This window comes from Ictidomys tridecemlineatus, chromosome 12 (genome assembly GCF_052094955.1).
Source record: "Ictidomys tridecemlineatus isolate mIctTri1 chromosome 12, mIctTri1.hap1, whole genome shotgun sequence".
In the NCBI taxonomy this organism is placed as follows: domain Eukaryota; kingdom Metazoa; phylum Chordata; class Mammalia; order Rodentia; family Sciuridae; genus Ictidomys; species Ictidomys tridecemlineatus.
This window is the reverse complement of record NC_135488.1, coordinates 24,721,226-25,297,941: the sequence shown is the minus strand read 5'-3', so window position 1 is coordinate 25,297,941 and position 576,716 is coordinate 24,721,226. Positions and strand designations below refer to the sequence as shown.

The 576,716-nt window shown below is 49.1% G+C and overlaps 4 protein-coding genes, 6 long non-coding RNA genes and 1 pseudogene across 49 annotated transcripts; 3 read left to right on the top strand and 8 right to left on the bottom strand.

The window, feature by feature from the left end:
- Nucleotides 1–23,922: 23,922 nt before the first annotated feature.
- LOC144369129 (uncharacterized) lies at nucleotides 23,923–38,958 on the bottom strand. 3 transcript variants are annotated; one of them, XM_078028217.1, is made up of 12 exons: nucleotides 36,711–38,958; nucleotides 36,297–36,481; nucleotides 34,606–34,814; nucleotides 34,164–34,369; nucleotides 32,976–33,090; nucleotides 31,549–31,664; nucleotides 31,153–31,383; nucleotides 29,956–30,070; nucleotides 27,559–27,656; nucleotides 27,276–27,392; nucleotides 26,189–26,303; nucleotides 23,923–24,294 (listed from the first exon to the last, which is right to left on the bottom strand). In XM_078028217.1, exons 1-12 carry the CDS (start codon nucleotides 36,939–36,941, stop codon nucleotides 24,089–24,091), a joined length of 1,944 nt encoding a protein of 647 aa, XP_077884343.1. In that variant the 5' UTR covers nucleotides 36,942–38,958; the 3' UTR covers nucleotides 23,923–24,088. The 3 variants fall into 3 exon arrangements, with proteins under 3 accessions (XP_077884343.1, XP_077884344.1, XP_077884345.1); XM_078028218.1 differs by lacking the exon at nucleotides 31,153–31,383 and having other exon boundaries at nucleotides 36,711–38,955; XM_078028219.1 differs by lacking the exons at nucleotides 26,189–26,303; nucleotides 27,276–27,392 and having other exon boundaries at nucleotides 24,151–24,294.
- Nucleotides 38,959–40,628: 1,670 nt separating this feature from the next.
- LOC144369128 (mitotic checkpoint serine/threonine-protein kinase BUB1-like) lies at nucleotides 40,629–107,410 on the bottom strand (annotated as a pseudogene). Its single transcript, XR_013428585.1, has 27 exons — nucleotides 107,283–107,410; nucleotides 103,141–104,012; nucleotides 102,022–102,150; nucleotides 90,612–90,844; nucleotides 89,141–89,214; nucleotides 87,764–87,892; nucleotides 87,560–87,670; nucleotides 86,708–86,804; nucleotides 85,724–85,805; nucleotides 81,496–81,670; nucleotides 80,327–80,414; nucleotides 77,447–77,685; nucleotides 76,360–76,503; nucleotides 67,357–67,472; nucleotides 66,954–67,115; nucleotides 66,621–66,778; nucleotides 66,351–66,525; nucleotides 64,941–65,090; nucleotides 59,686–59,759; nucleotides 57,913–58,018; nucleotides 56,605–56,687; nucleotides 54,438–54,514; nucleotides 53,136–53,235; nucleotides 47,442–47,607; nucleotides 44,441–44,654; nucleotides 42,348–42,516; nucleotides 40,629–41,703 (listed from the first exon to the last, which is right to left on the bottom strand). The product of XR_013428585.1 is annotated as a mitotic checkpoint serine/threonine-protein kinase BUB1-like (transcript).
- Nucleotides 107,411–111,832: 4,422 nt separating this feature from the next.
- On the bottom strand, nucleotides 111,833–123,650 carry LOC144369130 (mitoregulin-like). Of its 2 annotated transcripts, XM_078028220.1 has the most exons (5): nucleotides 123,411–123,645; nucleotides 120,205–120,278; nucleotides 115,044–115,104; nucleotides 113,908–114,032; nucleotides 111,833–111,950 (listed from the first exon to the last, which is right to left on the bottom strand). In XM_078028220.1, the coding sequence occupies exon 1, from the start codon at nucleotides 123,587–123,589 to the stop codon at nucleotides 123,419–123,421; it is 171 nt and encodes a 56-aa protein (XP_077884346.1). In that variant the 5' UTR covers nucleotides 123,590–123,645; the 3' UTR covers nucleotides 111,833–111,950; nucleotides 113,908–114,032; nucleotides 115,044–115,104; nucleotides 120,205–120,278; nucleotides 123,411–123,418. The 2 variants fall into 2 exon arrangements, with proteins under 2 accessions (XP_077884346.1, XP_077884347.1); XM_078028221.1 differs by lacking the exon at nucleotides 115,044–115,104 and having other exon boundaries at nucleotides 123,411–123,650.
- Nucleotides 123,651–156,735: 33,085 nt separating this feature from the next.
- Nucleotides 156,736–157,475, bottom strand: LOC144369563 (uncharacterized). The gene is made up of 3 exons (XR_013429349.1): nucleotides 157,367–157,475; nucleotides 157,075–157,172; nucleotides 156,736–156,908 (listed from the first exon to the last, which is right to left on the bottom strand). It is a non-coding gene; the product is annotated as an uncharacterized LOC144369563 (long non-coding RNA).
- A 975-nt stretch (nucleotides 157,476–158,450) lies between these two features.
- LOC144369562 (uncharacterized) lies at nucleotides 158,451–160,853 on the bottom strand. The gene is made up of 3 exons (XR_013429348.1): nucleotides 160,116–160,853; nucleotides 158,687–158,802; nucleotides 158,451–158,520 (listed from the first exon to the last, which is right to left on the bottom strand). It is a non-coding gene; the product is annotated as an uncharacterized LOC144369562 (long non-coding RNA).
- A 343-nt stretch (nucleotides 160,854–161,196) lies between these two features.
- On the bottom strand, nucleotides 161,197–175,358 carry LOC144369561 (uncharacterized). The gene is made up of 6 exons (XM_078029798.1): nucleotides 175,125–175,358; nucleotides 170,935–171,079; nucleotides 165,841–165,972; nucleotides 163,437–163,624; nucleotides 161,745–161,953; nucleotides 161,197–161,508 (listed from the first exon to the last, which is right to left on the bottom strand). Exons 3-6 carry the CDS (start codon nucleotides 165,886–165,888, stop codon nucleotides 161,207–161,209), a joined length of 747 nt encoding a protein of 248 aa, XP_077885924.1. The 5' UTR covers nucleotides 165,889–165,972; nucleotides 170,935–171,079; nucleotides 175,125–175,358; the 3' UTR covers nucleotides 161,197–161,206.
- A 10,306-nt stretch (nucleotides 175,359–185,664) lies between these two features.
- LOC144369127 (uncharacterized) lies at nucleotides 185,665–188,199 on the bottom strand. The gene is made up of 2 exons (XR_013428584.1): nucleotides 187,135–188,199; nucleotides 185,665–186,672 (listed from the first exon to the last, which is right to left on the bottom strand). It is a non-coding gene; the product is annotated as an uncharacterized LOC144369127 (long non-coding RNA).
- A 34,085-nt stretch (nucleotides 188,200–222,284) lies between these two features.
- LOC144369126 (uncharacterized) lies at nucleotides 222,285–224,084 on the top strand. Its single transcript, XR_013428583.1, has 3 exons — nucleotides 222,285–222,340; nucleotides 222,848–223,046; nucleotides 223,238–224,084. It is a non-coding gene; the product is annotated as an uncharacterized LOC144369126 (long non-coding RNA).
- Nucleotides 224,085–225,124: 1,040 nt separating this feature from the next.
- LOC144369124 (mitotic spindle assembly checkpoint protein MAD1-like) lies at nucleotides 225,125–503,535 on the bottom strand. Of its 32 annotated transcripts, XM_078028198.1 has the most exons (25): nucleotides 502,285–502,517; nucleotides 498,843–498,983; nucleotides 496,233–496,412; nucleotides 493,315–493,439; nucleotides 492,526–492,607; nucleotides 490,413–490,543; nucleotides 490,189–490,303; nucleotides 488,186–488,247; nucleotides 437,917–438,003; nucleotides 387,464–387,608; nucleotides 338,309–338,449; nucleotides 326,934–326,990; nucleotides 303,289–303,377; nucleotides 259,293–259,479; nucleotides 256,461–256,590; nucleotides 254,524–254,677; nucleotides 253,009–253,172; nucleotides 252,365–252,470; nucleotides 230,067–230,231; nucleotides 229,323–229,473; nucleotides 229,160–229,243; nucleotides 228,571–228,821; nucleotides 228,176–228,317; nucleotides 227,514–227,819; nucleotides 225,125–226,336 (listed from the first exon to the last, which is right to left on the bottom strand). In XM_078028198.1, the coding sequence occupies exons 1-15, from the start codon at nucleotides 502,489–502,491 to the stop codon at nucleotides 256,546–256,548; spliced, it is 1,794 nt and encodes a 597-aa protein (XP_077884324.1). In that variant the 5' UTR covers nucleotides 502,492–502,517; the 3' UTR covers nucleotides 225,125–226,336; nucleotides 227,514–227,819; nucleotides 228,176–228,317; nucleotides 228,571–228,821; nucleotides 229,160–229,243; nucleotides 229,323–229,473; nucleotides 230,067–230,231; nucleotides 252,365–252,470; nucleotides 253,009–253,172; nucleotides 254,524–254,677; nucleotides 256,461–256,545. The 32 variants fall into 32 exon arrangements, with proteins under 32 accessions (XP_077884324.1, XP_077884314.1, XP_077884315.1 ...); XM_078028188.1 differs by lacking the exons at nucleotides 225,125–226,336; nucleotides 227,514–227,819; nucleotides 228,176–228,317; ... (2 more) ...; nucleotides 229,323–229,473; nucleotides 230,067–230,231 and adding exons at nucleotides 241,944–247,835; nucleotides 248,016–248,543; nucleotides 249,778–250,055; nucleotides 251,128–251,901; nucleotides 252,031–252,153; XM_078028189.1 differs by lacking the exons at nucleotides 225,125–226,336; nucleotides 227,514–227,819; nucleotides 228,176–228,317; ... (2 more) ...; nucleotides 229,323–229,473; nucleotides 230,067–230,231 and adding exons at nucleotides 241,944–245,692; nucleotides 245,777–247,835; nucleotides 248,016–248,543; nucleotides 249,778–250,055; nucleotides 251,128–251,901.
- On the top strand, nucleotides 233,461–240,083 carry LOC144369125 (uncharacterized). 5 transcript variants are annotated; one of them, XR_013428582.1, is made up of 3 exons: nucleotides 233,461–233,575; nucleotides 234,603–234,731; nucleotides 237,436–240,083. It is a non-coding gene; the product is annotated as an uncharacterized LOC144369125 (long non-coding RNA). The 5 variants fall into 5 exon arrangements; XR_013428581.1 differs by having other exon boundaries at nucleotides 233,464–234,097; XR_013428580.1 differs by having other exon boundaries at nucleotides 233,464–234,251.
- Nucleotides 503,536–534,461: 30,926 nt separating the features above from the next.
- On the top strand, nucleotides 534,462–539,081 carry LOC144369123 (uncharacterized). The gene is made up of 2 exons (XR_013428577.1): nucleotides 534,462–535,087; nucleotides 537,795–539,081. It is a non-coding gene; the product is annotated as an uncharacterized LOC144369123 (long non-coding RNA).
- The last annotated feature ends 37,635 nt before the right edge of the window (nucleotides 539,082–576,716 follow it).

The window sequence follows — 576,716 nt, the reverse complement described above, 5'->3', positions numbered from 1 at the left end:
TGCCTGCTGAGACCAGTGCAGGGCGTCCTCAGGAGCTCTCTGCAGGCCAGCATAGAGCCCGGGCACACAGCCTGGTGTGGGGGTCTGCCCTGAGAGCCCCCCGCCATGTCTGCACTAGCCTGTGCTCACCCAGCCTGTCCTGCCCACCACACACCCAGAGCTCCACTGCCCACGGACACTCAGTGAGAGCCACCCTGGGCCAGCCTTCAGGATGGGAACAGAGAGGCCACCCTGGCCTGGTTCATGCCACCCTGGCCTTGTCCACGCCACCCTGGCCTGGTCCATGCCACCCTGCAAAAGGAAACCTGGCTTTGCCTAATTCTTGAGAAGCTCACAAAGCTATGGCCACAGCATTGATCCCCTCTGTGATGGCCCCTGGTCTGGTGGTGATCCTCCCCCCCACCACTCAGCACCCAGTGGCCACAGTCTCCCTGGGGAGAGAGTATGTCACAACAGCACAGCAGAGATCTGAGAGATCCTTCTGGGCAGAGCAGCAGGGCGGGGGGAGGGTGCTGGGTGTGAACAGGCACAAGTGCAAGGGAGGGCGACAGGAGGCAGGTGCCAGGGAGCCAGGGAGGCCTTGCGCACCAGGTGGGGAGTCAAGGGGCTCTACTAGCCCAAGCACCACCCAGGTTGGAGGAGGAACCCTGTCTGTTGCAACAATCAAGTGCAGGTGGAGGTATGGACCAGGGAGTGACAGTGGCCGTGGAGAGAAACCCTCAGAAATTACTGTAGAGATAGGAGGGGAAGGGGGGAAGGGGGGAAGGAGGGGAAGGGGGAGCAGGAGGAGCAAATGGGGATGGCATTTTAAATGACAAACCAAAAATATGGCAGTCACCTGCCACCTGCCACACAGAGCCAAGGTGTGCAAAGTCACGCAGCTCTAACAAAAAACAGCGAGCACGGACATCTTAAGTCCAGCTGCTGAGGCCGTGGTCCTGGAGAGCCACAGGCATTGCTCGACACCAGGCAAGAGAGGTGCCCACCGCCAGCCAGGTACAGCTCCAGGCTGGGCCAACATCAAGGTGCCTGAAGGAGAGAGAGGCGGAGTGTGCACCTAGGGAGGGCGACAGACAGCAATCAGCAAGAGGCCAAGCACTGGTGGTTGCAGGCTGAGGGAAGGGCTAGGCAGGGGAGGCTGGGGGAGGCCGGCAGCCAGGGAGGCTCACCGGAGGGTGTTTGGACTGAGGCCCCTGCAGGAGGCAGGAGGCGCCAGGGGAGCAAGCCCTGGAGGAGCCACAGGCCTGCTGCTCTGGTCTTTGGTCCCCTGACCTGGTACCCGGAGAAGCTGCACTTGGAGTGAGTGGGGAAGCACTTTCCCCTCCTCTCCTGCCCGGGAGAATTTTGAAGATCTGACATTAGTTCCTTTAGTCCACAGTGAAGGACAAAGGCTGGGAGGGGCACGGGGGACACGTCCAGGAAGAACCATCAGGAGGTCATAACTGGGGCAGAGGTGGGCTGAGGTCCCAGGCAGCGGCCTCATCAGGGCCCTTAGCTGAGATAGGAGCTGGAGGACATGATGAGGAGACAGGTGCCAGGACCCCCCTGTGCTGTGAAGGGGCCTGGGGCACAGAGGCCCCAGGACAGGTGCTATTGTGAGGCCACTCTTAACACATTACCTGTCAGGGTGCGCTCGGAAACGGGTCCCCTGGTGGAGTCCAGGATGGTCCAGGGTCAGGCCTGGAACCAGTCCAAGGTCAACCTGGAGAAAGGCTCCAAGCAGGGGACTCCTCCCGCCCACCTGGCTTCCTCTGCCCAGCAGCTGGCCCAGGAAGTGGCCGGCCCTCCAGGACTCCAGAGCCGCTGTGTGTCTTGTGCCATATGGAAAAGGAGCCATGCTCACTGAGAACCGACAGCCTCTTCAAGCCGTCAGAGCCGCTGCACGTGGAGTGAAAGGAGGGGAAAGACAATTTACAATTGCAAATTGGAGCTCCTCTCCAGAGCCAGTGATGATCTCGCTCCAGAGACAGATGGCGAGGAGTGTTCCAGGAACGCATTTCAACACATGACGGAACAGCAGAGAGGTGGGGCCAGTGAGGCCCGCTGCCTGTCACTCCAACTTGAGGGGACGTGGGGCTCCCTGCCCACCTGCCTCAGAAGCCCACCATCCCCCTCCACTCTCACTGCAGAGGGGGCCAGAACCGCAGAGCCCCAGGGCCCAAAGCCCACAGGCGCAGACCCCAAACTCATGTGCCACAGCTGTTGGCAGAACAGGTGGGGACAAACCAGACCGACTCTCTCTGTGGCTTTTAAGTGAAGGACAAGGAGGACAGACGGTCCAGGCTGTGTGCCAGAGCTCAGGCCCATGTGTGTCACACAGGAGCCCCACTTGGAGGGGGGACATGGAAGGGAAGGGGAGGAGCCCACAGCCCCTGGGCCTCAGGCAAAGAGAAGGGGTGCCCGTCCTGGGCGCAGGGCCACCCTTGCTCCCAGTGCTGCCTCTCTGCAGCCGGCATCGCTGCGAATGGGTGGTTAGCAGGACTGGGCTGTCCCTCCCAGAGCCCCCTCACTATGCAGCTGCCCGAGGCCCGCCACATGCAGCGAGAGTGGCTCCTGCAGAGAGAGTCCTGGACAGGTGGAGGGAGGCCACCCGTCAGGGTCCAGGCTCCGAGGAGAGGAAACTTTGGGAGCCTGATGCCAGCCCAATGCCACAATGCAGGTCCAGCTTAGGGGCCTGGGGTGGCCAGGTGAGTGAGGACAAGGACACAGCCCCACAGGATCCCAAAGCCTGGGTCAGGCTGGTCAGGGGAGAGGGAGTGGGAGGAGGATGTTCCCTGCGATCAGAACTCCCTGCTCGGAGGCTGGGAGGGGAAGCTGCAGTGCGGCCAGGCTGAAGGGTCAGCCAGCTAGAGTCTTCCATGAGACGATAACAGAAAACGTCAGGGAGATGCAACAGACACACAGTGGTGCAAAGGGCCTGGTGCCCACTGGACAGAAGAAAAGGGAGAGAGGGAGGGGACGGGCCTCCTGACCCAGCCCCTCAGCCACTGCGAGGTGGAGAGAAGGGAAGCCCTGAGGACCTGGAAGGACCCCAGGATGCAGCAGCCTCTGTGGAGGGTGGACACGGTCAGCACCAATCCAGCAGATTGCACGGGTTTGGGGTGTTCGTTTTTAATGCACCCCCTGCTTCTCCCTAAGGGGTAAAAGGTAATGAATAACGTCTTAGCATCACTTTTGAAGAGAGACATTGTAAAATCCCAAAAAGACCTTCTAAAGGGCACAAGAAGAGCCAGGGTGTGCCAGGGTGTGCCAGGGTGCGCCAGGCTACGCTTCCGCACGGATCTGGCTGGCGCTGCCCTTCTCAGGGAAGACCCTGGGCAGGGAAGGTGAGGCCCGGCTGCCTGGCCACCACGGCTCTGGGTGGTGTGTGCCCGACTCTGCACCAGGCTCTGCCCTCATGCCCCAGGCCGTCTGGGCCCGCAGGCCCCATCGTTCCCGGAGGCTGGGCCAGGAGGCTCTGGCAGAATGGTCCCATGGTGCTGCCCTGGGAACCTGTGCCATGTCAGGGCCCTTGAGGAGGTCACAAGGCCCAGGGACTTGGGCCATTGTGGTCACCAAACACGCAGGCTGCCGCTGGGATAGCGTCTTGTTTGAGACACTGTCCCGAGCAAGTAAGACCGGCCGATGTGCTCAGTCCTTCGTTTATTCTTTCGTGAATTGGGAAATTAATCCTGCAAATATTTACAGAGAGCTTTGCAGAGTTCTTTGAAGGGGAAATGAAGTTGCTGGCGGAGCTCCCTCCCTCGCCCGCCTCCCGCCACACGCTGGCTCCATGGGAGGTTTCAGGCCACTTACAAAACCTGCTCCTTGCTCCTCCAGCCGGACACTGAGGCTGGACGCTGAGGCCAGGAGGTCAGAGCCCCCCCGCTGTGGTTGAACCTGGAGAAGAGCCTTGGTCGGCTCCTTGGGGCTGACGGAGCAGCCCTGTGGCTGGCGGCTTCCACAACAGGGTGCGCGTCCCCATGGTTCCGAAGGCTGAAGCCCAGGATCAGGGGTCCCCGGTCAGTGCCTCCTGGGGCCCCTCTGCTTGGCTGGTAGCTGCCGTCTTCTCCTGGGACCTCACATCATGTGCCCAATCTGTGTGTCTGTGTCTCAATGTCCCCTCCCTATAAGGACATCCGTCAGGTTGGATTAGGGCCATTGTAATGACCTCATTTTACTTTAATCATCTTTGGAAGATCCCGTCTCCACATGAGGTCACAGGTCAGGTACCACAGGTGAGAACCTCAGACCTGGGGCTGAGTCACCAGGGTCACAATTCAGCCCAGAACCATCCCTGAGCCTCACCCGGAAAGTCGGCATGATGGCTTCGGTCACACGGTCCCCAGGCAGACCTCCTAGGTGGGGCACGGGCAGCACTGTGAGCTTTAAAGGGCCGTGCCTAGGGTCACCCTTTCCTCTCCAGGGACAGGGAGCAAGACAGACAGGGCTCCGATCTCCCTGCAACCCTCTGGACACTAGGTCTCGAGGATGGGAGGGGACACTAGCATGTCCACCAGCAGAGAAAACCCTTTAAGAAAGGCCAAGTTTCCTTGAGAAGACGTGACCATAAGGTCAGCGCCGTCTCCCCAGACAACCGCTTCCCCGGCTAATTATGCGGCCTGCCTGGCTGATGGCACTGGATGCTAACAAGATGAGCTCTTCAGAGGTAATAAAAAAAAACGGAAGTAAAAAAGGCGTCCCTGGGTGGGAGGGCTTTGGCGTTCCATCTGAATTCCATAATGAATAATTTATATAAAAGCTTTATTGGAGCCCCGCGCGCACCACAGTAAATGTTCCACGAGAACATACGCAAATATTTCAAAACCGATGTGTCTCTGGTGGCTTCAGCTGACGGCCCGAACCAGATTTGAGCTGCTGCATTGCTTATTTACGAAAAATATCATAATCTTGCTTTTATTTGCATTTTCCCGGCTTGCAAGGGGTGACGGATTCTCCAGGCAGGGCAGCCGATGCAGCTGCTGGGTGGGCTCAGGAGGGAAGGCGGGCGGGATGGGGGCAGGAGGTGAGGAGAGGGCCTCAGCACCCTTCACCCGCACAGCAGCACCTAGCAGAGGGACAGAGGGAAGGAGCCCGTGCTTTCCAGAACGTGGAAAGTGCTGGGCCACACATCCTGAGGGGTTTGGGGGTTTGAGGAGACCCAGTCGCTCAGCTTTGAAAGAGGAGCCCAGAGAGGAGGGTAGAGAGCAGGAGGCCTGGCAAACCCTTCTCCCAGGTGGTCACGTTCCCAGGTTCAGCACAGGGATGGAGAACCAGAGCCCAGTAGACCCCAGAGTGGATGGGTCGGAGCTGAGAGTCCAGGGAGACCAGGCCAGCTAGAGTCTGGAGGACAGGTCAGATAGGAGGCAACTGACTTCTGGAGGTGTGCAGAGGGTCCCCTTCAAGGGTCAAGCAGAGCCACAGATAGTGCGTGAAGGTGAGGAAACCACCCAGGGCTGGGAAAGGAGCAGCCAAAGGATTAGAGGAAATGTTGCCCCTTGATCATGGGGGGGGACGGACTGTCACTGTTCCTACCAGTCAGACTGAAAAAGCTCAGCTCCAGGGAAGCTCTGGGTAGAGATCAGAAGGAAGTGCCTCAGTCCCAGGAATAATTAACCGTGGATCATACACTGATCTATCTCATCTATCAAGTCTTAAACATAAGATCTGCAAGGATCAACGTGTTCCCACATAAGTCAACTGCATCTCGGGTAAGCTCAAAAAGAGTTTGGAAAGACAAAAGCAAATTCAGCACCAAAAATGTAAAACTTCAGTGTCTGACACCTGATCAAAAACTTTAGTCAGGCAAAGAAGCATCACTATTATCACCATTATAACTCATCGTAAGCTCATAAGTGGCATGAACATTAGAATTAGCAGGCAAAAACATTCAAGAAACTATTATAAGTATATTCCACATGCTTAGTTAGAAGCATGAAAAATATAAAAAGGCCCAAATCAAATTTCTAGGCATGAAAAATACACTGAATATCATTTAATAGCAGATTAGACACTGAAGAAGGAAAGATCAACAAACTTAAAGAATAGTAATGAAAGTCTCCAAAACAAAACTCAAAGAGAAAAATAATTTTTTAAAATTGATGTAGCCAATGATGAATCAACTGGAAGAGAAATTAGGAAAACTCTCTCACTCACAATAGCTTCAATAAAATAAAATAAAATGCTTGGTAATCAATCTAACAAAAGAGATTAAAGACCTCTATAAAGATAACTATAGAACACTAAGGAAAGAAATTGAAGAAAACCTTAGAAAATGAAAAGATCTCCCATGTTCTAAGATGGGCAGAATTAATATTGACAATATGGCCAGACTACCAAAGGCACATACAGATTTAGTGCAATTCCTATTAAAATCTCAAAAACATTCTTCATAAATAGAAAAGGCAGTAAAAAAAATATTTGAAAAATAAGAGACCCAGAATAGCCAAAGCAATCCTTGGCAAGAAGAGTGAAGGAAGAGGCATCACAATACCAGGCCTTAATTATACTACAGAGCTATAGTAACAAAAGTGGAATGGCATTGGCGCCAAAACAGACATGAAGACCCATGGAAGAGAACAGAAGACACAGAGACACATCCACATAAATCCAGTTTTCTTATTCTAGTCAAAGGCGCCATAAACATACATTGGAGAAAAGATAGCCTCTTCAATAAATGATGCTGAGAAAACTGGAAATCCATTTGTAGCAAAATGAAATTTAACCCCTATCTCTCACTTTGCACAAAACTCAACTCAAAATGGATCAAGGACCTAGGCTCTAGACCACAGACCCTGCACCTACTAGAAGAAAAGGTAGGCCCAAATTTACATCATGTTGGCTTAGGAACCAAATTCCTCAACCAGACTCCTAAAGCAAAGAAGTAAACTCAAGAATCAATAAATGAGATAGTATCAAACTAACAAGAGAAGATAGAACCATCAAGAATGTGAAAAGAGAGCCTATGGAATGGGAGAAAATCTTTGCCACCTTCACCTCAGAGAGAGCATTAATTTCCAGGATATATAAAGAATTCAAAAAACTTAACACCAAATAAGCAAATAACTCAATAAATAAATGGGCAAAGGAACTGAACAGACCCTTCACAGAAGAAGAAATTCAAACTGTCAACAAATATATGAAAAAAATGTTCAACATCTCTAGCAATTAGAGAAATTCAAATTTAAACTACACTGACGGCTGTGGTTGTGTCTCAGTGGTAGCGCACTTGCTTAGCACGTGTGAGGCACTGGGTTTGATCCTCAGCACCATATGAAAATAAGTAAATGATATAAAGCTAAAAAAAATTACATTGTGATTTCATCTCTCCAGTCAGAATGGCAATTATCAAGAATACAAGTAACAATAAATCATACATGGCAAATAGGACTGGGAATTGGTGCAACCACTCTGGAAAGCAGTATGGAAATTCATCTGAAAACTTAGAATGGAACCAAAATTTGACCCAGTTATCCCACTCCTTAGTATATACCCAAAGGACTTAAAATCAGCATACTACAGTGATGCAACCATATCAGTGCTTACAGAAGCTCAATTTATAATAGCTAAGCTATCGAAACAACTTAGGTGCCTTTCACCAAATGAATGGATAGAGAAAACATGGTATACATACACAATGGAATATTACTCAGCCATAAAGAACAATGAGATTATGGCATTTGCCAGTAAATGGATGGACCTAGAGACAATCGTGCCAAGTGAAATAAGCCATTTCCTAAAAACGAAAGCCCAAACATTCTCTCTGATATGTGAATGTTAACACACAATAAGGTGGGAGGGGAGAATAGAAGTTCATTGGATGAGACAAAGGGAAATGAAGGGAAGGGAGGGAGAATGAGAAAAGAGAGGAGAATGAACCAGACATCACTTTCCTGTGTTCATATATGAAGACATGACCAATGAAACTGCACATCACGTAAAACCACAAGAACGGGATCCTAATTACACTCCATGTATGTATAATATGTCAAAATACACTCCACTGTCATGTATGTCTAAAAAGAACAAATCAAAAAAATGAGTATAGAAAATTTATGTAGGATTAGTGAGCTTGGGAATAACTCCAAGCTGTCTGATGTCAATGTAATTAGAATCTCAGAAAGAGAAAAGGAGGATAGAAAATCTATTTGAAGAAATAATGGCTAAAAACACCCCAGGCTTGATGAAAACCACATATTTACTATTCCAGAGGCTCAATGTACCACAAGCACAAAAAAACATAAAGGCACATCATAATCAAATCTCAAAAGAGAGTTACCTTCAAAGTAGCCGGAGGAACACTATCACCTACAGAGAAACCTAGTTTAAAACGACAGCAGATTTCTTACTGAAACAATGTGAGCGAGAAGACACTGGGTCAACAATTCCACAGTAATTAGTTGAAAACTACCAACTAGAATTTCATATGTTGAAATGTCCTTAAAAATAAAGGCAATGATTCAATCTTCAGATAAGATGGCGTAATGATGCCCCATCTGGTTTCCTCCTTGGGATACAACTACAAGACCTGGGCAGATGTGTGGACTGGGTACTGGGGGACTCTGGAAATGAATTGCAGCAGACAGAGTAGGAAAGAAAATCAGACTTCGGGGTCTCACCAACCAGCAGTGAGAGTGCAAGTTTCCGCCTGTGTGGCTTGGCCTGAGCGCAGGGCAGCTTCAAACCCAAAATGGGCCTCAGCTCACACAGAGAGGGCCCTCAAATTCCAGCTCAAGGGCTGGGAAGGTGTCTCCTGACGCTGCAGACCCCCACATCCTTGCTCTTCTGTTATCTCCGACCCCAGCCCCCAGGCAATCCTGTGGCATTTGGGGCAGAAACCACAACAGGAACCACAAGAACTGAAGCCCTGAGGGATGAAACTTCTCCAGTTAGTGGATATGAGACTCCAGGAGGGTAGCAACCCCACTGCACCTCATCCTCTTCTGTTCCCCACCATTTGGCACCAGTGAAGGCACAGTCCCAGAAGTGCAGACAGGAGAGGGCAACGGACAGCCCTGGGCTTGGGGACAAAGGACCAAAATGGCTAAAAGGATTGCAGAGGTGGGAAAGTTCTGGAAAGTGGAGGAGCCTGGAAGTAGCGCCCACTGCAGGGCTGTGGTTCCAGGGTGGTGGGTCCCGGATGGAGGGTCCGAATCCGGGGGTCCATGACAGGAGAAGGTGAGCTGCCGGGAGTGGCCCGGGTCTAGGCGCCCACACGAGGGGGGACCTGGGAGGACTCTGCCGCCGCCCTGGAGCCTCGGTCCCCGGCTGCCTGTCCCCTGGAGCCGCCGGGGCGGTCCCCACAGCGCCCACCGCAGACCACGCGCTCCCGGTTCTCACCTGAGGGCCCTCCTCGGCAGAGCTGCTGGTCACAGCGGGTGGAGTTTGATCTGCAGGGTCCTGTTCAGGACGCGGTGGCCTCAGCTGTGTGGCCTGCGCTGCGGACCTCAGAGGAGAAGAGGTAGCCTGACCCACAGGCTCCTGGAGAGGCAAGGGGAGCCCAGGTGACCTGGGGGCAGGAGGCGGTTTAGAAGGGAGACCCGCCCAAGTGTCAGGTGTCACTGACTCTGTGTCCTTTTGTTTTCCTGTGGCACCTGTGGATTCTGGGGTTTAAGTCCTCGCTTTAAAAACCCTCTCCTGTTTCCTTCTGTGTACCTGACCCATCATTTTAAACCATGTTCCAAGGTCACTTTTTGGTGTATGTGGTTCTGGGGATTGAACCCAGGGCCCTGAGCCTGTGAGGCAAGCGACCTGCCTGAGCTCCACCCTCAGAGACCCCTGTAAACTTCTTCCTTTCTGCCACGGGGTCAAGTTGCCAGGGCTGACCTCGAAGGTTCCTCTTGCCTCAGCCTCCCTGGTGGCTGGCATGACAGGCGTGCACCTGGGACTGTCACGAGCCTCTGATGGGAACTCATGTGCCTCTGTCCAGAGCTGAGCATGGTTCTGCAGAGCTGTGCTCCAGGCTCCCTGCAGGGCTGTGGAGGCTTCTGCTGCCCAGCAGCCCTGGTGCCATGTCCAGGGCTCCTCCCAGCCGAGGGCAGGCAGCTGCCCATTGCTGTAGGCTGACCTTATTTTCTTCTTATGGCACTCATACGTTCTCTGGAGTATGTTGGATTGTTTGTCCATTAGGAGTCTATCAGGTCCTCTAGAACCTTCAAACAATTAGTAAAATTCCTAAACAGTAAGTGAGCATGCACAGAATTTGGGCTAATGTTTTGGGAAGAACAATGTTGGATGATATTTTCATGGCTTAAATATATCATCCAACATGAAGTTACATTTTATTACTTACAAAATAATAAAATAATGAAGCAATACCATGGGCTGAGGCAAAATAAATCCTCAGGATCTTAGGCATTCTATAATAAATCTGCATCACTTGAAATATAGAGTTGATCGTCTCTGGGTAATGAAATGGAAGTAAAGGTATCAAAGCAAATGATCATCTGTTTCCAGTTTTCTGTGATTTGGTTCAAGTGGTAAAGTGGTGATATTTATTAATAATAGATCAAATAGATTCATAATTCTTTTAGACTACAATTAGATGCCTTCAAACTTTAGGCTACATGGGCACATTTGAGAATGGTTATAGCCATTCTCTCATCCTTTGAGTCATTCCCCTCCTATGTCCTGTGAGACATTTTCTATGTGAGGCTTTAAGAAGAGAATATTCTGTAAAGAAAACCTTATGATCTGTACATTATAAAATTGAATGGGTTCATTCAGAAATCAAAAGTTCTATTGAAAGATATTTGCATTAGCCAAATAAAACCAATTTCTGGGCATCCTGGTGAAGACAAGATTTTATCTTTATATGTCTCATTGTCTCTGCCTCACGACCAGTGCGAACTTCATGAAAGAAGGTTAGGTTCATAAGAAATTGCGAGTGAGTTTTAAATTAAAGAGAAAAGATTCTCATTACCTTTCACACAGCTCTGAAACGGCTTCTCCTAGCTCCCGCTTCTGGCCACCTAATGTGGTGGTGAGGTTTACACAAGAAACTAGGGAGAGAAGAAACGGCAACATGGCGGCGGGCACGAAGAGATCAAGTCTCTGACCTCTTCAGCTGTGTGGGCATAGGGAGTCGTAATCTGTCTAAATGGTGTTTGCTCAGGATCACTAGGCAATGCTGAGCTGACGTGGAACTGGGGCGAGCAGTGTGGGCCTCTCAGAACACACACCGAGCCCAGATCGGCTGAATTCAAGCTCCCTCCCGTTCGCCTGCTTCTCTCAGACAAACTGCTGTGACTCAGCACTAACGATCCCACGGAAACAACTGGTGGGCCCTCATGAACTTACGGAGGTAAATGCCAACTGAGCCTTCATAGGCAGTTGCCACAGGATTGAATTGGGGCTTGGGAGAGACAGTCAGGACCTACCCGTTGCAGTGGTCACCAGGCAGAGGGAACGAAATGTCACCATTTGCATGGGATACCACCATGGCAGAGAACTGACTTCAACAGAACGTGGTGGAGGAGATAACTTCATTGAAACCTGTGGCTACAGGTGTGTAATCCCCTAGCCATCTCCACGCAGCAGGGAAACCTTAAGGGCCCCTCCCAAGTCTCCCATGAACGCAATAGCCAGACTCGAGGCATGGAACTCCCGGCTACTGCTCCCACCAGTGCTGACAACTGAGGTCTCCTGCACCAGCTACCGGGGGTGTGGCTACCGGAGGGCAAGCAAATTCGCTGGGGATTCTCCACCCCAAACTCCACAAACTTAGGGTCTGAGGGAATGGCAAACAGGGAGAGTGTGCCCAGGCATTCATGAAAACAGGCTCCAAGGAGCAGCAGACCTGGCGTGTAGCCAGTATTGTGGTGAACGTCACCTGTGAGCGGGTCCTGGCTTGAGAAAAAGTGGGGAAGTGACTACACACAAGAGAAGGCCCTAGACACTCAGGGTTGGAGACCCGCCCAGTCTGGGAGGAAGAGCTGCTGCACAGTGATTGGTTCCCACCTATTAAGAGGAGAAGCTTGACCCAGTGGGCACAGCTCCACCTACTGGAAGAGAAGTTAATCAAACTCTAAGACTGCATTTATTAATTTTTTTAAATTTTTTTAAAATTTTTTAAAAAATTTTTTAAAAATTTTTTAATTTAATTTAATTTTTTTTAATTTTCATTTTCATTTTTTATTACTATTATTATTTAAAATTTTTTTTCTTCTTTATTTTCTATTTTTTCTTTTGTCTTTTCATTTCTTTTCAATTTTCTTATTTCCCCTTCCTTGAATTCTACCTGCTTACTCTCATTCTCTTTAGTGACTTCTTCCCTTCCCTTCTAATACCTTTTCTCCCAAGCATCAAATAAATTTATAGGAGTAAACAGTAACTCAGCAGTCAAACAGAACAAGAAGTAACATGTGCAGCATGAAAAAGCAAGGAAGAAAAGGAGTACAAACAATGCAGGACAGCCTAAATATTCAGGAGGACCTAGAGTCATCTGAAAAATGGTCATATAAAGAACTCAAGGAATACCTTAGACAGATGGAATGGAACCTTAAAGAGGATACGAGACAGCAAATTCAAACAGTGAAAGAACACATTGAAAATGAATTACATAAACAGATAAAAGAAGAAGTTAAGCATCTTTATCAGGCTATAGAGATTATAAAAAAATCAAACATTAATTCTAGAAATGAAGGAAATTATAAACCAAATTAAAAACTCAAATGAGAGTATCAACAACAGATTGGAGCAAGTAGAAGCCAGAACGTCAGATAACGAAGACAAAATATATCATCTTGAAAAGAGTCTAGCCAACTCAGAAAGGCTGGTAAAAAAATCACGAGTAAAACATCCAAGAGATATGGGATAACATAAAAAAAAAACAAATTTAAGAGTCATCGGGATAGAGGAAGGTATAGAGATTCAAACCAAGGGAATGAGTAACCTACTGAATGAAATAATTACAGAAAACTTTCCAGAAATAAAAAAGAAAATGGATATACAAATTGTAGATGCATACAGGACACCGAGCATACAAAATTACAGTAGACCAACGCCAAGACACATTGTTATGAAGATATCCAATATACAGAACAAAGAGAAAATATTAAAAGCTACAAGAGAAAGGAGGCATATTACATTCAGGGGTAAACCAATAGGGTTAACAACGGATTTTTCATCATAGACACTGAAAGCGAGAAGATCCTGGAACAACGTATTTCAAACACGGAAAGAGAATGGATGCCAATGAAGAATTCTATATCCAGCAAAATTAAGCTTCAGGTATGACAACGAAATAAAAATCTTTCATGATAAACAAAAGCTAAAAGAATTTGCAGCCAGAAAACCAGCATTGCAAAGTGTCTTGAGCAAAACACTACACGAGGAAGAAATGAAAAACAATAACCAAAACCATCAGTGGGAAGTCCCTCTGTAAAGACAGAGGGTGGGGGGAAAAGCTAATCATGGAGAAACAAACTAAAATTAAAAAAAAAGATAAATAATCAAACATGGCTGCAAGTACAAACCATATATCAATAGTAACTATAAACGTTAATGGCTTAAACTCTCTAATAAAGCGACATAGGCTGGTAACATGGATTAAAAAAACAAATCCAACAATATGCTGCCTCCAGGAGAGACATCTGATTGGAAAAGACACACACAGGGTGAAGGTGAAAGGTTGGGAAAAAATATATCAAGCACACGGTCCTTGTAAGCAAACAGGGGTGGCCATCTTCATATCGAATAAAATCGACTTCAAGACTAAGTTAATCAAAAGGGATGAGGAAGGACATTATATACTGTTAAAAGGAACCATTCACCAACAAGACATAACAATTATCAATATTTATGCAACAAATAATGGTGCTTCGACAGTCATAAAACAAATTCTCCTCAAGTTCAAGAATTAAATAGACCACAACACAATAATTATGGGTGACTTCACACACCTCTCTCACCATTGGACAGATCCTCCAAACAAAAGTTGAATAAAGAAAGTATAGAACTCAATATCACAATCAATAACCTAGACTTAATTGACATATATAGAATATATCAACCATCATCAAATGGATATACTTTTTTCTCAGCAGCACATGGATCCTTCTCAAAAATAGACCATATATTATGTCATAAGGCAACCCTCAGTAAATATAAAGGGGTGGAGATAATATTGTGGTGAGCCGTTCCTGCGGACTGTGGTCGACATTACATGATGGCGCTGGCTCCGCTGTGGTCTGTGAAGGACAACTCCGTATCAGAGAGAGTTGGCGTGTTGTCAACTCCTTATCAGAGAGAGTTGGCGTGTTGTTTTCTAGCACCCTGTGAGAAGGGTCCACGTGGCAGCTTCGCATAGGGGTTCGCGGTGCTTTCTTAAGGCTGGGAGGGGCATCCGAGAATTATTAGGAGAATTATTAGAAAAATATCAAGGGCCTGAATAAACTGCTGAAAGAAGATTCCTGAGTCACGTCTTTCTGGCTGGCAAGGGGGTCGTGACATAATATCATACATTTTATCTGATCATAATGGAATGAAACTGGAAATCAATGATAAAAGAAGGAAGGAAAAATCCTACATCACATGGAAAATGAACAATATGTTACTGAATGATCAATGGGATACAGAAGACATAAAGGAGGAAATCAAAAAATTCTTAGAGTTAAATGAAAATACAGACACAACATATCGGAATCTATGGGACACAATGAAAGCAGTTTTAAGAGGGAAATTCATTGCCTGGAGGTCATTTCTCAAAAAAAGGAAAAACCAACAAATAAATGAGCTCACACTTCATCTCAAAGCCCTAGAAATGGAAGAGCAAAACAACAGCAAATGTAGCAGAAGGCAAGAAATAATTAAAATCAGAGTGGAAATCAACGAAATTGAAAAATGAAACTATTGAAAAAATTAACAAAACTAAAAGTTGGTTCTTTGAAAAAATGAATAAGATCGACAGACCCTTAGCCATGCTAACAAAGACAAGAAGAGAGAGAACTCAAATTACTAACATACAGGATGAAAAAGGCAATATCACAACAGATGCTTCAGAAATACAGAAGACTATTAGAAATTATTTTGAAAACCTATATTCCAATAAAATAGAAGATAGTGAAGACGTCGATAAATTTCTTAAGTCATATGATTTGCCCAGACTGAGTCAGGAGGATACACACAATTTGAACAGACCAATATCAATCGATGAAATAGAAGAAGCAATCAAAAGACTACCAACCAAGAAAATCTCAGGACCGGATGGGTATACAGTGGAGTTTTACAAAACCTTTAAAGAAGAATTAATACCAACACTTTTCAAGTTATTTCAGGAAATAGAAAAAGAGGGAGCTCTTCCAAATTCATTCTATGAGGCCAACATCACCCTGATTCTGAAACCAGACAAAGACACCTCAAAGAAAGAAAACTACAGACCAATATCTCTGATGAACCTAGATACAAAAATCCTCAATAAAATTCTGGCGAATCAGAAACAAAGGCACATCAAAAAAATTGTGCACCATGATCAAGTAGGATTCATCCCTGGGATGCAAGGATGGTTCAATATACAGAAATCAATAAATGCTATTCACCACAGCAATAGACTTAAAGATAAGAACCATATGATTATCTCGATAGACGCAGAAAAAGCATTCAACAAAGTACAGCATCCATTTATGTTCAAAACATTACAAAAACTAGGGATAACAGAAACTTACCTCGACATTGTAAAAGCTATCTATGCTAAACCTCAGGCTAGCATCATTCTGAATGGAGAAAAATTGAAGGCATTCCCTCTAAAATCTGGAACAAGACAGAGATGCCCTCTATCACCACTTCTATTCAATATAGTTCTCGAAACACTGGCCAGAGCAATTAGACAGACAGAAGAAATTAAAGGCATAAAAATAGGATAAGAAGAACTTAAATTATCACTATTTGCAGATGACATGATTCTATACCTAGAAGACCCAAAAGGGTCTACAAAAAAACTACTAGAACTAATAAATGAATTCAGCAAAGTGGCAGGATATAAAATCAACACGCATAAATCAAAGGCATTTCTGTATATCAGCGAAAAAACTTCTGAAACAGAAATGAGGAAAAACACTCCATTCACAATATCCTCAAAGAAAATAAAATACTTGGGAATCAACCTAACAAAAGAGGTGAAAGATTTATACAATGAAAACTACAGAACCCTAAAGAGAGAAGTAGAAGAAGATCTTAGAAGATGGAAAAATATACCCTGTTCATGGATAGGAGAACTAACATCAACAAAATGGCGATATTACCAAAAGTTCTCTATAGGTTTAATGCAATGCCAATCAAAATCCCAATGGCATTTCTTGTAGAAATAGATAAAGCAATCAAGAAATTCATATAGAAAAATAAAAGACCCAGAATAGCAAAAGCAATTCTAAGCAGGAAGTGTGAATCAGGTGGTATAGCGATACCAGATTTCAAACTGTACTACAGAGCAATAGTAACAAAAACAGCATGGTACTGGTACCAAAACAGGCAGGTGGACCAATGGTACAGAGTAGAGGACACAGAGACTAATCCACAAAGTTACAGCTATCTTATATTTGATAAAAGGGCTAAAAGCATGCAATGGAGGAAGGATAGCATCTTCAATAACTGATATTGGGAAAACTGGAAATCCATATGCAACAAAATGAAACTGAATCCCCTCCTCTCGCCATGCACAAAAGTTAACTCAAAATGGATCAAGGAGCTTGATATCAAATCAGAGACTCTGTGTCTGATAGAAGAAAAAGTTGGCTCCAATCTACATATTGTGGGGTCGGGCTCCAAATTCCTTAATAGGACACCCGTAGCACAAGAGTTAATAACAAGAATCAACAAATGGGACTTACTCAAACTAAAAAGTTTTTTCTCAGCAAGAGAAACAATAAGAGAGGTAAATAGGGAGCCTACATCCTGGGAACAAATCTTTCTTCCTCACACTTCAGATAGAGCCCTAATATCCAGAGTATACAAAGAACTCAAAAAGTTAAGCGATAAGAAAACAAATAACCCAATCAACAAATGGGCCAAGGACCTGAATAGACACTTCTCAGAGGAGGACATACAATCAATCAACAAGTACATGAAAAAATGCTCACCATCGCTACCAGTCAGAGAAATGCAAATCAAAACCACTCTAAGATACCATCTCACTCCAGTAAGATTGGCAGCCATTATGAAGTCAAACAACAACAAGTGCTGGCGAGGATGTGGGGAAAAATGTACTCTTGTACATTGCTGGTGGGACTGCAAATTGGTGCGGCCAATTTGGAAAGCAGTACAGAGATTCCTGGGAAAGCTAGGAATAAAACCACCATTTGACCCAGCTAATGCCCTTCTCAGACTATGCCCCGAAGACCTTAAAAGAGTGTACTACAGGGATACTGCCACATAGATGTTCATAGCAGCACAATTCACAATAGCTAGACTGTGGAACCAACTTAGATGCCCTTCAATAGATGAATGGATTTAAAAAATGTGGCATTTATACACCATGGAGTATTACTCAGCACTAAAAAATGACAAAATCATGGAATTTGCAGGGAAACGGATGGCACTAGAGCAGATTATGCTTAGTGAAGCTAGCCAATCCCTAAGAAACAAATACCAAATGTCTTCTTTGATATAATGAGAGCAACTAAGAACAGAGCAGGGAGGAAGAGAAGGAAGAAAAGATTAACATTAAACAGAGACATGAGGTGGGAGGGAAAGGGAGAGAAAAGGGAAATTGCATGGAAATGGAGGGAGACCCTCATTGTTATACAAAATTACATGTAAGAGGTTGTGAGGGGAATGGGAAAATAAACAAGGAGAGAAATGAATTACAGTAAATGGGGTAGAGAGAGAAGATGGGAGAGGAGGGGAGGGGGATAGTGGAGGATAGGAAAGGTAACAGAATACAACAGTTACTAATAGGGCATTATGTAAAAATGTGGATGTGTAACCGATGTGATTCTGCAATCTGTATATGGGGTAAAAATGGGAGTTCATAACCCACTTGAATCTAATGTATGAAATATGATATGTCAAGAGCTTTGTAAGGTTTTGAACAACCAATAAAAAAAAAACTAGGGAGAGAGGGAGAGCACGCCAGGGAGTGAGCTTTTATTGGTGAATAAACAATTCAAGGGAAAATCCCATCCAGTGAAGGTTAAGGGGGAGCAGAATCCCAAGGTCAAGGACAATGATTGGGTCTTCAGGTCAGTGGCCAGGAGGCATCTGCAGGGACAAGCCCTGGGACCTTGGAAAGGGTGGGGAATGGCTCTGACACATCTGTGTTTGAGCGTCTCTCACCCTGCCAGGGAGGTAAGTCAAATCACGTAGGAGGATGGCCTCTCACAATTGTCAGTGTTTTTTCTTTTTGTTGTTGTTGTTGTTAGAATGAAATTCATAAGTTGGCATTCCATTTTTTTCAGATGTGTAACTAGATGCCATTTAAATTACCCACTCTTAAATGGTAGACATTTTGTACATGAACACTGACTGTCTGCACCTTTTTGAACAGCCAGTCTGGGCTCAGGAGCCCAAATACCAATGGTTAGCTGGAACATGTTCTTTATTTGGCCTATCCGTCAGTATCCCCTGAGGTCATCTGTTCAATGAGCTTCGTTACTCCTGCTCCCTCACTGGCTTTCATAGAAACCACATACTGTCTATGAATCAGGGACACCAATCCCACAACATTGTGTTCTTTGAGTATCCAAAGTCCCACTTTTCACTTCACCATGCCTGACATAGGCAGTAATATTTATCAGCAAATGTGAGGTTTTCAAAGATCCAATTCTGTGTGCTCCTTTCTCAAGGAGCATTAGGCAAGGATATAGCATACATAAATATTAAAAGGCTGTAGTTTTTAAAATGTCATCCATTGAATAGTTGATACATGTCTGAGATACTTTTTATTTTGGAGGAGGTATTATTTAATTATCCAACAGTTACATAATAGTGAAATGAGACACAAAGAATAAAATGCATCCATTTTATTCTTTGTGCCTGATGAATTTTATGAGTAAGGATAAGATACTTCCTTGTTCCAATGAAGATGTTGCCCACTTCTGTGAATGGATGTGGGGTGTCACCTGCTACTTGCATGTCTGCATGTTGTGCTTGACACTAATATCATACTTGGCAGGTGGCAGAAAGTCAATACTGAAGTTAAGCTCTTGTGTTCTACCAGTTGTGCTGCAGATCCTTGGTGTGCCACCTTCTGCAATCCATGCTGCTCTGTTCATGTTCCTATTGACTTCCTGGTGGTGAGTATCATGGTCTCCTGGTCTTGAGAATGGCCAAGCATTGCTCTGTGAATGTGGAAGATGGGCATGTGGAAGGCTCCAGGGAGGAGGGATGATCATGTACTCTAATCCATGTGCCTGTTTAATGACCTGTTTTTCTTCTTTGGTTTTAAGGGAGACAAGGCCCTCAGGCACTTCTGTGCAGCTGGGAATGCAGGCTTCTGCTTCACCCTGAAGGAAGCGAAAATGCTCTCTAAGTGTACATCATGCTTAATTTTATGGAAGAATTCTACATCTAGCCAAACCACATGAGATTTCAAAAGCCAGCCCAATAACATTTAGAAGATTCATTCTCCAAAGCAGAGTCCTCCCTGTTGAGAGACTTCAATGTGGAGAAAGGAGAGCCCCTCTCTCCTCAGACTCCCTGCTTTGACAACAAGTGCACTGGAGAAGTTTGAATCAAGTGGGAGGCACATGGGCAGGCTTCCTGGATGAGGCCCTATTTAAGGGAGGATGGGATCTGAGGAGTAGACCAGAGAGAGGAAAGATGGGAAAGGGAGGGAAGCTGGTGAGGGCAGGATGGCAGCATCACTGGAAAAGAGGCCCCAGGAGGAAATGCTACAGACTCTCAGCTGAAGACACCCGTGAGGGCTTGAGATGTTTTCAAGCACAGCCTTCCTTGCCAATATGTGAGCTTCGTGTTCTGCTGGACTTGGATGAGTTTAGTGATAAATGACATGCAGGGACCCACATGCAACAAACACATTTACTGATGGCACAAGGGCTTCAAAGTGAAACTGTGTCTGCCAGTTATTACACATCATTCTGTGGCACTCTAGTTCAAACAGGGACAGCCACAAATTGCTCACTGGGAACCCTCTTTGCTGCCGCAAGTGGACGCTGCTTGCATGAACCGCTTCACTTCTGAACTTCTAAAGTTCTCCTGAGCAAGCACATTCAGAACCCACTTCAGGCCCAATAGGAAAAGTGTACCTAGAAGAGAGCCCTTGTAGCTCTCATCACCAACTTTAAAGAGGAAAGCTGCCCTCTGAAGAAAATCCATTTGCCAATGTTTCACTGAAATCAATGGTTCCTCCTTACTCAGAAAACAAAATAGAAACGCAGGAGCCTTCATGAGGGGAACCTGCATTTCTAATGGAACAGATACTTCAGAGAGAAAGTGAGAGTGCCGGCTCTGAGAAGCAGTTCTGCTTCATGCAGCTTCAACCAGAAACAAAACCCAATGTGCTTACAGAGAACAAGACCGTTCCTTCAATTGGAAGCTGCCTGCACAAAATGCTTCCATTCTGCACTTCCAAGCTTTTCTCAGCCAGCACGTTCAGTCAACACTTTACACCCAAAGTGCAAATTGTGCTACCCAGAGAGCCCTTGGACCTAACATCATCACCAGTATTCACATGGAAAGTTGGACGGTTGACAAGATCAATGGCCCAGAGTTTCATTGAAATCTTTTTCTCAATTTTTTTTGAAAACTCACTGGAAATGAAAGGCCCACAAGCAACAAACTCTGCTTTATACAAGACACAGAAACTTCTAAGTAAAGCCCGGGACTGCTGGCTCTAAGAAGGGGTTCCAAATCCTACTAGTTCAACCAAGCCCAAATCCCAATGTGCTCTCTAGGAACACTTTTACATCTTGCAATTGAAGCTGTTTGCATACCCTGCTTCTCTTCTGCACTTCACACTCTAGAGCTGTTTGCACACCCTGGTTCTCTTCTGCACTTCACACTCTTCTCACTGAGCACATTCAGAGAACAGTGCAGGCTCAATATCCAAAGTGCACTAGCTGGAGAGCCCTTGTACCTTGGAGCAGTTGCTCAGATAGGTCTGATGGGTGGTTCAATTCCTCCATGATTCTTTGGAATCCATTCCTCAAACGGATTCTAAAAACTATCTTGAAATTGCATGAGCCTGACTACAATGACCTCTGCTTTATTGAGTGCATAGATGGTTCCAAGTGAAATGGTACCATCATCTCTGACAAGAGGTTCTGCTTCCTGCATGTTCAACCAGGGAAAAATCGCCACGTGTTCACTGAGAACAAAGCTACTTGTGCACAAAATTTTTCTGTTTGCCCCCTACATATGCATCTCAGGATGCACATTCAGAACACATTTCCTGCAAAAAACATGAGAAAGTATCCTTGCAAAAGTCCACTCTGGTCTAGCATCACCAACATTGATTAGGAAATGAATTGCACATGTTTCATTGTATTCCCTTGGTCTCCTTTTTCTAAAAACTCATTGAAACTGCAGGTGCCTGACAGCAACCAACTTACCATTGACCAAGAGCACAGTTGTTTCCAATGAAAACTGTGCCTGTTAGCTCTCAGAAGCCATTGGATTTAAGGCTACTTCAGCCAGGATCAAAGCTCAATGGGCACGATGAGAAAAATGTCATTTCCTAATGTGGAAGCTGCTTGCCAAAATTCTTCTGTGCTGCACTTCCAAAATATTTTCAGGAAGCACACTCAGAGCACAGTTTCAGCCCATATGCAAAGAGTGCTAGCAAGAGTGCCCTTGGACCTAGGTCAGCAACTTGGAGAACTGTGGGCCCACTGGGAAGAGCAATTCCCCAAGGTGGATTGAAATCCATTGCTCAATTGTTTGTCACAGAATTCACTTGAAATCCAAGTGCCTGCCTGCATTGAACTCGCACTGACCAATTGTACAAACACTTCAAAGGGAAACTGCCACCTCTGAGAAGCGGTGGTTCTTCATGCTAGTTTAAGTAGTGACAAACCCCAATGTGCTCACTGAGAATAAAATGAGCTCCTGAATGTTGAAGCTGCTGAGAGACTGCTTTACTTTTGCACTCCCAAACTACTCTCAGCAAGCACATTCAGAACCGAGGTCAGGCCCAAAATACAATGTTGGCTGACAAGAGAGGCCTTGCACCCAGGATCACCAATTTTGAGAAGGCAACGAGGACTGCTGAAAAGATGAACTCCACAAAATTCCATGGAAACCCACTCATCGGACCTTTCTGAGAACACTTGAAATGCAGGTTTCTGCATGCAAGGAACTGTGTGTGACAGATGGCAAAGTTTGCCAAATGCAAACATGCCTACCAGCTCTGAGAAGCCATTCTCATTCACACTTCTTCAACCTGGGAAAAATCCCCATGTGCTCACTGAGAACAAGTTAGCTTGTGCTACTTGAAGCTGCTTCCACAAACAGTTTTACTTCTGCACTTCTAAGCTGTTCTCATCAAGCACATTCAGAGCACAGTTCAGGCATGAAACACAAATTGCACCAGAAAGAGATCACCAACTTGCAGGAGGAAAGAGGACCAGCTGAGAAGATCAGTTCTCCAAAGTCTCACTGACATCCACTTATCACATTTGTTTACAATATACACTTGAAGTGCAGGTACCCAAATGAGTGAACTGTTTTTGATCAATGGCACAGAGGCTTCAATGTGAAAGCATGCCTGTCACCTGTAAGAAGCAGTTTTGCTTTCTTCTAGCTCACACAGAAGAAAACACCATGTGCCTACTTACAACAAAGTTAGTCTTGCAAGTTGAAACTGCTTGCAGCAAATGGCTTCCATTCCCCACTTGCAGCCATCAGTGGTTGACAGATGGCACAGAGGCTTCAATGTGAAACCGTGAATGCCAATCATTACAAGTGCTTCTGACACACTCTAGTTGAACCAGGGAAAGCCCAAAGTGGTCAATGAGAACACACTTTGTTCCTGCAAGTGGAAGCAGCTTGCATAAACTGCTTCAGATAGAAAATTCCAAGCTCTTCTCAGCAAGCACATTCAGAAAACAGTTCTGGCCCAATGGAAAAAGGGACCTAGCAAGAGGATCCCATACATATGATTACCTTCATAAGGTAGCTTCCCAACTTCTGTGTGGAACTGTGTTTCTCCTTGGCCCTTATGCTGTTTTGGAGACCACTAGCTCAGCTTTGTGCAGGATCATCAGACCTGGACTTTTGGCAAGACCTGTACAGCCCTCACACATGCTCAGATGCTACAGGACTTTGCAGACCAGTCCAGACAACAGTAGGCATCCATTCATTGTCTGCAGTCTACAGATTCCTAGATGCATGGCATTCATTATCATCAAATGCAGAATTTTCATCAAAAACCATATATATATATATATGTATGTATATATATATATTTCCAATCTGAATCAAGAAAATCAGAAATATCCCCAAATCCAAAGAGTGGATCTCCTTTGTGATGCTACCAGTGGAAAATTCCACAGCTGACCTCATGGGATGGTACACAGTGAAAACACAGCTGCATGAAAAATATTACATGACATGACCTTCTGGTTATGTAGAAAGTGGCATGTGAAGTACACATGCATGTCTTCTTCAGACATGGGATTCATTTGCAAGACACCTTATCAATGGAAAATACTCCAAAATGGGAGAAATCAGAACCACATCTCCAAAGTATTTCAGAAGAGACCAACTCCATCTGTGTATCTATCGCTCAGTCAGTGTGTGTGCTCTAGTGTGTGTGTGTGTGTGTGTGTGTGTGTGTGTGTGTGTGTGCTCTAGTGTGTCTTTGTTTGTATTTGTACCAAGATAGCCGATACTTCATTGCCCCCATTGGAAAACTGACTCAGATAATGCCATCTGCCAAACTCCTAAAAACCAAACTTCTTGCTAATACAAGGAAACATTCCTTCCTGTTGGTTTGGATGTGTCCTTTAGGAATCACTGCTACATTTAGTATACTCAAATCATCACAGTAGATCAGGAAACAAAAACATATATATTTTAAAATAATAATATATTAATGGAAACAACAAATACAGGATAGAGTAACAACTATGTTACTAAACAAGGTCAAGGACAATGGCAAACTATAGATACAAACTTTGAAGAAAATAATTATCAATGTAAATATTTCTGGGCTGCCTCAGCCCTGCCCAGGCACACAGCTGCAGAATGGTTTTGCAAGCATCCTCAGGAGGGCTGGAGCCTTCTTTGTAGGACGAGAGGGAGGTTGAGGCTGGATCCACTCATCATTATTTTGGGGGTGGCTCCTTTTCCTCAGCACGAAGATGGGTTTTCTGTGAGGGTTCTTTGCGTAAAATACGTTGGCCTGCGCTGGAATCCTCAGCTCTGGAAAGAGAGGGGTATACAAAATAAGGTGGCTCAGGAGGTGCTCTCTGGGACACCCCAACATCTGAGAGCCTGTGCCAGAAAAGGCCAGAGCCACACACCTGAGAGCTCTCCAATTCAGCACCAATACCAACAAGACAGCCTCCACAGTCCTCCCTGAGGAAGAACTAGGCAGAGCACTTCCACAGACCTAATGTCGGTTCCTACCAAAAGCTTTGGACTCCAGAACATCCCAGGTCCTCTTACATCTGCCAAAGTACACCACTAGGGTTTGCATCTGAAATCTCCCACAAAAGGCTCCTGTGCCGAAGATTCAGTCCCCACATGAGCCATCTTCATGAGTGGGTTTGGAGGGAAGCATTGGATGGTGAGTGCTCTGGTGTCAACATAAAATTCTCATTCAAGATGAATACACTACTGGGAGGTGGGAGGGACTGGAAGAAAGGTTGAGCATGGTTGGAGGAAGACCTAAACAGGAGTGCGCCCTGGGCAATAATACCTTGTTCCTGTAGGCTCCACTGAATCCTCATTCTCCAAGTAGAGGTCCTCCTTCTCCATCTTTCTCTCTCTCCCTCTCTCCCAGCCTTGTTCTCTCTCTCCCAGTCTATGCCTGTTTGGCAAGGGCTGAGAAGCTCTCCACTGCCACACACTAGAGCTTTATAGACAGCCTCAGTACACAACCAAAGAGAAAGTTGTGAAAGCCAGAGAAAAGGCCTAGGATTCCTCAAGTATGGCCACAGTGAGGACAGGCTGACCAGCACAAATACCACATTGGAGCCATGCTTCTGCATTGGTGGAGCCCACCTCCATGTGAACCAGGCTTCTGAGAATGGAGGCCACATTCCAAATGCTGCCCTATTGAGAACAATGGTTCCAAAGGCCAGCAAAGGGAATGCTTAGCTCCAACATGGTGTATGGTCCAGTGGTGCCATGACCCCAAGTGGGAGAATACAACAGCCCGCTTCTCCTTCCTCTGAACACGTGTTTCCTGTCACCCTCCTCTAACCTAGAGCCTGTTCTCCATCCCTTCTGGGTTGGATGTCAAGATCTCTGCTATGAATTTCTAAGGCTACCAAGGCCCCAGACAGACTTCCTCTTCCATTGATTCTACTAACCTAACAGTAGGTTAAGATAGGAGACAAGTGATTCTAGAACTCATAGGGATGGTGGTCTTCAGCATACATAGGCTGGGATAATGGCTGCTGTGGTGTTTGGCTCACAAAAACCAACCAACCAACCAACGAAAAAGTGCTGGCATTATTATCAGATGAGCTTTGTGGCTACGTGCTCAGGAAGCCCTCATCTGACTCTAGTTAGGGATCATAACCTGGCTATTGGGATCACTCCTTGGCAAGTGAACTCAGGTACAGAAGACCATGGAATTTATGCAAAGACAGATGATTCAAGCTGTCTCCCAGGCTGTGTTTTCTTCCCAATTTCATCCTGTTACTGCTTGCTAGAATCCTGGCAATGCTCTGCCAAGGCAGAGGTTTTCTGGTCACACAGAAGGCTTTCAATCCTACTGCTTCAGTCCACAAAATGCCAGTTCCCTCTTTAGCCCATGCATTCCATGTTCCTCTGAAACCACTCCTATCCCAGACCATGAAAGCATACTGCTCCTGGAAAGAGGCTTTCCTCCTCACTCCTCAAAGATGTCAGCTTTGGATACCTGTTCATGTACAGGGGAGGCACCTGGTGGGGAGCCACAATATCCACTGGGGTATACCATTGGACCTCGAGACCTTCCACCAGCAGAAGTGCAGTTGGCTTTGTGCACGAACCCAACACACCTATTGGAGTGTTCTTGGGGGTCAGAGACTACACTTTGGTGCTAAGAGTTGACCTGAGTCCACATCCTGACCCTTGCTCTCTGTCATCTGATTGTCCCACTTACTCTGACGGTGAGAGATGATTTGGCCCAGCTCATAATCCTCCGGCTTCTCCTGAGTAAGCAAGTGTCGGTCGAGGGCCCTGCGGATGAAGACAGGAGCCCGATCTTGGCAGGTCACCTGGAGCAGCATGGGAGACAGGCCTTCAGGAAATGGGCCTTGAAGTGACTACTCAAGGACAGTGGGCAGGGGCATTCTGGAGGCACCTCCACTCTAAATACAAGGGCAACATCCATGACCCTACTACCTGAGGCTGACCTCCTGCTCATCGCGTGGGCTCTTCCCATAGGCTACTAGCCCAATCCTTGTACATAACTTCCTGGACCTGCCATTGCTCTTTGTGCAGCTGCACTTCTCTCCAAGTGAAAGGACCCCACTACCTGCATACAGATGCAATCTCATCCCACAAGTTGAGAGGAATTGGACAATAGCCTCCAAGATCCCAGGTCAGCCCGAGGATGCAGGCGGCATTGGGAATGGCCTAGGCACAAAACCTACAGGCTTTGGTCTGGATTGCCAGGGCCCAAATCAGACCCAGGAACATGACCACACACAGGAGTGCTGAAACATAGCCACGAGAGCTCCTGGCCTCCAGAGGCTCAGTGCTGGCTGGGGTGTAGGAGGGCACCTCATCCAGCAAGGGTGGTCATTGGGTTACCTGGACATTTAGTGTGCTTGTTCCACATCCATACTGACTCTGCAGAGAGACCCTCTCAGCTCCTTGTTCAAGGAACATGCAGAACCTCACACTGCTGTCCTCCTCCATAGACGTCAGCATCCCATAGAGTGGAACCTGCAATCTAGGTCCTGGCCTGTTCTCATCTGTCACCTAGACCTGCCTCTGCCCTTCTGGACTGCATGCTGCCACCTGACACACAGACTCCCTCAGATATGGTGGTGGACAAGCTTCTGCTCTCCCTCATCTCAGCTCCAGCCCTTCACACTGACCTCTCCCTTCTTGATTCCCATCTATCCTCCTGATCATCCAGAAGCTCCAAATTCAAGAGGGCATGAGTAGTCCATGGTATTGGACCAGTGTCTGCTCCCCACCCAGGTGTAAGCACCCGGGGACACCCCTGCTCCCAGGCTTACCAGGACCTTCTTGGCCGACTTTGGACTTTGTATTTCTAAGTGGACACGAATTAAGCAGGTGTCTCCCACCTGCTTGTGGGAATGCGGCCTGGAGGACTTGCAGGTTGATTCTGAGAACTGTGGGGGATGGAACATCAGCAAACCCAGAAACAGAAAGCCACCCCAGCCTGTCAGTTGGCTCTATGAGCTTCTAGCACATATGTCCAGGTGCTGAGGCTTCTTATTTCCCCAGGTGGGAGTGGAATGGCAACACAAGTACAGCTTGAATAAGGTAGGTGTTTACCTCCTTTCTCTTGACCTCGCGGCGTTTCCTCACGATGAAATATTTTATCCGCGGGGTCCTAGACTGATACATGGGTGAGTGGTCAGGGGCCTTGATTTCTGCAGAGCAAAGTGGAGAGAATTGTTAGATGGCACTCAAGGATTTTACCACAAAACACACACAACCCCTGAGAGTCTCCGCCAGGGTGAGCCTGCACCAGAATTGAGAGCCCTCCTATCCAGCTACAGTGCCACCAAAGACTCCCTCAGTGATTCTTCCCTGGAGAAGATGATGTACAGGATTCTAAACCAAAAGAGCACCAGGCAATGGAAACAGCACCTTGGGCCCAGAACTTCTCAGTGCAGGTTGGATCTGCCAAAGGGACACAGCTAGGCTCTGCATCAGGATTGGCAAAGGCTCCTGTGCTTAGGCCTTTCTCCCCAGGGCAGCCATGCTCACATGAGCATTCAGGGAAGCGTTGGATGGTGGGCGAATTCATCCCCTTGCCCTGGATGAATCCACTCATGGATGACTACGTGGAGGGGAGGTGGTATCCATCAGAGGTGTGTTGGGCATGGACATGGGAGGACTTCAGCAGGGTGGTGCCCTGGAGAACTCTATTGTTTTCTAGGTTCGCTCTCCTTCCCCTTGTTTCTCATCATGAGCTGTCTGCTTGGTACTTTTATTCTGGTTTTTGTTCTACTTCTGGCTCTTCTTTCTGTCCTGCATCTTCTTGTAGTTCTTTCTGGGTCTTTTTCTTGTTCTTACATGGTTCCTTCTTGTTCTTCTTCTTGTGTATCTCCCTCCACCCTTCCTTCTGTTCACTTCCTTCTTTTTCTTCTTCTTCCTCCTGCTCTTCATCGTGTGATCCTCTCCCCACTCAGTTGTGTCCTCTTTCTCCTCCTCCTTCTCCTTATATCTCTGGCAATGGTGGGGCATCCTGAGGAGTTCAAATCTATCACACTCTTCTGCCCAGATGCAGCCTCTGTTCAGTAGTCCAAGATGAAATCAGTTCTCAATCAATGGCCAGGAGTGAAACCAAGACCAAAGACAAGTGACTTCCTTTCTTTGTCATTGTCACAGTCAGGAAAGACTTCCTAACAGACATCGTATTCTGGATAGGCTTCTACCTGTGGAAGTTCGCACCTCATCTGGACCAGGATTGCTAAAATAGATTCCACCTCCATAAAGTTTCCCCAATGAAAACAAGGTTTCCAAAATCTAGGAGAGGGCCAGCATCACTGCCACCCTCCTGCCATAAGGCATAGATGCCATCACACCTAGTGGGTTCCAGGCCCCCCGTAGTCCTCCCTTTTGACGTCTGTTACACACAAACCTCCCCTGGTCTGGAGCCTGCTCTCAACTGATGCTTGGGTTGAAAGTCTGTTTCTGAAATCATCTTCGTAGATTCTCAGTTTGGTAATTCCTTATTGACTGGCTTATTTTTGTACTAGGGATAAAACCAGAGGCAATTAAGCACTGAGACCATTCCCAGGCCTTTTTACTTGGGTACAGGGTCTCCCTAAGTTTCTGAGGTTGTTTGGAAATCCCCATCCCCCTGCACTGCCTCCCAAGTCCCTGAGATTCGCAGACACTGCCCCTTGCCCAGCTCCTTGCACCTCAGTCTTCCTCATGTGTGAGACAGAGCCAACCCAAATGAGGTGGTGTGGGAAAATTGGAAAACTCACTTACGTGCCCTACAGATGGTGGGTTCTATTGTGGACAGGCTGGGATGGTGAAGGCTAGGAGTGTTTGGCTCACAAGAAAGGAAAGAGCACTGGCATTGTGGACAGCTCAGCATTGTGGCCTCTGTTCTTCAGAGCCCTTCTTTGTTGCTGGAAGGAATAATAACCTGGCCATTCTGATATCTTCAGGAGATGGGCACCCAAGCACAGAGAACGTGGAATTGTTCCCAAAAGAACCCAAACAGGCTGTCCCCTAGCCTTGACTTCCTCTTCACTGAGTCCTGTTCCCAGTTGCTGCAATCCTGACATTCCTGTGAGTAGGCAGGACTTCTCATATACTGGCCATGGATTGGGACCTGTGCTGCTTCCGTCCATAGCAATGCTGATCCAATCAGGACCCATGTTCTCCTCCTCTTCATTTGAAGGCATCCTTATCAGTGAGCCATAAACCAAACTGATGATGGATTGAGCCTCTCTCTGCCTTGCCCTCATGGATATTAGCTTCACATTGCCAGACCAGGTCCAGGGGAGAACACATTTAGGGAGGTTCAGCAGCCCCCTTGGGCCTCATTGAGCACCTCCACATTGGACACGCCCATCACTGCACTTGGTCTCCTGCACCAGGCCCACCACACTTTGGTATTTTGTGGCCAAGGCCCACTTTCTCTTGGCTGTGAGTTATCCTGAGCCCACTGTGGATCATGTCTCCCCACTGTCTGATTGTCCTACTTACTCTCATGCAGAGGAATCATTCTCAGCAGCTCAAAGTTGTCCACATCCTCATGCTGCAACAAATTTTGGTCCAAGGCCCTGCGGATGAGGCTCTTCACTGTATCCACACTGGTCACCTGGATCAGGGTGGAATAAATGTCATCAGAGAATGGCTTTTAGAGGAGCTACCCAGAAGACTGTGGTCAAACATTCAGGAGAAATCTCAGCTACATATACAAGGGCACAATCTTGTTATCCTGCTACCTGAGTGTAGCCTCCATATAACCCCTGGGTTCTTGCAACGTGCTACTAGAACAATCTTGGTACAAATATCTGCCTGTACCTGCCATCTCCCCTCCCCCTGGGGAGCCACATTCCACTCAGGTCAAAGGACCAAGCTGCCTATGCACAGACTTACTCTCATCTCACTGAGACGAGAGCAATGGGCCAGGGATCTGTGCACCAAGTGTGCTCTGGGGTGCAGGCTGCCTTTGTGCGTGGAAGAGGCAGACGCACTGAAAATTTTGGTCCTGACTGCCACTACACAAAACAGACTCAGATACAAGAGTGTGTACTTGAGTGCTTCATGATAGCCTTGAGAGGCTCTGGCCTCTGGAAGCTCGGTGGGGGTCTGGTTGTAATGATGTACTTGACTCAGCACTGGCAGTCACTGAATGTGTCTTCTCTGAAGCTGGACACCTGCAGCATTAGTGTGTCTACTGCACATCCATAGAAATTCTGCCAAGAACCCCTTTAGCTCCGCATTTACATACATGCAAAGGCTAACATTCCGAAGCTTTGGCATGACCCCCCAGGTGATCCCGACCCCAAATTCCCACACCTAGTCATGCTAAGGAGGTTCTCTTCCCTGCTACAAGGAACACATCCCCTCCTACACATGTGACAAGTCACTGCCACCTCCTCTGCTCCAACCTCACTCATTGAGAATACCAAGTTCTAGGCACTGCAGCCTGCACCCTGGACATATCTCTGACTTCATCTGTCCACAGAACTTCCGTCTGCAATTCTGGCCTGCAAAACCCACACTACAACACCCACTCACCACTGGAGCTGGACATGCTGATGCTCTCCCTCCTCAGGTCAAGCCCTTAAGATGGACCTCTCTCTTCTTTATTTCCCACCACAGCCCCGGGGTTGGCTGTGTCTCCTGCCTTCCACTGTGTGGACACCCAGGAGGCAGCCCTACTGTCGGGCTTACCAGGATGCGCTTTGACTCTCTCTCGCTCTGTCCCTCTAGGAGGACATAAATAAAGCGGTTGTCTTCCACCTGCTCGCTGGAGTGAAGCAGTGAGGAGCTGCTACTGGTGACTTTTCTCATGCAGCACTCATTGCTTTGGGTGGCCTGGGGCAATGATCCTGCAGCCACTGCAGAGCTGCTGCTCACAGCTGCTGGGGTCCTGGATGCCACTGCCACAGAAGGCTCCAAGAACTGTGGGGGATGACAACATCAGCAAAGCCCAGCACCTGCACCCCACCCAGCCTGGCATTGGCTCTGTGGGCATTCTACAACATCCATCCAGAACCTGAGGTTCTTGTCCCCTTGGAGGATGTGGAGTGGCACCAGGAGTAAAGAGTGAAGAAGGTGACTGTTTACCTCCTTTGGCTTGACCTTCAACGACTTGCTGGCATCTGTTTCCCGAAGAAGAAAGTTATAATGCACTCCTCCAATCAGGCTGTAATATACTTTCGCATCAGCAGGGACCCTCAGCTCTGGAGAGGCAGGGGCAGAGGCGTGGTAGGTGACACTCAAAAAATACACTACCCAACATCCCCCACAACTGAGAGCCTCTGCCAGCTCAGGTCTCACACACAGACCTGAGAGCCCCCGAATCCAGCTACTGTTCCACCAAAGACTCCCCACTGATTCCTCCCTGAGGACCCTCTATGCACAGGAGGTCCAGTACAGGAACACCTTTCAAGGAAATAGCCCCTTGTACCCCAGACTCTCTTAGTTCACGTTGGACCCAACAAAGAGAAACAGCTAGACTTTGTATCTGGATTGGTCACCAAAGACTCATGTGTTGAAGGTTTTCTCCCCACTGCAGCAATGATCACAGGTGGGTTTGGGGAAAAGCATTTGATGGTGGGTGCCTCCACCTTGCCAGTGGATTCATACACTCATACAGGGCTACACTAATTGGAGGGGTATGGTTTGGAGGTGTGTTGAGCATGGGTGGAGGATGTCCACAGCAGGGCTGTGCCATCCAGAGCAATATATTTCTCTTGAATTCCCCACTACTGCATTTCCTGCTCATGAGTATAATTCTCATTCACATTTTTAATCAATGTATTGTTATACTTCTTGTTCACCTTGTGTTTCTCCTTCTTGTTCTTGTTCTTCTTCATCTTCTCCTCATGCTTCTTCTTATAGTCATCTTGAACTTCTTATTCATGGTCTTCTCCTTCAACTTATTTTCATTTTTCTACTCCTCCTTCTCCTTCTCCTCCTCCTCCTCCTCCTCCTCCTTCTCCTTCTTCTTTCTTTCTCTCTCTCTCTCTCTCTCTCTCCCTCCCTCCCTCCCTCCCTCCCTCTCTCTCTCCAAGAACAGTCTACAAGCTGTGAAGGGTTCTATTCTACTACACACTTCTCTCTAGAAATGGCCTCTGGTCCTAAGTGGACTCAGTTTGCAATGAATAAAAAGATTGGAAGCCAGAAATGATTCTTCATTGAACTGCTTTTCTCATGTACTCATCTAGGTCAGGAAAGGCTGCCAAAGTAGGCACCCTGTGGTTGTCTGTCTTCTTTGACACAAGACAAAGAAGCCTCTCTTCTTGGCCCTTTGTGGATAATAGCTTTGCAATGCCTCCTCAGGCCAAGGAAAGAACACGATAGGCAGGTCCACAGCCCCTGGGGAACATGAAGAACCTGCAGATTTATGCCCCATCATTACACTTTGTTTTGTGCACAAGTCCCACCATACTCTTCCTGGGCATTGGGCCAACGCACACTGTGTTTTGTCTCCCAGTTATCGTGAGCCCACTGTGACTCACTGCTCCCTACCCTCTGATGGTTCCACTTACTCTGATGGTTCTCGACAATATGCAGAAGCTCATAGTTTTTTGGATCCTTCTGCTGGAGCAAGTGTACATCTAAGGCCTTGCGGATTACGACTGGAGTCCTGTCCTGGGAGGTCACCTGAGCAGGGTTGAAGAAAGCTCATCAGAGAGGGAATTTGGGAGTAGCTACCCAGAGGACAGTGCTCGAGGACAATCAGAGACAAGAGAGCTCTCAACACAAGGGCACCATCTTGATACCCTGCTACCTGAGGCCTTCATGTGAACATGTGGGGTCTTCCTATGAGCCTCTAGTCCAATCTTGGTACAAGAGTTTGCTTCAACCTGCTATGCCCTACAGGGACAAGGGAATAAGGACCAAAAGGCACACTCTAGTCCCCACAGATGGGAGGAATGGTCCAGTGGACTTCCATATCCCTGCTCTGGTCTGGGATGCAGCTGCATTTTTGTGTGGACAAGGCACAAAACCTAGGTGCTTTGGTCTTGACAACCAGGCACAACACACACACGGACTCTTTAATGATAGGCATGGAAGCTGCTGGGCTCGAGAGTTTCAGTGCTTGCTGGGGTGTCAGGAGTTTTGGACCCAGCAGGTGCAGTGGTTCAACATGGCTCCCCTGGAAGTGGTCACCAGAGTCTCATGATGGATACTCCACACCCAGGAAGATCCTGCAGAGAGACCCGCTAAATCTCTATTCACATACATGCAAACTAGGACACTAATGGGCCCCTCCAAGGCCCCCAGTTGTCTGTGACCCACACCTACCCACCCCAATCATTCTACAATGGCTCCCTTCCCTTCAACCAGCAACATATCCCCTCCCACACACAAGAAAATGACTGCCAACTCCTCTGCTTCAATATACTCCTCCTCAATACCACGGTTCAATATACTCCTCCTCAATACCAAGGTCAGTAGAGGATGGCCTGTACCCTTGATATTTCTCTGACCTCCTCTGAACCCAGCACTCACTCCTGCACTTCTGACCTGCACACCCCCAAACACGCAGGCCCACTCGCACCCAGACCTGGCATGTTGCTGCTCTCCCGCCTCTCTCTTCCTCACTTTCTGCTCTCCTTCCTGACCTTCCAAAAGCTCCAGTTCAAGAAGACAGGCCTAGTCCAAAGTGTTTGCTATGGACTCGGTCTTCCCCACTGTGGGCTCCCAGGAGACTCCCCTGCTCGAAGACTCACCAGGATGCTCCTATACTGTGTTGTCCTTTCATTTTCCAGGTAGATGCGAATGACGCACCTGCCTCTCATCGGATTGGTATATTTGGGCCGTGGGGAGTACTGAGTGGAGACCCCTGATGTCCTGGACTCCGGCTCTGCCCCTTCCCTGGGAGAAGGCTCTGGCTCTGGGGTTGGCTTAGGAGCCGTGACAGGAACTGAGCTTGTAGCTAGAGGAGAAAAGATGCCAACATGACTGCCTTGCCCTGACCTTCACACAGACAGACAATACCCCTGCTGCCAGGAAGAACTCAGACCCTTAGCCCACACAGGACCTCTTTGCAGACTAGGGTCACTTCCTGAATGGACAAAGGCTTATCCTAATTTCCAACCCAACACCAGGCATACAGACTTCCTGCAGTGGAACAACAGTCAGACCTTTCCTCATATACCCTTAGGTACTCACCACAGTCTGCCTGGCTCTCAGGCTCTGCCTGGCTTGATATGCCATCTTCAGTAGGGGCCAGCAGGTGGTGTGCTTGGTGCTCCAAGTTAAAGCCACTCAGGAGGAGCCACACATATGGCAGCAGCTGCTGCAGACTCAGAGAGCCTGGAGGCTGATGGGAAGCCTCGGTGTGGAAGTTCACCCAGGTCCCCAGGAAGGAAGGTGAGGCACTGTGGGGAGGCAGGTGTGGAGTCAGCAAAACCCTGGCCTTGCCTTCGCCATGGCCTCCAGAGCAAACCTCTGACCCTACCCTCCTGAACCGTCCCTGGTTCTGAACACACCAGTCCACCTCAGGAAAGACACAGTGGCTGTACAGGCAGGGACAGGACAGGTCACTAGGCAAAGAACCTTCAACGAAGGAGCGTTAGATTCATGGTATGACCAGCTCTCCCCTCCTCTGGGCAGGCCCGACACTCTTCTTCCTCTTGGCTACCTGCTCTCCAACCTGGAATGCATCTTCCAGGAGTGTCTGTCCTCCTGCCCACTCTTCTCAGGGCTCAAGAGACACCTCCTCCCCTGGCGAGGGCTGCAATGCTACCTCATTCTCTGTGAGCTCTCACTGAGTCCCCCTGAGTAGCGGTGGACCTCTCTTTTCCCATGAATGCAGACCACATCTCTGTGGCCCTGAGGGAGGACAGGGAGGTGTAGACTAGGGGATCCATTATCCCAGGGCCTTCCCCAGAGGACCATGACTACCTACAACTCCCCGCCTTACACCTCCTACTGTTGAAGCCCCACACCTTACACTGCAGGCAGAAAACTGAATTGGGGAGAGCAGTCTTTCCTCAGCCTTCCCAAGTCAAATCACCTTGCAGGTCCCTACTCTAGAAACAGGAGCCCACCCTCTTGACCCCAAGCCCATTCCATGTTGAAGTTGGTCCAAGGGTCCACCATAGTCACTGAAGAGGACAACGTGCAGTTATGCCCCATGGAGTCAGGGATGCAGTCACACGTAGGATATGTACTCATGGCACCTGCGGTTTGAGGCTGACCCCCATGAAAAAGGACACAATGGCAGTCATTTGCACCCCATTTTTCACTGAATTATGAAACACGTGACTGGAAACGTGTCTTCACACAGTGGGTGCTTTCTCCATGTTCATCAGTGAATGAGCCCAAACTGCTGATTCCCACATATCTCTGGGTGTGGGAGCTGCCATGTCCAAAGCCCCTGTCCAGCTATGTCCCAGCTAGGATGCTCTGTCCCACTATGGAAACTAACATGTCTTTATTAACCCAAAAGTGCTTTTCCAAGGCCCGAGTTTTGAGACGCCTCTGGCACAGATCTACGTTCTTCACAAAGCCAACATCACACCAGAAAGACCACCTGGCCTTGCTGAGTCCACCTGGGAATGAGCTCAGTGCACACCATTGAGCTGTGGTGCCCAGTGTGTGGGGACTGCTCCACGGACCTCTGTGGATCAGCTGGAGTCAGAATGGTTTCTCTGCCTGAGAGGGGAAGTTCACTCCCCTTGCAAGGCTGTGGCAGGCACCTCCAGGACTCGTCCCATTCGGGGCTGACATTCCACTATGAGTGTGGTCCTCTATCTCATTAGGTATCACAAACCTTTGGGTCCCTGAGAGGTACATGGCAGCCCCAGAACCCAGGCATGAGGGGGCTACACACTTGGGCTTGGTGGTCTGGTGCTTACCTTGGGAACAAGAGATCCAGCACCTGCTGGGTGGGGATGAAATCCCAGGAGATTAACCCCATGTTGCTGCTGAAATGGTTTCTCCCACAAATGACAGGCAGGAGCTCATTCCTAAGCTGGTCCTGCCTATAAGGTTCAAGGCTCTGTACCCTGAAGGGCTCCTCCGTGTTCTCATCATTTTCACCCTGGGTTGGGACCAAGAATGGTGGGTTCAAAATGGAAATGGTGACAAACAGAAAAATGACTTGTGCCAATACACTAGAGTCAAAGCACAATGGGACAGTTCCCATCAGTACAAACACACACACACACACACACACACACACACATACAGAGTCAGAATAGGAGTCCTGGGCCATTCATCAGGGATTAGACTAGAGGGCCTGCTGGGCTCACCTGCCCTGTGCTACTTACTGTTATTCTTGAGCTCCTCTGCGACAATCTCCAGAGGCTCTGGCGTCTAAGATGAAGCCTCACCCAGTGCATCCACAAAAGGGCTAGTTGGCCCCCCTGAGATTCCTGGGAGCCTGAGGCTCGGCATTGTTTGCAACCACAGGAGAACATCCTTCTCACTCCAGTTTCTCCAACCAAATGAGCTCGGATGGCTTGGTCAGTTAAGTGGGTGCCTGGATACCAGGGTTCCATGTTCTGTTTGATCCATTGTCAAGGCAATGATGTCATTTCCTGTGTCCATACCTGAGCCTCTTTTCACATAAGACCACTTTCAAAAGCCCTATGGGCTGCTGATTTCTCCTCCATGCCTACCCATCTCAGGTGCGCAGGTGTTCGCCAACAACTACCCAAACATCCCCACCAAAATCTGCCCTGCTTGGTGCCACTAGAGTTCCAGCTTGGAGCCTTCAAAAATGCATTCACAACTAGTCCTTCCCTCTCAGCAGCTTTTGGACCCTGGTCCCATTAATGTGCAACTCATGCTGTGCCCAGTCTTTTCTGGAAAGTAGGGTAGCATCTAATCTCTAGGGTTTATTGTGTCTATTGGCCCATAACACCCTCTATTCTCTCTGAAACCAGAGATGGGACTCACAGGTGGCTAAAGCACAAATGTAGAGATGGGACAATCACAAGAAGGGCAGAGACAAAGAATGCACCCCAACTCAATCAGGCCTGTGTCCCACACAGGAATGTGGCCAATGTCCGTCCCATCGTGGCTGCAGTTCCCTCTCTACACCATGGCAAGCTGGAGGGGACTGAGATGCAGAGGCTGCTCCCCTCTGCCATACAACTTCCCAAGGCTTCTCCTAAGATTTCAAAAGGGCCAAGTGTGTCTAGTGTTGGGGTCTCACAGAGACTCCGAGGTACCACAGCATCCTGCTGCCCAGAACCGGTTCACCCCTCACCTCAAGGGGGCTCAGCCTCTGGATTCATGGGAATTGAAGTGGGTACAGGTGATGGGATATCACCTCCAAGACTGAGTTATGCCAAGTCCATGACCCCTGTCTGCATCCCTGTCTCCAGCACCACTCCCCTCTCTCTCTTTCCTCCTCAGAGCAAACAAATCTATTTAGCAAGTGTGTCCTGTGATAAAGACATGACAGTCACCCATCCTCTCATTGCAAAAACACTGAGGCTCAGCCAACATGGATCCTACCAGGAACACAGGCATAAACTCAGAGTCCGATCCTCCCAGCTGAGCCTCAGTGGAGCCTGGACTCCCAGCCTCCTGAGTCAAGGAAACAGAGGTGCCTAGCCAAGCCACCTTGGATGCAGCCGCACAAAAACTGAACTCATCAATGCCCCTTGCTCTCAGTTGTGAGTAAGAGGGGAGGTGGTGTTTCACAACCCTGGACATCAAGTGCAGTCTCCAGGCTTTGGGGTGTGCCCTGGCCTCTCTCTATCTGCCCAAGCCCTCCAACTCACACTGGCCTTTTACCCAACCTCCTCCTAGGGCCAAACTCAATCCTGCCTCTCAATTTCTGCTGCCTTCGCCAACACACTGCTCCCCAAAATGAGCAGGGCTGGCTCTCTGTTATCATGCTGGTGCCAGCAGCAATGCCACCCCACTGACATAATTCTGAGTCCCAACCTAGGCACTCCAGCTGTCTTTGCCACACCTGGCCTGTTTGGGCTCTGGCTCTTGCTCTTTTCTTTCATGTGCATGTGTTTTGAGGTTTTGAGTTTCTCCCACTGCAGAACTGCAGCTGTAGCAGGGTAGAGCTCATGAGGGTGACATTCTGAGACACATCCAATCCCATCAGGACTGTGAACTGGGGTGATGCTGGAACACAGTGATGAGTGAACACATGGGAGGTGGTTGGACCCACCTTGCCTCTGAGTGGCTTCCTTTCAGGACAGGAATGTAGGGATGGGAGCCCCTGGCGTGGGATGCTTTGCACAAGGCGTGACCATGGGCTCTCTTTCCTGGCAAAAATGGCTCCACTCAGCATGGAGAGCACTGTCATTCCTGGTGGCTAACAACAGCCCTGGACCCCAGAAAGGAACCCACACTCAAGATTAACGTCCGAGTGTGCGTGTCCTCGAGGAAATGAGGTCTCCTGATCCCAGGTGCAAAGGGGTAAGTCCTCTAACTCCAGGGGCCATGAAGGGACATCTGAGTTTCCCTTGTCCTTCTTTCCCTCTCTGAACCCATGGTGTCCTCACACTAACCACAGTTAGGACCCTGGCCTCATTCCCCAGTTGGGATCATTAGGCTCCATAAAGGACAGTCTCTAAGATGCTCAGTAAACCACCACCCTCTGCACAACCCATAACCCTATTCACCCAAGAGGCAAGAGGATTTCTATTCAGGAAAACCAGGAAAGGGAGAGCCTTTCTCAAGGACACAAGGACATTAGTGAGTGAGGGAGTGATTAATGGATGGAGAACTATTTCCACCACCAACTTCCAGGAGCATATATGGCCCTTTGGGCACAGGTACGGACCCTTTTTTTCCAATCAAGTTTTTCAGAGAAGTGAGGCTGCCTTCTAGATGGCACCTCCACACTAAGGGGGTCTCCTACTACTTCCACATGTATATATTGCAATGGGCCTCCCACTGTGCATCTGAGAACACTCTGTGGGCATCTGTAGCCTTTCAAGACCCCAGAAACCATGCGGGCACCCCAGCACCAGCAGAGCATTTGTGCACATCACAACAATCACCCCGGGTGAGAACTCTCCATTCCACTCTGTACTATGCCCTGCCATCTGTACTGATCAGTCCAACCCCTCTCCTTCCTGTTTCTTGATTATACTACCATGGTTCCCACACATGGATGCCAGGGTGCTTGTGGACCCCCAACCATTTGGGTTCCAGGAACAAATGCCACAGTGGAATGTGTTTGCGAACTTCTGGATGACGGGAAGTCCCACCCTCCAGGTTTTCATCTTCAATGTAATGAGTGCAGAGGGAGCCAGGAGGGCTCTGTCAGGTAGAGAGGTGGGAGCTGATGGAGCCTCAACTAAGTGCCCAGGACTCTGGGTTCAGAGCTGGTGTTATGTGGAATTGTTGAGAGATGTGACGAAAACCCAGCTCACTATATGCAGAGACAGCAGATGCCCTCACGTGGTCAGGCTGCTGTGCTAATCAGAGCCCCAAGATGTTCCACAGGTGTGGAGGTGGGGAACCCACGTGCCAGCCCAGGCTGCTCCTGAGCACCTCTACCTGGATTCGAAGCACGTGACTCTGCATCAGAGTCATCACATCAATGTATCCAGGCCCCCCACCCCAAAAGTTCTCTCAGAGACACTGAAGTTCAACTGGCTCTGGATTTGACATTTTCTCTGGGATTCTGGGGGCCCATTAATTAGGAGGTCACAACAATTCTCAGCACACAGGCTGAGCCTACTGAGATCCCAGGAGTATCCAGGCATTGCTTCTATTTATAGTCCATCATGACCCACGACACTGTGGACACGTATTGCACTCACTAAAGAAACCACCAGGCCCAGGGCCTTCGTGCCACTGGCCTGCAGAGATCTGGAGGAGCAGGCAACCTATAGGCTGCGTGGAACCAAAGACCCTAGATCCTGAGATCTGAGCTGGACACACAGGTCATGTGCGCAGTCACCACTGTCACTGAGAGTGCAATTGAAACACCCGCAGAGTTAGCAGTGGACCTGGTATGCCCACGAGTGAGGGTGATCTGCATTTCTTGAAAATGATCGTGTCCAGAGAAAGGCAAATTTTGTAGGATTTCACTTATCTCAGATTCTCAATTATCAGGTTCATAAAAAGTAAATACCATGTTCTTTTCCTAGGCCTCAAGGGCACTAGAATTCAGCATTGATGGCAAGAGTATGTCCACGTGAGTTCTGGAGATGCATGGTGGTGACGCCTATACACCAACATGAACATGCTTAATGCCACTCAACTGTGTACTCCAAAATGGTTTAATTACAAAACGGATGTTTGGTGTCAATTACCACAATGTAAACACTTGGGAGACTGCTGATTGACTTATCTTAGTATAGTTTGTGTTGTATTGGCACTGGGTAATTCATAGCACAGATTTTATTTCTCAAATTTGGGAGGCTGGAAGACCAAGACCGGGGGCCAACTTGTAAGAACGTTCTTGTTGTGTCCTCCTGGGCAAGCAGGTGAAAGAGGGACAAGGGCTGATTTGAGAAGCCCTTTCCCAGGGAAGGAGAATCCATGGCCTAAGCACGTCTTCAAGTTCCCACCCACTAACACATCATAATGCAGAGAGAGCATAGAATGACAGCCCATGCTCCCCAGAACATCCCAACTTTTGGCATGAGTCCATTTCTGCAACATTTCACAAGTCATGATTTTGGATAAGACAAGAGTTAAGCTGAACACAAGGGGAGCGGGCTCCCTTCTCGTCTGCTGCTTGCAGTGTTGCAGGTGGCCTTACAAGCCATCACTGAGGTTCTGCACAACAGCTCCAACTGCCCCCCATCACATCTCCATGAGGCTGACTCACACACAAGTCCTGAACACTCCCAAGCCCAGAAACCAGAAATGTTACAAGAAATCCAAGGGAGATTTGTTCAAAGTCAGCCCAAAACACCAGTCCACACAGGCTCAAGTCTCTTACAAAAGTGCCCGAGTATTTGCATTTAAACCCTGCATATCTTCTTCCTGTAGCACTTCCATTATCTCCAGATGACTTCTGACACCTAATACAATGAAAGGGCAGTGTGATTCTCTGTAACACTGTAAGATCCAGGAAACAATGAGGAGAGAAGTATCTGTCCAGAGAGACACAACTCCTTTCCTAATAGTTTGGATTTCCAGCTGGTGGGGATCATGGATGCAGAAGAATGGGTGCAGGGCCAACGGCACTTTCTTGCTTTGCATTGAGGGGAGGAAACACTGCAGCCAGGATGAGGGCTTCTAGGAGCTGATATCCTTCAATTCAACATCTGGACACATCTGACCTTCAGGCTGGAAGACTTTCTAGCAGGGGATCCAAGGACTTGCCTACTGTGGAAGGAATCCAAAAGAATAACTTACTTTAAAGGACATCAAAGAGGTTCAGGAGGGAGGGAGCCAACCCAATTGTCTAGACCACTTTTAGAGGTCAGGGGGTGGGTTCCAATGCAAAACACCGCAGTCCCATGGAGAATTCTGCAGTGTGTTGGTGATTAAGGAGAATGTGTGAATCCAGGGGTCACTAGGTCCTCTCAGCCATAAGGAGGGAACCTGCCATAAAGGAACTAGCACAAGGGTGCGAGGAATGCTCACTGGGGGGAGATCTGAAGGAAGGAAAGTGTACTCATCAGAAAAGTGTGCCCTGAAAATTCTTAGCCAGCCAAAAGTCGTGCGAACTTGTGTGGAAAAAGAGTCTTTGCACAGTGATGAAGCTAAGAGCTCACATGATGGAACACGGCATCAACTGGGACCAAATCCAATTTCTGATATTCTTGTAGGAAGAGGAGAGTCTGGACCCAGAGACCAGGTAGACTTGGGGATACAGCCTAAGTGAGGATGGAGTCAGGAGGGGATGCCCATATGGGAACCACAGATCGTGGGCAGCAGTAGGAGAGTGGGAAGGGCTGGGAGAGTTGGGGGGACAGTCCCCTTGAAACTTGGGAGGGGTTATGGAACTGGGACAGCCCAACACCTACTGTGATGAGCCTCTGGAGCTCAACGGAAGACACATCCTCTGTTGTCGGCCACCCAGTTGACAGAGTTTGGTTGCAGCAGCCTAGGACCCAGCTGAAGGTCTGAGTTGTTGGCCATGCAGGTTGGATCTGGACCACAGACACCCTCATCAGAGACTGTAGGGTCTCAGCCCTGAGGCAAGACAAGCACCAAGTCAGGCCAGGTGGGGAAACGGCGAGGCACACACTCTGGGGGCTGGTGCCTGTGTTACTGGGAGCACTTCTGATCCCAATTCCCTGATCTGCTGCCAACACAGGCTACAGAGGAGGGTACAGGGACACAGACCACGGATCTGCCCCACTCAGTGGGCCCAGGCCAACACCACACCCAGCAGCCTCGTGCCATACCCAGTGAGTCTCGAAGCGGCCCCCTCTTCCCATCCTGAGAGCTCTTCCCTTCCTCATGTGCCACTAGCTCCCTACTGTCTCTGGCAATATCTACTCTGTGAGATGACAACATCCATGGGTACTGCTCTCTCATCCCAGGACAGTGTGGTCCCACACACCCTGGTGAAATGGGCCGCCTGGAAGCTGGACCTGGAGGTTGTTGAGGCTGAATGGCAGGTATGGTCCTCTGGCACTTTATTATTTAAGTTAAAAACACAAAAACAAAAACAAAAAACGGGTCTTGGTGCTCAAAAATGTTTGATTTGCATATTCTCATCCCCTAACCCCAATATTTTCATTATTTCCTCACATATGAAATCTTACTAGGAGAAAGTTAATTTCGTATTATACAAAGTTGATTGAAATAACATTGGTATAAATAATCAATCACCATACTTTCAATTTTTGTTCCGCTTTCCTCTTAGAAACCACATGGATACAAGAGAACAGAGGACAGACTCATGGAAATGCTTGAAATGACAAGAAGCTCCCACTCAAGCTCAGCATTTAGTCCTGGACAGGGTAAGACCAGGCCACTTTGACATCTGTCCCAAAGAGTCTACCAGACAGAATCCTCTGACTGATCCCTGACTGAGCCATAGGAACTGGCTAGAAAAGCCTTGATATCCTCAATACATTCTTCACTTCAGAATACTTGACAACCATTGATATCCATCTCTCGTTACCTTGTTCCCCAGCCAACCATTCTTCAACAAATTCAAAGGAGCAACTCATGCAAGCACACAGAGAGAGGTGTTCACTACACACATCCATGTGTGAAAAAGACAACTGGTATTTCTTGTTGGGGCTATTTCAAATGAAATCCCTTCTGCATGACCTCCACAAACAAAAGGAAAATGTTTGTGAAATTCCCACATAGAAGAGAAGATACACTTGCCAAGGAGGCAGTGCCAAGAATTTTGACACTGCAAATGTAGAGTGTGTGTTTAGGAAGCAGTCACAGTTTCCATGAGAGAGTCCCATGAAATCAATTGGGAAGATCCATGCTCTAGCCCTACCATGCACGTGATGTGACTTGAAAGAGTCATTTAGTCTTAGTAACCATCATCACTAACCACTAAGTCAATGAATAAAGGTCCTCAGGTGTCAAGCGACAAAATGTGGGATGAGCATGGATGAGGATGGGTGGGAGAATCCTCCCCCTCTAACACAATTAGGGAAGGATGTGCTGCCCTCAAGTGGCTGGGGGACCTGGGATCCTGCCACAGAGGGGGATTCCAAACCTCACATCCCCTGACCCAGGCCAGAAGACCAGGTAGAGTCCAAGGACCCTGGGGTGGCCCAATGGCAATAAAGGTCAAAAGGAACTAGGGATCTGCCTGGACCCTCAATCCCCTACTCTGAGCAGGGCTGCATGACGAGGCCAGAGGCCATCCACAGCAATCTGCCTTTATAGGAAAACAGGGACTGCAGGCTGCCTCTGGCTCACTGAATCAGGGTGGTATTTTCATAAAGCAAGACCACTTCCTCACATTTGACCAGCAGCTCATGCGCTGACAGCACAATGGCTGGCTTGACTCAGGCCCTGAGAAATAAAATAGAAAATTCATAGCAAACACATCTTTAGCTCTTCCACATCATCAGGGGGTGCGATTCATTTCCGTCAACAAAGGGGTCTGAAATGGTGTCTAAACATGCTGGGGACTCACCTCTGTGTGAAACTCTTCAGGAAAAAGGGGATCAAATCTCATGAAGCAACTCTTCTCCCTTCTAGCCCATGGGCAATGCAAGGAACCTGCATGATACCAGAGGCTCACTTCTCTCTTCTGATGTCTTCTGGAAATGAATCATTAATGCTTCCTTCAAGGTGAAGCAGAAGCCTGCATTCCCAGCTGCACAGAAGTGTCTGAGGGCACTGTCTCCCTTAAAACCCAAGAAGAAAAACAGGTCATTAAAGAGGCATATGGATTAGAGTACATGTTCAATGATCCATCCTCCCTGGAGCCTTCCACACGCCCATCTTCCACATTCACAGAGCAATGCTTGGCCATTCTCAAAGACCAGGAGACCATGATGCTCATCACCAGGAAGTCATTAAAGGACTCGAACAGAGCAGCATGGGTTGCAGAAGGTGGCACACCAAGGATCTTCAGCTCTGCTGCTACAACACAAGACCTTAACTTCAGTATTGACTTTCTGCCACCTACCAAGTACGATATTAGTGTCAAGCACAACATGCAGACATGCAAGTAGCAGGTGACACCCCACATCCATTTACAGAAGTGGGCAACATCTGCATTGGAACAAGAAAGTATCTTATCCTTACTGATAAAAATCATAAGAAACAAAGAATAAAATGGATGCAAGATTTCTCATTTCACTATTACGTAGCTGTTGGAATTCCCTATTAAAAAATACTTCCTCCAAAATAAAAAGTATCTCAGACATGTGTCAACTATTCAATGGATGACATTTTAAAACTATGGCCTTTACTTAATATTTATGTATGCTATAGCCCTGCCTAATGCTCTTTGAGAAAGGAGCACATAGAATTGGATCTTTGAAAACCTCACATTTGCTGATAAATATTACTGCTTATGTCAGGCATGGTGAAGTGAAAAGTGGGACTTTGGATGCTCAAAGAACACAATGTTGTGGGATTGGTGTCCCTGATTCATAGACAGTATGTGGTTTCTATGAAAGCCAGTGAGGGAGCAGGAGTAAGGAAGCTCATTGAACAGATGACCTCAGGGGATACTGGCAAGTAGGCCAAATTGAAGAACATGTTCCAGCTAACAATGGTATTTGGGCTCCTGAGCCCAGACTGGTTGTTAAAAAAGGTGCAGACAGGCAGTGTTCATGTACAAAATGTCTACCATTTAAAGGTGGGTAATTTAAATGGCATCTAGTTACACATCTGAAAAAATGGTCTGCCAACTTATGAATTTCATTTTAACAACAACAAGAAAAAAAAAACCAGACAATTGTGGGAGGCCATCCTCGCACGTGATTTGACTTACTTCCCTGGCTGGGTGAGAGGCGCTCAAACATAGTTGTGTCAGAGCCATTCCCCACCCTTTCCCAGGTCCGAGGGCTTGTCCATGCAGAGGCGTGCCTGGCCACTGACCTGAAGACCCAATCGTTGCCCTTGACCTTGGGATGCTGCCCGCCTTAACGTTCACTGGATGGGATTTTCCCTTGAATGTTTTATTCCCCAATAAAAGCTTACTCCCTGCATGCTCTCCCTCTCTCCCTAGTCTCTTGTGTAAACCTCGCCACCACATTAGGTGGCTAGAAGTGGGAGCTAGAAGAAGCCGTCTCAGAGCTGTGTGAAAGGTAATGAGAGTCTTGTGTCTTTAATTTAAAACTCACTAGCAATTTCTTATGAACTGAACCTTCTTTCATGAAGCTCGAGCTGGTCGCAAGGCAGAAACAATGAGACATATAAAGATAAAACCTTGTCTTCACCAGGACGCCTAGAAATAGGTTTTATTTGGCTCATGCAAATAGCTTTCAATAGAAATTCTGATTTCTGAATGAACCCATTTAATTTTATAATGCACAGATCACAAGGCTTTCTTTACAGAATATTCTCTTCTTCCTCTTAAAGCCTCACATAGAAAATGTCTCACAGGACATCTGAGGGGAATGACCCAAAGGATGAGAGAATGGCTGGAACCGTTCTCAAATGTGCCCATATAGCCTAAAGTGTAAAGGCATCTAATTGTTATCTAAAACAATTATGAACCTATTTGATCCATTATTAATAAATATCACCACTTTATCACTTGAAGCAAATCACAGAAAATTGGAAACAGATGATCATTGGCTTTGATACCTTTACTTCCATTTCATTACCCAGAGATGATCAACTCTATACTTCAAATGATGCAAATTTATTACAGAATGCCTAAGATCCTGAGGATTTATTTTGGCTCAGCCCATGGTATTGCTTCATTATTTTATTATTTTGTAAGTAATAAAATGTAACTTCATGTTGGATAATATATTCAAGTCATGAAAATATCATCCAACATCATTCTTCCCATTAGCCCAATTTCTCTGCATGCTCACTTACTCTTTAGGAATTTTACTAATTATTTGAAGGTTCTAGAGGACCTGTTAGACTCGTAATGGACAAACAATCCAACATACTCCAGGGTATGTAAGGGTGCCATAAGAAAATAAGGTCAGCCTACAGCAATGGGCAGCTGCCTGCCCCAGGGTGGGAGGAGCCCTGGCCATGGCACCAGGGCTGCTGGGCAGCAGAAGCCTCCACAGCCCTGCAGGGAGCCTGGAGCACAGCTCTGCAGAACCATGCCTAGCCCTGGACAGATGCACATGAGTTCCCATCACAGGCTAGAGTGACAGTCCCAGGTGCATGCCTGTCATGCCAGCCACCAGGGAGGCTGAGGAAGAGGAACCTTCGAGGTCAGCCTTGGCAACTTGACCCCGTGGCAGAGGGGAAAAAGTTTACAGGGGTCTCTGAGGGTGTAGCTCAGGTAGGTCACTTGCCTAACAGGCTCAAGGACCTGGGTTCAATCCCCAGAACCACACATACACCAAAAAGTGACCTTGGAACATGGTTTAAAATGATGGGTCAGGTACACAGAAGGAACAGGAGAGGGTTTTTAAAGCGAGGACTTAAAACAAAATCCACAGGTGCGACAGGAAAACAAAAGGACACAGAGTCAGTGAGACCTGAAATACCTGGGCAGGTCTGTCTTTTAACCTGCCTCCTGCCCCCAGGTCACACTGGGCTCCTCCATTGGCCCTCCCCTCTCCAGGGGCCTGCGGATGGATCAGGCCACCTCTTCTCCTCTGAGGTCCAAGGCGCAGGCCACACTGCTGAGGCCACCGCATCCTGAACAGGACCCTGCAAATCAAAACCCACCAGCTGTGACCAGCAGCTCCGCTGAGGAAAGCCCTTAGGTGAGAACCAGGACAGCGGGGTCGGGCGGTGGGCGCTGTGGGGACCGCCCTGGGCTCCAGGGGACAGGCAACCCGGGGCCGAGGTTCCAGGGCGGCGTCAGAGTCCTCCTGGGGTCCCAACCTCCTGTGGGCTTCTAGACCTGGGCCGCTCCAGGCCAGCTCACCTTCTCTGCTCCTGGATCCCGGGAGCTGGACCCACCACACCTGGAGCTGCAGCCCCGCCTCCAGGGCACTACTTCCGGGCTCCTCCCACACTGAGCTGTGGGGGACCAGGCTCCAAGTTCCCGCCCTGGCATAAGCCCCGCCCCCGTCTCCCTGGGGAAGGTGGGGCCCTTGGAGCCCTGCCAGAGGAGCTGTCACCTCAGGTGGTGAGCTAAGGCGGGACAGCAACTAACTAGAGTCCTCACCTGTCCCCAGCTTCCTAGGAGTTAGGCCTGTGGCTGCAAAAACGAGATCCAACTATATGCTTTCCTATAAGAGACTCACTTTTACACTCAGAAGTTATAAAAGAAATCTTAATTTTATAAATTAATCCTCTATCTTAATTAACTCCAGAATTTTAGAACAATTATCCTAGGGGCCACATTCAGGCTTCCAGCTGGCTGGAAGGAAACGGTGATCGTGACCCTGGGCTGGCCTGAGCAAGGGGATCCCCGTTCCTGAGCTTCCTGGGAACTGGAGCAGCACCTTGCCCACTGTCCAGAAGCATCAAGGCATGGTGCAGGCCAGTTTCCCCCACTTCCAGGCGGGAGCAGCCTCAGCCCTCTTTGAAGCCACTCAGGTTCCCATGTCTACTCCTGACCTAGGAGCCGAAGACTGGCAGCCTCAGTGCCCCATGTGCACCCAGCAGTCATGCTGCGACTCCAGAGGCTGTTCTGCCCCAGGCCCCCATGGCCTGTGTTCCAGCTGCTGCTGAGTAACAGTGGTCGCTGTGCTGCGCAGGGGAAGGCTGAGCCCTCCTTCCTTCCTTCCTTCTCATCCCCTCCTTTGCTGTTTGCTGCCCACCTCCCTGTTCATCTGTCTGGCAGGCTGGGCACTCCCACAGTGGGCACGCCTTTCCTTCTGGCACCTTCCCACTCCATGAGGCAATGCTGCTTACCTGTTTTTTTTTTTTTTTTTTAAATTCCTTTAGAGAAACCTCCTGACTTTTCCAAACCTAAGATGGCCAGAAAGTTCTGTGTCACCAAAGGTTAGCTGAGTTGAAGTAGTAAGAACATATCCTCTTGACCTCACACGGGGACCAGCAGTCTCTGGTGGCAGAGGTGCTGTGATTGGGGTGAATGGGCCTCAGGTAGGCCATATCCTATTTATTTTTAGCAATAATATAACAGCATTAAAAGAGAGGAAAAGAATGCATCAAGGAGAGTAACTAAGAACAGAGTAGGGACAAAGAGCATGAGAAGAAGATTAACATTAAACAGGGATGAGAGGTGGGAGGGAAAGGGAGAGAGAAGGGAAATTGCATGGAAATGGAAGGAGACCCTCAGGGTTATACAAAATTACATACAAGAGGAAGTGAGGGGAAAGGGAATAATAATACAAGGGGGAGAAATGAATTACAGTAGAGGGGGTAGAGAGAGAAGAGGGGAGGGGAGGGGGGATAGTAGAGGATAGGAAAGGCAGCAGAATACAACAGACACGAGTATGGCAATATGTAAATCAATGGAAGTGTAACTGATGTGATTCTGCAATCTGTATACGGGGTAAAAATGGGAGTTCATAACCCACTTGAATCAAAGTGTGAAATATGATATATCAAGAACTATGTAATGTTTTGAACAACCAACAATAAAAATAAAAAAAAGAAAAAAGAATGCATCAAAAAGGCAAAGGGAAGTCCATTTCTAGCACCGCCACACACACGTGCACGTAGCTTCCTTCTACAGGCCAGCGCTTCTTGGTGCTCAGAACTCAGAGTTAAAATTCGGAGCTTCCCCTCCCCTAAGGGGCTGAGAACCTGATCACTGCAAATTGAACCCTTTGTACAAGAGCTCCAGAACGAGAGAGGTAATTCCTATTTAACCCTGAGAGAAGGCTAAACAATATAGAGCACTAAGTTAGATCTGAAACAGCTCCAGAGTCAGAAAGCCAAGCCTTGGGGAGCCCGAGACACCTGTGTGCTCCCTGCCACGATGACAGCGCCCCCTAGCCTGTCCCAGCCCAGCCAGCTCGCTGAACAGTCTGCTGGGCCCCTGTGCAGGACCCTGGAGCTCTCTCCAGGGAGCAGGGGTCTGCCCAGCTTCATCCGCATTTTCAAGGTCTCTTGACACCCACAGGCTACACTCATGTAAGGCTGTGGGCTGGGGCAGCTAGGGCCCTAGGGGACAAAGGGCTCTGAGACAAATACTGGGCTTCCTGCTCTTGGCGCTGCTGCTCCACTGTTCTGTGCTCGCTGTCGTCCTGGAAAGACCCCTCGTGTCTCCTGGGAGCAGAGACATGGCTGAGCCAAGGTGGAGCTGGTAGGCAGGGCAGGTGGGGCTGGAGGTGGATGCTCCTTGGAAAGAGAGGAGAGGGCTGCAGGTGCCACACTCGCTCCCTTCTCTCTGTAGGTAGCAGGATGGGTGGCGAGGATGCCCAGTTGGGTCAGTCCTGCCTTTGCCCCTCCAGGTGCTCAGGCAGGGCAGCAACATCCTAAAGTTCACATCTGGCCCCTGACCTTGACCTATGTACACCGCAGCCCATGGTCCACGGCTTTGGAAAGGCCTAGGGCCTCTGGTTTCACTGCCATGGCCTGCTGTCGGTGAGCCAGCCTGTCCCTGGGTCACAACAGCAGGGTGCCCAAACCCACCCTTAGCATCACCAGGGACGCACACGGCAGGATCCCGCCATGTGCAGAGGCAATGCCAGGACAGCCCAAGTCTGGGTAAGGGGCAGGGGCGGCAGCAGCAGGGCGCCTGAGAGGCATGCTCTGATATCAAAGGTCTGGGTGCCCCTGTGCACTACACTCAAGCGAGAGCCTCAGTCCCTGAGGTTGGGGACAAGGACCCAGGGCCCTTCTTAGTAAGCCAACACACAGAAGAGTGCTCCTAGTTTCATCCACCCCCTGCACCACAGTCAAACCTGACCTTGAGATGGTGAAGGGACCTAAAAGCTAGTATCTGGAGCCACAGAAACTGCCGGAAGCGCTGTGCTGACAGGGCAGCAGGGGTGCCCTGGGCTCCCGGAGGAGCGGCTGGCAGCAGCAGCAAGAGGGAGAACTAGGCCCCATGGGTCCGGCTGGCCCCTGACAAAGACCGCTACTGTGCTGCTTCTCCTCACACTGGGAAAAAAACACAATTTTCTGAGAAAAGATTTGCCAAAAAAAGGGCCACGAATATCCAGGAAAAGAAAAAAGAGGCGGGGCAGGTAAGGAGAGATTAATCCCCAGGAGCACGTTATTAACAGTTACTGAAAGACTCAACACCCGTGTGTGATGACAAGCACCTGTCAGCTCTGGAGAAGGAACAGGGGATATTTAAAGCAAGGCCCTGACCCAGGGGCGGAAGCCACCACTCAGTCTGCTTCCCCTGCTGCTCCCCAACCTGCATCAGGCTCACCGTCTCCTGTCCCCTGTGTGACCTGGAGGAAGGCCCTCTCATCCCTCCAATCGGTTAACATCTGTTTTAAATTCCTCAGTCCTCTTCATTTGAACAAATTTCAGGAAATGGCAGCATGTATCTACCTGGTGTGCACTGACATTTATTTGGATATAAAATAATTAGGATATAGATAATTATAGCCAACACCACTGTGTTTCTGTATAGCCAGGGACTATAAATATGGACTAAGTGTTTTATATACTTGCTTTCAATTAAACCTCATTACAGCTGGAGGGAATTGACATTGCTATTATCCCCATTTTAAAGAGGCAGCTACTGAAACCCCGAGAGAAGGTTACATGACTACAGGGGATCCAGTGAGAACTGGAAGCTCTGGGATCTCCCCAGGAAAAGGCAAATGAAACCATGGTGAGAAACTGCTGTTCACTTTTTAAACTGGTCTAAACAGAAAAATCATACCACATGCTGCCAAGAACACGGAATCACTGAAACCCGTGCACAGAGAGGGGGAGAGGGTCAATGGCACAGGCATTCAGGGAAGCAGCCAGACCAACACCAGATGTAACAACAAACCCTCTGCTAGGCAGTCCTACTTGAGATGTAGGTAGCCTCACATCCACACACGCAGAAACGTGTATGCAAATATTTAGAGCAGGTTTATTTATAGTTACCCAAACCTAGAAAAACCCAAATGACCACCAACTAGAGGATGATAAACACATGGTGGCATGTCCATCAAATGCAGCAGTAACCATTTAGAATGAACAGGAACAAATCACTAACAAAGGCAACAGCGTGGACGAGCCTCAGATGTATGATGGTCCAAGACGCCAGACTCAGAGGCTGCAGGCCGCAGGCCACATGAGTCCACCTATGGCATCTGGGAAAGGCCAAAGTGCTGGGGAAAAAAACTGAGGAGTGCTTCCCCAAGTCCAGAGCTGGGAGCTGACAACAGAGGGACACAAAAGAACCTTTGAGAGCAAAGGGAATATTCTTTGGATTGTGGTGATTGTCACGTGATCGGTACATTTGTCAAAACTCCAGGAACTGCAACCCCCAAATCATAAATTTTACTGCATGCAAGTAAAACCTAAATAAACCTAAGATTAAAAAAAAAAAAAAAGTTCATACTGTAGTAACTTGGCCACATCAGTGTTTATAGCAGCTCAATTCACAGTAGCCAAGCTACGGAACCAACCTAGGTGCCCTTCAACAGATGAATGGATGAAGAAAATGTGGTATCTATACACACAAGAGAGCATTACTTAGCCTAAAGAAGAAGGAAACTATAGCATTTGCCAATAAATGGATGGAACTGGAGATTATCATGCTAAGTGAAATATGCTAGTCAGTCCCCAAAAACCAAAGGCCAAATGTTCTCTCTGATATGCAGATGCTAAAGCACAATAAGGGGAGGGGAGGGAAGAAGAAAAGTTCATTGGATTAGACAAAGAGTGTGAGGGGGAGGGAGAGGGGCTGGAAATAGGAAAGACAGCAGAATGAGTGGGACGTCACTTTCCTGTGTTCACATATGAACCCACGACCAGTGGAACTCCACACTATGTACAACCACAAGAATGGGAAGTCGCACACCATGTATGTAGGATATGTCAAAATACATTCTCCTGTCCTATAAAACCAAAAAGAACAAGTAAAAAAAGATTTCCCTGAAGATAGGCCCAGGCATTGGTAAGTCTCATTTGTTCAAAAGTAGCTGAAGGATTTATTACCAAGTCTGTCACTTGAGCTTAGTGTTAAAGAAGAGTAAATGATGCTAAGCTTTATTATTTTTCTATTTCTCTTCTGCTCTTTGGCAAAAATAATTAATTAGGTAAAAAGTAAATGACAAGAGACAGCCAAGCAGGGGGGACCCAAGGCAGATGCAACCTGGGGCCGAGTGCCCCGCGGTCACTGCCCGGGAAGCGGGACGCACCTGAGCATGCTCCATGACCTTTGGGTGAGAGACCTCAGTTTCACCAGGAGTTGAGGCTGCCTCCGCATGGTCATCATCTGCTGGAAAACACTGCCTTGCGCTGTCAAACAGAAACAGACCCACAGCTGTCAGCGCTCGGAACGGGTAAGACTATTTGTTAAGACTATTAAGTGACAGGTCAGCACAACTGGTGGTTATAGCAGGCAGGAGGCGCCCACATCCCTCCGGCTGTCAGAAGAGACCTGGCGGTGACAGACACCTGCGGCCTCCCTACAGCACCCCTGGCCACTAGGGCAGATGGCCGCAGCAGCACGCAGGGAAAGGGGGAAGGGCACATGCGGCCCCAGGAAGAAGCACCTACACCCCAAACCCCAACTCCTTCCTGTTCCAAGGAGGAGAGAGCCTGCCACTGGGGCAGCAGCCAGGGTTGGTGTCCTGGACCACACAAGGACGGGAGGGCTGAGGCATGCGAGGGGGCTCCAGCCGTCAGCCCACAGCTTCCCGAGGGAGGGCCCATCTGTGCTGCCCTCCACTCCCTTCCCTGGTGTCCCCTGGCCAACAGACATACTGACGGGTGCTCCATCTTCCTGGAGGGTGAGGTGGCATGCATGTCACGATTTCAATGCCTACACGCCCTGACCCTGAAATGGGCCATCTCTGAGGAAGCCGGCTTCACTCACTCTGTACCTGCCACAGCATCAGCTCAGCGTTCAGCGACAGAACTAACGCAGGGCCCCATTTCTCACGATTTTCAACATTATAGTCTTACATGTGCTACCAAAATAACAATCACTGAGATAAAAATGACTAAGATCACATCACCAAATGGCACATCTTAAAACATGGGAATCCAAGTAGAAACTGTCATGCTTACTGGAATACGGCTGCCTTCTCTGAAGCCTCTGCCATTTGTTTCATCTTTAAGGAAAAGGAGGTGCCACGGTTTGGATCTGAGGTGTTCCCCAAAGGCCCACAAATTAAAGGCCTGGTCACCAGCCTGTGGCACTGAGGGAGAAGGTGTGGGACCTTTAAGAGATGGGGCCTTATGGGAGGAGGCTAGGACACTGGTCAGTTGAAGATACTGGACCCCAACCCTTCCTCTGAGTCCTGGCAACCATGAGATGAACAGGCCTCCTCTGCCATGTGCTCCCACCTTGATGTCACAGGCTCAAAGAAACGGCCAAGCAATCATGGACGGAAACCCGTGAAGCAAAATAAACCTCTTTCTTCTGAAGTTGATTATCTCAGGTACGTTGTCACAGTGACGGAAAGCTGACAGAAGGCAGCGCACCACTGCAGTACCTCTTCTGGACACTGAAGGGTCCACTTCAACACCTTTTTCATAAGGAGTGCCACCATTCAAGAAGAGCTCGTAAGTCCTGTGAAGGAATAACATACTATGATGGCTGCGCATGGCGGGCATTCCGTAGACACCTGAACCAGAAGTGAAACATTTTTAGCACAAATGTATTCATTCTAATTATGTCTCATTGATGGATGAGAATGACAGTGTTGACCCTTCCATGGGGTGTCATCTCAGCAAAGAGACTCTGTCCCAAGCATCAACACAGGAAATGTACTTATATGAAAATGAGAAAGATTTCTGTTATTAAGATGGGCCTGAGGCTGTAGCTCAGTGGTAGAGCACTTGCCTTGCACACGTGAGGCACTGGGTTCGGTCCTCAGCACCACATAAAAATAAACAAATAAAAATAAAGATGTTTTGACTTGAATGACTTGTTAATAGCAAGTAATTACTGTTTTTAAATGTGTTGAATCAATATTTGAAATTAACCCATTATGAATTTATATGATTTTTAAAATAAAACAGTAACATAGATCGTTGTAAAATGTTGGAATGGGGGCTGGGGTTGTGGCTTGGAGGTAGAACACTTTGCGTAGCATGCGTGAGGCACTGGGTTCGATCCTCAGCACCACATAAAATAAAAAATAAAAATATTGTGTCTACCGATAACTAGAAAATAAATATTTAAGAAAAATGTTGGAATGGCATAGACAGGACACGTAAAAAGTGAAAAATTCCTCTGTCCTTCCCCCTACTTCAGTAAGTCTCCTGCCCTGACTGTCACCCACCCTGTGACTCCCTGTGCCTCACAATACACATCAGAATGCTTCCCTATCGACCGAGCTCCACCTTCTAGGAAATAACTGGGACCTCACTTTGCCAAGGTGGAATTTTGGATGTTTCCTTATTTTTTTCTTCTAAGTATAAGTGAAAACCCTGAACATATTTTTTAAAGAATCATAAGAAACTTGAGTTTCTGTATTCACTCCTGATAATGGGGCGCCCCTCCTGCTCCGGCTAGGATGAAATTAGAAACTAGGGTTCAGTGGTAAGGAGGCTGTGCAGGGCATGTTATCCAAGTTAATCCTCACCAGGAGCTTGTGGGGTAGGAATTATTTCCCCAGATTAAAGGTGGGGGGAATTTGGACACTATGGCGCATACCTCCTGTTATACAGGCAGTGTGGGACCCAGCACCCTGAGTTTCCGTAATGACAAATTTAGAATCTTGATCACCATCCTCCCTACTGCTTGTCCATCTGTAGCCCTCTGTGAATGTCCTGTTTATATCCTAGACTTAGATCTTTATTTTCCCCATTTAAAAATTCAGATGAGCTGGGTGAGGAGGCACATGCCTATGATCCCAGTGACTTGGGAGGCTGAGGCAGATGGATCACAAGTCAAAGACAGCCTCAGTAACTTAGTGAGGTCCTAACTAACTCAGCGAGACTCTGTCTCAAAATAAAAAATAAAAAGGACTGGAGATGTGGCTCAGTGGTTAAGCACCCCTGGGTTCAATCACTGGAACCAATAAATAAATAAATACAAATTCAGATGATCTTTTACTTATTAGTTTTCAAGGGCTCTTTTTACGTTAGGGCTAACAACATTCCAACTTTGTGGTATGCATGAGGATATTTGCTTCTAGCTTGCACTGTGCTTTTAAAGTTTAAATTTGCTTACAGGAGGGCCGGGGCTGAGGTAGAGCACTTGCCTAGCAAGTGCGGGGCCCTGGGTTCAGTCCTCAATACCACATAAAAATAAATAAATAAAGGTACTGTGTCCAACTACAACTAAAAAATAAATATTAAAAAAACTGCTATAATTTCAATGTCCTACACAGATTCACAGAGGACCTGGGGACCCTGGACTTAGCTTTTGCACTGTTTTCAGCATGGTGGAATGTGCCAGTACTTCAGGGAACAGTCCCAGCAGGCAGACAGTGCAAGCATATTCTAGAACATGTCCTATGTGTCCTTCTCCCTCTCTGGGGGAGGGTGTGTGTGTTGCTTTCATACACTACTTTATACAACACTAAAATCAACATTAAAAGCCCTCGCCCCAAAAGCTGTTGACATGCCAACAGAACAAACCTGAGTTCCTTGATCCTAAAAAAAGAACTTCTACAAAATCACACAACTGCTAGGAATTCGCAGAGCACTTACTTTGCTGGTATTGGAACGCCACTGGCATCGAAGAGCCTGAGAAACACCCAGCCGCAACTCAACTCTCCTCTCTCACCCGTTGACTGGGAAATAAAACAAGTCTGAGAAACAACATCTGAACGAGTCAAAATTATAAGCACATGCAAGCCCCTGAAAGGAACAAGGCCAGTATCCCCGCTTAGGGCTAAGCAGTTCTGCCCCAGAAAATCAAATGAAACGTGGTGGGTCCCACGGTACAGCAGAGGTGGCACTTTAAGTGATGCTCACCTTTTGTCAAAATTGCCCTTGAAAATCCCTGAAACTGTTGATGTGCCAACAGGTGCCTCAGGAGCTGAGCACTTCCTGTGGCATCACCCAGAGGCACATGGGTGCTCCTGAATCAGCAAGCTCTGTCTCCCTGCAGTGGACTGTGGGGATTCAGCATGCAAAGGCCTTGACACCTGGAAGTCTGCCCCACTGTCCACTGCCAGAGGCCACTGGGCCTGGCTCCGGGCTGCTCCTCTCCTCGCTCTGACTCATCTGCGACTCCCCTGGGTTTACTTGTCCTAAAGAAACCCGGGATGATGCAGTACACAGGGTACCTGTGGTGGCTCTGGGCTACGAGGGGCCGGGTTCCTATACTGCATTCAGATGCTGCTAGGGGGTGGGAGATGGAGGGCTGCTAGCATGGCCACGCCTCGGCTCCAGCAGTTCACATGACACCATGCTTCTGGTGTTCCCTTCACAGAACCGCCACTTGGCCAGGTCTCTCAATAAGAATTGCTGACTGCAGGGCCAGGTGCACTGGGTCCTGGGGTTGAAGTGCCATGGTGCTTCTGATCACTTTCTGAAAACCCCTTCTGTTCTGAATTTCCATTCTTTAGGAGCTCTGGCGTTCACTGGTGCTACACATGTAAGCAGGTCCTGTTCATCTTAAATGCCACTGAGAAAGCAGCACTGCATAAGAATCATGAGCACTGCCAGCTCGTTCCACCAGAGATGAAAATCCCACCTAGGGAAACCCTCCAGGACTTCACTCACAGACACACACACTCCAGCACTCCTTTTTTTTTGGGGGGGGGGAACTGATCCCAGGGGTGCTTCACCACTGAGCCACATCCCCATCCCTTTGAATTTTTTATTTAGAGACAGGGTCTCACTAAGTTGCTTAGGTCCTCTCAAAGTTGCTGAGGCTGGCTTTGAACTTGCCATCTTCCTGCTCAGCCTCCTGAGTCGCTGAAATCACAGGCCTGAAGCATGGCACCCAGCCTGCCAATTCCCTTTTAACTGGTATATTATAAAGTGACATTTATCTTGCGTCTGACATACATTGCGAAGAAATTCCAAGTTCAAATAATATTCCCAGGTCTGGAGATGAAGAATTGGACCTGATAAAACAGTCGCCATGGAGCAAGCATGGCAAGAAGCCAGTGACCTGGAACGATAAAGAAACATGGGTTACTGACCACAGTGCACAGTGGGAAGGGGCGTTCTGCCCCGTCCAAGGCACAAGGCTTGTGCCTCTGCATTACCACAAAGGTCTCTTAAGGAAAGTTAAGAGCAGACGGACTGACCCATCCACACCACTGACTTGGTAAACACACTCAGCTCCCTTGTTGAGGGAAACACCTTTCTCTTCACTTACTTTTCTCCGAGCAGGGCTAACATACAACCTGTGCAGCAAACCACCCCAAGGTGCTCAAGGCCCACTTGGCATATGCTGTAAGGTTTTTATGCCAATCGCTGTTCATTTTAAACAGAATTGAGTGGCTGGGCACACATGTCTGCTGGGCTTTCCTGATGCCTGCCTGGAACAGGCCCCCTCCCCTTGGGCTCCTCCCACCCCTCTCCCTACACAGCATCCATCCCCCCCTTCTTGCCTATAAAACCCTACCCCGTCTTTGAGGTCTAGTTTTCTTTTACAAAACCTCCTGAGGCTCAAGGGCTAGAATTAACTTCCCTCTCCTCTGTGTTTCCCAAAGCGCTTGGAGACCCATATCCTCACAGCCTGCCTGATCAGAGTAATCCATAGCGCCCGCCCCACAGGGCCACTCTAAGGATTGAATAAACCAGGGACCCAAGGGCCTGTGCGTGGCTAGAGCATCCTAAGTAGAGAGCATTCTTATTATTTGCACCTGTGTTTCTTCCCCACTGACATACAAGTAAACCCTCATGCACTAGGAAGAAGTGGGCACGTAATGGATACCTCAGTTCATTCAGGAAGGTGACAAGCACTTTGTTATTCCTCCCAAAGCTCACCTTTATATCCTGAGAAAGCATGACACACAGCTGTGCATCACAGAACTGTGAAATGACAGACCCAAAGATATGTGGTGTGTCTCCCTGGAGGCAGGGAGGTCAGGAGGTCAGGAGGCCATGCTCACTTTCAGGCATTGTGCTGTAGTCAAGCAAGGATGCCTGCGGCACCCAGCAAGCTGCGGGCCTCACTCACAGCCAGTGCCCTCTCAAGGAACCCCCATTTGTGTTAAGATCTTTATTAGGAGAAGGGTAATTAGGGTGCAGTAACAAAGGGAGTTAGTTGAGGGAGGGAAGTAAACACTCAAGTAATGAAACCTGGGGGTGGAAGTAGGTGAACTACAGACAATTTGTATTATTAAAAGAACAGAGAGACATCTTGGATTCACTAGCATCCATCCCTGCGAGACTGACTCAGTGGTAGAAACCTTAACCTCATCCCAGTTCTGACAGTCCGGAGTGTACTGGTTCCCTAGGCGGCACCTTTCATTTCATCAGAGGAAAACACAACTGTCATTAGTGCAGTTGTAAGACTCCATTTCTGAAAAACACTTCACTTCCTAAATTTTATCTTCTTGTCTGCATTTTTCATCAAATGGGCATTTCCTAAAATTGAAATCCAATGAATAGGATGATTCATTGGAATTATAACCTTGGTGAGTCAGAAACACAAATAACTTTAATCAAAGTCCTCCTAGAACAGTAAAGAATCTAAGGGTTCACATGTGGCTCCATGTGCTCTGTGCTGAATGTGATGCTTCCACAGCCTCGTCTTAGGTCTTAACTGCTGGTCGCCTAGGAGGAAAGCAGGGTGTTTCCTGTTCTGCTACTCAGCACATTTCTTACCTGGGGAGAAAGGTCCAGGTTTTGGGCTTTTTGGGTTGCCACGTGGCCCTCACAGTGTGAATGTTGCTCAGGACCTGAAAGATTTTCCGATTTCAGATCAGGCTGTAGGAAGTTCTTTGAAACATCACCCTCTTAGTCCCAGATAATTACCAGTGGCTATATTGGTCAGGGCAGAGGGAGAGGAGGGGCTTCCATTTTTTATTTCATGCAGTTCTGTAAGATCTGGGTTTCTTTCTTCATCCAATATAGTATGCATCTAACTTTTCAAACAGTGAAAACAATGGTCCCAATACTTATTAATAAAACAATGAAGGAGCTGATAAAATAGATTCACATTTGTGCCCTTGTGACAGTAATAAACCACATCAAGTGAATACTCAATATCTGAGATATGCTTACTAGAAGAGGAAGTGACACTTTAGGTAGAAACCTCAGAAGCCTAGAGGACTAAAACAGAAGATCTAACACTTGTGTCATCAGAGTCCCAGAGGAGAGGAGTTTAAAAGGTACTGTAGGAAATAATGGCTGAAAAATCCCCAATTTCAGCCAAAGACAGAAACCGACAGATTTAAGAAGCTGAGCAAATTCCAAACAGGGGAGATCCAAAAGGATTTGTGCCAGGTACACCACACTTCTAAAGTAAACAGGAAAAAAAAAATACACTGAAGGTAGCAAGAGAGAAAAACAGCCAGGTTAAGCCAGGGGAATGACTCAGATGGCAGTGGGTGTCTCGGCAGAAACCAGAGGCCAGGAAGAGGTGGCACCACGGTGTTTAAGTGGTAGATGAAAAGAACTGTCAATCCAGAGTCCCACATCTAGTGGAAAGGTCCTTTAGGAAGGAAGGGAGACAGATACTCAGATAAAGCTAGTTTAAGAGAATCTGTCACCCTGAAGGGATGGTTAAAGGACACTCTCTGTACAGAAGAGACAAGCTAAAGAAGCAATCTTGGAACATCAGGAAGGAGATCAATGGGAACAGTAAAGATCTGATTAAATACTACTAATTTCTCAGTTGATGGTTAAAGCAAAAATTTTAAGACTGGATGATGTGGTTTCAGTGTATGTAGAGGAAATGTGCAAGTCAGTTGTGAGTGAATGAGGACAAAGAGAATTAGAGAGAGGGACAGTCTCTGCCTCTCTCCAACCAGAACGCTGCCTGTGGTCACTGTGATTAGCTGGGTGTATAAAATGACACCTACAGCAAGCACCCAGGAAGCCACCCAGAGAGACCACTCAACACCACGGATAATTCAGAATGGAGTTCTAAGAAACGAATAAACCACACGCAAGAAGGAGGAAAGAGAACAGAGGACAACAGGGAGAGAGAACAAAGCCGGGCTCCTTCCCAGCCCTAGAAAATAAAACAAAAAAGAAAAGCAGGCAGCAGACCCAGAGGCTTGAGGCTCCCCCCGACGCTGAAGGTGTGGGTGCACCTGCCCTGCGAGGACGGTGGGTGCTGGGAGGGCGTCCTGGATTGGCACTGCCCAGGCTCGACAACAGAGCTTTCCTTTGTAATAGGCTAGATTTGTTAAAGAAGCCTTCAAAGAGCAAATAATGCAATTTTCTAACTATTAAATGTGATGCAAAACTTCTCGATTTCGAACTCTGATAAAAATTAATTTCATAAATGAACTTCTAGGATCTGGATATAAAATGAATCCCATATTTTCTGTTATTAAAGTGAAATTCTAGTTTTTGTTTTCGGTTCTCACGTGAGAACAGGAGAGTACAGCAGGTCCTCTCTTCTTGGTCACTGCTGACACCTCCTGGCGCGTTTGCGGTGGTGCTTTTGTGCACAGTAGCCCTGTGGTCACCCTTACTCCAAGTTCAGGTGGAAGAAAACCACCAGGGCAGCGCCACACGCAGTCCTCCCCGAGGCCTCCCTACCTGTGTGCGTGTGACCATGGTCTATCCAGGGGTGGATGTCTGAGACCTACTGCCCGCTCCACACCTGCTCTCCCTCCACCCTCCACACTCAGCCCACCACCAATCCCGTTGATTCCCGCCTCCTGCATCTCCCCCGACCTGATCTCCACCCAAGCTGTAATCGTCATCACTCTTTTGGTTGCACTTATTATGCTCCATGTGTTGTTCTCCATGCTTTACTTATAATAACCCAGTTTGCTCACATTGATCCCAGGAGGTACAAGAGGAGGAGCCTGAGAGCAAGGTCAAGGTCCCATGTTGTGCAAATGCCAGCGCCAGGGGCAATCCTAAGCAAGCTGGATCCAGATTTTTGCTTCTTCAAGATGATGCCTATTGTCCTCTGCCTGCCATGCCAGGGCCCTGCCCCCAGTGGTCCACTTGAGTCCCCTCTGGCTGCCCTCTCCTCCCTTTAACTTACCTTTTCTATTTATTCTTCGGAGAGGAGCCAGAGATCTTTCTAGAACATGAATCTCATCATGTCACCTCCTTCAGTGCCCTCTGCTGTTTTTAGGACAGACTCGCACTGCTTCTCACACTGCCTGCCTTCCAGACACTCCCTGTCAGGATTCCACACTGGCGGCCACCCTGCTCCCCCCTGGAGTCCCCTCCCCAGAGGGCCTCTGCCTGCACATCCCATGGAGGCCTGGGGCTCCTCAGCTCAGGGGGTGAGGCTGTGAGGAGCTCTTCTGCGGCTCCCACCCACTCTGGGAACCCCTCTAACTAGGCTTTAGCTGACATCTACCAGACTGTCTGTTTCACTTCCACTTTGTGATTAGTACAAAATATTTTCTAATTTCCCTTTGACTCATTGATTATTTAGAAACCTGTTAATTTCCAAGCATTTGAAGACTTTGCCCACGGATCTTTCTGTTACTGATATCTAGCTTAATCTCATGTGCTCAAAGGCCATACGATACCTGGCTCTCAACTCTATTTTAGACTTGTTGGGGTTTATTTTCTGACCCAGGTCCACCTGTGTAGACTGGTGGATATTCCACATGCCCTTACAACATGCTTCTTACTGTTTAGAGGTGAAGTGCTGCTCAATACTGATCCTACCTAGTTTGTCAATAGGTTAATCAATTCCTAATATCCTTTCTCATCTTCTGTCTGCTTGTTCTATATTCCTAAGACAACAGTAGTGAAGTTTCCAATTATAATGGTGGCTTTTCCCATTTCTTTTTTCAGTTCCATCAATTTTTAGGTCATGTGTTTTGAAGCTCTAACATGGGGTGACTGGGTATGTATCTACTTTGTTTGACATTTTTTTTTTTAATGCACTGGGAGTTGAACCCAGGGCCTTGCAGATGCCAGGCAAGCACTCAACAACAGAGCCACATTCCCAGCCGGACATTAATATCTTGAATAGTGAACCCTCCTCCCTTTAACTTACCTTTTCTATTTAAGGTGGGCTTCTTGTATGGAGCATCTAAGTGGGTCTCTCACTGTAACTCTTACATTCCCCTAATAATGTATTACATGTTAGGTATATTTTTATATGCCTATTGGTTTCTCATGTTTTCTTTTTTGAAGGGCCTGTTCAAGTTTTTGCTCATTTAAAAAACTGAGTTATCTTTTTATTTCTTAGCATCCTTGACTTGTTCTTAATCTTAGACTAAAAAAAAAAAATTCTACATTTCACTGTCAATGAGAGAAATTCAGGTTTTTCTTGTTCTTTATAAATTTGAGGAAGTTCCCACCTGTTCCTAGTTTGTAGGGGATTTCTTAAAACTCGTGAATGGGCACTGGAATTTGTCAATGTTTTTTCTTTGTTTATTGAGATGTTCACATGATTTTTTCTTGTCTACTAATATGATGAAATAACATTACAATTTCGCATGTCCAATGCTGGATGCACAAGTGTGTACATCTGAACATGGGGAGAAATTCCAGCTGGTCGTGACCTACTGTCCTTTCTATAAATTGCTAGATCCAACTTGAGAATGTTGTTTAGGATTTTAGTTTCTATATCCATGAAGGATACTGGTCTTGTAATGTCATCATTTGGTGTCATGTTTTTCCTAGATTTAGGAAATACGTTAGGGAATGTTTTCTCCTATTCTTTGGAAGAGTTTGCATAAGATGGGTATTATTTCTTCCTTAAATGTTTGCGGGAAGTCACTAGAGTGAAGCCATAAGGACTTGGAGTTTTCATTGTAGGAAGTTTTTTAATTGAAGTTATAATTTCTTTAAAAGAGAAATTCAAATTTTCTATTTCTTCTTATGTCAGTTAAAGTAAATTATGGTTTTTTATAAAATTATCTATTTCATCAATGTTGTCAGATTTACTGGCATACAATTCCTTATAATATCCCTTATTGTCCTCAGTGTCTGCAGGATCAGTAATGATGTTTCTATTTCAATGGGAGATATTGATAATTTGTTTTTTGTTTTGTTTTTTTTATTTTGTACCAGGGATTGAACTCAACCACTGAGCTACATCCCCAGCCCTATTTTTTTTTTTTTTTTTTTTTTTTAGAGACAGGGTCTCACTGTATGGTTTAGCACCTCACTGTTGCTGAGGCTGGCTTTGAACTTGCGATTCTCCTATCTCAGCCTCCAGAGCTGCTGGGATTACAGGTGTGCATGTGCCACCTCGCCCGGCTTTCTTTCACTCTTTTTAGTCAGTCTTTCTGGGCATCTTTCAATTTTATTAACCTCTTCAAAGAATCAACCTTCATCTCCATTGATTTTCTCTTCTGTCCATCTGTTTTCTATTTCATTAATTTCTACTCTTTGTTATTTCCTTTTTTCTACATTCTTAGGTTTAACTCACTCTTCAATTTCTAGTCTCTTAAGTTCCCAGCTTAGATCACTGATTTTAAACCTTCCCTCTTTCTAGTATATGCAATTAAAGCTACGAATTTCTACCTAAGCACCACTTAAGCTACATCTCATGAAAGATACATTATTTTTTTAGAAGTCATTCAGACTATCATTTGGTATTAGGTAAAAAATGGTCTTTTAGGAATCAGGGAAGAGTTGAGCAGAAAAGGATTCCAGGAGACCTCACGGGAAATGGCGATGCTCCATATCTTGCCTGGGGAGCTGGATATACATTGCATTTTCAAAAATGCAATGCTCTATACTTAGACCTGAACTGTACACAACACTAGAAGACAGGTACCAGTCCCTCTCATAAGTGAAGAAATCTAAGGCCCAGATGGGTTAACTGTGTGTGTGTACCAACATCACACACTGAAGAGCCAGGGTTAACCTACTGCGGTACCACACACTCACACACACAGCGCACTCCACATTTAATGTGTGGTACCACACAAGGGCTTCTCCATCATCCTGTGTGAGATGGTTCAACTCAGTGAGCTTACCTTACTGCCATCAAACAGACAGAGGCAAACATGTCTGCTGAGCACCTGGATGCTCGTTCCTGGGAGAGGAATCATCTTACAGCTCCACAGGGTGAGGATCAAGGAAACACGACTTGGCCTTGACTTAATCTGAAAGAAAAACATAAAAACCTATTAATAGTGGTACAAATCCATTTCCAAAGCATCATTTGTAAAATACAGCTTAAGAAGATATACATAGAATACAAAAAGGAAAACTTTTACATGGATATACATACACAGAGTTTCAATAGTCTGTTCAAAATCAAACCCAGTTATTTCAGGTAAATATATTTGAAATATTTACATTTTTTTCTTAACTACTTAAAAACTTCAATGAAAGACTACTAGTACTAGCAGGTAAAATATATGACCTGACCCTCGAATCACTGTATTCTAGTCTCCAGGTCCATTCCCATACGATGTGTGGAATTGAAGACAGTTACCCTAGCATGACAACCAAGATACCTGGCATTAATGTCACCCAGCTACCTCCTCTTTGGCTTTGACATAGAATGTCATGTTTGGTCTGACTGTTCAAATCTATTTCACAGATAAAGGTCAGATTGTGAATACATAAACTGGCATTCTGTATTTTTATTTTTAAAGAACAGCTTCAATCAGCTAAACTTTACATTCTGCTTTATGATCACAAGCCTTTTCATTTAAATAATTTATATTGTTGCAAAAGATAAGATAATATCAATAATCTGTCACCTTTTTATTTAAGTAATGAGAGCTGGGTTTTTAGTTCCCGGGCACAAGTTCACGGCATTAACTGTGATCTGCTCAAGCACTGGTGCACCAAGCAGCCCCTCTGCCCAATCGCAATACAGCACCTCCTACTAAGGTGCCAGTTGATGCTCAGGGTGAGAGGATTAGGGGCACCAAGTTCTGCACCCCCCTTCCTACCACCCCGGCCAACACTGAGGGGTAAAGTCAAGGTAAATGGGAAGAGAGTGACATACTCCAATGCAGTTTATATCTGTTACAGGCACATATAAAGTAGAATTGGCAGACTTTCGTTCTGAAGGGTTCACAGATCATTAAATACCTTTCCTAGGGTCAAACTCAGAACATATCTGCTTTCCTTCTTGTGAATAATAAGAAAAGTGTACTCTTCAGGAACAGAATTTCATCCCTCCCTTCCCCTGAGCCTTAAGTCCCATCTCTCCTTTACTACCTTCTCTCCCTTTGAATGCTACAGAGTCAACCCAGGACCTCATGCTTACTGGGCAAGTGCCCTACTTCTAAGCCACGTTCCTGGCCCCCATCTCTTCTTCAACTGTGTCCAAGAGACCAGTTCAAACTAACAAGATTCCAAATTCATTTGGAAAATCTGGTAGGTACAACAGAGGAAAATTTTCCAAACCTCTTACTTTAGGTCCGTACCTGGTAGTTCCATGGTTTGTTACTGAGCATCTCAGTACACTGGAAGCCAGATGTTTGACATTTTGCTGTAAGGGCAGTTCCTTTTGGAAAAAGTTCCATATCTATACTCTGACCCAGGTCAATAAGTGCCAAACCAGTAGACAAATCGCCATCTTCATCGTTCTGTTCCAAAAACCTAGATTAAATACAATTCAGGACAGGAAATGAGCACAAATGACAAAGGGCTGCTAGATGTTCAGGAAAGAACCCTGTTCAGAGGTCCACACTTGCCTGTTTCCCAGTATGAAATTGTCTGGCTTAATGTCTCCGTGAATGATCTCACAGCTGTGGACGTGTTCAATCATGTAGAGCATCCTGATAGCAAAAGAGATGACGAGAGCCTGGGGCATCACTTTTTTGGGGGTATTTTTGTAGAGGTTAATGGCATTCTAGAAACAATGCAAATGGTATCCTGAGTTGGATGAGGATTAATGAAATTTCAAGTCAAGGACTTTGCCCCTGTTTAGCACTCCAACTAAAGCTCTAACCAGAAAATATATGGGTAAGGCACAAACCAGAAATGCACTTAAATTCATATCCATATTATAAAAACAGAACACTTACTAATAGTGTCCCATAGCTGTAGAGATCTCCTACCAAGATGCTCCCATTCTGGAATAAGTGGGCAAAATAGAATTTGATAAACATGTGGTGCACAGCTGGCTTTAGTCTCTCCATCAGCTGGGTACCAATGTAGAATTTCCAGAGGTTGGCAGACTTCTAGACCTACAAGCAAAACCAGGTATGTGTTATTTATATCCAGAGTCACATTCTGGAAAATAGTATCCTAATAAGGGACATGAGAAAGCAATGACATTATGATTTGTTCTGCAGAAAGCAATTCCAGATCCTCATAGTATTGTTTTATTTCTTAATTGCTCAATAAAAACATCACTGTCTTAAAGGAAAAAAAAAAGAGGCTGAAAATCATTTCTCTACAGTTCAAAAATGTATTTGCACCATTTACCTTTAGGACACATTTCTGTTTATTTTTGGTCTCATTCACATCTCCCTGGGTAGCTTCATAGACTTAGGCGAAGGCCCCTTCTCCAACAAGGTGATTGACGTAGACCAGTGAAGAACCTGGGAAGAGATAAATGTGTCAAAATGACAAATGGGCTCAAAATATTAAGGACTTTATCCAAATGAAGAATTTGTAAAATTTTCTTTGTACTTGAATTGCTTTCATAAATAAAAATGGCCACAGTTGCTTGGGAAATGTTTTACAGGCTTAGATGAAAGGAAGTAAATACCTGCAACAAGAGCCCCCTTACCAAGTTCAGGGCAGCCTGCGGGGGTCACTAAGGTGCGTGGGTTTGGGCACTCAGTGCCTCCCCATCAAGGTTCTCGCATTTTAAATTGAGCAGCACCTGTGCTGCCCATCTTGCAGGCAGATGACAGGAGAAATCCTCCCTGAAGTGATACATAAAGCTTTTTGAAATAAACACATTTTACAATAGGATAAAAATAAAAAAGACATCTTGACCAGGCTCCAATAGCTGGTGCTGCTCTCCAGGCTTTGCAACGCTGCTCAAGGGTGACAAGAAGAAGAGAGATGCCGGAAGGTCGGCCAAGAAAGGCAAGGGCCCAGTGAATAAATCTGGAGCAACGCTGAAAAGAAGAAGTGGTCCGAAGGCAAAGATTAGGGCAAGCTCAACATCTAGTCTTGTCTGACAAAGCTACTTATGACAAACTCTGTAAGGACGTTCCCAACTCCGAGCTTCTAAGCACAGCTGGGGTCTTCGAGGGATAAGGACTTGTGGTTCCTTGGCCAGGGCAGCCCTTCAGGAGCTCCTCAGTAAAGGACTTTTCAAACTGGTGTCAAAGCACAGAGCTCAAGTAATTTACACCAGAAATACTGAGATGGAGATGCCCCTGTTGCTGTGCAGATGCACTAGCAGGTCCAAGCAACTGTGCATTTGGAAAAATAAAACTTTATTAAAACAAAACAAAAAAATTAAAATAAAAAGGGCAAAATAAAATGATAGCAAACATTTGCAATAGACAATTTAAAATACTTAATTCAACTTTTAATTTTACATAGTTTTTGATTGATAGAAAAGTGGCCAAGAAAGCGGAGTTTCTGCATCCCACATGGCTCTTATGTCATAGACAAGGAACCAACCGAGGAGTGCTGCTGCTGCTGACTGAAATCCACACTTGCAGACTCACTAGTTTTTCTGTGTTTCAGGATACATTATATTTAGTCATTCTATCTCCATGGCTACTCCTAGCCTGTGACATGTCTCAGACTTTTCTTGTCTTTTTTTTTTTTAATTGACCTTGATAGTTCCAAAGAGTACTAGTCAGATGTCCTTCAAATTGGGTTTGTTTATATTTTCCTTGTGGTTACACTGGGGTTATTGATTTTGGAGAAAAAGACCATGGTGATGTTGCATTTGATTCTTAAAAATTCTAAAAATAATCCTCCCATTCAAAATCAAATATATATTTAAAAAAAAAAATCTGTGACTTCCAGTCTAGCACATAAGCAGCTTGAAAGCTGTCACTCCACTTTTATGGCAAGAAAGTAACTGGACAACTGAAATTCAACAGCTCTTCTTGAACTATTAAAAAACTGAGATCAGAGGGAAAACTGCTGCACCCAAAGTGGGGAGACGGAGAGGAAGACACAGAGATTCACAGCAGACACCACGCTGGAATTAGCAATGGGAAGGACAGTACTCCTCAGATTATCTAAGAAGATGACTCTCGGTTGTTTGGTGCACGTCTGCAATCTCAGCGACTAAGGAGGCAACTTAGTGAGACCCTGTCTCAAAATAAAAAATTAAAAGGACTGGGATGTGCTCAGTGATAAAATGCCCCTGAGTTTAATCCCTAGTATAAAAAGAAAGTCTCTAGGGAACCTTAAAGGCAACAGGGAAGACAACACAGCTTAACTTCTAGCCAGATAAAGGTTACACCAAAGCCTAACTATCTCAGTTCCATTTACACAGTCCATCAGGTCTGGCCAGCAACAAAATTGACAAGGCATATTAAAAGACAAAACACAGCTTGAGGAGGCAGAGCAAGCACTGGAAATGGGCAGAGATTTCAGCATTATCAGACCAGGATAGTTTTTAAAATTGTTATGAATGTGCTAAGGATTCTAACAGAAAAAGGAGACAATTTTCAAGAACAAATAGGTCAAATAAGCAGAAAGAAGCAAAAAGAAATGCTAGAAATAAAAAACCCACTCTGTGCCAGAAACCAAGAATGTCTTTTAGTAGACTGTACACGGCCAGGGAAAGAATCAGTGAGCTCCAGGACACCCTAAGAGAAAAACTGAAATGTAAATTGAAAAGAAAAAAGTGTGAGTTTTCAAAAATTCAAGACCAACACCAAACCACAGATCCTGGAATCTCAGAGAATACCAGGCAGGACAGATAGAAAAACCTACACCTAGGCACATCACAAAGAAAATGCAGAAAATCAAAGACAAAGAAAATTTTGAAAAATGCTACAAAATAGAAATAGCTATAAAAAGAGCTTACTTCCGGAAGAACAAGGATAAGTACATCAGATTTCTCCTTAGAAACCACACAAGCAAGAGTGTGCAGTACAACATTTAAAGGGCTGAAAGAGAAAAACCACCAGCTAGAATGCTCTACTTCATGAAACTATCCTTCAAAAGTGAAGGATAAAGACTTTCTTACACAAAAATGGAGGGAATCTGTCACTGGTAAACGTGCACTGTTCTTCAGAGAGAAGGAAGATAATATAGGCCAGAAACTTAGACTCAAAGAGTGTTAAGTAAAATACTTGATGTTTCTTATTCTAAATTATCTAACAAAAACCCATTTGTTCAAAACAACAGTGTCCACCTAGTGGTGGCATACCAGTGGATAAGTGAAACCAACAGCAGCAATGACAGAAGAGGTGGGCAGGAGGGAGGGAATGACACCCCTGCCGCATGGTGTGGGCCCTGCTGTGAGGGGGTGACGTGCTATCGGAAAGTGGACTTGGACTGGCTCTGAGTGTATATATACTGCACACTCTGCAGAATCCACTTGCAAATGTGACAAAGATAATATTATTGATATGCTGAGAGAGGAGACGCAACAGAATATGAAATAATTCAAAGCCAAAGAAGGCAGAGAGTGGGGGGAAAAAACCCACAAAGAACAAGTGTAATGACTAGAAAACTAACAAATGAAATATGAGTCCAGCTATATCAATAATCACTCAGAACACCAATGATCTTCACCCACCAATGAAAACACACACATTGAAAGTATAACGACAAATGCAGATTAACAGTTAATAAGATATAGGATGCTAACAGTTATCTCAAGAAAACAGAAATAGCTGTATTAATTCCATACAGCAGATTTCAGATCAAGGAAAATTAACAGGCATAAAAGGGGCATTACAGAATGAAAAAGGGGTTAATTCTCCAACAGGACATGTTGTGTATACATCTCATGAAAAGAATGTGAAAATATATGAGGCATGCATTGATAGAAATGCAAGCAAATCACTATTACACTTGGAGATTCCTATATCCTTCCATCAGAAATGGACCATTAAGGGGCTCAGGATGTGGCTCAACTGGTAGAGGGCTCGCCTGGCATGTGTGAGGCACTGGGTTCAATCCTCAGCACCATATAAAAATAAAAAAATAAATATATTGTGTAAAATATAAATATATTGTCCACCTAAAACTAAAAAATAAACATTAAAAAAAAAGAAATGGACCATTAAACAGAAAATTGGATCTGAATGACATTTACAGAATATATGACATTCTCACACTGACTTGGAACATTCACCAAGACGGACCACATTCTGTGCTGTAATATACACCCTCACAAATTTAAAAGAATAGAAATCATATAATGTCTGCTCTCAGACCACAGTGGAATTAAACTGGGGATCCATTAACGCAGACAGCTGGAAAGCCCCTACATCTTGGGAGATTAAACACACTTCTGAATAACACATGGATTGAAGAAGTCTCATGAAGGACTTAGAAAAGAAGAAAGAGTATATAACTAAAAATAACACATTTTAAAAAAGAATTGTTTACAAAAAAGTAAGAATAAAAATAACAAAAAAAAAGATACAAAATTAATGATTTAAGGTTCCACCTTAGGAACTTAAGAAAAAAGAACTAATTAAATGTAAACAAAAGAAAATATTATGAAAGAAATCAATAGAGAAAAATAAGAAAACTCCAAAAATTGTGTTTTTGAGAAGATTAATAAAATTGATAAACATCAAGTCAGGTAAGCTAAAAAAAAAAAAGACACAAATAATGAGAAATGAAAGGCTCATGGACGCTAAAGACATAATAAGAGAGTATTCAGAACATAATGTTCACAAGTGAGAAAAACTTAGATGAAATGAACCAATTCCTTGAAAGACAAAATCTATCAAAGCTCATAAAGAGAATTAGATAACTGGAATAGTTCTGCATCTATTAAGGAAATTGCATTAATAACTAATAACCTTCTAAAGCCGAAAGCACCAGGTTCAGATGCACTCACTGACAGATTCTATCAAATCTGTAAGGAAGAAATTATAGAGATTCTCTATAATCTCTACCAGAAAATAGTGGTAGAGTATACTTCCTAATTCATTCTATGAGGTCAGCATTTCCAGGTTACCAAAACCAGATGGAGATATTATAGGAAACACTACAGACAAATACTTCTCATGAATGTAAAAATCTTAACAAAACATTAGCAAGTAAAATCCAACAATGTATACAGTAAGTTATATACCACGACTGTCTTAGTCTGATTTCTGCTGCTATAACAGAATATTATGAACTGGATAAATTATAAAGAAAAGAGATTTATTTGGCTCATAGTTCCAAAAGCTGACAAGTCCAAGATTGAGGGGCTAGAACTGGTGAGGATCTTCATCGTCCATCCTAAGATGGTAGGAGCATCACATGGTGAGGGTGAGGCGGGAGATGGCCTGCCAGAACCCCCATTACAACTAACCCACCCAGCAACAATGGCCTCAGTTCAATCGTAAGGGTATGCCTTCATGGCTTAATCAACTCTTAAAGATCCCACCTCTTAAACTGTGACAATAGCAATTAAATTTAAACATGACATCTGAAGGGGACATTCAAACCATAGCAATGATCCAAGAAACACAAGGATAGCTCAACATCTGAAAATCAGTTAACCTGACCCATCATACCAACAGGCTAAGAATAATCACATAATATAATCACATGATCATATTAACATATGCAGGAAAAACATTTGATAAAATCCAACATCCGTTCATAACAATTCTGAGCAAACTAGCAACAGAGAAACTTCAACTTGATAAAGAACATGTACAAAACCTATAGCCAGCATTAGACCTGATGGTGATACACTACATAGATGCAGCCCCAAGGTCAGGAATGAGGTGAGGATGTCTCTTATCATTTCTATTCAGCATTGTACTAGAATTCCCACCTAGTGCAATAAGACATTTATTTATTTAATTTTTTTTAAAAGAAAGAGTGTGAGAGAGAGAGACAGAGAGAGAATTTTTAATATTTATTTATTTATTTTTTTTAGTTTTTCGGTGGTCACAACATCTTTGTATGTGGTGCTGAGGATTGAACCCGGGTCACACGCATGCCAGGTGAGCACGCTACCGCTTGAGCCACATCCCCAGCCCAGCAATAAGACATTTTAAAAAAATAAGTATACAGATTGGAAAAGGAAGAAATAAAACTATCTTTCTTTATAGATGACAGGACTATCTAAAGAATCAACACTAACAAAATCTCCTGGAACTATTAGTGGATACAGAAAGCTTATAGGACACAAAGCAGATATATAAAATACAATTACTTCCCTATGTTCCTGAAATACACAATTAGAATGAGAAATTAAAAAACAAAGAATACTTAGGTAATAATATATATTATGTACCAGATCTATATGAGAAAACCTAAACTCTGATGAAAGATCAAGGAGATTTAATTGGAGAGATTTCCATGTACAGGGATAAGATTCAATTTTGTCAAGATGTCATCTCTTCCCAATTTGACTAAATGCAATCTCAATAAAAATCTAGAAGTTATTTTGTGAACACCAACAAACTGATTCTAAAGTTTATATGGAAAGGCAAAAGACCCAGAAAGTCAACACAATATTGAGATGGAAGAAGGAAGTAAAGGGCTGACTTCATCCCACTCTGAGACTGACCATAACCCTGTGGTGCTGGCAAGAGACAAGCAAACCCATGGAAAAGAGCTGAGTCCAGAACAGAACCACACAGACTTAGAACTGCTCTTGGGCAAAGGATCAAACATGAGAAACAGTGTCTTCAGTAAGTGGTGCCAAGCATTCAGACATGCACAAGTGACAATGAAACTAGACACACACCTTATACCTTGCACAAAGGTTAACTCAAAATGGAGCATAGACCGAAACGGAAAAAATAAAACTATAAAACTTCTAGAAAAGATTACAGAAGACTATTTAAGTTTCCACTGGTGCAATGAGTTTTTCGATGTAACACCAAAAGCATGACCTGTAGGGGAAAAAAAAACCTGATAAACTGGACTTCATTAATATTAAAACTTCTGTGCTTTAAAAGACACAATTTAAAAAAAAATAGAAAGACAAACCAGACTGGGAGAAAATCTTTGCAAAACAAGTATCTAATAAAGAACTGCTATCTAAACTATTTGAGAAATTCTTGATATTTAACAATATGACAATTAAAGAATGGGCAAAAGATCTGAACACATAGCTCATTAAAAGTATGCAGACAGCAAGTAAACACATGAAAAAATGTTCACTCTCACTGGTGAACATCACTGTTGTCACCCTGAAATAGTGAGACACTATTGCACACCTACCAGAAGGGTAAAAACAACAGCAAAAGCTGCGAGGGTGTAGCAGGGAGTTCTTGCTCACTGCTGATAAAGACACAGATGGTATGGCCACACTAGCAGAGCTTGGCACTTTCTCATATAAGCAAACACTCAGCCCTCTGTATATGAGGATCTAAACTTTTTTTTTTTTTTAAAGAGAGAGAGAGAGAGAATTTTTTTAATATTTATTTTTTTAGTTTTTGGCGGACACAACATCTTTGTTTATATGTGGTGCTGAGGATTGAACCCGGGCCGCATGCGTGCCAGGTGAGCGCACTACCGCTTGAGCCACATCCCCAGTCCCCAAATCTATAAACTTAACCAACTATAGATTGAATATGTACAAATATTTTTAAATCATTATTCCTTAAATAATAGAGCATATCAACTACTTACTCTGTACAAAGTATTGTAAGTAACCTCAAAATTATTTAAAGTATATGTTAAGTTATATGCACGGCTACCCATTTTATATGAGAAACTTGAGCATCATGGACTTTGGCACCCACTGGGTTCCTAGAGCTAGCCTGTGCAGACCTGAGGGATGAGTGTATATTCATGCCTCGAAATCCAACAATCACACTCCTTGGTATTTACTTCAATGGGTTAAAAATACGTCCATAGAAAAACCTACATACAATGTTTAAAGCAACTTTATTCATAATTGCCAAAAGTTGGAAGCAATGAGGTGGCCTTTAGTAGGTAAATGGGTAAATGAGCTGTGGGGTACAGGGCCATCCAGACGGTGGGGACTATTCAGTGATTCAAAAAAAGCTAGCAAGCCATGAAAAGGCAAAGAGGAGCCTTAAATTCTGTTGCTAAGTGTCAGGAAATGGCCTGATGGGCTACAAACTGTAATTTCAAACACATGACATTCTAGAAAAGGCCAACTGTGGAATAAAGGGCCCATTCAGTGTCTGCCAGGGCTTCTGGGGTGCAGAGGAAGGGGAGAAGGGGAAAGCACAGGAGACTCAAGGCAGGCCAATTATTCTGAAGTGCCCTGCAGCGAGGAGATCTGCCAAGCGTTCCAAACCCCAGAACGCACAGTACAGGGAACCTCGAAGGAAATCGTGGACTTTGGCCACATACCGGTACTGGCTTATCACTGTCACAATCAGCAGGCACACTTATTCAAGACGCTAACAGAGGATCTGGGAGGGGCAGGGAGGTAGGCATGGGGAACTCTGATGGCCCCTCAATTGTTCTGAAGGCCTACTGCGGCTCTATGTGTGAAAAGCCTTGCTCTCGCCTTATCCACAACCACCCACTTTCCCACTCCCACTAAGCCAACTATTTTAGTTTTGAGTATTCTTCAAGAGTTTTCCAGAAATATTATCAAATGAGTATATAATACTATCCCTCTTCTTAAGAAACATGTAACACACACTGTCCATACAGAATTAGTTTCCATTCTGCCAAGTGTGGTGGTGCATATTGTAATCCCAGCTACTTAGGAGGCTGAGGCAGGGGGATCACAAGTTTGACACTGGATTGAGCAATGTAGGGATACGTTGTCTCAAGATAAAATAAAAAAGGCCAAAGATGTAGCTCAGTAGTAGTCCTTGCATAGCACGTGTGAGGTCCTGGGTTCAAGCACCAGTACTAAAAAAAAAAAAAAAAAAAAAAAAACCAAGTTTCCATTTGGATGATAAAAACTTATAATAAGATGGTGGTGACAGTTGCACATGTGCTTATTATCAACGTCCTTAGTGCCTCAGTATATTGAAAAGTGGTCAGAATGGAAAAAAAAATCCTCATTTTGTTATCAATGCCTGTTTTTGACTATAAAATCTGTAAGAAATTCTTAAATAGTCTAACTGCATTTTTAAAATTTTGCAGTTCTGGAGATCAAACCCGCAGCCTCACACATGCCAGGTTAGTGCTCTGCTGCTGAGCTTCCCCAGCCTAAGCACGTGCATTTTTACTTTGATAGAGATCTCCGACTTAAATGGGTTCCAGTCCAACAGCACTCATGGTTCTATAGCCATGGATTAACAAGATTTCTCAATACTGTAGCTGTAACTCTTTACTGGGGCTGGGGGACAGGAGGAGAATCTCACATACACATGAATCACCATCAACGTTCCATGGATGAACAAGAATTCAAAGCTATATCACCCATAAAGTTCTTACCCAATTGAAATTCAGTCTTGGGCTTGATGGACGGAAGTTTACACTGCCACTCAAAAGTATTTGGATAGGAACTCACTGGTTTAGGAAGCCCAGACAGAAGTTTGAGAATCAACTTATCATCCCACGGATTCTCAATAGTGAAGTCTTAAAGGAACAGGAATAAGAAAAGAAACATGAGTTCAGTATTCAAAGATTTTACTTAATAAATTTTAGATAAAGCAAGTGGAGACATTCATTCATTAATTAAGCTTTCAAAAGTCTCATCCTTTAGAGAGCATTGATTCAAGTAATAGAGAATTGTTTCCAAAAGTCAGAACTGGGAGTTGTGCAGTTGACCATCTGCCATTTTGGATTTGAAAGTTTAAATCAACATTCAGGGTGACAAAGGGATATCATCTGCATCTCACTCCGCTCACCTAAAATGCTAGGTCCTGCCTTTAGCAGTGATGGCTGCACATTTAAGGCACAGATGGGGTTGGTTAGTGACCTCAAATGTGCTCAGACAGATACACGGTCTTTAACTGCTTGCCCACTCATACCCACAAAACACAATTTGCACATGAGTTGTACTTTGGTCTAAGATAGAAAACAATTTCTAAAGGGAAGATGAAGGTTTCTCTCCAACTTAGAATAATAACGTATTCTTATTAGTGGCAATTATGAAAGGACTGCTAGGGTAGAACCTAGCCTTGTCCCCTAGCCACTCTATCTCTGGTCCATATTCTCTACCAGTAGGTTAGACTGTCTGGGTGACAAGGGGTAGTAGGAGGGATCTCTTTAATCTTGACCCTCTGTTGACTTTTCTGTAAAGTGGGGAAAACAGCATTAGATTAAATGCCTGACACACAGTAGGCCCTTGAATTCCAATTCCCTCTTCCAACAGTACTTAACTTGAAATCTAAAATTAAAATGGATCGATTTGCCCTTCAAGTACATTCCTGCTGGACTGCACTTCAGTACAGTGAGAAGTGTCTGACTGTAGGTTCTACTCAATGGCACACGGGTCCCCCTCTGAGTTCTTCCACAGAACAGCTCTTCCTATGCTGTGGTCCTAATGGCATGACTAAGCCTGAGCCTCTGTGCACACCTGGAGCACTGACATCCCCATGGGGACCCATCTGCATCCGGTCTTCTTGGGGCCTGGCACTGGCATCGGACAGGTCCTCCACAACGGCACGGTCAGTGTCTGTGAGTTTACAAGCTTCAAGGCCCCGTACAGCTTCCTGGGTAAGTGCAGCACCCGGGGCAGGCTGGCTGAAATGGTGCAAGGATGCCAAAGAGAGGTCTCTGGGGCATGTGCCTTCTGGGCTCTTCTCTTGAATTGAACTGGATGTGAAGAAAATTATAGAGAAAATCAAAACACCCTATTATTAGAAGCCTAATGGACTTGATCACACAAAAGTTCTACAACAGAGTTTCCTTTTCATTCTAGGAATGTCACTTCAAATATGCTGCACAGCTTGAGTTGATTAAATCATTTTCTTACACAACTATAGGCAAATACAAAGCTAGTCCAATATTAATAGAAATAAAAATCAAAGACATGATGATATACTAGATAAATGGGGGTGGTGATATGCTTGGTATTATTTAGCAGGGAATGTCGAGAGAAAGGGTATCTCAGCAGCACTGCTATGATCAAGACTGGATATCTAACTTCTTTCTAAAAATGACTTCTTTTATAACATTCAGACAACAAAAAAATGTCAACCACAATCTAACAAAATCCTACACATTTCCATACATATGGGTGTGTGTATATACATGCATACACAGCTGATTCCCATTCATAGGTTTCAGATTTGTGAATGCACCTATGTGTTAAAATTTACGTAAACATCCAGATCAACATTCTATAATTTTCAGTCATTTGCAGACTTTAGAGAAATGAAAAATCTGGGTGCGTGTTCCCAGGCCAGGTGGAGCAAGGTGAAGCCTACAGCTTATGCTCCTCACTGCCCTGCTTGGAGTCTAATGCCATGGTTTTTGCATTTCTGTGCTTTTTGTTGGGATTTCAGGTGTTTTGCTGAAGTGTGTCTATTGTTCCTAAACATAGAAGGCTCTGAGATGCCTTACAGAGAAAACAGGTAAGCCTCATCCAGGCACAAGTGCAATGTAAGTCATGAGTAATATGTGTTAAATAAGGTGACTTTAAACAAACATGGCAACAGGATAAGCATGTATTTCCCCTGGACAAGTGTCCAGTATACACTACAAGGAACAATGAGAATCAATCATGTATATCTCTACACCCACATTTAACCCTTACATCTATACATATACATCACAAATAAATATGTCCCTTTCTCAACTGCAACAATTTCTTAGTATTCCCTAGTTTCCCAAGACCATGATAGTTCAAATAGTACTGGCCACTATTTGGCTTCTCAAATAGACACTAGGGGTACCTTACCTGTACATTGAAAAATTGTTTCCATACCTTATACTACCGATACTGGTAACATGGGTATCCAAATTACTGTCAATGCATAAATGATTAACAAAATCTTTCTCTCTTGTCCATAAGAATCTGAGTCTGTTAACTGTTAGCTCTTTTCCCCTAAAAACTTACTCTGTCACCATTGGTTATGGTTAAAAATAACCCTCACTGGTTAACTGTATCTGGAGTAGAATTACAAATATCTGCTAGGAACCCATAGTTTCAGTTATTCATTTTTCAGAAAAAAAAAAATGAATTAGCATAAGCATGTAGAAAATGGTTAACTCACCAATAATAAAATAATGCAAATTCAATAAATTTTGGTTTTTAATTGAAATTGTGCCCAGTGGGTTTTCTCATGGGCACCCTGGGACCTGATGGAGGTGTTGCATAAGGCTCTTAAGCGAGGATCCTGCACTTGGTTCATGTGAGCCTTGCTTCCTTGCAACTGAACTGTCACATGGGGCCAAAGACAACAGTTCCTTGGGTAGGATGCACCCAGCCAGCAACTGGGATTTCTGCCCTATGTACTTCTAAGTTAATCTTACATCAAGGATGGCTTATGGCATTCTTGTGAGTCAAAGGTCTGGCTGGGCTTAGCCACTCCTGATGGCTCTTGTTATCAAAAACCTCATTCAACTGTGACCCAAATAAACAAATGATTGGATAAAAGATGTGAACAGAAATTACTTAAGAAAAAAAAATAAATGAACCTAAACATATAGAAAGTGATTAACATCAATAATAAAATTAATGCAAATTCAATATATTTTTGCTTTTTAATTGAACTTGTGCCTTGTGGGTTTCTAATAGGAGGCAGTGAGAAGAAGGGGTCAGCACTCAGACAAATACAGGTTCACACTCCAATTCTGTAAATTTGCAGCCTTATGACTTTAAGTCAATAATTTATCTGAGACTCAATTTCCTTATCTATAATGGAAAAAGAAAGAATAGTCCCCACAACTCAGTTATTATAAGGGCTAACTGAAAGACAGAGTCCAGGAAAAGCGTAAGTACTGTGTCTAGAATAAAATAGTTACCCAGAAGATGGCAGCCTTGGTTAGGATCTCTGAGGTTTACAGCCTGCGCAGACATGGTGGGGTTTACGGTGCCGAGTCTACCTTTACTGCTTATTCCTTAGGAGGCTTAAGTACCTTCTCTTCTCTTTAAAGGAAGTCATCAATTTTCTCAATTTTACTGGGTATGAAAAGCAATTCTGTGTTTGCCCAGTTCTGCAACAGTCTTCACATGGCAGGGTCTCTTTTTGGTAAAAGGCTTTCCAGTTCTAATCCCCAAATGAGTACAAGTCAGTTGCAGACTCTGTCACCCTAGCTGCTTCTCTCACTGTCCTGATACTAAGAGGGGGGCTCATTACTGGGCTTAGAGGACCTTCTGACTACAAGCTGCCAATTGTTAAGCACTTTATGAGTTGTTTAGGATGGGATTAGGCATTCTCTTACATCTGGAAAAGGAAAGCTCATGGAAAGCTCAAGTGGAAATGCAGAGAAGGGCACAACTGCAAGTTACCTGAACTTTCTGTCTCTCAAGGGCTCCACCACATTCTCAACACAAGAACTCAACGGCACATGGGTGCACTGCGTTGCTATCATGCTTTCTGAAATACACAAAAACGAGAGACACAAACATTTCATGCATGTATATGCACGCGCATACCATTTGACATGGTTACAATTCTAGAATTCCTTTATATGATGACTTTCATTATAATTTCAAAATAGTGTTCCATGGCAAAGTGCGATAAGATACGGAAAATCAAGATCACTCAACCCTCTCGTACAGGGGAGCACTTCAGTTTTGACATCTGATCTATAATGATCCTTCAAGAACAAAGAGTCCAGAGAGCAGCAGGTCCACTCCAGACAGGATGACCACACAGGTGGTCACTGGCATGGGTGACAGGTCACAGCCAGGTTCAGGAGATTAGTGAAGTGAAATTCCTTGGCAGTTATTTCATTATTGCTTTTAAGAAGTACCAGCAGTGACAGAGTTTGGCTGGTAAATTGGTAGTCACTGAAATGGTACCAAAGTCCCAGATCTCATAATATTTATACTGTAGGTTGGTAATAAAAAACTAATAATTATCTGTGCTCAATGTAATGCCACATATCAGGGTTCAATTCAGAGATATATATTTCTTTTATATAGGGTGCTATATTTGGGATGCAGTAGAAATAAAAGACTATTTGTGAGTTTTGTCATTATTCCCTTGAAGCAAAACACTAAAAAACAAAATTATTTTATGTGTAATGTATCCTTGGCTGCATGTCTGAAATAATAAAAATTTATAGAAATGTATCAAGGACCAAAATTGGCTATTTTTTTTATTCATTAAAAACCATGTTTAGTATTTTTAGCATTCAAATAATTATCTGTAGTGCTCCTCTCTTGACTTTTGAAAAACATAATCATACTCCTGTACAAATGGTTTGGACTTTGTATATTTGCCTTTATATGCTTCTATAAGTTTCCCCCATTTCTACCTATGATCTGTTATTAAATTTTCAAAATATGTGGACTTTATGAAGTTAGTATGCCAAAGAAAAAAACAATGGATTCCAAGCCCCTTTATGGTTTTCGAACGTCCCCCTTAGAATTTTCAAGAACACTATAATAGTAATGAACCAACTAATACTAATGTTTGTAGAAGACAGACACTGAAAAAGTATGTCGCATACCTTTATCTTCCAGATTGTTCACTGCGTCTGCTGGAAGCTTGTGGAAGGGGGTAGATGCAAGCTGGGCAGCAGAGGTGAAGTCCCCTGTGCTCTTAGGACTGGGTGCCAGGGTTCTGTTGCAGCGAATACCCCAGACGGTTGAATCATCCAAAAACTCTTCAGAATGAGGCACTTCCTACAACAAAGGAGGAGCTGAAAAATAATCGCCATCTTCTTGTTTTGTCTGTGAAATTTAGACATTAAGACTTCAAGCTGGGTGCAGTGGTACAGAATGTATCCCTGCCATTCAGGAGCCTGAAGTGAGAGGATCACGTGAAGTTTGAGACCAGTCTGAGCACCACAGCGAGATTTTGTCCCCAAAAAACATTTTACCCCTCATCTTTAATACATCTCAGTGGAACTACAACACAAGGGTCACATTTTTTATTTTAATTCTACATTTTTCTTTAAATTTGAAAAAAAAATTCCAGGTTTATAGAAAGATTACAAAGGTGGCACAGTCTCATATAACCTTCATTAAGCTCCCACTAGTGTCAATTTCTTCTAGATCCTGGCACATTTCAAAAAGTTAAACACCACTTGTAGCTATCAGTCCTTATCTGGATTTCACAAGTCCCCTCCAATATCCCTTGGCTGTCCCGGATCCAGTCCAGGATGGCATGTGGACTGTCCTGTTGACTTTGTCTCCTCTAGTTTATGACCATCTATCAGTCCTTCCTACTCTTTCCTTGCACTGAAATTTGTGAACACTAGTCAGGAACTGTGCAGAATGTCCCCCTAATTTGGGCTCATTTTCTCACATGTAGATTAGAATTATAGGTTTTGGGGAAAACTTGGGGTAAAGGACCTTCTCATTATACAGTGGGGATGCATGCTAGCTAGCCACAAGGCTTGTTCCTGGTGAGGTTAAACCCAATCACTGAGAAGGCATTTGTGAGGTTTCCTCACGGGAAACCATTTTTCCCATTCTCTATTTGTTAGAGAATGGGAAAAATGTCTTACCCAAACTCAAGGGAGGTAAATTAAACTCCACCTTCTAGGATGTCATTAAAGCATTTGTGGACAAATGTTAAACCACCGCAGAATCAACAGTGGTGAGATATTTGGGAGCTCCAGAAGTGCCTGTTTCTTCCTGAAGTTTTACTCACCAATGTCTGTTCCTTAGTGGATCTTGCCTATAGCATTTATTTTATTGGGACTCTAATGATGCCTTCCACATCACTTGGAATTCTTCTCTAAGGAAGAATCATCCTTTGCTCCCTTTTATTTATATCAATATCTGTTTTATTTCTTGGGTGATAATTCAATATTACTTTATTCTACTTATTGTTCAAATTTTTCTAGGTTTAGCCATTGGCTCATTCAGGTTGGCATCTATATTCTTTTGATATGCCACATCTTTCTTGGTTTTCTTATAGGAAAAAACAAAACCCAAAATCCTTCCTTAATTTTCTAGCACAATATGCTCCAGACTTATCTTGTATTTTTCTTGCCCCAGCCCCTAGAATCAGGCACTTCTCCAAGAATAGAATTACGGGTCAAGTTTTTTAGAGTCTGTAGGGAAAGACAAATTGCTGAGTCAGGTCCATAGCTCATGACCCCCTTTGGTTGCCCTTACAATGCCACCCATGGTTTTTATTTTTTTAATTTGTTTAGATACGCATGACAGTAGACCGTATTTTGACATATTATACATACATGGTGTATAACGTAGGATTCTATTCCTGTGGTTGTTCATGATGTGGAGTTATACTGGTTGTGTATTCATATATGAACACAGAAAAGTTATATCGGATTCATTCTGTTGTCTTCTCTACTTCCATCCCTTCCCTTCATTACATCCCTTTCCTTCAATCCAATGAACTTCTGTTTGCCTCCCACCTTTATTGTGTATTAGCATCCACATATTGTAAGGGTCCGGCGAAACGTCGGAGTAAGAGACCGCAAGAGACTGTCTTATGCAAAAGCAGAAGGGTGGGTTTATTTGGAGACCAGCATGCTAGGGCTCTCTCTATAGCAAAAAGAGATAGAGCCCTGAGAACAGCTTGAGCAGAGCTTATATACTTTCCTTGGAGAGGGCAGCGAGAGAAGTTACATTTTGTAGTTTGGCAGTTGGGGACAGCTCATTCTGGGAACAAGATTAGCAGACAGTCCACAGTTAGGGACAGCACATTCTGAGAACAAGATTAGCAAACAGTCCTTAAAATTTCAACAGTGTTTTGTTAAGCATATAGAGAAACGGAATGACAAGTACCTTTTTTATTAACCTTTCAATATCAGAGAGAATATTTGGCCTTGTTTTTTTGGGATCGGCTTATTTCACTTAACATGATAGCTTCTAGTTCCATCCATTTACCAGCAAATGCCATAATTTCATTCTTCTTTATACCTGAGTAATGTTCCATTGTGTAAATATACCACATTTTCTTTATCCATTCACCCGTTGAAGGGCACTTAGGTTGGTTCCATAGCCTAGCTATTGTGAACTGATGTGGCTGTGTCACTGTAGTACTGTTTTTAAGTCCTTTGGGTATAAACTAAGGAATGGGATAACTGGGCCAAATGGTAGTTTAATTCAAAGTTTTCTAAGGGATCTCCACATTGCTTTCCAGAGTGGTTGCACCAATTTGCAGTCCCATAAGGAATGGATGTAGACCTTTTCCCTCACATCCTTGTCAACATTTATTGTTACTTGTATTCTTGATAATTGCTATTCTGACTAAAGTGAGATGGAATCTCAGTGTAGTTTTAATTTGCATTTCTCTAATTGCTGCAGATGTTGAGTGTTTTTCCATATATGATTTGACCTTTCGTATTTCTTCTTCAGTGAAGTGCCTGTTGTGTTCCTTTAACTATTTACTGTTGGGTTATTTCATTTTTTGGTGTTATGTTTTTTGGGTTTTCTTTGCATATGCTGGAGAAATGCTCTACCTGAGTGGCAGATGAAGAAGATTTTCTCTTATTCTGTAGGGGAGAGAATTCTCCCTCTCTCCATGTTTTCAATTGTTTACTTTGCTAAACTTCTTAGTTTGGCACCATCTCATTTATTGATTCTTGATTTTGCTTCATGCATTTTAGTTGGTTCCTAAGTGAACATGATGAAGAGTTGGGCCTACATTTTCTTCTAGTAGATATGAGTTCAATTTCATTCTGCTCTAGATGGATTTCCAGTTTTCTTCTAGTAGATATGAGTTCAATTTCATTCTGCTCTAGATGGATTTCCAGTTTTCCCAGCACCATTTGTTAAGACGCTATCTTTTCTTCAATGTATGCTTATGGTGCCTTTATCTAGTATGAGATAACTGTACTTATGTGGGTTTGGTTCTCACACATAATTTTTATATCTTCTGCATTGTCTTCATAAAATCCACCATCTCTTCCAATGGAGGCGAAACTGGCAGATTGCTTCTTCAGATGATATAAGATAAAGTACTGGCTTATGTTTAGCATCAGGATATATGGAAAATGCATTGTGGGTTTGGTAAAAGTAATAGTTCAACAAAATGTACCTTTAAAGTGATGGCACTATGTCTGCAATTCACTTCATTATTTGTGAAAATTTTAAGCTCAATAGATCATCAGAGGGATTAGGGAGCCAGGCAATAGTTCATCCAAACAACCCCCCAAGGGACTACAAATAGGAGCCAGGACTTGGTGTCCTAGTGAGGTGCTTGGTGAGCCAGTGGCTCTCAATGGTGCCTCACTGCCATGGGGTCAGGCAGGGGCTGGGGATCGAGCACACTGTGGGTATACTTAGGACCAGGGTGGAAGTCAATGAGGACGGACACAAAGGCCACCGTAGTGGAATGCAGTGGGCTACTGGGCAGTGAAGGGTGCCTGCTGAGCTGTGCTGAGGATGGTTCATCTCAGTTGGATTCAGATTTGTTGGGTTTCTCACTGATATTCCACTTAGGCCTCACTTCCTCCGTCTAGGAAAAACAAATATCCCCAGGTGGCTTGTTCTTACTAGAGGGAAGGCTCTTTGAGGGCAAGGATCATATCAAATACATTTTTATTTCCTATACATATTAGATATCTGGCACATCACAGGTATTCAAATAATTGTCAAACAATATTCTAGCAATATTAGAACAATAACAAGTATTCTAATAAGTAGAATAACGATTTTCTACTTCGCACAATATATTGTGGTTTTATAGACATCACACCATTTGAGTGGCATAATCACTTGGCAGATCTGTGTCAGATGAAGTAGAGATTGGCTTACGTTTGGTTTTGAAGGAAGTCTGTTGCTAGAGCGTTCTCCAAAGGTCCTGGCTCCTGTGGGCTTGTTTTTAGGCTGTGGTAACCTAAAGAAAAGATTTATAAAATCAAAAACAGCAAAATATGGTGATGAAATAAATGCTACCACTTGATCTAATGTTAGAAAGATTCTCCCCTCATTTATTAAGGGGTTTCTTACTATTGCACTTCCAGAAAAAGTGAACTGACTATGTAAATATAAGTTGACTAACAGTTACCAAAGAGGGTAGAAAATGCAATTTTTGTTAGTTTTTAAATTGTTACAATTTTTTTTATAGGAACAAAATAACAATTAGAAGCATGGCCAATAAAATACCTTGGATGCCTTGAAACACCTTAGCTCTTTTCCCAGTGCCTGGCTGAGATAGGGAACTTCTCTCTGCATGCTGGTCATGCTTTCTCCATTCTGCCTCGGTGTGAATTTCCTCCATACCAAGACACTTGTAATTCACCCAGATACCTCTTTTTCCATAGTTTAAACTATTAACCACTCTCTAGTATCATGTGCCTCTGCCTTAAAACATTCTCTCTGCAGCGTTACCCAGTGTAAGCTGCCTCCTTTCCCACTTATCAATCCTGCAAATGTAAACAGCACAGTACGGACAGCTGCACTGATTCCTCTACATTCTGAAACAATTTCAAACCAGAGAATCCTGTTCTTTGACAAATTCTAATGCTTTCCTTTTTCTACTGTGCTTTCACTTGGAGCTCTGCCCTCCTGGAACCCATGCACAGCACTGTGGCTCTGCAGAACACTGGCAACAAGCTCCCAGCTGTTGGTAGAAAGGCTTATCAGTGCAGAGCTGGGCCAGAACCAGACCACCCTGGCAGACAGTCCAAATTCCCTCCCTGCTGCCTCACCATCTTGAGTCCTGCAGGCACCTCCAGGCATCCTGTGGCAGTATGACATGTGTCCCCCCAGTGATATATTAACTTGATGTTTCTTTACCCATAATTTTCTTTGTTTCCATCTTCAAAAATAGGAAAAGCAGATGTCAAAGTGACAACTTTATTGACTCCCCAAGCCCCAGAAGAATTTGCATTTTCTGCAAGAGAATAAAAAATGTATTTCATGACTGTTCTAGGAAAAACATGACCCTTTACACTAAAACTTCAACTACAAATGAAGTGGGAGGTAGAGGGGAAAAGCTTATAGAAAAGAACTGGCATCAGTTTTTAAATACTAGGTGGTAAGGCAAATCACTTTGAAGTGGGATGAAGTGATTTAACTATAATCACTGGGCAGCCTCAGGTCCCAAATGACTGCCACACATCAAGAACACAGTTCATCATTCTCCTATGCCACTTCTATTATCACCTGACTCATTCAATAAAAGCTCTCAGTGGTTTTAGTTTTCATTTGCTTTAAGAAAAATCTCTTCTCCCAACTCCAAATGGATCCTACTGATCTTTATTACAATCTCTGGCTCCCAGCATGAATCCCCTGGCCCTAGGTAAGAGGGCTAGTTGCTGGCCTCCAACCACCATCTGGCCACTTTTCTACCAAGAAGGCCTCAAATCACTCCTGGACTACTCAGCTCTTCCTGATGTACCTCCCCATGGGGATTTTATCCTCCTTTAGATATCACTGTTATAGCAACCCAACCCACCTAACCCAACCCAACATAATGCAAACCCCAACTCTACCACACGCATGAAAACCTTGTCCAACTCTGCCACACTTCTATTTCATGCACTTTCTGTGATGACCAAGGCAAGGCCACATCTTAGGTAATCCCTGACAATGCCTGGGCTCCACCCACAGTACAATGCATCAATTAGCTTTCAAATAAATTATTACTTTGAAACTGGGCTTCAAATGCGTCTTCATTTTGGTCTAGAGATGGCCATTCATCTTTGTCATCAGAAACATCAGGAAGTGTAGGAGCCTGGAACATATTCATGATGAAACCTAAAAACCAGAAAGAATATCCATCAACAGATTGCAAAAAAGTTTAAATTTTTTATAGTTTAAGGTGCTACACATTCAAACAAAATGGTTTACCCAGTGCTTCCTTGGTGTGCACCGTGGGCGAGGGCTGGGCTCTGGAGGGTGTTGCCTGAACCATTCCCAGTGACGTGTTTGGAGTCGCATGGAAAGAACTTGCGCTGGCCACCTTGTGCGTTTCATACACTGGCAAAGGAACAGGACCAAGAGCAGGATCATCAGGTCATTTAAAACGTGTTAGAAGGCACACAACTGCTTCAATAACTTACTACAATTAGACCAGGTTACCGTGGTAACCGTAATTGTCAATAATCATCACTCCAGACCCACATACTTATCTTTGTAAGAATACATAAAGTAGGTGAGGCAAGAATCATAGTTTCACACAAAATAAAGCGAAGGCTCAAAGACACCGGGTGTTTGGCCTGAGATCAAACCAATTAGAGTTTTGTCACAGGTAGCATCCTGAGCTCCACCATGTCTCAAGTACTGTCTGCTTGTGGTCAGAGTGTAACCCCCACCCCCCCACTGTCAGTCCTAGACCACTTTCCATCCCACTCAGCTTGAGCCAGTGGTGTACAAGGCCCACACAGCCTGGGCCCTGCTTGCCCAGGTTTCAGTGTATTCCTCTTTGCCCTGCTCGCCCTGAAGCTCTGGCCTCTTTACTGTGCTTAGAACACCAGGGATAGTCCTGCCTGGGGGCTCTGCATCTGCAGTTCCTCTGCTTGAAAACTGGTTCTCCGAGGTGGCTGCATGAGTAGCTCCCTCCCTATTCCTCTATGCAGGCATTACCCTCACCAGCATCTTCCCTGTTCACCTTCTCTGAAATCTAACCCCTTACTTCAATATTAGCCTTTCATTCCTCGGGGGATTTTCATTGTTTTGTCAAGATTCCATCTCTAACGATGTAGAATGGTTGGTGCCCAGCATCCAGCAAGCAGGCACCAAGTCTCAGTTGAATAGAATGATTCTCCAGCTGTTTCAGAGGGCCCACCCTCATTAATAGTCAATGGAAAGAATGCCACAGCCACCTGCAGGGGGAAGGGAACACCCACACTGTCCCAAGTAATTTAATAAACTATGCACACACTTCCAGTGTGGTGCCAGACAGGAGAACAGTATTCGTAGTTAAACTTTGAATCACCTTTCTTACTCGACCCAACTAACATGACTCATTTTAGATTAATGTACTGAGAAAGTTAATAGAAAAACTTGCATAAATTAATCTTTCAAAGAACTCTGAACTGATAAGATATTTACAATTAATACCATTGTTTTCAATAGTCTGGGGCTGAAATAACCCCTGGATTCTAAGAAGAGGATTCCTAACGCTTAGGTTTAGTAAGGTCAGAAGGCTTCCTGTCCCATAGCCCCAGTACAGCCCAAGGAGTGTGCCCCAGCAGGCCAGGATGAAGAGACCCCCATGAAGCTCACCTTCTTTGGTCTCTGCTCCACTCTGTGGCTGGAATCCATGAGCACTCTGACTCATACATCTGGAAGAGAAAACCCTGAGACACACAAGAATCAACATGTCTTACAAGAGAGTTTCTCATTAACTCTCAAGAAATAATAGTAAAAGAAGCTGGTCAACAATCACAGCCTGTTGCTGAAACACAGATGAAGCTGCTTAGATCCATGGTGTAAATAAATGAAATGTTTTTTCTCTTCAGTTCTTTTTGAGGAAAACACTCTTACAGATAAAGGCCAGGCATGGAACACTAGTATGTCGTGTCACTTCTGTGTCTCGGCACCACAACAACCAGCCCTCCTTGTGGCAGGACAGGACAATGGCTTCCTAGTTCCAATGGGCTCATTTGCTGTACAGCATAAGGGGCTGACTGGGCACTGATGCCCAACAAGGTGGAGGCACCAATGTGCCTCAGCTGAGCGAATACCTTTCTGATGAGCCCACAGCCTCAGGCTAACATCCAGATTTTAAAACAATAGCTACCAACAAAGATAAGAAAGCTATGCAAACCACTTGCATTAAAGCTGTGGTTAGTACACTAGGGGCAGGGGCCTCACCTCATACTGCCCAGGATTCCCTTAAGGAATGTCATTAAAATGTGAAGTAAAAAGCACAAAGCACTTTTAATTAAACAATATCATATCAAATCACAAGTTGCAAGACAGTCACAGTGACTGAAGATAAAAACAAACAACAAGTGATGTGACATTAATTCTAATATCTGAAACCCAGAAAACTCTCAAAATTGGGGAAAAAAACTTTCACAATAGTGTGGACGTGGCTTGTGACATGGAGTCACAAACATGGATCCCATACTGCTCCGTGGGAGGACAAAAGGAGTACGAGGGCATGCCAGCCACTGCCTGGAGTAATGTCCCCTGCAGGCCTTGGCCACTGCCAGGAGGCAAAAGGCAATTCCAACTATAGGTGTTTATTCTTCAAATACAGAGCGACTTGCGTTTCAGGAAATTTTAATTTATAATTCAGAAGAAAAGTATGAAGACAAACAAATCTAAAATCTAGAAGAGGGATAGATCCCTCTAAAGAGGTATAAAATACACATGTTTGAAAGTTTTGGGCTCAATTTTTTTGATAATTTTTTTCAACAACATATTCATGTAAATCATTTTAGCTGGGTATGGTGGCACACACCTGTAAACCCAGCTACTCAAGAGGCTGAGCCAAGAGAAGCCCAAGTTTGAGGCCAGCCTCAGCAGCTTAGTACATACTCTCAGGAACAACAAAACCAAAAAAGAGATGAGGATGTTGCTCAGCGATAAAGCACCCTCAGGTTCAATTTCCAGTACTGCAAGAAAAACATTTTTTAATAGACATACCCCATCTCTTACATAATGCTCTTGATACTGCAGGTCATAAAAAAGAACCTGACAGATGCCATTTACACCACTCTCATCTCCAGGACTGGCTTTGACTTACCTGGACTCTGTCACTGGCTGGGCTGTCAAAGGAGTAGGAGGAGCTATGCTCTGGCACACTGCTGGGGACACCAAAGCAGGAGGAACAGCATCTGCCGCAGGAGGAACAACAGGAGGCACCTCTCTGGGCTTCTCGCTCAAGTTCTTTGGGGTTTGCTGATTGAGTGACGGAAGACATCGAGCACCAAGTTCCCACTGAGCACCTGTGCCTAGCCCCACACATGCTGAATCCACCTTTCATGCCAGACAAACAAAGGAACAAAAATAAACCACAAAGACCAGAATGTTATTATCAGGTATTAGAGCTTTCAAAGCATGTGACCCTTATCCTTCCAGGTGCTTTAAAACACCTGGAAATTTTCAACAGTGACCAAAAAAGACCACTCCAAAACATAACGAATGCTTTGTTGCTTCCAACCCCGGCTGTGAATGCCACTCACACTTCTAACCATTGGAAAATAACCAGCCTCTGCAGTCATATCAGTATTTAAGAAGTGTCTTGTTTCTCTTTATTAAACTGAGGGAAAAAAAAACAATAAATCAATGTTACCAAACGCTCACAATGGTGTTCTCTTAAACTACCCTTGATAGGCAGCGTCGTCTTCCTAAATAGGACATGTGTATATGAACTGCCTCAGAAATAGGGTTCATGTTGGGAAGAATTAGACTAAAGGTCTTTGTTTTTCTACTCACAAGTACATAGATTAGAACTAATGTTACCAACTTAAAAGACAGAAGGGTTAATTCCTTGCCCAAAAAGTATCCTTACAAATTGTTAGGAAAAACATCAAATGTCTAGAATATTGTTTTAAACAATAACACTACTTATCAAAGAATATAACTTAAAACGACCTACATCTTTTCCTTACCTACTAAATTAGTACAGATCAAAAATAATTGTACACCCCAACTGGAGGAGGAGCCCAGCCTCCCGCCTGCACGGTCGGCAGACCATGCGACCCGGAGAGGGGGCACAGCTGCCTGCCAGAGAGGTAGACAGACCACCCCAACTGGAGGAGCCGCCTGCCCATACGGTCACCTGACTGAGCTCTGGACAAACATAGGTCTCCCCAACACCCCCCACCTCATCAAACACCTTATGAGAAAAAATGATGAAACTCATCTTGGAAACTCCCACCAACCCTTAAAACTCAACAACCGGTGGGCGTGGCTACCAGTTTGGTTCTTCAGCGGATCAGGCACCTGGTTTACATCTCAGAGAATAAGAGTGGAGAGGCCACAGGTGGAAGTTCAAGTCCTCTCATACTGACTACCACCACCACCCTGAACCCAGAGACTCCAGCTAGGAATTGACAATGCCACCAACTGGAAGATATGAAAACAGAGTTCTGAGAGGCATTTTTTTTCTTTCTTTTTTTATCTTCTCTCTTTCTTTTCATCCATTCATCCAGTCTCCTCTACCCTTCCCCCTCTGGTCCTCGAAACCTCAACATATGTGAAACCAAGAATTGTGCATGAAAAAGGTCTTTAACAACTGAGTCACCAGAATAATGTAATATAGAGGAATTCCATATGCCCCACCTCTCTCCCCCCTTTTATTTCTTTTTTCTCTTATTTTCTTTTTCCCACCCTCTTTTTTCTCTTTCTATCCTTGTTATTTGTTTTTCTCCTTCTTACTCCCTCTATCCCAAAAGACACAACATAATCTATGGGACACAATGAAAGCAGTTCTAAGAGGAAAATTCATTGCTAGGAGTTCATTCCTTAAAAAAAGAAAAAAAAAACATATAAATGATCTCGCACTTCATCTCAAAACCCTAGAAAAAGAAGAGCAAAACAACAGCAAAAGTAGTAGAAGGCAAGAAATAATTAAAATCAGAGCTGAAATCAATGAAACTGAAACAAAAGAAACAATTGAAAAAATTGACAAAACTAAAAGTTGGTTCTTTGAAAAAATAAATCAGATCGACAGACCCTTAGCCATGCTAATGAAGAGAAGAAGAGAGAGAACTCAGATTACTAGCATACGGGATGAAAAAGGCAATATCACAACAGACACTACAGAAATACAGAAGATAATTAGAAATTACTTTTAATCCTTATACTCCAATAAAATAGAAGATAGTGAAGGCATCGATAAATTTCTTAAGTTATCTGATCTGCCCAGATTGAGTTCGGGGGATATACACAACTTAAACAGACCAATATCAATTGAGGAAGACAGGGATGCCCTCTCTCTCCACTTCTGTTCAAGAAGCCATCAAAAGACTACCAACTAAGAAAAGCCCAGAACCAGATGGATATACAGCAGAGTTTTACAAAACCTTTAAAGAAGAACTAATACCAATACTTTTCAAGCTATTTCAGGAAATAGAAAAAGAGGGAGAACTTCCAAATTCATTCTACGAGGCCAACATCGCCCTGATTCCTAAACCAGATAAAGACACTTCAAAGAAAGAAAACTACAGACCAATATCTCTAATGAACCTAGATGCAAAAATCCTCAATAAAATTATGGCAAATCGGATACAAAAACATATCAAAAAGATTGTGCATCATGATCAAGTAAGATTCATCCCTGGGATGCAAGGATGGTTCAATATATGGAAATCAATAAACGTTTTTCACCACATCAACAGACTTAAAGATAAAAACCATATGATCATCTTGATAGATGCAGAAAAAGCATTCAATAAAGTACAGCATCCCTTTATGTTCAAAACATTAGAAAAACTAGGGATAACAGGAACATACTTCAATATTATAAAAGCTATCTATGCTAAGCCTCAGGCTAGCATCATTCTGATGGAAGAAAAATTGAAGGCATTCTCTCTAAAATCTGGAACAAGACAGGGATGCCCTCTCTCACCACTTCTGTTCAACATAGTTCTCAAAATACTGGCCAGAGCAATTAGACAAAAGAAATTAAAGGCATAAAAATAGGAAAAGAAGAACTTAAATTATCACTATTTGCGGTTGACATGATTCTATACCTAGCAGACCCAAAAGGGTCTACAAAGAAACTACTAGAGTTAATAAATGAATTCAGCAAAGTGGCAGGATATAAAATAAACACACATAAATCAAAAGTATTCCTGTATATCAGCGACAAATCTTCTGAAATGGAAATGAGGACAACCACCCCATTCACAATATCCTCAAAAAAAATAAAATACTTGGGAATCAACCTAACAAAAGAGGTGAAAGATTTATACAATGAAAACTACAGAACCCTAAAGAGAGAAATAGAAGAAGATCTTAGAAGATGGAAAAATATACCCTGTTCATGAATAAGCAGAACTAACATCATCAAATTGGCAATATCACCAAAAGTTCTCTATAGGTTTAATGCAATGCCAATCAAAATCCCAACAGCATTTCTTGTAGAAATAGATAAAGCAATCATGAAATTCATATGGAAAAATAAAAGACCCAGAACAGCAAAAGCAATTCTAAGCAGGAAGAGTGAATCAGGCGGTATAGCAACACCAGACTTCAAACTATACTACAGAGCAATAGTAACAAAAACAGCATGGTACTGGTACCAAAACAGGCGGGTGGACCAATGGTACAGAATAGAGGACACAGAGACCAATCCACAAAATTACAACTATCTTATATTTGACAAAGGGGCTAAAAGCATGCAATGGAGGAAGAATAGCATCTTCAACAAATGCTGGGAAAACTGGAAATCCATATGCAACAAAATGAAACTGAATCCCTTTCTCTCGCCATGCACAAAAGTTAACTCAAAAGGGATCAAGGAGCTTGATATCAAATCAGAGACTCTGTATCTGATAGAAGAAAAAGTAAGCTCCAATCTACATATTCCCTAAAGACCTTAAAAGATCGCATTATAGGGATACTGCTACATCAATGTTCATAGCAGCACAATTCACAATAGCTAGGCTGTGGAACCAACCTAGATGTCCTTCAATAGATGAATGGATAAAAAAAAATGTGGCATTTATACACAATGGAGTATTACTCTGCACTAAAAAATGATAAAAGCATGGCATTTGCAGGGAAATGGATGGCATTAGAGCAGATTATGCTAAGTGAAGCTAGCCAATCCCTAAAAAACAAATGCCAAATGTCTTCTTTGATATAAGGAGAGCAACTAAGAACAGAGCAGGGAGGAAGAGCATGAGAAGATGATTAACATTAAACAGGGATGAGAGGTAGGAGGGAAAGGGACAGAGAAGGGAAATTGCATGGAAATGGAAGGAGACCCTCATTGTTATACAAAATTACATATAACAGGAAGTGAGGGGAAAGGGTAAAAAAAACAAGAGAGAGAAATGAATTACAGTAGATGGGGTAGAGAGAGAAGACGGGAGGGGAGGGGGGATAGTAGAGGATAGGAAAGGCAACAGAATACAACAGACACTAGTATGGCAATATGTAAAAAAGTAGATGTGTAACCAATGAGATTCTGCAATCTGTATACGGGGTAAAAATGGGAGTTCATAACCCACTTGAATCAAATGTATGAAATATGATATATCAAGAACTATGTAATGTTTTGAACAACTAATAAAAAAATAAAAATAAAAAATAAATAGAAGAACAGAAAAAAAAATAATTGTAATACAGGTTTACTTACATATTGTTTATATAAAATGCTTGGAATTAGAAATGTGTCAGGTTTCAAAATTTTTTCAGATTTTGGGAATATTTTCATTGACTAGTTAAGCATGCATCCCTTATTCAAAAATTTGCAATCTGAAATGCTCTCAGATCCACAACTTTCTGAGAATGGGACATGACACTAAAAAAGTTTCAGATTTGGGAGCTTTCCAGATTTCAGAGATGCTTGACCAATATTCAGTTCTGAAGAAAATATTTTAAAAAGAATAATCAGAGATTTTCTCTACCAGATAGCAAAATAGGAAAGCTATAGCATATATACAATATGGAAAGATCAAGAAGAGATATACTCTCACTCCTCTTCTCTATCCAGAATTCACCTAATCCTCCCATGCTCCCCCTCCCTACCCCACTATAAGTCAGCCTCCTCATTTGATTTTTTGGCAATTGGAGAAAGGGAGGGGGCAGGGGATTAGCAAGGGAGGTGGAATATAATGGACATCATTATCCAAAGTACATGTATGAAGACACGAATTGGGTGTCAACATACTTTATATATAAACAGATATGAAAAATTGTGGTATATATGTGTAATAAGAACTGTAATGCAAAAAAAGGTAAATAAAGGCATGAATTGGCGTGAACATACTCTATATACAAAGATAAGAAAAATTGTATCCTATATGTGTAATAAGAATTGTAATGCATTCCGCAGTCATGTATTTAAAAAAAAATCAATAAAAGAGTAAATAAATAAATAATATATATATAATGTATATATATATAATGTATAAAGAAGAGAGATAGTGACTAAAACAAATATTAGAAATGAATTTTATAATATAAAAACTTAGTATGTGATAAACATATTTTGAATAAAGGGGCCGAGCTGGTCAATAAATGATTTATGGACAACTGGCAATTCATTTTGGAAAGTACATCTTCATGCCACCTCTACATAGGAAAATCCTATAAAGGGACCTGGAGGACCAGACCCTTAGGGTACTGAGTATGATGGAGGGACAGAGCTGTGCATCACATTTCTTTTGTTACAACACGCTTCCCAAGAACAAAAGGGATTACATGTAAAACCGAGAGTCAGAATGATCCAGGACTTTCCAATACCAATGGTAGAAGCCAAAAGGCAACGGGCAATGCCTTTGAAAACTCTAAGGGAGGCTGAGGCAAGAGGATTGCCAGGTCAAAGCCAGCCTGGACAACTTAACAGACTCTGTTCCAAGATCAAAAGCAAACCAACAGAAAATGCACTGAGAGTATAGCTCAGTGGTAAAGTAACCCTGGGTTCAATCTCTAGTACTGCATAAAATCCAAAATGACTTGAGGGAAAATGATTTCCTTCCTAGAACAGTTCTAGTCAAATCATCAACCAGTGTGAGGGTAGAACAAAGACACCATTAGACAAGCAAGAGATCTCAAAAACTTAACCCCTCATACATGCTTTTTAAAAAAGTTATGAGAGATTGTGTACCTTTAAAATGGGGACCTTAAGGAAAAGCAATGGCATGTGAATCAGGGATATACCACCAGAGAGAAGCAGGAAGAACCACTCCTCAGAGGCTCTGGAAGACATCTGGTCAAGAAAAGGGAATGGGAGTGCATCTGATGTATTGGATGTGATTGATGAATATTTTAAGTTTCTTCAGAATTTGGGGATAGATGACTGATAAGAAGCAAGAAAATACATAAAAACAAGACAATGAGACAATTATTTTAACAATTGCTTATATCTATCAAGGGAAAACACAAGTTATATAAAAATTGAAATAAACATTAAAAATGAAAAAAACCCAATAGAAAAATAGACAAATCCATCAAAGTCAATTTATTTGATTGGTACCAGGGATTGAACCCATGGGTGCTTAACCACTGAGTCATACCCCCGGCCCCTTTTATTTTGAGACAGAGTCTCCCTAAGTTGCTGAGGTCAGCCTTGAACTTGTGAGCCTCCTGTCTCTGTCTCTGGAATCACTGGGATTTTAGATGTGTACCACCACACCTGGTTTTATGGTCAATTTAAAGAAAAAAGAAGACAAAAAGCCACTAAATCAATTAAAAATGTCCAGTACCACTTGTAATTAAAGAAACAGGTGGTTGAAAATACTTAGGATAACTAACATTATCAAAGTATATGTGAGAAACAAGTAATTTTATATACTATTGATATGAGGTAAAATGAAATTTTTTAGAGGACAGTATTTTAGGTGCACAAACTTCAAAGGCAACAGTTGTACTTCCATCATTTCTAGAGAAACAATCTTGTATCATGTTTGTAACAGTCTCTGTATGATGTTGGTACCTGCCCTGCTGTAAGTATGACAGAAGACCATGCTGCAGCGGGTAAACTGGGTCTCTGTGCAGTGATATTGAAAGATATGTTTGTAGAAAAAGCAGAAAATAAGTCTTATTTATATGGAAAATTCAACTGTGTTCATTTTTATGTGTGTTCATGCACAGCATATATCTGGAAAAAAGATAAATTTCAGCAATTAGCACTGAATAAGAACATTCGTGGATATTCATGTATGTTTGAGTCTTCCCCCGACCCGTGTGGGCAGCTGAAATTAAGGTCACTTGTGTGAATTTCCAGGGACATCAAATAAAACACAGACACACGCTTTACCTTTAAGCAAGCTTCAGGACACGGCTTTTCTGCTCTCGGCCTCAGGCTCCCCAAATGGGGGAGCAAGAGAAAGTCACGAGAGGCTGGCGAGAGAGAGCAAGCACATTCGGAAGCGGGCTTTTATTGGGGGACCTTATTCTTAGAAAGTTCCATCCAAAAAAGGCCAGAAGGGGCAGGGTTACAAGGGATAGATGAGTGTAATTCAACCCAAGGGGCCATGGAGCAACACACCTACATCTGAAGGCATGCCCTCAACTTCCTGGACCGGGGCAATGTCCAGGTCACTATAAGATGTAGTGACTGGTCAAAGCCTCTCGGCTCCAGGATGGAAGGTGCAAATCATTCAGAGTGGCTCCCCATAATTGGGTATACATACTTATATCTAGTGAATGTTCTGGCATAGATTTTGCATAATATATATATATATGTATATATATATATATATATATATATATATATATATATATTACACACACACACCTTTCATTCAATATTAAAAAAAAAATCATTGCAGTCATGAATTTTCTATCATTTTAAAAACATGCATTTAAATAAGCTTTACCTTTAAAGTATCCTATGTCATAGACATATACAATGTGGAAGATAAGCAAATGTAATATAGCTTAAATTATTCCCAATCTCTCCCATTCATAAATAATTTCAAGAAAATATGTGGCTGTAATATTCATCCCTATTTCTTCTTCCCACACAAGACAATGGCAAACAGAAATATGTCTAGATGACACATTATTGGAAGTCTATAGTCATTGTATGAAAGCCAGAAAAAGGACGCTAAGTGCTAATGTGTGAATATATAAGCATGGTCACACACATACATGAAACCTCAGCCCTCTATTCTCTACATTCCTTTGTTCATTCTTCATTTGAATGTCTTTCTGAATCACACAATTTTAAATTTTGGAAAGTTACTAGCTAGAATTAACTCTAAAACAGGGCCTAGAGAGCCAACAATCCCCACCGCTGGGCACAGGACGCCCAGGTCAGAGCATGTCTGTACCTAAGGCTTTTCCTGGACACTCGGCAGGTCCTCCTGGGACAGCTCCACCACTTGATGCAAATTCTTATGAAGCTCATCCATTTTCTGCTTTAATAGCTGCTCTTCAAAAGCATTTGCTTCTTTCTTTTTCATATAATGTCTGTCTTCATTTACTTAAGGAAAAAAAAAAGGTTTATATGCAAAGCTTAAATTCAGTTCATCAGAGGAATACATAACAAATGGATAAAGTCCAATTTTAAGATGGCAAGTCCTATTTTAAGATGGCAACATTTTTTAGTTTTTTCCATATTTACAATCTTTATATGCCCTTAGCACAGTAACTATTAAATTCAGAGTATAAGTTACAAAAATTTATGAAGATCAAGTCTACCTGGTAATAGCACACAGTATCATATTAAATGCTTCTCATAAAACAATTGGGGTTGTGCTAATCATTTGAAAATAATTGATCATTTCAGTTTTTAAAAAAGATACGATTCTCTAGGAAGTAAAAGTAAAAGAGTTGGGGCATCAAGCATACTGTCAGTCACACAGCTCAAAACTGGCTCATGAGACAAAGTAGACTCTGGCTGGACACTTTCAGGCTGTGGTATGTGAATGAAAAAATTATCCAGGCATAATTCAAAATGGATCTCCAAGAATACTGACTTTTTGTTGTTGACCAAATATGAAAACGGGCTGGCCTGGCGTCAGTTTTGTTCTCCTCCTTCTCCTTTGCCTCCTGCCAGGAACTCGGTTTGCTCCTAGGTTCCGGGTGACGGTGACAACTCTGATCAGCACTGGCCCACGATGATCACATTTGGTGGACTTGCCTTCATGCCCTCCTTTGCTATTCGATGTGAAATCACTCTAAGCCTCAAGGCATGGGAGTATTAGACTCCAGTAGGGAGAATACGTCAATGAGTGGTATGGGTCTCCAGCGGCCAGTCTTAAGGAATACCAAGTTTCTAGAAGCACTGGGCGCACTTCCTGGCTGCCATGTGGAATGCCAGCCATCCATCGGGCTGACCCAGGCAGTGTCTTCCTCATCCCTGGCCCAGGGGATATTTTTAGGCCCAGGGGGATATTCTTGGCCAGCAGAGGGCTCACAGGGACATGGGGTCCTTCCAGCTCATGGCTCTGCCCCCGCCCCAAGCCTGAGACAACAGAGCCACATTCCCAGCCTGACATTAATATCTTGAATAGGGAACCCTCCTCCCTTTAACTTACGTTTTTCTATTTAAGGTGGGCTTCTTGTATGGAGCATCTAAGTGGGTCTCTCACTGTAAACTCTTACATTCCCCTAATAATGTATTACATGTTAGGTATATTTTTATATGCCTATTGGTTTCTCATGTTTTCTTTTTGAAGGGCTTGTTCAAGTTTTTGCTCATTTAAAAAACTGAGTTATCTTTTTCTACATTTCACTGTCAATGATAGAAATTTAGGTTTTTCTTGTTCTTTATAAATTTGAGGAAGTTCCCACCTGTTCCTAGTTTGTAGGGAATTTCTTAAAACTCGTGAATGGGCACTGGAATTTGTCAATGTTTTTTCTTTGTTTATTGAGATGTTCACATGATTTTTTCTTGTCTACTAATATGATGAAATAACATTACAATTTCGCATATCCAATGCTGGATGCATTTCTTTTCTTTTTTTTTTTTTTTTTTTTTTGTACCAGGGATTGAACTCAACCACTGAGCTACATCCCCAGCCCTATTTTTTTTTTTTAATTTAGAGACAGGGTGTGTACATCTGAACATGGGGAGAAATTCCAGCTGGTCGTGACCTACTGTCCTTTCTATAAATTGCTAGATCCAACTTGAGAATGTTGTTTAGGATTTTAGTTTCTATATTCATGAATGATACTGGTCTTGTAATGTCATCATTTGGTGTCATGTTTTTCCTAGATTTAGGAAATATGTTAGGGAATGTTTTCTCCTTTTCTATTCTTTGGAAGAGAGTGCATAAAATGGGTATTATTTCTTCCTTAAATGTTTGCGGGAAGTCACTAGAGTGAAGCCATAAGGACTTGGAGTTTTCATTGTAGGAAGTTTTTTAATTGAAGTTATAATTTCTTTAAAAGAGAAATTCAAATTTTCTATTTCTTCTTATGTCAGTTTCAGTAAATTATGGTTTTTTATAAAATTATCTATTTCATCAATGTTGTCAGATTTACTGGCATACAATTCCTTATAATATCCCTTATTGTCCTCAGTGTCTGCAGGATCAGTAATGATATTTCTATTTCAATAGGAGATATTGATAATTTATTTTCTTTTCTTTTTTTTTTTTTTTTTTTTTTTTTTTGTACCAGGGATTGAACTCAACCACTGAGCTACATCCCCAGCCCTATTTTTTTTTTTTTTTAATTTAGAGACAGGGTCTCACTGTGTTGTTTAGCACCTCACTGTTGCTGAGGCTGGCTTTGAACTTGCGATTCTCCTATCTCAGCTTCCAGAGCTGCTGGGATTACAGGTGTGCATTTGCCACCTCGCCCAGCTTTCTTTCACTCTTTTTAAAGTATCTTGGTCAGTCTTTCTGGGCATCTTTCAATTTTATTAATCTCTTCAAAGAATCAACCTTCATCTCCATTGATTTTCTCTTCTGTCCACCTGTTTTCTATTTCATTAATTTATACTCTTTGTTATTTCCTCTTTTCTACATTCTTAGGTTTAATTCACTCTTCAATTTCTAGTCTCTTAAGTTCCCAGCTTAGATCACTGATTTTAAACCTTCCCTCTTTCTAGTATATGCAATTAAAGCTACGGATTTCTACCTAAGCACCACTTAAGCTACATCTCATGAAAGATACATTATTTTTTTAGAAGTCATTCAGACTATCATTTGGTATTAGGTAAAAAATGGTCTTTTAGGAATCAGGGAAGAGCTGAGCAGAAAAGGATTCCAGAGATGGCGATGCTCCATATCTTGCCTGGGGAGCTGGATATACATTGCATTTTCAAAAATGCAATGCTCTATACTTAGACCTGAACTGTACACAACACTAGAAGACAGGTACGAGTCCCTCTCATAAGTGAAGAAATCTAAGGCCCAGATGGGTTAACTGTGTGTGTACCAACATCACACACTGAAGAGCCAGGGTTAACCCACTGCGGTACCACACACTCACACACACAGTGCACTCCACATTTAATGTGTGGTACCACACAAGGGCTTCTCCATCATCCTGTGTGAGATGGTTCAACTCAGTAAGCTTACCTTACTGCCATCAAACAGACAGAGGCAAACATGTCTGCTGAGCACCTGGATGCTCGTTCCTGGGAGAGGAATCATCTTACAGCTCCACAGGGTGAGGATCAAGGAAACACGACTTGGCCTTGACTTAATCTGAAAGAAAAACATAAAAACCTATTAATAGTGGTACAAATCCATTTCCAAAGCATCATTTGTAAAATACAGCCTAAGAAGATATACATAGAATACAAAAAGGAAAACTTTTACATGGATATACATACACAGAGTTTCAATAGTCTGTTCAAAATCAAACCCAGTTATTTCAGGTAAATTTTGCATAAAGTTATATTTGAAATATTTGCATTTTTTTCTTAACTACTTAAAAACTTCAATGAAAGACTACTAGTACTAGCAGGTAAAATATATGACCTGACCCTCGAATCACTGTATTCTAGTCTCCAGGTCCATTCCCATACGATGTGTGGAATTGAAGACAGTTACCCTAGCATGACAACCAAGATACCTGGCATTAATGTCACCCAGCTACCTCCTCTTTGGCTCTTAGATGCTTTGACATAGAATGTCATGTTTGGTCTGACTGTTCAAATCTATTTCACAGATAAAGGTCAGATTGTGAATACATAAACTGGCATTCTGTATTTTTATTTTTAAAGAACAGCTTCAATCAGCTAAACTTTACATTCTGCTTTATGATCACAAGCCTTTTCATTTAAATAATTTATATTGTTGCAAAAGATAAGATAATATCAATAATCTGTCATCTTTTTATTTAAGTAATGAGAGCTGGGTTTTTAGTTCCCGGGCACAAGTTCACGGCATTAACTGTGATCTGCTCAAGCACTGGTGCACCAAGCAGCCCCTCTGCCCAATCGCAATACAGCACCTCCTACTAAGGTGCCAGTTGATGCTCAGGGTGAGAGGATTAGGGGCACCAAGTTCTGCACCCCCCTTCCTACCACCCCGGCCAACACTGAGGGGTAAAGTCAAGGTAAATGGGAAGAGAGTGACATACTCTAATGCAGTTTATATCTGTTACAGGCACATATAAAGTAGAATTAAAGATCAAGAGCATATTCTACTTCAAATACTGGCATAGCAAGAATCTTTTTTTCTTGGTGGTACCCAAAAAGTGTGATCATGAGGTTCTGCCGACTTTTTCATTCCCACTCAACTAAGATCATGTCACTTCCACTCTTCCTGACGGAGCTGGCAGCTTCCCACTGCAAGAGATCTGAGATGAGCAGCTCGCAGAGAGCAAAGTCTGCTTAGTTCTTGGTCTCAGAGGTCTTAGTCCATGGTCGCTTGGCTCCACTGTTTTGGGGCCAGTGGCAAGGCAGGGAATCAGAGCGGGGAGCACATGGTGGCGTGATGTGTCACCTCGCAGCAGCCAGGAAGCAGATGGGAGAGAGGCAGGGGCTGGGGTCCTACAATCCCTTCATGGGTGTGGCTCAGCCACGTAACTTCCCCTCACTAGGCCCCAGCTCCAGGTCCTACCGCTTCCCAATAGCCCCCAGGCTGGCAGCAAGCCTTGACCCATGGGCCGTGGGGCACCTATCCAAAGCACAGTGCTGGCCAACACTGACTGCGTTCTCATACTCTGCCAGGCACTGCCAAAGCCTTCATAAATTCTCACAACCGCTCGATGTTAGGAGGACTGTCATCCCTGTTCCCAGATGAAGACACTGAGGTAAAGCATGATGAACAGGGAGACTCAGTATTACATCCTTTGTGGCCATGGGAGAAGGGCACAACCGCTAAGAGAAACCAGAGTCAGGGGACCAAGTCTAGGTGCTGCCTTGGCTATGTGAACACCACTGCTTTAAAGCCACATGTCACTCATGTGCTGGCCCCAGGACAACGGCAGCCAGGCTGCAGCATCTCTGTTGTCGCTGTACTCGCAGTGCCTGTTTTCGCGTCCCACATCAGATCTCTGAAGGCCAGCTGTGATGCCGTGAGGTCAGGTTGCAGAAAGTAACTTGCTCGAAACTGATTCCCTGAAAAAACAGCTTTCCTTTATTTTCTTATAAAAAGAAGAATGAAATTCAAAACCAAAAGTCTAAGACATTATGCTACAAATTTAGGAAACAGATATTTCCAAAATGCCAAGGGGCTTACTAGCAACTTGCTTTCCAAGACAGATGAACCAAGATAGAATCATGCTCAAAATTTTAAGATAAAAACTGATAAAAGACTACTTTAAGATAGTTTTAAGGAAGATCTTAAAGAGTTTAGACCAACAACATGCTTCACAGTGAAGATGATTTATTCAAATATTTCTATAAAATGCAGAAATGTGTAACATTTTTTTATATATTTTAGAAAAAATACATAACCATTAGTTTTGCTTCTTTTTTAAATTTTTTTAGTTGTTGATGTAACTTTATTTTTATTTATATGTGGGGCTGAGGATCGAACCTGGTACCTCACACATGCTAGGCAAGTGCTCTGCCATTTAAGCCCAAGCCCCAGTCCCAGCCCTGCTTCTTTCTTCACATATATGTTTTTAGTTGTAGAGGCACAAAATACCTTCATTTTATTTATTTACTCTTCCGTGGTGCTGAGGATGGACCCGGTGCCTCACATGTGCTAGGCAAGCGCTCTACATTGAGCCCGGCCCCAGAACCTAGTTTTACTTCTTAACACAAAAGTGCAGGAATCCATCCACAAAATGCACGAGGACCTTTTCAACACTTAAGCCAGCGAGGGGGTAGGTCTCGTATTTGGGAACTTATAGTGGCACTTCTGCTATTAAGACCACCCAATGCAAGTGAACTCCCCCTCCACTCTGCCAAAAGGTCCTGCGCAGCACCGGAGATGGGTATGACCTGTCAGGAATGAAGCAGCCTACCTGTCCCCACCTCTATCCTGCTTTGGTGAAGAATTTTCTACCAAAAGTCTTTGATGTGTTCCAATATAAATAAAGCAAGCGCGGGCTCCATTCTTTGTTAGGAGCTAGACCCATCTGGTCAGCTTTGCCCTTTGATGCCCCTGCTCTGAAACTGCTTTCCTGTGTTCTGAGGTCATCTCGTGGTACTTTTTTTAACTATTACTTCCCAGCCAGCCCATCCCTCCGAAGGGAAGCCATTCCCTTGCCCACGCAGGATATGGGAGATACATAAGCATTTTTATACTTCTCTTCCATAGTTTATCATGAAGAATATTTATTATAAAATCACTTTTTTGTTTAAGAAATCATTTAAGTCCCTGCCCTGTGCCATGGGCTGTGCTAGGAGCTGCAAATGGAGCCGAGAATCCTTGTTGACCACAGCTGAGTGAGGGAAACAGAGAAGTAGGCACATGAGACTAGTGCATGTGCTCACAGGGTGGGAGGGAAGCCGCGCTGCCAGAGCGGGCATCGCTGCCAAGGTAGAAGGGACCCTGAGACTACAGGATGGGAAGGAGCAGGAAGAACCTTCCCAGCAGAAGTAACCTTGAAGCAGCCCTTCCACCCGCAGTTAATGGCTCAGGCACACAGGAGCCAGCCTGCACCTCATGACTCCCCTTCAAAATGAGCTTCTAGACAAAAGTTGCCAAGTACCGGGAAATCCAGGGTGAACAGGAATCAGAAAGCCCACGGAACGCTCCAGGAGAGCCCTTGCTGTGAAGAGGAGCAGAGGAAGGGAGGCTTCCTCGCTGGGACGGGATGGGCTGGTGGCACGATGCTGGGATGGGACGGTGGCACTGTGGTGCGCTGCCCACAGTGGTGGCAGGGGAAGGCAGGATAGGCAGGCTAGAGAGCAGGAAAGGGCTGGCAATTAAAAAGAATAGGGAAGGGCTGAGCCCACAACACAGGTAAAAAGATGGTCCTCTCATAGAACTGGAGTCATTGCTTATGGTCACAAGAGGGACAAGGAAAGGACGTGCTCCAAAGAGAAGTGAGACTCGGCATTTTCCTCAACTTGTTTTAGCTACCAGAGAAAAATTAGCCTCCAAGCATGGCTGCAGAGGCCGAGCGCCACCGTACCTTCCTCCAGCAGCTGGGAGAGTGTGGAAGGCCTGAAGCCTGCGGGGATAGCCCCCATGCTGGTTAACACACCCACGGTGTTCATCTGCCGAGGAGAGGACAAACAAAAGTGGTCTGCTCGCTTCCATCCATGGTTCCTCACCTCCCCACTGTGTCCCTTCAGCACCACAGCAAGCCCAACCCAACGGGAAAACACCACGTGCACGTGTCGGGAAAGTGCTGCAACGTGACCCAATTCCTGAGAGGACGTGGCCATCACTGGATCTGCACTCTCACAAGGACTTGGGGCCCACATAGTGCTGGGCGCAAAGCTTTGTGTTTCTAGATCACTGCTTCAAGTACATTCTGACTGTAATGCTCCTGCTCCACCCCCACCCCAACTGCACTGCCTTTCAGCAGATGATACCACTAGCATCTCCTTGGGAGTTAGAAGAGCAGTAGAAGGTCAGGAAGATGCTAACTGAACCGTTCATGGTGATTACTCACGGGGTGGAGAATTTTCATTTTGTCGTGTCATTTTTTTTAAATGACAGTATTACAGATAGTGTCTTACCTTTCTGGGTTTTTCAGACTTTTCAAATAATAACTAAAATCTAATGCCAGCCTTTGCCAAAATGATAAATAATCTGGATAGGATCAATGAGAAAGATTCCGAGCTCTGAAATCACACCATGAATGAGATGATCTACTCTTCTTGTACAGAAGCCCTAATGAGAAATGCTGGTTGCAGCTCAGGCTTGCTAAGGCAGAAAGAGAAGCCTTCTGCCCTGCACCTTCCACACCTGAGCCTGGGTAGATCTAGGCAGTCTAGAAGAGTCTCCATCCTGGTTTGAATCTGAACTCAACCAGAACTAAAGGTAATAGAACACTTAGGACATCCCAAATGTCTTCATTGCCAAAAATATTATAAGACATCAAATATAAAGTATTATTAATAAGACAGCAGATACCAACCTCTGAGATAGCTTTTTGAACAGCACTGCGGCGAGTATCAGTTCTGGGGAAATGAAAGAGCAGGTAAGTGCAGGCGCAGCCTCTGCCCCTCACCACACGAATCAGAGAACAAGTACAAACACTCAGTAGATTCTGAAGACCAAACAATCTCTAGGCGAGGCCAAGCTAGAACTAAATGCACTAAAAATAATTGCAGAACTAAAGTAGCCATGACCTTTAGGTCAACAATAATATGAAAAGCTCTCTGGGTATAAGTTGACTCCATTTCAAGAAAATCTTGCATTATTTTAATAGTAAAAATAAATAAAAAGTCGGCAGAAGCTGCTCGCTCTCCCGCGCTCTGTACCTCTGATTAGCTTCGGATTCACCCTCCGTCCCCCCGGTGTCCTCCTCACTGCCCTCTTCACTTGTCGCCTGCTCCTCTTCTTTGTCACAGGGCTGGAAAAGTGTTGAAACAGGAAGTGCTTTCCAACTAACACAAAAATCAACCAATAAAAATGCTACGACTTTCAGAAACTTTCAGGCACAGAGGGGAATTTATATGTGACAGGGAAAAAATTTCAACCCATGACTGATAACTTCACTATGTGAAACAATGACAAAGACTAAAGTAAACAGCAAATTCACCAAAATAAATCCCAGGTAGAATTTATTCAAATGAAAAAAATTAAAAGAATTACCTTTGATAGGAGAAAATAAAGGTGGAGTAAAGCCCTTTGCAGTTACGATACCAAAATTTAAAAAATCATAAATGGAAATGCTAGCAGATTTCACTAATAAAAAATACACGCAGCTGAAGGTCAATAAAGAAACCATTAACACCAAGTTCTAAGGGTTAATTTCATAAAAAGCTCTTATAAATCAAGAAAAAGATTTTTTAAAAAAATTCATTTGAAAAATGGTCAAAGAAACTGAACTGGTTATCCACAAAGAAGAAGCGCAAATGGTCGTAAATCAAATGAAAGGATGCTCGGCCTCATTGGGAGTATCACAAGTACAAATAAAAACTATGAGGCTGTTTTGTTGACCACATTGGCAAAGGCTAAGACAGACTGGTACTGGCCAGCCTCGGCAGATGCATGGGGAAATAAGCCCTCTTGACATAGGAGGCCATAATTTTGCCAAGACAAAATTGGCAAAATAAATCAAGATATAAAGGTGTAAACCCTTTGAAGCACTGACAAGCATGTAGGATTTCATCCAAGAACAACAACCAAGAGTCTACAAAGAGGTACATTCAGACTGATCCAAACAGGCTGCAGGTGGCCACCCTCCACCTCTTCCTCTCTAGCAGAACCACTGACTCATCGGGCCTGCTGAGACTCCATCTGGCCAGCCAGCCTCCCTTGCAGCTAGGTGTGGCCTGGGGACTAAATATGCTGGTCGTCGAGACGTGGCTGAAGTTTTCTAACTTCCAGAAAACTTTTTACCTCCTTAGATAGCAGCTCATATTTCTTGATTCTTTCCTCTTTTTCCTTTTGCTGCTCAGAATCATTAAAGGATTTGGCCACTGACTTAACTAAAGAGGTAACCCAGGAAGAGCTGCCTCACTTGGAGCTATGGAGTTGCAGGTGGGGCCTGAACCAGCACCAGAAAGCCATCTCCACACTCCTTCCATGTGTGGGAGAAGACGCAGCTACCTCAGGTGAGCTGCTTTGGGGAGATTTTTTGGTAACTCATAGAAGCTAATTTTAGGTTCTTTGTGGCATAATTGATGGTGATTATAGGTTGCAAACACCCTGAATAAATGTCACCACGAGCTGGAATGCTTGCTGCCTTCCAAAGGACCACCTAGACCTGTCCTGCATGGTGCATAGCCCTTCGCCACCCGTGGCTACTGAGCTCTTCACATTAGCACAGGTTGAGATGTGCTGTCCACGTAAACACACACTGGATTTTGAACCTAATATAAAACAAGTAACTCAATGTCCAAATATAGATCATGTGTTGAAACGATATTTTTGATATATTAGACAATATAAAATATTAAAAATAATTCCCCCTATTTGTTTACTTCTTAATGAGTGTAATGAAAATATATATTTGTGTCTTTTGCTGGCAAAGAATTCCTAAAACTCTTGGAATCTCCTGAATTCTTATCCATAAGAAGTTTTCTTATTCCTAAGAAGTTCAACCATTCTAGTGTGCAGGCTAGTGAGGTGCCTCTAGAGGACCCCTAGACAGCTTCAGGAAGGGATTAGAGGTTGGAACCTTCAGCTCTTCCTTCCAAACTTTAGGGAGGATGGAGGAGCTAGAGATTAAATTCATCACCAATGGTCAGTGATTTAGTTAATGAGAATAAACAAACTTCCATAGAAACCCCCGGGAGGCTGAGGCTTCGGTATCTTCCAGGTGGGTGAATACACAAAGGCTTTGGGGAACAGCACGCTTAGGTCCTGCATGCCCCACCTCAACATCTTGCCCTGTGCGTCTTCTTCACTGGTGTTCCTGAGTTGCATCCTTTATAATAAACTGGTACATCCAAGTATAGTTGTCCCGCAGTATCCTCAGGGGATTGGTCCCAGGAATCCCCATGGATACTAAACCTAAGGATGCTCTAGTCACTTATATAAAATGATACAGTATTTGCATATGACCTGTATACATCTTCCCACATACCTTAAATCATATACAAAATACTTATGATCTCTAACACAATGTAAATGCCAAATAAATGATTATTGTATTGTATAGTTTAGAAAATAATGACAAGAAAAAGAAATGTACATGTTCAATATAGACGCAACTGTTTTAAGATATTTTTGCTCTGTATCCTCAGATACAGAGGACAGACAGGAAAGTGTTCTCCCAAGTTCTGTGAGTCACCCTAGGGAATCATGAGACCCCTGCAGAAGGAGATGAGACTTCTGAATTTTTGGCCAATCAGTCAGAAGTACAAGTGGCTGCTGGGACATGTGACTGGCATCTGAACATAGGGCAGTCTAGTGGAACTGTGCCCTTACTGTGTGACACCTGTGCTAAATCCAGGAGTTAAGGCCAGAATCCAACTGAGTTGCTGGACACTGGCTGGTGCTATGGAGCTGATATGGAAAATGACACCCGTGGTGTCAGAGAATAACCCCGCCCCTCCGTCAGGAACTCAATTACAAGAAGAATTTCTCCTTTCTTAACGCAAAACAAAGTACAAATTTAAAAATAAAAATAAAGCTCACTAGTCATGAGTAGCATTTCATTACTAATGCTTTAAAATATACACTGAAAAAAGGAAATATTTCCTTAATTCAATATTTATCCTAACTTTTATCAAATGCTTCCCTACTGCCATACCCCAATACCTTTGTGACTATAAATGAATCATTCCTTTGGGTTGCTCAACACACATTCAAATTCTACATGCAAATGGGGACCATTTCCACAAGCATTTATGAGGACCCGTACTTATTCTAGCAATTTGATTATTGCAGAAAATATTTTTGAATTTGTAAGTCTCTCTTTGGAAAATTTCTTCCAGGAGTATCATATAAATCCCTGAAGAAAAATGATTCTATTAAGTTAAGCCCTATTTTGAAACAAAAATAGTTTACCCAATGTTCCTACCTACCTAATCCATGTTTTCAACAATACTTGTCCATTGAAAACAATACTTGTTCATGTACGAAATATAATCCATCCTTGAAAAACAGTAATTTCCACTACTGAAGACATGTAAAAGCAAAGACTTTCTTAGAATATACATTATTATTTAGTATTGGTGGCATTTTTCCAGGAAAAGTTAAAAAAAAAACCTATGAATTAAAATGTATTAGCTGAGTGCAGTAGCACATGCCTGTAATTTCAGAGACTTGGGAGTCTGAGGCAGGAGGACTACAAGTTTGGGGCCAGCCTCAGCAACTTGGCAAGGTTCTAAGCAACTTAGCAAGGGGTCCTGTCTCAAAGTAAAAATAAAAAGGGGTGGGGACGTAGCTCAGTGGTAAAGCACTCCCAAATTCAATCCCTGGTACCAAACCAAACAAAAAACAATAAAGATATTACTTGTACAATATTCTTGCATATTTTACTATTAATGAGTGTCACACTTTGAAGTTAAACAAAAGATCAAGATTTATATATTCAATAAAAATTTCTGGGGCTGGGGATGTGGCTCAAGCGGTAGCGCGCTCGCCTGGCGTGCGTGCGGCCCGGGTTCGATCCTCAGCACCACATACCAACAAAGATGTTGTGTCCGCCGAGAACTAAAAAGAATAAATGTTAAAAATTCTATCTCTCTCTCTCTCTCTCTCCTCTCTCACTCTAAAATTTAAAAAATAAATAAATAAATAAATAAATATCAAAAAAAAAAAAAATTTCTTTGAATCATTTCACTAGCAGAAAACTGTCTCAAATCCTTTACAAACCACACCTGCATGGCTGAGGCTGTAGGTCAGGGGTAGATGACCTGCCCAGCTAGGCCAGGTCTGATCCCTGCTCTGCATAAACAAACAAGACCCCACAACTTCATTTTTCTATCCCACCTGCCACTTATGTATGCACAGGCCTAGAATGGACGTGCGCCCCTTCAAGTCTAAGCCAACAGGAAGAAGTGTGATAGTGCTCCCCCTACCTCAGCTAGAACACTGCCTAACTCACCTGAATAACTCGGTACATATGACATTCAGAAACTAATTATAAAATTTTACCCCTTGTTAAGATTTATCAACACTAAAGCCACATCTTTAGAACAGGTAACTTTAATAATAGACTCTCACATAACTACTGCTTGTAAATCATAATCCCTTATTTAAACAGACTGAGCCTTTAGAAACATTCTCCTTACACTAGGTCCCCGTCTTCTCTACTTACCTTAAATGTAAGGTCCCCAACTTGCTGAGCAGTAAAATCTCCAAGAGCAATATATTTTCTACTTGTTTGTTTAGGACATTCATTTTCTTGTTCCTCTTCCTCTTCTGATTCTTCTTCCTCTCCACCACTTTCTTCCATTTCGTCATCATTTTCACCTTCTTCATCTTCCTCAGAAGAATCCTCATCTTCCTCTTTGTCAGTAAGTACATCAGTTCTACAAAAAGCATTTGTATGAGGAGATCTCTTGGAAAAACATGCGAATACAAACCCAGTTGGAGCAGAACCTCTGTACCTTGAAGAACTGTTCCATTTTTGGAGCTGGCCAAAAAAAAAAAGCAATGAAAGGAAAGTACAACTAATGGTTCCCACAACCGTGCTGAGCACACGTGACCTGAAGGACTGAGGGTGGACAAGGAGCCGGTTCATATGAGCGAGGCCTGTGCTACAAGAGCACTCCACCCCCGGCCTGGGTCCCCCATTCAGGACACGCTGCTTGAGCGCTCTCACACAGTGCTTGAAACACAAGTGGGGGTTTTGATTCTGGCTCTCTCTCTTCCGTGGGTGACCTTCTTGTAAGCTCTCCCTTTCTCATAAATAAAGTTGAGATAACAACAGAACCTGACTCCTAAGGCTGTCATGAGGATGAGGTGAGTGACAATCCGTAAAGTGTTTAGAACAATGTCTGCCTGCAGTGAGCTTCCCATCAGAGCCAGTTAGGATGAGGGCTGAGGCAGTGGCTCAGTGGTAGAGCTCTTGAATGTATACTGGAGTATCTGGATATACCTAGAGCCATTTATCTTCATCACTATTGTATTTCTTTCCTCTTAATCAGTGTTGCTAAGAATTTATCAATTTGATTAATATTTACAGAAAAGTCAATGTTTGGCTTTGCTGAATGCACCACTGTTTATCTGTTGATGTCACTGTTTTCTGTTCCCATTGTATTTTTTCCTTTCCCTTGGGTTTACCTTGTTCTTTTTTCTGGCTTCTTAAGTTAACAGCTTCAATAATTGATTTTTGGTATCTTTTAAAATTATTCATTGAAGCCATGAATTCCTTTCTAAGCACTGCCTTGGCTGCAACCCATGAGTCATACATCCTTTTTAAAATATTTTTTTAGTTGTAGTTGGACATAATAAATAAAGGTATTATGTGGTGCTGAGGCTCAAACCCAGCGTCTCATATGTGCTAGGCAAGCACTCTATCGCTGAGCCACAACCCAGCCCCAGAGTCATACATTTTTATCATTTGAAATATTTTCCAATTTCCAGTGCAATACTTTCTTGAATTAATGCATCATACAGATAAAGTATGTAACATAATTTGCAGACTTTTAATGATATCTAGTTATTTTTCTGTCACTGAGCTTTAATAAAATTCTAAGAGATCAAAAAATATATACAATTTCAATTCTTTGAAATTTATTGAAAATTGCTCTCTGGTCCTATATGGCTCATTTTGACTAATGTTATATGTTCATTTGAAAAGAATGCATATTATTTATTTGCACAGATTTTTATAGTTGTTTGTGGTGGAAAAGTTAAGTAAAATATCAGCTATTCTGACATTCTTAATGCTAGAATTCAGTGAAAATTCTAGAATCTTCGAGTCAATATTCTTACCATTTTTCCCACAGTGTAAAAAGCTGGGGAAGAGCATTTGAAGGGTCTAAATAATTGATATTTTATTGCTCCCTACAAATTGGGTTTGTTTATACCTACAAGTCTTTTGTAATTTGTAAGAGAGATTATTAACATTCTCTCCAGCAGAAAAACAATTATGTGTCTACTTCAAATTTTTAAAAAACATTTATAAGAAAGGGGACCCTGTCAGTAGACACTGTAAGTCATTTTCCTTACCCATCATCATTGACACTCAGGGCGTCATCCTAGTTATTTAACACTTGTTTACGTAGCTTCTCGCACCTCTGTTTTGCTTTCCCAACTACATCTTGAGTAATCTGAGGGCAAAGACTAGGACGTGCACATCTTTACATCTCTCTTGGGATTTGACGTGTCCTATCATGCACAATAACTACTCATTATTCAGACCATTGTGGTCATTTCCTCATATCTATGCTGTTATAGCATATATTTATTTCAGAATCAAATGTAAAAATGATAGCAATATAATATCTGAAAGAAAGGAATGAAGGCAAGAAGATAGCATACTCAGTTCTATGTTCTCTGCTTGTGGTCACAGCAAGCGCCTGCAGCTGTTGAGTGAGCTTGTCCAGAAAATTCTGCTCCTCCTCCTTTCTCTGATTATAGTTCCTGACGGGTGCAGACTCATCCGCCTAGGAGAGAATATTTCATTGAAAAATGATTTTTAGTTTCCTAATTACATTCATCTTAAAAAAATAACAATAAAAACCACAGTAAGTGCTGTAGGACGAAATAAAGACTAGTGTGAGATTATACTTACCTTAGGGAAATACATCAGAGTTACAAGAAATGTAGTGAAGTAATTGAGTTGGAATGCAAGCCAAATGAAAACACAAAACCACATGGTTTTGTTTTCGTTTTGTTTTTTGCTGAGCACTGCAGACACTCTAGAGTCAAGTAGGGGACAGGGTCTGACAGGATATTGGCTCCAGAGTCAGAAAGGAGAGGGCTGGTCCCAGGTTCTGCCGCTTACTGACAGAGACATTGTTTCTTCACTTTTGAAGGCTGTTTTCCCATCTGTGAAATGGGTTAACTAGGTTTTCAAACTCGGGGCGAGCCTGCCTCCTGCGTTGAAAAGTTCTGTGTCACTGCAGAAATGCAGAGGAGACACTCAGATGCAGTAACAAGGATTCAGACACAGGCAGGGGACACTTTCAGGTGACTTCCACTTGCTCCATGAGCCTCTAGCCCTAGACACGTAGATGAAACTCAGGCCCATAGAAAAAAAAAAAAAAACTCCTGAAGGGATGGCCAAGGGTAAAGCTGGCTCCTCCAATCTGGCAGTCATTGCTGTAAGAGCCACCACCGAGACGAGACTTCCTTCCACTCACCGAGGGCTAGACTCTACCCACAGTGGGATTAAAATCAAAATGGCTCCAAAATGCAACTCATCTAAATTATACAATGCACACATTTGAAAGGCAGTGTCTGGTTTCTGGGTCCTTAATGCTGAAGACCTCAGCAGGGCTGGAGGTTCTCTTCTGCTCTGAAGCACACCTGGGAGACCATGCCCCCACTCAGCACCTCTGGGTTGGGCTTTATTTCTAATGCAACCCAGGAACTTACCGACTCCAATTCATTCTTCTTCATGAAAATATTTATATAAAAAGTTTTTTTTCTAATATGATTCACATAATACTTACTTTTCTTAGCTTTTGAAGAACATTTTTATTCTCATCTATTGCCTATTTTAACTGGATACATCTAAATTTAAAAAAAAAAAGAAAATATAATGATTTTTCTGTTGTCACAATTAGAAAGCTATTTAAAAAAATCATTCAATCACTAAGCAGGCAAGGCTATTGGCTACTGTTAAAAATAATGTTTAAAAATCCACATGTAAAAACCTTTGTACCCATTGCTTTAGATGATCCAAGGGGCGCTCCAAGGCCCTGGGCAGGAAAACCAGGCTCAGAAATGTCAGGGACCTGGGGCCTCAGTCTCCTGAGTCTAAAATGAGGAGGGGCTCTGGGTTCTAAGACGCCTCCCCAGCTCTACAGTTGCCAAGGCCAAGGAACTGGACATGAGACACAACTGACCCCCACCACAGCTGTGTAAGTCTCCCAACAAGCCCGACTCCAGGCAGAGAAAATAAGGTTCTAAAAAGAACCACAGTGGGTCCCTGGGAGGGCAGCAGGGAGGGCAGGTGGGCACCCGGACTCCGAGTGCCCACTCGGACTAGTGGCAGTGGCAGTGGCTGCCTCTTCCTGCCACTGCCACTACACACCCCTTTTGAACAGGCTCTCGGGACAGGTGCAATGCTTTGGGCTACAGAGACAGCTCATATATCTCAGTTGAAGTCTCAGACACCCAGAGAAGAGATACAAAAAATGACCAAAAATGGGGTACAACTGATGATAGGGGAGTTTTCCTTCTTTTTCTTGATACTAAGGATTGAATCCAGGAACACTGAACCACAGAGCCACATCCCCAGCCCTTTTCTGCATTTTATTTAGAGACAGGGTGTCCCTGAGTTGCTTGGAGACTCACTAAGTTGCTCAGGCTGCCTCTGAACTCATGATCCTCCTGCCTCAGCCTCCTAAGCCACTGAGATCACAGGTGTGTGCCGTGGCACCCAGAGGAGTTTTCAAACATCAAATCTTTTTGTACTATTCGGAGCCCTGGCTTTTCTCTCACTCTCTGAAAAGTGACTTCTGTGTTACTGGAGCTGTTTTTCTCTTACAGATGTGAATGAAATGACATAAAAGGGAAAAGGGGTAGGAGTCAAAAGTCCTTTGTGAAATGGGCAGAAAAAGAGAAATGGCAACATGAAACTGGTTGACCCTGCCAGGTGCCTGCCCCAAACCCTCCTCTGGCTTCCTCTATCCTGTGACCTGCCCTCTGTTCTCAGCCTCCACTGCAGGTGGTGGGGGGACACCTGGGCTGGCCAACAGAACATAAAAGAGCATGCTCAGGATGCCCCCTGCCCCCAGCCTCTACAGCAAGGCATTAAGAAACCCCCTCCCCTTCCTGCTCTTAAATACTGCCCCCTAAGGACTTTGCAATTCTGAGGACAGACATCATCAACAAGCTGAGGCTGGCAGAAGAGACAGAACGTCACCAACCGCTGGTCTTGGGACATCAGGAGCCACTGACCCACCTGGGAGAATCCAGCAGCAGAGTTTTGTCAGATGAGACTTAGTAAAGCTGCTTATTTTGACAGATGGCCTGTTGAATGAAAGAACTCAGAAATCTCACTTGAGAGCCAGAGTGCAAAATGATTTTTTTATAATACACAATCCAAGAAAATATCTGCTTCATATCTATAAAATTATCAAATCCTCAAACAGCCCAGATTCTTAAGATTCCTGGTTCAGGATAAAAACTAAGCACACACCCATCTTCGCTGCCTCCTGAAACCGAACAAAAAATGACTAAAGTGTTTTCGAAGGTAATAACCCCAAACAGCAAAGAATGGGAAAGGATCATGGGCCAGCAAGAGAGGGCAACAAATTTCTGCTTCATGGAAAAAACAGAAGCATGTTCGTTTATCAAGTGACACTCTTATCAAGTGTCACACAGGCACAAGGGACACCCGGCAGAACACTCCAGGATCATGAAGATCTGTCTAGGATGCACATGGGTGCACGTTTAGGGAAATCAATCTTAAAGCCATCAGGGGTCTTTGTATTACTCGGGGAAAGAGCAAAGATTCTCATTAAGTTTACATTTAGTTAAGGCTCTTTTGTAATAAAGGTAGCAACTTTTAAAGTTTATTTACAGAAATCCTCAGCCTGTTAGCTCTCTTCTCTTATCTCACCTTCTGTTTTCCCACTGAACCAGAAGATTCTTCTTAAAATATAAAAATAATAATAATAATAATAATAATAATAATAATAATAAATGATTTGGGGAGAATCATAATTACAAAAGAACTTTCCAGCACACCTATTCCTGCACTGAAGGCTCCTCAGACTAAAGGCTGGTTCCTGACCCCATGATGAGCCCTGTCCACCTGCAAAGAACTTAATTTGCATTCAGCATATGGTGCTAACAGGAAAGACACCAAGATATGCCACAGTGGAAGAACCCGAGAAAGGGCTCTAGAATAATCAACCCAGGCTCACATTCTCAAATAAAAATGAATAGTAAAGGGCCACCAGACTAAATAAAGAAAACCAGCAACATAAGGATAAAATGTAAAATTAATAAATAAATAAATAGGAATCCGAGCAACAAGGAAGCAAAGACAATTCAAAGAACAGAAGAAAACTTAAAAACAAACCTAAGCATGGAAGGAGAAAATCTGAAAGCAGGAATATGATAGTATAAAAAAAAAGACTGAAAACAAGAAAAAACACTAGTAAATGAACAACATGATCAGTAAAATAAAACATTCATAGAAGTTATAAAAATTTTTGTTAGTGTTATATTTGGAATGTCTGATGGACTTAATTGTGGCTGCTACACAAAATACTGTCAGTATTTGTTACCCAATCCTCAATTACAATTCCATTTAGGAGGGAAAAAAAAAAAGTCAAGAGAAACTCCCAGGCATAAGAAAAAGACAAGCAACAAAAGTATTCATGAGAGGTTTAGAAACCTAGACAATCTATCCAAGATATTCAATACCCGACTCAAAGATGTTTCAGAAAAAATAAATAAATGGAAGTAAAGAAGTGATCTTTAGTAAAATAAAATTTCCCAGAGCTCATGAGAAATATATGAGTTTTCAAAGTGAAACTATCCACTTGGTGCTAAACAGATAAAAACAATGCCAAAATATATTCTGCTAAAATTTCAAAACACCAAGGCTGAAAAGTCAACAGGCTAATTATTAAGGAACGATAATTGGACTTACCAGCATCACTGCATGCAAAGAAAACTCAACAATGCCTTCAAAAGTTTTAGTAACAATTATTTTAAATTCTATAACCAGCTAACTATTAATCAAACATAAGGGCAAAATGACATTTTCAGACTTGCAAACATCAGTGTGAATTTTTAAGGGACTGTGAAGGGATCATTTTATTCACAAGCTAACTATGGCTTAAAAATACTTATTATTGCCAGGCGGAGTGTCACACATCTACAATCCCAGCAACTCTAGAGGCTGAGGAGGAGGATTGAAAGTCTGAGGCCAGCCAGGGCAACTTAACAAGACCTTATCACAGAAGAAAAAAATAAAAAGGACGAGGGATGTAACCATGTGGCAAAGGGGCCTGGGTTCAATCTCTTCTCCCCATAAACACTTAATATTTTTTATTTTGAGAGAGAGAGAGAGAGAGAGAGAGAGAGAGAGAGAGAGAGAGAGAGACAGAGAGAGAGAGAATGAATTTTTAATATTTATTTTTTAGTTTTTGGTGGACACAACATCTTTATTTTATTTTTATGTGGTGTTGAGGATCCAACCCAGCGCACCAGGCATGCCAGGTGAGCATGCTACTGCTTGAGCCACATCCCCAGCCCCAACGCTTAATATTTTTTAAAAGAAAATTCAAAACTTAGCTTTCCCCAGGGCTTCAAATATAGTCTGTATATATTATTTTGTTTTTAAATCTAGCAAAGCAAGCACGATTACCTTTATTATTTTCTTCACTATTATTAATTAACTTAATTTGAAATAATTCCTTAAACAATCAATCCTGCCAATAATGGTAAATTAAATTCCATTTGACATTTTAAAAATTATTTATATTTTACTTTGCCTTTAGACACTTTGAATTGCTGGCTTAAGTAAAACTTTTCCAAATGCTTCTAATAAATAATTTAAGTTAATAGAATGAATCTCATGCTCTTTTCTTTTCTTCCCCATGGTCTTATTACTTAAGTATTTACTATTTATCTCCTGGTGCCCCTTCTCATGTTCTTCTGAATGCTATAAACTCTTTAAATACCCTCAAATATGCAGATTTACTTAATGATGTTCTGAACTTAATGCAAAAGTGTTAACAGTCTAGTTCAGTTTAGTTCGTTATGTCTATTTAATGTTAAAATTTCCCAGGGATTAAAACCAGAAACTACTTACTCATATAGAGAACACAGTATCTTTTCAAGAAAATTAAAGGTCATTATCCCAAGCAAAGACAAATTGCTTCTAGCAAGATTTCTGATCATTTCTGGGCTACATGAGCCAAGGGTCTAGGGTAATTCTGCGTGAGCCACCACAGTGCATTCTGAGCAGATTTTAGTTGCTGCACAATAGCAACAAGCCCACAACCACTAGGTGTAGCTAGTTCCTTCTAGACCTTCATGACATCACCCTGCAATCCTTCCATTTGGTTGTAATGGACTAAACCCTGCACCTCTGAGGTTCTCAAGTGCTCTCCCTTGCTTCAGGAATTCTGTATTTCTTAGCCACCTTAAAACATTTTCATAGGCTCCCAACTTTAGTGTCTTAAAGCCAAGTAATGCTAGATGCATTAACTAACTGCTGTGAGCCTTGATTTTCTTATTTATGTTAATAAGTACCTTATGGTATTATTGAAAAAATTTAAGAAAAAGTTTGAGGAGTACAGACTATAATGCCCGGCACATACAGGGTATAAAATAAATGAAGGGTACTTCTTTTTAATATTTACTATTCTTTATTTGATCTTATCATTTCAAATTAAGACCAGGTAGATTTAGATAATGATAGGAAATATTTAAAAGTACATTTTAGAAAATCTTATTCACTGTTACCTCAATATTATCTACCATTATTATTTTGTCTTTCGGGTGAAACAGAGATAAATAAAAAGAAAAAGCAAGAAAGGAAGGGAAAGAGGGCAAGAAAGTCTCAAACAACTTCTGTGCCTTAAATCCAACTCATTGAGATATAAGCTTAGTCCCAAGAAAACCCAATAATTGAGCATACTTTACCTTTGGTAAATATCTCGACTTTTATTAGGTTCTAGAGCTTCTTTCAATCAGCTCTCAGAAAGCAGACTATCAACCTACGGCAAACGGAGACAGTTTAAAACATCATATTAAGTTATGATTCTTACATTTCAGTTATGTCTATTTACTTTTCTCCCCTTATGAAATAAACATAATAAATAATACAATAAAGTCGAAAGAATTTTATAGCAATACCTATATGCCACTACCTCGATTCTACTGTTCACATTTTACCCTACTTATTTAGTCTATCTATCCATCAACCCACTTTATTTTTATGCATTTTGAAGTCAACCGCAGTCACCAATACACTGCCCCCTAAATAATGTGCTATAGGGACCACTAAGAGAGCTGAATATTTGATGTAAAACATACAAAGACATGCACAAACCTAAAAGGTATATCTGCTGCATTTTGACAAACATGTGTGTTTATAACTGAAACCTCATAGAAGAACTCCAATGTCCTTTCTAGTAAATTCCATCCCATTCCTCCTGAGACAAACTTGTGTTGATTTTTGTCCACCCTAAATTTTGCCTGCTCTTGAACTTTTACATAAATGAACTTGTACAGTATGAACTCTTGTCTACATGAACCATGTAATGTTATGCTTCCACACTGTTGTATCATAAGTTTATTCCTTATTACCAAATAGTATTCATTGCATCGAATGTTACATGACTTTGTCCTGACTTCCTGTGTTACTAAAGACTACTTGCATCTTTGTCAATGTACCCCTCCAAAAAGGCACATCTTTCTTTGGTTTCTTTTCTGCAGATTATGTGCAAAAGATAAAGTAGATAAAAAAGTAAATTCCACTAGCTTCTTCTCTGTCCTTATTATTTGGCATCCACCTGAGTTATTTACAAAATTCATACACTCAGTGACCCAAATAGAAAGGTGATTCCTTGTCCCATGGATATCATGCTGGAAATTTATTCCACTTTCTTTTTTTTTTTTTTTTTTAAGAGAGAGAGAGAAAAAAAAATTTTAATATTTATTTTTTACTTTTCGGTGCACACAACATCTTTATTTTATTTTTATGTGGTGCTGAGGATCGAACCCAGCGCCCCCAGGGCATGCCAGGTGAGCACATTAGCGCTTGAGCCACATCCCCAGCCCCGTCCGTCCACTTTCTTTTCAGGTCTCTTTTGTGGATACAAGAAAGAATGAGCTAATACTATTAAAACGTCCTTTCCAGATATTCAAGGTATCAAGTGGTTCCTGAATCAATTTGTCCCCAAGTTGAATAATTTTGTAATCATCTTTTATTTTTGCTTTACTAACTGCTTTTATAGTTTACTTTTGAAAAATTTCCTGGTTCTCTAAATGTCCTACTAAATTTAAAATTAAGTGCAGAACCACAGTAAGTTACCGGTAAGTAAGTCAATACTCCATCAAGTTTTATTTTTCATTTCTACCAGGAGACAATTTTGCTTTTGCTGTACCACTGTGATTCCAATACAAAGTCACTTAAATATTTATGTGCCAAATTCTTTGGTACATTTTAAAATTTATTTTTTTAAATTCTTTTTAGGTACCAGGGATTGAACTCAGGGGCACATGACCCCAGCCCTATTTTGTATTTTATTTAGAGACAGTCTCACTGAGTTGTATAGCACCTCATTTTTGCTGAGGCTGGCTTTGAATTCACCATCCTCCTGCCTCAGCCTCCAGAGCTGCTGGGATTACAGGCCTGCATCACTGTGCCTGGCTTATTTTTAACTGATATAAAATAATTTTATTTAGAGTAAAAATCTTGGCAATAGATCCTTTTTACAAAATAAAATTAGCAAACTGATAAAGAATCTAAAAAAAAATGAACCTATTAATTGCTATTTACTTTTTTTTTCTCGCAAGGTAATAGACCTGGGATGAAATGTCACACACCTATAATCCAAGCTACTATGGAGGCTAAGGCAGGAGGATCACAAGTTCAAGGCCAGCCTCGACAATTTAGCCAGACTCTGTGTCACAATAAAAAATAAAAAGGGCTAGGGATGTGGCTCACTGGTGGAGCACTTACATGCCTAGCATGCACAAGGCCCCAGACTTATCCCCAGTGCCACAAAAACAAATAAATAATAAAAGAGCTGGGATGTGGCTCAGTGATAGGGCACACCTGGGTTCAATCTCAGTACTGGAAAAAAAAAAGGCATAGGCATTCGGTGTACTGAAAAATGAGAAAAAACACTACTCCCAGCATTCCACCACAGAGATACCATTTCAGCATGTTTTCTTTTATATCTTTTTCATGTACTATATATAGAAAAACGTCATTAAGATACCTTTTATTCCGTTTTGTTTTTGTTAACTTGCCATTTGATCACAAATATTTTCCCTAACACATTAACATTTAACAAAAGTTTAGTAATAGTATTATTATATCCCATCAAAAGTTATTCATTCCCCTATTACTTCTCATTAAAGTGTATCATTTTTTCTATTAAGCAACAATGAGACCAGTACTTTTACTATCTATCAATCTCTGTCCCAACGTTTCATTATTACATAGGGCAGGTTTCTGGAACTCCACTACCCAGCCTGGGCGCATGCACATGGGCTACACCTCCTCACAGTGCTTTCCAGAAAGCTGAACCTGACACCCTGGAGCAGCGAGTCTAGGTGCCAGGCCAGCCACGCCTCCCCCAAGACTGAGAGTGGCCATTTTCACAGTCTTTGGGAGAGTTCATCTCCTTTGCCACTGGTTTATCTTTGAAGTTAACTTTCATGCTGACATCACTTGTGTGTCCTCTAGTTAACGTCCCTGCTCGCCCTCCAGGTCCTGCAGTCCTGACACAGTAGGACTCTTCCTGAGGCTTGGGCCCCAAGAGCGGTGGCTCCAGGGACAGGGACCCCGGAAAGCGCGGAGCGGGCGCGGGTAGGGCAGCTCCAGCGCAGCCCTGGGCTGCAGACCCTGCGGCTGGGGGCCGTCAGGACGGGGGACACGGTCTCTCGTGGACGGTCGGGAGGTTCCGTGGCTGGCCCGGCCGGGCGCAGCGCGGGCTGGAGCGGAGTTTCGCTCGGGGTTTAGCGCGGGCTGGAGCGGGGTTTGGCGCGGGGAGGTCGCGGGGTGCGGAGCGTTTGGGTCGGACGCCGGCTCCCAGGGAGTGGGGTCGCTGGGAGGAAAGCCCCGCGGCGCCCCGCGCCCCCTCGCCCACCCCGCGGTGCGCCCGGCCCCACCGTACCTGCTGCTTCAGGCCAGGTCCAGCTTCTTCTGCGTCGTCGCCAGCTTGTCCTGAAGCCTCTGCTTCCTCCAGTCCAGGTTGCACCTCCTTAGCCGGTTCGCCTGCCAGCCGAGGAGCACTCCGGAGGCGAAAGCCACCAGCACCGACACCTGCAGCGTCCTCTCCGACACGTCCGCCATCGCGGCCGCCCGGCGTGCACCGCGGCCTACGGCGCTGCGCGAGGGTCAAGCAACGCCGCGTTCACAGCGGGCACCGGGCGAAGAGCCGGCGGAGCAGCGGCTTGGGCGGGGCGTCCTGCTGGGTGTGTCAGCAACAGGTCAGCCTTCTCCAGAGACCTTCCCAGTGCTTGGAGAGCCCGTCCGCACCCCTCTGAGCCCTCCACAGTGTCCCATCTATCATTAATCAGATGTTTCCTTGCACTATTAGCTGACATTGGTGTCTTGCCAAGTGTAAGCTCAGCACCTCTTTATTTTTGCTCAGCAATAGAATTTGAACCACGTGTGCAACTTAAAATCCTCTGGTAACTCGTTTCTTTCAAAAATAAGTACAAGCAGATAAAATTGTTTTTAATAATATATCTTATCATTTCAACATCACTTTGGAAATTATTTAAGAGATTTCTGGTTTTTGTATTGTCTTTGAAACTTGATGTATATCTTTACAATTAACATCAATCATACTTTTTAAACACTGAGTTTTCAGTGGAGATATGTGATCTGTATCTAATTTTATAAAATTTACAGTTGAAAAAGAAGTCTCATTTACTTACACAAAATTTTTTTTCCTGAAACTGAGTTTACTATGGGTTTTTAAATTAAATTGATCATTAGATTTCTTTAAATTGAAAATGAAGTTCTTAGGGCTGGGGCCCAGTGGAAGCGCTCTTGCCCAGCATGTGTGAGGCACAGGGTTTGATTCTAAGCACTGCATAAAAAATAAATAAAATAAAGGTCTGTCAACAACCAAAAAAAAAAAATTTAAAAAGAAAATGAAGTTCTTTTGTCACAATAGCCATGCTATGCCAGAGCTAACAGGAGACAGAATTATTGAGATGAGGGGCACACACACTTCTAATGATACAGGTCACTGTGATCCTGCGTGTCCCACTTCCTGGTGTTCAGGCACTTAAGTGTGCAGATCCAGAGACTTGCTTATAACTAATAGAATAAAGCAAAGGTGATACGGTGTCACCTATGATTGCTTTATGTTACATTGAAGGCTTTCCTTACAGCTTGATGAAGAGGGTGGAAGTGTTGAAGGAGTTGACATCAAAGAACTGTGAGTGACCCCTGGGAATGGCGGGGTGCTCCAAGCTAACAGCTAGATCCCTTATCCTACAACCACAAATAAACCAGCTGTCTGCAACCTGAATGAACTTGGAAGCACATTTTCCTCACTGGGGCCTCCAGATGAAAACACAGCCTGGCACCTTAGTTGCAGCCTTGTGAAACTTTTAACAGAGGACCTAGCTAAAGACTCCTGGCCCATGGAAAGTGTGAGAGAATAAGGGTGTATTGTTTAAAGTTGCAAAGTTTGCAGCAATATGTTACACAGTGTGGGAAAACACTTTCCCACTCTGGTTTTCAGTACCAACTACCTCTTATGCAGACGCTCAGTACTTCAGACATCAGATGTGGGAGAAGCCCCACACACCAACCAGTTCTGCAGTGAACATCAGCAGTTGAATGTCCTCCAATTCTATCTGGAAATAGTGTCAGATACTACAAGTTGAGAGCTCAGAATCACAAGACTCTGACCACACCCCGCCCCCTTCAAATTGCCAGTTTCAAGTGGTAGGTTGTCACTTATACTTCAGACAGGTATAAATCAGGAGTTCCCACAGCCCTGTCCTCGGGTTTGATTTGTTTGCTCACAAAACTCAAGGAAACACTTTACTCATGTTTCCCATTAGTGTCATCTCATCTCTTAGCTCACCCTGTTGTGTTTTCAGCAGAGCCGACCTCCGCTACCGCCCTGGGTCCAAGCAGTCCTGGCCTCTTACCTGAGGGGCTGCAACAGCCCCCACCGGCTTTCAGAGTTTCTCTTCCTGTCCACCATGTTCTATTCCCCACACAGCAACCAGAGTAGGTGGGCCTGCAGGGAAGAAGTTGGATCATGTCACTGCTCTACTCAAACCCTGGAGTGTAGAAGCCTCTGTGGTGGCCCCGAGGGCTCTGTGTGACCAGCTTCCCTAGCCTTAGCTCTCAAGAGCCTGCTCACTGTGACCTGAACTGGTGGAGAATGTTCACAGGGTGGGACCCTGCCGTTCTTCTTCTTCTAGATACTCCCTGGCTCGTTTCCCCATCTCCTATAAGTTTTTTTTTTTAATCAACTTTCACCTCTTTATGAAGCTATCAGACTAGGTAAAAATCTCAAACTCAAAACTAACTAACTAACTAAATAAGTCACTCACAAACTCAGCCATTCCCACTCTTGGTGTTCCCGATCCCCATGGTCCTTTTCTGTCTCCCTCTAGTCCTGGCTCCCTGCCACATACAGCAGGATTTACTTATTACATTTACAGTGCAGTGCCTCCGGCCCTCCCCCCACCTAGAATATAAGCCACTTGAGAGCAAGGATTTTCGTCTCCACTGTGCACCATGAATCCTAAGTGCTTAGAACAGGGACTGGCAGATAACTGACACACAGTGAATATTTGATGTTGATGACAGTAGGGAGTGGTCAGCTGTACCTTCTGGGTGAATGGCTAAATTAAATCAGTCTCTCCTCTCAGGTCCTCCCTCCCCCCCATCCTCCTCTTCCTTCCCTCTTCCTCTTCCTCTTCTTCCTCTCTGCAGTGCTGGGCATGGAACCCAGGACCTCCCACTGACTAGGCACGCATTCTGCCACTGAGCTGTGTACCTCCAGCTCAGAACTGAATTTTGAAAGATAAGTAGGTTAATCGGAAGAAAACATGAAATTTCTCCTTAATTAAGTTTTCTCACTTATAAAACAAAAAGTTTGGTATGATGTGTTAATTTTAAGTCATTTTGGAGTCTTTTTCTGAGACTGTGTACCTGGGCCACTAGTGGTGTTCAAATTTGAACCTCATTTGGAATTCTGGCCTCATCCCTAAGATGCCTTGGGCTAAAAATAGGCAGATCCTGGACACGGGAGCCTTAGACCTACAGAGCCAGCCAGACTATGCAATGCCCTTGTTTTAACATGAGGAAACTGGGGTCATATTCAGAGAGCTGCTGGGAAGAGACAAAGATCTACAATCTTAAAATCCCTCTTAAGAAGCCAACATGTCCCCAGCTTGAATCTTTGTATTTTTTTCACCTTGGAAAATTGTTTCAGTAGGACATTTTAGTGGATTTGATAATGGCAAACTGGTTTTGAGGTGAATATTAAATTTGGATTAATAATAGGCTGAATAGTCAAATGTCATGAGTTAATTGATTACAGGGTGTCTTTTGAAGGATACATTAATTGCTGCTGTTGAGTTTGCTGTTTGAAGCACTTACCAAGGGAAAAGACATTATCAAGTACCATACTGAACCTTTGCTGCTTATGTAAATTCATTTAAAGTCTATAAATGACGTTACCTTCCTCTGCAACTCCCAGGCCCTGAGCAGTAAAGTGGTCACTTTATACTTCAATGTGCCCACAAAACATGAATCTGTGATCTGATTAAAACAGAGCATTCGCCTTCTATTAATCCAGTCCCTGTCGCTAATAACACAGCACCAGAGTGGAGGAGTATAAAGAGGAGAGGTTTGTTTCCTAGGTCTACATCAGGGGCAAGGGCAGCAGCTGAGGATGGTCTTCTTGCTGCAGAGTCCCGAGCCAGGGCAGAGCTTCACATGGCGAGAACCACAAGTGTAAGGATGGGTATCCTCCGAAATCTCCACTCCCCTCCCTTTATAAAGTCACCTGTATCCAATCATGGGGACTTCACTGGGGTGAATTTATTTAATCCTAATCACCTCCCAAATATTTCATTTCTAAACACCATAGGTTTTTTTTCATCTTTTAATTTTCATTTTGAATATATTTTTAATTTATTGGTTCTTTTTAGTCATACATGACAGCAGAATCCATTTTGATATAATTATATAAGCATTTATTGAGTACATTTTATTCACAGAAAAACAAACTTTAAGCTACAAATCCCAGATTATACAGCGGGAAGAAATTTTCTTCGTTTTCCACACTGATGGAAAGGTTCATGCTAAATGTAAAAAAGCCCTATAATTATATTCACATTTCATGTGATTGTTCATAATACTAATACAAATATGTAAGAATCAATATGTTTGAGGTTAAGCATAATAATAATGAAAAATGCAAAATCTAAGAGAAATTACATCAAAGCCTTTGTTATATCAAATAAAAAATGCAAATTTGTTACTAAGCACATAGACAAATGGCAAAATATATTTATATAGTAAAATATATATGTCTTCAAGTTAGACAATGCTACAGTAATGTTGGAGTGGTCGGACTGTAGTTTGAAGTCTGAAGTTTGCAGCTCTGCACATGGATTTTTGGCATTCAGCATAGTGTTTGATTGACCTGGTAAAGGCTCTCTTTCCCATTCCTGTCAGAGGAGAAGTCAAAAGCAATTTGCATTTCTATTGCAGGGACAGCCTTATATTTTCACTGTCTTGCTTCAGGGTTCTGTCCATTTGTTCAGAGGAACCTTGACAATCTTGAAATCCTGCAAATAGCATGCTGGTCCATTCATGGCAATGGGCTGGTAACAGGAAATAGTAGGAACTGTGGGTGCCTTTGTAGGACAGGTACAAGTCGGAAGGTCATAGAGACAACTAAGTTCAGGGTCAAGCTGCATGGTGAGTGTCCAGGTGTCCAGTGGTCTGGGCAGGTCAGGATATCCCTTCTAAAATGAAAACCACCATGGCTCTTTCAAAAACGGCCTACCTGGAGCAAGTCCATTCACCTAGCTACAATCCTGGGTCTATGAAATACAATTACTCTTCATTCCTCCCGAGTCTGTGAATTTGACAACCTGCTAAAACGTATGTGCAACTCCAAAACCCATACCCGCAGTACTCAATTCTCATATCGCTTTTGCAGGAATTTGCAGACATCTGCAGAACTGCCAAGCCTTGGGTCCTTTCACGTGCACACCCCCAGCTGAGGTCATTCAAAGTGGTACTCTGACTTTTTGCTTCAGTTCTCACTTGCTACAAACAAGTGTCCTTTTCTATTGAGTCCACGATTTTTTTTTTTTGCATGTTTGCATTTTTTTTCTTGGAGATTTTGCTGTTTCAAGTGGCCCCAAGCAAGCACTGAAGTGCGGTGTCGTGTTCCTAAGAGCAAGATCTGGGACTTACCTGTGGGGAAAATATGCTAGGTAAGCTTCACTGGGGCAGGAGATACAGTGCTGTCAGCTGTGAGTTAAGTGAGGGAAACAGAAGTGCACATTGAACAGGGCTGCAGCCTGACCAGTGGGTGAAAATGTGATCATAGCCCATAGGAACCTACCCCGAGGGGCAGCAGTCAACGTGGCTAATTCAGTGGTCAGGGACTTTAGGACAAGAATACCAAGCATCAACAGTACTCCGACTGTTTGAGAATCAAAACTCTTCTTCAAATCTACCTTCTGGGGAGAATAATGGTTTCAAGTGCAGTTAGATCACAGTGGGGCGATCGTGGTTTACAACAGCGTATCACAAAATTATAAGGAACTAGAAGAGAGGAGATTAGAGCTTCCTGACACTAAGAAGTGGTGAACGTTTAAGAGGAGGGCGATGCTAATCACGTTGTACGTGCTGTGTGTATGATCACCACTCCACACACTTGCATGTAATAATAAAATCCATGCCTAGAGGAATTTTTCACGCCTTTTTTGTTTTATTACTGGGGATTGAACTCAGGGGCACTCGACCCTTGAACCACATCCCCAGCCCTATTTTGTATTTTGTTTAGAGACAGGGTCTCACGGAGTTGCTTAGCGCCTTACTGTAGCTGAGGTTGGCTTTGAACTCGCCATCCTCCTGCCTCAGCCTCCCAAGCTGCTGAGGTTACAGGTCTGTGCCACTACACCTGGCTTCCCTCTTCCTTTTCTTCTGTTTCCCTCCTTCCCACTTTTCCTTCCTTCTCTCAGTCCATCTCCTTCCCTCCCTCCCTCACTTTCTTTTTTTCTTTCTCTCTTCTTCACAGTGATTGTTTAGGTGTAGAGACCTTGTCAAGTTCACTTTCGGCCTGGGTACATCAGAGGTACATCATAGGGGAGGCAGAGGCACGTGATTTTTTCTTCCCAATGATGTCAGGAGTCGCGGTGGCCCTGGCCCTCACCCCTGAGCTCAGCAGGAACTGCACGTGGTCATTTCTTCTTCACTTCTCACCTGGAATACAGCAGTAAGGAGAAACTTCCTGCCATCCACCCAGGGGTATCCTGAATACAGTTTGATTAAATGAGATTAAAGTTGGGGTAGATGTTGGGTCTTCTCCTCATTTACCAGTTCTCCAAATAATGAATTGGTTTCCGGGCCCCCTCTGGCTGAACTCTTTTTGTCATTAGGAACTCACAGAGTTCAGCTTACTTCATGTTTCAGCCTGTGGCCATGATTGCCCTTGTTGGTGCTCCAATGATGTTATCTCTGGCCAGTGAAGCTGGTCCCTGAATCCTTCCATACATGACCAGTCCTCTCGGGTCAGTCCCTTTGCTCTCTGGCATGACAAGATGTCCCAGGCTCATTTGTGTACAGTGGTCCTTGACTTAATGATGCTGTGAATTTACAATTTTTTTTCTCAGCTTAACCACTGAGCAATACACCCAGCCCTTTTAAAAAACAATGTTTAATTTTGAGACAGGGTCTCATTAAGTTGCTTAGGGCCTCATTAAGTTGCTGAGTCTGGCTGGCCTTGACTTTGCAATCCTCCTGCCTCAGCCTTTGTAGCTGCTGGAATTACAGGCGTGTCACCACTCCAGGCTAACAATCTTTTGACTGTGGGATGATGTGAGTGTATACCCACACAGCCACTCTGCTTTTCATTTTCTGTACAGTATTCAATAAATTATGTGACATACCTGACACTTCATTATAAAACAGACTTCGCATTAGATTACTTTTCCCAGAGGTAGACTAATGTAAGTCCTCTGAACATGCTTAAGGTAGGCAAGGCTAGGCTATGATATTCCATAGGTGAGGTTATTAAATGCACTTTTGACTTAAAAATGTGTGAGTGAGTGTGTGTGTGTGTGTGTGTGTGCACGTGTGTGCACACACTGTGGAACAAACCCAGGGCCTCATGTATGCAGGGTGAGTGCTGCATCACTAGTCATACCCCACCCCCACATTTTCCACTTATGATGGATTTATTAGGCTGTGACCCCATTGCAAGTCAAGGAGTAGAGTATTTCCGTCTCTGGAATAAGCCATTTCTCCTTTTAGTAATACAAACTATTTAAAAACTGCATCTGCACATGGGAGATGCCTCATTCTCTTATTCCCCAAGATGACCTTATTTTTTTTCCCCGAGATGACCTTTAAAAAGGTTTCTAGTATCACCTTCCTTCGTGTCTTTATTATGAGTGACTGTTTACATATTCAAGCCCCCCCAGGTAAACGGAAATATGACATGTACAGGTCTTTTCCAAATTTCTCTTTTCTTTTTTTTTAAAATTTTTTCTATTTTTTTATTACTAGTTGTTCAAAACATTACAAAGTTCTTGACATATCATGTTTCTTTCATTTGATTTAAGCAGATTATGAACTCCCATTTTTACCCCGTATACATATTGCACATTCACATTGGTTCCACATCCACATTTTTACATACTGCCATACTAGTGTCTGTTGTATTCTGCTGCCCTTCCTATCCTCTGCTATTCCCCTCCCCTCCCCTCCCCTTCCCTCCCATCTTCTCTCTCCACCCCATCTACTGTAATTCGTTTCTCTCTCTTGTTTTTTTTCCCTTTCCCCTCACTTCCTCTTATATATAATTTTGTATAACAATGAGGGTCTCCTTCCTTTACCATGCAATTTCCCTTCTCTGTCTTTCCCTCCCCCCTCTCGTCCCTGTTTAATGGTGATCTTCTTCTCATGCTCTTCCTCCCTATTCTGTTCTTAGTTGCTCTCCTTATATCGAAGATGACATTTGGCATTTGTTTTTTAGGGATTGGCTAGCTTCACTTAGCATAATCTGCTCTAGTGCCATCCATTTCCCTGCAAATTCCATGATTTTGTCATTTTTTTAGTGCAGAGTAATACTCCATTGTGTACAATTCCACATTTTTTTTTTATCCATTCATCTATTGAAGGGCATCTGGGTTGGTTCCACAGTCTGGCTATTGTGAATTGTGCTGCTATGAACATCGTCTTTCTCTTTTCACTAAGTAGTTCCTTTCAGCAGTTTGGCTAAGTGTCCCAGGAACCTGTGTATTCAAGGTTTGGTTCTCAGGGTAGCACTATTGGGATGTGGTAGAGGATTTCAGAGGGAGAATTAATAGAGGTCTTTGGGCCTCTGGGGGCACACACTTAGAGGGGATTTGGGAACTGTGCCCCCTCATCTTCTCTTTTGCTTCTTGGACACGAGGTGAGCAGTTTTTCTCGGCCACGTGCTCCCCATCATTGCCACCCAGCAATCCCACTAAGAAGCCTAAATATACTGGGTCTTCCCAAACATGAACTAGATCCTCCAAAACTGAGCCCCAAATAACCACTTTCTCTTTATAAGTTAATTATCTCATGTATTTTGTTATAGGGATGGACAGCTGAGTAACATATTGGCCATCGCCTCATGGTCTATAGGTATATCCCCCATTTTTTTTTCTAGCTGGCGTATTCTACCAGTCCCCTCTTAGTGAATATTTAGATTGTTTTATCCTTTTGAGAATAAATAGTAAAAGAAGAGAATCTGCAAAAAGAAAACAAATATAAGTACAAGTATGTAGTGAAGAACTAACCCTGGCCAAAGAGAGATCTAGCCTCTGCCCTCAGTCACCGGGAGATTCTCTGGACTGGGAACATCCTGCTGGGCAGAAACATGGAGTTTGCCTGGGGGCTCTGGGCTATGGAGTATTAGTTCCAACCTCTAGAGAAACCAAACCAAAGGTATTAGCCCAGAGATAGGCGGCAGTCTACGGGTTAGCCACGCAGGCTGTGACCAAGTCCCAAGAAAACCTCTGGGCACTGAAGCCTTGGGTAAACCTCCTTGATGCAGGGTCTTGCTGAGTTGCTTAGGACTTTGCTAGACTGCTAAGGCTGGCCTTGACCCATGATCCTCCTGCCTCAGACTCCCGAGCCACTGGGATTACAGGCGTGCACCACTGCACCCAGCCAGGAACACATGCTTTTAAAGTCTACTTTCATAGGCGCAAGAGAGGAAGAGAGAAGGACATCTCTCCCCTTCAACCCGCTGCTTCTTTTTAGTCAGTTTGAGCAAACTTCAGTCCTGTACTTGCCTTATAGAAAGTTCCCTGTGAAGACTAACCAAGATCAAGGAGGAACCTCCTGTGGACAGAGGTGCCGGGTTTCTGTTCTCGTGACTAAAAGGCTCAGGGGTCACTCGAGTTAAACTGGGCTAACTGGGCTGCATGAAACAACCACACAAGAGACACAAATACCTATTTCTTTGGGGTTGCTGTGACAGCTCCTCTGACCTTAAAGGTCTGCAGAAAGAGAGAGAGAGAGAGAGAGAGAGAGAGAGAGAGAGAGAGAGAGAGAGAGAGCACGCGCTGACCCCTTTTATTGAGGAGAAGCTATTCAAGTGAGGCAAGGGGTCAGGTTTCAGGGGGCTGAGTATCTTCATGATGTCCACTGTCAGCAGGTTGACTGACACCTGGGTAGGCCATACCCAAGGGCACAGTAAGAGGAGGGGACACACACTAGGCACTTCCATGGAAGATTCTATCCTAAACAGGGCAAGGGGTTATATTACAAAGGAACAGGTGAGCATAGCTTCACCCATGGGGCTGTAGCAAGACACACCCATTTCTGTGACTAAGTGCCTCAGCACCCAGCTGGGGAGTGTAACTCAGTCACCTGTAAGGTTGGCCTCCCACACAGAGGGTGAAAGTCTGACCTAAGCCTGGGATGCAGGGTAGAAGGCCATCCACAGTGGGTGCAGGTAGGATATTTGTTTTACAGAAGCATATGTGCCTGCTTGTGTACATGTAGATAAGGAGCTGTAGGGAAGGCTGTCCATCAAAATGTGCTCACAGTGGCCTCGATCTTTGATTAGTTGTTTTAACTCTTCACACTGAACACATTTACAAAAAAAAAGTTATTTTAAAAGACACTACCATAAAACAACCATTCTATAAGTTGTCACTTAAGATAGAAATGGAATATTTGGCCTTTCTCAAGAGCAGGCAGGCAGTTTTATATAATCCATTCAATCAACAGTTGCGAAGGTGAGTCTTGGATACATCCTGTAGACAGCTCCGTGGCCAGCAGCCAGTGTGAATTTTCTTTACCATTCTAGGTCAGGTGCTGGGAATTCAAAGATAGAGCCTGCCTGTCTTCTTCCTCTGACAGATGCTGTGGCCTGAGGGGTGGGGGGACTACATCTGCAAAGTGCCACGTGGCTGTCTTCATGAAGAGTCAGGACCAGAGAGGACGTGATCCGCTGGCCTTGAGAAGTTGAGGAAGGGCTCAGAGGGGATGTGAGGCGGGGCCTGGGTGGGAACAATCAAAGGTGGGGCTGCAGATGTGGGATTTGGCCGCCCCCCAGGAGCTGAGGCCACACAGTGGGCTCTGCGGGCCAGCCTTGTGACTGGAGCATGATGTGAGCTCTGAGGCGCAGGCCAGCATTCTGCCAGGTTTCCACCTTAACACACTGAGGAGACTGAAGTACTTTCTCACACAGCCTGTATTGCCAGAGGTCCGTGAGGCCAGGCCGCATCCTCTGAGTGGGGTCTCACAGGCACCCATAAATGCACGGGCTGAGCCTTGCTCCTTCCTGGAGGCCTGGGGCTGCCCCTGCAGGAGGAGGTAACAGCTTTCCAACCTGCCCAGGGTCCTTGATGGGCTTGGAACGGTTCACCTTCCCTTCCGTCCTCTGCTGACATTAAGAGCCCTTGAGATTCCATGGGGCCAACCCAGGTCATCTAGGGTGACCTCCCTATTTTTAAAGTCACTTGATTAGGAACCTGAATTACATCTGTAAACTCCTCATTTGTCTGAAAAGAAATAGATTATATACTTCCAGGGATAAGGGATAGAATCCTTGGGGCTGTAATTCTGCCCATCTTTCTCTCTCTGACCTTGACCTTGCCAGCCATCAGGACCTAGCAGATTCCTGCTGAACCATCCAGAAGGACAGTAGGTGCCTATAGGTGACAGAGCCAGTCAAAGCCTCTCTAGGCCTCGCCCTTCTGTTGGAGGTGACCAGGAATTTGGTTGGTACGGGTGTCCAGCAACACTTGCCCTTGCTGGCTCTTGGTGGCATGGAAGGATTTATCATTATTTTAAATTCATAGCCAACATTAAAAGAAAAAAACTCAGGAACAGGATCATGAAAAATCAGATTTCTGCTGGTCTTGGTGGCACATGCCTATAATCCCAGCAGCTCCAGAGGTAGAGGCAGGAGAATCGAAAGTTCAAAGCCAGCCTCAGCAAAAGTGAAGCTCTAAGCAACTTGGTGAGACCCTGTCTCTAAATAAAATACAAAACAGGTCTGGGGATGTGGCTCAGTGGCTGAGTGCCCCTGAGTTCAGTCCCTAGTACACAAAATAAATAAATTCACATTTCCATTTTCTCTTGAAAATTTTGCATTTTTGGCAACCCAGAGTTCCAGTTCAGGATGGCATTGGGAAGCCCCAGGAAAAGAAAGGAGGACCCACATCTCTTTCCCTGGGGGTATCCCCCATAGGAGGCCGCACCCCATCTCTGGGGGACTCCACCAGGGCAGGAGGGAACCAATATTTACCAGCGCCCAGCAGCAGCCGCCCCTGCGCATATATTAGTTCATTTAATTCTCCAAAGAAGCTCTGGAGGAAGGTTCCCTTCCTATTCCGCTGATCCTGAAGCAGGGCACACACAGTGTCGCGCTGGGGCGCACAGTCTGAACACTGGGCCAAGGACTGTTGACCAGGCCACCCGCGGGGGTCCCTGCAGCCCCGCACGCGGTCCACCCCGCCCCGCCCCGGCCAGCTCGTCCTGGAAGGGGCCTCCGGAGCTCTGGCGGTTGGCCAGAGCAGGTCCTTCGCCCCCAGGCCCACCCGCCTTGTCCCGTTGACAGCCCAGCACAACCGGGGCCTTCCCCCAGCCTGCTGGGGGCAGAGTCCGCTGGCGCGGCCCTGATGCTGGAGCATCCCTTTCTGGTGCACCGCAGCCGCGATGCCCTGGACCGACCCAGCCGCGGGAGTTACTCGCTTATATCTGGAGCCCCGCGATTAGCCTCTTGCCCAAAAGGTAAGGGGCGCCATCCCCGGTGCCCAAGGGCGCCCGGATCGCAGCGCATCCAGTCGCCCTCCCCGCGCCAGATGCTTCCCCAGAGAAAAGCCCCGGGAGAAAACCAACCGGCTAAAAGCCAGCACCGGCTGCTGCGAACCAGGGCCCCTGTGGGGACGTGGGGCAGGGAGCCCCTCTGCTCAGGGCGCTTTCTCTGTCCTCTGCGCCCTGAGAGCCCGGCTGCTCTGGAGAGCTGCGAAGCCAAGAAGCGCACAGTGGGCTGGAGGGCAGCCCTGCGAGTTGGTGGTCACTTGGAGCTGTCAAGCCTGTGCCACAGGAGAGGCCTCCGATCCGCGGGGACTGAGCCGGATTGCGTGGAGACCTGATTCCAGGTCTTGCTGGCCTGGCTCCGGAGCCACGCACTGCGCTGTGTACCCGCAGGAAAACAACCAAGGGTCCCACCGCAGGATGGGGTTTGCAGCCCTGGCTCTTCCTGGGCCTGCGGGACCCAGCTCCAGGGTGGGCTCTGTGTGTTTGCTGTGACAGACAGGCTCCTCTGGATGACTTGGAGCTTCCAAGCAGCTGCTCCTGGGCTGTGTTCTTTGGCAGGATAAGAAACAGAGAGTGGAGAGAGAGGCAAGAAGCCCTGTTCTGATGGAGCAGTTTCCAGATCACGGGCTGGTCTCCTCCTTGAGCCTCTGTAAGGGGGGATTAGTAAATCGCAGTCACCTTGTGGGATGACCACGCAGGTTGGGTCCAGCCCAGTGTCTGGCACACAGTGACGCTGGGCATTTCCTTCAGGCCATGCAAGTGTGTAGGAGGTCAGAAGTTTTAGTCCTGCTTACCATCTTTCCTGGGCTGGCCCTGCCATTCAACTCTGGGCTGAATGGCATCCCCTGCTCCCTTGCTTCCCAGTGGGCTAGTAGCCTGCTGGAGAGTGTCCACAGGGCCCTTATGTGTGGGGTGGAACATTGGGCTTCCCATCTGGCCTGCTGTTCTCCCACAGAAGTCAGGCCCCTTCCAACAGGTGGATTCTACCAAGTCCTCTCTGTGAGTGAGTGGGTGAATGAATGAGTGAGAAGGCAAAGGACAGGAGGAGGAGATGGTTTCTTGGTTCCCAGTCTTGCCCTTGGTCCCAACATCTACAAAATGACAGGCTTCGTTGTGATCATGAGAGACTTCAGTGGAGAGAAAATCATTTTAGCCAGAAATGCTCGATGCCCTCCCTCTGTGTGTTTCATATTTCTTTGTCTAAATAAGAGACGCATGCAGATGACTAATACTTTGAGAGATCAAGAAATACAGCTGGGCATGGTGGCACTGGCCTGAAATCGCAGTGGCTGGGGAGGCTGAGGCAGGAGGATCTCAAGTTCAAAGCCAGCCTCAGCAACTTAGCAAATAGAAGAAGAACAGAAAATAAGTCAGAGTCCTGGCTGACTCCAGTGTGAGCCGTTTTGTTTAATGCATGTCTACAGAAGCCAGAGATTTTGCCACTCCAGGTCTTTCAGAGACCTCCTCCAGGAAGCAGGCACTAAGGGTAATGCACCTGGTACCAACAGACAGTCCTCAGCAGAGCCCCATATTTTCTGAGGCGGCAGAACATCTAGATCTGGGGAGGTGGGTGGCCAGTTGACTGGGTTAATCTTTTGTAAGTTAGCTTTGGGTCACAGAACAGGAAACTGCATAGTCCTTGAAAAATGCATCAGCATCCCTCACTTTCAGAGTTGAAATAGAAATATCCCAATGCTAGGGATTCCCAACCTCACTGTTGGTCAGACTCATTGGGAAGTTTTTAGGAAGGTACTTTGTTCAGCTTTGCCCCTGAGATTCTGATTTTACTGGTCAGGATGTGGCTCATGCCACCAGTAACTTTAAGGCTGCTAGGGGATTCTGAGGTGCAGCCAGGGCTGAGAGCCTGTGCCCCATGCTGTTTCTTGTCAACTGTCCTCTGTGGTCACCTCTTGATATTTTGTGTGCTTCTATTTGAATGTTCTCACTCTTCAACTTTTTCATGCAGGTCTGTGATTACTCTGTCTTCAAGCTCTTGGGTCCCTGGTGTTACCTTATAGCCATTTGCAGAAAAGTTCGTGTCAGGGGAAGATGGCAGTTACCAGAAGCCTGCAGAGGGCTGGCCAGGGCTCCCTGGTCTCACCAGAGAGCAGTGTGGGTTTAATCTGCAGTGCCCTCAAGAGCAACATAAAACCAGCCAGCTAGGTGGGAATGATTCAGTGACAGAGGGGACAGGGCTTCTGATGATCAGGAGGGCATGTCCCTTGCCCTAAGAAAAGCACAGTCACCTACCTCCAGCTGTGTCATGGGGTTGATCATAGATTGCAAAAATGCTCACCAAGTCTTCTGATCCTTGAATGCAGGCCCCTTTGCAAGGTGACTTTGCAATTCCTTTCCATACAGTTAGGGTCCATTTCTGCAGCCCTTGAACCTGCAGTTGGCCATGGGACTTGCTTTAGCCAATGGGACATTAGCAGATGTCCACAAGCAGAGGTGTGCAAAGCCCATGAGTGTTGGTGCTTGCTCTCTCAATGCTCTGGACGCACATGGCCAAGAGATGTGAGCAAGATCCTCCTAGAATACCCAGTGCTCATGACTTTCAGGATCAGCTAAGTGGACTCCAAAAGAACTGCCCAGCTGACCCGCAGAACACGGGAAAATATGAAGTTCAGGTGATGAAGTATTGGGGCGAACAGCAATAACTAACCAGCCCCACCTTGCCAGATGTTATCCATCTTTTAAAGAGAAATCATAATTTCAAATTTTTGTGTAAGTTCCAGTTTTGAAAAAAATTGAATTAGTAGCCAACATCCTAAACATTCTACAGGCCAAACAAAACATACCTTTAGACTGCACTTGGCCTGTGGGTTGTTGGTTTGCAAGTGGCTATGCTGAGGGTCACGAGGTGTTTGTCCTAATGCCTGTTTGCAGTCACTCACTCACTCACCTTTCTTGCCAGAGTGGCCGGTGCCCTCCACCTGTGGCTGCTGTCTGTACGGGATGCGCACTGTACGGGCACTGCCCCAGCTTCTCCGGGTGGTCTTTCCATGTGGAAATGTAAGATCGCTCGTCCTCCTGGAGAGACTGCAGTGTGAGATGGAGTCCAAGGAAGGACAGTGCGAGGGTAGCGCCTGAGCATGAGATCAGGCGTGGAGGGGGGGCCCGTGGAGGGCAGTGGACAAGGAATCCCATCTGTTTTTTTCCAGAGAATGTTGTTCCTGGAGGGAAAGCCAGGGAGAGAACGTTGGAGAGAGGGGATTGTGGGGCCCCTAAGGCCAAGCCAAGGATTTCCCACTTGGTTATCTGGGCAAAGGAGAGTAGCTCTAAGGGAAGAGAAGTCACTGGCAGCTTTGCACAGGGGGCCCTGGGAAACAGGGGCCTGCTCTGTTTATCCACGTGCAGGATGAGTTTATGGCAGGACTGGAGTCAGGCAAGACGGGGGCAAGACTCTTTGTAGTGACAGAAGGAGTATTGGCATTGGGAGGAAAAACCCGAGTGGAAGAATGTAAGTTAAGACATGTGGGACTTCTCTTGACCTTGAGATAGGGCTAGTTTTGCTGATTTTCTTATCTATATCATCAAGACATGTTAGTGTGTTTTCAAAGCGCTTCCATCAGCAGCTTCAGATTCCTGGCTCCTGTCGCCTGCCTGCCTGACGGAATCTGGGGCTGGCGGTGGTCACTCCTAGGGCAGGGGAGACGGAAGAGTGTGTCTGCTGGGCGTTTGGAAGGAACGTCCTTGCTCTCCCCTGAGAACCTCTGAAATCATCTGTGCCTCCTTTCTGTGCTCTCCCCTCCCTTCTAAGGCTTACAAAGTTGGGACAGGAGGGGAGGGAGGAAACACAACTGTTCAAAATCCAGTTTTCAATCTCGAGAAGAGGAAACGTCACAGCTATGAGAAGAGGAGACAAGGGAGTCGGGGAGGTGCATCCCTCACGGTGCAGTGAGAACCGACCTCAGGAGGGAAGCTGCAGGGAAAGGCCAGTGTAGACCCTGCTTCCCACTGTCACTGGACCGTCAAGTCACATTTGAACTTTAAAAAGCGGATCCCAGGTCCCGCCTCCTGTGGGTTCTGACATGGCTGGTGTGGGGTGTTCTTGGCACCAGGGTCTTTGAGAGCTCCCCAGGGAGTGGACCCCTGCCGTGAGGACTGAGAACCCCTGTGTCCACCAGGGCCCTCTGTGGGCTGGAGCAGCCTGTAGGAGGTGCCTCCAGGGGAGCATCTGTATTTGGTGGTTGCCATTTTCATGGTAGATACTGACAGTCGTTCCCAAAGGCTATCATTTGGATCTAGAATGTTCCCCAAAGTCCCATATATTAAAGGCTCCATCCTCAGCCTGTGACTCTCTTGGGAGGTAGTGGAATGTTTAAGAGGTGGGGTCCAGTGGGGGATCTTAGGTCATTAAGGGTGTGCCTCTGAAGGGCATGTTGGGACCCTGGTCCCTTCCTGGCTTTCTCTTTCTGCTTCCCAGCTGCCGTGAGGTGAGTGGGTAGCTCTGCCATGCACTGCCTGCCATATTGTGCTGCCTCACTACAGGTCTAAAGCAACAGGGTCAATCAAATGTGAACTGGATATGGAAACTGTGAGCCAAATAAACTTTTTTCTCTTTACAAATGAGCAACCTCAGGTCTTAGAGTGGCAGAAAGCCAACTAATACACCATATGAACTTGAAAAGTATAAAGTGTTAGAATGGGGTGTCTAAGATAGGTCACATTCTTGGGTTGGATGAAAAGAATTGGTTTTCTGGGAAGACACAAATGGCTTTAGTACAAGTAAGCGTGCTTACTACAGTTCATCTGCTGAGAACAACATCTCCCAAGTGAAATGGGCAGGAGAAAGAAGTTGCACAGTAACGGGAAGGAGGGAAGTAGGCCCAGAAGGCAGAGTAGAGGAGATTGCAAGTGGAGACAGATGTCAGAAATGTGCCTCCTCTTAATGCAGGGAAAGCCTCGAGAGCACTTCTGTGGGCTGTCTGGAGCAGGCTTGGTGTTACAGAGCCTGAGCAGATCTTGACAACCAGGGGTGTCCGCATGGCCAGGGGCACTGGAGGGAAACCTGTGCTGGTCTCATTAAGGTCTGTGTCTGGGTGATGTCTCAGGGAGATAACCCCCTGGCCTGGCTCCCAGGGATGGTGGGAGTGGTTTTCCCCATCCTTCCTCTGGAGGGCCTGTGAATGGTCTACCTCAAGCTTGTGAGTGTCAAAGGGCTCCCATCTCAGTGTCCAGTCATAAGGATGTTAATAGCTTCATTTTTTAAATTTCTTTTCCTGGGTGTCAATCAAATCCAGGCTTTGTACATGCTGAGCACACACTCTACACCAAACCCTGCGTCATCTTCTCAAACCAGGAACAGCAGAACTTTAAAAAGATATTGCTGTGAATACTTTTTTAAAAAGTCAGAATTCTTTGCTGCCCCAGTATGATCTTTCTGAGGTTTAATAGGACTTTATTTTTTTAAACATATATTTATTTTTTTCTTTTTCTTCTTTAGGCATAAAAGACAGTAGAATCTATTTTAACATTTACATAAGGTAAAGAATTTTCTTAAAGTTGATGTGCATGCACTGAAAAAGCTAGAAACAAATCAACTCTTATTGATACAAGATGTTTTTACCTAAAACAGAATTCTAAGAGTATACTGGGAAACTATTTATTGCTCAATATTAAAGATGCTTGATGGAAAAATAATTGATATTAATAGTTTTTCTATTAATATTTTATTACATATGTTAAAGAAAAATGTATAATGTGTCAAAAACATAGATAGTGCATCTTAGGTTTTGGTAATGTGCCCTGGTGAAGTGTCCTCCTGCCCTGGAATGCGTGAGACTCCAAAAGTGATCCATTCTTACAGCAGTGAATCCATCTCTAAGGATATGGTTCTGCATCAACTTTTAATTCAAGCATTTCTTTTCTGTTTGGATAATTTTTAACAGCTTTATAGAACTATGATTGACCATCTGCATACAGTTGGGAATCTTTTGACCCTATGAATACGTGATGCATTTTTAAGATTAACTTGCCTGACCAGTAAGAGACACCCATTCAAAACAGGCAGGAAGATGGCTTCTGTTTACAGTGGATAGCTCAGGCAGTCAATTAGCTTATCAGACTATTTTTCTTTCTGAAGTCTATGGAAAGGGCTAAATAGCTGGTCAGTGTGTGTATGTTCTCATCTCATCGATGCAGAATCAGAATGTGAATCATCACACAGGGAGGCAGCAGTCCTGGTCCTAAGGAAAGGCAAACAAAGTCTCTAGAAGCCCCTTTGGCTGGTCGGTGTTAGACACTGTTTAAAATCACATCACCCTTAGTGACAAGCAGGAGAACGTGCACGCACGTGTGTATGTGTTTGGGCGCGTGCGCATGCTTACCTGCACAAGTCTTCTTTCCCATAACATTTGGAAGCCTGTGGGATATCTATGTCTTCTTTCATCAAGAAATAATGCACTTTTTTAATCCTACAAAAACACTCATAGGGCTCCAAGATATTTATGTGTGCACGTGTGATATTCTTGTGTGTGTGTGTGTGTGTGTATAATATACAAAAGAATGTTGAGCTGAGCACATTGGCACACGCTTGTAATCCCAGCACTTGGAGGCTGGGGTAGGAGGATTGCAAGTTCAAAGCCAGCCTCAGCAACTTAGCAAGCCCCTGTCTCAAGGCGGGGGGTGGGGGGTGGGAGAGGGGGGACTGGGGATGTTGCTGAGTGGTTAAGCTCCCTGAGTTCCGTCGTACCCACCTCCATAAGAATATGTAATGCAACTATGTTTGAATAGAAAAAAAAATGAGTACTATCAGAATGATAAGTTGCTTGTTAAGAAGAATACAACTCTGTGTCCTGACAGGGGGTAAAGTCCAGAATATATTGGCTGAAATGTGTCCACCATGAGTTACATGAAAGCCTTGTGACTGGTTTTCAGTTCCATGTATGTATAGAGATCTACCTTAAGTAGATTTGAAAGACATGGATAATTCACTTGTCAGATTTCGCCTCAAAAATCCCTTCAATCACCCACCAAGTGGCTTAAATATAATTTGGGGTTTCTATACTTGGATTTGTGTGCATATACTCATATGTATATTTGGACAGACGGAACCTTTATTGATGTGTAAATATGCCACGTAAGCCATGTACATATTCTGTTCAGTGCTTTCTTATTATCCTTCCTCAAATGAGAACCTGTATTTGAGTTCTAGAAAATGCAGTGTGCACGTGGCCAGCTCTGCTGCAGGATCCTTGGTCCCAGGGGACCCACCAGGAAAGGCACCTATGGCTCTGTTGATGGTGGCAACCTCTAGGGAGCCGGGCTGGAGGTGGAGGGGCAGGGCTCCCCTCCGTGCCTGATGCATTCCCACAAGGAAAAAGCAGTTTAGTTCCTGTGCTGACGTTTTCTCCCTTCCAGAACCTTCTCTTGGAGCTGCCTATGTTTCTGATGCCCAGTACAACAGGAACGTTCCATTCCAAACTTCCCCTCAGGCTATCAGGTAATTTAATCATCTAGATGTCCACTTGTCCACCTTAAGTTCTAGAGGTTGAGACAAACCTGGAGGCATTCTTTCTACAGAAACTTTTCAGAGGGGTCTAGGTATGGCACATAATTTGGGTAAAACCCAAGAGTGTTTTGTTCTGTGGTGCTGGGAGTCGACCCAGAGACGGGCCTGTGCTAGGCAAGCACTCCACCATGGAGCTGCAGCCCAGCCCCTGAGCCTGGTGGTTTGGGTTAAGTTCTAAGAGCACAGTGTCCCACATGCAGGGAGCATCCGGTCAGTTAAGAGCAGATCGGGGGTAATGGACACCACCAGGGCCAGGAGATGGAGTGCCCAAGCTGGACGCACATGGCCACCTTTCTTCCTAGCAAACGTTACCTGGACTGCAAAAGAGGGCTTCTCTTTTCCCTTCTGTCACATCCTAATGCTACCCACACATTCACTCCTTTCCTGGGAATCCATCCTTTTCTATCTCCCCCTAAAGTTTTAACTAAGACCAAGCCCTTGGCTAGAGTAAGGAAAAACCCTCTCTTACATCAGCGCTCGGTGTCAGGGTCTCCAATAGCAACAAACACCTCATGTGCCCAGACTGCCAAGCAGGAGTGGGGGACTGTCCCACCCTGCAGGGATCTGGTGTGTGGCAGCCACATCTGTCCTGAGTATACCGCGTTGAGACAGGCTGTGCACATTTTCACATTGGACTCAGCCACGCCCACATGGCATTAGGTCACTGTAACTGAGGGTTCACCTTGTCAGTCTCTGGTTCAGAGTGTTCTCTTATTACTGTCACAACAACTCGGTGAAGAAGGTGCTAAAGCTGGCTGTCCACCAAGTGTGCTTTGAGATATGATCATCGTCTTGATGTTTTCTGTTAGTGTTTTATAGTTTGAGCTAAAGTGATATCACCCCTGCTCCTGAGAACCTAAAGGGCATGTGACCCATCAAGAGTCTTATTTATTTATTTGTTTATTTACCCGTTTATTTGGCAGTGCTGGGGATGGAACCCAGGACCTGGTGCGTGCTGGGTACTGCTCTACCACTGAGCTGCCGTCCCAGCCCCGGCCCCTGTTCATCTTAGCACAGAAGTTTGAGTGTTATATAACTCCTGCTCAGTGGTTAGAACCACCTTTACTGTTTTTCCTCTCCAGACTTTACCATTTTCATAATCACTGGGCCATGCGGATGGCCACATACTTCTTCATCTGTGTCAACCTCTCTCTTGCCCTGTTTGAGGAACTGGTGCTGTTTCTGCTACCGTTCTTGGTAAGCATTAGATAAAAGATGTTCAACCAGACCTTGTCACCAGTGAGTGGGGCCCCTTGCTTCTCCCTTGTTTTCCTCAAATGTCAACAAATAGGAATTTGACTTTATTTTTTTCTTGCTGGGGCTTCAGAGAATTCTGCTTGTTGGCTAATGTGCCAATCATAAGGATTTTGAGGGCAATGGAACTTCAGAATAAGCTGCTGAATTTGTAAAATGAATCAATTTTTAAATCCCGTCAATATGATGTATCAGGGTAAGCTACAACAAATATATGTTTATTCAGTGCAACGTGTTTGTTTCCTTCAAGAAAATGTTTCCTGATACATATAGGCCAGGAGCCAAAACCTGGAGACTTTCTCAGTTAAGAGAAGCCAGGAACTTTGTGTTTCATTGGAGAGTTTCTGCCTAAATCTCAGAAGCTAAACCTCAATGACACGATCTGATAGTGGGTTTATTGCAGAATGTCCCCCATTCCTAAAATGATAGTATGGACCATATCCCGCTAGGCCAAGGGTACTTTTGGCTTCTGCCTTCTATTTGATGATATTTTCCCCTCTCTGCTCCCCCCAGCTCACTCTTGAAAGGCCTTCTGTTCTGCCAGCCATAGTGACATCTGCTGGCAGACATGGGAAGTCACAAATCTGGGGGACCCTCTCAACCAAACTTTGTTAATGCTGCCATTTATCACAGGGGCAGGGGTGCGGGCTCTGGAGGGCTGGGCATCCTGTCATTTCTCCCATACCCTCTCCCAAAATAGCAACCATGTCTCAAGCAGCCAGTTCCCACCTTCCATTCACAGAACTGAAAGTCAGGCAGATGTGAACCCCAATGCTAGCGTGGGCCCTGGAGAAAAAGCCACCACTCCAGGTGACAATAGACTTGACTGGATGCTTGGGGACCGAAGCAAGGCAGTTCTCACCCACCTCTGCACCCTCCTCATTTTTAGCAGGCCTCTGCCTGCGGCTAGGAGAGGAATGGAGCTCTGTCCCCCACCTGGCCCCGCTGTCTCAGCGCTGCTTTAGGGGCAAACTTGCAACTAGGTGAGTTGAAAGGGTTTATTCCAACTCAGAGTTTCTTTTCTTCTGATCTAACACAGGAGATGTCCACTTTGCATTTCTGAGAAGTTCATGGTGTCCTAAGAACTACACTTCACTTTGGCTACTCAAAGTGGGGTGGCTTGGTCAGCAGCACCAGCATCCCCGCTCAGAGCTTGTCAGAAACACTGCCACTCAGAGGTGCTGGAGTTTTGCACTGATAGAAGCCACCTTTGAAACAAGCCCCAAGGCCATACCTTCACACACCCAAGTTCATGTGCTTGTACTCCACACTGGGTTCCTCACCTTGGCGCCCTTGGCCCATCAGGCCATATCCTTCTTAGTCTGTAGAGGTCTTCCTCCTGCAGTGTAGACATTCAGCAGCACCCATGGCCTCTACCTGAGTTTTGCACCAGCACCCCTGACTTGTGATAACATAAAAGGTCTCCAGGCATTGTCAAATGACCCAAGGGGAGGGGGAAAGTCACCTGTGTTGAGACCCATCATCTTCAGGGTCACCTGAGACCTTGTTACAAATGCACATTCTCAGACTCCGCACCAGATTGGCAAAACCAGGAACTCCAGTGGGGCCCAGGAAATTGGTTAACTCTCTGTGAGACACAGGCACTCTGAGATGGAAGAAAACTCGGGAAAGGCCCTGCAGTGAATCACTATTTGGTGACAGACCAGTCACAGGGGCCACAGCATGACCAAGAGGTTGCAGGCCGTGGGTGATAAAGAGCCCAAAGCAGTAGCCACCTGGGAGGGTTTGCAGCCAACACTTCCCCCTGTGCTATCTCCATGACCTTGGCCAAGTGACCTGATCTTTCAGTGCCTCAGTTGTCACCTATGGAAAATGGGGACAACCAAAGCACTGTTCCTCTTGCAACTATTGAGGGATGAGGAAGCTTTTATGATGAGGTGCTTAGAAGAGTGCTTGGCTCCAAGACCTTCGGACAAGTCAACTAACTGGTCTTGTCTTCACCACCACTGGCCTGTCTTGCCCCCGACTGTTCCCCTACAAGCCAGCCAGGCATGTGCTTCATTCTCTGCCACATCCTCAGCAGGAAGCCCTGCCTGGCCTGGACCAGGCTCTCAATGAACATCTGTGGAGAAAGGCATTGCAGTGCCCATGAGGACATGAGGACACCAGCAGAAGCCCTCTTTCTCAGGGGCTTGAACTTTGCTGTGGATCCTGTATGTTCTGCAAAGGGACCCCAGCTTCCTAGATCTGATTCTATTAGAAGGTGTCCTTGCAAATGTGGCAACTGAGCAAAGGTGAGCTTCTCCATCCATGTGGATTAGATGGGACCTCAGGTAGATCTGCAGGCTATTGTAAACAACAGTCAATCAACATACGCTTAGAAAATCATGGAAAGACTAAAGATGGGGGCGGGGTACTTCACAGATGCTGTGTGTTTTCTTCCTCTACTTCTAGGATTCTCTCTACCCACCTCCTGAAGTCAGGCATACAACTATCCCCATTTCAGATATGCAAACACTGAGGTCCCAAGAGGTTACAGAACAAGCCCAAGCTCATTGTCTAGTAAGCAGTGAAAGTGTTCTTCTCATGCTGGTCTCTGATTCCAAACCCACACCTGCCTTTCTTCCCAGGGTACTTCCTGGTGTGCATGCAGGGATGACATGCCTTAAGATTGGGAGGACAATCCTAATTTCAAACCTTCTACCTCACGTTATGTTGAAGACAATCCTAAGCAGCAGAGCACATGTCTTATTTGGTTTAAAAACTCCATCTCTGGTAGTAATGAGATCTCTCTGCCACAGCCCCGCCAGACAGCCATTTGGAACCAGAGGAGTGTGGAGAAAGAGTGACCACAGGAGTGTGGAAAAAGAGGACATAATTCAGGAAAGTGAAATACAAAGAAGCAAGAGCTGAATATACTAGAACAGACAGGACCAGCAGAAAGAGCTCAGCTGAGAGAGGCCTGGAGCAGGGCTGGGGCGAGCCAGTGCATTCCACGGGTATTGATGAAGTTCTGCTGTGTGCCTGGCACTATGCTGAGAAGTAGATGCTGCATTGAGTACAGTCTCTGACCTTTCCCTGCTAAAGATACCAGTCTGGGGATTCAAAGCTGGATGACATTGTCCAGCACTATGCCATTTCTTCACACCCCAGCTGACCTAGAGCCCCCAGCACCATGGCCCATTTGCCTACAGTGAAGGCCAGCAGCAGAATCCTGCCATGGCTGGCAGGAGTGGTTGGAGAACCCCTAGCTCTCTCACCTGTTGGAAGGGTTCTATTAATAACATGATTTACGTGAACCTCCAGCACTCCTTATCAGAACTGTGTTTACTCACTTAGTGACAACAACTGGCTGGTACACCCTGTCTTCCAGTTCCTAATCACTTCCTGTTCCCACCTGGAGTTTTCTAGCATCGCCTTCCAAGAAACTACTTGCTAACAAATCTGGATCACAGAGTCCCCACACTCAGGGAAGCCAGAGCATGAAAGAAGGTTCTAGAAAGATGTACAGTGATCCAAGTCTATCTGGCCATTTTGTGCCTGAATAGTACTCCTTGGCTGCTCTGACTGCCCTGATAAGTTTAGGAGAAAAGACAAGCCATATTTTGGCATGTAAAATGCATTCAGGCCGAGTCACTTTCACACAACCTACCAAGTAGGGGTAGAATGAATTTTAAGTACAACAGAATGCCGAATGCCTACTCATTCCAGTGAAGACATGCTGCAAATAAGACTTAGAAGATGTGCTGCAAACAAGACTTAGAAAAGTGTCCTCAGAGAAGATTCTATCATTCTGCATTTGCTTCTGAAAGTTGAAGCACACAGTTCTAATGAGCCCAGGAAGAGGTTGATACCCAGTTGAGTTGGCATATGATGTGCCAGAGCTCAGGACTTCAAGGCTGCTGTCTGGTGGTTCCCAGGCTCTTCTGGTCCTCACCTTCACTCAGTGTCTTTTTGTTGGTGATGTAGTTCAGCAATGGATTACTGGCCCAGAGACTTGTTCGGTATTGCTCAGCAGTAGTAAAACACTGTCACCAGTTGTAGGTAGCCAACTCGAGGTGAGAAACTTGATAGATGTTAAAGCTCACGGCTTCAAACCGGCAAGCTGCCCCTCAGTGATCATGCTCTCTAAAATATACACCATGCTAAATTGTATGAAAGAATTCTACGTCTAGCCAAACCATAGGAGCTCTCAAAAGCCAGCCCAATAACATTTAGAGAATTCACTCTCCAAAGCAAGCTTGCCAATGCCTGAGCGCCCACACACTCTATTGGCGCCAACCTCACCTCCTTTTAGAATGCACACATCCAGCAAGATATCATCGCCTGTGGTGGTTGAGCGGCCTTTCCAATGGACAAGGTAGATGTGAATGTATCACATGAATAAATCAGCATTTACCAACAACTGGAAGAAAAAAATTCACTCTGTGTTATATGATGATGGAGCTGCTCTGTGATCTAGACCATCACCCTCTCCTGCATCCTCTCTGTTTGCCTCTGCCTGGATGGACCTCCAACTCAGCCCAGAAGGATGTGTCCTTTCTAGTCAGAAGCCCTGTCATGGCTTCCAGTTCCAGGCCCTGATTCCTGGTTAACTGCAGCCAGAGCTCACTTTCAAGGTAGTCTCTTCAGATCCCTTCCCTACCCTAACTACAGTGTGGGCTCTGGCCCCACCCTGACTCTCTACACCACCATTCTACATTATTGTCTTCTTCTCCCTCATTGTGACCCAGGACTACCCATGACCATGACCAACTGTTGAACCAGTGCCTCAGAGGGTAGAAATGACCAGAGATTGCTAACTTGAAGATTTCACAGATAGTTAATGAGACATCCTGACTAGTCAAATGACATAAGAGGAAGTCAATGAATTCTAACCTCAAGGGCAAATCCTACAGTACACTGGCTCTCAAATTCAGCTACACACTGGAGCCACCTGGGAGCTGTGCATAGTACTGACCGCTGGACTACCCACTGGCCCTGGGCTGATGGAATGGCTCTGGGCTAAGATGGGACACTGGGGTTTGTAAATTACCAGTTGAGTATAATGTAAAGCAAACTTTGAGAACACTGCTTTTTCCCCACATGAAGAACTGTCTGCAAACAGATGCAGAATTACACAAATCTGCAGCATAAGTCTCATTGAGATCCATAGATTAAATGCACTGCAGTGACCAGCACCCTGGCTAGGAACACCACCAGCCCCCTGGAAGCCTCCTATTTCCACCTTCCAGGTGATCACAGCCCTGCCATCAAAGCATGGAGGAGTCCTCCCTGCTGAGATATTTTAGTGTGGAGAATGGAGAGCCCCTCTCTCCTAGAGTCTCTGCTTTGACAACAAGGGCACTGGAGAAGTTTGAATCAAGTGGGAGGCACATGGGAAGGCTCCCTAGATGAGGCCCTTTTGAAGGGAATCTACATTTCCAATGGAACAGATGCTTCAGAGAGAAACTGAGAGTGCCGGCTCTGAGAAGCGGTTCCACTTCATGCAGCTTCAACCAGAAACAAACCTCAATGTGCTTACAGGGAACAAGACCGTTCCTTCAATTGGAAGCTGCCTGCACAAAATGCTTCTGTTCTGCACTTCCAAGCTTTTCTCAGCCAGCACGTTCAGACGACATGAAAGTGCAAATTGTGCTACCCAGAGATCCCTTGGGACATCACCAATATTCACGTGGAACATTGGACGGTTGACAAGATTAATGGCCCAGAGTTTCATTGAAATATTTTTCTCAAATTTTTTGAAAACTCACTGGAAATGAAGGTACCCATGAGCAACAAACTCTGCTTTATACAAGACACAGAAACTTCTAAGTAAAGCCCGTAACTGCTGGCTCTAAGAAGGATTCCAATTCCTACTAGTTCAACCAAGCCCAAATCCCAATATGCTCTCTAGAAACACATTTACATCCTGCAATTGAAGCTGTTTGTATACCCTGCTTCTCTTCTGCGCTTCACACTCTTCTCATTGAGCACATTCAGAGAACAGTTCAGGCTCAATATCCAAAGTGTGCTAGCAGGAGAGCCCTTGTACCTTGGAGCACTTGCTCAGAGAGGAAGTGATAGGACTGATGGGTGGGTCAATACCTCAAAGATTCTTTGGAATCCATTCCTCAAACGGATTCTGAAAACTATCTTGAAGTTGCATGAGCCTGTCTGCAATGACCTCTGCTTAATATTGAGTGCATAGATGGTTCCAAGTGAAATGGTGCCATCAGCTCTGACAAGAGGTTCTGCTTCCTGCATGTTCAACCAAGGAAAACCCGCCACGTGTTCACTGAGAACAAATCTACTTTGTGCACAAACTTTTTCTGTTTGCCCCCTACAAATGCATCTCAGGATGCACATTAAGAACATATTCCCTGCAAAAAACATGAGAAAGTATCATTGCAAAAGTCCACTCTGGTCTAGCATCACCAACATTGATTAGGAAATGAATTGCACAAGTTTCATCTTATCCCCTTGGTCTCCTTCTTCTAAAAACTCATTGAAACTGCAGGTACCTGACAGTAACCAACTTGCCATTGACCAAGAGCACAGTTGCTTCCAATGGAAACTGGGCCTGGCAGCTCTCAGAAGCCATTGGATTTAAGGCTACTCCAGCCAGATACAAAGCTCAATGGGCACGAAGAGAAAAAAGTCATTTCCTAATATGAAAGCTGCTTGCCAAAATTCTTCTGTTTTGCACTTCCAAAATATTTTCAGGAAGCACACTCAGAGCACAGTTTCAGCCCATATGCAAAGAGTGCTAGCAAGAGAGCCCTTGGACCTAGGTTCAGCAACTGGAGGAGAACTGTGGGCCCACTGGGAAGAGCAATTGCCCAAGGTTGATTGAAATCCATTGCTCAATTGTTTGTCACAGAATTCACTTGAAATCCAAGTGCCTGCCTGCATTGAACTCGCATTGACCAACTGTACAGATGGTTCAGAGGGAAACTGCCACCTCTGAGAAGCGGTGGTTCTTCACGCTAGTTTAAGTAGTGACAAACCCCAATGTGCTCACTGAGAACAAAATGAGCTCCTGAATGTTGAAGCTGCTGAGAGACTGCTTTACTTTTGCACTCCCAGACTACTCTCAGCAAGCACATTCAGAGCGGAGGTCAGGCCCAAAATACAATGTTGGCTAGCAAGAGAGTCCTTGCACCCAGGATCACCAATTTTGAGAAGCCAATGAGGATTGCTGAAAAGATCAATTCCACGGAATTCCATGGAAATCCACTCATCAGACCTTTCTGAGAACACTTAAAAAGAAGGTTTCTGCATGCAAGGAACTCTTGGTGATAGATGGCAATGTTTGCTAAATGCAAACCAAACATGCCTACCAGCTCTGAGAAGCCATTCTCATTCACACTGCTTCAACCAGGGAAAAATCTCCATGTGCTCACTGAGAACAAGTTAGCTTGTGCTACTTGAAGCTGCTTCTGCAAACAGCTTCACTTCTGCACTTCTAAACTGTTCTCATCAAGCACATTCAGAGCACAGTTCAGGCATGAAACACAAAGTGTGACAGAAAGAGATCACCAACTTGCAGGAGGAAAGAGGACCAGCTGAGAAGGTCCGTTCTCCAATGTCTCACTGACATCCATTTGTCACACTTGTTTACCACATACAGTTGAAGTGCAGGTGCCCACATGAGTGAACTGTTTTGGATCAATGGCACAAAAGCTTCAATGTGAAAGCATGCCTGTCACCTGTAAGAAGCAGTTTTGCTTTCTTCTAGCTCACACAGGAAAAACACCATGTGCCCACTTACAACAAAGTTAGTCCTGCAAGTTGAAACTGCTTGCAGCAAATGGCTTCCATTCCCCACTTGCAGCCATCAGTGGTTGACAGATGGCACAGAGGCTTCAATGTGAAACTGTGAATGCCAATCATTACAAGTGCTTCTGACACTCTAGTTCAACCAGGGACAGCCTAAAGTGCTCAACGAGAACACACTTTGTTCCTGCAAGTGGAAGCAGCTTGCACTCCCTGCTTCAGTTAGAAAATTCCAAGTTCTCAGCAACCACATTCAGAGCAGAGTTCTGGCCCCATAGAAAATGTGTCCTACCAAGAGGATCCCTTACCTATAATCACCTTCATAAGGTAGCTTCCCATCTTCTGTGTGGAAGTGTGTTTCTCCTTGGCCCTTACACTGTTGTGGAGACCACTAGGAGTTCAGCTTTGTGCAGGATCATCTGACCTGGACTTTTTGCAAGACCTGTACAGCCCTCACACATGCTCAGATGCTACAGGACTTTTCAGACCAGTCCAGGCAATAGTAGGCATCCATTCATTGTCTGCAGTCTACAGATTCCTAGATGCATGGCATTCATTACCATCAAATGCAGAATTTTCATCAAAAACTATATATATATCATTCCAATCTAAATCAAGAAAATTGGAAATATCCCCAAATCCAAAGAGTGGATCCCCATTGTGATGCTACCAGTGGAAAATTCCACAGATGACCTCATGGGATGGTTCACAGTCAAAACACAGCTGCATGAAAAATATTACATGACATGACCTTCCTGCTATGTGAAAAGTGGCATGTGAAGTACACATGCATGTCTTCCTCAGACATGGGTTCATTTGCAAGATACCTTGTGCAATTGAAAATACCCCAAAATGGGAGAAATCAGAACCCCGTCTCCAAAGTATTTCAGCAGGGACCAACTCCATCTGTCTATCTATCTCCCAGTGAGTGTGTGCGCTCTTGTGTGTGTTTGTGTGTCTTTGTTTGTGTTTGTACCATGATAGCTGATACTTCATTGCCCCCATTGGAAAACTGACTCAGATAATGCCATCTGCCAAACTCCTAAATACCGAAGTTCTTGCTGATAGAATGAAATATTCCTTCCTGTTGGTTTGGATGTGTCCGTTAGGAAACACTGCTACATTTAGTATACTCAAATCATCAGAGTAGATCAGGTAACAAAAACATATATATTTTAAAATAATAATATATTAATGGAAACAAAAAATACAGGATAGAGTAACAACTGTGTTACTAACAAGGTCAAAGACAATGGCAAACTATAGATTCAAACTTTGAAGCAAATAGTAATCAATGTAAATATTCCTGGGCTGCCTCAGCCCCGCCCAGGCACACAGCAGCAGATTTTTGCAAGCATCCTCAGGAGGGCAGGAGCCTTCTTTGCAGGACGAGAGGGAGGTTGAGGCTGGATCCATTCATCATTCTTTTGGAAGAGGCTCCTTTTCCTCAGCACGAAGTTGGATTTTTTGTGAGGATTCTTGGCATAAAATACGTTGGCCTGCGCTGGAATCCTCAGCTCTGGGGAGAGAGGGGTGTACAAAAAGAAGGTGGCACTCAGGAGGTGCTCCCTAGGACACCCCAACATCTGAGAGCCTGTGCCAGAAAAGGCCAGAGCCACACACCTGAGAGCTCTCCAATTCAGCACCAATACCAACAAGACAGCCTCCACAGTCCTCCCTGAGGAATAACTAGGCAGAGCACTTCAACACACCTAATGTCTGTCCTACCAAAGGCTTTGGAATCCAGAACATCTCAGGTCCTCTTGCATCTGCCAAAGCACACCACTAGATTTACATCTGAAATCTCCCACAAAAGGCTCCTGTGCCGAAGATTCAGTCCCCACATGAGCCATCTTCATAGGTGGGTTTGGAGGGAAGCATTGGATGGTGAGTGCTCTGATGTCAACATGAAATTCTCATTCAAGATGAATACACTACTGGGAGGTGGGAGGGACTGGAAGAAAGGTTGAGCATGGTTGGAGGAAGACCTAAACAGGGTTGCGCCCTGGGCAACAGTACCTTGTTCCTGTTGGCTCCACTGAATCCTCATTCTCCAAGTAGAGGTCCTCCTCCTCCTCTCCATCTTTCTCTCTCTCCCTCTCTGCCACCCTCGTTCTCTCTCTCCCAGTCTATGCCTGTGTGGCAAGGGCTGAGGAGCTCTCCACTGCCACACACTAGAGCTTTATGGACAGCCTCAGTGCACAACCAAAGAGAAAGCTATGAAACCCAGAGAAAAGGCCTAGGATTCCTCCTCTGAGTTATTTTCCTCAAGTATGGCCACAGTGAGGACAGGCTGACCAGCACGGATACCACATTAGAGCCATGCTTCTGTGTTGGTGGAGCCTGCCTCCATGTGAACCAGGCTTCTGAGAATGGAGGCCACATTCCAAATGCTGCCCTACTGAGAACAATGGTTCCAAAGACCAGCAAAGGGACTGCTTCCCTCCAACATGGTGTATGGCCCAGTGGTGCCATGACCCCGAGTGGGGGAATACAACAGCCCGCTTCTCCTTCCTCTGAACACCTGTTTCCTGTCACCCTCCTCTAACCTATAGCCTGCTCTCCATCCCTTCTGGGTTGGATGTGGGTATCTCTGCCATGAATTTCTTAGGCTACCAAGGCCCCACACAGACTTTCTCTTCCATAGACTCTACTAACCTAACAGAAGGTTAAGATAGGAGACAAGTGATCCTAGAACTCATTGGGATGGTGGTCTTCAGCGTACATAGGCTGGGATAATGGATGCTGTGGTGTTTGGCTCACAAAAACCAACCAACCAACCAACCAACGAAAAAGCACTGGCATTATTATCAGATGAGCTCTGTGGCTACGTGCTCAGGAAGCCCTCATCTGACTTTAGTTAGGGATCACAACCCGGCTATTGTGATCACTCCTTGGCAAGTGAACTCAGGTGCGGAAGACCATGGAATTTATGCAAAAACAAATGATTCAGGCTGTCTCCCAGGCTGTGTTTTCTTCCCAATTTCATCCTGTTACTGCTTGCTAGAATCCTGGCAATGCTCTGCCCAGGCAGTGGATTTCTGGGCACACAGAAGGCTTTCAATAGTACTGCTTCAGTCCACAAAATGCCAGTTCCATCGTTAGCCCATGCATTCCCACGTTTCTTTGAAACCACTCCTATCCCAGACCATGAAAGCATACTGCTCCTGGAAAGAGGCTTTCCTCCTCACTCCTCAATGATGTCAGCTTTGTATGCCTGTTCATGTTCTGGGCAGGTCACCTGGTGGGGAGCCACAATATCCACTGGGGTACACTATTAGACCTCAAGAACTTCCACCAGCAGAAGTGCAGTTGTCTTTGTGCAAGAACCCAACACACCCTGTTGGAGTGTTCTTGGGGGTCAGAGACTACTCTTTGGTGCTAAGAGTTGACCTGAGTCCACATCCTGACCCTTGCTCTCTGCCATCTGATTGTCTCACTTACTCTGATGGTGAGAGATGATTTGGCCCAGCTCATAATCCTCTGGTTTCTCCTGAGTAAGCAAGTGTAGGTCGAGGGCGCTGCGGATGACGACAGGAGCCCTATCCTGGCAGGTCACCTGGAGCAGCATGGGAGACAGGCCTTCAGGAAATGGGCCTTGAAGTGACTACTCAAGGGCAGTGGGCAGGGGCATTCTGGAGGCACCTCCACTCTAAATACAAGGGCAACATCCATGACCCTACTACCTGAGGGTGACCTCCTGCTCATCGCGTGGGCTCTTCCCATAGGCTACTAGCCCAATCCTTGTACATAGGACTTCCTGGGCTTGCCATTGCTCTTTGTGGAGCTGCACTCCTCTCGAAGTGAAAGGACTCAACTACTTGCATACAGATGCAATCTCATCCCACAAGTTGGGAGGAATGGGACAATAGCCTCCAAGATCCCAGGTCTGCCCGAGGATGCAGGCGGCATCGGGAATGGCCTAGGCACAAAACCTAGAGGCTTTGGTCTGGATTGCCAGGGCCAAAAACAGACCCAGGAACATGACCACACACAGGAGTGCTGAAACATAGCCACAAGAGCTCCTGGCCTCCAGAGGCTCAGTACTGGCTGGGATGTAGGAGGGCACCTCATCCGGCAAGCGTGGTCATTGGGTTACCTGGACATTTAGTGTGCTTGCTCCACATCCATATCGACTCTGCAGAGAGACTCTCTCAGCTCCTTGTTCAAGGAACATGCAGAACCTCACACTGCTGTCCTCCTCCATAGATGTCAGCATCACATACAAGGGAACCTGCAACCTAGGTCCTATCCTATTCTCATCTGTCACCCATACCAGCCCCTGCCCTTTTGGACTGCATGCTGCCACCTGACACACAGACTCCCTCAGACATGGCAGTGGACAAGCTGCTGCTCTCCCTCATCTCAGCTCCAGCCCTTCACACTGACCTCTCCCTTCTTGATTCCCCTTTATCCTCCTGATCATCCAGAAGCTCCAAATTCAAGAGGGCATGAGTAGTCCATGGTATTGGACCAGTGTCTGTTCCCCACCCAGGTGTAAGCACCAGGGGACACCCCTGCTCCCAGGCTTACCAAAACAGTCTTGGCCATCTTTGGACTTTGTGTTTCTAAGTGGACACGAATTAAGCAGGTGTCTCCCACCTGCTTGTGGGAAAGCGGCCTGGAGGACTTGCAGGTTGATTCTGAGAACTGTGGGGGATGGAACATCAGCAAACCCAGAAACAGAAAGCCACCCCAGCCTGTCAGTTGGCTCTATGGGCTTCTAGCACATATGTCCAGGTGCTCAGGCTTCTTATTTCCCCAGGTGGGAGTGGAATGGCAGCACAAGTACAGCTTGAATAAGGTAGGTGTTTACCTCCTTTCCCTTGACCTGGGGGCGTTTCCTCACGATAAAATATTTTATTCCCGGATTCATGGACAGACACACCAGTGAGTGGTCAGAGACCTTGATTTCTGCAGAGCGAAGTGGAGAGAATTGTTAGGTGGCACTCAAGGATTATACCACAAAACACCCACAACCCCTGAGAGTCTCTGCCAGGCCCACCACACTTTGGTATTTTGGGGACAAGGCCCACTTTCTCTTGGCTGTGAGTTATCCTGAGCCCACTGTGGATCATGTCTCCCCACTGTCTGATTGTCCTACTTACTCTCATCCTCAGACATCATACTCAGCAGCTCAAAGTTGTCCACATCCTCATGCTGCAACAAATTTTGGTCCAAGGCCCTGCGGATGAGGCTTGTCACTGTCTCCTTACAGGTCACCTGGATCAGGGTGGGACAAATGTCATCAGAGAATGGCTTTTAGAGGAGCTACCCAGAAGACTGTGGTCAAACATTCAGGAGAAAAAGAGGCAGATGCACTGAAAATTTTGGTCCTGACTGCCACTACACAAAACAGACTCAGATACAAGAGTGTGCACTTGAGTGCTTCATGACAGCTTTGAGAGGCCCTGGCCTCTGGAAGCTCGGTGCGGGTCTGGTTCTAATGATGTACTTGACTCAGCACTGGCAGTCACTGAACATGTCTCCTCTGCAGCTGGACACCTGCAGCATTAGTATGTCTACTGCACATCCATAGAAATTCTGCCCAGAACCCCTTTAGCTCCATATTTACATACATGCAAAGGCTAACATTCCGAAGCTTTGGCATGACCCCCCAGGTGATCCCGACCCCAAATTCCTACACCTAGTCATGCTAAGGAGGTTCTCTTCCCTGCCACCAGGAACACATCCCCTCCTACACATGTGACAAATCACTGCCACCTCCTCTGCTCCAACCTCACTCATTGAGAATACCAAGTTCTAGGCACTGCAGCCTACACCCTAGACATATCTCTGCCTTCATCTGTCCACAGCACTTCCGTCTGCACTTCTGGCCTGCAAATGCAAAACCCACAATACACAGGCCCACTCACCACTGGAGCTGGGCATGCTGAGGCTCTCCCTCCTCAGGTCAAGCCCTTAAGACAGACCTCTCTCTTCTTTATTTCCCACCATAGCCCCAGGGTTGGCTGTGTCTCCTGCCTTCCGCTGTGTGGACACCCAGAGGCAGCCCTGCTGTCAGGCTTACCAGTATGCACTTTGTCTCCCTCAGGCTCTGTCCCTCTAGGAGGACGTGAACAAAGTGGCTGTCTTCCACCTGCTCGCTGGAGTGAAGCAGTGAGGAGCTGCTACTGGTGACTTTTCTCATGCAGCACTCATTGCTTTGGGTGGCCTGGGGCAATGATCCTGCAGCCGCTGTAGAGCTGCTGCTCACAGCTGCTGGGGTCCTGGATGCCACTGCCACAGAAGGCTCCAAGAACTGTGGGGGATGACAACATCAGCAAAGCCCAGCAACTGCACCCCACCCAGCCTGGCAGTTGGTTCTGTGGGCATTCTACAACATCCATCCAGAACCTGAGGTTCTTGTCCCCTTGGAGGATGTGGAGTGGCACCAGGAATAAAGACTGAAGAAGGTGGCTGTTTACCTCATTTGGCTTGACCGTCAACGACTTGCTGGCAGCTGTTTCCCGAAGAATAAAGTTATAATCCACTCCTCCATCCAGGTCGTAATATACTTTCCCATCAGCAGGGATCCTCAGCTCTGGAGAGGCAGGGGCAGAGGCGTGGTAGGTGACAATCAAGGAATATACTACCCAACATCCCCCACAACTGAGAACCTCTGCCAGCTCAGGTCTCACACACAGACCTGAGAGCCCCCGAATCCAGCTACTGTTCCACCAAAGACTCCTGAGGACCTGAGGACCCTCTATGCACAGGAGGTCCACTACAGGAACACCTTTCAAGGAAATAGCCCCTTGTACCCCAGACCCTCTCAGTTCATGTTGGACCCACCAAAGACAAACAGCTAGACTTTGTATCTGGATTGGTCCCCAAAGACTCATGTGTTCAAGGTTTTCTCCCCACTGCAGCAATGATCACAGGTGGGTTTGGGGAAAAGCACTTGATGGTGGGTGCCTCCACCTTGCCAGTGGATTCATCCACTCATACAAAGCTACACTAATTTGAGGGTGTGGTTTGCAGGTGTGTTGAGCGTGGGTGGAGGATGTCCACAGCAGGGCTGTGCCATCCAGAGCAATATATTTCTCTTGAGTTCCCCACTTCTGCATTTCCTCCTCATGAGTATAATTCTCATTCACATTTTTAATCAATTTATTGTTATACTTCTTGTTTGGCTTGTGTTTCTCCTTCTTGTTCTTGTTCTTCTTCATCTTCTCCTCATGCTTCTTCTAATAGTCATCTTGACCTTCTTATTCATGGTCTCTTCCTTCAACTTATTTCCATTTTTCTATTCCTCCTTCTCCTCCTCCTCGTCCTCCTCCTCGTCCTCCTCCTCGTCCTCCTCTTCCTCCCCCTCCTCCTCCTCCTCCTCCTCCTTCTTCTTTCCTCCCTCCCTCCCCCCCTCTCTCTCTCCAAGAAGGGTTTACAAGCTGTGAAGGGTTCTATTCTACCACACACTTCTCTCTAGAAATGGCCTCTGGTCCTAAGTGGACTCAGTTTGCAAGGAATAGAAAGATTGGAAGCCAGAAATGATTGTTCATTGAACTGCTTTTCTCATGTACTTGTCTAGGTCAGGAAAGGCTGCCAAAGTAGGCATCCTGTGGTTGTCTGTCTTCTTTAACACAAGACAAAGAAGCCTGTGTTCTTGGCCCCTTGTGGATAATAGCTTTGCAATGCCTCCTCAGGCCAAGGAAAGAACACATGATAGGCAGGTCCACAGCCCCTGGAGAACATGAAGAACCTGCAGATTTATGCCCCATCATTACACTTTGTTTTGTGCACAAGTCCCACCATACTCTTCCTGGGCATTGGGTCAATGCACACTGTGTTTTGGCTCCCAGTTATCCTGAGCCCACTGTGACTCACTGCTCCCTACCCTCTGATGGTTCCACTTACTCTGATGGTTCGAGACAATTTGCAGAAGTTCGTAGTTTTCTGGATCCTCCTGCTGGAGCAAGTGTGCATCTAAGGCCCTGCGGATGATGACTTGAGTGCTGTCCTGGCAGGTCACCTGAGCAGGGTTGGAGAAGGCTCATCAGAGAGGGAATTTGGGAGTAGCTACCCAGAGGACAGTGCTCAAGGACAATCAGAGACAAGAGAGCTCTCAACACAAGGGCACAATCTTGTTACCCTGCTACCTGAGGCCTTCATGTGATCATGTGGGGTCTTCCTATGAGCCTCTAGTCCAATCTTGGTACAAGAGTTTGCTTCAACCTGCTATGCCCTACAGGGACAAGGGAATAAGGACCAAAAGGCTTTGTACAGACACACTCTACTCCCATCAAGATGGGAGGAATGGTCCAGTGCACTTCCATATCCCTGCTCTGGTCTGGGATGCAGCTGCATTTTTGTGTGGACCAGGCACAAACCCTAGGTGTTTTGGTCCTGACAGCCAGGGCACAACACACACTAGGACTCTTTAATGATAGGCATGGAAGCTGCTGGGCTCGAGAGTGTCAGTGCTTGCTGGGGTGTCAGGAGGTTTGGTCTCAGCAGGTGCCGTGGTTCAACATGGCTCCCCTGGAGGTGGACACCAGAGTCTCATGATGGATACTCCACACCCAGGAAAATTCTGCAGAGAGAGCCGCTAAATCTCTATTCACATACATGCAAACTAGGACACTAATGGGCCCCTCCAAGGCCCCCAGTTGTCTGTGACCCACACCTATCCACCCTAATCATTCTACAATGGCTCCCTTCCCTTCAACCAGCAACATATCCCCTCCCACACACAAGAAAATGACTGCCAACTCCTCTGCTTCAACCTCCACGGTTCAATATACTTCTCCTCAATACCAAGGTCAGTAGAGGATGGCCTGTACCCTCGATATTTCTCTGACCTCCTCTGAACCCAGCACTCACTCCTGCACTTCTGACCTGCACACCCCCAAACACGCAGGCCCACTCGCACCCAGACCTGGCATGCTGCTGCTCTCCTGCCTCCCTCTTCCTCATTTTATGCTCTCCTTCCTGACCTTCCAGAAGCTCTAGTCCAAGAAGACAGGCCTAGTCCAAGGTGTTTGCTGTGGACTCGGTCTTCCCCACTGTGGGCTCCCAGGAGACTCCCCTGCTCGAAGACTCACCAGGATGCTCTTATACTGTGTTGTCCTTTCATTTTCCAGGTAGACGTGAATGAGGCACCTGCCTCTCACCCGCCTGTTGTACTGGGGCCGTGGGGAGTACCGAGTGGAGACCCCTGATGTCCTGGACTCCGGCTCTGCCCCTTCCCTGGGAGAAGGCTCTGGCTCTGGGGTTGGCTGAGGAGCCGATACAGGAACTGAGCTTGTAGCTAGAGGAGAAAAGATGCCAACATGACTGCCTTTCCCTGACCTTCCCACAGACAGACAATACCCCTGCTGCCAGGAAGAACTCAGGCCCTTAGCCCACACAGGACCTCTTTGCAGACTGGGGTCACTTCCTGAATGGACAAAGGCTTATCCTAATTTCCAGCCCAACACCAGGCATACAGACTCCCTGCAGTGGAACAACAGTTGGACCTTTCCTCATATACCCTTAGGTACTCACCCCGGTCCGCCTGGCTCTCAGGCGCTGCCTGGCTTGATATGCCATCTTCAGTTGTGGCCAGGAGGTGGTATGTTTGATGCTCCAGGTACAAACCAACCAGCAAGAGCCCCATATATGGCAGCAGCTGCTGCAGACTCAGAGAGCCTGGAGGCTGATGGGAAGCCTCGGTGTAGAAGTTAATCCAGGTCCCCAGGAAGGAAGGTGAGGCACTGTGGGGAGGCAGGTGTGGAGTCAGCAAAACCCTGGCCTTGCCTTCGCCATGGCCTCCAGAGAAAACCTCTGACCCTACACTTCTGAACTGTCCCTGGTTCTGAACACACCAGTCCACCTCAGACGAGACACAGTGGCTGTACAGGCAGGGACAGGACAGGTTGCCACAGGCAAAGAACCTTCAACGAAGGAGCGTTAGATCCATGGTATGACCAGCTCTCCCCTCCTCTGGGCAGGCCTGACACTCTTCTTCCTCTTGGCTACGTGCTCTCCAACCTGGAATGCACCTTCCAGGAGTGTCTGTCCTCCTGCCCACTCTTCTCAGGGCTCAAGAGACACCTCCTCCCCTGGCGTGGGCTGCAATGCTACCTCATTCTCTGTGAGCTCTCACTGAGTGCCCCTGAGTAGCGGTGGACCTCTCTTTTCCCATGAGTGCAGACCACATCTCTGTGGCCCTGGGGGAGGACAGGGAGGTGTGGTGTGGGGGGATCCATTGTCCCAGGGGTTTCCCCAGTGGACCATGACTACCTACAACTCCCCGCCTTACCCCTCCTACTGTTGAAGCCCCACACCTTACACTGCAGGCAGAACACAGAATTGGGGAGAGCAGTCTTTCCTCAGCCTTCCCAAGTCAAATCACCTTGCAGGTCCCTATTCTGGAAACAGGAGCCCACCCTCTTGACCCCAAGCCCATTCTATGTTGAAGTTGGTCCAGGGGTCCACCATAGTCACTGAAGAGGACAACGTGCAGTTATGCCTCATGGAGTCAGGGATGCAGTCACATGTAGGATATGTACTCATGGCACCTGAGGTTTGAGGCTGACCCCCATGAAAAGGGACACAATGGTGGTCATTTGCACTCCATTTTTCACTGAATTATGAAATGTGACTGGAAACGTGTTTTCACACAGTGGGTGCTTTCTCCATGTTCATCAGTGAATGAGCCCAAACTGCTGATTCCCACATCTCTCTGGGTGTGGGAGCTTCCATGTCCAAAGCCCCTGTCCAGCTATGTCCCAGCTAGGACGCTCTGTCCCACTATGTATACTAACATGTCTTTATTAACCCAAAAGTGCTTTTCCAAGGCCCGAGTTTTGAGACGCCTCTGGCACAGATCTACGTTCTTCAAGAAGCCAATATCACACCAGAAAGACCACCTGGCCTCGCTGAGTCCACCTGGGAATGAGCTCAGTGCACACCATTGAGCTGTGGTGCCAGGTGTGTGGGGACTCCTCCACAGACCTCTGTGGATCAGCTGGAGTCAGGATGGTTTCTCTGCCTAAGAGGGAAAGTTCACTCCCCTTGTAAGGCTGTGGCAGGCACCTCCAGGACTCGTCCCATTCGGGGCTGACATTCCACTATGAGTGTGGTCCTCTATCTCATTAGGTATCACAAACCTTTGGGTCTCTGAGAGGTACATGGCAGCCCCAAGACCCAGGCATGAGGGGGCTACACACTTGGGCTTGGTGGTCTGGTGCTTACCTTGGGAACAAGAGATCCAGCACCTGCTGGGTGGGGATGGAATCCCAGGAGATTAACCCCATGTTGCTGCTGAAATGTAGGTTCCTCCCACAAATGACAGGCAGGAGCTCATTCCTAAGCTGGTCCTGCCTGTAAGGTTCAAGGCTCTGTACCCTGAAGGGCTCCTCCGTGTTCTCATCATTTTCACCCTGGGTTGGGACCAAGAATGGTTGGTTCAAAATGGAAATGGTGACAAACAGAAAAATGACTTGTGCCAATACACTAGAGTCAAAGCACAATGGGACAGTTCCCATCAGTACAAACACACACACACACACACACACACACACACACACACACACACACATACACACACACACACACAGTCAGAATAGGAGTCCTGGGCTATTCATCAGGGATTAGACTAGAGGGCCTGCTGGGCTCACCTGCCCTGTGCTACTCACTGTTAGTCTTGAGCTCCTCTGCGACAATTGCCAGAGGATCTGGCGTCTAAGATGAAGCCTCACCCAGTGTATCCACAAAAGGGTTAGTTGGCCCCCCTGAGATTCCTGGGAGCCTGAGGCTCGGCATTGTTTGCAAGGACAGGGGAACATCCTTCTCACTCCAGTTTCTCCAACTAAATGAGCTCGGTCAGTTAAATGGGTGCCTGGATACCAGGGTTCCATGTTCTGTTTGATCCATTGTCAAGGCAATGATGTCATTTCCTGTGCCCATACCTGAGCCTCTTTTCACATAAGACCACTTTCAAAAGCCCTATGGGCTGCTGATTTCTCCTCCATGCCTACCCATCTCAGGTGTGCATGTGTTCACCAACAAGTACCCAAATACCCCCACCAGCATCTGCCCTGCTTGGTGCCTCTAGAGTTCCAGCTTGGAGCCTTCAAAAATGCATTCACAACCAGTCCTTCCCTCTCAGCAGCCTTTGGACCCTGGTCCCATCATTGTGCAACTCATGGTGTGCCCAGTCTTTTCTGGAAAGTAGGGTAGCATCTAATCAGGGATTGGTGTCTCTGATTCATACATAGCATATGGTTTCTATGAAATCCAGTGAGGGAGCAGGAGTAACGAAGCTGATTGCACAGATGACCTCAGGGAATACTGACAGGCCAAATGAAAAATATGTTCCAGCTAACCATTGGTATTTGGGCTTCTCAGCCCAGTCCTGTTTTTAAAAAAGGTGCAGACGGGCAGTGTTCATTAAAAAAATGTCTACCATTTAAAAGTGGGTAATTTAAATGGCATCTAGTTACACATCTGCTAGAATGGTCTGGCAACATATGAATTTCATTCTAACAACAACAACAAAACATAGAAAAAAACATAGACATAAAGATAAAACCTTGTCTTCACCAGGATGCCTAGAAATAGGTTTTATTTGGCTCATGCAAATATCTTTCAATAGAACTTCTAATTTCTGAATGAACTCATTCAATTTTATAATGTCTGAAACCCTCTGTGAGCATGGGAAGCACTGCTGACAAGACACCAGAGGGCCAGAGCACTTGTGCCCCCTACAGGGGTGTCTCTTGGCTATCACCAAAGACCGTTCCCCTCCCGGGGCAGCTGAGAGCAAGCTGGGCCTTGGAGCAAGGATTAGTGTTTAGGTATAGACTATGCAAGCAAAGGACAATGTCTTTAATAAAACTAAAATAAAAAAGTCACATTGAAAAATTTTTAAAAAGAAGAAGAAAATAAGGTCAAGTAGAGGAACGGGCAGAGGCATCCAGAGGAAGCCCATTTTCACAGGAGAAAATCCCCCAGTGAAAAGCATCAGAATAGATACCAAGAAAAATACCAACAAAAACAGTGTGCTCCCACTATGTATCTACTCCACATGCAAAAGTTAGAAAGCTAGATAGTACAATCCTGGCCACAGGTAGAGCTATTCAGAAGAGCCACCTGGAAGTGCTTAGTCAAAGAAGTAAACATGCACACTTTGATCTAGAAATGCCACCTGTGTGTAAACCAGGTGGTGCTTAAGCAGTTTCACAAGGGGACATGCACAGGGAAATTTATCCTCAGGTTCCTTATAGAGTTGTCTGTGCTTACAGAAGGTTGAGGGCTGTCAGGGTGCCCACAATTGGGAAAGTGAAATGCTTAAAAGGTAATGGATGCCAACCTGGATATATTAATAGAAATCAATGAAAAACAATAGATTTACATGACAGTAAAATCCCTGAGTTCAATTTCTTGCTAGCCTACCTACCAACAATCATGCTTGGTTAAGACACTGACATACTTCAAGGCAAAAAAAGGAGAAAATATAATGTCATTATTACTTTTCTTAAAAGCAAATAAGGAAATGGTAATATTTACCCAGCCATGACCTGTTATGCATAATATGTGAGATTATTGTGGACATGTTGGTAAATGATGATCTACTCAGATACGTTCCGTGACTCACCAAATGCAAAGGTCCATGAAGAATTACCGTCTCCACACATGAATTCATCGTCAAAAGCCTTGAGACAACAGGGGCTTCACAAAATGGCTTCTTGGCCAACTTGATGAGTGCGTCCTCGGACAATGCTTCCACCTGAAAGATGTCACCAACTTGTTCTCATTCACATTTCCACAGTGCCACAAAAAAGAAACAAAGTCTGATACTCTATTGAGTGAATCCTCAAGTGGACCAAACACCATACTTCCTTCCATATTTTAGAATTAACAAATGCAACTTCAACTCAATAACTTGCATTAGGCAACATGCAACCATAACCTTCCCCTGAGCCAGGGAAGCTGACCCCTCTCTGAATTCAGGAGGTCCTGGCCCCACCAGCATAAACACGAAGTTGACACAAACCTGGCACTTTGATTCTGTGAATTATGGTCAGGACTGATGAGTCAGCTTTGTTGGGATAACTGCTAAAGGAGGACTGTGTATCCCTTAATTTTCTAGCCGATGGCCTCTGGAAAGAGCCATTTATCCTGGTTTAAGGCCTTCCTTTTAACGTGTGCGGCCTATTCTCAGCCATAGTGGCCTCTTGTTTTCTTTACATTTAATGTTTCATAAAAGCAAATGGCTCCGAAGCCCCTGAGACAGGTGAATGTCCCTGTTAGCTGCCTGCATTTGGAATTTATCAAAGATCTTTACACGGAGACTCTTTTCTGTCAATTCCAATCTTGAATCACAGAAGTGCTCCTCACAGGGGAGGACACTAGGGTGGCCTCTCCATGCTGTCCCCTACCTGTGCGTATGGCAGGCTCCCTGGGGCACCTGAACACCTGGGGCAGCTGTGCAGGAGCTGGGAGGGGGAGCTGAAGCGGGGCTGGCAGGCTGGCTTGTTCACCCACTTTGTCTCCAAACTTAGGAAGCTAGACCTGGAAGGTGTGCATGGGGAGTAGGTTTTCTGAAGCTCTCTTATTTAAGGCTGCGATTTTTCCTGGGGACATCCTGGACCAAACCCTAACCACCTCCCTGCCCCCTGATTCTGCCTCAGCTTTCATCTGACCCAGGTGCTGCCCCCTAGGGGAGCCTGGGGAAGCTGCACCTCTCTCCCTCCTTGGTTCCTCTTGGGAAAGGAAGGCTGCACCAGGGTAGCAGAGGCAGATGAATTCCAGCTCTGCTAGAACCTTCCTGGGTGAGGAGTGGTGTGTGTTGGGGATGCTGAGAAATAAAGTCTCTCCGGTAGGGCCCTAAAGAGGATCGCACTCGTTTCGCTGAAATGCGGGTGACAGGGTCTCTCTCTCCCCCCAAGGCAGGATCTTTGTCTGGGTTTATGATGTCGTCATTCTAATCAACGCCATGTTAATTGCCCTGGATGAGAAGAACCCCTTCATCTCCTAGCCGAGTGGCTTTTCCTTTCTCTGTAGTTCTTGAGATCCTCCTGAAGTTGTACACGCATGAGCCCAGAGCCTATTTTGAAAGGAAGCAGTTCTGGAACTGGTGAGTGTGTGTCCTAGGGAGGGGACAGGGGACTTCCTGTCACAGTTCAGAGACATGGCTGCAGGTCTCCAAGCTCCACCTGTGTAGAGGCATCTTATAATGAGCTCTTGGAGGGGAACCCTCTGTGTGGGTAAAGGCCGAACTTCCCAAAGTCAATTTGAACTGTCTAATTAAAATGAGAACCACAGACCTTGACATCCTGGAGTTGGGAAGGATCTTTAAAAGAAGGAAGCCCAATGTTTTTCTCTACTTTCTCACAATACTTCTTTTTTTAAAAAAAATTTTTGTTCTTTTTAGTTATAAATGACAGTACAGTGTATTTGGACCTATACATACATGGAGTATAAACTCCCATTCTTGTAGTTGAACTTGGTGGTATGGAGTTCCACTGGTCGTGTATGCATATATGAACTTAGGAAAGTTACATCCGATTCCTTCTACTGTCTTTCCCATTCCCAGCCCCTCCCTTCCCCCCACTCTGCCCTGTCCAACCTGGTGATCCACCCCTATCCCACCTATGGTCACTCACAATACTTCTGACACCAAGTATGTGTTATTTTTTCTCACACCTACCAACTGTCCAACTCTCTGGTCGTCAATTTTGTGTCCTGCAATTCAATCAAATTTGGACACAATTTGTCCACAGTTAGTATCAAATACCACAGGTTGAGGGCTGAGCCAAGACTGAGGACAGTCCCCAAGACTGTCCTCTCTCCAGACACCAACTGCATGTCCACATTAACACCTGTGCTGCTGACTGATCGCCTATAAATCAGAGGTGACCAGAAAAACACTTCGGTTACTAGATTTCTGGTTGTTGTACAAGGGTACAGCTCAGGTCAGCCAGACTGAGAGGTACAGGGTGCAGGAAAAGGGGTGCGCAGCTCCCATACCCTCTCCAGGTGTGCCCTTCCATGCCCCTCAGTAACCCAGAAGCTCCCCCAACACTATTGTTTTTTTTGTGGAGGCTTCGTTATGTGTGCATGACGGATTACACATTGGCCATTGGTCATCGACCCAATCTTCAGCCCCTCTGCCCTCCCCAGAGGTAGGGGGCAAGGATGAGGGTGGGGCTGGAAGTTCTAGCTCTCTGATCCCCTGGTAGGTTCCCCTGTGGATTCACATCCCCATCCTGAGGGGCTTTCCCAGGGCGACCTCATTAAGCTCAGGTGGGGTTGAAAAAGGGCTTGTGATGAATAGCGAAGGATGCTCCTTCCACCTCTGTCACTTATCGCTGGAGGGACAGGGCTCTTAGGCGTTCAGGTCATGAGACTAGGGATGAAGGCCAGGCATCCTAGAACATCATGGCCAAGGAGGCATTTCCTTTGGCAGCTTCCTTGGCCCGCTCCCTAACCTCACTGTCAGAAACTCAGCCTGTGTGGCTGACCAGCGGGCTGTTGGCCAGCCCTCCCCTGAGCGGTGGACATGTCTCCCACGAGCCTTCCCTTCTCCAGGCCACTGGTCTCCACCCTCGGCCCTGGTGCTGTGTGCCAGCCGGTGCGTCTTGAGCTGCTGTGTGTCGAGCTCTGCAGGGCACAGAGATGCAAGCCACAGGCTGACTTTGGTGGTGCACAGCTAGGCGGGGTCTGACCCCAGTGACCACTGCTCTTAGTGCCAGGAAACTTCTCCCAAAGTGCACGTGGCTGGGGGGGGGGACCTGGTCGGTGTTTTCTTCTCCTTTAGCACCACTGTCAGGAAAGTCATGGCACGATGAATTCTACTTCCATTAAGTCGTAATGCACATAGTAAAATTAATACCAGGAAAGACCTACTGTGCATTCTGCAAGTATTCTTCACCGGATGGGCACAGTGGTGCACACCTGTGGTCCCAGTGTCTTGGGAAGCCGAGGCAGGAGGATGGTGAATTCAAAGCCAACTTCAGCAACTTAGCAAGGCCCTAAGAAACTCAGCGAGACCCTGTCTCTAAATAAAATATGGAGAAAAAAAAAGAGGCTGAGGATGTGGCTCAGTGGTAAAGCACCCCCTGGTTAAATTTCTGGTGCCCAAAAAATAGAAAAATAAAAATGTTCTTCACGAGTATAGACTTTTGTGGAAGGCAAAGTGATGTGGGTTAGTGATTCCTGCATCTCTGCAGGTGACTCAGAGCAGCCAATGGATGATCATGGGATGGTTCAAGCCTAGTGTTTTTTGCTTCCCATGCAGTGACCTAAAAGTTCCAGAAATGAATTTTAGCACTGGCTAGTTATCTCACATAAGCTGTTGGTTCAGTTTTCTGGGGATCCATCAGAGCCTGAGCTTGACATGCCTCTCACTTGATTCTTAATGGACTTTGCTTTTGCCATTAGGTTTGACACGCTGATCATAATCGCAGCCTGATGGCCACAGTGGCTGATGCCACCATTCAGTCAGGTCAGTGCCTCCAGCTCTAGGCTTCACGGAGGATCAGGTGCTTACTCAGTTCTCTGTTGAAAATCCACCCTGCACTGTGGAGATTTGGGGGCCAGGAAGGGGGACACCAGAAAATTATTAAAAGTGTTCCGTATTCAGGTTGGAGATGTGGTTCAGTGATAGAGCACTAATCTGGGGTTGAGTTGCTCATAAAATAGTGGTGATTTGCAGATGGCCGTGCATGGCCTCCCGATGCTTTGAACCTTCTCTGGATTTTTTACAAGCCCCAATGTGTGTAAACGCTACGTAAATAGTCCCTGCCCCGGGTTCTGCTTAGGGAGAGACAAGATGTTTTTCTGAGTACTTTCCGTCTGCAGTTTTGAAGTCCATGGAAGAGGACCTGCAGAGGTGGAGAGGGGCTGCCAGGGACCACGGGCATCCCTCTCAGGGAGCTGGTTGGTTAGGGGCACACCCACTGACCACACCCTCTCCTTTCCCCTGGTTTCTCCCACCATCATGGAGCACCCCACCACCAGGGCAGGAGGAGGAAAAGGTGCCTATGGCCTCGCCCCGCCTGCCCCGCGAGGAGCCCGAGCAGGGAGCGGCAGGGACTCTCTTGGGCTTTGTGCATGGACAGGCGTTCATTCCCAGTGGGCAGAAGCAGGCAAGGGTCACCCACTCTCACTGGAAGACTGGAGAGGGGCAGGAGCCCAGGGATGGGGCTGCCCGAGCGGGAGGCGAGAAGGAGCTCCGAGCAGAGACAGCGTGCGCGGGTGCTGCCCCCGGCTCCTGCCACCAGCCTCCCACCTTCATCCTTGGAGTTGAGGTGTCTCCCGTGGCAGAGGCAAGGAAGAGAGCAGGAAACCCGAGTCACCCATCTTGGTGTCACGCCTGCTGTGTCCCCAAACTGAGCAGAGAAGGAATGAGACGCTGGGGAGGGGCGGATCGGGCACCCCAAGGGCTCCATCGCCACCTGGTGCTGGGTGCTCCCCCTGGCCCAGTTCTGACTGCCCCAGAGGCCCAGGAGAGCTCTCCTGCCTGTTGGACAAGGAGGCCAGCGTTGGGCCTGAGAGGACAGACATCCCATCCTCTGGATGTCAGACCCTGGACACAGAGGACGGGGGGAGCTGTCACAAAGGCCAGGGCTGCTGGAGGCCCACCACCAGGGTGGGACCTGCAATGTCCCCCACCCCCAGCCCACCAGGACGCGGGGACTCCCAGCATGAGATGTCATGACCCCCGACCCCTGCAACCCCACGTTACCTGTGTTGGTGGCAGACTGGGTGGCCCCAGGCACCGGCCGGGCTGCCTCTGTGGGGCATTCTGTGGCCATCCTCAACAAGCCAGCAGACCACCATGCAGAGGGCATCGAGGGCAGCAAATGCCACCAACTGGCATTGGAACAAACCTGTACAGGAACACGACCCCTGGTCAGTGGTCACAGGGCACTGGGTCCCCTCCCACCAGCATGAGGCCTGAGCCCCCTACCCCATCCACAGGAGCCCACACCCCAGGGACATTTCCAGGCTCCAAGCAGACCCTCCCCTTGAGCCCTGGTCTGGGTGCCCAGCACTGTCCTGTGCTTTCTTGTCCACCTCTGCCCGCTGCCCGGGCCCCTTCCCAGCTGCCTGTGTGGGTCTCATCTTGGTCAGAAACCACCTCCCTGGACGTGGGAGGGGGACCTCCGTTCAGACGGTCCCAGGAGGAATCAGCACATTGCCGTGCCACACAGAGGGCCACTTCCAGGGTGAGCCTTAGCAGGGACTGAACCAGCAAATCAAGGTGACAGCAGTGTGCCAGCCGGTCCCCAGGAAAAGCTGGTGGGAAGTTCCCCTCCTGGGGCTCTGGCTGGGGCTGATGCTGTGGGAAGGAGGCGAGCCTGAGAGAGTGCAGCCGAGAAACGCTCACTCTACAGAAATGCTCTCAGGGCCTCCCACAGAGGGGCAGGCAGTGGACCAAGAGGACACTGACACAGGACTGGTGCAGCCCTTGATGGAAATAGTTCAGGAGAGAGGCCAGGGGACCTGTCACAATGGGGAAGGAGAGGGTGAGGCCACAGAAAAGAGAGAAGCAATACAGAGGAGGAGGGGAGGGGCCTAGGATCCGGGCAAGGGGTGCCTGGGCTGGAGCTGCTGGCCGTCCTGGACAGAGTGGGCCGACAGCTCCACCTCACACCTCAGAATGGGCCTCATTGTGAAATAGGTTCTTTGCAGGTGGATTAGTCAAAATGGAGTCATCTTTGATATCAGGGGATGCAGCTGTTCTCACTGCCGTCCTATGAGAAAAGGAGGGACACACAGGGAGGAGGTGGCCTGTGGAGACCGACACAGAGACTGGGGTGAGGTGGCCACAAGCCCAGGGCTACCTGGGCCACGGGGAGCTGCGGGGAGGATGAGCTCTCTCAGCCAGGGTGACCTGTGGCCGCAGAGCTGGGAGGGGACAAACGTGTCTATATGAAGCCACCTGGTGTCTGGTCATGTTTATACAGATGACCCTGCGGGAGGTGTGTGTGGAATGGAAGGTGCGGGGAGGAGCGGGAAACGTGGAGGGGGAGGTGAGGCAGAGGGACCGTTTTGCAGATGAGTCTTGACTGTCAGGGAGACAGAGGGAGAGAGACAGGCCGCGGGGCCCCCAAACATGACCAGGTGAAGGGGACACTGATGCTTTACAGACAGAAAGACTCTCATTCATTCATTCAACAAACAAAGTGCACCTACTAAGTGCCAGAAACTGATCCGGGCTACAGGGGTCAATAAGAACACAAGCCCTGGCCGCCTGGCGTTTATTTTTTGCATTACAGATAGATAAATACAAACAAATTCAAAAAGTTAAAACAAGTTAAAGACCAAGGAGCGTTGGGCAGAGGGGAGGAGGGATGGGATGCTGGTGAACTCATGGACTTCGACACAGCACGTCCCAAGGCCCCTTGTCAGCTGCGGCTCCATGGCCCCTGGCCCAGGGTCAGCCTGGTCTCTGAGGTTCTTCCACTTGACACAACATGCCATGGCCACAGGGACTCCTGGTCCTCCCAGGGTCTTGCTGGGCTCTGCTTCCTCCCCACTGAGGACACCAGGGGTCGGGGGCCACCAAGCTGTCCACTGGCCTTGCCGAGGCCCTCAGCCTTCCAGGCTGGTGGCCAGCCTGCCTCTGCCTCCTGGCTCCGTGCTGCACCTCTGAGGCCAAGTGACCACCTGCTCTGGCACCTGGTTCTCCCTGTTCCCTGAGCCAGGAGCATGGCCACAGGCTGCCCCCCCAGAGGCCGCAGCAGACAGCACCTGGGCACGTGAACATGGGTGAGGACCCAGGCAGCCGAGGTTCCAAGGCCACGGCCCAGGAGGTCCCGAGGTCTTCACCCAACACAGAGCCAGGGTGGTCCCCGCGCCCCAGCACCCGCAGGCAAGAGAACCTGCGCCTCACGCCCCACCCAGCAGCTGCCCTGTCCCCAGCTGGCCTGGGGACCCCTCGTCCTGCCTTGTCCTGCCTCGTCCTGCTGCCTGTGCCCAGAAAGGAGGCAGGAGCGGTCCTGGCAGCCACACGCGCTGGGCACTGGACCCCTCCAGCTCGCTGCTGTGCTCCCGTGACCCCTGGGTGTGAGGAGCTGGGCGAGGACACAGAGGGAGGAGGTCTGAGGGCCACCTGGCTGCTCCTGCCCCGTCCTGGCAGCTGCTGGAAGGATCAGTGGATGCGACATGACCTTGAGTGCTGAAGGACACCAGAGGTGGCAGGGGCATCCTCGGCTGGGGTGAGCGCTCGGTGGCCCTGGTCCTCACCCACATGAGCCCGTGAGGGTGGACGCCAGCTCCAGGGGCCACATCTCCTGGACAGCCTGCGTTGCCACCAGGCCTTGCCCACTTTGTGTGCCCAGGGGGCTGGGGCAGAGGTGGCCTTGGGAAAAGACCCCACACACAGATGTGTTGGGGGGACAGGAGTGTCGCAGGGCAGGGTCAGTCCAAGGCTCCTGCAGCTCCAGGTCCTCCTACTGAGACCTTCTTCCTGCCTGTCCCCAGGGACCCAAAGCTGGCCCTTCACCCCGGGGACCCCAGCATCATCCTCCCTCCATCCACACGGAGTCCAGTGGACATCCCCCTAGGGCTCTCAGACCTGCCCCATTGCACTGGGTGCTGGGTGGCATCCCTGTGCCCGCTCTCCTGTGATGCCCTCGGCAGCGTCCCCCGCCTCCATGCTGGCCCATTCCTGACCCCACAGCTCCCTACCATGTGGTCCCTCCTCCTGCACCCCACAGCTCCCCACTGTGCACCCCTCCTGCACCCTACAGCTCCCCACTGTGCACCCCCTCCTGCACCCCACAGCTCCCCACTTGCACCCCCCTCCTGCACCACACAGCTCCCCACTGTGCAGCTCCCCACCTGCACCCCACAGCACCCCACTTACACCCCCCTCCTGCACCACACAGCTCCCTACTGTGGGAACAGGGACTGCAGAGGTCCCCACACCTGGCCCACAGCCCTGCTCAGAGGCTGGCAGGAGCAACTGTAAGTTCCCATTTGAGTCCAGGCCAAGACCCCGTCCCCTCACTGTCCTTGAGCCTGCCTGGTGCTGCCGTGGGTAAGGGTCCCCCACCAGCCATTGACCAGTTGCACACGTGCAGATCCGTGTGGTCTGAGCTCTCTGCAGGGTGACCTCTGCCTCCCAGCACCTCCCTCGCTGCCTGGGCTGACCCCCTCTGGAGACGCAGGGCCATGTGTTGCCATAACAACCCTCCCGCTCCAGGAGGTCCCTGTGCAGCTCTCCTCTGGGGACTCTGCGGAGTGGCTTCCGTGAAGGAGACTGGAGGCCAGACCCTGCCCTCTGTTCTTGGGGTGTGGAGCCCCTGTTCACCCGAGAGAGGGCCAGCAGTGCCCTGGGCCTTCTGGGCACTGGTCAGCACTCAGCTGGGCCACTGGCGCTGGGCTCAGGCATCTGCACGTCCACTCAGGACATTGCGCCATAAAGCCTGGGGGAGAGAAGCGAGCCCAGGGCCCTTTCTCCTGGGAGCCCAAAGCCCCCCAGGGTGGGGTCGTGGCCCTGGGGTGTGGACCCAGGCCTGCTCTTGGTGGTGGTCCTCGGATCTTGGGTGGGCACCCTGCCCATGGATTAGATGTGACTTGAGCATGTCCCCAAGGGCTCATGTGTCAGGAGTGGCCCTCAGCATGGGGATGTTGGGAGGTGGGATCTGTGGGGGAAAAACCAAGGACAATGACAGGAAGAAGCAAGGCCGCTGTCCAGTGAGCCCCTGGTGGTAGGGCAGCCAGTCCCCTGAAGGTCCTCTGACCCCGTCTCAGGAGGCAGCCTCTTCCTCTCTTACATGGCCCCTGTCGTGCCACTGTCTGCCACCGGCTCCTCCCCAGAGGCCCAACTGTTGCCCCCCACTCCATCTCGGATGCGGAACCTCCAGATCCAGGAGCGAAATGAAGCTTGATTCGTCGCGACCTCCGCCTGCCAGGGTGACTCACCCAGGAAACGGTGATGACCAGCTCAGCTCTCTAGGGGCCACAGCCATCCAGCTCCCAGAACCCGGGATCGCTGGGAGAAGCTCACACGTCCGCCATATGCCGGGGGAGGCTCAGGGTGTGAGAAAGACTGGGCCTAGGTCAGGAGGGGCCCCAGAGGACCCTCCCCTGCTGCAGCTCAAAGCCCCAGAAAACAGGGGACGACGCTCGGGCTTCCTTGTCCTGCAGAATCCTGTGGACAGGACGCATAACTCTGGAAAATCCCAGGGACACAGAAGTCTCTCTCCACGCACGTAGCCTTCCTGCCCCAGGGATAAGGCCCCGGAAATACATTTACTCTGGGAAACCCTCTTTTGGCAGCTGGGTCTAGTCAACCCTGACTTTCAAACAGGGGCTGTTAAATGCCAATCGCTTTGATTTTACATTTAAACCCAGTTGAAAGCTTTCCAGGCTCCTAAGAGAAAACGCTGGTCAGAGGACTTGGCTTTTCAACCGGTTTTTTTCAGAAACTCTTTTAAAACCGTAACCGCCACTCATAAATTATACATTCTGTCCCTGGCCTCTCATGTTCGGTTACATAACCTTGTTAACATAAAAATTAAACACGAGAGATGAATCAGCTAAATTGGATTCACTTATATAGATCAAACGCTGAGCCCAACCGGGAGCCAGAGGCCCTAAGTGCAGCCAGGGAGGAATTGGTTCTTGGGTGGGTCTTGATTGGGTGGAGAAGGAGGGGAGGTCTGAGGACTAAGCGCCAGCCTTCAGGGTCGGCCGGTTCTGACCCTGCAGCCTGACAAGTTCTCACAAAGTGAGGAAGGGGCTGCCGGGGTCGACGGGGAGACCTGGGGGGTGTGCCAGGCACCTGGGCAGTTCTGGGTGCCCTCCCTCCCCGCTAGGCCATTTCCAAGCCTCTTTTCGTATATTATCTCCTCTGATGCTCCCCGAGCAGAGCGGGGTGGGGGAAAGCAAGTTCCGTCGTCCCAGTTCTGCTAATTGAAGTGCAGAGGCTGAAAGGCTTCCAGGCCCTCTGTAAACAGGGGCCTCCTCCAACGGAAGAGAATTCAATCAAGCCACCCGATTGTTACTAGTCTAGACGTGGCTTGGCCTGAGTGTCCAAGTCCTGGTCTAGCCCACCGTCCGGATGCCAGTCCCCACACCCATCCACCCCACACTCAGAGCTCCAGCGCCCTGGAGCCATCCCTCGTCCATCCCAGGACTCCCTGCTCCTCAGCCCTGTCCTCAGCCTTTGGGGCTCAGGTTGGACACTGCCCCAGAGCCCTGGGTTCAGGGTTCTCCTTTGTGCTCAACAAGTCCTTGCCCTCTGCCCCTCGTAGCTCCATCGTTCCATTTGAGCAGCCTGTCTTTCTGCCTGCGACCCCTGGACTCCAGCCCTGGAGGCAGGCGCCTCCGTTTGGGCATCTGCAGGTGGCTGCACAGCAGGACTGTGTGTGTGTCAGCTGCGAGGCCTGGACACACGGCTCAGGCAGGACCTCAGCCACAGGTGTGGTGGTTGTTCCTCAGCAGTGTCCCCAAGACTGTCTGTCCTCTCCGAGCGGCCTTCTCCCTGGGGGCGCACGGTGTGTGCTCGGCTGGACTCGGGCCTCATCGACACTGGCCCACGTGCTCTCCAGAGCCAGCACCCGAGGCTCCGACCTGACTCCACAGTGTCCCTCTGACCCCTACGGGCACCTGGCACCTTTTGCAGGAGGGGGAAGCACCATTGCCTTGGACGGTGCTGGGGTTCCCAGGAGGGCCAGAGCAGGGGCCAGGCTGGGGAGTCTCCTGGGAGTGCCTCTGGGGACCGTGGCAGTGGGAGGAAGCTCTCCGGGCATCACAGGGTGGGGGCCTGCCACGGTAAACACTGGGGAGTCTACACCAGCTCCGAAGCCCAGTGGTTAGTGTCAGGAGCTCAGGTGGGGGTCGGAGAAGGTCTGATGTGGCATTCCCAGGGGGAGCTTACCAAGTTCTCACGTGCAGAATCCCATCAAAAGCCGCATCAAAGGCAGGGTGCCCTCTGCAGCCAGCACTGCGTGGCCAATCAGCAGGTCGTGCAATGGTTTTAAAGCTACCTGCCAGCGTGGAAATGAGAAGGCAGGCCCAGGGGTTCTCGCAGGTGGCAGGTGACGGGAGGTGGCACGTGAGGGCAGGCCCCACTCTGCCCTCCACACATGGCCGTGGTCTGCAGGAACCTCTGGGAGCCGCCCCTCTGTGGTGGAAAGTAGTGTTCACGTCCCGATAGACTGAAGCTGACCGAGGACTTCGGTGGCTTCAGCTGACCGCAATCTGGTCCCTGCCCTTGGCTCTGGGCAGGCCCTGCTGCCCCACGTGGTGGTTGACACAGCCCCAGGGATACTTTGGGTCTTCCAAGGCAGGGTCATGAGAAGCTCACAGCAGCCACCTGGGCCTTGTGGAAGATGGGCTCTTGGGATTCCTGCTGGGCAGGGAGTCAGACACCCTGTAACAGACCTGACACCCAGGTTCAGCCACACCGTGAAAGCCAAGCCCGGGGAGGATGCTGACCCTGCAGAGAGAGCACATGCAGATCCCAGAGCTGAGGCCCAGTGCCCGAGCCAGCCAGGAAGCCATCATCCAGGAACAAACCCCAATGTCGAGTCTTCCTCACATCTCAAATGCAAAACCAACGAGATCGTGAGCACAAGAACCTGGCTGTTCCCAGCCCGTGAGCTTCAGAGTGGTCTGTGCTACAGCAAGAGATCCCCAGAGCCAGAGCCCAGACTCCCACCGAGTTCAGAAGGATTCGAGCCCGAGTCCTGAAGACAAGCTGGAGCTGATTAGCACCATCTCCACAAACCCCCCACTTAGTCTCCATTTTTTTTTTCCAGTAAATGTCATGCTCCAAGGGAGAATTACCAAGGAAAGTTCAAAGTAATAATATCAGAAATCTGCTTCCATTTTTCTCTTTTGACATTTTATTGTGATATGAAGGCAGATTATGAAGGCCCTGATGGGTATATTTAGTTCCTTTTGTTGGTGAGTGTTCAAAGGTAGGTTCTGTGTTGCCCTGATTAGCACCAAGGATGCAAATACCTGAGCTGCTCCTTCACCACACTGAGTCACGCTGGAGACACGGGGCCCGTCCACCTCCAGGACCAAGCGTCTCATTAATGGGTCCCTTTTCATGAGCCCAGGAGCTTGGCTCCATCAGAAACTCCCCTGGCTCTGGCTGGGGCACAGCCCAGATGGCCCCACACCTGACCCCAGCAAGTGCGCCATTTTCCTCAAGGTCTCTAGAGCGCAAGGGATTGCCTCCCCAGTCACATGCCACTCTGGGATTCAGTGAGCACTCTCTTCTGTCACATGTCACCTCTGGGAGCCAATGGGGGCTGTCACTTCAGTCACATGTCACTTTCAGGATCCTTGGGAGCCCCTGGGAGGCCCTGCTCTGTCCAAGGGGTGGCATGGCCTGGTCAGGGGCAGGACTACCACCTTCCACCTTGGCAGACACCCTCTTGTCTTGGTCAGTGCCAGCAGGTGGCCCCTGCCCCTGTTGTGCGGCTCAGCCTCTCCCTGGCAGGGCTGCTTGCTCAGCCTCGGGGGCCAGGTGGTCTGCACACCGAGGCCTGGCCCTCTGCTGGTGGCCGTTTGGGCATTGCTGTTGTTTTTAGGAGCAGGCTCCTTGGTATTACCTCTTCCTTCCTCACACGGGGCTCTCAGGATCCCCGTGCAGAGGGAGTGTGACTGGCCTTCGGATGCTCCACGTCCACCCAGGTGCTGCCCTGCCGCCCAGGAAGCCATTGGGAGCAAACCTGCTTGGGGTCCCCATCCACGCGCGGCATCTCCAGCAGCCCGCTGGTCAGGGGTTTTCCAGATGAGATCCACGGGCATCGCTGGGGCTTGCGCTGGTGGGGAAAGAGAGGAGGTCACCCTCCCGTGTGGCTTAAGTCCTAGGCCAGACAGCCCAAAGCCATCAACCCACGGGCAGGTAAGTGCAGGTACTGAGAGTGACAAGAGGAGACGGGGTGACAGGGTGCCCTGCATGGGCCAGGGCCTCCGGATGGGGAGGTGGGGAAGGCTCTGCTGGGACAAGGAGGGACCTGGAAATCCAGCCAGAGGGACAGCAAGGGCAAGGACCAGGAAGCAAGGACCTCGGAGCGTCGAGGAGCACCAGGAGGTCAGGATGGAAAGCGCAGGGTGGCCCTCACCCTCCATCAGCCCCCGCGCCATAGGAGGCCAGCTCCCCCCGACCGCTCTGCTAAGAGGTGGCTCCCACTGGGCACCTTTCTGTGTCTAAGCAGCTTTCTAGGCCTCTAGTCCCTTAGCTCCGTCTGCTGGCCACGTCCCCTGCAGGAGCGCAGCGGGGAAGGGTGGTCTCTGCCTTCAGGGCACAGCCCATGCCTCCTGCTGCTCCCGGAGCAAGGTGGGTGCCCAAGGAGTCACCGCTGAGTGGCTGAGTGAGCGACTCACCCACATGAGCCACCTCGCCCTCGGGGACTTCATTCCAAGCTCCCCAGGGACGCCGGGAACTGCAGATGGGACCAAACCCTATAAGTGCTGTGGTTTTCTTTTCCTGCCTGCGCCTGGCTGTGGTGACGTTGAGTTATAAAATAGGCACAGGAAGAGATGAGCGAGGACGGCTGATCATAAAATAGAACAGCTGGGACAAGAGACGGCCGTGACGCTCCGAGTTGGCACTTCCTCTGTCCCTCCTTCACTGTGCCATGCTGACCACAGGTGACGGCAGGGAGCAGACACCATGGACACTGGGGATCTGCTGCAGCTGGGGAGGATTTAGCACGTGGGTGTCCATCTTCGGGCCTGGAGGACAGGCCTCCCGCTGTCCTCGCACACACCATTGTGACAACGGCACAGCCCCACTTGCTGCGGGCTCCTATTCACCAGGTTTGTCTGAGAAGTTAGTCACCTCCAGGGTGGGATTGTGGTGGTGTCTGTTCTGTGGATGAGGTGACGAGAGCGTGAGAGGTCACACCTCACCCAGTGTCACGCAGATGCTAAGGGACAGGAATGGGACTCTCTGGAATCTGCAGCCTGCAGAGCTCGGACACCCGGCATGGAGCAGGACTGGGTGCAGGGCCTCTTCCCCCCGGCTTCTGCCTCCTGTCTACACCCTCTCTGTCACCGAGCAGCACATCAGCTTCTGTCCCCCAGGTGGAGTGTCGTGGGGCCGTGAGACCCTCTGGAGCCAAACTGGGCTCTACCTCCCCGGAGCCGCTCATCTCGGGCAAGTGAGTGTGCTTCCCTGTGCCTGGGTCTTTCCATCTGTAAGACAGAAGTCATCAGGACTGCGGCCTCGCATATCTCTCAGGAGGCTGAACACACTCATCCTGGAGAAGCTCCGTGTGACAGTGGGGCCAGCCTTGCTGGCACCCTAGAGACCAGGCAAGGTGGGGAATCCAGCAAGGTCCCACCCTTCCCGGTGGCCATGGGGGTGGGGCAGCCAGACAGCCAGGGAGCTGGGTCCCCAAGGGCGACAGCTCCTCTGCTAAGAGAGGGGACCTGTGAGCTGCCTGTCTGGAGACACACCGGAGGATAAGGTGGCCCCAGGCAGAGAAGGGAGCAGAAAAGCCCTGAACTTTTAGCAAGTTCTGAAGACGGCACGAGGGCAGTGTGGCAGGGCGCTGTGTCCACCCACAGTCACCAGCTCTTCCCAGGTCCTCAGGGAGGACAGTCACAAGACACAACAAACACCAGGGCAGGCAGAGACCAGGAGGGCCCCCTTGGTGGCACCCAGCCCCCACTCCACTCCCAGGAGGAAAACTCCCCCAGCCAGTCCAGGGAAGTGCAGAACAGCATGGGGGTCGGGGGACTGAAGCCGTCCACTCTGGGTGGAGGCAGAGAGGCCCCAGGCTGGACCCAGGGTCCAGAAGAGGTAATGAACAGAGGCCTGCTGCCCCTAGGGAGTGGGGACGCTCTCCTGTCCCAGGTCCCCATGGAGGGACATGCTGTGCAGGGACTGAGCTAAACCTGCTCGGGACCAGGCTCAGGGGGCCTTGGACAAGGCCACAGCAGGAGACGAGGCATCTCCCACGCCCACACTTTCATAGGGTCAGGTCAGGGTCAGGGTTAGGGTTAGGGTTAGGGTTAGGGTCAGGGTTAGGGTCAGGGTTAGGGTTAGGGTCAGGGGTTATGTTTAGGGTCAGGGTCAGGGTCACAGTTAGGGTCAGGGTCAGGGTCAGGGTCAGGGGTTAGGGTCAGGGTTAGGGTTAGGGTCAGAGTCAGGGGTTAGGGTTAGGGTTAGGATTAGGGTCAGGGTCACAGTTAGGGTTAGGGTCAGGGTCAGGGTCAGGAGTTAGGGTTAGGGTTAGGATCAGGGTCAGGGTCAGGGTCAGGGTTAGGGGTTAGGGTTAGGGTTAGGGCAGCAACTGCCCTCTGTCTTGGGGGGCAGCCAGAGTAGGGAAAGAGACACCCCAGCCCATGACACAGGGGACAGAGGCTGCTGAGGTGGCTGGAGCCCGGGGATGGGGTGTGGAGTCTCTGGTGCACTGTGATGACCTTGGTGGCCCCCACCCCTCCACACCAGATGGGGCTTCCTCTGTCTCTGCCACTCACCTCACGGACAGATAAGGAAGATCACCATTTCTGAGTGTTGGCCCTGTTTACTCTGTTCCTACTTCCTCTCTGGCATTTAATTTACAGGGCCATGAACCACATAAAGAGTGAGAATAAGGCAATCTGTTGTCAAGAGGTAAAGGAGTCAACAGAAGAAGGCCCCAGACGTCCGCGCTGTGGACACTGGTGCTGTGGGAAGGTCAGGCTTGAACGATGCCCTGGTCACAGGCTTGTGCTTGATAGAAGGTAGACAGCTGAATGAACAGGAGGAAATGCCAGCAGAGGGTGGACCACAACCATCCAACGGAGTCAGAAGTAGCTGAGACGAGGTCGCGGATGGGCAGCAACTGCTCAGCCTTTGCCCAGTGTCCGCGGCTTTCATCTGTGGCAGGCCCTGCCCTGCCCCACCTCCACAGGCGTTTGGGGGTTCCAGGCTGTGGTCTGTTGGCCCCCTTGTTTCCAGGCCTGTGACAGAGCGAGGCCACTCATCTCACAGACAGGAAGCAAGAGAAGAGGGGGATAGTGTCCACAGTGCACCCCAGGGCACACTCCAAAGACCCGGAGACCCCCTGGGCCCCGCCGCCCCCAGGTCCCACCACCTCCAATGCTCCACCTCCAACAGCACCGCCCAGGTACCAAGTCTAGCACACGGGCCTTTGGGTCATTAGGATCCATTTTGGAGGATGAGGACCGTGTGTCTCTTGCTTCCTCTGCTGGGCCCGGCATTCAGGGCAGGACCAGGCTCACAGTAAACCCACAGCCAGGAAGGTGCCCGGGACTTGCTGGTGGGAACTCGGGCAGCTGAGCGCACTTCTTCCCTCTAAGTGGCCCTGATAGGACTGCTGGGCTCCTACTTCACACGAGGGGCAGCTTTAGATTCCTCCCAGTGAGGCTGCGTCACTCCCTCGCCTTCTCTGCCTCCCAGGTGGACACTCAGCCACTCCCTCGCCTTCTCTGCCTCCCAGGTGGACACTCAGCCACTCCCTCGCCTTCTCTGCCTCCGAGGTGGACACTCAGCTATGGAGACACCGAGGCCACAGCCTGGGGAGAGGCCAGCATGGGCCATCCAAGGCCAGAGAGCCTGCCCTGGCAGCCACATCTCAGCCCCTGCACTGGACCGTGTCCATACCACAAAACAGCAGTCAGTGTGAGTGTCCTGGGGGAGCCCTGCCCTCTCCGGTTGCTGAAGAGCAGAGTCCAGAAGACCCAGCCTGCAGCACCAGTGGGGAGAGAAGGGCCAGCCGCTGTGGGCCTCTAGAGCAGCGCAGGCCCTGCACAGCGCCTCCTGCCCATTAATCCCCCAACTGTGCTGGAGGGAGACCCCACGGTGCCCCTTCATGCTGACGGGAGGCTGAGGCTCAGAGAGGCTGTCAGGGTTTTCTCACAGGCCCCAGTGGAGTGTGGGACAGGTTTCCCGCTCCTACCCTCCTGCTGAGATGAGAGGGCAAGTGCTCCCAGGGAGACACAGCACCCCCACAGGGGAAGGTTGGGGACAGCGGGGACGCAGGCCAAGCAGGGCCACTGCACTGCCGGAGCCTTAAAGCCAGCATCACGGTCCCCTGGAAGAGCCCAGACCTCTGAAGAGGTCCCTGCAGCGGCTGCCTGTGGCCCCTGGTCCTCGGCTGGAAACAGAGTGTCCTGAAGGGAGAGGAGGTGCCCTGCCACCGCAGAGGGAGCCTTGGGACGGGAGAAGACTGGCTTCCTGTGTCGGGCCCGTTCCTCCCCAAACCCCGGGGGCTGATCTAACTGTAAAATGAGCCTGTCAGGCTGCCTGCCCTTGTCACTGTGCTTTTGACGTCACCACCATCACCTTGAATTCAGTTTCTAAGTTACGCGTAGAGTCAGTTGGGTCTTTCGTGGCCAGACAACCCTAGAAGGCAGGTCACAAGACAGACATTGAGGGCACTCGGCCTGGGGTCCCTTCCGCAGTTGACTCCAAATCCAGCTGGCCCTGAACCTCACAGGCACTGTTCCCCCGCCCAGTGGTTCCAAGGACACTTCACCTGGACTGAGAACGGGGGTCCTCTCTTCCTGGAGCAGGTAACGACACCCAGGTTTGAGTTGAACCCCATTTCCCACTTGTCCCCAATGACCTCCCTCCTGGGTAGTCATCTGGCCTCTTGGCTTTGGGTCTTCTCTCTAAGAGGGAAGAGTGAATGGTCCCCACACTTCACAGGGACTGTGGGAGGTGACCAGGGTCTGAGGAGGGTGCTGCCGTCTGGGAGGTCTTGATTTTGGAGGAGGAAAGGGACTGTGTGTGGCTGGATCTGGACTGTCCCCAGAGGCTCATGTGTCAGGTGACACAGCAAGGTTCAGGTGGAATGACTCACCTCATAAGTGGATTAATCCAGTGCATGAGTTAATAGTCTGAATGAACCCCTGGGTTGTAACTGTGGGTGGTGGGTGTGGATGGAAGATAGGTCACTGGGGGCCAGGCCTCTCTTGAGGGTCATGTCTTGTTCCCTGGTGCGCTCTCTCTCTCTCTCTCTCTCTCCTTCCATCTGCCTGGAGTTGAGCGCGCCCTCCACCAGGCCCCTCCACCATGCTGGTCTGCTCCCCTCAGACCCTGGGCAAGGGAGCCAGCTGACCATGGACTCCGAAGCCGTGAGCCCAAGTTAACTTTTCCTGCTCTCGGCTCTTCTTGCAGGTGACTTGGTCACAGTGGGGACCAGCTGAATAACAGGTTTCCTCAACAAAGCGTCCTGAGCTGAAGCTTGGCAGCTGGCATTTATCTCTCCCTGTAGGAGGCCAGGAGTCCAAGGTTGAGCTGTCAGCGGGGCCATGCACTGTTCAAGGCTCTGGGGAGGGGTCTTCCTGGTCTCTGCCGGCTCCCGGTGGCTCTGCCATCCCGTGTTCCTGGGGTTGGCTGCCTTGCTCTCATCTCTGCTCTGTCTTATCACAGCCTCCTCCCTCCCTGTGTCCTCTCCTCCTTTTACAAGGACAGGATTTGGGGTGCTCCCTGGTCCAGGATGACCCCATCTTCACTTCGTCACATCTGCAGAGACCCTAAGTGAAACCACATTCATGGACTCGGCAGTTACAGCTGAACCACAGCAGCAAGGTGGCCTCGCCAGCACCCTGGAGCAAGAGCTCACCTGGCTGCAGGTGTGCCAGTCACTCGGTCTCAGCACTGGGTCTGCAACACCTGGAGGCTCAGAATTAAGGGACCCGTGCCTCCCCTGACCCCACAGGCCCTTCCTGCACTTGAAACACAGCTCCAATTAGGTGACACGAGTGCGTAGCGGGAGGCTATCCCCAGGGACAGCTGGTCTAACGGGCAGATGAGAATGATGTGCAATAAGTACAGGGATCATAAGCGAGCACGTGGTCTCCCCAGGCTGGAGGAAGTTTCCCCCGCTGACCTGGCCTGCTGCACACCTTGGCTTGGGCGGGCTCTTGCTGCTGACAGAGTATGGTGGGTCTCAGGACAGACCCTCTCCACGAGGGAGCTACAGAGGCACACCCTTCCCCAGCACGGACCCTCTGTCCACCACATCCATCTTCTTGATGCACAGGCAGGCCCTCGACCCCCCGCAGACCCCCATAGCACCCCATAAAGCATCACGCTTTCCTTGGAAGCCTGCGTGCATTTTCACACCGCGTTGTGGACCCTGAGGGTCGTGAATGGAGGCACCCCTGCCCCCGGGCCTGGCTGGGTGAAGGTGGTGGGCTGTGCCCTCCTGTGCCCCCTGCACTCTCCTACGCGGCTCTAGCCTGGTTTGGGTGTGAATGACTCCACCTGCACTGCCTGAGGAGGCCTAGGGGGAGGTCGTGGGCTGCATGTTTAATTCAGTGCGAGCGCGAGCAGTCGATTCATAATTCAGACGCTGCTGCCCTAAATTAGGTGCACCTTCTGAGCTGAGTGAGATGGGAGATGGGAGCCCTTTAAAGAAAACCCATAAAGTCCCCGTTTCCCTCCCTCCAACAGAGTTCTGCTCTCCTGGGCGACTCTTCAGCTCCTAGAGAATAGCATCTTGTGAGTAAAAGGAGGCAGTGAAAATGGAAGAAGAAATTTAAATATGAAACTTTAATTAAATCCCTCTTTGATCATTCTCCCCAGAACCAGCCGAGGGGCTGCGCCGTTCAGCCATGAATCCCATCACCCCTCGGGCTAATTAGGGAAGGGATGGCCTGCCGGCTGGGGGCGGGGAGCCTCCTGACCCCACAACAGCTCAGGGGAGCCCTTCTGACGGGGGCAGGCCAGCCTCCACCATCTGCCCGTCCTTGCGTCCTTGGAGTCTCACAGATGAAGTGCTCTTTGTGCCCCCTCAGGTCTCCCAGCCCAGGGACTCCCCAGAGAGGGCCAGGCATCCAGGGGTGAAGGTCCCAATACCTCTGGTCCTGATTTTGCAGTTTTTAAAAGTGCTTCTCATTGACATGCACTAATTGTGCGTGTGTCTGAGGCTTGGTGTGATAATGCCATTCGCATGTTTGATGCGTAAAGGTCAGATCAGGGTAATTAAGGATTTTCCTATTTTAAATCAGCTCCCTGCATCCTGTTGCAGGCACCTGCATTCCTGGGGGGGTGACACAGTGGACAACCAACAGGTCACAAACGGCCCCACAGCCACACCATCTGGTCTGGGACATTAGCCCAGCCCCCATGCTATGTCACCTCATCGGTCTGAGCCTGCTGCCCAACAGACAGAGCTCAGGCTGTTTAGAGGGAGCGCACACATGGGACACACATACACACGTACACATGGGACATGCATATACATGGGACAGGCATACACACGTACACTTGGGACATGCATATGTACTGCACGCGCGCGCACACACACACACACAGATACATGTACGTGGATATTTGCACAGAGGTACACACACACCCAGTGACACACGTATACAGATGCCCCACACACATGTGCACCCACCATGGATTAGGTGCCAGCAGCATCTTCAGGAAGTGCCACCAACCCCCCTCGTTTGGGTGTCGTGGTCAACCTCATCGGACGTGACCCTGGGAAGTGTGTGGCTCTGCCTCGGAGAGGGCGGGTCCCCACAGGGGAAGGGAGCTCTGCAGGGCAGGAGCAGTGGGGGAATTGGTGATGTTACCAATTTGTGGGAGACCAAAGACTTTCCTTAAATGATTTAAGAGAAAGTATTTTGCTAAGTAAACCATGTTGCAAAGAATTTCAGGAGCATTGTTTAAATTATTAAAAGAATCCATTGTTTCCCAGCCCTGGAAGCACCATTTGGATATGATTAATAAGACATCACAAATTATTCCACACCATTACTGCAGGGCCCTGTGTTCCTGAGCAATTTTGTTGGACGATGTCTTTGTTCCATTAGTTTGGGGATAAAAAGAATATAACTAGAATTTTTTATTTGAATCCTGGAAGTTCAACTTTCCTCAGGTTGAGGTCTGCTCTCCGTCTTCATCGACTGACTGGAAGAGCTCCCGCCTCCGTCAGCTCTCCGCTGCTAGGACAAAGAGCCTGAGAGAGCAAAGTGAAAGGAGGAAAGGTTTACTTACTGTCGCGACCCCTTGCCCGCAAGGAAGACGCAACTCGGGAATCTTCTTTCAGCGGTTTATTCAGGCCCTTGATATTTCTTCTACTGATCCCTCGGATGCCCCTCCCAGCCTTAATATAGCATCTCAAGCCCCAATGCGAAGCTGCCACGTGGAACTTTCTCATAGGGTGCTGAAAAGCCATGCGCCAACTCTCCCAAATAAGGAGTTGTTTGTCACAAACCACAGCGGAGCCAGCGCCATCTTGAAATGGCGACCATAATCTGCATAAGCGGCAGAGGCGGCTCACCACAACTTACCACGGCTCCTGGCTTCTGAGGTTCCGCTGTGGCCGGTTGGGCCTGCGGGTTTCTGTTGCGTGGGGCAGAACATCATGGCTGGAGTGTGCCGTGGAGCAAGGCTGCTGGCCTCACAGGGGCCAGGAAGCCAAGAGACAGAGGGAGCGGCTGGGGGCCCCAAGCCCCCAGAGAGGCGCACCCCAGAGCCTCGCTCCTCCCTCCTGCCGGTCCCCACCTCCTTGGACCAGCCACCAGCTGGGACTCCGGCCTCCACACATGGGCCTGGGGGGACGTCTGTGGATCCACTGTAGCCATCTGTGTGCACACCAGCCCCAGGGAGTGGCGTGAAGCTGTGGTGGCTGTATGTCCCTGGGACGCTCTGGGCTGACCAGGCATCCTGGGCTGGCCTTGCTGGCCTCCTGCGGGATGGCTCCTCCAGGGTCAGCAGGGCTGGGCTGGGCTGGGCAGCACCACCTGGGCTTCTTTCTCCAGTCCTCCTGGGCCAGGTGGTCTCAGGAAGCACTCAGGGCGAAGGCCGAGGCTCCTTCCTCGTGGTCACGTCACTGGTCAGCGGGGCTGGGCCGCGGTGGCCAGGGGTCTGGCTAAGCCTTCTTTCTGGGTGAACCTGTGGGTCTTTCCAGATGACCTGCCCTGAGCGGGGGAAGGCGCCATCGCTCTCTCGAGGGCTGGAGCTGGACATCAGTCTTCTCCTGGCCTTGGACTGCCAAGACCCAGACTGCAGCTGCCCCCCTAGACCCGGGCACCAGCTCGCAGACAGAGGGGCTCTATCCCCATGGCTCATGTCCACAGCTCCAGGGCTGCAGGGACCGTGACCTCTGCATGCGCATGTGTGTATGTACGTGTGCGTGTGTGTACGTGTGCGTGTACGTGTGTGTACGTGTGCGTGTGTATGTGTGTGCGTGTGTGTGTACGTGTGTGTACGTGTGTGTGCGCGTGTGCGCGTGTCCTGTGGGTTGTTTTTCTGTGGATCCCCGACTTAGGTAGCTCCTAAATCCACTTGTCATTTCCCCACACCCCCCAGGTTCAAGGTGAGGGGAAACGGACTGCACCTCTTAAAGGGGACTGGTGGTTATATTTAATCCCCCACAAGCATTAGCCCACACCTGCGGTTCCTTGGTGAGCAGAGAGCGCTGTGGTCTCTCCAGACTTGATACTGCCCAAGCTCCTCTTGGAAACCACCACAGAGGAGTCTTTGGATAAGTCCCCCCAGCAGTCCAGAATGTGCAGGTTTGGAAGAAAACTTCAAGGAAAATTACTTTTTTTTTTTTTTAAAGGATCCTTTCTGCATGAAATGAGGCTTTGGTCAGGTTTTGCTCAGAACTCCTTCCCCAGGTGCTGTCAGGTGAGCCCAGAGGACAGAGGAGCCAAGCCCTTACCGCAGCATCTCCTGGCTGTGCGCTGGGCCGGCTGACCTCGAGCCCCAGGCTCACCATCTCAGAGCACCGCGGAGGGCCAGGTGGGCTCTCCCGCGGCCTTTGTTAGCACGGCAGCCAGACGGGGTGGTTGGAGCAGCAGAGACTTAGGGCCTCACAGTTCCAGAGGCTGAACCTCAGGATCACAGGCTGGTTCTCCCGCGGCTCTTGTCTGTTGTGGGGTCCCCATCCTGTGAGTGCAGGAACATTCAGAGGCAAAGTGACGGGACTGTGCGGGCTGCACTCTGATCTGTCCACCCAGTCTGAAGGGCCTGACTGGGGCAGGTGGGAAGGGCTGGAGGAGGAGGCTGGCGGGGGCTGCCTTGGAAGTGTCCTCGGCCCCTTCCCCTCTCTGCTTCCCAGTCGCCCTGAGCAGAGAAGAGCTCCTCAGCCTGCCATCCCCCATGATGGGCTGCCTCACCGAGCCCAGGGCAATGGGGCTGCCCTGCTACTAACTGGATCTCTGAAACCTTGGCGCAGAACAAACTTCTCTGAGTCACCCTCGTCCGGACCTGTGGTCCCAGGGACAGACCACGGCTAACATAGCAGCGTCTTCTCCCTGTGTCCTGACTCTGCCGACTACTTTTCTTTTCTTTTACATTTTACACACGTTACCAGGGTGCAACCCCCACAGCCCAACACCCCCACGTGCACACACCGCAGAGTAGTTCAACCATCTCCCCATCTTGAACGCTCACTCCCAAACCAGCCTGGCACCCTGGTGGCCACTTCTCCATCCCATCCCCGGCCCCAGCCCAGGCAGCCTCCGGTCCATTTCTGGCCGTGTAGACCTGCCTATTCCGGCCACTTCACATACACACAGCCGCACACCAGGATGCCGTCCAGGCCCCTGTTTCCTCTAGCTTCCCCCCTGCACTGGGCCAGGACTCCTTCTCTGGATGGCCAAGTGACAGTCCACAGTGCACACTGGGCACAAGGACTCGCAAGCTCCCTGCCCTTTCTGTCACCAACGGGTTCTCCCCTAGCTCCCTCCTTCCCTGCGGGCTGGGACAGTAGCGTCATGGCAGACCCCGCATTCCTCCCTGTTCATCATTTTGTCCTCAAAGGCCCCGGGCCAGGGTCAAGGACACAGCTATGAACAGCCCAGTCCCTCCTCCAAGCCTGGTTGCCCAGTGGGCAGGAGAAGCCGTGAGGGGCTGTCACAGTGGGCTTGGGAACGCGGGCTTGTGTCCTTGGATCCCATGGGCGAGCTGGGTCCCTCACCCTGGCCTTCCTCCCTGTCCTGGAGGACAGCTGGTGGGCACAGGCTTGCTGTCCATCTCCTTCCTGTCCTGGGCAGACTCTCTTCCTGTGCAACGGATCTGACCACCGCCTCCGCTCCAAGCTATTGGTGAGGGCAGGACTCCCACCTGATGCTGGAGTGGCAGTGGGGTCAGCAGCTTGTGAGTCACCAGACTCACAGCCAGGGAGGAGCACGGGCTGGCCATGCAGAGCCACACGGGGTGCAGTTGGGGCAGAGTGACCAGGCAGGGCATGGGAGGCAGGCCTCGCAGTGACAGGGAGGTAGGATGTCCCTGGTCTTGGGGGAGCATGTGATTGGCTTGTTGATCAACTTTGAGGGCTCGAGGGGAGGAGGAAGCTCCCTGGCTGAGGACCAGGGAGGTGTAGCTGGTCAGCTGACCAGGGGACCAGCCGGGTGGGAGGGGATCTCAGGTCAGGCCATGGGCTCAGCCTACCAGGCACCTACTGGGGACAGTCCAGCCCCCACCCCAGCCTGCCAGGGAGGGCCTGATTGATGTGGCCGATGGGTGGGAGACAGGACCAAGGAGACCCAAAACTTGAAGATCTCACTCCCTGCAGGTACACCAGAGCTCCGGGCAGCTGGTAGTGAGCATTCCATCCAGCCCTCGAGTCCCCCTTGCTTGAACATTGGTTTTGCAGCCTCTGCGTTCGGCTTGCCGTGGGCTTCGCCCACGGTGCTCATGTGCACCTCCAAAATCCCCAGCTGGCCTCTTCCACCCTGAGGTCAGCACCAAGCCCCAGATCTGGCTGTCCCACCCACGGGGCTGGCTCGGCCTTTCTGATCCCCACCCAACATGGCCCTAGTAGCCCTGGATGTGCAGGAGGTGCCCAGCTGAGTCACAGCAGGGACCTGGGCTAGAAGGGGAGAACCGGGTGCAAGAAGAGGGCTCCCCTTCCCACTAGGCCAGGGCGCAGTCCCCAGAGCCGTCCTGAGTCTGCCTGCTGACCAGTGCAAGCTCTGGGTCACCCATGGGCTCCTACACACGGTCACTCATCAGGAAAAGGGGGCCCCTGCGTCCCTTCCTGCACAAACCCGCCAAGTTCGGGCCAAGTTGCTTGAGGCTGAGGCTCGGGCTTTTCCAGAGAGCTCAGGTCAACCAGCTCCAGACTCCACCTTTCCAAGGCGCCATCTGGGAGCTGGGGGTGGGTCCCTGAGAGGCAGGTGGGTGTGGGAACCCAGGACACAGGGGAGCAAGCGCTCACGTCGCGGTCATCCTGCACCTACCAATGGTGAAGAAGAGCAAGGTTAGTGTTGGGAGCGCAAGTCCCAGGGCGTTCAGGACTCTGGGGGAGTTTCTCTCAGCACCTAGTGTGTGCCAGGCACGGTCCTAGGTCCCGGGAAGAAAGAGTTCACGGAAAGACGGGGAGGGGAGGGGAACTGCTGTTCACTCAGAGCTGACATTTTGTCAGGGAGACAGACCACAGCAGAGTAAATGGCTAGAGAATGTCATGTTTAAAAGGTGCTAGGGACAAAGGTGAGGGAGGTGGGGTGGGCGCTGCCATCCTGGAGGCCAGCCCAGGCAGAACCCCAGGAGGGGCTTCTCACAGGAGCCCTGGAGGCCAAAGGAGCAGAGCCCTGTGGTCCTGCCCGCCACAGGACGGTGAGTCCTCTGCCCTTTGCAGTTGGGCTCAGGAGAGGTGGTGCCCCAGCCACCAAAGACACCCTTTCCAGAGACTTCCAGGAGAAGATGGAGGTGGCTGGACTGTGCCCTGTGGCAGGAATGTGTAGGGGACCCTGGCGCTCTCCCTGGCCATAGGAGAAGGAGGGTGCTGGGGGCCAGAGAGTTAAAATACCCAGCATGTCCCGCTCCTGCGCTCATGAGCCCTGTCCCGTGCCTGCTCCCAGGGGGACTATAGGCTGGGCCACTCCTGCTGTCCCAGGCTGTGGTCACTGTTGCCGAGTCTATGACAAACACACGTCTCCCATACATCTGGGTTGTTTTTCCCCTTCTTGGGGAAAAGAAATTTCTTATTTCTTTTAAAAGTCTATTAATATCGATTTGGTAGTTTTCTCTGTCCCATATGGAGCGACGCATTTTCTCCCAGGTGTCAACGTGCAAACCCTCGCTCGCCGTGTGTCTGTGGTCTCAGCCTGGCTGACCCACAGCCTCCTCCTGCCTCCCCCTCCTTCCTCCTTCAGGCCGGCTGACTGCAGAGGGCTGGCTCTCAGCAACAGAACTTCCCGGCATCTGGTGCCTGCCCTCGGGAACATTCTGCCCTTCCTGGGAACAGGCCTCTGTGCTTGCCGCAGTCTGCTTTGCCTCTCACACGCTCCGAGGCTCCCCCAGGCTCAGCAGGGTGAGGACCACAGGCCAAGTGGGGCGGCAGCACCTGCCCCTGGCTCCCCAGGTCTGGAAGAGACTTCCCCTGCATCCAGGATGCGGAGACGGCGGACCACACCGGTGAGGGGTGAGGGCCGCTCTCCTTGGGAGAGGAAGGTAATTCCTGCCCCTCAGTCAGGTTCACCACCTGTCCTTCCCCTGGTTTCATTTTTCTGAAGCGCTCAATCACATTAAGCTACTAGCTGCAAGCACATTTTAATTTTCCTGCTTTACACTCCATAATAAATAGTGACAGGGTGATCGTGTGGCCTCGCCCTCGGCCTTCTCCTCCTCCTCGCCTCATTTCTCTTCATCGTGTTGCCAAGTGTCCTGAGGACTTCAATGCAAGCACAAGGCCAGGCGGCAGACTGGAGGGACCTTGCTGCACCCGCTTTGCTGGCCACAGTGTCCCCAGGCAGGGGCGTGGTGGGTGAGAACCCAGGACAGCGGACGTCTCCCTGCTGATCTGTGGGCAGGGGCTTACTTGGCCCTGGCTCCTGAGCTCTGCACACCCACGCCTCTTCTCAGGCCAGCTCAGGCCAGCTCAGGCCGCCCACAGGGCCAGCTCCCGCCCAGTGCAAGCCAGTGGGGGCCCAGGGCCAGGCGCCAAGACCCACCCTGGGAGGTATGGGGAACACCCAGGGCTTAGCTCTGGGGAGCACCAGGCTGGGTGTCTGCTTGATGGAAAAGTGTCCCCAGGCCCCGCCTGTGTGGCTTCACCCAACTTGAATGCAACACATTGTGGAAACGTAGCATCGGCAGTGAACACGCATGTCACCCAGACCAGGAGGCCCTGCAGCTGTTGACCCTGCCATCACTTTGAATCAGACACGGAAACCAACTCTGGGAGGTTTTGAAATGCACAGCAGGGGGTCTGTCTGCAGGTGCCACGCAAACATGGCTAACGAGGGGCCAGAGCTCGGTTGACGTGGTGTCCTTGGGGGTCCTGCAGTCTGATCCCCCAGGGATACCGAGGGTGAAGGTCTCACAAAATTAAAATGTCCATTGGAGAACCATTTCTGTATCTCAGGTTTTGCTCCAAACCTCGGAGCTGTCTTCCGTGTTCACCCTCCATAGAGAGGAGACTGAGATGTACACGTTGTCACCTTTTCAAAGGGACCACATTTGGTGATGCCCTGAGGAGCCCCCCAGTGTCCCTGGCAGGTGATGGCAACAGAACTCAGGCACAGGTTTGTGGCATCTGGGTCCTGCTTCCCTCCCCAAGGAGTATTCCAGAAGGACTGTTCTAAAGTAGCCAGGGTTTGGCCAGCCTTCGTATCTGTTTCTCTCTGAAGTTCTGGGCACGAGGCTGGGGGTGAGCAAGCCCCTCCCGGAGTCTGGAGGGGCTCTGCCCGCCCCTGCTTGGTCACGGGCTCTTGGCCTCAGTTACTGGTCTCGGAGGCACATTGTTTTGCTCGGCGAGACCCAAAACTGCACCGAGATGAATGCTTGCCTCTTCTCACCTAACCACACACAGGCAGGTGGCCTCATTCTGTGAGCTCAATGAGACCAGGGTTTCTCCCATGCTGCTTTTTGTAGTGTCCCATCACCGGGAACTGTCCCCTCTGCATGGTGGAGGCCAGCCCGCCATGTCCTCCTCACAATCCAGAGAATGGAGGGCAAGGGGGGGAGTAGAGGGTCTCGAGAACTCACATCCCCTTTCCAGAAGGGCTGGTGACCACTTAGTCCAGCAGCCACTTCCACCAGCAAGGGAGACTGGGACAAGGGTCTCTGACCAGCACAGGCACTGTCCACACACAACAAGGCTGGGCTCTGCTGGGCAAGGCAGGCAGAAGGGACAGGCGGTCTGTGTTGAAGGCCATTCTGCCACCCCCCTGCTTCCTGGGAGGAGCAAATGAGGAGCACAGTAAAGTGCTGAGCGTGTCAGGCTGCCTTACTGTCCACACAGATGTACTGCCATCACCACCACCTTCGTCATCGTCACCATCTTACTCTCAGATAATCCCCTCTGGGCTCTGGCTAACCTGTGAGTCCTGCCGCTGGTTTGTTTTACGACCTGCCGTACCCTCCATTTGTGTTCAGAATTCCAGTGTGAATAGAACCTAACTCCTTGTTCCACGGGGGTTGGCAAATGGTATTTTGATACATTAATTCTCACAGGTTTTAAAAACAGTTTTGATCATCGAAATTCACAAGTTCACATTTGCAAATGTGTGTATAGTTTTAAAATGGCAAACTCTGTGGTCCAACCACGTTGATTTTGAGATTTTTCTGCAGAGGAAATAACCACAGAGAAGGAAGGAGATTTATCTGTGAGGGTGCTTCTCGCAGTGATATTTATAACCATTGAAAAATTGGAAACAACCTAAATGTTGAAGAATGGAGACCTGGTAAGATGAATTACACTCCATCCGTGCCATGAAATACTATATGGCTTAAAAATTATGTTGTCGAAGAATATTCAAATATATGGAAAAGTAGTCGTGATGTATCTGTTAAATGAAAACGCAAATTTCAGAACCGTGTGTGAAATTGTAACCGTGGTCTGTGGGGGGATCACCACTGTCGGTGAAGAACGTGGCTCTGAAGCCAAGATTCCACCCCTGCTCAGCCTGGCTCCCCGCCTAGGGCCCTGGCCACAGGACTTCCTGCCTCCGTTTGTGCCTTTGCAGAGCATGGACTCTGACACTGCCCTCCTCAGGGGCTCCAGGCCAAACCCCGCCCCCTGCTCACACATGGCACAACTGCCGGGGTGCAGGACCTCCACCCCAACACCTCCTGCATGGGGCCTGGGCGCCTCCTGTGGCTCTCCATGAGGGGGCGCCTCTGAGGCACACCGGGCTTTAAGTGCACTGAGCCCTTTGGGATGAGCAGAGCAGGGGCTGTGGTGATGGGGCCCGTGTGCAGTGGTGGCGGACTGGGTTTCTTGTCTGGATTTCTAGAAGATTCCTGTTCATTGTTTGTGGAGCCCTGCAGGAGGCAGGTGTCTGTCCCAGGATGCAGGGGGCTGGGGGAAATGGGCTCTGCTCGTGCAACAGGTGATCTCTGAGCACCTACTGCAGCTGCTGGGCCGACTCCACGCTGCACACTGGGGCTTCAGAGGGGAGGAGAGTCACCTGAGGCCAGGTGTAGCCTAACTGCAGAATGAGGTCATCCCAGGGCCACTTCCTGGGGATCCCTGAGCAGAGCTGGGGCGTCCCTGAGGGGCGGGCTTCCCACAGGGCTACCTGCCAGGCTGCCACTTGAAGGAGGGCAGAGCCCTCGCCGCCCACCTTGTCCAAGTCATCCACACCAAGACATGAGGGGAAGGGCCCCTTGTCCTTCCCTAGCCCTCAATCCACATGTGGGTGAAAGCCCCGAGCTGGAGAGTGGACACTGGGGAGCCGGAAGCCAGCACTGGAGCTCTCGCAGGTCTATGCCACCCGCTGGAGTGCTCCAGGAGACCAGTGAGGAGTGGAGCCCGCAGGCCAGGCCAGCCTCTGCCCCCAGCCGCCATGTCCCTGCTGCATGCCATGGGCCTTTCAAGAGGAGCCAAGGTGCCACCAGGGAGACAGGGCAGTCACCTGACCAGGTTGTGCTTCAGGGGGATCCCCCACCCACAGCTGGGTGACAAGTCTGGAGGGGAGGGGTCTGGGCAGGGAGAGCAGCAGCCCCAGAAAGGTGATTTGGGTTTCTGAACAATGAGAGGCAGGGGCAAGGGGCTGTGGTCAGGAGATACTTGGGAGGAGGGGTCAGCAGGGCCCGGGGTTGGATGGCCTGGCTGGGGGAGGCCTGGGAGGGAGGAAGGGGACTTGCCCTGGGCAGGGGACAGGTGGCAAGCTTCTTACTGCGCCATGGACTCCGAGGCTCAGCAGTGTGACTGAAGGTGCAAAGACCAGTCTGCTCGTGGAGGGAGAGTTCCGACCCACTCAGTGCCCAGGTCACCAGCTGCACCCTCTGTGGCAAGCAGCCTCCAGCAGCCGGGGCGTCCTCATCTCTGACACCTGCCCCTTTGTTCCTGCTTCCAACTCAGGAACCCCAGAGACAGTCATGCTCCCAGCCAGCCCCTCAGGACACCCTGTCTCCCTGTGTCACCTCCAGTGGCCCAGGGCAGCAGTCTCCCATGGGGCTCCTCCCCTGCCACCCCTGGGTGTCTCAAAATGCCAGTGAGGCCAGTAGCCCCTCCCTGCAAGCTCTGAGCAAGTGGCCTCTGCCTCACTCAGTCTGTCAACGTCCACACGGGGCCGTGTCCGAGGTAGGACTGAAGCCTGGGAGTGGTGGGGGCCATGGGCAGCGTGTCACGGAGAATCCTGTAGGTCAGAGCCCCAGGCTGGAACTCCGGGGACCCCTGACCCTGAGCAGGTGGTGAAGGTCCAAGGGAAGGAAGGTCAGACTCTGGGGGGAGGCCTGGGCCATGGAGGGCGTGTGGCTGGGGCCCTCCCACTCTGCACCTCGGAGGCCTTGTCAAGCCACATAGCAGCTGGTGGAGGTTGCTGGCAGCTCCAGGGTCAGTGCCCAGCTGGGCACTGACCTGAGGGAGCCCCCATTCTCTGCCCACACCCGTCCCCACTGCACACTGATGACGTGAACCTAATTTAATAATCGCCCTGCAAGCATGTGCTTGGTGCCCAGATAGACAGGGTCCAGGCACAAACACAGGACTAAAGACCATGTCCTCCCCTCACCAAGGGCCAGTGGCCTCTCTCTGTACTCTGGACAGCTGGGAACAATGAGAGTCTTTCTTGATTGAAACAAACGTGCCCAGGGAGCATCCATTTCAGTCTTTGGAGGGTTCAGAGTCAGGGCCGCCTGTGCCAGTTGAGGTTGGAGGGTGGTGGGGAGTGTGGGTCATTGTAGTTAGAAGAGCAGGTTCAACAGCATGTGGGGACCACAATGTGTCCTTAACTGAAGCCTCAGATGCAGAGTCAACGCTGCTCACCACCATGCACCTGGTCATCAGCTCACTGGGCCGTCCCTCATATTTCAAACTCGGCTCCACGTACCATAAACATATATAATTTTTATTTGTCACTTTACAAAAGAAATTTAGGAAAGAGAAATAATGCCACTTGGATTCACAGGAACCAACCAGTGCCTCTCAAAGCCACTTTGATCCCGTGGAGACGTAGGATAAAAGCAAATGACCAGAAGGCCAATAGGGTGGCCGGCCCAACAGCGGCACTGCAAGGTCATCACCGAGCTTCCTGAAGGCCTGCGGGGGCGAGGCTCAGGGCTCCAGGGACCCAGGCTGCAGGGCGCCCCCCCCGCCCCCCACACCCTCTCATGTTGTGCGAGGGAGGGAACAGGCACAGGGCAGCTGGTAACTCACAAAGCTCTCGTTACCAGGAAGTGGGTTCAAGTCCATGTCGGGCACCCCTAGTCGGGCACCCCTAGTCGGGCACACCGGTTCACCCATGGCGCTGGCCCTCGGGGGCCATGGGAGGGAAGTGTAGTCCACGGGCTTCAAAGAACCTGTCGAGGAGGAGCCGCAAGACCCGGCTGAAGGGAGGCGATGTTCTGTGTGGCTCCACTCTGCGAGTGATCGAGGACCCCCACAGCTGCTCCTGGGCAGGAACCATGGCTGCCGTGCGGACAGGGGTCCAGGCCTCAGCGACAGTGCAGGACCCCGGGTGCCCCAGCAGGACTACCGGGATCAGCATCCGAGCAGGGCTCCCGGCCACCCACCGGAGCAGGAATCCCGGCACGACTCCCACACAGGACACCCGCCACTGCCCCTGTGCAGGAACCCTGGCTGCCACCCCCATGTGGACCCCCATCCACCAAAGTGGGGCTCCTCCGGTCACCTCCATCTTGGGACTCTGTAGCCACTACCATAGTCCCCTACACGCTATAGGTTGCCTGCAACTGAGGACATCGCACAGGCACCCACATCTGGAGACAGCCGACAGTCACAACACTGCATGCCACAGAGCCACGTCTATGACACATTGCCCAACACCATGTCCACCACAACCCTCTCCTCATCGCTGAAAGCAGCCACCTCCATCTTGGGACACCTTCATCACCATCTTTAGTTGGGACAACTCCCAGCTTGGAACTCTGGCTGGGCAGGTCCTGACAGTATCCGGCCTCCCCGTCTGCCCGGCACCTGCCACCTGGCACAGTGACTGCCCGATACAAAACAGCTCTCCGGTGACAGGTGCGCAGTCCCCAGGGCTCAGCCCACAAGACCTCTAGGAGAGAAAGGTCCCCAGTTAGGAAGTAGAGAGGGAGGGGTGAGTGGGATACAGATTAGAGACTAAACTGGAGACCGGGAACCGTGAGGTCTACAGGTGATATAAGGAGAAAGACCAGGCGCCCACATCAGACCAGCGGGCCCCAGAGGAGATCCTTGGGGTGCTGTCTCCCATCAGGAAGGGCAAGTGCCATCCCCCACCTCCAGGAGCCCCGCACCTGAGACCGGCTCTCCCACCCGAATAACCTGCACCATCCTGAGGGTGGAGAAACCAGCTAAAGACAGACAACCCCCCTGTCGGATGAGAAGGGAAGCAGGAGAGATACTGATTTCCAACAAAAATAATCCTAGTTTCCTCATTCGAGGTTTATCCTCTTGCTCTCTCTTCTCCTGCCCTCACGTCCCCAACATTTGTGAAACCAACTGCTTTTCATGAACCAGGCTACCGAGGACTGGGAGGTCTGAATAGTGCATTCCGGTGGTGTTGTCTCTTCTTTTATCTCCTATTTTTACATTTTTATTCTTCTTGATATTGGTGTGTGTTTGTTTCATGTGGTCTACTGTCCTCCTGCTCACTTGTCTACCCCAATCACTTCCGTTCTCTTCTCCTGCTACTAACCAACTCCCTTAGATTCCTTTTTCAGGCTTTCTAAGATGTAATAACTATCCTCACCTCCTTCCCCCTCAACATCTCATCCTAACCCCCACCCCTGGTTCTTTGTTCACATCAGAAACTGTAGACCCTTTTGCAAACCTACTGTTTATATTGAAGATAATAATTGAACTATTTCCAAACATTGTGACCAAACTGTATATGTCTTCATAGCAGCTATTTGGTTTCAGGTTGTACTGGTTGTATTGGGGTCTGTTAAGATTGTCCTCCCCCTCAAAGGACAGGTATTAAACCCTGCAAGGACACTATAAGCCTGTAGGGTGAAAACGGTAAACCCTCAGATTGCAGTACTAGAAGGGAAGGCACACAAACAACATAAAAAAAAAAAAACAAGGGAAGAAAGTGTCTCCAAACCAACCAAAGTTCTACATTATTAGACTCCAGGCCACTACAGCAGAAGAAATTATAGAGAAGGAGTGCAGGGTTACATGATTAAAATGTTCTGTGAATTAAAGGATGACATAAGAGAGCGAATCCAGGCAGCAAAAGACCATTTTAATAAAGAGCTACATAAGCAAATACAGGAAGCAAAAGATTACTTCAATAAGGAGACGAAGGTTCTGAAAAAACAAAAAACAGACAAATCCTTGAAATGAAAGAAACAATAAACCAAATTAAAAGCTCAATAGACAACACCACCAACAGGTTAGATCACTTGGAAGACAGGAGCTCAGACAATTCTTGTCAAAATATATCATCTTGACAAGAACGTTGACCACACAGAAAGGACGGTAAGAAACCATGAGCAGAACACTCAAGAATTGTGGGGTAACATGAAAAGACCAAAGTTAAGAATCATTGGGATAGAGGAAGGCATAGAGATCCAAACCAAAGGAAGGAGCCATCTATTCGATGAAATAATATTAGAAAATTTCCAAACATGAAGAAAAAATTGGAAAATCCAATACAAGACGCTTATAGGATGCCAAATGTACAAAATCACAACAGATCTCTCCTCATACTGTATGTCTTGCATTTTCATTATGATATGCCTTGGGGTGGATCTGTTAGTTCCAAAAACAGCATGGTATTGGCACCAAAATAGACTTATAGACCAGGGGTACAGAATAGAGGACACAGAGACTAACCAATATAATTACAGTTATCTTACATTAGACAAAGGAGCCAAAAACATACATTGGGGAAAAGACAACCTCTTCAACAAATGGTGCTGGGAAAACTGGAAATCCACATGTAATAAAATGAAATTAAACCCCTGTCTCTCACCATGCACAAAACTCAACTCAAAGTGGATCAAGGACCTAGGAATTAGACCAGAGACCCTGCACCTAACAAAGGAAAAGTAGGCCTAAGTCTCCATTAGGTAGGATTAGACCCTGACTTCCTTAATAAGACTCCTATAGCTCAAGAATTAAAAACAAAAATCAATAAATGGGATGGATTCAAACTTAAAATCTTCTTCTCAGCAAAAGAAACCACCAATGAGGTGAATAGAGAGCCTAAGGATGGGAGCAAAGTTTTACCAACACACATCACACAGAGCACCAATCTCCAGGGTCTATAAAGAACTCAAAAATCTTAACGCCACAAAAACAAACAACCCAATCAACAAATGGACCAAGGACCTGAACAGACACTTCTCAGAAGAGGATATACAATCAACCAACAAATACATGAAAAAATGTTTATCATCTGTGGCAATTAGAGAAATGCAAATCAAAACTACTCTAAGACATCATCTCATTCCAGTCAGAACGGCAGCTATTGTGAGGACAAACAACAGTAAGTGTTGGCGAGGGTGTGGTGGGACCGCAAATTGGTGCAGTCAATGTGGAAAGCAGTAAGGAGATTCCTTGGAAAACTGGGAATGGAACCACCATCTGACCCAGCTATCCCTCTCCTCGGTTTATACCCAAAGGACTTAAGAACAGCATCCTACAGGGACACAGCCACATCAATGTTTATAGCAGCACCATTCACAATAGCTAACCTGTGGAACCAACCTAGATACACCTCAATAGTTGAATGCATAAAGAAAATGTGGTACATATACACAATGGAAAATTACTCAGCATTTAAAGAGAATAAAATCCAAGCATTCGCAGGTAAATGGATGGAGTTGGAGAATATTATGCTAAGAGAAGAAAGTCAATCCCCAAAAAACCAAAGGATGCTGATCCATTAAGGGGATGGGTGGAGAGCATGGGGGAATGGAGGAGCTTCAGATAGGGCAAAGGGTAGGGAGGGTAAGGGAGAGGACAGGGTGGTAGGAAAGATGGTGGAATGAGATGGCCATCATTACCCCGAGTATATGCATGAAGACATGGACGGTGACTCTGCGATGTGTACAACCAGAGACGTGAAAAGTTGTGCTTTATATGGGTAATATGAATTATAATGCACTCTGCTGTCAGGTATAACAAATTACAATAAATAAAAGACAACAACAACAACAAAAGAACTTGTGAGGCCCAATTATGTCATGGCCCAGGCTATGTGGGCAGTGACCAAACAGACTCCATTTTGCCCTGAGCCTCCACGTCATGTTAGAAAGCCTTCTCCCAGGGAAAACCCTGCCTCTGCGCCTGTCAACAGTTGCCTAGCATAGCATGTTTGCCAACACAAAATGGCGATTCTTACACAATGTAAAAGTGTTCTCTCTTGGGTTCCCGTCTTCCCTGGACCATGTGCCCTGGCAGAGACTGACTCTCTAGACGTTGGTGACCATTCTGTAACTTGTACACAACTAGGGACCTTTTGGCCACTCCCTTTTCTGCTTATGATTTTAAATCTCATGACGTTTGTTTATGGTTTTGAATCATATCAACAGCCACTTCTACTTTAAGATGGTTTTGGACTATAAAAGGTGTACTCAGACCCCTAGAGGGTCGAAGGGTGTAGACCTGCAGCCTGCCCTTGGCCTGCCCGCTGGTGGATCTGGACCACAGGCTGGTGAATAAAGTTTCCATTCCCGGCTTAGAGATTGACTGAGTGATTTATTGCAATCCCACCTCAACATTTACAGGTCCCTTTGAAAGGATAAAAGAAACTGAAGTTAAAATGTAAAGGACCAGGTATTGTAGAGTTTCTAAGCTGCAAAGCCTGAGTTAAAATGTAAAGGACCAGGTATTGTTAAGTTTCTATGCTACACTCAAAGCCTGAAATTCCTGTAGCTGTTAGGACAATTCCCGGGACTGCCCATTAAATAATCCTCCTTGACCACTTAGTTGTTTAACAACTTGGACCCTGTGCAGCTAGGCACGTAGGCACCTCAGGGCCCAAACCAATCAGTTTGAATGTATCCCCCTCCTTAGGAGTGACCTATCACTCCCGCCCGACCTGTTCCCGCCAATGAATGTACTAATCATGTTTGAGAGTCGTTGTTTGATTTTCCCGCACCTCATGATGATTTGCTCTGATGTATGCAAAGCCCCCACCCTCCCCAAAAAGTTTACTTAAGCACTGCTCAACCCCTGCTCTGGGATCTTGGCCGCTCTCCCTTCTTGAGTGAGCCTGGAGCCCCAGTGCACTGGATCCTCAATAAATCCCCTTTTGCTGTTGCATGAGTCGGTCTCTTGGTGGTCTCTTCCTCCATCGTTCGCCAGACCCTTACACCTTTGTAGGAGTGGGAGTGGGTCACACCTGGTTATGGAAGGGGACAAAGCACCCCACCAGCCAGTGCTTCATTCCAAGGTTCCGAGGTGCTCCACCTTAAACAGAGCTGATGACTTTAAAAAAATCGAATAAATTAAAAGAGATGGACCAAGGCTTAATCAAGCAACTCATTTCAACCTCTCCAGAAATGGAAGGCACGAGAGTATGCAAATCCAGTGTTAATCTGCGCTGGGCTAAAGCATCGTCGGGCAGCTTGCTTTCTATGCAAATAGGACCCAGAGTGGACAGAACCGGTGACTTTCCGTGGCTGGGCTTGTTTTCTTCGTAAATTGATTTTTACCTCAAAAGACTTGAATTTTCTCACAAATAGCTCACGTGCACACCCCCGCACTGCAGTATTTTTGGTCTGGATTTATTTCATCCATTTCTGAATCAAGAATTCCCTTTAGACCTGCCCAGGACCCTGGGATGCCAGACATGGCGTCCCCCCAGCCCCAGCATGACCACGGTGGCAGGGTGGGAAATTGCAGGAGATGGCATCAAGAGCCACGGAGGCTTAGAAGCCACCTCCCCAAGAGTGCTCAAGCATGAGACTGTACATTTCATATGTAGATCTGCCTCGTCTTTGAGAGTAAGTGGACACTTAACTCCAGAGCCTTTTTGCAATTCCCTGTTACCCGCAGAGAATCAGCCGTCAGTAAAGTCAAACCCACTTCCTGAACAAAGAGTTCCGGAAAACTTTCCTTTTAGCGAGGCAGCGGACTCACCAGGCTCCTAAGCGCTGCTGAAAGATTCCAGTTTGGACCCAGCTCTTGGGAGGCTGAGCGCACCCTCCCTGGGCCCCGCAGGGCTGTGCTGCAACACCTGGGAAAGCAGGCACACACTGGCCTCCAGCTCAGTGGCCAGGGGCTGGTGGTGTGAAGGAGGAAAGAACCGGAGGAAAAGGGGGCCATGCTTCCAGACGCCGGTGCAGAAAGAGACCTTCTGGGTAGGACCCAAAGCAAAGGCAACAAGGAAAACTCGACAAATGGTGCTACGTCCAACTAAAAGGCTCCCACACCACACAGGACACTGTCAGCAGTGAGAAGAAATGACCTGGAAAACGAGAGGAAGTCTTGCCTGCCATGATCGGCCAGCGGGTCAGTGACAGAATCTGCAAGGAACCCAGGGCCTCGTGACAGAAACCCAGGCAGTCCCATTTAAAAAAAGGGGAAATGATCTGAGTGGACCTCTTCTCCAAAGAAGAAACACAAACAGCTACTTGTGCACAGAAAAGTGATGGGTGTGGTTGTCCACAGGGAATGCAAAATGAAATTCCAACCAGGACAGGGCCATGGAAATACAGCACCCGAAAAGCCCCTGGGTCCAGGTATGAAGGCATGAATGGTGTGACTGGACTTCGTGTCCAACCAGAGAAATGAAAACTTGGGCTCCGTTTGTGTACTACGAGTTGAAAGACATCCTGTCCTCATGTAGAACCAGCTGGAACAAGTAAATGAATACATTTAAAAATGTGAATTAAAAAAAAAAAAAAACAGCAAATACTGGCAAGGGTGTGGAGAAGAGGGACCCTCGGGCACTGCTGATAGGAGTGGCAGTCGGCACAGCCTGGAGTTTCCTGGGAACTCTAAGACAGCCTGCCTCCTGGTCCAGCCAACCCACGCCTGGGTGGGAATCTAAAGGAAAGAAAAATCAGAATGCAAAAGAAACACTTGCCTGTGTTTATGGCAGCCTCATCCGCGGTTGCTAAGTTAAGGAACTGGTCCAGGTCCCGTCAACAGATGGATAGACAGGAAAATTCAGGGAATACATGCACAATGGAGTACTATTCAGCCACAAAGAAGAACAAAGTCCTGTCATTTACAGCAAACTTGATGGAGCTGGAGGACATTAAGTGAAGTGAGCCAGAACAGAAAGGTGAACACTGAAGAAGCGTCGGCCTCCAAGTGGGAAAGTGGTGGCCAGGGCCTGGGAAGGGTGCTGGGGTGGGGTGGAAAGAGTGTGGCTGGCTTTGATCAGTGCACCCTGTACACATGTCTGGAATTGTCACCCAGAGCCCCAGTCACCAGAACTCAGTCATCCAGAACCCAGAACCCAGCCATGTAGAACCCCAGTCACCAGAACCCAGTCACCCAGAACCCCAGTCACCCAGAACCCCAGTCCACAGAACCCAGTTACCTAGAACACAGTCACCCAGAACCCAGTCACCCAGAACCCAGAACCCAGTCACCAGAACCCAGTCACCCAGAACCCAGTCACCCAGAACCTCAGTCACCAGAACCCCAGTCACCCAGAACCCCAGTCACCCAGAACCCAGAACCCAGTCACCCAGAACCCCAGTCCACAGAACCCAGTCACCTAGAACCCAGTCACCCAGAACCCAGAACCCAGAACCCAGAACCCAGCCACCAGAACCCAGTCACTCGGAACCCAGAACCAAGCCACGTAGAACCCCAGTCACCCAGAACCCAGTCACCCAGAACCCAGTCACCCAGAACCTCAGTCACCAGAACCCAGTCACCCAGAACCCCAGTCACCCAGAACCCAGAACCCAGTCACCAGAACCCAGTCACACAGAACCCAGAACCCAGCCATGTAGAACCCAGTCACCAGAACCCAGTCACCCAGAACCCAGTCACCCAGAACCCAGCCACCTAGAACCCCAGTCACCAGAACCTAGTCACCCAGAACCCAGCCACCCAGAACCCAGTCACCTAGAACCCAGTCACCCAGAACCAGAACTCAGAACCCAGAACCCAGCCACCAGAACCCAGTCACCTGGAACCCAGAACCAAGCCACGTAGAACCCCAGTCACCCAGAACCCAGTCACCCAGAACCTCAGTCACCAGAACCCAGTCACCCAGAACCTCAGTCACCAGAACCCAGTCACCCAGAACCCCAGTCACCCAGAACCCCAGTCACCCAGAACCCAGAACCCAGTCACCCAGAACCTAGAACCCAGTCACCCAGAACCCAGTCACCAGAACTCAGAACCCAGTCACCCAGTCACCCAGTCACCCAGAACCCAGAACCCAGTCACCAGAACCCAGTCACACAGAACCCAGAACCCAGTCACCAGAACCCAGTCACCCAGAACCCAGTCACACAGAACCTAGAACCCAGGCACCCAGAATCCAGGCACCCAGAACCCAGTCACCCAGAATTCCAGTCCACAGAACCCAGTCACAAGAACCCAGTCACACAGAATCCCAGTCACCCAGAACCCAGTCACCTAGAACCCAGAACCCAGTCACCCAGAACCCAGTCACCCAGAACCCAGTCACCCAGAACCCAGTCACCAGAACCCAGAACCCAGAACCCAGTCACCCAGAACCCAGTCACCCAGAACCCAGTCACCCAGAATTCCAGTCCACAGAACCCAGGCACAAGAAACCAGTCACCCAGAATCCCAGTCCACAGAACCCAGAACCCAGTCACCCAGAACCCAGTCACCCAGAACCCAGAACCCAGAACCCAGTCACCCAGAACCCAGAACCCAGCCACGTAGAACCCCAGTCACCCAGAACCCAGTCACCCAGAACCCAGCCATGTAGAACCCCAGTCACCAGAACCTAGTCACCCAGTCACCAGAACCTAGTCACCCAGAACCCAGAACCCAGTCACACAGAACCCAGAACCCAGAACCCAGAACCCAGTCACATAGCGCCCCAGTTGTGGACACCGCACCGCCCAGCTTCCCGTGCCAGCCTCTGCGCTGTGTGCCACCCGCAGCGCCAGGCTCCGGAGACGCAGGGCCAGGCAGAGGTGCACCGTGCGGGGTGCGGTTGTCTCTGCCTCTGGCCCAGAGTGGAGGTCACAGCCCTGGGCAGGAAGGCTCCTGGGGCAGGAGAGCGGGTCATTGGAGGAAGCAGCCTCTGGACAGAGCCTTACGGGTGCCGAAGAGGCGGTGAGGAGAGGGAACAGGTCAGGACAGCCCTTGCCGGCAGGGGACGGCAGTGACAGTGTGGGAAGCAGCGTGCACACAGTGCCAGCTTGCCCGGGCGCTGGGGAGCAGGGCCCCTCCAGGGAGAAATATGCATCATACAGCCCTTCCTCCTGCTCCCGGACTCCTCACAAAGGCCCGACCTGGGCCCTGGGGACGTGGAGGCCAGGGCAGCAGGGGCAGAGCTTGGAGAAGGCCGGGTGGGCCGGGGCCAGGGCGACGGGACAGCTCGCAGGCCTGGGCAGTCTGAGGGCAGAGCCACGGGACGCTGCTGGCAGGAGAAGGGCACAGTCGGACTGTGCTGGACCCATAGTCCTGGAAGGCCTGGCTCCCCCAAATCGTCCCTGACCTGCCAGACACGGTGCCACCAAAGGCTGTGGCAGGCACTCAGCTCCCAGGGAGGGAGGCAGGCCCTGGCCTGACCACAACAGAGAACTGGGACTGCCAGAGCCGAGGCTTGGTGAGGTGGGCGGGTGAGGTGGGCAGCTAAGGGAGGCAGGGGAGGCAGGCAGGTGAGTGAGTGGGTGAGTGGAGTGGTGAGGAGGCAGGGAGCTGGCAGGGAGGTGAGTGAGGCTGGCAGGGGAGGCTGGCAGGGGAGGTGAGTGGTGAGGAGGCAGGGAGCTGGCAGGGAGGTGGCAGGGAGCTGGACTTTGCGAGACAACAGCAGGCGTGACAGAACCCACCCAGCGGATAGAGTGTGGCCCTGACGTGGCACACCTGGGGTGGGAGGAGGATGCCCAGCGCCATGCTGGGTCTGGGAGAGAAGCATCTGCCTTGGCAACAGGCGCCCACAGCGCACCTCATGTCCTGCAGGCGCACAGCGGGGCCCCTGCTGTCCTCCTGGCCGAGGGACTCCTCTGGATGTGATGGCCACAGACCCAGACCTGCCCTACCCATCAAGGCCCTCCCAGGGAGCAGGAGTGTCCAGTCGTCCCCACCAAGGCAGGAGAGGACGAGGACCGTGAGGGCTCAGGACAGACGGGACCAGCGGAGCCACGGGAGGCGCCAGGCAGCCCAGCGGGTTAAAGTCAGGGCTGACGGGAAGGAGCTGATCTGGGCCTCTCCCACACCCCCCGGGGGCCTGGCGGGAATCTCAAGCTCTGGAGCCCCCAACCCCGACCCAGGGACCCGGAGTCCCCCACCCGGCCTCCCAGCCTTCCCAGCGGGTCCACTCGTGACTGAATCACAACACACTCCCTGGCAGAAGGACTTCCCCAGACCGCGAAGCCCCGTTGCTGTGTCCTCAGATCCAGCACCTGGGGCCAAGAGAGGGGACCTCACAGAACTCAGCACATTTCGCAGCAGAGCCAGCAGGCTGGGGCGGGGGGAGGGCAGTCGGCCAGACATGTCTCCTGTGGCTCCTGTCAGGACACGCGGCAGCATCTGCTGCTGTCATGCGGCACCGTGTCTTGCTGCGGTGAAGGCCACTGTAGTCATGTCTCTGCTCAGAACACGCGTCAAGCACGACGTTCTGGGGGCCATGGTCATGGTCGAGTCAGGACGGAGAGGGACGTGCTTTCGTCCCCAGCCCCGGCTGGAGGTCTGCCCAGACTAAGCACGGAGAAGCAGACCACCAATGCAGCGTTGGAGAGGCAGCAGTGAAGGTCAGCGCTGTCCATGGTGGCCTGGCAGCCACAGGGAAAGCCCAAGGAAACGGCGGTCAACTCTGGCCCAGATGAGAGGGCCTGTCCAGGCAGCGACCCGAGCCCAGCACCGATGCCTTCTGTCCAGAGATGAAGGACACCAAACCCAGCGCTTGGAACACCCATCCTCGGCAACAGGGGACAAGCCCAGGTGCGGACAGTAAGCCCCCAGAGACCGCGACGGGGCCATGCACAGAGCTCCACAGAGACAAAGGCGCAGTCTCTGGGCATCGCCCGCCGCGTGCATGGCCAGAGCCCACGCACTTCAGTAAAGACCCAAACAGGGCTCTTCACGGAATCAACGATCCTGCTCTGAGAGCCACGAGGAAGAAGGGAGAGTTGGGAACACGGAGGGCCTCTGAACACCAGGCAACGAAGAGGGGTGCTCCCTGGGACAGGTGGACAGGTGGTCCAGTCCTCAGGCACAGAAGGAACGCAGACCGCTACCCCCAGGACAGGGACTGCCACGGAGCAGCGAGGAGGCCACGGACCCACCAGGTCAGGGTGAATGGCGACAATGGAGAAAATGATGGAATTTCATTGACGGGTCACTGCTGCATGTCACCTCCTGGGGACAGAACGAGACAGCGAGCCCTTCACTGCCCTGACTCACGTGGATCAGGAAAACAGCCGCAGAACAAAGCTCTGCAAAAGCCAAACGTCACTTTATTTCTGGGGAGCACGGAGCTGGAGGGCCGGCTGGTGTGGCCTGAGGGTGTCCCCAGGACCCCAGGTCCTGGACTCTGTCTTCCTCTCGTGCCATGGGATGTCCCTCTGACACACGCTACCCCCATGAAGTCACGCATTCCTAAGCCACCTGATGGACTGCCCAGCCTTGGGCTTTCCTCCTCCAAACCTGAGAACGGAATAGACTTTCTTCTCTGATACTTTGTTACAGCTGCAGGAAATGGGCTAAGCCAGCGCAGGAATGAGCAATCCTCTAACGGCCCCCTCAAGGTGGCCGGGCCTCTTGTCCAGTCCCAGATACGCTGGCAGGCAGCCTCCCTCTGGTAGAGCATGGACCACCCTGGAGGACCAGGGAGTGCTCAGAGAGCCGCTCCTGAGAGCAAAGGAAGTTACCAGACAGGGCTGCTCTCCAAACCTGCGATCGGACGGCCCCAACCTTACAGAGGGGACAGGGGTGGCAAAGCGACCCAACCCAGGGGGCAGTGGGCAGAAACAGTGGGAGAAGAGCCCCTCTGTCACATGCACATGTGAGAGCACACACACACGCGCGCGCGCACACACACACACACACACACACACACCCCTCAGGCAGATCCCAGAGGTATGAGAGTTGGTAGCAGAATCTCTAGTGAAACACAGAGGGTCATGCCACACAGAGAAGAAGTGTTTTTAAATGAGACGCAAGAGGAAAATCATTGAGAAGAAATGGATACGTTGACGACATTAGAATACGAGGCTTCTGGAAAGATTCTCTTACAAAACGAGACAGTGTAATAAAAAAACCACAGCTTGACCTTTGTCTCTGTCTGTCCACTCCAGCTGCCATGACCGGGGCTGCGGACCCATGCCCAGACCTCAGGCGGACACAGTCCTGTCTCTTCTCTGTGCTTGACCTGGGGAGACAGGAAGTCCCACTCGTAAGGACACAGTGCTGTCACGCAGGCCCACTGTCACATCCTCATTCCACTTCAGTCTTTCCTCAGAGGCCTCATCTCCAAACACGGCCATCCTGGAGGTCCCAGCTTCACCATGTGGCCTTGGGGACAGGGGCACTCGGTCCATGACACAGGTAACCATCTCCCAGCCAATATCCAGGCTGAGTAGGAGGCCACGTTGGCAAGGCCTGAAGAGGGGTCCACTCTGGGGCAAGGGAGATACGGGGTCAAGGGAAACCCCAGGTCTCCGGCACAAGCCACCGTGGACGGAGGTGTCCTTCCCCCCACGTGTGCAGTCACACGCTCTTACACACCATGTATATTAAAATACACGTTTACACTCACATGTGCACCACATGTGCACACCTAGATAACACGTGGGTTGCACACACACCGATATGTGAGTACATGTCACACATGTGCATTCACTCACAGTGCGTGTCCACACACTCATAAGGCATGTTTATACTCGCCCTCCACACACCCCACGTTGACCCACAGTCCACATGTGCATACATGTATGTCCTGCACATGGCCACACACACCTTTCCCCTCCCTAGGGACAGAGGCAGGCCTCCTGTGGGGGTGGGGGACGCTGACTGTTTTGGACGTGGTGACATGTTGAGACACAGAGTATCTGTGGGTCACCCTGGAGAGGTTAGGGACAGGCCACAGAGACGCTGGGGGCCAGAAGCCCACCCAGTGCTTTGGAGCTGAGGTCGGGGATGGTTGGCCTCCGGGTATATGACACCGTCCAGGAAAGAGGTGGAGGGACTCTGAGGCCCAGGCAGCTAGCAGGGATTCCTTTGTCCCCCAGCCATGTGACCGCTGGCCAGGAGTCCCTGTGGGCTGGAGCCCCGGGCAGTGGCTCTTGTTCCCTGTGCTTCCCTGGCTCCAGGCTCCAGGTGCACCCCCTAGGACTCAGCCTCGGCCCACTTGGCTCTGTTCTGGGTGACGTTGGGCACAGTTGGTCACAGGCCTTCCCCCTCTGCTCCCTGCCCCGCGGACCTCCCGAGGCTCCTGTGAAACACGGGAGGACACGGGCAGTGAAAGGCCGACCCTGTCCCGGGCTCAGCCTCCGTATGAGCGCCTGCTGGGGGCAGGGATCTCCCTGGGCCTGAGAGGGGAGGCCCCGGGTGAGGATGGCACTCCAGGCCTCACAGCCCTAAGGGACTGAGGCAGAGCTGTTGGCACCTGTCTACACCTGGGCCAGCGAGTGCCTTGTAAAATGCAGACCCGCGAGCTGTTGTGGTGATTTTATCCCGGGGCTCTCAGATTTCTGACCTCTTTCTCACACCATTCTGTGGACACCATCCTTTGCTCCTCCCTCGGTGTGCAGACCCCACGGTCACTGGATTCTGTATTCCACCAGAGCTCTCATACCGTCCATCATCCCGCAGACGGTGTGGGTATTAGACTGGGGCTTGGTGGAGGATCCCGGAGCTTCTGAGCAAATGGGTGGTGGGATCCAGGACAATGCAGCAGAACGGGGGGCACTGACGCGTCCCCCTCAGCCTCCAGCTGGCTGGATGCCTGGCAAAGAAGCCGACTCCCATGGGGGCCAGCTGCTCAGGACCCTCCCGTCATCGGGGCCTTACAAAACCACGGCGGCCCAGCTGGCCCCGGGCTGGGCTGGCTGAAGGCTGGACTCACCAGGACGTCCATGGAAATGAAGCTGGGCATCCTCACAGCTGGCCTCTTCCACTGAGTCTTCTGTCAACAGAACCTTGACCCTGGGCCTGGGGGTTGGTGGAGGAGGCCACTGGGCCTGGGGGTTGGTGGAGAGGCCACAGGCCCTGGGGACCCGGCCAGAAGGAAGCTGAGCCTGGGCTCACTCTTGTGTTAATGGGCGATTCCACAATTACAGCCACTTCTCCACCTGGTTTGGTTACGGCTGGTGCCACAGAAGCCACAGTCCAGGGGACTTCGACCACGCATCTGGGGGCTGGAGGTTTGGTATAGAGGTGCAGCAGACAGGCGTCTCCAGGGTCCCTCCTGGGCTTGCGGTGCCGTCTTCTCCCTGGGTCCTCACGTGGTCTTTTCCGTGTGTGCTAATCCCGTCTTTTAAGGTCATCGGTCCTGCAGGAGAGGGCCACACCACAGACCTTCTTACCGTTTGTGGCCCTGGCCTCCAAACACAGTCACATTCTGAGGACAAGGAGAGGGCGCTATGGGGACCAGCTGCCCGGGTCAGAGCTGCTCTCAGAACCAGGGACTCGGGCCTCTCGTCCTCCTCCACATACCCTGCCCGGCCCCTCCACGTCAATGACTGAAGACACGCTGCGGTGGGGCAGGCCTGCGTGCGCCTCTCCCGGGGCTGGGGCTAAGGGGCAGCTCGGCCATTTCTCTTCCCCTCCGTCCTCTAACCCCAGAGACTGCAGATGCAGCAAGTCTGAAGGTGCTTGGAATATTTGAAAAATGGCCCCCTGGAAGCCAGAGGGGGGGGAAGGCCAGAGAGTGGCGGGTAGAAGGAGCACAAATTTCGATAGGTCACCCTTCATGCGCTCTGAGTTATTGGGCTGCTCCTTCTGTAATTTCCTCCCTGGCGACAGCCGGAGCCTTTCCTGGGGTGAGGCTTTCCCATAAATCTGGGTGGCGCAGACTCTGGTCCCATCACGCCAGGACCTGGGGCACCACCCTTGCTGGCCGCCTGGAGTCCCGGAGACCTGTCCTAAGACAGGACCCTTGGGGGAGAAGGCAGGAACTGGCCTGCCCCCCAGTTCTCCCAAAGTGAGCCGAGCGCCTGTCGCCACCTCAGCCTGGAAACCCACACGTCACCCGCCAGCGACCTGGGAACCCACCAGAATGTTCCTTCCCCTTGATCCAGTGGGCCCCTGATGGCTCCAGGCTTCTAGCCACGGCTGGGCTCTTGTGGTGGCCGGCTACGCCCGGGAGGGCCAGCCAAAGCCCAGGAGCCCAGGAGCCCTGTTTCACGGGGATGGAAAATGTTCCCTGCACTCGGCAACCAGCACGGGGTCGGGAGCTCTGCTGCAGGAACCAGGGCAGAGACCAACTATCCAACAAAAGGCTCGCCTGGCCCCTGACACTCAGGGAGTGACAAGTGAGGTGCAGTGTGACAGGAACTGGGGACAGAGATGTATGCACAGATGCATTTCTTATTTCACAGAGATCTTGTGAGATTAAAAGCTGAAAAACCAACTCGACACCAGACTGCAAAGCTCCCAGTCCCTTCCTGGCTGGTGTCACAATTCTCTGCCAGAGATGAGCCCTGGAACGTCCTCAGCCGTCCCCAGGCTGCACGATACAGGCAGGACCTGCTCCTCTAAAGGGTGCACCCAGCACAGAGGGCACAGAGGGCTCAGAGGGCACAGAGGGTGCAGAGGTGGCCCTGTCTGCAGAGCTGCGCCGTGCACATCCTGACTGCAGAGAGCACAGCATGTCAAGGGGCAGCCCCTGCTCTGCAGCGTGGGGACCGGGCAAGGACCACAGGGCACTCGGCAGTGCACCAGTGCAAAAGGCTGGACTTTTTCAACATAACTAAATAGTACCGAATGTGGACAGTTGGTTTTGCTCACAAGGCACAATTGCTGTGTCTACGGTGAAGTTCCTGGAAACAAAGGCACACGACAGCCCGCGGCTCTCTCAGCAGCCAGAGAAGCCACATCAGGACTGCTCAGCCCACCCCGCCACGGGCCCAGCACCGGGCACACAGCACGGAACTCCAGGCACAAGGCTCTCCGGCACCACTGCTCCTCTGCAGGGGCAGGAGTGAGACGTCTGTGCATCGAGCAGCAGGGTCTCCCGCACACACCAGGTGTGTGCACAAGTGTATCATGTGGTGTTTACACGTGTGCAGTCACACATACTTACACACCATGTGCATTAAAATACAAGTTTATGCTCATACACACCACGTGTGCACACCTAGATAACACGTGGGTTGCACACACACTGATATGTGAACACATGTCACACATGTACATTCACACACAGCATGTGCCCACACATGCATAAGGCATGTTTATACTCACACTGCACATACACCCCACGTTTATCCACAGACCACATATGCATACCTGTATATCCTACCCATGGCCACACGCACTGTACGCACCTGTGCACACACGTGTGTAACACAATGCACACACATCGACACCCACACCATGTGCACACTCACACTGCAGGGTATTGTTTTACACACACACATCATGGCAGGATGCACACCATGCTGGGTGAACACTCACGGTGCACGTTGGCACAGTGCACACACCCAAATTTCACGCACTTTCACACCTTCCTCACACCTCCGTCATCACACCCAGCATCTCTCACTCCTACCGACACACCAGGCTGTCACACACACATACACTGCCTCACACCCACCCACACTTCACTCCACACACGCCCTCATTGACACTTCCCGAGACTGCCGAGACCCAGAGGGCCCGCACACCCAAGTGCTCACCCATAGCCCTCACACCTGGCACTCTCCTCTCCTCCCATTCCTGCTGCACACACTCACGCCAGCTCTCACACATGCTCACGGCCTCTCACCATCACACGTGCAGAGCTGAGCCGTGTGTGCAGATCAAAGGAGTGATCATGGCTGATGGACGGGGTCAGGTGAACAGGGTCACCCTGAGCAGGGGACACGCACTGTCTAGGCTTCGGTTTGGGGGGACAATGATGCCAGAGGCCAATTGGGTAGAGGCCTTTTGGTTCAGGAGCCCAGAGTGTCGATCCCTGTGCCCTCGTTCCTAGGGCTGGTCAGGGGACAGACCCGGGACCAGAGCGAGCCGGCTGCCCTTCTGATAGCAGGGCATCTGCTCTTCTCGTGGACGAAGCTTAGGGCTCTTGGTAAGACCTAAGTCCTCCGGAGAAGCCAGGTCACATCGTCACAGGGTCCTGTCCTCCACTGAGGCCCCCAGGATGGCTTTGCCTGCAGAGGACCTATGAGCGGCTCCCGTGGGTGCCAGCCCTGCTCCAGTCCTTGACCCAGGGCCAAGTCCCCCCACCCCTCCAGGGTGTTCCAGCATGTGCAGGAAATCAGTGCACAGGAGACGGGTGCAAACCACCTCTGGGGTGACTCCCGACAGCAGAGAGCTGTGGGATGGAGCTCAGGGAGGCTGCCTCTGAGGGACAATGGACACTGACCAAGCCAACAAGGGAGGAGCCATGGAGCCTTCTGGGGATGGTGCACAGGGAGGAGGGTAGATCAAGGGCAAAGGCCCAGGGGCAGACCTCAGGAGATACCGCGCTGGAAGGGGGCAGGTGAAGCCTCTTGCCGGCTGGGGGCAACTCGGGTGATCAGGGGGGGATTGGTAACTACTAGAGGCTCTAGTCACGGTCACCAGCACAGCCCAACACTGGAGCAGACGGCTCTGGAGGGGAAGGTGTGGGGTCTGCTCAGCAAGGGGTCCCTGCAGGGGTTGGGAGGGGTCCACGGAGCCTTCAGTGGGTTCCTGGCTTGGGACACACAGGAAATGGGGGGTAGACGCACACGTTGAAATATTCTCACTACACAGGACACTCCTGGCTGGGCTTGAGTCCCTGCGGCCAACCGCTGATGTCTGAGCGCCACTTCTCCGTTTTCCTGTGACTTCCCGTAACCCTCTTCCAGAGGCACCCCGCCCAGGACCGTGGCCCCTCAGCCATGAGTCTCGACGCTGAGGTGGCCAGACGCCCAACGGCCTGCGCTGTCGACTTCTTGCCCAATCCTGGGCCAGCAGCATGGAAACAATTCCCCCAACAAAGATCAAATATTCAAAACCAGAGCGAAGGAGGAAAGGCAGGCTTTATTAAAACGCCTCCATCATCCAAACAGGCGCCTGCAGGACCTCTTTAGTAACTCATCCTCCTAGATGGAAATTATCACCCAAGGAAGAAGGCTAATAAAACTGGCGTCCCCATCAGTCAGCTTAATTCACAGCATAGCGCTTTCCCCGGCCCATCACGGGCCGCGACTGACAGCCAGCTGAGCATCGCCTTTCCCCTGGAGAAGTGCCTCCAAGGGCGGGCAGCGTGGTGCAGCACTGGGCGCTGTCTCTTTCAAGTCGGGGAAGTGCCTTGAGGAGCAGCCGGCGGGGAAGGCACCCTCCCGCCCTTCCTTCCAGACAGACTCAGGCTGCACATGGCTTCTCAAGGTCTCCCCAGGTGAGTGCTCCTCGCACACCTGCAGAGGGGGAGATGGGCTTTATAACGAGGCCCCTCTGCACACAGCCGGCAGCCCCTTCTTCCCAGTGGAGCCCTCCACCAGCCTGGGCTCCCTGAGCACCCTGCTGCCCCCCACCCACATCCTGCGGGGATGCAGCTCTGGGCACTGATGACCCGGGGCTCAGAGTTACCCAAGAAGGGCCAAGGTTGGGGGCCAGGCACGATGCCCGGGATGCACAGGCCAGATGAAAGACACAGTCCCAGGCTCGAGCTAGAAACAGCAACGTCGACGCCCAGAGAAGCGTCTTCAGGACCAGACTCAGACCCAGGCCTGGCCTGGGGTGACGTGAGAGTCGGGTGGAACCTGAGGTCTCTGACGAATGGGACCCGAGGCCAGAGCGCGGGTCCCCGGGGGGGATAAGAAGGGGGTGTCGTCAACAGCTGCAGAGGGACCCTAAGTAGCCCCAGTCCCACCACAGTGGCACACTGGGCACCGACCTCCTGCTGCGGGGATGGACGGCTCCCAGGACTCCTGTTCAAACCACTCACTTCCCTCCCCATGTGTCAGTTCCTCCACCACCAGCCGAGGGGGAGGCGGCCCCAGTGTGCCCCCCTCCTGGGTCAGCCTTCAATGAAAATGCTTTCTTTGTGCAGAACCGAGTGCTGCAGGCGTTCTGCAGGCGTCTGGTGCCTTGGGCAGCAGGCAAGCCCTGCTCCATATCAAAGGTACCCCAGGCTGGGGGCTTCACCAGCAGAATGGGTCCTCGCCAGGCTCTGGAGCCCTGTGGTCCCTGGTCGAGGTGTAGGCAGGCTGGGCCCTGTGAGCCCACGAGAAAGCGCCTGTCCCCGAGCCCCCCACTCTGCATGCTGCTGGCCCTGCTACCTGTAGGGCCGCCACCCGGCCATGGCTGTCTTTACATGGTGTCCTCCCCGGGTATGTGAGGGTCCTTCTCCCTCTGTGCCCTTTCCGTGTCAGAGAAGAATTGTGGACAGGAGAGAAGAGGACCCCAGGTGCCCACACAGAGGGGCTGCGCCCCACCCAGGGCAGCAGAGCCCTTCAGGGAGGGGGAGCGAGAGGCTCAGGGGGTTGGTGGATGGAGACTTCTAGAAAGCACACGGCAGGGTGGGCAGGCAGGCTGCAGGCAAGGCAGAGCCACGGTCAAGGTCAGGGTGACCAGGACTCAGGGAAGGAGTGTGACTGGCGGCTGGTGGAGGATGGAGGCCTTGACCAAGACACCGGGTCCTCCTGGGCTGAGGCCGCCCTGGACGGACGGGCCCAACCTGACATTACCAAGACCCTGTTTCCTTCTCCGAACAGCTGCAGGTCCAGGGAGCCAGGACTTCCGCCTCACGGGGGCTGCAAGCCACCCCACCCAAGAGAGAGCTCCTTTACCTTTAAAATACCCATGGGGAGGACCTCTGCAGGTCAGGGCTGGACTCAGTCAGGGGCTGCTGTCCAGGGAAGCCATGCCCTTGTCCTGGGCCAGGGAGACTCAGAGGAGCGTGGCCCTGGCCTGGTCCCAGGGCGAAGCCGGAGCACACCTCTGCAGGGCTGTCCTCCCTGTAAGGAGCGGCTTCCACCAGTGACGGCTGGTCCTGGAGGGATGACCTCATGGCCTGGCTGCTGGGCTCTGCTCCTGTCTGCCGGCCCGGCCCCCCACGCCTGTGCCAAGCACGAGCTCCAAGGAAACCAAGGGACAGGGACGAAAGCCCTGGCTCCACGTCTTCCTGACCCTCCAGCTCGACGCCCTGAAGAGGCCTCCGCTGACCAAGCGCAGTTGACCTCAACTGAACTGGGCTGCGCAAGGCAGGGTGCCCCAGGCCGTGAGGGAGCCCCTGCTTCTCCGTGTCACCTGCCTCCCACGACCCGTTCAGAGCTGGAGGCCAGGTTCCCTTCCTTGATGGACAGTTTCCCAGTGACCTAACCCGGGCGAGGCCAAGCTCTGAAACGGGAGGAGTGACGCATCTCTTCCCATTCTGCCTTCCGAGTCTGGGGAGGGAGAGTTCTATCTCAAAAGGGCTTTTTTTCCCAGCTCCTGAGGGGTGAGTTGGAAACCTCAGGAAGTGACATTTTGTGGCTCCTCTAAAATGGAACAAAACCAGTGTGTGAGAGTGCAGGAGAAACGGAGAGGACGAGGGCACTTTATCAATTCCTTTTTAAAGACCTTCTGTAAGCAGCCAAGGGTTCTTCCAAATTGTGAGACAGAATGACCCTGAATCTTTGGAGGATAAAATTTTGGGCTCACTTGAGAAAAAAATCCTCCACATGTTTGCACTGCCCGGTTTCTATGGGAACCTGCGAGGAGCCCCACGATGCCCGGGAGGGCTATTTTTATATGAAGCCCGCCCTTCACGAAGGAAACGGACAGGGCAGGTGGGAGGCCGGGACGACCCTGGGATGAGGCTGAAAGATGGCGCATCTGCGCTCCAACGAGAGGCCAGCGTCGCGGATCCCGCATGGGCAGGAAGACGGGGCGTCCCTTCTGTTTGCAAGAAGACTCTGAGCTGTGGTCACTGTGTGCCATTGCCCCTCAGGGAGGACCGCAGTCCCTAAGCTGCACCTCCAAACTGGGATCTGCAGGTGGACAGGGACCCTGACCGTGGACAGGGACAGGTGAGGGCAGGAGGTTAGTTGTGGGCTCAGAGCCCTCAGGGAGGGTGCCCAGCTGACTGGCAACAGAGGGTCCCATTTTAGGAACTGGTGCAACCCCCCACACACAGCAGCCTGCCCTGGGCCTGCCCTGGTCACCTGACCTGGAGATGTCAACGCAGGCCCTTCCCTCTGAGAAAGGAAGAGAAGGAACTTGTGCAGACAGACAAAGGACACCAGCGGCGGCCAGTGTGTGTGGCCAGCTGCAGCTGGCTCCCTGGTTCCTCCTACCCCCGCCGGGAACACGCCCTCCCGCAGCAGCCCAGCAGCCGCTGGAGTAAATACCGTGGGTCTCTTCCAGGTCACATTTCCTCCAAAATAGACCTATTTTAAAAATAATAAGTGAATCAAACAGTAACAGGAAGCTGATGAGGCTAAATGTGAGCACCTGTTTCTTTCTCTCCTACACAAGAAACGAAAATAAACTCACTGTAATGAGAATCAAGTGCAGAAAATGGTGCCTCATTAATGGAGTGCCTGGCTGATTAGCCGCGCTCCCTAGATGTCTCTGTGTCTTCTCTACTGATTGACAGCGCAGGGAGAAGAAGGAAGGGGTTCCAGTCAGGGGCGACCGGCCAGGTGCTGGGCTCCATGGAGCACTGCCCCTGCTCAGCTCCCAGCACCCGGGACCCGTGGCCTCCAGCCCCGACTCTGCCCACCTGCTGTGGCCAGCAAGGGAAGGTGGCCGGGTGGGGCTGAAGTGTCTCAGTGACCGCTGCATGGCTGGGACCACAGAAGACTCCCCACGCCCTAATCCAGCACACATCCCTCCCAGATGTCCCACTACGTGCTGGACACGGTCTTCCCGTGGCACCGTGAGCTCCACACAGGCGGGGGCTCAGAGCCTGGCCCTGGCCCCTTCCTCCCACGAATTCAGCAGCTGCTACGGCGGCTGCTATAGCAAGCACTTGGCCAGTTTTGGCTGGACATAGGGAACTTGTGTCAGATTCCCAGTGGGTTCGTGTCTATGGCTGCTGTAACCAAGTGCCCCAAAACAGTGGCACAAAGCAGCCCAAAGCTCTGAAGGTCAGAGGTCAGAGGTGGGTCCTGGTGGGCTACATTAGGGTGGGGCAGGCAGCCTCTCCTGGGGGCTCCGGGGCAGGACACAGCCCCCAGCCCTTGCAACGTCCAGTGGTGCCCACACCCTGGGCTCAGGGCCCTTCCTCCATCCAAAGGCAGCACACCCACCCGTCTCTCCGGCCGCCCTCTTTCTGAGACTTTCCCCGGTTCCCTATTTCACTGTGAGCATCCTGAGGTTCCGCCGGACCACCCAGAGAATCCTGGATCATCTCCAGTTGCCGCATGAGGCAAGGTAGTCCTAGAATTAGGACTTGGGCGTCTTTGGAGGATCATTATCTACCGAGCAAATTTCTATCATCAGACCCAACTGGAGATTTTTGAGAGAAAGAAGAAGAGGACAATGTTGGCTTGGTGGCGTGGGCACCCTGTGCTGTCCCCACGAAGCAGGTATTTTATCAATAAATGTTTGTGACGGAGCCTTCCTCACCAACAGGACCTGCACAAAGTGACAGCACTGTGTCATCCCAGTGACCCCCCGTGGTAGCCGCCACCAGAGCTGCCATCGCCGGCCAGCATTCAGGGACACTGTCAAACCCGCAAGGTGCTCTGCAACCGTGAGCTTCGGGGTCCGTGTTCCCTTTTGCAGAAGAGGAAATGGAAGGTCAAAGACCTGAGGCACACAGTCGAGCTCTACCCTCAATTGCCACGGTGTGTCACATGATCTACAGGGAAAGCCGCTCCCGCTCGGCCAGAAGCTCCCGGGGCTCCGAGAGGAGGTCAGCCACCTCGTGCTGCCTGACCCGGACTCCAAGTCTACAGGTAAGAGCAGCAGCTCTGGCGCATTGGCGGCCCATAGAAGGGCATCGTGCAAAGAAGGGCCAAAGGAGTTACCCATGGGGACAGAGGGTGCGGACTCAAGAATTCCCACCCTCTGTCCCCTGTGCTGTCTCTAAGTCACTCCTTGACACGGCCCGCAGCTGCCGCACGCTCTGTCTCACGTCCACTGATGAGACCCCGTCTACCGGAAAGTGCTGTAGAAAGTCCCTCCAGGCCTGGGGCCCTGACTTGCCAGTGGAGGTCAGTGACTGCAGGTACAGGTGGAGGTCAGAGTGCAACCTGGGGCGTCCTCTCCTGCATTGTTCCATCGGGAGCTGATCATCCCCCGGGGGGGGGGGGGAGGGGGAAGGAGAGGGCTGAGCAGGAGCTGCACCGCGCCTTTGGGTCCTGTTCTTCTGAGCCTGATGAGAACAACGGCTGGGTTTCCTGGGAGACAGAGAGAAGCCTTCTCCTCCTGCTTTCCCAGGGGCCCAGATTTTCTGATGGCACCTGCAGGAGGGAGAGCAGGGAGGGAACCCCAGATGAGGAAGCCGGCCTGGCTTGCCCACCCCAACCCGAGGTGGCACTGCCCGGAACTGGGGGTTTCAGGCACCCACACGGAAGCCGCTATCTCACTGCAGAGGGAGCAACGCACTTCCAAGACAACGGCAGCCTGTGCTGACGCGGGCGTCCAGGGCATCGCAGTGGACGGTGACCCACAAGACAGCCCGACCTCGGGAAGTGGCCCCTGCGGGGCAGATCCCCAGGGTACATGAAAGGAGCAGGGAACATTGCAGGTCAATTCCCCAGGGTAATGGCTGAGGTCATTTCAAAGTCACCACCAAACCAGGCAGTTGACAACCCCCTGATTCATCGATTTGCTCATTTGCAGATGTGACCTGCTGGGGCCAGGCTTGATGCCAAGTGACCAGAGCACCAGCACGTCAGGCCTGTCCAGCATATCTTAGAACACAGAACCCAGGTTCAGCATCATTTCCTGAGAGGATGAGCTCCAGCTGCAGGTATGCTCCAGGGGACGGGTCCTCGTCCACCAGAGTCGGTGCAGGTAGGACTTCACAGGGGGCAAGTGGCTGGGCTTTGGCTGAGGCAGCCTCTACCTTTTTCCCTAAGTCAGATTCGTGGCTCAGCACAGCCTAACGCCGTTCAGTTGCCTGCAGATCCTCCCAGGATGGGGTTTGGGTTAAATGAGATTAAACTGATGGGATTTTTAGAAGGCCAAGGTGTGGCCACTGTTTCACTGGCCACTGATTCAGCCTCCGCTTGCTGCACGTATGCCTGTCAGTCCCCTTGGCATGGAGAACAGATGTCACACTGTGCTGAGCATGCATGGTGCAGGTACCTGGTGCCCGTGCTGCTATCCCCCCTCCCACGTCCCCTGAAGTCAGGGCAGCACTGCCCCATGGCAGACTGTCTCCATAGGGCACTCAGCAGGGGCCCCTTGGCACAAATATTTCACCAATTTCCACGAAGTCCTGGGTTTGGCTCTAAGCAGGTGGGACACGCTGATCTGTAACTGCAACCTCTACCAAGAGGGGCAGCATGCCCGGCTTGGGGATCCACCTCTCCCTGCCATGGCAGACACCCTCAGCCGTCCGGCCGCTTCTGGCCAGCCCACAGCACTGACAGATCAAGTGTTTCTTTACCAGGCAGCAGCTGATTCGTGGACTTCAAGATGGGAATTGGCTGACCACCTCTTCAGGTCAGTGCAGTCGGTCTGGTCAGCTTCACTGTGCCCCATGGGAAAGGCGGCCTGGCTGGCCTGTCCATGCAGCCTCGCTGGGTCCCACTGCAGCAGAGCCTCACACCCCATCTTCATTAGGCTGCCCAGCAGCCTGCTCTCAAGACGCAGGCAGGAAACCCCGTCCTGTACTCATGGTGGCCTCGGGGTTGGACATGCACCATGCCCTGGTCCCCTCTGGCACCGGAGGCTGGCTCTCTGCATCCTCAACCTCAGAGGGAGTCGACCCAGAGCCCCTGGAGTCAGGGGCTTGGAGAAGTGGCTCCTCCGCATTCATTCAGCCCAGACACCTCCAGCGAGCAGGCCTAGGGTCATGGGGCTGGACTCCAGGACACTCGGCATCCAGTTCAGACTTGGAACTGTGCCTCCTCTCCAACGCTGCTCCCTCCTCGTCCGCACGCCCGTCGCTGCCCTTTGGAACACCTTTCCTTTGCCGTATGTTACATGTATATCATTTACACATATCAGGGATTATCGACACTCAGACGGCGAAGACGGCCCTCCCCGGACCGGAAGAAGAAGCACATGGTGGAGAGGAGACAAGGGCTCCGACAAAAGTCCACCTGAAGCCGAGAGTGACCCAGCACCAGGAGTGAGGGCCAGGGACTGACCGCCCAGTGCGCTTTCTGGATCTCTTCACCCCCCACGTCTTGAGGTTTGCCTCCAGGTATTTTATTCAGAATGAGCTTCAGGGGCCGCTTTCCAGTTCACAAATTCTTTCACTTCCACTTGGGGTTTAAAAAATGATTTTCCAATGATTCTATTTTTTATTCCTAGGATCCTTAATTTGGCTTCTTAAAATAATGGATCTATTTTTAGTTCATATCTAATTGATGATTTTTTTTTTACTTCAAATAGAGAAGAGATACAGAAAATGAAATGAGCTTCCAACGTACACACGGAAAAGAATAAGAACATAGCAAAGGAGCGACATTTGAAGACAGGTGGCCAGAAATCCTCGAGGTTGGACAAAGAATCAGGAGCTCTGAGTTAATGAGCAGACCAAGTGCTAGGCAGGAAGTGTGTCGGTCACGATGACAGTTACAGTGCAGAAAGGAGGAAGAAAAGGCATTCCAAAAGAAGAGCAATGAGACTGCAACGCAGCGTCCTCAGCTGCGATGTGTGTGTGAGGACAAGGAGTGAGCAGCCTCGACGTGCCAGGAGGACTATGGATATGGTCCTCGGAGTTCCCTGAAACTGCTGTTCAGGGGCAAGGGCAGAGGAGGTCCTCAGAGTTCAGAGAGGGGAACAAGCTTCCCCCTTGGAGATCATTAAGGAGAAAGCTGCTAGGGGACATAGTCCAGCCAGAAGATAAGTGACTGCAGGGGACAGAGTAGCCCGCTACAGACAATCCCAGGCAGAGGAATGGAGAAAAGGGTTGTGGCCAATCTATTGAACCCCTGACGAGAATTATTTATTTAAGAAAATTGAATAAAAATATGGGGTGAGAGCAGCGAGAGAAGGAGGTAAAGATGAAATAACTTGAGACTGAATTAGGAAAATAAAACATTGTCATATCAACAGCTTGTGTTTATTGTGGTTTAGGTAAGAGGTGCCCCCCAAAAGCTCATGGAAGAGATAGTGAGGCCGGTTCCCAGGTGAGATGACTGGGTCAGGAGAGCCTTGACCCGTCAGTGGTTGATCCCCCATAGGATGGACTGGGTGTGGCTGAGCGAGGTGGGTCCCTGGGGGTGGCTTTGGGGTTTCTATATGGGTGAGCTGAGCTCAGTCTCTGTTTCCCCATCACCCTGGGAGCACTTCCCTCCGCCCCGCTCTCCGTCATGACGTGCCCAAGCCCTGAGGAGCAGAGCCGGCCACCTGTGGGCGGAACCTCTGAAAAGGCGAGCCTCAAATAGGTGTTTCCTCCTCTAAAATGGCCCTTGTCAGGATTCTCAGTCACAGTCGTGAAAACGCTGGGTAGAACCCTGTGTTGTAGTTGACTGAATACACGGGGAGAGGTAGTTCAATGGCTCCCAAACCAGAGCCAGACAGGATCACTAAAACTGCATCCCCGCGGCCAGAGCCATGGCAGGGAGACAACATGAGCAAGTACTGGGTAGAGCAGGGTCAATGCGGCCAAATGACCTTCCAAAGCCTCTGGAGTCTGTGTTACCTACTTAGATAATGCACGAACCTTCTATGTGCCCCTGGAGGGAGAAATGCTAGAATCCAAGTAGCCGAGAAAGTTGACAATAATTAGAAAAAGATTCACTAAACCATACTTCATGGATCACAGAACCAATCAGGGTGTCAATAACCAAATATCTAAAACTGCTGGGATGAAGTGCCACTTGGCATTAGAACTCCTGAGACATAGCTAAAGCAGCCCTTAAAAGTAAACTCATAGCTCTTGATGCATTTTTAAAATAAGGCTATAAAGCCGACCAGTTAATTATTTGATTTCAGAACCTTCTAAAACAGAGTGATCCATTAGAGAGAAAAAGGAAATAATAAATAAGGGCAGAAATTAACAAACAAAAAGTCAGACAAACTGTGGACGATCCATAAAATCAAAGCTATTTCTTTGGAAACAAATGGAAAAAAAAATCGACTGAGTAGGAAGGTCAAGGTCAAGGGAATAAAATAGGAAATGCAGGAACAGGAGGAGTATAGAAAGGGTTCACAGACGCATCAGGAGTGCTAGGCATCGAGAATGTCATCAGTAGCTGTTTCTGGTAGTAAAATTGAAAACTTACACAGCATTGTAAGCAAAACCAAATTTATAAAAATCATTCGGACGCCAGGTTCTGGTGATTTTTTCAAAGAGAATTTTATGAAAGCTTCAATGAACAGAGAATTGTTTCCCTTACACAGCTTGTACCTGAGAATAGATAAAACAAACAAAATATCTGACTCGGTTCGACACTAGCATGATTTGAGATCAGGATTGAACAAGGACACTGTGAGACTAGAAAATCCCAGACCAACCTCACCAATAATCTAGGTGCAAAAAGACAAAAAAAGGTAAACCCTATTTCACAACGTAGTAAAAAGTCCGGAGTCAAGCTTGTTTCTCCAGGTAGGTGACAGAGAACTGAGGGCACTGGGACTCTTGTTGATGAGGAGGATCTGCCTTTAGGAGGATACAGGTGGCCAGTCCTCTGCAGGATTCAGTGTCCAGCACATGTAAGAAGCCAAGCAGTACAACAGCCAGGAACCAGAATCCGCTGGAAAACCCATTACAGAAGAGTGAAACCCTTCACTTAATAAAAAGGAACCAAACTGGCAAAGATGAGCTTGGTGATGGGACGTACATAATTTCTTCTCCTTACTGGATTCTACCTCTCGCCCTGTACAAAAGTAAACTCAAAATGGATCAAAGGCCTTCATGTAAGACCTGACACTTTGAAATTGCTGGAAGAAAACAGGGGTAGCCTTTCAAGATGTAGGCACAGTAAACAATTTCCTGACTAGGACTCCAACAGCTCAGGATCTAAAAGCAAGAATTGACAAATGGAATCGCGTCAAATTAAAAAGCTTCTGCAGAGCCAGGGAGACAGTCCACAGAGTACAGAGAGAGCCTGCACGGGGAGGAAATCTCGCCAGCCCTTCGTCTGACAGAGGGTTGCTATCCAGAGGATACAAAGGATTCAAAAAGGCTGAAAAGAATGAGAGCGTGTAAGTGATCTGAGCGCCCATCTCAAAGGAGTACAAATGGCCAATAAATATAAATCAATCAATCAATCAATTAATCGTGTCCATCTACAACTAAAAAAAAATTTACAAAAGAGACACTTACACACCCAGGTCCATTGCAGCACAATTCACAATAGCCAAGATATGGAATCAGCCTAATGCCCATCAACAGATGGATGGCTTTAAAAAAATATGGTATGCCGAGCACAGTGACCCACACCTGTAATCCCAGAGGCTCAGGAGGCTGATGCAGGAGGATCGAAAGTTCAAAGCCAGCCTTAGCAACTTAGCGAGGTCCTAAGCAGCTCAGCAAGACCTTGTCTGTAAATAGAATTTTAAAAAGGGTTATGGATGCCACTCCATGGCTAAGCATACCTGGCATCAACTCCCAGTATCATATGTATATGTATATGATGGGAATTGAACAAATACACACACACACACAGTCACACACACATTCACATTTATATGGCTGACCTGACCTCGCTTGGGCTACCAGTCTGCACATCTGCTCTACATGGAGGTGGGTGCCCAGGGCGGCTGACATCCAGACTCTCAGCTTGTGTGGTGAAGGGGGAAATCTCAGCTATTGCCGGGGTCGAAGCCCCCAGGGAGACCTGCAGCGTGGGCCTGGCTGACTTTGATGTCTGTTTTCTCTCAGGGCAGTGTGGACAGAGATCGGCCACTCAGGACCTGGACTTCAGGTCCCTCATTAGCTGAAATGCCCTGAAAGGGCCTTTTGTGTCAACTGCTGGGGATTTTTAAAGTCCCAGGTCCTTTCCTGACTCCGGGGACAGATGGGATCGATGGGCCACTGCTGTGGCCTCAAGCAGGATGCAGCTGGCCCAGGGTCCTGCACAGGCCAGAGGCAGGGCCACAAAGATGAGGACTTGTGGCCCTGCCTGCCCTAGAAGCAGCCCAGCAGCCTCTGTCCACCATCTCTATTCGGGGTTCTGTTTGGAGCTTGCGTGTCCCTCTGAGTCCTATGAGGGGGAAGGAAGCCAGGGCTCAGCGGCCCCCCAGGGAGATGGACTTGTGCAGCCCGCAGCCCTGGGTGACGAGGCAGTCCTTAGTGCCAGAGACTGGGCAGTGGCTCCACTGAGCCACCTCGGATGGGCCGTGCCCAGGGGGACGACACTTCTGCAGCTCCTGATGTCCAAGGCCAGGAGAGGACGAGGGCCCCAACTCTGCCATTCCCTTCTATCCTGACCCCAGCGATGGCAGGGCGAGACCCAGGCCCTGCTCAGGGCACAACTTCCGGGCCACCCTCCTGGGGACGCGCCCTCACTGAGGCTCCTGGAAGCAGTGTTCCACCAGCTCTCTGGGTGTCCTCGTGCCCCGAGATGGCCTGCCGTCAACCTCTACAGCCCGCTGGAGCTCCCCTCCTCTTCCCCCCACGCCCACCCCAGCCCCTTCCCCCACCCTGCCCTCTCTGGACGCTCCGAGGACCTCAGGTCCCACCCCGAGCCTGCCCCCGGCAGCCCTCTCTGCCGCTCACCCCGGGAAGGCCCTGCTGGCGGACTGCTGCAGCCTCTGCTGGCCCCACCCCGGCAGGGCTCGTCCTGGACCTCAGCGTGGACAGGTGTGGGCTGCAGGGCCAGGAGGGACCTGGGTGTGCTGCCCTGCCAGGTCCTCCTCTGTATCCAGGCCCAGGGAGGACTGGGAGGGGAGAGGAGTTGGATGGGCACAGGGATCGCGCAGAGCTTGCACTTTCTCCTTCCCCTCCCACGTCTGGTGAGACAGGAGAGGGCTTGTTGTCCCTTGATGAGGGGGACAAGATGGGGAGCAGCTGACAGCCAGGCACCTGAGAAGGGAGATGAGCTTGACCGCCCCAGGTCGCTGCCCTGTGACCTCACCTGGCTGCCCTTGGTGACCCTGCCTTTCAAGCCACAGATCCTGGCAGTCCCGCCCCCCACCCCAAGCACCTGCCCCAGAGCAGAGGAGACCAAGACCTGGACGTGGGTTTTGTGAACATTCCCTGGGAACTTAGGGGTGCCACGCCCAGTCACCACAGGTACACAGTCAGGGACAGAAAGAGCAGTCCTTGCCCCTCAGTTGCTGGGTGAGCCCTGTGTCCTAGGCCACCCCCGAGGCAGCTCCCACCCCTCCCAGTGCACCCAGCCCCAGCCCCGCCTGCCCCCAGGCACTGCCCCTGCTCACTGAAGGCTTCTTGTCACTAGGCTGTTTGTTTAAAGGCACAGAACCCCTGATCACCACCAGCAACATCTCAGGTCTTCATGGCCCTCTAGGGACCAATCTGAGTGTCCTTTCACTGTTTGGCTGGTTTTTATTGGCTGTGGGGCTGTTGGAAAGACAATGAGGATGACTTATCATGCCTGGAGGAAGCCTGCCACCAGCAGTGAATGGCTGTCACCAGAGGGGAGGGGACGTTGGGTGGGAAAGACACCGTGAAAGCAGGAAAGGGAAACTGTGAGGAAAACGGTCTCCGCACTCTGTGGCAGGGACGGAGAGGCCCAGAGCAGAGTCCCACAGCAGAGTCCCCCCATGAAGGTCCTGAAGAAGCCACCATCAACCACAGGCGGCCACATACCTACCTATTGGATGCTCCGCAGGACACTGGGAGGCTGTGAAGCTGTGGCCAGCAGCAGTGCAGCACCAGGCTGGGTCCACGGGGTGCTGACCTGCAGACAGGGGTGCAGACGCCTGGCCGGCACGTGCCTTCCCAGCACAAGACAGCACTGGGTGTAGACGCTCGTTCCTGAGCTGGGCACCCCAAGGACCCCAGGGCTTGGAGGACAGATGCCAGCCAGCGGGTTTCCAGAATAGCCCATAACACAGGGTGGGGCTGCAACAGCGGGAGGAAGGAGGGAATTAAAAACCATCAATCACTGCACATACACACACACACACACACACACACACACACACACACGAGTGCAGCAGGCCACCTCGGCCAAGGCTGCCTGCACAGCTCAGCGGCATCCAGCAGGCCCAGCTGCTGCGCCCCGTCCCCACACTCCACCCACAGCACTCCTCCATCCCCATCAGACACGAGCTCCCGGTGCCCCTTCCCCAGCCCCTGGCAGCCACTGCCCTACGTCTGCGTCTATGAGTTTGAACACTCTAGATAAACGGAGGGAGATTTGTAAGAAACGCTTTATTTCGGAGCAGTCATGAACTTACAGAAAATCTGCACAGTGACCAGCGGTTCCCCTGCACCTCACAGCCTGTGTCCCCTGCCGTTAGCATCAGGAGTCGGCTGCCAATCTGCGATACAGAAGGGGCCCTTCAGATGGGATACCATCCACTGAGGCCCAGGCTGAACCGGGACCTCCTCAGGCCTCACCTGATCCTCCCAGGTCCACGTGACCTTTGGCTCTCAGACCTCCTTAGGATTCTTGAGGCTGGGACAGTTTCTCAGAGTTTCCTTGTCTCTTGTGACCTTGACAATGTTGAGGAGGGCTGGTCAGGTCCTTGCCGGGCACTGATATTCCCACCTCAAAAAAAGAATCTCATTTTATTCCTTCCAATTGTTGGCTCTGTTGACACCTTGTCCCTCGCCCCCCACATTTACAGAACCCCCCATCTCAAGCACATGTCCAGGGTTCCCCAGAGGAGCAGTGAGTGGACACAAGGAGCAGGCCTGAGGACTGCCCCATGTGTCCACCCTCTCAGCATCCCAGCTACTGGGTTCTGCCCTCTGGCTGCCCTCGAGGGTGCTGTGACTGGACATCTTCCCCTCCACATCTCTTCTCGAGAAGGTGCCCTGAGCCACCAGGGTCCCCTCCCTCCCATTGACCATTCCTACATTCACCTCAGAGGGGCCAGCATCTCTTTTGGGGCTGAGCTCCCGGATTCAACCAGGGACGGGAAGTCACACCAACCTCTCAAGAGCTTGTCAATCCTGCCCGCCTTCTCCCTGCTTAGCCCTCCCATGAGCAAGAGCTGGGTTTTCCCCCTGAGTCCACACAGTTCACACTTCTAAGCTTCCAGTTGGCTATGGCAAAGTGGATGGCTAATTAACCGTGCTGCCCAGCATGCCCTGTCCATGAGCCTGGGTACTGGCGAGCCAAGCCGTGCCTCACCTCACCTACTAAGCAGCAGTAGCCAGTTCTTCGCCTCTGCTCTGCTGAGACTCCAAGAACCAGCATTCTGCAGGAAGCCTTGACTCTAGAATGGTTTTGAGATCAGACACAAGAGGGGGGGGGATTCCCCTTCTCACATCTTCTGTAACATCACATGGGAGGCCTACACACTGCAAGGAAACAAGAAAGGGATTAAAGGTACACAGTTTGGAAAGGGAGAAATAAAACTGTCCTTGTGTACAGAAGATATGATCATTTATGTAGAAAACCCCAAAGAATTGACAAAAGTTCCTGGAGTGAATACCTGATTATATAGAGACATTGCATAACACAAAGTTAATTTGCAAAAACCAATTGGTTTTCTATATTCCAGCAAAGAACAAATGGATTTTAAAATTAAAAACACATTACCATGTATATGAGCACTCGCAAAGGGAAATATTTTGTGATAAAGCTAAGCCCATTTTTACATGAGCCGTATGAGGAACGCTATGTGACTCTAGAGAAGGACATCTCCTGAGAACTAAATCAGTGGACATCCCATGTTCATGGATAGGAAGATTCGATGTGGCCAAGACATCAGTTCTTCCCAACTTGATCTACGGATTTGAACAATCACAATTCAAATCTCAGTGTTGTGGCTTGAATCTCTAATGACTCCCAAAGGCTTGGTCCCCAGTGCAGCAGAGTTCAGAAGAGGGGCTTTGGGGAATGATGACATCGTGAGGGTTCTAACATCATCAATGAATCGACCCACTGATGGACCCATAACCTGATGGGATACAGGGAGGTGACGGAAGCTACAGGAGGTGGGGTTCAGTGGAGGGGAGAGAGTCCTGGGGACTGTGCCCTTGGGAACCACACTTTGTCCCTGGACACTCCCTTAATCTCTCCTTCTTTTCCTCTCTGTTTTCTAGCTGCCGGGAGGTGAGCTCATCTCTTCTGCTGCACACTCCCCACCATGAAGCGCCGCTTCCCCAAAGGCCCGCAGCATGGAGCCAAGTGTGGGCTGAGACCTCTGGAGCTGTGAGCCAACAAACCTTTCTCCTTTAAGTTGGTTTTCTCCCGTATTTTTGTCACAGTCATGGAAATGTGATGGCACACTCAGCAAGTTATTTTGTAGTCATCAACACACTGATCCTAGAGTTTAGCTGGAGAGGCAAAAGGGACACAGTCTGAGGACTGTCCATACCTAGCTCCAAGGTTGACCATAAAGCTACAAGACGGTGTGGGATTGGAAAAACAAAAGACAAATGATAAATGGAACAGAATAGAGAGTCCACAGTGGACCCCCCATAGATACAGTTAGCTCATCTTTGACAAAAGGGTAGAGTTGAAATAGGAGCAAAGATTGTCTTTTCAAAATGGTGCTGGCACAGCTGGATGTGAACACAGACCTTCCCCCCACAGAAATCAACCCCAAATGGATCAGGGGTCGAGGTGTGCAATGTAAAACTACAGAATTCCCCGCAGATAACGGGAGGAGACCCAGGTGACTTGGGTGTGGTGGTAACTTTTTAAACAGCAATATCAAAGGTCCGATCCGTGGAAGAGAGAACCGATAAGCTGACTTCATCAAGATTAAAAACCTGTGCAAGATTAAAAACATGTCAAAAAATGAGAAAACCATCTATAGACCGGGAGAAAATGTTTGCAAAAAAATGCATCTGATAAAAGACCGTTACCCACGTCGTGCCCAGGACTCTAATTCAGCAGTAAGAAAATGAGGAGGGAAAAAGAAAACCTCACAACGCCTCGCCAGACATGCAGGGCACCAGGGAAGTGCCGATGCGATGCCAGCACAGCCCCATCAGGGCGACCAGATCCAAGACACCGCCGCTCCAGGGCCAGCGAGGATGTGGAGCGGCAGGACCCTCACGCACTGCAGGAGAGAGTGGGAAAGGGGCGGACACTTGCGTCAGCAGGTACCAATCACAAGGCCAGGAGCAGGGCCTGGGAGGCTCACCCTCTGCTCATCTCAGGCTGGGCCAGTGGACCTGGGTTCCTGGGTCATGGCTGAGCCCAGCTACGCAGACCCTGTGCCCAGGCCTGCGGGAGGGGAATGAGAACCCACTGAGGGATGAGAACCCTCCCAAGGGCGTACGTGGTCTGTGAGTGAACAGCTGCAGCAGTGATCTGTACCCGGGAGCCCCTTTCAGCCTCTGTGCTTGGGGTGTGGAGACGGTGGCTGGACGTCTCACCAGGGAGCTCCTGTCGGTAGCACCGCTAAAGACCGTCACTGGGTCTAGACGTTGGGCAGCGTATCATCAGCGTTTGTTGCTATAACTAAATACTTGAGGCGGGCTGCTGATAAAAGGAGATTGTTCAGCTCACAGTTTGGGAGGTTCAAATGGGGTTCCTGCGTGGGCCCAGCTCTGGGAGGGCCTTCTTGGCTGTGCCACCTCTCGGCAATGGCAATGGCGGAGCCATCACATCTGGAAATGGGAGGCCTGGGAGGCTGGGTAGGGCCAGGCACAGGCTTCTACCAGTAACCTGGTCTCGCAAGGGTCGGGAACACCACAGCGACCTGAGGACCCCCCACCAGTTCCACATCCACCCGGGGGGCCACCCCATCCAACCCCAGCAGGCAGGTTTCACAGGTGACGATACGGGAAGAGCAGACCAGGAGAACAGCAGTGGGCGCGGTGTGAGGGCCGCTACGGCCCCTCAGCATGTGCAGCCCTGACCCCACGCAGGGGTGAAGCAGGTGGGGCTCTGGGGGTGGCTCACGAGTCTCACAGGAGGGCTCAGCACCCTGATAAAAGAGGCCCGAGAGACCCTCGTCCTTGCACCATGTGAGGAGGCAGCGGGAGCCGGAGGAAGAAGAAAGGGGGCCGCTTGCATGTGGGGTGGACGCAGAGGGCCCCGTGGGGAAAGCCAGGAGGTGCCGGAGAGGAAAGAGGGAGCCCTGGGGTGCAGGGCCCCTGCACAGGCCACACGGTGTCCAGAGGCAAGACTGGGTGCCAGGGCAGGGGAGCCAAGGCAGCTGGACTGGGGGAAGTGGTCACCCTGCTGCTGAGCTGCCCTCTGGAAAGCAGGACCACCTCATTGTGCTTTGGGTCTTCAACCCTCTCGGCTGATGGACTGACGACGGCTGTGCGCGGTTGGCAAGGAGAGGCCTGGCTCTCGGGAGCTGAGGTGGCTCCCTGTCTCCGTGGGACCTGGGTTCTCGACTCTTTCATGGGAGTAGAAGATGCCGGCCCGAGACGTTCCGAGGCAGTGGGCCATCCCCCACCCTGAGCCTCCTCTGCGGGTCCGTGGAGGGCACCCACCCTCGGTCTCCGTTGTCCTGACGAAAGCAGGGCTTGCCTTGCCCCAGGCCCCGGGGCCAGCGCAGGGCAGGTGGCAGGCAGCCCGCAGCCCCCACCCCTGCACCCGGGCTCCTGGCGCTCCCTCCTTCCCTGTGCAACGGCGGATGATACTTGACTAGTTGCCAAACATTCTATTTTGGTCTCTGAGCTCATGTGACTGAGCCGTGACAAGGAGGCCGTCTTTCACACCAGCCGAGTCACGGGTAAGGCTCTGATGTGGGTATTTTTGGTGTGGGTCAGAACTGTGCTGTTTCTAAATGTTCTCTTTCTCCTCCCCTAAAACCAGCAGGAGGCCCTGAGGGGAGGCAGCTGAACTTCGGAAAGGGGGTCACAGAGGAGCCTGAGGCAGGGTCTGGGGGCCCCCTGCAGGGTCGGGGCGTCCCGGCTTCCCTCCAGCCCTCCTCCAACACGGGCTCCCCACACACTGACTTTGTGAGCTAAGCGTTCCTCATGCCGCAGTCCCTGGTCTTCTAAGTGACATTGATTGAGAAACCTGAATGGGCGGCGGTGTTTATGAAGGACACTCAGCACTGACCGGGCACTGAGGTTGGGGCTTGCATATTGAGGAGGAGCATCCTGGATAAGTAACCTCTGAGGCCTGGGGACCCCAAAATAGTCTGCAGGGAGGCCTCCAGGAAGAGCAGCGAAGTCAATGCGGTCAATTATTTGTCATTTACAATTTAAATAAACCCCCGTGATCCCATTAACATCTCAGTCAGAATCGGGTAAGCCGCTGTGTGAGGTGTGAGGTGTGCAGTTGTTTTTCTGGGACCAGGCCAGCTCCTTCCTGGACTTCACCCGGAAGGACTGGGAGGACTGGGGCTTCTCAGCTGTGGGCTGTGTCCAGAGTGGACTGGACCCGGGAAAGGAATCGAGGAAGTGAGGGTGGAGCGGAGGGTGCCAGGGGGTGCAGACAGGGAGGAGGCGGCTCAGGGGGGCAGCTGCAGGGCAGGTGGGGCAGCAGGTGAGGAGGAGGGTGTTAGAGGACCCCCCTCCCCCCAGCCGGCCAAGCACAGGCCCCAGCAGGAGCGCGTAGGACTCTCCTTTTACCACAGTCCAACCTCCACCTTCTGTCACCTGCCTGGAGTAAGGTGATGAGCCCTGAAGGTGCACTTTGGGCAGGGCGTGGTGAGAGAGGAGTGGCCCCTCATGGGCCACTGAGCGGCTTGGGCTGTCCAGGGAAAACTTTTTGAAAAGTCTCATGTGCTTTTTTTTCATTTTTTTTTTCAGTATTATTTTCAAAGGACCAGCTGGCAATTGACAGCTATTGAAAGGAGAAAAGATGATTGCCAAATCAAAGTGGGACACCAGCCGTGTGCTGTGGGGACCGGAAGAAGGAATCGGAGCCTTTCCACCTCTGTGAGTTGGGATTCCACCCCTCTGTGTGTGTGCATATGGGCGTGTGCATCCGTGTGTGTATGTGTGGGTGTGTGCGTGTGCTCTGGGGACCCACAGCCTCAGGGGTCGAGGAAGGCCTGTTCACACAGAGAGGCTGCTGAGAGGGGCCCCCGCATGGACTCCCTGGGTGGTTTGCACCCCGAGAGGAAAGCCCTGGACAGCGTTTGTGAGCGCTGATGGGGCCGCCCACTGTGCCTCCTGCCCCACCGCCTCTTGGCTGAGCATGTGAGGTCTCAGCTCCATCTGTGGCATCTCCTGACCTCGCATCCAGCTTAGCAGCAGCCTGTGCTCCAGGCAGACCTTCACCCAGCCCGACCTCAAGAGCTTGATAAGCTCTCCATTATTGGACTTCCGGAGCTCTCTTCTGGTGGAGAGGGAAGAGAGAGGCTTACCCCACACAGGGGCCTCTGCTCCCCAACACCTGGGCTGTATTTCTCCCAGGAAGGCTGTGGGACCAGAAGACACCCCTTCAAGTCCACCAAGAGTTGGCAAGAAAGACCCTTGATCACCAAGGGACATAGGGGACTCCCCTCCAGGCTCCCCTGGCCTTCCATCAGGAGTCTGACCTCTTTGTCAGGAGTCAGGACTTTTCCAAAGCCTTGCTCTCGTTCTCCATAGTGAGAGTCAGAGATGGCCCAGTATCTTGGTGCTGAGACCCTGGTGTCCCCAGGAGAGTCCTTCCCGGCCTGCCTCCGGGTCACACAGCATGGGGCCAGCTCTGATGGTGCTGGATCTTCCACCTGGGGATGCCCTTGGGTAGCTGGAGATGACCGTGGACTCCCTGGATGGCTACCCAGGAGGGCTACCCCATGCACACTCACAGAATTCTGCAGCTAAGTCAGTGGCACCGTTGGGCCATCCAGGGCTGGGCTGCCCAGTGGAACTTCCTGTGGTGTGGAACCACCTAGGTGGCCACTGTCCAACATGGCGGCACCAGCCACACATGGTTGTGAACACTTGAAGTACAGCCAATGCAGGTGACCAAAGGCACCCCGAGAAGTCCACTTGGGGAGTCACAGCACATCTGTTAGGACCACAGCATCACGGAGCCTTGTGGCTCCGGGGTGCAGGACACACCCTCTTGTGAGGATTTGTTAGACAACCACCCCCCAGAGAGGGCCAAGCACAGGCCCCAGCAGGAGCGCTGGCGACTCTCCTCTTTCCACAGTCTGTCACCTGCCTGGAGTGAGGTGCTGAGCCCCCTGAAGGCACACTTCGGGAAGGGGGTGGTGAGAGAGGAGTGGCCCTCATGGGCCCACGGGGAGCCCTCGGCTCTAGCTGACCACACAGCTGGAGAGGGGTGGGCTTGGGGGCAGCAGGTGTAGCATGGAATGTTCTGGACGAGCTTTGGTCATGGGGAGAAGGAGGCCAGAAGGAGAAAGCAGTCAGGGCGGGTCCCAGGCCGGGGCAGCTGGCACTGGGAGGTGATGGGGAAGGCCACCACCCTCTCCTCCTCCTCCCAGGCACCCACCTGCAGCCCCAGAGCCACGAGATCACGTGGCCTTTCCAGCGTTGGCAGGGGATGGCCTCTTCTGAAGCCAGTCGACTGCCCAGCCTTGCTGTTGGTACTGAGTTCCAGGCTGTACCGGTGACCTGCCCAGCCCAGGTGCAAAGCCATGACCAGCTGGTGGCTCCAGGTGGTCTGCTGGTGGCTGGGCAGGAGGGGCTTCTAGCTGGGGGAGCGAGGAAGCCAAAGCCAACCCCAGCCTTCTCAGAGGCAGGTCCACTTGGAGAGGCCAGGAGCGGCCCCCAGCCCCAGTGAAGGGGAGCACCGCAGCCTTGAGCAGGTGGCTTGTGGGCAGCTTGACTCACATGGTCAACACAGCAAGCCCACGGGGACAAGGACACCAAGGCCCAGGAGGCTCAAGGGAAGGTGGGGCTCACAGCTTCACTCCTGGGACAGAGGATCCAGGCTCCGACCAGGCTCCAGCCCACACAGCCAGTGACCCAGGCGAGTCCCTAACCTCACCGTGCCTCAGTTTCCACGGCTGTAAATTGCTCAAGCCTGGGCCTCCTCAGACCCTGGGGATGGCCCTCCTGGGCCGGACCAGCCTTCCCGGGTCAGTCTAAGCACAGGCGCTCAGGCGGCTGCTCCACAGCACAGCAGGGAAGATCTGCTGCCCAAGGGCCTTGACCCAGAGGGGGCTGTCCCTCCTCTCTCCCCAAGGGCAGGGTCGAGGCCAAGGGGCTTGGCACAGGGCTTCCAGCCTCCTGTTTGAGGTCACCAGCTGAGTCAGTGGGTGTTCACCAACTTCATCTGGACCCCAGGTGACATCCTTGTTCAGAGAAGAAAAGCCAGGAGCCATGAGGGAGGGGGGACCCCCCTCCAGGCCAGAACCCCAGTGCTCTCAGGGGACAAAGCCAAAACGCATCCAGGAGAGCCCTGCCTGTCAACCAGAAGGCCCAGGGGACTGTCCACGGGAGTCCTGGCTTCTCCGAGTGGAAGGGGGTTCTCCCTACAGGGGCGTGGGGCAAAGTGCCTGCTGTCCCCTCCCACTGCGTGTTCAAGTCCTGGGGCCTGGTGACCAGGGCGAGCCATCACGTCAGTTGGAGTTCTTCCTGGGATCTGGCCTGTGGTAGGGACTGAGCTGCATTCCCCCAAAGTCCACCATTGACGTCCTCGCCCGCCCTTGCCGCCTCCGAATGTTCCTCTGTTTGGAAATAGGGTCCTCACAGATGTCACTGACCAGGACAAGGTCACAGAGGAGTGATGCAGACTTCCTTCCTCAAAGGCTCACGGAACACAGCCCGTCACCCAGGAGAAGCCGGGGGAAGACCAAGGCGAGGCCAGGCTGCTTGTCCCTCCAGCCAGGCATCCTGGGGACTGCAGCCAACCGCCAGAAGCTGGGAGAGAAGCTGGGAGAGAAGCCGGGACGCGCTCTCCTCCCACCGAGGGAACGCGCCCTGCCGACACCTCCGCTCACACCTCTGCCCTCCAGAGGGTGAGAGCAGACACTGCCTGTGAGCCACCATCTGGCATGGAGCAGGCACAGCTTCCTGCAGCTCAGGCAGAGCCAAAGCTCCAGGGCCCGGGGGCCGCCAGGGACAGTTGTGCAGCTCAAGCTGGAGCACTGAGCAGCCAGCTGTGCTGAGGGGGAGCCCGGGCACCCTGGTGGCCCCCAAATCCTGTCCCCTTCCCCACAGCTCCAGGGACCAGCCCTGCCCTCCCCTGGACTCCCTCATGTCCGGCCAGCTCCCTTCTCCATCTGCTGGGCGTGGGCACCCTCTGAGGGTGGAAGTGGCAGGGGACAGCAGGAGCTCACTGTGGGAGCGTTTTGATGAGGCTCGTCTTCAGCGGTGGACTCCTGAAGGCCAGGGCAGGCTCCCAGAGCTGAGCACTTTCCCGGGGTTTCTGGCCCCAGGCAGCCCCCGAGACGTCCACCAGGGCAGACACACTGCCGTGTCCTGTCCCCAGGCCACTCCCGTTTCCTCCTGGGCAGAAGCTCTGCAGCTAGGGCACAGGACTGCGCCCCGGTGGAATGGACGTGGACCCAGGTCTGCCTGGGAACTCACAGGTGGCCTCTGTCCCTGGATGGTGACATTCCTGCTGTGCAGTTGGTGGAAGAAGGAAAATGGAAGCCTGCGGGCCTTAGACCACACGATGGTGATGCTGAAACGGCAGACCCTGGACCCGGCCTTGACTGCTGGCTCCTGGGACGTGATGTGCCTGTCCTGGGTGCTCCCCCAGTGGGTCTCCGTGAGGAGTGAGAGCCTCCCAGCCTCCAGGTGCACAAAGGGGACAGGCCTGCCCTGAGGGAGCTGCTGGGACGCTCTCCATTGTGCTGACCTACGGGCAAGGGAGAGCCCACAGCAGACCCTAAGGAGGGGCAGGAGGAAAACAGGAAGTCACCTCCCTCGTCACCCCAAGCCTGGCCCGGCAGTTCTGGGGAACCTGGCCCCCGGGGTGCAGAGCCCACCACTCCACCTCGCAACCCTGGAGTGAGTCTGTTAGAACTCTCAGCCACGCAGAAGTGACACTGAGGTGGTGACCGTGCCTGCTACTTCATCTTTCTTGGTCACCTAGGAACAGCCTGAGCCATGGCTTCCCCCTCTGGCTGGGGAGGCTCCTGGTCTTCCATGGTGGGGAGATGGACCACAGTGCTGCCCAGCAGGGACACCTCAGGGGTCCAGCTCTTGGTGCCAGCAGGACCTGGGAGTCACCTGAAGGGTGGGAGGTTTTCAGAAGACACACACCCGCTCCTTCACCCCTGTAGGGATGCCCCGGCAAACACAGCAGAGTGGGTGGCTTAGGTGACAGAAGGTATTGTCCCATGGCTCTGGAGACAAGGAGTCCAAGACAAAGGGCCAGCAGGCAACAGCTCTAGGGATCGTCTGACCCAGGCCCCTCCCCATCTCCTGGTGGTGACTGGTGATTTGGTAGCAGAACCCTCACCCCCACCTCTGCCCTTGGCTTCACACAGCCTGGTCCCTGCGTGGGTCTGGGTCCAAATTCCCCTTTTCATAAGGACAGTCACATGGGATGAAGGCCCACCCTGATGACTTCAATTCAGCTTGACTTCCTCTCCAGGGAAGGTTATGGGGAGTCAGGAACAACCTGTCTTACTGGGGACACCCTCCCACCCACCTCCAACTTAGGAACAAGTGGATGGTTTGGCAGGAAAATACGAGTCAGAGAGAAAGAACAGAACGGGAGCCCTGGCAGCTGGGGGGGTCCACCAGGATCCTGACTTAGAGCCACAGCCAAGGTGGGGCCTGAGTTGAACACGCCCCCAGGCCCCCGGGTAACCCACAGTCTGATGGCCTCACTGGTGGTCAGGCAGGTGCAGGGACAGCAGCCACCCGGCCCTCGGAGAATCCCTGACCCTGGGGCTCCTGCTGGCAGCCCTCAAGACCCACCTGCCCCTCCTCCATTCGCTCCTCCCCCCCAGCCCCCAGCCGCCCAGCAAGGCCGGGACAGGGAGGGGCGCCTCAGCTCGGAGAGGAGCCTGGTCCCCCGCCCCCAACACATCTGAGCACAGCACCATAAATTGGGAGCCCATGACAGATGGGTAAAGCCGTGCAGCTCAAAATAAATGACACCATAATGTCTGTTCAGAGACTGAGTGACAGAAACATTCTCTCAAGTCCCCCGCGGGGCCCTGCCTCCTGCCCACTGGCCTTGACCCCCACCTACCGACCAGCGTGCCTGAGTAAACACCTGCTGAATACTGTTGGACGACACAGGCGGATCAGAGGCCAGTCTGGTCTTGAAATTAAACATTCTTTTCTTATGTTTCATAATTAAAACGTTTTTGGTTTTATGAACCTGAGTATGAATGGTAACAAGTGTGTGAATAAATTTTTTAAAATGAATTCTGTGAAGAGGCATCTCAAGGGACTGAGGCCAGCTGCGCAGTCTGAGGGAAGAGTCCTCCGTGGCCACCTTGCTTCACAGGCCAGCTACAAAGCAGGGGTCCCTGGGCACCCTCACTGCAGACCCCTGGCTGAAGATGTGAAAGTGTCCCCAAAAGTACTATCATGTAACTCCCCAGAACACTCAAAGCACAGGACAGCAACACCTGCATTTAGGGTTTTGTGACAGCAAGAAATACCGTCTAGAAGCACTTGGGGGAGAGGTGGTGGAGAGGGAGGGTGGGAGAGTGCCCAGTGCGAAGCCCTGTGTCCCCCGGCCTTCTCGCCCCAGTACCAAGGTGTGACCCTCCACACCAGTGCCACCCATCGGGGAAGCCTGCCTGAGCATCACAGAGTTCCCGAGCACTCAATGGGCTGGTCACCAGCCACGTGGCCACTCTGACTCCTGTCGTTCCCCTCCAGGAAGTCAGCTGAAGCCCCTGTCCCCTACCCCCAGCCTCCATCCTGGTCTTTCTGGCCTGACCAGCGGCCTTCCTGAGTCTTTTCATCAGCATGGAGTAGCCAGGGACCTGCCACAGGTCAGGCTGTCAGCACAGGACATGACAAGGGGCTGAGGCCACTTCCCAGGACTAGGACAACGGGCAGACCTGTGTTCAGGTGGGTCGCAGTCTTCGCGACACTGTGACCTCAGCTTGCGATCCCAGTGTGAAGGGTGCGTGTGTTCTGGACACCTAAGGAGACACGTGGGAGAATTTGTGGCAGAGTTATTGGACATCATGGAGGTGTGGACATGGGTGACCACACACGGCTGCCCGAGACATTCTGTCTCCAACAGTCTCCTTCGACAGAGAGCTACCCCCGCAGCGTCGGGCCTCTCAGTCCCGGTGAGTGGCAGCCGCAGGCTGCAGGGAGGGGCGAGCCTCATGACGACCCCTTCCCTTCAGAATCCAGGGTCGGTTATCAAACATTGCTCCCGATGAGAGCTCCTCCTCCCCAGCCTTGTGCAGGAACCTGAAGACTCGCAAATCTATTTTTAAATATTCAAAAGGCGCTGTTATCTACCTAAGTAGATGGGCTGAAGCGCCAGGAGCCCTTGCTGAACAATTAAAACTCGCTCAGCGGGGGTTACAGGTTGAATTGTGCCCCCCCCAATTCTTAGGCTGAGTTCCCGACCCCCAGGCCCTGCTGGGTGTAGGGTCATGTAGAGGAGATTAGTTTAGGCGAGGTCATGTGGACTAGGGTGGCCCCCACCAGTCGGCGTGGAGCCCTTATCAGAAGAGGAGACCAGGACCCAGGCTCACGGAGGGACGGCCCTGGGGTTCAGGGTGAGCCCCTGTCTGTGGCTGAGGAGAGAGGCCCAGGGATGAAGCACCCCCCACATCCTGGACTTGGCCTCCAGGTGGTAGGAAGCAAACTGTACTGCCCAGGCCGCCCCCCAGTGTGCCAGGGCAGCGGGGTCAGGGGCACTGGCCTCGGGTGGAGGGAAAACACGTCCCACAAACACACTGCGCCCTGTTGGCACGAACCTGGCTTCTCCCAGAGAGATTGGCAGAAAGAGCACTGAGCCCCCATCCAGGGTGAGCCCCCAGAGGCCCTGGCCCGACCCTCTCTGCTCCACCTGTTGATTTAGGAGTTGGGGCATCACTCACCCGAGTTCTGCCCGCAGCCTCATCTTGGCATTTTGACCAATGCCAACTCCGGGGTGTACCTGGGCAGCCCACTCCACCCCAAGTCCTGGAGGCCATGATGAAATCACTACACACAGCCCAGGGACCACCCAGAGAAGAGGGTTCTGAAAAGTGGGAAAAGAGAGGAATTGACCATCCGTCACTTGGAGAATCAGGCACCGAGGCGATCGCGTCCATTCCAAGGATCATTGTTTCAACTGACCGTGTGTTTCCAGCCCTCAAACAGGGAGGCCGGAGAGGCCAGCAGGGAGACCGGGCAGCCCGGCCTGATGGGTGGCACCCCACAGTGTCTCTGACTACAGAAGCAGCGCGCAGGCTCACAGGAGACGGGCGGGTGCTGGGAAGTCCATCCACCCTCACGGAGATGAGCTTAGGGCACTAGTGCAGGACGGTGAGCTAGATGTGCTGTGGGGAGGTCTCTCTGCCAGGAAGAGGAGGAAGGAGCCGGTTGACGGAATCAGCTTCTCACTTCTGCCCTTGGTTTAAGGGATGCTGCTCTGACCCTGTTCCCACCCAAAGCTTGGTTTGCCTCTAGGTTCATGTCAGCGGGAGAGATCCCCAGAAGGGGAGTCACCAATCTCAGGCCAGTCGCTCAGCGGGAAGACTGCCCTGCTCCCGGAGAGCAGCAGTGCCCAGGAGGGCCCCCCACTGACCCAGGCTAGAGCAAGGTAACAGTAGACCGGAGAGTTTCCCACTCGTCTCTGAAAGTAGTCACACCTGGGCAGCTGCCAAGGGCCAGAGCTGGGGATCGGCTCAGGACGCCTCCAGTCCTCGTCTGTACCTCTGGAGGTCATCTGAAGGGTCTGTGCACTTGACAGCCCATTCACTGGCCTGTGCTAGCCCTTCAGCTGCAGCCTGGTCAGTGCCCACCTGGACCCAGCCCTGGGAAGAGACCCCTTGGCCCCCGTGCTGTCCAGAGCTGTGTGTAAGCGCGATCCGGGTGAACAGAAACGCGTTTCCTCTCTCCACTGGCTCCTCTCCTCTTTGCCAGGAGACAGACTTTGCTCTCCGCAGGCAAATGCATTTGGCTCCTGAGTAAAGACGGGAGATTCCAGGTGTTTCCAGGCATGTGGGCACCCCCGACAATGGCCCCATTCACTGCCGTTGCGGCCTCTTGCCTGGCTCCACGTCCTTGGTCACACATGGTGGGGATCGAGTCTCTCTGCTCTTTGTCCAACAGCAGGTTTCTGCTGAGCTTCCAGAAACCAACCCTGGTTGTGAGACTCAAAAGAGGCTGGGCACAGGGGACGGTCAGCCTGGCCAGAGCTCCAGGTGCTTTCAAAGGAGCAGGTTTTCCTCCAGGAGGCCACCGTCCATTAGAAGGAAAGATGGGCAGGTGTCATTCATATAGCCAGGGGCACGGCCAGCTCAGTGGTCTCCTGAGGCAGCCTCCAGGGACACCACTATGTCCACACGGTTTCTCATGCCCATGATTTTGGGCCAGGATAAAACACAGTGTCTGAGACAGACCTGGGCCTTGTGTGACCTGGATTTATGTTCCAGCCCTGCCACTTGCTGCAGTGTGACCTCACGGTGTCCTTGAGCATATAAACTCACAGCTTCCCATCAGGTTGAGGGACAAATGAGACGCATAGCCCACAGATGTCTCCAGTGGCCCCGCCACACACAGCCCTTGGTACACCAGATCCCACTCACTGAGGACCTCACCCACTGGGGACCTCCTCTGGACTGGGCCCTGTTCTAGGTGCTGTGGTCACTGCAGTGAATAAGAGACCAACATCCCTCCAGCAGTGGTCAGCAGCACCCATCATTCCTCAGGTCAAAGGCCTGAGGATCATCTGCTGTCCCTTCGTCCTGGAACCAGGGCTGACTAGTCATTTGGGGAACATTAGGTAAGACCTGCAGACAATTTTTGTTGTCATAACTGGGGAGGAAAGGATGCTACTGGTTGGGAAAGGGTAGATGCCAGGGTTTCTAAACAGCCCACAGGGCACAGGACAGACCCCCACGACAGAGATCCAGCCCCGAGTGTGGACAGTGCCGAGGCTGAGAGCCCTGCCTACTCCAGACCATCAACACAACCACAGGTCACCTCCAGCATGTACCCCAGCCCCACAACTCATCCCCAAACCATAGTCACCACCATCATTACTGTCACCACCATCACTATCACCATTGTCATCATCACCAACATCACTGTCACCACCGTCATCATTACCACCACCACCATCATCATCACTGTCACCACCAGCATCACCATCATCATCTTATCACCATAAACATCACCGCCATCATCACTGTCAGCATCGTCATCATCACCATCATCATCACCATCACCACCATCATCATCACTGTCATCATCAGCATCACCATCACTATCATCACCATCATTGCCATCAATGTCACCACCATCATCACTGTCACCACCATCATCATCACCACCATCACCACAACCATCATTACCACTACCACCATCATCATTACTGTCACCACCAGCATCACCATCATCACCATTATCACCATAAACATCACCGCCATCATCAGTGTCACCACCGTCATCATCACCATCACCACCATCATCATCACTGTCACCACCAGCATCATCACTGTCACTACCAGCATTACCATCATCACCTTACCACCATAAACATCACCACCATCATCACTGTCACCATCACCACCATCACCACCATCATCATCACTGTCACCACCAGCATCATCACTGTCACCACCAGCATCACCATCATCACCTTACCACCATAAACATCACCGCCATCATCACTATCACCATCACCACCATCACCACCATCATCATCACCACCACCACCAGCATCATCACTGTCACCACCAGCATCACCATCATCACCTTACCACCATAAACATCACCGCCATCATCACTATCACCATCACCACCATCACCACCATCATCATCACCACCACCACCAGCATCATCACTGTCACCACCAGCATCACCATCATCACCTTATCACCATAAACATCACCGCCATCATCACTATCACCATCACCACCATCATCATTACCATCACCACCAGCATCATCACTGTCACCACCAGCATCACCATAAACATCCCACCATCAACACCATGTCTCAAGGGGTGACCCTGCCCCAGACTCTGGGCTGGGTACTGCTTGAGTCAGCTTTTTTGCTGCTGGGACTAGGAGACCCGACCAGCCCAGCTGCAGAGGAGGAACAGTTCATTTGAGGGCTCATGGTTTCCGCGACCTCAATCCACGGATAGCAGGCTCCATTCCTCGGGGCTCCAGGTGAGGCTGCACATCATGGCAGAAGAGTGTGGTGGAGAGGAGTGGCTCCCATGGTGACCAGGACACAAGCAGAGAGGGGACCCACTCACCAGATAAAAGTCAGACACCCCCCAGCCGCAGCCCAGTGCCCGCCTCCTCCAGCCACACCCGCCAGCCTTCGGCGACCACTCAGCTCATCCCTGTCGGGGATGAGGTCACCGACTGGGGCAAGGCTCCCACAGCCCAGTGATGTCTCCTGAACCTTCTTGCGTTGTGTCACCCGTGAGCTTGGGAGGACACCTCAGATCCAAACCATAACAGGTGCTTTCCACACATCCCCCCATCGCATGTAACTCCCCCACACCCGGCCACACACACACACACACACATACACACACGCACACGCGCACACACACGCACACACACGCACATGCACACGCAAACACGCACACACACGCACACGCACATAAACATGCACACGCACGCACACGCACATAACACACGCACACACGCACACACACGCACACACACATGCATACTTGCACATGCACACGCACACGCGCACACGCACACACACGCACCCCTCTGTGAGGAGGACATTGCTGCCCTGACTGCACAACCCACGTCCCACCAGCTCCGAGTGAACCTGCCTAAACTCTGCAATAGGCTTCCTGGCCGTCAGAGGACCTGTGGGACCTGAGGGTGAGTCACTGGCCTCCTGTCCCCCAGCTTGCCTCCCTGTACGTGGGGACATAATGGCCGTCAGAGGACCCGTGGGACCTGAGGGTGAGTCACTGGCCTCCCTGTCCCCCAGCTTCCCCCCCTGTACGTGGGGACATAATGGCACCAGCTTCGCTGATTCGGAAGGACCCCATGAGTGGGCCCATGAAGCAACTGGAGTAGAACCCGGCAGAGTGAGTCCTGGACACGGGTCAGCCAGGCCCTGGGCTGGTTTTAACGAGGACACTGAGGCCTTCGGGGGCGAGCACCTCCCTCTGGGTCCTCTGGGAAGGGCTCGGCCCCCGCCCACCACTGCACAAGGCGCGGCTGCCCTCAGGACAGGAGACGCTCGTCTTCCGAACAACCAAGACCTGGCTCCCGGCTCTTGTTCCAGGCGACCTCAGAGAGGAGGATGTCCTTCTGGTTTCTGTCCATGCTCTAGAAGCGGCAGACGCCCTACGCGAGGCTCCTGTGATCCCCACGGCTTGACCTTTCGGGAACCCCATCCTCCTCTCCAGCCTGCCGAGGCCATGTCCAGGAAATGTGAGACTTCTCGCCACCCCTCCCCGCCCGCCTCCCGGCCAGTATCCTAATCACCGCCCCCCGGCCAGCTTGCTGCTTGCCCAGCGAGTGTGGTCTACGCGGTCTACGAGACCAGCCTTCCAAGAGCAGCCACCGAGGCTCTGGTGGCATTTGCTCCTCTGTAAATCAGCCTGTCTGCAGGCTGGGAAGTGCTCTGAAGTAGTTCAGATTAAAGTTCTGATTACAGTGGAGAGGCAGTGCAGCCAGGGCCTGGGCGGCCGAGGGAGATGGAGAGAGAGAAAGCCATTATCCCCCATCGAGGGGGTCCCCGGCCCTGAGGAGGGAGGGAGCCCGAAGTCTGTCCTCCACCCTGGAGGCAGGGGCTGGCCTCGGAGGTGCTCAGAAACCTCCGGCACAGAGCCCTGGGAACCGGCTGCAGGGAGACAGACTCCTGCCTCCCGCGGCCCTCCCACCCCCCAGAGCCCAGCATGGGCCGTCTCACCACGCTGGCCCTGGACCGCTCTTCCCTCCTCCCCCACATGCCTGTGGCCCTCAGCTGTGGCAGAGCCGCCCCCTCAGGAACCCTTCCCTGGACGGGGCAGCCAAGCGGCCACCTCTATATGGGCCTTTGTGTCCACTCACATCCTCCCGGGGATCACCCTGCTGGTTCCCTGGGGCATGCCATGCCTGTGTCCTGGACACAGCTCTGGGCATCTGGGGTCCCTGGAACACCCCAAAGAACCCCAGGAGAACAGCTGAGTCCTCGGTGCCTTCAAGCCCAGAGGTGGGGAGGCCAGAGCACTCCCTGGCCCTTTGGAGAAGCCCCAGGGACACAGCCATCCTCGGGGACTAAGCAGGAGGAGGAATGTGATGTCCCAGAATCTCAGGGACAGATGGGTGGGTCCTGCCCACCGCCCAGCTCTCCTCCTTCTCTCCTGCTTTGGGTCCTCCTCGCCTGGCGTGGGGTGATGGCCGCTCCCACCTGGATTCTTGGAATGGTCCCTGGTTTATTCTTAAATTCTTCCACAGGGCAAAGCCAGACACATTTGCCAAAACTGACCCTGAACCTGGCACCAGCTGGGCAGGGCCTCGTACTGTGGGTCACCCTGTGGGCTGTCCCAGCAGGCCCTGAGTTGAGAACTGCTGGCCACTTGTACCTGGGAGGGGACGGAACCCGCTGGGCCCTCCTCTTATCTGTCTGTGTGCCAGCCCCTGGCCAGCACCTGGCCACACGTCCCAAGGAGAAAGCTGCTAGAACCTCACTTTACAAAGTCCTCAGCCTGAGCCGCACTGGCCAAGCGGCCCTCCTGGCCTGGGCAGGCGCAAATGGTTCCAGAACTCAATTTGCACAAACCAGACCCTGAAGACCCCAGCTACGTCCAGCGCAGCATCAGCGTGGAGCGGAACCCAGAGCTGGACAGCAACGCCTGCCCTGCCCAGGGCCTCTGTCAACAGGGCGTGTGGCAAGAGGCGTCCCTAGCTGAGGGGAAGCCATGTCCCGTGGAGAACTGGCGTCATCTTCCAGACCTGTCACCTGACGGTGCCATATGGCGGGGGGAGGGGACGCTCCTTCTGCCAGTGGTGCTCCAGGTGACTCCTGTGCTTGGAAAAGATGAGCAGGGCTCCCAGAGTGTCCCAGACACAGCTGTCCACGCTGGCCAGTAGCCCAGAGACCGCAGATGGCCTCAGCAGCCACTGGAGGTGGGGACAGGGACACGTGGGCCATGGAGCCTCTCTTCCTCACCAAGGGCAGCTTCCGCTGTATCCTGTCATTCACCTTGAACTAAAGGCCGTGACGGGGGAAGCCCAGAGCGGCCCGTCCTGCATTTTCTGACGTCCTGCGGGCTCCCGGCTGGCTGAGGATGAAACCCTCCCAGGTGTCCCTGTGAGTTTCCAGGGCCACAGAAACCAGTGCCACAGACCAGGGGCTTGACCTCAGGAACTTCTCCTGTCCTAGCCTGGAGGGCAGAGGTCCAAGGCCAAGATGCAGGGGGAGGTCCATCTGGGGCCGTAGTGGCCTGGGCCCTGACAGTGGCCATGGCTGAAGTCCTTCTTCCCCAGTCGTCTGTGTCCAAATGTCCCTTTGTATTGGCACTTGTTCATGTGGGAGGAGGGCCACCCTCACGGGCCTGATGAGTTTCCCACAGAGGGGACTGGCTGACCTCTGTATGGTGTCCCCAGTAGGTCAGAGTCACAGGGACTTCCAGATGCGGAATCCCCGGGGGACACTGTCTCTTAGGGTCTGATCTGGAACCGCTTGGTCCCCAGTGTGGTGCTGCTGGAGGCCAGAACCTTCAGGGGGGACCTGGTGGGAGGAAGAAGGTCACAGGGGTCATGGGGCCCCAGCCTTGGCTAACACCGTCCAGCCACAGCACAGCCCGTGGGACGCCCAGCGGATGCCCCCAGAGCAGCTCAGAGGAGGGAGCTATCCCAGGACCTGGAGATCGGGACAGGCCAGCTGATGGGCTGGCGGGAGGGGCCAGGAGATACCCCCATTCCCCAGTGGCCAGGGAGCTGCATCCCAGAGTCCAGAATGCGTCCTGACCAGAGCCGCCATGGACGGACCTGTGAGGTCAGTTCCCCCTCAGGGCCACAAGCCACCCTCACGATGCTCACGGGGATCCAGCTTCCGTGACCCGGTGTTTGTCTGTCACACACAGATGCAAAATGAGCCCAGCGGAAAGATCCCCGGTGGTTAGACGGCAGCACCTGACGCTGTGCACTCCTTCTTCACTGATCCAAGAAGTATTCTGAGACCCTACTGCGTGCAGCCTAGCTCTGAGGGCTGAGGACGCTCATGATTTTAGGTCCTGGGAGCCCCCGATGTCCAGCACAAACAGCAGAGGCTGCACAGGGACAGCTTTACTTCTGCTGCCCAGGTTGTTTGGCAGCCTTGCTGCATTAAGTCCCAGGGGTGACCCTCCTTGCCTGCTGCTGCTCTGCTCGCCACAGTCTTGTCTCCCAAGAGAGCCTGTGGTTCAAGATGGCTGCTCTAGCTCGAGCCATTTCAGCTGCATCTAAGCCAGCATGAAGAAGGCACAAAGAAAGAATGTGTGCCTCTCCCTTAGAGTCACTTCCCGGGAGGTTCCACCCACAGGCACTAATGTTCCACAGGCTCTAACAGCCCTGGGGCCACATCAGCTGCAAGGGGAGCTGGCACCCAAGTCACCCCCTAACTAAGCAAAACCCCACGGGAGCAGGGCCAGCTCACATGGCCAGAGGGCAGCTCTCCACAGCCTGAGAGACACCCAGGCTCACAAGCCCCCACCCATGCTTGTTCCGAAGCATGGCAGGGTCCAAGTCCAGAGCTCACAGTGTCACCTCCCCATGACGAGAAAGGCGGGACAGGCAGTCACCTCCGTTCAGACCTCTCTCCTGTCCCGTCCTGTGATGTTAGGGGCAGCTGAAATGCCTCTCCAGGCCCTCTCCAGAGCCTCCTCTGAAACCTACCCCTCCCAGCGTCACTCAGGGCTTGTCTTGGCCAAAGCAGCACAGAGCCCCGTCAGCGTCCTGGGGCTGCTGCACCACATCACACCAACCTGTCGCCTTTGGACGGCACAGAGCCCTCCTCTGGTGCCTGGAGGCTGGAAGTCTGAAATCAAGGTGTCACAGGGCCATGCTCCCTCCAGACACTCCAGGAACGCGTCCCCTGCCTCTTCCAGCTCCTGAGGGTCCAGGCCTGGCGTTGCCTGTGGCCACCTCACTCTGTCTCCGCCTCCATCTTCTTGGCCTCTCCTCTGTGTCTGTGTCCCTTCTGTCTCTTTAAGGACACCCGCCATCCACTGTGCCCTCTGCTCACTTCCACCCAGACTCGGTTCTGCAGGGGAAGCAGGGGTGGAGACTCGGGGGAGCCGGAGGGACCCCCCACAGCAGGGCACATGGTGGTCTGAGCCGAGAGCAATGGAGAGCTCGCAGGAGCTGGGACACAGCTCTGACGAGGCCAGCCGGGGGCCGGCTAAGGCCCTGACGAACACAGTTAAGAGAAAGTTCTAGATGAGCCCAAACTGGGATTAAGCAGGAGGGGTCAGCTTGTCTCTGAGGGACACCGGGAGGAGCCACAGCCCATCAAGGCACTGCCCAGAGCCCTTCTCAGCCATGGCTACCAGCCCAGGTCATGTCCAGGGCCCTGACTCTGATGTGTCCCCATGACCTTGTGGCGTTGGTAGGAAGAGCCCGCACACCTGGTCCAGGTGTGTCTAGAACAGGTGAGGAGAGTCCCGCCACTCCATCCCTGCAGGAGCGCTCCGACCCAGGGCTTGGACAGGGCAGGCCTGGGAGCCTGCATTGCTCCCCCGTCCCTGAGAGAACCAAGCCGCTGGGCCCCAGAACGACACCAGGAGAGGACTGCGGAGGGCAGTGAGCACGCGGAGCCTGCTGGGAAGGTGCTGGGCTCGCCCTCTGGCCCCGGCCCTGGGCCGCAGGGTCGGAGGGCAGCCGGGTTCCAGGGCCCTCCACCGACCACCCTTGTCCAGCGCCCACCAGAGGCCCCGGGCCTGAGTCTCCTGGGTGGACCTTGCCCTGTCGGTCCTCCAACCCATATGGAGTCGTCCCTCCAGGTTGCCAGGAAGACCCTCAGACTGGAGCAGGGGTGCAGGAACCTCCTCCAAGCCCCGCGGTTGTCCTGGGCAGGCACCTCCCGCCCCGCGTGCTGACTGACGGCCCCATGTGTTTTCTTTACAGTGGGGCCGTGTCCAACCACCAAGTACACAGTGCTATTTCAATGATAATCACAGGCTCCCGAGCCTGCGCAAGCTCCACTATCAGCGGGTGCCTGGGCCACCTGGCAGGGGAGGACGCGGCCCCCCACCTTGGGGCACCTCACAGGGCATCCCTGCAAAACAGACTGTGACTCTGTAGGCCCACCGGATCCTCACGGACAGTCGACTCACAGCCCTGCCTGTGACCCGTGGCAGTGGGGGACTCGCAGCCGACGATCCAACAGCTCCCCGCAGCCTGTGTGCCAAGCCAAGCTGGTGGCCAGGGTGGATGGCCGGGGCCTGCCTGCACCTCCCTGTGTCTCCTCAGCCACAAAGCAGATGAGAAAACAGCCTGCAGACTGCGCGCAGGACCCAGCGAGGTCCAGGGAGACGAAGAGCCCGACAGCAGTACCCAAAGCACAGGGCAGGGTCCTCCGGTGGCTGTGACCAGCCAGGTGGCCCTGTCAGTGCCTGCACTGGGCGGGTGGGGGGTCTGAAAACAGCGAAGCTCCGCCCTGCATCCTGGGGGGCCTCTGACGTCCAGGGCCAGCAGGGCCGGCTCCCCTGAGAGCTCTGGGCAGGACCCTTCCCGCCCTGTCCATGGGCCTCACTGCAGCCCCTGCCCTCGTCTCTATACCGCCTTCTCCCTCTGCGCCCCTTCCTCTCTCTTAAAGGGGCACCAGTCGCTGGATTAGGGCCCCTCTCATCCAGTGTGACCCCCCTTCCTAAGGACGTTTGCAAAGACACAGAGTAGCCAGCAAACTCAGGTGTCCAAGAAACGCCTCCAGAGTCCTCCTCCAGGTCCCGGCAGTGATGCTGGGCAGGCAGAGGTGGTGGCTGCCATGGTGCGTGGAATGGGGCTTTCTGTTACTTGCCAGCCTCCCGGTGTCACCTGGGCGCAGGTTTGAGAGCCTCTATCCAGGCCATCTCAACAGCTCATGGCCAGGTTTCTGACTCCTTTGTCACCTAAAAGCATAGCTCTGCTCTTCCCCTGCTCCATCACTTCCCACAGCTCCCTACTGCCTGTACCAGCCACTAGCATTAGCTCTCCCTGCTTCTCTGGACACTGTCCACTCCCACCAGGTCCAAGCACACCTGTAGCAGCCCAGCTTGGCCTGTGGGGGCGGCTTGTCACTCCCCTTCTCCACCCATTCGTTGGCTTGGTCAGCTGACATTTAGGATGATTCACCACGCGTGTCCCAGGTGCTGTTCTAGGTGCTGGACTCAGAGTAGCCAGTAAACCATCCTTGCCTCCCTGTCCTTGTGGAGTTCTGGGGAACCACCCACCCCTCCAGACCCACCGCTCTCAGCATCGGCCCCAAGGCCCTGGCCCACACTGGCTGCCCTGCTGAGGCCCACCTCCCCTAATCTGTCCAGCGCCCACACACACCTGGACCCCAGTTCCAGCCAGGGCCTTGGTCCTGCTCACCTCTGACCCCAGGTGCTTAAACTCTCCTGAGACTGGAGGAAGTTGATCAACGCGTCCAAGGGAGCACTTGGTGGCTGGCCCAGACTGTACCCCAGCTCAGGGGGCCCTGGAGAAAGGAACAGGACCCAAAAATGTCATGGACACGGAGAGGGAGGGTGCGACAGACTGAGAGGAGCCTCCTGTGGGAGAGGCAAGGGGCAGGCCGGTCGGCTCCTCCCGAGCCTGACCCGACCTGCTGCAGGGGGCTCCTGTGTGGAGCTCCCAACCTGGCCCCTCGGCCAGCGCTGAGCCGTCCCTCCCCTTCCCTCCCATTCTCTCCCTCCCATTCTCTCCCTCCCTCCCTCCCTCCCCTTCCCTCCCTCCCTCCCTCCCTCCCCCTCCCTCCCTCCCTCCCTCCTCATCTCCTTGCTCTCTAGCTGCTCTCTGCTCTCCACACCCCTTGTCCTTTTCAAGAGCTAGCCAAGAGGACCCGAAGGACAGCTAAGTCACCTCCGGGTTCCGTGAGCCCCTCCCTGCTCTGCACACTTGGGTCATTTCTGGGCAGATGAAGGATCCACAAGACTCAGACCCACAGGGAAGAGGCCCAGGGAAGAGGCCCTGCACAGGACAGAGGAGGCAGAGAGCAGAGCGGTGCAGCTCCTCACCAAGAGCAGCAGGGACTGGCCACTGAAGCTGGGCAGGGCAGGAGGACCCTCCAGTGCCTGCAGCGGGAGCTGGCCCTGCACACCTGGACTCCGGACTTCTGGGCCTCTGAAAGAAGAGCCTTCTGTGGTTCAGAGTCCCCTGGTGTGGATGTTGGTTCCAGCAGCTGCAGGACACGAGCAGAATAAACCCTAAAATGCCAATCTCCCCCTGGCCCTTGTGCTCAGGCTCCTCCCGTTTTCATCACACACAAAATAAAGATCAAATCCTCAAGGCGCTGAGTCTCCAGGGCCCTGCGTGGCCGCCGTCCACAGCCCGGTCCCTCTCCCGCTGGCCCCAGCCATGGAGGCAGTGCTGACTCGGCCCCTCTGCTGGATGGCTCTCCCCTCCCCGCTGCCCACAAACTCCCCTTCAACTGTGTCCCTTTCTCTCTAACAGGGTTTCAGCTTGGAAAGACTTAAACACATGAAAGAGAACCCCCTGCCACAGACCCCGCCCGGGACCCCAGTGCAGCACAAGGAACCCCGAGGCCCTACGGCCAGCCTCTGCCCCCTCTGCCTCCTTCCTGCCCCTGTTTCCACCTCTCACTCTCCGCCTGCCTCTTCCCTCTGCCCCGTGGGGTGTCAGGAGTACTCAGCAAGTTTCACAAACAGCACCCTATCCTGCGACTACTCAGCAAGCTGCTTTGTTGTCAGGGTCTGACTGTGGCCCATCCACGTTGATAAATGTCCATGGGTCCGTGTGTTTTCCCGGGCGGGCGCTGTCTCTCCTGTCTCTCGTGCCCCTCCCTCTCCTCGCCCAGCCCCCAGCCCCCACCGTCTCCACTCCCCGCCTGCAGAGGTGAAGCCCGGCCTGGCACCCCGGCTCTCCCTAGACGGGGCTGCCAGGCTGCTCTTTGCGGGTCTCTAAGCAGGCGTGTGGATGTGCCTCTGGTCACCGTCCCAGGAGAGAGGCCAAGGGTGGCAGTAAGTGAGCGGTTTCAGTTTTACTGCCCATAATCCAGTTACTCTCCTGGGGGCTACATCAACTCCACGCCCCACAGTGGAGAGTCCACCCGCCTTTCTGCCTCCGCTCATCCAGCAAGTGCTTACTTAACTCCTACCAGCAGGAGATGACCCGCAGGTGCTGAGCAGCCCAGCACAGGACAGGCAGAGTGGACACCGGGCTGTCCTCCTGGACCACAGGCCCACAGCTGACCAGTTTGCCCTGGGGAGAGCCAGGCACAGCTCTGTGCCTCAGTGTCCCCATCTAAGGTATTTGATAAATTCTAAAACACACATGTAAGTAGAGATACCTGCACAGGTGTGCGTACACCTGCACAGGTACGAACACAGACGTGGACACTGGAACAGACACACAACCCAAGGAAGGTGCGAACACAGGTGCAGACACAGGTGACCCAGCACAGATACAGACAGCCATGTAGATGTGGGCACGCGTGGCCCAGGTGGCCTTGAGCACACACAGGCCCTGTGTGAGTGGCCCCTGTGCCTCGGGTTCCCACCTACAGCACCCACCAGAAGCCCGAGGAGGAGGATCCCACAAGATGGTGATGCAGGGCACGGGTCAGCGTCGAGGCAGCGCAGGGCCCACATGGCCGTCTCCCCAGGTCTAGGTCCTGCCAGCACAGACCAGCAGGAACTCACCGTGGTCAGCGTGGGCTTATGGCTCCTGGCAACAGAAGGATCACACACCGTGGGGAGCCCTGGGGCACATCCCTGAGAGTCAAGAGAGCGCCTTCTAGATTTAAGGTCACATTAGGAGATCTGAGGGTTTGGGGGACGCAGGGCTTTGCTCTGGATTGGGTGCTGCTGGAGAGTGGGGGTAATTCGGTGTCTGCTGTCTTCATTGTTTGAATGTAGAAGGTTGGGACAGTGGGTGAGGGTGGAGCTTTGATTGGTGAAGAATGTGCTGTCACTCCTACTGGTCAGGCTGGGGCAACTGGTCCTTCTGTGACCTGTGTTCAAAGTGGTCATGGAGTGACCGTTTACGCATTAGAGCAGGAGAACTCTGAGGCCCCTCCCTCCCATAGACCCTGCTGCTGTAGTCACTGGGGTCTCTGGAGGGTCCCCCACCCACTAAACAGGCTTCTGACTTGGATCCTTGCTCAGCGACCCTGTGGTCCCAGGGGTGGCTGGCCAGCCTTCCCCCCACCAGCCTGCGTGTCCCCCCGCGGGGCAGACCCTGTGGTCCCAGGGGTGGCTGGCCAGCCTCTCCCCTCCCCAGCCTGTGTGTCTGGTCTTCCCAGAAATCCTCAAGGGAGGAGGTTCCCAGCCTCCTCAAAATCCAGAGGACCTGGACTCAGGCAAGAGGGACGGACACTGGGAGGGCCTCCCTCCACTATGTCCACCCCGTGTGACAAACAGAGCAAACCACCAGCTCATGTGGCCGGCAATGGTGCCCACGTGGACAGGTGGACGTCTTTTAACTCAGTGATGGTAGTGGGCAGCGCAGTGTCCCACAAAATCATGTCCACCCAGATCCCAGGATGTGGCTTTATTTGAAAACAGGGTCTTTGTGGATGTCATCAAGCTGAGTCCATAAAGGATTTCGTGGCCCTTGGCCCAATGACTGGCATCCTCAGAAGAAGAAAGGACACAGAGACCCAGGAAAGCAGGCCACACGAGGACAGAAGCAGAGGAGGAGTGACACTCTTCAAGCCCAGGTCTCCAAGATGTCAGCAGCCACCTGAAACCCGGAGAGAGGCTGGGAAAGGGCTCGATCCTCCCTCCCAGCCTCGGCAGCACCACCCCAGCCCACACCGGGGCTTCAGGTCCTGAGAATGGGTTCTGCTGGTGTGAGCTGCCCAGTGCACGGGGACTTGACATGGCAGCTCAGGAAACCTGCATAGGGACCTTGGTGGCCGTTCCCCTGCCTACTCCCCGTCTGTCCCCGAGGGTGGAGGACAGGGACCCTCCCTGGCATGGCCAAGCCCCCTCATCCCCGGCTCTTGCTCAGGCACCCATCCTGCCTTGGCTAGGTGGCGGCTCCTGCTGCTTGGCCCATGGAGCCACCCTTGGGTAATGACCGTCATCATGTGACTGTGGTGTTGCTGGCACTGGTGATCTGTCATTGTTAACGTTTATGAAGTGACTGGTCCGTCTGCAGCAAATGATAATAATAAAAAATAGGAATTGCTCCCCTCTGATGGCCACGACCCGCAGGGAACCAAGCGTCTGGGAAGGAAGAAGGGCCCCAATGCCCGGGTAGTGCCGGGACAGGACCAGCAGGTCACTAAAGACCCCAGGCTCCTCTTCTCAGCCCTAAGAGCCCCTGGAAGTTGTTGGCTGATGCTGACCTCTAGCCGTTCCAGGGAGGCAGGAGAAGGTGGCCATCCATTGGCCATCGGTCAGTGCCCGTGACAAGCCCAGATGGGTCAGGCAGACCCAGAAGGAGTTGAACCCAGACCTGTGTCTGCCTCAAGTAAGACCAGGGCTGGGGGCCAGATACTCACGACTTCTACGTGGGGTCCTGGAGCCAGGGAAGGGGTAGGGTGACCGCATCCCCCAAGGCAGGCACAGGGAAATCACAAGTGCACGTCACTCCTGGATGACCAGTCCACCGCCATCTTCACTGCCTCCATGCTATGAGAGAGTCAAAATGAACAGTGTCAACAGGGAGCCTCACCCACTGCTGTTGGGTGACAGAAGCCCTGTCCCCCCACCCCCCTGGGGACCCCTCACAGGATGCGCAAGTCTCCATATGGGTTTCAGAGGAGACCTGCACAGACTGCCCTTCTGAGAAGCAGCAGGTGGCCTCTGCAGCGCTCCACTGTTGGGGTCAGGGCAGTGTCCCTCAGCTGTCCCTCATCTCAGGAAGTACCTCCTGCCAGCCCCTGAGGCTTCAGAGGCCAGCCCCTGTCCCAGGCCAGCCCCCATCACAGCAGAGGCCATCCCCTGTCCCAGGCCAGCCCCCGTCACAGCGGAGGCCATCCCCTGTCCCAGGCCAGCCCCCGTCACAGCGGAGGCCATCCCCTGTCCCAGGCCAGCCCCCGTCACAGTGGAGACCTTGATGGAATCCACACAGACTGGATTTGGGCTGGAGTCAGTGGGTCAGGAGGAAACAGGGGGCTGGGGACAGGGCAGCTTAGGAAGCCAGGCCAAGGCCTGCAGGACGAACCGCCCAGGACCGTGCACACATTGGGTGGCTAATTCAAGGACATGCTGCCCTCAGTGTCTTTGATCAGGACCTAAAAGTTCTTGTGATGACCAAGTCCCTCCAGGGGCCAGGCCCTGGGGACAAGCTTCTGTGTTCACATTTGAGATCAAGACTCGGACAGCAGGTGCCGTTCCCAGTTTGACAGGTTCCAGTTGGATGGGGAGAGCCCCTGGCCCAACCCCTCCATCCGGCCAGCTGCTGTCCCAGTGTGAACCTCCCAGGGGGCCGGGCCTGGCTGAGGGAGGGCACACCTGGAGGTACAGCATAAACAGCGACCAGGCGGGGCCAGCAGCCTAGGACACACCTGCCGTGACACACCTGCCCAGGGAAACCATCTTTGCCTGGAAGGAGAAACTCGCTTCAGAGGACGATTGTAAGAGAGAAAGGGACAACTTTGCAGTGGGAGGGGCCGTTGCCATGGGAGGGGCCATGCAAGAGGGAGGGGCCGTTGCCATGGGGAGGAGAGAAATCTGGGTGCCTGTGACCAAGTCCCTCTCTCAGGGGAAGGGGCGCTGCAAGGGGCCTGAGCAGGAAGAGGCCGTGACTGGAGGCTGGAGTGGGAGCTGCCCACACTGGCCACACCCCGAGGTGCAGTGCTGGCCCTTTGACACAGGCCACAGAGTCAGCCACCGGTCAACGGGGATGTACCCTGCAGGGGGGCTGCAGCCAGGCAGCTCCCACCCCAGGAGCAGTGCTCCAGGCCCGCACAGCTCAGCCTGGAGACAGCTGCCAGCCTGAAGGGGCAGGAGCAGAATCTATTTCAGAAACATTTTTCTGCCAAAGCATCACAGGATCCCCAGTGAGCTGCAGCTCCCCGACCTCATCTCTGTGACAGCATCCACCCTCTGTGGCCACCTCCCCCTGGGGCCGCACCACAAGCAATTATCCCGGTCTCTGCTGCTGAACCCTGTCACTTCCTGTGTAGGGCCATCGAAGACAGATCCCCAGGGGCCGGCCAGGTGCCAGCTGGCGGATCAGAGAAGGTAACAAACAGGATTGATATGTTTAATCTAACGCCAGGACTGTTCACAGTGGGAAGGACGGGGCTCCGTTTATCAGGATTAGACAGCTCTCAGCAGACAGAGCCGTCCAGACCTCACCTCTCCTGTGTGAAGGCTCCATTATTAAACCCAGGCCCGGCCCCCGAGCGCTTCCTCAAAGGAAAATGTGTGCTTTGTCAAAGGTCTCCAGAGATAACAGCCCCCTGTCCCCTGTCTGACCCCTCCGTCAACAAACAAGGGTCTCCGTGTGGGATTGCGCCTAGCGTGGCTCTCTCACCCCCTTCCTGCTTTCTGACTTTACAAAGTGTCCTGAGGGAGAGAGAAAGCTGCTCCCTCCACCGCATCCTCAGCCCGTGGCTTGCTGGCCACAGCATCCCCTGACCCTGCCCGGGGCCCTGCAGGCAAAACCAACAGAGTCTAAAGACACTCAGCCTCACCGTTTTGAAGTTGAGATGGCAGGAGCCGGCAGGACTGTGGGGACCAGGGACATGAGGGTGGCCCGGCAAGTCCCTGTTGTCCCATGTCAGGGTATCCCACCCGAGGTCCAGTGTCAGCATCAGTAGCATGCACCAGTGAGCATGCAGGTTTCGGCCATGCCCCGGGCCCCTGCATCTGCCCTTTAAGTAAGCCTCCAGGTGATTATGGTGTCGACCAGAGATTGAGAGCTAATGGCCTCAACCTGTGGGGGTGGGGGTGGTGGAAAGCCCATCTGCTTGGGCCACATGACCAAGTGCCCTCGTCTGGGTGACTTCAACAACCCAGTCCTGGAGGCTGGGAATCTGAGATCAAGGTTTGGCTGGTTTCCTCTGAGGCCCCTCCGTGGACATCCCCTCCTGAGCCCTCACATGGCTGTCCCTCTTAGGACACCAGTCTTGTAGGGTGAGGCCACCTGGTGACCACTTAATCATTTCTGGAAAGACACCAAATACAGAAGCCCTTTGACGTATGAAGGGGTCACCCCCAATAAGTCCATTGTAAGTTGAAAATACACTGAGTCGAAATGCATCAAATGCCCCGGATCCACCCAAGAGCCCGCTCAGCAGCACGGCACGCTGGAGAGGGTCACTTGCTCCCCTGGTGGTGGCAGGGCTGAGAAAACTGCCCAGCTGTGCAAAACAGGACCTCACCCATGCCACCAACCCAGGAAGGATAAGATTCAACGTTCCAAGTGCAGCTTCTACCGAATGATTCCAACTCTGCAGCATGACGGAGTTTAACGTGTAAATTGCACCTTCCGAGGTTGGGTCCTTCTGCAGTCCAGTCTGAGCTCCAGGGTTAAGACTCAGCATGTGAACTCTGGTGGACACATTGGCCCTAACAAGAAGCCAGAAAGAAATAGATCAAGCCACAGCTCCCTCTCAGGTTGGTACGATGACACTGGCACCACAAATTTGGGTCCCAGAACCCAGTTCTGCATATGCCAGGTCTCTCAGCAGCAGCTCAGGGCTGACAGCAAGTGGGAAGGCAAAATTTGCAAGACTGGGTCCATGGGGCAGGGAGGGGGGGGGTCAGGGAGAGAAAGACACGCCTCTCCCCCATCACACCCTTCCTTGCTCACAGAGGTGCTTCTAGAGGAAGAGAAACCCCAGCTCCTGTGCTCAGCTGCATGGCTCACCCTTTGCCCCAGGAGAGAGCAGTTTCCTGGCTCCCTTAACCCCTCCCCCGCCCCAGACAAGACCCTCGTCTCCACGTGCTCCATGGCTGCCCCTGGGAGCCTCCGCTACTCAGCCTCCATCTTCTTGGGTCTTTTCAGCTTCCCCAAACTCCTGCACGTGGTCACACAAGTCCCAAGCTTGGGGGAGAGAAACAATAGCCAGCTGACCACACGAGCAGACCCACACTCACCACCAGTGAGTTCAGGACTGAGGCCAGAATTTCATCCTCATTCGCTGGAGTCTCCTCTGGGGTGGGTTTCCTGGATCTACCCCCTCAGTTTACCCCAGGCCTGGAGGGGCAGGAGGTGGGCATATCAGGGCCCACCTTTGACTTGAGGGTCCCTGTCAGTCATCTTTCTATCACAGGATGTCTGAGATAATCCACTTAAAGGAAGAAAGAGTCATTCTGGCCCCTGGTCCCTGAGGTTCACACCCCGGTGGCTTGTCTGTCACCCTGGGCCTCGGGTGAACCAGAACAGCATGGCAGGGAGCAAGTGGTAGAGCAAAGTCACCTCGTGGTGACCAGGAAGCAAAGAGAATGAAAAGAAGGATCCAGGGTCCCTTCAAGGGCACACCTCCAGTGACGACTTCTGCCACTAAGTTCCCCTCCTGAAATTACCAGCACGTCCCAGGAACATCATTGGCTGGAGGCCAAGTCTAATTCATGAGCCTTTGGGTGACATTTAAAATCCAACCCATAACTTCCCAGCCCTGGTCCCCCAAAGACTCATGTCTATTTCAAAATGCAAAAGGCATTCTGTCCACCTCCAAGAGTTCCCACGTTATTAACTGTTCCAGCATTATCTGAAGTTCAAACTCAATTTCTCTTCTGAGACTCAAGGAAAACTCTGAGCTACAAGCCTCAATAAATATTAAAAAAAAAGTTACATGCCCAATGGGACAAAGTGAACATTCCCATTCCAAAGAGAGGAATGGGGCATAAAGAGAAAGGGTGGGACTGAAACCCAGCGGGCGAATGTTGAATCCTGTCGCTCCACATCTGTCACCCATGGCACACAGTGGTGTCATGTGAGCACCAAGGGGCTTAGAGACCCCCACCACAACCTGCTGGCTCTTTCTCAGGTTGCTCTGCTCGTGCCCACTGTCTCCCTTGGCAGATGTCACATGTTCCTGCATCTCTAACTTCTCGTGGTCCCTGCTTCGGCCTCACTCCCATGGCTGCATGCATGTCCCTGCCTGGAACTGCCCACAGGCACTCCAACCCCATCACATACTGCCTGGTTTTCCAGAATTGCCTTTGAAATCTCCGTGGAAATCTCCATGACCCTACAACTCCTGCATTCCTCATTCATGCAAAACAATTATCAAATAGATGACACGAATGTCCAGCACCAGTGGGAGCAGTAGCCAGGTCTCTGTGGATCACAGGTGCAGCAAACTCTGAATGCCCAGGTGGCTGAGCAAAGCCAAGCACACCAGAGTCACAAGGGCTTCCTAGTAACCCCATGCACGCAGGGTGCCCCAGAGCTCTCTGTTCAAACAAGTTTTTGAGCCTACTGTTTGTCTCGCTGATTCCTGAGACACCCTCCAAGCTTCTTTCCTATTGTCCTGATGTAAATTAATCACTTTCCTTTTAATGGTGCTAATATACTTAGTACCACATTCTCCTTATCTGCAACTATATATACACTTTGTGTGTGTGTGTGTGCACACGTGTGCAAAAATGAAAGTTTTTCAAATCTTTCTGCTTTTCTTTTTGTTCCTGACTCTCATTGTAAATATGGCCAAATGATATCATCAATATCCATGTCACTGCCTGAATGCCGGGCTGCCTTGAAATTTGATCCAGCAAATAAACTAGTCCATCACCTTTAAATTTAGCTTCACCCAAAGTCTCAGGGTTTGGACGACATGTAGACAAGTTCTTTGCCAGAAGGTAATGAAGATGGCCTCTAATCTAATTCTTAGTAGATTCTGCCTTTCCATGGGAGACCTCATGAGCACAGTCTTTACTGTCCACATTTCGGTCAGCATCCTGGTCTTCTGAGCTCCCACAGATATGACCATTAAGCTCTGCTTCCAGCATCTAAGACTTTTCCTAGGACACTTTCCAATATTTCCTAATTCCTCCTGAGAACCACTTCCAACGCTTTCTGAAACGCATGATCAGACCACAGACCCACTCCTGGCACTGATTTTCTGTTAGTCGGCTTCCAACACTCGGATAAAATATCAGAGAAAATTAACTTACAAAGAGGAAATGTTTATTTTGGCTCATGATTTCCAAAGTTTTAGTCCAGTGGGTTACTTGGCCCCATTGCCTTGGGTCTCTAGAGAATCAGGACATCATTGTGGGGAGCATGTGGTGGGGAAAGGCTTCTCATCTCATGGCGGGCAGGAAGAAAAGAGGGCAGGAGAGGAAGAGGGACTGGCACACAATATCCCCTTCAAGTACACTCTCCCAATGGCCTAATTTCCTCAAGTTTCCAACATGTGAACAGCACCTTCTGTTGAGGACCAAGCCTTCTACACATGCACTTTGGGATACATGTGAGATGCAAACCCCAACAGTCATATATTTCAATAAAGGCCCCTGAGCATTTTCTGGCTTCACACGTCTCTACTTTCAACCTGGCTACTTACTGAAGACAATGTGTTGGTTTTTCTTTGCATTCAAAATTTATCAAAAGGATTCCTGTCAGAGTCAACCCATGAGGTGTTTTCTACTCCAAGGAGAAGACTCGAGAAGAACAAGGGATCTTGTGGGGGTTTTCAGGTACCCTGCCCGAGTCCCAGATTTATCAAAAGTGAAACAGGATGAATAATTCCTGAGGCACAAGGTGGAACAATGGGGGGTGGTCTCTTGCTAAGTCTGAGATAGCCCACTGAGCATTGTACATAGATTTAAAAAAAATCTGTTTAACCCTCAAAATGACTCAGTGATATGGATCCTGCATCTCACAGGCAGGAAGTGAGACACAGAGTTAGGGTTGGGTATCCTTCTGGAGAGAAGCACAGCTCATACGCAGTGTACCCCAAGTAGGTGCTGGCCATCCTCGGCGCCCTGTGCTATAGGCACAGCACCTCCACCTCTGCTTTCATCTCTCATGCCTTCCGCTGTGGTCTCTTCTCTAGCTTTTATGGGGACACTAGTTATTGGATTTAAGGACCACTTAATCTGGCATGATGTCATCTCAAGCCTTGCCGTAATTGCCTCCGCAAAGACCTTCTTTCCAAATAAAACTGCATTCTGAGGTTCCAGTGTCTAGGGGGACACCCTTCAGTCTAATACAAACCCTGTTTCTTCTGCCCTAACAAAATCCTGTAATCTAGGTAGTTATTTCTCAGAGTTCTGGAATTTAAAAGCCCAAGATCAAGACATGATTCCTACGTCTGCTGAGGGCTGCTCTCCTTCACGGTGGCCCCTCTGCTGCGTGCTCACGTGGCAGGAGGCGCAAACGCTGTTCCTCACATGGAGAGTTAGAAGGGCCAAGTGCTTCTCTGAGCCACTTCAGTGAGGGCATAAATCCCCTTCACAAAGGCAGGACCCACCTCTTAACACCAGCTCAGTGGGCATTAGGCTCTGCATGAGCTTGGAGAGAGAAACATTCAAACCCCAGCACGTGCTAAGAGCAAAGCCTCTGGCTCTGGAGACGGTTAGCGGCACTCAATCCCTTCCCCTCCCCTCCGGCTCCCGTGGCACATTTTCCTCCACAGTCACTGGCACGGGCTCCTCCTCTCTTACCTGCTCTCCCAAATTCTGTCCCCCCATACCTCTCTCAACAGGCACCCTCTCATCCGCTGCCAGCCCCAGGTCCCTACTAAGGGAGCCCCCTGGACAGCTACCTACCCGTCCCACTGCCCATCTGCCCAGAGTCTCCTTACCCTTGCCACCAGCCCCAACAAGCACTCCCCCTGCAGGCAGAGGTAGAAGCCTCGGGAGAACCTTCAGGGTGAGGGCAGAGAAGAGATGGAGAGAGGAGGGGGCAACGTGGCTCAGGAGAATCACAGTTCTGCCTGCCAGTGCCTGACCACAGTTGGGGGGAGACAAGGATGTCAAGCTCCAAGGCCCTGTGGCCCCCAGCCCAGAGTCTCTGGAGACCCATCCTACTGACCTCACCCAGGAGACGGCCCCTGGCATGTGGCCTCAGAGGAACAGCAGGAGTGTCTGGAGGTCAGGAGTGGCCAGTCTCTGCCCTGCCCTCCCTGAGCACACGCTCTGAGCTTCCTGTCTCCATTCCCAGGAGGAGACCCCAGGCCAAGGCTTCTCTCTGCAGGGCTGCCTGGTTTCGGCTCCTGCAGGACCAGCTGGTGGCTCTGCTTTCCTGACCTGGACAGCCGGCTGGCACCAACCATCCCCCGTAGCTTGTCCTTCAGGACTCCCCTTGTGTTTTAAGGTGTGGTCCCTCCAGTTAGAGGTAGGAGTCCCTGTGCCTGGATTCAGGCACCTCGGAGAGGAATGGTGGGGGGCACATCTTCAGAGGAGCCCGCCCCGACAGCTCTGTGGCCCTGGGAAGCTGCTGAAGCTCTCTGGGCCCAGCGTCCTCTTCTGTAGGGCGGACGTGACGCTCATGTCCCTCACAGGATTGCTCTGAGGCACCAGGAGTAGTCTGACGCAGCAGGGCTCTCCAAGCAGTGAACTCAGGTGAGGAATAAATTAAAACGAGTGCTTTTCTGGTGGTGACAGTTTCAAGTGAGTTTTTCCCAAAATCGGTGAGGCTTCTAGTGTCCGGGGGCAGCCCCTCCCCTCCCCCCTCCCTGCCCAGCACTGTTGTGATGCTTACCTTGACACATGCTTGTCAACGTGGGCACGGGAAGGTGCCCATGGCATTTAGCAAAGCAAAATAAATGGTTCCTCCTGTCCGACTCAGAAGTCCTCCTGTCCCCAGGGACGGAGAGGCTAAAGCGTCCCTCAGTCACCTCACCAGGACACAGGAAGATAAATACAAACCAGAGGCCCGCGTCTGGGAGCCCCAGGAAGGCTGGCAGGGTGGGCCGGGCCTACTGGGGTAAAGGTGCCCCTGGTGAAGTTCACTACTGCTGCTGCCGTGCCACCCAGGGAGCCCTCCCCTCCCTGGGTTCCCGCGTGTGCACTCGCCCTTCCCGCTGCCCCAGCCTCGCGGTCTGCCCTCTTGTACAGGCACAAGCCACCATCTTCTGCTCCCCAACGCCCCCCTTCTGCTCCACCCCTCTGGTCAAGATCGCCCCTGTTCCTGTGACACATACGCAGGAAGGCACCCCCACAGCATGGCGGGATGCAAGAGTGGGCGGGACACTGGCAGCCCAGATGAGCAGAAAGAAGATCTGGCCACCAAAGATACACATCATGCTTCCCGGTGTCAGAAGGTGGACAGGGTCAGCCTGAGTAAGTGCCCGTGGTGACAGGCCATCAGAGCAGGGACTCAGATGAATATGGGCAGTCACCTCTACAGGTCTCTGTGTCCTCACCTGTAAAACAGGAATAATATGAGGATTAAGTGAGGTCTTACACAGAACGCCTGGTAAGCACAGTGTCAGGGATTTAGTAGTGTAATTATTATCATCTTCTTCACCATCACCACCATCATCATCTTCATCACCACCACCACCATCACCACCTCCTTCATCACCACCACCACCACCATCATCATTACCAGCACCATCATCACCACCATCATCTTCATCATCAGCATCACCACCACCACCATCATCATCACCACCACCACCACCTCCTTCATCACCACCACCACCACCACCACCATCATTACCAGCACCATCATCACCACCATCATCTTCATCATCAGCATCACCACCACCACCATCATCACCACCATCATCTTCATCACCACCACCACCACCACCACCATAATCTTCATCACCACCACCACCACCATTATCACCACCATCATCTTCATCATCACCATCACCATCATCACCACCATCACCACCACCATCATCTTTATCATCAGCATCACCACCACCACCATCATCACCACCATCATCTTCATGACCACCACTTTGATCGACATCATCACCACCATCATCTTCATCATCACCATCACCACCACCACCACCATCACCACCACCATCATCTTCATGACCACCACTTTGATTGACATCATCACCTCCATCACTATCATCTTCAGCATTATCATAATTGCTGTATCCTGGAAGATAGAAATTGAGCTAGTCTCTGGGAGATGGGCTACACTGGGATTGGAGAGAGGGATGGGGAGGCCCATGAGGCAGGTGGAGAGAGACGTGGAGAACAGTAGCAGTCAGAGGACTCTGGGGACCAACTGGATCAAGACCCTGGGGTCAAGGTGAGCTGAAGTCGACTTGCCCTTAGAGGAGAACAGAGGCCCCTCCTCCCCACCCAGGCTCCCTGCCTCCACCCTGCTCTTCCTCAGACCCCACACTCCCGCCATGCCACCCTCTACCTCCAGGGCCCCCCCCCACCACCTGGAAATGACGTGTGGGACACCACAGCAGAGGTCCCAACCTCTGCACCGGGCACCCCAATGACCCTCCCTTTCAGAGGCACATGCCCCCCAAGGACTTCCGGCCTCACCCTCTGGCTTGGCAGAGAGTCATCCTGGGCTTCTGGAGAGTGACGACAAAGCCCTCCAGGGCTGGAAATGAGAGTCGTGTGATAATGAGCTGGCAGGGCGCATCTGCCAGGCCGCCAGCTTTGGACGGCCGCAGTCGGAACAGCCTGGGAGTTGATTTGTTCTCCCCAAATGAGCGATTATGGTGAGATTTCCCACAGGCTCGCTTTGGCAATAGCCATTTATGTCTCCTTCCCACCTGGGGGACTCCTGATCCTGTCCCTGGAGGGGGCCCTGCTTCGCCGGCTGGGCTGTAATTGCCTTGTCGCGGCTCTCGGCCGCACATTTGGTCTTGTTTCTCACTCTGGGTCACATTTCATTTTGGTTTAAATAATGAAACCAACAGACTGGAGATTAGAGCCGTTAGATGATTCTGCTCCTAGGAAGTGGACGTCGTCTGTCCAAGATCAAAACTCACCCACAGCTCAGTGGACCCTCTGTGCCAGCGAGGCAGAAGACCACGGCCCCTCACTGCCAGGCTGCGTGGGGGACAGACCTGGGAGGCACATCGGGGTGAGCTCCATATGAAGCCAGCAGGAAGTGGGGCTCTTGGGGAGGAGAGGCCTTTGGCCTTGGAGGGATGACTTATGCCGTGGTCAGAGATTCCTGGGGATGGTCACACTGCAGCCCGTCTGCCCTCCCCCGCCCCCTCAAAGCCCTTTCCCTCTTCCTGCAGGGAAACCAGGAGTCCAGGGAGGCCGGTGACAAGTCCCCAGCTGAGTGCACCCCCTCCCTGAAGGCATGGATCTTCTGCGGGAAGCCATGGAAGTGAATCTCAGGCACAGTCTGGACCCTTGAGCCTCAATTTCCTAATCTAAAATGACCTCGGCCCTACAGGACTGCCGCTGTGCCCGGGCAGAAGCACCCAGGCCTGGCTGTGCGCAGGGCGGCAGTGGGCAGGGCAGCCAGGCCTGCCTCTCCTTTAGCGCTCTTGGGAGCTTGTCCAATCAACTGGGCTCCTTGTGTGGCTGGAGCAGGCCTGACCGCCTGAGAAGTGGACGCAGCGCTGGCCCCTGCTGCCCACAGCCTGCCCCAGGCTCGATTTTGGCTGCTTGGTGTCACGCCTCCCCAGCCCACTGGGTGGATGCGGTCTCCTTTACACACGGGTTTGCTAGCCATCGCCCGGCTCCGGGGAGCTTCGTCCCCCACAGCACAGGACTGTTGGCTTCCTGCAGCACTGTTGTCCAGTACATGCCAGACCCCTTGAGGGTGACAGGGACAGGCCATCCCCACCAGGAGAGCTCAGGCCTCTTGAAGCCACCTGCCTGGAGCAGCCTGGCTCCCACAGGCCTCAGTTTGGCAAAGGTCCTCACCAGGGACCCGGGAATCCCAGACTCTCGCTGCTGCCCCAGGCCCACCTGTTGGCCACCCCGTCACGCACCTAAGCCCACAGCTTCCGTCCACCTCCCCCACCCTTTGCCCCCTGCTGCACCTGGGCCCACCTCCCTCCTTCCTCTGCCAGAGCCACTCCTGGAGTGGCCACTGGACTAGTCACAGATCAGCCTTCTGGGGTGGTCACTATGGATGACTGGCCTTCTGGGATGGTCACTGGGCATGTCTGGCCTCCTGGGATGGTCACTGCAGATGGGCTGGCCTCCAGGGCTGGTCACTGTGGATAGGCTGGCCTTCAGAGCTGGTCATCATAGGCAGATGGCCTCCTGGGCTGGTCACTGTGGATAGCACCCCAGGCTGCTCCTGTCCCTCTGGCCCCAGAGCCTGCCACCACTCAGACAGCAGGGCTCTTCCAGGCGTGTGCCGGGGGTCTGCTGTGGGGGTCTTCACCAATGCCTGGGCCGGTCCCGCAGCTGTGACATGTGGACTGGGCAGGAGGTGCACCATGCCAGGCCTCCAGCTGCTCCTGGGAAAGTCCCCTGCTCCCCAGTCCCAAAGGCCACCTGGGCCCTTGAGGAGTGGTGCAGAGAGGGGGGTCCTGGGGGCCGTGTGCTGTGGAGGAGGCCGGAAGGGACGGGAGGCCCTGCTCCTGGCTCCTCTGCAGGGCCGTCGCCTGCCGACCAGCACTGTCCCTCCTCCTGACAGAAGGATGACTGAGACTAGACACACTGAAGGGAGCCTCAGCTATGAGGCCCTCGTGGAACGGGAGGATGCGCTCTGTATCCTGTGGCCATTACCCACGGCTGGCTCCTCTCTGGGAAGGCAAAGGAACAGAACCCTCCCCAAACCAGTTTCCGCCCTGCCCGCAGGCTGGCCGCTGCGCTGCCGGGGGGACAACGGCTCTTGTCCTTGTTGTCTCCTCCGGAACTCCATGTTCTGCTCTCCTGCTTCACCCTCCTTCTCCAATGGTGCTGGGGGGCCGGCTCCTCCCCAAGAAGAGCAGCTTCCCTGTCCTGTCCGGCCTTCCCCATGGCCTGAGGGTGGACCTGCTCCCCCGCCCCCCTCAGCAGCCGTGGCCCAGAGACACCGAGCCCACAGCAGAGCGGGCACAGCCATCCCTTGGTGGGCTGCAGGGCTGGTCCCAGGACCCCTGCGGACGCCAAAGTCCACGAGGCGCAGGCCCGTCATGTAAAGAGGCACAGCGCTGGCTTAGAAGCTCCGCAAGAGTAGGCCATCTCTGATGACTTGCACCACCCCACGCAGCGGGGGTCGTGAAGAGCTGAGGTGCTGCGCGGTCTGGGAAACAGTGGCCGGAAGATGTCCACGCGTTCAGTTGAGACGCGTTGTTAAAATGCTTTCCCCTATACACTGTACTCACAGAAAGAGCTACGGGAGCCTCGGGCTCCATGTTACAGAGGCAGGCACACCCGGGATCTGGAGAGGGACTCGGCCATCACTGAACCAGGAGGGACAGTGATAGTGTGAGTGTTTTTCAGCCAGCGTCTTCGGAACCTGTAAGAGCTATTGTTCATTTCGAGTCTGAGGCAGGAAAACATCTGATGACCTAGTCTGGAAGCTCTTAGGCAGAGGAGAATCCCCTCTTATTTAGGGGAGGTTCACCCTTTAGGTTTCTTCAGGCTTTCAACTGATTGGGTGAGGCCCACCAAGAGAGAGTTCAAGAGCTGATCCCCTGAAATAAGACCTCACAGACACCCAAAGCCATGTGCTACCAAATGCATGGCACCCCCAGGGACACGCAAGAGTGAACCCCCACTCCCACCCCGTGTGCCCTCCTTGTCACCTCTCTCATGTCCCATCTGGAATAAGGTGCTCTTCGCATCACTGTTTCCTCAGCTGGTCTTGCAGACCCTGCCACTCAGCCGGTCCCCTTCCTGTTTCTCTGCTGTCCCCCTCGTCCTCGTCCCCTTCTCTTCCTGCCCGTTTTCTCTCCTCAGAGGCAGGCTCTGCACAACGTGCCTCAGCCCTGGCTGCGAGGCCCCTGCTCTGCGTGGCCGCCCCTCCCCGGGCTGTTGGCTTTGCAGGATTAAAATCCCCATTAGGGGGACAAGGAGTCTCCCTGCGTGCCCCTGGGTGACTTCTGCTGACGTGCCTTCAGACCACAGGGACAGGCTGGCTCGGCTGACCACAGGAGTGGGCTGGAGACTGGATGAGGCCAGGCTGGCCCTACGGTGGCCAACGTGGGGCCCACTGGAATCACCTCCACAGATGGCCCTTATCAGCCTGTGTCTTGCTGGCAGAAGAGCCGCGTGGCCAGGACAGTCCTTAATCACTGCACATTTCAAAACTGATCCTCAGAAACGCCGTGGAGCAGCCCTGTTGAAGGAAAAGGACGGCACTGCCCTCCCGCCACCCAGCACAGCGGCAGGGCCCCTCTAAGCCCTGCCCACAGTGGACACGCAGACTCCAGAGGGAAATGACACGACCCTGCTCCTGCAGCCGGCAGAGCGCGCTCAGACCCGAGTCACCACCCGCCCCACGGAGCAGAATGTCCCTCCAGCCCCAGAAAGCACGTCACTTGGACAGGCCCAGGAGGGCCTCAGGGTCTTTCCCACTGAAGGGACTTTGGGGGTGGGCTGTACGATCCCTGCAGAGGCTAAAAGTGGGGTTCAGTTCTCTGGAAGGAGCTCTCCTCAGGGTCAGAAACAAGAGGCAGCCGTGGGCCCCCAGGAGCCAGAGCCGCGGTTCCGCAGGGCCCTCAGAGAGGCACCCTGGGCCTCGGCCAGCAACTGGGTTCCCTCCCTGCTTCAGGCCAGCCCCAGACCGGAGATGTGGCTTCTAATTCCTCAGCTTTCCTGAGTACTCCTTCCCGGACCCTGGTCACAGGAGGCCAGTCTTCCCTCTTAGACGTTCCCAGGTCCTTCCCCACCTCCATGTCCCCCGCCCTGCACACCTGGGGCTGCCCAAAGCCCTGGCCGCTATCTCCTGCCCCCTCCTCTGATCTCACCCCTGCAGCCCAGAGCTATCTAACCAAACAACATCCCAGCCTTCCACCCCACTGGGAGTGTGACAGGTGACATTCACATCAGGACACCCCCAGGTGTGCAGCGAGCTGCTAGGCACAGATGAGACAGGCAGGTGAGGGCGGGGGCTGCCACCAGGGGTCCCCTCCCACAACCTCTGGGAAACAGCTGTGGCCTGCCTTGCTCTCGGAGCCTCTGCTCCGCCCACCTGAGCCACCGCTGTCCCTCGGCACAGCCCCACACCTGCTCTGTTAGGGACCAGGCCTTCCCACACGCCCAGGGCTTCCCGCACACGGAACCCACCCTGGAAACCGCTGACCTGTCTCCTGCCCCAGCTGGAGCAGCCTGTCCTTGGAACCGTTGTGTCCAGTGCTTCTGCCTCAGCACCTGTCCCAGCACATGAACGTGACCTGGTCTGGGTGGGCAGCCTTCTGAGTGTGCCCCCACCCCCCAGCAGGGCCCCCAGACAGCAGTACAGGCTCAACCGGGAGCCTCAGGTCCCTCTTCCAAGGCCAGAGGGACTATCTGCCAGGAAGAGGGCACACAGGTGGGCACCGCACACACTGTGGCTTGGACTGGCAGCCGGGGCTCTGCCTGAGCTGGAGGGTGACCACAAGCACAGACCCCCTTGGCGGCTGAAGTTGTGCCATGTGGAAGCTGCTGTCGGACCGTGGAAGAGGTCCTGAGGGGTGCTCTTGTCCACCTGGGTCTGCACCACCCCGTGGGCCTGGACGGACTCCGGAGAAGGAACGTGGCAGTATCCTGCCGCCCGGTGTGGTCAGGCCATGGCCAACAGCCTCCTGAGACAAGGGGCTTCTTCGGACCGATGCTGTCACTTCCCGACACATTGTCACCCCACGCCCCTCAACACCCCAACTGCTGGGGTGAATCAGAGCCTGGAAGATGGCGGGAGGGAATGGGGCGCAGGTTGGTGCCTGGAGGGGGTCCTAACGGGAACGGGGGTGAGGCCCTTCACCTGCGCATGGTGAATGCTCTCCTACTCACTGCATGTGTCACCTTGTCCCAAGAAGGGCACAGTTGGAGAGGGAGTGGCCCAGGTGGTATCCAGAATGTTCTGTCTAAGTGCAACAGACCAGCAGGGCGTTATCGTCCCAGCCAACCATCTGCTGTTCACTGGCAGAGGGACATATCACCCCTGACTGGCGTCACAAGCCTTGGTGGTTCCACGTGCTGGGCCATGGCTGCCCAGGCCCTTGGTCCTGACTGTCCCCACCCTGTGCCACCGGCCCTCCCTCTGTTCATCTCACCCTCTCGCTGGGAAACAACCTCAGTAAACGCTTCTAGAAATAGGAAGCTCTGGCTCTCCTCTAATTAGATAATTTGAAATTGGGCCAAATTGACAGAACCATTTTTATGTGTCTCCTCGTCTTTATTCCTTGTTTGAAAAGTTATGAGCAGGACTAGTACTTTGGAGTGTGAAGGCTGGTATTTATCTCCCGCTGAGTAGGACAACTCTGGCTGGAAACAGAGGGTCCCACAGCACCCGCTTTCCTTCCTGAGGTGGAAGTGCTCAGTTTAGGCCCCCCGTGGTCACCAGGGCCGCCCACCCACCACACTGGCCTGTCCTGGAGGTTGGTTCCATATGCTCTCCCACTCCCCGGGAGCCACGTCTCCAGGTGGCATCTCACACGCCAGCCTCCACTTCGTTACGCTGTTGTGATCCCCATCAACATGTGGGTGACCCCTCCACGTCCCCTCTGGGAGTGGACCATGAAAGATAGGGGGCAGGTCTCAGGGCATAGAGATGGACAGTCTCGTCAGCCGGGACTGCAGAGCTGGGCCGTTCCAAACACCGAGGGAGCCAAGCAGAGGTGGGTGGGCACAAGCCGCCTCACTCAGAGGGACCTCGGTGTCCTGCTGGAGGACTTCTTTCTCCTGTGTGCCCAGGGGAGGGTGCACTTGGCCCCTGGAAGCAGAAGGCTGCACAGGTGGGGCACATCAGTGACGGTGTCTCTGGGTAGCAGGGGTGGGCCTGAGTGCCTCCAAAGACCAGGCCCCGGCTTTGCCCAGGGCAGCACTGAGGGCTGGACACAGGACAGGATGCAACCCCACATTTCGTGTCCCTTGCCAGCTGCCAAGCGGCACCCTGGCTTGCCTGCACCAGCTCCGGAAGGCCCCAGTCCTTAGCTCCAGCGCAGGGCACGGAGCTTGACACTGCTGAGAGGAACCAGTCGCCTCACGGGGGCGCGGGCAGGGGGAGGCAGAGAGCCAAGCGGCAGCCTGGGGCCTCATCCCATAGCTCAGGCCTGTGGCAGAGGTTGATCTTCTGCTTTCCTAAGTTGGTGCCTTTTCTTTAGGAAGTAATTTCTTCTTTAAGACTAGAAAGCACCACAGCCTGTGGGCCCCATAACTCACCTGCTGCCCCTTCTAGGTCTCCTGGGGCTAAATCCTCCTCCTCTTCCCCTGAGCTCCTTATTCACACAGCACCCTCCCACCAGGCGCTCCCATTTAAACACATAATAGGTTAAAGACTCAAGTCTAGCTTTGCTGTATCAGTCAGCAACAGCCACATAAATGCTGTGTAACAAACCCCCCTGGGTTCTCAGCTCAGCACATACCCTGAGCTCATGACCTCACAGGGTGACTGGTCTGGCTGACCCAGCCAGGAACCAGGAGATGGCTCCACTTCTCTGCTTCATGCAGCTGGAGACTGCGGGTCAGGTGCAAGTTCAAAGCTCTTCTCCTGAGATCCTAGACCACAGAGGCCTAACTGCACAAGTGCATTTCTGGCCTCAGCTTGCCTCAGGTCCACTCTATTCTGTCAGCCAGAATAGGTCCCGTGGCCAAGCCCAAGTCCAGCTGGGCAGGGAGGTCCTCTTCTCTCTCAGTGCCTGGAGGAGGGGTGAAGGTTTGCCAACAGCATCCCACAAAGCCGAGGCACGAGGACTGGCAATGTCTTGCTAAACTGCCCTCCTGCCCAGATGATTGATGGAATACGCAGAACCCAGAGAATTTGCTAAAATCAAGGTGTAAATTCAGTAAAGTTGCAAGATATAAGACTAATATACAAAAACTGCCATTTCTATAACTTACAGCAATTACTGGAAATGAACTAAAATGAACCATTTATAATAACACTAGACGTAGCAAAAGGTGTGTAGGGCTCATCACTGGAATCCACAGAACTGTGCAAAGAGACGGAACTAGAACCAGATCAGTGTGTGAGCAGAGGCCTGAATTTAGAAGAAATCAGAGAATCTTCTGAACACTGGCTGGGCAGTGCGGGGGGTCAGGGACTGTAAAGCAGGTGGGGAGGAAGGTTAGGACGCAGCGCTGTTGCCAGACGACCCGGCCACTGAGCCCCGAGCATCACCAGAGTGGCTGAGGAGTTTAATTTTGACTTAGTTCATTCATCTAAATTCTTGTGCTAGTGGCCACCATATTGGACGGCAGGGCCCTGGAGCCCTGTCCAGAAAGCCCAGAGGGACCTGTATCCCTAGTTCTGTACTGAACCGCGAGAGACAAGGTCAGACACACTCTCCCCGTCCCTCCCTGTCGAGCCCCCTTGGGGTGTGAGCTCTGGGGAAGGGCTGCGTCTCTGTCCCCGAGGACACCTGCCCAGGCGGTGACAGCCTGGCTAGGCCCTGTCTGCTGGGGCCTTTCCAGCCCATGTTTCAAAGGCCTCCAGCTGGCTCATGTCCCCTCTGCCACCGGCTCCCTGCAGCAGGCTCCACTCAGGAAGGGAAAGGCGTGGTCTCCGCTGTGTCCCTCCCCGGCACTGACCCTGTCAATGGGAGGCACAGGACGGTCTCTCAGGTCCAGGAAAGTCACAGAAAGTGGAGTTGTTCCCCAGGGAGGCCCCCCAGCCTCTCCCGGAGGCGCACCTGCCCTGAGACACAGGATGCTCCCATCTAAAGCTGCACCCCCACCAAAGGAGAGGGGACAGCAGGGGCTGGGGACACGTCGCCCTGTCCCTCCACCCTAAAGACGCTGTAGCAGCTGCAGCAGGAGGAACCTTTCTCCTGTGGGCCACTGAAGGGTCCCCACGCTGCTGGGAGAGCAGCTGGCTCCCACAGGCCCCTGCCTCCTCCAGTCACGGCGCGGGTTGACGCTGGCACTTGGCTTCCGAACGGGCAACTTGCATGTGGGGTCCCTTTTACCAGATGAACACCCCTCAACCCCCAGGCCACGTGCTGCCATCACCAAAGGCCTGTCACCTCCTCCATGGGGACAGGAAGCAGCCTGGGCCGCATCTGTAAGGGCCAGGGAGGCTCTTCCTTGGCTCCCACATCAGAGGGGCCCAGTGTCCACATTCTACAGAAAGGTCCAGATGGTTGCTGAGAGGACTTGAAGGGAAGGTGAGAGACGCAGGTTCCAGTGGGTTCTGGTAGGTTCTACCAAGGTCTTGCAGCTCTTGAAGAGACTACAGAGAAAGGCCCTCCTTTAAACCACCCCCCAGACAAGCGATGCCCAAGGGCCTTGGCACAGCCACCAGGGGCCATGGAGGAACAGGACCAGATTTAAGAGAAGCACGTCACTTGGAGAAAGGCTGGCGGAAGCCCTGGAAGGGCACGAGGAGGGAGCTGGAGAAGCCAGCCACGCCACTGGAGGACCTGAGGCCCACGCTGTCCTCCCAGCACCGGGTCCTTCCCCTGGCAGCCCTGCGCGGAGGCCTGCGGCTCTGGGAGGGTGTGGGCTGCACGGAGCCCCCCAGCAGCACCTGAGCCAGCAGAAGCAGAGCGCCCGTGTCCACTCCCATTCTGGGTCTGCTCTGGCCAGCGCTGTCTCCGTTCTCTGCCCCAGACTCCCAGCGGCCGGATTCTGCCGCAGTAATGATGGCTGTCTGTGCTGTGTTCCGGAGCTCACCCCGGGGGCCAGGAGCGCCCGATGGCACTTGATTCTCTGTCCCTCTCGCCCTCCCCGCCGTAGGAGGGAGCCTGAAGTTTGCATTCTGCATGTGGCTTGGAGGCCAGCTGAGACCTCCCGGCGCTGCAGGCTCAGGGGCCTGTCTGTGCCTCAGTTGCTCACTCCAGTCCAGGGACACCAGGGCTGCCTGCTCTGCCCTCCTGTGTGCCCAAAGGCCACATGCCATCGGGTGTTCCAGGTGCTGAGAGCTGAGACTTTGCTGTGTGGACATGGCCTACTGGCTGCTGCAGAGTCCACTGTGCCTACAAGCCAGGAAGGTTAGTGCGATGCAGCACCCCTTGCAGGTGAGAGCTCAGGTGGGCCTCCTGTGGTCTGCAATCAGTGCCGAGGGCCAGGGGCTGCTGCAGACAGCAGCAGAGAGGGACACTGGGGAGCGGAGGTGTGGACCCACTCTGACCATGCTGGACAGCAGTGGGCTTGGCCGTCCCTCTGCAGTACGACTGTGCAGACGGGCCTGGAAGCTCCCCCTGGAGCCAGCCTTCCTGCGATCCTGGAAGTTGTTTGACCCTGGTTGGGTCAAGGGACCCTTCTCTGCAGCTGGCCTCTACCCCTTAGCAAAATGAGAGTTGGGGTTACTGTCGGTCAGCCCAGCGGCACCCCAGGGCAGCACTCACTTGGCCAACTGTGGCCCCTGCCTGGCCCTGGGTCCACACACAGCAGGCCCCCACGCCTCCTCTTCCTTGCCTATCTTTCCTGCTCAGACTGAAGCCCAGGCCACCACTCATGGGCACCATGATGAGTGACATGCATCCAGCCCCCTTCTTCCCTCCAAGCCAGAGCCAGAGATGGAGGCCACAGGCCGGGCTGGCCAGGCTGACCACCAGGAGAGACTGCACTTCTGCGGGGTCAGGGAGGGAGAGACCTAGCTCACCAGCTCCACTGTGTCCTCCACGCCTGGCTTTGATCAGAGCCCGGGACACTGTGGGGCCATGCTCAGGGAGCAGCAGACCCCCATCTTGTGGGGAAAGTCACCCTTGTGTTGCGCAGCCAGAGCCATGTGACATGTAGGTAGTCACCATTCTAGTCTGTGACTGCCCTGCCCATGTCCTGATTCCAGACTGAGCTATATGCACATGTGTGCACACACCACACACATGCACACACACACACACACACACACACACACACACACACACACACACACACTCGTGCCTGCAGGAACATGGGATTTGCTATACATAGGAAGTAACAGCCCATGAGGGTCCAGCATACAGCAGGCTCCGGGACCAGGGCCCCCTCCTGAGAGGGGGCACCTTGGTGGGCGCAGAGAATCCACTATGCCCTGTAATCTGCCAACCCAGTGACAACGTCCAGGCAGTGTGGGAGAGATGAGCCTTTGCTCTCACCTCCAGACAGACCTCGGGGGGCACCCTGGGGGAAGTAGCCCACCACCCTCAGGCCCTCAGCCCATGAGACCCGGGGAGCTGATCCGTCCCTGGAGGTTGGCCTGAGCCTGGGTCCACCTGCTGGAGCTGGCCTCCCCAAGCAGGCTGCCTCTGTCCTTGCTATAGCACCCCACCCCCTGGAGCCCTCTCTGGGCGCTCCCACCTGGGGGACTTCGGATGTCCCCCGGCTCTGGCAGCTCGTGGACTCTATAGAGCAAATCCCCTGTCCCCCATGTGCCTGTGGGCCATGCCCTGCCCTGGACCATGATGGTCTAGGAGAACCTAGTGCCCATCACTCAGGAGTAAGCCAGCATGGCCACAGGGGGACCCTCACTCCCAGGTGGACATTGATGCTGACGGCTGGCCCCAGGCGGGGAGGTTTAGCTGCGGAGGGGACAGTGTGTGTGATGGCCTCCCGGCACAGCAGAGGAAGAGAGAAACCACACCTGAGGACAGAGACTGTTTCCTGGTCTCTCGATGGGAGCCGAGCCAGCCTGGAAGACGCGGGCATGCCACTGCTGGCCTTGAGGACGCGCTGGTGTCCTTGGGGCCTGCAGATCAGGCAGGAGGCGCGTCCCCTCTGGACCTCCAGAAGGCACTGGCCCTGCCAATGCTTTGGTCCTGGGACTTCCGCCCTCCAGAACTGTAAAGTAAGCCCCCGTGACTTCAAGTCCCTCAGCCTGTGGCAGCTTGTGACAGCAGCTGTGGCACATGCTATGGGGCCCTGCTGGCCACGTGGGGATTCTGGCCTTTGCTTAAAGAGAAACGGGAGTCATTTCAAATGCCTCGTGTGGAGAGGGATCCCACGAGGGCACCCTGCCTGTCCTGTGTGGCTGGGGCCCTAGAGCGAGCCTTTGGTCAGTGGCCTGCACCCTGGGCTATTTTGGGGTGTGGGCTCCAGGGCTGGGAGGCAGAGCCACCAGGGCAGCCAGCTCAGGCCGAAGCTGTGGCCTGCCCACAGGCCTGGAGGTCAGTGGAGACGGTGGCCTTGGGCTGCAGGAAGCCCCTCCAGGTGACCTAAGCAGCCAGGCCCCCTCACCACGCCTGGCAGACACAAGACCCTGACCGCTCATAGGCCCCCAGGGTGCAGCTCTTCAGGTGATAGGACCAGAGGCCTCAGAAGGAGCTGGGTGGCCCTGACCTCCTGTGTTTGTTCTCCTGTGACCCAGCCAGTGACAAGGGCCAAGCCAGGGCCATTGAAGGGATCAGAGCTGGCCCCATGGGTCCAGCCCACTGGCATTGACCTTGTTGTCCCTCTACCCTCAGTTTCTGTTTCAATGGAGGGCAGTGAGGACGTCACCATTGGGGGACTCTGTGGGGACTGGAGAGGCAACCAGGGGCCATCCCAGACACAGGGCCTGTGGCGTCCAGAACCATCGGTGCCATTGGGCTCTGCAGCTGCTCCTGAGGACGAGGGAAGCCCAAGCAGCAAAGACGTGGTCAGAGGAGAGGGGCCAGTCTCCAGCTGCCTCTTTGGACAGGGAGGTGGCAGACTCATGGCCCCCGGGTCCCTGGGTCACCCCTCCTTCCTCCAGGGTGGGGCTGCAGTGCGGGGAGTGGGGGGCCAGGGCTAGGGCTCTATATGCGGCCAGGAGGGGAAGCGGCCCCATGTCCTACGTCCCTGGGCTTCCTGGACAAGTGTCAGCTGCTGCCCTGCTGCTCCCCGAGGGTGGGGGGCGCCTATGGAGAAACCAGCGAGCACCAGCCACACAGGAGGCTGCGCTTTTGCGGAGGTGGTGAATGGAGGAGCCTGGAAATGAAGTTCAGGTGGTGGCTCAGGTGCTCCAAGCCCTGGAGGCCCTGCTGTGCCTTTGTCCAGACGCAGTCCATCCATCTGTGCAATTCCAGGCACAGGAACCGAGCGAGCCTGGGAAAAATTAGCATCTCCTCCACACCAGGATCCCCGGGAGCAACGAGTCCCACTCCCTTGCACTTAAAAGGCCACATCTATCTAACAGCGAGGTATTTGTTTCTGTGGGACGCGTTTCGTGCTTCTCCCAGCCCAGGTCCCTGCTGGCACCGGCAGCCCCAGATCCTACTCGACAAGCAGCGGCTCTGCTTCCCAGCGCCTGAACCTGGGGGCCACTCAGAGCCCTTCTGCAGAGGGGACCAAGCTGTCAATCAGCTTAGCACAACCCCGACTCTGGTGGGATGGGAAGGGGTGGAGCAAGGGGGGAGGTGGACTCCCCGTCCAGCACCTTGGGCGGGGACTCCAGGCAGGGACTCCAGGCAGGGGACAGGGACCAACAATAGACCTGAGGGGCCACTTGTAGCAATATGACTGTGGACAGCCCACTGACAGCAACTTCCTCGGCACAGGGCACAATGCTACCCACACCCCATGAGCCACCGTGTGCAGACCCCAGTGCAGCTTGTGCCCAGGAAGGGAGGGGGCCTGAGGAGCTGCCCCTGCCAGGGTGGCTGCCAGGGTTTTAGTCCTAGTTCCCTCCCGACCTGCGGGAGAGATGGGGAGAGCACGTCCCGGCCAGGACGAGCCCAGAAAGGAGAGGGCCGACTGACCGCCCGCACCCAGCCCTCCCTGGCTGAAGGACAATCATATGCATCAGGGAGACCAGTCAAGGCTGGAGCTCGTTTATTGAGGAAGCACACACAGCTGATATAAGGCCCAGGAGCCAATCAGGATAAAGGTCAGCAGGGTGGGGAGAGCTCACGTGTTCACCCATCCTACAGGCAGTGAGGGAGACGGAGCTGCCCACGAGGGCGGAAGGGTTCTGAGCCTATCCTGGAGGTGGTCTGATTTTTCATCACAACCCACGATGACGCCTTCTGGCTGATCGCCAGGCGCCATCTTAGCCATGTGTGGCCTCAGAACCGGGAAGTGAGCATCAGTCTGCAAGTCAGGTTTCCTCTTCCCCATCTCTGATGTGACGTGCCCTACATCTCCCCCATTTTGTTTTATTGGCCGGTGTCTACCTTTCACTGGAGAGTGTGCCTGTCTTAGGTTGTCCCCCTCTGGGGCTCTTACCTGTCACTGACTACCACTCTGGCTCTTCAGGCAGTTCACCTGCAGGATCGGCAGACCCAGTGGGAAACCTCAGGGAGGGGAGGTGACTTAGGCCTATGAAGAAGACCCTCTTGCCTCTGACTTACACCTGCACATCCTGGTAGGGCCCACGGCCAACCTCACAGGGCTCCCAGTCAGTATCTCGTAAGACGGCCTATCGCTGCCGGACCACCATCAATTGAACAGCTTTGGCTCATTCCGACGGTTTTCAAGGTCTTTTTAACCTTTTAATCTTATCTTGAACAATACCAGAGCGACTGGCATAGAAGCAGCACTTCTCCTGAAGGAACTGGCACAGTCCTCCCTCTCTGGCCATAAGCAGGTCCAGGCCATGATGGTTTTGGAGGACTACTGCAGCCAAGGAGTCGAGTTGAGATTGCAGGTCCAAGATAGGGCTGCAACATGGTGCATGTCACCTATCATCCGCTGAGAAAGCTTATTGTACATCTGCGAAGAAGTACTGAGGCCAGAGGTCCAGTACCCATCCCCGTGGCCACCCGCAGGCCCAACAGCAAAGGAACAGCATGAATGGCTCTTTGGGGCCTGGAAAGGGAATCATCACCAGCAGTATAGGCAGGGACTGGTCATTAGGGAGGATCCCAGTGTCAGGAGGAGGACCACCACAGTGCAGACCCCCTCCAATTACCCAGTAGGACACCGTGCGCCATATCCCCACAAAGGAAGGCAGTACCCTTAGGAGGACAGAGCATACCACCTACTGATCCGTCAAAAAACCTATTGCCTCCACACCAGAGGGAATTCAACGTCCCCACATCTAGAGTGCTGTCTCTAGTGAGACAGATGACATTAGGCATGGTCACCAAGGGCAAAAGGACTTCTGAGTGGGGTGGGAGTATAGGGCATCTACTACGGAGAGGTGAGGTTATATTCCACCAAACAGGAATGGCAGTAGCCTTTAAGGGCCCATTCCTTCCTGGGGGCAGGGGCATATAAGGACCAACAAATTGGCTTACCACCACTTACAGCATCAAAGTGTGCCTCCCCACAGCATGTATCCCCCAACAAACATGAATGCCACGAGGGAGACAATGAGGAGTCCAGTCACAACCAGGCAAAGCGTCCAGAATGGTCTTTTCATTTCAAATGAGAAAATAAAGAATCATACCTCAAGAGGGGGTGCTCTTGGGAAATCACTTTTGTTCTGGCAAACAGTATTTTAGATCTCTAGCGGGGACCCAAATTGGACTTGGCTCCCCAATCGGGAATCACATCCAAATCCCCTCCCTACACTAATGAGGGGATCAGCACCGTGCTATGATCCAGTAAGGGGTCCCTCCATCGGACCTCTACCTTTAAATAAGGTGTCTGATTAGACCAATGTCTCTGGAAAGCAGTCAGAGGTTGCTCTTTGGAAAAATTTGAAATAATGTAAGCATGGCTGACCTTAATCGCTCATGGGGGTTGCTTCCGCCTTTTTGTTTTATTAGTTGGTCCTTTAAGGTAATCTCCCTCTTCCTCACCAATTGTTCTGCTCGGTCCCAGGTGGCCAATCCAAAAGACTGGCATCCACCAACCTGGGTGCAGTGTGTGCCAAGGTTTCCCAGTCCTTTCGGCCTGGGCATCTGAGATCTCTAAACCTCGCCTTTTGAGCCTGAATCTCAGCGCTTTAAGAGCCAGAGCACCATGCTTAGTGTGAGATTTCCCCATCTCTTCAGGGAGACCCTGACCTCGGAACTCGCTTGGCTTGGCTCCCTGATACTTTCACTTTGGTGAACCGACTTCTCCATGTCCCTGTTCGGGCGCCAGATGTCGGGGGTTTTAGCCCTTGTTCCCTCCCGACCTGCGGGAGAGATGGGAAGAACACGCCCCGGCCAGGATGAGCCAAGAAAGGAGAGGGCCGACTGACCGCCCGCACTCAGCCCTCCCTCGCCAGAGGACAATCAGTCGCATCAGGGAGACCAGTCAAGGTGGGAGCTCGTTTATTGAGGAAGCACACACAGCTAATATGAGGCCCAGGAGCCAATCAGGATAAAGGTCAGCAGGGTGGGGAGAGCTCACATGTGCACCCATCCTACAGGCAGTGAGGGAGACGGAGCTGCCAACAAGGGCGGAAGGGTTCTGAGCCTATCCTAGAGGTGGTCCGATTTTTCATCATAACCCACGATAACGCCTTCTGGCTGATTGCCAGGCGCCATCTTAGCCATGTGCGGCCCCAGGACTGGGAAGTGAGCATCAGTCTGCAAGTCAGGTTTCCTCTTCTCCATCGTAGGTTTCTATTTCTCTGATGTGACGTGCCCTACAGGCAGCCAATACCTAGAGACAGCGAAGGCCTTTGGCGATGGCACCTGTCCCTGGCACCTGCTCTCTCCTCCCTGCCGCCAGGGGCTGGTGGCCTTCCTCTGCCATGCCCTGAGGCCAGCAGAGTGGAGTGGCTATGCATGTTGGGAGACCTCAGAAACCAGGAGCCCCTGGAGGCCTTTCCCAAGAGCCCACCCCCACCTGCTCTTCTGACTTACAGCCAAGGTCCACCTGTCCTGGGCGTACCAGGCCAGATACAGAAACAACCCTGTCCCACACAGGATCCTTAACCACAGCACAGGTGGCTCTGTCCTCGTCCCTCCCGGCATGTACCTATGCGAGGTGCCCTGCCTGCGTCTCTGTGAGTGACGGGTTCTCTCCTCAGTCTTCTCCTTGTCAGTCTCACATCTGAGTAAACCAGACCGAGGCCAGCCCAGCGGCCGCCCTCCCTCCCACACGTCCACAGGCAGATGCCGGCAAGAAGACCTGCAAAGGGCACGGCTCCGCACAAGCTTCCTCCTGGGAGGCCGAGGGGCAGGGACAGAAGAGGAACCCTTCCCTGGTCCTCCTCCAGGGAACGTGGCACTCTCCCGCTGGACCACAGCGACCTGGCAAGGGCTTCTTTTCACCCTCTGGCGGGTCCACCTGGCCTTTTTCCTTCCCCCTGTAGGAGGCTGATTCAAACACGGAGCCCCAGGCGAAGGGCTCACCAGGCTCATGCAGAACCAAACACTCCGAGTGGATGTGACATGGGCAGGGCTGGGCAAGCCACTTGGGGACATGGGGTTCCCACAGAGGGAGAGCTCAGTCTCTGTCCTCAGTTAGAGTGAGAGGTGCCCCCAGGAGGAGGGTCACTGGGGACCTTTGGTGTTGGCACCTGTCCCTGGCACCTGCTCTCGCCTCCCTGCCGCCAGGGGCTGGTGGCCTTCCTCTGCCATGCTCTCAGGCCAGCGGCGTGGAGTGGCCCTGATGGTGGGAGACCTCAGAAACCAGGAGCCCCAAGTCAGCCTGTCTCCTGTGAGCTGCTCCTGTCAGGAGTCTTGGCCACAGTGGGAGAAAGCCAGCTGCCAGCCACCAGCCTGTCTGAGCCCCAGGACTCCAGGCTGTAGCCCAAGTCCTGCAGCCTGGGGCTTCCCTGTGACTGCCCCAGCTTTGAAACTGAAAGTCCCACAGCCTAAAGTCCCCTGAGGACTGGGCACACTAGGATGCCGGTCACGCTGCTGCAGGCCTTCCTGGAGAAGGGCTTCAGGTCACAAGGTGCTGGTGAGCAGAGGGCCTGTGTCCAGGAAGCCTATGCCCCTGTTCTGCAAGAAACCCAGAGCTCACTTCCCTCAGCCTCACTTCCCTCCCCCAGGCCAGTGTCTCAAGTCCCTCTGCTCCTCGGAGTACCATCCTGGCTGATGGGCCTGGACTCAGCACTGTCCCGGGTCCCAGGAGACAGACGGGGGCAGCTTGAATGCTCTCCGGGGCTCTCACGGCTGGTTTTCTCTTTATTAGTCGCAGACGTTTTTCTCTGCACTCCCTGAAGCAATTGCTGCTGATCTCCTCTGAGACCCTGAAGGCTTTTCCCTTTGACTCCCGGTTCAGGGAGCTTGGCCCTGACCAGGGCTGGTGGCTGCACACTGGTAGCTCCACATTGGCAGCGGAGGCTGGCTGGGGACACTGGGCCCCGCCTGGCCTGGCCTCCAGGTGGCCAGGCCTTGTTGCTGCATGGCTGGTGAGCAGCACAGGATTGACCTGGTCCTCAGCACACTCACTCACGCCCCAGGTCATGACCCAGCTCCCACCAGTGAGCAAGTGCTGGCCAGCCTGTCCTGCGACCACTGACTCAGACCCAGGGAGACGGACGCCTGCCTGGGAGGACTGCCCTCCCGGGCACTTTGAAACCTCAGGCAGATGGCAAATAGGGTGTCAGCAGAGATTTCCATCAGGGGCCCTTCAAAGGGCACCCCAAGGCCCTGGAGAGGGGTTTCAGGGTCACAAGGTGCTGGTGAGCAGAGGGCCTGTGTCCAGGAAGCCCTGTCCCCTGGGGGTACCATGTCATCTCTCACTCTGACCCTGGCCTCTGGGAAAACCAGCACATTTCAGACATGCCCAGAGCCCACGCAGGTAGATCAAGGGAGGCTGGACATCCACAAGACCAACATTTGCTCCAATCTTTGGATGTATTTGTATCTTCTCATATTGGCAGTTTCACAGAGTCTCTTGTTTGGGCTTTCAATAGCCAAGCATTGAGTCTGTGGAGTCAGCAGTCCCACCTAAACCCACATGTTTTAACTCATACAAGAGAGATTTTTAGTACCACCACCACCACCATTACCACCACCTCCATCACCACCACCATCACCATCATCACTATCACCATCACCATCATCACCATTACCACCACCACCAACACCAACATTATCACCACCACCACCACCAACATTACCACCACCACCACCACCACCATCATCAACATCACCATCACTATCACCATCATCACCATCACCATCATCACCACCACCATCATCACCACCACCACCATTACCACCACCACCACCTCCACCACCACCACCATCATCAACACCACCACCACCACCATCATCACCACCACCATCATCACCACCACCACCACCTCCTCTACCACCACCACTACCACCACCACCACCTCCACCACCACCGCCACCACCACCACGTCCACCACCACCACCACCACCAACATTACCACCACCACCACCTCCACCACCACCACCACCATCACCACCACCATCATCACCATCACCATCACCATCACCATCACCATCATCACCATCACCATGTTCACCACAACCCCATCATCATCTCCACCACATTCATCACCATCATCACCACCACATTCACCACCACCACCACCACCATCATCACATCACCATCACCGTCATCACCATCACCATCATCACCACCATCACCATTACCATCACCGTGATCACCATCACCACCATCAACACCACTACCACCACCACCACCATCACCATCACCGTCATCACCATCACCATCACCATGTTCACCACAACCCCATCATCATCTCCACCACATTCATCAGCATCATCACCATCACCATCATCACCACCACCACCACTACCATCACCATCACCACCATAATCACCACTATCACCATTACCACCATCATTACTACCATCACTCCCACCACCACCACCTTCACCACCACCACGTCTTCTTGGCCATCATAGTACACCACCTTATCAGCATTTGGCTCCATTTCCCACGGGCCCCCTGTGGGGTTAAGCTCTGGACACCACAGTGGGGACTGGCTTGCTATGTCCCTTCCAAATGCTCTGTTCCTCTCTGCCTTCCTCCTACCCTCTCAAATAAGCAAGTGCTCTGGGATAGGCCACTCAGGGCCTGCTCTGGGGACAGCCCAAGAGCCCCCCAGGTTGCCGTCAGGGTCGAGTGCGCTCGCTTGAGGAGAGCTTGGCCTACGGGAAGATCGGAAGACCTGGAGTGTCGTTGGTCTGGAGAAGTCAGGAGCCCCGCACTGGGTGACACTGTGGGATGTACGGGCCGTGAGCAGAGGGCTCGGGAAGCTCTCCGCACACCGCCTCTGGTCTGATTCCTGGTGGGTTTGTCATCTCCTCCCTTCCAGTGAGTCTGTCTCGTGGATTCTGGACCCCAGCACCCCGGGGAGCTGGTGCAGTGCTAGGAAGAAGCGCTGACCCTTCTCAGCGGCCCCACCTGGGTTCTCCCTGCCCAGAGTCACCCAAGAGGCCTGTGGAGCATCTCTAGGCACAGCCCTGAGCCACCTGGAGCTTGCCCTCGGCCTCCCCGGCCCTTTCCTCCTCCTCGCTTCCAAAATGGCATCATGGTGGCCACCCTGGGAGCCTGGGCAGCAAGCACATAGCCACACGCTCAGGGAACCTACCCTGCAGCAGCCACGCCACCTGCTGTGAGCTCGCTGCCTCCCACGGAGCCCTCAGCCACAAAGGTGACAGGCTTCACAGTGAGTGGCACACGGGAGCACAGCCGCTCCCTCTATGGGAGTCCTGTGCCACGTGGGGATGCCCATCCCCCGGGTGTTCTGCTCACTGGAGACGGCGGGTCCGCTTGGTCTCCTGGGCAGCCAGTGTCCCTGGTTCAGCAGGTGGCAGATGGTGACGGCTCCTTTCCCTGCCCCCGCTCCCCTCACCGCTCACAGAGAGCAGAGTTTGGAGACTGGGGTGCAAGAAAACTGTTAGAGAGAGCAGAGGTTGGAGACTGTGGTGCATAAAGACTGTTGCAGAGATCAGAGATTGGAGACTGGGGTGCAGAAGGATCCTTGGAAAGAGCAGATTTTGAAGACTGGGGTGCAGAAGGCCTGCTACAGAGAGCAGAGTTTGGAGACTGAGGTGCAGAAACACTGTTACAGAAACTAGAGGTTGGAAATTGGGGTGCAGAAGAAACGTGACAGAGACCAGAGTTTGGAGACTGCGGTATAGAAAAACTGTTACAGATCGCAGAGGTTGGAAACTGGGATGCAGAAGGACTGTTGATTTTCAAACATATAAAGACAGAGGAATTCTTTGCTAGCAAAACTGCTCTCCAAGAAATGATAAGGGCAGCCCTTGGGCAGGCAGGAGGAGGTAGTGGATGAAAACAAGGATCCAAGCACAGGAGTGAGGAGCAGTGGATACAGGGCAGATATTGGGGGTTTTCATAGCTTTAAAAAAAATTAAATCATTAACAAAAACATACTGAATTTAAGACAATAGAAGTAAAATGTACAACAGTAGCATACATCAAGGAGAAGATGACAGCAGTGTGGTGGTTATGAAGTAACAGTGAAAAAAATTTTTTTGAATCACTGAATTTTTTTTTAAGGGAAGAAAAACAGGAACAAAGAAGAGATGGGACAAAGAGTGAGAAAGAAAAAGAAAAGATGGCAAGATGGAACCTACTCATTTCAGTAATTGTACTAAATGTAAATGCGCCTACCACCCCAACTAAAAGGCAGAGACCATGAAATTGGATTAAAAGGTATCACCAGTTATAGACTTTTGACTACAACACACTTAAAATATGAAACACAAAAAGAAATAATGCTGTCACTAGGAAACCAAGAAGTGAAAGTGAACAGGCTGCTTCAAGCAGACAATGCACTTCAGAGTATAACCTACTGCCAAGTAGGCTGCTTCCCAGAAGTGAAAAGATCCCTGAAGGAGAGGAGAGGGTATATGATCTGGAGCACATAAGTACAAACAAAACAACTTCACAAGAAATGAGCAAAACCAACAGGGCAGTGGGAGAAATCAACACGTCCTTAGTCAGGGTCACTACATAACTAGCCAAATCAGGGAACAGACACTTGAAAACATTATCAACAGTCTGACTTTCATAAAATTTACACCTACTCATCTGTAACAGCAGAATACACATTCTTATCAAATGTTCTCTAAAAATTTTCCAAGTTAGATTACATACTAAACCATAAAAAAAGGCTCAATATGTTTAGGAGGAATTGAGTAGCTCTAGTATGTTCTGACTGTATTCAAATTCCCCAGAAACTAGTACCAGAGAGCTATCTGAAAAATATGACTTACACAGCATCCAAATCCATGAAAACTAAGAGAGAATATGACCAGGTCATGGAAGATGTACACTGACACCTGCAAGTGCTACCAAGAGTCTACGATCACCTATGAATTGGAGAGAAAGACCCTGCTTACAATTGGGAAAACCATCGTGGTTAGTAGTATACTTCTTCTGACATTCATCTACAGAATCACATCAATGCCAATCAAAATCTCACAGGTTTCTTTGTACAAATCAACAAGCTGATTCTAAAATTCCTATAGAAATGTAATGAACTTAGATTAATCAAACAAAAAGAAAATGAAAGCAGAGGACTATCTAATTTCAATGAGTTACATTAAAGTTAAGTCATCAAAATAGTGTGGCACTGACCTGAGACAAATACATGCACACACACACACACACACACAATATATTTTCTTTTTGTGTTGTTTTTCAGCACTAGGAATTAAACCCATGGCCTCATGTATGCTAGGCATATGCTGTACCACAGAGCCACCAAAACCTATTTTTGATAAATAGATGAAGGCAATCCAATGTAGAAAAAAATGGTCTTTTCATTTGAAACAAATGTGTTTTCCTAAAGGGAAAAATAAAAACTGAAATCCATACATATCATGTACAATATTAAAAAATTTTTTATGTAAACAAACCTATATGTAAAACCAACAATTTGAAAATTGCTAATACAGAAGAAAAATTCTGTAGATTTTTATAAATAAAATACAAATCAAAACAAGACAAAACTGAGTGATGCATGGTGACACACACCTGTAATCCCAGTGACTGGGGAAGCTGAGGCAGGAGGATCTCAAGTTTGAGGCCAGCCTCAGCAACCTAGTGAGACCCTCTGCAACTTAGCAAGACCTTATCTCAAAAAATAAAAAGGGCTGGGGATGCACCTCAGTGGTAAAGCAATCCTGGGTTCAATCCCCAGTACCAAAAACAAAACAAAGCACGAAAACAAACAAATGCAAAAACAACCGAAAAAACTGGACCTCATCAAAAACAAAAACTCTTTGAAAAGCAAAATAAGTATCTTACAAAGAACTTCTACCCAAAATATATAAAGAACTCTAACTCAATAAGAAAACAAGTAATCAAGAATGAAATAGAAGATTTGAACACACACACTTTACCAAGAAGATGTATAGATAAACCATGAAAAGGTGTCCAACATCATTAGTTATTAGGGAAATGGACGTTAAAGCCACAATGAGACACTGCTACACACCTGTCGGAAGGACTGAAAGTAAGACCTACCACACCAGATGCTGGTGAGGAGCAACTGGACCACCCAGTGCCAGTGTGAAGGAGACAGGTTACACCGCTGTGGACGAGAGGCAGGCAGTTTCCCAGGTCAAACACATAATCATAGTCATTGCACAATTAGATATTTGCACTAGAGAAAAGAAAGTATTTCTGTACAAGGACTTTATTTGTAATATAAAGCTGTTTTAGAGGCGTAGGCAAAAACTGGGAGAAATCTAATGTCCATCAACAGAGGAATGTATAAACAAACTGTATATCTACGCAACAGAAGACTACTCAGCAGCAAAAACAATCACTGTCTGTGCATGTGGTCCTAATGCAAAGTAAACATGCTGAGTGAAAGAAGCCAGACAGAAAAGAACACGTCATGTGGTTTCATTCCGCTAGAAACTTATACAATGTCAATCAATCTACAGAGACCGAAAACTGATCAGTAGGTGTCAGGGAGTATGAAAGAGAAAGAGGAGGGGAGGGATTACAACCCAGCAAGAGGAAATGTTTGGGGGTTCCCTGTCCCAGGTGTGGTGATGGCCCACATGGTGTGCATGTGTGTGAAAACTCAGCACAGCATCCAACCCAGGATGTGCTTTTAGAAGCAGAGCCATTAGTCAGAGGGTGTGCACCTCTCTCATCTGATGGGCCCCACCAAATGCCCTTCCGAGGAGTCAGGGGGTATCCTTGCTCACTCTAGTGCCCTAAGCACAGATGACTCTGGCTGCAGCCCAAGGCAGCCCTGACTTGCTGGAAACAACATGCAGGGTGAGATGTGCTATGTGCCACAGGTGACAGTTACCTACAGATTCACGTATGTGAAGTACATACATTATTTGGTCATTGCTGTCACTCCCCAGCTTAAAAAGGGAAACTGAGACTTGTGAGGTTATGTGGCAGGCCTGATCACTAGGCTGGTGAAGAAGGCCTGGCAGATGGCCTCAGGTTGACACTCTGGCTGCTGTACCGCAGGGTTTCCCATGATGACTCTATGGGCATGTGGCACAAACAGCCTCTGGGGCCATTCCAAGAAGGATCTTCTGCAGGGAGGCACTTCTCACTTTAGGAGAAGCTGAGAAGGACCCCTCAGGATGACATGCTAAAATTGGATAGTGTGCATTCTGAAGCTGCATAGGCAGAAGGCCTTGAGGGCTAAATGTCATTAAGCCACACTGGAAGCTACAGACATATCTGAATAGAATGGCTGGCCACACTCCATCCCAGCGAGCTGTCAGAGGGCAGACCCACATAAGACAAATTTGTTTGCTCATTTGAAAAGGGTGTGCTTTCTGTTGCAACCTACCTTTTCAGGCAAACTATTACCTCGCAGAGAGAGAGGGAGCAAAAAAGCAATAACGCATAACAAGTATAGTCACGTGCCATAGAGCCACTGGGATGGTCCTGTAAGATCACATTGCCTTGTGATGTCACAGCCTTCCAGTTCATATAAACGCAGCCTGATGTTCACTTCTTGATAAGAGAGCTAACGACACAGTTTTCAGAACACATTCAGTCACTAAGCGATACAGAACTGCACGCTTATGCACATTTGTTCAAAAGCTCATTGTGCTGCCCAGCTGGCCTCCTCCTTGTGGACCCTGGCCACCTGTTACATATAATAAGCTGTCTCCTACTGAGTTAAGACTAGAAACAAGACAGATGCCATCAAGAGCTGAGGTTTTTCAATGCAGGCTTAAGTGTGGAGCGCTGAAGGATGAGGGTGAAGTACTGATGAGGAGGTGCAGCTTCTGTGGTTTACTGCAATGGGAAAGAGTTGACCCAGGAGGCACAGTGCATTCCCTGGAGCCCCAGAGTAAGCACAAAAGTTAAACAGAGAAAAGAGTCCAGGGCATCACAGTGAAATTTAGATGGAACGCCAAAAGTGGCCCAAATAACCGAGCAGAAAGCAGGAGGTGTGAGCAGACTCAGGCAACACAGAGGAAACAAATAATATACGGCAACGCTGAGCACGAGTGCCAAGATGGGATTCCGAGACGGCCAGCTGCATTCGGTACACGCAGACCCAAGCAAAGAGAAACTGACCCAGCACAAGGACAGAACTGTCTATGTTGTGTGGACACCAGCGGTGTGGGCAGGCTGAGAAGGCCTGTATGCACCCACACCTGGTACCCCACTGTGCTTTCCAAGCACCCTCTGCAATAAGAAGACCCAGGCCTGCAAGGAAGGGGCAGCTCCTGCAGCTGGGCATTAGGAGCCTGGGTCCCTCAAGGTATCAATGTAAGGAAGAACAGCTCAGGAGACAAAAGAGGGGGATAAGAGCAGCAAACTACAGAGTAGACTGTGACATACTGGACTGTGACATAGGAAATCTGTATCCACCCATGCAGGAGACACGGCTGCTGTACATAAGGATTCCAAACAACATGCTCCCTGCCCCACGGCCCCAAAGCCTTGGCACTCTGCACAGGAGACCACAAGTACCACCTGCACCAGGTACCCTGATTTCCAGGGGGATTGGAGACCAAGGCAGGAGGATGGCAAATTTGAGGCCAGCATCAGCAACTTAGGAAGACCCTATCTCAAAATAAGAAATAATAAAAAGGGCTTGGGAAGTAGCTCAATGGTAGAGCACTTGTCCAGCATGTGCGAAGATTTGGGTACAACCCCTAGTACTGTCAAAAACAAAAAGGAGGAAGAAAACAAGCACCTACCTTAGGAAGTTAAAGGGGGAAAAAATAAACCTAAAGCAAGCTGAAGGAAAACTATACTATAAAACAAATATCAATGAAATTGAAAATGGAAAAACAATAGAGGAAAAAAAAATTAAAGAATCTGAAAACTAGTACTTTAAATAGACCAATCCAATTGTAAAGTCCCAACAAGGCTGAAAAAGAAAAAAGACACAAAGTCATGATATCAGAAATGAAAAAGGTTTCTATTGCAGACTGCAAAATAAGACATATGAATGGCCAACAGGTTTATGAGAAAATGCTCATTATCAATTGTCAGCAATCATCAGAGAAATGCAAATCAAAACCTCATAGAAGCATCATCTCACACCTGCTGGAATGGCTATTTTCAAAAGGACAAAAGATAACAACTGCTGGTAAAGATGAGGAGGAAAGGGAACCCATATTCACTGTTGGTGGGAATATAAATGAGTATAGCCATTATGAACAAAGGTATGGAAATTCCTCAAAAAATTAAAAATAGAATTACCATATGATCCAGAAATCCCACTACTGGATCCATGCACAAAATAAAGGACATGAGTATGCCATAGAGATATCTGCACAACCGTATTTACTACAGGACTATTCATGTTGAGAAATGGAAAGAACTAAATTGGGGCAACCGCACTGGAAAGCAGTATAGAGATTCCTCAAAAAACCAGAAATGGAACCACTATTTGACCCAGCTCTCCCACTCCTTGGTATATATCTAAAGGATGTAAAATCAACATACTACAGTGACACAGCCACGTCAATGTTTATAGCAGCTCAGTTCACAATAACTAAACTATGGAACCAACCCACGTGTCCTTCAACAGATGAATTGGTTCAATCTGGTACAAAAAAAAAAATCTGAACCCAGGGCAGCAGGCCCTGGAAGTAGAACTGTGGTTACCAGGGGCTGGGGGATGAACGGGAGGTGCTGATCAAAGGATACACAGGCGTGGGAAGCTCAGGGACCTACTCTACACCATGGTGACCACAGCCAAGAACAACAAATGTATCAAACACACGTAAAGACTGCTGAAAGGACAAATTTTAATTGTTCTTACCACACACATATACACACACACAAAAAAAGAAAAAAAATCCTGCAATATTGTTTAGGAATAAAAAGGAATGAAAGATATCCAGATCAGTCAGAAAGATCAGTAAGAAAGAAAAGGAACTAGCCTGGTCCAGTGGTACATGACTGCAATCCCAGCAACTTGGGAGACTGAGGCAGGAGGATCACAAGTTTAAGGCCAACCTGGGCAATTTAGTGAGACCCTGTCTCTAAATAAAAAATGAAAAGTAAGTCCAAGGATGTAGTTCAGTGGTAGAGCAAGTGCTTCACATACAAGAGGCCCTGGGTTCAATCCCCAGTTCCACTAAATAAATAAACAATCAGGACTGAGCATGTGGCTCAGGTGGTAAAGGACCTCTGGTTCCAATCCTTAATGAAAAAAAAGGTGGGGAAAAGGAGACGAACAACACTATAAATCACTTAGATCATAAAGACATACACCTAACAACAGAATAGCCATTCTTCTTAAGAGCATGTGGAATATTCTACAGAATAGATCACATATAAAACCTTGAAACAAGTCTTAAGTTAAACTTGTTAATGTAATGGAATTACTGCAATGAAATTAGAAATCAATCACAGAAGGAAAATAAAAAGCTCATAAATAGGTGGATATTAAACAACACTCTTAAACAACAATGGGTTGAAGATGAACTCACAAGGGAAATTAGAAAATACCTGGAGACCAAAACCAAGAAGGAAAGTTACAGCTATAAATCCTAAATTAAAAAAGGAAGCTCTCAAGTCAATAATCTAACAGTATGGCTTTAAGAAACTAGAAAAAAGAAGAGCAAATTAGCTCAAATCCAGCAGAAAGAAAAAAACAATAATGATCAGAGCGGAGATGAGCAAGACCGAGGACAGAAATGCAATAGAGAAATACATAGACCCAATAGCTGATGATTTGAAAAGGTCAATTAAATTGGCAAATCTTTCCCAGATTGACTAATAAAAAAGAGAGAAGATTCAAATTATGAAATTCAGAAATGAGGGAGGGGACATTACTACTGGTTTCACTGAAATCAAAAGGATTATAAGAGAATACATAAACACATATAAAAACAAATGTGAAAACTGAGACACAAATGAAGTCCAAGAAATACAAACTACCAAAACTGACACAAGAAGAAATAGAAAATATCAACAAATCCATAAAAAATACAGAGATTATATCAGTAATCAAAAGAGGACCAGATTGCCTCACTGTTGAGTTCTACCAAACATCCAAAGAATTAACACTCATACTTCCCAAACTCTTCCAGAAAGCTCATGAGGAGGGAACCCTGCCTGATTTGGTCTGAGAACAGCATTATGCTCACACTGAAGTCAAAGATTAGCTAAAGAAAACTGAGATCGACAACCTTGATGAATACAGGCATGAAATCCTTAACCCCAACTCAGCAAACTGGAAGGGGTGCTACCAGGTGTGCACAGCTGTCTCAATATCTGGAAACCAGCCAGTGTAACACCCAACATTAATAGAATAAAAGTCTCCTCTAAGTGGAGGCAGAAAAAGCACTTGACTAAATCCATCTCCCCTTCACAAGAAACACACAAAACAAACAGGAACAGAGGGGCTTCCTCAACATGATAAAGGGCATTTTTTTCCAAAACCTCATAGCTGACATCAATCCCAACATCGAAAGACTGCAAGCTTTCCCCTAAGATCAGGAATAAGGCAAAACGGCCCATTTCTATTACTTCTATTCAACACAGCCAGAGCAATTAGGCAAGACGAAGAAATAAAAGGCATCCAGCACACAAGAGAATGTAAACTGTTGTATTCAAGATGCCATACAAACACCACACATAATCTGCAAAAAAAAAAAAAAGAAAGAAAGAAAGAAAGAAAGAAAGAAGAAAACCCGGTTAATCAAAGAATTTGGCAAAGCTGCAAGATCCAAAGTCAACATGCAAAATAAAAAAAAAAAAATCACTTGTATTTCCATACACTAGCCATGAACAATCTGAAAAGGAAATTAAGAAAATTCCATTTACAATGGCATCAAAAAGAACAAAATACTCAGGAATTAATTTATCCAATGTGATATTAGATCAGACCCTAAAAACTACAAACACTGCTAAAAGAAAACCCAAATAAATTTAAGACACTAGTGTTCAGGGACAGGAAAACTTATTGAGATGTCAGAAGCAGCAAAACAATCCAGAAAAGAGCAGTAAATCTGAAGATGCGTGCCATCTGATCCCAAAGCTTCCTGCAAAGTCACAGTGATCAAGAAGGGTGGACTTGTGCACACTGGCAATCAGGACGCTCAAGTACGTGATGCTGTGATGCTGTGTGGACGTCGCAAGCCTCAAGAGGTGACAGCAGAGGATTTGTCTCCCAGGACAGCAGGGCTGGGGAGCAGAGCAGTGGTGGGCGGAGCAAGAGGCACAAGGAATGAGCAAAAGGGAGAGCAAGGGCTTGGGAGGTGATGAAATTATTTTGTTCTCTGATTATGGGGTGATTAAAATTCACCATTAAAAAACAGTAACTTTACTACATAACGATTGAAAAAAATTAAGATGATCCTAGGACATGTCCTAAAACCTACTGTGTAGTGATCACATAATCTTGTACACACCTCTCAGAGCGTGACCATGGTGTGGGTGGAGTTGGGAGGAGAGTGATCACTGATGTTCTGCAGAAATGGATGCATGTAGTGATAGGAAAAGGTAGACTGAATTTGGCTTTTTTCATTCTTTCTTTATTTGGTACTGGTGATGAACCCTGGGGTGCTTTACTACTGAGCTACATCCCTAGCTCTTTTTAAGACAGGGCCTCAAACTTGCAATCCTCCTGCCTCGGCCTCCTGAGTCACTGGGATTACAGGTGTGCACCATCACACCCAGCTGCTTTTCTCATTGTTTTAGAGTTCAGAAGATGATATGTGTCTTAAGACCTGCTCTTTCACAGACAATTGCCACCACCCAACTCTCAATACTGCTGGTTAAACCACGCTTGAAAATGGATGTACTCCACTGTATGGAACCCAGGCCTCCATGAAGTGAGCATCTTTCTTAGAAACTGTCCTGGGATGGTGTAAGAAGGCAAGAATGCACATGTGGGATGTGGCCCACGGGGTGCACCAAATAAGCGGCAGCAGGCAACTTATTACAATTTTGTTACTGACAGCTACTACTAAAGTGAGTAGTTGTCACCATTTTCAGAAACAGAATGATCAGAATCCTGGAAGCAACCAGACTCCCGTAGTCAAATAAAGATAGGCTCTAGGGACAGAGCACCTAAGTCCAACATGCCAGCAGTTTGCCCATGAAGATGCCATGGTTCCTGAATAGCTGAGAGCACGAAGTCACTGAAGCTCAGAAGGGGTTAATGGACCACACAGTGGAGCAAACTATATGGCAACACAAAAGGTCTGAGAAAGCAGAGAAGGTGCTAATTTGTAACATAAGGAGGAGAAACAGCCTTCAATCATCTGCTTCACTTTTCAAATATATACAGAAATGGAAAAACAAAGCCTTGAGCTTTACGACAGTGACTTGAACGGGTTCATTAACGCGCACTCCCTCAAAATGCTGCAAAATCAAAAGTAAAGGCTTTCTCATTTTCCTCAGGCCTACTGCTGAAGACAAGAAAATAACAGAGACAACATCACAAAGCCTTAGAAGTCAGACAGCAGACAGTGAGTGGCAGTGACCCCCAAAAGCTGAGTCCCTGACCAGGAGAGGATGAGCTCAGAGGCTTTATGCCACCAAGCCTTAGGAAGTGTCCCCTGGGGTGGGGGGTGATGTCTAAAAGCAGGAAGAAGGGGGTTGGAGCTGGAGAAGGGGTGAAGGCCTTCATTTAAGGCAGCATTTTATGAATATTTATGATTCATAGGCACTTGCAGATTAATACAAGGAGGTTGCTGCCCTCTTCACTCAGTTCCCTGGATGGTGTCCACCTCAGTGGGGCATCAGAGCTAGCTAGCAGAGCTGCCACTGCCTTCCTGACTTTTGCAGGTCACGGGCTCTCAGGCTCCTGCCCCCCAGCAAAATGCCAACAGGCTCACCCGGCTGTCTCTGGTAGACATGGGCACTCCTCCCCACCCTGGCCATCTCCTCTTCTGTCTCCTGGACGAGGCTGAGTGACCTGCCACCAAAAGCTCTCTAGCTGTTCAGTGGAATTCCCCAGGGAAACCACTGGGGCCTGCAGAGACCTTTCTTGGGAGCATTTTAATAATGGCTTCAGGTTTTTAATGTCCTAGAACTATTCAGATAATCTATTCATCTTTTGGTATATATTTGGTACATATCTTTTGGTATGTATTTCATATTTTGGTATATATATTTGGCATACTTCATATTTGGTAGTTGAAGGTTTTTGAAGAACTGATCTCTTGCTTCCAAGTGAATGAGTCTCTGAGCATGAAGCCGTCTGCCGTGCCCTGTGACACTACAGGATCCACAGCGGCAGCCCCTGCTTCAGCCCTGATACCGATGATGTGTGTCTTGTGGCTTCTTAATACTTGTCAGTTTTGCTAGCAGTTTATCAATTTTATGGATTTTTTTTTAAAATGGCATTTTGTTCAGTGATTTTTTCTCCGTTCTATTTTTTTATCAATTTCATTTCTTTCTGCTCTTCATTATTTCTTTCTGCCTATTCTAAGCTGCTTCTGCTCTTCCCTCAGGTTCTCACAATTAGCACATAAATAAGAGTCTTCTTTTCTTCTCTAATGTGAATGTCTCTGAAAGTTTCCTTCTCAGTGCTGGTTTCACTGTATCTGACAAAGTTTTGTATTTTCATTATCACTCAGTTGTGTATATTTCTCTTGAGAATTCCTCTTTGACATGTGGAGGATTCAGAAGCACATTTGGAGATTTTGTGTCATTTCTGATCGTTTGGAGGTTTTTCTGTTGTTTTTCTGTTATTGACCTCTACTTTGAGCTCAATGTAGCCAGAGAACATACTGTACATGAATATGATTCCTTTAATTTTGCTAAGGTTTGTTCTGTGACCCAAGATAAAATCCACTGTGGTAAATGTGCCAAGTGGACTTTAAGAGAGAATGGATAGTGCTCTGCAAACACTGACCATACCTGTTAGCTGACAGTGACATTCAGTTCCAGATCTTTGCTGCTTTTCTGTTGGCCCCCCACCAACTGTGGACAGCAGTGCATGGGTGTCCTCTGTAAATGCTTGAGTGTCTGTTTCTCTCCTCAGTTCTATCTGCTTCTGCTTCCTGTGTTTTGAAGTTCTGTTGAATGGCGTGTATACACGCGACAGGGCAGGTGCAGGGCTGCCATGGGCCCTGCTGATACCAACCTGACAAAGTGGGATGCCTGCAGAAAAAAGGCCTCCCATCCTAATGGCAGAGATGCCTGCTAGCATCAGACATGGTTCATGAGGGCAGTAAGGAGCCCCTTCACCTTTGTCTCTCCAGTGCCAGATGGGGATAGAAGCTCAGCTACCTGGTCAGCCTGACTCAACCAAGGTAGGACAATCCTAGTCAGGGACACAGCCTGCCCACCTACTCAGCCCTGCTACACTGCCAGGCAGGGGCACTTGTGAAAGCTGGGGTAGGAAGTAGACTCACTGGGCAGGGGCTCTGTGGGGCAGTGGGGTGGAGAACAATTCTTTCCCTGGAATCAGCCAAAGTCAGAAAGGCATATTCAAGGTTACCCGCTATCAGGTGGCACCCCTGTGGCTGGGGGAGTGAACGTCTTTGGAGACTTTGGTCTATGTCTATGGCTGGTTGTGCATTCAAACTTTTGAGGGTTCCATGTCCAGGACATACAGCTGGTATTCTGGGAACTCAGGGGACTACCACCTCACTGTCCCCAGTCCTGAGGTCCCCACTGGACTGCCTTCCTCCATCTTGCAAGGCATCCTCCACCAGCTGGCTGTGTGTGTCTAGGTCTGCAGGTGTGAGTTGGACCTGGGAAGAAAGGGGACTGCCGAGGAACTGAACTGGATGTTGAAGATTCTTGAAAACTGGCACCCCTCATCCTAGCTTCACCTCACGCCAGTGATGCCACATCTTTGCCGAGTACCACAGGCCCCTCCTCTTCAAAGAACAGTGATTCTGGGCTTGGGGATAAGTCCTCTGCTAAGGTACAGCAGGATGACCCCATCCCCCAGGTCAATGGGACATTAAAGTTCCACCATGATGCTGAGCTTCCAGCACCATCCCCCACCCAGCTCCCAGGAGCTGGTAACAGGCTGATATCTGCCAGGCCCAAGTCTCCAAAGATATGCCAGGCTGAGAAGAAACCAAAGAATAATAATTCTGAGGGCACCAAGTGAAAGACCCCAGCTGGGATCTCCTAGCAAAGCCACGGGGACAAATCCCAGGTTTCTAGCCAGGTGCTTGCAACCTCACTCCTAAATGTGCAGCCAGGGCTCCAGGGTACCAGTGGGTACTGCAGAGTACCACACTATCCTCCGACATCTCCAGCACCAGCAGGCAGGGCTCCCTCAGCCCCCAAAGCCTGGGGTTGCCCACGTGGACTGGGGCCTAGCCAGCACATCCGTGGGACCTGGCAGGCAGTAAGCGTGGCCGTGACGGAGAGGCTCCGGAGTGTGACTAACAGGCATTGGCACAGACACACGAGCCTCTGGAATCACTGAAAGTCTACCCAGTTGCTAAATCCACAGACAACATTTAGGATTTGCCAGAGCTGCTATTTGACAGCAGAAAATAACGAATCCAGATTTGTTCCACTTGAAAGGGCCTCAGCTGTTGCTACTTAAATCTGTACTGACACTTCCGTTTTCTGTGCTGAGATGATGTGGTGTGAGGGATGTGTGTCACTTACACAAAACAAGTAAGTATGTCTACTCTCTTGTGTGTAGCAAATGTAACCTAGGTGAATGCACACACATATGAACTCCCAGTACCCAGGTTGGCAGTGCTGTCCCCCTCGTTCCCCCACCAGCTCTCCTGTGACCAGCTGGCCGACTGTGGTCACGGGGAAAGGCTGGCTGACAGCAGCAGGGCCCTCGTGTCCACTGTCTTTCTCTGAACCAACCACTTCAAAAACCACTCCTCAGAAACTTTCAGAGGACTGAAGGAAAAGCACTTCAACCTCAGAAGTGAGAATCAAAAGGAGAAACAGACCCTTGTTCAAAGGGGGTCATCTAAGTCTCCCCTCTCTTCTGCGGCTGCAGGGAAACAATGACGAGCCCTCTGGCCTTGACAGCACTGGTGTCTCCCCCGGGGGAGCTGGGGCAGATGCTTCTGGTGTCTAGAGACACTGCTCGTTCAGCTGGCCCCAGCCCCTCTGTCACTACTTCCCAGCCAGAGGGCTGCCTGATGTTGTCTGAAGAAAACTCACTACAACAATATGCTCCTCGTTCAGGACAAAAGTGAGCTACAAATATGGCTATCTCAAGAACACCAAGCCTACCTGTGATGCTATGGGACACTTGAGGCACAACCCATGTGCCTGCCCTGAGCCTGGATGGCTGGGGTCGTGGGAGGAAAGTGAGAAGGTACAGGGGTGCCATTGCAGGGTTGGGCAGAGGCAGGGAGCGCCAGAGATGCTAGCCCACCCAGTAGAAGAAACAGACCTTAAGAGAGAGACAGGTCTGTGGAAGGAGAGGCGGGTCAGCACCCTGGCCAAGCAGGACTCCCCCACCTGCACAGGAATCTGTCCCTGAGAAGCCAGAGGAGCCACCTGGGCTCTGTGAGTCCTGGTTTTACACTGTCTCCCTGGCTGAGTGCACTACGCAGAGCCCCTGCTCACCTGGGGTTGCCTGTCACACATGACCCAAGTGTGGAGCAGCCACTCAGATGCAGGTACCTGTGTGACAGCCATCTCCACCCTCAGCTGCTCCTTGGCTGGAAGTCAGAAGTGCTGCTGCAGAACTGTGGTGCAAAACTCCACCAAAGCCTCTCGACACATGCCGACCAGCTCCCAGCGGCCAGCCACGAAGCTGCTTCTTTCCACAGCTGCGTTTTCCAAGTGAGACAATGGGGACAAGAAGCTTTGATCGTTGAGCAAAAGATGTCAACAATAAAGCTCTTTCTTGAAGTTTAAAAAATAAACCCAAAGCGTTCCAGCCCACACAAGCCCCACCCACGCCTGGCCATGCTCCTGTCAGCCGCAGCATGAGAGCTGTGGGCAGCCAGAGTCCTGGCAGAAGACAGGATGCCAGTCTGTGACAGGAGAGCTGAGTAACACAGTGCAGGCCCATGTTGACAGCCTCAGGCCCTTGGGGCAGACTGTCCTCTGCCCCCTTGGCTAACACCCTGAGGCGCACCTGCCAACACCCAAATCCAATCCCTTCACTGCATCACCTGATAACAGGATTCCCAGGGACACGGGGTGGAAGGGGGGGGGGACAACCACAGGACATACCTGTCTTGCATGGCATTAAGGACTCTGTCAGGTGAGGGGCCAACTATGCTGATTCCTGAGCACTTGGTGCCTCCTCCATGAGAGCTGACCTGGGGCCTCCATCAGCCCAGCACTCTCTGGATGCCTCCTCCACGGCCAGCTCCTGGCCCTTGTTCCTCTCATGGCAGACACCAGCTGAGCTCTCCTGCCTTTGTGGCCCTTGGCGGCATGCACTCCTAAGCTGCTAGCCATCTTTTGGGGCCTCCCAGTCTCATTCAAATGCCTCTTGCATTGAACACCCCCCCACACACACACCACCACCACCACCACTCACACCTCTGTGTTATGAGCTCTTCACCACAGATAGGGCTGCTCCATGAGCTGAGGGGTATATGTATAGGAGATATGCTCGGCCCTCCTCTGGCTGGGAACAGTCACTTCAGCTTGGAAGGGTGTCCCACAGCAGATGCTGCCTGGCACTCAGCTGGGGAGAGCTGCCCACCCTGGAGGCCAGTGGTGCTGGCTGCTGCAAATTCAATCATGTTGCTCTTCTACTTTCAAACACATAATGGCTTCCCATTGTTCAGAGAATAAAGACCAAACCCTCACTGGGGCCCAGGCCTGGCCTCCAGCTCCCCTGCCATCCTATGGTTAACCCATGGCCACACACAAACGTATTTCCCAGGGGAGCCCCCTGCCCCCAGACACCTGCTCTCACAGCACCACCACATTCCTCTCCATCCATAATTACAGAGCCAGGATTGCCTGTGAATAATGTCCCCCCAAGTCCCCATTAAACCACAAAACTGATGAAGACGGAGAGTGTGCGTCTTGCTCACCACTCCATCATCCTCAGTGCTGAGCCCTGACGGTGCCCACGGCGCACACGCGGTGTCTACCGAGTGAATGATGGAACGAGCGCAAAACAAACAGCCTGGGATCTGGCAGGTCTCCAAAGTGCTATTTATAAGGCCTCCGTCCATATATTAGAAATGCTTCAGAAATGAGGGAGGAAACCTCAAACCTGGAAGGGACCATAACTGTTTTTGGTTCAACACTTCTGGGCCTGGTTGGACCAGAGGCAGTGCACATATTTTCTTGCTTTTACTCAACAACCCTGCAAAGCTGGGGTCATCCATACACTACCCACGAGAAAACGGAACCCACAGGGGAGAAACAGCTGAGGCCACTTTAGCCCTGGGTACCAGGGTTTGTCCCAGTCTGCTGGGCCTTGGCTGCACAACCCAGGGAGGGCCATTAAAACTCCAGCACCAGTGGCCTCACCAAGGGCCACCTGGTATTCACTGGGGCTGTCCTGGTTCCCAGGTCTGTTCTCATTTCACTCACCAGAAACAGCTCCCTGGGTGAGAAGCCCTGGATGCCAGACACTTGGTCCATGGCATACACTTAGGGCAGAAGGGAGGCTCCCCAGGCACGGCCACTCAGCCACACTCACTCTGCATCCACAGTTGCTGTCTCCCATGAGAGATGCCAGAACTGGAAACTTGCCACTTCGACTAGAAACTGAATGGTAGGGCTGAAGTGTGCATCAGGGGACAGTCAGGAGGGGCTGCTCAGCACCCCACCCACACATCTGGATCTCCTTTAGGACCCTGACATGTCTTGGGGAGAAAGGAAATAAGATCTGGGAACAATCTCAGCCCGCGGTCTCTGCTTACAGAGAAGTGAGGGGTGCTGGATGGCGGAGGTGCAGGAAGCGCATCTAGGAAAACAGTAGCTCAGGGCGAGTGAGCGCGTCCTGAATAATAGACAAAGGTGCCCAGCTGACAACAGAAAGCACATCTGGTCGGGCTACTGCTTCTGTAAGCAGTTCTCATCTGCACCTCCCAGTATTCCACTGCTCATAAATTCCTTGCTGCCTCTAGAGTTGCACAAGCCAAGAAGATGGGCCTGTTGCTTTACCTTGCTGGCAGCAAAGGCAGGTCCTACCAGATGCCCGACAAGAGTGTCTGCGAGCTCCTGAACATGGGGGAGGCTGCAAGGCCCAGCTGTCTGCCAGTGCTGGCCAAGAAAAGGATACTGGAAAAGGTCCAGCCCAGTGGAGATGAGTGTCCCTGCAGAGGAACCCAAGCGGATGGAATGTGATTGAGGAACAAAATGCCATCCAGGAGGCAGTGGAGGAAGGGGTTCTAGTAGACTCCCACTGCCAGCAGCCCCAGCCCCAGCACAGCGTACCTGAGTGTGTCCACCTCCTCTCTGCAGAACGGGAAGCTCGACTCAGCAGAGCCCGGCTGGGACTTCAGCATCTTCAGCTCCATCTCCAGCTGCGAGAAAACACAGGGCCAAGGGTCAGCAGGTGCAGGGGGCTCTGCAGGCCTACAGACAGCACAGAGCCTAGAACCTTGCCTGGCCCCAGAGGTCCCAAAAGCACCATTCAAAGGTTCCCCAGACCCAATCCCCTCCTCCTGCTAGGGAACATAGGACGGGGGGCTGTTTTCCTGGGAATCCCAGCAGCCTGAATCTGCAAGGCCACCAGCATGCTACCTCTTGCAAAAATCACCCTTTCCCTTCCTTAACACTTCTGTCTGCAGATTAGCCATGGAGTCACAGTCATTCTGGGAATAATGTGGAGAGACACCAAAATCTCTGGGGCAAAAAGGGACACAGTAACTGGAAAGAACATATTCTAAATTTGCCACTGCTTTGAATGAACAGTCACAGTATTTTCTTTCTTTTGCTACTTCAGATTCCTCTATAGAATACAGAAGCTGAAGGCCTCCTCCAGGAGGAAAGTGAACTGTAATAACACTTGGACACATCAGGGTGGGAGGGTTAGGGAGTGGTGGATATGAGGAGTCCCAGTAATTTCAGGCTTGAGAATGGGTACTGTCAATGGCCAGCCACTGGCCAGGGACCTCAGGAGCCAGAGGACATGCACTCAGAGCTAACCTCCTCTCTCCACCCAGACATGGGCTAGCTAAGGAGGCCCCAGGATTCCAAGGAGCAGCCTAGAAGGAGCCCGAAACTGTGCCGCAGCTGCAGCTCAGAGGCTGTCTGCTAACAAAGTCTGGCCACTCCTCAGTGCAGCTCTCAGGTGCCCTTACCCTTCTCATCCTTGCCAGATGTGGTCCCTTGACCTTGGATTTCTCAGCCTCCAGAAACGTAGGTGGCAGAAATAACTGTTTATTATAAATTATTGTCCTCTGGTGTTCTGTGATAGCAGCTACCGATGGACCAAGACAATGTATTTCAACTTGCCAATGACATTCACTCCTAACATGCTGACACTAACATGCACTAACATGTCTCCTCTGTGAGGTGTGCACTTGTGCAAGGCCTTGTGCAAACCACAGTTGTTACCGACACAGTTGCTCACTACCAAAGAGCCCTCCCCCTTCCTCTATACTCGGGCCGTCCATATACCTTGCAGGTGCCTATCCTGAGAATCTGGTAGAAGTTTCCCTGAAACTGGCTCCGCCTGATGCATCTTCCATTTCTCTTTGTTGGGAGAGGGCAGCAAGACAACCGGAGCTATTTCGTGCCAACTTTGCTCTTTAATAAGTGGCCTGTTTAGAATTTTCTTTTCTGGGTTCAGAATTGATGAGAAACTTTCTAGGAAAATATTATCTATTCCAGATGTTTGTGTTTATTTAAAAGGACTTGCAATATGGTTCATAATTCTTTCCACAGAAGTCATGTAGAAACCATATTCTTTTTAGGGTTATTTTTTACTTGTCACTTACCTTACTATAGAGGTTTGACATATGCAGAGAGGTCTAAGCCATGGGTGCAAGCTGGGAATATTCTGTGTAGGGTGTGGGGGCCCCACCTGGCCACATAGAGTCCTCAGCACCGGAAGCTTTCTAAGCCTTCCCCAGCCAGAAGCTTGAACATAATTAGTCCTGCTTCTTATTTTGGGTGGTGATGCTATTACATTTTACTCGAGTTGTGAATAATTCATCTATTTTATTGGCTTCATTTCAAGTAACAGGCACCTGGACTCTTATTATTTCTACTACTTCTTGCTCTGCTGTTAACCACTGCTTTGACCATTAGATTCCTAACTTTTGTCTTACTGGGGTTTTCTTTTACTGCATCTCTGACTTCTGCAGCTGGAGGTTAGTCCATGTATATTCATGATTTCTTGTCCCATGGTATAAATATTTAAACCATGAATTTAGATGTTTCCACTGGCTCTGATGAGGACTGCTTTCAATACAATTGTTTTCTAGATTTTACGCACTTTTGAATTGCATTTCTTCTTTGAACCAAGAATTAAGACAGAATGTTTTGTTCTGTTTGTCTTTGTTTTGTTTTTGAATTTCCAAGCAATAGGAGCCTTTTCTTTTTCTAGTTTTGTTTGTGACTTCAAATTTCGTCACATCACCATTAGAAGAGGTTTTATTTGAATTTACAAAGGTTTATAAAGTTTATAAAGCTTCTCTTTATTACCCAATGTGTGATTAATCTATGGACATTTTCTACGAACACTCTTTAAAGAATGTGTCCTCTAACTCTGGGGACTGGGGACTCACAATACAACTTGCTATGTCACAGACAAGAAGGTAAACTCACTTGCTGCTCACATCCTCAACCGTCTCTCCCTGCCCCTCTGCACATGTCAGTTTCCTGAACAGTGGCGCTGTTCTCTGGCACACTGATATCCATCCTGTATTCTACACTGCTTTATGGCTGGAATTTAGACTTGAACATGACCAAAACGACAACCCCTGCTTCTGTGTTTAGGACTAACAGATGGCCCCACAACCCACATGTTTCAGCCTCTTGGTTTTGCTTTGTAATTCATCAGGAAGTCTTTTCCTTTTAATAGAAGAGTTTAACCCACCTATATTTTGATATATGTGTGTCTATTTCTGTGTATGTTCTTGTACTTCCTGTCTTATAAAAACTGTATCCCTCCGTGGCATTCTAATCTTATTTACTGTTTTATGTGTTAAGTTTTGATACTCAGAACAGTTTGTATTTTTCTTACTGGTTGCTCTTATAGCAGAGGCTCTCTGGTACTGTGCCTATACCGCCCCGTGTTAGGCTGTGCTCATCACATGTCCTGTGCAGTGTCTGTCTGGCCCATCTCTTGTTCACCTCTGTGGTGTCTGTCACTGTTAATTTCATGACTGAGCCAGATGTGCCCAGGTGAAACCTCACATCCTAGTGTGTCTCTGAGGCCACGGGGTGGATCAGCATTGGAATCAGTGGACTCAGAAGACTGTCCTCCCTGACACTGACATGAGCATCAGCATCCAACCCCCCAAAGGCCGAACAGAACCAAGAAAAGGTGAGGCTCTCTTTTTCTGCCTCCCAGTTTAAGCTGGGACATCTCAGCCTCGTGGACCAGGCCTTCAAACCTGGATTGAGTTCCACCACTAGTTTTTCTAAGTCTCTAGTTTTTAGATGCCGACTACAGGACTTCCTAGCTTCCGTATCACATGAGCCAATCCCTCATAACCAATCAAACCACTAGTCTCTCCAGGCAGACAAATGAATCGACAGGTTTTGTTCCTCTGGAAACCACTAACACCCAGTTAAACACACTTCAACAACTCAATGCTCTCCTTAGGGTATGTCTTCAATTTCAGCTACTAATGATAAGAAACCCATTTCTCCCTTCCTCTCCTATCTCAATACTTTCTACTAAATATCCAAGCCCTTTGACACCAGAACGTGTAACAGGTACACTGCTACTATTCTCTTAACTCCGTGCAGCTCTTGTGGCGGGTTTCCCGGGGGTACTACCTTCCTGTGCACCTCCAGTCTGTCCTCTTTCCTGCCTTCCTGCCCCTCTCCTGTTCAAGGCCCTCAGGTCCATGGCCTTCTCCTCTGGCTTTGGGGGCACTCACACTCTACTGGATCATGAGCTTTTACTTCTTGGCAAAATGTGTGCATACAATCACATGTTCGAAGTCTACTTCTTTTTCTGTGACTTTTCCTGCTTCTCTCCTTCTGTCTCATAAATGGGCATCCAGATTTTCACTGCTCATCATGCAAGATGACTTTTATCACATCCAGTTTAGCATGAGGTCACACTGGAGAGGGGCTGGGGCCATTTTCTTTTCTTTAATCCAACCTGTTGATTGTGTTGTGAATTCAATCAAGAGCCACTACTTGTCTCCAGCAAGAAGGGGAAGCTGTGAACTCTCATCAGAGCGACCACTACTCTTCTCTGCTCAGGCACAGGGTGCAGGGGCCCCTCACACAGCTCCCTCCTATCTTGGGAGCCACACAGGGGCAAGGGACCCACTTCACCAAGGCCTGTTCTTGCCTCTCATGAGGTCCTGTCCAGCAAGGTGAGCGTCATTTAGCCTCTTAAGCTCTTTTCCTGCGCGCCGTGCCCTGGCGGCTCCCTGTGCCCATACCTACATGCTGCTACGTGTTCCTCTACTCGGGGCCACCTGTCTCTGCTTAGGGTGTGGACTTAGCTCTGTTCTTATTTTGTTGTTTTGGTTTTCATTCTTCTTACTTTTGAATGATTTCCGGAAATGGAGTGATTTATGTTCAACACCAACATGGAGCCCTTTAATTTTAATCTGTAACTTAGACTCATAACTAACACACGCTCAGCTCTGTTCTTCTCACTGGGCCAATTCTCTTCCCCCTGAGCCTATACCAGAAAACCTCCCCAGCCCTGTCAGGCAATCCATCTCCTCACACACCCACAGGCCCGCCCTGCCCACGCCGCCATGCTGGCTCACAACTCTATCACCCTCCTCCAGTCCCGCGGTGCGAGACAGTGGCCATCAAGATACACCCAGGGCTCAGGTTTGCAGCTGCAGCCCACTCCTCCGTCCAGCCTCAGGGTGAACTGGGACACCAGCTCCTCCCAGGAGCCTGATGCCCAGACACACTGTCTAGCTCCCGTTGTCGCTTCTGCCAGACAGAGTACACATGCAGGGAGTTGAGCCAGCACTGGAAGAGAGGACCTAGACTCAACACACTAGCCACCCCATTTAAGAAACCATCTAAACCTACCAGTTTTTAAAAGGGAGGCAATGTGTGGAAAGATACTGAGATGAGACCTGAGGAGGGTTCCCAGTGACCCAGCAAACAGCTCTCAGCGTTAACTACCTGCCATCGGCCATGGGGCTTTGCTGGCTGTGCAGCCAGGGCCACGCTAAGGAAGCCCTGAGATGCCCCGTATCCTCCTCCTTGTCCTTTTATCACTAAGGTTCAGCAACAATCTGGGGGCTCCACAGGGCAGGCCCAGAAGAGGCTATAACCAAGCCAGCTGGATTCTCACACCTGGGCAGGTGGGTGCAGGGTAAACACAAGGTCCTTGGGGTCGCTCTCACAGATTGCACCCCACTCGCCACCTGTGGATGAGACCACCTGTCTTCGAGGTTTCAATGCCAAGTGGGAAACCCTAGACTACAGGCCCTGGGTCAGGGCACAGGCTCGAGCAGGGGATAGACAACAGATGAACCTGCCCTGCCCCATATGGCGACCCAGGCCTTCTTCCCCCATCCAACACATGCTCTTACACTCACTGTCTAGAGCTCTCACACTCATACAGTCAAACTCATAGACGCTGAGTGTGGCCACGGCCTGTCTTTCTTCCTCTCTGGGCCCCAGTACATTGCACATGAGGCTTCTCAGGTCCCAGGGGACCTGCCCTCACTCTGAAGGCCAGCCTACACCAAGAGAGCATCCATTACCAGCTTTCTTTCAGACACACCAAGCTAATCCACGCTGCTATTACTTGGCCAAAACGAAGGACAGAAAAAATTGAAAATGCATTAATATTGCAGGCTGCAACTACCTATTTCATACTTCACTGAGAAAAACTTGTGTTTAGAGTCGGTTTAAAAGAACAGTGAACACAAGGACTAATTGGATTGTGCCTTCTGAGAGACTCTGCCAAATGCCTTAGAACCAAACAGCCCCACACTGAAGCTCTCCTCCCTGCCAAAGACCCCAAAGAAGCGATATTCTTAGGTTTTTAACAGGCTGGGCCTGAGCACAGGCCACCAGGTGAGCATGGACACAGTAGGCAGGGCACAGGGGCAGGGGCTCACTGCCTGCCATGGCCAAAGAGCAATTTGTGCACATTACCCTGAATGTCTCCTGTTCCACTCAAATTTAATCTCCTAAAGAGAGGGCTTGTGCTGCCCAACTGCAATCTCTGAGGCTAATATACAAATTGATATTCCTTTCTCTGACAGGCTCTTCTAGATTAAGAGGCATGATTCCCAACAGTGCCTGGTCCAAATGAATCACGGGCCCGTGGAAAAGAGCTGGCAATTGCAGCCCTGGGGCAGTGACCAATGTGGTAGCAGCAAGTCCCTCAGTAAGTTGGGCTCAAGCACCTTGGGGACTACACCAGGGGCTATGTCGTGCTGAAAGCTCTGACTCAGGAGCAGGAGTTGACCCAGGTTGGCTGGCAGGGGAGAGGGAGGCTGACCAGCCTTTGAAACCAGGCACCCATGTGCTCCACCACTAGGGCTCCTCACCCACCACTATGTCCCTGCCAGCAGCCACACAGGATACAGGTCTTCAGGACCCGCTGAAGGAACATGCCTGTCCCCAGGGAGAGCTCAGCGAGCCTAGACAGGCTGTTCTGAAAATGACAGAAAAAGTGAAGTCACGGAGAAATGGAGACCTGGCCCACCATTCACCCAGATGCAAATTACAGAGAACTTTCTGGGCTTCTGCTTTGTCTATTCCCTAAAACGGGCCCAAGAGCCTTATCACAGGGCTGCTTATGGAAGAAGTCAGACAGCAAGTTGAAGAGGCCAGCAAACGAACCTATCTGCCAAACACCCTGGAGGACAGGGGCTGGCAGAAGACCACTTATTCCTGTTTCTCCCCTCTCTTCACTTTGCACCAAGTTCATATGTTGTTTGCCAAAACATAAGTAAACACGAAACACACACATTCCCAGCATGGGCAGAACCTAACAGCACACACACTACCACGAAGGCTGCAGCATGGATACACTCGGGTGGCCCATGGAGTTGCACATGGCGTGCCTCCTATGCTGCTTCCCAGCAGCAGAATACCATGAGGAAACTCCTCGAGCTGTGTCTGGGGGATGATGGGCTCCTGGAGCCAGTTCACCACCTTGCCTCTCTGCCTCCAGCGTGGACAGATGTAACTGGGGGTGGGTAGCCTCATAATCGTGGCCTATTCTGTGGATTCTGACCACGCTGCAGGGAGGGGCCGTTAGCAGGGTCCCTTGTCTCCCCTGGGCACCTGTTTCATAAACCGGGATGAAGCAAAGGTATCCCTCTGCTATGGCCCCCCCTAGCCACCAAGTCATTTAGCCTGCTCATTAATCTCCACCAAAAACTGGTAATAAAGCAATGGTGGAGCTGCAGAATGGTGGCCCAGGTAAGCAGGAGCACAGGTGGAAAGCATGGGTTGTGGCCCTGCAGAGACCGCCACATCAGAGCACAGCAAGCCAGGACATGATGACCTGTCATCTTGTGGTGCCCTAGCCCAGGCACAGTGCAGACACCTGCACCACATAGCACCACAGCCCAGAAAGCCTGTGCATTCATGGTTTGCCGACCTTGACCTTCCTCTTCCCCATGAGTGGCAGGGAAAACAGAAGTGGGTCAGACCCGAATGGGATTGCAGGGCTAACCAGTAGCATTGATACTTTTCCAAACACTGAATAACATTAATTTGGACTAATTACGTTGACCCAAGTGCTATATAAACCCCTTGACTAGCACATGCAAGCAGCAACTACTTTAGGGTCCCCTCTCACTCTTTGGAAGTTCTGTTTCTACTCAGACTTGAATAAATCCTACTCTTATCTGCACTCATCCTCATCAGTGGATTTCATTCTTCAAATATGTGAGACAAGAACTCATAAAGAAATTGGTGGTGAGCTGCTGAGGTCTGCTGTAACACTGGAGGGCAGAGCCCACCATTTAAGAACTGCAACCCATTTCTCAGCTACAGAGGCCCTCAGCTTATGCAGACCCCACCCACCCTAGCAGAAGCGAAGAATCTAGTTTCATCCCAAACTCTGGTTTTAACTGATAGCTTCTGTTTGGGCAAGAATGGGCCTGGGTGTGTGCAGGGCAACAGCGACAAGTGCTGCCTCTTGAGCTCCTCTTGGGTCTACCAAGAGCCAGGTCTTGGGGGACCCAGACCCCGCCACATTATGCTATGTCTTGTCAGGCTAGGGGCCCTATTCAGGAAGCCTCAGTAGAGGTGGCAGGACTCTGGCTCTAGTTTCAGACACAAGAGCCCAGGCTTACAGTTGACATCAAACCCGAAACTGAAGGTGTTGCCACTTGTATGTATCACCTAGACCAGGGTCAGACAGCTTCTGCAGGAAAGGGCCTATGGATTCCACCTTGCAGACTACATGGTCTCTGCTCATGCAGTGCACAAGCTGCTAGTGAACCAGTACAGCTAAGTTCCAAGAAAATTTTACTTACAGAAATTGCATCAGGCTGGGTTTGGCCTGTGGGCCAAAGTCTGCTCACTCCTGACCCAGACCAAACCATTACCATATGGATGAGAAAAATGTCAATCAGGACAATGGCCAAAAAGCTGAAGAGCACAGTTTGTGGAAATAGCTGGAATGACAGCACTCAGCACTTACCCAGCCTGCTCCACACGGCAGCCTTCCTAACAACCCTAAACCTGCATGCGCTGACACAGGGGCTCACAGGACAGCGCTTCACTCAGACAAGAAAGGGTCTCCACTGGCACTTCCAAGCAGTCCACCCGTAATGCACTGGACATACCTGAGGAAGGAAGACCTGTCTTGCACTAAGCACAACTTTTGAACGTCCTGCCAACATTCACACTGGTGCCAAAGCTATTTATAATTATCTGAGACTAGCCCGAGAAACATCGCCTTTGGTAAAAATCACAAAATATGTTCTTGTGCACTGTTAGTATCAGCACATTCTTCAGAGCAGCAGCTGTAGTCGTGCTGAGGAAGTACCAGTTCTTTTTGTTCAGAACTCAGCCACGAGCTACTCATCACTGCAGAAACCTGTGTGGATGGCAGGAGGTGCAAGTGTCGGCAGCTCCCGCAGAACCCACTCAGCCAGCAGTCCTGAGAGCGGCTGCAGTGCAGCGGCCCCACAGGCGCAGGGGACGTTGCCATGAATCCTGGTGACCTTGTGCCCAAGTCCATACACTGACACACACAGTACATATAGATCACTCTCCTCTTTACTCACACTTAGGACCAGTACAGATGTTGCTACCCCTAATACTGCAGGTGCAGGAGGCAAGGAAGGGGACATTACAACTTACTCATTCTCAAGGGGGATGCTGGGGCCAACAGGATCGAGGGATACCCTGCCAGGCCAAGTCACACACAAGAACAAGTCATAGAGAAGATGGAGATCCACATGTCAGAGTATTCCAGTCCAACTAGACTACTCCATGGAAAAAGAAACTCAGTGCTTGCCTGGTACTAGGTTTGATCCTCAGCATCACATAAAAATAAATAAATTAAATAAAGGCATGCTATCCAACTACAAATTTTTATTTATTTATTTTAAATAAAGGGCTGGGCTGGGCAACTGGGCAGAAAAGGCATTTGACAAAATCCAATGCATTTTGAAGATAAAAGTACTCAATGAGTAGGAATAGAAAGGAACTTCCATAACATGTTAAAGGACAAAGATGAGCACACATGGCTAACAGCATATTTAATGATGAAAAACTGACTGACAGTTTTCTCTTGAGATCAGGATCAAGAAAAGGATGTTCATTTTTACCATGGTTATGCAGCACTGTTCTGAAATCCAGTTAGGGTCACTGGCAAAAAAAAAAAAAAAAGGCATTCAAACTGTAAAAACTACTTATAGATAACATTGATCTCACATGTTAAAAAAAAAAAAACCAAAAAAAACCTCTAAAATTAAATCTATTAGAACTAATAAATGAATTTAGCAAAACTGTAAAATACAAGATTAACATAAAAAAAATCCAGAGGCATTTCTATGGACTAGCAATGAACAAATCAAAAGGGAAATTAAGAAAACAATTCCATTTTTAATATTACCAAAGAGAATAAAATACAAGTATGTTTAAGTAAGAGGGTGAAAGACTTGTAATGCTATGAACTATAAAACATTGCTGAAAGGAATTAAAAGAAAACCTCAATATAAGTAAAGACTTTCTGTGCTCATGCTCACAGGTTAGAACACTATTACTGTTAAGACAGTAAGATTCCCCAAAGTTACATACAGATTCAATGCAACCCCAGTCAAAATCCCAAATGAAAACTTTTTTTTTTCCAGAAATTGGGGGGGGGACACTTATCCTAAAATTCATGTGGAACTGCAAGAGACCCTCAATAGCCAAGACAATCTTAAAGGAAAGAACATAAAGTTGACAGATTTTCCCCAACTTAGTACAAAGCTACAGTGATTAAAACAATCCAGCAATAGAATAAGGAAAGATAAACAGAACAGAACTGAGTCCCAAAATAAACCTAAATACCTATGATCGATCACTTGATTTTGTTTTGTTTTGGTTTTTTGGTACCAGAATGTTTTAGTCAGCTTTTTCACTGCTGTTGACTAAAGGATCTGACCAGAACAACTATAGAGGAGGAAAGGTTTATTTGAGGGCTCACAGTTTCAGAGGTCTTAGTCCACAGAAGGCCAGCTCCATTCCTCATGGCTGGAGGTGAGGCTAAACATCATGGCGGGAGAGGGTGGTACAGGGAAGGAACTCCCATCACGGTGATCAAGAAGCAGAGAAAGACTCCACTCTCCAGATATGAAATATATACCCTGTAGCCATATCCCAACTCCCACCTCCTCCAGCCACACCTACCACTTCAATTAATCCCTATAGGTGAATCAAATCACTGATGAGGTTAAGACTCCTACCATCCAACCATTTCTCCTCTGAACCTTCTTGCATTGTCTCACATGTGAGTTTTGGGGGGACACTTCAGACCTAAACCATAACACAGAAATTGAACCAAGGGGTACTTAACTACTGAACCATATCCCCAGCCTTTTTTATATTTTGAGACAAGGTCTGACTAAGTTGCTAAGGCCCTCACTAAGTTGCTGAGGCTGGCCTTGAACTTGCGATCTTCATGCCTCAGCCTCCTGAGTCGCTGGGATTACAGGCATACACCACTGTGCCTGACTCAGTTGCTTTTTAACAAGGATGCCAAGACCACTGAACAGGGAAAGAAGAGTCTCTTCACAAATGGTTTTGAGGCTACTGAACATCCACATACAAAGAATCAAGTTAGACCCCCTACCTCACACCATATTAAAAAATTAACTCAAAATGGATTAAAACCTATATGTAAAAGGTAAAATTACAAAACTCTTTAGAAGGAAACATAGGAGTAAATCCTCCTAACTTTGGATCAGGCAATGACTTATTAAGATATGGCACTGAAAAAAAATGATAAAATAAGACTTCATCAAAACTAAAACTTTCTGTATAACCAAAGCATTTTATCAAGAGAATAAAAAGACACACTACAGATAGGGAGCAGGTATTTGAAAATCATAACCCTGACAAAGATTTAGTATTCAGAATGCACAAAGAACTCCTGCAACTCATCAACAAAAAGATGGCCCAGTTTAAAAATGGGCAATGGAGCCGGGCATGGAGGCACACGCTGACCACCAGGGAGGTGCAAATCAAAGCCATAAGATACCACTTCACACCCACTAGGATGGCTCCAATCTGAAAACAAACAAACAAACAAAAAAACAAACCATAAAATGAGTGTTAGTTCTCTCACTCCTGATATGGTACTTTCTGTCTTCCCACTTTCTTTCCTGATTGCTTTGGCTAAGGGTTTATCAATTTGGTTGATCTTACAGACCAGATTTTGAATCTGATTTACACAATCCAAAGGTACATGCAAATAAGATGAAAACAACTGAATTTCAGGTAGGACAACTGCAGTTTTTCTAGGAGAGGAGTAGAGAGTGGGGCCAAGGCCAGGACAGTCCAGATACCCAAAGCAGGAAACAGCTAACACTTTAAGGTGGAGCTTTCCAAGCAGATGGCATAAAACCCAGACTGCAGCAGAACCAGGCATGGACTCCTGTGAGAGCTGCCCACACCAGCACAGAGCCCAGGAGCCTCCCTAGGTCATGATAGCCCAGTGCCCTAAACCTGCCTGGTGCTCCTGTCCATAGGTCCCTCCTCCCTGCGCAGGCCTAGCCTGCCAGCTGTGCCCTTAGCCCCAAAGCTTCATGGAACTTTAATGCTAATAGTGCTCATGGCTGCCTCCCCCACATGGCAAAATCTTTAAATAGAGACTGTGTATTCCAGTTTAATTTGAGAGGATGCATGGTTTGATCCCAGAGGCCTTACCTAATTCCACAAAGTAATAACCAGTGGAAAAGCTGGGCAACTTGCTCCCCCACACTCAACAGCAATTCTAATTAACGTGACCACTGCTGGGCACCAGAGGCAGCATTGCTCTTCCATGTGCACACACCCATGCAGTATCACATGAACTTGCGATCTTCGTGACTCAGCCTCCTGAGTCGCTGGGATTATAGGCATGCACCACTGTGCCTGACTCAGTTGCTTTTTAACAAGGATGCCAAGACCATTGAATAGGGAACTCGACGACATATGTGAGTCTTCATCTGTGATAAATACTACTGGAGTGTTGGCGACACCGAGTGCTGGGTCTTAGAAGGCCCTGAGGCCACAACGGGCTCCTTAGGGCACAATCTGGGAAGAAATGGCTCATGTCTCCAAGAGGTGATTTTGAGATCAGGATGGGAACCTTGCCCAGAGGCCACCATCCTGCTCTACATCCAGCCCATCACCAGGAGGGTCTCTGGAGAGGCTTCTGCTTCTTGGTAAGGTGAGGGAGGGATCTTAAATTAAGCCCTCGCTACCATTTCCATTCCAGCTTGGAGGGAGACATGGGCTACAAGAGGCTGTATAGCCAGTGACAGCTCACACAGACACCACCAGCTAAGCACAGCCAGTCCCTGAGCTGGGAAATAACTGCTTGTCAGAAAAAGAAGCCCCGCTAGAACCCAATAGTTTCCACCCGGGACAGCCAGCTCGTTGCTCTGAAGTGGTCCTTGGTGCCACCCTAGGGAGGAGGCCTCTGCAGAGCAGAGTGACTAAGCTCCAAAGGGATGGATAGTGCTGTACTGTCAGCGTTGGAAGGTCTGGGGTAGGTACATGGCCACTGACAGATAAGTCCTGAGCCAACTGTGCCTCTGCTCTAGGGCAGCAGAAGGCAGAGCCGTCGAGACTTGGAGGAAGCCAGTACTGAGAGGTGAAACAGAATAAAATCAATAGCAGTGCATGTCTAGAAGCAGTGCTACCTGGCACATGGAGGAGTGCCAACAGGCTTTAAGGGGGTTCCTGCCACCCCATCCGCCCTCGAAGAACAATGGCTCCAGGGCCTGATGAGTGAAGTCGGTGCACATGTGCTTCCACTGACTCTGATGCTTGACCAGAATCAATGAGGTGCCTCCTCCCTAGAACAGCAGGTAAGAAGCGAGGGTCTGCAGCTAACTTCCTGCCTGCTGGATGCAGGACAATGAAATCTACCTAGGAGAAGCAACTGAACATGAAAGCCCCTATGGAAAGGAGCTTCCCCACCAAGCAGTTGCTCTAATCCGGAGGCTCCATGTCCTTGGAAGACCTTGCATGCATAGGTTACCCTGGCAAGGGCTCTCTGGAGCTTAGTGGCAGTTGACACAGGCATCCACATGGCCCCATGCTCCCTGGTTGGAGGGAAAGCCCAGGTGCACAAGGATCAAGCAACACTGGGACTGCGGAGCAGTGTGGAGGGCAAGACGTGCCCGGGAGGAGCTGCTGGCAGGGCTCAGGAACGAAGGCAAGTGACTCTGGAAAAGCTGGCAGGGCAGGCTCTTCAGAGAAAGGAGAACTGCTCCTGCACCAGGCAGGGTCACCTGCCCTCTCCGAGACACTCCACCCCAAGAGGGAGCTCAGGACAGTGAGTGAGGGGCCTGGGGGCTTGAGCAGCATAGCAGAGGAGAAGTGCTGAAGGCTGACACAGCATGAAACTGGTAGCTGGAAAAGAGCTGAGCAGAGAGCGCCACCAAAGGTGCCCAGAGTTGAAATCACAAAGCACTGAGTACCTAGAACTAGGATGAGGGCAAGACCCGCCCCTTGGTGGAATTACTCCCAGCTTTCTAAAGATAAATTAACCAATTCTTCTTTTTGTGATTATAGACTAAATCTTTTTACCTTTTGTCTGGTAGAATCCACAGGGGTTCTTTCTGCTAAAGCATACACCTTCTCCTCCTCTCTCCTCTCCCTCCCCTAAGCCCAGCAGGGGTTATAAACAAGCAACCTGCCAGCAAAAGGAACTACAAACACCTGGGAGTGCATCTGCCAAGGGACACACACCAGAAGTACACCTAACAGAGGGGCAAGAACCTCCAGGTGGAGGGAAGGACAGAGAGGCCAACATGGGGAAGAAGCACATGAGGTGTCCATACTGCAAAGACCTCATGGGAGTCAGCCCATGGGTTACACAATTCCAACAGGGTTTCTAGGAACCCTGGGAAGCTGACTCTGAAGTTCACTTGAAAGAGAAACCATGAGGATGCCTAGGGCGATTCTGCAAAAGAAAACCACAGAAAGGTCTCACAGAATAGACACCACACACAGCATAGGGCTCTGCCACTCAGAATCTATGTCCTGGCGGCAGGGCTCCTTCCACAAGGGAACTTTTCTTCTACTTTTCTGAAGGTGAGTGGGGATCCACCTACCTTCTATGGCTAAGGCCCAGAAATTAAGCCACTGGAAACTTATTTTCTGGGCTAAGGTAACAACTTCAGACTACTGTTTCTAAAGTGCACCCTTGCAAGGTGACAGGGTCTTGGACCTTTGCTGACCAGATGGGAAGAGACAGAGGTGCATGGACAACCTGCTCCTAAATGTCCACATCTAATCAGTCAGCTGCTGGCCTGGCCCTGGCCCGTGCTCGGAGGCTGAGTTCTACTAGATCCCCCATTTCTGTGGAGCTCACAGGACACTTGGAAATGGCACCTCATGGCTGCAGTACAGGGTTCCCAGGGTTTGGAGGCACCTGGGACTGAGCTCCAGCAGGCTATCTCCTAACTATGTAAACATGGGCACATCACAGTCCTCACTGAGCCTGTTCCCTCCTCGGAATAATTGGAACCACAATTTGACCAACTTACGGGTTTGCCAGGAGGGTCATGGTAAAATAAGCCACACAGAGCACTGAGTATGTGACTGGAACAAAATGTGCAGCAGCAAACACTGGCTACCCTAAGATCACTGTGCCTAGGAAAATGCGATGGTGAGATGATGGTGGTGGTGATGACAATCATGTTCCACAAAGGCAGTATGAAAAAAGCGTGTCTGCATCAAAAAAACTGTGCACCATTGATCAAGTAGGATTCATCCCTGGGATGCAAGGATGGTTCAATATACGGAAATCAATAAATGTTATTCACCACATCAATAGACTTAAAGATAAGAACCATATGATCATCTCGATAGATGCAGAGAAAGCATTCGACAAAGTACAGCATCCCTTTATGTTCAAAACATTAGAAAAACTAGGGAGAACAGGAACTTACCTTGACATTGTAAAAGCTGTCTATGCTAAGCCTCAGGCTAGCATCATTCTGAATGGAGAAAAGTTGAAGGCATTCCCTCTAAAATCTGGAACAAGACAGGGATGCCCTCTCTCACCACTTCTATTTAATTTAGTCCTTGAAATACTAGCCAGAGCAATTAGACAGACAAAAGAGATTAAAGGCATAAAAATAGGAAAAGAAGAACTTAAATTACCACTATTTGCGGATGACATGATTCTATACCTAGAAGACCCAAAAGGGTCTACAGAGAAACTACTAGAACTCAGGGCTGGGGATGTGGCTCAAGCGGTAGCGCGCTCGCCTGGAATGCATGCGGCCCGGGTTAGATCCTCAGCACCACATACAAACAAAGATGTTGTGTCTGCCGAGAACTAAAAAAATAAATAAATATTAAAAATTTTCTCTCTCTCTCTCCTCTCACTCTATCTTTTTAAAAAAAAATTTAAAAAAAGAAACTACTAGAACTAATAAATGAATTCAGCAAAGTGGCAGGATATAAAATCAACACGCATAAATCAAAGGCATTTCTGTATATCAGCGACAAAACTTCTGAAACGGAAATGAGGAAAAACACTCCATTCACAATACCCTCAAAAAAAATAAAATACTTGGGAATCAACCTAACAAAAGAGGTGAAAGATTTATACAATGAAAACTACAGAACCCTAAAGAGAGAAGTAGAAGAAGATCTTAGAAGATGGAAAAATATACCCTGTTCATGGATAGGCAGAACTAACATTATCAAAATGGCGATATTACCAAAAGCTCTCTATAGGTTTAATGCAATGCCAATCAAAATCCCAATGACATTTCTTGTAGAAATAGATAAAGCAATCATGAAATTCATATGGAAAAATAAAAGACCCAGAATAGCAAAAGCAATTCTAAGCAGGAGTGTGAATCAGGCGGTATAGTGATACCAGATTTCAAACTATATTACAGAGTAATAGACAAAAACAGCATGGTACTGGTACCAAAACAGGCGGGTGGACCAATGGTATAGAATAGAGGACACAGAGACTAATCCACAAAGTTACAACTATCTTATATTTGATAAAGGGGCTAAAAGCATGCAATGGAGGAAGGATAGCATCTTCAACAAATGGTGTTGGGAAAACTGGAAATCCATATGCAACAAAATGAAACTGAATCCCTTTCTCTCGCCATGCACAAAAGTTAACTCAAAATGGATCAAGGACCTTGACATCAAATCAGAGACTCTGCGTCTGATAGAAGAAAAAGTTGGCTCCGATCTACATATTGTGGGGTCGGGCTCCAAATTCCTTAATAGGACACCCATAGCACAAGAGTTAATAACAAGAATCAACAAATGGGACTTACTTAAACTAAAAAGTTTTTTCTCAGCAAGAGAAACAATAAGAGAGGTAAATAGGGAGCCTACATCCTGGGAACAAATTTTTACTCCTCACACTTCAGATAGAGCCCTAATATCCAGAGTATACAAAGAACTCAAAAAATTAGACAATAAGACAACAAATAACCCAATCAACAAATGGGCCAAGGACCTGAACAGACAGACACTTCTCAGAGGAGGACATACAATCAATCAACAAGTACATGAAAAAATGCTCACCATCTCTAGCAGTCAGAGAAATGCAAATCAAAACCACCCTAAGATACCATTTCACTCCAGTAAGACTGGCAGCCACTATGAAGTCAAACAACAAGTGCTGGCGAGGATGTGGAGAAAAGGGTACACTTGTACATTGCTGGTTGGACTGCAAATTGGTGCGGCCAATTTGGAAAGCAGTATGGAGATTCATGGGAAAGCTGGGAATGGAACCACCATTTCACCCTGCTATTGCCCTTCTCGGACTATTCCCTGAAGATCTTAAAAGAGCATGCTACAGGGATACTGCCACATTGATGTTCATAGCAGCACAATTCACAATAGCTAGACTGTGGAACCAACCCAGATACTCTTCAATAGATGAATGGATAAAAAAAATGTGGCATTTATACACCATGGAACATCATGCAGCACTAAAAAATGACAAAATCATGGAATTTGCAGGGAAATGGATGGCACTAGAGCAGATTATGCTTAGTGAAGCTAGTCAATCCCTAAAAAACAAATACCAAATGTCTTCTTTGATATAATGAGAGCAACTATGAACAGAGCAGGGAGGAAGAGCAGGAAGAAAAGACTAACATTAAACAGAGACATGAGATGGGAGGGAAAGGGAGAGAAAAGGGAAATTGCATGGAAATGAAGGGAGACCCTCGTTGCTATATAAAATTACATATAAGAGGTTGTGAGGGAAATGGGAAAATAAACAAGGAGAGAAATGAATTACAGTAGATGGGGTAGAGAGAGAAGACGTGAGGGAAGGGGAGGGGGGATAGTAGGGGATAGGAAAGGTAGCAGAATACAATAATTACTAATAGGGCATTATGTAAAATTGTGGATGTGTAACCGACGTGATTCTGCAATCTGCATTTGGGGTAAAATTGGGAGTTCATAACCCACTTCAATCTAATGTATGAAATATGATATGTCAAGAGCTTTGTAATGTTGTGAACAACCAATTAAAAAAAAAAAAGAGCATGTCTGCATGAAGGGAGGGACTAGCAGGGAAGAGGGATGGCGAAGTACATCTTCACCTGAAGGGACAACTGGGCTCTGCAACACTGAGCACATTCCAGGAGAAGGGACAGCACGAGAAGTGTGAGAAGAGGGCTACTCAGAGCAGGCAAGGGGCTGGGGGTCAGCGCAAGAGGGAGCATGTATGGGTACGCCCTTGCCAGGTGGCAAGGACTAGGTGAAGACACAGGCTGGCCACACTCAAGATGAGAACATGCCAGACTGCTTGTCTACGTCCCAAATCCACGTGCTAAAATCTCACCCAGGGCGGTAGTCTCAGGAGGAACCTCTGGGAGATGATAAGATTCTGAAGGGTGACCAGTGCCCTCAAGGAAGGGGCCCAGGAGCTTGATCACCCCTCTCAACATACTAAGCAACAGCGAGAACCAGGGAGGAGCTTCACCAGACACTTAACCTTGGATATCCAGCCTCCAAAACTGCCAGCCTTATATTTCTTTAAGCCACCCAATGTGTGGCATTTTTGTTATAGCAGGGAGACAGTCCTGAGACACAGTCACAGCCTCCCTGAACCTTCAGAGTAAGATCCAGAAGAGGCACTTGGTAAATACTGCATCAGGTAAGTTTAGCCTGAATGCAAGAGGTGCTTAAAGGGAACCTGTTGTCTGCCTCAGTCTGTAAAAATCCTCCCTCGCACCGAGGAGCCTTGACATGTACGCCAGAAATAAGACTAAAGGCAGAAGTCAGACTAATGGGCACAGGAAGAGAGCCCTGTGCCAGCTCCATGGCGCCCAATGAGGACCAGGCTACGGTCACCCCCAGCAATGCTGCACTAAGAGGCCTGGGTCTTTTCAAACACACACATTCAGGCAGATTTGCCAGACATCCAAGGAACTTCCTCTCCCTCCAATTTGGGGACGATGCAGTGAACGTTCAGGGAGCTACAACATGTATAATAGGAAAAATGAGAAATTATCCCCCATTTGTGCATGATATATCAAAGTGCATAAATGCATTCTACTGTCATGTATAACTAATTAAACAAACAACAATTAAAAGTAAAATAAAGCTAAGAATAAAATGAAAACAAAGATTCTATGTCATACTTAAAAAAATAAAAATTAAAATAAATAGAAACTCAGCAAGCAAAGTGCCTGCCTGTGGCCACACTGCAGGGAGGGCTGCTCCTGTGTGCACATGAGAGGCTCTAGGTGTGAAACGGGCACTCCGAGGATGGGAGGGAGGCCAGTGGAAGGAGGCCAGAGACTCAAACCTTTCTCCAGACTCACTTGGGACACACTTTATGTGGCATAAAGTGAACTGGCTGCCCAAACCAGGGGACAGCCCTTAGCCTACAGTGTCACCCATCCATCCTGCAGTCAGTTCTCCTCTAGAGCTCACCAACATCAATTTTCTCCAGCCTGGTGCCCAGTTACAAGCAGGACCTTCGCATAGAGTAACTGCTCTGCCAGTCTCCCTACCAGGAAGGGCTCACAGTTACTGGCTGGGCGGTGGGGGCCGAGCTGGCAGGTTGTGACAAGAGCAGAATCGTGATGGACAGGTAACAGTCACAAACACTGAAGAACCAGCTTGCTTCTGGTCCAAGATCCAACCTGGCATCAGCACCAAGGAGGACAGTGTACCAGCAAGGCCACCTAGGATGAGTCCAGCTCTTCCTTGCACATAACAAGAAGCCTGAGGCTCCAAGAAACCAAGTGGACTCCAGAGACGGCACACTCCTGCACATGAGGGCCCGATGCCCGGGGCCTTCACACAAGACACAGGGCTGCCTTACTGGAGGTCCCAGACGTGGGACCCTCTGTAGAACACTCTCTACCCAGGGCAAGCAGCCTCCGTACATGAAGGTGACTGTGGAGGGAGCAGACTAGGGTGACGGGAGGGCTGGTTGAGCCCTGGCTCTGCTGCAGCCACAGCACTTTCCTGGGACAGACTCACCTACCTCAGAGCTCTTGTGGGAGTGAGGAGTGAGGAGTAGGAGCCAAAGAAGAACCCCACTGGGGGAGACTGGAAACTGAGAGAAACAGATGCTTATTTACATCAAGCTGTGAGGGGTGTCATGCCTCTTAAACCAGAAAATAAACTCTCAATCCTCACTCTCTCAAGTATATAAAATATTTGAGGACTTTTTATAGTTGTGATGAAAACTTTCATCTCTTCAGCCACCACTAGCCATATCTAATTAGGATGAGGTGTGTTAGTGACAGGACTGTGGCCCGGGACTTCTTTCCTTGTGATATTAATTGCACTTAAAGAAAAAAGCATGAACTGTACTTATGTTCACTAATTAGTATGGTTTGCTGGTTAATAATGGGAAGTCAAACTGCCTTTGTCTTGTCATCTGCAATTAGCTAGAGATGTTTAAAGTTCTCCTTTTCCTCCTGGCAGATGCGCTGAGAGAGGGGCTGCAGACATGGAGGTAGGGCTGCCTCCCCCAGCAGCCTTGGACACCTTGCGTAAGGAGTTCTCCAGATGGGCCACCTGACCCCACTGTTGAGGGCCCAAGGTGCCAGATAGTACCCCAAAAGCCATCTCTGCCATAGGGAATGGGGGCCTCAGAGGCAGAGCTGGTGGCACAGTGAACTCTGGCTGCCTTTATCCACGCCCATCTCTGGATGAAGAGCTGGTCCTGTGGGTATGGCAGCAGCACTCTGGTATGTATTCTACTTCGAATTCCAGGAGTGAGGGGTTCTGGTTTAGCCAGGGGAATGAGACCTGGAGTCCACTCTGCAGAGCCCATGGCTGTGGCCTCAGACCCAAGGCAAGCAGGATGGAAGGGGTGGCCTTGAGGTCGACAGCTCTGTCCCCCTGCCCCACTGTGGTTCCCATGGCCCCTCTGCTCTGGACTTTTCTCCCCAGAGGAGGAGGAGCCAGCCAGAGATGTCAGCCTCATCCCCTGGGAGCCAGCACAGAAGAGACCACAAGTCAGAACAAAAGAACAAGGCTGGGAACACAAGCTAAATCCACAAAATGAGCAGAGCAAGCCAGCAGCAAAGGGACCCGGGAGCGCAGGAAGCGGGAGGGTGGAGAGAGCATCCCACATGGCCTCGCTGAGAGGCGCCTAGAGAGGAAGGGCACAGAATGTCCTGTTGGGATCACCCAGGCAGCCTGGGCAATCTGGGGCCACCTGCTACACGGGGCTACTAAAATAATTAAAACTGAAAAGTCAATTGGAGTTTCAGTAGGACTAGCCATAGTAACACTCATGACCAGAGACTCCCCTAACAGCTGGCACAGATAAAGCACGTTCCCATGGAGAATAGCCCCATAGGATGGGGCTGCCTAGCCTGGGGTCTGTGGCTCAGGGGAAACCACCTAGCAGGCTCAGTGAGGACAGACAGTCCCTGCTGGAGAGGAGCCTGGGGCCAGTCACACAGCCCACAGGAAACAGTGGCAGAGTCAGGATCTGAACACAGATGGCCAGGCCCTGGGTTTCTCCCCTGCCTCCCCGCCCAGCCTCCCCAAGGGCAGCATGAGGCCTGCCTTAGCAGCAGATACCCCTTGGCCCCAGGTGCGCTGGTGGGAAGGTCAGAGGTAAGAGCAGATGCTGTTCCCCTGGCCCCCAGGCACTGCCATGTCTTATTTTCCTTTTAACTAGAAAGAAGGAGAGAGAAGTAAAATAAACAAGAAGAAACAAGCTGAGGTCTGGGCAGTCAGAGGCAGAGAGAAAAACCTGCGGTCAACATTCATCTGAAGGAAACCCACATGAGGAACCTGTACCCTGTCCACCTGCACCCCAGGGACATGCCCGCCTGGTGCAAGGTGCAGAGCCTGCTCATGGAGGAGACCTGCAGCACCTGTGCCACATGGGCTGCCCATGCCCACTCTGGCCTAAGGGCCCAAAAGCTTCTATCTTCTCACCTCCCTGAGAAGAGACCCAGGGTTAGCAGTTTCTCCAAAGCCACATGGAAACAGGGGAGGGCAGGGGTCAGGGTCAAGGCACTCCTGCTCCTGAGGAAAAATAGAGGGTCCAAATTCAAGGGCAGCAGTGAGTGACCAGCCAGCTGCTTAGTCATAAAGCCACAGGCCTGGCATGTGCTTAGCACAACTCATTTCTAATTCCTCTTGGCCTCGTGCACATTATGAAAACAAGGCCCTTGGGCTCATTTCAATTCAGGTCAACACCAAGGAAACCATGCATGTTGACACACAGAACATCAGGGTCTCCCTGGGGCTCAGTAAATGGATGCACCAGTCCTCAAGGAACACCCGGCCCCTACCTCAACCCTGGCTTCCTCAAAGTCAACGCGAAACAGGCCCTTGTTGAACTGCCTGGAGGACTCAGTTATTGAGGACAAAGTGTGGAATGTCCACAGGCCAAAGAAGAGGGGGTAGAGCTGCCCACCATGATGCTGAAACCTGGCAGCCAGAGTTCGGAGGATGCCGCAGACTATGAACCGCAGTGCAGCAGCAGCCAGAGTGGATGCGGGAGGTTTCAGAAGAGGTGGTAAGAATGATGCTCCTGACGCTGAGCTGTGCTGCGGCCTGCCACCTGCCTCCTCACTGGCACCCAGATGTGGTTGGCCTGCAGCCCCACCCTGGCCCTCCTGGAAGGCTGCCTCAGCACAGCAGCGTGCTACTGCACCATCCACCATGAGGGCAAGGAGTCCTCCCAGGACCCCTTGCTGTCCCTCTACAGTTGACCTCCTGAGGCTTCAGGGCTGTTACCTAAGTACTGCTATCCACATTCACTTCCGAAAAACCAGCCCTACCTGCCCTGGATGGCGCTTCTGGGGATCTCCAAGGGACAGCCTTCTCCCCTCATGGCTTCTCCTGATAGGGTCTGGGAAGGAGCCTCTCTCCCAGGAAACACTTCCTTCTCCAGGACTTGAAACAAAAGTGCCCCCTCGGAGCCCTGGCTCACAGCTTCTGCCTGGATACGAGGCCAGGATGCAGGAGTGCCCAGAAACAGGCTCCGCTCTGGTTCCCTCCAGCTTCACACTTGCTCCAGGATAGAAACGCCACCCAGGGCACAGGACTCCACTTAAACCTGGCGCAGGTCCTCAGGTTCTCTACAGCACCTGTGCCATTTTCCCTACAGCGAAGCCAGCCCTGCTTTCCATGGCCCTCCACCATCATCCTATCACCATCCTAATCCCCTGCCCCTCGGCCCTGGCCCCCTCTCCCTTTCCCTGCAGTCCTGTCTTCACTAGCAGCTCAGATCTTGCTGTTTATTCTCTGCGCAGTCACAGTTGGAACCCTCCACTGTGAGCCAGGAGGGCAGGAGCCTGTGCTGCTGGCTGCTGCATCCCCAGAGAAGCCAAGACTGTCCTTTAGTACTTGCTGAGTGGACAGCGAACATGCCAAGACTCCGCACAGCTTCCCACAGGCGTCTCCGCTCTGCTCAGCCCCATATCTGGGCTTCTGCCCAGCAGGGACTCAACCAGACCTCTCTGGGGCCAACCCCACCTGTGCTGCTAGGGCCAGCAGGAGCCCAGCCCCCACTGCATCTCCTCATGGCTCACCTGAGCATCTCTGGCATCACGCGTCCTTCAGCGCCTGCTGCACATGTGGGGCAGTGGGAGCTACCCAGCAGAGGCCAGCAGTCTGCTACTGGCACAACTGGAACTCACTTTCCATCACACCACTCTTCCATTCTCCACACCATTTCCAAAGACAGGGAAGGACGCATGCCTGCAGGACAAGCCCTGACAGGGATAGGACTCTAGACCCAGGATCAAAGCAGTAAACTGTGGGCGGCCCTTTGCCACACAGTGACAGCTGAGCACCATTTCAGGACTCACCATGTCAGCTCTCTGTTTCTGGCCTCCCAGTTCCTCCAGAGCCTGCGTCAACTGGGCCTGCAAAATAAGACCAGGATGGTCAGAGGCTGTGTGTGAGCACTCCCTCCCAGGGCTGCAGCAAGGACCCTCTCCCACCTTCACTGCAGCCTCCTCTCCCTGCTGGGCTAGCAGGGCTGGGAGTTGGGCAGCAGGCAGCAGACCAGGTCAGCCAGGGTTGATTGCCCCTGCAGACAGGACAGGATCCTTGTTTGATGAATGTAACCGAGTGAATAGTCTGGTAACATGACACCCAAAATCTGTCCCAAACCCTGCTGCTGGATTATGCATGGAGATAGGAGACACTTGGCATGGGGTGCTCAGTGCCCTCAGTTGATGGAGGAAACCATCCACCTCCCTCTGGCACATGCACATTCTAGAGAAACTGACTGATGTAGCTGTGCTGATAGGCTACATGCCACACAAACCTAAAACTCCAGATAGCCTGTTCTGAGTGGGCCATGGAAAGGCCAAGCAAAGAAGCAGGGAGTTCTTGACCAGATGAGCCAAGGGTGGCTGTACTGGGCCTGAGCTGTACTCCTCTTGACCAAGAGCCTATGAGCACGAAGGCACCATGTCTGCCGTAGCTGTGGGGCTGACATCACCAGCTCCGACTCCAGCCAAGACCAGCATCCCTGAGGCTGCCTGGAACCTGCTGAAGCAATCTAGCAACGAGAAGCTGTCTATGTGAGGCCCAGCAGCAGTTCCTGAGGCCACCTGGGAAGAAGCACAGACTAATCCCAGAGTGGCAGCACAGGGACCCAGCCCTATGGGCATGGTTGGCCTCCAGAGACACACATGGCCTCTTCACTGGCCATGTCCTCAGGTCAGGGTAAGATCACATAGTGAGAATAGATCACAGCCCCCACAGGCACTGTCCAGGCTGCCTCTAGTGGACAGGAAGCAATACATGGAGAAAGGGAGGATGCCGGCAAGGGAACATCCCCTGCCCTAAAGCTAACAGCATGGGCTCTGTCTCTAAAGCCACCATAAAGTGACTCGACCACATACAACTATGGTCATCTTCACAGAGCCAGGGAGAAAGCCCACCCCAGAAAGGCAGACTCCTTGTGCTGGAAGTTCTGCAAAAGGCTAAAAGGCTAGAGGAACCATCCCTCCAATTTGACTCCTGGGCAGCCACCTTCAGGAGGTAGCACCAACTGGACCTCCTCCTCGAGAGGCACCTGCAGACAGGGAGGGCAGCCGAGCACCTATGGAGGCTCCCAGCATGGCGACTCCTGACTGCTGTTAGCCACCTCTTCACAATCCTGGCAAAGAAGGAAAACTGAAGCCTAGAAGCCAAATCCCACCGTAAGCCTGATCAGTGGTCAGTGACCAGGGCAGGGGAGCTGGGGGCCAAAGTCCCGGGGCCTGTTCTCGGTGCACAACTCTTCCACTCTGCCCAGAGGAGGAGGCTGCTGTTTCTTGGGCAAGGGAAGCACAGCAGATGCTGACACCCCCACCACACTCCAAACATCTACAAAGCAATACAAAAACATAAGCTATGCGACAAAAAAGCGGGCAAGATGCACACTTCCCAGAACAGGAAACATATGACGGCGTGCACTGGAAGGCAATTAACATGGGCAGTAATGAGGAAAATGCAAATCAGGACCAACAAGGAGACACAAAAACTGCAAAATTCAGAACTCCTAGTTACAATACTAGAAGTGGAAAGGACGTAAGTCAATGGAGTCTTGTCTGTGGACATGGGGAAGGAAAACTATTGGGAAAACAATTTGGTCTTAAAGTTTAAATCTGCATAACCTATAAGTCAGTAATTCCACCCAAATATATATTCAAAGCAACTATTACACGTGCTTTGACCACCCTACCTCTGTCCACTGGCCACTGAAAGATGGTGAGCAGCAGCTGCCTTTTCTCACTACAGTGCCCGCATCTGAGAGACAAACAGTGCCTGCTCGAGTACCAGCATCAGCAGGAACCCAGAAAGCTCCCCCAAATCAACAGACATGTCCCATCGATTACTACCAACTCCAGACAGAGCTGTGCCTCGGTAGGACAGTCAACCAGAACCAGACATCTGTGAATGTGCCATGTACATATGTGATGAGCACTGGGCGATATGTCACATCTTGTGGCTCAGTCAAGCACTTCTGGCAAAGAGGCCTCCTGAGCATGTGGCCTGGGCAAGCAGCAGGGTGAAAGGCACCTACTGGGGGGAAGAAAACATGGGCCCAACCAGGCCCTGTCTGCTCCACAGTGGAGGCCCTGTCAGTCAGCTTGTCCACATCTGGATAGTGACTAGATCCTTCCTAAGGTCCTGAATCTCGTTCACCTGAGGCACTTGAACAACAGGTTCAAGACCATCACCCCAACAGCCCTGTAGGGTCTGTGCAATAAGGACCCTCTCACCTTAGACAGACATATAGCAGCAGTCACCAGGAAAGGGCAGACAGGGGAGGCTCTTCTCCCCAAGCTCATGTGCAGTACCTTTAGCAATGCTGTTCCTGATGTGGTGGGGAGTCAGCAGAGACAGTGGGAGCTGGGCTCAGCTCCACAGTATCTCCTCCATGCTCTTAGGGGCATCAGTGTGCCTTCTTCTTGCTGCCTCTGCAATGACCTCAGGAAATGAAGCCGGCCACACAGTCCATCTGCTGCTGCCTTCTCCTTAAAACTTCCTGCTAGGACCAGGCTGCCTTCTAAGCAGAAAAACCCCACCAAGGTATCTTGCCCACCAGCTGTTCCCTGAATGCCACAGCTGATGTGCACATCTGAGCCAGTGGCCTGGTGTTGATGGCCATCGGTTATGTTCATTCCACTCAAGCTGAGAAAGCTTCTGCTCTGCCCAAGATATCACCACCATGAAGAAAGCTAGACCTGACCTTAAGGCTGCAACTGACAGGGAGGCTGAGGCCCTAGAGTGGGGTGCTGGAGTCCCCACGGCAGCCCCTGTTTATTCTCTGGAGAGGTGAAGAGCTATCTCAGGGACAACTGACAAGGCAGGTCTCAGTATGAAGGTGTTGTCTTCAGGGACCGTGTGGCAAAGGTGGCACATTGCCAGTACAGCATCCACTGCAGGAACACACATAGCCATGATGGGGTGCTGTGTGTGCTCGGACACGAGCCCTAGACACACGCATCATTTGTGACACGTGGATGCTGTGCCAGGACCTCAACAGGGCTATTTTTATCCTCACTCAAGTGTGAAGTGGCTCCTGATGATCTCGCACCCCTGCTAGCACGCAGCAGGCCCAGGACGTGGCAAGAAAACCTGCAGGAGGACGCAAGCTGGGACAGGACACCTCAAAGCCCTGATGGGGGCTGGCAACAGCTTCTGTCCAATCACAAGATGGCTGACTGGAAGGACCCTGAGAGCAGAGTAAGCCCCACGTAGAGGCTGTAGCCCATGCAGGTAGATCTCCCCAAGGTCACAGTTAACACGGGAGGGGCTTGATGAAACTCAAGCCACAGGCCGCCCACTTTCCTGGTCTAGCTGACACAGACCTATGACAAAATGTGACAAGCTAGCCATCCTGAGAGATCTTTCTAGGCCATAGAATCAGGTCTCGTTTGAGGCCGAGTGCCTTCTCTGCAAGACAGTGGCCTTGGGTTATGGCTATGGATGCAGAAGTACTCTTGCCTATGAATGGTGGCTAGAAGACAGTTAGCTTCCACTGGCTGCAGAGAGAGCTGACTCCCAAGCAGGCAGCTCCATGGCCAGGTGCATGGTCTGCAGAGCCTGGTTAGGGTACAGGCTGCCAGTCTGGAAACTTAGTGGGCAGGAGTGGGCTTTGCTGAGGTGGAGGACATGAACCCTGCCCCAGAATACCCTAGCACATTCAGCTCAATGTTAACGATTCTGCAGGGCACTGGGTCGAAGGTGTGGGCCTGGGTTGGCTCCCCAGCATTACCAGGAATTTGTTAGAAGCACAGGATCACAGGCCCCAGTCCTCATGCTCTGAGTCAGAGGGAGCGTCTAGTGTTCTGACCAGCCCTGTAGGGATGCTGATGCAAGCCCAAGTCTGAGAATTGCTGCTGGGGAGACTGAATTTAAAGCCACACAACCAGAATTCAAATTCCGATGTTTCTTCCTGTCAACAATGTCATACTCAACCAATGGTAATTTCCACAAAATCTGATGAGCTCAGCTGTCAGAATCTTATTGTTCCATCTATAAGATGGGCATACCATCCCTATCTCATGGGGTTGTTTTTAGAATTAAAAAGAATGTATGTGAGAACTTGGCTAAGGCACAGCAGGTGTCCTTGCTGAAAGGCGGTGTGGAGAATCACGCTCCACCAGTGGGAAGGAAGAAAGACTTCCTTTACCCACGAGGCTCACCTCCTGGCACATGCCTCTGTCCCAGTGCACTGGAGCCTTCCGTTACGTGCTGAGGACCAGTGCTTTCAACCTGTCCCCAAGTTCCTAGTTGTGCTCAAACACAGACAGCTCTCAGCCTGGAGATCAGGTGTTTTTTCCTTGGCTCGCCCTCTCACCGTTTCAAGGTTTCCCATCATGCTTCGTCCCTGCTTTTCACGGTGTGATCTTCTCTAGCTCTTCACACAGCAGAGCAGTAAATAAACACACTCAGGAGAAAGGAAAGTCCTTTGCGAGGGCAGTGCCATCTGAGCCCCACAGAAGTAATGGGGAGGAAAAGAAGAGAGGGAATGGTCTGATTTTTCTAAGCTGGAAGTCAGAAATTATTCCAGCTCCGCTGCAATCTGAAATTGGGATATTTCCACACAACACACCTCACAGCCAGCAGCACTGTAATCTGTTTTAATTAAATAAACTGGAAACGCAGATCAGGCCGATGAGTGGAATGAAGGTGCCACAAACTTATATTTATAGCTCTATCGACAGAGGACTCATGACATCTGCTACCAACTTCTGCAGCTGTTTTATAAATGGAATAAATAAAACCCATGCAGAACAGCTCCAACCTCACCAGAGACGGGCAACTGGGATTCTCCCAGCTCGACATTTCCAGTTTGTTTTACTGAAATGTTTTTGCCCACATTAGAGCAGACGGAGGAAGCTAAGTAGGCTATGTGAGCACTGAGAGGAGGGGAAGTGAATTCCCCGTGGCTGCCAGGCTTGGAGCCTGCACTTGCCCATCTGCGAACATGAGCCCTGTGCCCTCAAGCACTCACACAGGCCCCAAGGGCACACTGGTGGGCACAAGCCAACAAAAAGCCTGCTGACCCCAAATTAAAGCAAACAGGAGCCTGGGTGAAGGATGGGGTGGGACGAGAAGGACAGAGCAGAGCAATCAGACAGACATGAGAGCTAAAAGTAGGGAGGACGGGAAGCCTAGAGACAAAAGAAGAAATGAGTGGGCCGGGGCGGAGGCAGAGAGTGGAGGGAAGCAGCAGCCCCACTCCCATGAGGGCCTCTGAACCCCACCATCCAGTGGCACTCTTCTACCTGATGCCCAGAGCCCACCTCTCAGACCAAGATACTGGGGGGTACACACATCTGTTTCTTGACTGCGGATCTGGATGCCCAATCAGATCCCTGCAGCTGTAAGGAGTGTCCCCATAGGCACCTCAGCCACCCTCTGGCTCTTGAGGACAACTGAGCACCACGAGGGATGTGAAGCCTCATTTGTAAGCTTCCCTGCCCCCCAGAAGAAGCTTGAATCTCAGTCACTAGTGAAGTTTGCCCATTTGAGAGGCCCTGAAGGCCCTCTGGGTTCCATAAGGTCACATGATCTCACTGTGCGACAGTATAGGACCCTCGACCAACAAGCTCCTAACAGGCAGCTTGGAACAACTTTTAAAGTGCTCCAGGCATGGGTGGCTTCCAGAACTTAGAATGTGTGAAATTTTGCTATTCAATAAACAATTGAAAAACTCACCCACCAAAGACTTCAAGGGCACTAGCCCTGCCACCTGCAACCAAGACCAGTGTCCAGTTGCTCTGGACTGCCAGGTGAGGTTGAGCTGGCCTCTTAGGACTGCAGCCCAGCAGTGCAACCTGAGCAGGGGATTCAAGTAGCGCAAACACCTGCCCCACTGTCCCGCCCTACACTCAGTGCCCATGTCCCTAGGGCCAGGACTGATGGTGGGTTCAGCACTCAGACCTGGGACAGGGACTGGGGTGTGTCCGATGTGTTGCCCCCAGGGCAAGGCAAGGATCAGGAAGTTCTGCTTAGGTGGCTTCAACTGTGACAGGCTCACCCCTATCCCACATGGATGGCAAGAAGTTAAAGGAGATTATGCAGGCCACAGTGTGGCACCCACAGGACACTCAGTAAGTGACATCTTCATTAATAGGACCAGGACAAAGGAGACAGCAGACTTCAGTAAATGGGCTCATGGTCCAGGGATGACCTGCCCAGAGTCCCATTCGCTAGAAAGAACCGGGCAGGAGATGGGAAGGTTCTGACTGTGGATCCCCTACTGGGCTGGGCATTGGATCTATGGGCCAGAGTGTGGGTGGGCTGATAGCAGGTCACAGGAAAGAGCAACCCATAACCTCACAGCTGGCTTATTCCTGGCCCCTGGCTGGTCCTTGCCAATCCAGGATTCTATTCAGTTTCCCTGGCAATGGGGCCCCGGACACCCCGGGAGGTTCTGCCACAGCAGCCTCAGCACTAAGAATAGTCAACTGGTGGCTCAGAAGTCAGAGCCCTGTGGGGAGAGACCACAACTCACGGCCTCATCTGGAGTGGGCAGGGGTTGCTATGGCCACTGGACAGTTCCATGGGATACGGGAGCCATGAGACCGGAAGCTTCCCACCTTGGGTGGACTCAGCTATTACAGTTTGCACCAGCCACAGATACCTTCTAGGTTCTCCATTTCTCCTGTGTGGGAAGCAAGCAATCGTCCTCGCCATGGCTGGAAGGAGGACCCAGGTCAGACCTCTGCCCCACAGCCCTCCTCACCAGGCCCATGCAACCACCAGATCTCACAAGACATCAAGGCCTTTTCATAGTAAGTGGAAGCTGGAGATGTGGACACCACCCTGAGTCTTGTGACTGGTACCCCGTCCCTGAGGCTAGCCTTAACTGTGGGGGCATGGCCACTTCAGGCAGAGCCCAGCCCAACTCTCACTGGACTCCACACCTCCCACCAGGCTCTGCCTCTTCTTTGTCAATGTGCTTATTGGTGCCCATTGTCATGGCCGTGTTCTCCTGAAGTCTAACCTGTGCCATGCCTATGAGGAGGACCAAGCATAGGGTACCCCTGGGCAACTGCCTGGGCCCAGGGACTTCCTCAAAAGCTCCTGTGGCCAGCCAGTGGCCCCCAACTAGCCTCTCACTGAGGGCTGCCCTGCAGTGGGAACAGGAGGATGCGGGCCTGCCAGGGCAACACTGCCTTCCCAGGGCAAAGGGCTGGTGCTAAAGGCTGGAACATGGGGTGGGGGACAGAGAACATCTAAGAGGCTCTTCCCCTGAGGGCACTATGGACCTGAAGCTGCCTGGGGAACCACACCTAATGCCAAGATCAGAAGTACCCCTACTGACCTGGCTCTTGCTTCCAGGCAGCAAGGCCTCTACCCTGGGGAGCCGCTGGACAGTGCAGGAGCCCGTGTTTGCCCTGCTTTCCCCAGTTCTTCTCTAAAGCACCACGCTTCCACATAAAAATGAACCACCCTTAACAAACTATAGGAGAAACAGCCACCACCTGTGTGCTTCCCTGTGTGGAGGTACTTCTGTGATGTTACCCAGGGCTGGGAGAAAGTCCCCCAGTTCCACTGGCCCTTGCTCAGTCAGCATCCCCAATCTAGACAGCCAATCTATCCTCCATAGGATAAGGTTGTGTTGCCACCCTCACCTCACTGTGAGTGAAAGCAGATCTCTTGGGAAAGTTAGGGAGTTCTCAAACCTCACACCTCATTTGGTCCTAAATTACCTGAGAGCAACCGCTCTGCATGAGGAACTGCAACCAGGATGGAACTGTTGGGTGCCTCTTAGGAGCAGTGCTATGCCAGGCAGAGACCTCCTCTAGCCTCACTGGGACCCTAGGACCCCATACACACCTCCCATAGAATAGAGTCCAGATGACTCCTCCGTCCAGTTTCCCAAGTCTCCCCAGAGGAGCTTCACCCTCCACAAGCACAGGCTCTGGCGCCTCACTCCCTATGCCTAGCAGCAGACCTTGACCTGTTGTACCCTCATTGAACAGGGAACTCCACAGCACCTGACTCAGCACAGCCACAGAGGTCTGGTCCATGGGAGAAGGACCCAATGGGGAGGAAAGATGAAAAGTGGGGGCAGGGGAGAGGCAGCCTTCTCCCCAGCAAGCTTCCTGTCTGGGAAAGCACAGGGGGTGTTCCCGGTTGAGCAGGAGAATAAAAACAATGTTGAGGAGAAACCCTCCCTGGGGCTCCTCCACAGCAGACCCATCTGAGGGCTCTCAAACCTGCCCCAGGCCCAGAAGCAAACCACAGGGCTGCAGCTGCTGCCACCTGGTGGTGGCAGGAAGCCCACAGTTTCCCACCTCTGTGGATCTAGGTACTTGGACAAGACTCAGAGGGGCATCCAGTATGTCCCCCCAGCTCACACTCAATCCAACAACTATTGCATTCCCAAGGGCTGGGGATGCCACTGCCCATGCTTTTCTCCCCCTGCCAGGCAGCAGCATGCCCCCTCAGGGACAGTTCTACAAAAGAGGGCTGCCGTCTACCACGTGGAACCCTGAGGGAGATGAGGTGCCAGACCAGAATATTTGGCCACCTCAAACAGCAGAGTAGGTGGCATGTCCACTGACTCTAGGCAGCAAGTGGTAACTGGTGGACCTGGAAGGAGGGCGAGGAGGTCCAGAGCACTGCATGTGGGTCTCTACCTCAACACAGCCATGGGCTGCTGAAGCCCAGGTCCAGAGGAGCAAGGCTAGCGAGAGGTCAGATCACTTCTGGAGGGCCCAAGGGACTGTGTGCAGAAGGAAACAGCCATGACAGAGACCCCAGGTAAGGAGCGGGGAGCAGCTCTCAGACCCCACCCTGCACCTGGACTGGCCCCTTGAACCCCACAGTATTGGAAGGCACAGCTGGTGTCAAAGTGCACTCCAGCTGGGCCTCTAATCTCTCTGTCTGGCAAATCCCCCATAACTTCAGGAGACACAGGAGAAGCGGGCAACCTGCCCTTATATGTCCCAAAATAGAAAGTGAGAAGGGTCTCCTGACACACACCCATGAACCAGGCGATGGCTGAGATCCACCAAGTTGCCCCAGGTAGTACAGTGAGCACATCTGGTCAGTGAGTGCTGATATTGAAACCTGGGTCATGACACAGAACTCGAACACATGGCACCAGCTGTGCTCAAATGCTGGGCTTATAATGACCTGTGCAGAACATGTGGCCAACACAGATGGGGATTTCTCAATGTGAGAAATGCTAGGGATGATGGAAGATGTCGAGCCGTCCCTGCATATCTCTCTTCATTAGCATTTCATATGGAGTCAAATGGGTGGTAACAGGGTAGCTATTAACGCGCTCATGTCCATGATGGCTTCACTCTGTGCAGCCAAGGATGAAGGGCCTGCTCCTAGGCACAGACACTGAAGCAGCAGAATGAGTTCCCAACCAATGGGGTTTGGAGGTCAGTACAGAACCAGAGGTCTCTCTCACTCGTGGTTCACTCTGCTGAAGAGTGCCATTGAGGGCTGACCCCAGGCAGAGACATAGTATAGGCCCCCAGGGTGCCTGCAGGGACCTCAGAATAAGCGAGAGGCTGAAAGGATGTGAGGACAGCCCAGTCTGCAGCCTCCTGCTGTGGAGCAGGGACCCTGGGACCCCACACCCACCTCCCATAGGATAGAGCCCAGATGACTCCTCTGGCCAGTTTCCCAAGTCTCCCCAGAGGAGCTCCACCCTCCACAAGCACAGCTCTGGGCGCCTCTTTGCCACCTGCCACACCCAGAGCCCTAGTCTTGGCATTCCCCGTACCTCCTCACATACTGGGTGACCTGCCAACCACCTTCCCCCATCTCCCTGGACGTGCCAGCCTCCAGGGGAATCAAGGTGGTCCAAGATAATTCCCTCATATGAACCTTGTTCTCCCAACACAGCACCCCTAACCTGTTAAACAGGTGAAGCTTGTTTATTAGACATCTCCCTCACCTATCAGCTGAGCTCCAAAGGGACAGGAACTCTGCTGAATGTTCCCCTGTACGGAACTAGGCCCAGTGGGAAGCAATTGTGGCCACACAGGAATCCTGGATCTCCCCTCTAGACCCTGGCCATCTGTCCAGCTGGGACATCAGAGGTGATCTCCAAACACTGGCTAAATGAGAAATGTAGACAGCACCCTGCATGGTGTGATGAGCCACACCAACACCTCTCATCTGCATCACCATCACACTGTGGATCCAGGCCCATCATGGTGACAGTGAGCACCAAGACCAAAGGATACCACAGAAGCTTCTGGGAGTGGCAGTGCAGTGGTGCAGAGCAAGTGCTGTGGCTGCACTCTAGGTCTGGCACTGTCCCATACCAGCTCAGTATCCTGTGCACACCCCCAGGCCTCTCTTGGCCTTGGCTTCCTCCTCAGGAAAATCAGGATAACAACAGCACCTGCTTCTGGAGATGGAAATAAAGTGCAGAGCCGGCTGGCAATGCTGGCCAACTTGGTTGTGGAGGTTTTCCTACCTAAGAGGAGGCATTGCCCATGCCCACAAGAGCTATGCTGCTCCTGCCAGGGAGTGGAGCAAACCCCTCCTCAGCTCTGCTAGGGAAACATTGGCATTTGTACCTCAGGGTGGGATGGTTTGCTGGGAAGCTGTGACCAGGCATGCAATGTTGCATTCTCAGGCCCATCAGGCAGATCCCAGCTCAGAGCAGATACAAGCTGTCCAGGGAAGAGAGGCCATGCAGGGCTCTGACCAGCCCAGGTACTCATCAGCAGAAAGCCTCAGGAGCCAATGAGTCATGCTAAGACAGATCTGCCCTCCATCCATTTTCCTCTAGAAGAGGACATGGGGCATCAAAGAGGGCCCAAAGGTGATGCAGGTGGCAGCAGGAGAAAGAAGAAAGAGGCCACAGGCTGAAGCTGCCCTCTACCCAGAGGACCCTTTAGCATCCCAGAACAGAGACTTGGAGGGAAATCACACAAGGAGAAACCGCTGACCCAGGGACATGGGAAACACAGATCCAAGCCCACACTCTAGACCTCAGGGCTACCTCTGAGGCCCCCAGAGGGAACTCTACTCAGCAAAGGCCACCCCTCAAATTGACATCCTACAATACCTGCCATCTGGACAGGACTATCTAGGATCCCTCCAACTACCTCATGCCATGAAGAAAATTAAAGCAGACCATGTATGCAATATAACCATCCATGACCACACCCTCCCCCATAGTCTCTGGTCCAAGGAGGATGACCATCTGGGGACATGGGCCCTTTACCCACCCATGGCTCAGACTTACTTCCATCTCCGTACTGTGGGCATGCACCTTCTGCACCATGTCTTCAGCCTCCCACACGCGCCGTGTCAGCTGGGGTGAGTACTCAGCCTGGGTCATCTCACTGTCATAGGACCCCAGGATGGCACGCATGCCATCCCGCTCCTGTGGGCACAGAGGACAGTTGGTCAGCAGAACATGGAGACAGGAACCTGGGGAGCTCCCTTATGCAGCACCTCAAAGAGTTCAAGAATTCAGTTTCACGCTTACCTGCCAACAGTGCCCACCTCCAGAGCTCCTGTCCCAGAGGCCCAGGTGCTCAGAACTCCCAGGCCTTTCACCACCTAGGCCAGCAATCCCAACAGCATGTCCTAGTCTCAGTGCTTACTCTCCCTGTGTCAGGCTGAATACCCGCTTGCTTTGACTTCTCACCAGATCTCAGACAGTAACACTCAGAGCAAGGACATCAGCCAGCATTCTGGTGGGTGAGGAGGCACCCATACGAGTAGGGATACTTGGCAACCTATTGGGATAAGAAACACTCTGCTCTGCCCAACTACCCTGACTCTAAACACAAGGCCAGGATCCATCAGCAAATGACTCCTCATGGATGCTTGAGGCCACCAGAGTGTCACTGGGCCACCAGCCATGCCAAGCAACCTGCCTCCTCTCTTGACACAAGATAGCAATCACAAGAAGCAGTGACCCAAGTTTCCTGAGACAACAGACTGATCACACAGCCAGGAGTCTCAGCCTAGACAAGATCACTGCTTACCTATACCCTGCCAGAGTGAGAGTCAGGAAGTCAGGAACCCTGGGAGAAATGGGTGGCTTTTCCCCTGCCAAGACTGAGACTGATTCCTTCCTGAGACTGGAAAGATCCATCACACATGCCTGAATGAAAAAGTCTTGCTAAGCCAGCAGGGGAGCCTGCAGAGACAGAGGATGCTGCCTGGTGGGGAGCTGAACTGCTAAGGAAGGCCATGCCTCACAGGAAGCTGCCTCCTCCTCCTCCTTTGACTGAGGCTGTCAGATGTGAACCTAAGGCCACAGGGCCACGGGGTTCTCCCGGCTTCAGATACTCGATTCCTAGGTGGAGAAGGTCCATCCAACAGATCCAGGACCAGGCAGGGGCTCCTCCCATCTGTCCTGCTGCCCCCCTGCACTCAGTGGACTACACAACTGGGGATAGGGGAGCCCTTGTTCAGAAGCCCAGGTGTGTCAGCGTACAGCTTCTCTGACCACCTGTGCATGCAAACACCCTGGGGGTCTTGCAGAAGGTAGACTCAGATTCCACAGGGCAGGCAGGTCTGGCTGCAATGCCACCTTGCAATGCAGAGACCTTACTAGTGTGCTCAGTGACCCCCTTTTTGGCTCCGCCCACTTCTAGGGCCAGTGATGAGGAATCTGGAGCAACACAGGCCACAAAGAAGGTAACGGCTTCTGGGAGACCCTGGTTCAAACCCCAGCTCTGACCTCAAGTCTCAGATCCTTCCCAGTAAGATGGAGACATGAAGGATAGCTATGTAACTCAACACTGTTGTGAACAAAGTGTCCAGAGAACTGCCCTGTAAATGCTTGGTGCTCATGAAAGGATAGAATTGTATCAATGTTGGTGAACACTAGCAGTTAAGAAGTGAGGAAGCAGGTTTACACACTTACTGGCACATGCCCCTACCCAACACATGAATCCAGGGAAAGGAGCAGAGGCCAAGGTCAGACTAGCCCCTCATCACCTCCCTCTGTGCCCTGGCCAGCAGCTCCCTCCCTCCCACCCAGCCCTGGCTCAAAGGGCAATTCATGTCCCTGATGGAGACCTGCTCTCTCAGACCTCCAGGGGAACAAGACCTCCACACAGAAACAGGTCTTCATGACCACCAAGGTCCCCATGCAGGTAGCATTCTCTCAGTGTGTACTTCCACAGGCTGCTGCCCAACCATGTCCCCAGGAGAGGCCAGGCCCATGGCTCAGCCACCTCCAGCAGGAACACAGGTCCCTCCTTTGTGAGAAAGACAGGCAGCATGTTGGGGTGTAGGAAATCCTGCCTTCTCCTTCCTGAGATGATGGGCCCTCAGAGCCTTGGGCTGCTGTGTCTAGGCACTCTGCATTCACTGGCAAGGGACACAGTTGTCACCCCAGTGTGGACTCTGTAATTAGTTGATGACAAAAAAATTCAATAAGTGAGAAATTAAAGTTACAAATCCAACTGGAACTGGTCACATATCCGGGGAAAATTTGTTTCCATGGGAAGGTTTATGGAGTGTCATAATTTTATTGAAATCCTATATCTTCCCATTGACTTTTATCGTCTCAAGCTGGTTACCCGAGTTATCATTACCAGAGTGTCGATGCCGCTCGAGGCTGGGGCGGGGGATCTCCTTTCATAAACAAACTACAATTGTCTCCTTTATTGACCAATAAATCTCAAAAATGCTGCCCTTCACTACGGCTCTCTTCTATTACATCTCCAGGCTAGCAATGGCTGGCAAAGAAGAAAAATGTAAAGTGAAAAGTTTGTTGTTTGTACCTTTTCAAGAAATTGTTTTGTCATTAGCAGAAGAGCAGGCACTGTGCTGGTGTGATTTGGTAACGACTTTTTAATGACTGATTCCACTTGTGGTAAAGTTCGCTTCGTTTCCAATTGAGCAAACACAGACGATTAATTGCTGCACAAACAGGCGCCCAGGCTGTGCTGACAGAAGCCTTAAAGACTTGCTGGAGAAGTACAAAACAAAACAATGTTTTCCACTGAGTGCTTCTCCTGGGTACAGAACGGTCCTGTCTGTGAGCAATGGAGTTGGTTTGTCACCCCATTAATTAATGGCAATTCGAAGAGAAAGCTGGGAGACAGGCTCACCTTTGAAGAAGCCAGTGGAGGACCAGGGGCCTTGTGCCTTTGGAGACCCCTAAACCAACCACAGGATGTGAGTGCTTTCTATGCCTGTGGTGACCAGCCAGAGGCCATCCTAGTCCTGAGTCCCCTTCAAGAAGGAAGCTAAGGGAGTAAAGTGCCCAATGGTAAAGAAAATCATAAAGCTGGAAAAGAATTTCAAGGTCAAGGCCAGACAGGAATTTTCTAGAAGGAAACTGAGGTATGGAACTGCAGAATCACTTGTCCATGGCCCTAGGCATCCACTTACTGCTCATGGGTGTCTGAGCTTCCCAGTTAAAATAAATTTATCTGAGCACAGACCAGGCAGTGAGGCCAGCAGGGGGCATAGACTACCACCATAGGACAAAGAGCAGCAAGCAGGGGTGTAGGAGCTGGTCAGCCATGCTCCTGGGTGGAACTGAGAGTCCTGGGAGGCAGGGAACTATGGGCTCAGGGAGATCAAAGAGAAACCCACGGGCTGACACCATCACAGAAACAAATACACCAGGACAGATCAGGTGAGTAGAGGGTGCAAAGAAGAGTTTGAGCCCAGCACCCCCAGCCCTGCCCAGGGGACCCCCCTGTGGCAAATCTCTCCATACAAAACCACCCTCCTTGACCCTACTTCTTCACTGCCACTTAGGCTACCCCAGGGGACATCCAAAGCCCATCCTAGATAGCTGCCACCTTCCCCCCACAGGTACTAGGCTTTTGCTTCCCTCAAGGCTGGCCCGGAAAGTTCCTCCAGCAGGAATACAATGGGACCACCTTCCTTCAGGTACAGCATTACTACCTGTGGTATACTACCACAGGTATACAAAGTCTTGCTGCAATACTAGCTCCTCCCTACAGAATCCGACCCTCATCTCCCACACCTAGCAGTTTGAGGTTCATTTGGGCCAACCAAGGACCTGGGGAGGGTTCCCCCACTCAGGTTGTGCAGCTGCAACCAGTGGGACAGAGGAATAGGGACTGTAGGAAGAGGAAGTCCCTAGGAGGTGACAGGAACAAGACAGAACATAGAGAAGGTGGGCTTCTTTGAAGATAGCACATGTCACATGTGTGCATATCTGTGTGACCATAAGTGCACATAATAAATTTAACTGGGTGACCCAGAGGTGGCCAGCAGAGTGTAGGAGCCATGCTGCTGACACTCCTAGCCCTAATGGTCCTACTGCTGCCCCATGGCACCCTGGCAAGTCCTGCTGGGGTGCAGGTCTCCAGGAGAACCTGTGTAACCACCAAGGGCTGCTGGAAGCCTCTGCTACTGGAAGACCCAGTACGTTCATCCTTTATCCTTTTGCTCATATATTCACCAAACATGGATTCCATGAAGAGAAGCCAGGGAAGGTATGGAGAAGGAGCACAGGCCTTTGGCAGAGAACACAGAAAAGACCTATGGCCCAAGTGCTAGAGAGATGCCAGGTGGACACGGGTGACCACAGCATGTAGACTACAGCTGATGCATAGAGGGAAAGGTACACCAGGCAGAGGGCACAGTGTGGGCAGTCCCCAGTGTGCCTTGCAAAAGAATAACAGGGACAGTGGTGATTACCCCTCAGCCACCTCAGTCAAGAGGAGGCCTTTTCCACTGAGCTCTTGAGACTAGTGCCAGAACACACTGAGGAGTGGCTTGGGAATGAAGAGACATCCACCACACATACACGGATGGCCAGAGTAGGTCACCTGGGCAGTGGGGTGCCACACACCTGCTGAGATAGTTGGGGGACAAGTCTGGGGAGGAGTCTGCCTCCTGCAGGGAACACCAAGACAAGCTTCATGCCCAGGCTGGAGAAGGGCAGCGCAGTGACATAGAGGAGACAAGAGCGAGAGCCACAGTCCCAGTCTGGGAGGGGGAGCCACGAGGGAGTCTATTGGGAAACAGATAATTCAAGGTGGCCGGCAGCACCTCAGGCTGATGGGAACAGAGGCATGCGGCACAGTTGTCACAGAGCTTCCTTCTTCCCACCTTCCCAGACTGCAGCCCTTCACCCCTCCAGTGACATGAAGTGTGCAAGCCCAGGACTAGCTCCCAGGTCACAGAGGCCCAACAAGGCCCAAATCCTAGCTGGACATCAACTTGCTTATGACCTTGGCAAGAATAATCAGCTCTCCGTGTGCCTCAGGAGGTTCAATCGTGAAGTGGAAAGGGCAAAGTGTCCAGCCAGCCTTGAGTTCACATGTATCTGCACATGAAGCTCTGGTACTTGCTAGGTGCTGAGTCACTGCTGTCCTCATGACCCTTCCTCCCACTGTTTGTTTCTCCAATGGGGAGAAGACACTAGGTGCTCTGTTGAGACAGGTGCATGTAAGTGTTTCTGAGCCCTCATGGTGAAGTAACCAGTGACTGAAGAGAGAAAGGGCCCACCCAGGATCGTGAGCCAGGGAAGGTCCCCAGGAAGCAGGGGTAAGCCCAGAGAGACCGAGCTGAGCTGGTGGCATTTGCATGCAAGAGGGTCCCTTCCTCAGATTTCTCCTCTGGGCAAAGCAGTGGCCCTTCCATTCACTTCTCCCTGGTCTCTGCTGCCAGGGCTACTGGGTCTCTTACCTTCTCTGACCACCCATGCATTCTCAGGGCCATTTGACCATAGCCTCAGCATGGTCAGCCAACTTGGTTACCTGCACTCAATTCTTGGTCCCTCCACAAGGTTTTTCTTAAGAAAAGGAAATTATGATCAAGTGCAGCTGCAAAGCCCTATTCCTACCTGCCCCATGGCACCCTGGCCAGCAGCTTCATGGAGTCAAGGAAAAACCCAGGTCTGCCCGCTCTGCCCACCCTAGGCCTCCTTTTCTATCACTAATCTCTCCTCAGACCCCACTTTTTGGTGTACACAGGGATCCTCAGGGTCTCCAGCACCAGGACCCTTTGGCCACACAGAGCAGGACCATTTCCAAGGACTTCCTTACACTATTAGATGCTTTGGAAAGGAGGAGAAGGAGGGGAGGACGCACACCCAAGAGGAGGTGGGCAGCTGCAGAGGAGGTGCCGCGCTAGTGCTTAAGAGGCTTCCTCTCTGATCCACACCAGTCTGCCCTTTGGCCTGTGGATGCCAGGGTTCTGACCCAGGCCCCAGACAAACATGTGCAGCACAAGGACCAAGCCTAGGCAGGCTCGGTCCTAGGAGAACTTCCTGGGGCACCTATGTCTGTCTGCTTCCTCTGGCACTCACTGGGAACTAGAAATCATACTTGGAAAAGGACTCATTAAGCAGAAGCAAAACTTATTTACAGGGTCAGAAGATCTGCCTTCCACAGTGTTCCTAACCCTGACAGCAGACATCAGAAGTGACAAGACTCATCAAAGCCTTCATCATGATGTCTGCACTGCCCATTTCTGTGAGACAGGCTGTCCACTCCTGAGCCCATAGAATAGGCCTTGCATACTCCACAAGCCTCACTGTGCAAAGATGCTGGGCAGACTCTGCCCCAAGCAAGCAACAAGCACCCACATCACACAGACTGGCCCATAATCTCCAGGCTGGTAGGAGCCCTGGGCCAAGCAGGAAGCTTCCTAGGGAGATTTCACACAAGGCCCTGTATGCAGCATGACACTGAGTGTGGAGCCTGGGCCTGCAGATAGGGAAAGGAAGGAAGTGTGGTGCCTGAGCAACATAGACAATCAGATGAAGGAACCTGGACAGAGAAGCCACTATCCACAATGGGCAAGCTTGTATCTAAACAGACCACCATACTGTCAATGGTATATGCACACATGTTAGCCTAGAGGCTGTATAGGTGGGAAAAACATAAAATTCTAGTGCTGAGAATTTGTGGACTACAAGGCTACACTCATAAAACCTACAAGCAAATAACCCCAGGAAGAAAACACATGCAGTGTCTAAGACCAAACACAAATAGGAACTAACACAGGTCCTTACTAGACAGCAATGACTCACTCCTTGAAGCGAATAAACCCCAAGGACAAAGTCCTAAGTGTATAAAATTATCATCAAAATTCACAAAATGTAAGGGCTGAGGCTGTAGCTCAGTGGCAGAGCATTCGCTTAGCATGTGCAAGGCACTGGGTTCGATCCTCAGCAACACATAAAAATAAATAAATAAAATGAAGGTATTGGGTCCAACTACAACTAAAACGTGTGTGTGTATGTGTGTATAAATTCACAAAATGTTAATGAAAATGAACCAACAATACAAAATTTAGGAGAAAGAAACCCACAGTGTACTAGAATAATCAGAAAATAAGTATACCTAATATGTTTAGGTCAATAAAGGAATTTAAATTATTAGTAAGTTAATAACAAATAAGCAAATAAAAATGATTATAACCAAAAAGAAGAGCCAAACAAAATTAAAACAGAATGCTTAAACACTTAAATGTAGGAAGTAAATCAGCAGTTTAGATGTGGCTGAAGAGACACTTAGTAAACTGAAAGATAAATCTAAAGAATAAGCCAGAAAGAATAGGAAAAGACAAATACAGAAAATATGAAGGTGCTGAGAGAAATACAAGGTAGAAAAACAAAGTCTAAAATGTCTCTCACCAAAATCACAGAAAGAGGAGAGGAGACAGGAGAGAGGCAGTCATCAAGGTATAACGGTTGAGAACCTTCCAGAATCGATAAACCATAGCCAACTTCATATTGAGAAGCCACCACAAGTGCAAATAGTCAGGACGGGAAATTGGCACACCTTGACAGGTTAGAACAAGGCTGGGAGCCATGTGGGTCCCAGAGGCAAGTGCAGGAAGGATAGACACGTGGGCGGGTGTATGTGCTGAGAGGAAAAGAGGTCAACACTTACCACCAACAAGACTTGCCAGACAAAAACAGAAAGGACATATTTCTTTTCTTTCTTTCTTTTTTTTTTTTTTTGAAAGAGAGAGAGAGAATTTTTTAATATTTATTTTTCAGTTTTCGGTGGACACAACATTTTTATTTTATTTTTATATGGTGCTAAGGATCGAACCCAGCACCCCGCACATGCCAGGCTGGCGCATTACCACTTGAGCCACATCCCCAGCCAAAAAAGGACATATTTCTAAATGAGAGAAATGATCATATCTCAGAGATAAGAATAAAGAGCAAAGCAACAAACCTATATGCACAAATCCAGATGTTTACTGACATTACAAGAGCATAGCTGCCCTCCTTATGGGGCTTCAATCGGTACTGCAGATTCTGACACCTCTAACAGAAATAGGCAGATCCACAGAGAGAATCATTAAGGACACAGCCCAATTAACCAGCACCATCAGTCACCTGAGTCTAATTGTCTTCATCTGCCAATAGCAGAACACATGTGCCTCTCAAACTCACACAAAATGTTCACAAGACAGATCACATACAGGAACATAAAACACCACTTGAACAAATACAAAAGAGGACAAGTCACATAAAGTAAGTTCTCAGATCACATTGCATTTGTACTGGAAATAAATGACAAAGAGAGCCAGAAAGTCCCAAAATATCTGGAAATTAATCTACTTCTAATTGCACATGGGTCAACATAAGTCTCAAGAGAAATTCAATCATGACTTTGAATAAGAAAATGAACATACAATTTTTCAAAATTTTGTGGAATGCAGCAAAAGCAGGGCTCAGAGGGAAATTCATAGCACCAAGTGCCTAATTTAGAAACAAAGATCTAAAATCAATCATCCAAGCTTCCAGGTAGGAAATGACACAAAGAAGAACAATGTTAAGCCTAAAGCAAACAGAAGAAAAGAAAACAATGAAAATCAGAACAGAAGTTAAGGGAAATGGAAAACAGAAAATCCAGAGAGAATACAACAAAACCCAAATAAAATTCGGTTCTTCAAAAAGGTCAGTGAAGTGAATAAACCTCTAGTTAGGTTAATCAAGAGGGAGAAAGAACAGACAGATTACTAACATGGAGAGAAGAGGCTGTTACTGAATCCTTTGTAAAATGACAGGATAATAAAAGGATATCGCGAACAACTCTATACCTAGAAATTTGCTAAGTCACATGAAAGGGACTGACTCCCTGAAAGATACAAATTACCAAAACTCACAAGAGGAAGAAAAATCATGAGCATCGGCCTCTGGAGAGGCTCACAGGACTCCCCACTGCCTCCGTCCTAATGCTCATCTGCCCTGCAGACTTGAAACCAAGCAAGCACTAACCAATGTGTTAAAGTTGTTGACCAAAACACAGAAAGATTAAACGTGCTGCTGAACATGTAGAAACCAGCCCCAATTCTGGGCCAAATCCCTTACCACCCCCCAGTAAACTCCACAGTCCAACCTCTTGCTGTCTGTCACAAGGAAGCTGCAGACCCCACTTTATGCCTTTCCACTAATGAATGCTTTGCACTGACCTGCCTGGTATTGAAGGCTTCTTCCTTTAGAATGTCAAGTGGCCTGATCTAGGGATGGTTTGGGGCTATGCCTTGTAGAAACTCTCCTGCTGCTATTTTGGGGGCTACTCCAACCATGGGTTCAGTAAGACAGAACAGCCTGTATCTATTAAAGCAAATAAATCAGTAATTAATAATCTACCCAAAAAGAAAACACCAGACCCACATGGTTTTCCTGATGAGTTCGACCAAATATTTAAGTGAGAAACGATACCAATTCACTATAATCTATTCAGAAAAGAGCAAACTATTCTGCATGATACTGTTAGGCAGATGCACAACAAGCACCTGTCAAAACCTACATAACTAACCAGGCACAGTGATGCACACTGTAATCCCAGCTACCTGGGAGGATGAGGCAGGAGGATCATCAGAGCCCAGGAGTTTGAGACTACCTCCTGGGCAACACAGTAAGATCCTGTCTTGTTAAAAAAAAAAAAAAAAAAAAAAAAAAAAAAAAAAAACAAGATAAAAAAATGAACAAAGGAAAAGACACCAAAGAACTATATAACACAGAGTAAATGTTACTATAAACTATGGACTTTAGTTAGTAATAAGTTATCTATCAATACTAGTTCATCAATTGTAACAAATGTACCACAGTAACACAGGATGTTAATACTGACACAAGTGTAAAACTAAAATGAAGATAAATGGAAGTAAAAACAATATCTTTTCAAACCTCCAAACATGTGTGCACCATACCCTGAAGTAACAGCCTACAGGTCAGGTAAAGGTAAGCAGAATCAAGAGCTTTTAGGAGCCTGGCTCGTTGGGAAGAGATGGATGAGCTAACCTTTACCAGACTTTGATAAATAAAGAGTCTATCTTATAATCACCAGTGTAACTACTAAAAAACTATATAAAAGCTACATAGTTACCAAGATAATGAGGAGGACAAAATGTTAAGAAAAAAATTTTTTTTTATTCTCCAAGACACAAAAAGAAAAGAAAAAGAACACTGACAAAAGCAACTATAAGAAGTATGATTTAAATGCAAATGTTTCATTACATTAAGGGCAACCAAAATAAATACTTCAACTAAAAAAAATTAAAGATTTTCAGACTGAAAGAAAACCACAAAATCTATCTTTACCATGTACATAAGAGAAACATTTATAATGAAACAATGAAGAAAGTTTCAGAATGAAAGCTGAAAAAGCAAGAGGTGCAAATGATTTAAAAAACAGAAGCTGATAAATCCACAAAGGAGATTTAATGATTAAAAGAATCCATAAAGGATATTTCATAATAATAAAAGGCTAAATTCAGCAGGAAGACAATGTTTTTCAATTTGTATGTGCCTAATAAAACAGCATCCAAACATACACTCAATAATTGGGAAAATTAAAAAGGGAAATAGGTAAACATACAATCATGATGGAAATTTCAATATAATTCTCTCAGGAACCATAAGAAAACTTTATAAAGGATAAAGAAAACTTGAATAGAACAATTAACAATGGGCACAGACATTTAGAGAATAGTGCACTCAACAAACACAGAATACATGTTATTTTTAAGTGTGCATGGTAGTTTATAAAAATTGACTAATATTGGGGTCATAAGGTATAGCCCGGTAATTTTTTGAGGGGGGCAGGGATTGAATTCAGGGGCACTCAACCACTGACCCACATCTCCAACTTTATTTTGTATTTTATTCAGAGACAGGGTCTCACTGTGTTGCTTAGCACCTCACTTTGGCTGAGGTTGGCTTTGAACTTGTGATCCTCATGCCTCAGCCTCCCAAGCTGCTGGGATTACAGGCATGCACCGTCGTACCAGCTAGCCTGATAATTTTTAAAGGACTGATGCCATTCAGTGTATAAACTGAGCACAAGGAAGCTAGAAATCAATAATAAGATAGCTTTTAAAAAATCACCAAATGGTTGGAAATTAAGAAATTTATTTCTGAGTAATCCATTGGTTGAGATAAAACCAGAATGGAAATGGATAAATATTTTGATCCACAGTTTGGATCTTACAAGTTTTCAAAGGCCCAAGTGTTGAAGGCTTGGTCACCAGCAGTGGTGCTTCTAGGAGGTAGTAGAATCTCAAGGAGATACAGCCCAACAGAAGGAAGTTAGGTCATTGGGGGTGCACCCTTGAGGGGACAGTGGAACCTCAGCCCCATCCTCAACCCCTCTTTTGTCTCTGGACCACAAGGTGAGAGTTCAGCTCCACCTCACTCTTTTGACATGATATGCTACTCCACCAGGGGCCCAAAGCCACAGGGCCCATTGATTATGAAGTGGAACCTCCAAAACTGTGAGACAAAATAAAACTAAGTTGAATATCTCAGGTATTCATTATAGTGAAGGAATACTGACTAACACTAGGAAAAAACACCATATTAAAACATAGAGTATGCAACTAAATTTATAACCTTAAATACATGTTAGAAGAAAGGATAAGAACAAATTATCTACATGTACAACTTGAAAAACTGGAACAATGACAAATGAAACCCAAAGACAGAAGGAAATAACATATAAGAGAAATTAATGTAATAGAACATATGCAAAAGAGAACCAATATAGCCCAAAGTGGATTAGTTCAAAAAAACTAATAAAATTGAAAAGCAACTGGTGATAGCAATCAAGAAAAATAAATAATAAGAGTAAGAAAGATGATATAACTATGCATCATATAAATATTTCAACATAAAATGAAAAACTTGACACAAGTAAACTTGAAAACTTCAGATAAAATGGACTATCTTAGAAAACGTAAAAGATTATCTGAAGTTTCAAAGCTATTAAAAATTAAACCCCAAATTTAAAATCTCCCCAATAAGAAAACCCCAGACCCAGAAGCCTTCTTTTATGCATTCTTTAAGAGAAAATAATACCATCCTTGGCAGGCCACTATGAGAGTTTCCAACTCCTCAGGCCTAAGAGACCATGACACCAAAGCCTGACAGGACAAGTGATAAAGATGAAACTCCCCAATGCTCACAGATATAAGATCCTCCGTTAACTCACCAGCAAACCAATGCAGCACTGCACACAAAGCACCATGCACAGACCCCACATGCTCATTCCTAGAATAGGTTTCTTGCAACATTTGAGAGTCACTTAATTTCAATTCTCACTAACAGAACAAAGAAGAAAAATCATATGATCATATCTTGATATCTGCAGAAAAAGCATTTGATTAAAATTCAATATCTATTTACAATGAAAACAACAAAACAACGCTCTTAGCCAATGAAAAATAGAGACTCCCCCAGTGATAGGACAGATTTCCTTTCTATACATATTATACACACCATGATCTCTAATGGTGAGTGTGACAGCTAAGCTGGCCTCTTGTGCTTCCCAGCTGCCACGAAGTGAGCAGCTCTGCTCCACCACACCCTCTCTGCCACCATGCTCTATCTCAGCATGGGCCCACAGCACGGAGTCAGCTAACCATAGCTGAAATCTCCAAAACCATGAGACAACATAAATCTTTCCTTAAGTTGATTTTCTCAGTTATTTTGTCACAATGATGAAAATCTGACTAACACATAGGGTGAGCATATAACACATCCTCCAATAGAGCAGCCACACTCTGGATACCAGATAGAAATCCATATGCACCTGCACGAGTGCAGAATGCTCACAGTGGCATTAGTCACAAGTGCTGGAAAATGCAGGAGGAAAAGATAAAGTGTGGTACACTCATGCCAACACAAACAAGACAACTGCACAGCCACTTAACTGTGAACAAAGAAGCCTAATACAAAATACTACATGCTGCATAAGTCCATTTAAAAGTGGATACCGCTAACGGTGGTGTTGAACCTGGGGGTGGCGGGAGTCACCAGGTGTGAGCAATGCTTTATTTTTTGGTCCTGGAGGGGACCTGAGATGCACTGACACCACAGCACACGACATGTACTCAGAAAATGTGTGTTGGACGCCAAAGGCAGCTGAAAAGAAACTTTAAAAAAAAAATAATAATCCATGATTTCTGAAACATGATGGCTACCCAGTCACATCTGCAGCCTACAGTAAGCCTGTTTGACCACCTGCCCAAGAGCCATGGTCCCAGAGCCTGAAGAACAGAGCACATGGCTCCACTTGAGCATGCCCATCCAGGGAGGGCTAAGGAGACACTGGAAGTGCAGGGCAGCACATGACCCCAGAATGCAAACATTTGAAACCAAGAGGTTTCTGGACAAGGAGTATAATCTAGAAAAATTAATCTAGAGGCTGTGATTACATGACATGAAGGAAAGAGACAAGGAAAGATGAAGCAGAAGAGAATACAGAATCCGAGGGCAGACAAGTGTGTCCCCCAGTTCAGCTGTGGCACTGGGGCCTGGCACAGGCACCACCTCCTGCCGAGTCCCAAGAACACTGGCTCGCTAGTGTAGGGCTTTCCAGCACACGGAATCTGGGAGGGATACATGGGAGCAAATAACAATTTGTACAACTGGTCCAAATTTCTCGCCAGAGATGTCTGTGTAAACCCACTCTTGTCTGCACAGTCCTCCAAACAGAAGAGAGGGATACAGAAACATTAGACTTGGTAAGAGACAATGGCTCCTCCACACACCAACCATCTCATCAGAAGCTAAACAGCAGGCAGAGGGACAGTCCCCTGATGATGCAGGGTGGACACGGGTACAAACAACTCTGTGGTGACACAAGTGTTCAGAGCTGTCAAAGCTCATTAACTGCAGTTAATTGGGTAAGAACAGTTCCATTGATGATGGCTGACGAAGAGGATAATTTCAGCAGAATGCAATTCTATTAATTTCTGTAGAGTAACTTGAACAAAGTGCGAACAAAGTGTTACCAATGCATTTCTTGCTTCGCTTCTTTTATCAGTAGATAAGACTAATTTAGAATTAACACACCACTTGCTTAGACCAATTAGAGACTTTATATAAACAAGGTCTGGGCCAGCCTTGGTAGGGTGCATTCTGGAAGAGCTGGGTTTCCCACACGAGGCCGCTCAACCCTTTTAAAGTGGTGAACGCTGTCAACTGCGCTTGATGAAAATGTTTCTGAGACAAATCAGACATCACCCGGGTTGGGGAAGGTGAGAACTACGAGAAACTTTAGCCATGCCTAATGAACTGGTTCGTGGTAACAGGCATCATTCACTATGTTCTGAAAGACTGTCCTCAGAGATTTGTGGGGGAACAGCTGCAGGGCTCCTGGGTCACATTCTAGCCCTCTGCTGTGTCCGCTGCCCTGCATCCACAATTGGCAACCTTGATAAATACTCAATGACACTCCCACCGTGCTCTAACACCTCCTTCTATTTTTATTACATTCCCTTAATTTCCTTAAGTCTCATTACAAGATGATCTTATCTGGCCAATAAGCCAAGTGTACTGAGGGCTGAGCTCCATTTGCTGGGTGACCAAACTCCAAAACACGTCAGTCAAGCAGTAAGCACACTCTCCTGTAGCTACACCTGCCCGACACAAGCACTCCCCTGAGGAAGCAGGAGGCCAACACGGCCACTCACCATGAGGGTCAAGGTCTTCTCCAGGCCCTGTTCCGCTCCCCTGCCCTCTACCTCGCCAGGCAACCCAGTGCAGAGAGCACTCGCCCCCAGCATGGTGAGTCACTGCTCACCTGCTCTGCCCTCCCACCACCCCGCCGCCTCCCGCGTTTAGCTGGAGGGGCAGAAGGATGAGCATGCTGCTCTGTGCTTCTCGCCAGCAAGCCACAGTCTCGCAATTTCAACCTCCTGATAAAAAGCTCTACAACACCTATTGTAGGAAGGAGTGGGAATCAATTGAGATTTCCCGAAGCAATTTTAGTTAGACTTCACACTGCTCTATTACAAATTCCATTTCATTTATGTTAGTTGTATAATGTAGTCCCAGCACCCACCCTGAGCCAGCAGAGCGTTCCTAACAGCAGTTCCTCATCCCTGCATAGATGATGACATGGGTGCTACATTTGAGTTGGCGTTCTTGGAGAAACGAGAACAGCCAGGGAGGTGCCAAGGCCACCGTGAAGGGAAGCCTCACCAATGGCCCGGCTGCCTGTGTAGGGTCCTCAGGGGAAGGAAGACACAGCCCACACGTGGTCTGTGCAGTGTGTCCCCACCACAAAGGTAAGGAGAACACAGAATGTCAGCAGGAACCACAGGCCTAGGGTAGTATTATTTAAGCACCATTTATTTGGCAGGACACAGAAAGAAGGGTTGGGGATAAGGCCCAATCTACTGAACAGAGTTGAAGCCCTGGCTCACAGTCAGCTCTACCAGCCTCGGACAGATGCTGTGGCCTCTCCAGGCCTGTTTCCACACCAGCAAGGCAGAGACTGGGCTGGCTAGACTGGGCCTACTCAGCTCAGTGTTGGAACACCACAATACTGAAATGGCTGCTTCATGGGGGGAACCACGGCTCACACCCCACCACTTTAGCATCACTCCCCTCACGTTCCACCTGCTGCACACCCAGCCCCCAGATCAGGGCCCAGGACATAACAAATGCTTAGTAAATACTGACTGGACTGAAAATGAACAAAACAATCAGTCAGTCAGGCTTCAGAACCACCTCAGAGGAAGTTATGTCCCCAGGGTCATCAAGAATCAGCTGCAGGGCCATATACTATGTGAGGCAGCAGCCATAGCTCTTAGTGTCACACTAAAAGGCCGGATGAACACCCTGATGGTAAAGGGCTTAACAAACCAAAGTCACATCCCAGCTCTAAGTGCAAACACCCACTGACTATGGGACAGCATACAGTTGCCTACAGGGCAACCGTAACCACTAAAGCTGCACAAACTCCAGGTCTCAGGGGACACACAGCAAAACCATCTGCTCTGACCAACTGCAAGTGCTCATTCTCAAAAGAACAGGCACCCCAGTGAGGCCTGGGCCCACTGCCCCTGTCCAGCTCACAGCTCAGGGAGGGGATGCTTTGGCCTGACTTTCTTTGGCCTGTTGCTTATTGATGGGGCAAGAAATTAGCATGAGAAGGATTGTGCCCCCGTCACAGGACACAGCTGCTCTACCCTAAAATGGCTGAGTCTTTATTTAGAGAGAAAAACAAAATCCATCACAGAGAAGTGCAGGAAGGACAAGGTGACTCGTGCGTTCCTTGGTAAGAAAACCAGAGTCTCAGCCAGGCACAGTGGTGCAGGACTGCAATCCTAGCAGCTCTGGAGGCTGAAGCAGGAGGATCATGAGTCCAAGCCAGACTCAGAAACTTAGTGAGGCCCTAGGCAACTCAGTGGGACCCTGCCTTTAAATAAAATGTAAAAAGTGGCTGGGGCTGTGCTCGGTGGTTAAGCACCCCTGGGTTCAATCCCGGTACCCAAAACAACAACAAGACCCAGGGTCTCTGCTCAACTGCTGTGAAGTGTGGAGGCAGGTTCCAGAAGAACCATAGCAGCAATGAGAGCAAGAAGAGCTGGTGGTGCACACGCAAGCAGCCCCACCGCCTGCTCCGGCTGCCTGGCGTTGTGTAAAGACGCTGAAATAAAGGGGAGGTGGAGCAAGGGAAAACCAGGCTGGAAACACCCCACAGGAAGATCCGCCCACTGGATGGCTCAGGCCCAGACTCCTGCTGAGGAGGGCAGAAGGGCAGCTAAGAAGTCCACCTGGAGGAACCTAAGTCACACACTCCACCAGCAGAGAGCTCAGGTAGATTGTGAAAGAGCTGCTTCCAGGCCCCGGAAGGGATCTGCAGAACATCTCTACATTCTTTTACTGCTACAAACGGGGAAAGCAGCACTGCAAATCCAAGTTCAGGGGCCTCCTTCAGCTGGCAAATAGGGCATGCAAAGCTACAGACCCAGAACTGCCACCAACTCAAAGAGCAATAAACGCAGGATATGGCCTGGTCACTTAAAGAAGTCACAGACCAGAGCTTTCCATAAAGTCAAGGATCTGCCCCTTAGGTAACTACTATGTAAATCTGACTTTGCAGATACCTGATTTGCTTTTACCTGTAGTGACCCTGACCCTGCCTATTTGTAGACTTGCCTCCTCCTGCAGTGGGCTGGACACTGGAGATGGGAATCCAGCCACACACCTGCAAACATGCCTCCTGGACAAGCTCCTAAGACACAGTAAAAATCATGTTGCCCAAGATAAGAGTGGAATGAACGTGCAGGGACTTCTAGAGACTTCCACAACACAGCATGTGCTCCTAGAGTTACTGCTGTCACTGCCATCATGACATAACCACAATAAGTACAAGGAGTGACACGGACCCCTGCCTGGACTCTGGGAAGGAGTTGTGATGGAAGGAGGCGGTCAGAATCAATACATCAAGACTACTTAGTCTCCCTTAAAGTCATGGTGTCACTGTGGTGACAACCCCAAACAGTCCCTGGAAGGCCATGCTAGCTGCCAGGAGACAGTGAGAAACCAAGGCCCCTCCCAACCCTCACTTGGTGGCAACACATAAACTGGCCCCAATGCCAGCAACCAGAAAGAAAAAGAAGGGTAACTGGTGGAACATCTGGCTAACTGAGGAAGCTACTTCTTCCCTGAGCACCTAAAAAAAGGGGTGCAGAGGGCAGAAAGAGTGCCATACCCACCACCAGGCAGAGCATGGCACTGAACAGTTAGCCACCTGTGGCAGGCACTATCACCCCCACCACCACCTGTACAAGCCAGATAACTGCAGTGCCACAGGGCAAAAGTCCCACATGGGCCCAGGTGTCACCTCAGGATCCGGGGACCAGGCCAGGTTGCGCGGCCCTTGTGCTGGCTGAAATCCTGGATCAGAGCCAAAAGAAAACAGGTGAATCTTCAACAGCTCTCAAGGCCATGGGCAACTCCAAGCACAGGAGAATATGAAGGAAAAGCAGCAACACATGCAGCAACGTGAAGCACCAGGTGTCCCAAAACTTCATCAAGAAATAAAAGCCAAGAGACAAACTGGGGGAAAGATATGCCACTAATATATAAAAAATCTCTTACAAATCAGTGAGAAAATCACTAATGCCTAAATAGAAAATTAGGGAGAAAAAAAGCAAACTTTCAACAGAAAAGATGATTGACAGAAAACACAGAGGAAAGATTCAATAAAACCTATTTTTCACCCACAATGGCAAGGGTACAATGCTGCGGAACACTAGGGCCACACACCACATCTGTGGGAGGGAGAAGCCACAGGTGCTGTCCTGAAAACTAGGTTGGCGACCCTGGCCAAGTGTCCTGAAAGTGTTCACACCTTGAACTCAGCAATTCCACCCTAAAAACTGACTCAGAGCCAAGTCAAGGACATTGCTCACATTAGCAGGAGTATGAAAAAAATCAGAGGCAATCTAAGATTACATTACAAAAAAGCATTGTACAGCCACTGAAGACATAGGCCATGGGGTCCAAGAACATGTTAAGAACATGTGCCCGGGGGCTCCCGCTCCTGCGGGCATGACGCTAAGCACCCACCTGCCCAGAAACTACAGCTCCAAACCTAAAGAGCCTGAAGTGGGCACCTGGCTCCCTCCCAGGTGAAGAGCTTCTGGCCTTATGAGGGCACTTCTTCTCACATACAAACACTGTGTATCAGACTCTGCTAAGGTCACAGAAACACAGGCCATCGCCAAGGGTTCCCACAGCTCCGCACAACAAATCAAAGGTCTGAATCTACTGCTGTCCTCTGGGCAGCAGCCAGGTCCTAAAAGGAAGAGAGAGGAAGAACCATCCCCAAAGATACCTGTGGCCCAGAGGTGCCTCCGTCCCCATCCCCAAGACAGAAGTTCCTAGTAGAAGGCATTATAGACAGAGCAGCTGTCTCCACAGATGTGCAGGAAGAAACACACAACCCCACTGATGCCTGGAGCCCAAACTCATGTAGGAAGTGGCAACATGAATCCAGAAACATGAGAGCCAAGACCTCTCAGGATGGGGACCAATCTGGTTGAAGGCCACTCAAAGGATACAGCCCGGTCCATACATCCCTCACTCATATATGCCCCTGCTCCATGGCAGCCCACAGACACAGCCTTGAAGGTGCCCAGCAAACGTGAACCAGGCTGTGCATGCAGCAGACAGCTCCTCTCAGAGCCTCTGACAGACAGAAGCCACACCCGTTCTTTCCCATGGCAATAATTTTAATTTTCAGAACAGTTTAAGATTTGCAAATGAATGGAAAGACCATAGGCTCCGCACACTTCCACACCCAGCTCCCCTGTGATCATCATCTCACCCAGGAGACACATGCACTGGGGTGATGTCCTTTCTCCAGCCTCCATCCGCGACACCATATTACACTGTCCTGTGCCTTTTGGTTTCTTCTTGTTTTGGCCAATCCTCACACTTTCCTCTGTTCTTAATGACCCTGATGACATTGAGGACAGTTGGGCATCAGGCAAAACGTCCCATTCCTGGGACTCATCCTGTACTTTGCTCATGGTAAGACTGGGTCTATGGATTACCAGGAGGAAGGTCACAAAAGCAAGTGCAGTGGTCCTCACGCCACATCAAGGCTCATATTGTCAGCATGACAATCAGGCCCACCACCTGGCTGAGGTGGCATCAGCTAACCCTCTTTTTCCATCACCACACACAGCCCACACCGCAGGAGAGGGTAGCTGCTCCCCTGCTCGAGGGTGTGTAGCCACACAACTACTCAGAGTTCTCCAGGACAGGAGGCCCTTCTCTCTCCTGAACTTGCTGTCTCATGCTCTGACTCCTATCAGCATGGTCTTGCGGATCAGGGTCTTAGATGTGGACTGATAACCCAACATGGCTTCGAATCCTACCTCTAGTGGCTCCAGTACTGGCCACTGGCGGCTTGTTCAGGTGGCTCCTGTGCACTGTGACATGCCCCAGTTTGCTTGCACAATTGTTGGTGTGTTTTTGGTTTTTCTGGCACTACACAAATTCCAGGTCACCTGAACATTTCCTACTCCAGTCTTAGTATCAGTCACATCTCAAAGGATCCTTGATTACTCTCCTGGAGAACCATTTAGAGAAAGCACAATCTAGGAGCTGGCAGTTCTTGTAGCCACTGGGGAGTCTGCATACAGGCCCTCTCGGCTGACAGCAAGGGGTGTGTGTGTAGACAAACTCATGTACTGATGTTACTTATAAATATTTCTATGTCTATCCCACTGTGACTACAGAAATCTAAACATCAGTTCACAGGATGCCTCCAAGTTCAACCCAGGACCTCACAGGTCACCCTGGCCTCCCCACCCTGCTGCTGGGCTCCACCAGGGTGAACCCCAGCTTCTAACACCTGCTGTTCACATGCTGAATTATTCAATTCTAGCACAAGTGCACAGGAGCTTCCTATGAGGTAGCCTGTGCTCCCGGGAGCTTTATCACCAGAGCACAGCACTCGGGAGCAGCACTGCCTGTCATAGCCTCAGAGACTGCACTCGTCCCTCATGGGGGCACTCCCCACCCCCACCCCAGTGCCACACCTCAATGGCTGCTGTCTTGTTTGCAGAGCAGAGCACTGTATGTGCCCCTGCTTAGGACACATCATGTTTTATCTATCGCCCACAAAATTAACAGACTTCAGGTCACTTTAAAAGGCACAAGGGCAGTAAAGCAGTGTGTGTCAACAGAAGAGTACGAACAAGAGCGGTGATGGCTGGTACCTGAGCGCTCGCCAGGGGCCAGGGACTATTCAAGTACCTTATGAGTATCGACAAGATCTATCATCACAAAACCCTGTAGAAAAGTACTGTCTGTCCAGGTGCAGTGGCCACAGCTGTATTCTCACAGACACATGAGACTGAGGCAGGGGACTGCTAGCTTGAGGCCAGGCTGGGCAATTTAGCAAGACCCTGTCTTAAAATAAAGAATTAAAAGCCTAGGGATATAGCTCAGTGGAACAGCACCCCTGGATTTGAAAGGAAGGGAGGGAGGGAAATAGGGAGGGAAGAATTAGAAGGGAAGGGAAGAGAAAAGAAAAGAAGAGGGGGAAGGGGAAGAGAGGGAAGTGCCGTTCTGATTCCATACAGTCAAGACAGGGAAACTGAGGTATGACAGGACACTTGGGCATGGTCAAAGTACTCTTAACAATCACCTTGTCCTTCTCCTTAGGGTGGTAACCAGTCAAAATGCAGCTGTGATGATTTGTAGCTTCTACGGCAGGTCACAGATTTGGACTGAAGCCTCCTAGCAGGCAGGATGAAAAGAGAAATGTGGCTGGTGACCAAGTCAATGAACAGCAACACAGGTCAGTTGAACAGGAAAGAACAATTCTTTAGGACAAGAAATCTGGACTGCAATTCTTCCTAGGACCTCCAGGGTTGTTGTGATGCAGCAAATATAGCCTTCACAGTGTCTTTACAGTAGATGAATCAAGTTATAGGCTGTTTCTTAAAAAATCCTCAGCACATATTAACATCATCCACCAAAAGCAATTCTGTTGTTGTAAACCTGAGGTGTGGAGCCTGGGAAGGATGGTGGGCAACAGCATGCTGCAGAGCAGCCGGCCCAGAGGGTCATGCTTGTCCAGGGATGGTCTCAGAAGTTCTGCAGTTAGAGGGACCTTTGTCATCACCCCTCCCTGAACACTGCTGGACATGCTGATACACACTCCTGACAGGTGCCTATGGTGGTCAGTTAAAGCACTGTGTGGACCAAGCCCATGGGGAAGTGACAGAGAAAGTCAATGCTGCTAATCTGGATGAAAAGACAATGTCCTCTGCTCTACACCAGCAGAATGACACAACACAGTTTATTCTCATGGCAGCTGTTGGTCACTCGGTAAACTTATTATCCTAACAGCATCACAGGCTCATACACTACTATAGACAACAGCACAGAGATCATACTTATCCTTTACCCAGAATCCCGAATGGTGATGTCACTCTCAACAACAGCAGGACACGACAAGGACAGTAACAGTCAAGATACAACACTCCACCACAGAGCTGATGGGTCTGATCCTTGAGGGTCATGCCCCCTCCAACCAATATCCACACCCTTCCTAGAACTTCAGTAATGTCATGTGAAAAGGATCATGAGGTATTCGACCTTTAGGGCCTGGGCATTCCACTAGACTTGAGGGCCCAGACACCCATTCGAGCCGAGTGCACCTATAGTTTATCCCTTGATGCTACCGAGTACTGCCCCAGCATAAAGATGCTCACCTGCACCTTTGGAGGACAGCTGAGTTATTTCCAGTCCTGGGCTATTATGCACATGTAAAGAGCTAGGAATATTCCTGTGTAGGTTTTATAGAAACACATTCTTTCTCAGAAATAAAGGCCTAGAAAAGCAACTGCTGAGTCAGATGGTGACTGAATTTAGTTTGGGGTAAACTGTAAACTTTTCCAGAGTGGCTGCACCCCTTTGCATCTCCAGCAATAGACAAGAGATCCAGTTCCCCACATCCTTGCTAGCATTTGGTGGTGTCACTACATTTACTGCAAGATGTCTGACAGGGGTACGGTAACACCTCCCTGTGGTTTTCCTTCGCATTCAACAACGGCTAATGATGCCGAACGCCATTCCAAGAGCTGACTTGTCATCTAGAAACGTTCTCTGCTAAAAATGTCTGCAGATGTCTTGTGCTGGTTTTCTAATTAGGTTCTGTTTTTATGTTTTTACTATCGAGTTTTTGAGAGTTCTTTATATATTATAGATAAGAGTTTTGTCTGACATGTGGCTTGCAAATATTTTCTCTAATTCCAAAACTCATCATGTCATCTCTGAACAGGGTCTTTCACAGAGCAAAAGTTTTTAATTTTGGTGAAATCGATTTGTCAATGTTCACATTATAGACCATGCTTTTGGTGTCAAGTATAGGGACTTGTAGAATGTAATACTTACTCCTATTTCTCAATGAAAGGTTTATCATTAGATGCTTCACACTTCAATCACAAGAGTAAGACATGAGGGTTAGATACATGGGTAGTTTTTTGCCCAACGAGGATCAATTGCTCCAAGCACTAGTAATTGAAAAGTCTACCTTTTCCCACCAAATTGCTTTTGCACTTCCTCAAAAATCATCTGACTCGAAATAAGCAGAAGAAAGGAAAGAGTAAAGATTAGATAAGAAATAAATGTGAAATAGAGAAGAGGAAAGAAAATCAACCTAGCCACAAACTGGTCTTGAGAAAAGATAGGTAAAAATTATTGACAAGAACCATTAGCTAGAGCAATCAACGGGCAAGAAAGGAGATTTGGACAATTGAAATAAAAAAAGAGAGAGGAGACACTATTACAGACTTCACAGAATTAAGGAGGATTATAAAGGAATACCATGAATAACTGGATGCTAAAGACCAGATAACCAGGGGCTGGGGTTGTGGCTCAGTGGTAGAGCATTCGTCTAGCATGTGCAAGGCCCTGGGTTCGATCCTCAGCACCACATAAAAATAAATAAACAAAATAAAGGTATTATCTCCAACTACTTCTAAAAAATAAATATTTAAAAAAAAGACAAGATAACCAAGGCAAAGGCACAAATGACTAAAGACACACAAGGTTCCAAAACTGACTCAAGAAAAACTGTAACTCTGAACAAACAAAAACAGCAGGTAGAGCCTGAGCAAGGAACTAGATGCTTCCAGGCACCTCTGAGGACAATCAGTCCCATATGCCAGTCTTGCTGCTGCTCCCACCAGCACATTAGAGCTTCTCCCCGGCCTTGTGCTTTGTTCCCTTCCTCCAGTGCATGCTCTTTGCTGTGTCTCCAGTCCCCTGCTTCCTTCCTCTGTTCCCCTTATTCCACTACTGACCTCTTCCTTTAAGTCTGCATTTCAGTTTTTTATAGAAAACTTTCACCTTGGAGCTCTCTCTGTCTGAGCTTCTGGCCTTTCAGACCTGTTTCCTCAGCTCCAGATCTGAAATGTAAGAGGAAAACTCACCACATGTTCCCCCAAGGTCCCTGGACTCCACCTGCCAGAGGATATTCATGTTTGTTTTTTCAATAGGGTCCAGGGTTTTTACTTGTACTTCAGAAATGCTACAAGGAAAAATATGTCTACTACTCCTTCTTGCAAACAGAAGCATTCGCTGTTCTTTAAAACAGTTCCCTCAGCATATAGTGCTAAGTGTGGCCTGCTGCTTGGATGCTGCCCTAGGAGGCTTGGTTCCAGCCACACCATCTAGCAGTGCTCATGGCTGGGGACCACAGAAGACGTGGCATGTGACAACTTGGTCTAAAGCCCAGCACAGAGACAAACCCAGCCCTGAGGGCTTTCCAAGGCCCAGGATACAAGTCAGCCCCCTCTGTGTTCCTATATGAAAAAATTCAGAACTCAAGAGAATGTGCCCTTTGTTCTCGCCAACACCGGAGGACAAGCCCCTGTCCCAGTCTGCCTTCTTAGAACACTATCTTAAAAAAAGGGAAAAAGAGTTTATAATTGTGCCTCCTTCCTTCATCTACTGAGGTATGTTTGTTTGTATGTACCTGGGCTCAGAGCATTTCTTTGTAGTGCCACAGTGGGAAGATAGGTCTGTCCCCCAACCTGGGTGTAGGGTGGGAGCCCGCCTTCTGTAGCTGCCAGTGGGCAGGCACAGCCTCACTGCATTCACAGTGATGACCCTACCTGCTCTTGTACATTATCCCTTCCCTTACTCCAACTGGGCACCAAGTCCCTCAGCTTCCCTTTAAAAGGGCAGTCACCTCTGCACAAATCGAAATAAAGCAGAGTCCTTTTCCCCACTGTCAGCAGCGACTGAATAAAACCTGTTTTCACCACTGGAACCAACACCCGGCTGCACATTCCTTTGACATGCTTCACAAGTGACACCCTATGCATGTTGAATGAACCCAGCTGAGGAAGCGCTTTGAAGACACAGAATGGAGCGACAGGTCACTATACCCTCTGCCTGCAGAGAGTAGAGGACTCCATCAAGACAGGGGTTACTTCCAAGTTCCAAAGTGCCAAGAAACAACAAGGTGGGCCACAGTGGGAGGGGATGCTCAACCAAACCCACTCCAGTATCTACCTGCTCTGCGGAGCTGCCATCAAAGCTCCCCACACGTGCCAGCTCTGCCCAGGGAGGCAAAGCCGAGCTGCATCTCCACCAGCAAAGGACAGGGAGAACATGTCCCCAGAACAGCACCAAGGGACTGTCTATTATTAAGAAAGAGAAGACAGGCAAGTGAGCAAGGCACCTGATGCCCACTGCCCACTTCCCCATGCCCCCCACACCCCTATGTCATGGCTTCTGAACTCTTGCAGCCAAAGTATATCCCACAATGGCACCAACATTCATTTATTCATTCAACCAACACGTGGTGAGCCCCAGCACACACACCTTCTCCACATTAGGATGCTCTGTGAATCCAGAAAGGGTCCTCTGAGCCAGAGGACACAGCCACAGCTGACCCACAACTGATAGCTTCCTTCACCAAGGAAGATGGCTTCTGGGAAAGACAGTCCTGAACTTGGAAAATCTGTTCCTCCTCTATGCATCGTCTTATTTACAAAATTGCTTATGCGAAGATACTGCCATGCATAATGCATTCAATTACACAGTGTAAGATGTAGCCCTAATGGAGGAAACTCAAGTCAGTCACATAGACGCATCGGGAACATGGGGGAGAAAGGTTGTGCAGCTGACTTCCAGGCGGGTTTGGAACACCCTCTCCCTCCACAGGGACACAGTGTAAACATATACAGCAGCTCTCATCTCCTTTCCCACTATTTTCTGGCACAGTGATGGGCCTGGAGCTGACACCTTCCTTGGCCTCAGTGGCAGGGCTGCATTAGCATGTAAATAGCTGACAGATACAAGAAAATGAAAGCAAGGAAGAGCTCCTTAATTAACTTCAATCCTCTGAAAATCCAGGCAGCAATCTGTTCTGAAGCCTGATCTCCTCAGAAGGCTGGCAGCTTGGCCAGGACTGAGGGGCCACAATGGCCAATGGGCTGGGACGGACACTGTGGAATCTGGGGAGGCCCTGGCGCAAGGTATGGGGGTACACACTTGCTGGGCACTGACTCTTGTCACTCCAAATCCCTACAGACAAGCCCTGCAAGATTCTAAAGGTAGCCAGCACTGCCCAGGCCTTGGGTCAGACCCCTGGGAGCTCTAAGGTCAGTGCTTCTGCCCCCTGCCTGAGCTACGGCACCAGCACTGCCCAGGACAGCAGCAGGCCAAGGTGTCTGTCCTGAAAGATGACAGCCCACCTCATCCTGCAGACAGCAAAGCAGAATTGCAAGTGGGAGCTCAGAAAAAACCTGAGCACAGCGAGGGTGGAGCCCAGCAATGTGAGCTCACAGGCAAGGAGCTGGTACAGGGCCACTGAGACGGGCACAGGTAGCAGTCCAGCAATGGCAGCAGAAGCCTGACCAAAGAGAAGGGCAGGAAGGGCGACAAGGGAGAGCAACGGAGCAGAAGAGCTGCCCAAATCTAGCCAACACCCCGAGAGGGGCAGAGGCTGTCTGGAAAAACACTGCAGCACATGCCCACCAGGGTAGCTCTGCTCCCAGGGGGACACCTGTTGGAGCATCATTAATCTGCAGTACCCAGAGGAGGTGTGTCCGCAGCCCCCAATGACAAAGCTGTAGAACAGCAAGGCCTCCTGCAGCAGTGACACAGAGCCAGGACTAAACAGACACACTTGGTTCCTGAGGGATGCTCTCAACCACTGACACACCCCAGGGCTGGCCATGTGGGGCGAGAGATGCCCAAGTCATCAGCACAGACAAGAAGAAAATGGGTGCCACAAACATGGTGGAAGCTGTCTCTCAACACAGCACTGCATCCCCAAGGGGGCAGAGCAATGTCAGATCACCAGCTTAGCAGCTTCAGAGCAGCTGAAGCCTGGGTCCAACAATGTGAAAAGCCACTGGGTCCTCTGGGCAGACTGCTCCCTCCTCCTGAGCACTGAGAAGCTGCATGGTGCAAACTTCTTCTGTTCAGCTGTGCTGGGCTCAGTAAGGATGAAAAGAGGCAAATCCAGGAAAAGAAGTCACCTGCTTCAGCACAAGAGGAAGAGGCCAGCAGCACAGGCTGGCCACAGGCACGAACCTGCCAAGTGCAGACACTGACCCAGAATGGGAAGGGATGACACCTTCCATGGGAATCGAGCATCCTTCACAAAGGAGCTACTGCCTTTAGGAGCTGACAAGGACATGGATGGCTGCACCAACCTGACCCAAGTCCCAGACACTTTCTTCTCCTGTAGAGGTACATAAGTCCAGGCTGTGAATCTCTGCACCTGCCCAATCACAGACCAGAGCACCAAGCTACAGGCTCCAAGCTGTGCCATGAGATCATCACCCCTATCCTCAAGGTCATTGCTTGAAAAAAGGACACCCCCTGCAGTCCCTAGCACACTCCTATACATGCTTCTCATGTCGGCCCAGGGTTTTGGATTTATATAATGCTGTCCCTCTTGGGAGTGCACAGGGGCTAAATGAGGCTGGCTTCTACAAGAATAAATCACGCTTCTGTAACCAGCAATATTTCTTTAACCAGAGGTTAATAAAAATCACCGGCGAAGGCTAACCAGTGGATCTAATTTATTTAGAGACTTTCATAAAACTGTGGATAAAGCCCTTTATGAAAGCTTATTACTGCGCCTGAGGAAGCCACAGAAAAGTGACAGTCACTTAGTGGGATTTGCAGGCCCTAGAGCAAAGTGAAAAATTCAACAGACCCCCTTGATGGGAGGGAAGGGGGAAAGCAAACAGCAGCCAATCTGTCACCTAACGAGCCCAGCCTTGGGCAGACGCCCCTGACCAGATCCTGGAGGCATCAGCCACAGGCCTGCCCCTGAGCACAAGATAAGACCAAGTAATAATGAAGTCCATGTCTTCCTGAGGACCCCAAAGAGGCCAAGCCATCTCCAGAGAGTTGGTAACAGTCCCCTTGTCACCTGGTACACCACAGCTGTAGTTCATGCTTCTGCCCTATTACAGAAAAGAGGTCAAGGCCCTGAAAGGAAAGCATTCCCTTGGGAAGACCAGCTGAGTACTGGGACCCAGCACAACTTGGGAGTGTAGGGGGGGGGGTCCCAGGGCCTAGAACCAGCCTTACCCTGGGATACCAGCAGTCCTCTGGCAGGCACTGCCCCCAGTGGGGCTAGTATCCACCTGCCTGCTCACCCTCCCTTCCCAGGCCAGCATGCAGCAGTGTCCCAGGCTGCCCTCAACTGAAAGGGCAACCAGCCAGGAAGGCTGAAGACAAGAATGCAAGATTACCATCTCACCCGCAGAACAGCTGGCTGGAGCCAGGAAACCAGGGTCCTCCTCCTGGTCAGAAGAAAGTGTGCTCACCCATATACCAGACATGCACCACCACCTCCCTGGCCAGACACAGATGATTGTGGGAAAAGAAATACTACAAACACATTGGAAACTTTTACTCTTAAAGGACTGATGAGCTTTGGAAGAGGAAAGTGCAGAAACTGTCCACGTTCATCTTATCTTTGCTATTTCCAAGAAACTGAGTCCTAGACACAGAGAGCACCTACACAGGTTATTGGAATGCCTTCCAGAGCCACCCACCCCATGCATGTGCAAGTGAGGCTAGACAACATAAGCTCAGACTTCAGAGAAAAAGTTATGCAGTGATGTGTCAGTCAAGCAAGAAGCAAGTGCTCCTGGACCATGGACCCAAATCCCACCCCCAACAAAGAGGAGGCAGGGCCCTTGACTCACAGTAACTCCTCACAGATTCTCTGAGCATCTTTGGCCTCTGGATCCCGTCTCTGGTTTAAAACAGCAACAACACTCCAGTCTCATCCTAAACCACTTGAGAAGTGTAACCACATACACCAGGCCAGGTCACACCTGCTGTCCACACCTAGAGGACACACCCAACTCTCAGACACATAGGAGGCTCAGGGCTCTATGGACAAGCAGGACCCCAGGGGTAGTCCATTCCAAGAAGACCTTCCACACTGCACCCCCCTCCCAGGCAAGCAGACCTCAGGCTTTGCAGGTAGCATCATTTCCAAGTTCTCTTCCATTCTCCCAACAGGGCCATAAGCTCCCCTAAGGCAAGCTCATCCAGGACAGAGACCCACAGGTGCCATCAGGTATAGACTGACAGCCGTCCCTGTAACAATGCTGTAAGCCACAGATACAATTCTAGAGCACATGGCGATACTCTGGCCTAGCAGGACTTTCTCTCTTCCTCAGGGGCAGTCTGGTGCTTTGTGGGTAAAGTTAACCAAAGGAACATCAACTCCAAACTGCATCTGGGCTTGTGACTTGTTTTCCGCTTGATGATAGATGCTATTTAATACCCTCCTGTTGGAGCATCCTGGGTCTGTAAATACTGATCCTGTTTTATTGCTATTTAATCACTATTACAATGGTGAGGGCTGGTCCTCCTCTATTGGGCTTAATGGTCCATGAGAGTCTCACGGGAAAAGCAGCCAAACTGCATAAAACAATTGGCTTTCCTTAGTGAACATACATATGGACAGTGCACACATGTGCACACTGATGCGCATTCACACATGCATGTTCTCACATACGTGCACAAACAAGCAGTCTCACACACCCAACTCTGGGGCACAAGAGGGCAGTGACATGGTAGAAGGCATTATGGGGAGGAAGGAGCTGCCACCTGAAGCCAGACACAGCTGACTGGGAGCCACCACACGTGGGGCATGCCACTCCTCAACCTGGCCACCACAGATTCCTCCTCCATAAATATGGGAGTCTGCAAATTCTAGTTGGGGTTTTGTATTTTGTTGTTTGGGGGGAGGGGTACGAGGGATTGAAGCCAGGGGTGTTCTACCACTGAGCTACATCATAGTCCTTTTCATTTTGAGACAGGGTCTTGCCAAGTTGCTGAGGCTGGCCTACAACTTTGCTATCCTCCTGCCTCAGCCTCCCGAGTAACTGGGATCACAGGTATACCCCACAGTGCCTGGCTCTACTTATATTTTCAAAATAATTTTAAGCAGAATTATTATATCCAAGTTAACGAAAATAAGTTAATTTGATGAAGAGCAGTACTGTGACTTCTCTGGTTGGGGTCATAGCACATGGCAGACCAGAATCTGTGGCAAGAGAATCCTCCCTAGAAATGCAAATCCATGTCACAGAAATCCCGGTGACTAGAAGCCAGTTATGAGCCAGTCATGGGGTCCTGGAACCTCCCTCATTCTCCTGGAGGCAGAGGCAGACAAAGCTCTGCCTCCAGGAGACAGGTTGGAGCCTGTGGCGCCCCCTGAAGTCAGAGACTTGGCCAGTCAGTGGGCGTGAGGACTGCTCCTGACAGTGAGCACAGGGACCTCCTCACAACACAGACACAGGGGCCCTCATAGGATTCTTGGGTGTCAGTGCACTGGTCACTCAATGCGGTGCTGAGGAATAGCCACCCAGTGCTCACCTGGGCATCAGCAGGCTAAGGGCAGATATACATGAGCCTGGGACAGCAGGGGAGGCTGGGTGGCATCTTTAACAACTTTAAAACAGTCTCCAAGAGGAGCCTGGCTGCTGTTCAAACACCACTACGACACTGTGGCTATTTTTGGAAATAAGACTCCAGAGGCTGCCTTGGCAGGGAACCATGCCTTTGAGCACGACCATCCATTTTCACCTGCAGCCAGCCGCCTTTCCTTTCAGGATCAAGGTTATTCAAAGATTTGGATTTCTTCAAAATTGTGTTAAAAAGGGAATAGGTCTTCACCGAAGACGAGAGGAGATTTGACAGCATGAGCAAGGGCAATGCCCAGCTGATGCAAGCCAGAATGTCAGGGCCAAGGATTCCAAGTCCAGTCCTCCCTATACCTCCCATTCACACTCCTCTGGCCATGGAGGCCCTGTGTCCCTCTGAGGCCAGGCCCTGCTGCTCTATGAGCCTCAGTCTCTTTTGTAAGATGAGAGTCCCAGGCTTGGGAATTCAAGAGCACTGTCCTGTTTAAGACTAGGATTCTTAACCACCACCAAGCAGTGCTGTGGACGCTGGAGGCGAAGGGTTCTTCAGGCCCAGGTGGTGATGGGGCAAGGGTGGCATATTTTGGGCTCAGGCTCTAAGATAGAGCACACAGCTCCACAAACAAGATTTATAATGTGTGGATGGAGTACTTTAGAAATTCATAACTAGTACAGAAAAGTCCACGAACGAAGTACTAAAAATGCTCATGAAGACTGCCAAGACTTACCTCACCTATCACACCAGCCCCATCCCAGGGCCCAAGGGAACCTCAGAACCACAGATGACTCGCACAGTGGAGTGTCCTGGATGGATCATCAGCAGGGTGGCGTCGCCTCCTCCTGCACCCAAAGCATCACATACTAACTCCCCTGGAGAAACTTTCTGAGGAGGACCGAAGGACCAGTGTCCTTGGGAATAGCAGCACACCAGCATGCAGGAAGCAGAACAAGGGGGAAAGACACCATCCTGCAGGCTCAACGCCCCCCAGCACGCGTACCATGAGCACAAGCCACAGGAGGCCCTAAGGGCTACGAGGCTCACTCCAGATGTATCAGCTGACCCCAGAGAAAGACAAACAAGTCGGGACAGCCAGGGACAGGGCACCCTATTCTCCATCCACCCACCTCCCTCATCCACCAAAGACAGCCACACATTCAATTTTGTTGTTGGGAAAGTTAAAAGCCAATGACTGGGTCTAGAGCTACGGCTCAGTGGTAGAGCACTTGCCTGGCATGTGTGAGGCACTGGGTTCGATTCTCAGCACCACATATAAATAAAATAAAGGTCCTTTGACAACTAAACAATACTAAAAAAAAAAAAAGACAATGACCACCATTTTCCAAGTTGCTAATTATAACACATGACATCAAAACAAGAAACATCTGTATCTGCTACCTGCTATCTGCAAGAACCTTCAGATGTCCCCACATCCCATCAGATGGCAGCCACAAGGGCACCTGTCCCAGGAGCCAGGGTAGTGCCTCCATGCCCTTGCACAGCTACTGGGCACGGCAAAAGCAATGTTGGCACTTAGGGCGAAGTGAGCAGGGCTGAGCAGGGCCTGCAGACCTTACTGCTAGGTAGGGCTGCTCCCTGACCCTGTGTGACCTCAGGTAGGTTGTCCTCTCTGCGCCTCAGCTCCTTTCCCTGTCAGATGAAGGAGCCCAACAATTCCCAGAGATTTACTGAGTGCTATGACATTTAAGGCGCTGTGCCCACTGGACAAGACAGGAATGAACCCTACCTCATGGGGGACAATGACCAGAAAAGAAGACAAGCCAGGTGAGCCAGAGATGGGGAGGGTGAGGGCAGTACTAGAGGAGGAGGGAAATATAGGCAAAGGCCCTGAGGCACGTGGCACCAGGAGAGTGAGTAAGAGACATTCCCGCCCCCACCCACCACCGCTTCCTTCCCTCACAGCCTTGTCCAGCCAGGGAAGGAGAAGACATAGATTGTAGGACACCCCAAGCAGATGGTGTAGGGGTGGGATGGCTCCAGGGTATAAAGCACCACCCCCCAGATCCAGGGACACCCACAGGCCAGGGGGCTGGAGATCAGGGACCCACACTGTGGTCTGTGCAATGGGCATATGATGGTTCCTGTGACTAAGCTCTTCAAGTTTAACTCACTACCTTGAGAAGTGGGCATGGGCCATCACTCACAGCAAAATAAAATGGGTCCTATATAAATAGGGTCTCCCTTGGAAAGCCACCTGATAAAGCTGCCAATCTATGCTGAGACCCAGTGGGAAGGTCTCATCTCAGTACAGCCATCTAGGAAACACAGAGGAGAAAAAAAGAATTGAGGTTCCTGACAACACACCTCTAAGAATGCTGGGGACCAAGAGAGAGGGGTGGCAGCTGTGGGATCCACTACTGCTCACACCAAATCTCCTCAGAGGGCCCAGCAGTCCACAGCCTTGCCCAGGACAGCCCAGGCCCTGCTGTGGAGAGGCAGGCCAGGCCAGGCCTTTTCTGAGTGAATAAAGCTGGGCTCATCGGATCTGGCAGAAGGCAGCCTGCAAGCTCTGCCACCCTGGGTCACAGGTAGGCCTCTGGGGACAGCAGCCTAGCATCAGCATGGCCGCACAAGCAGGAAGCTCAAGGTGGCCTTGCTTCTACTGCTCCACTCCAGCCCTCCTGAAACTGCAGGAGCAGCCCGCGGCCACCTCTCACCACATGCCCACAATCCAACGCTATCTTAATAACCATCTTCCAATTGGAGAGGGATAAAAGGCATTTTGTTTTTATTTCACTTTATTTCATAAAATTGCTTTTCTCCCTGGAAATTTTTTTCCTGCCATGACCCAGTTCCAGCTGCCCTCCTGGTGGGACAATGCACTGATATGGTGACAAGGCTGGCTTTCTAGTACCTGCAAATGGCACTTTTCCATAGCTCAACAGACAATCTCTTTCCTCATGGATGCTCGGAATGGCAGCCAAGAAAGACCCAAGCGGGAGCTCTCTAGGCCTCACAGCACAGAGGGACCTGCTGCAGAAACAGAAGGACTACATGACAAGCACAGCAAGCTGAACCAGGGACCGTGGCTGAGGACCTACAGCCTCCTCCAGGCAGTTCACCAACATCAGGCAGAGGCAGGAGAAGGTGTCTTCTAAGAAGCAAGCAGGTCTGGGTCTGAACTTTGCAGGCAGCCTTTACCTCTTATCCTGCCTGGCTATTCAGGGGCAGGTACTCTGGGATGTGCCTTGTTCTGCCACAAGGACTCCAAGATCCAAACCCACCAAGGAGCAAAGCTCAGCCCAGATCAAATGCCAGAGATGGCCAAACAGCATATCAAGACCTGGGGACAATACCAAGTCACACTCCTGGTGCAGGCACAGAACTCAGTCACAAAGGTGAGGAGGAGGGAGCAGGCGCAGCATAGCTGCATCTGGCAAATGGTATGCAATGAATCGATGGTTTAAAGAAAGCAGTATGTGAAAGAGAGACACACAGGAGGGAGGTGAGAAGAGGTGGAGGCCATGGCACCAGGGCAGGTGTGAGCAAGTGCCAGAGCCAGATGTGCACAGGTGAGAAGGGACAGCTATGGCACACTCCTATTGGGTCAATGACATGCCAAGCCAGCCAGTCGCACCAGGTGCCTCTAGCAGAAAGCCACATTTTGGACAGTCTGTCTTGGCCAGAGTATAATCCCAGGATGGTCATTCACACGGTCGGTCTCTGTCCACCTCTTAGAAGGACAAGATATCTGCTACTTAATACTGGGCCACAGACCAACACAGGGATACTCATAGGACTACAGATCCCACCTTAGAATACTAAGTCAACCTGTGCATCTTAAGATTCCCATGGCCCTTGTATGTTATGATCTGTGCCCTAAATGACCTGTGTCCCCAGCCAAGAGTGCAGCCCAGAGTGCAGACTCTAAAGTACAGATCACTGGGAACCTTGATCAGTAGCCCTGTGGATGGCTTACCCTTCTGGACAGGTCACGACACTTTGCATGCTGCCAGGACCGCAGTGTCTCTCCAACATCAGCTCTCACGTTCCCACCACTCAGAAAATTTCCAACATAGGCTGCACCAGTAACTCACCTATCAAAGGATCCCAGGGGGAGTCTGTCCCAAGTCCCACCTTAAGCCTCCTTCCCACAAGCTTTATCATCAAGCACAATTAGAAAACAGATGGAGCATCAAGACAGGGAAGAGGGACCCACAGAGAGCCAAAGCCCCGGAAAAGGCCAGCAGACCCTGAGCTCAGTCAGGAGGAACAGCTCAGGCTTGACTGCAGAGGATCCCAGCCAGCGTGCCGCAACAGGGACCCAGCCCACCTCAAGTCAGATCCAGCTCAGCACACCTGCGCCAGAGTAGCAGGCCCAGGACCCCAGAGAGGACCCTGGCTCCCAAGAGGAGGAGGAGAGCAGGGACAGTACTATGAGGGTTACAACATTGGCAGCTACTGTGGCACCAAGCATCAGCTCAGTCAAGTCAGCCCAACCCCGGCCAAGAGGTAAACAAGGCGGCTCCCAAACTTAAACAGATGGCCATAGGGAACATATTCTCTCACCAGCTACATGTAAGGCAAACATCAACATACAGAATAAACCATGTGGAGGCTGTTTCAGACTGGGGGCAGGGGACACAGCATGATGAGGGAAAAAAGAGTAAGAATCCAGCATCCATTTCCACTGCACGGCCTTGGCCAAGTCGCTGAGCTACTCTTCAGTCTTGATCTGCTGAGGTAAGAAGGGGGCAGGGTGCTGGTCCCTCCCGTACACCTGAGTGACTGCCAGAGGGAACACAGGAACACAGCACTCTGGAACAGACCAGGAACCTGGAGGTCACCAGGAGGCCATTTTTGAAGTCCAAGCAGCTGCTAAGCATCTGCACACTCCTTCAGGACACTCCCTGCTCCCCGAGACCCAGAATGCCCAGCATGAAGAAGGAGACTGACAAGAGCACAGGAGCGTCCCCACTCCCAGAGCTGTGAGGAAGAGAATCAAGATGGGGTTGATAGGATGTGATTCTGCAATCTGTATTCGTGTGCTGGTGTGAATAGTTCCCAGAGCCCCAAGCACAGTATTACCACACAATCCACAATCATGCCCCTAGGCTCACCCAAGGGAACCGAAAACACACACCCAAACCCAGCTTCATTCAAAACTGCTAGAGCTTAGAAGCAGCCAAGATGTCTAGTAGCAGATGAAAACATAATCTGTGGCTCACTCAGACAATGAGGTGATTTGGTGATTTGAAAAAATGAGCCATCAAGCATGAAAAAACACGGAGGAGTCTTAAAAACATATTGCTACGTCAGATACCCGTCTAACAAGGCTATGCTGATGGATTCTAGGAATGACATTCTAGAAAGGGGACAACTATAGAGACAGCAGAAGCATGAACTGCTATTGGGGGCATCTAGGTTGGGGAGGGAAGGATGAACAGGCAGAGCCCTGAGGGAGTTCAAGGCAGAAGTAGTGCCCTGTACAGTCCCATAAGGGTGGACACTTGCAATCATGCACCTGGCTAGTCCCTCAAGGCACAGGACCAATAGTGACCCTCAGGGATACTGATGACACCACCACACTGGTATACCAATCACTATGGCAGGGGAGACAGGAGGGTGGGGTACCCGGGAACTCTACTTTCTGCTCGACTTTATCAACCTAAGAGGGCTCTGAAAAGTAAAGTTCATTAATTAAAAAAAAAAAAAGGTTACAATGTACACAGTCACATTCTGTATGCTTCCATTTTTACAATATTCTTTAAATGCCCAAATCGCCAGAGATGGAAACTAGATTTGAGATGGTGGGGTGAGGGGCCATGTGGATCCCAGGGGCAACATGGGAGGCCTCCAAGTGGTGGGGTAGACCTGCATGTCCCTGGCTGTGGAGACACACTAACCTACCCAGGCAGCACAATGACAGAGAGCCAGCCACAAGCACTTCCACAATGGTCACAGAACAAGGTACTGCCACAGGGAAAGTTCATGAGGGACATGTGGGACCTCTCTACTGTCACCACTTCCCATGGCTCCAAGACTGTTCTAAAAACAAAATCTCATAGGCCACAGGCTAGCCTCAGAGACTCAGCATGCTGTTCCCTTTCCTTCCCAGGCATCCCTTGGGTGAGAGGGGCTGCTCACCCCTCCTGCCATGTGGAAGACCTAACCCTCCTCACAGGAGAGTCCCCACCCCATAGGGCTGCTCATGGTCCCACCCCAAAAGAGCCCCAGAACTTAGAGCTCCGACTTGAACCGCACTGCCACGCTCAGCAGATACTAGAGAAGAGCTTGTGGAATGAAAAATTAATAAGCAAGTGAGAGAATGTGCTTGGGGTCTTCCTTTCCAGCTTTCCAATCTGCCTACACGACGTGCCTGGGCCCTGCTATATCCTGCATGCAGGCTGGCCTTTCCAGGAAGATTATCAGAAAATATTTTGAACTGAATAATAACAAAACCCATATCAAATCCATGGGGTACAGATTCATATTTAAAAAAAAAACTTAGAAAACAACAAGAGGAGGATTTCACAAACTCAAAAGGGAACATGCACACAGCACTCAGCACACCTACAGATGAATTCTGAAGCCCTCTGAAACCTCTGTGAAACAAGGTGCCCCACCATGCCTGCAAGTGGCAGAGTCCTGCAGAGTCAGAGCACCAGGACTGCAAAAATCAGCACACCCAGATCATTCACAGAGGACAGGATGGTATGGGTCAAGGACTAGCACTACAACAGGGTTTCTGGGGGAGTATTCATGCACCAGGCCTGACTGTAACCAGCAAAGAGAAAAGTCTACAAGACACTTTTAAAAGATATCACAAGGGCTGGGGTTGTGGCTCAGCAGTAGAGTGCTCACCTAGCACGTGTGAGGCCCTGGGTTCGATCCTCAGCACCACATAAAAATAAATAAAACAAAATAAAGGTATGGTATACAACTAAAAAGTAAATTAAAAAAAAAGACATCACAAGCAGAAAATACTCAGGGAAAAGAAAAATCTAGTAATGTGTAAGACTTGTAGTCTAAAACCCATAAAACTTGCTGAAATTAAAAACTTTCTCAGTAAAGGGGGAATACATAACACTCATGGTTTAGTAGACAGAATGTTAAGATGTTATTTCTTCCTAAAATGATTTATAATTTATTACAATTCTGATCATAACCCACCAGGACATTTTGTGGGCCAAAATAGCCAAGGAACTACAAATTTGGAGGATTTCACTAGCAGCTATCAAAATTATCCTGAAGCAGAAGTCATGACAATGTGGCAGCAGCAGAGATGAACTAACCAGAGCAACAAGACAGACTCCACGAATAGGTCTACCCAGAGCGGCCACCCAGCTGAAGGCCAGGCAATGGGATGCTCCTTCCATCAGCAGAGCCAGGTCGACTGCAGAACTCACCAAGGACACCACAGAGCCAGACACCTATTTCACATCATACTCAAAACTCAATTCCAGACAGAAGCCCATCAGATAAAAGCACAGAAGCTGAAGCCTCAGAGTGCTTGGAAGAAACAATGAACTCTCTTTAAGGTCCTCCTGACTTGGCAGGCAAAGATGCTTATGAAGACCCTACTAGCACAAAGGTAAAAAGGAAAATGTTTGACCACTTTAAAATTAAAAACGTGTGTCTACTCATCAACAGACACAACTAAGTGAAAAAGCAAGCCATAGACTAAGGACATCCCCGCAGTATCTGCCTCCAACCAAAGGTTCATTCTAGAATAGAGAACTCCTGTAACTCAGAAAGGAAAATCAGAGGCAGAAGATCCCAAGTGCTGGTGCGCGTGCACGTGCACGCCCACACACCCACACACCCACACACACACCCACACACACACACACACACACACCAAGAATATCCAGACAACCCCCCACTCTCAGCCTGCATGCAAGTGCACACACTGCTGCAGCACACAGGGGGCAAGGGTCCCATTGAAAGCAAGCATGTGCCCCACCTAGACGAACCCACCTTAGTGATGCCGGGGTCACCAAATGCCATATGCATGTAAAGTATTCACAGCACTACTTGTAACATCCTGAACTGAAAACAGCCCAGATACCATGTAGAATCAATGTGTGAAAAAATCAGCAACATAATAAAGAACTCAGGTCCACATAACAACATGCAACGTTAAGTAACAAAAGCCAGATACAAAGGAGCACAGGCCAATGCCTCCACTTGCATGAATTAATAACTGGCTGGACTAAAATCAGGAAGGGTCTCCTCTGAGAGTAGAGGCTGATGAGGAGAAAGGGGCCCAGGGCCTCTGAGGGCCACTGGCCATTTGGTCTATACTATATCTGCAGTGTGTATGCAGAGACTTCAACACAAAGACTGTTTGGAAGAAAAAGCACATTGCAGAGTTGAGGCAGAATGTAGACAAATGTATCAAGTTCCAGAAGATTCTACCGCACTGTTTGAAACAGCAAATCTAGAAAAAACCAAACATCCAAACAGAAGAGAATGGATGAGCATACATTGGCAGCATGGTGGGGTCCCTGGAAAAACATAGGCTAAGCTGGACCCCATTAGGGTGGTCTTCAAACTGTTAAACTCACAAATGAGGTAAGTTTAAGTGGATATACCCTACTTGTCACAGGAGCAGGGAAAATGGATGAATAGCATCAACATGGACAAAGGCCAAAAGTATAAGGTTAAGATACAAAGGAAACCAAAGAAGGGGCTGGGGATGTGGCTCAAGTGGTAGCACGCTCGCCCGGCATACGCGCGGCCCGGGTTCGATCCTCAGCTCCACATACAAACAAAGATGTTGTGTCCGCCAAATACTAAAAAATAAATATTAAAATTCTCTCTCTCTCTCTCTCCCCCTCTCTCTCACTCTCTCTCACTCTTTAAAAAAAAAAGAAAAAAAGAAACCAAAGAAGTACAGTTCTTTTGATATAAAATACATGGGGAAAGCAGAACAATATTTAAGCAGGGATGTGGAGACACATACACACACACACACACATACATACACACACACACACACACACACACACACACACACACACACACACGGTAAATCTGAAAATACCGTATCTTGGAGGGAATGGTGAAGCTCTTCAGCAGAGCTGTTTCCTGCTTCCTACACTGGGGACTGGCCAGACAAGAATCAGTTTTATATTGTCTCTGCACATATGAATGTTTTTCACAAGCACATGTCACAAAACAAAGGGCATGAGGGAGGGTGGGGAGAGGGTCTGTATCCATCCCCATGCCACTCCCACTGCCCAAGTCCAGGCTCAGCAACCACTGGTGTAGATCACATGAAGCCAACTATCGCAATATCTCCTGAGGATGGTGACGGCATCCATGCCAGGAAAAGTGCAGGCTAAGGTGGACCTCGAGGGGGTGGGCTCCAAGTGTAAGCTCCCAATGTTGAGTAAATATAAAACAGATGATATAAATAGAATGCAATCCTCCTCCACATCCCCTTTACTCACTTATCTTACAGGAGCACAAACACATGTAAGAGGTGACTTCACTACATTATTTCAGAGGAGAGAGAAGATAATTCATTCAAAAACACTGCAGCAGTATGTGCCACCTAAACCCCACTGTGCAAAGGACAGTTGAGCAAGGTGCCAGCCAGGCTCTGCAGCCCACACAATCCACAGCACTTCTGCCTTTGCCTGCAACACAGGCCACAGGATAGGGTTCCCAACCCACATTCCTCTTAGGACAGCACTTCAAAGACATTCAGGGCTCCTACATCCCAGAATGGTCTGTGGTGTCCAGCTCCCACAGGGCCAGGAAGCTTCCCCTTTCCACCCTAGCCACACCTTGACTTCTCCACACACAAGGAGAGACCAGTTGCATTCCTGCAAGTTGGAAAAGAATCATGGGATCTCACACAGCCACAGCTTGGGAGAATCCCAGAGATCTGAAAGGACATTTTCCGCATCTTATGGAAAAAGGAGGCCCAAAACCCACCCTGGCGTCTGCCAGGAAGGTGCACAACGCAGCAATGACCATAAGCATGTCTGCACCACCTGCCTCTGGCAGAACAATGTTCTGGACTCCACGAAGGAAAGCCCATCTTGAACTCCCTGGAGAGGACCCCTTGCACTTCCCGCCTGGGTGTTCTCAAGTTCGCCTGGCAGCCTTCACCCCACATTTAGCTGTTTCCCACTTGGCGGCTGCCTTGCTTGCTTGCTTGCTTACTTACTTACTCAGCGGCTGCCTCTGCTGACCAGTCTTATCTGTGCCTCAGCCCTCCTTAAAGATTTGACACCAGTCATGATGTGCACTGCAGAAGAAGCACCACCCTGCCCAGGTCTCTCCCTGGCCTCTGGGTCAAGACTCCTCTGCTCAGGATAGAGCTGCAGGGCACAGCACTGCGGCCCATGTGACCCTTCCAGAGCAGCAGTCTTGACACCATAGGATAATCACTGATGCTTGAGAGCAGTTCTCTAGCTTACTGAGGATATTTTACAGAAATAAGTGTTCCAAGCCTCCCAGCAAGCAGGAAGGACAAAGAGAAGGGAAGGGTCAGGATGACCGCTCTCACCTCCAGAGAAGCTGACTCAGGCTAACAGGCTTGCACGACAGGGCAGCCAGTGTAGAGCAGATACTCCCCAGGATGCACAGCCCAGTTCCCGTGAAACTCCAGGTACCCCAGGCCCCACACACAGGGGTCATGGGGCACACTGCACCATGACCAGAGTGATATGCTCTACAGCCACCCTATTAGCAAGAGGTGCCTGATACCAGGGGCCCAGGGGAAAACACTTGACAGCATTCTCCAGGAGAAGTGTCCCTAGAACCACTCCACCTGAACAAGGGGGTGGGGCCCAGTAGAGAAAAGGAGGGAGACTTCATTTCATTAAACATATTTCTTGCTAAAAGTTAGCTTTTACTGCTTACATTCTATAAATAAGATTCTGCAACCATGTTGTAGAATATTAGGGCACACTGGAAATAGCTCATTTCAAATAAGAAAATGGTTTGTGTTCACCCAGTTCTAGAAGCCAATTTTCAATTGCTTAAAATAGTCATGATATTTTACCAAGGTAATTATACTCTTAGCTATCAGTAACAATTAACTCCTTAGACCAGAGCCGCTTAATAAAGGTCTCAAAATAAAATTGCGCATTCCAAGCACCGAATACTTAAATGTCAAGCACACCAACAGGCCCCTCAGAGGGGATGCAGACACTGAGAGCCATCAACTGGGCTCCTCAGTAGGCTACATCCAGGTCCTGTTGGTGGTTGGTGTGCTATGCTCTCCCCTCAGGAGGCGGGTTGTGCTATGCTCTCCCCTCAGGGAGGCGGGTTGGAGGTGCACAGGGCGAGGATGCCTCCCCAGCAAGGCAAGGGAAAGACCAGCCTCTTAAAGAAACCTGAGGTCCATGGCAACCACCTCAGGGAATCTTGGAGAGGGGGTACTCCCCAATCACAAGCAAGCCAGGCTGGGGTCTGATGTGCCCAGGTCAGAGTCCTTGGGAGTTGGACATCACCTATATGAGACACCACACGTCAAAGCACAACACACCCTCCCAGAGCAGCCTGATGAACAGCTTCATCATGCTGGCTGGCAAGACAAATCCTTGCATCCCCAGCCCAGGGGCTGCGTGGCGATTGGTATCGATTCATCGCAACATGCCTTGCAGGGACAGTCAGTATAAATAATCAGTCAGTGTCAAGCAATCAATATCTACCTTCCTGTTAACTCAGAGACGCCCATGAACTCAGCGTGAGTTGAGGAGGTCAACTTGGACCAAAAGCTTCTCATCTACTAAGTAGAGGAGAAAATGGAAATTTCCTGCAATGGGAGCCTGAGGTGTGAATGTCAAAGACAGAAACTCCCTAGGAAGCTAGACACGAGCTTCCAGAGTCGTAAAAGACCCCACTGGGACAATAAAGAGCTCAGACTCCACAGGGGACAGAGATTGAGCCACCCTAGTACCATCAAAAGCAGGTCCTCTTTCTGACCAACTCCCAACCTGAGAGGGGATCTGAACAGCCACCAGAACCAAAGTAACTCTGATAACGTAAACTAGAGGCCACAAATCAGAGCAGAGGAAACACAGAGCCACAGGCCAGATCTGGCCTCCAAGAACAGCTGCAGTCACACAGCTGTTTGGAACACTCCATATATGCATCCAGACTGCTAGCTTTCTGAGAAAATAAGATCCCTCAGGACAACCACATGACCCTCTCCTCCCCAAATGGGTCATACACTCCAACCCGCCCTACCTGGGCAGGCCCACTCCCCCAGCTGAGGCAGGCATCTGAGTTTTCAAAATATGACTTTTATATATCTCCCATCCCTGACCCCTGGTGTCATTGACAATGACATTCACTCAAATGACATTCATTCAAAGATGCCCATATCCTGTTCTCTCACACCTATGCCCATGGTTACCTGGCAAGACACAGGGAATTTTCAGATACAACTATAGTTACAGACATTCAAGTAGGGAAGTTATTCTGGACATCCAGGCAGGCCAATATAATCCCAGGAGCTCTGAAAAACAGTGCTTTCTCCAGTGAAGACGGGGCTATGAAAAGAAGAGAACTGGAGAGGTCTGAAGGCTGGGAGGGTCTTCACCACCCTCTATGGGCTACAAGGACAGGTGGGAAACAGAAGGGCACATTCCGGTAGCCTCCAGGACCAGGATTTGGGACTGCAGAGACTAGATTATGCCAGTGACCCTAGTGAGTTCAGAAGCAGGATCCGCAGAGCCCAAGGTGAGTGCCCAGCAGGGGCTAAGTCGAAACCCCTGATCATGTCATGCAGGTCCTACCAGAGTCCAGGAACCAGCCATGCCTGCCCAGGCCACACAGCTCTCTGATAAATATGTGAGGTCTCCAGCTATGGGGTCTAGAGGTACCACAGCAATGATGGAAAGTCACACCCCAGTGCCAGAGGAACAGCTGCCTTCCTACAGCCTCCAGCCCCCAGGGCTTTCTGTCTTGAGAGGAACCAGGACCCTTAGTCCCACAACCCAGTAAGGATTTACTGAGCTCTGACAAGCCAAGGCAAAGGCAAGGTGAGGGGTGGAAGACCACTCTAGCATTCCCAGGAGCCTTCTCCCCCAGTGCCCAGTAGCCACTGATGATCTGGATTCTAGCAAGAGCTCAGAAAGTAAGCCTGTGACCAGTGTCACCCTGTTCACTCCCTTCCCCCCATCACCATGGCTCTATCTATAATAGCAAAACATGGAGGCAACAAAAGCTAAAAGGCCATGGTGCATCCTACCATGAAATACTACTCAGCAGTGACAAAGGAACACATGATGAACACACAAAAACTCGGGCGGCTCAGGAGGTTATCACACTGTATGAGAAGAGCCAATTTTTAAAGAGGATGTTCTGATTCCATTTATGTAACATTCTTAAAATGACAGGGCTGCAAAAGTAGAAAGCAGATCAGAAGCTGCCAAAGTCAAGTGCTGAGGGAGAGTGAGAGTGACTGGAGAGGATGCAGGCAGGGGATGGGGGACAGGCACAGGACACACATGCTGCCAAGACTAAACTCATGTTCTGCTGCCATGCCCTGTGCAGTCCCCAAGTTTTCATCATAAGGCTTAAGAATCTGGGGATATTATAACATTACCCAGTCTGCTTTCCACTTTCAGTACAGTATTCAGTGAAATTTCATGAGCTATCCAACACTTTATTATCGAGCAAGCCTTGTGGAGATCACTCTGCTAGACTGCAGGCCAGTGCAAGTGTCCTGAGCATGTTGAGGCAGGCGGGGCTGAGCGGGGGCTATCAGTAGATGAAGTGTCTTAAATTCATTTTCTGACTCACTGTATTTTCAACTTATGATAGGTTTATTGGCACATGAGCCCCCTCCTAAGTCAAAAAGCATGTAGTCATGTAAAAGGTAACCATCAGGGGCATGAGGTGACAGATTCAAGAGACGTCTCTGAACCACCTTTGCAACTTCCTATGGACCTACATTTCAAATAAAAATTTAAAAGCCCTCAACTGGGGTTACCACTTGGAACATGGCTACACACTTTCAACCAAGTAAACACAGTGGAAGCCAGGCTTCGTGCTGCTGGGTTGGGCCTATAGAAAAAGGAGGAACCGGAATGGCCCATGTGGGGCTGGGCCTGAGCAAGTCAAGGACTCCGGTGTGAACTCAAGTGAATGTGACACAGATGGTCCCACAGATGCATTCACACGCACACATGCAATTTACACACATCTCCTGGCTCTTCTGGCTGACAGACATTCATTGGTAATACCCAAGTAGCAAGACCCACTTTCCAAACACAAGGCTGCATGAAAACAGCCAGGGACCCCTGGAAAAATGGCTGACTCTATGACTGGGACAGGAAATATACAGGATGAGCCCAGAGCATCTTGCAATGCCAGAAGTAGGACAATGCTCAAAACAAAAACAAAGGCCGAATGTTCTCTCTGATAAGTGGATGCTGATCCATAACAGAGAGGGGGGAGACATGGGGAAAAATGGAGGAACTTTGGGCAAAGGGGAAGGAAGATATTGAGGGTGCATGGGAACAGGAAAGATGATGGAATGAGATGCCCTAGATACATGTATGATTGCACATATGGTGTGACTCTACATTATGTACAACCCTAGAAATGTAAAGTTGTGCTGCAATTGTGTACAATGAATCAAAACACATTCTGCTATCATATATACCTAATTAAAATCAATTAATTAAGAAAAACTCACATATAAACCCACAATGACATCAAAGGGACCCAGGATTCAACTGAAAGACCCCAGTGCTATGGCCACAGAATAAAGTAGTAATGGATTAAAATCCCAAACCTAAAATAAATGTCCACAAGTCCATCTGATATAATAAATGAGGGAGAAGAGACAAACTCCTCATCATGGTTAGGATATAAGGTGTTCCCCAAAAGCTCCTGGTAATGCAGGAATGTTCAGAGGTGAAGTGACTGGACTATGGGAGTTGTAGCCGAATCAGCCCATCCTAGTTTGAATGGACTGACGGGGTGATAACTATAAGCTGGTGGCTGGAGAAGGAGTGTCATTGTGAGCATGCCCTGGAAGAGCTCATCTTCCCTGCAGCCCTTCCCCTTCCTGCTCCACTTCCTGGCCCCTATGAGCTAAGAAAAGCTCCTCTACCACATCCTTTCCCCATGATGTGCTGCCTCACTTTGGGCCCAGAGCAATGGAGTTGGCTGTCTATGTACTGAACCTCTGATTCTGTAAGCCAAAATAAATTTTTCCTCCTCTAAGCTGTTCTTATGAGGTATTCTGGTCATAGCAATGCAAAAGCTGGCTGAAACACCAGCCAGGCTAAAGAATTCTAAATAACTTAGATAGAGAAATCTGCCTCCAAGGAGAGAGTGTCAACTCCCAACCCCTTAGGTGGAGGCAATGCACACTGACCTCTTTCTAAAAATGCAGGTAGAAACTGGGAAACAGGAACTTGACATAGGAGAAGCCTGTCAAACCAGACCTCATCAGGGGCTCGAGGCCACCATCATTAGTGGCAAGTCACACTGACAGCATGTCCCCTTGACATGATGTGTTGAGAATGAAATTTTACCTCTTTTTCCCAAACCCACAACCACTGGTAATCATGAGAAAAACAGCAGGTAAATCTCCAAAGAGGAACACACCTCCAAATTGCCAAGGTCACCAGAAACAACGTCTGTAAAACTGTCACAGCCAAGAGGACCCCAAGGAGATATGGGGAGTAAATGTCACATGGTATCTTAGATGGGATCCTAACAGAGAAAAAAGACATTACAAATGGATTAAGAGACTCTGAATAAAGTATTCATCTTAGTTAATAATAATGTATCAATACCAGTTAATTATATCAAACATGTCATACTAACACAAAGTGTTACTAGGGGATACTAGATACAGGGAATTCTCTGAATTCTTAATTTTTCTGTAAATCAAAAATCTTAATTTTTCTGTCAATCAAAATGTTCTTGTCATATATAACTAAAAGGAACAAATAAAAAAAATTGGAAAGGAAACTGTTCTAAAAACTGAAGTTGCCTGGGTAAGCAGGTGCGCACACACACAGCCCAGGTAAGCAGGTGCACACACAGAGCTTGCAACACAGCCTGAGAGTGGGCAGCAAGTAAATGGTAGCAGCAGTCCTTGGCTGGGAAAGTTGTCAGAGGGGTGCTGGGCCATGCCAAGGGGCCCTTGAAAGCATGGTGGAAGGTCGTGGGTGGCTCAGGATTAACTAAAAAGACCTGGTAGAGAACAAGGTGAAATCCAACCAGGCCAAACTCCCACCAGTGTGATTTCCGCATATTAAACATACCCGACAGACATGTGCTATGCTCTGAATGTTTGTGCCTTCCACAAATTCCTATGCTAGCTCCAAGTGATGGCATTAGGAAGAGGTGCTTAGGTCATGGGGGTGCACCCTCAGGAATGGGATCAGTGCCCTTGTAGAAGAGGCTCCAGAGCACCCCTTCTGCCTAGAGAGGAACAGACAGAGGCTCTGTGAATTGCAGCAGTCCTCACCCAGGTCATTCGAGCACCCTGCTCTTGGTTTTGCAGCCTCTGGAACTGTGAGCAATCATTACTGGAGATGTGTAAGCCCCCAGCCCATGCTATTTTGTTACAGCACCTGGAAAAACTGAAACACCTTCCCAAAGTCACCTCTGCTCCCAAGGGCTGTGCACCTCTCCCCATCTCATAGCCATGACTCCCAGAGTTTATTCCATTTCCTCACTGGCTACTTGTGCAAGGCTCTGTCTCCTGGATCTGAGTCCCATAGAGCCTCCCTCGGGAGGGGACAATGGGCTTTGTTGTCAGGGCCTCGAAATAGCTGCCCAAGTGAGAATGGGTAAGCTACGTACGCACCCACTCATTATGGTCACATTCCAAGGGCCCTGGGGCCATCCTGCAGAGAGGGGAAACTGAGACCCAGAGACACTGAGAGGTAGTTTTGAGATCCCAGGGAAAAGCCAGGCTCCCAGACCTGAGTTCCCACTCCCCATGCCACAGGAAGGTTGCCTGGTCAAGGTGCCAAACAAACAACCACACAGCCTGGCTCCCCCCATCCCACTCTGAGGGCCCAAAGCCCCTCAGTAGCCAGCACTGCCTGGGCAGCCCATGCTATGCACCCCCTGTTGCAGGGACTGAGGGAGCCCACTCCCACGGCTGCTGGACTAGGTGTTCATCTTGGCTTGCTTCCACATATCTGTATGCTGACCCCAAAAGCAGCTTTTAGATGATGAACCTCCTTCCTCTTCCCTGGTCTACACATGCTCTCATGAACTGTAAATTCCTCGGGTCTGCACGTTAACTTTACACCAGGTAACTCCTCCCGCGTCCTCGCAGCAGTGTTTTCAGGAAGCTAGCAGGAAGGGGCGGGTGCCAGTGAGCATTATCACTGCTGCCTCATTCCCACTGGACTAAATCCTGTGAGGCCCGTGGCCATGTAGTCACATCACAGGCACCTCATACTGACACCAGTGGACAAATTTGGAAAGAAGGGAGGGTGACTAAGGCCCAAAGCCTTGCCCGGGGAGGCTGCAGAATGGCTACCCAAGATCTGAGTGCCTTCTCTCAAGGAGCAAGGTCCTGGTTTTGAGCTACCTATGAAGACACTTTGGGAACTCACCTCCCTGGGATCCACCTGCAAGGCCAGGGCTCCCAAGTTAGCCTCTGGAGCTGAAGAGAGGGTCTGGCCTCCACTCAAGTCCTGGGAAGCCCTGCATGATGCCAAGACAAACATGAGGTCTTCTTTGCACAGATATCTAGGTGCTGCCAAGAAGCGAGCAGAGGCGGCCAGGGAACAGCAGCATGTAGCAGCTGAAATATGACTCGTTTTCTGAAAGCTTCATAAGCAGGGGGTTCCAGAGATAAAGAACCTGGCTTTATCTGGATCACTAGACATGATCAAGAGCTGGCAGACACTGTTCAGGCACGGCTTCTGGTACTTCCTGGGCACATCCCCTTTCCTGGGGCAGAGTGGGGGGTCAACACAGCTCCCTCTGCCCACTTGACAGCAGTGTGGACAGGTGGGGAGTCTCTGCCCAGCAATCTGATGCCCCACCCTTACACAGAGTGTGCTTGGGGACAGATTTGGCCTTTTTCTTCCTTGCCTTTTGAAATTTCAATGTCCATGGCAATGTTTTATTAAATAATACTCACCAAAAACCATTTGTGCCTGAGTAACATTGGCTTAACACGCCAGATGTTGGAACCCCTCAGGCAAGAACAATTAGAAAAGGCACAGAGGCCAGACAGAACCACTGAGTAGGGAAAACAAGTGTGTCCCATCCTGCACAGCTGGAAACACGAGACCAGCCTCATTCTACACCCAAGACCAAAGCCCACTTCAGTTTCCTCTACACTTATAGACAGTGAAGGATGGGAAGGCTGCCTTGCCCACTGGGTCTCAAGGATGCTGACCCCAGTCAGGGCCCTGCAAAAGACCAGCGATTACACAAAAGGATCCACCAGGGTGTGGCACCAGGCCAGGAAACACGGGTTGCTAGAGAGAGACTGCAAAAAGCAAGGCCTCCTGGAAATACAGGATTGAGGAGACCCTGGCACTCCAAGGACTTTCCTGACAATTCGGGGTAAGAGCACACAGCCTAACCAAACTGCCTGATCAAGCTGCCAAGATGCATCCTCTTTGGCAGAAGGTTTGTGTTGCCCACGGCCTGTGGTTTCCAGGCAGTGGCATGCTATGCTATTTGAGACATGAGGGCATAGACCACTGGCAGCAGCCATGTAAAAGTCTGCACAAAGGTGTGGTGCCAGAGAGAAAAGGACAGGTGTGCAAGTGGTGGGGCAGGCCTGGCCGCACTTCAGTGGACCTGTACCTTGGTCAGCAATAGAACACGCTTCTGGAGCCTCCGGGCCAGTGCCTCATGGGTCTCCCGCTTCTTCCTCTCCTCTAGCAGCTGGCTACTGACTTGCCGGACCTCCTCCTGGAGCTGCTGCTGGGCCTTCTCCAGTCCCCGGGCACTGTGCAAGGAAGACAAAAGGGGAGTGATAAGGTCTGATGAGACCACCCCAAGGCCCTGGGATGATTCCCCACAGAGAGCCCCACCAGGATGCCCTCTAAAATAGAGCTGCACGTGCAGCCGCCTCGCTGTCATTTCCTCACTCCTGAATAGCTACTTAACGCCTTTCAGGAGTTTCTGGATTTCAAATAGACGTCCAGGGTGATCCCAGCACACGGCAGGAGGGGGAGGGAAGCTCAACTCCACACACAATGGGAAAAATTGTCAGCCATGCAGTGCTTCAGTACGGGACTTCTGAATGAGCTAAATTGCCAGCACAAGCACTTCCCATGTGAATCACAGTTGGCGCAGATGTGCAGCATGGAGGGGGCTGCATAGTCCCTAAGACTTTCTGCCCATCGAAACCCTCTCGGCCACACACTGGGCCTATAGTGTGGGAGAGACCCTAGGGTGCAGCCAGGCTGAGCCCTCTCCCTGCCTCTGTGCGGCCAGCTGATGTTTCCTGCCTGTCTCCAGCTTCAACATCCCCCTTCCCTTTGCATCCCCACAGCCTCTGTCTCCTCATGTCTCCCCAGCATCATACCACCTCCATCCAGATGGCCTTCTGGTCCATCCTCTGGCAACACATCTCTTCAGACCAGAGAAGGCAGGAGCTCTCCAAGCAGAGGGCAACCTCCCAAAGTATGCTTGGGAGAGCCATGACCCCTGATCTCTCAATGCCACCAATTCCCCCACAGCCATGCCCAGCACAGGCATGAAGCTGGCTGGTCCTTCAGAGGCCGGCTCGGGACCCTGGTGAATGCTGTCAGCACCAGAGAACTCCAGCCAATGCTTAAGGGTTCCTAAGATCCACTAGGGAGGGACAAGCAATGGTCATGATTAAGAGAGTGAGTGAGGCAGGGCCAGTGCACCAGGAGGGCACATTAGCATGTGAAGAGGGAGCAGGGTTTATCTCCTTCACTGGCAAAGATTTCTTCCCAAAGAAAATCCTAACCAATCCTTGAAAATAAAACATGAACAGGATGATAGGGTTCTCATATAAGGTGACATTCATAACATTTATGAGAGGTGACAATAAGAATGATGGGGCCACTTTGAAATTTTGAAATTTGGGGATGGGCTGTGAAGGACATCTGCAGTCTGAGATTATCTTTGGAATCCAATTATTTCTCTTTGTTTTGATTACATGATTTCAAGGAAACCTTAACTCATAAGGGCGATAGATAACGATTTCTTTAGAGGTAGTCTCTACTGCAAATTTTTTCTCTTTCACATGAATGAGTACTTACTGGATTTTCTAAATTATAATTTAGTAAAATTCTTTAAGCAGCAAAAATATAACTCGAAAGTGAATGTAAATCAAAGATTTATGGAACTTTCTAAGGGATCTGGTAACGGCCTTAGTCCTGTTGAGTGTGGCAGGGAACACTGGTGTAGGCTGCCTGGGACAAGCCAACCAGAGGCCTGCAAGACCATGGAAGCTGGAACCAAGGCTCAGAATCAAGATGCTGGCATTTCATTCAATAAACCCACTCGGAAAGCCTGGCACTGATCTCTACTCCAAATGCAGAGTCAGCCACTGCCACCTGCACCTCTAGGTGCTCCATAACCAAAGCCACAGTATAAAACAAGTGCAATTATTCACTGGAAACAGATATATTAAGAGGCTATTTTGAGTTCCAGTTCAATTTAAAACTATTCATAGACCAATTTAATAATCAAGAACTGTGAAATCGACTCTTGAATCATTGAATTCAGGTGGGGAGGTTCACAAGCACCTTAAATCACTGCTCCAAAGTGGGTAATTTAATTAGAAGAATGGTAGCATTCGATCTGCTGTTTGAAGAGTCATATACACAGAGGAAGGAATGTGGCAATGCGTCTGTAAGGTGACAGGGCACAGTACGACACTGGATAGGGTTGAAGGGTAAGAAAACACTCTGAGAAGCTGTCCTTAGCACAAGGGGGTTAGTGTAGGCTTGAAAAGAGAGTGACAAACCCCACATCCTACACACTAGAAGCACAACATCATCATATCTGTGGGGAGAGCTGGGCCCTCCCCACCCACTGCAGTTGCAAAGGGACAGGAGGCCATGCCATATCTGCTATTCTTTTGTGATCCTAAGGACCTGTGCTTGGTGTCACAGAGTCATGTTGCAGGACTGGGCACCAGGAACCCAGTACCAAGTCTGAGCCAGATACTAGCATGACATAGATGGGCCCCAGCCACTATAGGGAGGAGAGGACACCAGGCATGGAGATGCCCTGACCCAAGCCTTCTGCCCAGATCCAAGATTCCCAAGTACACAGCAGCTGCAGGCGGTGGCAGGAGCTGTGCTCCATGGCCCCCACAAGAGAGAACGGGGCCTCTAAGGGGTAGGGTACGACACCCAGGTTGGAAAAGCTCACTCACCAGGTCACAAAGAAAATCCATGCTCTCTCAAGAGCAAAATGCATTTCCTCAAGTGAGAAGGAAAAGAAATAAGCCAGAAGAATACTCAGTCCTACAAGAGACTCTAGTAGGCAAGACAGCACCAACTGCAGCCCACTGCCCTGCCCGTGGCAGGGGAGATAAGACCTCTGAGAGCCACCAGACTGGGCACAATCACGGTTCCACATCTATTGGGCAGTTCCCAGGGAAGTTATCTGGTTTCCAAATTTTCCAAGAGATAAACATAGACTTAAAAACCCTACTTCAGCAGATGACAGGGAGACTGAGTTCCTGAGTACTCTGCAGAACCTCGCTGGGGGTCAGGAGCACTAGAAAAACAAGAGGCATTGAACAGCCAAGGGCCTGCCTCATGGACTCCACCCACATGGATCACATGCACAGAGAGTTTACTAATGCAATGTACAGTTAACCAGACATAAACTGAGTGATACAGGGCAAAAGAAACAATCCAAAGACTGTGGGAGGCAACAACTGAACAGCTATAATTCCTTGGACTTCATGACAAAAGGGAAAGACTGAAATAATTAAAATCTGGAAACCTCAGAAGAGGGACCCGTGGTATAGAGCATTGATGGTGTCTGAGCCAGGTGGGAGCCCTGCAGGGTCTGGGCCCAGGCCTCTGAAGAGGGCCAAGCTTGCAAAGGCTGCTGCTACTGAACTCTGGAAAAGCTGAAGACTGGATACAGCTGCTGTGTGGTGATAAGGAAGTGTCTGAAGGAAAGGAAGGTGGCCACAGGCAGGACAAGCCAAGGGCAGGGCCCCAGCCACAGCCCCCTCCCCCTCCCCCTACTCCTCCTCCATTCTGGCCATGTCTCTCTAGTACCCACTATGGGCTGACAAGGCACCAGTCAGACAGTTGCAGAGGGCTGCAGGTCCCAGCACTGCAAGATGGAACACAGAGAGGGGACTCTAACTGAGAGGAAACTTTGCAACTGGCAGCGGCAAAGACAGAAAAAATGAGTGCTGTGTTCTCACATCAGGAGGCATACTGGAAGGTACTGAAGGCACACAGGCAAAGGAAGGAAGGGCACCACATGTCGGTGGCAGGAGAAGGGCAGGCAGGAGGTGGTATTCACATCAGCCCAGCAGCAGCACTGCAGAAGAAGGACTCACGGCCCAACAGGAGGTAAGTGAGGATCAGAAGGGAGACACAGGGCAGACAGGGAGGGGCCTACACAAAGACTCAAGAGGATGAAAGGGAGCAAAGTCAGAAAGCAAGGACAGCCCTTTTGGGGCCTTTGCTAGGCCACAGAGGTGAGCCAAAACTAGGTCAGTAGAGGGCATAGGCAAGAAGAGACCAGCTCTTGCTTATAAAACAGAAAACAGTGTGGAAGAGTGTTGTTCACGCGTTCCAGGGGCCGGTCCTGTTGAAGCAGGAAGAGGCAGAATACTGTGGGCAGTGAAGAGACAATTTCGCCTGAAGGCCTAAGACAATGAGAAGGACTAAAATATGGTGAAAAGAGGGAGGATGGCCCCTCCTCAACACACACACAGAGCCCAAAGGCTCCCAAGCAAGTGCTACTGAACCCAAGGATGCAAGTGGGTGGGACAGTAACCCTGGATCAGAACAGGACCTCTCCGTTCTGTCCCACAGGCTTTCTGAGGGCCTCCCTGGCTCAGAAGCAACTGGGTGACCAAATCCCACAGCACTAACCCACACCAGTTCCCAGGCTGCGGGTCCATCCCCATTGGGAAGCTCCCTCTGTTCACGCTCAGCCTTTCTTCTAAGGGAAGAAGAGAGAGCTCATAAAAAATTAAACTTCTAGCTCCATGCCAAGCTGAACTCTAAGGTCAGCAGTATTTCCATGAGCCTTTGGGAGTTCAAAACAAAGCTCTTGGTGCTTCAAGGAGAAGCTGGGCATGTTTATCGATCGATGCCTTTTTGAGGCGGCATCTAGTGAGAGAAACAGTCCATGCTTTTGAGAAGCCATCTTTGTAAGTGGCAGGCCACTGCAGTCCACTTTTATGAAGTCTTCATCAGAAACTCAGGCTAAGAATATCCACTTGAAGGAACAAGGAAAGGACACAAGAGACTCCAGAGTGGCAGGAGACATTTTCACAACCTTCTCCAAGAGACTGCTGGCTGAGCTTCTTCCCTTGCTCGGCCCAGCATGTCACCAGCTCTGCTGTCTGTCTTCTCACAGCTCCAGCCTGGCAGCCCAAGCACTAACAGGGCAAAGAAAGGACATGTGTGCAAACAGACACTGAGATTCCTAGACAACATGGCCACCATGAGGGACTGCCTCTGAAAAGGAGCAGGGCAGGAGGTACAGTGCATCCTGCATGCTTGGGATGAGTGAGGGGCTGCATGGTCACAGTGCCTGAGCCCTGCCTGGTGTGCAAACCCAGGGACACAAAGGTGCCTCAGTAGCCACAACCAGTCCCAAAGCCAAAACAAGAACTCTGAGCTAAGCACCACCCCTATAATGGACTGAATTTATCTGTGTCCCCAAATTTGTATTTTGAATCTAAATCCTAACATGACAGTGTTTGGAGGTGTAGCCCTGGACAACTAGATCACAAGGGAAGAATCCTCATGCTGGAATGAGTGTTCCTATAAGAAGTCCCCTGCCTCCCCATCTCCACTCTCTCGCTGTAAGAACACAGTGAGAAACAACACTGAACCAGGATGACAGCTCTCGCCAGGCACCAGTGATCTGCAGGGGCCAAGGACTTTTCAGCTCCAAAAATGAGAGAAAGGAATGTTCATTGTTTGAGTCCCAGACTCTGGTACTTTTGTGATGGGGACCTGAATTCATTACAATCACCTTCTCATCCGTAACACCTGGACAAGAGCTGACACAGGAAGCTTTCTGATGGCTGCTCAAACATTTCCCTGACAGCGTGTGCCAATCTGTGGGTGGTCTCCAATTGGTTAAGTTACAAATATAATTGCATGGGTACATTGTTTTCAGTAATTGCTCTTTTGCATAAAACTCTGCAGGAAAATATTGATAAAATTTAATTCAAACTGTTGCAAAGTCCTTAAAAACACCTTTATTCTTAGTCATAGACACAGATCAAAATCCACTAACAGTCCTACTATTATGGACAATAATGTACCAATAAAAAATATGGAAAAGACTACTAACACTTAAACTAGGAGAAAAAATGCCCACCAAGAGGACTGTGGATGGAGTTCAATGGTAGACTGCTTGTCTAGCATGCTTGAGTCCCTGCATTCACTCCCCAGCACCACAAAATATAAAAACAACAAACAAAAAAAAAAAGAAAGAAAAACAGTAACACAAGTGATTTTTGGCATTCTCCTTTTTGCAAATGGGTAAATGCAGACCCACATGACTGAGTCACCTGGGTCAGGCCACTGTGTCCCCAACAGGAAACAGCAAATGCTTGCCCTCCACAGCCTCTCATTACTCTGTGGATGACCAAGTCCTGGAGCACCACGGCAGTGATGGCAACAGCCAGAGTCAGCCCAAGTCAAGCCACCCACCAACTGGTGCCATGCCATATGCCTACCTCAGGGATAAAATGCCCCAATCTCTCAGGCCATGCAAGGGTGCTGACCTACCCCAGAGCCAGGCCTCTGGGCTGGATCTGTTGCACTGTTACCTACACAGTCCCCACTGTGCAGAGGAGGAGCAGGGCACTATGACATGGCTCCCTCCCAGCACATCAGGAAATCTTCAGGAGCTGAAAGAAATTCTAGAACTCTGCTTGTCTAGTGAGTAGAAGAATCTAGCTAGGAAGAATCATAGGCAGGATTAGGAAATGGAAGACAGGGTGAGGGCCAGCGGTCCCACCAATGAACTAAACCTGGAGTGTGTGCCAGGCCCCCATCCTGGGCCCAGAAGACAGCTGCACACTCCATCAAGATGGGCACTGACAGATAAGAGGATGTCAGAGTCTAATAGACAGTGAGCTGATCAGCAGTCCAATGGGATGGGGCGGCATGATGCTCTGAGGCAGCAGACGAGACCCCAGAACCACTGTCTGCCAAAGGAGCTTGAAAGGGGCAAAGATAAATAAGGTTAGTCTCAGTGAAGTGAGAAAAGGGTGCTAGGGGAACCCCCAACAACTGAGGAAAGGGCAAACGAACAGTGAACACAGATAAGAGCACAGAGGACTGCCTGCGGTGTCGGGGATGCCTGCTCCATGTGGTCTGCGGGAACAGGCAAAAGCAATGGGAGACAGCAGCTCGGTTACAAGGGGCGAGAAATCTCATACTCAGAGCCCTCCAAGGTGAAAAGACTACTTGGTGAGAATTTCTCCCAACAAAGAGACCACTGTGGCTAGCCAAACACTAGGACGGGGCCCCACAGAGAATCAATGATGACCAGATTTCAGAAGACTTACTTAAGATTTCCAGGTGAACCTGGGCTTTATTTCTGGCCGGTGTAGCCTGAAAAACCAGTAACACATGGACAGGAGACTAAACATTCTGCAAAATAGGAGGAAGAAGCTGATCATACCCTTTCCAGGTGGGCACTCGCCTGAAGATGGAGTAAGAAGCTCCCTTTCTCCAACTGCCTCCAAAAGAAGTTTTAGTTTCCAAGTTATTGCCAATAAAGAATAGGTCACAGCACCCAGCACAGAGGAGCTCATAAGTACTATGGGCAGTAGGAGCCAGTGGCCCAAGTGTGCCCCGCAAGAGGTCTCAGGGCAGTCAGGAAAGCAGGGCTGCACTCCCCACAGTCCTGCCCTGTCCTGGCTGTTAAGGCAATCCACAGACAACTGACCCAGAGTCACGGCGCCCTCCTTTTGGCAGCAGACAGGAGGGAAACCAGAGGTTTCTATGGTCCACAGTCCAAGGAAGGGCAAAGCCCATCCAGAGCATGTCCAGATCAGTGCCTTTGAAAGAGGCAATTAGAGTAGAGAGAAAGCAAAGGATAAATGTCTGAATAGTGCTCTCTAGACAGGAATTCCTACCCAGGCCAGCACAAAGCCCAGATAGCCAGAAGGAGGTAGAAATGGGCTTGGTATCTGGGGAAGAGTGGAGCCCAAAGCAAGGACTCCAGGCTCCCACTTAGGGAAATATCACCCAGTCCATGTGCTGAGGAGAGGACCCCCCAGGGCCTGCTTGTCCTCGAATCTTCCCATCCCTGTGAAGGGATCGACACTCACCAAACCCCACCAGGCAGCACCAAGGAGCCTCCCTGAGCTTCCCTTCCCTACTACATCCGGGGTACAGTGAAGCCTCCAGAGAACATTCAGAGCCAAGCTCCATTCCAGGTTCGGGTGTGACTACTCCATGGCCTCCTGGCTGCCATCACTGCCCTCATGGACCCCACTCATCCTCCTAGCCACCAAATCGACCCTGAAATGTAAACTCAGCACAGTTTCATCCCTGGAGCCTCTCGATGACTCCTGCTCACACACTGCAGGAGCACCAGGTCAGGTAAGCCCGCCTCCCCCAGCTGCTTCCCAGGCACCATGGCCACACTCCCTATCCACACATTCACGCCTGTCACCTCAGGCTTTGGGTGGCTGTGCATGCATCCTAGAGAACTCTCTCACCTGATGCCCCCATCAGACAAGCACCTTCCTGCCTACCACCTAGTTTAAGTCACCTTTACTATTTGATCTCATGGCCCCTGTTCTTTCCCCCATGTCATGACTTGCCATATTAACACACATTTATGTGCTTAATGCCTTCCTGCCCTCCTGCATGCCAAGAGGGCAGAGGTGGCAACTGTTCAGATCTCTACTCCACATCCAAGTGCCGTGCAGAGTGGCTCTTCAACAAATCCCTGTTGTTTCAGTTCATACTGATGACAGGCCACCTCTAAGAAGTGGAATCATGGAATGAAGCCTGTAGCACCTCACCGAATACTAGGCTGCTCATGGACATGCCAAGGCAGAGGAGACAGAGTTCCAGGGCTTCAAGAGAACGGTGCAGACAGCAGGTGTTGTGGAATTTACAGCCCATTTGGGGAACAGCAGCAGGAGTATGTCAGGTGGCTCCAGGTGAGGGCACAGTGGAAAAGCAGGAAGCATTCTGCACAGGGTTCTTGGGACAGAGGACAGCAGGCAGGCCTAGGTGGCTGGCAGGGACTGAGAAAGACTGTCCACTGGATGCACCTGGCCTGGGCCTGGAGGAATCCTCCAATTCTGACAGAGAGCACTGTCTGCCAGGACAACCTCCCATACCACATGCACATGCTTGAGAGTATGCTGAGTTTACATTTCAGGAAATGCAAGCAGCCATGTTTACAGGGGCTGGAAGAAGCAATACAGCAGAACCCCTGTCTACCGCTGGAGCTTGAAAGGGGAAAAGACAAAGGTGGTAAAATTTTAGATGGAGCACAGACCAGGCAAAGGTTTCCAGAGGGCAAAGGCAGCACTGTACTGATGCCAAGCTCCTAAACCCCTTCCCTGTCACCGCAGAAGGTCATGTGTGTGTGTGTGTGGGGGAGAGACATACATATTCTTTCTTGTGAGTAGGTCAGGTCAGCCATGGAATCAGTTCCACAGAGGCAGCGTGGCCAATGCAAGGGCTCACGTCTAGGTACTTTTGAGAAGGAAATCAATAGCTGCTTCTGGAGAGAAGCAAGGAGACATGGCCCTGAGATTCCACTGGAGCAAGGGGCCCAGTGAATGTGTACAAAGCCTCACAGAATCCGCCCAAGGAGGCTCTGCACACTGACAGACTTCTCCAACCTCCGGCCTTCTCACTGACACTCAAGAGTCACTGATCTCAACCCAGTCCAGCTGGCTACACCACACTTAAGAAGTCACATAGGGAAAGTAGAAAGCAGGTAAATACCCAGCAAGCACTGGGTCTCTTCACGCACCTTAATGGGATGGGTAAACTATCTGTGTCCAGTATGTTGGGTGGCTCCTTTGTAATGAGCTGGTGGAGATGCACATCCCAACCCCCTTTTCTAAATCTGTGCAGGACCGAGGGTGGCAGCAGAGGTGGTCAGCAGGGGAACAGGGCCCTCAGCTCTGGAACACCTCCAGCTTGCCTCCACCAGACCAGCACACCTGGGTGAAAGCAAGGACCCTCCCCCACAGGGTCTACGTTCCCCATTGCCCCCTCCCTCTTTGTCCCCATAGGCACTATTTTTTGGATGCTCCCAAGGTGAAGGCATTCACTCACACCCCCTCCCTCCCTTCCAGGCTCCCCCAACATACTCACTGCTTCACTCCCAACTTTAACCCTCCTGGGAACACCTGCCCAGCTACATGGGTTCTCCAGAGTTGCCCCTGCCCCCAGTTTAAAGCTCCTGAGGATGAAGTGCTGGGTTCCACTCTAAGGGGGAATACTCCCCTCCCCCTCCAGCTCAGACCACAGCCAGGAAGGCAAACTGGTCTTCAAGTGGCGCCCTTGGCAAGTCCTGCACAAGACATTTGGCACCATGTTCTAGAATATGGACTCCTTATTTGTAGCCTTTAGAGCCTCAGCCAAAACAAAAAGAGAAAGAGTCACTTTAATCTCCTTTTGCAGTTAATGAAACACTATAGCCAGACACAGTGGCACAGGCCTGTAATCCTAGCAACTCAGGAGGCTGAGGCAGGAGGATTCTAAATTCAAGGCCACCTTAGGCAATTTATTGAGACCCTGTCTCAAAAAATTTTTTTAAAGGACTGGAGGTATAGTTCATTGGTAAAGCAGCCCTGGATTCAATTCCCAGTACCAAAAAAACAAACAAACAAACAAACAAACAAAAACCATCTAGCCCCATGAGTTGACAGGAAGTATTTCAATCAGGACTTCTCTATTTGAAGACAGGCTCTCTCTCAGCTGGGGAGCTAGTTACCCCACAACAGGGGTCTTGATGGAGACCCCCACCCAAGCTCCAGCAGGGTACAGGTCCTGGGTAAGGTCTAGAGTCAGGACAAAGCCCTTAATCTAAAGAGAATTGCAGCCAATGCCCACAGCTGTGCATCTTCACAGAGGGCTGGCACTGGGGGTACCTGTGGGAAGTCACAAAGATGAGAAAGGGTCCCATGCACAGACCACCATATTCAATGGCTGGTATGGAAAGTCTCAAGGATAGCAAGGCACCATAAAGCTGTGAACAATGCTGGGCCCACACCCCTCCCCTCGAGCTGCAGGGAAGTCATGTGTTCTTTCCAGGCAGGTGTTGAGTCTTCACATGAAGGGACAAGTCAGAGTTAGGAGCTCCCACTGGTTGGCAGTGACTGGTGATAAGAAGCCTGGCAAGAGGCAGCTGGGACAGTCAGGAGAGACAGCACGCCTGGAGCAGAATGGACTGACACTGAGGACTCTCTAGCCACTACAGGGGTAGCCTCTGTCCCTCCAGCACAACCTTCTGAAGTACCAACAGTCTCTCACTGTGACACCATGTCCACATTCACCAATGAGCTTCTTGCTCCTCAACCCCCCAAAACTGCTTCTCTAGATTCCTCCTCTTAAGTAAACTAAGTCAATCACACGATTCCAATCTGCACATGGCTGAGCACCTGAGCCACAGAGCCCCAAGTCCCACCCACCTCATCACCCACAGTCTGGGTGCTGCTAGAACAGTCCTGGGCTGACCAGGCCACTGCTCAGACACTGCTTGCCCAGATGTTCTCCTCTGCCCCAGTTATCCTTCCTCATCTTACGCTTTCTGGACACCCAAAATACTTCTTCCACAATTTTCCTTGTTTTATTTTGCAGTGGTAGGGCTCGATCCCAGGGCCTGGAATGTGCTAAACACACTCCCTACCACTGAACTACACCACCAGCCCTTTAGTTGAGAACTCCTCTCTGTGGTTCTCTTTATGCTCTCGCTAGAAGGCGCTGGGGTAGGGTGAGGAGAGGGCAGAACATGGGCAGAACACAGCTTCTTGGCTGCCCAGACCTGCAGTTGGTGCCTGGGGCCTGGAGATACAGCTGGAACTGCCTGGGCTGCACCTTCAGCAGCCCTGCAGCCCTCCCCTGGATCGGGTCCTTGAGATGCTCAGAGGGACAAAACACCCATCCAGGTGGGCAGAAAAGACCTATTTTAAGACATGCTGACAGAACTCCAAAGTAGATCATTTTAAAATACAGGCAAGCATTGGAGATTTTCATTATGTATGATGACATTTCTACGGAGACAGAACTTGGGGCCACAGCAGATCCATTCGGTGGGACTCGCGTGAGCCCTGCTCCCTATTCAGCCTGCACCTCATCAGTACACCAGCTTAATTAATTTCATCCCGCATTGTGTCTCCAAGAGGAGCGAGGGGCAATTATGGTGGAGAGCACTCCAGCGGCTCATCTAATTCCTGTCTTTCATCGCGTCAGAATGAGCACAGATGTTCCATTGGAGGACAGGGGGATGATGAGCGGCTTTCAAATGACACTTTTTAGTTTAAAACTTTATTTAAGATAAGAAGTTATTTAAGTGAAATTTACACACAGTGTCTTCTCCTTTGTTTTACTTGCTACAGGGCATTAACTTTCAAAGGCTGGTTCCGCTTAATTTGATTTTTCATTTTCAAATGAACATCTGTGTTTAGGTCTAAAAAGCTCTTTGTTTAAACATACAGAGCCAGAAAGGGCTGCACAAAGCCTCCTCTATGCGCACTTGATTACCAGGAAGGCCTGCACGGCAAGACCAGGGCTAGCAGGGTGGCATCGGAGAACTAGGAGAACTGGGTCTCCTTTCAGGCTGGGAACAACAATGACACCACAGGGACTGCTCAGCCCCAGTGTCTCCTTCCTAGGGACAGATGCTCCCAAGAGCGGCTGCCAGGAGTTGATCCCCGTGATCTCCAGGAATCGGGCTTGACCAAATTCCATTCCTGTTTCCAACGGCACATGTCGCTGAGCTCCTGGGAGATGCAGAACCACCACGGGGCAGGCACCCCTGAGGCTCCCAGCCACTCCTGATGTGTCCACACTCAGTCCTCTGTCTCACTTCTTTGACTCCCACCAGAGGGCAGGCCTTGCCTTTCAGGCCCATTTTATATCCCTCCTGGACTGAGAAGTCTAGAGACAGCCCCCCAGGCCCATGAAGTCAGCTGCAGACTATGATCCCAAGGGCACACCACACAGATAAGATGCACCCGACTTTGCCACAGAGGGAACAGCACTGCCCTGGCAGGCCCCACAACAATCAACCACAGCAGGAACCAGGGAACAGGGTCCCAGGACTTCACAAAGGTCAGAACTCATAGGCACCAAGGCAAAAGGCCTGAGGGAGCTGGGGACACTGCTGACCGCCTACACAGTGTTTTTACTTCAGCTTCTCAGGAATAAACCGGAGGCTTCTCTATGATCCTCTGGTTAACACGGGAAGTTTAGCACAGAGCCCACTGCGGCTGTGTGGGTCTAAATAGTTTTAAACACTTCTGTGTTTTTATAGCACTATATTTAGAAACCTCTAAATAAAACCCATGGAGAATGTTGCAATAATATACATTTTTTAAACTCACTAATTGAATGTTGCCATTACAAGTGCTATTTTGGACCATCTGCTAAATATGTAATTTAGGAATTAAGATTCATATCTTACAGGATACTAATTATCCTCTGAATCCATGTGGGAACTTTCTGAGCACACACTAGAAAAGTCCCACAGTTGGCAATAATATCCACCCTTGGTCCCACAGGCAGAGGTCAGGCCATTAACAGGGTACAAACATGGGCACAGCTCAGCCATGAAATCCACGATGCCCAGAGCATCACGGGCAAGGATGTCAGGAGTCCACACACCTTTCCAGCCCCAGGGGCAGTCCAAGCTGGGCTCATCAGCTGCGACAGACATTTCTGTGCATTAAGACTCAACCAAATTTCCTAAGACTTCCTCCTCTCCTTGTTGTTGCACATTTTATCAAAGTGACACGGAAGCTTAAGGCCCACCTTGTTCCCATATACCAAGGCTTTAAAGATTCCTAAAGCCTCCTTCAGCTGCCAGACTACAAGGCTGACCATGCCGTCCTCCCCTGTAGCTGCACCCCAGTGCCTCATGAATGGGTACAACAAAGGACTGCAGTCTGACCTCGTGCTCCAGTGTCCCTGTGTACCTCTCAAGAGTCATGTCCCAGCAAGACCATGGCTGGGGCCTTGAGACTCTTGGGACAGAAGGACTGTCACCTCCCTTCCTATGAACCTCTACTTCAGTGATACAATCTGACAGGATGTCCCTCTGAAGCCAGCACCACGCTGACTAAAGCAGGCCCCAGCACCAGCTCAGACACACAGCCCAGGTAATGCCTCTTCTGTCCTCAGGACAGGTGTGGCTTTTGGTCTCAAGTGTCTTCTGCTTGGCCCAAATGGAAATTCATCTCACAGGATACATCGTTTTGAAATTTTAAGACACTTTAAGATTCCATGATGTGGGTTTCCTTGATCAATAAATTCTGTTTCGGTACCATGACACACCACCTGACATGAGCCGCCAGGCCAGAGCAGTCCACAATGCCCCGGTGAGACACCAGGATGTCACCGGACCCTCCACACCTGTCTCCCACAAACAAGATTTCCAACACAACTGAGGGACTCGTGGAACAAGTAAACATTTCTCCAAACTGCACACTAGGCCCCTGAGTTTCTTCTTTCATCCCGTTCCCTCAAGTCCTGTGCACAACTAAAGGAAAGAAAAACTGAACAGGAAACAGCATAGTAGAGAGAGCAGAAGAGCCTTTCAGTCTGAAGCCTGTGGGGAGCAGAAAGGCTGTGCTTGGAGGAACAATAAATGAGAGAACAAGAAAGGAACAGGGGAGAGACGTCAACAGGGGGACATATTCAGAGACCCATAGTATGCATCTCATGCCACGCTGCTCAGTAGTGTCACTGTGCTGAGGAAGAAGACATGGGCTCAGAGACATCCAGCCAGCAGCCTCTGCCAAGGCTCAGATTCAGAGCCAGTATCCCCACAAGCCTCCTTCTCCACGGACTGGCTCCTGACGCACCATCTCAGATGCCAACACCTCCCTGTACCGGGAACATCTGGAACCATTGCTGCCCAGTAACTACTCTGCCCAGTCAGCAGCTGACACCTCTGCAAACTCCAGACAATGTCCCCTAACGTCTCATGAAAAGTGAAATAAATGAAATCGACGGCCAAGGAAGGCGAGGTGGTTGACGTACACGGAGAGGAAACGGAACCAAACCCTGGCACCTGAGACTGGAGCACGACGTAGGGATCCCACGAGAAAACGGGCTACCGCACAAGGAATGCCAGAGAAACCACTGCAGGAGAGCACGCCAGCCAGGGAGGGGCCGCGCACCTGGACACCCTCAGGCAGCACACACCTGGCCACGGCCACGACTGGCAGAGCAACCCAGAGGAGAGCACGTGAGAGCGAGGTGGAGTGGGGGTGCGAGAGCCGCACTCCCACCATAGCACAAATGCAGAAGGGCACGGCGGTGCCTGCAATCCGTCTGCAGTTTCTCCTGAAGTTAAAATGTGCCTGACCTGGCAATCCCACTCCTAAGTAGCTACTCAGGAAAATGACAAGGACAAGTCAGATGTCCTTCCACTGAGAAAGACACACATCCCACACAGCAAGAAGCACACATGCAGCGATAAAGGAGGACACGGCTGGGTTATGCAACCCCAGGATGGACCTCTCAGTGCTGTGTCAAGTGACAGCAGCCAGGCCCCAAGGACTCTATTCCATGACACCACCTATAAGCCACTCTAAGAAACGCAAAGCATGAGGAATAGACAGTGCCTCAGCGGGTGCCAAAGGGGGAGTGAGGTGGGCTTCAAAGGCACGCTGGAGCTAAGGAGCTGCTGGCTCTGAGGTGCGGGCTCACGCCAACAGAGGTGAACCCCCAGAAGTACAGATCAGGGACACCCACCATTTCTCTGTGTGTCTTAAAACAGAAACCAAATGGAAAAGACTCAGTGAAAGTCAAACTCTAAATGAGGAACCTAAGGCTCTGCCCAATGAGTAAGAGGACACGGAGCGGGCAGAAAGGGAAGCCCGGCAGCCCGTGCCGTCAGGCGGAGGCACACAAACACCACACTAGTCAATAACTTGTTTCTCCCAAGTTATAGATTAGCAATTCTGCAAAGCCTGTATACGCCAGAGTTGGACAAATAAGAAACATCTAGTGTGTAACGACAGCCTAGCTTCTCAGGATCAAGGACTGAAACTGCAAATAAGGAAGAGGGAAAGTAAGGACGGTCAGTGACACTGGAGGAGAAACAGGAACCAGGATGTGTTCCAGCCTCCTCACGCGCATAAGGCAGAAGCAGATGCAGACACAAACAGGGCTGCAGGCACAAGAAGCACACTCATGTCCAACAAGAGCCCACCAAGATCCAGGGCCACAAGCACCTGGATCTTGGTTGAAAACATCCCTTGTCAGCAAAAGGAATCAGGGATCTTTGTAAAGGTGGTTCAACCCAAGAAAGGGAGAGGGAAAATAATAATACAGTATAGGGCATATCATGTTCCAGAAATTAAGAAAGTACTCAAAACTAAGGAGGGGAGCTCACAGGGCACACATCAACCTGCAGCCACAGGACTGGTTCCAGACGCAGCATGGCATCAGTGCTTAGCAAACAGATAAATAGGAGGACAACCTTCTTCCTCAAGGAATGCCAACTAAGAAATGAAGAAGAAATGAACAAATAGAAAACCACCACTGTAACATTCCAGTGTTAATTACTGAGGGTGAAATCCACCATGGATGCCTAAAACTGGTGGAGGAAATTTTGAGATGAAACAAGATATTTCTAGGAGTCGGGGCCACCCCTGTAATCCCAGCCACCCCACTGGGGAGGCTGAATGAGGATGATAATCACAAAGTTCAAGGTCAGGCTCGAAACAAAAAAGTGGAAAATGTAGCTCCATGGTAGAGAACACCTGGGTTCAAACTCCAGTACCCCAAAAAAGAAGAAACAGGATACAGTCTCAAAGAAGTTCTCCCAAGATACTTACTAAATACAAAGAAATAAAGCCCTAACCTTACAATTGACTCCCAGGAGACACTGCCTCCACCAAGAGACTCGGAGACTGCGACATGCTCTCTCGTGTATGTGGCACACTGAGAAGGCCACAACATCCCTTTCATGATTTCTATCCAAAAACACACCTCAATCTAATCATGGGGAAACATCAGACTTACTCCCATTGAGGGACATTCTCTAACACTCCTTCCTCACTGGCGTCCAGGATTCTAAAGCCTTAGGTCAAACTCTCCCTCCAAGTGCCCTGGCCGAGGACTCCTAGATCCCCAGGGCTGCCTTGCATCCTGAGAGGAGCCAGGGTGCAGGACTCAGACTTGCCTTCAAAACCAGCCTCTCCTTCCCAAGGTCTTTGCCCTGTGCTGTCAGCTCCCTGAGGGCCTAGAGGCACCTCATGTTCTCATGTCCCTGCCCCTACCCAAGGCCCTGTCCTCTCAGACTGCCCTTCCCAAGTCCACAGGGGCCACTTGCGACCATTCCTTATACACTTTCTGGCCCCAAATCACTGCTCTCCCACTTATTCCCCACTGGCTACCACCCACCCCAACAAGCCCCTGGCTAGCGCACCCAACCACGCTTCAATGAGGAACGATTCCAACAGCACCACTCCCTTGCTCAGAACAACTCCTCCTAGACTGATAAGAAAGGCAGTGCTCCAGACAGACAGACCTCTGCACTAGCCTCAATCCCTCTCCAAGAAACCCTGAGCCTGAGGATCACAGCGTCAGGGCAGTGGGAGAGCACTGCCATGCAACACTGCCATCCCTGAGGCCCTGCGGGGCAGGGGTGGAGTTGTTCCTCAAGGCAGGGAGGAGGCACATGCAGGGCGGGCACTAGCAGGCTCCCAGGCCACGTCCCCAAATGCTCACACTCCCCACCTTAGAGCTTTACAACCCAGGAACCATGTCTTTGTGCTTTGGTTCCCAACAACACAACACCAAGCTTCTTTGAAACCCAACTGTCATCTGGCATCATCATTTCAAGAGATTTGTCAAGGAGCCTGTGCCAGGAGAGGCGGGCCTGAAGCAACAGAGGTGGAACAGAAGCGGCCTCCAAGCACAATGGAGACCAGGTCCAGTGGCAGGGAGGTGCCGCCTGCCAATGCCTCTGCATGCAAATGACCAAGGACAGAGCAGCCCTCTCCCACTCACAGGTACTGCAGTTCACCTGTGATGTGCCAGACACAGAAGCCAGCCTGAGGAGGCTGAGCCGGGAAGACAGAACAGCCTGTCATTGGCACTTCAGTCTCACTGGGACATGAGGTCACGAGCTGCCCACAAAGACTATGCAGCCACAGGACACAGGGTTCTGGGGGCTTCAAGAGCAAGCGTGACAATGGTGACAGTAGGACTCCTGCAGGAGCAATCATGCCCCAGCTCCATGGACACTCCAGAGACCACAGACTCCATTCTCAGAATGGACCTGGACTAACTGTCCCTGAGGGCCCTTTCAGCTGTGAGTCTCCTGATAAATTTGTCCCCACTGGCTGACTAGCTCCCTGTTTTCACCTCAGTTAAGAGGGCGAGGCCCACATGTGGCATCCGCCCTCCCACCTCGAGCCTTGCTCTTGACCCACAGCTTAGTCGGCACAAAGCACGCCATGCTCAGGACCCCAGCAGCCCCAGCAGAAAGCAGCAGGGACAAGGGGAAGCTGTGGACATACCACACTCCGTTTAGCCCTCGAAGCCAAGGAGCACTCACTCTCCTGCCTGGACCCTCCCTGACAGGGGCTGGCAAAGCTTCACAGCTCCACGCGGGCAGCTCATTAGCAGAAGCATTGATCTTCTTGCTTTTCAGGATAAGCATCTCTGAGCTCAATGTGGAAGGAGGAGGCACAGGATTACGCTGGGTATTAGGACAGTCCTAGAACTGTCGTCGGCAGGAGGCCATCCCAGACCCAAGGACGTCAGCCACCAGCACTAGACCCCCCATTGCAAAAGGACAGCACAGGGAGGCCACTTAGGGAAAAGGACATCAAAAGTGGCATTTTCCAAAAGCACAAGGGTTGTCTCTGGCCACCTCCCTCACTGGACCCTGTGGCTTGTCCTCTGCTCACTCCCACACCCAGCACAGGCTGGGTAAGCACGACCCTAGCAGCAGGCAGCCAGACTGGCACAGATGGACACCCAAGGGAGCAGCAGGTGAGTCACAGATCACAGGAGAAGATGGGGAAAGTCAAGATATCCCCAGGCATTAAAAGACTGTCCTGGGTGAGACCAGAGAAATAGGGACAGTCTCATACATATAAATGCAGGATAAGGATTGACTTCTATGGGTTTAATTTTAAGCTAAATAAGCAAGAAATAGAGAAGAAATATATGCACATTTAGCTTCAACTTAGCTTCCTTCTGTTTTCATTGGCATGATGACAGGTCAGGAGAGGGACATTCGTGTTTCTCCAAGTTCCCAGCCTGCACCCCTAGGTTAAAGTTCCACCTCAAACACAGCAGCCTCCTGAGCCCAGCTCACCCATAAGAAAACAAGACCAGGAGAAGCCAGAGCAGTGCCACATCTGCACAAACAGCAGGGCCAGCAGCGTACCTTGCTCACAGGTGGAGGGTACACGGGCACTGTCCTGAGTCAAAGAGCTATCCACTGGGACTTGCTACTCACATGCCTCACTGCATTTTACACAAGATGGCTTAAAAAGGTTTTCTAGCTCTTTGACAACTGTCACTTAAAATGTCTAATCACTGAGTCCTAGAACCACAAGCCAGGGAATTGGTCCTGGCCTGCCTTGTTAGATGGAGGGAGATAGAGCATGGCCCTGGACTCACCCAAGGATGAGGCAAACCACTTGGTACCTGAGGAAAGAGGCATGGATGCAGACTGCCAAGGAGCAGCGCCATCAATGGGAACAAGCAGAGGTGGAGTGGGGGACATGCTGATCCCACCTGCACAAGGGAAGATGCAGATGCTCACTCAAAGCAGAAATCAGACATCCAGATCCAGAGCTGCATATCCACCCACCACTGGGTGGGCAGCTCCTGTCTCAAGCCATGCTACGCAGGCACCCTACACTCTGGTGAGAATGGTGGGCCACATGGCTGAGCACCTGAAAAGATGGATGAGGGGCTGGGGCTGCAGCTCAGTGGCAGAGCGCTTGCCAAGCATGTATAAGGCACTGGGTTCGATCCTCAGCATCGCATAAAAATAAACAAATAAAATAAAGGCATCTGTCCATCTACAACTACAAAAAAAAAAAATGGTGGGGGGAGATGAATGGGTATGGTGTCAGCCCCCTATGCTGAAACTGGTTCATAGGGTAGCAAGAGAGCTTAGCCAGCCCAGCAGGTGAAACAAAACCCAACACACATGAACTCCAGAAAGCCTCGTGGCCACTGCAGGAAGCTGGTGGCAAAGGAAACCAGGCAAGGGCAGAAGGGCGGGGGCACTGCGCAGTCCTAGATTCTGCCTGTGGCTGAGGCTGTCCCAGCATGCTTTGTAGCTGTGTAAGGTGGACACAGTTGTACCTTTTTCTCTTGACAACCAGAGGAGTGACAATCATACCCTGGACTTTCAGGACTAAGGAACAGGACAGCACCCAGGAGGAGTCTGGCTCCTCCAAGGACGCATGGACAGAAACTTCAATCCCAGGGAGGGGCAGAAACCTCAGCGAGTGACAACTCCACGCAAAGACTGATGGGGACTCGGTACAAGGAAGCTGGTCTTGAGGCAATTAAGCTTACTTCAGAGTGGGTTTGGCAGACGGTACCAAATCGATACCCCCCTCCTGCATGCACCCCTGCAGGTGAGGAATCAATCAGCCGAGGCCTCCCAACCTGTTCCTGCTGAGCCAAGAATCAAAGCTGTTTACCATTCAGGCCTAGAGATGAATAAATAAAGCCACCAATTAGTCAGTACCCTTTGTCTCTCTGGCAAGAGCTTTTAGTTACTTCCAAAAAGTCACTGCCCCCATGAGGCCTTCCATTAAGGCACTAAGGCATGTTCAGGCTCAGGGGGGAAAAGAGGCAGGGTGGGCAGAGACCCCAGATGCAGTCTATAGTGGGGTGGGCAGTCCAAGCACATATTCCCAGGAGCCAATAGGAAGCCCCACTAGTTCAGACCACATCACCCCAAATCCTGGGCAAGTCCAACAGCCTGGCAATTCTGGGACCTGGCTTTCTGCCCCTAAGAGCTGAGTATTTAAACCTAACCCGGTGCCAGTTCCTATCCTCAGCTTCTCATTCAGCTCCCACTGCTGTGGCCTCCTTCAGCCCACCCTGTCAAATCATGACGCCATCACTCAGACAAAATGGCAGCATGTCCATCCCACCAGGGTAGTCCCTAGAGGGTCTGCACCGTCCATCTCACACAAAGATATCAGAAAACAGACAGAAACCCCACCATGACCTGAGGGCTTCTGCGCCAGGGTATAGGTAGATGAGCCTGGGACCACACAGGGGCTACAGTGATGGTAACCAATGCCATCTGCTCTGAAGCCATGTGGGAGTGAGATTCACTCCCTCGATGCAGCTGGAAACAGAACCACGGGCAATGTATACACTGTTATTCTGGGCAGGCCACAAAACCCCTCGGGCCAGTTCTGAAAGAAAAACCCCAAGCCACCACCAATGCTCCTCTTGCTCTTCCAAGTCTAGGAACCAGGGCTCCAAAGGCCTTGTGACTTCAGCAAAACAGTCAAACAAAAATGGGGAAGACATCAGAGGTGGGCATGTGAATGTGGGTTCAGTTTGAGAACCCCAGGGAAGATCAGGCACCCCAGGGCTGACAGCACCAACCACCATAGTGGAGGGGTCGAAGAGTGACAGGAATTCAAAGACTCAAGCAGCACCAGTGGGAGGGTTTGTGGCCTTAAGGGGCACATAGAAGTGCCCTAGGACCAACCAGAAACAAGTGGCACTGAAGGTTTGAAAAGCAGAAGGCCCTCTGCAGGGCAGGAGGCTCCAGGGCCTCCCCCCTCCCCCAGCGCAATGCAGCCCAACCACATCACCATGCAACAGGCCGCCAGGGCCCACCTGGCAGGAGCAACATCAGTCGGGGGAGCAACATCAGTCAGGGAAGCACCACACCCACCCCTCACTCAAGACACCCGCATTCATTCCATCTGGCATGGGCACCATAGCAGACACAAGAGCAAGGGAGGGTATCTCTGAACCCCACAGGTGGCATTGCACCAGAGGCATCCCCAGTGAGGAAGGCACACAAGGACCCCCAGGAACTTGAGAAAAGAGAGGCAGGGGTGAGTACAGGCCCAGACAGGTGAACCAGCACCCTGTGAGGAATAGGAACACCCACTTGCATGTCAGGTCAAGGGTGAGCAGGCCAAGGGCTATGGGGGTCCCTGAGGAAGGCAGGTATAACCGTCAAGCCAGTCCCAGGTGCTTCCTGTAAGCCAGGCACACAGCCAAGCAAGCATACCACATGCACAGCCTATCTAGTCCTCACAGGCACCTGAGAACTCCTGACACAGAAGAGCCTGCCACAGGAAAGGCACCTGGCTGGAAAGTCAGGACAAAGCAATGCCTAGAACCCGCCCAGTGGCCTAGACCACAAACCAGGGGCAGGGTGCCCACATGGGAAACCAAGACTGAACAGGAGCGGGCTGAAGAGAGGAAAGATGCAGGGCTATAAGGAACCTCAAGGGGGCCCAACTCAGAAAAGGTTACCTCCATAGTCAGCCAGGTGTCCCTTAGTGCTCTCAGCAAATGCTCAACTTGAAGAGGGCAGTCACCTACACAGTGCGGCACAGGGATTCCTACAGATCAGTGGAAGGGAGGAGGCATAACCTACCCTGGGCTGGACCCTCTGGTGAGCACCAAACCCAAGACATCCTGTGACAGCCCTTCACTCTGTCCACTGGCACCATGTGACACTTGGCAACATTTCAGAAAGCCAGGCAATTATGCCCTCCCCAGCTTGTGAAATGAGGTGCCACCTGTATTTTTAGGACAAGATTTTTGACATGGAGTTTCAAATATCCTCTGAATATTTATGTGTTTTCATCCTCCTGGATAAGCCAAGGGACTAGTTTGGCTCACTGGATTCCTCTACCCTAAGAAGCATCTACCCTGTCATGAAGGCTCGAGATTGATGAATATTCCCAAGCTTGGACGATAACTAGCTGCTGGCCATCTTGTTCCATGGAAGAGGAAGCACACTCAGGAGGAGTCCAGAGGCCAACCAGCACAAGTTCTCTAGAACACTCTCAAGACTGGACTGAGGCCACTTTCATCTCTAATAATGGCCTCCTGGGGTCTTTTGAAAAACACAAGACAATATTGAAAAAGACTCCTGACATTTGTCCAGCTTTACAATCTCAAGAAAATAGACTACCTGTAAAGCCAGCTCAAAGCATCTACTTAAATGTGAGCCAGCTCCCAGCTTCTAAGAGAGCAGCCAATTAGTGTGGGGCCTGTCGTCCCTTTGCCGCCTGACATTTACAACACTGTGGATGAGAAAAGCAGGCGGCGGTCAGCAAGTCCCAGGACAAGGGTAGATCCTCCTGAGCTGTTGTCCACAAGTGGGGCTGCCGACGGGCAGAGGAAGCAGTGGACACAAAAGCACAGGCTCAGCCATGGCCTTCACTGCTTCATGGCAGGGCTAGTACCTCAGGGTCCTCACCCAGGAAGTATGGATGGTACCTGCATGGCTAGATTCCTGTAGAGACCTAGCAGAATGGTGACGGAAGTATGCTGGAAACCAAGAATGGATACCCACAAGGGCTTACAGAGCACACCACCAACTGGAAACTTCTACCACCCAGAGGCTCCAGGGTCACTGGTCAAAGAAAAAAGACTTAACCTAAAAGATCAAGAAATATGCAGCTTCAAATTCCATTTTCAAATAAACACACCAGTGCTCTCAGACACCTGCCAAGGGACCAGATGTGGATTCCTTCTCACTGGGTACAATTCCTGGGAATAGCCCCACCCCTCTGAGCACAAGTCCTAGGACCCAAAGGTCCAGCTGCACCACAGCGGGGCCTGCTCCCCTCTCCAGCCAGGGGAGGAACAGGGCAAATGGAGCATCCTGGCCCAGCAGACCAGGCCACCAGACACAGCATGCACACACTACACCAAGTGTCCCCAGAACAGATGCAGAACTGTGCCTGACACCTCCTGGGTGGGACCCTGGGCCAGGATGGGGGAACCTCCAGGACTCTTCTAAAAACCTGAGGCACAAGATGCAAGGCATAAGAATCTCAGGGAGGTTTCTCAGGACTGGATGCCCTCACCACTCACAGGGCTAAATGTGCAGTTTAACTAGCTCCTGTGCAAGAAAGTGACCCAGCAATTGCTCGGGTTCTTTCAGGCCATCATCAGCAGTTTCAAGGCTGGTGCTCAACAACCCACTGATTCCGCTTGAGTTGGGCTTCCTCAGAAACAGACCTCAAGACCATGGCCCACTCCACACTGTGGGGCACGGCGGCTCTGTACCTAACAGAGTGCTTCAAACAATGGTGAGTTAGCAGTCAATGTGAGTGTTAACGCTTTAGAGCCAGTTATCAGACACTTCACGCCAAGGGCCTGGCCCTGGAAAGAAAACACACACTGGACAATCATACCCAAGTGCTCCTGAAGAAGATCCCATCACCTCTCTAGGAACTGCCCAATAGACAGCAGGCCATGGGCCTGTCATATTTGTCCCAGCAGAGGTTCACTCGGTACTGATGAGTGGGGCCCTGGCTCTTTGTGCCTGATGGAGCAACAGGGCAGGGCTGTCCCCACCCTCACCAGGCATGCCTACTGCAACAGGAGGCAGACAGTTCTGCAGCCATCAGGAGCAAGAGGAGGTATCCAGTGCAGCTGCAGGATAACGCCTGTGGTTAAGGCACCTGGGGCATGCAGTGGGGGATGGGGGGTGGCAGACAGCAGAAGAGGAGGCAGTTCTGAGATGTTTGTCAAGAATCTAGCACTCCAACCTGAAAGCGATGGAGAGTCAGCCTTTAAAAAAGCCACTCTGTCTATGGTGTGGAGGTAAGCAGGAGGAGAGAGCCAGGTGACCTAGCAAAGGTCAGGGGCAAAGACTGGAAAGACAGGCCAAGCCCCACTCAGTGCTAGTAAGTGCTGAGGAAGGGCAGAGAAATGACACTCAGGGGTCTAGCTTAAGAAGGGAGAAGGCAAAGAGTTCGTGGTCACGGTCACAGTCTAGAAGGAGTAATTGCAGCCTTGAGCTGCAAGGTCTGAGGTGCACAGGAGACACCCGGATCAACACCTTCACACCCAGTGAAGCCCATGCCACACTGAGAGACTGCGGGAGGGCTCGCTGGTCACTGTGAGTTTCAGTTCCAATTTCTAGAGCTAGGGTCAGGTAAAAGACCCCTGGGAATGACAAAATCTGGGGGACACTGGGTCCCCAAGAATCCACTACCCATGTGTGCATATTGCGGGACAGAGAGAAAATAGTGACAGAGGTAAAAATGGACAGTCTGAGAGCCAGTCTGAACAGGCTCTAACCTCAGGCTAGAGTCTCCAACTTGTGAGAGACAGACTGGGCCTCCCTCTTGGAACACATGAAGATGAGGTGCTGACCCACAGCAGCACTCAATGAACAAAGGGTTTGGGTCACACCCATCATCACAACACATCTGTGATAAACTCCAGTTTGTGATAAGCTGGAGTCTGGCTTGGCTGGCCCATAGTGAGTGCCCACACCAGCCATGGCAGCCGCTACACTCATGACTTCCCAATCCATGTGGCCTTCCTGAGGCTGATCACACCATTCCACATAGTCTTCATACTTCTCTGGTCCCAGAGAATTATTTCATGTTTCTGTCACTAAACTGCTTTTGTCATTAGTTGCTCAAGCACCTCTCATCACACCAACCGCTCTGTTTAAACCTGGCAGTCGCCCACATGGCTCCCTGTACTGGGCGGCTAAGAGGCCATGCCATGACAGAACACCAGGCAGCTCAGCACTCGTAAAACAAGCTGCGCATCAGCTGAAAAATCACAACAGCACAAGACCTGAAGGCTGTTTCTAAGAAAATGACCCTTCAGCCCTGGACAGCCTGATTCCACGAGGCAAACACCTGTGAAGGGAGCTGCCTAATCAGGAGGGCCTTGGCAGACAGAGCACCAGGCATGCCTCCCTCAGACCAGCAAGAGCCAACAAAACATGATCACCCTCTGTCAGAGAGGGCTGAAGGTCTGGCTTAGCACCTCATCTACTGCAGGGTCCCTGGCATGGGCACCAGGTCAGATGCAGCTAGCCACCTTGTATGGACACTGAAATCAACTCTCTTTGCATGGGCCAGTCTACCAGCTTCTGCAGCCCCCTGTTCTCCCAACTCAGCAAGCAGGACCAGCAGCAGCTGGAGTTGCCCAGATCCAGATCCACCTGAACTCCCTGCAGACCCTCTGGTCACACCTGACTTCCCCAGGGCCCAGGAGTATGGACACTGCATTGCTCTACTCCAGCCTCACTCTTTCCTCCCATTGGTCAGGGAGGACTAAGTCCAGAAAAAAGGCCACTAGGAAAGGGAAACCAGGAGGTGCTGGTCTCCCTCTGAGAGAGCAAGTTGCCCAGCACCAACAACCTGACCAGATCAGGACAGCATGCCAATCCCACTCTGCCAAGCTTCAAGAGAAGGCCACAGTGGAGATCGAGACGAGGGACCCCTATAGAAGGGTCTTGGACTGGCCTTCTCTCCAGACCCAGAGCCTGGCCTCAGCTCATCAGCCTTAAAGAACCAGGACTGGAGCAGCATCAAGGCAACAATACTAGCAGGACCCTCAGAGGCACTGCAAGCTGCCAGAGACACCTGAGCTGCTGGAGATGCCAGGCTGGGGTTGGCCAGGAGGTGGGGAGGGCAGGGAAGAGGTGGTCACCTGCCACAGGGGAAGAGCCAGGTACCCGGCTCTATGGAAAGCTGGTGTGCTATAACAGGAGGGGAAGGAAAAGGTTCCTCTCCATGAGACCATGTCACGCAGACAGGTCAAGTGCTGTTTCCAAAGGCCCCAAAAGGCTCCCCGGCGACACCCACGGCTGCCTGGCAACATCGCTGCCTTTGTGCGTTTGAATCCCTCACCTGCCAGTGACAACGATATTGAAGGACCTCACAAAACCCTCCGAATACCAGCCCAGGCAACTGCTCTCATGAAGGGAGGACACGTGGCAATCTGTCCCTCCAGAGGCCACTGTGAGGAAGGTGGCAGGCAACCCTCGACCTCCTACTGAGAGGAAGACAAGCAAAAGAGATGCATTGCTGGACTCGCGGGCTCCGGCTCTGCCCGGGATCAGGAAAAAAAATGCAGATCCGAGAAGCGGGATCTGCAGCCTGGGCTCGGCTGACAGCCTCCCCCAGGGTCCTGTCTAGAGACAACGACGGTGCTCAACACATCCTCCACTGTCAGAGGTTAGACAGGCAGGAGGCAGGTCAACGGGCATAGAGGGACTCACAGCGCCCATGGGACATGCTGCCAGGGCAGCCCTGACAAGTCTGGAAAGCCATTCTTTTGGGGCTCAGCAGCAAGTGAACAAAATGTCTCACTAGGGGAAGGCAAGTCCCAGGATGGCTGACAGGTAAGCAGGCACCAAGAGCACAGGAGATGCTGCCTGGCAGTGACCTGCCCACCCCAGAAGCACCTTCTCACTGTCTGAGGATAGGGCTCCAGGGGAGCTGAGGAACAGAAGCTCCTACTAAGACCCCAAGGGACCTGCTCATCACCCCGCTGACTGGTCTCCAAGACTACCTCAGACTCTGTCTGTGAGACCCAGCACTGTGCCCCTACTCACAAAGCAGACACCCTCCCTCCTCCATGGTTTCCTGTTGTTAGTGGCTCTGCTCCCTTAGGGTAGAAGGCACATGGGTATATGTGTCTTGACTGAGCTTCCCAAGGCCAACCATGGCCATTGACTGCTACAGGCCCAGCAGCGGGCAGACTTCAGCTTGGTGGGTGATATGACTGGTAAGGGCTCAGCCCACCTCTGGCATCCTGTTTCTTACACTCACTCCAGTTCCCAGAAGATGCAAACTCCTGCCTCTGCCAGCAAAGCTCAGGACTCCTCTGGAAAAGGGCCTGACAGACAGCAATGAAACCTGAACTGCCAGAACAGAGAGGAGGAAAACTAAGTGCAGGTGGAAGCAGCCCTCTATGGGCAACACCGCCCACTGTGGCATCCTTGGTGCCAGAGTGCTGGAATGCCAAATGTAGCACAGAACCCTGGAAGGTCACATTTAGTCTCGGAAAACAAACTTTTGAAGTTATTGTTAAATTAACACTAAGGTACCTTATACAGCAAATCATAAAAAGTCACAGATGCTTAAGATAGATCACAGAATGAAAACAAAAGGCCCCACTTGGGCAGCCAGGCAGGCAACTGGCTGGGTTGAGCAACAGAGTCCACTGACAGGCCATCAGCTCTGGCCTGGGCTGTGCAACTGTGCCAGTACTTCATGGGGCCAGAGAGGGACTTGCCCAGTTCCACAGGGCATCAGGCCAGCTCTCCAAACCTAGAACCCTTCCAATCTCTAACAGCCTCCCCCAAGAATTCTTCAGAGGTCAGTGAGTGAGTAGACTGGGGAGTCTAAGAACTAAGAACTAAGAAGCGACTCCAGAGGCAGTTCTGTCTTGTGATCCGGATGTCTTCAAAAAGAGACCTGTGTCCCACAAACTGATCACTCCCTCTCTGAAACGCCACATGTGTTTCCAAACACACCCATGTGTCTGATGGCTCCTCCTGAACCTGGAGCTACTGACAGGAGAGGAGGACAGCAGCTCCCTTTGGGTCCTCACAACCAGCCAAGCACTTGTGGACATGCATCATAGTAGACACTCAGGCAAGGGGTATTTCTAGAATTCTCCTCAGATAACCTAGACCAAAGACTTAGAAACAGACAAGAGTTCCCAGGTCTGGCAACTCACAAGCCCCTCACAGCTCTAGTCCTTTATGAGAGGCTATATTAAAATGGTTTAAACACAATAAAATCTGTTAAATTTATAGCAAGAAAATATGGAAAGGCAGTAAAATTAGCAGAGCATAGAAATGAGAGGATACTAAACATCCCTGGCGCTCCAATAGAAGCAGACAAAAAGGGTACTAAATGGAAGGAATGAGGAATTTAAATAAATTTAAAATTCATAGTGCCACTTCCTCCTCCCTACTGAGCTGACCCCTGGAGACAGTTGTCCAGGCACAGCCACATTCTTGCTGAGGTTCCAAGTGTTCCCACAAATGTGCCACCCAGAGACTGGTCTGAACCTCCCTGCCTGCACAGCTAGGCTGCAGGCTGGGGAACTGTAGGGCCTCTTGGATACCCTCCTGTGCCGCCCATCTCCTTAAAGGCCCCAGGTGGTGCCCTTCACCCTAGCACTAGTGGCATCATGGGGCCAGGAATGCGGCAAAGACAGCTCCTCACCTCAGTACCTCGGGCCACAAAACAAATCTGCTTCCCCTGAGAAGGCACTGGCATTCACAGAAGCCAGCACTGCCACCCACACGGCCCAGGGACTCGCAGGTCGAAGGTCCTGGTCAGGATGGTCACTGTGTCTAGAGCAATTCTGGGGAAGAGTCTGCCCGTGCCGATGAGTGTCAGCATCAGAACCAACCATGCGACCCCTGGCGCTCAGCACAGCCTTCTCACTCCTCATGATGCCAGGGGAGTCTCACAGATAGGAGAAAGGACATATGGGCATCTGTTTCAAGAATCTGACCCCTGGGTAGCTCTTTCTCTAGCTCTGTCTTACCTGGAAACTGGTTAATTTTGTTTTACATTAGTAAACATTATTATTTAGAGAAATTTTAGGGTTACGAAACAACTGAATAGGAATTGGGGTCCCCTTCACCTCTAGCTGCTTTCCTCCAGTATCAACACCTTGCCTTAGTGGCCTATATTTATTACAGATAGGGAGCCAAAACAGATATACTGTTACTAACTAACGTCCCAGCAACAGCTTACACTGGGGTTCACCTTGTGTTATATACTCTATGGGCTTGGGCAAGTGTATAAAACATGCATCCACCATTAGAGTACACAGAGTAGTTTTGCTGCCCTAAAAATCCTCTGTGCTCCCCTCATTCACCCTTCCTTCCCTTCAACCTGACAACCACTGATCTTTTCCTGTCTCCACAGTTCTGCTTTTCCCAGACTGCCGCACAGTGGGGACCACACAGTGGGGACCACACAGTGGATGGCCTTTTCAGATTCTCTTCTTTACTTAGCAATATGCATTTAAAACTCCTCCATGTCTTTTCATGGCTTGATGGCTCATTTCCTTTTAGCACTGAACAATATTCCATTATCTGGGTGTGCCACAGTTTATTTATCCATTCACCTACTGAAGGACATCTTGATTGCCTCCAGGTTTTGGCAGTTATGAATAAAGCTACTATAAGCACTCGGGTGCCAGCTTGTATATGGACATAAGTTTTCAACTGATTTGAATAAATTCCATAGGGTGCAACTGCTGAATCATATAAATGATGTTTAGTTTTGTTTAAAAAAAATGGCCACTGTCTTCCAAAGCTCTATTCCCACCAATAAAATGTTCCTGTTTATTTACATCCTTCCCAGCATTTGGTTTGGTCAGTGTTCTGGATTTTAGCCATTTTAACCACCATACAGTGGTATCTCATTTTAATCTGCAATGTCCTGATGACATGTGATGCTCAGAGTCTTTTCATGTGCTTATTTACCATCTGTGTATTTTCTTTGGTGAGGTGTCTATTCAGATCTTTCACCCATTGTTTAGCTAGATTTCTGGTTAAGAGTTCTTCATGTAGTTTAGCTAATGTTCCTTTATGAGACATATCTTTTGCAAATATTTTCTCCCAGCTTGTGACTTTTTATTCTCTTAACAGTGCCTTCTGCAGAGCAGAAATTTTTAGTTTTGATGAAGTCTAGCTTATCAATTATTTGTTTCATGGATGGTGCCTCTGGTGTTGTATATTAAAAATCATCCTCAGGGCTGAGGTTGTAGCTCAGTGGTAGAGCGCTTGCCTTGCACATGTGAGGCACTGGGTTCGATCCTCAGCACCACATAAAGATAAGTGAATAAAATAATGGTATTGTGACCACCTACAAATACATACACACACACACACACACACACACACACACACACACACACACATATAACATCATCACCAAATAGCCAGATTTCCTCCCGTTACCTTCTAGAAGTTTTAGAGTTTTGTGTTTCACATTTAAGTCTTTGATCCATTTTGAGCTAGCTTCTGTGAAAGGTGGAAGGTCTATGCCTAGGTTTTCTTCCTGTGGTGTCCAGTTGTCCCAACACCATATGTTAAAAGGACTGCTCTTTCTCTGAGTTGCCTTTGCTCTGCTGCCAAAGTTGACTGTACTAGCGAGGGTCTATTTCTGGGCTCTCTAACCTGTTCTGGTTTGTTCTTTCACCAGTACAAACACTGGCTCCATGCCCAGTCTTGCAGTCGGATAGTGTCAGTCCTCCAGCCTCATTCTTCTTCAGGGACATGTGGCCCATTCTGAGCCTCCTGCTTGCCACACAAGCTTTAGAGTCTCTCACAAAATAACTCACTGGGATTTGGAATCTATAGATCAACTTGTGAAGAACTGATGGCTTCACAGTATTTAATCTTCCCTTGCAAAACATAAAATTCTCTCCAACTACTTAGATCTTTGACTTATTTTCATCAGAGTTTTTAAGTTCTCCTCATATAGACCTTGTATGTATTTGTATCCAGTGTGTCTGGTGCTAACGCACATGGTATTGTTTCTCATATCAAACCCCAATAGCTCCTGCTGGCATCCAGGAAAGCAGCAGACCTGTGCGCGTCAGCCCCACGTGTGACAGCCTGGATCGCTATGCTGCAATCTGAAGCACTTGTTAGTTGCATGAAGTTTGGTGATTGTTGTTGATTCTCTGGGGTTCTCTGCATAGACAATCATGTCACCTGTGAACAATGACAGTTTTATGTCTTCCTTCCCAACCTCACACCTTTTACTTCCTTTTCCTGTCTTACTATATTAGCTGGGACTTCCAGTGAGCTACAGAACTGGAGTGGTGAGAGGGGACATCCTTGCCTTGTTCCTGAACTTGATGATGATGACTTTAATTTCTTATTTGATTCTAAGATGGAAATATTTGAAAAGCAGTAGGAAATTTGCTTCTCTACCACAACAACAAAAAAAATCTGCCATGTAAGCAGTGCCAGTCACCTCTAAGACGGTGTGCATTCTGCAGCTCTAGAGAAGACTAACCTATGACTCACAGATGGCCCCACTGTGCCCCAGAGAGCACCTGAGGCTACCCAAGTCCTGGACTCCACAGAAATCGGAGGGGGTGACCCTCACATCCGGGAGCCTGGCCCACTGCTCCCCTGGAATAAGATCTTCTAAAGAAAAGCCACCCTGTTCCTATAGACTGAGCCACCCACCTCCAGCCACCCAGGCACTGCCTTATGGGCCTTTTCTCCTGGACAGCAGAAGTGCCTTCTCAGAAAAGCCAGGGGGGTCATCTTCCAGATGCCAAAAGACTGGTGACCTTGAATTCCAGATGGAGGGACACCACAAAATCCCTTCTAACTCAGGTCAGAAGTTTAAATAGGCACATCAGAGAAAAGTGTGATCTGCCTTAGGTGTGAGGGACAGTGGCCCTCCCTTTGGCAGTCGTCAGTCCACATGAGGACAAAGCTAAGCACTACCAAAGTGGGAGGGTCATTTGATGGCATGGGTACTGGGTCAGCCACCTGCACATCCGTAGGAGGCCAGAATTTCTTAACAGCCTTCAACAAGGCAGACCACCACGGCAAACCGGGTGTGGACAATCCCCTGCCTTCCCTTCAAGCAAACTCTGAGGAAAGGTACAAAAATATAAAACAAGGGCATTTTTTTTTCTCTGAACCTTGAAGCATTTTAAGAAAACACATTTCTCTCTCTACCCCATCTACTGTAATTCATTGAGAGAGAGAAGATGGGAGGGGAGGGGAGGGGGCATAGTAGGGGATAGGAAAGGTAGCAGAATACAACAATTACTAATTGGGCATTATGTAAAATTGTGGATGTGTAACCGACGTGATTCTGCAAACTGCATTTGGGGTAAAATTGGGAGTTCATAACCCACTTCAATCTAATGTATGAAATATGATATATCAAGAGCTTTGTAATGTTGTGAACAACCAATAAAAAATAAAAAAAAATAAAAAAAAAAAAACACTGATTTGAATTTGCTTTTTACATGATATTGTACAAATGTTTGTCACAGGCATTTACTTCAATAAGAGGTGAGTCAGTCTTCATTTTGCCTTGGTGCTTGGTGAATTAAATGTCATGAATAAGGAGTACAAAATTTGTTGTCCATACTTTTAGGACAGAGATGGACCTGATATCTAAAATGTAAACTAAGCATTATCATATGTGTGTGATTATATATTTATGTCTTCTTTGTTTTATATTTATCATACTTGCAATTAAATTCAGATGTTTGATACTACCAATTCAAAGTCTGTCACACACATTTTTTAAGTGCACATTTCTTTGTAATTTTAAAATCCAATAAAAAGGATATATATATATAAAAAAAAAAAGAAAACACATTTCTCAAAACAGTGAATATTCTCAAGTAATAAATTGTTTTTAATGAAGTTATAAACTTAACAAATATTATTATAAGTGTTTTATTTTTATTTCTAAAAACGGTAAATGTTGTTGATGTGACCCCCACAAATAAAGCCTCTTTGTTTTCAATAACTGTTTAGCGTCAAGGCCCTGAGGCCAACACAGCAACACCGGTGAAGGGGAATGAGGGTGTCTATGGGCTCAGGGTCCATACTGCGTCTTCACCCACCAACTCACTCTGAAGAGGACCCGTATGCACTCCTTACAAAGAGGAAGGTCACAGAGTCCTGGCTCTGGACCCCAAACATCCTCATGGCATTGCCTCATGTAATCCTCCAGCAAGTAAGTGGGACCTGCGAAGCTCTGAATTCTGGAAAGCGCAGTCAAGAAGAGGACCCACAAGTCTACCTCTCCAGTCCCCAACGAGTCCTCTTGCCTACCCTCCCAAGCAAAGGCCACCCTCTGGTGACAGTCATGCTCTCTACTCCAGCTGGAGCCTCGTTCCCTGCCCCTGCAGTGATGTGCACACAGACAGCTGGCACTCACTAGCGCATGGGCCAAAGTCACAGTCATGGCTACATCAATGCCACTTTTTCTACTGACTGCTCGACTGTGTTTCTTGGCCCCAGTATTTTAAACAGGCCATAAAAACTGTTCTCATGACCCAAAGAAGTGACCCATCACTAAGCAAGCTTGAAAAAGCACCACCTGTAAGAGGCAACGTGAAGAGGGCGAGTACAGGCTTAGGAAATAGACAGCCCTGCATTTGGACACCAGCAGGAAGCAGCCCCATGACATTGGGGAGACCACTGTGGAACGAGAGGCTTGCTATCTGGCCCATAGAACTAGTGCAAGGACCCCAGTATGGTCATGTATGAGCTGCTGATACCCTGGGGGACCTAATAAACATGTGCTCCTATTCTTTCTCCAGTTTCACAACAGGATCCAGAGACCCCCTTGAAGTACTTGGCACCAACAGGAGCCCTGTGCCAGTCCTGACACTGCCCTCACATCTAGTCCACCCACAGACAGACAAACAGGCAGGCCCTGAGCAGGGATACGGGAATGGGAGGCCACAAGACAAGCACTGAGCGGAGGGGCTGGGTCCAACTCTATCAGCCCATCATGTCCCACCTCTAACGCCTCCCAGGGTTGATGCCACAAGACTGGTTTTATGCTTTCCCAAATAAAGAAGGAAAGCTTACTTAACTGCATGACAACATCAGAGAATGGCCACTTACACTCATACACTGAGAATCAATACAAGTGTTTTCCTGGGCTTGTTCACGGAAAGAGCTAGCAGCGGTGAGCATCACAGCTGAGGAGGAAGCTCTCTGGCTCAGGATTTATGAAGCTCAGTTACCAGGGAACTTGACCAAGGCTCACAAGAGGCACTAACTACTGGTGGATAATGCCCTTGGCACCATAGTACTGTGCAAATGTAAGAAGACCCAGGGCATCCACACCCTCAAGTCACCCCAGAAACTGCTCTGGCTTGTGCTTCCAGGGTACCACTGCTCAAGGCAAGCCAGGCAAGCAGTGCATGAGGGCAGCCACCTGAGGCCATGATGACCACAGTTATGATGCCAGCTGTCCTTTAAGTTTCTTTGTGTCAGATACTGTTGCTGGTTCCTGATCACAGAGCAACAGGAGACCTATGTCACACAGCTGAGAGCCCAGGACCACACCCCGTGCTGTGCTCTAACCCCAGGCCACAGTACCCAGAAGCTTGAGGCTGAGATCAATGCGCAGAGCAACCAAAGATGCAGTAGCTGTCATGGGACCGGGCAGAAACACACCACAGCTTAATTTTTTTTTTTTTAAAGTTTTACAGTCAGTCAGAAGGGGCTGAGTTTTGCACAAGTTCCAAAAAAGGGGACATCTCCTCCCCAGGGGAAAGCACTCTTCCCCTCAGGCACACTGGACAAGTCTGTCCTATTGCACAGTCTCTGTCCAGACCCCACGCTACCTGACATTTCTAGCGACCAGGCACATACTGACTGCAAAGCCCAGCCACAGATGTGTGTGCGGGCAGATCCTAAGCACATGGGACAAGAGAAGGAGGCTCCAGCAAGCAGAGGGTGAAAAAAAAAAGATTTTACTGACAAAACTGAAGGAAAGAACATCACATGGAGGGGACATAGACACATAAAGTCTGTAGCATGAGATCGGGAAGGTCTTGTCCATAGCTAGTCTTCTGGCATGGCAGCTGTGCAGCTGGCCCTACCTCCACTCCAAAAAACCCACCCTAGTCACTGATCCAGCTGAATGCCAACTACTGATGTGACCCATACCTCCTACAGAGCTGCTCTTAACCTTCAAAGAAACCAACAGAGGCTGGGATGAAACCTTTGTTGCACGCAGGGAAACTAAGGCCAAGAGAGACAAGTGGGATCCAGAGCCAGCCTGGGACCAGTGGTAAGGACTACACACCTGCTCCTCTGGTAACAACAGCTGCTATTCCCTGAGCACTACTTGGTGCCAGCAGCCTCCACGACCCTCCCTTCCTCAACAGGCTTGACCTGGTTTTCCAGATGAAGCAGCAGCAAAGTGTCCAGAAGCACTTCTCATCTCAGGTTCCACATTCAGAAAGAAGCCCTAGAGCCCAGTCATGGCAGGCCCAGCCCCCGGACTCTCAAAGTCAACACTGCAGTACAGAAGGAACCAAGCAGCAGGGGAAGAACGATCTGGCTTAGCCTATCTGCCGGAGAGCATGGTCAGTGCTATGCAGATCGAGAGAGGACCAGGAGCCACATCCAAACAGGATCTCAAGAAGAAAGGTTCCAGGAACCTGGAGCACGCAGCACCTCTAAAGACAGCTGATTTCTCCCACATGATGGCCCTAGCCTGCGAACCACCACAGCAGCACCCCACCCCATAATGTGCCTGCCTCTGACCCACCCTGCTCCAGCCTCAGCTCCAGACATCCTGGGTCACAAGGGACAATCTTGCCTCCAGGCAGAGGTCTGCATCCAAGGCTGCCAAGCAGGGTGAGCTGCCTGTCCCAGGCCCAGCACGGAGGCACTCCTTCTATCTTTGACCAGCATGGCTGCCTCCTCTTGCTCTGGCCCACTGGGGTCCCGGCCCTGGGAGGTCAGATTCCCGAGAACCCTACGAGCCAGGTAAGGAAGCATGCCTGCACATCCAGGCAGGATGGAAAGGGGTGCTGTAGGACAAGCCAGTACCAGGTTCCCTGCTCAGAGGATGTGACAGCAGCTTGGAAGCCAGTGTTTATCCCCTAGTGTACCAGACACCTAGTGCCTGGAGGAAGCCAACTCCCTATCCCCACCCTAGCACTGTAGGCCACATGAGACAAAAACCAGCAGCACTTACTAGCTTCTGGTGGTGAGAAGGTAACACTGCTCCATGGGGGTCCTTCAAGAGCCCAGCACTGTGCCCTATATTCCAATGGTCCCCAAAGACACAGCAAACCTATCTTATGGTTATAACTGCAGCTGAAAGAGCTGAAGACAATTTCAAAAACAGACTACACAGCTTGATTTTTCACTTTGCACGTAGTGCTTCTTGCTGCAGCTTCTTTAAATTTTTAACACAGACAAACTTACCTTTTTGTTTTCTATGGCCTCCAAGGTGTTGTGGGTTAATATTTGAGACAACAAAAAATAACTTCATGTTTAAAAAATAAATAAAATCAGTCTAGAGATCAGGGAAAATCTGCATTCCAGGTCTGATTACATCCATGATGTAGGTGGAGTCTCTTCCCTGTGCTTTGGTCTGTCCTCTGGGTTCTCTGAGGACTCTTCTGGTTTGACATCCATTGCTCAAACTCTAAAGCACCTACCTCTTGCCATGCTCCACCCACCAGCCAGGAGACCGCAACATGTTTCTGCAGGTTCAAGGCCTCTCAGCTTCTGTCCTGAGGTACCTAGTCATTCCCTGACTTGTGCTTGACCCACACAAGATCCAAGCTGGAGGCAATCCACAAATGTCAAGCTCCTCACCTGGCAAACACCAAAGGGCAAGGCTCGGTTGGCACCCAGAGATAATACTAGCAGCTGCTTGAGAAGCCCCAGCCTGTCCTGACCCATGGCCCTCAGAAGGATGCTGCAGGGAGAGGGGAGCAGGTTCCTCTCCCTTCTAAAAAAGAGGATCATGGCATGGAGGCTGCCTGATCTTTCAAAGCCCCAGCTGGTGGCAGCAGAGCAAGGGGGGTCTGTAGCCAGTGCAGGGACAACTGGTGACAGAAGCACCTCTAACAACAACCACCAGGAGGAGAAAGGAAGTGTTGGCATCACCACTTTCAAAATGATAAGCTTTATCTGCCTTGGACTTTTTTGTCCAAAAGAAGGGAAAGGGGTGGCATGGGCAACTCCTATCCCTAAGTCCAAGCAGGGGGCAAGGTCCACACCAGGAGAAGCCCTGAGGCTTGACAAGTCTTAGAGCCCAGCTGCAGGTGGGGAACATTGGGGGCACCACCAGCCTCTGCACTTGAGCAGGGCAGGACACAATGGCTCCCAGGATAATTTTCTATGGCAACTGCGACAGAACTAACCACTTTGAAAGTGACTGCGCTATGGGATGAATTTTTTCCAGTGCTTGAATAAAAGGGGGAGTTTCACATTTTATCCACTTCCACATCCCTTAACAATAAGAACTTATTTAAAAAGCCATGAATATGTAAATGCCATTTTAAATATGGAAATGCAAAACATGCAAAGCAACAGTCTGAGTGTGAAATATTAATGGCATTTTGCCTTGCCAAGGAGACAGAACAGGAGATGGCTGAGGTGGCAGGCTCAGGAACCCTGGCCACCTCTGCTCCCAGGACGACAGAGAGTGGAACCCACCCAGTCACAGGAGGGCAGTGCCCCTGCCCTGAAAAGAAGCACGTGCATCCACCCATCATACACAGGGCCCAACCCCAGCCCACAGCTGACCTCCACCCCTACGGAGGCCAACCCAGGATAAGCCTCGACCTCACAGCTCATCCAAACAGACCCCATCCCCAGTGCCAAACCACCGGTAGGGCTTGTCCATGGGCCAGGCCACATAGACATGAATCCCGCCAAGGGTGTTGATGAGCCTACATTTTGCTCTGGAGCCTGGGATTAGCTTGACTCTCTCTTAGATGGGACCTGGGCTTGATCTCACGCTTAGAAACAGACAGCTACAGGCTGTAACAGGAAGACAACTCAGATAGAACCTATGACGAAGTCAAGGAGAGGCTTGCCACTATACAGGGTCACAGCCCCTCCTACCTAAAGAGTAGGCAACATAAGCCCCAGGTCCATGTTGCCCCCACCCTGCACTTGACTAGCACTGACCAAGAAAGCACTAGAGGACCAAGAAGGCACAGCACAGGATGGCAGTGAGAATAATCCCAGGGAGGCCCGTAAGACAGAGGTCCACTCACCTCGAGGACTTTCTGCTCCCTCCAATTGACAAAATGTAGAGGCTTGATACCAACCCCCTTGCTGGGAGGCCATGGAAAGAGGCTCTTGCTGGGAGAGAACAGAAGTAGCTTCGAATGCTGCAGGCACCATCTCACGTCCAATCTGAGCACTGCAAGCAGGTGCCAGCACTCTTCCAAACTGCTCCACATTGAGGCCTAAGGAAGGTCCACCTCCGCCACACAGCCAGCTACTGGGATAGTGCTACTGGGCTCTCTTTTCTTGCCAAAAGCCTTCAGCAAGAAGAGAGGGGCTAGAGAATCAAGAGGACAGGCAGACTACAGTGACAGGCCAGGAACCCAGGGTGTGCAGCACCTTGCAGTCTGGATGTTGGGAGGCAGCAGCCCTGCCACAGCCACCAGGTGGGACCACACAGGTGTGGCTGCTCCTCATGTTCCCTTGAGCAATGCAGCCATGGGACACTCAATATGCTAAGGAGACAATATAAATGTGTGTGATGCAAGACAGCAGGCATGGGGACAGTCGGTCACTGGGTCTGTCCTACAGCAGAGGAAACCAACCAGAAAAGATGACTCTCCCAAGGGTGTACTGAGACTGACAAAAGCTGCATCACTGAGTTCCTGAAGGAGGCCAGGTGCCGTGCTCAATGGCCACACTCTAACCCCATCCTGGGAAAGACAGGGCCTGCAGGGCCCTCACCTGAGTCCCAAACCTGGCTAGTTCATCAGGCTGGGCACCACTAAGCCCGAGCTGCATTCTGCACTCGAGGCCGCCACTGGTCCCAGAGCAATCTGACCTGGGAAGCTAACACTGCCACACGGAGCAAGCAAATCAGTCACTGTCCAGGTAGCTCCTGGGAGACAGGCCTAGCATCAGTCAGCCCAGGTGCAAAATAGACTAGGCAAATACAGCCCTGGTCTTACCTACTGCAGCGCCAATGACAAGGGCCAGGAAAGGAGCAGGACAGAGAAGGATCACACAGGTCTCCACTGCCTGCTGGAGCTCCCTCAGCTTCCTAGGAGGGGATCACAGAGTCTACTACCAGGAAGTGGGCAGCACCAGAGCCCAAGCCTCACTCCCAGGAGTGGCCCTCACATCTTTACACAACCTGGGCCTCCAAGCCTGACTGCACCCCAGGAACTGGCAGTTCTAGAAGACCCTAGCTAAAGCTAACAGCAGTAGGTGCTTCCCCATAAGACAGCCAACTCAGAACCATCAGATGTCACATGAGCTTTGGCACTGCACGAGGCGAGACCAGGGCCAAGTCGCCCAGTTGCTATCTTCACCTCTGATGCTACTTTCTATTTTGTTTCATGTCTTCCCCCCAAAATTCCAAGAGGCCAAGTGGACAGCAAAGCCCTTATGAAACAGGACACTGGGCCCTTCCTCTTGGGCACAGCCACAGACCAGAGCAGAAGCAGTTTCCCAGGTGCATCTGAGGGGAAATGAGACAACTCGTCACCAAAGCACAAAGTAAAGCAGGAAAGCACATTCTCAAGCAGGACACCACGCTAGTAGTTCTAACCATTCACCAGCCACCAGAGGAACAAACAGGCTGGAGCAAACAGGCAGTGGGTAGCTGAGAGCTGAGAGATGCTACAAAAAGGAAAGGAGCCACAGAGGCCAGTGCAGGCCAGCCACAGGAGACACAAGGTGCCAACCCACAAACAACCTCAGCTGCTGACCAGAACAGGCCATCCAGCAGCTGGGAGGAGGAAGAGTGGGCAAAGCAGGAGGAGGAGAGTGGATGACCCCACAGCCCACAGCCACTTTAACAAGGTCGGCCATACAGGAACCCAAAGGGTCACCCTCACTCTCATAGAGCTATGGGACCCCTGGGAGAAGAGTAGATGTTCATTTAGTCACCCAACAAATCTCTCTTGGGCATGGATTAGGCACAGGGGCCCAGTGAGCACAGTGCTGCACACCCCGAGTTCCCATTCTAACTGGGAAAATACACACACGGGTCTCCAACAAGCTAATGCCTGAGCAGAGACCCCCAAGAAAGTGAGCCAGGGCAGAAGCCCCAAGGCAGGGACAGGGTCAGCACACTCTAGACCAATATAACTACAGACAGAATCAGAAAGGCTGAAGGGACCAGCAGGTGAGGGCAGAGGTCACAGTGCCATGAAGAATCAGAGGATGTGTCATGGCTGTCGGCCTAGGGAGTGAGAGGGGGATGACCTATGAGCCCCCTTGCTGCTGCTGCTGCTGCTGCTGCTGCTGCTATTGCAGGACCCTCTGCTGAGCACAGAGCAGCTCAGGAGGAGGCCACCAGAAGCTGACAAAGGGCTGCAGGGCAGGTAGTGTACCCCTCCACCAACAGAACCCAAATGACTTCCTGATGGCTTGGGTGGGGATGGGAGAAAGGCCAGAATAGTCAAGGAAGGGACAAAGTTGAAGGCCCATACGTCAGGAAGAACAGTCAGACCATTCACTTTTGTCATCTCAATGGCTCACTCTGCACTGAATATGGACCATGGGCCAGGACTACATTCTCACCAGAGTCACAGTGAGTAAGATGACTCAGGAATGGCCCTAGTCCAAGGGAGGCAAGTTAGACAAACATAAAAGGAAGGCAAACTTAGTTACATAACATACATTCTAATGAAAAGCGTCGTCTAGATGAGATCTGCAAAGGTCACAGAGGAAATAAAAAGCTAAGAGCTAAAGAGCGTAAGTATAATTAGGGGAGACAGGTTGGGAAGGCAGAGTCAAGGTGGGGCACGTGTCCAGAGAGTAAGGAGAGCAGTGTGGAAGAAATGGGGAATGAGAGGGGTCGGCAGTGCCAGGAGGTAGTGTGCCCACGCAGAACCTGTGCTCCCCACTAAGAGCCCTGGGAGCCAGAGAAGGGCTTAGTTGTGGGGATAACACACCTTGACTTTTAAAGGGTCCCTCAGGGGCTGGGGATGTGGCTCAAGCGGTAGCGTGCTCGCCTGGCATGCCTGCGGCCCGGGTTCGATCCTCAGCACCACATACCAACAAAGATGCTGTGTCCGCCGAGAACTAAAAGATAAATATTAAAAATTCTCTCTCTCTCCTCTCACTCTCTCAAAAAAATAAAAATAAAGGTTCCGTCAGACAGTTGCATGGAAAGTAAGTGGTAGAGAGGGCAAATATAGAAAACAGAGTCACAGATTCTTGTCATTCCAAAGAAAAGTGGTGACAGAAGCCTAGCGTACATTCTTCAGGAGCATGTGCTTCATTCTCCAGGAGCATGTGCTTCCACGAGACGGAGAACCCATGAACCCCAGGAAGGATGGGATGCCAGTGGCCTGAGGGGACCTGGCTATCAGTGCCAACAGAGGGAACCATGGGCCCCAGACCTGGAAAGATTAAATTCTGGAGGCCTGTGGGGACTGGACCATCAGGGCAGACACCAGAGATAGGGTGCCAGGGGCCTGTGGTGACTGGGCCACTATAGATAAAGGTAGCAACATAGAAACCAAGGGTGTGGGATAGCATCTCTCTGGGGCAGGAGCATAAGTCAATGACTCTTCCTTCATTCAGAAGCAACTGAGCAGGGGCCAGCCTGTGCTAAGTATCAAAAATACAAAAGGGATCATATTCCCAGCACCTGCACTGAAGCAACAGGAGAGAGAGCCAGCCAGGCTTAATCTCCAGACTCCAGGAGGTGCCTGGCAACAGTCAGCACAGGGATGGCTATCAGCACGCCAAGTCACAGGTGGAGAGAAAGCCCCCTCTGCTGAGTCATTTCCTTGCCACATCCTGGAGAGGGGAGGTGTAGGCTTCTTGGGTGGTCCTCCCTGGGTTCACAACAGGTCTCTGGCTCAATAGTTGGGACTCAAGACCAGCATCTCATGTAAGAGCTTGGCCTGGCACCATCAAGAACTGGTACAGAGCCCATGGGGAGCAAGTACCACTGTGTCTCTAAAACAGGTATGGTTGGGGGGCAGGGGAGTATCTTTGAGGACACATGAAAACAACCCGTCAGAGACAAGCTAGCCTAACACCTTCTGCAGAAGTCAATTTACATTAAGTGCTATCAAAAGCCAAATGGACACCATGAAGGCCTCTTGTCTATGTCCTTGACGATCCAAGGTGCTAGCCTGTGCCAAGACAGAAACTGGTTTGATGAGCATGAGACCTGGCAGGCAGCAGCTGTGGGAGGCACTCCAGGCCACGCCATCACTGACTCTGTTCTCACCCACCATATCTCCCAAAGGAAATCCTACCCTCCCCACCTGATATGTACCCATCACCCAACCTGACACTGCTGCTGGCCACACACATTGATGTACCTTGTTGCCTGTGCCACCCACTGGGTACTCCCAGTTCTATACCCCAAACACTCGGTTCCTCAAACACTGAAGACAGCAAAAGACTACCATAGCAACGAGCCAACAGCTTGCCTGCTGCACCAAGCCCCAGGCTGTATCCTGTAGAGGGAACTTCACCCTCACAACCCCACCAGAGCCACCCTCACCATCGCCATTCTGAGAGGCAGGGAAAGGCTGATTAAATTGTCCAAGGACAAAGTGCTAAGATTCGAACACAGGCAGCCCATGTGTGGAGTCAGTGGGAACTGCTCACCATCACCGCAGGTACAACGTGACCCCCACTCAATGCTCAGAGCATGCAGCCCAGCACTCTGAATCTCATGTGCCTATCACTGGCTTTGCTGACTCTGAACAGCTTGAGAGCATCATAACTCATGGAGACATCGACTGACAAAGGTGACATGGTCTCATTAAACTACAAGACAGTTTAAAAGGATGGCTTAACTACTTTGAACAAAGAATAGTTGAAGAGCCATATTAAGAATTATGGCTGCGGCTAGGGATGTGGCTCAAGCAGTAGCGTGCTCTTCTGGCATGGGTGCGGCCGGGTTCAATCCTCAGCACCACATACAAAGATGTTGTGTCTGCCGAAAACTAAAATGTAAATAAAATATTTTTTAAAAAAAAGATTTGGGGCTGGGGACATGGCTCAAGCAGTAGCACGCTCGCCTGGCATGCGTGCGGCCCGGGTTCGATCCTCAGCACCACATACCAACAAAGATGTTGTGTCTGCCGAGAACTAAGAAATGAATAAAAAATTCTCTCTCTCTTTCTCTCTCTCTCTCTAAAAAAAAAAAAGAAAGAAAAAAGAATTATGGCTATAAGCCGGGCACGCCTATAATCCTAGCTACTCAAGAGGCTGAGGCAGGAGGATCGCAAATTCAAGACTAGCCTTGGTGACTCAGTAAGAGCCTATCTCAAATAAAAATAAAAAGGACTGGAGATGTATCTCAGCAATAGAGCTCTGGGAATTCTATTTCCAGTAAGTACCACTGGGTGGGGCAGGGGGGAACAGTATTATGACTATGATGACCTTAACTTACTCTCAGGAGGCAACACAGAAACCAGTGCCTAGTCAGGTAGTCTGCGATGTGGAGGGGATGACAACCTTCCACTGATTTACTCTAGTCTCTCTGCTACATAAGAACACATCTCCTCCACATGCTGCCTGGGCCCAGGCCCCACGGAGGGGCAGGGAGGTGGCCCCAGGGGAAGGTGGCCCCAAAGCAAGTATACCAGCTCAGCCCATCCCAGGATCAGGAGGCTCTATGGACACCTAGGAGGGACAGCAATACAGGTGCTTCCAGCCTAGTCACCCTGGTAACTACAATTAAAGGCTCTTCTACAGAGGCAGAAAGACATGACCTTCCAAACTGCAGCCATCCCAGTGAGTGCAAGTCTGGGGCAGAGCAGGCAATACTTGATGGCTGATGGGACAAAGGCTCTTGAGCCCCAAGTGCCTGACCCAGCTAGCTGGAGTGGCCAAAACAGATAGGCAGGTACCAGCTCCCTGTGTCCACCATCCTCGGTTGCTTCTCTCCACTTGGCCTTAGAGCCAGCTCTGCCTTAAATCAGAATTGAGGAAGGTGACCAAGGCTTCAGCCCAGCTGGACAACACTGAGTGCACAGGATTCATCACCCCAGGCCCCAGTGAGGTAGAGAAACAAGTCACAAGGGCCTGGATGGTACATGCCAGGTGCTGTTCAGGAACCTGGGCAGCCTATCTGAACAGTGTTCAGGAACCTGGGTCCCACCCTCAAGTAAAAAGGGTCTGGATGGTATATGGGTGCTGCTCAGGGACCTGAGACATGAGCTCTGGAGAAAACGGGCTTGTGTTCAAGTCTTGTCTCCACTACTTCCTAGCACATCAACCCAACATTCAAGTGTCACATCTGCAAGCCGGGGTTTATCAATGTGACTGCTCCAGAGCTGTCTTTAAGGTTCAAGTCAGATGCTGCACGGGAAGCACTTGGCACAGACTTCGCTCAGGCAAATGCCATCGATACTGATTGCTCTCATAATCACCCTCGTCATCATCATGATTACAGACAGGAAGCAGAACCATGGACTGTGGCAGGCCCTGAGAGGCCCTGTTCCCTCCACCACCCCTCTTCAAACCATAACCGTCATTTCTAGGAAAGGAGAGAACCCCCAAGTAGCAAGATCCCTAGAATTCCTGCACAAATTTCCCAATCTTAGTGGTTCAACATTCTCCAGAGCACAGCAACCTGTCACCCTTCAGGGTCTGAACAATGACTAGCATGGCCACAGTCAGCCTCCTGCTCGCCAGCAGAGCCAGGGGGTATGTAGTCAGGTCTGGGCCCCTGGGACCCCTGGACACTAGCAAGCCCCAGCAAGGGCAGAGGGTGCTCCAGGATAGCCCTTGGGGAGCTCTGTGCAAGGACAGTAAGCAGAGGATGCATCCAGACCTGACCACTCATTCTAAATGACTCACCTGTCCCCAGCCCCATAACTAGGAAGGATGTTATCAGACTCCAAGAACCAAAACCAAGACAAGGACAGCAAAAAGAGCAAGGCTCCTTCACTATAATCAGATTCCACCCAAAGAGGAAGAGGGTTCTGAGACAGGCCCTGGAGACCCATTCACATCCATGATTGTAGGGCCCCTGAGCAACGTGTCCAAAGATGGAGAAGAAAAGAAAAACAGAGTGGGCCTGGACTGGTGGTTCATGACAGGACTCACATGGAAATGAACACTCAGATCTCCTTAAAGCACTTCCTACTGCCAGAGCACAAAAGCCTTATGAGGTGTGTATAAACATGTTGCCCTTGCTCTGCAGAGTAAGAATCTACCTCAACCCCTGGCTGCACAGCCAGCCAAAGGACCTTTCTTTGCCACATGATCACTGACAGCCATGAGGCACCAGGTACACAGCCCTCAGAACAGCCCTACAGACAGACACTCCCTTTTGAGATAAGGAAGTGCACCGGAGTAAATCCACATCTACTCAAAGTAGCACCTTCCCACCTCCTGCCATGTAGAAGGACTCATAAAGCTTCCTGTCCCTTCCATGGCAGACATGATCAAAAGGAAGCACAAGCCCCACCATCAAGCTTTCCAGACCCCAGCTCTGTGGACTCAGAACACTAAGAGACAGAATTCCACGGTGGTGCACACCTGCAATCCCAGAAGTCAACAGGCTAAAGCAGGAGGACTGCAAGTTCAAGGCCAGCATGGGCAACTTAGGGAAACCCTCTCTCTAAATAAAAAATAAAAAAGGACTGGGGGTGTAACTCAGTGGCAGCAAACAGAAGCCCTAGGTTATATGCCCATCACCACAAAAAAAAATAGTAATAATGATTTCAGTCCAGTGTAGAGTTCAGAATCGTGCTGTACCAGTACTGCAGCCAGAAGCCACATGTGGCTCAATGCTAGAAATACTTTCTCATTCCTAGCTGGCTGGCGGCCAGCAGGTGGCTCTGGGGTACAACATCATTTGATCTTCCCTCAGCATCCATTAGTGCAGGATGTTCAATGTCCCTACACCTCATTCATACAGAGCTCAGGTCAGAGCCGTGCTTAGTGGCCGACCCTACTCAGAATTCTTCCTGCTGGGAGAGTCACAGCTCTGCCCTGAAACAGGCCAAAGTCTATTACATAACTACCGAGAGGCCAACAGAAGCCTGAACTACCGCAGCACAGTGAAACCTCAGGTAGGAGAGGGACCTGGAGGACCCGCTGACTCACTCTCTGATTTCCAGCTTCGCAGTGACAGACACCACGTTACTGAGACAGCACACACAGGAAGTAGCAGTCTTCTGTCAGATCGGCAAAGGAGGAAAACTAAGACACCCAGGTGAGTGCTGCTCAGGAATGAAGGGTTTCTGCTGCTCTTGGCGGAGCAACGCATGGGGTGATGTGCAACATTTGTCTTCTGAAGGCCAAGCTCCTGGAGATCTGCATGCCACCAACTGTCCCACTGCAGGAATTCATCATAAAGAATTAAGGACCATGCTACAAAAGTCTATGACAGGGCTGGGATTGTAGCTCAGGGATAGAGCACTTGCCTAGCATATGGGAGGCACTGGATTCAATCCCCAGCACCAAATATAAATAAATAAAATAAAGATACTGTGTCCATCTAAAACTAAAAAAAATAAATAAATATATTTTTTAAAAAGTCTATGACAGCAGCATTTAAAATCCAGAAAGGGGGCAGATAAGGAGGAAGAAGAAAAACACCCAGCAGTGGGCCCATGAAGTACAGGGTAGCCACAAAATGGCATATTAAAAAGCTACTAAAATGAGAGGAATAAATGTTCAATTCACAAGGAGGACACAATCGATGGCTTGGTGGCAAGAGTGGGTAAGAACACCTGCATGACGACGGGAGCCCAGGCCACTGGTCTGCACAGCCATGGGAAGCATGTGGACACAATCACACCCCATGACACTGTAGTCTCAGGTGGACCATGTGTCGGCTCTGCAATGACTACACATCACGCAAGGAGACAAAGCACACCCCAAAAAGCCCTTTCCAGAACCTATGACTACCTGCTGGGCACTTGCCTGGCATCTGTCTGACTCTACCACATTACCTCCTTCTCACCATCTGAATTTTTATCAAATTGCCTTTAAGAGATCCATGGAAACATACCAGTCTTACAAGGTCTCCATAAATACAATGGACACCTTCCACCTAAGGCTAACACAGTCAGCTCAGAACATGAGGGCAGAGGCCAAAGCTGGAGGAATCCATCTCAACAACCAAGGCCAGTGCCACCCTGCCACCTTTGCTTTATGATCTGTGAATAAACAAAAAGGCAGGACCTCTCAGCCCCAGTACACAAGTCTCAGCATGTAGGGTCTCAGTTCTATCTCCTGAGTACCAGAGGTCCCAGGTCACCCCCATGGGGAACTGTCCACCCCCATCAGAGTGGCAGCCTCAACACCTGATGGCTACCCACATCCTTCTCCCCATCCATCCCAACAGCATGGTTCTTGGCACACAGATCAAGCCAGGCAACAAGGTGCTCGCCAGCCCCATTCATAGCTAACACTGGGCTAGGGGCCATATCACATGTCCCACGTGAAGCCGCAGCATAAAAGGCCAACCCACAAAAATAAGTCAATCCTCAAAAAACATTCCAAGCAAGGCTGGGACAGCTGTGGGGCCTCATGTCCCTTCCCTGAAACACCACCACAAAGGCAACACAGCACTCACTCTACAGATAAGCATGGAGCACTGGGCACTTCCACAGGGTGCCCTGAGGCTCACATCTCCACAGGGTGCACTGACTCTCAGAGGAACTTAGGGCACCTCCTGGGAGGTGGACAGTGGGCCAGAAGTCTGCAGACCACCTACCTATGGCACAAGCTGCTTCCTGAGACACAGACACCATCCCAAACTGATCGAAAAGAAAATCCCCATTCACATCCACAAACAGAGGTGGTGTTGTGCTATATGCAGATGCCTCCCCACCTTTCATGGCTCTCTGGGTAGATACCTGAACTTGTGGCTACTGGTCAAAGTAGAAAAGTGCCTCATGGCTGGCAGGAGAAGGATGCCAGCGAGTGCCCTTCCCTTAACAGTCCATTCTGTTTCGTGGAGTGAAATGAAGAAGATGGAAGAGCAAAGTGTTAAAGCTTTAATTCCAAATCACTTTTCATGCCTGTTTCATCTGACAGTGGCTTTGAAAGCAAAAGGCAATCTTTATCATTTGAGCTTTTTAAAGTAATTGATGTTATTATGTCCAACATAACCAAATGCTTCTAAAAGCTGATTTTCAAAGTGACATCAGTCCCCAAAATAAGAAACCCTTCCTTCTGGCTACTAATAAATTATTAAAACACATCTGCACAGGAGGACAAGACTGAGGTTTAATAATCAATGGTGAAGAGGCTAGCTCCAGGCTCTCCTCACAGACTCACCTGCCAAGCAGTCAGTCCACCAGGACACCCAGGCCTCACACCATGGTCACTGCTGCAACTTCTCCCTGTGGCTCTGCTCAAGGCAGGAGCCCAGTCCCATGTGGTTTTACACCCGCTAGATGTAAGCACAAACCAGACAACTCCTAGCTCATGGTGGAACTCCATCTTTTCTATCACTGACTGGTCTAGGACAGGCACACAGCCCAGTTTTGGCCAGTGAGGGGCATTCTGCTGGATAGCAGTCCTAGAAAGATTTCCTTGTTCCAAAAAGACCCAAGAAAGAGGCCTCACCTTTCTGTCTCCTGACAGCCAAACCTGGGCAGGAACTTCAAGGCCATAAGAGAAACCAGCCTGACCAGACAGCTGGCAAACAAACGGACCATAAAAAGCAGCGCAACCCGTTATTCTGGCCTTTGACTCAGTTTCTGGCAAAACTCTTGGGATCTTTCTAAAACTCTTGGGATCTTCTGGGTGGCAGGAAGTCCTTTCTTAGTAAGGATTTGGGTTTCTACTAATAAGGTGACTAGGACAGGCCCCTACTTAACTAGGATGGGGATGAGCACAGAAAGACCAGTGATTAGAGCTGAGAACTCTCAGCCCCACTCACCAGCCTGGAGAGGAGGACTAAAGACTGGGTTGAGGAAACTCTTAAACAGCAAGATTCGGGAGCTTCTAGGTTGGTGACCACAGAAGGGGCACAGCTGGTGAAAGCAAGGAAGCTCAGCACCTGACTCCTGCCCCATGCACCCTCCCATGTGGCTCTGCCTGAGCTGGATCAGGATAGTAAATAAGGCACTTTCCTGAGCTCTAGCAAGCCACTGGAATAAGTCAGACTCTATGTATGTATAATATGTCAAAATGCATTCTACTGTCATGTATATCTAAAAAGAACAAAGAAAAAAAAAACTAAAGAGGGGATCATGGAGCTCCCTGAATTTGTAATTGGACAGAGTAGGTAACCTGGGAACTAGATAAAAGGACTGGCATCTGCATAAACCTGCAAACTCTAAGAAATGTTGAAACTGAACTGAATCATAAGACACTGAGGTGGTCTCAAGACTGGAGAAGCAGAAAAGAACACAAATTTGGTGTCAGGAGGAAAAAACCCAACACCAGGCCCTGGGATGAGGTCCTGTAGCCACCCATCTCTGGGCCTCCTTTGGGGCTAAGAAAGAATGTGCTCGATGCTCAAGCCAGTTGGCCGAGATTTTTGTCACTTACAAAGGCCTCAGATGGTTGGCATACTCTGTAGGTCTTCCATGAGGGCACAAGTCTACACACTTGCATCCCCAGGGGCCAGGTTTCTACATTATGATAAGGTCATTCCAAGCCCACACACTGCTAGAAAGATGAGAATAGTCCTGATCCAAGCAGGGACCCCCAAGTCAAAAAGCCAAGCCACCAGGAAACCAGAGGTACATGTTGTCAGAACAGTCACAGTACCCCAAGTGGAGTCACACTACCATACTATGGGAACTTGGAGCTTCCAATCCCCCACCATCTCAAACTAAAAGCCACCCGCAAATGCCACATCTCACATGTGGTTTGAGTTATTCCCCAGGACTTCTCAGAGCAGCGGTATTAGGGTTAGAGCATAGCAGAAGGTCTTCAGGTTACACATGTACTGTCCTCAGAAAGGATCAAGGTAGTTGTCAGGACCCCTTGGCAAGTTCTCATGAGGGCTGTCATAGAAGGAGCACACCCAATGCTCTTCCTGGTTTCTTGTGTGGCAAAGTGCTCCCCCATTACACATATGCCCTACCACCCATGAGGTCCCCACCAGAGCCAAGCCAGGCCTTTCGATCTCCAAAATTATAAGCATATCTCTTTCTCTAAAAAGTACCCAGCCTCAGGTACACTGCTATAGCAATGAAAATGGACTACTTTACCCAGTGAGACAGGAGAGCACCCCTCTGCCTAAGCCCAAGTGCCCAGAACACATGCATCCCCACAGACACCTGGTCTACCTGCTGGCAATGGCACTGTTCTTCTCCTTCAGGGCAAGTTCTCGCTGTTGCAGCTCAACAACAAATCTGGAGAGGTCCTCTGGAGTCCTGAGGGATAAAGAACACACATTCAGTTCCATCTGTCCCCAGAAGTGGGCCTAATTCCACATCTGGAATAGAGGTCCAAAACCATGCCATTTAGAGACCAGGATGAGTAGTCTATCATGTGACCCATGAGTGAGGCAGAGAGCACTAACCACAGCCCGAGTCCAGCCACAGCCCACCACCAGCCATGCAATAGCAGCAGGCTACCTTCATAAGCCTTGGCTTTATTTCACCTATAAAAACAGGGTGACACATAATGGTGTCACCATGCCAAGGAAATGATATTCACAAAGTGCTGCCCAGTTCCTGGCATGGAAATGATGCACAGCAGCTCCTATCTTTGCTTTTCCTCCAAAACAGCTGCATGCACACAGAGTTAAGAGTAGTAATGAGGGGCTGGGGACATGGCTCAAGTAGTAGTGCGCTCACCTGGCATGTATAAGGCACTTGGTTTGATCCTTCAGCACCACATAAAAATAAAATAAAGGGGCTGGGATTATGGCTCAGCGGTACAGTGTTCGCCTAACACGGGCGGACCCGGGTTCGATCCTCAACACCATATAAAAATAAAGGCATTGTGTTGTACCATAAAAAAATAAATAAAAATAAAATAAAGATATTGTGTCACCTAAAGCTAAAAAAAAAATAAATATTTTTAAAAAATAGAGCAAGAGTAGTAATGGCACAGCCCCACATGCGTGCTACTGCATGATTCTCAGAACTATTCCAGATTCACTATCCCAGTGGATGCAAAGCAGTCCTATTCTTTATGTTTCCATATTTCAATGAGGAAATGGAAATTCAGAGATGCCATCTGGCTTTCCACAGTCCACTTGTTCCATGAGCTTAAACTCAAGGTGAGCCACATCTTCTGACTAGTACACAGAAGAACATATCCCAGAACTCTTGGTAGCTTTACGAGTAGCATGACACACATGTGGAGTGCACAGCAAGAGCTCCCAACATGGCATGGTAGGTGGCACACAAGCCCAAGGCCAAGGACACATCTTGCTTTCCTCTCTACCCACCACAGCAAGCACAGGGCTTATGGGGCCATGTGGTATGAGCCAACCCATGGCTCTGTCCCCCAAAGTGTCCCTCCACCTCACTAAGTGGATATGAAGAGCCCCTGCAGGGATCATGGAGGCCATTACTCTGGCTACAGCAAAGCAGCTGTCCATGCAAGGAAGAACCTGCAACAAGCTACAAGGAGAGTGCTGCTGGCCACCCTCCACAGCAGTGGCCTTTCTTACTGCCATTTCTCAGGCCAACACTGAAGACACTATATAGGGGGAGACACTCACCCTGGGCCACAGAGTATCTGGGGTCCCCATGGGCAGGGCCCTAGCAGTGCAAGGTACAAGTAAGCCACCCTCACCATGGTTTAGACACTCAGGACTGAACTCTGTCCTCCTGAAGTTCCTATGCAGAAGCCCTATTCCCACAGGATGGGATTTGGAGATGGGACCTTGGGGAGGTGATAAGGGTTAGGTGAGGTCAGAACAGTGAGGGCCTCACACTGGGGTCAGCATCCTGATAGACACACCAAGAGACTGCTCAGTCTCTCTCTCCTGGCCATGCAAGGACACAGCACAGGCAGCAATCTGCAAGGTAGGAAGGGCCCTCACCAGAGGCGGAACACCAGCCTCCAGAACAACAGGAATAAACTCCTGCTCCGAGCCCCATCTGTGAATTTGTCACAGCAGCCCAGCCACATTGAGAGGCTGCTCCGGCAGAAGACACACCCAAGTGGGCCAGTAGCACAGACACTCAGGAAATGGCTCAGGCCCAGCGTGACTCCATCTAGACACCCAATACACAAGCACAACTTCATGTTTCTAAGTACACAGAAAATAAGTAAGATGTATGGAACACCCTTAGAGAGCTTCACCCCAAGTTTATCTGGAGTTTACTTCCATGTCAAGCAGGGCCTAGTGATCGAGGCTGAGGGGTCTTTAACTTCATGCGCCTCTGTGAACTGCTTACAATGAGAATTCATGTACTACACGTATGAGTACAAACAAAAAACGAAGGAAAAGCCACAGCAGGCTCAGAAGGTGAGGAAAGACGCCAGAAGCTCCCAGGCTGGGGAGCAGGGAGCCTGGCCGATAGGGGGTGCCAAGTGCACACTGCTCAGCCCAGCAGAAGCCCAGACAGGGGCGCAGAGAAAAGGGCACACAGAAAAGAAGGGAGACAAACCACGAGAAGCCCGGGATTCAGAACAAGCTCAGGGCTGGGAGAAGAGAGCGAAGAACTTGGCCTCCTGTCGCCTGTCCTGAGCTCCACGTAAGGAGGTGAGTCCACGTTGAGCTGTGGATCATGGAGGATTTCTGCACAGTCACAGCCGTCATGCATCTCAAACCAAAGACCAGGGGCCCACACACCTCCAACTGGCAGGAAGAGTGTTTATTTTCCGGAAGCCTCCTGACCTGTGTGTGGTTAAAGCTACTCAGAGATGCTTACCCAGGGCGCTCCAGGGATTAGCTAAGTGCTTGTAACTAGAAGGAGTCACGCCAAGTGCCATTATGGCCTAAAAATAACACCGACAGTCCATTCTGAAACTTGCACTTCACAACTACAAAGTGGGAGGCATTTGAGGACTCGGGAGCCTCCGACACAGAGATGACAAGAAAGTGACAGTTCCAACTGCAGCCCAGGCTGTGACACCTGCTGCGGAAAACTCTAGTTTCAGCTGCGAAGCCTTTCACATCCTAACGGGGGCTTTCAGGGAAAAAGTCTTTTTGTTCCATCTGCAGCTGAATTTTTACGCAAACTCAGCTGTGTGCAGAATAGAAGAGGGCTGGGGGATCATGCCCACTGCTCTACCCCTGAGGCAAAGGCAGTTGCAGCCACAGCTATTTTGGGGTCCTATAGCAGATGCCACAGCACTTTTGGAAGCCTAAGTGCCAGTTCCCCCAAGTCTGATAGACACCAGATCCAAAGGATACCGAAGCCTAAAGTGAATCAAGCACCAACAGCCACAAAACCAAATGAGAAGCCTTGAGCTTTCTCCCGAGGTGTTATTATTATATATTTTTTCCAAAAAATTAGAAACCCACAGGGCATAACCACCATATTGCTGGGGCTGGGCTTCAGCCAGGGCCCAAACAGAAAGGAGGGAACACAACACAAACAAGATAGGCTTTTTGTTTTTGCAAAAAGGATGCCAAAACAGGAATGAACGGAAAATATTAGACAGCAAATACTTTTGCTAAAAATCAAGGAAATGGCAAGAACTGAGGGCTGCGAACCCCTGCAGGCAGCCCAGACTTTTCTCAATAATATAACATAACTGCTTGGGAAAAGGGATGCAGGTCACCCCGATCTGACATTGATGTGGCTGATATGGGGTGCCCAGGACTGAGGAGAGGAACTACTGCTTTCCTGGGGAGGAGAGACTAACTCTAAGCAGTGCAGTGGCTTCACCCTGGGCCATCTCTGGCAGAGCCACCTGCAGGGGCTGTGGTCACTGCCTCCCTGAGTAGGAGGTCCCAGTCTGGTGTTGAGGTCATAGCTACCCAGACTTCAGGAGACTCAACAAAGGGCATTAGCCCACCTCACCCTTTGAGTACAGGGTTGCTCTGTAACATCCAGGCCTTGATAGACAAGGCCACTGACAAATCTTCCAGAGCACCCATTTCCCTCCAGCACAGAAGGTCACTCCAGCCCTGTGGACGGTTCAGAGCTGGTTGCTCTCTCAGGCACAGTGGCCTGCCATGCCTCCCTCCAGGCCCATCCAAGATCAAAGGCCCCCAGCAACAAAGGCTGGAAGGCCCTCCCTCACACCTCAAAAGGATTTTCAAATGGAAACAAAATCACATCAACTATCTGAGAAGGAGGGAGCGGCAAGCTGCTGCTTCTCAGACTTGCTGCCTTCCAAAGCCAACAGCACGGTCACACTCGGCCTCAGGACCTTCATGTCCCTTTTCCAGAATACTTTCCCCTAGATACCCACACACCCCACTCCTTCATCCACCTCTAGGTCACAGGACACCAAGTTTTCAGCTGGATCTCCCAAGCATCCTATCTGAAACTGTGGACCCCACCCCCCAGCTTCTCCCTGCATCCCTTCCGCAGCCCACCACCATCAGATACCCACTCTGCCTGTCAGGTTATCATCATTCTCCCTCAATTACAATGAAAGCTCCCTAAAAGAAGAGACAGTTTACATTTTGTTTGTTTTTTTTTCACTGGCGCAATCACAGGCTTCCAGAAACGTATGTGAAATGAAGGAAAAATCATGATACCTTTCCAGAGCAATACCATGCAGCTCAGCTCTGAGAAGTGAGAACTCGGACCACTGGATTCTAAGTCCAGGGTTACTGATTAAATAAACTTCACCCACCCATACAACAGTATCTGTGTAAAATCAAAAGAATGCAGAATCTTTCTACATATTAAAATGAAAGATCTCCAAAATGCACTGCTAAATAAAAACACAAAAAAACAGAATGTAAGTGTTCTATGCTGTCATTTGTATGAAAGAAAAAATACACATTGTTGTAACTGAATTATACTCGAGGATGAAGAAGAAATAACAATGGCTTCCAGCAGAAGAGGACAAGAATGGCCTGAGAGATTTACCTCTAGATACCTTTAAAATGTATAAAATATTTTGTGCTAAGGAAACATATAAAAGCTATTCAATAAATAATTTCTCAAAGCTCAGCACTGTAATCTTGTACTGCAGAATCAGGTGCTAAATGAAAATTTTGTAAAAAGAAAACAAATTATTCCCACAGCAAATTAATGCATAGAAATCTAACTATGACCATTTACAACAAAACAATGATATCATTTCTTAAAAATGTTCAGCTGTGTATAGGTAATACCATAAACAGGACAATGATGTATTAGTGAAAGGCCTCCTACCTAAAATAATTAAGCCTGGCAACTGATCCCAAAAGGTGCTTGGTTAAGAGGGGAATGGAATGATACATGTGTTTCAAACATCTTAACTTAAAACATAAAAATACACAAGTATTCCCTATGCTACAAATGTCTTCTTCAAATACAGGTCAACTAGAGCTTTACCTTATATTTTTGCATAAAGCACACATACAACAAGTAACTCATGACTTTTAGGTTGGTTCCTTTGAAGTGGACACCTATAGTCTTCCTAGATTTTACAACTTTTCCTCTTAGTCTTTCATAGTCAATTTGTCTGATTCAACATCAATGTTTCAAGAATTTGTCTTTAAGACTTTGCAAAGGATCCACCTTCAAATTCAAAGAAATAAGACTTCTGTTACACTGAAGCAGCCTTCACAAAGTATGTAATGACAATAGCAATGGCCACCCTAAAACAGATGCCAGTGTGGTGGTGGGTGGAGGCCACACCTCTTGCCCCTAGCTTGAGTGTAGGCACATAGATGACTACCTGGGGCCTTTGAAGACAGACTTTTCCATATGAAATACATTTCAAACTTTTAAAAAGTTAAGAATGGGGCCAAGCACAGTGGCATACACCTGTAATTCCAGCAGCTTGGGAGGCTGAGGCAGGAGGATCATGAGCTCAAAGCCAGCCTCAGCAAAAGCAAGGTTCTAAGCAACTCAGCAAGACCCTGTCTCTAAATAAAATACAAAATAGGGCTGGAGATGTGGCTCAATGGTTGACTGCCCAAGTTCAATCCTTAGTACCAAAAAACACAAAAGAAAAAGAAAAATTAAGAATGACTCACTGGTATGAGAATTATGGTGCTGCAGGATCTATCTGAATTTTCCAGAATTGAGAACAGAGTATATTGGTGAGAGCCATGTGTCAGCCATGTGTCCAGAGCTACAACTCTGCCACCCACACACACCTGCCCCATACTGCAGCATCTGGACCACAGGAATCATATAGAGAACAACACACACACAGATTACACTCGTTTTCAAAAAACAGACTCCACAAACCTCAGAAGCATTAAAAAAAAGGGGGAGGGCGGTGGAACAGAGCTAACATCTTAGATTCAGAAACCAGGCCAGTGCTCAAAGTCTAACTCCACTGGCTATCAACTACATGGCCTCCAACCAATCAGCAGACCTCTCCAAGTCTCAACCCCTCCTCTGGAAAATGGATGTCAAAAGAGAGCCAGGCTTAGCAGTGAGACTATGCCCTGGAGTCAGCCAGGCTCAAGTTCAATTCCCATCCCAGCCCCAGCTTCCTAGTCCGTGAAATAGGATCATGTCTCCCAACCTGACTACCAAATTAGGGACATCCAGCCCTCTGTGAGCCTTTGTGATGATCTCTGTCTCTCAGACAGTGTCCAACACCACCCCTACAAACCTCTACCAGTTGCTTGGGCACTGATAGATGACAGGTTTATTGGTTCTAAAAACAAAACAGAGAGAGTAAATCTGTTTGATGACAGAACCAGAGTCTAAAACCTCACAGAGAAGTAGAAAGAACAGGTGGACTGTAAGCGAGAAGTAAAACCCCTGCAGGGGGGCCAGAGGGCGGGGAGAATCAACTCTTAGAATATAATGGGAAGGACAACCCTGATTCACCAGCAGCACCTATGGACAGACTTGGGCATCCTGCATCTGAGGCAATCTCACTCAACAAATCCAGCGAGCACTGCCACATGGTGGTCTAGTCCCAAGCCCTGAAGAACTCTCTGACACACATACACAGACCTAGAGACTTCCCACCTGTTGAGGCAGGCAGGCAGTCACTGTGACGAACCCAATGTGCACTACATTCCCAAGGAAGACCAGCGGGGGAAGAGGACAGGTAACAAGAGTGAGGTGTGCAATCCTCACAGGCGGTCAGGAACCATGTCTGAAAAGGTAACACCTTCCACAGACTAAGCAACACAGAAGTGAGCAGTGCAAGCTCAGGGGGAAGAATTTTCAGAGGCTCCAGGTCAAGTGAAATTGAGTTGTAGCTGCAGGGTGACAGGAGAATTCCACCCAAAGAACTTCTTGGAGAGAGAAAATGTGTTGTCTCAAGGGGAACTGCACACACTCAGAGAGCCACACCCACACCTGTGTGGTTCACAGTATGCAAACGTGCAGCGCCACACTGGCAGGCTCAGGGAATGCTACAGACTCAGGTCTGACTGAGAAACTATCAACTCAGATGGCTCAGGAGTGACACTGCCTGGAAAAGCCAGGAGAGCGCTGCCACCATTGGGTCCACCTCCCTCCACCCCACCACTTGGATGCCACCTCTGTGGAGCTGGAAGAACTAGACCATGAGCAGCGGGCGGCAACATGGAGTGGGCACATGACCTTGGGAAGAGCAAATTCTGTACCCAGGTGACTTCACAATGAACCAACACCTTTAGCCTTGGCACAAAATTACAAATGTGTGGATTTCAGCTCTGCAGGATGGAACGGGGTGGAGATAAGGGCTCTGTGAGGTGGCAAACTCCCAACCCTGAGGAGGTGCAGCAGACTAGGGCTGGCTGTTGGAGGCAGGGCAAGACAGAGTGACTCTGGGGACCACAGGGAGGTGCACAGCGACAAGACGGAGCAGGAAGGGGGACCCTGCAACTGTGTCCTCACTCAGCTGTGGTTTTGCAGCTCCTCTGCCAGGTACTGGCCTCCCACCCCCTGCCTCGTGAGGTCCAGATCTCATCAGCTGTCCAAAGCCAGCAATGCGGCTTAACCGCTTCAGGCAAACGAGCCTCGTGGGTCCCCAGACACATGTAAATAAAATGAAGAAATTTCAAATTTATAGTTGCTGCCTTCGAATTCTTTCTCCCGGCTCAGGAAGGATTAAAAGGACTTCAAAGCAGCCTGGGTCCCAATTAAGCCAGTGTGACCACCGCAGGGATGCTGGAACACTCCTCTGATTAACAAGAGGCGTGCTTTGAACTGTTCGTGCTAAAAAAAGCTCTTAGAACCTCTCAAACAAATGCTGTAATTTCTCTCCCACTTCCCTCACTCTTTGGAAAAGTTGATCCTCTGAATGCTTTAAACATTCAGATAGCAGCTGGATAACAGCCCCAAACACAATTTCAGCGAGGAGCTCAGAACAGGAGCAGGGACAGAGGCCTTGCGCAACTGCCCAGAGGGCTGGGCTTCCAGGACAGCACTGGTGGCCTGAGACTACACAGTGTCAACACACTGCTATGCGGCCAGTGCAGCAAGGCTGGGAGAAAGGTCTGGGCAGAAGATCAGATTCTCCCTTCACCTGAGCCGAGGATCCCCACAACGTGGCCCTGGAGAACATCCTTGACACCTACCTGAGCAGTGCTGCACAAAGTACCCGCACAGAAATGGCCAGAGCTGCTGGAGACTGGGGTCAGTAGAACAGCAGAACCCTCCCTCCACATCAGGGGCAAGCTCAGCTCGTGGGGCTGAAGTGCCAAGGTAAGCCACAAGAGCTCAGAATAGGAGCCCATCTACTACCGACAGCAGTATCCAAGGTGCAAAGTGAAACAAGACGCCCCATACAGTGGTGATTCACTCTGGGCAATACAACTGTGGTTGGAAGTAAGCTTGGGAGCCAGTTGGGGACACCAATCACACTGTGACTTCAGAGATCCCAGCGCATGGTTCCTGACAGTCCCACTCTCACCGTGCCTTTAACATTAAGCATTAGGAAAGCCTTCCTCGAATACCTGAGGCCCAACTATTCTACCTCTGAGGATTTCTTTCAGGGAGAGGCAGGAGATCAGGGAGAACAGTGAGTTAAAAATCAAGTCAATCTGGCTGCTGGGGAAACAATCAAAGCAATGTGTGAACAAAGGACTTTACCGGATACAGAAACTCAGAATGAAGCCATCATTAGCGAGATGCTCTCTTTGAACTCACTGAGTAATAAAAGGAGAGAAAAGGTCTCAGAACTGTGGAAAAGCAAAAGCCACATACAGGCAGAGCTTAACTGTGATTGCAGGCTGGCCCTGAGCTTGCTGTGTGGCCCTGGGCTACTTACTTAACCTTCCTGAACTTTGGTTTATGCATCTTTAAATGAGAGTAATGAACTAGGATGCCACATCCTGATTTGTGATTCTCTCCAAAAACAAAAGCTGCCTAAGACTCTGTTCCCTCTGATTATATGAATAATGCGAGAGAACAAGACTCCAGGCAGAAGGTGTAGCGAGACCAAAGTCCTGAGGCAGAGCCACAAAAGGGGGACCCTGGGAAGGCTTAGACAGCAGGCCTGGGGCAGGGAGAGGCAGAGGGCACAGAGCACATGGGGGGGGGCTGCAGTCAGAATTCCAGATTTGATTCTAAATGGATAGATGCTTAGACTGCTCACCTCTGCGGCCATATTCTGGAGGTTTTGTAAAAGGAGATGAGCACCCAGGTTCACCCAAGTGCTACTAGTAGCAGGGAAAAGAAAACAACCCAAACACCCAGCAATGGAGAAGAGGGCAGGTGCGGGCAGCGAGGCTATGAAATGAGGACTTCACTGCAGGATGAGTGAGGACCACGAAATGGCTCTGCACAGAACTGCAGGTCCAGTGCTCAAGGCCCCTCGGTGCTGGAGTGCCGAGAGAGCTGCAAGTCCCAGAGGGAGATAGGAATTACCAGGTGGGCTCTGCACTGAGAAGGGTTTATAAATGGTGCGACAGCACTAGGGGAGGGCCAGGAGCAGTGACCTGAGAGAAGTTGAAGGGACAGAATCAACCGGGTGATAGGCAGACAGAGGAGGGGGATCAGGTACAAGACCAGGGAACTGGCTGGGCACAGCAATGGAGCCAAGCCCCAGCAGAGACCACAGGAGAACGGCTGCCCGTGGCCATGGCAGACAGTCACACAGGCGCTCAACAGCAGAACAGCTTCCTTTTTTCAGCATTTCCAAGATCACTGTTGGAAGACAGATAATTTGCCAAGACAGGCAGAACTCAACGGTGCCTCCATGGGACCCCGTGTAGCTCGCTGCTGTACTTTCAGGGGAAAAGAAAACTACAGAGAAGACTCTAAGAATCCCAACACTCACTTGAAAAGAAACAGCAAGTAGGACATTCACTGGGCCTCCTGAGGCCAGAGCTCTCTCTGTCCCCATTGTACAGATGAGCTTTGACAACCAGCCTGGGCCCACGCAGCCAAGAGGCAACAGCAAGAGCAAACCAGGCTCCTAAGCAGAAAGCCAAAAGGCCAGTCTGCCTTCCAGGACACTGGAACCAAAGTGCAGACACATGCGCATGCGCATGCACACATGTGGTCACTTTGCCCCCAAGAGCACCTCCTGGTTACAGGGGGAAATGCTTCAATGACACATGAACACGGCAGAAAGGCACTGCAGCTGAAGTGAGCAGTTACCAGGTTTGCCTGGTCTGGGCTCCACTGCTGTGGCACTTCCAAGGGCTCCAGTGAAAGAACAGAACCCACCCATCACACTGTAAAGGGCACATGCCACACACAGTGTGAGACCAGAGGAAATGCAGCAGACAAGTCAACGGAACCTGGGTTCTTAGATCCACTGCAGCCACTCTCCATGCTGAGCCTGGGCCGAGTGAGCACAGTCATGGAACTCACCCAGGGGCACCCCTGCGGCAGTGCCCTTTGTATATCAAACTGGCCTTTTTCAAAGAAAACAGGCACTGCTTTCCTCAAATCCAAGGGGAACTGCCAAATATAAGGTAGATGAAAGCAAGACAGATATTTTTTTCAGGACACAGAAAACCACTGGGCAGCTCCCAACTCCTGTGGAAACTTACAGGGTGTAGGGTCCAAGGCACCTCTAGGTACCTCCAGGGTCTGAAACTCAACTAAATCCCAAAGCACATCCTTAGAGTTCTCAGTTACTGGCATGTTACAAACACCACCGGCCACATAGTGCCTCATACAACCCTCAAGCAGGAAGGACAGGGGTCCCATGGCTGCTGAATAGATGAGACAGCCGAGTCTCTGGGTGGCACATCATTGGTGGCTACTGAGGCAGACTATGACCTAACTGTGAAGGCTGCTCTCACCAACCCACTAACCTGTGAAGCAGAAACAACCCTTACCAAGGTCCTACAAAACCATCCCAGCTTCATGGGATAGTGAAGGACGGGTAGAAGAGGCCAGAGGAGGCTTCAGAGGTCCTGATCTGCTTCTCTCCAGTTACCTGGAGGCCTCGGGTTAACAAAAGGTGGAAAGCAATGGGGTGTGAACATCACACTACTTGGGCTCAGAGGTGGGGGCTGCAGAGGGAGAAGGGATATCTCGTATGTCCCAGGTGAACAGGTGCGTGAGGGTGCAACATGCCTGAACCCAGCTGCCCACCTGCTTACCCTGAGAGTGAATCATGGTAAATTTGTGGGCCTGGCTTCATGTAGTTGTCTCCCCAGCATCAGATGTTCTAGAAAACAAATAACTTAGGCCTCAAGAAGGCTGTGAAGGGCAGCATCCTGCAGACTTTCCAGCAATGCTGAGCCAGAATCATCTGCTTACTGCACTGCACAGCTCAAGGCCAGGAGTTCTCAGGAAGCTCTTTGTCTCCTCAAGACACAAAAGCAAAAAAAGGCCACATGAGGTATTTTGCATGATTCCATTTACTCAGCACCACTCAGCACCAGGTACCCAAACCTCACAAGAATTGTCTTGTTAATTCACACAGCCTGAGATGGCTGTCATTCCCCACATGACAACTACAAACTAAAGGCACAGTTCCTTGACCCTGGTGGGCAGTGCATTCAGGACCCAGCCTCAACCTTGGCGTGGTAAGCTGTATCCTTAGGATGGCTGCAAATTCTCCTTGCTGCATTTGCTTGCTGAGTCTGACTTCAGCAAAGCCTACCTTCACGGGTAGCAGGGAGGACTAAGTTGGCACCACCAAGCTCAGGGCATTGACAGGCACCTGCAGTTGCTCACTATGCTGCATTTGACTCTCATGGCCCTGCAGGGCCAGGTCAGAGGGACACAGGCTGCAGTACCAGGCAACTCACAGAAACACTTGTTCAATAGTCTGTGCACACAGGAGGACCCAGGAGAGCAGACACCTAAATGTACACCTCTGGCTGCAATAGCAGCCCCTGCTGGCACCCCAACACTGGCAGTAGACTCTCCTTTCCTCCCATTTGTAGAGACATTTCTACCCAAGTGACACAGTAAAGAGTCAGCCTACTAGGTCTATCAGAGAACAGTAGCCCCTGCTGCCCTGTATCTCCTGTACCAGTTCCCTGCCCTCGCAGCACACACTGGAGTCCCCTAAGCCAAGCCCACTGGGAATGACTTCTCCTCTCAGACTGCACTGCAGCTTTCTTGAAGCATCACCTCCAACTTCCCAGGATGAACAGGACTTAGCTCTTGCTCCTCACCACTGTCCTCAAACCATGGGAACACCCCCCCCCCCCAATCACTGTTGTCAATGACACAGCTAAACCCCAAGACTGGAGATTTCTTGTCTGGTTCTAGAATCAATCCACTCGCACAGAGGCCATGTAGCAAAGTGTGATTATTTCCACTTCCTGCACTACTTTGTGTCTTCTCCAAAACTAATGAAGGTTTTTCATGTGCTGGTCTGTGTAGTTACTACCAATGCCCCCCTGAGCTCTGTGAACTATCAAATCTGCTCCCAAGATGTCAGAGATGCCAGGCTGTCTATCGGTTTCAGCCTCAAGCTGCCCCAAGGAGGACTGAAGACCCTCTGCCAGGGGCATGGGCAGCATCTCAGGTTCTTACTCCCATGGTTAGGAAGGTCCTGTCCCCTGCACGCAAGCACTTCCTCTTCACCAGCTACTCACTCTTCCAATAGGAGCTTTCTGGAAAAGGATATGAGGGAGATACTTTTTTGAGACTTTATAAATCTGCTCTCCCACTGACTGTTAATCTAGGTTGAGTGCCAGGCACTGTGGCATGCGTCCATAGTCCCAGCACTGGAGAGGCCCAGACAAAAGGGTCTCAAGTTCAAGGACAACCTGGGCAACTTAGCAAAACCACATTGCTTAAAAAAAAAAAAAGATGAAAATTCTTTTCCTACAAGCTCCTAAAGACATTGCTCTAGTATCTACTAGACTCAGATGCTGCTGACATGGTGAAGCCCATGCTGACTCCAGATAAATCTGTGTTCTACTCTCATCCTCTGAGAACTCAGCAGAGGGGCTTTGCCCAGCAGTCACAGCCTCACAACACGTGTCTTGGTGATGGCCTGCACTGCCGACTCTCATCCACTGACAGGCCCCTTCAGTCTTCAGCCCTGAGTTCTAGGGAATATTGGGGAATATTGGAACTGTTCCAAGGTCAAGTGCTTCCCATTTCTCTGCTGTACTATCTGAACGTGGTCCACCTGGATCGACTCTCACCTTCTGTTTTTCTCACTTCATCCTTTTGCTTTTCTTTCTGGGAAATTTCCTCAGCTTCCCAACACGTACGTTGATTTTCTTCCCACATCTGTTCAGTGTTGATTTCCCAGGGCTCTCCTGGTTCACCTAATGTTCTTCTTTCAGAGAATTCTTTGCCTGTTAAAATACCTTCTTTTATTTCTCAGGGGATATTTACAAAAGTTTTTTTCCTTCAAGCTTTGTCCTTGCGTAATTTCCATTTCCTCTAAGTTCCTTTACCTGGGCGCACCTCTCCAGGCACGGATCCAGCAGAGTTCCCCACATGAGAGCTGAGAGGTCTCAGCACCACTGCGTACTCCTTCTTGACATGGCCACGTTGTCTAATCTCTTGCTCAGTGGACAAGAATCTATCTCCCAAGGCTCTGGACCAAGCAGAACAAGGGCTGGTACCTCAGCATCAGTCACATGCAGTTCGCCTCCTCCCCCAACCTCCAGGAAGCAGGCCACCCTCAAGAGCACTGTCACAGGGACAGCAGCATCACCCTCTGCCCAGGACCTTCCAGTCTTCATTGGGCTGGGCAGAGTAGCCTGGCCAGGGCACTGAGCTGGTGAGAGCCCTGGGGCGCTGCCCACCTTTCAGCTGACCAAGTCTGTCACAAATCATTCTTATTCATCGTTGTGGTCTGGAGGGGTGGGATGCTGCAGCTCCTGAGCTGTGGGAAAACTCAGCGGCATAAATCAAGTTGGCTCTCACCTCCCCCAAATTAGCACTTGGTTTTCTCAAGTCCATTGCCAACTCTTCTAATACATATTCTACCTTCCAAAGGACAGACACTGTTGCTTTCTTTTCTTTTTCCCTATTCACATGAGATTTTGCTCTTATTTGTTTTGGGGTACAGGGGATTGAACTCAGGGGTGCTGAGTTACATTCCTAGTCCTTTTGTCTTTATATTGAGATAGTATCTCACTGTTTCTCAGGCTGGCCTTGAACTTGTATTCTCCTGCCTCAGCCTCCCAAGTCACTGGGATTACAGGCATGTGTTACCATGCCCAACTGAGCTTTTGCCTTTTACAACAAACTCTCTTTACTGTTGTGGATTAGGTTTCAGGAAGATGAGAAACAGATGTGTATATCCAATCCACCATGTTTACCTTAGTTTCTCCCATACCCTTCTCTGCCCCCCAAATTGGTCCTAGGGGAAAAAAAAATCTGACAGCACAATTTCACATTGTACCAGTATGAGAAAGTTCAATGATCCATTTTCAGAACATAGTATTTAGCCATAACTAGGATGTAAATATCCAACTGTAGCCATTTTTATCTACAGCCCTTTCCTTTGCCCACCCTAATTTTAAAATTAGTCAAGTACAGAGATTGTAACCTCGAGCTCCTCCTGATAGGGCAAGGGGGAACACTGCATCAAAGATACAAGCAGGCAGACTGCCTATCCAAGTGTACTTGCTAGCCAGCTTCAGTGGCATGCCCTTCTGGCAGAAGTAAAGTCGCCTTAACCACCCCCGAGCACATGTTAAACTTCTTGCAGCACCTTGGTATTTCTAACACCAGTAAGCCTATTCCTTAGGCTTATGTGAAGACCACCCAAGGAAGGGCCCACACTGAACCTGAACCTGAACCTGACAAAGCTGAGGAATTCATGAAACAGGGGCTAGATCATTCCTTCTTCCAAGGCTCTGGTCCTTCCAGTTCTCAATGAATCCCACAATTACCTAAAAAGTATACAAAATAACCCAAGCAGAGGAAACACAGGTTAAAACCAAAGGAAATTTTAAAAATACAATGGAGAGCATTCACAAAGTCAAAATTCAGTTGTTTGAAAAAAATCTAGTAAAGCTGACAATGTCTAGAGATAATTATTACGATAAAGAGAAGACACAATGGCCAGTATCCGGACAGAAAAGTGGATGGCCATTACATCTGGCAATCCAGATGTACACATTAAAATCTCAGTTAAACATGAAGTCAGGAAGGCAAAGGAACCATTAAAGCAGGTTACTTCTGTCCAGCAGACCTGGAAGTTAGATTAAGAAATATCTACTTCTATATTATACCTTCCTTTAATGTTTTTTTTTTAATTGGTCCTAGGGGGGGAAAAAAATCTGACAGCACACTATTGTATTTTAAGTTGTTATGGAAGATTTCCTATATGTTGGAATGGCAGATCATTCTTTTTTTTTGGGGGGGGGTTGTAGATGGGCACAATACCTTTATTTTGTTTTATTTGTTTTTATGTGGTGCTGAGGATCAAACCCAGTGCCTCACACATGCAAGGCAAGTGGTCTACCAGTGTGCCACAACCCCAGCCCAGACAGGTCATTCTGTCATTCTTATTTTCTTAACTTTAAAAATATCTATTGTCTTTTTAAAATTTTCTATATTTTAAAAAAAAAGGATCCATAAAACATACAACAGTGAAGCAGGGAATGCACCCACCAAGTTCACCACCAAGAACCACTACCACTCAGCCTAATGCTGGTATGTCCTGAACAGTGGGTTACATTAAGAACAGGGAAACAGGGCTGGGGATACAGCTCAGTGGTAGATCACCAGTCCAGCATGCATGAGGCCCTGGGTTTAATCCCCAGCACCATGAAGAAGGGGGAAAAAAAAGAAAGAAAGAAAACAAAAGGCATAAAGATCAAAAAGATGCAAAATTGTCTATATCTGCAAACATCACTATTGCTTTCATAGAAATTATTTTTAAAAAATCGTTTCTCATCTATTAGCAGTTAATATCCTAAAGCAACATTTATAAACTTCTATTCAAAATAGCATTGGCAATGCAAAATACTTAGGGTTAAATTTACTGAAAGGTATGCAAGATCTCTTCATAAGAAGATATGAGAAAAACGATTGCTAAGTGAGTGGTGTTACAAGAGTCATAAGATCAGAAGAGACATCAGCCTTCTCAAGGCTGGACTGGCACAGGCAAAATGTTATCAGTGCATATTCCAGAATAGCACTTCAGCTGGGAGTCCCAGAGGTCCGTGATTACCTTCACATCCGGGGATCCATTTGAATCTCAGGGAAAGCACTAAGCAAAATTCTCAGGAAATAATCCAGTTAAGTTTTTCCATGTCAAAGACCACAAGCTCAAAGGTAAAGGTGCAATTTAAGCTATTATCTTCCTTTAATCAGAATCTAGCATCATATAGGCTGGGGGTCAAGGAGGGCAGCCTTTCAGATGAGGCTCTGATGTTCCATGAAAAAAAGTGGGGTAGGGGAGCTGGGGACTCCCCCAGCTTGCTGAATCTCCTCGTTTGATAGCCTTTCACATGTTCCTGGAATTTTTGTCTCAGTATTCTGTGTTTGTTGTACCTCAAGACTGTTTTCACTACAAAAATTATGTTCATCCATTTCGATGAATCAGACATTAACAACCATGAACTTCTTTGAAACAGGCTTAATCAGTATCCTTAGTGATATTATGTCTAATTTTTTAATTGCCTTTTTTTATCTTTGTTTTGGATGCCACAGAAACAACTCAATTTCCTCGTCACTCGTATTATTATTATTATAAAACCATATCAGACATTTCACATTTGAAAACTATCGGTAATAAATTACCATTGGCAGTAAGTCTATCATCTCTGGACATCTTCTGCTTCGCTCTAACAACACTTGCCTGGAAGTTCGGTGTTAACAGCAGACCAGGGCTCCCATGCTCAACAGAGAAGGGCACATGCAGAGGCTCATTCAGGCAAGGGATACCACAGGCCTCGGACAAGTGACACAGGGCACAGGCTGCAGAAGCAACACTAGACTATTTCCAGACACATCAGCAAACTGAGATAAGACTTCTGAGCTCTTTTTAGTCCAGAAGCACACGGTTTTAGGAGACTGTTAACCCAAGATGTAACCGAGTAAGAATTAATTATACAGAACTGAATGAACTAAAGAGGGAAATTTTATTGAGGTCATTTGTGGATGTTGGTTTTATGTTCTATTTTCTGGATACATAAGGGAGCAATTATGCTTTCTTCTAAAGCTTTTTAACCTACAACAAATTAGTGAATTCAGCTTTGATAAAAATAAAGGGAGACATTCTAAGTGGTATCTGACCCTTACTTACAGTCCAGAATTTAGGAGCCCTTCCAAGTCCCCCCACTGCCCCCCACTTTCCGTGGCAGCATGACTATTTGGACAGCTTGAACAAGAACCACTGCCTTCCCTTGGGTGCCACTGAGAACAACACTTGCTCAAGGAAGCACAGCAGGCTGCTTCTGAGGGTCCAAGATGGCTGCATTGAGACAGCCTTGACACCACTACCCCCCAGGAAAAACTGCCCCAGTGCCTTCTTCCAGGGTTCCAGCCTCACAGGAGGTAAGGGCACATTCTGGAAGACCAGAAACCTTCAGATATTTGGGAGACAACCAACAGGGTAATTCACTCAAATGTACAGAAATGGCAGCTGAACTGAGGTAAGGTCCCTAGCCTTGAGAGCCCAAACAGTGGCTTTTAACAATCCAAGCCAAGATTCCTATAAAGCTTTCCACAGGTCAATTTGGCAACTGACCAACTGCACAGACCTAGGATTTTTCAAAACCAAATAAAAGGCCTATATGCTATATTAATATTCTTAGTATACCTACATAAATACTAAGGTCAGATCTACTGAGATTTAGACTTACATTTCCTATCTACCAGCCTTCTTTTGTGACCTAGAATAATCTTTCCCAAGACTTATAACCACACAGAAGCAGGCAAAGTGAAAAACTCATATGGAGGGAAAAAGATGAGTTGGTCTCTTGTCTAACTTGCACATGGTTATTTCTAACTTTCATCACCTTTAAAAGCTATTTTACAATTTGGTAAATTCTATATTGCACAATGCAAATGATTATAGGCCTGAGGATATTGGACCGGTGACCCCAGTTTGGCAAATATTCATAAATTAGCTTCATCACGCCCTATCTGATGATAAATAAGCAGTACCTATAATTCTCTTTGGACCACTCCTAAGACCATACTAGCTTCCTCATTAATTAATAAGTAAAATATTTGACACCTTATAAATAAACAGATAAGCAGAACCCACAAGATCATTGTAAGACCATTATATTTTAAATTACAAAAGATTTCTGAGAAAAGTGAAACAAATAGAGAGGTATACCATAACCACAAATTGGAAGGATCAAGATTACAATGTCAATTCTCTCCAAACTGGCCTAAGAATTTAATAAAAACTGCAACAATGTTTTGTAGCTATCAATGACCTATTTCTAAATGTACACAGAAAAGCAAAGGAATCTAACAGTTGAACAATCTTAAAGGGGGAAAAAAATTAGGAGTCTTACACCAGCAGCTTTCAAAACAGCTAAAGCTCCAGCAACCTCGACAGAAACAGAGGGGTCTAAAGACAAACACACACTGTTGCAATGAGACAGGCTTCAGAAAGGGACCAGCGCATACAGCAGGTTTACCTGACAATAGTGACAAAAATACTCACTGCTATTCAAAAGGAGTAACTTCTCAAAACTAATGCCAAAAATTGATAAAAGTGGAGAGAAGAAATGAGCCTTACCCTAGCCTTGGGCCATAAATAAGATGGATCATAAACTGTGTATAAAAGATGAAAAAGTAAAGCTTTGAGAAGAAAACATAAGAAATTAACTTTGCAATCATGAAAAGTTAAGTCCCTAAAGCACAGAAATCACTATCACAAAATAATAACAACAATAAACTGGATTTTATCAAAATCAAATATTTTTACTTCTCAAATAACACCAACCACGCAGGGAAATGGATGGCATTAGAGCAGATTATGCTAAGTGAAGCTAGCCAATCCCTAAAAAACAAACGCCAAATGTCTTCTTTGATATAAGGAGAACAACTAAGAACAGAGCAGGGAGGAAGAGCAGGAGGAAAAGATTAATATTAAACAGGGACGAGAGGTGGGAGGGAAAGGGAGAGAGAAGGGAAATTGCATGGAAATGGAAGGAGACCCTCATTGTTATACAAAATTACATATAAGAGGAAGTGAGGGGAAAGGGAAAAAAAACAAGGGGGAGAAATGAATTACAGTAGATGGGGTAGAGAGAGAGAAGATGGGAAGGGAGGGGAGGGGAGGGGGGATAGTAGAGAATAGGAAAGGCAACAGAACACATCAGACACTAGTATGGCAATATGTAAAACAGTGGATGTGTAACCGATGTGATTCTACAATCTGTATAAGGGGTAAAAACGGGAGTTCATAATCTACTTGAATCAAATGTATGAAATATGATATGTCAAGAACTATGTAATGTTTTGAACAACCAATAATAAAAATTTTTAAAAAAAAGAAAGAAAAAAAAAAACACCAACCACTGCCAGGCGCAGTGACACACACCTATAATCCCAGTTACAGGAAGCTGAGGCAGGAGGATCACAAATTCAAAGCCAGACTCAGCAACTTAGTGAAAACCTCTGCAGCTCAGCAAGACCCCATCTCAAAAATAAATTAAGAGCTGCGGTGGTGGCTCAGGGGTAGAGCACTCGCCTAGCACATGTGAGGCACTAGGTTTGATCCCCAGCACATAAAAATAAATAAATAAAACAAAGGTATTATGTCTGACTACAACTAATAAATAAATAAATAAATAAATAAATGTTTTTAAAGACCTTAAAAAAATTTCACAGTAGGAGCTTATTATGATCATTCACCCCTCCATAGAATAAATTTTTAAAAAAAATTTAAATGACTAAAACTGACAGAACCAACCTTTTAAAACTCTGCAAACTAACCAAAGGCTTACAGCAATTCAAGGAATACCAAAAAAGTCAAAAAAGTCAGCTGAAGCCTGAGAACACAGCTTCTTTTTTTTTTTTTTTTTTTTTTTTTTTGAGAACACAGCTTCGTGGTATCCTAGTTCAGTCCAGTCCCAGCACCCAGTCCAGATCCCCAAGGCAGCCTAGAAAAACCACAGCCCTCATTTCCAGGACAAGGGCTCAGGATTGGCATCACTCAGAACATCATTCCCAAAGGAGAGCAGCCCCTAACCTGTGAGAGACCCCACTGACAGCTCATCTTCATTTTCTCTCACTGGACTCAATGTAGGACTACCAGCTCAGAGGACAGAGGGGACAAGACAAGGGAGAGAGGCGGCAGGTGATGAACAACAGCAGTTGCAAACAAAAAGTACATAAAGCCAGGTGTGGTGGCACACGCCTGTAATCCCAGCAACTCAGGAAACTGAGATGGGAGGATGGCAAGTTCAAAGCCAGCCTCAGCAATGGCAAGGCACTTAGCAACTCAGTAAGATCCTGTCTCTAAATAAAATACAAAACAGGGCTGGCAGGGCTAGGGTTGTGGCTCAGTGGTAGAGCGCTCGCTTAACATGCATGAGGCACTGGGTTCAATCCTCAGCACCACATAAATATAAAATAAAGATATTGTGTTCACCTATAACTAAAAAATAAATTAAAAAAAAAAAAACAGGGCTGGGATGTGGCTCAGTGTTACAGGTGTATAACTGCCCAGTACCAAAAACAAACAAACAAACAAACAAAAAAAAACCAACAAAAGCTTAAAAGAAAAAGTTGGGAAATGAGATGTGCACAGGAGATGGCAAAAGCTCCAGTATGCTCCCGGAATCCTAGGGGCCAAAGACACACACTGAGGCTGTGCACATGCTCAGGAGGGCCTGTAATGGCTCTTGCTCACCCACAGTCTCTGAGCCAGCAGGAGGTGCAGGTTGAGGCAGAGCTTCAATGGCCCAAGGTGCACCAGAGCCTCAAAGACGGTCATTTCAGGAAATCTAATATTCATTTTGAAACATATCTATAATGTGATAGACCTTAGTCTATCATTTACAATGAGCTTTCAGTCAATCATCAGAGTCAAATAAAAACTATCCATAGATTAAATAGATACTTACTGTCTGGTTAACTTTGTAATAATAATTTTCAAATGTGAAATACCTGATATGACTATGTAATATGAACAACACAATTACTGAGGAAATCTCTATGGCTTCTGAAACAAAAATCAAAAGGGAATTAAGAGACTGGGCAGTTATACACCTGTAATACTAAACTTCCAGAGGCTGAGGCAGGAGAATTACAAGTTTGAGGTCAGCCCAGGAAATTCAGTTGATAGCTTGTTTCAAAATAAAATAAAGCTGAGTGTGGTGGTGCACACCCATTATCCCCGAGATTTGGGAGGTTGAGCGAGGAGGATCGTGAGTTCAAAGCCAGCCTCAGCAACAGTGGGGCACTAAGCAACTCAGTGAGATTGTATCTCTAAATAAAATACCAAATAGGGCACTAAACAACTCAGTGAGACCCTGTCTCTAAATAAAATACAATATAGGGCTGGGGATGTGGCTCAGTGGTCAAATGCCCCTGAGTTCAATCCCCAGTACCTCTCCCAAAAAACAAGAAAATAAAATAAGAACAAGGGTTGGGGATATAACTCTGTGGCAGAGCACTTACCTAGCATTTGTGAGGCCCTGGGTTCAATTCCCAGGACCCAAAGAGAAAACAAAAAAGGCAATTTAGAAATCTCCAAGGATAACAACTGTTAGTGGACTGTTCATTGCTAGTGAACAGAAATACAACTGATTTTAAAATACAAATCTTGTATGCTGGGTGCAGGAGCACATACTTGTAATCCCAGCAACCTGGGAGACTGAGGCGGGAGGATTGCAAATTCAAGATCAGCCTTATCAATTTTGCAAGGTCTTAAGCAATTTGGTGATACCCTGTCTCAGAATAAAAAATTAAAAGGACTGGGGATATGGCTCAGTGGTAAAATGCCTCTGGGTTCAATCAATCCCTAGTACCACAGAAGAAAAAAGAATCTTATACCCTACAACTCTACTCAAATTATTAGTTAAAACGTGTGTGTGTGTGTGTGTGTGTGTGTGTGTGTGTGTGTGTAAATTCAGGTCATCTACAAATGGAGTTTCCTTCTTCCTTTCCAGTCCAGCCGTCTTCCAGTGTCTTACTTTGCACAAAGGCCTTGGACAGCACCTCCAATCCTGTGCTGAACCAAACTAGCAAAGGTATCTTTTCTCTAGTCTTCATTTTTTTCTTTATGTTCCTCATACTGGATAATCTCAACTCATCTACCTTCTAATTTGCTAATTCCTTTCTCTCTGAGGCTTGTATCTGCTTTTAAGTTTGTCTATGGAATTTTCATGTCAGGTTGTATATATTTTAACTACAGAATTTGTACTCGGTTTCTTTTTATACTTTCTTTTCATTGATATTATATTTCTACTCACTGTTTTCCCCTCTCTATATACAAATTATACTTTCTTGGTTCTTTGGATGTCCTGAAATTTTTGTGGCAACTCTGGAGATCAACTCTGTACCTTCCCTGGGGTTTGTGGCTGTGGCTGCTAGTTTATTTTTTTAAACTAACTCTGTAATGGTGGCATCTCTGTCAAATGTAGCCACTGAAATATCCACTCAGTTAGGCTGTAAAAATACAAACTACAACCACAGTGAGGTACCACTCATGTCCATTCAGATAACTGTAATCAAAAAGCAGATAAAAACAAATGTTGATGAGGAGAAACTGGAACTGTCATGTACTGCAGGAAGGAATGTAAAATGGTGCAGCCACTGTGGAAAAGAGTTTGGCAGTTAAATACGCAGTTTCCACATGATGACCCAGCGATTTCACTCCTAGGGATATACTCAAGAGAACTGAAAATATATGTTCCTACAAGACTTGTACATGAATGTTCACAGCAGCATTGGTCAAAACAGCCAAAAAACAAAGCAACCAGACATCCATAGCTTATGAATGGATGAACCAAATATGGTTTATCCACAACATGGCTATCATTCAGCCAGGACAAGAAACGAAGGCCTGACCCACACCACAATGTGAAAGAACCTGGAAACACCACGCTGAGTGAAAGGAGCCATCCACAAAGGCCACATGTTATATGACTGCACTCCTATGAAATACCCACCACAGGCAAGTGCGTGCAGACAAAAACAGGTCAGCAGCTGCCCAGGGATGAGGTAACTTTGGCTATCATGAAAGTGATATCATAGAATCAGACTGCAGTTACAGTTGTACAGCCTTATAAACACACTAGAGACTACTAAACCACATACCTTTAGTGTCCATTCTACAGATTATATATTATATTTCAACAAGAATTAAAAATTAAGAAAATGAAAAGGCAAACCACTCAAGTGAGAGTGTTGCCAAGACAAATACTTCGTAAAGGACTTGTACCCAGATAAAGACCACAAAGGAATCAATAACAAAAATAAAGCAACTCAATAAAAATACAAAAGACGGGCATGGTAGTGCACACCTATGATGCCATCTACTTGGGAAGCTGAGAAAAAGGGTCACAAGTTCAAGGCCAGCCTGAGCAACGTAGCAAGACCCTATCTCTAAATATAATTTTACTTTTTAAATTTTTATTGGTACATTATAATTATACTTAATAGTGGGCTTCATTACATCATATTCGTACATGCACACTCAAAATATAATTTTTAAAAAAGACTGGGGATATAGCTCAGTGGTAGAACGCCTACCTAGCATGGACAAAGTCTTGGGTTCCATCCCCAGGACCAGGAAAAAATAATAATAATAACTTTATAAAGACACAGGTATTTTCCACAGAACATACGCAAAGTCAATAAGCACAGGAAAAGGAGCTCAACACAGTCACTAAGGAACCAATCATCAGGGAAGCGTGAATTAAAATTCAAAATAGCTAGCATTTCAAGCCACGGGAATAATTAAATTAAAAACTAAACAACCACACCAAATACTGATGAAAAACACTGTCATTGGATCTCATACACTACAGGAAAAGCATAAAATCACACAGCTTCAATGAAAACAGTTTGGCAGCTGCTTATAGAGTTGGACCCAAGCTTATTACTAAATGGTCTGGCAACTTTACTCCTATCTGCTGACTCAGGAGAAATGAAGACACCGTGTACATATCTGGATGCAAATGAACAGCAGCCAGATTCACAACAGCCAACAAACAGAAACAATGCAAAAATGGACTGAGGGCCAAGAAAGATAAGCGTATTCATACAATAGATGGCTATTCAACAACAAAGAAGAATGAACCACCCATACACCCCAAAATGGGGCTGAATTTCAAAAGTCTTATATGGAACAAGAGCACAGCCAGGAGGAGGCTGATGCAAGAGAGATGCCAGGTACTGACTTGGACATCTCTGAAACCCCACACTGGGAGCAGCCGCCCCACCCCACCCCCAGGCCTTGGCCTAGGCCCAGCCCCAGGCAAAAGAAGGCAGCAATTACAGGATGAACAGAGTGCCATCTTGACAGACAAAACTAATCCAAGGTACAGAAATCAGGACGGCCACATCACCTGGAAACAGGAACTGCCCGGAAGGAACAGGAAGGAGTAAGGGAATGCTCTGCACACTGCCTGAGGATGTGGCTTCCAGGTGGCATGTTTTCAACACTTGTCGAATTATAAACTTAGGATCACAGGATTTTTCTTTTTCACTGCTTGGAATTATCATCTCAATTCAAAAATTTAAAGAGGAAGCCAGGCACAGTGGCACACCTGTAGTCCCAGCACTCGAGAGGGTGAGGAGGGAGGAACACAGCCCAGAACTTCAGGGCCAGGCAGGGCAATACAGTGAGACCCTGTTTCAAAATTAAATAAATATAAATACAAATAAAAATTTACAAGGAAATTGAAACAACCTCATTTGTATCTGTTTAAAGGCGGTACTGAATATCATGCTAAAACAGGAGAGCTGCCTCTGGCAACACAAGAGCATCAGCTGAAGTTATCCACATGCTTCAAGATTTCTGTGCTGTTTTTGTTTAGGTTTGTTTTATGACACTAAGGACAAAACCCAGTGCCTTGAGCATACTAAGCACAGACTCTACCACCAAATATATTCTCAGTCCTATACTTCAAGATTCCTGAAACTGGTTTCTTTAAAGCAGATGCCACCTTTAATCCCAGGACACGGGTGGGACTGGGACTTCATTCCCAAACATGGCAAGGTGTCCTCCACTCCACTCACAGGAGACTTCTACTACCATCTAAGTACAGATACACTGCTGGCCCAAGTCTTCCTGCCACATGGTTCAAGGGCACTTGGGCCTGGGTGGGAGTATTTCTGAAGCCTTATATCACAGCTGAACACTGTAGCAAATATAATTGTGGTTCCTAAGATAAATAAAAGTAGAATTACTATATCATCTCTCAATTCCACTTTTGGGCATGTACCCAAAATTCAACGTAGGATCTTGAAGAGGTATTTGCAAACCCATGTCAGATCATTATTCCTAACAGCTAAAATATGGAAGCAACCCAAGTGCCCATGGACAGATAATAGTCAGATAAATGTGGTATGTCCATACAATAAGTTATTCAGCCTTTAAAAGGAAAGAAATTCTGACACATGTTACAATGTATATGAACCTTGAGGGTGTGCTGCTAAATGAAATAAGCCAGACACAAAGGACAAATACTATAATTCCACTTCTGTGAGGTCACTAGAGCCATCAAAATCATAGTGACAGACAATAGAACAGGAGTTGGCACAGAGCTGGGAAATAAGTCTAATGTGTTTAGAATTTCCATTTTGTAAGATGAAAAGAATTCTGACGATAGATGATAGTGATGGTAGCACAACAATGTGAATGTTCTTTTTTTTTTAAACATTTTTTTTTAATATTTTTATTTTTTAGTTATCGGCAGACACAACATCTTTGTTTGTATGTGGTGCTGAGAATCGAACCCGGGCCGCATGCATGCCAGGCGAGCGCGCTACCGCTTGAGCCACATCCCCAGCCCAATGTGAATGTTCTTAATGCCACTAAACTTAAAAATGGTTAAAACAGTATATTTTGTTATATGTAAATTTTACCATAGTAAAAAAAAAATGAGGAAGGCATCATCTTCAATCTGAAAAAGAACATCTATCAGAACTCTGCAACTAACATCATACTTGATTTAAAAAAAAAAAAAAAAAAACTAAGCATTTCCCTGACAAAACAAAAAGCACCATTCTCACCACTTCTGGTTAAAACTGCACTGGAGGCCTTTTTTCCTGTGGAGCTGGAGATCAAACCCAGGGCCTTGTGTGTGCAAAGTGTTGCTGTCTACTGAGTTATACCCCAGCCCTTCTACTGAGGTCTTGGTGAGTACACAGGGCAAGAAAAAAACATGCAGAAAAAAATATTAAAAACTGATTTATAAATTAATTCAGCAAAGTAGCAGGATATGAAATCAATACCCATAAATCAAAGGTATTTCTATACATCAGTGATGAATTCTCAGAAAGAGAAATTAGGAAATCTACCCCATTCACAATAGCCTCAAAAAAAAAATTCTTGGAAATCAACTTAACAAAAGAGGTGAAAGACCTCTACAATGAAAACTACATAACACTAAAGAAACTGAAGAAGATTTTAGAAGATGTAAAGATCTCCCATGCTTTTGAATAAGCAAAATTAATATTGTCAAAATGGCCACACTACCCAAAGCACTATACAGATTCAATATGATTCCAATTAAAATCCCAATGTCATTCTTTAAAAAATAGAAAAAGCAATCATGAGATTCATTTGGAAAAATAAGAGATCCAGAATAGCCAAAGCAATACTTAGCAAGAAGAGTGAAGCAGGAGGCATCACAATTCTAGGCCTTAAACTATACTACAAAGCTATAGTAGCAAAAACAGCATGGTATTGACACCAAAATAGATATGTATACCAATGGTGCAGAACAAAAGACACAGATACAAACCCACATAAATACAATTATCTCATACTAGACAAAGTTGCCAAAAACATACATAGGAGAAAATACAGCCTCTTCAACAAATGGTGCTGGGAGAACTAGAAATCCATATGCAGCAAAATGAAACTAAACCCCTATCTCTCACCATGCAGAAAATTCAACTCAAAGTGGATCAAGGATCTGGGAATTAAGACCAGAGACCTGCACCTAATAGAGGAAAAAGTAAGCCTAAATCTTCATCATGTTAGATTAGGCCCCGAATTTCTTAACAAGACTCCTAAAGTACAAGAAATAAAATCAAGAAATAATAAATGGGATGGACTCAAACTGAAAAGCTTCTTCTCAGCAAAAGAAATAATCAATGAGGTGAAGAGAGAGTCTACATTTTGGGAGCAAATTTTTACCACACGCACATCAGATGGAGCATTAATCTTCTCTAACTCCATCCATTTACCTGCAAATACCATTATTTTATTCTTTTATTGCTGAGTAATATTCCATTGTGTATATATGCCACATTTTTTTTATCCACTCATCTATTGAAGGGCATCTAGATTGGCTCCACAGTTTAGTTATTGTGAATTGTGCTGCTATAAACATTGATGTAGCTGTGTCCCTGTAGTATGCTGTTTTTAAGTCTTTTGGTATAGTCCGAGGAGAGGGATAGCTGGGTCAAATGGTGGTTCCATTCCCAATTTTCCAAGAAATCTTTATACTGCTTTCCATATTGGCTGCACCAATTTGCAATCCCACCAGCAGTGCATGAGTGTACCTTTTTCCCCACATCCTCGCCAAAACCAAATGCCGAATATTTTCTTTAACATAAGGAGGCTGATTCATAGTGGGATAGGGAAAGGGAGCATGGGAGAAATAAACAAACTCTAAATAGGGCAGAGGGGCTGGAGGGGAAGGGAGGGGGCATGGGGTTAGAAATGATGGTGGAATGTGATGATCATTATTATACAAAGTACACATATGAAGACATGACTTGGTGTGAATATACTTTGTATACAACCAGAGATATGAAAAATTGGGCTCTAGATGTGTAATGTATTCCACTGTCATATATAAATTTTAAAAAATGGTTAAAATGGTAAAAAAAAAGATAGAGCACTAATCTCCAGAATATATAAAGAACTCAAAAAACTTAACACCAAACAAACAACCCAATCAATAAATGGGCTTAGGCAGCACAATTCACAATAGCTAGACTGTGGAACCAACCCCAATGCCCTTCAATAGATGAATGGATTAAAAAAATGTGGCATTTATACACAATGGAGTACTACGCAGCACTAAAAAATTATAAAATCATGGAATTTGCAGGGAAATGGATGGCTTTAGAGCAGATTATGCTAAGTGAAGCTAGCCAATCCCTAAAAAACAAATGCCAAATGTCTTCTTTGATATAATGAGAGCAACCAAGAACAGAGCAGGGAGGGAGAGCAGGAGAAAAACCTGATTAACATTAAATAGAGTCATGAGGTGGGAGGGAAAGGGAGAGAAAAGGGAAATTGCATGGAAATGGAAGGAGATCCTCATTGTTATACAAAATTACATATAAGAGGTTGTGAGGGGAATGGGAAAATAAACAAGGAGAGAAATGAATTATAGTAGATGGGGTAGAGAGAGAAGATGGGACGGGAGGGGAGGGGGGATAGCAGAGGATAGGAAAGGTAGCAGAATACAACAGTTACTATTATGGCATTATGTAAAAATGTGGATGTGTAACCAATGTGATTCTGCAATCTTTGTAATGTTTTGAATAACCAATAAAAAATAAATAAAAATAAATTTAAAAAAATAAATGGGCTTAGGAGCTGAACAGACACTTCTCAAAAGAAGATATACATTCAATCAATAAATATATGAAAAAATGTTCAACATCTCTATTAATTAGAGAAAAGCAAATCAAAACTACTCTAAGATTTCATCTCATGCCAGTCAGAATGATAGTCATTAAGAATACAAACAACAACCAAAAAAAATAAAATAAAATAAAAAGAATACAAACAATAATAAGTGTTGGCAAGGATGTAGGGGAAAAGGTACCCTCAACTTGGTTGGTGGGACTGCAGATTGGTGCAACTCTGGAAAGCAGTATGGATATTCCTTAGAAAACTTGGAATGAAACCACCATTTGACCCAGCTATCCCATTCCTCGGTCTATACTTAAAGGACTTAAAATCAGCATACTATAGTAACGCAACCAGATCAATGTTTATAGCAGCTCAATTCACAATAGCTAAACTGTGGAACCAACCTAGATGCTCTTCAATAGATGAATGGATAAAGAAAATGTGGAATATATACACAATATTATTCAGCATTAAATTAAGAGAATAAAATTATGGCATTTGTGGGTAAATGGATGGAGTTGGAGAATATCATGCTAAGCGAAGTAAGCCAATCCCAACAAACCAAAAGTTAAATATTCTCTCTGATAAGGTGAATGCTGATCCAAAATGGGGGGTGGCATGGAAAAAATGGAGGAACTTTGATTAGGCAAAGGGGAGAGGAGGTGGCATGGGGGCAGAAAAGATAGTGGAATAAGATCAACATCTCTACCCTAGGTACATGTATAACTGCACACATAGTGTACAACCTGAGAAATGAAAAGTTGTGTTCCAATTATGTACAATGAATCAAAATGCATTCTGTCATACATAGCTAATTAAAATAAATAATTTTTTAAAAAGATGATTTATATGAAAATGCAAAAATCCCTAAAATGGCCAAAATCAATTTTGGGGGGAGGGGGATGGGTACTAGAGATTGAACCCTGGGGCTTTACCACTGAGACACATCCCCAGCCCTTTAGATTTTGAGACAGGTTTTTGCAAACTTGCTAAGGGCCTTGCTAAATTGCTGAGGCTGGCTCTGAACCTGCAATCCTCCTGCCTCAGCCTCCTGGGCCACTGGGATTACAAGTGTACGCCATCACACACAACACTAAAACCATTTTTACAGAGAAGAAAAAAAGGTGGGGGGCTTCCTCCAAAAGTTAACATGCTTATTTTTTAAATTACTATTAAGTTACAGTTATGACAAGACCCAGCAAAGGACAGACACGAGGACCAATAGAAAGAATAGGTTGCTGACAGACCCACGGACATGTGGCTCACTAGCTTCTATCAGGTAGCATAATTCAAAGAGGTAATAGACATCTGGATTGAAAAAAGTGACCCTCAACTGTCATCACATTGCACACAAAAATTAACTCAAAACAAACATAAAAGCTAAACCTAGAAAGCCTCTAGAAGCTTGAGTTTAACAGACACAAAAAGCAGAAACCATAAAAGAAATGAGCTGATACATCCAACTGAATGAAATTAAAACCTTTTACTCTTCAAAAGACACTAAGCAAATGAAAAGGCAAGCTGCAGCCTAAGAGAAAGCGCTCCCTACACCCCAGACAGGAGCCACCATTCAGGAATGTACTGCACCACCACCAACCAGACACAGGCCAAAGCCTCTGGAAGCCACATCCCCAAAGACGCAAGATGTCATAGAACACTCAGATGACCGGCACCACCAGTCACAGGGCCCAGGAGAAACACCACAGTGCAACACACCTCCCTCCCACAGAACAGCTGAAGATGGGAGAGGACAGGCCCAGGGTGGGGACCATGGACTCATAGGCGCTGGCGGAAGACAGAAGAGCACAGTCACTCTGGAAAAGGGTTAGGCAACTTCTACCACAGTTAAAATACAATGACCAAATCACCCAGGAGTCCCGCTCCTAGGTGACTTTTGAAAGATAGGAAAACGTGTACAAGGACATGTACATAAATGTTCACAGAAGCTTTATCAGAAGAGCAAAAGAAGGAATTAAAATATGATGGTACATCCACTCATTGTGAGGAGGAGAAAGCATGGGTCCAGGCGGCCACACTGGCAGGTGCTGTAGGAAACACCGAGCACCTGGATGAGGACATGCACCAAGATCCCGTCTCCACATAATTCCAGACAAAAGAACCACAGCAAGGGACAAACTGAGGGCAGGTAAAGCTGCGCCATCTGCTCCTAACTTAGCAATAGGAAAGCAGAGCAGGCGCTATGACTCCAAATGTGACACAGCAAATAACCATCTGTGACCCTGGAAATCCCATGTTCATCACACACAATGGCACAGGAATGAGCTCAGTTTTATTTAATAATCCAAATGTGATCCAGAATGAGGGTAGAGGCAGGGTGTTAATTATAGTCCCAATCTGGGGCTGGAGAGAGGCTCTAGAGATCAGGTACCCTTTCTCTCCTTAATTAAAGCTCTCAACACAGGGAAGCAGGAAAGAGTCCAGAGACACCATCAACGGGCAGAGCAGCCAAGAGAGAGAAAACAAGCTCAACCTCTTCAGGAAATGATTCTCCAGGAATCAAGTTTAAAAACAATTCTTCCCAAGGAAGGGTGGGGAGAAAAGCAGTCTTTCTCCCAGCCTCCCTCGTGCTCCCAACTAACGTCATGCCCCAAGGAAACAGGAGAAAAGGATGTCATTAATAAATTTATTTCAACTCTCTTTTCAATGGTGCTGAAAAGTATATGCAAATCCACCCATAATTAGGTTTAAAAATTCCATTTCATGGGATAATCAGACTTCAAAAAACTCAATTTTAGTTTTAATCAGATTTTAACAAGGATATTAAGTCCATTTCGTTTAGAAAAGGGAAAAACTGTGAATTTAACACAAAATGTATTCAAGCTTAGCCCTGGGAGATAATTAAATAAAATTAATTTGGCAAGGGTTGTCAGTAAATGGAAACGCTGCAAACAGTGGTTCATGTTTTTGATGGAAACAAAAGCAATTCTTACTGTACAGACAAATGTGAAGCTCATCATTCACCCAGGAGAGACAGGAAGACTGGAACTCCTCTCCCCAACCCTTAGCCACAGAGCTTAGGTGGCCTGCAAGGAAGAGACGGGGAAATGGTATGGCTTGCACCCTCCAGAAGAGACCCAGGACCATCTGCCCAGCATGTGGGGAGGAGTCTCACCAACAGCAGCAGGAGCTCCCGGCCAGCCCCTGCTCACAACTGGACATGCACCCCAGAGACCCACTGTCAACCCACTGGCGTGAGACAGACACTCCACACCCCAGCTCCAAGAGCCCACCCCCTCTTAGGAGAAACTTCTCCTTCCCAGAGGGCTCTCCAGGCCCAGAGCCCTCAAGGGCCTCCCACTCTCAGCTCCTAGAGCCCGGCATCACAGTGCTGCATGGGCTGCCAATGTAGGAACCACAAATTCCTCTTCTCTATTGCATCTCAAACTCCACATCACACTGTAAGCTCTCAACAAATATTTGTTGAATAGAATGAATTTGGTCATCAGACCAATTCCTAAGAACTTAGCTATCAGAAAAAGACATGACAGAAATAAGCCTGACTCAAGTCTGGACAAGGGTTTTGCCCTTCAGAATTCTTCATGGAAAGGTGACAAATAACTGGTGTTCAGATAACTCCAGGTCCCTGCATGAGACCTCTGCTGCAGGTCAAGATTCCAGCCAGAGCAGGTGCTAGGGGCTAGTGCCCCCCCACCCCCGACACTGGACCCCTCTGAATCTACTCTCAGGCAAGGACATACCCTGACAGCAGATTCTCCCCAGCCAAGAGAATGAAAGAAAAAAATCAGCAGGCTCGGGCCCTCAGGCCATACCATCCCATGGACTATTTTGAGTTCTAGTTTTCCTTATTTTGCAGTACTGGGGATCAAATCCAGGGTCTTGCACATGATAGGAAAGCACTCTACCACGGAGCTATACCTCCAGTCCCCACTGTTTTGAAAATAAAGTTTTAGTACTAGGCACACAGCCATACCTGTAAAGTCAGTTACTCAGGAAGCTGAGGCAGGAGGTTCAAAGTAAGTCTGAACAACTTAGTGAGAACCTGTCTCAAAATTTTTTTAAAAAGTGCAGGGTGCAGTGGCACATGCCTATAATCTCCGCAGCTCGGGGGACTAAGAAAGAAGCATCGCTAATTCAAAGGCAGCCTCAACAACAGGGAGGTGCTAAGCAACTCAGTGAGACCCTGTCTCTAAACAAAACACAAAGATGTGGCTCAGTGGTCAACTGTCCCTAAACTCAATCCCAAGTACCCAAAAAAAAAAAAAAATTTAAAACAGAGCTGGGAATATAGTTCAATGGTAAAGCACACATGGGTTCAATCCCCAGCAAGCAAAAACATAAAATTTTACAGCCACATCCATTCACACACTCTCTACTGTGGCTTTCAAACTAGGAAAACCAATGATCCTGTTTTGTCCTAGGCCACCGAGTTTCAGTGCCTGAAGTCCCGCCTCCCAGGCAAAAGTCGTTAGTTGGGAAAAGAAGGACGGCTGGTGGTCCCATTTGTACTACAAGTGCAGAGCTGTAGAGATTCTATTTCCACACAATCTTGAAAACTAGTCTGATAGACAAAAACTCGCCAGCTTCTGCCCTAAACCCATCCCATCACAGCTACCAACTGTTAAGTTACAAAAATACAAAAAGAAAACCAAATCTACTAAATGGATGAAACAAGGGAAAGTACATCTTCTATCATGAAGTCTTTGTACCCAAAGAATCAAGCAAGCTTTGGTCATTTGCAGATGACTTAGTAGCAACCCCTACTGGGATATCTACATCATTGCAGCTAAGCTGCAGTAAACAATAAAAATACCCCAACAGTAAGAAATACAAGCAATAGCTACCAGTGACTCCCTTCTTAACTCTAATTTTCTTTTAAGGCAATAAAAAAAAGGGGGGAGAGAAGCTTTGATTCACAGAAAACTACTCTGAAACAAACATGCTACGACTTGTCTATTCTAAAAGATGGTTGATACCTGCATTTTGTAATTGCAATCCCAATAAAAGACAAAATACTCCTGAGACCAAAGTGCAATAAACTCTAGCAATACAAAAAAAAGTAAAAACTAGAAGGGGCAAATGGGAATACAGAGAATTGCGTGTCTAAATGTCTTCCACATAGACTCGTAAACAATTCCTATCAGCTCAGAGGCAGACATACAGAAGCTCACTGAAAAATTAACCGAGGTGGAAGCCTGCCCCTCCTTGCTTGTGGGAGGGCTGTTGATTCCATGGAACTGAAGAGGAGTGTGCACATAATAAAAAATTAATTGCTAATCTTCTACCTCAGCCACCTCTGCGAACAAGACAGTATTGTGTTGCTGCCTCGGAAGTTAAACGCTTCCTCTCCCGAGTACTGACTCTTGCTCGACCGTGCAGCCTCCTGCACAGAGGTACAAGCCCAGGCCCTGCCGGGAGGCCCTCACCTCCAAGTGAAGGCTGGTGGGCCAGCACTGCCGTAGGCTGGCAGGCCCTCCCTGCCAAGGTGCTGCTGAGCCCGCAGGTCTTCGAGAGCTGCCATCAGCTGGTGGGCTTCCTGCCACAGTGAGCTGAGTTCTGCTCAGGCTAACTGAATGGGCGGCCCCCAGCAGGAGTCTGAACATGCCAGCTTTGGGCTGATCAGCCCCAAAGACACAGGACCAGCTGCACAGCACCATGCAGCCAGCAGATGGATGGAGGTTACTGAGGGCAGAGCCCACCATGCTCCAAACCAGCCAAGCAACCCAGCAAGGGTGAAACAGAGTCACTTGGATGACCTTGGGCCAGTTGGTCCCTTTCAGAACCTCTGGTTCCTCCCCTGTCAAGTAGAGGTATCAGAGCTGGCCCCGCCTAGTCCATCAAGCAAGTAGACACTAATTAGAAATGGGCTACACAACATTTCTCTAGAGCAACGACCACTGGGAACAGTGCTCATCTGCTGGCAAGTGAACACCACATGAGTGTTCTGTAAAACACCTGCTTCCAGACCAGAGAAAATGCCTGGTCTCCAATCCCACCAACGTCAAACCTAGCAAAGACACAACAGATCTCGCTTGGTTTATCCCCAACCAAGTAAGCTCTCCTGCAGTTTCCTCCACTCATGTGCCTCAAGAGGAGCCCCCTCATTCTTGGCACTTAGAAAAGCTATTTCTCCTGCTATGTGGGACCATGCTGTGCTCATGACCACATCCCCAGGGCTGCCCAAAGCCTGGCAAGTGGCAGGAACCCAAACAAATGCTCAAAAAATAGGAAAATAAGTGAGGTTTCCAAAATCACAGCGCTACCAACAGAATCATGAGGGAGCAGGAAAAGAAATAAGACAGTCAGCGTCAGAATCATGCAGAAGTACAAAAAGCCCGGAACAGCCCCACCTCGACTCTTCAGGCCTCACCACCACCGACTAACACACTGCTCTTGCCACCAAGCCCTCTGACTGCACTACCTGTCTTCCCATGGCCACAGGACTGCTGCATCTGTAGTGAGTCAAACAACCTAGGACATCCAAAACAGGGCCTTGCCAAGCAGCAAGGTCTCACTCTGAGAAGCCAGGGAAGGGCCTCTGTCCAAACATCATGCATGAGATTCCCTGGCCAGAACCTTCTGTCAATCCCCATCACCTGCACTTGTCTGAACTCCCTGCACCACCCACAGTACCTTCCTGATGGATCCCTGCCTGCTTCCTGAGCTGCTTATACACCCCCACATGCACTGTGGTTACAACCATTTGGAACTACATAACATTTCCCAAACATACAAGTCTCTTAAGCCACTTACCCTGCCTGTAACGCCCACCTGGCATTCAAACATCACCCCTACTGGGAGGCACCAACTGATATTTGCTCAGAAACAAACCCTGACTTGCAGCTGCATCTCCAGCATCTAGGACAAGGCCTGCCGCATCCTGGATCTCAAGAAACACTCTATTATGGACAAAAGAAGGTCAAGCATCATGTGAGACATCACGATGCAATCCTGACCATCAATCTGAAGGCAAACCCTACTGTCCCCACAGACACCCACCCCCACCATACTAGCACCTGTGTGTGGGAACAGGATCCGCACAGGAGGACCTGGCAGGGAAGTGGAGAGCCTGAGGCAGACAGGATCCAGCCTGGTAATTCCACAGGCACTCTGGGGCTCCCTTGTGCCTGCAGGAACCTCTCCACCTCTGGTAGCAGTAGACAGTGGGAAGTGTTCACCAAGTCTCAGGTACATACATAAATGCAAGAGGTTGCCCCTCAAATTCACCCTAGAGCCCCAGAGGAGCTGGATGTCAGCATGCCAAGTTTCCCCAGGAGGTTAACAGACTCAGGTGCTAGATGGACACAGACACCATTCAGGGTCTCAGCCCCTCCTGCTTAACCTCCAAAGTCACAGTTATAGCCCCCGCTTTGGCCCACTCACTCTACCTGGTCCACCCTGACCTTTGGCATCTCTCATTTTCAACAATGCAGGTAAATAGCAGGACAGGGAAGGAGATTCCTCTTCAGACTGAACATATGCACAAAGAAAGTCCATTCAAGGAGATATAGAGACTTTCTGAGGTGCTGGGTTCAGGAATGTCCCCAGGGCACCTTGCTGCCAGGGCTATTCTCACCCCAACAGGAGACAGTCACCAACAAACACAACAGCCACCACCTACCAATCACTCTGTAGACACCTGACGCATGCCACATGCTTAGATGCCATCTTCCTCCTGCAGTCCAGAAACCAGAACCCAAGCCAGAGGCAGGTAAGTCAAGGCCTCTCCTCAGGCCCAAAGCACACTCCCACAACAAACCCTCCAAGTCTGCCCAGGGTATCTGCTCTCGCCAACCCCAGCTCCTTCACAGGCCTCCCATCACTCCTATTACTGAGCAAATAAATACCAGACACTCTGCTGTCCCCAAATAGCAGGACACATATATGCTTTCCAGAAGGCCCAAGAGCAACCAAGGTACTTTCAACATCCATGAGTACTTCCCCCTGGGTCCAGAGTGCAGGCCACAAATGCTGGGCCTTCTCCCAGGCTGTAAGATAGCCACTGTCCACGAGGCAGACACTGACTCACCCGGCCACAGAGGATTTCCCTCTTGCCCACTGTATGACATTCGCAGCAAGGCTGACAGTCACAGGCTCTCATGACCACCTGTCTGTCAGACCCTCTGGCTCCCTCCAGGCTCTTGCCCCTCTCTAACTCCAAGTAACAGAGTAACTGCTCCAATACCCCAGCCACCAGGAGAACAGAGAGACCATAGGATGCCAGTGCGCACAGACTAAGGACAGATACACTGTGGTGTGTGCAAGTTGAAGACAAGAGACAGGTCTTCCCTCCACATTCCTCCCTGCAGCATCCCTCTGGGCCAGAGCACACCTGTACGGTATCAGCTTGATGGTACCCCAACACACTTCCCTCTCAACTAAGACTCCTCACAGAACACCTAAGAAGAGATCTGTGTCAAAACAGTATCCCCAAAGTTGAGAGACTCTACTCCCGAAAGAAAACAAAATCTGCACAATAATCAAAAAAGTTCTCAATCCATCTTCTAGATACACCACAGGCTGCAGGACCTCCCAGGACTTCCTGCTCCTGAGTCCTGGTCCTGCAGGATGGCCTCTTCAGCTGCAGCCCTGTCTCTCAATAGAAGACCCAAGCTAACCCACCACTCATCTGCACACATCCCAACATCATGCTGGCCAAGAACCTGAACAAAGGGGTCCAGACCTGAAGGCAATTGTGCCTTCCAGACCCGGTCCCACAGTGCTGAGGCTACAGGACTTACCCCACGAACCTGCCACATCACACACTGGCACTGAAAATGGTAATCAATGCACACACCATGAACCTGACCTCCACAGACTGTGAGTTAGGTGGCTTTTCAGGCACAGTCTTCCTTTAGACTAGAGCATCCTCTGCAAGGACAGGGAGCACAGGCAGCAAAAGTCAAGGCAGAAACAGCACAGAACACAACACAAGAGGTCTGCTACAGACCCCTGTGTTCTCAGGTCTTCTGAGACCACTGAATTAGCCCCTCTTTTCTTCTTCAACAGGAATTTGCACTTGTCCACAGCACCACATCCTTGTCCATGTGGGTGAAGTGCAATTTTGGTTCAGTTCTGTCTGGGTGCCATCTGAGTTATTATGACAAAGAGCCTGTCAGAACTACCCCACAAAGGCCCCAGAAGGGAGGGTAGGCTCAGTTCAATCTGGGTACCTCTGTCTCAGTGCCTCAGAAAGCATGCCTCTAGGGATGGGGTGCAGCCCAGTGATCAAGCACTTGCCTTGCATGCACAGGCCCCGGGTACTATTCATAGCATGGCCAGCAGAAAGTGGGGAGGAAGGGTCATGCCACATCTGTGCCTCTACAGATGCACCAGAAATCATCACAAGTGGCAATTTGAGAGTGCCACCCCAAGGACCCCCACATCCTGAGTCCACAATGCCAAGATGAATGCATGGCTACCTATACAGACATATATCCAGGCCCAAAAAAGAACTCAATGCAGATACAAGGAAGGGCAGTGCTATAGTTTGGATCTTAAATGTCCCCTGAAAGAGCTCTGTTAAGGGCATGGACCTCAGTGTGGCACTACATGCAGGGGTGTGGAACCTTTAGAGGCAGGGTCCATTAGGAGGTCCTTAGCGCACTGGGAGCATGCTCTTGAAGAGGACTGTAGGATCTTAGTCTCTTCCTTTTCCTCTCCTTTGCTTCTAGGCAATGACATAAGTGGTTTCACTCCATCACAGGCTCCCACCATGATGTGCTGCCTCGCCTCAGGCCCAAAACAACAGGGCCAATTATTGGAGACTGGAACCTATAAAACTATGAACCAAGATAAACCTTTTCTCTTGGTAGGTTGATTATCTCAGGTATTTGTTACAATGAGAGAAAGCTCACTAAAGCAAGTGATCTACACATAGACACATCCAGGCCATAAAAAGAACCCAACACAGTATGGCTTGACCTCCTCAGGAATGCAAAGTACTTTAAACCAGAGTCCAATGGCACTAGGAAGAATAAGACAGAGAACTCCACTATGGTCACTGACAACAAAGCCTTCAAAGCCTCTGTATATCTCAATGTTCCCGCTGGTCAGCATGATGGGAAGCAGAAGGTCTCAATGAGAGTAAAGCTTCACTCAGGCCATGCATGATGCTGACTCAGCGCCACTGACCTGACCCGTGGACAGCACCCTATTCCACCCAAATCACTCCACACCTGCCCATGCTGTTTCCCACCATCCCTGTAGTCAGGTACCTCATTCACCTCATCCTCCTCCTTTTCATCCCTCAGGGATCCTCATCAGATAAGAGCTCCATGGCCTCAGCAGGCCCCACTGCCTGGCAAGAGCCTACACACAGAAGGCCTAGACTTCCTTCCTAAGATACCAGCAGCATTTCAGGCTGCAGAGCTTATGCAGAACAAGGCATTTTGCAGGTGTTCAAAATGTACATGGGAACTCGGGCTTCAGGGGCAGCTCAGAGCTCTGCACCCAGATCCAATGGAAACATCACAAAGGAAAATGTAGAGAACAAGAAAGACCACCAATGCCCTGCAACCTCTCAGACAGCCCTGTGCCTGCCATTTAAATAATCATTTCATTTCACAGCTGTTAGTACAAACCTACTCCCCGATATGTCTGAACAACAGACTCTTCTTGAAGGACAGCCTGCTCCACAGCACCAGCTTTCCACAGTGTACACAGTGGCCAGCCACCCTCCAACCCCTGCTACACCTCCCACCTGTCTCAGAAGGACCAGAACTTGATTCCCAGGCAGAACAATGCAGGGCTCAGGAGGCAGGGGACCTGGGCACCAGGTCTGGGAGGTTCAACAGCAAGGGAACATGTGCTCTGGCCAGGCAGGACAGCATGGGAAGCTGGGACAGGCAGGACAGCAAGAGCAGGACTTGTAGTTTCTGATGCAAGTGATGGCATGTTGTGAGGAAAGACACCATGGCTCAGGGCCCTGTGATCCAGGGTGACCCTCACAGCCTCAAGGCTTAAGGGGAAAGCCAGGCCTAAACACACCTGCCCAAGACACTGGCCCTCTAAAGGCCACATGTCATCTGGAAGCTACCTGGGCACAGCCTATGCTCAGCTGGCTTCAACTTTCTGTCAACTGCAACCACCACCACCACCACCCCCCACACACAGCTTCTCTGAATGAACTGACCCTTTCTCATGCTGGGTTCCAAGGCTCTCCGTGTTTTCCTGGGGCAGAGAGAAGTCTTAGGACCCTGCAGCTGACAAGGAAGAGCCAACAAGTGGCAGGACCCAGCAGGCCTGCTGAGGCAAAACGAACCTGGACACCTGAAATGCCACTGTACCTCCAATACAATCCCCTGGGAATCATCACAGCCTCCAAGAGCTAAATCCTTTTACCATCTGGCTTTAGATTTTATTATCTCAATTTAAAAGGAGACACAGTAGAAGAGCCCTATCTTCGAAATGTGGAGGAAAGCCCCAGAAAGAGCTTAGGGCACCAGGAACAAAACAAGAAGTATAAAGCAATTCCAGGTCAGAAACTCGCCCTGCAGAATGCACAACTGTCTGGGCCACAGGAGGCGTCTCTCCTGGAAAGCTTCTCTTCCATGTTCCACCCTGCCACCACATCTGTTCAGGGTGTAGTACAAGCAGAGGGGACAGCCCCATCCCAGCCTGCCCAACTTAACCTGAATAAAATAGCCATGGCCTGTCTTTCTCCTCTTGAAGCCATCAGCACATCAGGGTGGCCACCAATGTCACGAGAACAGGCACCCAAACTTCACAAGGGGCAAAGAAGCAGATGGGCTGCCTCCCTGGGGCTCCCCTTGCTCTGCTTCCCACTGGGAGATGAGGGTTCCAGCCTGTATCACGCCTAACATATGAACACCCCTCTCCCTCTCCCAACACCAGTGAATGCCTGCTGTATGCACACACCAAGGCTCAGAAGACAAGGCCTACCTTTCAATCCCAAACAGCTAAAAGGACAGCACTTAAAGAAAGCCAATCAAACAGAAAGCAGCAAGCAACCAGTTCTACCACAGGAGAACAGGCTGACCTTTAAGGTGCCTGAGCCTGTGAGGAGCTGTCGACTAGCTCAAGAGGCCCTCAGTTCTGGGGCTCCTGGGTGTGGGGATGAGCCCATTACAGACAAGGGGCCTGAAGGTCCCTCCCTCACTATTTTGTGGGCTTGACAGGAAAAGCTCACAGTTAAGGACTCTTAACTTTAAGAAGAGAGAGCCCAAAAGAAAAGCAGGGGAAAGGGCCACAAGCACCCAGGAGTCAAACGTTTCTTTCCTCTTTTTCTGATTCTGAGCCTCAAAGAAAACCAAGCCAAGACCAGTGACAAAGGGCCAAGACACCTGACAGCTCACCCACCTTCCCAAGCACCAACAGAGCTCCTTGCACTAATCAACCCAAAGCCCTGGTAATTATGTACCATGAACACACAAATCAGGGTAACGACAGCATCCCGGCGGGTCAATTAGCTCCTTCCTTAGAAGGAGACCACGCACTCCCCCTTGCTGTCCTTCTAATTGGTCTCGCACATCAGGGAAGCAGGTCCCCAAAACCTGACATCTGGCCAGGCTACAAATGTTTTGGGAAAATGTCCAGGTCAGCACTTGGAGGTTCTCCACTGACTCCTGGTGACGGGTCAGCAGTTTCAGGTGGTCACAGCTGCCAGGCTTCAGAGCTGACATAGACCTCCTGCTCTCCATCCCCCTACACCATCAACCTCCACACCCTCCTGGGTTCCCAGCAAGCCCCATGCACCTAACAGGTATGATGCCCACCAGCGGATCTGAAAAAAGGCCAGGCTCAGGCACAAAGGGACAGGGCCAGGAGCCAAACCACAGAGGTATCTTGGCCACAGGCAAATTGTTCTCTCTGTAAAGCAGAGACTTGACTACAAAGGGACCCGACGCTCGCTCCATGCCCTTTTTTTTTGAAAGAGAGAGAGAGAATTTTAATATTTTTTTTTTAAAATTTTCGGCGGACACAACATCTTTGTTTGTATGTGGTGCTGAGGATTGAACCCAGGCTGCATGCATGCCAGGCGAGCACTCTACTGCTTGAGCCACATCCCCAGCCCTTTTTTTTTTTTTTAAGAGAGAGAGAGAGAATTTTTTTTTAATATTTATTTTTTTTTAGCTTTTCTGCAGACACAACATCTTTATTTGTATGTGGTGCTGAGGATCGAACCCAGCATCGCACACATGCCAGGCAAGCGCGCTACCACTTGAGCCACATCCCCAGCCCCACTCCATGCCTATTTAATAAGGCTCTTCTCTCAATAAGAATCGCTAAATCAATTTTTTAAAAAGCCAAGCCACTGAAGATGCCTGCTCATCTCACTTTGTTGTGACTTGCTCCGAATCTGCTAGAACCTTCCAAAGCACATTACCCCAATTAAGCAATGAGACTCACATATGATGATTGAAATGTACAGCAGTTTTGAAGGGCAATTTGGCACGAGCTATCAATTTCAAATGTGCATATGTTTTGAACTAAAAATTCTGCTTTTAAGAATTCATCCAACCAACACAGCGCTGCTGATTGGGGAAAAACTGGAAACAACCTTACTGTCTCCTCAACAGAGGACTGAAGGTAATAAGAGTCCATTCATACTATGGAATCCTGGGTAGCTCCTCACTGCAGGCACCAAAATACAAAAACTAGGTGAAAAACAGATGCACAACAAAACAGAAAAAGCCCCACCTAAAAAGAAGAAATGCACAAACAGCAAGCTGCACCTTCGCATGCTTCTAGAAAGACAGATGAGAAAGTTATCAGGCATTACCTGGAAAGATGGACAGGGAAACTGTCCCTTCTACTGTTGTGTGATTGGCATCCGTGAACATTAGAACACAATGTCCCAGGGCTAGGAAGCTGGCAAGGACAGCCACCCCAGGATGAGCTCCCCTGGTGGAGGTGACGGATGAAGACCACGCCATACTACTCATTTTAGCCACTCACATTTGCCACATGACTGTTTTTGATTTTAGGCAATCATGCAAAATTGCCTTTCTGCAGCCGACGCCTGGACTCCACATTGCCACTACTCATCCAATGCCACTTCCACAGCACTAGTGCCCTAAGCCCCAAAGACCCAGACAGACTGAGGAAGCCTGGCACTAAAAGCCGCCCAGGAGGTTCAGGCTGCCATGGCCTTCAACAAGCTAAGGGACAGACTCCTTCCCAAAACAAGGCTGACTCTAAACAGCAGCTCCATCTTCTCTCCAGTCCAGTCCAAGTAATCCCCAAAGGCTTTCCAACATACAAATCAGCTTCTTCAAGGCCTCTCTTATACCCATTTTAAAGCTGCAGCACCGCAAGTCCTGACTTGCACATGCCCATGCAGGCAGCACCTCCCTCACGCTAGAGTATTCCCAGCACCCTAAGACTCCCTGTGCTCTCAAGAGAAATCTGGCCTGCTTCCGGTCACTACAGGTCAGCGTTGCCCTTTCTAACACTACAAGTAAATGCAGTCGTACAGTCCAAGCTGAAGTTCCTTCTATCAGCCAGAGGCTCACACATGCTTCTGCGCTCCTCACTGTTGGGTGGCCTTCCACTGTGTGGGAAGCCCATGGTACACTCTCCTCTCTCCTACCGACAGGCAGGACAAAGCTCCTAGGACATCCTTGTACAAGCCTTCGCGAAGTCATGCTTTCATTTCTTTTGGGTAAATATCTAAAAGTAAAATCACTGGGTCATGTTCTAATTGTAAAAATGCTGCCAAAACATTTCCAAAATGGTTGTACCATCTCCTAGTTCCAAAAGCAATGTTTACAAGGTCTGGTTGTTCCCCATCGCTACCGACAGCTGGGAGGGCCAGTGTTTCTATTTTGGGGCAGACTGTTGGGTACGTAGTGGTATTTCAACATGAGTAATTTGTATTCCCCTAATGACAAATGATGCTGAGCGTCTTCTCACTGTCCTTATTTACCATGCATATATCTTCTCATGTAAAGCATCTGTTCAAACTCTTTGGCCCGTTTTAATCTGGTCATCTTATAGATTCATAAGTATTATTTGTATGTTCTGGATACAAGTCTTCTGTTGGGTACACGTATTACAAATATTTTCTCCTAGTCCATGATCTGCTTTTTTTACTTTCTTGTGTGTTTTGAGAGGTTTTTAAATTTTAATGAAGTCTAATTTATCGAATTTTTTCATGTATAATTCATGCTCTGTATGTCCTAAGAACTCTTTGCCAAACACAGAAGTTCTAGCTTTAATGCATAGGTATGTGGCCCACTTTGAGTTAAATCCTGTGTTCAGTGTGAGGTGAGTGTTCAGGCTCACACCACAGACACACTATTGTTCTACAACCATTTGTTGAAAAGATTATTGTTCTCCCACAAAATTCTTTTTTTTTTTTTTGAACCAGGGATGGAACCCATGGGCACCTAACCACTAAGCCACACCCCCAGTCCTTTTTTGTATTTTATTTAGAGACTGGTCTCACTGAGTTGCTTACGGCCTCACTAAGTTGCTGAAGCTGGCTTTGAACACACAATCCTCCTGCCTCAGCCTCCTCAGTCACTGTGATTACAGGTGTGCACCAGAGCCTGGCACCTCCCACTAAATTTTTTTTACAATTTCCACAAAAATCTACTGATACTGCATTCTAGAATTATTTCTGAATTTTCCACTCTGTTCCACTGAGTTACCAATACGATACTCTTTTAACACACTACATTTATAGCTAGCCTTGAAATTGGCCAATATAAGCCCTCTACCTTTTTTTGAAATTGTTACAGCTAGTCTAGGTCCTGAATGTTTTGATATGAATTTTAGAAATCAGTTTATTGAGACTGTGCTGAATACAAGGATTAATTCAAGAGAACTTCCATCTTAACAATATTGGCTCTTCTAATACAAACATGATCACTCCATGATGCTGTGGAACATATTTGGTCTTTCTCACTGTCTCCTGACTTAAGTTCCTAAAACCCTTGAAATCTCCAGAGGGATAATGGTCCTTTGTATGCTAATGAGACAGCTGGCCACGGGCTGCCCTAGGAAACTTCAGGATGAGGCACTTCACCAGAAAGAGCAAGGCAGGGGCTGGGGATGTGGCTCAAGTGGTAGCGCACTCGCCTGGCATGCGTGCGGCCCGGGTTCGATCCTCAGCACCACATACAAACAAAGATGTTGTGTCCGCTGAAAACTAAAAAATAAATATTAAAAAATTCTCTCTCTCTCTCTCCTCTCTCACTCTCTCTTAAAAAAAAAAGAAAAAGATAGAGCAAGGCAGGATGTCAAGCTGGCACTCACCCTCCACAAAGGAGAGAGCAGCAGGAGGTAGCTGGCCACAATGGTCAATGATGCCATCGATTATGCCTACAGAGGAAGGCCCCCCAAAAACCACAGAGCTTCCAGACAGCTGCACAACTGAAGGTTCCTTAGCCTTTTACCTGGGGGAATCTGACACTAACTCCAAGTAGACAGTGTCTGAACTGAACTGCAGCCACTCACTGGTGTCCATGGAGGACAGCTTGCTGTGTGGAAAACCACAGCTGGTATCGGAGTGCTGTGCTGAGAGCACAGGGAGTTTATTTTTTCCTCTTATGGTTTCTCTCCATTTCCCTATATTATTAGGTCATCTTTAATTACTGTCAGCTGCATCTTATGGGTTCCAGAGTGCAGATCTTAAACATTTTGTTAAATTTATCCCTAAGTATTTTACATGTAGATTGTTTGTTTTGCAGTGCTGAGGATGGAACCCTGGGCCTTCTACATGCTAGGCAAGTGCTCTACCACTGAGCTACAACCGCAGTGCCCCCCTCTACCCCTCACTCTTTTTTTTAAATACAGGGTCTTGCTACATTGCCTAGGCTGGCCTCAAAACTGTGATCCTCTTGCCTCAGCCTCTGGAGTAGCTGAGATTATAGGCATGCACCACTGGGTTCTGATGTTATTGTAAACAGTACAACACAAACAGTATTTCTAATGGTTTGCTGCTAGTACACAGAAATATAATCTATTTTTGTATATTGTTCCTGCATTCTATGACCCTCTTAACCTCTCTAATTGGTCCAGGTACTTTTTTGAGGGGCAGGAGTAATACAGGAGATTGAACCCAGGGGTGCTTTTACCTCTGAGCTGAACCTCCAGAGTTTTTGTTTGTATGTTTGTTTGTTTGAGAAATGGTCTCACTAAATTGCTGAGAATGGCCTTGAACTTGCAACCCTCCTGCCTCAGCCTCCCTCTGCCTGGCCCTAGATACTTTTTTATTCACTCCTCAAGACTTCTGACATAAATAATTATGTTGTCTCCAAATGGAGACAGTTTCATTTGTTCTATCCAGCTTGTCTAACCTTTTCTTTCTCTTACCTGATTGCACAGCGAGGACATTCAGTACAATGACAGCTCTGCCTCGTCCCCCATGTCAGGGCAGTGGTCAGTCTATCAATATTATATTCATTGTTGTTTTTCACAAATGGCTTTTATCTGCTTATAGAATTTCCCTTCTTTTCCTAGCTGGCTGAGAGTTTCAATCATAATTGTTAAATTTTCACAAATACTTCTGTTCATCTTGAAATGTGTCAATAGGATTTTTCTATTAAAATAATTTATTAATTAATCTTATTCAAATCATTTTCTAAAAAGTAGCACCCTTGGGTTCCTAGGATGGACTCCACTCTATCTTTCCTACCAGCCCGTCTCTACGATTCCATCAGGGCCCCAGGCAGTCCTTCCTGGTCACCACCGCCTCCAACTGTGCACTTTCCGTACTTCAAGTCATTCCCTAGACAGACAGAGCTCTTGAAAGACCAAGTTCATCATGTCGCCACCCCACACTGTGCTGAATCCTTCAGTAAACTCTCAAAGCCCCTCAGGATGAGGATATCATGCTTACATGCTTCCTAGCACCAATGCTCTCCATCCCTGCTGGGTCACAGGTCCCTGTCACCCCATGCCACAGCATCACACACACATTGCCATTTCCTCCCTCCCTGGGACTCTCAGGAAGCCTAATCTGCACCTAGCCCATGTGATCCTGTGCACTGGATACATCCTCATATGACAGACACAGTACCTCAGCCCAAAGTGTCTTCCTCATGGTTTGTGCCAAAAGACCCACCCCAGCCAACTCATCCAACTCACCCAACCATCTCTCCTAATATCTCTGGGCTTTATTTATCTTACTTTATTTCATTTTATTATATTTTTGTAGTTGTAGATAGACAGCATGCCTTTATTTATTTTTATGTGGTGCTAAGGATTGACAACCCCAGTGCCTCACACATGCAAGGCAAGCGCTGTCACTGAGCTACAGCCCCAGTCCCAGCCCTGGCCTTCTCAGACATAAAAAATCCCAAACTGGGAAGGTGATCACTGTCACATTATAGAGAACTTGATGTTAAGCCAGAGTCTAAAGCCACACATCCCCTGACAATCTCAGGAAAGCCAGACCTCAGTTCTCAGAAGAGCACCCACACTGATAGTACCTGCTTTCAGCACCAGAAGCACACAGACCCCTAGAGAGACTCATCAAGGACATGGCAGGCACTTGACAGGGGAGAGCTGCTGCCTGCCCCCTCAACCCACCCCAGAAATGGCAGAAACTGGGACAAAAGAATCCTTGCACCCTGGTCAGTCAGACCCCTGGTATTAATGAAAAAGTCTGTATAGGAGGGCAAATGGCCCAAGGACAGGCTGCAAAGGGTACCCACAAGGCTCGGAGAGGAAAGTCAGATCACCAAGGGGGTAGTGCCACCTAGTGGTGGCTGGAACCCATAGAGCCAGCGACAAACACGCCCCAAAATCATGGCAGAGCCTCAGCCTAAATGTCAGAGACCAAAACCCACTCCCACACAGTCTTCCTCAGTGACAGCTGGCTGACCGTCTCAGGTCCCTGGATGGATTTCAAGTGGTGGGTCCCTAAACTGGTACTGAGTCGTGTGTCTTTGCACAAATGTGTAAACATGCAAATATGCAACTGCTCCTGCAAAGACCCCAAGTCAGAGCACTGGGCTTCAACTGTTCCCTGCTCCCCTGGTGCCCATTTCCGACACCAGCTTCAATCTCAGGAAGTACAAAGCTCTGGCGAATCACCCACCCTACAAAGAAAGCCCTAATTACTGCCCAAAACCTGCTTCCCCAGAAAAGAAAAAAAGCCAAAATCCTCATCATGGCAGTTCTCAAGGTCACCCCAATATTAAGTCCAGCCTTTGGGGATGCTGACCTACTAGGTCTGAGCTTAGCCCAGGAATCTACTTTCTCCAAACTCCAGATGATTTTTTTTTTTTTAACACAGGGTCTCACTATGCTGCCCAGGCTGGCCTCAAACTCAGGGGTTCAAGAGATCCTGCTGCCTTAGCCTCTCGAGTAATAGACTACAGGTATTCATCACCACATCCAGTTTAAGTGGAGAAATTATTCTCTTCTTTTTGGTGCTGAGGATCAATCCCAACACCTCATGCATGCTAACGGCACCTTTCTGACACTGAATTGCACCCCAGGGCCCAAGCTCTAGGTGACTCTGATGAAGGGCCTCATCTAATGCAGCTGATCTGTATGCCAGACCTACAGGACAAGCATAACCATGGCCCTCAAATCACCTGAGCTCAAAGCCTGCCCCAAGAAGGTGGGTGCTCAGACAGCTGGGTGGCAGTGGGGGGGGGGCAGGAATGTAAGCAAGTAGCACAGAGGCTTCCAAGATACCAGGCCCCCACAACAGCCCAAAGAGAACCAGGCACAACACATGAAGCAGGAGAAAGACCTGCCCTTCACAGATGTCCCCCAGCAAGGGAACCTCAGGAGCCCAAGGGTCCACCACAGTAAGGATGGCACCCCTCTGCCTTCCAAAAGGACAGTAACACCTTGAGGCATGTCCTAGGGATGCGATTTGGCTCTACTTCACAAGCACTGAGTGGGAGAAATACTGTGCTCATTTTCAGCCATGATAAGAGGGGCCTAGAGTGGTGTGGCCCCTGGTAAGGGTCTCACTAGCTAAGGGGCAAAGGTCAGATCCACGTGCCCTAGATGGGGACACACAGTGCCCGCAGTGCCCACTCCTTCTTCCTGCCCAGCCCCAGGATGGCAACAGGCACCACCGCCAGGGACTTGGGACAATAGGAAGAACAACACACGTAGCATGTGGCCTCCCAAGAACCAGCCCGCCCTCATGCCAGCCACAAAACAGGGTCCCCAGACAGAAGGGATGGGTCCAAATGGTTCAAGGAGCAGCTGGACATTCCAACCTGGACAGAGAAGTTGGTGCCATTCTGGTCAGAATGGCAGCCAGACACATCAGTTCTACGTATCTGACTGATGCTAGAAGCTGCTGGCAGACCTCTCCAACAGAGCCAATCAGGCACAAGGGGCTTCTTATCTCCCTTGTAAGAAATGGAGATGTGTTGGGTGATCAGAGAAGCTCCAAGACCCATTTGGATACCTAGCAAGTTCAGAGAACAGGAGGAAACAAACAGCATCAGCCCTGCTGGGCCAGCTCTCCATGAGCCCAGATTCTGCAGGTGGAGTTCAAGAGGAAACAGCAGCCTGGTCTGTCCTCTGTGACTTCTCAAGACAAAAAGAAAATCAAGAGGCATTGTCAAGGAACAGAACTGAAGCCAACATTGCCAATCAGAAGGTGGCAGATTCCAGAGCCAGCAGTCGATGTATAATTATAGCAAAGGACAGCTCAGTAAGTCTCAGTCCTCACTTTCCCAGAGCAGCAGGAAAGACACCAGGAAACTGCAAGTTTTACAATCCCCTGAGCAAATAAAACAAACGGCTCCTTAAACTTCACAGGCCTGTGTTCTGGGGTCCAATGACTCATTCAAAAGGATCAATCCACACTCTCCCTGAGACTTAGAACACATCGGGAACTGAGAAGGGGGAGCTGGACCAAGGCTGGGAGGCAATCAATCTGCAGAGGGCCACAGCAGCTAACAGGCAGAGGACCACAAAGCCAGTGCTGTATCAGATGAGCAGTGGTACCCAGAAAGACGGGACAGAAGACAGATGGGACTGGTAACAGGAACAGCTCTGCCCTTTGTATGTGTCAGAACATGATGGCCAGCAGCTCCAACATGCAGCCCATTCTGAATCCCTCCACCCACCCACTGGCAATGAGCTTGGCACAGACAAGTTACAGAGGCTGCTCCAGGGGCCCGAGTAGGACAACATCCACTATCATGGCTTAACCCTAAATCCAGTTCATCCCCAACCTCTCAGGTTACAACCACACAAAAGAAATTATTTCTCCCAAAGCAATTACTTCCTGGGCATGTACAGAGTCCTCTAACAAAGTCTGACAATGCAAGGCAATCGGACAGTTGCCCCTGCTCTGCTCAAGGACATCTGGTTTTCAATGAAGGCATTACTGAGACTTAGACAAGAAGAGTCCATCAGTTCCCTTTCCCTACCACTGTGAAATGCCTCACTAAACACAGGCAGGGTGAGTCCAAAGCTCCTACCCCTATTTGGAAAGGACTCTGAACAAAGAGGCAGGGCTGCCTTGTCAATACAGAAGCCAACTACCCAGAGAGGTAGGGATGGGGGACAGCGCCCACCTACCTGAGGTCTAAGCCCATGGTGTGGTCCAGATTCTCCCAGCTTTGCAGCTTCGCCAGCAGCCTCTGAAAAACAGTATAGGCAGGTCTCCTATCACCATGTGTCAGACAACTGGCACAAAAACACTATGACACAGACACTAAGCCCCCAATCTTAGGGAAGGATCTGCCCCTTATCTCTGAGCTCAGATGTGTGGCTGCTCCAAGGATGCATCAAAGCAATCAGGCTATTATTCCCAGCTGTTGAAGCTATGCGGCATACAGCTCATTCCTTCCTGGACCTGTATATCCAAGTGTGAATCCAGCAAGCTACAAGGAACATGAGGGTGCAAAGGTTTTGCAGTCTCTTGTGCCCAGGGTGCAGATCTGGGCAGCTGAACCCTAAGGACTCACCTCTCCCCTCTCCCAAGTACCTCTCAGGATGCCAAGCCCCAGACAGATGGACTCAGTCTAACAGACAAATTTTCCCCAATCCTATGGCAGACTAGGACCAGCAAGCCCCAAGAGAATGGGCCTGTTCAATGCTGGCCCAAAGCGCAGAAAGTTGCCCTTCTGGAATTGAAGCAATTGAAGGAAGAACCACTTGGATTTGACCTCCTGTCACCTCCTCCCATAACCAGCTGAGTGCTACTACAAACCATTCATTCGAGTATTTCCAGATCTCCTCTATGTACCAAGCACATGCTTGGTTATTAACTTTCCTACAGCCAGTGCTGGTCAAGTTACTATGCACCAGGCCCTGCTCTGAACACTTGACATGAGGCAGACACTGTCACTATTCCTCACTCTGCAGATGAAGAGACAAACAGGTTAAAGAACTGGCCCAGAGTCAAAGAGCCAGCAAGCATCCACAGCAGGACTTCAAACTACAAGCAATGTAATTCTAAACCCCGAAATCTTAAAACAATTTCAAAAATAACTATGTCCGGAGAAAAAAGAGAAGAGCAATTGGCTGACAGTTGTCTTTCCAATACACTCCTACAGAAGCTACCTCTGAGGAGGAGCTGCCCTGGAAGGCCCCACTGATGGCAAACAGCCGCAGCAGCTGCTCAGAGGGCTCCGTGGCCCCAAATGGCTCTGAGCTGTCTTGAAGCTCCAAAAAAGGACAAAGAGTGCTCCCCAGGTCAGGAAGTAGCCAGTGTAATTCAGGGTGGCCAAAGATGGTTAAGATGGTTGGAACAGTGGCGTGGAGCATGTCAGACAAACCAGGGTAGAACAGCAACAGAGTGACTCAGGAGAAGCAGTAAAAAGGACAAAAACTCCAGGCAGGAGCTAGGAATCCTTAGCTCTGGTCCAAATTCACTGGACACTGACCCTCCATTTCCTCCTCCAACCACAAGGTGACTTTCCAATACTGTACAGCAATGGCATTTTCCCACACAGCGTCACTGGTAAGTTACAATGACAGATCAGAAGAAAACACCCAGCATGGCTCTCCATCACGTCCTCACATGTAGGCACCATGTGCCATTTCCTTGCTGGCACACCCTCTGTGCCAGTCCTCTATAGCCTTGAGTTAAACTGCATAAACTCAGTGGCTTCAACATAGTTTCCTACAATACTTAAGCCTAAAATCCCACTTAGTTCTCACTGAGCTAAAATTCATGTGTGGGCCAGCTGCATTCCTTCTAGGGGCTCCCAAGAGAATCCATCTATTGTCTTTTCCAGCTTCTAGGGCTGCCCACACCTGTTGCCTTTACCCTCACAGCTGGCAATGGCAGGCAGGTCTTCCTCTCCTACTTCCTTAGACCATGCAGCCCACCTGACAACCAGGATCCTCCCCCACTGCAGGCCAGCTGATTAGCAGATTCAACCTTGTCACATGCATTCATAGGTTCTGGAATTAGGACATGGACCCCTTGAGGGCCATTGTTCTTCCTACCACACTGCCATGACAATAAGTACATTACAGGTAACCAGCTATTGCACAAGATGGAAATGGCCAGAGTCCTCTGGAGAGGGCTAAGGACAGTCTCATAGGCATGGCTTGCCCACTTGAACCCTTACCTCCTTCTCCAGTTCTAAGTCAACCAGAGTTTCCTGCATCTTCTCCTGGCGGCCCAGCCTCCTCTGAAGTCCCTCCAGCTCCTCTGTGAGCAGCCCGTTGGTCTCCCTCATCTCCCTGCAAGGCCAGAAACTGTCACTCCCACAGCCACATATACAGGGGACAAACCCACCCCATGAACCCCAGTCGCATCTGGAAGCAGCTGGGCCTCATCCCAGCTCCTCACCGCAGGTGTGCATTGTCTTCCCGCAGCCGCTTTAGCTCCCGCTCCATCCTGGGAAGCTGCAGCAGCTCAGACTTCATGCTCCGCACCACGGCAGCATCCTGCTCCTGCAGACACAGTTTCTGCTCCAGGTCCTGACAGAGGCAGGCAGAGAGGAAGAAAGGAAAGAAGAGTGAGCAGGGGACACCTAGGAAACGCAAGTCTCAGCTAAGTGAGAAGCCAGTCTGAAAAGGCACATGTGGTGGCTTCCGCCTGCAGGACACTCTGGAGAGAAGAGAAGGATGGGGCAGTGAGATAGCAGTGGTCCTCAGGGGGAGGAGGAAAAGCAAGTGGTGCTCGGAGGGCTGCAAGACACTACAATGGGGGACACATGTCAGGGTGCATCTGTTCAGAATGTGGCCCCCAAGGGTGAACTCCAGTGTAGCCTGTGGAGTAGGTGATGAAGAGTCAATGCGGCTTAGTCAACTGTGGTAATGATCCACTTTGAAGCGGGTGCTAACTGCGGGGAGATGATGGTGGGAGACAAGGGGTCTGGAAATCCTCTTATATTCTCTTCCATTTGGCTGTGAACCTAAAACTTTTCTAAAAAATAAAGTCTACTCATAGGAACCACAAAGTTCCTCTGCTGTTATAACAGTACCAGAACCTCGGCAATCTCCCTGGATTAGGCCCCAACCCCAGATCCCTCCTGAGATTGCACCTGATGTGATTCTGGCTGTGTCCTTTTCAGCCACCTCTAGCCCTGCCCATTTGTGCCAGCATCCATCCACACCACATAAATGCATCCATCCATCTGGTTCCTCCCAGACTTATTTATCCAGAAGGAACCACTGGCACACCTGGACCAAAGACACTCAGCAAGGACATAACGTTCTCATTACATGAAGTCACTTCTGCACCAGCAGCACTCCTGCAGCAACTGAGTCCATTTCAACTGCAAGAACAGACTTCTTTGTAACGTCTGTCACCTTAGGACTCAACAGAAGCACACTGGCATTTAGTGACAATCACCAAACAGGCTGAGTACAAACAATATCCAAATTGGTCTATCAATAAGTGCCACTAAAGCCAAGCACAGCGGTGCATGCCTATAATCCCAGCCACTCACGAGGCTAAGGCAGGATGACTGCAAGTTCAAAGCCAGCCTCAGCAATTTAGTGAGGTGCTAAGCAACTCAGTAAGACCCTGTCTCTAAATAAAATACAAAATAGGGCAGGGGATGTGGCTCAGTGGTCAAGTGCCTGAGTTCAATCCCTCCTACACCGACAAAAAAAATAATAATAAGTGTCACAGAGTCCAGCTCTGTAAGGGGCTAAGTCAAGAGGCAGAGGCAGAGTGACACAGAATACAAATCAGGCAAGCAAAGACTGAGAGGTGGGCTAAGGGTCATAGAGGGAAGGACAAGGTTCAGGAGAAGCTAACCAAGAAGGTGAGTTGTGGGGGGCAAGTGGGGGTGCCAAGCAGGCTGGCAGCCAAGGAGAGCAGGAGCAAAGCGCACAACCTGCCCAAGCAGGCACAGTGGAAAGCTGTAGGGAGCCATGGCCACGGGTCTCCTGAAGGGCCTGGTTGTTACTCCAAAGGCAACAAGAGGCCATGGAAGGGATCTCAAGGCATCATCTTTCTGGCAACACCCTCCACAGTGAAACATGTGGCCTGAGCTCCCATCAGATGGACCTGGCTTGGGGACCCATTTCAGTGACTCTCCAGTATGTGACTATGGGCAGGGTTTCAACTTTTGTAGGTCTACTTTGTACCATCTCCAATGTCACTTTTTCCTTGTGTTTCTAGTGGGCCTTTCTTCACTAGGACACAAGCTTCCTGGGAGCAGAAATGGTTATTTCAGGGCTGGGGATGTGGCTCAAGAGGTAGCGCGCTCGCCTGGTATGCGTGCGACCCGGGTTCGATCCTCAGCACCACATACAAACAAAGAAATGGTTATTTCACTCACCTTGGCCTCCTGGCAGCCAGCACAGTACCTAGAAGATAGGACAGTGGCTAACATCCACTGAGGGCATCTTCAGCTCAGAAAGGCCTGCAAATAGTGGGTGGCAGAAGGGCTAAGACCACCCCTGAGATGCCTGCAGGACACACACAAGGTTGACACAGAGCAACCCACCTTAATCTTCTGTTCTTGGTCTGTTTTTGCTTCTTGGCTAGCCTGAAGTTCCTGAATTTTCTGATTAACTTCCTGACATTTCCTGTTCAGAGAAGAGTGCATGACATGAAGGAACACCTTAAGAATACTCTCAGCCTAAGCTCCTGGCACAAACAAGGCCACTACAAGGGTACACCCAGGTCCTGGAGTAGCCCCTGCAGTGGCTCTCATCTGGATGGTGCAGCCGTGGATGAACATCGGCCACTGACAGCACCCCACAGTTCTCCACACACTGCTCACCCTCCACCAGTGATCACCAGACCTGATGCAACCACAGAAAGGACCCACTCAGACCTGATCACCCCTCTCCCCAAGAAGCAAAAAACTCAGATTACAGCTGGTAAGGAAAGGGTCAACTCCTCAGGAGAGAACCCAAAGCCTCCTGACCACACCATCCTCTAGATTTTCCCACATCTATCTTGCTTACCATGTCCCCCAAACCTAAAATGTCCTTTCCCATCAACAGCCCACACAAACTCAAGGGACGTCTTGCATGTTCTTCAAAACCTAGCTCAGCATAAGATCTTCTCTGGAAGCCTGCTCTGAAAAGGTGTGCCACCCTGAGAAGGAGGAGCTGCTGCCCTCATCCTGGCTCAAAAATATTTAAAACACCCCCTATCCTAGCACTCAGAATCCCAGTTTCAGAGGCCTTGTGTCAGTCCCTCCTGAAGCCTGCGGTGAGAAAAGCATCCAGGGCCTGGCACAGACACAGAGGCAAAGCCCCGCATCCCCAAGCTCCTTTTCCCTCACCTGAGCTGCAGTTCAAGCTGCTCCTTCAGCTCCTGCTTCTCAGACTCCAAGCGCTTCACCTGCACCTCCTGGTCCATCAAACTCCATTGCAGCTCTGAGACACGACCCTTTAACACATTGATGGTCTGAAAGGAGAGGGGATTCCAGGTGGCTCATGGATGCAAACGTAACTTCCCGGCAAGTTACAGTGAAAGGAAGAGCCATCACTTCCTGCCTGTTACCATGGGGTGGGAACAGAGCCCACCCCTGCGGAGCCTACACCTAGGTAAATGAGACAGACACTCTCAGAAGTATTGCAGGCCAGAACCCTGGGTCATAGTCCCCACAAGCTGACAGACAGATCTGGGTTACAACCAGGCCCTCGAGGAAAGCTAGTCCTGGGACTCCCAGAGCAAAGCTGCCACTAGCCAGAATGGGCCTAGCCTCTCAGGCCTGGTGGCCTCTATACCCCTTATCCTAGGCCCACAGTGTCCCTACACCATGCATCCACCTTAGCCTTCCCTCCACTCTTTGGCTCTCATTATGCTCTCAACCCAGAATTCTTCCTCTACCCATCCTCACACCACAATTCCAACCATCAGTAAGGATGCAGCACTCCCAGGCCAGCAAGGTGGTTTAGAACCAGCTGGGTTGGCTACAGTACTCAGAAAGAGACAGTCCCAGAGCAAAACCAGCAGGGCCCATCCAGCAGCTTCCAGGAGGGACAAGTCCACCTGACACCACAGAATAGGCATGTGAAGGAACCACCACTCTTTGCTCTGACATCACCTCATCCACCATCAACCCCTTCCTGAGGGAAAGAGCATGCTGGTCAAGCCAACACAAAAAACCAGCCCTGTTCCTTGTCATGCAAACTAACACAGCCTAAATTCCACCCTAGGGAGCCCACACAGAGGGCAAGACAGTGGGTCCAGCAACCTCACCACAGTAAGTCACACTGGGTAGAACTGTAGGGGGCAAGGGGTCTCCCGAGGTGGCATCCTCTGCAGAGAAGCCACAGCACTCCTTTCTTTTTCCTGAGAACTGTACCCAACCCAGGACCCAGGGAAACACACTGGTGCTATTCAAAGCATGACCCTCTAGGGGACACACATGGGGCACCCCATACTCAACAATCTGTATGGTTCACTTTATCACAAGAGTGAGCACCACAGTGGGACTCAAAAAACAACAGAGGTGCCAGGCATGGTGGCTCACGCCTATAATCAGAGCAACTCAGGAAGCTGAGACAGAAGGATCAAAAGTTCAAGGCCAGCCTCAGCAATTTAGCAAGGCCCTAAACAAGTGAGACCCAGTCTCAAAATAAAAAATAAAAAGAGCTAGGGATGCCCTAAGGTTAAACCCCCATACCAAAAAAAGAAAGAAAAAGAAAAAAGAAATGGAGATATTAAAAACACATCCACTGGGCTGGGGTTGTGGCTCCATTGTAGAGTGCTTGCCTAGCATGTGTGAGGCACTGGGTTTGATTCTTAGCATCACATATAAATAAAATAAAGATCCATCAACAACTAAATATATATATTTAAATATATATATATTTTAAAAACACACACACATCCATCAATGGCCTGCTGAGTTCAGTAAACATGCACTGAGCACTAAGCACTACACCAGAGCCAGCCTGCCCTGATGGAGGACAAACATCCTGGGGAAAGTCAGACCATCAGCAAGTAAACAGATAAAACAGAGAACTTCAGAGTGGCAAGTAACATAAACTGGGGCACTGTGATAGGAGATGGCAGTCAACGGGGAAGACCTATGACTTTGAACTGAGTGATGAGAGAGGGCTTCTCTGAGGACATGGCCCCACTCAGGACCACCTCTTCTACCCTTCACTGAAGTGTATGTATAGCTCCCTTTGACCACAGAACAGCGACACAGCCCAAAACGCAGATCCCAGGGCCCACAGAGAGCCCACTTCTCCAGAAGCAGGAGCCAGCTTCTCTGGAAGCTGATCACGTCTCCTCTCCTGCCAATACTTACTTCAGAAGACAGATGTGGGAACAACCTTAACATGCTCCCCAGTGCTGCCAAGGCAAAAATAACCTACAGCCCGCTCCTGAGGATCTATCAAGTGGAGAAAGCCACATGGAGACAGAATACCAATGATGCGACATGGTGTTTCCCCCCTCCTCAGGCGGTTCTCATCTGTTTCCTCTCGGCACCTGTGATCTTGAACACCACAGAAGAGGGACAAGGAAGGTCAGAGGAGTCCAGTACCCACCAGCACTAACGCTCAGGCTGTCTCTACAACATACATAGCTGTCCCTGAGACTACAGTTCATATACATCCTGGTTCAAAGGCAGTCTCTGATGCTGAGAGATGCTAAAAGACTTCACTGATAATCAAAGAAATGCAAATCCAGAGGCACCTACTTACATCTTCTGGAAAAAAAGAAAAAAGTATTTCCAGAATATACCACCATCTACGAACAGTGAAAGCTACAGCAATACTAGATACTCCGTGGTGGTTATCAACACAACCCAGCAACTAGCAACAACCACCACAGAGCTATGACTGGGTCTGCCACCCTATTCCTCGGGTCTGTCCAAACAAAACATAACAGAAATAAACAGAGTGCATGCACAAAACTGCCTGTCAGGGAGCTATCGGGGCAAACACAAGGAAACCAAACACTGGAAAAAGGACAAAAATGGATTAGCCAACCATTAAAATTCATATTTACAAAGAACAAAAAAGGGCTCCACTTACTAATTGAAAATCACAGAATGGAAAATTAATTTATTTACTCTGATTATGACCATGCAAAAACTACAGGTGCACATGTGAGGAGCATAGTTTAAAGGATGCCTCTTTGCTACTAGGTGAAGTTGGGAGGTCACTTGTTCTTTTCCCTTGGAAAATGGCTGAAGGCAAGAAAGCAAACCCCAGGGCCTGCATGCAGGCCCATGCTTACCTCGCTGGCTGTAGCCAGGCCATCCTCCTTTTCCCGCAACTGCTGGCTGGCAGCGTCCAGGCTCTGTTTGCACAGCTTATGGCGCTCCAGTTGCTCTTGCATCTTCTCCTCGGCCTCAGCCTCCCGCTCCTGAAGCTGCCGAATACGCGCCAGGAGCTCCTGGTTGCGGTCAACCTCACGCTATGGAGAAGGAAGATCATGGCCAGAGAGAGTTGAAATCCCAAAGGAGTATCAGAACAAGGACACTCCAGACCCGACTTAGGCCATTCAGGCCCACAGAATAGCCAGACAGAACCATCAGCCAAGTCCCCAGCAAAACCAGGTGAAAACCTGGGACTGGGATGGCAGTGCCAGTGCTTCTGCCACAGTAGCATAACAGTTCCCACTGAAAGAAACCAGGGCCCTTGGAGGGCACTCAGCATGGATGACACCACACACTCATTAAACTGACTGCTCAGTGATGAGCAGGGATGAGATGGAGCATGGAAAATGTAAAATTCAGAATCGACCTTGGAAAAAAGCTGAGCTTTTGCAGCACCAGCAGATCTTGTCGAACTACACTCAGGCCATCATTAAAATGAGTCTGCACTTCCCAACGAGCCAATGACTGGAGCAGGGACAGGTGGAAGTCAGCCTGCAAATGGAACCATTTACAGGGGAGCTAGATCTGCCACAAGTGTATCTGATCACGTGGCCCTTCAAAGATACCACATATCATTACCCTCAGGGAGGCCATGTTACTTATGCTGGTGAGGAAGGGATAGAACTAGGACACATGCCACTGTGACAACTCATGAGGGCCTGAAGGGTTCACCTTCAGACCCTGAAAAAGGACCAGATAGTAGGAATCAGATCCCAAGAAGAAAGATGGTGAGTGCCACCCACCCAGCACCCTGCCTTCTAGCTCAACCAGCCTGATTCAGCAGGAAGCTGCCAGCACCAGCTCCCTCCTAGGACCACCAGGAACTTCCCCCAGGTCCTACTCAGAGTAAACGCTTATGCCACCCTTTCCTAGGACATTCCAGCCCAAAAAGCACACACATAGGTTTAATAAAAGCACACACATAGGGCTGAAGCTTTATGGAAAGACGGCCAATCTCCACCACAAGGGGACTCAAGGGGATGCAACTTCAAGTGCAGCCTCTAAAATAGCCAGGGGACCCTTTTGCTAGACAGAATAAGAATCTTCCATTAGGGGACTTGGAGGTATAGCTCAGTGGTAGAGCACATGAGTTCTACATGGGCCTGATCCTAGCCCCCAAAAATAAAGAAACTGCTCTGTCAGCCCAGGGCCCTCCCACACATCACTACTGCACTGCCAGTCAAACACAGATGAGGAGCCCAGGTAGGCTTTCAGACCCTAGGTCTTACCACCATTTTCAGGAAGAGGAGTGCCTGTCCTCCACACTCACCTACCAGCAACCTGGCAGCCCCTGAAAAAACAATGTAGAAGCCAAGACTCCAGGGACAATCTGAAAACGACTAATTTCCATGGCTCCCGGGGCCCCTCAGCATGTCTGTGGTCATGAAAAGCTTCTCAAGTTCCCAAGTTTGTCACTCTGTGCCCCTGAGCTTTAACAGACCCTGCTGCAACTCCTCACTCAAATGCTCTTAGGTACCCACAAGGCACCACCAAATGTGCCAGACATTGGAGATCCAGGGCAGGCACACAGGCCCTACCTTCAAGGCATTTTGCCCAGAGAAACTCCAATAGTTCCAGGGCCCATCCTTCTGCATGAGAACCAGGACCATTTCCATTAGCACTGCATATTCATACAGTCCAAGGGCCCCTGGTATTGTCTGTCCACTCAGCAAATGGCACTTCAAAGTCTTGGCTCATGAGCCCAGACAGCACACCAAGGCAGGAATCTACATTCCTGGCTCTAACAGTACAATTTGCATTACACCCTGGAGGAGATCTACACAGGGACAGGAAACTGTGAGTACATGTATACACGGCAAGTGGGGGCCAGAAAAGAAAGGAAGGAAGGCCTGAGAGATTCCCTGGTCTGTGGCATTGGCTGAATCTTGGCAGCCTTTTCACAACTGATCAGCACTTAGTGAAAACCTGGCAAAGGACTGTTAATCAAAGCGATGCCGACAGAAGGTTCTTGGACTGAGCCTTCCTGGAGTTGCAAGGCTGCATTTTCCTGCTGTCCTGGGAAGCCAAGAGCAAGCACAGCAGCGAGAGTAGGGCACTTTCCTGAGGTCCTACAACCACCCTGGTGAGACAATTCAAGCAACTCAGTAATGTTCTAAGCCTGTCACCCCTGCACCACTTGGTAGATCTGCCAGATCTGCATTCCAATTTCTCCAGAGAACAGAGGAAACCAAGACACCCAGCAGATTTGTTGGCACTGTGGCCTCACTGAGCAGTAAACACAGCCAGAGAATCCCCACTTTGTGGCTCTCCCCATATCAAGCCACCCTTCTCCAGCACAGCTAACATGGACCCACCATAGGTATCCTCAGAGGAACAACCTGGCAATCCCCATGCAGAGTGCCTCAGTTGGCCCTGGCTGGTTCCTGACTTCTTACAGCCTGGTAAGCATGCATCCAGCCTATTGTCCCCAGAGGCTGATTGGACAAACACTGCCCACCTGGACCCACCTCGTAGTTCCTGGCGCTGGTGTTGGCTGCCCGCTCCAGCTCCACTCGAGCCCTCTTGTGACTCAGCTCCATCTGCATCTTCTCCCGCTCCACCTGGATGAGGTAGGACTTCGAACGGATCTGCTCTGCTCTTTCCTCCAACTGAGAAGGTCATACCCAAAGAGAAAGAAAATCCTCAGCAGCCACGTCAAACAAGGCAAGTTGCTCCGCTCAATGCACCCCAAGTGCCACTCCAGCAAGGTCTTGGTCCCCAGGTGGGAAGTGGGTGAGAGGCAACAAGCAAGGAAAGATTAAGAGAATCAGAAGGAGACACATTTTAAGATGACAGTGGGTGAGCTTGTTCTAGGAAAGAAGGTGTGTTCATTTTCTATAGCTGTATAATAAACTGCCACAAACTGGACAGCTAAAAACACCACTCATTAACAGGCGGTGGGCTCTGCAGATCAGAAGTGCAGACATGTGGCTGGGTTCTCTGATAAAGGTCTCTTAAGACTAAAATTAAGGCAGTTGGCAGGAACCCCTAGCTAGCCCACCAGTGAAAGACAAGATCCACTTCTCAGCTATCTGTCAGTACCTGGAAGCTGCCCATCCCCCTCACCACATGCCCTACTCCCTCCCCTACTGAGTCCAACTCTTCTGACTCTAACATCTGGACTCAATCTTTTTAAGGGGCTCATGTGATTAGATCAGAAACCCAGGGAACCTCCCCAACTTAAGGTCCACTGATTGATTGGCAACATTAATTAGATCTTCGAAATCCCACTGCAACAACACCAAGTTAGCATTCAATTGAGTAACCAGAAGGTTAGAGTCTACGATGGGGCCAGAATTTGGGGGCTACTTTAGAAGTAGGCCCACAAGAGATATGTACTTGCAGGTGATTCAAGCCTCAAAGGGCCCCAGAGGACATGCCCACAGTCTCTCAGAGTCACTGTTTTCACTGGGACCAAAGCCTTGCTGCCTGGAACCTCCCAAACATTTAACCTACACAGACCCTTGAGCTGAATCAGAATCACTTCTAGACACATTCTCAGGAGGCTCACATACACATTAAAGTCTGTAAACCACTGGGCTAGCATGGTCCCCTACAGGGGCAAACTTGCCCCAGGGGACACTTAGCACTGTCTGGAGACACTTCTGATTGTTAAAGAATGGAATTAGTAGTGCTGCTGCCCACCGATACACAAGGGCAGAAGCCCAGGATTGTTGCTAAACATCTGACAGTGCCCAGGAAAGTTCTGCAAAAAAAAAAGTGCCCAGCCCCATGCCAACAGTGCCCACAGGGTGAGGGCCCTGGCTAAAGCAATGCTCCTCCCCTGGCCCTCCCACCTGGGTTCTTTCTTTATTCTTATTACATTTCACCTCATTGTAACTCTGACCTGTTGATATTTGGAGGTTCCTAAGCTCATTCTTCATACTCACTAGCCTTCTCATTCTTAACTCTGTCTCAGAAAGCCAGAATCTCTTCGTCTATAGGGATGTCACCACACAGGGACCAAGGGCACCATACTTGCCCGCCGGCTATGTGTCAAGAACAACTTAAAACTTTCCTTTGTGTTTAAACAACACTGAAGTTTTCTAATACACTCCCAACTAAACACTCCCAATTAAAACAAGGGCTAAAAAGAGGGGCAGGCACCTGGCAGACAAGACACCCCATCTATCTTTGCCTCCAAATTCCCCAGATTGTCCTCAGGTCCCTCACTACAACTCAGGGAGCCTTGAAAGGAAGAAAAAGAACCATGCCTGGCATCCAGGGCAGGACATGACCAGAGTCAGGTCCCAGACAGGTCTGTAATCATGATTCCTACCTACCTTACTTGGGTACAGACTGATCACTGATCCCTACCTGAGGAAGTCTGTAACAGTAAACAATGGGGACCTCCAAGGTCCAATTCTGATTAAAAAATCCCATGATTTTCCTTTTTTTTTTTTATATCAGGGATTATTGAACTCAGAGGCACTCAGGCACTGAGCCACATCTCCAGCCCTATTTTGTATTTTATTTAGAGACAGGATCTCACTGAGTTGCTAAGCGCCTTGCCACCGTGAAGCTGGCTTTGAACTCACGGTCCTCCTATCTCAGCCTCCTGAGCCACTGGGATTACAGGCGTGCGCCTCGATATCTGGCATACATTTTCCCATGGATTTTGACAAGCTAAATTTCCCAGACATTTGCATCAATAACATTATACCACTTTTTAAAATCATAGCATTTTTTAAGACCAAAGTTACCAATTTATTTTGCCAGAAATCAAAGATAATAACCACCTATTAACACTGCCTCTTCATAAAAGTGGTGGTACACACCTATAATCCCAGTGACTCAGGAGGTTGAGATAAGAGAACCTCCAAGTTCAAGGCCAGCCTCATTAACTTAGTGAGACCTTGTCTCAAAATTTAAAAAACGTGGGGGGGGCGGGGGGGCGGCGCCTGGAGGGGGCTAGATGTGCTCAGTGAGAGAGTGCTCCCTGAGTTCAATTCCCAGGTTACACAAATTTTTTTTTTAAACCACAAAAAGTATAATAGGTCTAATCTCAGAATAATGACCCAAGAAAGGGCAGTGTGCAGCTCAGTGCTCTAACTAACAGTAATTCCATCACTGAATAAACCACACAAACACCATCCTTTTTGCCAATCAGTACATGAGCCTTACCTGGTTCAGTTGACATGGGTCACAGAATCCAGAGCACATGCAGAGTGGACAAGAGAAAGATAGACACAAGCAGAGAAGACCGAGAGGAGGATGGTACAGCAATGGTGCAGTGACAGGGCTCAGGCAAGGCCAAGACACCACTTCCTTCCTTGGGGGCCCAGATGTCCCAGCCCAGAATAGGACTAAGCCCATGATTCTCTAGGGCCTGAAGTCCTTCAGGAGACCTGAACCCTTTGCAACTATATCCATAGTGAGCATTCTCAAGAACTTGGAATCAGAGAAAACTGCAAAAATCACAGGATCTGCAAATTGCCCCCTATAGGCTAAAACAGAATATCCAGTCCCTCCGCTTATTGCCCTGGCTTTCTCACTAGGCTGACTAGGCGACCAGGTGCCTGTGTTTACAATACAGCCTCTCTATGTTACATCTTCAAGGGGACAGTATGCTCATAATTCTGGCACCCATGCTCCTACGCAGTTGGGTTTTGTCCTCAATTAAATGAATAGACTGGCTTTTTGGCATCCATGAATATATCAGTATGAACCCACAGCTATGCACATGTCCACTCTTGGGGTGCTTATGAGGCAGGCCTTTAACCATGACAGTTCAGGGCAGGTCCTGGTCTCCAACTAGCACCCCAAATGATAAATGCCCAGGATGAGATCTGGAAGACCACAACTGGCCTCTAAGCCTACCTAATACTCACCTACCTCAATTGTGTAGAACTTGAACAGGCCCCACCTGAGCCTAGGTGTCTTTAACAGAGACCCCACCCAGCCTTTCACCTGCATGCTCTGCTGGTACTGCATCTGCAAAGAACCTGGGGCACAGGTAGACACATCCAGACTGGATCCTCCCTCTACTCGCTGAGAAATGAAGTTGTTCAGAGATCTCAGGGTAGACAAGACAGTGGTGTTCTCCCCCAGGTCTTCCATGGTCACTTTCCTTCTGGGAGAACAAAAAAAGTCAGAGTCAGCCTTTCCACAGATCATCAGATGCCACCATCAGCAATGCTTCTAGACAGCCCTAATGCCTTCTAAGAGCCCACAACCACTTTCTTCAAAGGAAACAGAGAGTACACGCCACCAATTTACCAAGAGGAAAAGAGGCATAAAAGCATGAAAACCCCAGGCTCAGTAGCCATACCTGTAATCTCAATGACTCAAGAGGTTGAGATTGGAGAATCACAAGTCTGAGGCCAGCCTCAGCAATTTAGTGAGATCCTGTCTCAAAATAAAAAGAGCTGGGGATATAGTTCAGTAGCAAAGTGCTCGCCTCGCATGCACAAGCCCATGAGTTCAATGCTCAGAACTGGGGGAAAAAAAACAGTCACCAAGTCACTATTTGAATACTGGCCAACAAAACAAATGGACAGCCAGCTCTCTAGAGAAGATGCTTAGCAGCCCAGTAGCCTCTGGGAAATCAGAAACAAAGCATGCAACAGCATGATAAAGGCAATGGTGGGCACAGGAACACAAGTGTGACTTCATATTAACAGCAACAGCAGTAAGTGCCATCACTCCCTCCAACCAAGTCCCAGAGAGGAGGCATCCCATATGTACCCAAATGGTAGATTGTGCAACCGTCACCTCACATTTGACCAGCACTCTGCTTATACATTAGAAAACAACAGCTCAATCTTCAAAACAAGTTGGTGTATTCAGTCTTCTTAGAAATTTTACAGATGATGAAACTGAAGCTTCGGAAAGGTACAGAACAAGACTGGGGTTGGGGTTGTAGCTTAGTGGTAGAGCGCTTACTTACCATGTGTGAGGCCCTAGGTTCGATCCTCAGCACCACATAAAAATAAATAAATAGAATAAAAGTATTGTGGAAAAAATAATTTAAAAAAAGATACAGGGGCTGGGGATGTGGCTCAAGCGGTAGCGCGCTCACCTGGCATGCGTGCGGCCCGGGTTCGATCCTCAGCACCACATACCAACAAAGATGTTGTGTCCGCCGAAAACTAAAAAGTAAATATTAAAAAGAAAATCCTCAATAAATAATGCTGCAGTAAACTTGGGAGAGGAGGTATCTTTAAAAAAAAAAAAAAAAAGTACAGAACGGCTGGGTGCGGTGGCACACACCTATAATCCCAGAGGCTGGGGAAGCTGAGGCAGGAACATCACAAGTTCAAAGCCAGCCCCTGCAACTTAGCAAGCCCTAAGCAACTTATCAAGACCCTGTCTCAAAATAAAAAATAAAAAGGGCTGGTGAAGTGGCTCAGTGGTAATGAGCCCCAGTACCAAAAAAAATAAATAAATAAATAAAGGTACAGAAGAGATCAGAAGCTGGGTCTGATTAGTCTGAAGGTAGCATGCATTCCACAAGCTCATGTGTAAAAGAACTGCTTCCTCAACACCTGTGCTTCCTACATGTCATGCCAGCTGCCACCAGCCAAAAGGTGTGGAACATCCCACGTACATTTATGGCCAAGAGGCTTGAACTCCCCCCACAGGCACATACTATTTCTCCCCTTAGGAAGGGGCAGTGCTAGTTCATTTCCCTTTGGTATCAGAATGAAAATACACACAAACCCCTTTAAAAACATTTTTTTTTTGATTGGGTGCTCATAATCTTAGCTACTTAGGAGACTGAGGAAGGACTATCTCAAGTTTGAGGCCAGCCTGGACAACAAAGCAAGACCCTGTCTCCAGAAGAAAAAAAATAATAACAATAACTTAGCTTGTCTCCGAGTTTCTGACTTAAAAGAACCTTGAGAATGGAGTCGATCTGCGCTTTCAGTGCTGTGAGCCTGGAAAATCCAGGCAGGAAACAGACTCTACCCTCCAAGCCCAAATCTATTTTCCAAGTTCAGACCAGAGCCACACTTTCCATCCTCTTCTCCAAACACCATCCCCTGAGAACTGACCCATTAATATACTAAAATGAAAAGAACACTGTATTTTCAACTTCCTGGAACCAGGCTGCTCCATCCACACCATACACACCTGAGGCTCAAAACCTTCCAGCCACCTGAAGGTGGAACCCCCAACACCTCTGGACAGCCCCTGATATGGGAGTCAGGAGCATACTACCCTTCCAGCCTCAAAAGAGAAATGACAGAAAAAATTTAAATAAGTGACCAAGATCCAGGCAAAGTGGTGCAAGCCTGTAATCCCAATCATTTGGAGGACTGCAAATGCAGAGGCCAGCCTAGGCAACTTAACAAGACCCTCAGCAATTTAGCGAAACCCTATCTCAAAAAATGAAAATGGCTGGGGATGTAGCTTAGTGGTAAAGCGCTCTTAGGTTCAATCTCCAATATCAAAAAAATAAAACTAAAAGTAAGAAGTGTCCAAGAAAACTCACTGCCCTGATCCCCTGGTGAATCCTGCCTTCTCTAAACACACACTATCCCCGTCACTACCCCAAAGAGCTGGACTCTGGGCACACGGTGCCTCCAGAAGCCAACAAGATGCCTGCTTGGCCAGTGCAGACAGCTGGGGCGGCTCAGGGGGACAGCAGTCACCACTTCTCTCCACGAGCAGTCTCTAGCTCCCTAGGGGCCTCTTGCCAATGGATGCTCAGAGGAGCCACAGCTGCAACTTGACTGGCCCAGATCACTAAGAGCGGCTAGGGGGCGAGTGCAGGCGGGGGTCTCTCAGGCAAAGCGCTTACAGACCCCGTCATGACAGGGGCAGGGACAGGTGGCGAGGGTAGACCAGGGGTCTCCAGAACAGGGCTACGCGCAGACCCCAACAGAACGACGGACCCTGCTAGGACAGCAGGGGATGCGCCCCAATCTCTAGCGGTGCAAAAGGGACGTGGGGTCTCCAGACCGCTGGGACGTAGGGGGCGGCACCCGCGCCGACTGCGGTCAGCCCCGGGCCAGGGCCCTCTCCGCCCCGCCGCCCAGCCCCCAGGATCCTGAGCCCGCGACCCGCGCCTAGCCCTCCACCGCTCACCTCAGTCACCTGCTCGCGCTTGCCGCCGCTGCTCGGATCTCCCTCCGCTCCGCCCGCGCCCCCTTATCGCAAGATATGAGCCGGCGCTCTCGCGAGACCGACTGGAGGCCGAGTCTGTGCGCCTCACCCCCTGGGGCTCCGTGTCCCCACCCGGAGCCGCCCACTACTGTTACAAAAAGCAGAGGTTGGAAATTCTGGTGTAGAAGGACCCTTACGGAGAGCAGAGTTTGGAGACTGCGGTACAGAAGGACTGTTACACAGAGCAGATCTCGGAGACTGGGGAGCAGCAGGACTGTTGCAGAGTACCAAAGTTGGAGACTGGGATGGAGAAGGAATGTTACAGAGAGCAGAGTTTGGAAACTGGAGTTCAGAAGGATCTTACAGAGAGCAGAGTCTGGAGACTGTGGTGCAGAAGGACTGTTGCAGAGAGCAGAAGTTGGAGATTGGGGTCCAGAAGGATCGTTTCAGAGAGCAGATTTTAGAGACTGAGGTGCAGATGGACTGTTACAGAGAGCAGAGTTTGGAGACTGAGGTGCAGAAGGACTGTTACAGAGAGCAGAGGTTAGATACTGGCGTGGAGAAAAATCATTGCAGAGAGAAGAGGTTGGAGACTGGGGTTCTGAAGACCTGTTACAGAGAGCAGAGGTTCGAGACTGGGTTGCAAAATTCCTGTTACAGAGAGCAGAACTTGGAAACTATTCTGCATAAGGACTTTTATAGAGAGCAGAGTTTGGAGACTGGTTGTCAGAAGTGTATTACAGAGAGCAGAGGTAGTAGACTGAGGTGCAGAAGGATCGTTGCAGAGAGCAGAGTTTTTAGACTGAGTTGCTTAAGGAGTGTTGCAGAGAGCAGATGTTGGAGACTGGTGTGCAGAAGGACTGTTGCAGAGAGCAGAGGTTGGAGACTGTGGTTCAGAAGAATCTTTGCAGAGAGCAGAGGTTTGAGAGGTGTAGAAGGATCCTTGGAAAGAACAGAGTTTGGAGACTGGGGTGCAGAAGTATGGTTACAGAAAGCAAAGGTTAGAGACTGGGTTGGAGAAGGATTCTACAGAGAGCAGAGGTTGAAGAATCAGGTGCAGAAAGACTGATACAGAGAGTATATGTTGGAGACTGAGGTGCAGAAGTAATGTTGCAGAGTACAGAGTTTGGAGACTGAGGTGCAGAAGGACTGTTGCAGAGAGCAGAGGTTGGAGACAGAGTTGCAGAAGGACTCTTAAAGAGAGCAGAGCTTGGAAACTGAGGTATGGAAGGACTGATACAGAAAGCAGCGATTGGAGTCTGGGGTGCAGAAAGACCGTTAGAGAGAGCAGAGGTTTGATACTGCAGTAACGGAGGACTGTTACAGAGAGCAGTGGTAGAAGACTGGGGTACAGAAGTACTGTAGTAGAGAGCAGATGTTGGTAACTAGGGTGCAGAAGGACTGTTGCAGAGAGCTGAGTTTTGAGACTGGGGTGCAGAATGACTCTTGCGGAGAGCAGAGGTTGGAGACTGGGGTGCAGAAGGACTGTTACAGAGAGCAAAGGCTGGATGCAGGGTTGCAGAAAGATCTTACAGAGAGCAGAATTTGGAGACTGAGGTACAGAAGGACTGTTGCAGATATCAGAGGTTGGAGACTGGAGTCCAGAAGGATCCTTGCAGAGAGCGGAGTTTGGAGACTTGGGTGCAGAAGGAGTGTGGCAGAGAGCAGATATTGAAGACTGGGGTGCAGAAGGAATGTTGCAGAGAGCAGATTTTAGAGACTGGGGTGCAGAAGGACTGTTACAGAGAGCAGAGTTTGGAGACTGCGGTACAGAAGGACTGTTACACAGAGCAGATCTCGGAGACTGGGGAGCAGCAGGACTGTTGCAGAGTACCAAAGTTGGAGACTGGGATGGAGAAGGAATGTTACAGAGAGCAGAGTTTGGAAACTGGAGTTCAGAAGGATCTTACAGAGAGCAGAGTCTGGAGACTGTGGTGCAGAAGGACTGTTGCAGAGAGCAGAAGTTGGAGATTGGGGTCCAGAAGGATCGTTTCAGAGAGCAGATTTTAGAGACTGAGGTGCAGATGGACTGTTACAGAGAGCAGAGTTTGGAGACTGAGGTGCAGAAGGACTGTTACAGAGAGCAGAGGTTAGATACTGGCGTGGAGAAAAATCATTGCAGAGAGAAGAGGTTGGAGACTGGGGTTCTGAAGACCTGTTACAGAGAGCAGAGGTTCGAGACTGGGTTGCAAAATTCCTGTTACAGAGAGCAGAACTTGGAAACTATTCTGCATAAGGACTTTTATAGAGAGCAGAGTTTGGAGACTGGTTGTCAGAAGTGTATTACAGAGAGCAGAGGTAGTAGACTGAGGTGCAGAAGGATCGTTGCAGAGAGCAGAGTTTTTAGACTGAGTTGCTTAAGGAGTGTTGCAGAGAGCAGATGTTGGAGACTGGTGTGCAGAAGGACTGTTGCAGAGAGCAGAGGTTGGAGACTGTGGTTCAGAAGAATCTTTGCAGAGAGCAGAGGTTTGAGAGGTGTAGAAGGATCCTTGGAAAGAACAGAGTTTGGAGACTGGGGTGCAGAAGTATGGTTACAGAAAGCAAAGGTTAGAGACTGGGTTGGAGAAGGATTCTACAGAGAGCAGAGGTTGAAGAATCAGGTGCAGAAAGACTGATACAGAGAGTATATGTTGGAGACTGAGGTGCAGAAGTAATGTTGCAGAGTACAGAGTTTGGAGACTGAGGTGCAGAAGGACTGTTGCAGAGAGCAGAGGTTGGAGACTGAGTTGCAGAAGGACTCTTAAAGAGAGCAGAGCTTGGAAACTGAGGTATGGAAGGACTGATACAGAAAGCAGCGATTGGAGTCTGGGGTGCAGAAAGACCGTTAGAGAGAGCAGAGGTTTGATACTGCAGTAACGGAGGACTGTTACAGAGAGCAGTGGTAGAAGACTGGGGTACAGAAGTACTGTAGTAGAGAGCAGATGTTGGTAACTAGGGTGCAGAAGGACTGTTGCAGAGAGCTGAGTTTTGAGACTGGGGTGCAGAATGACTCTTGCGGAGAGCAGAGGTTGGAGACTGGGGTGCAGAAGGACTGTTACAGAGAGCAAAGGCTGGATGCAGGGTTGCAGAAAGATCTTACAGAGAGCAGAATTTGGAGACTGAGGTACAGAAGGACTGTTGCAGATATCAGAGGTTGGAGACTGGAGTCCAGAAGGATCCTTGCAGAGAGCGGAGTTTGGAGACTTGGGTGCAGAAGGAGTGTGGCAGAGAGCAGATATTGAAGACTGGGGTGCAGAAGGAATGTTGCAGAGAGCAGATTTTAGAGACTGGGGTGCAGAAGGACTGTTACAGAGAGCAGAGTTTGGAGACTGAGGTGCAGAAGGACTGTTACAGAGAGCAGAGTTTTGAGACTTGGGTGTAGAAGGACTGTTAAAGAGAGCATAGGTTGGAGACTGGGGTTCAGATGGATCTTACAGAGAGCAGAGTTTGGAGACTGGGGTTCAAAACGACTGTTGCAGACAGCAGGTGTTGGAGATTGGGTTGGAGAAGAATCGTTTAAGAGAGAAGAGGTTGAAGACTGGGGTGCAGAAAGCCTGTTACAGAGAGCAGAGGTAGGAGACTGGGTTGCAGAAGTCCTATTACAGAGAGCAGAAGTTGGAGACTGTTGTCCAGAAGGACAGGTACAAAGTGCAGAATTTAAAGCCTGAGTTGCAGAAGGATCTTACAGAGAGCAGAGTTGAGAGACTGAAGTGCAGAAAGACTGGTGCAGAGAGCAGATGTTGGTAACTAGTGTGCAGAAGGACTGTTGTAGAGAGCAGAGGTTTTAGACTAGGGTGGAAAAGGACTGTTGCAGAGAGCAGAGGTCTGAGACTGAGGTGCAGAAGTCCTGTTACAGAGAGCAGAGGTTGGAGACTGGGTGCAGAAGGATTGTTATAGAGAGTAGAGGTTGGATAGAGGGGTGCAGAAGCATCTTACAGAGAGCAAAATTTGGAGACTGAGGTGCAGATGGACTGTTGCAGAGATTAGAGTTTGGAGACTGGGGTGCAGAAGGATCGTTGCAGAGAGCACATTATGAAGACAGGGTTACAGAAGGCCTGCTACAGAGAGCAGAGTTGGGAGCCTGGTGTCCAGAAGGCCTGTTACAGAGAGGAGAGGTTGGAGACTGGGATGCAGAACGACTGTTATAGAGAGCAGAGTTTGGAGACTGGGTTGCTGAAGGATCTTACAGAGAGAAGAGTTTGGAGACTGAAGTGCAGGTGGACTGTTACAGAGACCAGTGGTTGGAGACTGAGGTGCAGAAGGACTATGCAGAGAGGAGAGGTGTCAGACTGAGGTGCAGAAGGACTGTTTCAGAGAGCAGAGGTTGGAGACTGAGGTGTAGAAGTACTGTTAGAAAGAGCAGAGTTTGGAGACTGAGATGCAGAAGGACTGTTACAGAAAGCAGAGGTTGGAAGTTGGGGTGCAGAAGGACCGTTACAAAGACAAGAGTTTGGAGACTGCAGTATAGAAAAACTGTTACAGAGAGCAGAGGTTGGAGACTGGGGTGTAGAAGGAATGTTACAAAGAGCACAGGTTGGAGACTGAGGTGCAGAAAGATAGATACAGAGAGCAGAGTTTTGAGACTGGTGTTCAGAAGGACTGTTATAGAGAACAGTGTTTGGAGACTGGGGTGCAGAATGATCGTGCAGAGAGCAGAGGTGTCAGACTGAGTTGCAGAAGGACTGTTACAAAGAGCAGGGGTTTGAGACTGAGGTGTAGAAGGACTGTTACAGAGATTAGAGTTTGGAAACTGAGGTGCAGAAGGACTGTTACAGAAAGAAGTGGTTGGAAATTGGCATGCAGAAGGATGGTAGCAGAGACCAGAGTTTGGAGACTGCGGTATAGAAAAGCTATAACAGAGAGCAGAAGTTGGAGACTGAGGTGCAGAATAATAGATACAGAGAGCAGAGGTTTGAGACTGGGTATTAGACGGATCCTACAGAGAGCAGAGTTTGGAGAGTGAAGTGCAGAAGGACTGTTACAGAGAGTAGAGGTTGGAGACTGAGGTGCAGAAGGACTATTGCAGAGAACAGAGTTTGGAGACTGAGGTGCAGAAGGATTGTTACAGAGAGCAGAGTTTGGAGACTGGGGTGCAGAAGGAATATTGCAGAGAGCAGAGGATGGAGACTGGGCTGCAGAAAAAAATGTTGCAGGGAGCAGATGTTGGAGACTGAGTTGCAGAAGGACTCTTAGAGAGAGCAGAGGTTGGAGACTGAGGTGCAAAATTTTGTTACATAGAGCAGAGGTTGGACACTGGGGTGCAGAAGGATCGTTGCAATAAGCAGAGCTTAGAGACAGGGGTTCAGAAGGATCTTACAGGGAGCAGAAGTTGGAGACAGAGTTGCAAAAGGACTGTTGAAGAGATCAGAGGTTGGAGACTGGGGTGCAGTAGGATCATTGCAGAGAGCAGAAATTGGAGACTGGGGTGCAGAAGGATCGTTGCAGAGAGCAGAGTTTTGAGACTGGGGTGCAGAAGGCCTGCTACAGAGAACAGATTTTTGAGACTCTCGTGCAGAAGGCCTGTTACAGAGAGGAGAGGTTTGAGACTGGGGTGCAGGTGGACTGTTACAGAGAGCAGTGCCTAAAGACTGGGGTGCAGAAGGATCGTGCAGAGAGCAGAGTTGTCAGACTGAGGTGCAGATGAACTGTTACCGTGAGCAGAGGTTGGAGTCTGAGGTGCAGAAGGATAGATACAGAGAGCAGAGTTTTTAGACTGGGTTTTAGAAGCATCCTACAGAGAACAGAGGTTGCAGAGTTAAGTGCAGAAGGACTGTTACAGAGAGTAGAGGTTGGAGACTGAGGTGCAGAAGGACCGTTGCAGAGAACATAGTTTGGAATCAGAGGTGCAGAAGGATTTTTATAGAGAGCAGAGTTTGGAGACTGGAGTGAAGAGGGACTGTTGCAGAGATCAGAGGTTAGAGACAGGGGTGCAGAAGGACTGTTGCAGACAGCAGAGGATGGAGACTGGGCTGCAGAAGGAATGTTGCAGAGAGCCGAGGTTGGAGACTGAGGTGCAAAATCCTGTTACATAGAGCAGAGGTTGGACACTGCGGTGCAGAATGATCGTTGAAATAAGCAGAGCTAGGAGACAGGGGTGCAGAAGGATCTTACAGAGTACAGAAGTTGGAGACTGAGTTGCAGAAGGACTGTTGCAGAGATCAGAGGTTGGAGACTGAGGCGCAGTAGGATCATTGCAGAGAGCAGAAGTTGGAGACTGGGTGCAGAAGGCCTGTTACAGAGAGCAGAGTTTTGAGACTGGTGTGCAGAAGGCCTGTTACAGAGAGGAGAGGTTGGAGACTGGGGTGCAGAAGGACTGTTATAGAGAGCAGAGGTTGGAGACTGAGTTCTTGAAGAATCTTACAGAGACCAGAGGTTGGAGACTGAGGTGAAGGTGGACTGTTACAGAGAGCAGTGGTTGGAGACTGGGGTGCAGAAGGATCATGCAGAGAGCAGAGGTGTCATACTGAGGTGCAGATGGACTGTTAAGGAGAGCAGAGGTTGGAGACTGAGGTGTATAAGGACTGTTACTGAGAGCAGAGTTTGGAGACTGAGGTGCAGAAGGAATGTTACAGAGAGCAGAGGTTGGAGACTGTGGTACAGAAAGACTGTTACATAGAGCAGATGTTGGAGACTGGGAGCAGAAGGACTGTTGCAGAGGACAGAGGTTGGAGACTGGGGTGTTGCAGGACATTTTCAGAAAGCAGAGGTTAAACAATGGGGTGGAGAAGGAATGTTACAGAGAGCAGAATTTGGAAACTGGAGTGCAGAAGGATCTTACAGAGAGCAGAATTTGGAGACTGTGGTGCAGAAGGTTTCTTACAGAGAGCAGAGGTTGGAGACTGGAGTCCAGAAGGATCGTTGTAGAGAGCAGAGTTTGGAGACTAGGGTTCAGAAGGACTGTTGCAGAGAGTAGAGGTTGGACATGAGGTGCAAAAGGACTGTTGCAGAGAGCAGAGGTTGGAATCTGATGTCAAGAAAGACTCTTACAGAAAGCAGAGTTTGGAGATGGGAGTTCAGAAGGACTGTTACACAGAGCAGAGGTTGGAGACTGTGGTGCAGAAGGACTGTTGCAGAGATCCGAGGTTAAAGACTGTGGTGCAGTAGGTTCAAAGCAGAGAGCAGAGATTGGAGACTGGGGTGCAGAAGGCCTGCTACAGAGAGCAGAGTTTTGAGACTGAGGTGCAGAAACACTGTTACAGAAACTAGAATTTGGAAATTGGGGTGCAGAAGAAACGTTACAGAGACCAGAGTTTGGAGACTGCGGTATAGAAAAATGTTACAGAGCGCAGAGGTTGGAAACTGGGGTGCAGAAGGACTGTTGCAGAGAGCAGAGGTTGGAGACTGGGGTCTAAAAAGATCGTTGCAGAGAGCAGAGTTTGGAGACTGGGGTGCAGAAGGACTGTTGCAGAGAGCAGAGGCTGGAAACTAGGGTGTAGAAGGACTGTTGCAGAGTGCAGATGTTTGAGACTGGAGTGCAGATGGACTGTTGCAGAGAGCAGAGGTTGGAGACTGAGGTGCAAAAGGAATGTTACAAAGAGCAGAGTTTGGAGACTGGGGTGCAGAAGGACTGTTACAGAGAGCAGAGGTTGGATACTAGGGTTCAGATTGATCTTACAGAGAGCAGAAGTTGAAGACTGGGGTGCAAATGGATTGTTGCAGAGAGCAGAGGTTGGAGACTGGAGTGCAGAAGGTCTGTTACAGAGAGCAGAGTTTGGAGACTGAGGTGCAGAAAGATCGTTGCAGAGAGCAGAGCTTGGATACTGAGGTGCAGTAGACTGTTGCAGAGAGCAGAGTTTGTAGACTGAGGTGCAGAAGGAATGTTACAGAGATTAGAGGTTGCAGATTTTGGATCAAAAGGCCTGTTACAGAGAACAGAGGTTGGAGTCTGGGGTGCAGAAGGACTGTTACAGAGAGCAGAGTTTGGAGACAGGGTTGCAGAAGGATCTTAAAGAGAGCAGAGTTTGGAGACTGAGGTGCAGCAGGACTGTTACAAAGAGCAGATTTTGGAGACTGGGGTGCAGAAGTATCATTGCAGATCACAGAGTTTTCAGACTGAGGTGCAGAAGGACTGTTGCAGAGAGCAGTTTTTGGAGACACGGGTGCAGAAGAACTGTTACAGAGAACAGAGGTTGAAGACTGGGGTGCAGAAGGCCTGTTATAGAGAGAAGAGTTTAGAGAAAGGGTGCAGAAGAACTGTTACAGAGGGAAGAGTTTGGAGACTGGGTTACAGAAAGATCTTACACAGAGCAGAGGTTAGAGACTGAGGTGCAGAACGACTGTTACAGAGAGTAGAAGTTGAAGACTGAGGTGCAGAAGGATTGTTACAGAGAGCAGATGTTGGAGACTGGGGTGAAGAAGGACTGTTGCAGATAGCAGATGTGGGAGACTGGGGTGCAGAAGAACTGTCGGAAAGAGCAGAGGTTGGAGACTGAGGTGCAGAAGGAATGTTATGGAGAGCAGAGTTTGGAGACTGTGGTGCAGAAATACTGACACAGAGAGCAGAGGTTGGAGACTGGGGTGCAGAAGGACCGCTAGGGAGAGTAGAGTTTGGAGACTGCAGTACAGAAGGACCGTTACAGAGAGCATACGTTGGAGACTAGGGTACAGAAGGACTGTTTCAGAGAGCAGATTTTGGAGACTGTGGTTTAGAAGGACTGTTGCAGAGAATAGAGGTTAGAGAATGGGGTGTAGAAGGACTATGACAGAGAGCAGAGGTTGGAGACTGACGTTCAGAAGGACTGTTACAGAGAGCAGAGTTTGGAGACTGGGGTACAGAAGGATCGTTGCAGACAGAAGAGGTTTGAGACTGGGGTGCATTAGGACTGTTACAGAGAGTAGAGTTTGGAGACTGAGATGCAGAAGAATCGGATTTGAGAGCAGAGTTTGGACACTGAGGTGCAAAAGGACTGTTACTGAGAGCTGAAGTTGCAGACTGGGGTGCAGAAGAACTGTTACGAAGAGCAGAGTTTTAGACAAGGTTGCTCAAGGATCTTACAGAGAGCAGAGGTTGTAGACCAAGGTGCAGCAGGACAGTTACAGAGAGCAGAGGTTGGAGACTAGGGTGAAGAAAGATCATTGCAGAGAACAGAGTTTGCAGACTGAGGTGCAGAAGGATTATCGCAGAGAGCACATGTTGGAGACTGGGGTGCAGAAAGACTGTTGCAGAGAGCAGAGGTTGGAGACTGGGGTGCAGAAGGATCGTTTTAGAGAGCAGAGGTTGGAGACTGGGGTGCAGAAGGATAATTGCAGAGGTCAGAGTTTGGTAACTGAGGTGAAGAAGGATTGTTACAGAGAACAGAAGTTGGAGCCTGAAGTGCAGAACGACTGTTGCAGAGAGCAGAGTTTGGAGACTGGGGTTTACAAGCAGTGTTGCAGAGAGCAGAGGTTGGAGACTGGGGTGCAGAAAGACTGTTACAGAGAGCAGAGTTTGGAGACAGGATTGCAGAAGGATCTTACAGAGAGCAGAGTTTCGAGACTGAGGTGCAACGGGACTATAACAGAGAGCAGAGTTTGAAGACTGGTGTGCAGAAGGATCGTTGCAGATAACAGAGTTTTCAGACTGAGTTGCAGTAGGACTGTTGCAAAGAGCAGAGGTTGGAGACAGGGGAGCAGAAGGACTGTTGCATAGAGCAGATGTTGGATACTGAGGGTCAGAAAGATCATTGCAGAGAGCAGAGGTTGGAGACTGGGGTGCAGAAGAACTGTTGCAGAGAGCAGATGTTGGAGACTTGTGTGCAGAAGGATCTTTGCAAACAGCAGAAGTTTGAGACTGGTTTGCAGAAGGAGTGTTACAGAGAGTAGCGTTTTGAGACTAAGGTGCAGAAAGATCGATGCAGAGAGCTGAGTTTGGAGACTGAGGTACTAAAAGACTGTTGCAGAGAGCAGAAGTTGGAGACTGAGGTGCAAAAGGACTGTTACAGTGAGTAGAGGTTGGAGATTTGGGTGCAAAAGGCCTGTTACAGATAGCAGAGGTTGGAGAATGGGGTGCAGAAGGATCGTTGTAGAGAGCAAAATTTTGAGACTGGGGTGCAGAAGGATTGTTATAAAGAACAGAGGTTGGAGTCCTGGGTGCAGAAGGCCTGTTACGGACAGCAGAGTTTTGACAAAGTACATTTACAGGGAGTAGTTTTTGGAAACTGAGGTGCAGAAGGACCGTTGCAGAGAGCAGAGGTTGAAGACTGAGGTGCAGAAAAATTGTTACAGAGAGGAGATGTTGTAGACTGGGTTGCAGAGGGACTGTTGCAGATAGCACAGGCTGGACACTGGGGTGTATAAGGACTGTAGCCGAGAGCACAGGTTCACATTGGGGTTCAGAAGGACTGTTGCAGAGAGCAGAGCTTGGAGACTGGGTTACAATAGGACTGTTACAGAGGCAGAGGTTGGATATTTGGTGCAGAAGGACTGTTAAATAAAGCAGAATTTGTAGACTGAGGTGCAGAAAGACTCTTACAGAGAGCAGATGTTGGAAATTGTGGTGCATATAGAGTCATACAGTAAGCAGAGTTTGGAGACTGGGGTTCGGATGGACTGTTGCAAAGAGAAGAGTTTGTAGACTGAGGTGAAGAAGCACTATTACAGAGAGCAGAGGTTGGAGAATGGGGTGCAAAAGGCCTGTTACAGAGAGCAGAGGTTGGAGACTAGAGTGTAGAAGGACTGTTACAGAGAGCAGAGTTTTGAGACTGTGGTGCAGAAGGATCCTTGCAGAGAACAAAGTTTTCAGACTGAGGTGCAGAAGGTCTGTTGCAGAGAGCAGAGTTTGGAGACTGAGGTGCAAAAGGAGTGTTACAGAGAGCAGAGATTGGAGACTTGGGTGCAGAAGGACCGTTACATAGAGCAGATTTTTGAGAGTGCACTAAACGAGGACTGTTACAGAGAGCAGAGTTTGGAGACTGGGGTGCAGAATGACCATTGCAGAGAGCAGATGTTGGAGACTGGGGTGGAGAAGGACTGTTACAGAGAGCAGATATTTGAGACTGAGGTGCAGAAGGATTGTTACAGAGAGCAGAGGTTGGAGAATGAGGTGCAGAAAGACTTTTAATGAGAGCAGAGTTTGGATACTGGGGTGCAGAAGAACTGCTAAAAAGAGCAGAGTTTGGAGACTGTGATGAAAAATGATCTTCCAGAGAGCAGAGTCTGGAGACTAGGGTGCAGAAGGACTGATGCAGAGAGCAGAGGTTGGAGACTTAGGTTCAGAAGGATCGTTGCAGAGAAAAAAGTTTGGAGACTGGGGTGCAGAAAGACTGTTATAGAGAGCAGAGATTCGAGATTGGCTTGCAGAAGAACTGTTACAGAGAGCAGAGGTTTGAGACTGAGTTGCAGATGGATCGTTACAGAGAGCAGAGGTTGGAGACTGGGGTGCAGAAGGACCGTTAGTGAGAGCAGAGTTTGGAGACTGAGGTGCAGAAGGACATTTACAGAGAGCAGAGTTTGGAGACTGGGGTGCAGAAGGATTCTTACAGAGAGAATAGGATGGAGACTGGGGTGCAGAAGGAGTGATACAGACAGCAGAGTTTAGAGATTGGGATGCAGAAGAACTGTATAGAGAGCCGAGGCTGGAGGCTGGGGTGCAGAAGGATTGTTACAGAGAGCAGAGGTTGGAGACTCGGGTGCAGAAAAACTGTTACAGAGAGCAGAGGTTCTAGACTGTGGTGCAGAAGAACTATTACAGAGAGCAGAGGTTGGAGACTGGGGTGTAGAAGACCTGTTACAGAGAGCAGAATTTGGAGACTGAGGTGCAGAAAAATTGGGACAGAGAGGAGAGGTTGGCGACTGAGTTGCAGAAGGACTGTTACAGAGAGCAGAGGTTGGTAACTGGGGTGCAAAAGGATCATTACAGAGAGCAGACGTTGGAACCTGAGGTGCAGAAGGATCATTGCAGAGATCAGAGTCTGGAGACTGAGGTGCAGAAGGATATTTACAGAGAGCAGAGGTTGGAGACTGGGGTCAGGAACAAAGTTACAGAAAGCACAGTTCGGAGACTGGGGAGCACAAGAAATGTTGCAGAGATCAGAGTTTGGATCTGGGGTGCAGAAGGACTATTGCAGAGAACAAATTTGGAGACAAAGGTGCTGAAGAACTGATACAGAGAGCAGAGGTTGGAGACTGAGGTCCAGAAGGGTTGTTACAGAGATCAGAGTGTGGAGACTGGGGTGCAGAATGAGTGTTACAGAGAGAAGAATTTTGAGATTGGGGTGCAGACGAACTGTTACCGAGAGCAGAAGTTGGAGACTGGGGTGCAGAAAGACTGTTGCAGAGAGCAGAGTTTGGAGAATGAGGTGCAGAAAGACTGTTACAGAGAGCAGAGGTTGAAAACTGTGGTGCAGAAGGACCGTTGCAGTGAGCAGAGCTTGGAGCTTGGGCAGAAGAAGGATTGTTGCAGAGAGCAGATGTTGGAGACTGGGGTGCAGAAGGACTGTTACAGAGAGCAGAGTTTGGATACTGAGGTGCAAAAGGACTTTTACAGAGAGGAGAGGTTGGAGACTGGGGTGTCAAAAGATTCTTACAGAGAGCAGAGGATGGAGACTGTGGTGCAGAAGGAGTGTTGCAGAGAGCTGAGTTTGGAGACTGGGGTGCAGAAAGATCGTTACAGAGAGCAGAAGTTGGAGACTGAGGTGCAGAAGGATCTCTACAGAAAGCAGAGTTTGGAGACCAGGGTGCAGTAGGATAGTTACAGAAAGCATAGGTTGGAGACTTGGGAGCAGAAGGTCCGTTGCAGAGTGATGAGGTTGGAGACTGAGGTGCAGAAGGACTGTTACAGAGAGTAGAGTTTGGAGACTGGTTTACAGAAGACCTTTTACAGAGAGCAGATGTTGGAGACTTGGGTGCAGAAGGATTGTTACAGATAGCACAGTTTGGAGACTGGGGTGTAGTAGGACTGATGTAGAGAGCAGAGGTTTCAGATTGAGGCTTAGAAGGATGTTACAGAGAGGAGAGGTTGGAGTCTGTGGTGCAAAAGGACTTTTATAGAAAGCAGAGGTTGGCAATTGGGGTGCAGAAGGACCGTTACAAAGACAAAAGGTTGGAGACTGTGATACAAAAGGACTTTTACAGTGAACAGAGTTTAAAGACTGGGTAGAAAAAGGATTGTTGCAGAGAGCAGATGTTGTAGACTGGGGTGCAGAAGGACTGTTACAGAGAGCAGAGGTTGGAGACTGAGTTGCAGAAAGACAGTTACATAGAGGTCAGGTTGGAGACTGTGGTGCAGAAGAAATGTTGCAGAGAGTAGACTTTGGAGACTTGGGTCCATAAGGACTGATGCAGAGAGCAAAGTTTGGAGACTGTGGTGCAGAAGGACTGATACAGAGAGCAGAGGTTGGATACTGGGGTACAGAAGGATCGTTGCAGAGAGCAGAGGTTGGAAACTATGGTGCAGAAGGATTGTTACACAGAGCAGTGTTTGGTTCTTGGGGTGTAAAAAGACTGCTGCAGAGAACAGAGGTTGGAGACTGAGGTGCAAAAGGACTGATACAGAGAGCAGAGGTTGGAGACTGGGGTGCAGAAGAACTGATTCACAAAGCAGAGGTTGGAGACTGGGGTTCAGAAGGACCGTTACAGGCAGCAGAGTTTGGAGACTGCAGTAGAGAACCTTTACAAAGAGCTAAGTTTGGAGACCGGGGTGCAGAAGGACTGTTGCAGAGAACAGAGGGTGGAGACTGGGGTGCAGAAAAACCGTTGCAGAGAGAAGAGGTTGGAGACTGAGGTGCAGAAGGATTGTTACAGAGAGCAGAGTTTGGAGACTGGGGTCCAGAAGGACTGTTGTAGAGAGCAGAGTTCGGACACTGAGGTGAAGAAGGATCATTGCAGGGAGAAGAGGTTAGATACTGGGGTGCACAAGGGCCGTTGCAGAGGAATAAGCTTGGAGACTGAAGTACAGAATGACTGTTACAGAGAGCAAAGATTGAAGAACGGGGTGCAGAATGATCTTACAGAGAGCAGACGTTGGAGACTGGGATGTAGGATTGTTGCAGAGAGCAGAGTTTGGAGGCTGGGATGTAGAAGGACTTTTGCAGAGAGCAGAGGTTTGAGACTGGGGTGCAGAAGGCCTGTTACAGAGAGCAGTGTTTGGAGACTGGGTTGCAGAAAACCTGTTACAGAAAGTAGATGTTGGAGACTGGGGTGCAGAAGGATTGTTACAGATAGCACAGTTTGGAGACTGGGATTTAGAAGGATTGTTGGAGAGAGAAGAAGTTTCGGTTTAAGGCTTAGAAGGACTGTTACAGAGAGCAGAGGTTGAAAATTGGGGTGCAGAAGGAACGTTATAGAGAGAAGAAGTTGGAGATAGCAGAACAGAAGGACTGTTACAGAGAGCAGAGTTTGGAGACTGGGGTGCAGAAGGACCGTTGCAGAGAGCAGATGTGGGAGACTGGGATGCAGAAGGATCGTTCCAGAGAGCAGAGGTAGAAGACTGAGGTTCAGAAGGATCACTACAGAGAGCAGAGTTTGAGGACCGGGGTTCAGTAGGATAGTTTCAGAGAGCACAGGTTGGAGACTGGGGTGAAGAAGAAATGTTGCAGAGAGCAGAGGTTGGAGACTGGGGTGCAGAAGGACTGTAGCAGAGAGCAGAGGTTGGAGACTGGGGTGTAAAAGGACTGTTGCAGAGAGCATACGTTGGAGACTGAGGTGCAGAAAAACTGTTATAGAGAGCAGAGGTTTTAGACTGGGGTGCAGAATAACTGATACTGAAAGTAGAGGTTGGAGACTGGGGTGCAGAAGGACTGTTACTGAGAGCAGAGTGTGTAGCCTGTGGTGCAGAAGGACAGCTGCAGAAAACAGATGTTGAATACTGGGGTGCACAAGGGCCGTTGCAGACTGATGAGGTTGGAGACTGAGGTGCAGAATGACTGTTACAGAGAGCAAAGTTTGGATAACGGTGTGCAGAAGGATCTTACAGACAGCAGGCGTTGGAGACTGGGATGCAGAAGGAGTGTTGCAGAGAGCAGAGGTTGGAGACTGGGGTGTAGAAGGACTTTTGCAGAGAGCAGAGGTTGGAGACTGGGGTGCAGAAGGCCTGTAACAGAGAGCAGAGTTTGGAGACTGGGTTGCAGAAGACCTTTTACAGAGAGCAGATGTTGGAGACTTGAGTGCAGAAGGATTGTTACTGATGGCACAGTTTGGAGACTGCTGTTTAGAAGGATTGTTTCAGAGAGCAGAAGATTCAGACTGAGGCTTAGAAGGACTGTTACAGAGAGCAGAGTTTGGAATTTTGGGTGCAGAAGGACCATTATAGAGAGAAGAGGTTGGAGAATTCCATACAGAAGGACTTTTACAGAGAGCAGAGTTTGGAGACCGGGGTGCAGAAGGACCGTTGCAGAGATCAGATGTGGGAGACTGGGGTGCAGAAAAACTATTACAGAGAGCAGACGTTGGAGACAGAGGTGCAGAAGGATTGTTACAGAGAGCATATTTGGAGACTGGGGTGCAGAAAGACAATTACAGAGAGCAAAGGATAGAGACTGAGATGCAGAAGGACTTTTACGGAGAACAGAGCTTGGAGAATGAGGTGCAGAAAGATCGTTACAGAAGGAAGAGTTTGGAGACTGGGGTGCAGAAGGACTGTTACAGAAAGCAGAGGTTGGCAATTGGGGAGCAGATGGACCGTTACAAAGAGAGGAGGTTGGAGACTGCAATACAAAAGGACTTTTACAGAGAGCAGAGTTTGAAGACTGGGTAGAAGAAGGATCGTTGCAGAGAGCAGATGTTGGAGACTGGGGTGCAGAAGGCCTATTACACAGAGAATAGTTTGAGGACTGGGGTGCAGAAGGCCTGTTACAGAGAGCAGAGTTTGGAGACTGGGGTGCAGAAGACTCTTACAGAGAGCAGCGTTTGGAGAATGGGTTGCAGAAGAACCTTACAGAGAGCAGAGGTTGGAGACTGAGGTGCAGAAGGACTTTTACAGAGAGTAGAGCATGGAGACTGGGGTGCAGAAGGAGTGTTACAGAGAGCAGAGTTTGGAGATTGGGGTGCAGAAGAACTGTTACTAGAGCAGAGGTTGGAGACAGGGGTGCAGAAGGACTGTTTCAGAGAGCAGAGTTTGAAAACTGAGGTGCAGAAGGACTGTTATAGAGAGAAGATTTTGGAAACTGGGATGTAGAAGGACCGTTGCAGAGAGTAGAGGTTGGAGCCTGGGGAGAAGAAGGATCGTTGCAGAGAGCAGATGTAGGAGACTGGGGTGCAGAAGGACTATTAAAGAGAGCATAGTTTGGAGACTGAGGTGCAGAAAGATCATTTCTGAGTTCAGAGGTTTGAGACTGGAGTGCAGAAGGATCGCTACAGAGAGCAGAGGTTGGAGACCGGGGTGCAGTAGGATAGTTACAGAGAGCACAGGTTAAAGCCTGGGGTGCAGAAGAAATGTTGAAGGGAGCAGAGGTTGGAGACTGGGGTGCACAAGGACTGTAGCAGAGAGCAGAGTTTGGAGACTAGGGTGTAGAAGGACTGTTGCAGAGAGCAGACTTTGGAGACTGGGATGCAGAAGGATTGTTGCAGAGAGCAGATGTTGGAGACTGGTGTGTAGAAGGACTTTTGCACAGAGCAGAGGTTTGAGACTGGGGTGCAGAAGGACTGTTTCGGAGAGCAGAGTTTGGAGACTTAGGTGCAGAAGGACTGTTACAGAGAGCAGAGGTTTCAGAGTGGGGTGCAGAATAACTGATACGGAAAGTAGAATTTGGAGACTGGGGTGCAGAAGGATTGTTACAGAGAGCAGATTTTGCAGCCTGGCGTGCAGAAGGACTGCTGCAGAGAACAGAGGATGGATACTGAGATGCAGAAGGGCCATTGCAGAGAGATGAGGTTGGAGACTGAGGTGCAGAATGACTGTTACAGAGAGCAAAGTTTGGAGAACTGGGTGCAAAAAGATCTTAAAGAGAGCAGACGTTGGAGACTGGGATGCAGAAAAATCGTTGCAGAGAGCAGAGGTTGGAGACTGGGATGTAGAAGGACTTTTGCAGAGAGCAGAGGTTGGAGACTGGGGTGCAGAAGGCCTTTTACAGAGAGCAGACTTTGGAAACTGAGTTGCAGAAGACCTGTTACAGAGAGCAGATGTTTGAGACTGGGGAGCAAAAGGATTGTTACAGATAGCACAGTTTGAAGACTGGGGTTTAGAAAGATTGTGGCAGAGAGCAGGGATTTCAGACTGTGTCTTAGAAGGACTGTTACAGAGAGCAGAGTTTGGAGATTGAGGTGCAGAAGGACTGTTTGAGAAAACAGAGGTTGGCATTTGGGGTGCAGAAGTACCGTTATAGAGAGAAGAGGTTGGAGACTGCGGTACAGAAGAACTGTTACAGTGAGCAGAGTTTGGAGACTGGGGTGCAGAAGGACTGTTACAGAGAGCAGACGTTGGAGACAGAGGTGCAATAGGATTATTACAGAGAGCAGAGATTGGAGACTGGGGTGCAGAAGGACCATTAGAGAGAACAAAGAATGGAGACTGAGGTGCAGAAGGACTTTTAAAGAGAGCAGAGGTTGGAGACTGAGGTGCAGAACGATCATTGCGGAGAGAATAGTTTGGAGATTGGGGTGCCGAAGGACTGTTACAGAAAGCAGAGGTTGGCAATTGGGGAGCAGATGGACAATTACAAAGAGAAGAGGTTGGAGAATGCGATACAAAAGAACTTTTACAGAGAGCAGAGTTTGGAGAATGGATTGAAGAAGGATCGTTGCAAAGAGCAGATGTTGGAGACTGGGGTGCAGAAGGACTGTCACAGAGAGCACAGGTTGAAGACTGGGGTGCAGAAGAAATGTTGCACAGAGCAGAGTTTGGAGACCTGGGTGCAGACGGACTGATACAGAGAAAAGAGGTTGGAGACTGGGGTGCAGAAAGACCGTTACAGATTGCAGAGGTTGGATACTGAGGTGCAGAAGGACTTTTACAGAGAGGAAAGGTTGGAGACAGGGGTGTTAAAGGATTCTTACAGAGAGCAGAGGATGGAGACTGGGGTGCAGGAGTGTTACAGAGAGCAGAGTTTGGAGATTGGGGTTTAGACGAACTTTTAAAGAAAGCAGAGATTGGAGACTGTGGTGCAGAAGGCCTGTTACAGAGAGCAGAGTTTGGACATGAGGTGCAGAAGGATCGTTACAGAGAGCAGAGGTTGGACACTGATGTGCAGAAGGACTGTTACAGAGAGCAGAGCATGGAGACTTGGGTGCAGAAGGACTGTTGCAGAGAGCAGAGTTTGGAGACTGGGATGCAGAAGGGATCGTTGCAGAGAGCAGAGGTTGGAGACTGAGGGGCATAAGGATCTCTACAGGGAGCAGAGTTTGGAGACCGGGGTTCAGTAGAATAGTTACAGAGAGCACAGGTTGGAGACTGCGGTGCAGAAGAAATGTTGCAGAGAGATGAGGTTGGAGACTGGGGTGCAGAAGGACTTTTGCAGAGAGCAGAGGTTAAAGAATGGGGTGGAGAAGGCCTGATACAGAGAGCACAGTTTGGAGACTCTGTTGCAGAAAACCTGTTACAAAGAGCAGGTGTTGGAGACTGGGGTGCAGAAAAATTGTTACAGATAGCACAGTTTGGATACTGTTGTTTAGAAGGATTGTTGCAGAGAGCAGAAGTTTCAGACTGAGGCTTAGAAGGACTGTTACCGAGAGGAGAGGTTGGAAATTGGGGTGCAGAAGGAGCGTTATAGAAAGAAGAGGTTGGAGACTGGGGTGCAGAAAAAGCATTGCAGAGAGCAGATGTGGGAGTCTGGGTGCAGTAGGACTGTTACAGAGAGCAGACGTTGGAGACAGAGGTGCAGAAGGATTGTTACAGAGAGCAGAGATTGGAGACTGAGGTGCCGAAGGACAATTACAGAGAGCAAAGGATGGAGACTGAGGTGCAGAAGGACTTTTACAGAGAGCAGAGGTTGGAGACTGAGGTATAGAAAGATCGGTGAAGAGAGAAGAGTTTGGAGACTGGGGTGCAGAAGGACTGTTACAGAAAAGAGAGGTTTGCAAATGGGGATCAGATGGACCGTTACAAAGAGAAGAGGTTGGAGACTGTGATACAAAAGGACTTTTAATGAGAGCAGAGTTTGGAGACTGGATAGAAGAAGGATCATCAGAGAGCAGATGCTGGAGACTGAGGTGCAGAAAAACTGGTACAGAGAGCACAGGTAGGAGACTGGGGTGCAGAAGAAATGTTGCAGACAGCAGATTTTGAAGACTTGGGTGCATAATAACTTTGGCAGAGAGCAAAGTTTAGAGACTGTGGTGCAGAAGGACTGATACAGAGATCAGAGTTTGAAGACTGGGGTGCAGAAGATTCGTTTCAGAGAGCAGAGCTTGGAAACTAGGGTGCAGAAGGATCGTTACACAGAGCAGATTTTGGTTACTGGGGTGTAAAAGGACTGCTGCAGAGAGCAGAGGTTGGAGACTGAGGTGTAGAAAGATCAGTGCAGAGAGAAGAGTTTGGAGACTGGGGTGCAGAAGGACTGTTACAGAAAACAGAGGTTTGCAATTGGGGATCAGATGGACTGTTACAAAGAGAAGAGGTTGGAGACTGTGATACAAAAGGACTTTTAATGAGAGCAGAGTTCGGAGACTGGATAGAAGAAGGATCATCAGAGAGCAGATGCTGGAGACTGGGGTACAGAAGGACTGGTACAGAGAGCACAGGTAGGAGACTGGGGTGCAGAAGAAATGTTGCAGACAGCAGAGTTTGAAGACTTGGGTGCATAAAGACTTTGGCAGAGAGCAAAGTTTGGAGACTGTGGTGCAGAAGGACTGATACAGAGATCAGAGTTTGAAGACTGGGGTGCAGAAGATTCGTTACAGAGAGCAGAGGTTGGAAACTAGGGTGCAGAAGGATCGTTACACAGAGCAGATTTTGGTTACTGGGGTGTAAAAGGACTGCTGCAGAGAGCAGAGGTTGGAGACTGAGGTGCAAAATGACTGATACAGAGAGCAGATGTTGGAGACTGAGGTGCAGAAGTACTGTAGCAGAGAGCAAAGGTTGGACACTGGGGTGCAGAAGGACTGTTGCAGAGAGAAGAGGTTGGAGACTGGGGTGCAGAAGGACTGTTGCAGAGAACAGAGTTTGGAGACTGAGGTTCAGAAGAACCGTTGCAGAGAGCAGAAGTTGGAGACTGAGTTGCAGAAGGATTGTTACAGAGACTAGAGGTTGGAGACTGGGGTGCAGAAGGACTGTTGCAGAGAGCAGAAATTTGAGACTGGGTGCAGAACACCTGTTACAGAGAGCAGAGTTTAGAGACTGGGGTTCAGAATGACTGTTAAAGATAGCACAATTTCGAGACTGGGTTGCAGAAGGATCTTACAGAGAGCATTTTGTAGACTGAGGTTCAGAAGGACTGTTACATACAGCAGAGTTTGGAAACTAGGTTGCAGAAGGATTTTTGCAGAGAGCCGAGTTTTCAGACTGAGGTGCAGAAAGACTGTTTCAGAGAGCTGATATTGGATCTTGTTGTGCATAGCGACTGAAACAGAGAGCAGAGTTTGTAGACTGGGGTGCAGAAGGATTGTTGCAGAGAGCACAGGTTGGAGACTGTGGTTCAGAAGGACTCTTGCAGAGAGAAGTGTTTGGAGACTGAGGTGCAGAAGGATCGTTGCAGTGAGAAAAGGTTGGAGACTGGGGTTAAGAAAGCCTGTTACAGAGAGCAGAGGTTGGAGACTGGGTTGCAGAAGGCCTGTTACAGAGAGCAGAGTTTGGGGACTTGGTTGCAGAAGACTGTTACAGAGAGCCGCGTTTGGAGAATTGGTTGCAGAAGGATCTTACAGAAAGCAGAGGTTGGAGACTGAGGTGCAGAAGGACTTTTACAGAGAGTAGAGGGTGGAGACTGGGGTGCAGAAAGAGTGTTACATAGAGAAGAGTTTGGAGATTGAGGTGCAGAAGAACTGTTACTGAGAGCAGAGGTTGGAAACAGGGGTGCAGAAGGACTGTTTCAGAGAGCAGAGTTTGAAGACTGAGGTGAAGAAAGACTGTTACAGAGAGCAGATTTTGGAAAATCGGATGTATAAGGACCCTTGCAGAGAGCAGAGTTTGGATCCTGGGGAGAAGAAGGGTTTTTGCAGAGAGTAGATGTTGGATACTGGGGTGCAGAAGGACTATTAAAGAGAACAGAGTTTGGAGACTGAGGTGCAGAAAGATCATTTCTGAGTGCAGAGGTTTGAGACTGGGGTGCATAAGGACTGTTAGAGATTGCAGAACTTGAAGACTGAGGTGCAGAAGGACTTTTACAGAGAGGAGATGTTCGAGACTGGGGTGCAAAAGGATTCTTACAGAGAGCAAAGGATGGAGACTGGGGTGCAGAAGGATCATTGCAGAGAGCAGAGTTTGGAGATTGGGGTGCAGCAGGACAGTTACAGAGAGCACAGGTTGGAGACTTGAGTGCAGAAGGACTGTTTCAGAGAGCAGACGTTGGAGACTGAGGTGCAGAAGGACTGTAACAGAGAGCAGAGGTTCGAGACTGGGGTGCAGAAGAACTGTTACAGAGAGCAAAGTTTGGAGACTGGGGTGCAGAAAGCCTGTTACAGAGAGCAGAGTTTGGAGACTGAGGTGCAGACGGACTGTTAAAGAGAGCAGAGGTTGGAGACTGAGGTGCAGAAGAATTGGTACAGAGTGGAAAGGTTGGAGACTGAAGTGTGTAAGGACTGTTACAGAGAGCAGAGTTTAGAAACTGGGGTGCAGATGGATCGTTGCAGAGAGCAGAGGTTGGAAACTGAGGTGCAGAATGATCGTTGCAGAGAGCAGAGTTTGGAGACTGAGGTGCAGAAGGATTGTTACAGAGAGCAGAGTTTGGAGACTGGGGTCAGAAAGACAGTTACAGAGAGCACAGTTTGTAGACTGGGGTTAAGAAGAAGTGTTGCAGTGAGCAGAGATTGGAGACTGCGGTACAGAAGTACTGTTACAAAGAGAAGAGGGTGTAGACTGAGGTGCAGAAGGAATGTCACCTAGAGAAGAGTTTGGAAACTGGGGTGCAGAAGGATGTTACAGAGAGCAGAGGCTTGACACTGGGGTCAGAAGGACTGTTGCAGAAAACAGATGTTGGAGACTGGGGTGCAGAAGGATCGTTGCAGAGAGCAGAGGTTGGAGACTGAGGTGAAGAAGGATAGTTACAGAGAGCAGAGGTTGGAGACTGGGGTCAGAAAGACAGTTACAGAGAGCACAGTTTGTAGACTGGGGTGCAGAAGAAATGTTGCAGTGAGCAGAGATTGGAGACTGCGGTACAGAAGTACTGTTACAAAGAGAAGAGGGTGTAGACTGAGGTGCAGAAGGAATGTCATCTAGAGCAGAGTTTGGAAACTGGGGTGCAGAAGGATGTTACAGAGAGCAGAGGCTGGACACTGGGGTCAGAAGGACTTTTGCAGAAAACAGATGTTTGAGACTGGGGTGCAGAAGGATCGTTGCAGAGAGCAGAGGTTGGAGACTGAGGTGCAGAAGGATCGTTACAGAGAGCAGAGGTTGGAGACTGGGGTCAGAAAGACAGTTACAGAGAGCACAGTTTGTAGACTGGGGTGCAGAAGAAATGTTGCAGTGAGCAGAGATTGGAGACTGCGGTACAGAAGTACTGTTACAAAGAGAAGAGGGTGTAGACTGAGGTGCAGAAGGAATGTCATCTAGAGCAGAGTTTGGAAACTGGGGTGCAGAAGGATGTTACAGAGAGCAGAGGCTGGACACTGGGGTCAGAAGGACTTTTGCAGAAAACAGATGTTTGAGACTGGGGTGCAGAAGGATCGTTGCAGAGAGCAGAGGTTGGAGACTGAGGTGCAGAAGGATCGTTACAGAGAGCAGAGGTTGGAGACTGGGGTCAGAAAGACAGTTACAGAGAGCACAGTTTGTAGACTGGGGTGCATAAGAAATGTTGCAGTGAGCAGAGATTGGAGACTGCAGTACAGAAGTACTATTACAAAGAGAAGAGGGTATAGACTGAGGTGCAGAAGGAATGTCACCTAGAGAAGAGTTTGGAAACTGGGGTGCAGAAGGATGTTACAGAGAGCAGAGGCTTGACACTGGGGTCAGAAGGACTGTTGCAGAAAACAGATGTTGGAGACTGGGGTGCAGAAGGATCGTTGCAGAGAGCAGAGGTTGGAGACTGAGGTGAAGAAGGATAGTTACAGAGAGCAGAGGTTGGAGACTGGGGTCAGAAAGACAGTTACAGAGAGCACAGTTTGTAGACTGGGGTGCAGAAGAAATGTTGCAGTGAGCAGAGATTGGAGACTGCGGTACAGAAGTACTGTTACAAAGAGAAGAGGGTGTAGACTGAGGTGCAGAAGGAATGTCATCTAGAGCAGAGTTTGGAAACTGGGGTGCAGAAGGATGTTACAGAGAGCAGAGGCTGGACACTGGGGTCAGAAGGACTTTTGCAGAAAACAGATGTTTGAGACTGGGGTGCAGAAGGATCGTTGCAGAGAGCAGAGGTTGGAGACTGAGGTGCAGAAGGATCGCTATAAGAGCAGACTTTGGAGACCGGGGTGCAGTAAAATAGTTACAGAGAGCACAGTTTAAAGACTGGGGTGCAGAAGAGATGTTGCAGAGAGCAGAGGTGGGAGACTGGGGTGCAGAAGGACTGTAGCAGAGAGCAGAGGTTTGAAACTGGTGTGTAGAAGGACTGTTGCAGAGAGAAGACATTGGAGACTGGAATGCAGAAGGATCGTTGCAGAGAGCAGATGTTGGAGACTGGTGTGTAGAAAAATTTTTGCAGAGAGCAGATGTTGGAGACTGGCGTGCAGAAGGACTATTACAGAGAGCAGAGGTTTTAGACTGGGGTGCAGAATAACTGATACGGAAAGTAGAGTTTGGAGACTGGGGTGCAGAAGGACTGTTACAGATAGCAGAGTTTGTAGCCTGGGGTGCAGAAGGACTGCTGCAGAGAACAGAGGTTGGATACTGGGGTGCAGAAGTGCCATTGAAGAGGGATGAGGTTGGAGACTGAGGTGCAGAATGACTATTAGAGAGAGCAAAGTTTGGAAAACGGGGTGCAGAAGGATCTTACAGAGAGCAGAGTTTGGAGACTTGGGTGCAGAAGGACTGTTGCAGAGAGCAGAGGTTGGAGACTGAGGTGCAGAAGAATCGTTGCAGAGAGCAGAGGTTAAAGACTGGGGTGCAGAAGGCCTGTTACAGAGAGGAGATGTTTGAGACTGGGGTGCAGAAGGATTGTTTCAGATAGCACAGTTTGGAGACTGGGGTTTAGAAGGATTGTTGCAGAGAGCAGATTTTTTAGACTGAGTCTTAGAAGGACTGTTACAGAGAACAGAGGTTGGAGTCTCAGGTGCAGAAGGACTGTTTCAGAAAGCAGAGGTTGGCAATTGAGCTGGGGAAGTACCGTTATAGAGAGAAGAGTTTGGAGACTGCGGTACATAAGGACTGTTACAGAGAGCAGACGTTGGAGACAGAGGTGCAGAAGGACCATTACAGAGAGCAAAGGATGGAGACTGAGGTGCAGAAGGACTTTTACAGAGAGCAGAGATTGGTGACTGAGGTGCAGAAGGATCGTTTCAGAGAGAAGAGTTTGGAGACTGGGGTGCAGAAGGACTGTTACAGAAAGCAGAGGTTTGCAATTTGGGAGCAGATGGACCGTTACAAAGAGAAGAGGTTTAGAGACTGCGATACAAAAGGTCTTTTACAGAGAGCAGAGTTTGGAGACTGGGTAGAGGAAGGATCGTTGCAGAGAGCAGATGTTGGAGACTGGTGTATAGAAAAATTTTTGCAGAGAGCAGAGGTTGAAGACTGGGGTGCAGAAGGACTGTTGCAGAGAGCAGAGGTTGGAGACTGAGGTGCAGAAGGACTGTTACAGAGAGCAGAGGTTTTAGACTGGGGTGCAGAATAACTGATACGGAAAGTAAAGTTTGAAGACTGGGGTGCAGAAGGACTGTTACAGAGAGCAGAGTTTATAGGCTGGGTTGCAGAAGGACTGCTGCAGAGAACAGAGGTTGGATACTGGGGTGAAGAAGGGCCGTTGCAGAGGGATGAGGTTGGAGACTGAGGTGCAGAATGACTGTTACAGGGAGAAAAGTTTGGAAAACGGGGTGCAGAAGGATCTTACAGAGAGCAGAGTTTGGAGACTAGGGTGCAGTAGAACTGTTGCAGGGAGATGAGGTTGGAGACTGGGGTGCAGAAGGCCTGTTACAGAGAGCAGACTTTGGAGACTGAGTTGCAGAAGACCTGTTATGAAGAGCAGATGTTGGAGACTGGGGTGCATAAGGATTGTTACAGATTGCAGAGTTTGGAGACTGGGGTTTAGAAGGATTGTTGCTGACAGCAGAGATTTCAGACTGAGGCTTTGAAGGTCTGTTACAGAGAGCAGAGGTTTGAGTCTGAGGTGCAGAAGAACTGTTTCAGAAAGCAGAAGTTGGCAATTAGGGTGCAGAAAGGCCGTTATAGAGAGTAGAGGTTGAAGACTGCAGTACAGAAGGACTGTTACAGAGAGCAGAGTTTGGAGACTGGGGTGCAGAAAGACTGTTAGTGAGAGCAGACGTTGGACACAGAGGTGCAGACGGATTGTTACAGAGAGCAGAGATTGAATATTGGGGTGCAGAAATAGCATTACAGAGAGCAAAGAATGTAGACTGAGGTGCAGAAGACTTTTACAGAGAGCAGAGTTAGGATACTGAGGTGAAGAAAGATCGTTTCAGAGAGAAGAGTTTGGAGACTGGGTTTCAGAAGGACTGTTACAGAAAGCAGAGGTTGGCAATTGGGGAGCAGATGGACCCTTACAAAGAGAAGAGGGTCGAGACTGTGAAACAAAAGAACTTTTACAGAGAGCAAAGTTTAGAGACAGGGTAGAAGAAGGATCATTCCAGAGAGCAGATGTTGGAATCTGGGGTGCAGAAGGACTGTTACAGAGAGCACAGGTTGGAGACTGGGGTGCAGAAGAAATATTGCAGAGAGCAGAGTTTGGAGACCTGGGTGCAGAAGGACTGATACAGAGAGAAGAGGTTGGAGACTGTGGTGCAGAAGGATCTTACAGAGAGTAGAGGTTGGAGACTGCGGTGCAGAAGGACTGTTGCAGAGAGCAGAGGTTAGAGACGGGGGTGCAGAAGGACTGTTACAGATAGCACAGTTTCGAGACTGGGTTGCAGAAGGGTAATACAGAGAGCATTTTGGAGACAGAGGTGCAGAAGAAGTGTTACAGGAGCAGAGGTTTAAGACTGAGTTGCTGAAGGATTGTTGCAGAGAGCAGCGTTTTCAGACTGAGGTGCAGAAGTACTGTTGCAGAGAGCAGATGTTGGATCCTGGGTTGCAGAAGGATCATTGCAGAGAGCAGAGGTTTGAGACTTGGGTGCAGAAGGCCTATTAAAGAGAGCAGAGTTATAAGACTGGGGTACAGAAGGCCTGTTACAGAGAGCATAGTTTGGAGATTTGGGTGCAGAAGGACTATTACAGAGAGCAGAGTTTGGAGAATTGGTTGCAGAAGGATCTTACAGAGAGCAAAGTTTGGAGACTGAGGTGCAGAAGGACTTTTATTGATAGTAGAATTTGGAGACTGAGGAGCAGAAGGAACGTTGTAGAGAGCAGAGGTTGGAGACTGATGTCCAGAGGAATTGTTACAGAGATCACTGGGTAGAGACTGGAGTGCAGAAGGAGTGTTACAGAGAGCAGAGTTTGGAGATTGGGGTGCAGGAGAACTGTTACCGAGAGCAGAGGCTGGAGACTGGGGTGCAGAGGACTGTTGCACAGTGCAGAGTTTGGAGTCTGAGGTGCAGAAGAACTGTTACAGAGAGCAGACTTTGGAGACAGGGGTGCAGAAAGACTAATACAGAAAGTAGAGGTTGGAGACTGGGGTGTAGAAGGACCGTTATAGAGAGCAGAGTTTTGAGACTGCTGTAGAGAAGGACTATTACAGGGAGCAGAGTTGGAGACTGGGGTTCTAAAGGATCATTGCAGAGAGCAGATGTTGTAGACTGGTGTGCAGAAGTATCTTACAGAGAGCATAGGTTGAAGACTGAGCTGCATAAGTACTATTACAGAGACCAGTGGCTGAAGACTGGGGTTCAGAATGATCGTTGCAGAGAGCAGAGGTTGGAGACTGAGGTGCGGAATGATCGTTGAGGAGAGCAGAGGTTGGAGACTATGGTGGAGAACGATACTTACAGAGAGCAGATGTTGGAGACTGGGGTGCACAAGGACAGTTACAGAGAGCACAGGTTGGAGACTGGGGTGCAGAAGAAATGTTGCAGAGAGTAGAGGTTGGAGACTAGGTTGCAGAAGGACTGTTACAGAGAGCAGAGGTTGTAGACTGAGGTGCAGAAGGACTGTTACAGAGAGCAGAGGTTAGAGACTGGGGTACAGAAGAACTGATACAGAAAGCAGACTTTGGAGACTGTGGTGCAGAAGGACTGTTGCAGAGAACAGAGTTTGGAGACTGGGTTGCAGAAGAATATTACGTAGAGCAGAGTTTAGAGACTGCAGTGCAGAAGGATTGTTACAGAGAGCAGAGGGTGGCGACTGGGGTGCAGAAGAATCTTACAGAGAGCAGAGGTTAGAGACTGGGGTGCAGAATAACTGTTGTAGAGAGTAGAGGTTGAAAACTGAGGTGCAGAAAGATCGTTGCAGAGAGAAGAGGTTGGAGACTGGAGTGCAGAAGGCCTGTTACAGAGAGCAGAGTTTGGAAACTGGAGTGCAGAAGGCGTTTTACAGAGAGCAGATGTTGGAGACTGAGGTGCAGAAGGATCGTTGCAGAGAGCAGAGGTTTCAGACTGAGGTGCTGATGGACTGTTACACAGAGCATAAGTTGGAGTCTGAGGTGCAGAAGCACTATTATAGAAAAAAGAGTTTGGCAATTGGGGTGCAGAAGGACCATTACAGAGAGAAGAGATTGAAGACTGCGGTACAGAAGGACTGTTACAGAGAGCAGAGTTTGGAGACTGGGGTTCAGAAGGACCATGGCAGAGAGCAGAGGTTGGAGCCTGGGGAGAAGAAGGATCAATGCAGAGAGCAGATGTTGGAGACTGGGATGCAGAAGGACTGTTACAGAGAGCAGAGGTTGAAGATTGAGGTGCAGAAGGATCATTACAGAGAGCAGAGGTTGGAGACGGGCGTGCAGAAGGATCTTACAGAGTGCAGAGGTTGTATACTGGGGTGCAGAAGAAATGTTGCAGAGAGCATAGATTTGAGACTGGGGTGCAGAAGGACTGTTACAGAGAGCAGAGGTTAGATTCTGGGTTGCAGAACGACTGATACACAAAGCAGAGTTTGGAGAATGGGGTGCGGAAGGACCGTTACAGAGAGCAGAGTTTGGAGACTGGGGTGCAGAAGAACCGTTGCAGAGAGCAGAGTTTTGAGACTGAGGTGCAGAAGGTTTTTTACAGAGAGCAGAGGTTGGAAACTGGGGTGCAGAAGGACTGTTACAGAGAGCAGAGTTTGGAGACTAGGGTGCAGAAGGATGTTACAGAGAGCAGAGTTTGGAGACTGAAGTGCAGAAGGACTGTTGCAGAGAGCAGATGTTTGAGACTGAGGTGCAAAATGATCGTTTCAGAGAGAAGAGGTTAGAGGCTGGGGTGAAGAAGGCCTGTTATAGAGAGCAGAGTTTGGAGACTGGGGTGCTGAAGGCCTGTTACAGAGAGCAGAGTTTGGAGACTGGGGTGAAGAAGGACTATTATAGATAGCACAGTTTGTAGACTGGTGTGCAGAAGGATATTATACAGAGCAGAGTTTGGAGACTGAGGAGCAGAAGGACTGTTACAGAGAGCAGAGTTTGGAGACTGAAGTGCAGAAGGACTGTTGCAGAGAGCAGATGTTTGAGACTGAGGTGCAAAATGATCGTTTCAGAGAGAAGAGGTTAGAGGCTGGGGTGAAGAAGGCCTGTTATAGAGAGCAGAGTTTGGAGATTGGGGTGCTGAAGGCCTGTTACAGAGAGCAGAGTTTGGAGACTGGGGTGAAGAAGGACTATTATAGATAGCACAGTTTGTAGACTGGTGTGCAGAAGGATATTATACAGAGCAGAGTTTGGAGACTGAGGAGCAGAAGGACTGTTACAGAGAGCAGAGTTTGGAGACTTGGTTGCAGAATGATTGTTGCAGGGAGCAGAGTTTTCAAACTTAGGTGCAGAAGGACTGTTGCAGAGAGCAGATGTTCGAGAGTGGGGTGCAGAAGGACTCTTTCAGAGAGCAGAACTTGGAGCCTGGGGTGCAGAAGGATTCTTTCAGGGAGCAGAGGTTGGAGACTGGGGTGCAGAAGGCCTGTTACACATATCACAGTTTGGAGACTGGTGTGCAGAAAAATATTATGGAGAGCAGAGTTTGGAGACTGAGGTGCAGAAGGACTGTTACAGAGAGCAGAGATTAAAGACTGGGTTGCAGAATGATTGTTGCAGAGAGTAGAGTTTTCAGACTTAGGTGCAGAAGGACTGTTGCAGAGAGCAGATGTTCTAGAGTGGGGTGCAGAAAGAGTGTTCCCGAGAGCAGAACTTGGAGACTGGGATGGAGAAAAATTGTTGCAGGGAGCAGAGGTTGTAGACTGGGATGCAGAAGGACTGTTATAAAGAGCAGAGGTTTTAGACTGGGGTGCAGAAGGCCTGCTACAGAGAGCAGAGCTTTGACACTGTGGTGCAGAATGATTGCTGATAGCTTGTGAGCCTCTTTCTGGATACCTTCTTTTCCACACAGTCCATCAGGCCCTCTCTCCTCACCCTGCTCTTTTTTGGCTTTATGAGCACCTGTGACTTCCACAGTCACTCTAAGCCATGACTCCCAGGCCTATCTCCTGGGAACCTGTCCCGCTGCCTCCTGGAATCTCCTTGGGGAGACCCCGAAGGTACCCAGACTCCAGGCCCATCCTTCTTTCCTCCTTTCCTCTACCCAGACATGCTCCTTCTCATTTTTTTTATGTTTTAATGAGTGATCCCACTGCCACTCAGCTACCCCACAGACCAGGTGCCCTCTTGTTTCCTCGTCACCAGGATTTTAAAGTGCTCCACCCAGGGCTCCTCTTCAGAGCTTTTCCCCAAGCTCCAAATGTCACATCTTCACTTACCAGATATTTCCTTTTAATCTTGTTTTGGCACCCGATTACTCTCCCAGACGACATGAAGGAATTCTAACCGAAGCACATGGACTGTAGAGACTATTATGGCTTAGAAATAAGGTATTCCCCCACCAAAAGCTCAGGGTCAGCCACAGTTGCAGTGTTATGAGGTGAAATGATTAGACTGTGAGACTTGTGACCTAATCTGTGGATCCATCCATTTTGTGGGTTAATTATCTGAAAGGCCCACTCTACTGAGAGGAGTGTGGGCAGGTGGAGTGTGGCCGGGGACATGCCCTGGGGAACTACATCTTGTCCCCTGTGAACTGTCTCCTCCTGACCCCTCCCCCGCCCCAACCTTCTGGCTGCCATGAGCTAGGGATGCTTCCCCCCTTGTTCCCTTCCACCTCGGCGTCCCACCTCATCTCAGGCCGGCAGCAATGTGTCAGCTGGCCCCAGACCAAACCTCCAAGCCAGGAGGCCAGAGTGCATCTCCCCCTCCGGGTTGTTCTGGTCAGGCCTGTGGTAACTGTGGCAACCGTGGACTGACCCAGGGAGTAGGTGTTATGAGTGGATTGGACCTACAACCGTTTCCTAAATCCACAGATTCTGTCATTTTCAGAGCTCAAGCCATTTCCTTCTGGATGGCCTCTTTCCAGCCTGCTCTCACATATAATGCAGTCTACTAGTGATTATTGAGATTCTCCAGCCGTCCTGGTCCTGCCCATTTGCACACCACAGCTACCTCTTAGGCAGCCAGACCCATGGACCTCCTGCAGCCCACTGAGGAGAGAAGAGAGATTTTCTGAGGACCCTGTTAGAAGTCCACTCTTATTTTTTTTAAAAGACCACACTCAGAGGGCATGTTTCAGGCAGTCCTTCACATGCGTCTTTGAGAAATCAGACTCACAATAATTTTTGTGATTCTCTCCCAGGCTCCAATAACCACCGCTCTACTCCCTACTTCTCTGAGATAAACTTTTTAGCTTCCAAAAAGAAGTGAAAAACTGCTATTTCTCTTTATGTGTCTGGCTTATTTCACTTAATATAATGTCTCCCATGAGCTAGTTTTAAATAGAAACTGCACAACAAATTCTTTTATGTCAGATTTAAATTTTATTCTGAAGAGATAATTCAAAATTGTCACATATGTTTATGTAGGAAAATGTTCATTAAAATATTTATAGGACTGGAGATGATCTGAATGTTTAGCCAAAGGGGAGAGATTAAGTTTATTTAAGAGAGATGTAAGTTTATTGATCATCTCAATAGATGCAGAAAAAGCATTTAACAAAATATAGCACCCCTACCTGTCAAAACAGTAGAAACACTAGGGACAGAAGGAACTTTGTAAAAGCATTGTAAAAGCTATCTATGCTAAACCCAAGGCAGCATCATTCTAAGTGGAGAAAGGTTTAATGCATTCACTCTAAAAACTGGAAGCAGACAGGGTGCACTCTCTTTCACCACTTCTATTCAACTTCATCATTGAAATTGCCAGAGCCATTGGACAAAAAAAAAAAAAAAAGAAATTTAAGGTATACAAATAGGTCAAGAAGTATTCAAATCTCACTCTTTGCTGATAGGATCATGTCATCTTCTTAAATTTTTTATTAGAGCATAATAGTTATACATAGAAGTTGGGTTGATTTGGAAAAGATCCTACGTGCATGGAATCTGATTTACTCCATTCAGTCACAACCCCCCATCTCTCTCCCCTTCCAGCCCCCATTCTCCTTTCTCTACTGATCTTTCTTTAGGTCATTTATCTGTTAATTTCTGACTGGTGCTTTCTACATATGCATACAGGTGCAGTCCCCTGTGGTAGACTTCCATGTGCACATAACATGATCTGCGTAAAGACCTTTCACATTCCCTCCCTTCACAAACCTTTACGCCCTCTCATTCTCCTTCTACTCCACTGATCTTCCCTGTATACTTAAGATAGCCAGTCCAACCCCTCTTCATCAACTTCTTTCCTCTATTTTGCTCTGGCCCTGATAATTTCAGCATTGTACAGGAATAGTTAACTTCTGCCTTTCCGAACACAGAGATCAAGATTGATGTAAAATGAGAAAAACTCTACATAGGAAAACACTGAAGGCAACACCTACTGCTTCTGCAGATGATGACTCTGCTTTGTAAATTTTTTTCTTAACATTTGCAATGAAAATGAACTTCTCAAAAATCCTATGTTTACATAAAAGGACAAAAGGAGACAGAGATTACTGAGACAGTGAGAAATGACTTCACACCATGATGAGGTCGAATAGCTTTCTGTTGGATTCTAGCAATTCTCTGGTTTCTCCCACCCACCATCACCCCTGCAAATGTGTGCAGCTCCATGGGTCTGATTCCCTGAGACCAGTCCCACAGATTATCAGTCTCCAGGCTGCTTTTCATTCGATATTATTTGCCATGTTGCTGCAGATTAACAAGCCTGTTTGGGGTGCTCTCAGTCCATTCTCATCCTGGTCTCGTTTTCTCTGTTTTTTAGCTATGACAGCATTGGAAATGAGCAATCAATCATTTGTCACTGAATTCATCTTCTTGGGATTTTCCAACCACTCCAACCTACAGGGATGGTTCTTCCTGCTCTTTCTGGTCATTTACCTGACCACTCTCCTGGGGAACATGCTCATAATAGTGACCACCACGGTCAGTCCTGCTCTCCACACTCCAATGTACTTTTTCCTCAGCAATTTAAGCTTCTTGGACATCTGCTACAAATCCACCACCCTCCCAGTACTGCTGATGAACTTCTTCTGGGAGAAGAAGGCCATTTCTTATGAGGGCTGCCTTTCCCAGATCTTCTTCTTGGTGACACGTGCTGGCCCAGAAGGCTTCTTACTGGCTGTGTGGCCAGTATGACTGTGTTAGCCAGGTCTGTGTTAGCCTGGTGACTGGGTCCTGGCTGTGTGGGCTGGTGAATTTGGTCACACACACGGTGCTGGCCATCACACTCACTCTGTGTGGGCCCCACCAGATCAGCCACTTTCTCTGTGACACCCCATTGCTCCTGAAGCTCTCCTGCTCAGACACCTCTGTCAACGAGTCAGCGCTCCATGTTGTCAGTGCCACCATGGGCCTGAGCCCCTGCCTTTTCACTGCAGGCTCCTACGCACTCATCATGGCGGCCATCCTGGGGATTCCCTCTGCCCAGGGCAGGAGGAAGGCCTTCTTCACCTGTGCGTCCCTCCTCACTGTCGTGGTGGTCTTCTATAGAACAGCCAACTTCCACTATGACAGGCCCAGAGAAGGCTGGACACGGACACCCTGGTCTCTGTGCTCTTCTGTGTGGTGACACCTATGTTGAAGCCAATCATTCACAGCCTGAGAAGCAACGAGGTCCAGAGTGAATTGAGGAAGCTGGCTGGGAGACAGACTGTATAGTGAGATTAGAACTAGATGATGGTTTCATTCTAGGAAATGTCTTAGTTGTAGAAATATGTGAACTCTTCAGCAGCAAATTACAAGAGCGCTCTCTCCATACACAGTGTCTCATGACCACTGTGGTGCCCCAATCAGGGGAAGCACACTGTGCTAAGTATGGTGACCTCACCTGGGTTCTCTAATCCACAGGTATTTCAGAATATTTTTATTACTTTTCTCTCCAAAAAAAGCTTATACCCAAAGCAGTCAATCTCCTTTCCCCCAATATTGCCGTTCTAGCCAACACTAGTGAATGTGAAGTGCTATGTGCAATGTGACTTGACTTGCATTTTCCTAATGGATCTTGATTCTAAGTTTTAAATAAACACCATTTCTGTGTTTCTCCTTCACATGTGGAAAGACCCATGTATACACTCGAGTTTCTGTGGATATTTTTAATGAAGTAATACTATATACGCCTTTTGGATCTGACTCCTTTCACTTAGGATGTTTGCAATTTTCAGTTATATTGTAGCTTGTATTAGTATTTTAGTTTATTCCTCCTTATTGTGACTGATTTTTATCTTATAAAAATGCCGCATTTCTTTGTTCATTTTTCACTGGATAGTAATTTTTACTTTGTGTCTGTGTGGTGTCGTACTGCAGATTGAACCCGGAGCCTCCTGCACACTAAACAATGTTCTACCAGTAAGCCAGAGCCCAACACTTTTAAAAATTTTGTTTTGAGACAGTGTCTTGCAAATTTGCCCAGGTTGTCCCTTAATTTGTGATCCTCCTGCCTCAGCTTCTTGAGTAGCTAGATTACAGACCTGCCTTGTCATTTTCACTTTTTGACTAATATGAATAAGTTTAGTATATATAATATGAACATTATATATAATATGAAAATTATATCAACATTCATGTCCAAATCATTGGTGGACAACTTTTTTATTTATCTTGAGTTTGTAAGTAGGAGTGGAAGAGGTGGATCATTAACTCCATATTTAACTTTCTGAAGAAGTTCCAGATCATTTTCAGACTAGTGGAACCAGCTTACCATATTATTAAGAGTGGTGAATAAAGCTTCTGATTTCCTCACTCCCTTAACAACACATCATTGTCATTCCTTTTATTGTGACGACCCTGGAATATGTGAAGTGCTTCATCAAATGTGCTTTAGCTTTGCCTTTCCCTAATGGCTAATCATTCTAAGATCTTTTAGGAGTACTGTTAAATGTGTCTCTCCTAAGCATGAGGAAAACCCCATTGTATTATGGGAAATTTTAAGTTTTAGAGACTTTCCTCTTTATCTAATACTTTTATTATTATTTTTGTGCAGTAAAATACTACAAGACTTTCAAGCATGTTGTCTTTTCTTCATCTGTGCCCGAAAGAGCTGTTCGATGACTCTTTTTTTTTCTCCTACTTTTAAACTCCATAGCAAACAATTTCTTCACCAGGTCATGAGCATCAGCAGGATCATAAAATTAAGGGGCACGAAGTCATAAAGGGTTTGGTAAGGGATCAGCCCTTAGCAGGAGTGGATCAGCTGAAGATAGTGGGGATGCTTTTAATATTGTGGCTTCTGATATCTGTCCATCTGGCAAAGTATGTAACATGAAGGAAAAACTTAATATGCCGTGCGAAATCCATCCCAATAAGTGTACACCCCCCCTGAGTCCTTCTCTCCCTAGTGGGAAAGGAAGGCAGTCTTGAGATTTCAGCCACCTACAACTTCTTAGCAGAAATCTCACTCTGAACTTCGCTCACCCATATCCTAGAAGAGAGAGGACGCTGATTTTCTCGCTGCATGCTGGGAACAGGTGATTGCCAAGATATTAATGAATCCAACAGCGAATTAACTGCTCTCCATTGTTGCAGTTGAACTCAAGCCATTGCCCTTGAGTTGTGTTTGCACATTGAGGAGTCCCAGAGCAGCTGCAGAGGAAAGGCTCGTTGCATATTCCCAACAGGTCAGCCCCAGACCTCTATAAATGTCCATCACAGGAAAATGAATTGTGAGAGATCAGAGGATTTTGACTCATTCATGAGGCCACAGATATGCGACAGGCAACTTTCAGAATAACAGGTCCGTTTTGTGGTGAATGGAGACCAAAAGCCAGTTTTACCAAGAGCTTTCTTTGCAGCCCAGGTGCTAGTATGGAGAGCAGCAAGGGCCACACCAAAACCAGAAATCTTCGCCTCTCTGTGAGAGTTGCTGGTAAGTAGTTTAATTACCATCACAATTTTCAAAAACACTATCCCAGAATCAGGATATACCTACACCTTAAAAACATATTACAGAATATTGTACATATTTTCATTACCATTTTGATGGCATTTATGTAATGACCTATCATAGCACCTTTTCTATGTGTGTCTAAGTTTCCACAATACTACTTGTATTGCCAGAGTAGAAATAACTTTAGAGGTTATCACAAAACCTGAGGAATTTCGCATGATGCCTCCAGTACTGGAAGAAAACCCAAAACATAACCAGAAACCCTGGGATGCCTAAATTTCTTAAGTGAGATGATGTGTGTGGAAAATTACTTATGGTAAACAATAGATAATGCTAAGTGTTAATCCTCTGCTTTTGATGAGCAGGACAAAAAGGAATAATTTTTAGGGAGAAAGTATAGGGACACATTCCCAATTTATTTTTAGGGAGAAAGTATAGGGACAAATTCCCAAGCAATTTACTGGGCAACATGAAAATTGGATTCAAAAATTTTAATCATTGCTTGTGCTATTGAGATCAAATAGGAATCATTGTTTCCCTGATGTGCATAAGGGTTTTCATGATCACACCATTCTTTCTCGTTTTGGTCATGCCCATTTTTTATTTTTTCGTTTGAGGAAATGAATCCCTAAGGTTAGTCAGCAAAACATTTCATTTATTGCCAAAGCAAAAAAAAAGTTATTCTTTTAAGACTCTAGACTTATTTATTTTATTTTGTTTATATTTAGATATTAAAATTAGTTGTTCTTAACTGAAGCACTGACTTTCTATTGAAATTTAAATAGTTTAAGCTTCTTAAGTCCCTGAGATTTGAAATTTTAATGAAAGCTGTGTTGGCCTATTAATCATGTGCAATGAATTATTAGAACCAAAGACAAGAATGTCTGGGCATTTAAGATAATAAGACAGTTTACTAATATATGGTATTATCATCAGGTAACAAAGTATCACTACAAATAAGAGTTATTACATGATAAATTTTCTGAGTCAATTTCTTTTTTGTTTCTTAAATCATAACTGTTAATACACATTAAATGTACAAATTAATGTACATTATGCAAATTAAAGGGATTCATTGATGTTTCCCTACTTGCATTAATATATTGTGCATTAATTCCAATTCTTTTTTTCTGCAAAATGGGGATAATAGGTTATCTTATAGGTTGTTGTGTAAACAAAATAAGTTAATGCATGTAAAAGTTTTATAGGCATTTAATAAGTGTTAGGTATTTTTATCTAATGTGTGTCTCTATTCGTTACTCAATTTGAAAAATCCTGATTGGATTCAGGTATGTAAAAATTCATCTTTTCAAAGAAATTCACTGAGTTTTTTGATAGAATGGATTATCCGAAATTCAATCTAATTTTTACAGAAAACATGCCACTTTTAAACTACATTAAACAAGGTTTTTAAAGTCAGGCATTTATGTGTATTGAAGCAATCTACGAAGACTCACACTTGAATTGTTTTTCTATGAAATATGCCCTAGATGATTATGATGATTATGGTTATTATTATTGCAGAGCAGAGGGTTCACTATTAAGTTGATCTAAATCCTATGCTGCATTATATAAATTCTAAGGAGCAAGTACATATTGTGTCACAAAGTGTCATTCATGAGTTATGATTGTTAATAATGGATTCTAATGGTGACCATGATGATGATTCAATCTAATGTCCTACATTAATAAAAAGCATAGAGGATAAGAAAAATTGTTTGGGTATCATCATTCACCCTACCCCACACCTGTGACTTACAAGTAATTAGCCAGTAAAACCAAGGAAAGACTTATATGTAGATAAAATTATATAAACATACATTGGGAGATTTTTTTAATGCCCAATGAAATTGTCCCTCCTGAACTGACCTTTATATTTAAGACCTTTACAATAGCAGTATGCACAACTTCAGAGATTGTACTTTTAAATCCCTGAACATTTATGTTTAGTTTTCTCTTTTACACATCCACAGACCATGTACCAATTTCCCATAGTAAAATCTGCTGGAACTGCCTTCTATGTGGAATTTTATTTTATTTTTTTTTGGAAAACATCTAGATATCTACCTATAAAAGAGATTGTCATATTGATCTTTTTGATACGGGGAGTTAAAAAAAGTACATGTCACTGATTTCTAAATGACTTGAAGTTCATCAAGGTAGTTGATAGAGAAAACAGAGAACGTATGAAATGTCAAGTACATGTAGCTTCCAGCTCCATTTCAAAGTTGATTTATTGTAAATCAATGCTAATAAGGTAACCTCTTGTTTAGGGAAATTATTTAGAGAATGCGATACCTACAACTGAACTAGATAGTGTGGTGTTTTTAGTCATTTCTGGATAAACTTTTACTACAATTTTCGTGAACACTAAGTATCACAAGAATTTCTACTTTCTCTATTTCCTTCTCTACTTTCTCTATTCTCCTGGGGGATTTCATTTTCAGCTTTGCTGTAACAGTTGCCTTCAAGACAATGACTCCCAAATCCACACCTGCAGTTCTAGGCTGTCTGTGAAGGGCATTTCCACTTGATTATTCCACAAATAACTCACATTCAACATTACTCAAATCAAATCCACCAAAGCCTCCTCTACATCTGCTATTCCTCACATATTCCTGTTTTCCAGAGTGATCCCACAAGCTGGCCAGCCTGCCAAAACTGATTTGTTGTCTTTACCGTGTCCTCTTCAACTAGGACTTTAAAGTTCTTCAGATCCTTCTCCATGAGGGCTTCAGAGATTTTCTCCCACCTTCAACACAACACGTCTTCAGATACAGACCACTTCATGTTGATCTTGTTTTAGCACTCAGATCACTCTTTTGAACTAAACAGGTGAGTCTAAAACCTGGGAAACCAGGTTTCACAGTTATGGACCCCTGCTCTTTGGACTCACACGCACAATTACATGAGTGGGTCTATCTGCGTGTTCTAGACCTAGAGATCTGATGATTTTCTAAAACCCAGTCTATCTCCCTCCAGATGTCCCTGTTTTTAGTCTGCACTCACCTGAAAGAAATTTATGGTCCCCTATTGTTGATACTCTGCAATCATTGATGTCCATGCTCATACCCAAGCCTGGCTTCCAGAGACACACCTGGGCTCTCTGGTGGCCCATGGCATGGTGGGGGGTGGGACGTTTCCCGAGGTTTCTATTGCCAAGTACCTTGCTTAGAAATCAGGCCTGACACAGCTTCACAGAGCCTAGTCCTGGCCCCATAGGCTGATACCCTGCCACCTCCCCTGAAGTAGCAGGCTCCTCAGAATGACCCAGGGCTTGGCAGCATCCACTGGTACTATCCCACCAGCCCCTTGAAGCCTAGCTGGAGTCTCCATAGAAACAGGGTACATCTCTATGGAAATGGGCTCGCTCCTCCCTTCCCAGTGTGATGCAGCTCTCAGAGAAGCTCAATAGTGAGGGTCTTTCCATTTATAGCAATTAGCATAACCAAGTGTTCTGAGCTTGCTGAGCCTTAGATGGCAGATTCCTGCTATATTCTTTGAGATTTCTGCCATCAATGTTGCCTGTGATGCCAACTTGCCATCCCACTAACTATAAGACAGTGTTCTCAGTCAAGACCAATCCCACAACCAATAACACACACACACACACACACACACACACACACACACACACACACATGCACACGCCCATCCATCATGGTGAGCAAGGCTTTGTATCTGTGATACAGACCGAATGCACCCACCAATCACTTTCACTGCTTCAAATAGATCGTGATCAGGAAACAACTGATGTCACTTGTAAAATGTGATATGTCCTGGACTATCACTGTGGTAAAAAAGAAGTAGAGAAATGCAAAAAATGGGAGAAAATACTTAACCTCTTAGAGACATATAAAAATATTTAGATGTGGTTCCAACCAATCCTGAGTTAAAAATCATCTTGAAAAAATGCTTTCACTTCTGTTTATCAATTTACTTACTTACTTACTTACTTACTTACTTACTTACTGCAGTACTGGGGATTGAACCCAGTGGCACTCTACCATGAAGCTATATCCCAAGCCCTTTCAATTATCTGGGGCGGGGGGCCTTGCAGAGTTTCAAATTTATGATCCTCCTGCCTTAGTCTCCCAAGTACCTGGGATTACAGGCAGGTACAACTCTTCCCCATTCATTACTTATTTTTAAAATAAGGCTATTTTTAAAAATTGAACTATAATTTGTACTCAAAGAATGCACAGATCTAAAGTGTACAGGTTTATAATATTTTACATATATATGAACTACCAAAAATCAGGATACAAAACATTTCCATCATTTTAGAAAATTCCTTCATGCTTCAACTGATATCACCCCTGAGCTCCAAAAAAAAAAAAAAAAAAAAGACCACCATTATTACTTGACCATTATAGCTCTTTTGCTAATTTTTGAAGTTTATTTAAAGGAAACATAGAGTATATATTTTGTATCTGGCTTCTTTCACCCAGAAATTTTTTTTTAGACTTGTCAATGTTATTAATGTTCCAGTATTTGTGTTTCTAAAGTAACTGAATTATTCCACTGCATGATAAACCGTGATTTGTCTTCTGTCATTCTGCTGAAGGCATAATATTTGTTTGAGTTATTATGAATCTTTACACAAGAATTTTTGTGAACTGTGCATTAATTTTCTTGAAAATATGCTAGGAATAGGATTGTTTTGAATAGAATAACTACATATTTAACTAAATTAGAAATTACTAAATATTTTTGAAAAGTAAGTGTATAGACTTCAAATTTCACCTTGAGTATCTATCGAAATAGCTAGAAAGCATGTTGTTTTCATCATTATAATAACCAAAAAGAGCAAAAGAAAATGCAAATTAATGACTTTCCTTGACTTTATTAGGGATGAAGATTATAAGGCAAGCAACTAACCGAAGTCTGGGGAGAGATAAGCAACCAAAATAATCAAGGCATTTTTTTAACTATGGGAGAACCCACTAGATACATAGGAGTTTATTTATAAAAAAAAAACTCAAATAAAAAATAGTTAATGGATTGCTAAAGACTAAGTATAGACTGTTTTAAGAGCATAAAGACCCAGAGGGCTATAGACATAAGATGTTTGTATTTTCTATTTTTCTTCATGGATTCCACCAAATTCTCCCAGGAAAATAGGGAAGTACTCTGAGAAAGTGTCTTTAACGGTATCATTTCTTGGATAGGTGGAGGAACAAAGAGTAGCAACAGCAGCCAAAACTCCTCCCAGACCCATTTCCTGATTTTTTGCATAGAACAAAAGCTGTAGTCTTCAGGGGCAAGAGTAACAGAAACTGTTACATTAGGACACTCAAAGGAAAACCTTTGTAGCTATGGAAAGGAACAGGCCGAAATGTCTAACGTCGGGAGGAATAAGAACTAGGCTCAGCCATATTGCTAGAAAGTGGGTCACTGTGAAGGCCATATCTCTGTTACTGAGTTTACAGTACCTAAGGCAGGGATTCCTGGAAACATCAGAAATCCCTTCTCTGTTTCCCACTAGTCCACTAACATGCATTGACTGAAAATAACAGTAGAATACAGCTGAGAATTCTTCAAGAAATAGATTATCTCTGGAGAACAGCAAAAATAGAATACACAAAAGCAAGCAGGGAACAATATTAACAAACTGAACTCAGCCATATAGAATAAGGATAACATTACAGTCAATTGAGATAAATCCCAGAATGCAAGGCTGGTTCAATATTCAAAAATTCAATCAACCGAATTTCCATAGTAACAGACTAAATAAAAAATATATATATCATTTCAATAGATGCAGAGAAAATAAAAAAATTCAATATCTATTTATGATAAAAAGTATAACTAATTGAAACTAGGGGCAAAGTCCAGTGGTAGAGTGCATGCTTAGCTCTGAATTTGAAACCGAGCACACATACACCAAAAAAAAAAAAAATAAAAAACTACTAGTTAAATAATACAAAAGAAGAAAAATACCTAAGTATATATCATTTGTCAAAATTTCTTGTATCTTATAAAACTTAAAAAAATAAATGTTTCTACTGAAAAAAATAGATCAATGTATTTAAAAGCAGGTGACTTATAATTTTACTTTTAAGAAATAATCAGAGATGATCACAGATACATATGTATGAAAGCTTCTATTCCAATATTTATGATAGTAAATGGAATGGAAGGTTTCTATGTTCAATAAAAAGGGAGATATTAACTTAATTTCATGTTAGGAAATTAAGATTACAAGGCAAACAACTAAATAGAGTACAACAATATTGGGAAATTTTGCTTTGGATATTCTAAAGATAGATAGAGGTAGAATGGGATGAATGCAAAGAGAGCTTTGATTTTGTGACCTGTTCTATTCTTCTGAATAACTTTCTGCATTTTCCTCATTTTTCCACAATGAAAACTTATTACTTGAAATAACAGACATCCAAAAAAGAATTCATCACAGTGAAGCACAGTGTTAGGAGGGAGATACTGCAGATTCAATGAGACACAGGGGTTGATAGCTAGTCGTGCATTTTGACCAAGTCTCTATTTATTCTTACAAAAGAGCACCCATGCAAAAGTCTGTGAGAAGTTATGCTCTCTCTAAAGTCACTCCTATACATCTCTTTCCAGAGTCCAGGCATCTCTGTATACAATATTATTTGCCATGTTGCTGCAGATTAACAAGCCTTTTTGGGGTGCTCTCAGTCCATTCTCATCATGGTCTCTTTTTCTCTGTTTTGAAGCTATGATACCATTGGAAATGAGCAATCAATCATTTGTCACTGAATTCATATTCTTGGGATTTTCCAACCACTCCAACCTACAGGGCTGGTTCTTTCTGATGTTTCTGGTCATTTACCTGACCACTCTCCTGGGGAACATGCTCATAATAGTGGCCACCAGGCTCAGTCCTGCTCTCCGCACTCCAATGTACTTCTTCCTCAGCAATTTGAGCTTCTTGGACATCTGCTACAGATCCACCACCCTCCCAGTACTGCTGGTGATCTTCTTCTGGGAGAAGAAGGCCATTTCTTATGAGGGCTGCCTTTCCCAGATCTTCTTCTTGGTGACAAGTGCTGGCACAGAAGGCGTCTTACTGGCTGTGTGGCCAGTATGACTGCTGTGTGGCCACCTGCCGTCCTCCTCAGTACCCAGTCATCATGAGTGTGAAGGTCTGTGTTGGCCTGGTGACTGGGTCCTGGCTGTGTGGGCTGGTGAATTTGGTCACACACATGGTGCTGGCCATCACACTCACTCTGTGTGGGCCCCACTAGTTCAGCCACTTTCTCTGTGACACCCCATTTCTCCTGAAGCTCTCCTGCTCAGACAGGTCTGTCAATGAGTCAGCGCTCCACGTGGTCAGTGCCACCATTGCCCTGAGCTTCTGCCTCTTCACTGCAGGCTCCTACGCACTCATCATGGCGGCCATCCTGGGGATTCCCTCTCCCCAGGGCAGGAGGAAGGCCTTCTCCACCTGTGCGTCCCCCCTCACTGTCGTGGTGGTCTTCTATGGAACAGCCAACTTCCACTATGACAGGCCCAGAGAAGGCTGGACATGGACATCCTGGTCTCTGTGCTCTTCTGTGCGGTGAGCCCCCTGTTGAGCCGCATCATTCACAGCCTGAGAAGCAACGAGGTCCAGAGTGCCCTGAGGAAGCTGGCTGGAGAATGTGCATCACTTTGCATGATCAAAGTCTAGACCAATCTTCAAACTGGAGTATACAGTCATCTGAAAAAAGATGCCTCCCAGAGACTTGTAGGCACCTGGTAAGAGAGTTTGTATCTGGAGCTTCAACTCCAACTCCCGCTTTTAAAATCTCTGAGACTCCTTTCTCTTCTCTCTTTTCACAAACACCCTTTTCCGACTTTCAGGTTCAAGTGTGTGGAACACCTTGTGTGGGTGTTCAGCACCATCTCTGTTCGTCTGTGTTCTCCCCACACCAGAGGGACAGATAGTACGAGAACCTCGTTTCCCACACTCCTCTGCCTGCAGGCCTCTATTTTAGGAGGTTCTTTCAAGATCAGCCAAACACTAGGCAGAGAGGAAGAAAGGAAAGGAAGAAAGCGGGTTCTTTTGGATCCCATAGCAGCAGCTGCAAACCAGCCCTGTAGAGGCAGGAACTAATCTCCTTGGTGCCAGGAGCTGTGTGTGCAGGCTCCTAGACAGCTGTTCCTGAATGTGGGTCACAGTAGCGTAGAATGACCATCTCTTTCCAGGGAAGTTAGGGTTTCCATATATGAGGTGGTGTCACCTGCCCTATTTTCTTTTTTTCTTCCAGATCTCCCAACCATATTATAACTTTTTTCTGTGTCAACTTCCTCTACCCTAAGACATCAAGAGTCGTTCTTCATCTCTACCTGACCACGGTGACACTGACCACAATAGTGGTTTACATCAGAGATGGTTCTAGATAACAGATCTGAGGAGGTAGTTTGGATATCTGACCTGAGGGAATTGAATATGTTGATGATGTCACAGCCCATGGGAAAGGAGACCTAATAATTCCTGGTGTGCAATGACCCAACAGAGACTTTAAGTTATTGTGGCCTGAAATCAAATGTCTATGGAAAACTGAGCTTTGGAATAACACCATCGACCTTCAGGGTGGGAATGAACATTACAACATGACTACAGACTGCTGTTACTGACTGAAGTGGGAGACTTACAGAAAGAAAATGATAGGTTCAAGCACTATATTCCTCCTTCAATTCAGGTTCAGATCATCAGAAATATTTTCTCTCTGGAAACTGATAAAGGTTAATATCAGAATAAAACATCCAATTCTCCAAATTGCAGAAGTACAAAGAAAATTATAAATCCACAATTTCTTCAGGTCTCTCTTATGTCAATTAGGACATTAATGGGGGAATGATTGAGACCCTGTTAATTAGAATTGCAAAATACCAGTGGAATTAAACAAATCTCAGAGCCTTGAACCCTGAAATCTCCATTAACCCTCTTTTCTGTCAGAAGCAGCCCCTCCTCCCCCGAGGAGACTAGCTTTCCCTAATTTAAAGACCCTATGGTGACTCTACCTGGGCAGTTGCCTTTTTTTTTTTTTATAGAGAGTGAGAGAGGAGAGGAGAGGAGAGGAAAGGGGAGAGAAAGAGAGAGAAATAGAGAGAGAGAGAGAGAGAGAGAGAGAGAATTTTTAATATTCATTTTTTAGTTCTCAGCAGACACAACATCTTTGTTGGTATGTTGTGCTGAGGATTGAACCCGGGCCGAACGCGTGCCAGGCAAGCGCACTGCTGCTTGAGCCACATCCCAAGCCTAATTGTCTTTAAGATGCTCATCCATCATCCCACATTGTCACCAGACTCTTTATTGGGGTCTGATCCTAGAACGCCTCAGGTAAGAGTATAAAATATAGCCCAGGAGAGTATTAGGGTCACACCAAATAAAAGGTAAATATTTTACTGTATTTTGTTAATAGGAGCTTTAAGAATATATAAAAAATTTTGTTTGAGTCTTCTAGACCAAAGAAGTCAGGACATATTGCTGGATCATCTTGAATGCAGTCACAGGAACGTAATCACCAGAAATTTTAGGGCCAAGGATTTTCCTGAGCCACGGGGAGTGGCTATTAGACTCTCTTTGGTTGATGGACTGAAATCTGGACTCAGTGTTTGCTTAAGTTCAATGACCAATATGATCCTGGAATAATGGCGAAGATGGTTATCAAAAATAAATAAGGTGTTGGATAGCGTGTTATGTGACCCCTTCCCTCGCCTCACAGCTGGATCTGGAGGAGGGCCTGGAGCACCAGCCTTCGCCAAGGCCTCATGGACACGCGTTCAGAAGGCAGCACCAGATCCTTGTGAAACCCGCAGCCGCTGTCCTCGGCATCCTGGAAAGACATTAACAGATGGCATTCTTGAAACGGGCTCTCTGATTTCAGTGAGAATAAGGGGATCCTGAAGTAGAAGAGGCCATGTGGTAGAACAGTGATCAGAACATTTGAATCTGTAGAGATTTTTGACAGTGGTAAATGATCGTGGTATTTATAGATGGGAAAAAATGGGCACCCTCCTCGAATAGTGCCTGTCCCATGTAATGTGAAACTCTTTTTTTCACACTTCATTGGTGCATTGTAGTGGTCCATAATGGTGGGATTTGTTGATACATATTTGAACATGCACACAAAATAACCGTAAACTTTGGCCAATATCATTCAAATATTTCCCTTTTCCTCACCTCCTCCACTGGTGCCTTGACTCTACTGATCTTCCTTCAACTTTCATGATGAGACTCCTTTCCCAACTTTCCTTCCTTTTCCCCCTCTAGCTTTAACAGAGGAAAAACATACGGCCCTTAACATTCTGAGTTGCTTATTTCCCTTAATGTTCTGAAGATCCATCCATCTTCCAGCATGACATAATTTCGTTCTTCTTTATGGCTGAATGAAATTCCAGTGTGCATATACCAGATGTTCTTTATCCATTTGTCCACTGATGTCACCTCGGCTGGTTCATGGGCATGTATGTGTTATTATAGTATGATGACTTCGATCCACTCTGATAAATACCAAGCAGAGCTAGAGCTGGGTCTCAGGGTGGTCCATGGCTACTCCTGAGGAGCCTCCATCCCGATTTCCGTGGTGGTTGTGCTGATTTACATGCCCACCAACAGGGTGAGAGTGCTCCTTTCTCTCCAATTCTCTCCTTGTCACACTGGTTTCTGTTTCTATTCTTGGTGGTTGTCTTTGTCACTGAAGTGAGATGAAATCTCAGGGTAGTCTTGACTTGCAAGTATTTTCATATATTTGTTGGCCACTCACATATTTTCTTCTAAGACTTGTCTGTTTAGTTCATTTAGTTTCCCATTTGGTAATTGGGTTATTTGATAATTGAGTTATTTAATAATTGTGGGCTTGATGTTAAGTTTTTTGAGATCTTTATTAATATTCTGAATCTTCATCCTCTTTTAGAAGAGCACCTCATAAATATTTTCTCCCTTTTTGTAGGTTCTCTCTTCATATTCTAATTGTCTCCTTTGCTGTGCAGAACCTTCTTAATTTGATGCCATCCTATTAGCTAACTTTTGGTATTATCTCCTAAGGTTTGGCATCCTATTGAGAAAGTCATTGCCTCTGCCTGTAGGTTGGAGTATTGACTTTGTTTTTTCCCAGAAACTGCATAATTTCTGGTCTAGTGCCTGGGTCTTTAATGCATTTTTAGTTGATTTTCTGCAGGGTGAGCGATAGTTCAGGTCTCATTCTTCTGCATTTGGACAGGGGTGTATAAGGACTGTTTCAGAGAGTAGATGTTAAAGACTGGGGTGCAGAAGAACTGTTGCAGAGAGCAGAAGTTGGAGACTGAGGTGCAGAAGGACTGTTACAGAAAGAAGAGTTTGGAGACTGGGGTGCACAAGGATCGTTGCAGAGAGCAGAGATTTTAGACTGAGGTGCAGAAAAACTGTTACAGAGAGCAGATGTTGGAGACTGGGGTTCAGAATGTATGTTGCAAAGAGCAGAGGTTGGAGACTGGGGTGAAGAAGGATCGTTACAGAGAGCAGAGGTTGGTGACTGGTGTGCAGAAGGAGTGTTAAGGATAGCAGAGTTTGGAAACTTGGTTGCAGAAGGATCTTACAGAAAGCAGAATTCGGAGACTGAGGTGCATAAGGATTGTAACAGAGAGCAGAGTTTGGAGTCTGTGGTGCAGAAGGAGTGATACAGAAAGCAGAGGTTGGAGAATAGGGTGCAGAAAGACCATTACAGAGTGCAGAAGTTGGAGACTGCGGTACAGAACGACTGTTACAGAGAGCAGAGATTGGAAATTGAGGAGCAGAAAGACTGTTTCAGAGAACAGAGGTTGGAGACTGGGTTGGAGAAGGACCGTTGAAGAAAGCAGAGGTTGGCGACTGGGGTGGAGAAGGAATGTTACAGAGAGCAGAGTTTGGAAACTGGAGTGCAGAAGGACCTTACAGAGAACAAAGTTTGGAGACTGGGGTGCAGAAGGAGTCTTAAGGAGAGGAGACGTTGGAGACTGGGGTGCAGAAGGATCGTTGCAGAGAGCAGAGGTTGGAGACTGTGGTGCATAAGGACGGTTGCAGAGAGCAGAGTTTGGAGACTGGGGTGAAGAAGGACTCTTACAGAGAGCACAGGTAGGAGACTCGGGTGCAGAAGGAATGTTGCAGAGAGCAGAGGTTGGAGACGGGGGTGCAGGAGAACTGTTGCAGAAACAAGAAGTTGGAGACTGAGGTGCAAAAAGACTGTTAAAGAGAGCAGAGGTTGGAGGCTGGGGTGCAGGAGGACTTATAGAGAAAGCAGATGTTGGAGACTGGGGTGCAGAAGGACGGATAAAGAGAGAAGACGTTAGAAACTCCGGTACAGAAGGACTGCTATAGAGAGCAGAAATTAAAGACTGGGGTGCAGAATGACTGTTGCAGAGAGCAGAGTTTGGAGACTTGGGTGCAGAAGCACCTTTGCAGAGAGCAGAGGTTGGAGACTGAGGTCCAGAATTATTGTTACAGAGAGCAGAGTTTGGAGACTGGGTTTCAGAGGAATGTTACAGTGAGCAGAGGTTGGAGACTTGTGTGCAGAAAAATCTTACACAGAGCAGAGGTTGGAGACTGGGGTGCAGAAGGACTGCTGCAGAGAGAAATGGTTGGAGACTTGGGTGCACAAGCATCATTACAGAGAGTAGCTGTTGGAGAATGGGGTGAAGAATGCCTCTAAAAGAGAGCAGTGGTTTAAGGCTGGGGTGCAGAAGGCCTGTTACAGAGAGCAGAGATTGGAGACTGGGGTGCAGAAGGAGTGTTTCAGTGAGCAGAGTTTGCAGACTGGGTTTAAAAGGGTCTTACAGAAAGCAGAGGTTGGAGACTGATGTACAGAAGGATTGGTACAGAGAGCATAGTTTGGAGACTGGGGTGCAGAAGGATTGTTGCAGAGAGCAGAGTTTTCAGACTGAGGTACAGAAGATCTGTTACAGAGAGCAGATGTTGGAGACTGGGTGCACATAGACTGTTGCAGCGAGCATAGGTTGGAGACAGGGTGCAGATGGATTGTTGCAGAGAGCAGAGGTTGGAGACTGGGGTCCCGAAGGACAAATACAGAGAGCAGAGTTTGGAGACTGGGGTGAAGAAAGCCTGTTACAGAGAGCAGAGCTTTGAGACTGGGGTGCACGAGGACTGTTACAGAGAGCAGAGTTTGGAGATTGGGTTGCAGAAGGATCTTACAGAGAGCAGAGGTTGGAGACTGAGGTGCAGAAGCACTGTTACAAAGAGTAGAGTTTGGAGACTGAGTTGCAGAAGGATCGTAGCAGAGAGCAGAGCTTGGAGACTGGGGTGCAGAAGGACTGTTACAGAGAGCAGAGGTTTTAGACTTGGGCGTAGAAGGACTGTTGCAGTTAGGAGAGGTAGGAGATTGGGATCCAGAAGGACCCTTAGAGAGAGCAGTGGTTTGAGACCGCAGTACAGAAGGACTGTTATAGAGAGCAGAGGTTGGAGACTGGGATGGAAAAGAACTGTTGTAGAGAGTAGATGTTGGAGACTATGGTGCAGAAGGACTGATACAGAGAACAGAGATTAGAGACTGGGGTGCAGAAAGACCGTTGAAGAGAGCAGAGGTTAGAGACTGGGGTGCAGAAGAATCTTACAGTGAGCAGAGGTTGGAGTCTGAGATGCAGGAGGACTGTGATAGAGAGCAGACGTTGGAGACTGTGCTACAGAAGGATTATTGCAGAGAGCAGAGGTTGGACACTGGGGTGCAGAAGGACTGTTGCAGAGAGCAGAGGTTGGAGACTGAGGTGCAGAAGGACTGTTACTGAGAGCAGATTTTGGAGACTGTGGTCTGGGACTGATACAGAAAACAGATGTTGGAGACTGGGGTGCAGAATGATTCTTGCAGACAGCAGAGGTTGGAGACTGGGTTGCAGAAAGACTGTTGCGTAGAGCAGAGGTTGGAGTCTGTGGTTCAGAAGGACTGGTACAGAAAGCAGAGTTTAGAGACTCGGGTGCAGAAGGAGCAGTACAGAGAATAGAGGTTGGAGACTGCGGTACAGAAGGACTGTTACAGAGAGCAGAGTTTGGAGACTGCGTTGCAGAAAGTCTGTTGCAGAGAACACAGGTTGGAAACTGGGGTGCAGAGGATCGTGGCAGAGAGCAGAGTTTTCAGACTGAGGTGCAGAAAGACTAATGAAGAGAGCAGATGTTGGAGACTGGGGTTCATAATGACTGTGGCAGAGAGCAGAGGTTGGAGACTTGTGTGCATATGGACTGTTCCAGAGAGTAGATGTTGGAGACTGGGGTGCAGAAAGCCTGTTACAAAAAGCAGAGTTTGTAGAAGCAGTGCAGAAGGACTGTTACAGAGAGTAGCGGTTGGAGACTGAGGTGCAGAATGACCGTTGCAGAGAGCACAGGTTGGAGACTGAGGTGCAGAAGGATTGTTACAGAGAGCAGAGGTTGGATACAGGGGTGCAGAAGGACTGATGCAGAGAGCAGAGGTTTTAGACTGGGATGTACAATGACTGTCGCAGAGAGTAGAGGTTGGAGATTGGGATCCAGAATGACTGTAGCAGAGAGCAGAGGTTGGAGACTAAGGTGCAGAAGGACAGTTACACAGAGCAGAGATTAGAGACTGGATTGCAGAAGGACTAACACAGAAAGCAGAGGCTGGAGACTCTGGTTCAGAAGTACCCTTATAGAGAGCAGAGGTTGGAGAAAGCAGTACCGAAGGACTGTTACAGACAGCAAAGTTTGGAGACTAAGGTGCAGAATGACTATTGCAGAGAGCAGATGTTGGAGACTGGGTTGCAAAAGGACTGTTGAAGAGAACAGAGGATGGAGACTGGGGTGCAGAAGGACTGTTGCAGAGAGCAGAGTTTGCAGACTGAGTTGCAGAAGGACGGTTACAGAGGGCAGAGTTTGGAGACTGTGGTTTAAAACGACTGATACAGAAAGCAGAGGTTGGATACTGGGGTGAATAAGGACCCTTACAGAGAACAGAGGTTGGAGACTGTGGTAGAGAAAGATGTTACAGAGAGCAGGGGTTGGTGTCTTGGTTGCAGAAGAACCGATGTAGAGAACACAGTTTGGAGACTGGGGTGCAGGAGGACCGTTGGGGCGATCAGAGTATGGAGACTTGGGTGTAGAAAGACTGTTGAAGAGAGCAGTGTTTTGAGACTGAGTTACAAAAGGACTGTTACAGAGAGCAGAGTTTTGAGACTGGGGTACAGATGGATTATTGCAGAGAGCAGAGTTTTCCGACTGATGTACAGAAGAACTGTTGCAGGAAGCAGATGTTGGAGACTGGGGTTCACAAGGACTGTTGCAGCTAGCAGAGGTTTCAGACTGGGATGCAGAAGGCCTGTTACAGAGAGCAGAGTTTGGAGACTGGGGTGCAGAAGGACTGTTACAGAGAGCAGAGTTTGTAGACTGGGTTTCATAATGGTCTTACAGAGAGCAGAGGTATGAGACAGACATTCAGAAAGACTGTTACAGAGAGCAGAGGTTGGAGACTGGGGTGCAGAGGGATTGTTGCAGAGAGCAGATTTTTCAGACTGAGGTACAGAAGAACTGTTGCAGAGAGCAGATGTTGGAGACTGGGGTGCAGAAGGATCGTTGGAGTGAGCAGAGGTTGGAGACTGGGTTGCAGATGGAATGATACAGAGAGCAGAGGTTGGAGACTGGAGTGCAGAAGGACTGATACAGAAAGCAGAGTTTAGAGATTTGGGTGCAGAAGTATCCTTACAGAGAGCAGAGTTTCGAGAATGCAGTACAGAAGAACTCTTACAGAGAGCAGAGTTTGGAAACTGGGGTGGAGAATGACTGTTGCAGATAGCAGATGTTGGAGACTGGGGTGCAGAAGGAATGTTGCAGAGAGCAGAGGATGGAGACTGGGGTGCACAAGGACTGTTGCAGAGAGCAGAGTTTGCAGACTGAGTTGCAGAAGGACTCTTACAGACGGCAGAGTTTGGAGACTGTGGTGCAAAACGATTGATACAGAAAGCAGAGGTTGGATACTGGGGTGCATAAGGACCCTTACGGAGAACAGAGTTTGGAGACTGCGGTACTGAGAGAAGAGGTTGGAGACTGGGGTGCAGATGGATTATTGCAGAGAGCAGAGTTTTCAGACTGAGGTACAGAAGAACTATTGCAGAGAGAAGATGTTGGAGACTGGGGTTCAAAAGGACTGTTGCAGCTAGCAGAGGTTTCAGACTGGGATGCAGAAGGCCTGTTACAGAGAGCAGAGTTTGGAGACTGGGGTGCAGAAGGACTGTTATAGAGCAGAGTTTGCTGACTGGGTTTCAGAAGGGTCTTACATAGAGCAGAGGTAAGAGACAGACATTCAGAAAGACTGTTACAGAGAGCAGAGGTTGGAGACTGGGGTGCAGAGGGATTGTTGCAGAGAGCAGATTTTTCAGACTGAGGTACAGAGGAACTGTTGCAGAGAGCAGATGTTGAAGACTGGGGTGCAGAAGGATCGTGGCATAGAGCAGAGGTTGGAGACTGGGTTGCAGATGGAATGATACAGAGAGCAGAGGTTGGAGACTGGGGTGCAGAAGGCCTGTTATAGTGCAGAGTTTGGAGATTGGGGTTCAGAAGGATCTTATAGAGAGCAGAGTTTTGAGACTGAGGTGCACAAGCACTGTTACAGAGAGTAGAGGTTGGAGACTGAGGTGCAGAAGGACCCTTGTAAAGACTAGAGGTTGGAGACTAAGGTGTAGAGGATAGTTACAGAGATAAGAGGTTGGAGACTGTGTGCAGAAAAACTTTTGCTGAGAGCAGAGGTTTTAGACTGGTGTGTAGAAGGACTGTTGCAGAGAGTAGAGGTTGGAGATTTGGGTCCAAAAGGACTTTTACAGAGAGCACAGTTTGGAGACTGAGGTGGAGAAGGACTGTTGCAGAGAGCAGATGCTGGAGACTGGGGTCCAAAAGGAAAGTTGCAGAGAGCAGAGAATGGAGACTGGGGTGCAGAAGTATCCTTGGAGTGTGCAGAGCATGGAGAATAGGGTGTAGAAGGACTGTTACAGAGAGCAGAGGTTGGAGACTAGGGTTTAGAAGGACTTTTTCAGAGAGCAGACGTTGGAGACTTGGGTGAAGAAGTATTGTTGCATAGAGAAGAGGATGGAGCCTCAGATGCAGAAGACTGCTACAGAAAGCAGATTTTGAAGACTGGAGTGCAGAAGGACTGTTACATTGATCAGACTTTGGAGACTGGTGTGTAGAAGGATCGTTGCAGAGAGAAGAGTTTGGAGACTGGCGTTCAGAAAAATTGTTAGAGAGAGCAGAGGTTTGAGACTGTGGTGCAGAAGGACTTTTACTGAGAGCACAGGTTGGAGACTGAGGTGCAGAGAAACTGTTGCAGAGAGCAAAGTTAGGAGACTGGGGTGCAGAAGAAGTGTTGCAGAGAGCAGATGTTGGAGACTGAGGTGCAGAAGGACCATTACAGAGAGCAGAAGTTGGAGACTGGGGTACAGAGGAGTGTTACAGAGAGCAGAGGTTGGAGACAGATGTGCAGAAAGATCTTACAGGGAGCATAGGTTGGAGACTGGGGTGCAGAAGGACTGTTGCTGATAGCAGAGGTTGGAGACTAGGGTGGAGAAGGATCATTGAAGAGAGAAGAGTTTTGAGACTGGGGTCAAAAGGCCTGTTACATACAGCATAGGTTGGAGACTGGGGTGAAGAAGGCCTTTTACAGAGAGCAGTTCTTGGAGACTGGGGAGCAGAAGGACAGTTACAGAGATCATAGTTTGGAGACTGGGTTTCAAAAGAATCTTACTGAGAGCAGAGGTTGGAGAATGAGGTACAGAAGAACTGTTAGAGAGAGCAGAGGTTGGAGACTGTGGTGCAGAAGGATCTTTGGAGAGAGCAGTGTTTAAAGACTGCAGTGTAGAAAAACTGATACAGAAAGCAGAGGTTTAAGACTGGGGTGCAGAAGGACCCTTACAGAGAGCAGAGGTTGGAGACTGAAAGACTCTTACAGAGAGCAGACGTTGGAGACTGGGGTGCAGAATGACTGTTGAAGAGAACAGAGGTTGGAGACTGGTTTACAGAAGGACCATTGCAGAAAGTAGAGGTTGGAGACTGGGTTTCAGAAGGATCATACAGAGAGCAGATTTTTGACATTGACGTGCAGAAGGACTGTGGCAGAAAGAAGAGGTTGGAGATTGGGACACTGAAGGACTGTAGCAGAGGGCAGAGGTTGGAGTATGAGGTGCAGAAAGACTATTACAGAGAGCACAGGTTGGAGACTGGGGTGCAGAAGGCCTGTTATAGAGAGCAGACGTTGGAGACTGTGGTTGATCAAGACTGTTGCAGAGAGCAGAGGATGGAGACTGGGGTGCAGAAGGACTCTTGCAGAGAGCAGAGTTTGAAGACTGGTTGCAGAAGGACTGTTTCAGAGAGCAGAAGTTGCAGAGTGAGGTGCAGAATGACGGTTACAGAGAGCAGAGTTTGGAGACTGTGGTGCAGAAGGACTGATATAGAAAGTAGAGGTGGGAGACTGGGTTGCAAAAGGACCCTTACAGAGAACAGAGGTTGGAGACTGCAGTACAGAAGGACTGTTGTAGAGAACAAGGTTGGACACTGGGGTTAAGGGGTACCAATGCAGAGAGCAGAGGTTGGAGACTGGGGTGCAGAAGGACTGTTACAGAGAGCAGATGTTGGAGACTGGGGTTCAGATGGATCTTAGAAAGAGCAGAGGTCGGAGACTGAGGTGCAGAAGGATTTTAACCGACAGCAGGGGTAGGAGACTGGGGTGCAGGAGGTTGGTTTCAGATAATAGAATTTTCAGAGTGTGGTGCAAAAGGACTGTTGCAGAGACCAGATGTTGGAGACTGGGGTGTAGAAGGACTGTTGCAGAGAGCAGAGGTTGGAGACTGGGGTTAAGAATGATCGTTGCAGAGAGAAGAGATTGAAGACTGGTGTGCAGAAGGAATGTTAGACAGCAGAGTTGGGAGACTGGGTTGGTGAAGGATCCAACAGAGAGAAGAGGTTGGAGACTGAAGTGAAGAAGTACTGTTACAGAGAGTATAGGTTGGATACTGAGGTGCAGAAGGACCATTGCAGAGAACAGAGTTTGCAGACTGAGGTGCAGAAAGATTGTTACAGTGAGCAGAGTTTGAAGACTAGGGTGCAGAAGGACTGTTGCAGAGAGCAGATGTTGGAGACTGAAGTGCAGAAGTACTGTTTCAGAGAGCAGAGGTTGGAGACTGGGGTGCAGAAGGATCGTTGCACAGTGCAGATTTTGGAGACTGGGGTACAGAAGGCCTGCTACAGAGAGAAAAGTTTGGAGACTGGCGTGCAGAAGGCCTGTTATAGAGAGGAGAGATTGGAGACTGGGGTGCAGAAGGACTGTTGCAGATAGCAGAGTTTGGAGACTGTGGTGCAGAAGGACTGTTACTGAGAGCAGAGTTTGGAGACTGGGTTCAGATTGATCTTACTGAGAGCAGTTTGGAGACTGGGGTGCAAAAGGACTGTTACACAGAGCACAGTTTGGAGACTGGGGTGCAGAAGGCCTGTTACACAGAGCAGAGGTTGGAGACTAGGTTGCAGAAGTCCAGTTACAGAGAGCAGAGGTTGGAGATTGTTGTGCCGAAGGACTGTTACAGAGTGCAGAGTTTAAAGACTGGGTTGCAAAAGGATCAAACAGAGGGCAGAGTTGGGAGACTGAGGTGCAGAAGGACTGTTACAGAGAGCAGAGGTAGGAGACTGGGGTGCAGAAGGGTCGTTGCAGAGAGCAGAGTTTTCAGACTGAGTTGCAGAATGACTGTTGCAGAGAGCAGATGTTAGAGACTGGCGTGCAGAAGGACTGTTGCAGAGAGCAGATGTTGGTAACTAGGGTCCAGAAATACTGTTGTAGAAAGCAGAGGTTGGAGACTGGGGTGCAGAAGGACTGTTTCAGAGAGCAGAGTTTGGAGACTGAGGTGCGGAAGTCCTGTTACAGAGAGCAGAGTTTGGAGACACGGATGCAGAATGACAGTTTCAGAGAGCAGATGTTAAATACAGGGTTGCTTAAGGATCTTACAGAGAGCAGAATTTGGAGACTGAGTTGCAGAAGGACTGTTGCAGAGATCATAGGTTGGAGACTGAGGTGCAGAAGGACTCTTACAGAGAGCAGAGGTTGGAAACTGGGGTACAGAAGGACTTATACAGAAAGCAGAGATTGGAGTCTGGGGTGCAGAAAGACCATTACCGAGAGCAGAGGTTGGATACTGCAGTACAGGAGGATTGTTACAGAGAGCAGTGGTTGAAAACTGGGGTTCATAAGCACTGTTGCAGAGAGCAGATGCTGGTAACTAGGGTTCAGAAGGACTGTTGCAGAGAGCAGAGTTTGGAGACGGGTGCAGAAGGACTGTTGCAGAGATCATAGGTTGGAGACTGAGGTGCAGAAGGACTGTTGCAGAGAGCAGAGTTTGGAGACTGAGGTGCGGAAGTCATGTTACAGAGAGCAGAGTTTGGAGACTCGGTGCAGAATGACAGTTTCAGAGAGCAGAGGTTAAATACAGGGTTGCCTAAGAATCTTACAGAGAGCAGAATTTGGAGACTGAGTTGCAGAAGAACTGTCGCAGAGATCATAGGTTGAAGACTGAGGTGCAGAAGGACTCTTACAGAGAGCAGAGGTTGGAAACTGGGGTACAGAAAGACTTATACAGAAAGCAGAGATTGGAGTCTGGGGTGCAGAAAGACCATTACAGAGAGCAGAGGTTGGATACTGCAGTACAGGAGGACTGTTACAGAAAGCAGTGGTTGAAAACTGGGGTTTATAAGTACTGTAGCAGAGAGCAGATGCTGGTAACTAGGGTGCAGAAGGACTATTGCAGAGAGCAGAGTTTGGAGACAGGGGTGCAGAAAGATCTTACAGAGAGCAGAATTTGGAGACTGAGTTGCAGAAGGACTGTAGCAGAGATCAGAGGTTGGAGACTGGGGTGAAGTAGGATCAATGCAGAGAGCAAAGGTTGGAGACTGGGGTGAAGAAGGATCATTGCAGAGAGCAGAGAATGGAGAGTGGGGTGCAGAAGGCCTTTTATAGAGAGCAGAGTTTTGAGACTGGAGTGCAGAAGGCCTGTTACAGAGAGGAAAGGTTGGAGACTGGGGTGCAGAAAAACTGTTATAGAGAGCAGAGTTTGGAGACTGCTTTGCTGAAGGAACTTACAGAGAGCAGATGTTGGAGACTGAGGTGAAGGTGGACTGTTACAGAGAGCAGTGTTTGGAGACTGGGGTGCAGAAGAATCGTGGAGAGCAAAGGTTTCAGACTGAGGTGCAGAAGGACTGTTAAAGAGAGAAGAGGTTGGAGACTGAGGTGTAGAAGGACTGTTACAGAGAGCAGAGTTTAGAGACTGACGTGCAGAAGGACTGTTACAGAAAGCACAGGTTGAAGACTGAGATGCAGAAGGATAAATACAAAAAGCAGAGTTTGGAGACTCGGGTTCAGAAGAACTGATTCAAAAAGCAGAGGTTGGAGACTGGGTTGCAGAAGGACCTTTACAGAGAGCAGAGGTTGGAAACTGCGGTACATTAGGTCTGTTACAGAGAGCAGATCTCGGAGACTGGGGAGCAGAAGGACTGTTGAAGAGGATAGAGGTTTGAGACTAGGGTGGAGAAAAAATTTTACAGAGAGCAGAGTTTGAAAACTGGAGTGCAGAAGGATCTTACAGAGATCAGAGGTTGGAGACTGCATTGACGAAGGAATGTTGCAGAGAGCAGACGTTGGAGACTGGGGTCCAGAAGGTTCATTGCAGAGAGCAGAGATTGGAGACTTGGGTGCAGAAGGACTGTTGCAGAGAGCAGATGTTGAAGACTGGGGTGGAGAAGGACTGTTGCAGACAGCAGATTTTAGAGACTGGGGTGCAGAAGGATTGTTACAGAGAGCAGGGTTTGGAGACTGAGGTGCGGAAGGACTGTTAAAGAGAGCAGCGTTTGGAGACTGGGGTGCAGAAAGACTGTTACAGAGAGCAGCAGTTGGAGACTGGGGTTCAGATGAATGTTACAGAGAGCAGAGTTTGAAGCCTGGGGTGCAAAAGGACAGTTGCAGAGAGCAGATGTTGGAGACTTGGGTGTAGAAGAATCGTTGCGGAGAGAAGAGGTTGGAGACTGGTGTGCAGAAGGCCTATTACAGAGAGCAGAGGTTGGAGACTGAGGTGCAGAAGGACTGTTTCAGAAATGAGAGGTTGGAGTCTGGGGTTTAGTTGGATCATTGCAGAGAGCAGAGGTTAGAGACAGGCGTGCAAAATGATCGTTGCATAGAGCAGAGTTTGGAGACTCGCGTGCAGAAGGCCTGTTACAGAGAAGAGAGGTTGGAGACTGGGGTGCAGAAGGACTGTTATAGAGAACAGTGTTTGGAGACTGGGTTGCTGAAGTATCTAACAGAGAGCAGTGGTTTGAGACTGAGCTGCAGGTGGACTGTTACAGAGAGCAGTGGTTGTATACTGGGGTGCAGAAGAATCATGGTGAGCAGAGGTTTCAGACTGAGGTAAAGGTGGACTTTTACAGAGAGCAGTGGTTGAGACTGGGGTGTAGAAGGACGGTTACAGAGAGCAGATTTTGGAGACTCAGGTGCAGAAAAACTGTTACAGGAAGCAGACTTTGGAAATTAAGGTGCAGAAGGACCGTTACAAGAGCAGAGTTTGGAGACTGCGGTATAGGACTGTTACCTAGAGCAGAGGATGGAGACTGGGGTGCAGAAGGACTCTTACATAGAGCATAGGTTGGAGAGTAAGGTGCAGAAGGATAGATACAGAGAACAGATTTTGGAGACTGGGGTGGAGAAGGAATGTTATAGAGAGCAGAGTTTGGAAACTGGAGTCAGAAGGATCTTACAGAGAGCAGAGCTTGGAGACTGTGGTGCAGAAGGACTGTTGCAGAGAGCAGACGTTAGAGACTGGGGTCCAGAAGGATCATTGCAGAGAGTGGAGTTTGGAGACTGGAGTGCAGAAGGAGTGTTGCAGAGAGTAGATGTTGTAGACTGGGGTGCAGAAAAAATGTTGCAGATAGCAGAGGTTAAAGACTGAGGTGCAGAAGGACTGTTATAGAGAGCAGAGTTTGGAGACTTGGGTTTAGTAGGACTGTTAACAGAGAACATGGGTTGGAGACTGGGTTTCAGATGGATCTTACAGAGAGCAGAGTTTGGAGACTGGGTTTCAAAAGGACTGTTGCAGAGAGCAGATGTTGGAGACTGGGGTGAAGAAGATTCGTTGCAGAGAGAAGAGGTTGGAGACTGGGGTGCAGAAGTCCTGTTACAGAGAGCAGAAGTTGGAGACTGTTGTGCAGAATGACAGGTACAAAGTGCAGAGTTTAAAGACTGGGTTGCAGAAGGATCTTACAGAGAGCAGAGTTGGGGGACTGAGGTCCTGAAGTACTGTTACAGAGAGCCGAGGTAGGAGACAGGGGTGCAGAAGGGTCATTGCAAAGAGCAGAGTTTTAAGACTGAGGTGCAGAAGGACTGTTGCAGATAGCAGATGTTGGTAACTAGTGTGCATAAGGATTGTTGTAGAGAGCAGAGGTTCGAGACTGGGGTGGAAAAGGACTGTTGCAGAGAGCAGAGGTTTGAGACTGATGTGCGGAAGTCCTGTTGCAGAGCGCAGAGGATGGGGACTCGGGTGCAGAAGGACTGTTACAGAGAGCAGAGGTTGGATACAGGGGTGCAGAAGCATCTTCCTGACAGCAGAATTTGAAGACTGAGTTGCAGATGGACTGTTACAGAGAGGAGAGGTTGGAGACTAGGGTGTAGAAGGACAGTTATAGAGAGCAGAGTTTGGAGACTGGGTTGCTTAAGGATCTTACAGAGAGAAGAGTTTGGAGACTGAGGTGGAGGTGGACTGTTACAGAGAGCAGTGGTTGGAGACGGAGGTGCAGAAGGACCATGCAGAGAGGAGAGGTGTCAGACTGAGGTGTAGAAGTACTGTTAGAAAGAGCAGAGTTTGCAGACTGAGTTGCAGAAGGACTGTTACAGAAAGCAGATGTTGGAAATTGGGGTGCAGAAGGACCGTTACAAAGACCAGACTTTGGTGACTGCGGTATAGAAAAACTGTTACAGAGAGCACAGGTTGGAGACTGGGGTGTAGAAGGAATGTTACAGAGAGCACAGTTTAAAGACTGAGGTGCAGAAGGATAGACACAGAGAGCAGAGTTTTGAGACTGGTGTTCAGAAGGACTGATACAGAAAGCAGATGTTGGAGACTGGGGAGCCGAAGGACTGTTGCAGAGGACAGAGGTTGGAAACTTGGGTGCTGCAGGACACTTGCAGAAAGCAGAGGTAAAGTCTGGTTTGGAGAAGGAATGTTACAGAGAGCAGAGTTTGGAAACTGGAGTGAAGAAGGATCTTACAGAGAGAAGAGGTTGGAGAGTGTGGTGCAGAAAGACTCTTCCAGAGAGCAGAGGTTGAAGACTGGGGTCCAGAAAGACTGTAGCACAGAGCAGAGTTTGAAGACTTGGGTGCAGAAGTACGGTTGCACAGAGCAGAGGTAGGAGACTGGGGTGCAGAAGGACTGTTGAGGAGAGCAGAGGTTGGAGACTGGAGTGCAGAAGGACTGTTACAGAGAGCAGAGTTAGGAGACTGAGGTTCAGAAGGACTGTTGCAGAGAGAGAGCAGACGTTGGAGATTGGGCTGCAGAAGGACTGTTGCAGAGAGAAGAGGTTGGAGACTGGGCTGCAGAAGGACTGTTGCAGAGAGCATATGTTGGAGACTGGGGTGCAGAAGGACTGTTACAGAGAACAGAGGTTAGAGACTGGGGTGGAGAAGAATTGTTGCAGAGAGAAGAGGTTGGAGAATGGGGTGCAGAAGTCCTGTTTCAGAGAGCAGAGATTGGAGACTGGCTTGCAAAAGTCCTGTTGCCGAGAGCAGAGATTGGAGACTGTTTTGCAGAAGGACGGTTGCATAGTTCAGAGTTCAAAGACTGGGTTGCAGAAGTATTTTACAGAGAGCAGAGTTGGGAGAATGAGGTGCAGAAGGACTGTTACAGGCAGCAGAGGTAGAAGACTGGGGTGCAGAAAGTTCGTTGAATACAGCAGAGTTTTCAGACTGAGGTGCAGAAGAACTGTTGCAGAGAGCAGTTGTTGGAGACTTGGGTGCAGAAGGACTTTTGCTAAGAGCAGAGGTTGGAGACTGGGGTTAAGAGGGATGGTTGCAGAGAGCAGAGGTTGGAGACTGGTGTTCAGAAGGACTGTTAAAGAGAGCAGATTTTGGAGACTTGGTTTTAGAAGGATACTACAGAGAGCAGAAGTTAGCGAATGAAGTGCAGAACGACTGTTACAGAGAGTAGAGGTTGGAGACTGGGGTGCAGAAAAACTGTTGCAGAGAGCAGAGGATTGAGACTGGGGTGCAGAAGGACTGTTGCAGAGAGCAGAGCTTGGAAACTGGGCTGCAGAAGGACTGTTCTAGAGAGCAGTGGATGGAGACTGGGTTGCAGAAGGAATGTTGCAGAGAGCAGAGGTTTGAGACTGAGGTACGGAAGTCCTGTTACAGAGAGAAGAGGTTGGAGCCTTGGATGCAGAAGGACTGTTGCAGAGAGCAGAGGTTGGATACAGGGGTGAAGATGGATCTTACAGAGAGAGGAATTTGGAGACTGAGGCACAGAAGGACTGTTGCAGAGAGCAGAGGTTGGATACAGGGGTGCAGATGGATCTTACAGAGAGAGGAATTTGGAGACTGAGGTGCAGAAGGACTGTTGTGGAGATCAGAGTTAGTAGACTGGGGTGCAGAAGGATCATTGCACAGTGCAGATTTTGGAGACTGGGGTGCAGAAGGCCTGCTACAGAGAGAAGAGTTTGGAGACTGGCGTGCAGAAGGCCTGTTATAAAGAGGAGAGGTTGGAGACTGTTGTATAGGTCTGTTACTGAGAGCAGAGGTTGGAGACTGGGGTGCAGAAGGACTCTTACATAGAGCACAGGTTAGAAACTAAGGTGCAGAAGGATAGATACAGAGAACAGAGGTTGGAGACTGGGGTTCAGACAGACTTATACAGAAAGCAGAGATGGAGACTGGGGTGTAGAAGGATCGTTACAAAGAGCAGAGGTTGGAGACTGGGGTGCAGAAGGATCCTTGGAGAGAGCAGATTTTGAAGACTGGGGTGCAGAAGGCCTGCTACAGAGAGCAGAGTTTGGAGACTTAGGTGCAGAAAGACTGTTACAGAAACTAGAGGTTGGAAATTGTGGTGAATAAAAACCATTACAGAGACCAGAGTTTGGAGACTGCGGTATAGTAAAACTGTTACAGAGCGCACAGGTTGGAGACTGGGGTGCAAAAGGACTGTTGCAGAGACAAGAGGTTGTAGACTGGGGTCTAGAAAGATCGTTGCAGAGAGCAGAGTTTGGAGACTGGGGTGCAGAAGGACTGTTGCAGAAAGCAGAGGTTGGAAGCTAGGGTGTAGAAGGACTGTTGCAGAGACCAGATGTTTGAGACTGAAGTGCAGATGGACTGCTGCAGAGAGCAGATGTTGGAGACTGAGGTTCAGAAGGACTGTTACAAAGAGCAGAGTTTGGAGACTGAGGTGCAGAAGGACTGTTACAGAGCAGAGTTTAGATACTATGGTTTAGATTGATCTTACAGAGAGCAGAGGTTGAAGACTGGGGTAAAAATGGACTGTTGCAGAGAGCAGAGGTTGGAGACTGGGGTGCAGAAGGATCTTACAAAGAGCAGAGTTTTGAGACTGGGGTGCAGATTAACTGTTGCAAGGAGCAGAGGTTTGACACTGCTGTGCAGAAAGATCGTTGCAGAGAGAAGAGTTTGGAGACTGGGATGCAGAAGGCCTGTTACAGAGAGCAGAGTTTGGAGACTGCGTTACGGAAGGACTGTTACAGAGAGCAGAGATTGGATACTGGGGTTCAGATGGACTGTTACAGAGGACAGAGGTTGGAGACAGGGGTGCCGCAGGACCCTCGCAGAAAGCAGAGTTTAGAGACTGCGATGGAGAAGGAATGTTAGAGAGAGCAGAATTTGTAATCTGGAGTGCAGAAAGATCTTACAGAGAAAGCGGTTGAAGACTGGTGCAGAAGGACTGTTGCAGAGAGTAGAGTTTGGATACTAGGGTCCAGAGGATCGTTGTAGAGAGCAGAGGTTTGAGACTGGGGTGCAGAAAAACTGTTTCAGAGAGCAGAGGTTGGAGACTGGGGTGCAGAAGGACTGTTGCAGAGAGTAGAGTTTGGATACTAGGGTCCAGAGGATCGTTGTAGAGAGCAGAGGTTTGAGACTGGGGTGCAGAAACACTGTTTCAGAGAGCAGAGGTTGGAGACTGGGGTGCAGAAGGATTGTTGCAGAGAGCAGAGGTTGAAGACTGGAGTGCAGAATGACTGTTGGAGAGAGCAGAGATTGGAGACTGAGGTACAGAAGGACTCTTAGAAAGAGCAGAAGTTGGATACTGGAGTGCAGAAGGACTAATACAGAAAGCAGAGTTTGGAGTCTGGGGTGCAGAAAGACCGTTACAGAGCAGAGGTTGGAGACTGCAGTACAGAAGGACTTTTGCAGAGAGCAGTGTTTGGAGACTGGGGTGCAGAAAGACTGCTACATCGAGCAGAGGTTGGAAACTGAGGTGCAGAAGTCCTGTTACATAGAACAGAGGTTGGTGACTGTGGTGCAGATGGATCATTGCAAGGAGGAGACTTGGAGACAGGGGTGCAGAAGGATCTTACAGAGAGTAGAAGTTTGAGACTGAGGTGCAGAAGGACTGTTGTGGAGATCAGAGTTAGTAGACTGGGGTGCAGAAGGATCATTGCACAGTGCAGATTTTGGAGACTGGGGTGCAGAAGGCCTGCTACAGAGAGAAGAGTTTGGAGACTGGCGTGCAGAAGGCCTATTACAGAGAGGAGATGTTGGAAACTCGGGTGCAGAAGGACTGTTATGGACAGCAGAGTTTGGAGACTGGGTTACTGAAGGATCTTACAGAGAGCAGAGGTTTGCGACTGAGGTGCAGAAGGACTGTTACAGAGAGCAGAGATTGGAGACTGAGGTATAGAAGGACTGTTACAGAGAGGAGAGTTTGGAGACTCAGGTGCAGAAGGACTTTTACAGGAAGCAGAGTTTGGAAATTGGGGTGCAGAAGGACCTTTACAGAGAGCAGAGGTTGGAGACTGCGTTATAGGATTGTTACTGAGAGCAGAGGTTGGAGATTGGGGTGCAGAAGGACACTTACATAGAGCACAGGTTGGAGACTGAGGTGCAGAAGGATAGATACAGAGAACACAGGTTGGAGACTATGGTTCAGACAGACTGTTACAGAAAGCAGAGGTTGGAGACTGGGGTGTAGAAGGACCGTTACAAAGAGCAGAGTTTGGAGACTGCGGTACCGAAGGACTGTTACAGAGAGCAGATCTTGGAGACTGGGGTGCAGAAGGACTGTTGCAGAGGACAGAGGTTGGAGACTTGGGTGAAGAAGGAATGTTACAGAGAACAGAGTTTGGAAACTGGAGTGCAGAAGGATCTTACAAAGAGAAGAGGTTGGAGACTGTGTTGCAGCAGGACTGTTGCAGAGAGCAGACGTTGGAGACTGGGGTCCAGAAGGATCGTTGCAGAGAGCAGAGTTTTGAGACTGGGGTGCAGAAGGACTGTTCCAGAGAGCAGATGTTGAAAACTGGGGTGCAGAAGGACTGTGGCCGAGAGCAAATTTTAGAGACTGGGGTGCAGAAGGACTGTTACACAGAGCAGAGTTTGGAGACTGAGGTGCAGAGGGATTGTTACAGGGAGCAGAGTTTGGAGACTGGTGTGCAGAAGGAGTGTAAGAGAAAGCAGAGGTTGGAGACTGGGGTTCAGATGGATCATTCAGAGAACAGAGTCTGGAGACTGGGGTGCAAAGGACTGTTGCAGAAAGCAGAATCTGGAGACTGTGGTGGAGAAGAATCGTTTCAGAAAGAAGAGGTTGGAGACTGGGGTGCAGAAGGCCTGTTACAGAGAGCAGAGTTTGGACACTGGGTGGCAGAAGTCCTGGTACAGAGAGCAGGGGTTGGAGCCTGTTGTGCAGCAGGACTGTTACAGAGTGCAGAGTATAAAGACTAAGTTGCATAAGGATGAAACAGAGGGCAGAGTTGGGAAAATGAGGTGTAGAAGGACTGTTACAGAGAGCAGAGGTAGGAGACTGGGATGCAGAAAGGTCGTTGCAGAGAGCAGAGTTTTCAGACTGAGGTACAGAAGAACTGTTGCAGAGAGCAGATGTTAAAGACTGGAATGCAGAATGACTGTTGCAGATAGCAGATGTTTGAGACTGGGGTTCAGAAGGACTGTTACAAAGAGCAGAGTTTGGAGACTGCGGTGCAGAAGGACTGTTACAGAGAGCAGAGGTTTGGTACTAGGGTTTAGAGGGATCTTACAGAGAGCAGACAGTGAAGACTGGGGTGCAAATGGACTGTTGCAGAGAGCAGAGGTTGGAGACTGGGGTGCAGAAGGATCTTACGAAGAGCAGAGGTTTGAGACTGGGGTGCAGTTGAACTGTTGCAAGGAGCAGAGGTTTGACACTGCTGTGCAGAAGGATCGTTGCAGAGAGAAGAGTTTGGAGACTGGGATGCAGAAGGCCTGTTACAGAGAGCAGAGTTTGGAGACTGCGGTACAGAAGAACTGTTACAGAGAGCAGAGGTTGGAAACTGGGGTTCAGATGGACTGTTACAGAGGACAGAGTTTGGAGACTGTGGTGCCGCAGGACCCTCGCAGAAAGCAGAGGTTAGAGACTGTGATGGAGAAGGAATGTTAGAGAGAGCAGATTTTGTAAACTGGAGTGCAGAAAGATCTTACAGAGAGCAGTGGTTGGAGACTGTGGTGCAGAAAAACTGTTGCAGAGAGTAGAGTTTGGATACTAGGGTCCAGAGGATCGTTGCAGAGAGCAGAGGTTAGAGACTGGGGTGCAGAAACACTGTTGCAGAGAACAGAGATTGGAGACTGAGGTGCAGAAAGACTGTTAAAAAAAGCAGAAGTTGGATACTGGAGTGCAGAAGGACTGATACAGAAAGCAGAGATTGGAGTCTGGGGTGCAGAAAGACCGTTACAGAGAGCAGAGGTTGGAGACTGCAGTACAGAAGGACTTTTGCAGAGAGCAGTGTTTGGAGACTGGGGTGCAGAAAGACTGTTACATCGAGCAGAGGTTGGATACTGAGGTGCAGAAGTCCTGTTACATAGAGCAGAGGTTGGTGACTGTGGTGCAGATGGATCGTTGCAAGAAGGAGACTTAGAGACAGGAGTGCAGAAGGATCTTACAGAGAGTAGAAGTTTGAGACTGAGGTGCAGAAGGACTGTTGCAAAGATGAGAGGTAGGAGACTGGGGTGCACTAGGATCATTGATGACAGCAGAGGTTGGAGACTGGGGTGCACAAGGTCTGCAACAGAGAGCAGAGTTTGGAGACTGGCGTGCAGGAGGCCTATTACAGAGAGGAGATGTTGGAAACTCGGGTGCAGAAGGACTGTTATAGAGAGCAGAGTTTGGAGACTGGGTTGCTGAAGAATCTTACAGAGAGCAGAGGTTGGCGACTGAGGTGCAGGTGGACTGTTACAGAGAGCAGAGGTTGGAGACTGAGGTGTAGAAGCACTGTTACAGAGAGCAGAGTTTGGAGACTCAGGATCAGAAGGACTGTTACAGGAAGCAGAGTTTGGAAATTGGGGTGCAGAAAGACCTTTACAGAGAGCAGAGGTTGGAGACTGCGGTATAGGACTGTTACCGAGAGCAGAGGTTGGAGATTGGGGTGCAGAAGGACTCTTACATAGAGCACAGGTTCGAGACTGAGGTGCAGAAGGATAGATACAGAGAACACAGGTTGGAGACTATGGTTCAGACAGACTGTTACAGAAAGCAGAGATGGAGACTGGGGTGTAGAAGGACCGTTACAAAGAGCAGAGTTTGGAGACTGCGGTACCGAAGGACTGTTACAGAGAGCAGATCTTGGAGACTGGGGAGCAGATGGACTGTTGCAGAGGATAGAGGTTGGAGAGTCCGGTGGAGAAGGAATGTTACAGAGAACAGAGTTTGGAAACTGGAGTGCAGAAGGATCTTACAAAGAGAAGAGTTTGGAGACTGTGTTGCAGCAGGACTGTTGCAGAGAGCAGACGTTGGAGACTGGGGTCCAGAATAATCGTTGCAGAGAGCGAAGTTTTGAGACTGGGGTGCAGAAGGACTGTTCCAGAGAGCAGATGTTTAAGACTGGGGTGCAGAAGGACTGTGGCAGAGAGCAGATTTTAGAGACTGGGGTGCAGAAGGACTGTTACACAGAGCAGAGGTTGGAGAATGAGGTGCAGACGGACTGTTACAGAGAGCAGAGTTTGGAAACTGTGGTGCAGAAGGACTGTTACAGAGAGCAGAGGTTGGAGACTGGGGTTCAGATGGATCTTTCAGAGAGCAGAGTTTGGAGACTGGGGTGCAAAGGACTGTTGCAGAGAGCAGAATCTGGAGACTGGGGTGGAGAAAAATCGTTGCAGAGAGAAGATGTTGGAGACTGGGGTGCAGAAGGCCTGTTACAGAGAGCAGAGTTTGGAGACTGGGTGGCAGAAGTCCTGGTACAGAGAGCATAGGTTGGAGACTGTTGTGCAAAAGGACTGTTACAGAGTGCAGAGTTTAAAGATTGGGTTTCAGAAGGATCTTACAGAGAGAAGAGTTGGGAGACTGCGGTGCAGAAGGACTGTTACAGAGAGCAGAGGTAGGAGACTGGGATCCAGAACGGTCATTGCAGAGAGCAGAGTTTTCAGACTGAGGTACAGAAGAACTGTTGCAGAGAAGAGACTTTGGAGACTGCAATACAGGAGGACTGTTACAGAGAGAAGAGGTTGGAGACAGCGGTGGAGAAGAAGTGTTTCAGAGTGCAGATGATGGATACTGGTGTGCAGAAGAACTGATGTAGAGAGCAGAGTTCGAAGACTGGGGTGCAGAAGAACTGTCGCAGAGAGCAGAGGTTGGACACTGAGGTGCAGAAAGAATGTTACAGATAGCGAAGTTTGGAGACTGGGGTGCATAATTACTGATAGAGAATGCAGAGGTTGAGTCTGGGGTGCAGAAGGACCGTTATAGAGAGCAGAAGTTGGAGACTGTGGTTAAGAAGGACTGTTTCAGAGAGAAGAGGTTAGAGAATGGGGAGCAGAATTAAGGTTGCAGAGTTCAGAGGTTGGAGACAGAGGTGCAGAAGGACTGTTACAGAGAGCAGAGTTTGGAAACCTTGTTGCAGAAAGACTGATACAGAAAGCAGAGTTTTGAGACTCTGGTGCAGAAGGACCGTTACAGAGAGCAGAGGTTGGAAACTGGTGTGAAGAAGGACAGTTGCAGAAAGCATAGGTTGAAGACTGCGGTATAGAAGGACTGTTACAAAGAGCAAAGGTTGTAAACTGGTGTGCAGAAGGACTGTTGCAGAAAGCACAGGTTGGAGACTGAGTGCAGAAGGATAGATACAGAGAGCAGAGGTTGGAGGTTGGTATTCAGAAGGACTGATTCAAAAATCAGAGGTTGGAGACTGGGTTGCAGAAGGACTGTTACAGAGAGCAGAGGTTGAAGACTGCGGTACATAAGGACTGTTACAGAGAGCAGAGGTTGGAGACTGCGGTGCAGAAGGAATGTTACAGAGAGCAGAGGTTGGAGACTGGGGAGTAGAAGGACTGTTGCAGAGAACAGAGGTTGGAGACTGGGTTGCAGCAGGACCGTTGAAGAAAGCAGATATTTGAGACTGGGTTGGAAAAGGAATGTTACAGAGAGCAGAGTTTAGAAACTGGGGTGCAGGAGGACCTTACAGAGAGCACAGGTTGGAGACAGGGGTGCAGAAGGACTGTTGAGGAGAGTAGAAGTTGGAGACTGGGGTGCAGAAGGATCGTTGCAGAGAGTAGAGTTTGGAGATTGGGATGTAAAAGGCCTGTTACAGAGAGCAGAGTTTGGAGACTGGGGTGCAGAAGAACTGTTACAGAGAGCAGAGTTGATAGACAAGGTAGAAAAGGATCTTACAGAGAGCAGAGATTGTAGACCGAGGTGCAGCAGGAGTGTTACAGAGAGCAGAGGTTGGAGACTGGGGTGCAGAAAGCCTTTTACGGAGAGCAGAGTTTGGAGAACGGCTCCAGAAGGACTGTTACAGATGTCAGAGTTTGGAGACTGGTTTGCAGAAAAATCTTACAGAGAGCAGATGTTGGAGACTGACGTGCAGAAAGACTGTTGCAGAGAGCAGGGTTTGGAGACTGGGGTGCAGAAGGATCATTGTAGAGAGCAGAGGTTTGATACTGGGGTGCCGAATAACTGTTACAGAGAGCAGAGTTTTTAGACAAGATTGCAGAAGGATCTTACAGAAAGCAGAGATTGTAGACCGAGGTGCACAAAGACTGTTAAAGACAGCATATTTTGGAGACTGGGGTGCACAAGGATCGTTGCAGACAGCAGAGTTTCCAGACTGATAGGCAGAAGGACTGTTGCTGAGAGGAGATGTTGGAGACTTGGGTGCAGAAGGATCATTGCAGAGAGCAGAGGTTGGACACTGGGGTGCAGAAGGACTGTTAAAAAGAGAAAAGGTTTAAGACTTGGGTGCAGAAGGATCGTTGCAGAGAGCAGAGGTTGGACACTGGGGTGCAGAAGGACTGTTGCAGAGAGCAGAATTTGGAGACTGAGATGCAGAAAGACTGTTACAGAGAGCAGAGTCTGGAGACTCTGGTGCAGAAGAACTGTTACAGAGAGCAGATTTTGGAGACTAGGGTACAGAAGGACTGTTGCAGAGAGCAGATGTTTTAGACTGTGGTTCAGAAGAACTGTAGTAGAGAGCAGAGGTTAGAGAATGGGGTGTAGAAGTAAGGTTGCAGAAAGCAGAGGTTGGAGACTGACGTGCAGAAGGACTGTTACAGAGAGCAGAAGTTGGAAACAGTGGTGCAGAAGGACTGATAAAGAAAGTAGAGGTTTGAGACTGGGGTGCAGAAGGAACATTACAGAGAGCAGAGGTTGAAGACTGCGGTACAGAAGGACTGTTACAGAGAGCAGAATTTAGAGACTGGGGAGCAGAAGAACTGTTGCCGAGAAAAGAGTTTGGAGACTGGGGTGCAGCAGGACCGCTGTGGAATCAAGAGGTTGAAGACTGTGGTGGAAAAGTAATGCTACTAGAGCAGAGTTTGAAAACTGGGATGCAGAAGAATCTTACAGAGAGCAGAGGTTTGAGACAGGGGTGCAGAAGGACTGTTGAGTAGAGGAGACATTTGAGACTGGGTTGCAAAGGATCGTTGCAGAGATCAGAGGATGGAGACTGAGGTGCAAAGACTGTTACAGAGAGTAGAGGTTGGAATCTGGGGTGCAGAATAACTGTTACAGAGAGCAGAGTTTTTAGACAAGGTTGCAGAAGGATCTTACAGAGAGCAGAGATTGTAGACCGAGGTGCAGCAAGACTACTAAAGAGAGCAGAGGTTGGAGACTGGGGTGCAGAAGGATCGTTGCAGACAGCAGAGTTTCCAGACTGAGGCGCAGAAGGACTGTTGCAGAGAGCAGATGTTGGAGACTTGGGTGCAGAAGGACTGTTGCAGAGAGCAGATGTTGGAGACTGGGATGCAAAAGGATCATTTCAGAGAGCAGAGGTTGGACACTGGGGTGCAGAAGGACTGTTATACAGAACAGATGTTGGAGACTGGGGTGAAGCAGGACTGTTGCAGGGAGCAGGTGTTGGAGACTTATGTGCAGAAGGACTGTTGCAGATAGCAGATGTTGGAGACTGGGGTGCATAAGACTGATATAGAAAGCAGAGGTTGGAGACTGGGGTGCAGAAGGACCATTACAGCGAGCAGAGTTTGGAGACTGCAATACAGAGAGAAGAGTTCTGAGACTGGAGTGGAGAAGAACTGTTTCAGAGTGCAGATGTTGGAGACTGGGGTGCAGAAGAACTGTTGCATAGAGCAGAGTTTGGAGACTGTGTTGCAGAAGAACTGTCCCAGATCACAGAAGTAGGAGACTGAGTTGCAGAAAGAATGTTACAGAGAGCAAATGTTGGAGACTGGGGTGCATAATTACTAATAAAAAAGCAGAGGTTGAAGACTGGGGTGCAGAAGGACCGTTACAAAGAGCAGAGGTGGCAGGCTGCAGTACAGAAGGAATGTTACACAGAGCAGTGTTTGGAGACTAGGGTACAAAAAGACTGTTGCAGAGAGCAGATGTTATAGACTGTGGTTCAGAAGAACTGTAGTAGAGAGCAGAGGTTAGAGAATGCAGTGCAAAAGTAAGGTTGCAGAGAGCAGAGGTTGGAAACTGTGGTGCAGAAGGACTGATACAGAAAGCAGAGGTTTGAGACTGGGGAGCAGAAGAACTGTTGCAGAGAACAGAATTTGGAGACTGGGGTGCCACAGGACCGGTGCAGTATCCAGAGGTTGTAGACTGTGGTGGAAAAGGAATGTTACAGAGAGCAGAGTTTGAAAACTGGGATGCAGAAGGATTCTAAAGAGAGGTTGGAGACAGGGGTGCAGACGGACTGTTGAGGAGAGCAGTGGTTGGATACTGAGGTGCAAAAAGACTGTTACAGAGAGTAGAGGTTGGAGATTGGGGTGCACAAGGCCTGTTACAGACAGCAGAGGTTGGAATCTGGCATGCAGAATAACTGTTACAGAGAGCAGAGTTATTAGACAAGGTTGCAGAAGGATCTTAGAAAGAGCAGAGATTGTAGACCTAGGTGCAGCAGGAATGTTAAAGAGAAAAGAGGTTGGAGACTGGGGTGCAGAAGGCATGTTACAGAGAGGAGAGTTTGGAAAAGGGGTGCAGAAGGACTGTTAGAGAGGGCAGATTTGGGAGACTGTGTTGCAGAAGGATCTTAAAGAGAGCAGATGTTGGAGTCTGGGGTGCAGAAGGATTGTTGAAGAGAGCAAAATTTTCAGACTGAGGTGAAGAAGGACTGTTGCAGAGAGCAGATTTTGGAGACTGGGGTGCAGAAGGATCATTACAGAGAGCAGAAGTTGGAGAATGGGGTGCAGAAGGACTGCTACAGAGAGCAGAGTTTGGAGACTG

Bases quoted from the DNA above. Each gene is read 5' to 3' on its own strand.
- LOC144369129 (XM_078028217.1), bottom strand. From the start codon at position 36,941: ATGGAACCCTGGTATCCAGGCACCCACTTAACTGACCAAGCCATCCGA. The intron at 31,665-32,975 runs GTAAGTGGAACC...CTGCCTCTCCAG, and splicing joins TATTGTCGAGAACCATCAGA to AGCTGAGGGTCCCTGCTGAT. The intron at 31,384-31,548 runs GTAAACAGTCAC...CATCCCCCACAG, and splicing joins TGAAGGTCAAGCCAAAGGAG to TTCTTGGAGCCTTCTGTGGC.
- LOC144369130 (XM_078028221.1), bottom strand. From the start codon at position 123,589: ATGGCGGACGTGTCGGAGAGGACGCTGCAGGTGTCGGTGCTGGTGGCT.
- LOC144369561 (XM_078029798.1), bottom strand. From the start codon at position 165,888: ATGAATTCATGTGTGGAGACGGTAATTCTTCATGGACCTTTGCATTTG. The intron at 161,954-163,436 runs GTAAGCACCAGA...GCCTCCCCACAG, and splicing joins CTGGATCTCTTGTTCCCAAG to TGCCTCACCTTCCTTCCTGG. The intron at 161,509-161,744 runs GTGAGTACCTAA...TTTCTCCTCTAG, and splicing joins TGAGAGCCAGGCGGACCGGG to CTACAAGCTCAGTTCCTGTA.
- LOC144369124 (XM_078028183.1), bottom strand. From the start codon at position 502,491: ATGATCTGTGGAAAGGCTGACTCTGACTTTTTTTGTTCTCCCAGAAGG. The intron at 490,544-492,525 runs GTGGGTTGCTCT...TGCCTCTGTCAG, and splicing joins ACCAAGAACAGAAGATTAAG to GACCTGGAGCAGAAACTGTG. The intron at 338,450-387,463 runs GTACAGGTCCAC...CTGTGCCCACAG, and splicing joins GTGTTCTATTGCTGACCAAG to GAGCGGGATGGCATGCGTGC.